Source organism: Coloeus monedula, assembly GCF_965178545.1.
Source record: "Coloeus monedula genome assembly, chromosome: 2".
Classification (NCBI taxonomy): domain Eukaryota; kingdom Metazoa; phylum Chordata; class Aves; order Passeriformes; family Corvidae; genus Coloeus; species Coloeus monedula.
The window spans coordinates 89,203,979-89,761,934 of NC_138782.1; the positions used below are offsets into that span (position 1 = coordinate 89,203,979).

Here is a 557,956-nt window from a genome sequence, read left to right on the forward strand (position 1 = left end):
CTGTTTAGAGGAAGTGAAAAGACAGATCTTTTAAAATATTATCCCTACATATTACTTCCATAGTTGCAAGCGTTATATTTTATTCCTCCTTTAGAAGCTGTAAAATACTCTACTAAACAAATGTTCTAAGATTTCATAACATGTAATACCTTCTTTTTCTAATAACTCAGGAAAAAAGTCATTGTACACTTTGTTTCAGCAGAAGCAGAAGGTAAGGCATAGGAGAATCAGAACTATAACAGAGGTATAAAAACTATTAAAAATATCTGGGTTTTAGATAAAAAAGTCTATTACCTGAACAAATGAATCTTGCACAAAACACAGAAGAAACCTGAATTAAAATTTGCTTTAACATGCAAAATTATTAGGTATATTTTTGTAAGTTCAGAGATATTTCTGTCCTTCTGAATTTTTCCCTCAATTTCTGAAATTATCTGCTAAACTAGGATACTCCTATGATCATCTGTGGTGAGAATCCATTCTACTTTCTCTTCTCGTCTGGTCACCAGTCTCATAAGAAGATACCTTCAGCATGGCAAGCTGGTAAAACAAACTAGGAATTTACGTCCTTGCTTTGTTTTCCTAACCATCCAAAAGTTCTCACCACGTAAAAAGAGTTAATATTTCCTAAACGATAGCTTGTAGAACAGAGAACACACTTTTGTGTGGGTTTAGATACAATTAAAGAAAGCTTTCACAAAGGCTGCACTATGACAAATGCTACAAATCCACCCTGAAAATACAGAAAGAGCAGCTGACGCATGTGCCTGCACACCCCCACCCACAAACACAGAGCAAGACTTAAGTGATGACATAAACATGAAAAACAAAAGAAAATTAGACTGTCTGGATTCCTAGACTAGAGATTTATCCCAATTTTATTTCCATGCTGTACAACATACCAGACAGGAAATCTCCCCCACTAAGCAGCAAGGTAAATTGACAGAGCAGAATACAGAGACATGCTACAGTTACTTAACAGTTTATCACCACAACATGCAGGTAATAGTCTTAATTTTATTAATTCATGTTGGTAGATTATAAAGTATATACAGCTTTTGAGCAGAGATTACCTCTAAAGCTCTCAATAAGCTCTCAATTTGAAAATGCCTAGCTTCATCCATACTCAAAACCATAATCTACTGATGTTTAAAATTCCTAATTATCAGATATACAGTGGTACTTTCGTACCCCTCACAGATTATCATGACACAACTCTTGGTTCAGCCTTTAATGGCAAAATCTTTCCAATATGGCTTGTTAAGGTAGAGAAGCATACACTTTAATGGTACAGCTCTAATCCAAGGGGAAAGAAGAGAAACTGCAAAGTGATTATGCTGAACACCTAACTTTTAAGGCTGACAACAAACATGTTAAAAAGGCACAGTAACAATGAAAAGGGAAAACCCCACACAGCAGTACAGACTTCAAATATGCATCCACCACTCACCCCTACAACATTTGGAAGATTATCTATTTATCAAAGACAGAAAGTCTTTGCTGTGACTTGCACCTACTTAAATTCATTTGCTCTGGCTTACACTGATCCAGAACCAAGATGACTAGAAAGCCATTTTCCTATAGGAAAAGGCACTGGTGGCATTGGTGGTATTGGCTACTAGTGGACAGGTAATCTAGATTACCTAGAAGTGATTTAAAAAGCACATAATTTTCTTTTAAAAAAAGGATACCTGATAAAATCCTTGTTTTCAAAGGAATGCAGGGTTTGCTTCACACTCTACAAGGATTTCTTAAAAATGCAGGGAACATTCTACATCAACGGTTTCAAGAATCCTGATCAAAATTTGAATTCATATTTTCTAATTGTTTAACACAATCTTTCATCACTGAAAGAATATCTTAATCTGGCTATGATAATTTCTTTGTGTTTCAAGCTGGGAAAAGTATAAAGATGAGGAAAACAATATTTTCTCACCATTACTTTGCTGGTATAGAAAAAAAAGGGCAAATAAAAATATCTATATCTATCTTTGGGTACATTTAGCCCCCGTGTTTTATTACTGAAAGCTGTTTTCTAAAGCAAGATATTTTTCTAACCTTACAATCTGCATTCAGTATGACAGGTATTTATGTGATAGCTAACACTAAATTTTTAATTAATGTCAGTTTTTAAATTCTACTGTAATTTGAACGTGTTTTTTCATAGTCTTTAGCACCCCAGCACCCAAAAACCTTTCGGCATGCGGCAAATGACATGATTAAGACTTATATAATTCAGCCCTGCTGTTTCTTCCCAGGACATGAAGTGTGTGTGCACTGTCATTTGTTTACTTTTATTATGTACAGCCTTTGTATGGAATGACATGTTTTTCCATAAGGTGAAAGCCAATGACTTGTACTCATCTTAGATGATGCAAACACATCAATTTGCTGGATGCTCCTCATAACTACATTGCAAATACTGGAAATTTCTGTTTTTATTTAGCATGGCCTCAACTCCTTTTTCCCGGTAAGATTTGTATGGTGGGATCTGCTAGGACAAAAGGGAAATAAATAACCTTGTTTCAGATAGGAGAACTAAACTTGAGTTGAAAGCCAGCCGTTGGGTGTCACCTTGACAACTTGCTGACGAGGTATAGCGAGTGGGCTACGCAAGACCCAAAGGTTGAAGCCAGGAGTTTCAAGGGGCAGGAAGATGAAGCTTAGGACAGGCATACCTGGCACAGCTGGGCCAATGTGGCCAATGACTACTGTCTGCCTGGATGACACCTGCAGCTCCAAATATTTTTCTACACCCTAGCACTTCATATTTAATCAACGACAGCTTTCTTATATTGAAAAGTAATTGTTTCAGTAATATTGAAGGAACACAAAACACAAGAAGGTCTGTTTTTAAATCCTTTGCCAATCTGTGCCATTTGATGATTCAGAATAGAGTATCAAGTTCGAATTTAGCAGATACTAGACAAATTAGCAGGAGGTACTTCAAAGCCCGTGTTTTATCTTTCGTGATAGGGTTCACCATGTCTGAATGAATGTGCTGCCAGAGGTACAGGACTGGCAGATACAGTCACAGTACCACTAAAATCCAACTTACATCAACAGTCACTGCTTCCAGTTGTTGATAAACACCACTACACTTAGCAAGCTGCAGAGAAGGGCTCATCCAACCCACAGCAAACGAGCTGAGGGGCTACAGTCAGCCGCCACAGTCTTTGACAGTAACCGTCGCTCGTTTTCTTGGCGAGGGACCAGCTGACCTTTACGCTGTTCTCCAGCAACACATTCTGCACACTTTGTCTGCTCATCATCAAGGCAGTAGTTATGCTGACGTCTTTCCAAGGAGTATAAAGGGGCTGTGAATCATGTTGCAACTCATAGTAGGTACCCATTTTAATGCAAGGCTTTAAGCCCACTTTGTGCAAGGAGGAGCCCTCTGATCCAGACCTCCGACTGGGGCTCACATCAGCAAGGGCTCCTTCACAGTGCTTGGAAAACTTGCTGCCAGTCATCAAAAGGATGATAAATGTGGGGAATTCTCTGACTCAAGGATGACTACCTCCATGCCTACCTATGTTAAATGACCACCTCTAATTTCTTCTGTAGTATTTAGATATTCCTGCAGCAGATGCCTGGGATTCAATGGACACCCATAAAACCCATACAGCAGGTATCTTCTCAGCTATGTAAAGCTTATAAAGTCAGCATCACTGCGACATATGGCACAAAATGATATGCAAAAACCCCAAACACTGCCTACTGATGCTAAGGTACCCTGGAAATAGGGTGGGTAGAAAAAGATGACAGTCATTAGGATGAGAAAGAGATGTCCCTGGTGAATACAAGAAAGAAAAAATAAGACCAAAACAGGGAGGCAGAACCAGCAGTAATTGAAGGAGAAGTAAAGGGATTGAGACATGCCTACAGAAAAAACGTGTTGAGTATTAAAAAACAAGGTTGCAAATATGAGTGAGTGTTGAAAAAATGGGCATAGTCACTGTGGTCCATGTTGAGAAAACATAAAATTCAACAGTGCCTTCTGGGCGTGAAAGAGCTACAATGGGTTTGGTACAAGACTTAAACCAAATGCTTCAAAAGCGAAAACATGCCTAGAATATATAAAGATTTACACGATGAAACATTGTAGACCATACTCAAAAAGGTCTGAAATGTTACGGAGGTGAATTGACATTACTGTCTTCAGTAAAATCAGCCACTTAGGAGAAGTAACAGGAAGAGATCCCACCAGCAAGCAAGGAAGGTGAGGTGCATTATGCTGCACCAGCCAGAACACATCAGGACTTCTTGTTGATAAAGTAGTGAAATAAAACCAAGCCAAAGCACACCACACAATATTCTGTCTCAGCACAGCTATTTCCTAGTTGTCAATTCACAAGTTTTTTTGAAGCTAACACGTCTACCAATAGCACACATGTGCTCTCTCAGATACCCACTGTTCTTATACTTGATCTTCAACTGCTGTAATTGGAACAAACATCATGTTTTTAATCAAACTGACCTTCTTTTCCTTACCATTTTTCCATATTAGGCATGCTTGGAGCTTTGAGCCAAATCTGCAATCTCAGTTCAAACCTTTACACGGTTTTAGCCATTACCTAATAGAGACTCACAGTCCCCCTCAACTCGTAGGGTTCTGTTGATTATTCCGAAACAAATTCTTTGATCAAGTTTGCCAAAGGAAAAGAATAGCCAAGAAAAATAAAACTGAAATTCTTCATATATTCAACGTGAGCATATCTTGATTATTGCAAAATACACAGTGTCACAAAGCACCATTTTTTCTCTGACATCGCCTAACATTACATTTTGTTGATATACATATATATATAAAATACTACCTGGTTTTTTTTGAACGGATCTTTTTGCATCGGAGCCCCATGCCCCAAAGATACATAAATTATATCCAAGCACTATGCAACAATATGTCCATTTTCTTCTATTTACAATATTAAAATCAAAATCTCCATAATCCCCACTGATAAACTAGATTATCTAAACAGTGGTTCTGGTATACACTTTTCAGATATTAAAAACATAAGGATTGCAAATATTTCAGCGTACACAATTTAGTTAAAAAATTGAGTTCAGACATACACACTCCTAACAATTGATTTACCTTGAGATCCTTGAGTGCAAATGTATTCTTCTATGTCATTACTCTTGTACATTAAAATCTGGACATCACTTCTTCTCCAGAGTTCCACAGCAATTATCCTTTTAAAAATGAGTAATAATTGAAAGATTTTCACCTTAAGGAAGTTCGTTTTTGGTCCTCACACTAGAGCTTGGATTCAGGTCCCTCAACACTCCACCCTGTTGAGAGACCCATGAACCTCAGCTCTACAGAAATGGGAATGACTTCTTTCATCTTTTACAGTGTACAAACTGTCATCTCTGGTCCTTGACTACTTCAGAGGTGTCTCACTGCTGTAGAGGTTCAAAGGGAACTAACAGAGAACACCACCAAATTCCTTCCTCAATAATCTGCATGTTGGTGCAACAAGCTTGCAAAAACCTACAAGAAAGGTCCTCCACACAGCATGCCTCAGTTATGCACAGAAATTCATACACTAATTATCCCTTTGCCTTTCATTGTCAGCATGCATTCCAATTAAAAGAACTTGTTTCAAATTTGTCACCACTTCCGTCTCTACAACACCATCAGACTGGAGCATTTCTGTCCACATTGCCAACATAAGGAAACTGAACTTGCAAATAAAACTTATTCTAGCAAAATTAGGAATAAGATCATACTTTGGCATGTTAAGACAGTAATTCTCATCTCTGTCTGGTTTTCCAGCTCCCTTAAATCCCAGTTCTTTATTCCAGGAAGAAAAAATTCTCCATGAATTCTAAGAAACAATTGACAGCTGCTCCACAGTTCTTCGTACTTGTTTTCATCTTAAATTGTTTTAGAAGTCCACATTATAAAAAAAAAAAAAGAACCCTGAAAATTTCTAGAGATAGAAGCATATAAATAGTTAACTGCAATATAAATTATATTGGCATATGTTTACAGGATTTAAAATATTTTAAAGCAAATCAGCAAAATTCCAGGGTTTTTTTACTTTACAGATGTAGATAGAAATGAGTTACATTCATTCACAATATATCTTTTAATGATTTATCACATTTCATCCAGATAATAATTTTTATACCTTGCCTCTTGTACTTCATATCTTTAGGAAGAACCATTATTAGTCATATTTTTGCTGGCACCAAAACAGCTCTTACTCTCTAACTTGTGGAAAAGTGGCTTCATTCCCATTTCTAATTTCAGAGTGGAACTGATTATGACTGGGTTATGAACCCATATCCTACAGAGAGCCAATAAAAACATAAATAGGAAAAAAGTTTTTATAAAGAACTTTATAATAATATTTTTAATAGGATTCTGTTGGCATCTGAAATTTTGCTAGAATGTTTACAACTCTACAAATCTTAGAAACCTAAAAGGGACACAGGCTTTAACTTCTTGCACATTTACTGCTGATAAAAGATACATCATTTACTTAGGTCTTCCAGAAACTGTTCTTGTCCTTCAAAGATCATCAGTATCTAGGAAAAAAAATCTTGATTAAATAATAAATGCTCTGTCAATTTATTTTCTTTAGTATGTTTAAAATGCTATGAACTAGCTTGTTAAAATGATAATTTTCTGTTATAAAATTGACAAGAATATGTAGAATAAAAAGGAATTCTAGGCATTTGTTCTTGGCTGTTTTTCTTCTTTATTTTAGACATGCAATGACAGCCTTTCTTTAGTAGCGGAAAAAATCCCCCAAATATAAAAACCAACCAAAACCAGTTCAAGCATCCTCTTTCCAAGAGTCTCCTTTCCATCCAAGCCTTGCAGTGACTTCTTCTTGAAAAAACGGCATTTCAGCTTTCACATAACTTTATTTTTTAACATATCTGCCTAGAGCTTTTAGCCATCCTGCCAAATAGTGACAAATGAAATGTTGTTCATGTTGGTGTTTTGGGTGTTTTTTTGATGGATACACAGCCAGAAACAGGTATGTTCTAATTCATTTGACACAGACAAATTGGCAACACAGTCATGGGTGACATTCAAAAAGGAACCCTGAAAGGGGCAGTGCCTTAGTCTGTCATCTATTTCCACAGCACTTACCACATGTAGATGTAATGGCATTCAAAGGCACAGGGTGGCATGTAGCAAAACCATTGCTGCTTTTTGAATTTCAGGTATATGAATTATGCCAAACAAGTCTTGCATTTAAATTACCTCCCAAGTTTAGAATTGAATTAATTTATACATATGCACAGTCTTTGCTCACATACACGTAATCTCTCCATTCCTGCTAATCAACTAGTCTGTGAACCTAACCTTGAGCATGTTGTTTCTAAGGCATTTGGCCATTCTGGATTATTGATGTGTGCCTCTTGTTTCATGCCAGTAATTTTAATCCCATTTATTACTTTTATATGTAATTCTGTAAAGCTCACATTCCTTAACAAAGAGTTTAGTTTTGAATCCATTGGAGTTAAATTTGGGGGAGAAAGAAAAAAACGCAAGAGAGAAAGTATTTCTCAGTTACACCTACAAATCAGCAGTAGAAAATAAAGAGACTTTAAAATCATCATTCTCATGAAAGCCACGAAATTAAAACAAAGCCACTTTGTCTGGAACCTCTTTTGTCACCAATATGTGATTTTTCTTTGCCTCCAACATTCAGATGAGACGATATTAATTAATATGTACAGCCTTGAAGAAAATTTTACTGAGAGATATGACTACATGTTATTCTCCCGAAGCAGGATACTGCATTTTCTGTGTAGTGCAGAGAGCAAAGTCACTCTAAAACACCTGATATTAAAACAAACTGATTTAAAACTGAAATAACTTACTCCAAACCAAACTTATTTAGCAGAGTTCAAACACTACCAACTAAACTGTTTTTCTACAGAACAGTTACCCAAGGGAAAGTCTCTATTTATGACTAAAAAAGCCTAATTTTTCAAGGCAATTAAATAAGATACTCTTCTTTTGCTGGAAAGACAAAGGTGCAGAAAAGAAGAACATGCAAGTGTTCTTTTATTATACGAAACAGTGAATATATTTAGTGAGTTTTTCTCCACACAATCTCAAGTATTTTTTTAATCTAATTTAATGTACTTCCCACAACACAGTTGCATTAGGTCCCTAAGGAGTAAAAGCATTTCTGGATGTTTCTGAAGGTGCAAAGGCCCTTTTCCATATTGCTCCTCCATCTACCCCATACACCTGGCCTTATCCAAATGGTGCCCTATACTCTGCTTTCTTGGCAGCCCCACGTTTATTCCATCCTTGCAGCCCACTGGGCACCCAGTTCATTTAGAGAGTTTTCTTTGGATAACAGTTCCAAATGCTGGCCACTACTTAGAAAGTGCTATCACTGCTTAACACCAACATCCCTCCAGGCTAGTAAAAGAAAGAGGCTGTGATTTTCATCTTCATGTAATCACCTTTTTAGTCCCTAAGGATTAAATAACAAGTGTGGGGGTATTTAACATTTACCTTAGTGGGAGAATTCTCATTCAAAGGAAATGCTGCTCTTGCTCGTGGCTGAAAGTCCCTGGGTGAAACCTACATATCAAAACAACTTTAATATGTTGTGGTTTGCATTTTGTTTAGGTTAACCTTTGAGAGAGAGGACTCCTTTTTTCCTTGTAAAGCACAATGGATGTTTATGGCACAAGAAAATCAGTCTTATTACTGCCATTCATTTAAATCAGATATCCCTGGCCCAACTCTTAGTGTATTCTAAAAAAATATGCCACATAGTCTTGAACTGTTTGCTTCTGGGAATATGGTTAGTTTCAGTAACAGATGAGATAGCAGTCGGATGGAGTCGGATTCTTCTGGAAACAGGACTTCTGCAGGTGGTTTATGTGCCCACTCATCCACTCCAGGTTCCCCTCAAAGAAATTTGGCTGTTCAACTCAGTAGCTGATTCTGATCTGACTTGAGAGAGAGGAAAATTGACTAAAAATTTTGCTTTCTTGCATATTTAATGAAAATAAATGACCTGGCAGAGGCAAGAAATTATGTGCAAATTTTGTGCCGAAGAAAGGTGCCACACGAGACACAGCTCTTGTTGCATATCAGAAATCCATGGAAGAGGAACCTGCAATATGTCACAGCAGAAGAAAAAGCATCAGAATGAGCTCTGATCATCTTAAGGCACCAAAACAGAAAATAAACATAATGCCATGTTTTACTTGTTTTATTGCTTAAGGGGCTACCTGTTCATTAAAATCACATTGAGAGGAAGCTGAGGAGCAGCTGAGGTCACTTTGTCTGTTCAGCCTGGAGGAGACTGAGGGAGACCTCATGGCAGCTACGACTTCCTTGTGTGGGGAAGCAGAGGGGTAGGTACTGATCTCTTCTCTGTGCTAACCAGTGCCAGGACCCAAGGGAATGGCCTGAAGTTGTGTCAGGGGAGGTTTAGACTGGATATTAGAAAAACTGTCTTCATCCAGAGGGTGTTTGGGCACTGTAACAGGATCCCCAGGGAAGTAGTCACAGGACCAGCCTAACAGAGTTCAGTAAGCATTTGGACAACACACTCATGCACATGGTGTGACTCTTGGGGGTGGTCCTGTACAGGGCCAGGAGTTGGACTTTGATGATCCTTGTGGCTCCCTTCCACCTCAGTTTGTTCTGTGGTTGTGCAATTCTCTGCTCACCCAGCATAGTTTGCATTTTTTAATTGCTAACTTCACATGCAAAGAACAAGACTTGGAGAAGAGAGCAACCAATATTGTCTTGGAATCAGTCAATGAACATGAAGTAAGGTTATGGCTGCCAAATAAATTTGCAAAATGTGAGGCAATAACTCCTTTTCACTTAACATAGAGGTCACAGCAGAAATACCTGTTTGCCAAAGAGCTGGTTCCCCACTATGCCTGTGTCCAGCCAAGCCCAGCAAGTGGGTTTGCTCTGCATTTGCCTAGCACTTCCAGGAACTTTAGTGGCATTAACAATCCTCTTCCACAGAATTTCAATATATTATTTGTGCCTCACTTGTTACAAAAATTAACCTGTGCAGTCCGCATGCTAGCCCAGAACCATAGATGAGGATATCCAGCACTAGCTTCTAACCTCATCTTTAAAAAATTTGAGACCTCGAGCTGTTAGCTGTCATTGCTCCCCAATTCCCCAACATATGTTGAGAGTTTGGATCATCAGGAAGTTTCAGGAGGAAAAAGGGAAGAGTCATATTGCAGGGTATCAGCTGCCTGGTTTTTTCTTTACTCTGAAGCCTTTGGTAGCAGGTCATCACGGAGATCCCAGAACCACCACAGCAAGCATTCCTCACAGACCTATTACAGAAACTATGGAAATGGCCTGGGACAATTGGTTTCCAGAATGATGCATATTTTTATTTCAAACAAAACACTTAGATGTTTATTTAAACTAAAATATATTCACAACCTGGAGTGGACATAAAAATTCCCACAGGTTTTTTTTTAAAATTCCATATATTTTTCAATTCTTAATTTAATCAGGAGAACTATTAAGTGGAGAATCTTTTCTAAATTACACAATTTTGAAAAAGTCCATGGGAATGTAGTAGGATCTCCAAAGCTCCAGCTACCAAATTCATGGATGTTTCTGCTTAGTGGCCTTCCCTTCAGCTTGCCTCCAGAGAGGGCCACTAAGGAAATACAGAAGGCAAATGTCAAACTGAAAGCACAGGGACCTGAGGAGGCAGACAGACAGCAGGACAGATTGGTGGGCAGGAGTGTGAAGCAAAGTGGTACAGTCATCACCTATCTGTTCCTTGCAACTAGAACCGCAGGATGATCAACAGGTTCCTGTTGCACTTCCTTGTGGTTTCCCTCTAGAAACAACTATCAACTGAGATCAGTAAGGTTAGGAATAGCAGAAACTGCCAAACACACACCCTATTTTCCCAGAACTCAATGCTGAACGACACTTGATTGGTATTTCATAGCACAACATTAAAAAAGTTACAGTTTTTAGGTTATTTTCCTGATCTAAGAAATCCTCAATACTGTTACAGCAGCACCTGCCAGGAAAACATAGGCACACTTAAGGGCATATTTTTTCTATGAATAATTTTTTTTGTATCAAGAAAATAGCTTCAAAAACTCCTTCATGCTTAAAACTGTGACTGCTTTAAATGAATCATAAAAGTTAGCGGTTGTTGTACTGGCTTCTCAAGCTGTTATTTTATGCCTCAAGCCAAATTTAAAAGAAGAAACACCAGTGTGTAACATCAACTTGTCTTCAGTTACTGGCTTGCTTCATCCTCAACCAGGAGTTGTGAAATGTTAAACAATCCGAAGAATATTTCTAACTTGCAGAAACTTTGCTTTGAATTATCTTCTGATTAGCAGCATAATAGCAACGTTTCTTTATCTTAAAAGTATTTCAGGCACAGATAAAAATAAAAAGGTTAAAACACTACATATTACTACTAAATACAAAAGTACTACACACATTATTTATGAGTACAAACATTTTGTACATTCATATAAAGTCCACAAATGCTGCATTTGATACCTGAACTGCTCACTTTGATTAGAGGTCTTTAAAAAAAACATATCAATGTAGAAAAATCTTAAGTAAAGATGAATACATATGAAGGGAGTCACTCACCTTTCTTTAATGTGTGCAGGGGGATAAAATAAACTTCTAAAATATTACTTACATATACAAGACTTCTGGTAAAAGGAAGCAAAAAATATAAGGTTTTCCCAAAGAGGTGGTAAATGTCCCATCCCTGGAAACATTCAAGACCAGGTTTTCTGAGCAACCTGATCTAGTTGAAGATGTTCCTGCTCATTGCAGGGGCATTGGACAAGATGATCTTTAAAGGCCCCTTCCAATCCAAACTATTCTAAGACGCTGTGATTCTATATGAAGGACAAACACGTCCTTTTACTTGGATTCTTCTGAAATGCCTGCATCTCTAGTGGGACAAAAGGAGAAGCCTGGAACAGCTAGCACGATGACACTCTGGCCGGTTCATTAAAGGTTTTTAAGTGTTAATCATTCCACAGTACAGAGCCATGTTTGCAGTCCTGATGGATAAGACCTGGGCCCTTGATAACTGCAAAGACCAAAGTGAGTCTCTTCAGTGCATGTCCTGTGCAAGCCCAGTTACGTGCTGCAGCCAGCAGGCTGCGGTTATTAGCTCTGCAACAGAGCACTGCTGCATGGTCCTTGGCTCTTTACAGCAGAAGCCCTGGAAGACACTAAGATTTGAACTGAAAGTATTACTAAAGACACAGACTCTGAGTAAGAAAGGGTGAAAAACATGTTTAAACATACAACTTCTATGGTTTTAAGGCAGAGAACCCTTGCTCGCCAAGTTTCAGAAGCCAGCCCAGAAAGACTCACCAGCTTTTTCACAATGATTTGTCTTTTCTGGAGGGGTAGAAGCAAGTGATTAAAAGTTAAAGCTTGCCAAACTCTATTAACAGCTTCTAATACTTTTAACCAGTATTCACCAGGACTTACACCCTTTCTCTCCACCCTTTCCTTTAGCTCTCCAACTCTACTTTGTACCTGTAATACTGAATTGTGCTTCTTGGAGCACCAAGCAGAGGGAAGAAGCTCATCTCAGAGCATCAGCCTCTCCTCTGTGAATTCTTCATGAAAAATGTAACAAGAAATCTCTAGTGGGAGTCTCACTCTTTTCCACATTTTGGTCATCTGCAGAGAAAAGGGGGGAAGGGGAAGAGAGAGAATGGCTGGGTGGGAATTTTTAGTAAATATTCCTCCTAAAAAAACCATACCGATTCACAAATATCCAAACTTTCATCAAGGGAAATGATTGATTTTATTTCTGCTTCACAGGAATGTTGAGAAGTCTGCAAAGAACTTTGATTTCAGGTGAGAAAGTCTATTTAGTGAAGTTAAGCTCAGTATATTATAAAAAAGGCATGATGGGGCTAAACTGAAGCACAGTATTTATCTAAGACATATTTTTACATTTGATTTAGAAAACAGTGAACACCAACTCTTTGCTGCAATTTTGGATGCAATTTTTAAAATCCTACATTTTCACAAGACAAAGAATATTCTCTACCAGCTCTGGCTGCCAATCATCCCTTGCACACCATGGTCTGTGAAGTTTTGGTATGCCTTACTGCTAAAGGCAAGGTGGCCAGGAAGAGGTCTTGGGGACCACTCTCCTGGACACTTCAGCTGTTTTGCTGTTTGTCTTCAGGGACACTTTGCTCCCACAACCCCTCATATTTGGGGAAAAGGACACCAGATGGATGAAGTGGCCACAGAACTGGTTCACATGCTACTTAACAGTAGGTCGCAAAACATGTGATTTAAGTTTTGTGCTATAAAAAACCACTGTTTTGATGGGCTGCAACACAGTTTTTCTCATTCTTTTGGATAGTTTGGACAAAAACCCCAAGGAGTATGTCTAAGGACTATCTCTTGATGACCAGAAGAGATCCACAGCCAAGTACAAGACAGGATAGATGCAGCCTGTCAGTTCTGGTGCAAGTTAACCCTCAGTGATGTGGAAACAGGAAAGCCCACATCATTTCACCTCCAGATCAGGAGCTGCTACTTTAACAACATGTTTATACACAAATACATATATACTTATGTACAAAAGCTCTAGAGTCCACCTAAAGGTGGGTGTGCAATTTGTTGGAACTGATTCACTTGATGGTGCTTCTGTACGCATTTAGCATGAGGAATAACCCAGCATACACATTAAAAGACAGCTAAACGTGCTCACAGTGCACTGGAGCACCTATCCACTGCATGGCTGCTGGGTCAAAAAGAAAACATCACAGAAGGGAAGGGAAAGCTTAAAGCATGGAAGAAATGTCAAAGTTTTGAAAGCTACAGAGCAAGGGATAAATGTTCATTCGCACCAATATTAGTTTTTTAAAAATATGGTGCATGGGTTTTAGAATGATATTTTTATAAAAATTATCACCCGAATTTTTAAAAATAAACTAAACAATACCCCAGCAATTTCCCCAAATTTCAGCTTTGGCTTTATTTTTTTACTCTCTGTGTCTCCAGTGTCAATTCATTCTTCTTCTATTGGAAATTCAAGATGTTGTCTATATTATTTGCTGGAATTTTAGGGAATGCATTTCCTATTATTACCTACTTAATTGGACTATAAAATATATTTTAAATAAAATAAATTGAATAATCTAGTCAACTATTTTAAAAAATGTTGCAATATGTATATATTAAATGGAATCTTTTTAATTTTAAGGTAATTTTTACAGAAAAAAAATCACATGTGAACGATTTTTAGTAAGGGAAATAAACAAGACTCAAAAGACCTCTATTAAAAAAAATAAATAAATGAAGATGGACAAAAAGGAAAAAGCCTAACTAACCATAACTGTGAAAACATAGTGTACCAAACCTAGCAGTCACATCACTTCAGACTAGACTGACTACCCAGATTTGAAGTGACTACCAGAACACCAGCAGGCCAGCAGCCTACAAGCACCAAAAAGCAAGCCTGGTTTCATGCACAGCCACATTTACTGGTACCACTCAGAGGAAACCATGCCTGCACTCAGCCAAGGGTAGATGATGTGGGACACCATCTCTCAAATGAAGCCAAGAAAACTGGGGCAGACCTCAAAAAACAAATCTAAAGAAGACTAAAACTAGATTCTGGGTTTCTTTAACAAAATGCATAATAAATTGATTTTTTTCCCCTATGCCTTTAAATTCTACACACTCCTCTTAGGAGGCAGTATTTTCAATAAATGGATGAATGTGATTTTGTGCTCTGGGAATTGATAGATTTCTCGTATTTTAAGGAAACCAATACTACACACTGTGGCACTTAATTTCTCCCTAAATTACTACCCATACGGATTTTTCTCTGTTATTTACATGCAAGCAATTAAGCACTTAATCATGATTGATGCAGTTAAAAATTCAATAGAATCTTAGTCTTCAAATGTACAGAAACCTTTTTTGGATACTCTTCCATTTTAGTAAGACAATTACAGCCAAACTGCTTTCCTCTCCTAGCGACACACTCAAACCCAATTTTTAGAAGCCAAAAATTAGCAGCAGTGAATAATTCCTGGAAGAAGCTCCTGTTTTCAATCAGCACCATGCACCCAACTGCAGTACCACTAATCAACACACTTTCTAGCAGGCTGGTCATGCAAACCAGACTACACAAGCTACAGAAACAAAACTCACTTTCAACAGCAATGTCCCAGGACAAGGCCACAGAAAATAGAAATTTGTGGAATTTAATGACCATGCTGGTTCTATATAACTGCTCCAAGGTTATACAGGACACTGACATTTCCAGGAATGTTCATCTGGTATATTTCATAAGTATCAAAGTTATAATTACTAAAACAAAGAAAAACAATACAGAAAGAAAACGGGAAGAAAAAAAAAAAGCAGCAGAATCTCATAATTATGAAGTTCATCAGAACAAAGACAATCATAATTCAAACTTAAATGGCATTAATTTTTTTTCCAAACAATTTTTAAACCCTCCCTTATATTTCTGCATTTTGTGTGCCTGGAAAGTTATACAAAACATGTTGCTTCAGGGCTGCACCTAATTATATTGGGCATCCAGAAATAGGTGCATCTGACTCAGAATTTCTGCATGCCTTGCCAACCAATCAAGCCATAAGAAATGCAAACTATGCTTAAATTAAGCAATAAAACACTGCAAGTTGCAAGTTGTAACGTACTAGCATACACCACACTGCAAGGAAGAACTCCTCAACAGGAAACAGGTTCAAAGTATATTTGCACCCAGTTACGCTGAGAGTATTTTCACAACTGTGACTTTACACAACTTGAGTCACACAACCGACTACTCCACACTGAACATTACAGAACAGGACTAAACATCAGATGAGGGTAAGTGCACTAAAGCAGTGATATCTTTAATTACCAGCTGTTAACAATCACCTTTTTAAACCTTTATAAATGCAAAGGGTTTTCATTTGATGATCATACCTCTCTGTAGACAATCTTCCAGACAGATCTAATTTCTTTAATGACAAACAGAGAACTGGTACAAAAGCCAGACTTAAGCAGCAGCTCATGCTGAGAATTTGTCATTTACCTTAAGCTAAAATGATGAGCTCAGACACTGTATTTTGCAGTGGTTCAGGGCAGGTGGGCAACAGGTCAAAGAGATGACCACAAAAACCCCCTGCTTGTCTGGGACTGTTCACTCAGAAATATCTTGAAGACAGCAGGTGCAGCTGAGCTGTTTTATTTCACTCTTTCACAGTACTATGCAGGCAAGTTATGTAAATCAACTGGGCCAAATATGATCCCAGAGCTTTCAAAAGAAAATATATTTCAACATGAGAATATTACAGTATTTATTTTCATGCCTCAAGGGTGTCTTTAATAATTAGCAATTTACACAAAATTGCTAAAATATACACAAAACAAACCAGTAGATTAATCCTCAGATATTTTCAATTTAAAAGCTAAAAATTAATCATAATCATTAGAGAATGGTCTGAGAACTATAAAGCAATTACAGTCATTGATAACCACTGCGTACACAGGCAATGATATCAGCAATTAAAGGAGAGACCAGTAAGTGATCCATGCCAATTTTGAGAACTTTCCACTAACAGCTGCTGTTCCATAGCAGTCCAGTCATTTGACTAACTTGTAAGGTCATTTTCTAAATGGGAAGTGATAAGTCTTAAGTTGGAGTTGCAAGGAGTTCTTTTAGTTGACAGCTACGTGTCAAGCAATGTGGCAATAAATTCCAAGCAATGGGGCAACTTAACATCAACAGCATTATATTAATACATGCAGGTTTTTAGATTGATAATATAAAGAACAGTCTTCATCTATACTCATTATGGAACAAACTCTGCTATTAAACACTGCTTTGCACAAAGGCTGCAAACATAATATACAATCAGCTCTCAAAATAAAATACATTTAAGAGCTATTTGAACAATTGTCATATTTCCTATTCATTTTACATTGGAAACATATCCAGATCTCCATGCCTGCAAAAGAACAATCATTTTCAGAAATGAATAAAACCGTTATGTAGCAAAATAGGTTATTTTGTACCATATAATTTTCCAAACTCTATGGTTACGTTTGCAGCAGTATTTCAATGGTTACTTTTCAAGTCAAAGTATTTTGCTACTTTTAGTCTCTCTTACTCATTGCAAATAATTAAAGCAAAAATGTAAAAACATTGTCTACAGCGTACTGTGATACATTGCAGCTGCAGGTGATTTACCATATAATACATCACAGTTCACACTGCACAAGCAGTCACTCATGAGACTGCACAATACCAAAGATGAGGGGTTTACAGAAACCTGCACAATTAAAAAAAAAAAAAAATCACACACCACTCTTACAAAATTCAAGGATAATAAGATAAAGCATCCTATTACTTTACAGCCATTTTGCTTGAGTAAGAGCTTCTGGATTGAGCCTGGAATTAACGGCTAGTAAACAGCTTTAGGATTTGGCCTGCTGTTTGTACCTGCTAAAGACTTCTTTATCAAAAAGTACTAGTGTTTGACTCAACAAAATATAAATCATGTTCACTGCTTTTATTAATGGAGGCAGCAATGTACGTCAGCGCTTTTATATATACATATATATATTTATAAATATCTACATGCTTGAATGCATCAGAGAGTTTTCTGAAAGCCAAACCAGTGTGAAGTAAATGCCAGGATGGTGCTGAAACTTCAAAGGAAATAAACCACGGTGCTGAAAGCTGTGCTCTTTTCACCCTCAGCAATGTCCACGGGATCCTCTTACAAGGGTGACCATTAGTAAGCCTTTAGGTTCCAGTTCCTTCATGCTCTGAGGGAAAACTTGACTTAATCAGAGAGCACAGAGGTAAGAAAAGATCATTAGTCCCTTAGGAAACCAACTGGGCACAAGCAAAAGAAGAAAAAATTTACTGGCAGAGTAGCTACAAAGCCACTCAAATTGAAGTCTTACATCTTAATTTCTGGGCATAGGGCAGCGATATGGGATACACATCATAAAGTCACCCCAAGACAGTGGTATAATTAGAAAACACCTATATACTCAAAGAAGAAAAATAATAATTTTTTCACCTTTCCATTGGAAAAAGAATTTAGAAACACTTCAGACTCAAAAGCTTGACATGACTCTCCACATGAAGAAAAGAAAAAAAAAATTCCAATGGGTTTTGTTGGTTTTTGTGGGGTTTTTTTTGGTTTGTTTGTTTTGGGTTTTGGGGGGTTTTTTGGGGCTTTTTTGGCAGGGTTTTTTGTGATTTTGGTTTTCTTTTTTCCCCTCAGGATACAAGAGCTGGCAGTGTTATTTGCTATGTCTTTGGGAAGACAAAGGTTTGATTTAATAAACACAGTGTATTGAATGATTCAATGCAGAACTGAAACAGCAAGCACAGTGGACTCAGCCTATCTAGACACCTACCTACCTTGATATAAACCAATTTTAAACACCTGTCATCCACAGGTCAGTTTGTAAGATAGAAAAAGTATTTAAGACATTTAGTTGCAAAGATCTGGATTGCTGTTTCATCCAGGGTCATGAGCAGAAATACTCTTTTTCACTCCTGGTTTTGAAGAATTTGCACAAAACCTATACACAGTTTTAGAGGTTTGGTAGAATGTCCCAAAAGACCAAGTGATGCTATCACAGCACTATGATCACTTGCAATTAATGAAACTATCTCAAGGGCATTAGGTTCGTCCTTGTTCCATACTAGAGATTGCAAAAGTATACAGATGTAGAAGCGTGTTTTGGGAGATGCAGCTTCCTAAAAACACACCTGAAAATGAACAACTATTCCAGTTCATGTGTACCTTCCTCAAAGATTGTCAAGCCCTAGGATTTTGACATCAACCTGTTTCAAAGAGCCCATGAGACTGATTTCAGTATGTTCTTCCATGGTATCCCACTGACTGTTTTCCCTTTATTCTTACCAGTCTTTATTAGCAACTTAATTTGGCAGCTTTTTTAGCTCCCAACCTCAGAGAAAATTGTAAAACTAGGTGTATGTTTAGCACTATTAAGTCATCTGCATCCTAGTTTCCCTGCCACATGCTGAAAAGCTGTGTTGCCATTCTGCTTGTTCTTCCACCAGTCATCCATTTCTCTAACTCGGCACCTTCAGACAAAAAGAAATAATGCAAGAAGGAGACTCTCATCAACCATGTGATAATTAATCTTCATAAAATTGTTGAACAATGAAATTCGCAGCTCAAGCAACAGTTCAGCATTTGCCAAAATATATGACACTTTCAAAAAGTGACTGGAAAAAAACACATCATAGGTTTAGTTACAGGTTTACTGAAGTTAGGTTTAGCTGCAGTAAGTTAGAAACACACTCATGTTAGTCTACTGCTGTCAAGTAGTTTATTGGTGTATGAGAAGCAGTTCTATCATATGCTGCTGAGGCTGTCAGACCCAGCAAAAAGGAACAGTTCCATTTGTTGTTTCCTTCCACTTAATGAAACATGCAAAGCTGATTGCCTGGTTTTGTTATTCACTTATAAATGTAATTTTAGAAATTAACTAGCCAGATACTTTTTACAGCTATTCAAAGTAAAGAGAAATGACTTTCTCCCTAGGCAAGGGGGGAGCAGTAAGAGGAGCTGCTGAGGAGCAGGGGTTGTACAGCCACAGGGATGAGCACACAGCATACTGCTAAGTCCAGACAGAAGGAGGTTGCAAGAACTGAAATATTAAGAGTTTGCACAATAATTGGAGCTGTGGTGACAGATAGGTCATACCTTTGAGATATTAGGTAGACAGAAATCATGTTAGCAATTATAAAGGTCCATCTCAACAATGATGTCTGGGTTACCATCCTGAATAAAAGACAGTGACAACTGTTGTCTGCAGTGACTTAGAAAAATGCAGGATTATTTAAATACCTGGATTATTTAATCATGAACTTCTATACTCTGCATTCGTTACTTGAAAAAAATTTGCAGATCAGTAAACGACATCCTTCAGAACTGTACCTCTATGTGCCATGATTTTCACAGGGTGTTCTAACCATTTTCCAGAGTTCTTCATTAATTACTGTTTTTAATCAAGTTAACATGCCAATGAGTTTTTAGAACTTGTAACCAGCAATCCCCAGGGCTAGACTGCAAGATAACAATTCTATTCTTCTGCCACAAAGCACTATGAACTGCATGTGTAGTGATTTGTTGCCGCCACCTGCACACCCTCTAGAGGTAGGGAAGGCAGCCCTCAGTTCGAAATTAATCCATAGATCCATACTTGGAACAGCATAACCTGCCAAGGTCACATATCCATTACAGCATGCCTCACATTTAAAGACAAGGCCGAAAGACAGAATTTTATTACTGAGCCATCTCAAAATACTGACTACAGCAGATACCCTGTGGGGTCATAAGACATGACTGTGATACACGCTGGACTGGGATGAAGGCAGTCACTGGTTCACTGCAGGATGCTAAATATAGACTGGGAGATGAATGGGCCTCTCTAATATACTGATCCCATTTCCAAAACCAAAATACACTTCCGATCTCTTGACTGACTCTTCTGTAAATTACTTCAAAATCTTTACATCTGTTCACATTTTCAGCCAGGATTGTTTTCATTTAAGTCTTACTTCATAGAGATTTAGCTCTTTTATACTTAAGACAGAGAAGAATACAATTTTCTCATGGATTAATAAGCCTGAAGAACACAATCAAAATTTCATAAAATCATATTTCTTAAATAACTGAGCACTCTGCTATTAAATTTTATCTTCCAGATACAGATCATATCTGAAATGTCGCTGTTTTATCTTAACATATCTGAGTTTTCTGTCACTATCCATTATATTATTTATTATTTACCTCCTATAGCTGGTGATAAAGGCAAGCCAAAAAAATTGCCCTGAGCTTTCATTGTGGTGAGATAATTTACAGATATGGGAATATGAAAAAATCCTGGAGAGCAAAATCATACAAAGGATTTCTCCAAGTAAGTACTTCTCTTCTGACACTTACTGGTGTGGTATTGTGCTCAGTTTGGTACAGTTACCTCAGCTCCAGCTTTCCCATTCATGAACAGCAGCAATAACAACATTTAATCTAATATTATTATATTTTTAGATGTCTTTTAAATTTCATGAATATTATTAACTCAGTAACGGTTTCAAGGAAAAATACCCTGGGCAAGAGTAAGAATGACTGAATCCCTTTCTGCAGAAAAAAGTCCCTGAGGACTGTGTTTCTCACCAACTTTCTGAATACTGGAGGGTATTTCAGATGCATCTCCCCAGGTTTTCCTCCAAGTGCAGATGTAGCCATGCTGGAGGTCAGAGATTGGACTGCATCTTGGTGTCCAGCTGCAGCCCTTCCCCTAAAATGACCTGTAAGAGCAGCTAAAAAGTGACCTAAGCTCCAGCAAAGAGTGGACCCAAATGGGAATAAACTGGCTGAGGCTCAGCTTCAGCAAGATTTAAATGAATATTTACCAAAGGAAAAGCAATCAGGAACACAATCAGGTAGTGAACAAACTTCCGTGTTCTGATATTACTGATTATTTCCTCAGATCTGCATACAGGGTTGAGACATCGATGGAAGAAAAATGTAAAGGTCAATACTATGTTTTATTTACATATAAATCCAGTAAATTCACTCATACTATTGCTTCAGCTTTCTCTCTACAGAACACAGGTGAAAAGGGGGAAAAATATTAAAAACATATTATTAATGGAAGACAACACATTTCTAATCTGAAAGTAATATATAGTATCAGTCAAGTAGTTACCGTCAAGTAGACATTCATAAATTCTCCTTCCTCTCAGTGATTGTGTTCCCACCTAGATAACTTCTGCCTCTGCAATGCCACAAATGGTCTCACCATAACTCTCCCCATGTAATATCTCCAAACAGCAAAATCTCATGCAGACTGCCCACACATAATGTAGGAGAATTGATTTCAGATTAGGCCTTCCTCTCCCCACAGAAGAATTTCTCAAGTATAACTTCAGAAGCTTTATAAAATCTCTCTAATTCAGATGAGTTTTTGCCATCATTCCTGAATTCCTAATAGAGCTTTTATCAATGCTCAGTTTGATGGTTTCTAGTAATTACTCTGTAAATGCCTAAATCTATTAATAAAACCACTAAAAAGTATGGCTACAAGCATTTTCAGGATGAAAATCAAAATTCCTTCCAAAGAGTATTTGTAATTCAGGACCATCATCTGCCTCATCATAGCCAACAATAACCTCTCAACTCCAATACCCCACCCAGCAAACAGATCATTTGCAAAGACAAACCACAGGTTCAGTCAGCAGTCAGTATAACTTTGAGGAAGGATAACTCCCTTCCAGACAGTATCTCCAACCATCAAACAAATGAAATCTCTTGTTTCTAAGCTTAAGGGGAAAGAAATATATCTGCTTGAGCAAATTGTATTATATAAAAATTTACAACACCCCCAGACATTAGCAAAGCTGTTCGTCTTTTATTCTAAATTCTGCTTTATCTTCAGTCTGAAAATGCAGTTGGGACATATCAAAGACAGAAACATGCAGAGATTCAACAACTAGAAGCTAAATAAATAACTTGAGAGCATGCATACTTACTGCAACTAACCATAGCTGCACATGAAGTGTAATGGAACCTCCTCGAGGAAGCAACATTTTATGAACATATCTAGTGAAAACTAGCAGCTGTGGCCAAAGGCATGAGAAAAAGATGTTGAAACGAGGTGGGGTTGGTCTCTTCTTCCAGGTAACAAGCAATAGGACAAGAGGAAGTGGCTTCAAGATGTGCCAGGAGAGATTTAGATTGGATATTAGGAAAAAATTTCTTCACAGAAAGGATCACCAAGCATTGGAACAGGCTGCTCATGGAAGCTGTTGAGTTCCCATCCCTAGAGGTATTTAAAAGACCTGTGGTAGATATTGAACTTAGGGACACAGTTTTGTGGTGGATTTCGCAGCGTTAGATTTACAGTTGGACTCTATGATCTTAAATGCCTTTTCCAACCTAAATGATTCTATGATTCTATGCTTCTAAATTCTTATAACTACATTCAGGAGGGTCTGAGGAACAGGTCTAAGAAAAACCCTCCCCCTACCAGCACAGGCTCTTCCTTCCTCCCTCCCTGTTGCACAGATACCAGCAAGTAGCTCGTTCACACACAGCTTTACATTTCCTGCCATCTATACAGATCCTTCTGCGCAGGGCTGCAAAGAGGAAGACTGTGCTCCTTCCTGTGGCAATGATTCTTCTGGTGCATGTGAATAAACCTGACTCTACCGATAAGTATCAACTGCAGAGAGATGTAAACAGAAAAAGAGACTTCTTTCCTCCTAATGAATTTAGAGACTTCTTCTGACCTCAGTCAGCAAAACCTTCTCAGATGTAAAAGGGATTTTCAAGTTGATGAATTTGCTGTGTGATTTTCTGGAAACATGGTAAGTCCTCTTCTCCAGCGCTGGGCCACCTGATGGGAAGAGGACATCATCTGCTTACCAGCCTCACAGTAGTGTGGATATCACGCCAGCCTCATCATGCCAGCTTCCACTGAGCCATCACTTGTTATTTCTCCTGTGACAGGTGAGTTTCACCCTTAAAAAGACACACTTACTGACACAGACTTTTCTCACAGAGAGAATGACCCACATTTTCAAACTCACTGCCAAGGATCATGGTCCTCCATCCCCATTACCTACAAAAATGCATCCAAAATAATATTTTATCTTCATTTTCTCACAAAAGACCCTCTCAAGTGTGTCAGGACTCTTAGGCATATTCAGAAAGGCCCCAGCAGTAAATTTTAAGTGCACTCCTGTCACAAGAGCTTTGAAGGGAAAGATTCGTGCATTTACTTCTAATGGGTAATTCTCAGATACCACAGTTATGGATGAGCTTAGGCCACGTAAAGCAATTAAATTTAATGCCCTAGGAGAAGTTAGATGCTATTTCTGACTGAATAACCTCAAGAGCGTGTGCAAGTGTTCTAATCTATGACACAAGTGAAATAGGACGTATCTGAATGTGTTCGGTAGAATTTTTTTTCTCAAAGCATAAAGATTTTATTCTCTTGGTTTGGTCATCTTTGACTCCTGGCACCGGTCTGTTCCTTCCATATGATATCAGGTATGACTACTATAAAAGAATTTAAAAGCTACAGAAGTCTCAAAAGGCATTAATACGTTTTCTTGGTCAAACTATGGAGTCTCAAAGCAAGAAGGAAGCCAAGACAAACAGGAATATATTGCATTAATCAAGACGTGGGCAGGTACTGAATTTCCTTTCTTCATTATTTCTAATCAGTTTAAGGGCATGATTCATTTGTTAAACTTCATTCTATACAAGTGGGAAGAAAAAAGTGAATTACCCATTGAATGCACAATAGAATAATGAAAGGAAGCTGCAGGTACTTCATGCCTTTGAAAATTATTCACTCTTCAAGAAAATGCTTAGAGACATATTTATGTCCATCTCTGTTGAGGAAAACACACACATTTATGTTTGAAGATTTTCTTGGATGAAGTCCAAACAGAAAATTTCAGATACGTCTGGCTGGAGGACTGTGTCCACCTCTGAATCACTGGACCAGTCTGTATATATGAAGAAATAATCACATAGTCTTTCAAGCAGAAGACACTGTCTGAGACTACACTTCAGTGCCCCAAATGATGAACGTTTTGCTGAGCTTCCTGTAACGCAATTACACTGCAACTCAGATAGCTCTCACAAGGTAGATCTAATGCTCAACAGAAAATTGAAAATATTTCTTGATTAGGTGCAGCTCACCTATAAGACAGCCTTTGAACTTTTAATTAATATCTTTAAAGGAAGGGGGGTTTTGCACATGAAAGGGCAACTCCTTAAAATTATTTTGCAGTTAATAAACTGTACAGTTCATGAATTTTCTACCTTAACTGACCTGTGGTGGCAATCCCTTGGGTAATCTACATCTGCTCTCTTACAGGAAATCTGTAAAACCAACTAACAAAAAGAAACAAAAAATCTCACAGAAAAAACAGGGAGAAAAAAAATTGTGATTTTCCCCAAACTCAGTATATTTTGTTCAACGTGTTTACAAGGGACTCTCAATGCACCAGCATTAATTAAAAAATCCAAGAATGCATGCTGTATCATGTTAATGGTTTTGGAAATGGTTTGGGTGTTAATGTTAATGGGAAAAAGCAACATTTATTGTGAAATAAACATCTGCCTCATTAGGAATAACATAGTAAATTATGTCTACTATGTATACATGCTAAAGACTTTTTGTAAGATAGTGTTATTCATGCTTTCTACTCCATCTTTTCTACCTGAGAGCAGAGGATGCACTTTTGCTTCAATTAAAATCAGTTGCAGATTTCATTAATTTTCACCACTTATGTTAATGAAAATATGAGCCATATAAGAACATTAAACACTTGACAAATAAGTTTTACCTTTGAATTAGTAAGAAATAACTACCTTACCACAGTGAGATTTATTTGCACTGTCAGCAGTTCACATTGTCTAGGAATAAAAGGTTTTCCTTCTATATATTTTCTCCATAAAAAGAAGATTAATAAAGTAACAAACCATGTGCTTTTCCTTTCCACTGAAACAATTAAGAAAAATTTAACTGCATTTTTATGAGTATTGTTAAGTATATTAATTATGCTTATTCTTATGAATAGGGAAATCACTATTATTAATTGAATAATCATTGGTATTCCATTTGATGCTACAAATTATTTGAAATTATTGCAAAATATTTGTTCAATTGTACTTTCATCCAATTCAGGAAACTTAATTAAGCTACAATCAACAGTGTGCAGAGGACAAAGGAGATGCTGGAGAGCAACCAAGATACTCAGGCGCTTTTGTCTTGGAGCAGTTGATGGAGCTGAGCATGTTTGGTCTGACAGAAGGGTGATTTAACAGGTGTCGTAGCAGCAGCCTGAATCTACTTGAACAGAAATCACAATGATAAAGAAGCCAAAATCTTCTCAGCAGTGACAGAACATATATAAAGGGACAATGATCATAAACTGCCACTTGGGAGGTTCAGGGTGGCACTTCCATTCTTCTCTCCCCATGTCAAACCTCCTCTTTTTTCAACAGACAGGTGTTGCAGATCTGCAGGTTACTCAGCAAGGTGGTGGGACCTCCATCCAGTGAAATTTAAGACATTTAGACAAAGCTGTCTCACACAACTGGGAAGAGTGTATCTCCAAGCTGGACTGGGTAACTTCCTAAGGTTCCTCCAAAACAACATGTAGGTGAGAAATATGCACATGTATAGAATCACAGACTGCTTCAAATGCAACAAATCACTGCAGATTTATACTGAAGTGCATCTAAACATCTACTATCACTCATCGTCCCTGAAAGAAAATGCCTACTAAAGTTTGGGTGCTACAGCTACAGAGATTTAAATTTTTACCTCTTCAGTACCTAATAAGATTTTATTTGCTACATATTCATGTTGTCAACCTTATTATTTTTTAATTTGTAAATATCATGCTATTATTTATTTTTATAAACATATAGAAATATGTTGTTACCCTAACAGCACCAGATCCTGACTCTTAAATGGTGTTTGAAAAGATGAAAGCTGAAGACCTACCGATAGAGCACCTGGAATTGGTTCATTAGATGCCATAAGATGGAAAAAAGAAAGATATAAAATCATTTCTCCTACTTTCAATAGTATGAAAAAAAGCAAGTCCTTCGGCTGTTGCATGTTATTGGTTTTCTAATCAGAATACAGAACCTCCATAATTATGCCAAGGGCACGGTGTGATGCAGCTCTGTTAGCTCACATGCAGAGACCTGCTGTTCAAAAGCCATTCTGATCATTACTAAGCTGTATCCTTTCTGGCAGATCTGGAAGGCTAAAATAGCTAGTTAAATCTTTGATGCCATCATTAGATTTTTTCCAGAAATAATTTTTCAGTCTTCTTCCATCAATAACGCAAAAGACACAAATAACATCATACAGGCTCTTGCAATTCAACTAACACTGTCTCTTATCTTCTGCAGTGACCAATGGAGGATGCCCATGAAGACCTATCAATACAGGTCATGCAAAATGCTGCCATCCTTGTGCACACATCCAGATGTGTGATTGATTTGGGATTCAGAAACTTCCAGAGCAAAAGCTGGTAGCTTTGTAAAGAGGAGGACATCCCCACAACAAATGTTAAAGACTTCTGCATGGAATATATTACAAAGAAGTCAGTAAGAAACAGAAACTTTATTATTCCTGAAATAAATCCAGCATGTTAAATTAGGAAACTTATGCAACTAATTATATCCTACCAGTATAAACAGTATCAAAGAGGAGTATTTTATTTCTGAACATCTCATGCCATCTCACTTTCAGAATGTCAGTTAAGAACAAAAATAATACAAAGTCCTTATGATAACTGAAGATGAAACCCAGAATTAAATTTGCAACAAATCTGGAATTCCCCTTTGATCATTCTAAGGCAATGGCTATACATTTTTATCACACCAAACAAGCCATAATAAACTGCAACATCAAAAACAGAAAGAAATCCTATGACTTCCCAAGACAATGCTTTTGAACAGTTACAATATCACAGCCTTTTAATGCAAGCACACGTGTTAAATATGCACATGGCTCCATGTGTAGGTGATGTGGTGTGGCATAAATATTTCACTAGCAGTTTAAGTTACTGACTCATTACACACAAATGGTATGAATGTTCATTTTTTCTGATTTTATAAGTGTTCATATTTTGGCGCCCCTGAATGATTAAGAACAGGAAACTGTGGTATCTGAAAAGAAGGTTTTCAAAAACTTGCAGGAAAGATCTTGAATTTTAATAAGGCTTTCCAAGTAAAGAACTACTGAGGTGCACAAAAAAGGAGTCAAGACACACATAATTTATGGCTTTGCTCTCCAGCACAACTTTACTGAAATCAAAGGCCTTTGCTCAAGAGTAACTTCTTCCCCTAGTTGCAGAAGTTTGCAGAATAGCAGTCTTTTCTAGAATTTGGCTAGTTTGTATTTACAAATAAACTAATCAATTGACTTCTGAATGTTGGTCACAACACTCATTCCTTAGGTGGCCTATTTTCTTATTTGAAAGGGCAAAAAGAAAAAACAAGAGCTAACTGGGCATACTTCTCAGGTCTAAAGTGTTTTCCCCTATGGAAATGGTAAATGAAAATATCATTGCAGGAATGATTTCTTATTTGTAACACACCTTCAAGTCCCTAGATCCTATTTAAAAAACAGACACACAAATTTAACAAACCGCTAGATCAAAGCCTTTAAACCAAAAGTCTGTAACCACCCTTGCATTACTTCAACCTGCATATCAGAGTGAGGTTTCAGGAGACCAATGAGCTACTCAAAACGTCTCACCCCAGATAGCCCTTTCCTGTAACAGAAATAGTACAGAGCTATAACGGGCTCCACTGCAGTCAGGAATATCTTAGCAGTGGTAAAAGCAGACATCACATCCACGTACTTTGTAATATCTTTGCAACTCTATCCTACTTGTCTCAATACTTTTTTTTTCAAATAGTTGAGGCTTTTTTATTATGTTTTGGTTTTTAATTCTGTAAGAAAGCCTGTTTTCCAAGATGCAACTATATTTGATCAGGTGGCTGGAAAAAAATGAGCCTGAAACACCATAAATATTACCTTATTATCTGGCTGTGATTAAATCAGAATTATATAAATACATCAAAATAATTTGTAGACTGGCAATAAGGATGGCTGTCAAACTGAAATCCAATGGAACTTCAAATGCACCTTAAACACTGTATCAGTGTCAGATACATAAAGGTAATATTATTACTAGGTGTCTTATACTACAGTAATGTTTCAAGCTCTTTCCCACAGATCTGTTCAGATAAAAGATGTAATGTTCACATTACATCTGCCAAAATTGCCATTTGCAATTAAAAATTAAAACTGGCACTCTTTCTATGCAGGCAATTATCTAAACGCAGCTGGCAATCTTCCTTGTTTACAGCGCTGCTGTGTCATGACTCCACTCCGTTTGGAAATTTACTGCTTTTTTTTTTTTTTTTTTTTTTTTTTAAGGTTTAAACTTGCCACCTGTATTTCCAACTTGAACTTTTCTGGTTTTAAAGATTTCTATCATGAACTCAAACAAAAAGGTACAAAACTATAATTTGCAGATTTTGTATGGCAGCTTCAGGCACTGCAGTAAAATACATTCCTAGTACATATTTTGATGATTGTCACAACACTAATTTACATCCATCTAGGCCACAGGATAACACCTGTAAGAACCCAGACAGTAAAATGTACCAAACAAATGCCCTCCAAGAAGTAAATTTCGAGTGTAAGAGTTGATTTTCAGAGTAAAACAGAAAGAATGGAAAGATTCTCTAAGTGGACAAAAATCCTTTTACTGAATAATATATGACATTAAGTGTATTTCTACTGCTTTCTATCTATAGCAATTGTCATCTACTAAATGAATCTATCCACAAAGTATCTTATTAATCAGACTGCCATGTTTTGGCACCTTTTTACTTACAACAGCAGCTATTAAAGTAAGATTTGGTGGTTCCCCTACTGCTGGGAGAGGAGCATTCTTTATGCTGTCAAACAGCTTTAAGGGAACCGTCGCTTTTTTAGCTAAGATGCTGCAACCTCTAGGATGATTTACACGACTATCATGGAACAAATACAGTTACTTACAGCATATCAGTTAAATATTCTGGTTCATTTATGATGCACTGCCTGTTGTCAGACGTAGCAATACCCGGTATTTTATCCCCAATACAGTAATGCCTTATTTCCTTCCTCTGTAATTGTTAAACGTTTTCACCTATAAATATGATCCATTATCACAACTCCTTGCCAGACTGTATTGCATGTTTTGCTCAGCCATCCAAATGGATTTGGAGCAGGGCCTTTCCCCTGAATATTACCAAACCCCATAAAAACAGGGAATTGTTAATGAACTGAGGAACATGGCTGACCCCAAGGATACTGCAAGCAGCGACAGGCACAGGTGCCCTCACACAGGTGTCCCGAGCAAGCCTCTTGAAGTTAAAGCAGCACAAGTTTTGCAGCGCGGTGACAGTACCGCTCTCCACTGAGCGATGATACGGAACATATATTTCCGTCAGGGGCTTTTTCAGAATGAGGGTGACAGGAGCCGTTACTTGCTCAGATCAAAAGCGCAGCAGAGGAAGGCACCGGCGGAGAAGCCGCCAGCGCGGCCGCCGCTCGCTGAGCCCTGCCCCGGGCGGCCCCGGCGCTGCCAGCGGCAGGTGGCCGCAGCTGGGGCGCAGCATCCCGAGGCGCCGCGCACCCGCGGCGAGCACTCGCGTGGGAAGGCGCCGTCACCCGCACTCCCTGCGAGGCGGGGACCAGGCGCGCCCGGAAAATACGCTGGAGGCAGAACCGAGCGCTGCGGCTCCGCGGCGGTAACTTTTCAAACCGCGTAGCGCTCGGTGTCCGCTCGGCAGCACACGCGCCGTGGGTACCGCTGGCGTACCCACTGCGCCCCGCCGTCGCGGGGAGGACCCGGCAGACGCCGACACCCCTCGCTCCGTCTAACCTCGAGGCCGGCGAGTGCCATCAGCGGGTGCCCCGCAGAGTCTCCCCCTGCGCAAGCCGGCGGCCTCGGGCGCCCAGGAGACCAGCGAATATGTGCTCCCCGCCATGCTCTCCGCCGGTTCTCTCTGCCGGGTGAACCGAGCTTTCCCCCCATCACCTCCCACCTCGGGCTGCGCGGGATTTTCCGCCGCCCGCGGAGAGACGCGCCGCAGGTGGCAGCGGCTCCCCCACCTCTGCTGACTGACTCCTCCCGGGCACTTTCAGCGCGACTCTCGGGGTACTTGTCCACCCCGTGCCCCGGCACGGAGTGATGCCCGGGGACCGGAGGGGCAGGAGGGGCGGTACGCGCCGCGCGGTGCGGCGGGGCTCTGCTCAGGACAGGTGCGGGCGCCGGCCCGTGGAACGGACGGGAGGGGTCAGGACAGGACAGGACGGGACGGGACGGGAGGAGAGGGGAGCGGGTCGGTACTCACACGAAGGCGTGATAGACGAAGGCCCATCCGCGGGGCCGCTCCAGCACGTTGTACAGGTAGTTCTGCAGCCGGCGGTACTTCGCGTTCCTGCGGCAGCTCGGTCCGCTGCTGTACGACAGCGGCTTCCCCAGCAGGCTCATGCGGGCGCCGTGCTTCCCGCGGCGGCCCTCCCGCAGCCCGGCGGGGGCGGCCGCGCCGCCGGTGCCCAGGAGCAGCAGGCCGTCGCCGCGGGCCGCCGAGCTCGTCAGCGCCCTGCCCCGGCCCGACTCCACATCCTTCATGCCCGCTGCCGCGCCGCTCTTCACCCAGAGCCCCGCGGAGCCGCCCTCCTCCCCGCCGCCGTGGTTGCGGGGCATGGCATCACCCCGGGCGCCGGAGCGGGCGCCGGGGCCGCGGCGGAGCAGGGCGCGGGCGGCGGCGGCCAGGCACCCCGCGGCGGCAGCCCGCAAGAGGCAGCGGGGGCCGAGGGTCTCCGGGCGGCGCCCGCGGGGCGCGGGGGCGCGGGCCACTTTGGGCGCCCGGCGCGGCGGGCCGGCCTGCGGCAGCTTCGCGGGGGCCCCGGCGAGGGAGCGGGCGCCCCCCCGGGCGCGCTCTCCTCCCGGGCGGCGGCGCCCCGCCGCCGGTCCCCGCAGCTCCGCCCGGCGTGGTTCCGCGGCCCGGGACGGGGCGGAGGGAGGGAGGGCAGCTCCTCGCGGCTCCGGCGGAGAGGCCGCGGTTCGGTGGTGCCTGCCGCCGCCCGCTCCCTCGCTGCCTCCCGCGTCGTTTGGCCCGGCCGGGCCGGGCAAGCTGTTGCTCTCGCTCCGAGCGGCAGAGAAAGTCGGCGAGGCAGGCGGGCCGGTGGGGCAGGCGGGGGCCGCGCCGCCGGGAGCCTTCGCGTCCCGGGGCGGGAGCGGCAGAGACAGCGGCGGTGCCCGCGGCGGGGCGGGCGGCGAGCGGCTGGCGGGACGCGGCGCCCGCGTTCTACGCGCGCTCCCGGGAAATGTCCATGTAAGTCCGAGAAAGTAACAAAACTGCCGTAAGTCCCGGCGGCGGCGCGGGGGAGGATCGGCCGGCGGCGGGACCCCACTGCGGGCGGGGACCGCGGCCGGCCCGGGTGGGGCAGCGCAGACGAGCCACCGGGTGTCCCCCCCGAGGGGGCGGCGCGGCCCGGCACGCCGCTCCGGCGCTTCCGCCGTGTCCCGGCCTCGTGCGGCAGCGAGACAGCAGATCCCAGGGGCAGCGGCTGGCCTGGCCTCCCTGCGGGCTCCCCCACGGCCCCCGTCAGCTCCGGCCCCGGCGCGGTGCCGCCGGAGCGCAGCGGTGCAGCCGCTCGGTGCCCGCGCTGCGCCGAGACAGCGATGCTCCCCCTGCCGAGCACGGCCCTTTAACGCCCCGCCGCATCAAGGTGAGCTTGCGGAAAAAACCACCACCCACCCAGGCATCCGCAGGCGCGGCCGCACCGTGCTGCCCGTCCGGCCGCCGCACCGCGCCCGATTTGCCCGCGGGTTACCGCCCGTGCTCGGCGGGCGACCCCCGGCCACCCCCCAGCCCTCCTCCCGCACGCCGCGGCCGCCTGCTGCGGGCAGCCGCCGCCCGTGCCGCTCCCGGGGCCGGAGATCGGCAGCGCCCGCCGGCCCCCGAGGACTCCTGGGAGCCCTGCGCTGCCCGGGGGGCACGACGAGCCGCCGCCCTTCACTTCAGCACCCACTTCACGAAAAATAGCTTCATGTCACTGGTTTTGCAGCCTGATGTGAAAATGTGACACTAATTCCTGAAGTGTTAATGAAAAACAGTAAGGTGGATGCTAATGTTAAGCGAAATTCAATAGAAGCATTCAGAAATTAGTTTTTGGGGTTTTTTTGTCTTTGTACTGGCTAGTTAGAGGCCAGGCTCTCAAGCTTTGATTAACACACCATCTTCAACGCCCAGAAAAGAAGAAGCTGAGGCGCATCTCGTGTTTTGACAGTGAACATTAACTTGTGCCCCTGCTAATGCAACATGGACCCACCAACAGTACTAATTCATTGCTACAATGTGTCCAATGCCATTCATTCGGATGTCTTTAAATGCAGAGCTTAACCTTCTTCCTGTCTTCACTACACTTTCTCCTCCACTGCAGGCTACTTCAGACAGAAACTTTCTAACACATGAACCACAGTGGCCACTCACACTCGTGATAAGGGATGGCAGAAACAGCACACATGTCAAAACAGATGTTAAGTAGTTGATACAACTATCCACAGAAATGCCATTAATATTTAAGCTTTCCAGTGGCACATATCTACTCTTCTTTCTTTGAATTGTAAATTGAGTTAGTTAATCCTTCATTTACTACTTGTTTGCATTTCCCTGGTTTGATATATGCAAGTGTTTATACTCTTCATTTTTTTCATCCCTCTGTACTCATTTACATTCGTTTACCATCAGCCACTCCTCCAGAACCATGCTTAGATTCAAACTCTAGTGGCCTTAGTCACTTGAGTAAAATATTTGAGGGCTGGTACTCAAATTCTGGAAAGCCAAACTTCAACTGAGAGCTCATGGTCCAACTCACTCAGCCAGGCCTCTGTCCCATGAGCACTCACCCTTGAGCTTTGATTAATTGCTGGGTTGGGCAATGGCACAGCTCACAGCAGCACACGTGCATCACTGTTGATAGGACTGAGGCTTTAAACCAACGATTGGGCCAATAAGCTATGAACATTACTGAACTCCAGTTCCTGATGTACTTTCTGTGATCCATTAAGAAATATTGTTATAATTCTGTGCCCTCTAGTGGTGCTTAAAATCATCAATTAATTTATATAATCATAAGGAAAACAGTCTGTGAGCACAAGTTGAGCCAGTATTGAAATGTAGCCATAGATGGCAGAACAACTAGAAGCTAACAAAAGTAATACACTTAGTGATGAATTATTTTATTTTTTACAGTGTGTGAACAAGTCTATTTTCCCATCTGTTATCTGCTATTAAATAAATCCTTTTAAAAGTATGTATTATGAGAAGACATTTATGATAATGAATCTGATCCTTACTTGTTCATATGTCAGATAACCTGGGCATGATATGCTGGTTGAATGTGGAGGGGATCATTAGCACCCAGGCAGCTGCCTGCCCTCTAGCAGGCAGAGGAGCTGTGCTGTGTAACAAAGCTAGTCCTCATCTAACTATTTATTGCAAAATACAGGTTCACATTTATAGGACAACCATTTCCCCTCATATTTTGGCTTCAGACTATGTAATACCTACAGAGATGAGTCGTGTGAAATTCTAGCATGTCCACATGGTCCAAGGTCATCCTGGGTTCAGATGTCAGTAAGAGGATCTACTTGACGAAATCTCCAAGGCAAGAACATCCCAAGGAATCTTGACTTCTCGAGGCCGCAGGTACAGTGTATCACGTCTGCAGAGGTACAAGGAAAATGGCATTCTGAAGTGCAGCTTTAGAGCCATTATTACTGTGCTTTATGGCAAACGTCAACAGCATATTCTTCCAGATTTTTAAAAAACAGGTTTGCTTTGCATTTTCCAAATGTATACATCAAGTGTTACATATCCTGACTTGTGGAAGGATCAGCTGACACATGTAATCTTTTTTGATCAGGAACAAATGTTACATATGTTTGGTATTTTCAGGGTTTTCTTTCCAATGAGTGAGTTTCTTTTGATAAAGTACTTTTGATACCGTCTTACACCAGTGTTTCTGGTTTTATTTTAATAGAAGAGAGGAAGCAATTTAAAAAGCAGTGATAGTCTCTTATTCCCTTATTTATAATAAAATATTTTTTTTTGCTGGATCATGTACACTTCTTTTCTAAGGCATCTGCTAGGGCAGTTTTGGGATTAGCTACACTAGAATATTAAGCAAGCCTTCGCAATGACTAAATTTGCAAATGAGTAACATGAATACTGAAATGCACTTGGTTTAATTGTGACATAGGGTAGATACTAATAAAAGAAGAACTTTGTTACAGGGTAAAAACAAAGAGGAAGAGAAGACCAGCCAGGTTGGAGGGCACTGGCCAGAGTTCAGGAGGTCCAGTTAGTTCACTGCTTTGCTCCATGCTGCTAGGACAGATAGGATCTGGAGCCTATCCACATCAAATCCAAAGTACCTGAGCATGTAGTTGCCTCAAGTCACTGATAGATGTTTACCAAGCTGATGAAAACCAGTTGAGCACCTATAGGCAACTTTTAATATTTTCATGGATTTGAAGAATCTCTCTGTCTTTGTGCCTGAATTACATATCTGTCACAGGGGGTGGTAGCAATTTTTTCACAGAGGGATTGTTAGCATAAATTCATGAAACAGTGTAAGATGCTCAAATGCAGCAAAAGAGGGAACAGTAGAAATCACACGCACAATGTGGCTGTTTTAAGCAGAAAAGGAGCCAGAGTGCAAGCTGGAGGGCCTTCATAGCAACACCTTGCAAAGGTCGGTTTACTGTGGTATCATGTTTTGAGTTCATTTGAGTTCCTTGTTAATAACCTTTTTCACGTTATATAATAGTGCAAGGTATCATGTATGCTCTAGTTTTGCATCTCTTTGTAAGATTTTTAGCTTTCTGCCTAATTATATGGAGGAGGGCATACTCATAGCTATTCTTGGTAACAAGCATACAAGAGCCAGGAATAAGTTTTCAAAGCACATAGGTGTTAGGAACAATTCATTTATGATGTTGACCTGTTGTGTAGCCTATAATCCGTGGTATGCATCTCCAGAAAAACCCAAATCAAGCATCACTATTGCATAATAAACCATGAGCAAAATGTCAGATGAGGTGAACAGCATGTTAGGATGCACATTATAAGCTGTCCAGTCAGCACATGTAACATGCTAGCAGCTGTAGCGGGGCTCTGATATTAATATTAAAAAATGTTGGAATACATTGCATTAATATTCCAAGATGTTGGGATATTTTCCTGCAAACTTTTTTCACATAAATTGAAGAAGCAAGACTGTCAATAGCATGAGGCATTCATACACTGAACACAGCAGAAAGGATGGCCCAACTGTCTCTTCTTCATGCGGTCCCTTAACCCTGAACTCAAGAGAGTACCTTCAAAAGAAATTTAGTTTTGATGTGTCATTTATGTGTTGATTTTGATGGTAAACTGCTAGGACGTACTATCTCTGAGGAAGATCTGCCTCCACAAAGAGCTATCCTGTGCCCAGACTTTCATTCCAAGCAGTCCATCTCTGTGTAACTACCAGCACAGGCTAAATTTTGATCAGAAGACAAGACATGTATGGCTCACTCACAGTACCTGTGCCTACTTGGCTGCAGGCATGCTAGAAACACTTCTGCCTGGTTATTACACCCGTAAAATCCAAGGGCAGTTCCCAAACTGCTAGTAATGGACCCCTTCCTCTGCCAGGACCTGTTTGCTCCTTCCCAGCTAGAGGAACAGTTTGGCCTCCTCTCCTCACATGGTCATGATCAATGGCAGAAATTCCTGGCCTTACTTGTGTGCTGTCTGGCCTGTCCTGGAAAAATGTTCATTTTGTTTCCTGACTTCTAGTATTTCCTCTTACTCATCAGATATTAATCCCTGATAAGGTAATTATTTTATTCCATTGATTCCTACTTAAATAAATATCTAAACATCACTCTCCATTAATAAGGTATGCCTCACCTCCCTGTAAAGTCATTATCTAACCCCAAGAGTGCTCTCCTAAATGGCTCTACTCTTCATCTGCTTCACTTCCTCTTTCACCTTCTGGAGTTTTTTTGGATGGGTTTTGTTTGTTTGTTTACTATTTTATGGTGCTTCTTTTCCTTCCTTCCTTCCTTCCTTCCTTCCTTCCTTCCTTCCTTCCTTCCTTCCTTCCTTCCTTCCGAATTCCGAATTCCTTCCTTCCTTCCGAATTCCTTCCGAATTCCTTCCTTCCTTCCGAATTCCTTCCTTCCTTCCTCTTCTCCTCTGTCTGTGATGCAACTATCTGGACTCCCAAACAAACAGTCTGGTGACAAAACAAAGCCATATGTCTTGAAGGGTGCAAACCCTGCCACAGATCATTACCACTCTCTAATCTAGCAAAACAAGTCATGTGACGAAAAGAAAGAAAAGAAAAGAAAAGAAAAGAAAAGAAAAGAAAAGAAAAGAAAAGAAAAGAAAAGAAAAGAAAAGAAAAGAAAAGAAAAGAAAAGAAAAGAAAAGAAAAGAAAAAAGACCAAAACCCATAGTCTATACTGAGAACTGCAGAACAGTTTAGAGTCCTAAACTGGGAATATAATACATATAGAATAGAATAGAATATGAAATATTATTTCAGATAGAAAAGTTTGTTTTCTTAGAAGACAGGGATTTGCAAAATAATATTCCTCAAAATACCTAGAAGTTCTGAAGAAAACATGCCAATCAAAAATGTCAATGTTAATTGCAGATTTTATAGCCTAGAAGAGTTTCTACATATGAAAAAAGATCCTTGGGATATTGCCTTCAAAACTGCTTGTTTTCAAGCAGAAGAGTGTGATTTGGTTAGCTTGCATGTCAGCAGTTCCTTCCAGCAGGCATGATGACAACCCACAGCAGACTTGAAGAAATCCTGCAAGGTCAGAATACAGATACTTACAAATTCATCAAGAGGATTTTTTTTTTCACATTTCTAGTGTAGGAAACAAGTAAACATTTTTGGCGTTGTGTTGTTTGGACTTATTTCTGGTTTCTTTTGGTATGGAGAAAATATTTTGTGAAAGTTTAGCTTGATCCCTAGAGCTAGCAAAATTCCTTAATGACACAGTGATATCTAGTCTTAGTTAGGCATCTAGGGATGTACCTGAAAAAAGCTGGTGGCAGACGAAGTAATGAAATACATGAGGTGTATCTCATTATGAGCTTTTCCTTTAAACTACAGTGACCTTTATTATCTGCCAAACATGGACTTCTGGCCATCTCCTTTCTCTCCATCTCTGCACATCTCTTCCACTTGTACTACGGCAGCTCTGATTTTGAAAATTCCTATCTAATTGTGGCCTAATCTTTGAGGCATTGAAATTTTTGGACATTAATATTTTAGAATCACCTAATTTTTTCTCTTCTGAAAATACATAGAAGCACCTCAGTCTTCACTTGATTCAACTGGAACCATTTTTGTTGTTTGTTTCTATATACTAACTAGTAGATAGTGGAGATGTTCTCACCTTTACTCTCCTTGGTCCAAATGATTTTAATAAAAGTCTGTGTGGAGCAGTAAGGAGAGAGCCAACCACTTAAGGTGCTCTTGCCTCAGAGTTCTTATACTTCAGAACTGCTGTACATCTCTAGGTGTTGCTCCTGGGCAGCAGAGCCATGTTGAGGCTTGAGGGAGTACTCTGACCCCTGACCACTGGGACAGGTTGGCAGCATCAGTAATCTCATGTACGGGGCACAAGAGAAGATACTGTCTGTGTGCTTCTGGAGAGTTTAAAAGGTTCCTTGTTTGGTGCCCTGTCTTGTCTGGCCCTCATGTGAAGATGTCTATACACTTCATGTATCACTGAGATGGCTCAGTCCTATCATAGGAGTCTGGTTTCTACTCTTGAAATAGGACTTAAAATTTTAGGGGCTAAAGCACAGAGTCTACTGTCATCTAAAGTCTTTCTGAAGTTCTAGGAGGGACTTTATATTCTCTAAAGATCATTAGTTGTTCATTTGCATACAAATGCTCTTCCACCTGAAATTTTATTCATAGCCTAAATGTAGGACTCAAAACCAAATTATTGTAATTCATTGTAACCGAAGTGACATTCTAAATTAGACTGTTAATCACTAAACTAATATATTCTGAAGGTGCATTTTAAAATAGAAATTTAATTTACTGCCCCTTTTCATAAAATTGTGAAGATATTTGGCCTTTTTCATGTGCTGGTTCAAATAATTTGGCAGCGTCTGTGATCCTCAAAGAATTTGAATAAGATGTGCCCTCTGAGTTACTCAGGTGACATAACAAGAACTTACTCATAAGCTAGAGGCACCACAGAAAGCAGCAATTGATAAGAACTCTGACAGTTAATGTGCTTCCATTAGTGTATCAGAGGACAGGCTGGAAACCTTCAGTGGGAATTGTATGCTCGGGACTCCTCCTTTCTACTACTGTGTTCCTGTTGAATTCAGTGAGATTCATTCCTGTCATGAGATAAACCACAAAGAGATGGAGGCAAGAGTGTCTAAGGTCAATAGGGCCCTCAAGAGCTCCTTGGATGAGTAAATTGGATGAGTAAAGGCATTCAGTTGGAGCTGTTGGAACCATAGCACATCAGAAAAGAATACCTTCTTTTGCTTCTACAGGCATGGTTAGGCACTTATACATGTTCTTAAATCTCATCCTCAAGCACCCACTTCAAAAGTCTTAATCAGGAGAAAGGTGAAAAACAAGAAAGGAAATGTTAAGAGGAATCTAGGTCATCTAGTGAGGCTGTAAGACAGGAACAATAGTGAGAGAATTTACAACAGGTAAGCAGGAATCATAAACATGGGGAATGAGATGGTAGTTCAGAACAGGGCTTTTTCCCACACTGCTTAAAGGGGTGATCTAACAGTAGCCCTAGAGAAAGGCTGGAGGTAATTATTTAGCTTCAAAGCAGAATAAAATTAAAGTAAAATCTAAAACTATCTTGTTTTATGTATCCACATATATTATTGTCTGCAAGGAAACGTAGGAGCCAAAAGTGGGTTTTAATATCCTTGTAGGGCTAGGGAGAGGAGGTCATAGGCCAAATTTACTAGGCAAGTATTTGCATGAGAAGCAAGATGCACAAATATAGATATAAGGCAAAACCCACGACCTTTTACCATGAGGGTTGTCAGACACTAGCACAGGTGCACATATATGTTGTGAAATCTCTGTCCTTGGAGTTTTTCAAAGCTTAGCAAGCCTCAAGGAACCTGGCATAAATTTGATGAGAGCCATGCTTTGGACAGGTTGAAGTAGATGACCTCTAGAAGTTCTTTCCAATCTAAAATATTCCATGAGTCTAGATGACCTTGGCAATGAATACTTTATGACCTACCCCGTGAAATAAAAACCCATTGATAAGTTTGACCTGGTCAATACTCTAAGGACACGTAAGCATCTGTCACTGCTGATACCCTGCCCCTGTGGCAAAATCACAAACCTTACGTGCAGGGGCAGAGGGCTGAAAGGGTAGCAGTGGTATCTGCCTTCGATGTAATAGCTCCTCCAATTGCCTCTCTAAAAAGGAGAGAGGAGCAGTGACAATAAGCAGAGAGAGGCGTCATAGCACAGTCCCATGTGAGCATAACCCTGAAGAACATCACAGGACCAGGTGCCTGCCCTGTCTCCACCTTGGGTCCCAACTCTCTGCAGCACACTGACTTCCCATTCCTTTCTCCAGCCCTCCCTGCCGTAGCAAACATCCTTCCTTTTCTCATCTCTTTCTTTTCCTTGTGAGGTGGTTTGAATTTGGCTGAAATTTTTGCAGCATGACTTTTCAGTATCAAGAGGTTATGGGCGATGATTTGTTGGAAATCTTATTATCCCCAAATAAAAAGGCAGCATTTAATTTTATTTTTTTATAAGGGATTAGTTACTTTAATTGCCCTACCTAGTGGACCATTTAAAGAAAGCATTGAGAGCTACCAGTCTGAATATCACGTTTTTGTTAAAACTTCCCTGCTAGGGTGTTGAAATTTCTAGCCTTTTTTTAAAATCCTGATCAAACTTTGGCTCTGGTTAATAGGACGTTCCCATTAAAATCATTTATGTTGTTTTATTTATGACCACTATTTTGTTATTCTGCCTGAAGATTTTTATTCTGCAGAGAGGTTCATTGGTTCCAACTAATGAGAAGAAGAAAACAACCAGCTCAAGTTGATGATACCATAAATGCTTGGAACGAAAATTAAACATTATTATTAGCAACTTTCAGCAGGGTTTAAAGTGCTGAAACTTAACCTTGTCATGTGGATCCCTACCACTTAACTTTAATGAGTAACCAGTAGCAGGAAGGTTTCCTATATCGTGTGAGCAGTAGCAGCTGAAGAGAGATATGACATATTATCTAGATTGGTTTATAGAAGCAGCTATCCTATCACTGCAATAAAGAGGGAAAGTAGAAATTTAAGCCATTATCTTCTAAAAGATTCACTATAAAACTATGGTTCTAAAATTGCTTTTATAGCATAAGGATCATGTACTGGAAGCAAAACTTGTACATATTTCAAAATTAAATGATGGCCTAAGTGATAAATATGGGTGGTAAGTAAAACCAACAAGCTGCCTTTGTAACTCAGTTTGAAATGCTTATCGTAATCATTCTATCTTCTTTATGTTAGATCCTGATAGCAAACCTTGTTTTGTTTGTTTGTTTTTTCTTTAAAATGTTTCACAGAACATTTGGAGCAGAATGGAGAAATAGTTGAAAGCTTAGAGATTAGTGTTTTGGGACATTTTGCAGAGCACACTGTCCGGTGCCATAAACACATGATTCAGTTGTAACCTAAAATATCTTATTGAAGTTGTTCTTTCTATTCACTGTCTCTTTCCATATTTAAATCCATACAAATAAGGACACTTCTCTGTTTCCAGAGGGAATCTGTACACTCGAGTAGTGTAACAGTGGAGGCAGTTTCCTGCTGAAACAAATGGGCTTCAGAAAGTAATAAACATTTTATTGCTTATTTCTGCTCAACTGACAAGGAATTACTGACTTTATTTTCTAAAGAGGGGAGCATGTGAAATAGTGATGACAATTTTGGAAGACCAGTGTTGCTTTAGACCCCAAGTAATATTGATTAAGATATTATTCCCGATTACAAAACAAACAGGTTTTCTCTCCTTCCTATGGTATGTGACAATATTTTTTGCACATTGCTTTTGGTTGAGAGCCTTATTGAAGGCAATTTGGGTTCATGCACCCAAATGGAGTAATAATTTCCACTGTGTAACCTTACCTTCTCTTGCATAATTATTTGCTGCCCACTGAAGCAGCACATTCTCTTCCTAAAGCACATCTTTGAAATCAAACAATGTGCTTTTTAAAGGGGAAAAAAATTACAGTAAAACACACATTGTGGAGATGCTCCACAACCATGAAGATACTAAACATTTCATTTCACTTAAGACATCCCAACCATCTGCTTTAAAAAGCTGGAGCTTGTAAACTGAGAAGCTGTGGGAAGGGAAAGGAAGGACAAACCAGTGGCCCTAAATCTATCTGTATTTGATACCGTCCTTAGCGCTGTGATGCTGCTGGGTGAACACTCGCAACTGAGTGCGGGGCCGAAAGCATCCTCCGCATCCTCCGCATCCTCGGCATCCTCGGCATCCTCGGCATCCTCGGCAACGCTCAGCCCCGGTGGTGCCCCGATCCGTCGCAGTCTGTCCCGGGGGCGGCCTCGGGGGCCCGGGGGTCTGCCGGGGGCCGGGACCGTCAGTAGCTCGGTGCCCTCAGCAGGTGGCAGTGGCGTCCCGCGGCGGGCGGTGTGCGCGGACCCCCTCGGCCCCTGCCCCGCGGAGCTCCGCGGCGCGGAGCGGCTGCTGCGGGGGCCGGGGAGCGGCAGCATCGGCGGAGAGCAGGACACGTCCTTCTTCCCTGCTCACCCCCGCCGGCAGCGTGGATCTCATAATAAATGTGAAGTAATTCTACAAAGGAATTTCAAAGAAAAATTGATGTAATCAGAATCAAACAAACACCAACCCCCCCCCCTCCCCCCCCCAAATAACCCATCCACGAAAATCTCCACAAGCCCCACAAAACAAATCAAAAGCATGGGTCCCCTATCCATTCAGTCCTTTCACCACCATGTCTGTGACTGGATTTATGTGTAAATGATGGTAAAAACATCATTCTAAAAAGAAGGGGTTTTAGTTAAATTGGGTCAAAATTAATTTAATGCTGCTGTGGTTAAATACTTCTGTGGCTGCTTACACAATGATTTACAAACATTGCTAGTCTTCAGCTACTTCCTGAAGGGAGACGATATGTAAAGACATATCCATGTAAAAGTATGCTGAAACAATTACATTTCAGACGGGGAGATCCTTCTTTATTTAAAGTTCCAAATTATTAATTATATGAACATGTTGAGTTTTTAAAAGCACAATGAATGGTATCTGTGTTTGTTTTCTACTTCTTTTTGACGTATTTCATATGGTTCTGCAATGTCATTTTGTATGGTATCTTAAGTGTTTTAAAGTAGTCTTAAGTTAAACCTCCTTTTGTATTCTTTTCTTTTTCTTTTCTTTTCTTTTTCTTTTCTTTTCTTTTCTTTTCTTTTCTTTTCTTTTCTTTTCTTTTCTTTTCTTTTCTTTTCTTTTCTTTTCTTTTCTTTTCTTTTCTTTTCTTTTCTTTTCTTTTCTTTTCTTTTCTTTTCTTTTCTTTTCTTTTCTTTTCTTTTCTTTTCTTTTCTTTTCTTTTCTTTTCTTTTCTTTTCTTTTCTTTTCTTTTCTTTTCTTTTCTTTTCTTTTCTTTTCTTTTCTTTTCTTTTCTTTTCTTTTCTTTTCTTTTCTTTTCTTTTCTTTTTCTTTTCTTTTTCTTTTCTTTTCTTTTCTCTTCTTCTTTTTTTTTTTTCTTATAACTACCACTAGGGATTACATATTAAAAGATTAGGATTTGCAGGAACAATTGCTGAATGGATTTTATTTAAGTAGTACTCATCTAAATAAGGGTAGTTGAGATGCTTATCCAGATTCTGTTCCCCACTGTGTCTGTGCTAGCTTCAGTGGAATGACATCAGTAATGAACACCACTCACTATTTTTGGTTATTTTTGGGGATTTTATAACACATACAGTTCTCTAGTTAGAGAATAAGCCAAGAGTAATGGAGTGTTGTATTTTGTAGGTTATATTTATTTGCTAGCACCTGTTCATAAATTATGAAAATACCTTTTCTTATCTATTTGGCTCATTTGCACATACTGTCTGACAGTTTTCTGCTTATTTTCAGAAGCTGTGTATCCTCTACTCAAAACTGTGGCATTTTGGGGCAGTCATCTGCTGGCTAAGAAATTATTTCAAGTGGGACTCCATTTTTTAAAAGAAGTTATACGTCTTGTGATTTTGGGCTTTGGGCAACTAGGAAATAATACATATTTTATGGGGGAAAGAACAAGCTTTTCTTTTTTGACAAGAGCTTCAGGAGCCTATTTCTGGAATCCACAGAGGCATATTGATTGACAGCTCCCCTTCACCTGTTCACCGATGATGATTCATACCAAGACAGAAGAGGAAGTAAGCAGGAAGCAGAGAAAGGAAGAGGGTGCAGTTTTGGGAGTTCTGTGTATCCCTCTGAGGTTCTGTATATTCCATCAGAGAGGACCTGCTGTTGTGATGGTTTCCATGGCTGCACTGTTCTGTTTGCCTTCTGCAGCACTCACTAGCACCTAACTTTCCTGTACTGTTCTAATTGCTTCCCACTGGAGAATATTTCCAGGCTTTTGCTTTTTTAAAGTCAGGTTCTATCCCTTGTTTTAAGTCTTCTCAAACTGATTACTGCAATGTTTTTCCATTAAAATGTATGATATGATGGAAGAGGCTGGTACAAAGGCAGCAAAATAGCAGAAGTCTGACTGGTGTTAGGCTGTGGAAATGCAAACTCTTACACATTTTCCATGTTACACTTTCCAGCTGTCAAACTATTGCACTAGATCAGATGTTTGCAATTACTTCAAATGAAATCTTCAGCTTAAAGATTTCTTGAAAAACATGAGACTGTAGGTAAACAAACTTAAATTATTAATTTAATATTTACATGCCATCCTTCTGCCAGAATAATATAAGGTAGACTAAGCATATATATTTATTGTTACTTTAAATGCAGCCTTAGCTTACAAATTTCTACCACTAGCATATCTGAAATATGTTCCTCCAAGATTTTGTCTTTCATTTGTCTGTGTAACTGTGGGTACCTGTACTACTTATTCCAATAATCAGAATCTGCTTCCGCTTTGGGACTAATATTAAAAAAAAGATGGAGAAGGTCTGGAAGACTGTGTTTCCCTAAGGATCATGGGTTTTGTGAATCCTAGTGATTTCAGTGTCTTGTCACAAAGCTCTGACAAAATAAAATGCTTAATAGCAGGTCTAATTTTTTTTTTACATAAAATAAATATTCCCATATCACTCCTGTGATTGGTACAAGTTGTATCTCTTCCACACTGTAACACCTTTAAATTTGTTTTATTCTTGATTTAAATTCTGAAAAGTTCTATGACTCTATTTATAAGTGGTATAATGGTGTTGAATAGCTATTGTTGGGGTTTTTTTTCTAATTTAAATAGAGAATTTCATGGCATTTATTGATCCCTAAGCTGTCCTTTTTTTCTGCAGAAAGGAAGCTCCCAAATCTTCCATTTCCCACCCCTAACTTTGCTCAGTTATTCAGAGGGCACAAACTCTTTCTAAGGAGACAGAAAGGCAAAGAACACCTTCACGAGATATCTGGAAAGCAGCTTAACTAAGAGCATCTCACCAAGTTCTCTGATTTTCAGTAGGTGTGCTACTAAAAGGGTTCAGCGTATGCCATATTGCCATTTAGCACATTTCTGTCCACTTTGTTCCAGACAGCTTTGTCTGAGTAAAGTTGAGATTTAATACTCACTTCAGACATTTTGTTCCCTCTTAGAGGCAAGCAGAATGGGGCTTGACTAAGCATTCTCCCTATGACATGAGAGCACTGGGTGTGGCAGGACCCCTAGAGAGATTTGCCTGAAGGAAGCCTTTCTTTGCAGGACTTTTAAGAACAATTTAGGATGCAGGGTTTAAAAAAATAAACAAGGGAAAGTTTTATACTGATATTAAATAATTTTTCTAGGGGGGCTGTGAGCCTTCTGAAATTTTTTATCAGAAAAGCATTTGTCTGAGTCAGTAATTCAGCATGTTGAGGAATACAGTATTTGGGATTTCTATTTCAGCTTTGTTGAAAACTCTGCATTTTAAGTACTCTAGTTAATTGTTCAATTGGAAATTATGCAGGCAATATAGTGCATTGGAGGAGAGAACCCCAAAATGCACAGCTCCCCTTTTCTAAGCTAGTGGGGAACAGGACATAAAAGAAACTCAGATGTTGGCCAGAATTGTGTTAGGGTTTCAATTTTAAAATTAAAGTACTGGTATGGAATGAGATAAGAGGGAGAAATAATTGTGGGTTTAGAAAAAGGTAAGAAGTTATGAGAAAGCATCAAAATTAACACTTTTCTAATTTAACTGCTGCTGATTTATCTTGGATGTCTAGTGTATGAAGGGCTGTACAACAAATCCATTAGTTTGCTAGGAGCTCAGTGTTTTCTTATCAGCACAGCCAGCAGTCTCCTCGAGCAGATTTGGAGAAATTACACAGCATGTCTGTGCCTCAGTTTCCCAGCTGTAAAACTGGAGTAATAATTTGTTACTTGAGCTGATGTTAAATGAGATCCCCATCAATTTTTGGCAGTTTGCTGCTATCATCCTTAAGGTGATTTAACACCCCAGGATTATATACATCTACTCTTCCTCCCTATTCAAGAAGAATACAGTTTGCTTATCTCTTCAGTCATCTACCACAGATGGAGAGAACTGTGCTCACAGCCAGAATAACTCTGATGTGAGAGGATGTTAGTTAGTGAGATGTTTTTTATATTTTTCATTGTGTAAAATACATCTATTTTAATACATGACTAAGATTAAAAAAAATTATTACCACAAGGTAAATCAATTAAATGTTCTTCTTATAAAAAATACACATTTCTAATGGAAAATTTTGCAGTATGTTGGTATATTGCTCTACAGTACTAACAAACATCTGTTATTAAACACAACCAATCAAAATCTGACTCAGTCACCCCGTAGATAATTTTCAAATGCCCTAAAAATTTTAATTATGTAGCAGTTGAGCACCACTTTAAAAAAAAAACAAATGAAAACGAGCCCTGAGTTGAAGCATACAAATAGAAATAGCAATATGAAAAAGAGTGGTTTAAACCCATATCAAACCCAAGGCATGCTGCTGGTTTATTGCAAATATTCGTCTGAAGTACAATCTTCTGAGCATGTGTCCACTTAAGTGATATTCCTCTCTCTCTCCTCCAGGGGATGTTGAAATTCCTTTTCCCTCTCCACCAAAGTAATTTATCTACTTATTGACTAGTTCAATACAATATTAGGAAGATTGCAAGCACCTTGTTGATATTTGAGCAAACCGAGGTTCCTCTACCACTTTGCTCTTTGTCCCTTTTCTCATCACTCGCATGGCACAATGGCTTCAGCTGCCTGGCTGGAGCTGTAAGAGGCAAGGGAATTGGCCAGATGCACTGTTTTGGGGAGGTAGGACAAAATCCCCGATTACATTTCTAAGGAGCTATGAAGGGATGCAGTAGATTGTGCCTCTGGCTCAGTGTCAGGCTCAGGGATTTTGGTGAGCAGCTGGCCCTCTTAGTTTACTGTGCCTTCTGCTTTGGCCACTTGAATCATATATTAAATACAAATTCTTGTGAACAACAAGAGAATATTAACTTTCAGCTAGTCAATAGGAACTATTGTGTGTGCAGCACCTCTGGCCATTTTTCCAGCTGGGAATATGGACCTGAGGACTCGTTTCTGGCCATAGTTCATTGGCAGGTTACTGGCGCAAAAGGTTGTTATTATTAGTATTGGGGAGAAATAACTGAGCAATTGCTTTTGTTCCAAACCACAAACCACACAGTATGGATAGTGTAACATAAAGTACATAGTGCCTACATCTTAAAATATCTCTTTTACATGTTTATTTTTTCAGTGTCTTGGTATTCTTTATTAAGCCAGTATTTACATTTATGAAAGACAGGTGAATTTAGAGTTTTCTGAGCACAAACCTGTCAATCCATCCATATGAATGCTTCATCTTTTCCTCCCTGGAGGTTTACTTCTAAATGTGGTCTGTGTAATTGCCTGTACTGTAGTTTGTTTGTATTTCTCTGGTAGAACTGCATAGTATTAAAAATCGATGTGGAATGATTTGGATATAGGCACAGTTTGTACCCTCTCCCCACATTTGCTCCAGTAGGGACTGGAGGTCAAACTACCAAATATCAGAATTCAACTATGCAACTACATTTACAGCATGAGGGAAATCTTTCAAATACCTGAGTGCTATTATTATAATATCGCAGGACTACAATAAACAACAAGTTATGTAACAGTTTTTAATGGGTTCTCCTGATAGTCTTCACTACAGTACTGTAAATTTATTCTAAAGTGGAATATATTTCCACCACTCAAAATTAATAAAAACCAACCCAACAATCTCCCTCCTCCAAAACCCAAACAAACCCAACAAAAACAGAAAGAAAAAGATAGGCATTTCACTTAGTATGTAGTTTTTTATTATGTTCTATAAAGGTTGTTTAATTATAGATAAAAGAGCTTATGTGCATGTATTAGGATGTATAAATGCTGTCAGAACTTTGTTGTCTTACCTAGTTTATTGGGAAAAGTAGAAAAAGGAAATAAATTTGCCACATACTTTATAATGAGCAGAAAAAAAGAAAAACAGAGATTATCTCAATCTGTTTATATAGTTGGCTTTACATTTTAAATTGTTTTGTTTTTCCTACAGATAAGCTGATACTCAGCCTGAGGATCACCTGTTCTGGGGACAAAACCAAGAAGAATCACATTACAAACTAGCATTGTGCAAGCCCTAATTTATCTCACCTCCCAGCCCTTATGGATTTTCATCAAGTCCTGTGTATCTGCTTCATCTCTGAAGACAGAAGGGCACAGAGGTTTGCACAGCCATGGTTTGCTTTTGGAAACCCTGCCATGGGTTCTGATGTGCTCAGTACATTGGCAACTTCATTTTTCCTGATCAGGAGCTTCATTTAGGCATGCAGACTTGCCTGAGCCGTTCCCTTTCCTGTGAGAAATGTCCGAGTGGTAGCATTGTCTGTCATTCATTGCCTCCAAAAGCTCTGCCTGTTATCCTGCCTTGGCGTGTCATCCCCTCCCCTTGCCCATGCCCTGTGGATGTGAACAGGTGCCACAGCAAGAGGGACACCATGGGCTCTCAGTGTTTTAACAGCTGGAGAACATGCAAGTTTGCTTCTCATTTTTAGATGCTGCACACAAGACTATACATTGCTGGCGGTAGATGTAGGTCTAAGAGGGTGAAACCACAACATCAAGCAGAACATCCTCACCTTCTTTGTGTTGGCCATGGTCTGGTGCTGACCTGTGCTGACTCAGAAGTTCTTCCACAGAAAGATTCCTGAAGGGGTTTAGGATGAGGACATCAAGAGCAAACCCCAACTCTAGCAATCATGATGGTAAAAATCTTAAAACTGTGCTCAGAGCTGTTCTGCCACTAACTCTGTCTTATTCTTCTTGGCTGTCGTATAGGAGAGGCAAGGTAACAGGTCATGCTAGCAGTTGAGTAGGAAGCTTTTCATCTTCCTTCCTTCTGGCTGGCCTCAGACCTTTTCTGGGCAGTACTATGTGCATGCAATCAGCTGAAGACAGCTGAAAAACAAGATTAGACTTGGTGACGGTTTGGACCACAACTTGCCATTACTGTGGCCAAGGGGTCAGGGGATCTGGATCTCTTTGGGAAGTCTGGTCCCTGACAAATCCACTGTGCCACCTCTGAAAAACATAATCTTGCCTTCCCAAAGCCTAAGATCTTTGTTTATTTTGCCTCCATTTTTAGAATAACATCCTCAAATTCCACCTATTTCTGCTTCCCTTTCTCTGCTGATACAAGGATAACTTGGCAGAGAACCATGGACAACCACTCTGAGATACCTAGCACAAGCTAATGACCACTGCATGGTTTGCAGGAAATTTTGAAAGGTAAAAGCAAGACTTGAACCTTTCTCAGGCTTCAAAGGGTTAATTTTCTCCAGAAGAGCATCTCCATCTCCTTGGCAGGGTGGATAAGAGTTGTTTGAAGAAAAGACAATGTAGTTCTTTTGTTTCAGTTCTACTCTTCAAGAATTGCTAAATGGAGCCACCAGAGAGAAGTGTCTCTGAATTTCAAGGTGACACCCAAAAGCTGCTTGTCTTAAAGCTTTTGTGTCTGTTCACATTTCAAGGGTAGACATCAGAGAGTTATTAGAGGCCATTTTATTTGTAACTCTGGTAAGTCTGCTCCATAACTTAAGGCAAAGCTAGAACGATATGGAGAATGAAAACCCTTCCAAACCTTAGAGTTTTCTAGAGACATTTTGATCCCAGTCCTGGAAAACCTGAATATTAAAATGCTCAGCAAAATGAAAAATATGTATTTTCAGATGGATCAATTCTTTCCAATTTAGATTTTTCACACATCTGACATATATTTGTATGAAACACAAAACCAAAGTAAAAAGCCATTTCAAGGAAAAAAAAATATAAGGCTTTCATTCAGAGATGTCAAAATGAGCCATTTTGACATTGTCAGAACCTTTCAATCTGGTTTTTCCTCACATAAATGAAATTTGAGTAAAAAAGACAAGACTTCACAAAGCATTTAAAGACAGATGCACCATTTTAATAAAAATATATTTTGCTAGTAGTTTGATTATCAACTGTAATCAGAATAATAGAAGGGTTTATTTTTGTTAAAATAAAATTAAAAAACGAAACTCTTAGGTAATTATAATATACAGCAGCACTCAGTTAGCTGTCAGAGAGTGTATAATAGCATCTACTTCAGAATTTAGTTCTCAAACAGTCTTTTATGTTATCCATCAGTCACTGATTTCCCACATACAAAAGATAAACATTCTTGACATTCTTCAGCTCTGGCAAGTAGCAAACAAATATCTGAATTTTGAAAGAAATTTTTTTAATAAGGAAAATTTTCTTCTGCTGATATTAGATACTTCACTGTACTTTTTTTTTAAAGTTGACTTTACTGGAATTTTGCATTTATTTTTAGTAGCACGTGTCGCTTATTCCACAGAATTTGATGGAACTATGACAGTTGCCTGCCTATTTGAAGAACAGTGATTTTACTAAATGAAAGACATCAATGCACTTGCTCTAATAGGCAATTACGTTTCATAAAAACTGGATTCCAATTAGAGAAGAACAAGTCCCTGGCAATAGCCACCTCCTTATACAATGAAATAAAAAGACAACTAATTGGAAAATGTGGTATCATACTCCATTAAGTAAGTAATCTTCTTTATCTTAATAGGCTTGTTATCATACCCAATTTTCAATTTTGATTTAGAGATATAAAGGGCATGAAGATCATTGGAACCACTTGCCCAGTTCAGGAAAACTTGTTTATTGTGAAAGTAAAAAAACCAAAAAATAAGTCTGTTTTTCCATGCCATGAAACATCTTGAATATATGAAACCTCACTGAAGTAACTGACATTAAACAGCAGATTAGGATACTGCAATTATGGGGTTTTCATAGCATTAAAACGTATCTTAATGATTAATCTTATTATGCAGCCTTTTTTACATATAATAAGTTTCTTTCAATGAAAAACAAAATGGTAAAATACACCAGAGCTCCACATTCAAATACTGGAAACTCCTGCTAATAAGGACAGACAGATATTAATATCATATTAATATAATTTCTCCATGCAGTAAAAATGTTCTTCAAATTGAACCCTAGTTTATCCCATACAGTTAAACAAACGAAAAAGAGGTTCAACACTGAACCAAATATTTCTGGGGAAAATATAGTCATCTGTTGAAAGGTTAATAAAAAGCAGAAAGACATTTAAACATTTTTTGGTCAATTCCAGTGGGGTTTAATGGATACTAAAGGGTACAGAAGAAATATCAGCATAGTTTCTTCTACATCATGAGTGATCTTTCATGACTACGGAATAAAAAAAATGTTCACTGTCACATAGGTGTGATACCCAAATAACACTAATTTACAAGTAGAAGAGCACTTCCTTAAAAATGTTCTGAGATCGTCTCCAAGTTAGGCCAAAATATAAAAAACTATATCTAATTTCACTACATGAAAATATAAGATGTGGAATAACAAATTAAGATGAGGGAAACATGGTAATTTGTTTCTCAGGCTCCCCAGTGAATCTTCCTGCATATAAATATTAATTTCCAGTGTTTTCTCATACTTCATTGATCTTTTCTGCAGTAATGATGGTAATCTTTGTTGTGTCTGACGCCAAATTTATGTTAAAAAGTAGCGTAACTTTCTGTCAGTAATTCCCATCCAAATCCCTGCTGATGTTAAATCTGGCACCAGTTCTCCACAGCTTTTTTGCACTAAACAACTACTAAACTTTGAAAATATTTAAATAATAGTGAAAGATGTGTTTACTAACTGTGGTGCCACTTCTACTTTCTAAATATTATCCACATCTTTCTGCAAACACACCAAGTGACTTGCTGGTGACCAGCCCTTCCACCCTCCAGCAGAAAAGCACTACTGACATCCACAAAGGATGTGAGGCTGTAGGCAGGGCTGTGGGCCAGGTTCCCTGCCTTCACTACCTCTAAGATAGTGGAAACTGCAGACACCACCTATTTTCAGGCCCAGAAGAAAGGAAAGAATTTACAGAAGCCCATCCTCCTCCTCCTCCTCCCTTCTTGTCCCTTCCTCTCATTTTCTCTTATTTCCATATTTAGAAAAAGGGCATCTCATTGCTGAGGAGCCTGGTGACCCAGGAGTGGCAGAATACACAGATATATTCCCTGCTGTGATTGGGACAGGCAAATGCAGTGGTGAGGACTCCTTCAGTTAGATCCTGACTGCCAGCCACATCATGCTGGAGGTGGGGGAGGACCTGGCTTGGGACCTGGTTTTGCACCAGGAGATGACAGCTTTGTTTTCCCTTTCTGCAGAAGAGAAAAAGAAAAAAGGTGTTGTGTCATCTGAGGGAGCCTCTCTGTCATCTCCAGCTGGGAACAGTGTCCTTTTCCTGCTGCCAATGTGCTGCAAACCAGCACTAGAGATAAAAATTGCCAGAGAGGTAATTTAGTGGCATGTCCTCAGTCGGGCCTTTAGAGAAATATCTCTGAGAGACAAGTTCCCTAAGCTCCTTTGTCTACGTGGACTGTTCCTGCTCTTTCCACAACTGATGCTGTCTGGGGGGGGTGCTGTGAAGCACCCTGAGCCTCCCAGGTCTTTATGCTGAGAATGGCAATGATTTAGTGAAGAGATGCAAATGGATGCTTGAGGGGAAAGGGGTGAGGAGCACCAGAGAGAGAATGTGCATGTCTGTGCATGACCTGCCATCACCTTGCAGATGTTCTGTGGCCTCCAGGAAGCAATCAGTTTGGGAAGGCTGCCCCTCTCCAGCTTCTGCTTTGAGATTTGTTTGCCTGTTCCTGTGCACACTAGGGAATAAGCTGCCCATCTAATAACTAGTATCTTACAGGTGCCTTGCCTGGGCATAGCATTTATCTACAAAATGCATCAGAAAAATGTCAGTTTGTGATGTATCACTCAGCTTTTTAAACCATTGAACAATAATCAGCAGTGATTCAAAGGCTGGTTTTGACAGTTTTCTAGAATTATGCAATGCCTTTCACATCTCATGTATGTATGTGTATAGCAGATACCTACTATATGTATAGTAGATGCATTAGTATGATATACATTATATATTATAATTTAGTGTATGTACACATAATTATATACATAACACATGCACACACACATTAGCATTCTTGTTAAAAATATGTACAACCCTTTTATTTAGAAAGAATGGAGTCTACAATCCAATGTCAGACCCTGAAAGACCCACATGCCCAGGGAATGCCAGGTAATCTGCCATCACTGTTCTATGGCAGGTGGCTTTGAGGGGCAACCAGAGGAACCTCATGACAGTGCATAAAACTGACTTTACAAATTGTGAGTTTTCTTCCTGGAGGGGAGTTCAATTTGGATTTTTAATTGTTTACTTGAAGCACAGGGTCTCCAACACATCATATTTCTGGGTTTGTTGCTCCAATTTCTTTTGCTCCCTATTCTGCATTGCAAGTCTTTTGTTTAGAACAGGTAGAGAGGGCTACAGACAGCCCCTGTGGACATCAGGCTGGTGAGCTGGTAGCAGACAAAGGCACTGTCTTCTCCAGAAATAGCAGACAGGTTAAAACTGACTTTTCCTCAAAGCTTTTCATGCTTCTCTTGAATTGGTTCCAGATGCCTGGCTAGCTCCAAATCAGGATACAGAGACTTCCAACCAGAAAAACAAGCAGAAGAGGATACCCTCATATCCTCACATTTCCAGTCAACTCTTTTATTCATTTCTTCTCTATTGATAAGCCACTCTCAGCTGGGCATAGCTTCTTCTACAAGATAGAAGCCTGTGTGAATGTCTTAGGCATTGTCCTACCCTTGCTGCAGGGACAGGACTCCTGCATTTTCATCTCTTAAGGAAATAAAATGTGTACTCAATTTGTATTTTCCTTTTCGACCAAGAAAAAATCTGCAATGCATTGCTCCAATCTGCAATTTTTCTTTAAACCTTTTATTTTAATGGATACTCAGAAAAAATCAGATGTCGGTCTGTTTAATCACACGATGCATTTTACTGTTTCCTCTGGATTTTGAACATCTATTTGTTAGAGCTTATTTGTGCAAGGACAATTTTCCCTTTTTTATATCATGAAGGTATAGTTTCAGTTATTAATGACTGAGGACTGTGGTTGTCTTCATTAATGATGATTAAGCCGTTACTTCATGGACTATTTCAATACTTTTAGAACAAAAAAGTGCTCAATATAGGAATTCTTCTTTCTCCTGAACTGAACAGCAAAATAGCAATCTGTTTCTCCATCCAGGGTGGCAAAAGAGCACAATGTTCTGGTGCTAAGATATAAGAATATATTTCATGCTAAAATATTTAAAGTTTATAACTTAAATCATATTCTGGTGACTTCTTATGAAGAAGAACTAAAATTTTACTTAAAATAGGGAATTAAAATAAGGGATAGATTAATATATTTTTGAGGGGGATGTGTTCCATCTGTAAAGAAATTACAGCTAGTGCTTGCCAGAGTTTCCCTCCAGCTCCCATGGCAGCAAAAATGTCAGCTACCCAAAAGGTGCCTGCATCAGCAGAAGTGGGAAACATTGCAGGACCCGTAGTACACAGAGCTCTGTAGCAGGATGACTACAGTAGATTGAGGAATCTAACCTTGCAATATTTACTGGGTACAGCATGATACAGATTGCTTTTTTCTCTTCTTTGCTTCATTTTCGGTTTCTTCCCCACTGTACCTTCAAGGCATTTAGAAACAACTTACTGCTGGGAATTTGTTATGGTTTTTGCTTATACAAAATATGTTTTCACAGCTTTTCTAGCAAAACCAATAACATGATCTAAGTGGTTTCAAAATAAACCTACAATTTCTGCTCTGAAGGAAAAAGATTTACCTAAGGAAATTTGTTTGTGAGTCTTTAAAGTGTCCTCTGGATACTATTACTATACAACCTCTAGTAATTTTCTGTAAGGGTATCAAATGTTTCCCCCTCTTCTATGTTTGAGGTGGTTATCAGACTTCAGACTGATAACTAAATTAAGAAGACTTACGTATTTTTAATAATTTTTGGGTAAAAATTATTTGAGTGAAACTCGAAGAAGAGAGGTTAATTGAAGCCTTTTAAAATGTAAGTAAGTGCTGTTAAAAAAAAGAGAACAATATGACAGTTCTTTTAGAAGCCATGAAGATGAGATCACAGTCTTCAAAGTGTATTCAAGTGTTTTCACCAAAATATTCTGCTGCTCATTAAAATAGGTATCTAAAGCTGAAACTAAAGCTGTGCTGCCACAATTGCTTGCTTGTTTTCCACTAAGAAACTCTCCACAGATTGAATTGAGAGAAGTTGATGTGCATTTCTTCTCCCAGGACTGCGGCTGAGTAATGTATTAAATCTAGAGTGTTTAGAGCGTTTTTCCTGACTTAGGTGATACTATAGGTCTTCTCATGGAGTGAAATTGGAGATGAACATGGCTGACACATTCATTCTGACATTCAGAAACAGAAATCTGTGTTTAGAAGTTTTACTGCCACTACAAAAACCTGAAGTAGGCAATCATCCCTCTTGGGATGAAGAATAGGGTTATGATACCAATTTCTGAAGCCTATTTAGGAGCTAAGTGTTGGGTTGTTGCTTAACACATACCCTGATCACCAAGTACAATAAGTAATCATAAACTCTATTTATTATTGAGTTTTGCCATTTCTCCTCATACCTGTATACATAGATACACTGTTTTCAGTAACTCTGAAAATTACTCTGAAAGACAATTTGCTACTTACAAGAGTACAGATGTGAGCTGACATAAAGCTGGCCTCACAGAGTAAAGAAATTTCAAGTATCCCCAAATATCAGCAACTTAAGGACTTGATTTGTCCTGCAAGTAAGAGTGGACCACCCAAACTACTTATTAAAACAAGAGTTTAAGACCAGTCTTATTTTTTTCTTATAATTTTGGGAGGGAACTTACTTTGGATGTTTTTCAACAGAATTTTAATATTTCTCTTTCATCTTTGACTGTAACTCTCCTTTCTCCTGCTTTCCTCTTCAAACCCACATCACCCTGTCCTTCTTTCATCTACTTTTAAATACTACCATCTGACAGAAAAAAAATCCAATAAAGGTCACAACAGAGTCACATATCAATGTAATCTTTGGGAGTGAGGCAAGATAAATCATTGTCTTTGCGCCTACGGTTGCACTGCCAGAACCTCCTGAGTTCTTCAACACCAGTTGCAGGGGTGGCAGTGAATGCCAATTGCCAGACTTCATGGGCAGCCACAGGAAAGGGACTTCAGCTCTGCCAAGGCCAGTGGTTTCTGCTGTTCAGCACCAACACCTCTCACCTTAGCCATGTTGTGAAGAAACCTCTTTCCTACAACTTCTTCTCTTTCCCTCTATGAAGTAAGTCGTGCTTTTGGTGCATTGAGGTAAAAAGGCCATCCAAGTCCAATTCTTTACAAGTAATTTTGTGAGCTGTGATTCAATGTCAGGAGACCATTCACAACCTTCCAGAAAAAAGTACACAACACAGAAAAGACAAGAAAAATGTTTTTCAGAATTTGTTCTGCTGCATAAACATCTATTGAAAAATATCTTCCTGTTGCTACTTTTGTGATAACTTGACATTCATGTAATGTGCTGCATATTGGTAGATGGGGGTGATGTTTAAAAGCAATTTTCAACATTCCACTAGGAGAAAAATTAGGCTGTTAAAAATTATTTAGTCTGTTCACTTTTCTTAAGGCATTTGCTATGGAAATAGGATAAATTGGTCAGTTCTTTGGGGATAAAAGTGGGTTGTTGGGACATTATCTTCAGCATCTTAGTAATAATTATATCTTTAAAACACAGATATGATATATATCTAGTCAGATATGGCATTGGCTTACAATACCTAAGATATGGATGTATTTTAGAGGCTCCAAGTAGTTAGCATGCTTCTGATCCTAACTATTCCCCATTTTAAGATAGAATGCATAATGAAAATTCCCAGATGTCATCCTCTCCCATCTCGACCACTTTTTCAAATTGTGTCAAAATTCAAGTTTCAGTGAAAAGCGTTATTTGAAATTATTGAAATAATTGTTGAGTTTTGACCTGTTAGCATACAAATCTTGGCAGGCCTAGCTAGGTATCCCTAGCCTGCTGAAGAGCAAAGTGTGCTTGTGGTGGATCTGTGCCTGCCCCACCACATTTCCACCTCCTGCGTCTGGCGCCTGCCCTGTGCTCAGCTCTCAGCGGTGCCGTGCGAGCCCTGTAGCTGTGCCAAGGGCACTCTCACGCTCCGCTCAGCCGAGTGGCAGTGAGGCTTTGCTGGCCAGCCCTGCTCCAGCGCTGCCACTGTCATGTGGCCAGATCTCTTCCTTCCTGGAAATGCCAGTGAGCCCCCAGCTCTGTTTTCCAGGGACAGTGCTGCTGCTGAGCTGCAGGAGAAGTGTGGGAACCCATGATGGCCGGGACCAAGGAGGACATGGAGCCTGCAAGTGTCACACTCTGCTATGGCACCTTGCATGGTGAGCTCTGGGTGCAAGGCTTTTGTATGGGTCTTTTACAGCCCACCTGGCTCCCAGCACATAAATGCACATAAAAATCCACTTTGTTTGAAAAGAGGACAACTGTGCAGTGGCTTTGGCATAGCTCTGGCTGAGGAGCGATTTCTTCTGACCCCAGAGTGACATCCAAGGTAAATTGCATACTCTTTATGAAAATTAAAAATAAATGTGGAATGACGTGCAGCCTCAGATAGTGTGCCTCCAGCTGCCAGTTTGAATGGAGCCTTGCTGGCTATAATCAAGCTTGGCACCCAGCTTACAGGTAAACACCTATGTTTAGCTACCTAACTTCAGGTGTCTTAAACCCACCTCCTTGAGATGGGAATCAGTTACCTGGATGTAGAGATTTAGTGTCATTGCAAGGGCCATAGAGTTGAAATGCCCCAGGACATTTGAGTCATCTGAGCCATCTGCTATCTCAAATTGCATTAGCAGTTTGTACTTAGGTATCATTCTCTGTCTCCAGTCCTAAGTTTCAGAAATGAGGCGTACAAATCCTTTCTTGTCCATCCCACCAGTCTCTCAGACAAACTGGAGTCTCTTTGGGTTCATCCTAAGTTTAAAATAAAGCACATGCATCAAATCCAAGAGGGATCACAGTCACTGAAAAGAATTCTAAAGATGAAGAAAATCAACACACACTATCATGAAAACCTCAAGTTTCATTTTTAGGGGTGAAAATAGACAAAATTCTGATAGAGAATAATGCCTTTGGGATTAAAGAACTTTTACAACTTAGAACAAAAATTTCAACGAGACCTCAATGACAAATACACTAGGGAAGAAATTTATATTAAAGTCATAAATAAGAGTTTCTAACTGCTAGAAGTGACAGAAAAGAAAAAGCTGCAACTCTAAGGCTTTATATTCAGAGTAGCTTTCTGTACTTGGGGAATGTAGAATATTTTCACTGTAAACAAAGAAAAATGGATTTAAATTCTGGGAAAAAGAATTCTTGGTGAGCTACCCAACCCAAAATTATATATGTCGAACATTGTTTTTAAATATAGCTCCATGCAGGATATCTCACTGGTTTAAAATCATGCTGCAGTTATATATCTCCCCATCATTCAAGCCTATCCTTCATCTATGTATACAACTCCAGTAATGGCAAAACAAAAAATTAAAAAAAAAAAAAAAAAGGGGGACCTTTTATAGTTCCCAAAAGAGGATACATACTGTAACTGAATCCAGGATTGGCAATGAGTATTATAGGCATTATTTTACAGATTAGTGATTAACATGCTTATCTACCTGAGGGAGAGCCTAAATATTGCTGCAATTTTACTTTATACTTTAAATTCATCACATGTCCCATCCTTGTATCCCTTTTTCTGTTGGGATTCTCTAATTCACCAGGGACAAGGTGAATTCTTTCCTCATTCTTTCTCTGAATGACTGTGAATTGACTTCTTCCAGGTAAGTGGAACAAGACCCAGAGGAAATATAAATATTTCCACCTTGCCCTGTGCAGTTGAGTGTGATGGTCTCAGGTGGAAGTCATATTTGTCTCACAGATGTCCAGTACTGGGGTAATCACAGAGGTGCTGGACAAGGGAGGATGATGACAACTAAGGGGTCTGCATCCGCTATCTTGACACAATTTTTGGGAAGCCAAATCAGTCAAGTATTCCCCAGGCAGGCTTGCTCAACCCTAGTGCACCTCATGCAGAGGCCTAGTGGAGCGAGTTTAAGAAGAAGGCATCAGCTGTTCAGCACATTGCCTCCCAGGAACATGTGATATCTAATCCAGGAGAAACTTTTGAACAGTAGTTTTGAGGCTCTAAATTATAGAGTCATTTGTAAAACCCCTTTGTGATTGCAGTTCCTGGACTCCTTTCTTAGAGGTAAAAAATAGATTCTGCATGAAACAGTATTTTTGTCTAAATGCAAAGTGCCAGATTCACAAGTGGTGTCAGCTGGCTCAGCTCCTCTGCATATGAGGAGATTGAGCTTATCCAGCCAACAAGAGCACTCAGAAATTTTGGGAGGGGAGAATGTCTCACCCTCTGGTCTTTGCATTAATTTGTAAGGCAGTCATTTGAAATGTTTCCAAAGACCATGCCATGATCCTCAGAAAGGAGAAAATCATTCCACAGAAGATGAAAATAGACAAAATAGTCAATCAAACATCAAGAGGGCATTGTGCCAAGATGCTGCCCAAAGCTGCAATTAGAGCAAGCAGGGCTTTTTTAAACAGGCAGATGTTCAAATAACAATACATTGAGAGGAGGCCATTGCAACTCACAATCAGCCACTGACTCTATACCTACAACTTAGAAGAGTGGCTGATGTATGAAATGGAAACAGTTAATTTCCAAGAGAGATCTGCAGAAAAAATCAAACACTCTCTAACAGAGCAAACCAAGTGCAGGCAGCCATACCAGTGCGTAGGACATGGTATCTGGGAGCCATCTGTGCCCAGTGCTCCCAGCTGGCACTACCTAGAGTGCAGCCTTGCAGTGAAGTGACAGCCCCAGACCTGCACCTGCCAGGGAGTGCTCTGGCCTGGGAGACCTTGGAGGGCACTGCAGTTGCTGAACATCACTCCCAAGGAAGCTGTGAGGGTGCTTGCAGAAGATTAAATTCACAGTGGTAAAGGGTGTCAGGTTGGAAAGTTCTTATTTAGTGGTTAGACTCACAGTAGGAAGGTTTTTCTCTGCTGATAGGTGCTGTGGAGAGTTAGAGTAGCTCCTGCTCCTAGTGTTGTTCAATAACTGCTTTTCTGCAAAAGCCAGAGGAGGATTTTGGTTACAGTGCAGGTCTGCTGTATGAAAGTGGTCTTCGTGGGTCGGTGTGAGAGAACTCACTGACACGTGAGCACTTCTCTGAAGAAACGCTCCCAGCCTGAATAAAAAGAGTTGCTTCACTGAGGTTAAGGAAAAGCACCAATAAAAATTAAATACGGATGTCTTTAGGGTAAGAATGGAAGCATATAGTTTGCCCAAAGAAGCTTTGAATGCCCCATCATTTTCTTCCAGTACCTGGAAGGAATCTACAGGAAAAAAAGGCAAGACTATTTACAAGAGCATTTAGTGACAGTGATGCCTTTTCCTGGTCTTAAAATCAAGAGTCAAACATGAATAGAAGGGGAAAAGGGATTTTACCTTGGTATTTATTTTAAGGATCCTTAGGTGCACACGTCCAGGTCAAACACACCGAAATGCACCCCGCAAAATGCACCCCCAAGAGATCTGCTATAACATTATAGGTCTTACTAATTATCATATCTATCAAAGATTCCCCAATGAGAGGCTTGAGTGAGCCCCTCTCCCCAAGGAGCCTTCTCCTGGATGGTTCTATCTTAGTTTACAGAATGTGTTCCGGAGAGGACATTGGGGTCTGGGGCATGCTATCCTCTACCTACGAAGCTTCTACAATGTTTAGTCTCTCAGCTTGACAAACAAGTCCAAGAATGTAGGCAAAAAGCACTAAGAATACAGAAGTTGTAAAAAAGGTATAACAGAGGTATAAAAGAAAAGGCAAAAAATCTTCATGGCATCAACAGGACACGGGAGAATAGGTTCAAATTGCAAGAGAGTAGGTTTAGATTAAGATATTAGGAAAAAATTCTTTACAGTGAGAGTGGTGAGGGACTGGAACAGGTTGCCCACACCTGGCAGTTGTGGATGCCTCACTCCTGGAGGTGTTCAGGGCTAGGCTGGTGGGTCTCTGAGCACCCTGGTCTAGTTGAAGGTGTCCCTGCCCATGGCAGGCTCTTGGAACTAGATGATCTTCCAAATCCCCTTCCAAACCAAGCCATTCTATGATTCTATGGTCATTGGACATGTTCAAGGTCACAGTGGATGGGGTCTTGATCAACTTTATGTATTGAAAGATGTTCCTGACCATGGCAGGGGAGGTTGGACTAGATAACCTTTAAAGGTTCCTTCCAACCCAACTGTCCTGTAATTCCATATTTCAAGTCAGCATGTGTAGTTTTATGAAGAGGCAAACTGTGGTGCTGAGTGATGGAAAACATACGACTGCCTGTCAGAAGTAGAAACTGATTCATATACTCTGCTAAGATGCTAAGGTGGGGAAGTGGGTCATTTAGGTCAGCATTGGAGGAGAAAGCAGGCAACAAATATATTCTTTTCACGTTCACACACTGGGAACATACACTTTCAGTATCACTTGGTAGGTCAAAATTTACTTTTCTTTCTATCTTGCAGTCTTAGACAAGGAAGTTTATTGAAATATATTTTTAAGGGACAGTAAAAAAGGGCAGCAGGTTCCTATCAATGCTTAAACAGCTTATAGACTAAAACAATTTCTACTAAAAATTAGCCCTCTCTTTAGACATGTTTCTTCATAGATGTCAGAGTCTGGAGGCTGATATTAGTCATACTTTGAACTTTCTGAAAGTGGCAATTTTAGGAAAGCCTGAGCAATAGTAATTGAAAAAATCAGGAAAGCTAAAATTATGTACAGTCAGTGCAGTGTAGTACCACGGTCATTTCATATGTGTTATAGAAACAAGAGTGTAGCTATTGATTTTGCATAATTTCACTTTGATGTTTTTCTCTGCTGTTTCATATCTTTATCTCCATATGATGATGAAACTTCAGAGAAACAGGTTTCAATACACTAAGAAGTAAAAAGAAGTAAAAATAGTTGAACAGAAGCTGATAGTTACAAGGTTGCAGCTTGGAAGGTATGTGGCCAAACCATATAATAAATGATAAATTTGGATTTAGGTGGAAGACAGAATGCCTCAAGACTGTTGTGGAGTTCCCAAAATTAACCTCTGAACAAAGTCATTAGATTTCCACAAGGAAAGGAGCTTACATGGCCAGAACGACATTCTTTAGGACACCTAAGCCCAGCAAGATAAGTAAAAAAGTGACCCAGGATACAGAAGTATACAAGAGCTCAAAATAAAATTCCACAAGGAAATAACACAAAAAGCTGTGTATCCTTTGCCAAACAGCACTGCTGATGTTGAGCATATGGAAAAGAAGAGACAAAACCTTGGACATACATTTTTGTGGTACATACACAGAGGAGGAACAGTGAACATCACCATACTGATAGCTCAAACAAGCCTCATGGGTCTGTGATGACAAATGGATAGTCAGCCTGAGACCTAAGGGGACACAGTATTTATAGTATGGTCAGAGGAGTAGAAGCCAAGGTGGTATCAAAAGCAAACATTTGCTCCCAGGAAAAAAAACCAGCAACAACCTTATGGACAGGAGAAAACAGACTGCCATAATATAACACTTACATTGAGGGTAGCAGCAGAAAGCTCTGTGTTAGTGTCCCTCATGTGCCTTGAGGCGTCACTGCCCTTCCCCAGGAATGGCCCATTCTACTTCCTGCTGAGCTCACTCACCAGCCAGCTTTTGGCTTTTTGGCTTTGCTGCCCATCTCTTCTTGCCATGGGCTACTCTCCTGCTGCAAGTGTGCAGCTTGCTTCACCATGTCTTTGCAGCAGATTTTTTATTTGCTCCTCTGGTGTCAACTTTGTAAACTCGTGTGTGTGAAAAAGCAAAAGGAATGTTATGATAGAAATATCTTGTCATTCTCTTTTCCCAGTTTCTTTCTTTTATGTTGTGTTTACACACCATTTTACAGAGTATGCAAAACATGTTCATTTAGTAGTAGTAGAGGAAAAGACCACATTAGAAATGTGCCAAACCCCTTGGTTTCATCCAACACATGCATTCACTGGAGATGGCAGGAGAACCTGCTGTGTCAGACGTGTTCCAAGATTCTGTTCAAAGGAGAAGGAAGTTCACATCTATCTTCTATGTACTCCACTTGAAAAATCCCAGCAATCTCACAAAACTTTCTAAGTCTGAGGCAAGAAGATAGGGAAGTAGGCTCTTTGATTCAGAACCACACAGCAACAAGAAGAATCAACAAACATCCAGACAGCTGCAATTCAGTGCGGAAAGAGGACCCTTCATTTAGATGTCACATCCAAGATGCTATATATTTACACTAAAACTCTCTTATCTAGATACAAGGGGAATATTTAGAGAAATGGTAAATATAAGGGATTTTTTTTCCCTGTGCTTAGCAAACCAGACTGTAGTAAATTGGTATCTTTATAGAGACAAAACACTCATTTTGGCCTTTAAAAAAAGGAAGAGATTAAAAAGGTTGATGAGACTTCAGTTGTGAGTTGCTATGATGATAAATGCAAAACAAGTTTGTTCACTGATGGCTCTAAGAAAAGCATTGCACAATCCTTTACAATGGTGTGGTCAAAACTTAAAAACCCCAATAGAATAATCATCATAGGAATGAAGCAAAACCAAGCTTCCAATAAAAGAAAATAAAGAAAGTGTCTTTGGTCTCAGTCCATGAGTGAAAGATGTATCATGTTTTTATTTATGGGAGGCCACTATTAGCTGACACTGACCATAAACCACATGTTGATAGTGCCAAAAGGGGCTTGGCAAACCATTCTGCTGCTGCTAAGAATAGAGCTTGTTTTTTTCAACTACAAATGTATGATTTGCAAATTGAACGCCAAGTGGGGAAAGAATTAGTGGTTGCAGACGCACTCAGAGCATTTTGACAGCACAGTGAAGCTAAGTCAAGAGGTATGTTATGTCCTGTGAATCTGATTAAAAATGTGGTCTGCTTTCAGGTGAAAATGAGGACTATTATTCCTGGCACTATTGTTAGGAATAAGATCCTACAAAAAATAATCCTGGAGAATCAGAACAGTGTATTCCTAGACCTTATTGTAAGGCAAGGCTTTCAGTACTGTTGAGATTTTATTTGAAAGCACCAAGATAATGATTGCCAAGCTATTATAGCAAAAAGAAATGCTTCAAAGGATTGGTATAAGGATGATTTACAGAATCAAAAACCTGAGAGTAGGGCAAAACTTTAATGTTGACCTAAAAATAACAATTGCTTTCATTAAGGCTATTTGACTTACAAAAACCACAAAGAATATATATATAGCAAGGTGTCTGAAAGAGCCAGTGCTTACAGTATAAGAAGACATGGCCCATTGAGGAATTACAGTTAAATATAATTGTTTATGATGAGGGTTTTTTAATAGTCATTCTGCCTTCTCTGTGACTACAATACTAGATAATAACCATGCTTGAACAAACGATAATATACATCCATTTTTTGTGGATTATTCCTGGTCTGACTACAGCATGCTTTTCAACAGACATGAGCTTGCAGTGAAATTTGACTTTTAAAATATAATTAACTACCTCAAATTACCTCCAGCCTAAGTAGTTGGAATAAGTTAGTGACAAAAATTTTGATGAGATGGTTACTCAGGATAGGTACATATGATAAAGAAATAGATGAAGCACCTTAATTTAACACCAAAAGCATGGCCACAAATGATTTACTTTGAAGAAGGCAGCTGCAGGCAGGCCACAAATACATCATGATGAGGTAGCAGAACCAAAGCACAGCAAAGCCAGAAAAACTGGATGAAGCACTTCATTAGAAAACTGGGGTATTGCTAGGAAAGCCATAGGCCTAGCAAAATTGAAAATTGCAGATAAATTTTAATGTAGATGAATGTAAACACATGGAGAAAAACAACTCTAACTAGATATTATCTACTGAAAGGCTCTACTTAGATCAGTTCTTACATCTTTAGAAATGGATCACGGAAGCAATGTGGATTATTCCGGGAGGATGTCTGCTCAGTAGATAAAACAAAACATTATGCATTATTGGAAAAAGGAAAGAACAAAAAAAAAAAAAAAGAAAACATAAAATAAAAAGTGCAACGCTACTTTCTGTCCATATCTTAAGCATCACACACAGTCCTGTCTTCCCAGCCCATGGAAACATCTAATAGAATAAACAGTGGAAGATGGCAAAGATGAGTAGGAGCATGAAACAGCTGCTTTGTAAGTAGATAGATTAGCATGCTTTAGCACAGGAAAAAGACTCCTTAAGTGACTATTTTAATAGTGCATGAAATCATAAGCATCATGGAGGACATGAAGAGGGAGTGATTATTCACAACACAGGAATAAACAAATGAACTTAAGCAGCAACTTTAAAGCAAACAGATGCAGTCAAAAACGTGTTGTGGAATGATTGCTGCAGGATGTTATGGGATCCAGAAAGGTAAGTCGATTCAAATTGGCTGATAAATGCATGGGTAAAAAGACCATTAAAAACCATAAAGATTCAGGCAAAAACACTGGCAATTGCCAGGTGGCAGGAAGTTGGTGCAGCAAAGGTGCAGCAAGGGTAGCATGACCTTATGACACCCTTTTCCCACCATCTGTTACTGAGAACACAGATGGGACTAAGGACTCTGTATACACCTTACTCTAGACTGAGCATAACTCCACACAAGTCCTGAGTAGTGGTAGTGTTCAGGATCTATGCTTCAGAATACATGGAGAAACACCCACAAAATCCATGAAGAGTCAAAAGACCACAAATAAGAGAGTTCTGAGCATATTTTAAAAGGGGCACAGAAAGAAAGAGCTGTAATGAAAGCAAGTAGCACTCATTTTTTTTGTCTGTAGAGAGTTTATTAAAATTCCAGATTCAGAGATAAAAATCACAGAATAACAGAATCACTGATCATTTGAGGCTGGACGGCACCTCTGGAGAACATCTAGTCCCTGCTTACAGCAGTCTCAGCTACAGCCCATTGCCTGGGATTTTGGTGTGAGGCCCCTGGTGACTCTACAGCCCTCAGAGGCAGAATTGAATCCATCCTTAAAAGCTAAATATGGTCCAAGGTCTCTGATCTGTTAGGGATATATGTTCCTGGGGTGCTGCAGTCCATGCCCTGCCACATGTCACCACTACTGCAGAGGATACGGATTTCTGTTCTGAGCAGAGATACTGGCCCCCTCTGTATGTTCTCCTTCAAAACCTACTGTGTCTGGGAGCAGACTAATCAAATCAGAAAACCATCACTTATTTTTAGTTTTGTATTGGACTTGTAAGCAGAGTGTCAACTTTTGGCAATTCTCCTTCCCAGCAGATGTAGGAGCTGCACTCTGTTCTCCAAAACAGCTGGAAATGTAATTAAGTCAAGATCCTTGTCCCTGTGAAGATCCTCACAGATTAACAGAGAAAACTCAAGTCCCTTTCTAGAATATCGTAGTCTTAAGGTTCACAAGCATTTACCTCTTTATTCAGAAGAGCACGAGGGCTCAGGACTCTCTGTTTAACAATGTTCTCAGGTGTCTAAGTGTAGAAATACAAAATATACAGTTGTCCTAAGAATTTCTTATCCTGTCCTTCAATTTCCTGCTTTTAAAATAAGCATAACAAACTTTCAGCCCAACTGGTATTTGAAGTTATCAAATTGTGAAAACAAATAATGTAAACTAAGTATTATAGCTTTGTTCAGTTTGAGCTGCTCAACGTAAATGGGTCAATTTCTAATTTGAAAATGTTTTGCAAGAACATTTTTTTTGTTTGTTTTCTAGATCACACATTAAAAATACAAGACTATTCTATGAAATTTCGTGTAATGCAAATTCTGATTCTCAAGTCTTACAGTCAATAATACCAGAATTAATGATAATGAGAAAAACATTCTTAGGAGGCTAATTTTAAGAGTGTGCTGTAAAAAAAAGGATGAGGGTGCATGCTGAACAATGCAGGATAAAAATTTAGTAAGTTCCTACTCTTTAAGTAAGATACCATCCATCCTTTTTGGTAAATGAGGATGAAATCTTAAGAAAGAAGTGGCATTTGTTCAGGTAATTAGACGCTCTATGATAGCACATGCCAAATGCATATACAAGAGGAAACTAAGATAAAGTTGAGAAGGAAACTTTAATTAAGTTTCCTACAGTTAAATAAGAAAAATATTAAGGGGGTCCTACAAACAACCTTCTAGGATGTATGACAAGGTCATCAAGAAGACAGAGACAGGCAGGATGAGAAAGAATGAACCTAAATTGCAACAGGACAGTGTTCAAAGTGCATGGAAATAGAAACTTTAACAATATGAGGATGGTGCAGAAATGAAGCATGTTTCTGGGGGACTGCACATTTTCAGGACCCACCTGGATAAAACCCTGAGCAACTAGGTGTAACCTCCTAGCTGATCCTGCTTTGAACAAGAAGTTGGATTAGCATCCTCCTAGAGTTTCTTCTCACGTGCATTATCCTCTAACTCTGTGAATTTGCTTTTTTCTTCCATTAGACTGCTTGACTTTGTAATCTTATTATTCTTTATGCACAGGAGTTTTGCAAAGGTAGCTATTTGTGATTCCTCCTCTAGTGAAACTTCTTTCAGTGAAAAATCTTCACCCACCAAAGGCCATTCTGAAATAAATTTATCACTCCAATTTCTATGTGCTCTTTTCAGATCCTGCCTGGCATATTAAATAAATGTTCATAGTGATCCTTGCAACTACAGATTGCTGGGGAATGGCACTTTCCACTGAGGTTTTCAAAGATGTCATATACCCCTATCAAAATGGATTCTTTTCTTTCCAGGTTCTGCCTCTAAATTTGAATGTGCAACAAACTGAGCTAAATGTGGAGGAAATTAGAACCAGGTCAATTATAGATTCAGCATTTTGTTTTATAAATCTATATAGATTTAGAATAGTCCAGTGATCTTAAAACATAGGATATCTTATCACAATCCTTCCCTTGGCCTCATGGTCCTCTAGCTTCACTAAGAGTGAACAGGCTAAAAGGATCAGAAAGAATAAATTACTCCAGAGGATATTTTGCTTAGGGAAGAAGAAAGCCATCATCTCCCCTGTCCTATTTGTATTGTGAAAGAAACCTTGGGAATGAGGGAGATGTCAAGACCAGGGTGTTCCCACTGAAATTGAGCTTGGAGAGATTTGTAAAGATCATCTGGGTAGAATTTACTCCCTCTCAATACTAGCTCAGTAGATTTTTTTTCTCTAGTGAATATCAATTGGTGAAAGTAGGATTTCAATCTGCCTGAATTCAAATAACAAGTTCAGTACAGCTGTATTGAAAGGTTTTAATAATGTTTCCCAGTCACATAAGGGCTCAAGAACCAAAGCTTTTCAGGACTTTTCAGGAATGTTCAGGATACTAGAGATGCAAATTAAATTGCATTTTCTGCTTGAGGGAATTGAAACCTGCGCTGTTACTTTCTTGGTGTAAACTAACCAAACAATTTGCCCTCATTCACAATGTGATATAAAGAATATATGCTTATTTTTTCTTCTAATGGAATGCAAGAATATCAACAGGGATTAGAGAGAAAGCTCAAACTAGAATTGTGCTACGAGGCTGGAGATTGGGGTGCTCTGGAAGGATATTGAGCATGTAGGAGAGGAAAGAATTCAGCCAGTTCCAACATGGGTGAGAAATCTGATCCCTGAACCTATGGAGCTAAAGCATGAATTTATCACATCATATTTTATGAAGCTAATGCTTTATTTATTTGGCTTTTCTTTCAAATACCTTAATGGTTTTGTTTGTGCCAAATTGGAACATTCTGTGTCAGAACATCAGTTTTTTGTTCTTGCCAAAGTAAGAACTTAGAACCTGGTTGGTTTCAATGATATTTTTATTTCTCACTCCTTGTTCTATTTCAGAATTGAAACAAACAAAAACAAACATACAAACAAACAAACAGTAATTAATGTAGAGCTCTGCTGCAGGTTTGCAAGAGTTATTCAGCTTAGAGCCAGAGCTACAGAGTGCTTTTCAATCCTGGAATAAACAGGCACAGCTCCTGTTGGTTTTAAAGTTTATCCTGGTAACTATCCAAGGCTGCATTTAAGCCATGGAATAGAAAATCATAGAATAATAAAATCATAAATGTAACTGAAGACGAACTAACAAAAGGTTTAGACAACCATTAAGCAATGCACCTTTAATGATCCAGACACAATAAACCCAGTGTTGCTAAAAGTATCAAGGGTTCTTTTTGCCCTTGTCTGACTTTCAACGTATTTCTACCTCATATTACTGATAAACCCTGGAAATAAAGGGAATGTTCCTTCTACATGTATTCTTCACATCTCAGTTCAGTTACATGCTGTACCTTAGGCTGTGTCAGGATCTACCATGCTTCCCTCTGATCTATTCATTCCTTTCAGTCTTTAATGTGCAAGATCCTCTCCTATTGCCATGGGGATAGCCATTAAGTTAGAAAACTGTTTATTTCATTTCAGGCACTTACATGGTAACAGTAGACTCAGGTTCATTCCAGTTTTTTATTCCTGGTAAGGATAAAAACAAATCCTTCATTTTAAAATATGCTTTGAATTCCAAGTTGTACGTTTGATTTTGTTTGCTTCCACCAGCCTCTAGCAATGATTCTCAGAAAAAATAATTTTTCTTTTTCAGTACCATAAATTTGAAAAAGAAAGATATATTCTCCTTTTTCCACTTCAGTTGTTTTCAAATTTGTACGAGATTTAAAAAGTCTCTTCAGACCTCCATAGCTACCAGACACGATCCCTTGCCAGACCAATCAGATTTACTGTGAAATAAAGTTTCCTGTCATATTAAGGTACAGCTGTCATATTAAACCTCAGTGTTGTAAACAAGCATTTGCTGGCAGCAGATCATAAACAGAACTATAATCTATGTACCTCAATTTTCCACATGTCTGGCCAAGAAAGGTATCTCTCCATGACATCATTCCATCTCATCAATTTCCCTGTCTCCTCAGCCTTGCAATGCTTCCATCCTCTCTTTTATTTCTTCTGTATTCACTTCTCTTGCATCCCCGTGAACCATTTCTCTGTGCCATTTTGGTTACTGTGATTCATGGAAATGTCTGTAGACTCCTTGTCTATTTATTCTACCAGCCATATCCTGTTATTTGTCTGTCTCTCAACTGTTCTTGTAACTAGACACCTTCTGCTTTACTTAAAAAATGCTTTTCTTGCTTAGGATTTTCACTCGTGAACAGGCAACCATAGTGCTGGTTTGGTGTTTTTCCTAGTTTTCTATGCTCTACTAACCATAAGAATGCTACCTCTTTGGCAGGTTAGTGGAATGGAACCATCTACATTCTTACTTCTGCAGTGGAAACTGAATTGGCCTTTTCTTACTTTGGCTATGAGTTGTTGGCCCTCTTCTCTTGCTTCAGGGACCCTAGTACTGACAGAGGCCAAAGGAGTGTCCCTGTAAGCCCTGTCTCATAATCACTGTATGGTGTCTTCAGTGCACCCTGCAAATGGGTTTTCTTTATCTGTACATCTTGTCTACCAAAGAAATTAAAGTATTCCCCAGTCATGTATATTTAAAACGGAATGATTTTTTTCCTTTGTCTCTAAAGAAAGGACAGAAGTAAAGGAGCAAAGAATGAAAAGACAGAGGGAAAGCAAAGACAAAAGTTAATTTCTGAGTATTTTCCTTCTTCTCTCATAACATTTCCTATTTCTTTTTCTAGAGAATTGTTAACTAGAATACCAATTGCTTAGATCTGAGGGAGAAAAGGCATGTATTCTGCACTCTACTCTCTCTGAGAATACTGAGGCTCTCATTAGAGATGACATTCATAGGATAAAAGACCTTAATGACATGTCTCAGTAACACCGTTCTTAGCATTTTTGCTACTAGTATTTTTAAATGATAAATCATATTAGGATCAAGTATATTTTTTTTCCTGTTCTATTGATGCCTGAAGTGGCCACCTAAAAACAGAGATTAGACAAGAACATGGGAGTAAAGGTAGGTATTTATTTGAAGGGCCTTCAAAGGTACACCCTGAGCAGGGCAAAAGCTACACCCAAGATGGACCCTGAGTCACGAGTTCTTCACATTTTTATAAGTTTGGTTAATTTGCAAATAAGGGTTAATTCTCCAATTAAAGCTCCAGTTAATGATGTAATTTCCCCAAGTTTACCCTCTTCCCAAGATGCTGGTTTATACATTTTGGGCCCAGGACAATTCGGGTGTCCTTGGAGAGCAAGCTTGGAGAGGTTTTTATGTCTAGCATGAGAAAGCAGCTAACAGGCTACAAGAATCTTCAGAGTTACACACTAGTCAGTACAGGATTTGAAAATATGAAAGTTAAAACGTAAGGCATCACTATTAGCCTTGGCAGATATTTTCTTCCTATGTTGTCATCTGTGCTTTCAAAGAACCACAGACATCTCATCCTTGTGATACAATTTTCTTTGCTCTTGAGGTTAACATTCTACTGCACAAAGACTTCTGAATTTAAAATAGCAAAGAAAGATTCTATGCCCTTCCTATACCAACTGCACCTGTCAGTCAGGAAGCACAGCTCCAAAGAAACAAGGAACCTGATACTTCCATCCCTCACAATCCTGCTTCAAAAACTATGTGCTCTGGTAAGGACTTCAGCATCAGTTAGGGTCTAGAGTGCAGCCAGAACTCACAGTTCCTGTAGCCTTCCCTTCCAGGTCTCCTGCAAAGACAGTCCCACTAAAACACAGCACCTATTCTCACTTGCAGCTTTAGGCTCTGACAGCAAAAGGTGTCCGAAAGGAAAACATTTATTATGAGTGAAACCCGTGTTACCAGGGGCAAAGCAGGAACTCTCAAAGAAATCTTAAGGTTTCAGTATTAGCACTGAGACTGTTTGGCAGTTAAAGAGTCTAAGATCTTCTCATCTTTATAGCTAGGCTGTCAGACACAATCACTTTCATGATCAAGAACTCCTATCCTACAAGTCCACTGTTTTTTAAATGCTCCAAAAGCTGTTAGTCTTATTCAAAAATATTCCACTGTTTGTTAAATGCTCCAAAAGCTGTTAGTCTTATTCAAAAATATTAAAGGCTGACAATTATCATAATTTTCCCCATGGAGATTATAATGATAGCAAAATATATTAGTATATGTTTTGATATACAAAAATTCAGATAGTAAGAAGATATAAAAGACACATCCATTTTGACTGAATTCACCATACACTAGAGAAAGTTTTCAGCATCAAGGCTGCAAATGTCTTATTACAAAATGGAGAAGTCAAAGGTATTTCTGGCACAGAGCTCAGTGACATTGCAGTTGTAAGCCACTAGGCCTGGCATAAACTTTTGTGGAGCTTCTAAATGTCTTAAAATCAAAAATCTCATCTTCTAAAGTAATTTTTGACTTTTTGGGTAGGATTCACATTGTCTTATTTTTTGCCTAAGGTGCTATTAAAATAAAGTGTTGCATCCCAATATCAGTCTGTGAAATTTGAAAGGTGGTAAGGATGGATTTGACCCCACAAAAGCTAAGCAAGACCTAAAATTCAGGCCACCTACTACTATAATTTCTGTGTTTTCAATGATTTACACTACACTTCTACACCATAGGCAGGAAGCACTACTCTTCATCTTTCTAAAAGCTATGATCAGTTAGACACTATTAATTATGCTTGTAATCCCTCCTGAGCAGGTGGATATAGTGGGCTTTTTCTGAGCTTTTCTTCATAACTCTCTGTGGAAAAAGCAAAATAGAGGTATCTGTTGACACAAACTACACTTGCAGGAAGGAGAGAGTGAACCAAAGTCTTTCACAGAACATTTCTTGACATTTTGCTGTTTGAAGGATTAAGGTCTTATGACCTCCCCACTTAAAAGAATTTCCTATGCTCACATAAGATGTTATTTTCCTTTCATTGGGCTTTGCAGTAAAGATATGCAAGTCCTTGTCTAACTGTCATTCGGGAGTACTTATTCTGTCTGGATTCAGCACCTGAGACACCAAAATAAATCAGTGCCAAATTTCTTACTGCTTCTTCATCAAAAGCCCAAACCAAGTAATAAACACAATGCAGGACGCACCTATTAAATGTCCATCATTCTCTCAAAAAAGAAGGGAGGGATATGTGCTTTTTCTATGCTCTTCCTCTTCTCTTTGCTTGTTGTAGCATTAAGTCTGGAAGAACAAGTGCAGAAATGGATCCTGGTCATTCCTAGTGCCCTAAGACGGCACTACAGAAAGACATCATATGCTGCAACTGTTAGGCTCTGAAAATTCCAGGATGCTAGACTTTTTTTCTTTTTTTTTCCCAGTAATATCAGTACAGTAGGATAATAAGAGTAAACTCCTCCTTTTCAAAGACACCCTCTGGCCAGTTAATAAATGATGCTCTCTAAGAAAATCTTGCTTGTTCAATTTACATTCACTTGGCTGCCTGAAGACAACTCCCTTCCGTAGCCTGCATTCAGCATAGGAAAGTCTCATACTGTTCTCCTACTGCTCTTGCATTTCAGACACCAAAACACAGTATTGATGTCTGCCTGTTTGATAGCAGAATGTGTGCAGGGAATGGGGGAAACAGCCTGCAAACAAACAAAAACACTCATTAAACTGTCTTGTAAACTAAGAGAACTATCTGAGTCTCAATACTAAGCATGCAGCAAAAGAGAAGAATGAATAAATGGCATGTTTGCTGGGTTACAAAAAGAAAACTATTCACTGAAAGGGTGGAAACATGAGTACCAGGATGCATACTGCCCTTTTTTAATATCTACATTGGATTACGGACTCCAGCTCGAGGCTAAGCGGACTGAAGGAGGGATAACCATTCTTCATTTCAGGGCCAAGACTGAGTGTGAGCTGGTTCCCTTGCAGCAGCCTGTGCCTTGGTCTCCCTGTCCAGGCAGACATTTGCTCTCTGCACAGACCCAAATCCCAAATTAAGATATACAACAAGACTGAAGGTACAGGTCAAACTTAAAGCCTGAAGGCATTGTTCTAAATTATTGCAGGCATATGACAGGCACTGTTGAAAAACACCATTCCAGCAATACAAAACATCACCACTTTCTATCATTTGTATAAAACCAATTATTTTCTCATATGTCAACTAAAGGATGATGTACACATTCACTGCAAATGTCTCACAGATTTACTCAAGGACCAAAAATCCTGTGCTGTTTTCTGCACACCTAAGTTTAGAATAATGAATATAAGGTGAGGAGAAGTCAAACAGGAGTTTTCCACAAACACAAGTAAACCAGTGCAAGCAAAAAAAAAAAAAAAAAAAAAAAAAACAACAACAACCAAAAAGCACAAACAAAATAGCTGCTTAAAAAAAAAAAAAAGACCACACACGGAAGAATAATTAAATGAATTGGCAGAACTGATGTTTTTTATATGATTTCATCATGAAAATCATGAGATTTAAATGTATGTCTTTGACATTACATTAGTAGATAATTGCAAATATGGCTGAGAAATCTGGCAAATTACTTACACAGCTAAGGAAAAAAACACTCAGTGATTCTGTGGTCTTGCGAGCCAACCCTTCATTGTTGTGAGTACCAACTTCTCACTCCGGCCTTCAGAGCCTGGCATTTCTGAAGGCTGGTCCTGCTAGTAAAGACTAAAGAAAAGAAGGTTTTCAATACTTTAGTCTTTTCCATGTCCTGTGTCACCAGGACAATTTCCCCTTTCAACAGCTTCCCTATGCATTTTCCCTACTCTTCCTTTTGTCACCTATGTACTAATAAGAAGCCCATCTTTTGCCTTGGATATCCCACACCAGATTCCACTCCATCTGGGCTTTGTCATTCTTAACCCCATCCCTGCATGTACAGTGTTTCTATATTCCTTCTGGGCCACCTCTCCATGTTTCCACTTCTGTAGGCATCCCTTTGTGTTTGAGTTTTGCCAGAAACTCCTTGTTTAACCACAGACGTCTCCTCACGTTTGCCTTTCTGCTTTGGTATAGACTGCCCTTGAGCTTAGAGGTGGTGATCCTTGAATACCAACCAGCTTTCTTGAACTCCTCTTTCCTCCTTATCCCAGAGGATTCTTTCAAGCAGATCCCTGAAGAGGTCAAAGTCTGCTTTTTATTCTCTGTTGAAACCCTCAAATGTCCTTATATCCTCCCATTTGCCATTTAGATTTGCAAAGAAAATAAAGCAGAAGAGAATCAAAGATATGTCCTAAGTTCATGTCCCTCTATTTAGGAACAAGATATCAAAATAAAGCTATGCCATTAACATGAAACCACATACATCAGATTTCACAGACTTTCACCTTATCTGTAATCAGATGTCTTGGTACACAGAGTGAAATTAATTCTAAATTCTTGACATGAAATTACTAAGTCATTTAATGATTGTATCATATATGCACCTAGAAGCATCATATAAATACATCTTGAGATATATAATATATAACATATAATACATAATACACACAACAATATTTGTACATGCACAATTATGAAAATGAAACCATTTTAAAATTTGTCAGTTGTAAAAAAAAGGGTATGTGCCATTTCTTTTTCTGTTTGGAGGTAGTATTTAGAAGAAGATAAGTTTATGCCAGCTTACATTATTCTTCTAAAATTCCATATCTAGCACTGGAAGAACAGATTGACAAAAACAGTAACTCGTATTTTAAAACCGGAACCACCATACTGAACAAAACCATAAAAAATATCTGGTGTATAAAGTCTAGGCAGGACTGGCACATTTAAGTCTATTGAGAAACACTACAGAATGCTTTAGAATGGTCATTATGTAAAAACAAAAAAGGAGTCTGATGAATAGAATAGAATAGAATAGAATAGAATAGAATAGAATAGATCCTTATGTAAATAAATGCATTTGGAAAACATTTTCTAAAATAATTTTTTTCAGTTCTTTACTGGAATTCATGCTGAAAACATTGTACTCATTCACTAGCTAAAACAGGAACTAGATGCAGAAAATTGAAATTGATGTGCCTGTAGAGTGTAACTCACTCTCCATGTTGAAAATTAACTATTTTCTGTGTCACTGTTGCTATTACCTAACAGGTGCCAAGAAGAGATATCCAGGTATTTCTGAAGATAAAGCCTAAATGAAAACTGAATTTTAGGACAGAATTGAAGAATGGTCAAGGCTGGAAGGGACGTCTGGATGTCATCTGGTCCAATCCAATCCCTTGCTCAAGCAGGGCTACTTGTAGCAGGTTTCCCAGGACAATGTCCAGATGGCTTTTGAATATCTTCAAGGAAGGAGACTCCAAAATCTGGCTGGGCTACTTCATGTTCTCTATTTGTGATTATGAGATGAGTATAAAAGGTATTTGCAATGATAGTCTAATGTGATGCATTCTTAAGCATGTTTTAATGTACCCAAAAAAAGTAAGCTAGTAAGCAAAACAAGGCCACATGACAAACTAAGATACTATAGCCAGTAGCAGATCTATTACTAGAGCTGTCAGAGTGTATTTCTCGTAAGAAATTACTTCACACATATGGAATTACAGAGCAACTTAACAGAGCAGGTTGGCAGAATGAGTCACAATAGGTGATAGACAATGAAAGCCCAACGTAACTGCAGGTATATGTCTGGCCCCATTTCTTGCAGTCACTATATGCTGATACCAGAGTTTTTACACCCCTATTGCCTAATAAAGCTAAGTGTCATGACTCTCAAGAACAATCTATGCAGTGGCATACACTTGGATCTGAAGAGAGCTTGTATCAAGAATTAAATCCCCTAAATATTTTGACCAGTGATTTAGAGATAATTCTGGTGAGCTAAGTGGCAAGTTCTTGTTGCATTGCACCGTGGGTCTATCCTCAACAAGGACAGGGACTTGGCACCACCCAGAGCCCCTGCATTTGCCCCCAGCACAAAGATGTGAGAAGAGTGGGGACCAGTGCATGCATAAACCTAGCTCTGCTGAGAGGATGCAAATGCTGAGGGGAGAGCTAAGGATCACAAAAATCCTGCTGGATCTGCCAGTTTGAACCTCTACTCCAGGATATAGCACTATTTTCTTCTAAAGTTTTGTGCTGATCCTCACACTTCATGACTGCTGGGTTATTTGAGCAGCCCTCTGCATCCTGATTTCCAACCCTGTTCCTCTCTTGTACCTTATATGGGTGCTCTGGGCCTGAGGCCAATACTGGCTTTGTTTTGGTTTTGAAGATCAAAAACCATGCTTGGTGGAACAATTGGGACTTCTTCTGTCAATACATTGCCTGCCACTCCAAATAAAAATTAGAGAGAACATGGTGCCCAAGAGCTGTTTCAGGCTCTGGGTCAAAATGCTTTGTGCTTCTCACACTTCTCAGCAGCTCTGACAGAATCTTATCAGAAGTCCCCGGGGCAGCAAATTGTTGTGATTACAGGTGGCTTTAATACAACCAAATTGAGAAAATGTTTTAATATGCAGTTGTTATGTGCCACCAACTTATGTGCTTAAGGTTTCTCCACTACATAATCCCCTTCTCTTTAGCTCTGACTGGCATCTGTTGTAAATTTGCTTTTCTTAAGTAACATTCCATTAAAGAAAATTCTTGGCAGAAATGTGCACCTGAATTATCCTGATGTAATTCTATATTTGATTGTCCAGAAACCAGAAGTAAGTTTGACCATATCTGCTTGGGATAGTCATCATTACTGTATTTCACCTCTTCTCTGCAAATATTTTTATGTATGTTCCTGCAAGGATGAGAAAGAATTCTGTAGAATTCATTAGGTCATTGTACTTGGCTGTGCAAAGAGCAATGTAGAAATGTAAGAAGATTAGGAGTTTGGAAGAGATGACTTTTCAACAGAAAAAGCAAATCCCACCTAAGAATCACAACTACACTTAACAGCTAAATACTTTCTTAAATGTGGTTCTTGGTAATTCTGGCAGAACATATGTTTCATTTCTCCAGAATCAACAGAGGCTTTTACCTATGTCTTAAAAAATGCTTATTATGCTCACAAAGGAACTAATATTAAAGGATCTGAGAAAATATTGCTTTATCCTGGTGGGAAAAACGTTCCTCTGTGGTAATTTAGGAAAAAGAATCAAGCTTTTAGGAGTCCTAATTCTTCTTGACAATAGGACTTGATGTGCTGCAGTTTCTAACAATGGATTGCAACAGCCTGCTAATTTAGAGATAGGTTAATCAACTGCAGTAGCCTCTCCCAAGCTTTCCAAGGTAGGACAGGAAACACTAAACCAAGTTAGAAAGATAATATGACAGATGTAGGAAACAGAGATAAACAAAGGTCACTACCAGGCTGCCTCTCCTTGGGAAGTCTCTAGTATCTAGCTGAATATTACTTCAAAAAGCTGGTCCCAGCAAAGGTGTTTTGCTCTGCCCTTAACTGCTGTTTTTTAAAACTAAGATGCTGTGGCTGAAGCAGAGAGGTTCATTGAGCCCAAAATAGTTCATTAATTCTTCCCTTATCTTTGACAGTCTCTTGTTCTGTTTATGGTAAATAAATAATACACATACTCATTTCAGGGTCCGCATTATGATTCTCATTACACACTGGTCTTGGTTTGTGGCTCAGTGGCTGATCAGCATTGATCTTTATTTCAGTCCCAGAATAAAGAAAATGGCATCCTCACCCTTCTACTCTCTCTCCCACAGCTGAGGAACAAAACAGCAGCAGCCACGTTAGCTACAGGCACAGCATGATACTCTCTGCCACAATCTATTCACTCCAGATCTTTCAAAGCTTTATAGTGTTTTCTCTAGGTATTGATGTGCTTGGTTCCAGGGACCACCTCTTTGTTCTCTTTCTGTACAGCATCTGGCTGATGGGCCCCCCATCCAGGATCAGATCTCACAGGTTTTATAGTGATGCTGTAATAACAACAACAGCACTTAAGACTAAATGCCACCAAGTCTCTGGGTTTGCTGTAACCAAGTGCACAGAGATGTTGTTTAATTTCTCTCTTGGAAACGGTCAAGAAAACAAGTTGCTTAGCAAGAATTATTAGGAAATATGTCAATTTTTCTTAAATTAACAATCAAGCCTAACTTTCACATTCCTTAGTTGCCCAAAGTTACCAGAAAGACACAGCAGGAACATTTCTTTCTCTCCTTAGAGCGGGTGCCAGTCATTATCACTGGGATGTCCTGATTGATATCTTCCATCAGCAATCTAAACACAATCACCTTCCACCTTCAGTAGCTTCTCTCTTCTGTAGCCCTAAGACCTTTTAGCATTTTCAAAATACAAAGGACCACAGAAATCTGAGGTATATCAAGCCTGTATATAATTTCCAGTCTCTTAAAAATAGAAGAATATCAGAATAAATTTCTTGCTGAATCCTACAAAAAGAAACATCAAAACCAGAACCAAAGGAATATAAATAAATGTTAACATCCAAATAAAACAATTTAAAAATTTGGAATAATGGAATGTGATGGGACCTAGTCAGCATTTTCAAATGAATTTACTTATCACAGTAGTAACCTCCCAGAAAAATCAAAAGGCTTCTAAAATAAAAAGGGCAGGTCTTATTAAGATATAAATTAGAATTGTAGGATCATTTAGGTTGGAAAATTCCATTAAGATCATCAAGTTCAACCATTAATATAACACTGTCAAGTCCATCACTAAATTAATAAATAGAAAACACTCGAATTGACTGGGCAACATGAAACCAAAGTGAAAGGGTTTATAAACAAAACTCATTTGCACTCATTGTACTGTCATTTTCTGGAGTGCTTTCATCCAGCTCTAAAGCTTTCTTCTTGGACTCATACTGTGCCTGTTCCTTTTGGCTTTCCAGGAGGACTTCCCTCTCACCTCCATGGATGATGGCTGTGTGCCAGCTGCCTGCTCTTTGTGCAGCCCCAGAGCAGAGGATGTCCTGCTCAGCGTGATGCTTCTCCAGCTCCTCTGCTGGCTTTTCAGCAGCCACCCTCTGGGGCTGTGGGCAGGAACTGGCCCTGCTCCTCTTGCAGGTACCAGCAACCCTCACCCACTCCTCTGCAGTCAGCCGGATGGAGAGCAAACCAACCCGAAGTGTCGCCAGAACCCACATGAAGGCGTTAACATATACAAAGCACAGAGACTACAAAGCTGCTTTGCACATCTCCCAGATTTCTGGTCTGATGCCAGCTGAGATCTGAAATTGCTTGTACTGCATGTATGGTCATTTAGGATACTGCTTCCAAAATTATTTTTGGCATAGGGGCGTGGAAGGTGGAGGAGCAGTATTTGAAAGAAGAAATAATCCTTTCCTTGAAGGGGTTAGTTTTGGCTGTAAGGATTTATTACTATAAAGCATACCTCTGTCATACCCTCTCCAAGAAAACCCCACCTCAATCATTCCAGATAATTGTAGGAATAACTAACTAGCTAAATAAATAAATACCCTGTGAACAGAAATCTTGGCTGTGTTTTCACTTTTGCTCTGCACTTCCAGGATCTTGGTGTGAAATCCAGCACCTGAGAGCACAGCACAGCTCTGTGAGACCCCAGCAAGACCCTGTGTGAAGCACAAGCTCCTGCCCATCTGCAGGGGTAACACAGGCACTGTTGGTGGGTCTCTAACAAATCAGCTGAGAAAAATTCAATATAAAGTTCAGGTTAGAAGTATTCTCCAATGTAACCTGTTCCCCTTGTACCCAGCAGCTACATACATCTCCTGGTAGAGCCCAGAGACTGAGCTTCCTGAGCGTGTGGATTTGTTTGCTCTCAGGTTGCTAGGAGACCTACTATTTCCCAGCTATACCCTCTCAGATAAAAGGAGATTACTACTTCCACATTTCAAAAATAAAAGAATATTTTTTGTCTTTTTTCCAGGGGTCATGATCATTCCTACAGCATCAGACCCTCTGGGAGACAAAGTTACAGACTACCACTAGCCTGGTTTTGCACTCAGCTAGTGTTTGGGTGGGAACTACCCACACAGGCATCACCTGACCTGGACATACCCACACCTGAAAATCCCAGGGCAGGAATAGGAAAAATCATGGAGGTTAGCTACTCCCCAGAAGGAACTGCTGTTGCACTTGCATTTCTTGCACTACAAGTTTGAATTTGTGGGCCAAAAGGCTACCTAAATCTTGTTTCCAAGTTTCTAGGGAAAAAAAAAAGGAAAAGACATGGCCTTAGATTTCCAGTGACTCCAATGAGCAGGCCAGCAAGCCCAGAAGAACCGGATCAGTAAGAAACTTAGTTTCTGCTTAAACCTCCTGGGAGAATAGTCCCTCTGAAATAGAAACTACTCAAGTGTTTGAAAAAGGGCATGTGCTTATTTAACTCACCAAATCAATGAGATTAGAGCCACAGATTAGCTGGAAGGGAAAGCAGAGGTTCTTTACACTGTATCTTGTTATTTCAAAATGAAAGAAAACATTTTCTGCATACCAAATTTGATCTGCACATTTCATTTAGTATTTATCTTGAGGATAAGTTTATATTAAACTGTTCACATAAATCCTTTTGCTCTGGATTTTTCAAATTTTGTCACATTTGGGACTATATTTTGTCACTGCTTATTTAATAACCAGTACTTAATCAAATTCTGCTGATCTTATTACCTAGGTTTTTTAACAGACAGTACACAGTAACCTGGCACATTGCTAAATAAAGTTAATGGTTAATCTGAATGCCTAATACTGATCAAGTATCTTTTCCCTTAGAAATAAAGATGTTACAGAATGGACATATTCCAATTTAATTGTAGACATTAATTGGAGAACAAGCTAAATCGCAATTTTAAGCAGGAGTAACTAAAATTTTTTTTCTTTGTTATATTTTTCTTTCAAGAAAGGCCTATAGTATTGTCATAGGTTATATTCATTAGGTTGGGTGTTTTCGAGCAGCAGAAATTTCAAAGTCATCATTTTAAAAATAAAATATTTTCCATTCTCACATGAGGCAAAATTACCTGACAATGAACCACAAATATCTTGTTTGGACTAATATATTTTGAGATCCTAAATCTGACTTCTAAGCTTTGTCATTTGTATATATTTCCATTCCTACTTTACTGTAATTTGTATTGAATACTTCAAAAGAGATTTTTGCAATAGTGATCCACTTTTTCTCTGCAAGTTCACACCTCCAAAAAAGGACACTTAGTGTGAGTTGGTTAACTGTTCTCCTTTCTCTTCATTACTTGTTCTTTCTTTTCTTCATACATTCAGTTATGGAGAATTGGCTTAGATGTTTCCTTTCTGTAACTTTCTTTTATGAGTAAAAAACAGATTTCTCTCCTTGGGACTACATGGTATGGCTTTGTTCTGTTTGCTACTTCACGCCAGCTTCAACAATGCATATTGATAACTAGCAATTCGAAGAGTCACTCCAAGAGAAACAAACTGGAATTTGAGTAGTATAAGTGAAAGCCACAATTAAAACAAACAAACAAACAAAACAAAACAAAAAAACAAATCAAACAAACAAACAACAAAAAAACAAAAACAAACAAACAAACAAACTAACTAACTAACTAAAAAAAACCCCCAAAAAACCACTTGAGCTCTTTAGCTTGTGCCTAGGTACCAGAATACTAGTTTTGCTGTGATTTTCAAAGGGCTGAGATATCCTTATTGAAAAAGGTTTGCTTAACACTTTTGAAAGGGTAAGGGACAGAGCAGCTCACACCACCGATTACACTATTATCTTGCATGTCATTACACTGTCATTTTCTTGCATGTCCATATTTTCAGTAAAACTAAAAGCTGCTATTAAGGAAATCAATTCCTTAAACCAAATTGAAAGGTATGAAAAATCTGAACTTTATCTGATCATTTCAGCTTACTCACACTAAAGCCTGAAAGAAAAAACTCCCACATACTAACATTATGATTAGAAAAAGCATAGGATGAAGATGACTTCGTTAAACTCCTGGCTGATTAGACTGTGCCATATTTAAAATCTTTCAGTGTTAATGGTCTGAAACATAAGGTCATAAAGGGCATTTACCATGGAGAGAGGGAAAGAGGAATATAAAGTCTCTATTGTACTTATTCTTGAATAAATTTGTTCTCTCTGCCTACTTTTCTGATGCGTAGAGAAAACCTTAAAGAAGCATGTAACCAAAAATATCTTACTGATCGGGGCTGACTGTAGCAGCAAGCTTTCTATCATTAAACTTTAGAAGAAGAGGTTTAGGCCATTCCTCTGGCAGTGGAAAAACCTTCAAAACTGTTTTGGTGCTGTCAGTACCAATGTACTTGACAGAGATCTCATTTGCTTGCTTTTCCTCCTCACAGAACGAGTTAGCTTGAGTGCTGTAAACATGGTTCATTGCCTTTGTCACAGACAGACACACTTGGGAAATACATGCTTCAAACTCCCCCAAACCAACACATCCATGTTCTTTACCCACTTGCTTTGTTATAAGCACATCATCCATTGAAGAGTACTGTAAGTCAAAGACTTTGGTAGTAAATTAACATAAGACCTTTCAATCAGAATGGTTATTTAAGCCTGAGATATAGGTGTGAACTGTCTCATCCTCTTCTTCAAGGCAGCTTTCCTACAACAAGCTGAATTTGGATTGTATAGAAATCTTTTTGGTACCACTAGGTTTTTTCAGAGACTGAAGATTTGTTAGAATGCATTCTTTCCATCCCTATGTGATCATGTGTATATTGGCCAATATTCTTAAACATGGAGTCTTCGAGCTGAACACTTTTGAATATCTGTAAGTACTAAATACATGCTCTGACTTTCAGATATGCTCAGCAACCAAATTCACAGATCCCATAAAACTGCAGTTTCTTTTTTTGCCATAAGTAACTAAATACCAGAAAATAGCTGTAAGAGAGCAGAATTCAGTACAGGCACACTTTTTTTAAATTTCCAACTTGGCAGTAAATGGTTACTTTGTGTGTCATCCTGTTACTCTTAAACAGTTCTTCCAGACCTGACTGTATTGAAAAGGGTAAGATAAATTTTGTTGAACAGAGCTGTACAAAACCAATCAACAAAAGAACCTTGATTTAAAATACTTGGCAAAACAACCAAACAAAAGAGAAATCCATTTAATTAGGTTTCTCTAAATTTCTCATTGTATCTTAGCTCAACATCTGTGTTTTCAGTCATGAGCAACTAAGAGCACAGACCTCTAGCACTTCAGGAAATGATGTTAAAAATCAGACAAATCTAAGCCAGCTGAACCTATGCGAAATATTCCTATTATTGAAAAAACCTTTGGTCTAACTATTCAATCCTCCAAAAGCAATATATTTTTGGAAGTTCCAACTGGTTTTTGTAGCCATTAATTATACAAAATTAACATTTTTCACCAATCCCCCACCATACATATACACCAAGTAATAAGCAGAAGTTTAGAAGCTGACTCAGAGTTACGGTTTCTCTGTAGAGCCCCATTGCACTCCTTGTCTCTGTCCTTTGACCCAGCTCCATCCCCTTACACCTCCAAGTTTCTCTCACATATGCTACCTTCTTATATTTATTATCATATTGCCTAGTGTATTTTCTGTTTTCTTTGCAAGTCACATAATCTCTAAAGGGGCAAGGGGCAGAATGAAGAGGGACTGGCTTGAACGCACATGCTTTGACTGCCAGCCAGGAGGCCAAAGGCAGAGAGTAAGTGTTGAGCTCAGTCATCAGCCTTACCTTAAACCAAACAACAATGGGGACCATTCTTCACTCTCCACTGATCAGGTTTCTATAAAAACTGTAGGAGTTTAATATCCTCTAGACATCTAGCTTTCTGTGAGAGTTTACTGGAGAGTGAATTAAGCAGGTCATCTCTAATCCTCTGGCATAAAAGTCTCCTCGCTGTGGGTTACAGTTCACTGTACACTGGAGAGAAAACACCCTTCTGTCTCTCCTGAGGTTTGTTATTCTGTTCCATTCCTTGCTTCCCTACTTTGCTGTCCTGCTCTTTACTCTTCTCTGCTGTACTCTTGAGCAGTGATGGGATTGTTTCTGGAGTTCATTTTGTGGATTAACTCATAAATACTGCCTCTCTCTTTTTCTTTCCGTATGCCATGAGAGAAAATGGGACGTGGTTTAAAGCCAAAGGAGTATAAACCACATGTAATTAAAAACAGTGAACTAATTTGATGAGGGGCAGGGGGAGCAAAAGTGAGTGTGGAGATAGGAACCTAGGACCTGAATGAAGTAGTTTATGGTAAGTTTCAGTCCCATTCTTAAGACAGTCTTTAAAGTGTTTCATAATTGATGTATATATGCCAAATGACACCATAGAAAATGATTATCTGGAACTTCAAAATCATTCCTGTGCACGTACTTCAGTGTAAGTCAAAGGTACTACTCACAGATATGAGTTTGCTAGCATACAGGGTATTAGAAGTATCAAAAGCATTATAGTGGAGAATTAATGCCCAGTTGAGTAGACATCTATTGCAATCCAGACCCTAAATCTAAAGACCCTAATCCAGACCCTAAGAATCTAAAATATTCAGTTTTCATTTCCCCACTAAGACTTTGTCAACTGCACCACCTTTGTCTTTTAAGATAAAGAGTTCTTAAATTGACATCTTTGAAGGATGTTGTAAAGATATGCAGGATTGTTCATAAAAGAATGTTAATGCCTGCACATTATGAAGAGATGAAGGTATTTTTGGAGGACATTTAAAACATAACAAAGCAAGAAACAGATAAAACAAGAATTGGAGATGTTCTAATTAAGCCTAAACGAAGAGAAATCTGCATATTCCATTGCTTGCTCATCTTTATCTCTAAGTGTTAAAGGTGAAAAAAAATCTTATTAGACTTCACAGGCCTGGAGAGCATGGTGCTGACTCTGGTTTCAGTAAACCTATCCATCTTCTCCAGTGTTGTTCTGGGGCTAGCAATTTCCAACGATTTTAATTAGTTCTTGTTAGTTTTTCTTTTGTTTAGTTTTGGAGGATTTTTTTGAAGTTGTATAGAAAAGTTCTAAACATCTATTTTTTTTTTAATCGAAGTGGCAAGATTCCTCTAGAGACCAATAGCTAACATTCCAGCAGGAGAACAGAACAGTGGAGTTTCTGAGGTGGAAAAGGAGCAGCGCGGCAGGCTCTGCTAAGCCTGGGACAGCACACGCTGGAGCCCAAGGGCAGGTGGAAACCATGGCTCCATGTGGCCCTGCCCCATCAAAACTGGGTCCTGCAGTCAGGTGCACTTGTAGATGCGGGCAGTGGAGGTGTCCCCATGTCACCATGTCCTCCCCCAGGACAGGGTGGGCGTAGCACTGTGTCCCTGACATCCCTGCAGCGGGGGCTCCTCAAGAGGGGCCCCTCAGGACAGGGCGCCACATGCCAAGTCCCTCGACAGTGAGCACCTGCACATGGCTGATAGGCACAGGCACCTCGCACACCTGAGGCACACCTCTGCCCCTTCCAGGTGTTTGGAGCCAAACGAGTAAGAACACCATAAATTAGCTTTCCTGAGGTAAGTGGCTTCGTGTTGCCATAGCAACCAGAGACTTCTGCAGGCATTCCCCAGAGACTTCTGCTGACCCTCAGCCCCCAGCAATGGCCGTAACAGCCTCACCCAGCATCTATGCTTTTATGGAAATTCATCACAGATGCTGCCAAAATGTAAACCCACAGCACTGCCACCACACATGCTGCCTGGGGAGCACTGGATGACACAATGTCCTGCCAAAAGAAGGATGGTGGTGAGATCTAATTGCTGCAAAACTGAATAAAGCTCACCAGCCTGTGCAGGAGTCAGCAAGTGCCACAGCTTTTATTGGAAAAAATTAATAAAGTGAGGAGATGGGACTGTGATTAATGGGATAACATTTCAGATGCCTCTAAAGCTGGATTTTGGGACCTGGTGTTGTGACTGAAGCAATGCATGGACTCTGCATCAAAGCTCTGGATGAAGGAAGCAGAAAGGAGCTGTGCCTCTCCCAGCTGCCCCATTCCTTGTGTGCCCTCAGGCAAATGCAGACAGTTCAGCTGTGCAATGAGGACAGGACACAGGCAACAACTTCTGTGATAAGTTCAGAAAAGGGCAGCCATACAGATTAGCTCATACAATGACCCTGTTTGTCCTACCATCAGCACTAATATCTCAGGAACTCTATTATTTTAGGTAGCACCATAATATTAATACAAAAATGGCCAACAAGGACTTTTGACATGGAGCATATTTTACATATATGTATAGTTTACTTCCTTGGTTCTTTCTTAACAACCCACCTATTAAAATGAATAAACCAGTGCCTTCCTTCAAGAATGTTCACATTCTTCTCAAGTATCCTTCCCATATGCATGATATCCCATCCATCTGCTGGCTAAGTGGCAGGGGTGTGGTATATTTTGTAGCCAATGCTTAGCAATATAAATGAGGACATAAACTAACTACTATGACACTTAGCTAGCAAAAATATTTGCCTTATTTTGGCCTGAAAAGACAAAGATCCAAAGCCACATGACACATGCCTGCAGGCACCAGCTCCTGTCTCAGCCACCTCCTCCTTTCCTGACATTGGAGCTCTGCACAGCCCACAGGGATGTGGCTATCCCTTCAGATCTGGCAAGCTGGGATAGTTCTCTCTAGATGCTGGAAGGATGCTTCTGGAAGTATGATTACCATATTAGTTTTTAAACGTAAGAAGAAAATTATTTTCTGCATCTCTTCTCTCCTTCTTTTCACATCTGTCTTTATCTTTCACTTCTGGACATTATCACCCCTTCTCAGCCATTTCCCCCTACAATTATGGATTTCTATCCCTTTGACATGAACTCATACTTCATATTAATTTCATATCCAACGTTATTTACTCCTTTGCCCTGGGTATTTGCCTTATTTTTGCACTGACCTTCTTCTCATCCAATCATTCACTTCGGTGCAATTAAATTATTGGATCATCTCCTGGCCACTAACACTCACTTTTTACATTATCAGACAGGAACTATTCTGTTGTCTTCCACATTGGTCTCTTTCCTCCATGTTCAGGAAGTGTTTTCTAAATTCCCAAAACGCCAACAAAAATTTGATAATGGTTAGATTCCTAATGCTGCTAACTATGCCTACCTGTGTTATCCTGCATTTCTCCTCTATCTCTCTGATTTATGCATGAGCTGCATTTTTTGAGGGATAAGCTGTCCTTTTGGTTTTGTGTTTGAACACTGTCTGTCATGACTGGGTCCTGATAATGATACACTGAGAACCTCACAAAAAACCCTGTAAATTAAATTTCTGTTAAGATTAATACCATGAAACTTTACCAGGGATTAAAACCCAATACTTAATTTTAACATGTCTCTTGGGACATTCTTTTTTATACAGTGTTTAGAAGACAGCAAGGCCTTAAATGAGACTACTACCCTGCTGAGTGGAGGGACCACTAGGTGCTCTTGGAGTTACTGGAGGAATAGCTGCTACTCAGGACTATTAGTACTTCACAGAAACACAGAACAGCTGAGACCTCTTTGGAGTGTCTAGTCTACCCACTATGGTCAGAGCAGGGCCAGCAACAGGAGGTTGCTCAGAGTCTTGTCCAGTCAGGTTTTGAATTATTTCCAAGGATGAAGAGTCTACAACTTCCCTGGGCAATCTGCTTAAGTACTCAGTCACCCTCACCACAAGAACAGTTTCCAAATTAATTATCACAGAGATCTAGGCAAATGCACCACTCAGCTCCTGAACCCAGCTGCATTTTTAGCTCATAACCAGTTCCACTGGGGGAGACTTCTCCCACTTTGTCCAGAGAGGGTACAAAATTAAAACCTTTTAATGCTGCTCAACTGGTCCAGTACAACTTCCCCAACAGTCCCATATGTGCACCAATTTCCCCCTCGTAAGCTCCAGCAGCACCAGTGATGTGAGTGAGCGATCTGCTACTTATGAAGAACCTGAAACAGGGCACTACCACAGATAACAAAGCACGGCATTGCTGGTGCCAGACACCTGATGTTCCAGCAAAAGAATCAAGACATGCACAAACCAAGTACAAAAATCTCTTCACAAAAGAGCCGGACAGGAGTGCAAGCTTCCTTGGATATTCAAGAGAGGTGATTTTCTTTAAACTGTTTGGTGATATTTGTCCTCATTAAGGAGTATATTTCTTTGAAAAATATCACAAAACATTTGTCAAAATTTTGGTATAATTTTTTTTTTTTTTTAATCAGCAAAAGAAAAATAGAAATAGAGATCTTTTGTCTCCTTGATACTTACCTGCACAGATACATTCCCTAGCTAAAATATTTTTATGTTTGCGGTTTTCCATTTAGACAATGATTAATCATGAAATATTTTGTCCCAACACAGGAAAGGACTTCTGAGCTCTGTATTTGTTTGAAATTTTTTTCACTGTGTGTTAAGTTGCAGTTTTAAACTCCAGAAGTCCAAACAGCATGAGACACAGCCTAGAACAGGAGCTCCTCTGTTTAAAAATCTTTTCTAAAATGCTGATCTTAAATTGCTATTGTTTCTATCCTGGTATCGACAATGTATAAAATTAGACTTTAATAAGATGCATTTGGCACTACCTAACTGAACACTGCTAATGACAAATTTTAAAGACAAAGGGTGATAGTTCTCAAATAGAGGTTTAGTCTTCCCTTTTGAAAAAGGAGGGGAAAAAAAAAGAAAATGTATTGATTACACAGTCATTGTCTTCTTGTTTTCAGTTCCTATTGGGATTTCATATTGTATAGAAACCAAGAATTATGAGTTGTGTTAGCTGGTGTCAGTGTGATCATTTCACTCAAGCATAGATACTTTCATCTCATAGAAAAAAATACAATGAAATGAAGCACGTGTAAACTTCTAGTAGTAGACGAGCTCTCTGTGGATATACTTTTCCGGTTTAGTTCACTCAGGGGAGTGTTTATGTGATAAAAGAGAAGGTTTCTTGCTAGCCTGGGCAATCATGTGAAGTTGTTTTCCTGAGATCTCTGAAGTTTCATAAAGAAAACAGATTGTGGATTTTCAATTCTAAATCATGTCTGTCAGTTGTAGGCTTGCACTTTCACCACTAACTACTCTGCTGACTCATTGGCTGACTCATTCAATGAGTTTTATGCTGTTCAGTATTAATTTAACTAAGGGAGAAGCATGCCATCAAGCATCTGCCATCTTAACGCACGCTCTCTCTCGACTTTGACTTGTAGTTAAATGACAGAAACCAGAATTGGACCAGAAGAGGTAAATCCAGCATTTGCTGCCCTGTAAACTCTGATCTTGTCAAGGAAGGTCACGCACTGGAGCAGCACAGTACTCTTGGCCAGTCCCAAGAGTACTAGATGTGAAATGCAGTGTCTCTGGGTGTTGTAGCTTGGTCTCAGTTCAAGTTACCACTAGTTACACACTTACACTTACCAAGAAGTGAGACGTATAAAAATGGTGTTGAAACCCTTCCAGTGGCTACACTTCAGACACTTTAACATAAAGTGATGTTTTGAATATTTATGGATAGAATTATAATTGGATGTTTTCCTGAATGGAACTTATTTTTGCATTCTTTTTAAAGATCATGTATAAACAAATAAAATTTGGGAATATACCAAAGACAATAGCTAGATCCCTTGCTGCTTCTGTGTTTCATATTAAATATTTCTGAAATTTTAACTTCATAAAGCACACCCAGTGAAAAACAGACAAAAATTATTTCAACAAATAGTACTGTTTGAACAGATTCTTATCATATAAGGATGGTCATTTAATAATATTTTTTTTAAGATTCCAAATCAAGATGAAATACTGCTACATTATTTACACTACGGCAGCTTTAACCTTCCTTCACCCCAACCTCAGCTATAAAAGGCATCCAAAGAAAACAGGAGCAGCATCCTCCCTCTAATTAAATTAGAGCTGGCCAACACAGAGCTCAAACATTTTTCACAAAACACAGTCAGGGTTTCAGGCTGATTATCTTTCTGCTCCTGCTTTTTGTCAGTTTCATGCCCATAGTCTTTTGGGAGTGGGGGAATACATAAGTATTTGGAGACTTGCTGTCATCTGGCCTCATTTGCTGATATGCTCAAGGGAGCAAGAAACAGCAGCTCACAATGGAGGTGACTGCTCAGATGACACAAGAGTTTGGAAATGGTTAAAGTTAATCCCTAACCTCAGACTCATTCTTAACACATCCAGTATCCCAGGGACACAAAGTCCACTGTTCTGTATACAGTAGGTCTGAAAAATGGTAACATTTAAGTTCCTACCACTTGGATGGACAAGGAATTCTGGGCTCCACTTTCTCAGACAGTTTACATAGTTTTGAAGTTACACCTCACACATCCTGTTGACAAGGAGGATCTACCAATTACGAATTACTGAGAGAAATTAGTTAATTGCCACAAACCCATTTCTCAATTCAAAGTCAGCTCAGGAATAAACCAGGTAATAATCTGCTCCTCATCATAGCTGAGGCATGTATGGAAGTAAAACCCTCAGTGACCCTCAGCCTCTAGTGTGATAAACTCCCTCAGACATTTGGGCACTGAAAGGTTGGAGGGAAACCAACCTAGGAGGTTTCAGGACAGTAGTATGGGATTCAAACAGCAACACTCTGCCTAAATCCCTTGTTGCAAAACCACATCTTTCAGAATAAGTCAAATGTCCTTTATACAATGTAGACTAAAACTTTTACTCGCAATCATGGATCATATTCCTCGTATACTGCTTGCTTGCTCGAGACCACAAATGTATCACATGGAAGTAGAAGGAAGGAGTTGTAGCCTATAAGATATCAACCACAAGTTACTCATGATCAGGCACTCAAACCTGGGAGTCTGGATTGATCTTCTTAATTGATGGTGGAGCACTGTAGCAATGAAAAGTCCACAAAGAATTTAATAGTTTGTGCTTAGTGGAAAAATTGGAAGAGGAGTTATAAAACTTGGTTAGGTGTAAACAGAAACACAGCACATTCCAGCATAGCAATCACAATCTATCATTATTGCTTGAATAATACTAGGTCTGGAGAAGATGAATTTGCATTTATGTAATTAGATTTCCACAATGAGCCCAGAGAAGGCAAAATAAGATTTTACATACTTGATTCTTCTATTTTCTCCTCTTTGATTTTTTTACAGAAGAATCTTGTATTTTAGGTAAATTTAGTTACACATGTGAAAAAAAGACAACTTCCCTGAGGATGCTTAAAATTATGCATGGAGCTGCACATACAAGAAGCAAAAACAGAACTGAGTGAAGGTCCACAGCTAAATTAACAGAAACTGAGCAGCTGGGGTCAGCCCTCTACAATGCCACAGATGTTGTTTATACCCTGCACCTAATTTTCCCTTAAAAATGGGTAAAATATCACTTCCTTACATCCTGAGAGTCCTCAGGAAGAACAATATACCAAGATACTACTGTAATGAGGCCATCTAAACGATATATAGATAAGAAAAACATCTGCTGCCTTCTGTAACAGTCTTTCCTCTTTTCCCTATCTCCTAGGCAGCAAACTAGGTTGTGTCACAGGCAGAGATATTTAGCTCTATTCTAGCATGTGCAGAACTTTCGTCACATTCTGTCTAATCAAAGATTTTATCACTGTATCATAAGCCACACCTGGTTCCTGTATAAGAAAAGCAAAATTTCTGGCAAAGTGTGTTGTCAAGCTTTGAGAGCATTTGGTTCAAAATAAGTACTCCTTTCCCATCTGGCCTGCAGACATTCACAGTCTCCCTGGCTTCTGCATGGCTGTAAGGTAACTCAAGAGGGAGAGAAAATCAGGTCAACAGTTGTTTTTCCCTCTGCTCGCACTACCAGAGGCACAGTTCAGTCTCACTTCTAGTTCACTTGCAAGGCTTTTACATAAAGCTTTACAGAGTTGTGCTGGTAGATGCTCTCACTTCAATTAATACAGTAGATTGCCTTTATTCATTTAACAAACTTTCTTCCACTTTATAATAAAAATCCCTTGTATGATAAAAGGTGCCATGACAACAGATTTGAGAAAAGGTTTACCAGTCCAAAACCAGAGGTCAGTAGGAGACTTTGGGTGCCTGACAGCTTTGCATGCCTTTACCAAAATTTTCTTGGGAATTTAGATCTTCTGATGCTGGGACTCATGTGAAACAGCTTTCAAGTTCCACTACTGCCATACATTTGTAATGTGGTGTAAGCTGTTACATGGTGCCACTGTGCTTCTAAATTTCTCAACATTTCTTAACTTTTAAGTAGTGGACTTTGCCAGCTTAATACCATTTAACATTTTTAACACTGCTTTTTGGTAGTGATTGTATATTACTGTATCAGCACAATGACATGAACTGAAGAAACAGCAAATTCAAAACAGAAACTCTCTTAAGTGGAATTGTATTGACACTGAGGAAGGTCACCACCAGGACTGGAAATTCACCACACAGTGGTCTGCCACTTGAGATGCACAGGAAGGAAACAGAATAACAGCAAGCAGCAATAACTTGTTCTTAGAAAACTAGCTCTAGTAAGGATGGGGGTACACTAGCATAGAAATCTGTTAACTGGGGATAGGAAGACTTAGAATCACAAATTATAGTCATCTGGAAGTCAGCATGACCTAGCAGACATGATTTTCCTGACTCTTTTTCATCAGCTGTGTTTTTTCTCACCTTTGGCTTCATCCCATGCTCATTCTCTTTTGCCAACCAGTGTATAACTTTTCATGTCCATCTCAGTATTTTTCTCTGCGAATACAAAGGGGCATGATCAGCTTTGTGGAATAATACATTTAATTATCAAAATGCTAATAGCATCTTTAAACAAAGCAGCTGATGAATGTTTTACCTTTAATAGCATGCATTCAAATAATGCAGACATAGTTTTCTTTTTATGTAGGCTACATAGGGCACGTGTCAACTTCACCTTAAAGATTGTAATAGACTTTGATTTCTGTCTTTTCTGACATTTCAGCCATGATTTCTGCATTTTCAGGCCTAAAAACTGCTAGAATTTGCTCTCCTCTCTGTGTTGTTCTGTTGGAAAGCACAGACCAGACTAAAGAGAGGTCTTTTCTTACAACAGACAAATTAAATGCTATTTTCTAGTTGCATGAACCTTGATACTTTCTCCTGATCTTCTGTAAAGCCCCAAATCACTTTTTAAACATGAAAAACATGCCATTATAAAAACTTCTCTTGCTGATATTTTTATCTCCTATATTCTGTCATGCTTTGAAGTCTAAAGAGGCAAGCCACTCTGTACTCCTTAGGTAGCAGTGTGGAAAAAAGGATTTGTGAAGCATTCAGGTGCTTCCCTTGGTTAGGAATTAGCTTCTTTTTTTGCTAGGAAGTTGTTAGTTTTAGACTTTTGAAGACTGTTGAGTGACATTCCATTATGTTAATACTTAAGAATTCTACGGAAAAGCACATTCTATGGAAAAGGGATAGTAAATGTTGCTACAACTAACAGCAAAAGTAAAGAAAATTAAGCTCTAAAAATCTTAGGCAGGCTTCAATGTAAATAATTCTAAATTGGTATCTTGAGATTTTCTTTTCCAATAATTAATCACATTCAGATTACATTATTATTCACTATGAGAAGCCAGAATGGAAATCTTGGAAATATACCTTGATTTACACAAGCACTAGCTATAATTCTTATAAAAGCACAAGGCAGACTATGCCACACAAGAACCATGGGATTTCAGAGGGGAAGAGAAAGAAACTGCCAGACATGTTTGGGCAAAGCAGATGTCTTGCTGGGTCTGCTATTCATTTTATTATTAAATGTGCTATATGTATTTTTTAAAAGAAACTGGAGATATGGGTGTCACTGAACAAAGTATAACTTGCTGATATTGTGTATCACAGAAGAATATTTTTGTAGCCCCAAAAGAAATCCAAGGAATTTAACATGAGCAGACTGAGAAGGGACAATTAGTTAGTGGGCTGTCTATGTAGCTCTGATGTACTGAAGGCACTTGGCTCCATCTAAAGCCATCTGGAATATTTCCATTTGTACTCAAATCTTAACAAGAAAGAAATGTCAGAGGGGGTAGGTAGAGTCATATAAAACTTAAGGATCCATCTGGAAGCCCTATGAAATATCTGGAGTCCCAGTTTCAGCAGCTAGGACATGCCAGAAGAATGCAGGTGGCAGGTATAGAAAACAGATCAAAAGAGAAATCATTACATTCAAATAAAAATTACATTCTACATTTATCTTATTTGCAACTTTTGTCCAAAAATGCCCCTAAAAACCTGATCTTAAGTCTTGCTTGTTATGCCCTTACTTTTTTTCCAACAAAGCCATTTTTGTGCCAGGAACAAGATGAATCTGGATGGAATCAACAGACACAGGACATGATAACAGTAGCAACAGCCAGGAAAAGATGGTGTGTGCAGGGCTCAGTTGCCCTGTGTGTGGCAGTGGACATCCTACCCATCCTGGGTTTGGAGAGCCAGCAAAGAGCTCTGGGAAAGGCAGCATTCTTCCTTAGAGGAATAAAGGTAAGGTGCAGCCCACAGCTCCCATGCTGTAGTGCTGCCACATGATGAAAAGATGGGAAGGTCCAATTCACAGCAGAAAGACACACTTGATGCTGCCAGGAGTAGGCTGTACAAAATGCTGTGGGCCTCCCTGACCTGCAGACCTTAAACTGCAGTGGAAATGCTGTGAAAAAATGTCTGCGTTGTGAGATTTGTGCCGAGTGGTGACTTCACATTATCAGGTTGGGAAAGTAGTTCCAAATTTTGAATCAAAGTAGAGGCAGAAGGCTTCTTCTGCTAGCCCCTCTTCTCATTCCTCCCCCCCACACACACTGCTGCATTGTCACATACAGAGGAGCTTTATCAGCTCCAGGAGAGCTGACCAGCATCAAGCTCTCTTCACTTAGATTGCCTTGAGAACTTAATGTCTGAAGAAAGCAAACAACAGAAAGCAATTGCTTATCTACTATAGGAAATTGACATAACATTTCCCTAAACTGGATCTACCTTGACCAGCGTCTGGAGGGACACCATTATATGTGATTTCCAAAGCTTTTCAGTGGAATATGGGCATTCTGCCATCCGCACACAAATGAATAAAGCATACTCCAAAACTCTGCAAATACAAACTCCACGTGGACTGGCCCTATTTTGTGTCTTTTCCAGCCATGGAGAGCAGCCCAGGCTCTTTTCAACCTAGGAAGCACAAAACCCAGAAAGCACCTCTCTCATCAACACTTTGTCGATATTGAAGGATGCCGAGCACATTGGTAACACTGCTTAGGTACAGTCACCATCCAGCACTCTGGGAACAGAATGTGTGGCTGTTCTAGGACCAAGTGATGAAAACCCTCTTTGTTGCAGCAAAATTTCTTTAAATTAGCACAGCAATGGCCCTGTGCTCCAAATGTCCTGAAAAAGGTGTGGACTTCCCTCCACGCAATGAATTCAAGCTTGCAAAAATATGGCATCCTGCCATGGGAAGCTGAGTCTCAAAGTGACCCAGTTTCACCTCTGGCTGGTGGGCTACCTCCCAGCCAAAGCTGATCAGGGATTGTAACAGCAGGGGAGGAGAGAAAATAAGTACGAGTATGTATAAAATCTCTTTCTGCCTCCCTTGCTCAAAAAGTGTCATCATCTCAATCCTTGAGAGAACATTTTTATTGTTCAGACAGAAAGCTCACAAACAAATGCCAAAGCAAAGCCATTTCCTGGGCCAAGATGATCTAGGGTGAGTGCCCACAACCTAAGCCAATCTAGCTGACAGGAAGGAGATCTGATTTTCTTCAATCAACCTACCTGTACCTCAATTTCACGGCCATTTGGTTTCACATTCCAGCTGAACTGCCATAAATTATTGCTCCTGAACAAATTTGCAAGACGAAGACAAAAACAGGCCTTATTCACCTCCAGTCTTAGCATCACAGGCTTTGAGAGCCTGGTACATCAGCCAGTGTTCAGCTTGGGACTTGCTCAGAAAACAATTGAACTTTTGTCCTTCCTCAGGGAATGTACATAGCAGTGTGGGTGTGCTTAGCAGCGCCTTGAAGGACTGGGCTGATCTCTGGATGTGGCGTTATACAAAGAACTATTAAGTACAATGATAGAAACACTGTGCTTGAAGTAGGATAGCTTGCCACACCCCAGTAGAAAAACACAGAAATGTGAGTTCAGAATACCTGTGGGAAAGCAATGGGACCGATTGTATTTTGCTGATTGTACACGTGTGCCAAATCTAACAAGCTGCCTGTGGAACCACTGCCATTGGCAGCTACAGATGTTGCCAGCCATCTCAACAGCAGTGATGAGAGAAGCTGCTAGAGCGAATTATCACTGCTGAACTCTGAGCTTGCTGAGGGCTATCAGGCACTTAGGAAGGAGAGACACTCCAGTAGAACTTCCCCACTCCCTCAAAGTCAGAAGCAAAGAATTGGACTTACACCCCTTGTTTCCTTCCTCTTTTGTTCCTGTCCCATACACACTATCCCATACACACAACAGATAACTCCAGTTTGGGTTCAAACAATTTTTCCCAATGCAGGAAAGACGGAAAAAAGATAACATTTTAAAATATCCCCCCCCAAAAGAAAAAAAAAGCCACTTCAGCAATCAAAGTAAAGTTCTAACTCTGAGAAGGAATATTTTCAGGAGCTCTGTGAAAGCAGGTAACAGCTATTCTAGGCTCTCCCTCCCTCCACAACTTTACACAGGAAGTACTCAGAAAGCAGGAATGGGATGCAGGAGCCAGAAAGAAAAGACGCAAAAGTGATCAAACAAGTAGTAAGAGCAGAAACCTCATTCTTTCAAGTAAATTAATACAGATATCGACCATTTAAAATTGCTGCATCAATATTACTGATAGACAAATAATTTACTTAGAGGTTCTGATCATCTTTCAAAAGCAAGTGATTTTAAGTACTGCACAAAAGACATCCTAGCCTGAGAAATTTTCAGTTTTGCTTGCCAAGATGTCTAGATAAAAAGTGTCATTTGCCACTTGTAGTAGTGCAGCACACAGCCACATATCTCCTCTAGCCATGAGCTGAAATCCCACTGTGTTAAGGACTCTACATATAGTTGGAAATGGGCTCTACTCAGAGAAGTGAAGCAGGTGGAAAACAGCCAGATACAGGGAAAAGCAACACTTTATGAGTAAATACTCCTGGCTGAGGAGCCATGGTCATCATTTACAGTTCGCAGAGTTTTTGTAGGCCTTCCTATAAAGATGGGTTGCCTCAGGAGCCTGACTTAGCATTGCCTCACTACAGGTGAGAGAGCTCCTCCAAATATGAGGACCAAGAGAGAGAAGATCATACAAGCTCATATTCAAAAATTTTAGCGGGGGGCACTTGAGGAAATCAATTACTGGTGGCAACTGGCTTTCAATTTTAAAAGACAAGGAAGACACAGATGATAGGATATGAGGCATATGAATCTGAAGACAAGTCCAAAAGATCACTTGCAGCAGAAAGAGAGATTGTGGGGTACAACAGTAAAGATGTTGACAAAAGAACCAGAGAGTAAGAAAGGTGAAGTAATTTAATCTAAAATAACATTCTTTTAAAAACCCAAGATTGTAAAGCATAACATAAACATCCTTATAGTATGAATATAAAATCTCCTTTTCTGATTTTTCTAATATGAATGTTCCTATGTAAGGAAAATACTTCAAATTGCTAGCAATTCCCATAGCAACCTATAGCCCAAGGTTCTACCACAACACTGCTTCCAATCTGAATAAGAGCCCCTTTATGGCAATGTCCTTTTAGTGGCAATAGTTATTTCCCCAAAATAGTTTCCAGGTACCAAAAGAAAACCTGATTCCCTGTAAAATCCAACTTCAAATGTCCCATTTTGAATTCAAGGACTGACATTCATAGGCAGAACGAAAAAGACACAAAATATGTTTTAAGGCCACAAAATATATTTACTTAAGTAGACCAGGGAAAAACAAAACTGTGCAGCATGGTCAGTAACTGCTGATGCAACTACTGCTACACAATCATCTGACTGTGAGGGAAGAACTACATATGGCCTTGATGTGGAAGCCAAGGTAGTAATTTCATTTCTGACTGCTAAGCAGTATTCAAAAAAGCGACTATATATATATATAAAAAGAGTGTCCCACTCTGTGTTTTCGTCCCCTATTAGAAGCTGTTGCTTGGCATTTAAAGATTTTCACAATATGGGTTGTGGGCTGTGAAAATGGAAGTATAAGATAGGTTTGGGATATCCAGCTACAGCTCCATAATGGTTAGAGGTGTTCTAAAAGTTGGGACAAGAAGGAGCTGCTGAGCTGGCACATTGCTCCTGCCACCCACAAAGAAGCGTTAGCGTAAGTGCTGAGAGAAGCCATTAAGCAGTCTTGTCTGGTCAAGGAGAGCTGCCAAGGGATATATATTTTGGGGCCTTGATAGTGACTCTCATGGTGTGCCACTTGTGGATGATATGCAGGGCAGTACTCAGTTCATCTATTTGCTGCAAGCAACGACTTACCTGTTTGATCCAGTCCTCTTGTGATGCACGAGGTGGAGCGATGCGAGGCTGCCTGGCAGTGTGATACAGCCAGGCCCTGCAAGTAAGGCTGGGAATCAGCTGAAGAGCAGAAGACAAGGCTTTCACAGGCTCAGTACATGCTCAGGTCTCTGTCACCATTCTGATGTCTTCACCTACCTCAACAGTTGTCCACCTCCTATGAAAGAAGCTGCTGACAGGAAGGATTGCAAATTTCCAAGAACATCTGCAAAATGGGAACAATTCCATGGTGAGGAGGTTGATGTGGCAGCTTAAAGTTTCTAACCTCAGCCATTGCAGCAGCTTTTGTAAAAAAAGGCTTAAAATCTTAATCTGTCTACAAAACAAGGATAACAGCACTTATTACTCAAGAGTATTTTACCAAATACAAGTCTGGACAGGGATGGAAAATGAAGACTAAGTATTGCATTAATAATGATTAAGCCTGATGCTAATCCTGCTTATATTTCCACATCAATGTAGCTTCTGAGTTGAAGCTCCACTACTTCCTTGCTTTTAACCATCTGTTTTTCTTACCTCTTACCTTGACTTTTATTATGTCCATCATTATAGAGCCTAGACTTAATGTATCTTTTATTGATGTATTTTTAATTTCTCAATTTATTCAGCAAAATTTTTAGAGCTTATAATGGTATTCTGTAGCGAAAAACATCATTAGGGTCCAAGGGAGATCTTCAGTCAGTGGTTGAATCTGAAGTTATCTGGCAGCTTTAAGTAAGTGGCTTTTGGTATGAGGCTGAGCCTGATACAGAAACAAAATTAGACCTTGACATCAAACTTTCCATAAAATATAAATCTCAGTAGGAGAAAGAACTTAGCCCTTTAAGATGGAAAGTTTTAATAGGAATGATACAAATAGATATTCATTGAATGGCTTGCATTGTAGGAGGGCAGGGGAATGACAGACAAGTGTTGAGGTATTGTTTTCCCTCCTGCCTCACTTGGCAAGGCTTGTTTCTCTACAAAGCTGCTTATCTCCTTGCAAATACAACATCTTCATCATAGATTAGTCATAAGGGGATAAGTCAAATTCAAGTAGAGCATGCCAGCACACCTGAAATAGCAATGCAATATAGGCATAAAAACCCTAATAAATATCAACCGAGTTTTTGCCTTATGATCTAGGAATACTTTGAGAATCTATGGATAAAATAATGAGTTCAATTCACATATAACAACTGCAGCATGCAATTTATCAATATTTTTTATCAGGGATCTTCAGTTGTGAGGCAGTTGGAGTACACACATTTTTAAGGAGAGAAGAGCCTGATCCCAAAGGCCCTCTCTGGGACTGAGCTCTCAGAGGGACTCCCCAGCTCTCCTGCAGAGAGTAGAGGGGGATTCTTCAAAAGCTTTTCCTCTCTGGTTGAGTGGCTAAGTGAGGGTGTTCAACGACTAACTGTGCTCATTGTTATGAAAACAGAGATGGAAGGACTGCGTGCACCACAGCTCAGAACCCCACAAAGGAAAGCTGTTCCATGCACTGATTGACCCACATTTTAAAAACAATTTGTCTTCTCTGCTACAGTCATGAACTTTTGTCAAGTTTCAGGCAACACTCTCCTCATAGTTAAAACCAGAATTTCCCATATATAGGAGTTAACAAAAGTAGGGCATGAGCCAAAGTCTTTTCAATGGCCTGGCTGCGTTGCTCCCTCTGAAGGAAACCTTTCAGCCCCTAGAGAAGTTACCTCCACCCCTAATATGCCAACACCATGTTAATATACAAAATCCTCTGAATTTGCTTATGTTTGAGATGTGGTGTATTACAGAATGCTACCTTCTTGATGAAGAGCATCTTTCCAGAGCACCTTGTCTGCATGGGGCCTTTCTGGGAAAAGCAGAAACCTCTGTGTTACAGCAGAAAAGAGGGGAAATGCTCATCGAGCCAGGAAAAAAAAAAAAAAAAAAAGTTACTGGGGGAAAAGAACTTACATTGGCCTGCATTGGGCTCCTCCAGAGTGACCTAGAAAATATAAATGGACCAGTATTTTTTGATTATTTTGCATCTTCCCTCAAGGAAGAAGGTAAAATCACAATACTGTCCAATAGGGCCATTAAATCCTGTCGATGTTATCAATGGCATTTCCGGTGCATGTATGTGAAAGACATGAAATTTAGAAAAGCATCTTTTATCTGGATTAATAGTATTTGGAACAAGCCAAAGAACCTCATCAGAGAGTTTTTTGCATGAAGTAATGTGTGAGGATTTGCATGTTTTTACCCCGGAGCATGGGCAATTCCATTTTCTGCCCCTCTCATTTTTCATGCCAAAATAATGATTTCAGGACTCAGCAGAGACAGATAGTTCCTGCCTAGTGGCCTGTTTATGTGTTTCAGCTGCTGAGGATTTATGTAACCAATGATTAACTCTTGCATTACCACAGCAATGTGTCTAGTCTTTGAAGTGAACTGAACTTTGATAATAATAGTTCTTCAGAGGTTATGCCTAAACCAAAAAAATCAAAACCTGAGATTCAGCAGGAAACTGAGTCTCAAGAAACTTACTTCAAGCATCCAGCAGCCAGTGTGCCCCATGCCTTCCCTCCTCTTTGTTCTCTTTCTTCTTCCAAGGAGCCCCTTGCTGATAACTTTCTCTCACAGCCTGTCTCCTGCTCCTACTTGCCTTTCTCTCTACCTTCATTCATTGTATCTTGTGGATATACATGAGGAGACACATCATCTGAAAACTTATTTTACACATAAAGGGATGAGGACCAGAATTATGAAAATCCAATATATTGTTCTGAAACACTAATGGTGAAAGACCAGCTATCATTGGCAAAACCCCAAAACTAATCTAGTGGCCTACTGAAGCATGAACAAATGCAGTCCAAATGTCTCCAAAATAACTAAGAACTATTTCTTCACCCCACATAATGTTCAGTGCACGTCTTCTGAGTGGGACAAAGGAAGGCAACTCTATCTTCCAGGGCTGCAAACCAGCCCCACTTTATTGCATCCTAACCAGGAGCTAGACTCTAGAACTATCTAAGCCAGCAGAAATTCTGTCATTCACATCCTCTGCAAAGTCCTGGACTGGATTCAATCCCATTTTCCTGGAAACAGATTTTTGAAAGAAATATTCAAATCCGACTGTATTTTAGAGATTCAGGACAGAAAAATCAGTGCTTCATGTATTTGATTAACACCTAAAAACAATTTCTCTCATCTTTTGCGGCTTCTTGAAACACATCTACGCGGCTGCACTAGATTTCAAAGATATATTGTTTTGATATTAGACTGCAGTAAACCTCCCTTTTGCTTCATTACTTTTTCCATAATGCCATATGACACAGGCTACAGATGTGATGCTGGACAGTGAGTTATGCAAGATGGGTTAGTCTGTTGCTGGCAGCAAGGAATGATATATGTTGCATAAGCAACATGTGGAGGAGTAGAACACAAACGGGAGAGTAAAGACAGCCTTGCCCATTCCTGCCTTTTGTCATTCATTTTATATCAGTTTTAGGCTTAAGCATTTTTATTTTTAGCACTGCTCTTGCTTTCTTCATGGATGACACCTGGTTTGCATCGGCACTTAGCTCAGTGAGACCGCAACTAATTGCCTGAATTTCTCTTGAGATACCAAAGGCCAAAGAGGCTTTTAGGATAACTGGAGTCCAGTAGGACAATTCAAAGGGAAGGAAAAGCCAGTGAGGAGAGGGAACAAATACAAGAAACCCTCCTGAGCCTCAGTAACCTGAATGGTGATGAAGGAGACGAATCCCTGCAGGGTCACAGATTGAACTGCAACTTTTGAGGGCTTTACTGTCCCTTCATAGGACATTTTAGAGTTTGGGGGGTGGGGTGTGGAATGAATTACTTAAGGTACACTTTTACTGTACCTTCAGAACAAAAGCATATGTAATCTTCGTGTTGGAAAGGCATACAACCACAATGGTGTGCCTGGTAGATTCTCTAAGAAATAGTTTTAGAACAAGAAATACCCTGCTGGAGAAAGGGTTTGTCATCCACACAACCCAAGGCATAACACAGACTCAAAGTACGTTCTTATTTCATATAAGAAAATAGGTAAGAGATATTGCGTGAGGGTCTCTAGGGTGGAGCCAGGAAGAGCCGCAGGGAGTCTGGCACCCAAATCTGGCTTCCTACTGACCACTGGCAGATGGATTCTCACCAAGAAATCCCAGCAGTGGCAACTTCATGTGCTGTCCAGGCTAAATGAGCCACCATGGCCCTGATGATATACATTTCATCTTGATGAAATCAAGCAGTTGTGAATCTAAATGTATCTAGAAAACACCCCAACCTATATAAATATATCCCTATTTTCCTTCTGTATGAATGACAGTAGGCATGACACAGACTCAAAGAATCATAGAATGCTTTGGTTTGGAAGTGTCCTTAAAGATCATGAAATACCATGGGCAGGGGCACCTCCAGCTAGATCAGGCGGCCCAAAATCCTTTATAGACCATCCCTGAACATCACCAGGGATGGAGCACCCACAGCCCCTCCAGACAACCTGTCTCAATGCCTTGCCAGCCCCACAGCAAAGAATCTCCTCCCAGTATCTAATCCACACCTACCCTTTTAAAGTTTGAAGCTATTCCCTCTTGCCCTATCACTAAATGCCCTTGTAAAAGTCCCTTTCCAGTTCTCTTGTGTGCCCCCTTTAGGAACTGAAAGGCTGCTCTGAGGTCTCCCCAGAGCCTTCTCTTCTCTGATCTAAGCAACACCAATTCTCTCAGTCTGCCTTCACAGGAGTGGTGCTCCAGACCCCTGATTATCTCCATGGCTGTATATGTATGTATGTATGCATGTGTGTATATATATATATATATATATATATATATATATGCTTATGAATTCACACATTCTTTGAATTTTTGTCCTGATAGTTGTGCTGCCACTTAGAATGACCTAGGCCTTTCTATAAAATTTTGGTCATTTTGGCAACTTGACTGTTATAGTAACTGTCTTGCCATAAATAGTTTAATTAATATTTAACAACAGAAATGCAGTTTCTCTCTCTCACTGAAGAAGAACCCCCTGCCCCTCCAATGCAACACAGACTTCATTCACCTCTTAGAGGATTTGTTTTTTTCTGAAATTGCTTACACACTTTATTTCCCTCATATCACTAAAATTCCTTAGTGCAGATTTTTTTTTCAGCCAGATTTACACTACTTGTCTCATAGCCTAGAAATATTATTTGTATTTTATTTGCTGCATTTGCATTGTAGATGGGATTTTTTTGGAGGTGGGTGGATGAGTATTGAATTAACTGGGAAACATAACCATTTGTTTGGTTCCTTGTTAGCTTGGCTTGTACCACAAACATATCCTCTTATTCCTTCCTTTAAAAAAAAATCAAAAAACATCAAAAAAGGAGATATAACTAGGTTCTCTTCTTGTACTGCTGTCTCTCTAAAACAATTTAAAACCACACTGGCTCAGTTCTATTACAAATATAGCTCAGAGCACTCTGCTTCAGGAAAGCCAGTAAGCAAGGACAGAGATTGCAGAGGGAAGTGGTAAGAATGATCAGAGGACCAGAAAACATGATTTCTGATAAAGTCTGAAGAGAAGATGTTCAGTGTACAGAGAAAGAGTCTGAGGGGACAAGATGGTATTCATGCATGCTGAAAAAAGATGTTTCAGAGAAAGAGGAAAAAGCATTTTCTCTGTATGATACAGCAGATGAGGCAAGAATAAATGGGTTTGATTGTAGAAAGGGAATTCAGGTTGGATATAAGAATAAAACTCTAAGAAGAAACTCTGAAATATAGTGAAGCACTGCTTTTATTACCAGACAAGCCCTGGGAGCTCCACTACTAGACACTTTCAAAACAGATATTTTGGCAAGTATCTGTGAATCATGTCAAAAATGCTTCCTCAAAGTAGGGGTAAGTGATCTTCTGAGATCCTTCTGAGTGCCTTTTCCTATGATTCAGTCTTCTGTCACATCACTTAAAACACAACGTGGAACATCACCCTTTGTGGCAAAAACTGAGAAGGGAAATTAAGTCTAAAATTTGACCCTTGCTACCAAGAGACATGAAAGCAAGAAAATAGTAGCATCAACATACTAACCGTAAGTCTTAATTACTTTAATCAGGAGTGAATGATTCTATGAAATGAAAACATTTAGTACTGTCTATTGCTCAGTTGTTTAAAGGAATTTCAAAACTAAAACACAGAGCTAAAACACACTTTACACTATATTTAGCAAGTTAAAATGGAACAATTCATAGTATTCACTGCATGATAATGTGACATGTACCCTACCTTAGAAAAAAAGCCAGCATGGGTCAAGATAACAGTATCAGGAAAACTTCTAAAACCCACTTAGAGAGTCAGTTGTATAAGGGGAAGACAGTGCCCAGCTTTATCCCTTTGCATTCTCATTTCAATGAGGTTTGTTGTTACCTCAGCGGGGCTTCCTTTCCAGAGGGCAGCAGGTGAGAGACGTGGTGCACACAGGAGCTCTATGACTCCACCACCTGCAGCACCCCTGCCTTCAGTAATGCCAAATGAGGCTTCAGGGCTCTTTTTCTGCATCATATTGGAAAAGTGAAGGCCTGACTTAAGTTAATACAAAGCTATGGAATTTAACTTCCAAGATTTTAAAAAATGTTGTTGTCTTAATGGAAAATTATTACCAAAAGACACCAGAACTTGCAATACTTTGGAACTGAACCTGCCCAGCACACAAATAAGCAGCTTGCTCTTTCACACCTCCAGTCATTAAATTGATTCCCGATTCAATCTGTGATCTGAAAAATGGTTTTATTCTGTAAGCTCATAAGCACCAAGATGACAAAATTTTGCCCATTCAGATCTGTTGACAGCTTTCAGAGCTGTAGACAACAGAAAACTAGGACCTATGTTGTTTCTTACTTACAAGAACAGGCTCTGAAATTGCGTAAGTCAGAACAAAATGGAAAGATTTTACATAAATAGGTATCTTTTCAAGATAACAATGAAGAAATAGACTACTTTGGTTTTTTTCTTAGCCATGTTAATTTGGCAGCTCTAGCATGGAGGGCTTGTTTTTGTCACTAAAATAAAGTTCAACTCAACTCTTACAGGGAGCACATTACAGATAGAAGCAATTTCCCAGTCACTTTTCAGATTAAAATGGCAGTTAGGATAGAAAGATACACATTATGTTAATGGTAAGAGAAAACTGGAAGAGAAGTGAGAGAGGTTTCAAAATAATTTTAGTTATGGAAAGAAAGAAAAGCTTCAGGCTTCCCCGATGGAAAAAGGAAAAACATGATCATTTCTTTAGAAGTTTTGTAAAATAAAGGAACAATAAAAGGGAAGGAAGGCTTATTTTAAGGGTAAAATGTATTTTAAGGTTATTATTTAAAGGTGATCATGTAAGGATATTTTAAGGTTTATTTTTTAGGGTAATTTTAAGGCATTATTCTAAGTTGCAATCAAGTGGTAAAATGGAGGACAGAGGACAGCAGCAGGGCAGCTACTGGCTCACAAGCCCATGGCCACAATCAGTCAAAACAGCCCAGGATCCAGAACAAAGGAGCAGGAGACCAGGTGCATTTTCCTTTTTAAGTTCTATGTGAGCCTGCAGTATTACAACAAAACCTTTCTGATTTCTTAAGACCGTTTCTAATATTGCAGGTACTTTCATAAAAATAATTTTTGCCATCTTCAAGGTTTTGGGTACACCAGAAGCTGGGAATGGAATATGGCTTCTCTCACAAAATTACACTTACAGGGGAATGAAAGGTGCCTTTCAGGCTTGCCACTCAACCCTGAACAGCCCTCTGCAAGGCAGCCAAACAGGCACCAGTTTTCTTACACCTGCAAAACTGAAACAAAATTTAGGCAGAAATAGGCACAGTACTACCACAGACCCTGAATGTCCAGTGCCACTATGGATCACCAGTTCTCCCCACTACAGTCAGACCTTGAGCTGCCAACTGAAAAAGATAACCAGGTCACATGTTGTTTTGACAAAAGGGTCAGCATATCACAGAATCTTATTCTGCTTTATATAAACCACCAAAATGCCATGAGGATTACAGCACAAAGGTTTCTGTCTAACTCTCCTTTCACAGGGGCACATGGCAAACAGAATGTAATAGTGCAATGACCACGATGGGCTAAGGGGACCATGCTGTGCTTCTCAGTGGACTCTCATGGTGGGCAGTCCGATCTCAGTAGACTGGGAATTCTTGTTGTGCCCAGTGTCTGGTAAATTACTCAAGTGAGACCTGTGGTTCATGTTTATCTCACAAGACCTTGAAAAACATCAGAAAAGCTAATTTGTTAGTATTTTATTAGACATCTTGTATGTCCTTTCATTAGTTCTTGGAGATTAGAAATGCAGGAGAAATTTAGTAAAGAAAGAAGAGAAAATGCTACTATTGAGTGCTTCTCTGTAGGTTTGTTAGAGGAGAAACACATTAAAGGTGATACCTGTATCAAAATCAAACATTTTCATTGTGCAGCAGCTATACAAGGATTTATCATTCTTTCCTCCAGATTCAGAAAACAATACTCTGTGGGAGTGCAAATCAAATTAACTCAGTTGGGAAATGCCCGACTTCCCAGGCAGGTAGAGGCCTGGGAATGGAGCAGAGCAGCACAATTCTGGTGTACAGTGCCAAAGACCTGGAGACTCTGTGTGGATTCTCTAAATCCCAGATGTAGGTTGTTGGTCATTCTTCTGTGAAAAGAAGGATCTGCTGCAAGAAGGATAGAGAACAAACCTGGATGAAGATACAATTCATAAATACTCTGGATTTCTGGTCTGCTTTAAATTATTTTATCTAGCTTTCTCTCCTCTTTGCATGAAATCTCTTCATAATATTTACAAAATACCTTGCTGCCTGAAAATTTTGGGTAAATTAGAATCAGTCCTATTCCCAAATCTAAGCTGAGTATGTTTGGTCAAAATGATGAAGGAAGTACAAAGAATAGAAAAAAAATACTCCTACCATCTGGTAAGACTTCCATTTGGACTTGAGAAGCACATTTCAAATCCCTCCTATCACCTTCTCCGGAACAGAGTGCATGTAGGATAACCTAAAGGAAGTTCATTTCAGTATCAACAGGTCAACCCGCTTCCAATTTGTATAAAACATTTACTGCTGACCAGAGCAGGGACTGATGGTTGGGCATCCCGGGGTCACGACCTGCTGATTAGCTCCCTGGACAGCCAGAGGCACAAGTGTTTCCACTTCCTCTAAAATGGGACCTTTTTGGCAGAAGAAAGGCTCCATAGCACACCAGCTACTGGGATGATAAAGATCCACTTTGGATATCTGTCTCTAATCAGGAAGAATAAGGGTGAACTTATCTCATGTTATCAGTATATCCTGGTCTTATCTGTATCACTCATAACACCATCTTCTGAAGCTCCTTTGGAATTATTTGCTAAATTTCTGCTGTTCCCAGACTGTCAGTTGTTTTAGGTTTCGGGGTGGTTTTTTTGTTGTTTTTGGGGTGTTTGGTTTTTGTTTTTCCAGAGCTTCTAACTTAGAAAGAATCAGCCCCACAGGCTGACTTTGCTGCATCGGAGCTCATATACATTGTTTCTCTGGTGACTAAAAACCATCTATTGCAATACAGTGTGAAAGCATAGCTTTCAGGTCCTGGGTTAATGCTAACTTCTATTTTCAGTGTTTTTTCTCCCTCCTTAGAATCTACAGCTTTTATCTTCTGGGCAGAGCAACCTTGGGAAGAAACCCCATGTTTTTCTGTCTTATCTGCCACTCTACTTCCTATAAAAAGTTTGAGCAGGCCACTGCCTATAGATACTGCCATATTCTGTATGTGTTTTTTTCAAGAGTATGCACAGCATAAGCCTCAAAGTAGCTTTACTGACAAAGTATAAATGTATATAAATGTATAAACTGTAACTTTACCAAGTTTTTCTTTTTCCCATTCTGCTTCATTCTCTGAACTATATATCTGCCCCACCTATGTTTTCCTAAATATTTATCCTTCCTCTGGAAGTCTTTCTGCCCTCTGGCATCAAGTGCAAAGGTAGTGGGGATGCTGTAGAGACCCAGCTGTGACAGCCTGTTAGACTTACTGATGTGACGGTGTGGTGCTGCGACACTGAATGCAGGCATGGAAAAGAGCACAGTGCCCTCGCCTGCATGTTACCTAGAGGAGCAAAGCCACCTCTGTAAGCCTTCTGGCATTCTTCCTGGAATCGAGCCAGCAGGCATTTCCATGTAGCCCCCCACGGGAGGCTACACTGGGGTGAGCTGTCTCAGGAGGGTTCGAAGCAGGAGCAGTCCTTCAGCCAGAACCATGGGATCTGTCAGGCACCAAATGGGATGGTGGCAATCAGAGGGACAGAAGGTCCCAGGGTTCATCCTTTTACAGTTAAATTGGCCATTGGCTTCTGCCACTTATGCTTCACATTCACTTAATGAAAAATACACAATATTAAATTAACCAGAAAATTATGGAGCTATTCCATATCTCATTTCCCTATAGAAGTTTGTATTTCAGAGCTACAGAAGGATCTTGACAATGCCAGTATTGCTTAGAGATCCCCGCTCCTTTCAGTTGCCTTGTGGTCATCCTTGACTTTTTGGAAATGCTTGGTACATAAATGCTTTGTACACAATGCACTTTAAAACTTACTTATGTGCTGTGATAAATATTTCATTTACACTTGGCTTGGGTCTCAGTTGTGTGGATTCCTCTATGCTGTGACCAGAAAGCATCTTTTCCTGTGCTTACTTACCTCTGAGATTTTATCAGCACAGCACTGTCTTTGTCATCATCATCACTCTGTAAATATATTTAGAATTTTATTTCCTTGGTGGCCCATGTTCCCAGCATGACATACTATCATGGAAAAAGGCAAATGCTCTGATAAAATCTTGATGGTTTATATAACCTGTTTCCTAATCCAGTTCTTTATGCCATAGATACTTTGACTGACCTATTTAATGAAATAATTTTTTAACCTCACATGCCTGAAAATCAGCTACATTCTCATTAGTATGATTCCTAACACTGAAATGGGATGTGGCTCATGCACCTTATATTTTTACAGATTGGAAGTGGACATTTCTGTACCCCTTTGGGGGTACAATGCTTGATGTGTAAGAGATATGTGACATTTGGGTTCACAGTATATTCAGCCAATTCCTTCAGACAGCCAGACTGTACTCCACTTGCAATCACTGCTTATCCTTTATCTAAAATTCAGATGCTGTCCCTATTATTTAATATCCATCTTACTGACTTTATTTACATAGATACCTACCTAAAGACACTGTCGGTCACTTACTGCAAATCAGCAATCTTCATCAGTCCAAATCAAGATCTGAAACATATACCCATAAAGGTATGGGGGGAGTTATTCAGGGAACCCTTGACCTGAGTCCCAATCACAGCAAAAAAGAGAATAAATCAGTACTCTAATACACATTTAAGATAATTGCTGAAGAGTTCAAACGTGCACACAGAGTAAATGTCTCTTGTGCCAATGGAACTGCAGGAAGGCAAGCTGCCTGCATGCTACCTGCTTGTTTTTGGTAACAGCCTGATGCAGGTTACTACAACTCTGACTGGCATAATATGCTGCTGTTATTCTTATAAGTGTTGGTTTGTTTGCTTTCTGAAAAGGAATCCTACTGTTCCTAAATAAATTAGATTTTTTTACAAAGTTGTAAATTCAATTATTCAGCAGCATTATCCAGCTGACAACCCTCAAAAGTCAAGCACTAAGAATATTTTCTGAATGAGAAACAGAAGTAGATTTACTATTTCTTTATGCTGCAGTAATTTTTCTCAGATGTTTGACACAGCATGAGAGAGGTTTATCTGACCATTGCACAGCCTTGGTCTTCCTGCCCCAATGTTGTTGATTTGTCATAAAATGTTGCTCATTTGTCATGTAACAATCTGCTTAGTGGATATGAAATGTGGCACTTTTTAAGACAATGATTTTTTCTTTGACCTAACTTTCCAGATCTCACTTTTTGGTCACTTTTTGGGTAGAAATGAGATCAGTATACCTTCAAAATTTGCACCATATCTGCTTGTGTCTGGATCTTCTGCAATGGCAAAGTGAAGAGCAACACAGTCCCACCTCCTTCCCTTTAGAGAACTGAAACAGGCCTGAGCTGGGAATTACTATCCATTGTCATATCATGCAAAAGAATTTAGCCTGGGGCTTCTACTTTTAGGTTAGTTTTTTTTTTTTTTTGGCCACAAAAAGTCAGATCAAATTTTAAAAATCAGCTTTCTTTTTGAAAAGAATAATTGGAAAATGTAGGCAACCCCCCCATTTTCTGTAATTTTCTTCCTATACAGTTCTTTGGCTAGAATATAAAGCAAAAATTTTTCACGACCTATATTCTGATGGAGGAAAAAGCCCCAACCAAAGAAAAAATCTCAGCTCACCTGTTTTTGTAACTTGTGCACAGACAGCATTTAGCATTTGGACCTTCCCAGAAATCTTCACAGCATTTTTCTCTACTCCAAGCTAACTCCTGCTTAATTTTTTTTTTTTGCTTACATCAAACCAAAATTGAAATAACATCCATTCACACTTGAAGACAAGCCAATTGTCAAAATAACTATTTTTCCTTTCACAGACAAGCCTAGCTGGTTGGTGAGGTGGTAGGAATAGCCATAAAGGTGGCCTGATTAGAAGGGGAAAATTGCTTAACAGAAGACAGTATCTACTGGAAAAATACTCTCAGAGGACATGCCTGCCAGCCTGGGAACTTTGAACCCGGGAATCAGGCCTGTGAACAAGAAGCATCCTCAAGAAGTGCTCATCTGGCATCTTTGAAGTACACCTGAGTACCTAGAAATTGGAAACCTCCAGAGATACCATCAATAACTGCAAAAACAAGGAATTGTAGAATTATTTATTATCTCAAAAGATGAAAAATAGTCTGGAAAAATGGGAAAGTATCCTGAGAAAGTATGAATTAGTAGGTGCCATTGGCTGTTTCTATCAGCAAGAAGATGATAACAGTTGAAAAAAAAATTGGTCTAAAAGAAAAGGAAACATTATCATCTAATATCTGCCCTGAAAACCATCAATTAACATCTATTGGCTGCTCAGAGTGGTGGTGCCCTGAGAACTCTTACGTCTCTGTGATATAAAAATGATTTGTACTTTATATCCAAAATGGAGCTGTTTTCTCTCTGACAACTTCTTGTGCTGCACATACTTTTCATTCCCTAAACAGGTTGAATTCTCCACATGAACTTTCTGTGAAATTTTGGACTGTCACTGGTGTGCCTGGCTGATCCCCATTTCCATCTCTGAAGTCAGACTCTCTCTTACATTGTTGGTCTCCTTTGGGCCCCCTTCTGGGGTCCATATGATTTGTCCTTCCACTTTTGGACTACTTGTCCCCTTCTAATCTGCTTAATACTGATATTATATGTTCATATAAGTAATCTACAGTAAGTATCTGCTGTTATATCGATAAGTTGCTTTACTAAGGAAGATTTTTTAGTAACCTGTAACAGCACATACCTACTTGGCTACTGCTAAAATACTGATGGTTGCTCTAGTTGATTATTGCTATACTATTGATAGATGCTATTCTATTGATTACTAGTCTTATTGATTGCTGACATACTAGTAATTGCTGAGAGAAATTTTTAATAACTTGGGAGATGCATATTCCCTTTGCTAAGCATAGGCTTATTTGCTATTGCCAATTTTTGTGGTAATATGTGGTAAATTTGGAACAGGCTGCCCACGGAGGTAGTGAAGTTACCATCCCTGGGAGTGTTCAAAAAAACAAGTAGACATGGCACTTTGAAAAATGGTTTAGTTGACATTGTGGTATTCGGTTAAAGGTTGGACTTGATGATCTTGGATGTTTTTTCCAGCCCTAATGACTCTGTGATTTTATGATCTGTAATAAAGCAGGGAAATTTAGAGGATAAAGTCTCCATGTCCTTATGTATTACAGAATCTTACAAACCCATGGTTGTGATCTCCACACACCCGCAGGCTGGGAAGCCCTTCAGGCACGACATGAGGAGGAGAAAAGACAGTTTCCTCAAAGAGCTCTGAGCCAGATATGTGGATGTGCTTGCAAGGTTGGCATTGGTGATGCCGCAGCACCATGGCCAAGAAGGGTGAGTTGAGAAGCAAATGTGGAAACTGGGAGCACAAACACGTATGGAGAAGCTATAAGCAAATTAACATGAGTCAAAATATGCAGTATTTTTGCATTTGTGAAATAACTAAAATTGATTAATTTTGCAGATAAAATTGTGAAAATTGGTGAATGCTGCTAGGAAATGATGGCTGGACTTAGTGCTTTCCTCCACTAAATATGTGCATTTCGTGAAAGGAAAAACCAATTATTTCCATTTGGATTTAACTCTTCTTTTGCTTGTCTTAAACCACTTCAGGTCCAAAACCTCTTTATTTACAGTGCCAATTTGCTTTTAGTTCTCAAGCCCAGTTTTACTGCTCACCTGGTAGTTGTTTATAGAGGCAGTTGCAAGGGAATAGGAAATGAATAGTCTTAATCTCAGCATGTGAAAAATCAAATCTGCTACCTTGCTGCTGCCTTTGGAAGTCTATAGCAAAGATAAACATAGGGGATAGGAGAAAATGAGCTTTAGGGCATCTGAGCAAGAACGTTGCTATGAGCTGATGGAGATAAAACAATTCTTTCACTGTCCTCCTCCCAAAAAAGGTAAAAAAAGTTTTAACCAGAGCTGCTTGGAAAGGTGCTTTTTTTTCTCCTAAGTACTTTTTTTATCTGTTTAAACAAAAATCTGGAGACCTCAACCTTTGACATTTGCTCATGGCACAAATGTGTTGCTGCAGAGGGGCTCTCCACTGTTTGCTCCTGGTGCCAGGTTCTTTCCCCATGCACTGTCCTTTGCAGAGATGCCAGAGCAGAACCCTTGCCACAGTGCGTTTCAGGAGATACTGTCATCCAGCAGCTTGGTGAGGACAGCAAAGGCATGACACAGCCAAGGAGTGAGTCCCACAAACCATTGGCAACAGTGCCAAATGAATTTTTTCCACACATCTGGCCAAAATGTTTTGGCTTTTGCCATTTAGTCTTTAGAGGGAAGAGAAAAAAATACAAATTTTCCATCCAAAGCAAGTGCTGTCTTGTGAAAAGAAAACTCTAAATAGAACTTTAAGAGAGTTTTGACAGAAATTTTCCAACCAGTGGTCTGGTAGAACGGAGGGTGCAGAGATGAATGATCTCACAGGCAGTGTCCCCTCTTGCCCTGGAAGCAAAATGGGAGTGTGCCGTGGAGGTTCTTGGAAATCTCCATGGCTCCACAGTGTTACTCACGAGGGCCTGACCCACTTTGCTCTGGAGGCCGTGCAGCACTCCCAGTGCCCTGCTCACTAAAGGGTCTCAGCAAAGAAACAAAAGGACCCCTCTTGGTGCCTGAAATCTGGAGAACTAAGGCAGGGCCTGCTGGTCAAGAGTTTCTTCCTGAGAAATCAAATGTTGATATTCAAACAATTTATTCTCTTCTTTCATGTGTGTTTTCTTTCTTTTTGTGGTTCTGATTCAGCAGCAATATTCTTCTCAATGCAATTTATGGATAAACTTGCTCTTGCTAAGAAGGAAACCTCTACAGCAGTGATGTATGCCGATGTTACTGGTTTTATTGCCTTTCCAGAGTGCACTGTTTGCAAAAAAGGTGGCTGCTCAGCATTTTTTTTTTCCACTTTAATATCTGCAAGATTTTGGTCTTCTCTCTTTCATGTGCATTAACTTGAGAAATAAGCAGGAACTGTTTCTTAAATCCAGATAAAAAGGATACTTAATAATTACCATCTGTGCAGCTTCCTGAGGTGGCGTCCCCACCATGCTCCCCTAATCAAATAAAACTAAAAGTGAGCAAGATCTTGTTATTACTATCCACTGGCTACAATATTTATTCATAATGGCAAATTTTTCCTTTTAATAGTATGTAAAGGTAACTCACAAGGAACCCCAATATCTGTATCTTTGCCCATGTAATCATTCAGGTTCCTCTTGTGCATCCACACTTCAAAATCTCAGCACTGAATCTCTTCTAGAGACAATTTTTATCAGGCAAACAGCCTCTCTTCATGGTCCTTTCCCAGGCAGATTTAGAACACCTCTTCTCAAGGCTTTAATTTAGCTCTCTTTCTTAAACTGTTTTTAAAGGAAAGACTGAGTTCCTTCTGGAAGTCTCCTAGGTATCACGTACTATATAATTTCCTTGACTTTTTTTTCTGAATTTTGAAACTTACTAAATAACAATATTTCGAAAAAGAAAACAGTATCTAATATGGTACTGCATAGTGTGCATTCAGGCTGAAAGGGAAATAATTTATGACAACGAAATTCTGCAAAGGAAAGTACTCCTAAGAGGAACATTAAAAAACTCTAAAAAGATTAAAAACAACATATGGTATTTCTCCCTTTCTCCCCCCAATACTAGATCGACCAAACACATAATTTAGCTTTTTATGATCTGGCATCAGCGAGTGCCAGTTACCATTGTTCAGTTGCCATCACACAGCTCCTTAACAGATTGCAGTATAGCTACAATTAATTAGGAGGAGAGCTTGCTGCTGGCACTGCTGCTCCAGGTCTCCAGCTCTCCTGGGGAGTATGTGGTCACTCCCAATGGAGAGCCTGCAGCTGCAAAAAGCCAGCAGGCTCTGCAGGATCCTTAACATAGGTTTTTCCAGAGATTCATTGCATTTAGCACCATGTAATGATAAAAACCTCAGCGTCAAGGGAGGTGTGGAACAAGCTTTTGAGTACAGGAGACAGCTACAAGTGGTGAACTTAACAAAATACAGGAGCTAACTAAGTCTTTTAGCTGTCACCTAAATGCATAGCTGTCATAGAAACGTTTAAGTATCTCACTGGAGCTACCACTCTGACACCATCCAGCTCCTCCCTGGGGCAATTCAGCAGCTTTCAATGTGACATCCATAGGCCTTCAGGGGGCCCAGCACAGCACCAGCAGAGCTGCAGCTTCAATGCCGAGGGATGTTGAACTCCTGTCTACCCAATAAATCTCATTAAAGGAAGCTAAAAATAGAATAACATTATTCTGCATTTGCTTGACCAGAGAGGGGGAGGCCTGTGCTGGGGACTGGGAGAAGCAGTCTGTGTACGTGTCTGCAAAGCCAAGGAGGTATGTCCTCCAAGACTGATTTTTATTAAGCTGCGCCTCAGAGAAAAAGTTGGTGAACTCTACTTTAAAGGCTTTTAGCTTTTGCTGGCTTATCAGGGAAAGTACATCTTTTTAAGACTACCAGTAATTTAAACATTTGTGTTTGGCAAAGATAAAGAATTAAAGTTAATTGTCAGAGTATGCAGATTGTATCCTCCCTTACAGTGCTGGTCTTATAGTGGAGAAGGCTTATGCAGCTGCGATGAATTTTTGCTTAATAAATTCCTGTCTTTATGTATTTACAACAAGAAACAATGAATACGTGAAATATTTTAATTAGAAAATTTCCTTTATGTTGTTTCTTCTATTACATCTTTCTTCATACTGAATGAAGAGGTAAGATCTCCATCACATTTTTAATACTATGTTCATATGCTGTCCTCTGCAGTTTCCAGTGACAGCTGTAAAAGTGAAAATGCCTACAATGCAGTCCCAGTTCAAATGCTATGCAACAGTGTTTTCCCTAATAGTAAAACACTCACTGCCTTATATCATACTTTCACTAATCTGGCCTTATACTTCTGTGGTAGTCTGTTCACGTGTCTTTTTCAAAAGCCCTGCAAAGCAGGAAAAGACTAGTGTCTTCACAGGTCCTGAATCAGGGAATGAAATAGGATTGTTCAACTTGACTAAAACTATTCAGTGAGTCAAAATAGAATTAGAAAGATCACAGAACTGACACCTATAATCCACTGTTCCTACAGTCCTTTTTTCCCCTCTCAATTCAGGCGATCTTCTCATTCTTGTATTTTCTATTCAGAACACTATATTTTTTTTTTGCAGTGCTACTTTCATGCTCTTCAAGGAACTTGAGCCAAATCGAAAACAATTTCAGAAATAAAAAAAAACATAGAGAAGTCAAACCAGAAAATATCAAAGGGGTCTTCTTTATCCAGGTGCATAAATTTTGTTGAGCTTCTTACTTCATCTTCCGTCTTTTATTGGAAAATATTCAAAGACAAGGGGGAAAAAAGCAATACAAATCATAGAAGGATGTTAACAGGATTATTCACTGTAATGTTGGAGATGTTTCTGGCAAAACATACTTTATAATGTGCTTTCTAATGGATGTTGTATTCTTAAAATTAAATAATATAGTGTTAGTTAAAATTACATTAATTTTGCAAAGAGAAAAATGGTAGCTGAATTTAAAAAAGTGAAATACTGTCTATGCTCCAAGGTGATTATGTACAAGTGTTTTAATACTCATGATTTTGAAAATGCTTATGATTTTCAGATCTGATAACAGAGGGAGGTTTTTTCTCACAAGAGAATTTGAGTCCTCTGTTTTTGTTCTTCTGGGTGCTACAGTCCAGAGCCACGAGGCAGATTCTCGTTGGAGAATCTGGACAAGTGCAGCCCAAGGATACAGAAAAGCATAAAGGGAAGTATAGGGTCTTTCATAAGTAGTAGAGAGTTTCAAAAGTCTTACAGACTATTAAGTATTTCCCTTAAAAGTAATTTGAACTACTTGTTTTAATGACATAGCTTTTCAATCCATCCAGCTGCAACTGGTCCTCAATGAAGCACAAACAGTCCAGGAGGTTCCTGGAAAGCAGCGTCCTGCACAGGTAGTGGAGGATCCTACAAGGAATGGTGTGCTGTTACTGTACTAACAGGGAAAGCCTCACTGGAGTTGTGAATGTTGGGTGCAGCCTTGACTGCAGTGACAGTGAGATTGTGGAGTTCAGTATCGGAGGAGGAGGGAGCAAGCAGTAAGTAAGATGACATCCATGGACTTCCGAAGAGCTCCTTTTAGCCTCTTCAGGGGTCTTTTGAGAAAAAAACAACTATACAACCTTTATTCATGGAGCTGAAAAACCCATTTCATCCCTGGTACCCTGTACAGACATTGGCTGGTGTGGGGTGAGGGTGACAGCACCCAGAGGAAGGCAAGGTACCACAGATTTATCAGATATATCTGCTACTGTCAGAGAAAATTGCCATGTTAGATGGCCTGGAGGCAGCGCAGACAGTGATGGCTATAGCCTGAGATCTACAATACTATCTAATTACCTTTTCACAGAATCTGAAGGAGGGACATTCAGTCTTTTGCTGGGACTTTATTATGAACACCTCCTTTTTAAATACCCCATGAAAGCACTCAGTAGCACACACCTCTAAGTAATACCTGAAATCTCTTCCTCATAGCCCTCTGTGGCACAGGATAAAAGCATAGATGGCTCTAACTGCATTTTTAAAAACGTGGTTAAGAAAATGAATTGTGCAAATGCTCTGCCTCGTGATTAATATTAAAGGAGAGAAATCTCAACTAGTAGTCAACAGAGAAGCACGTTCTTAATAAGAGAACATTTGTACTAAAACAAAATGTCAAACATTTTCTGGTCAGCTGCATTCTCAGCTTGATGTGCCTCCTACTCTCCCACAAGCTCAGTGTCACCTGCTGAGCTCCAGAGTGAAATCAGGCCTATATCTTGGTGGCTTTTCCAAAGGTTCCTGGTGCCACTGGGGAGTTACAGTGCAGTGGTGGGAACAGCCAGCCCCTGTGGAGAGCGTAGGCACAGTAGGGAGTCAGGAGACCAAGATTTGGAGGGACCTGAGGGGAGATGCACCCTTTGGATCAGCAACTTTGGAAGAAAAATGGAAGCTGGAGATTACAAGTGAAATAAATACTCACAGATAATGTACAAAACTATTTTTACGAAGGTTTACTCCACAAGGCCAAAGGTACTCCTTTCCACCCCAGGGAAAGCCATCAAAGGGCACAAACCTACAGCAGCTGTGGGCTTCACCAGCACCCCTTGCACCCAAGGCATCTGGCTCCCTTGAAGCTGTACCATAAGACTGTGTGACCAGAAGAAAAGGCTGCACTGGAAAAGAAATGTTAGGTCAAACACTATACTGTATAGGCACTGACCTATATATTTACAAACTACATGTCCAACCTCTGCAACTAACAGCGTATATATACATCAATGACAAAAATTTGAAAAGCTCTCACTGGAACATGATCAAAGAGGTCTTCTTTAAAATATAACCCTCACCTGCACAAAGCATTATTACTGAAGAACTGGGAAGCGTGAGGAAGTGGTAGCCTGAAAAAAAGATTACTCAGAGCTGCAAGCAACAGAACAGTGAGCAAACAGTGTTTTGATTATGAAAACAACTGTTTCATAATCAAAATTATAGTAAGTGATAAGGCAGTGTATTCTCTAGTGTGGAAACTAAGGAGCTGTTTTCATATAAAGATACTTGGCTTATTAAGTTAACTGAGAAGGTCACAGTGAAGCAGAATTATGTTCCCAAGAAACAAAACCCCAGCAGTTTTCCTCATTAATATATCTATATTCCACACAGTGAGTAGGCACCTAGATGTTGTTACCACTACATATTAGATTAGTTGCAATGATTTCATTGAAACTGTGTGTTCTGCCTGGCCCTTTCTCTCTCTTCTTTTCAATTCAGATACTAAACTGCAAAAGACAGCTGCAGTATTCTGTCTATTTTACAGTCTACTGCATGGAGAGAAAAACACTTCTGCTCTGGGATCCAGGTGACTTTGGGTCAGCTCTTCAAAGGCAAAGGTGGAAAGGTATTTCTGCAGGACCGTATCTCCCCATACTTTGTGGGGCATCTTTGCTGATTTACAGTGGGCTCCTCTGCTGAAACTTACCACCCACAGGCAGAGTTTACAGAGCTACTCAAATGAAGGAAGGGTCTTCCTAAGCCCCTACAGCCCCTCTCATTTTCATCCCATGGATCTGAGTTGTTCAATGCTTCCTCCTATGTTTTGGAAAAGCCCAAACTATGAGTTCAGGACTATTTGGATCTCAAATTTGATTCAGATTTATCTCCTTTTACTGACATCTGTTTTCATCTTTAATGAGGAAAACTGTAGTGTGTGATTTGGAAGAGAACCAAGAAAAACAGGGTTTTGATTTTCAGTTCATTTAAACACCAGACGGTCAAGAAACATCATCCTTCCAGCTAATTGAAGTCAGACTGCAGACTGCTGCTAATCTGGGCCTGAGTTGTGAGCTGTATTGTGGTCCTGTGTCACCAATCTGTATGCAGCAGCCACACTGAAATAGAGGGTCACATGCAAAACAGATAATAGGAATACTTCAGTAAAACAGGAAAAGAAAAATTGCTGCGATTGTAGGGCCAAGAATACTGCAAATGGAAACTTTCTCTAGCCAAAGCTTTAAGCATCTTACAAAGCAGTTGTAGAATAAAAATTCCAATACAAAGAGTCTGGACCTCTTGGATTCTGTGTTTGTCTGGAAGGGCACACCTCCATGCTGCTGCAGGTGTGGCTTTAATTAATTCTAGCAGTATGTGAGGTACCTTGACATGAGCTGAGATGGAGACCAGCAACAGACCTTCTGCAGCAACAAGAAAATCAATGTGAGTTTATTTACCTGTCCAAAACCTGAAGCAACTACTGTTCAAATACATCCCAAGTTCAGAAATTTAGGGTGACATATGCTCCTCTTTCTAAGTACCTTCAATTGTGTTGAATACATTAGGCTCTCATTTTAAAAAATTCTTAGTTTTATTTCCTGCTCAGAGGTTGCCACGGCACTGCGACAATCAAAAGAAATAAGATGTCTCATATGGTAATTAATGAAATGAGCCTGGTGAATTCATCATTATTGCTGTAAATGTCATTCCTTGGGCCCACAGTTTGTTGTCACGGTGGTTTTTTTAATCTTTTTTTTTTTCAATGCTGATATCTGCACACTTGGTAAGCATAAACAGAAAAGATACCATTGTTTGGAAGCTGTTGTGGAGTTGACAAGTCCCTGGGGAACTTTTAACACCAGAATGATAATTTTAAATTGGAATCTGAGAAGAGTATGGCCTGGCTGAAAATCAAATAGGGTAAAACAAATATCACATTATTTCTAGAAAAAGAAAACACCTTAATATAAAATTCAGGGCTCATTAGCATACATGTGGCAGAAAAGTAATAAAACATGCAGAAGAGAATCTGGATTTGTTGGTCTGGACAGGTGAAGAAATCAGCTGTGCATTCATGAAGAAGCAAACTGAGAGAGAGATGAAACATTAATGACGTTTTTGCTGTGGTGAAAGGTAAATATTCTGGAGGAGGACTCAGCAGAGCAGCCTGGGAAGGCTGTGCAGGGGCTGGGGTCCTTCTTGACTGTGCTTGGAAGGTACTGTTTAGCCTACAGGCAAGTTTATAGTGCCCTGACATATTTGTCTCAGTCTGAAAGCACAGAGGACACTGTAACTCTACAAGCAGTACTCTTTGCTTCTATTTTTTTTTTCTTTCTTTCTTTCTTTCTTTCTGGCCACAGTTAACTTCTGTCTCCATTTCCTCTTTGGGTTATTGCTGGAATTAATCTCTCCAGGGAGTTCAAATGCAGAGCTCGAACTTGCCGACTGCTGCCTCAATGGCAATGTGACAGACATTTGAATAAATATATAGACATGTAGATGTAAAGTGATAGAATTTTGTAAGTACATTTTAGTCACTTAAATAATTTTTAGCCCATCTTGACCTGCTATGCCTGGCCAGTAATACCAGATTAATCGTTTTTTAATTCCCTGGGAAAGAAAGGCCAAGATTTATTCCGTTTTAATGATCTCCTTAAGTACAATATGTATTATGTTTTACAAGAAACTGTATCTATGGTCTTTCACAGAAACAAACCCAGAACCACTGGGTTTTATACATTGTATGAGATTATTGCCAGAAAGACAGCTGAAGCTGTTCTGATGTCCTTTGCCCAGCAAAGAAGGGCTGTCAGGAAATGTAGTGGTATCTCCAGCTGCTGCTTCTTCTGTTTTCCAGCCTCTGATCTCCCCACAAGGAGGACAAGTGGGATGGGAGGAAGAATGCTCCTCATGCCTTGCCTGGGAGCCATGTGGAAAGTTTCTGATGGGAACATGGTTGGCAGCAAGGAAAGTTTATGGATCGAGTGTGTGAGCCAGCAGAGAAGATGCTGGGTAAGTCTAAAAATGTCCAGGCAAAACATGCAAGCCAAAGTACATACACACAGGAGAGAGAATGCAGGGCAGCGAGTGGATAAATAGTAGAAGAATGAAGTAGCTGCATAAACATTACTGGAAAACTTCAGACTGGTACGGAAAGGGCTGTGAGGCCACTTAGATAATCGAAAGCTTCTATAGATGTACCGGGGTCTCAACTCCACTATGTCATGAGATCAAGGGAGCAGTTCAACAGGGCACTGATAGGCAACTGAAATGCCCTCCTAATATGAGCTAGCTGTTCCAGCTGCTCTTCCAGAAAGGCAAGGGTCACATCTGCCGGCCTCTTACCAATGTCTGGGCTACCCTAAGGCTCTCCAAATGGTTTGAACTGACAGGAACAGTCAACACAATAGAGCTCTTAATCAGTAGAGCAGTGGAGCATGTCCTGGTTCATGGTTTACAGCTGGGGTTCAGTTAAGTTATGTTGTTTTAGGCACAATGGGATGTGCCACGTGGTGTCTCATGCATCTCACGTCAGATCTGCCAGCCTTATGAAGCCGATGGGTGTCTGTGGTACCTCTAGTGACTTCAACTCCACAGGCATCTGGATTTCATCTCCCATGGCTGGTGATCTTTAGGCTCCACTGACTCCCTTGACCTGCCTTCTCTGTTATGCTCAGAGCTTAAAGACATATATATTTATAGACATTCAACTTCAGGTTTGCCATTCTTGAACTGAACAGCATCCCAAGTGTTTATCTAACCAGAGGTGAATGCTGAAGACCCCTTTGATCTACCCATTCACCCAAGAGAAAAGAGAGTTTTATCAAATTTTATCAACAATTTGAGGAAGACTGTACTGGCTAGATTGGATGGGTTCTTGTCTTGAAATATTTCTTGCCACTGAGCAGCCTATGTTAAAAAAAAAGCGGTAACAATTGAAACTGTAACAGAACCTATAGTTTTTTTCTGCCCTGAGACTTTGGAGGGTTTATTTCAAGAATTTGTCAAAGACGTCTATTAAAGGAGAATTACTACTTTCTAAAAAGGTATTTGCTATTGCTTTTATTATTTGAGGAGCTGTCTGGAAAAGTTCACCAAATTAAACTGGAAACTAAATAGTACAGCAATTTTCAGTGCATTTTCTCAGTTCTTGGAATGGTTATAATTATTCCTTCAGAGGCAGCTCCTAGGGACCAAAATCTATTGCCTGTGTACAAAATCAGGCAAACAGTCCCAATCTCTAAAAATTTACAACCTGACTAAAATCCTAATCCAGAAACCCGTTTACTCATTCGTTTTACAGTAAGTGTTTAAATAGCTAGGGCCTCTTAAAATCATGCTTCAACAGATGAACTGTGTGAATATAAAATATGCTTGTCACTTTCTGAGTTTTGCCAGAATTTCCATAACTTGTATAGACACAGAGCTTAGGAACATGAGAGCTGAAATTCCAAGCAGTATTTTTATACATACATATTCTGTGTGTGTGCGTGTGTAGTATATGTATAGATCTGTGTATAAATATGTATTCATGTACGTATGTGTATCCAAACGCAAAGCTTGCACTACCGCTGGGAATCTTAGTCACTGCTGTGAACTGGAAAGGTCACTTGAGCTGTATGAATTCAGAGAACTTGCTCTGGGGAGAGAGTCTGGAAGCGTCAGCCCATATAGCTGTCCAAGTATGGGAAAATAATTCCAGAATATTTTTTTTTTAATAGGGATGAGCCTGAACAGTAAAACATAGGGCCAAAGCATCCCAAATGTAGCAGACTTTGAAAGTGAGTTATAATTTGATTTCTCAACAGAGAAACAGTCATTTTTCATTTAGAAGGACAGTCAGGAGGGTCCAGTGGTAATGCTGGGTAGGAGCCAACACTCAGTCTTTCATTCCCAATAAGGTCATTCATTAAAATACTTGACAGCACTGTGCTACATGCCTCGCTTTTGCATTGCTCTTAAAGACTCAGAAAGCTACAGGGGTCAGCTAAGTGGACAGAGAACAGTAGCAGTTTGAATTTTTGAATTCTCTTCTGGATGACCCTTCATCCTTCTCTCCCACGTCTATGTGTACATGAGTTTTCCTCCATGTTTGATGACTCTTTCAGGTCCTCAGTGAAATTTACACCAATTTCACAGGACTGCAGATCAAATCACAGATCTCTGCCTTTTGTGTCAGGGACTCTTGGCTACATTTGACCCAAGTGATGACATTTGTAGAATGTGTTAGTGAGCCATGATTACAGGAGCCTCTGCTCACCCATCCCTACCCAATGCCTGCTGTATGGCCCCAGAGGGGAGGAGATCAAAGGCAAATTCATTATCACTTTGGGAAGAGTATTGCAGATGTCAGGAAATTCCCTCCACTGTCTGATGGAGTATAGGAGAAGGAGCAAAGTGGGCAGTGCTCTGTTGACACTGCCTGCCCCTTAACAGTGTTAGCACAGACTGATGTTGGAGGGGTACTGAGTGTGTAGTTTAACTTTAGTTGACATTTAATGCTCCAGGGCATTTCCCTGCTGAGGGATAACCAGGGTAGTTGTAACATGCTTATTTACAAGGCACTGAATGCAGTACAGTAATCTCCTTTAAGGAATATTTGTTCTATTTTCTTCCTGTATTTTGTTTCCAATTCCTCAAGATGTGGTGGTTGCTCTTAGCAACATTCTCCAGATTCTTCCCAAAATTTATGAAGACAAAATGGCACATTTGAGGATAAGCCAGTTTGGAAATTAAATAAACAATCTCTTTCCATTCAGTGGAAACATCAGAGCCATAGGTCATTTGCTTTGGTAGTTTCCTGAGATTACTGGCATTTATTACCAAAGCTACTGGGCCTTGAAGCAAAAACCTAGCAAGCCCCACTCCCAGGAAAACCTATCTCTTAGCACATCCTGGGATGTGCGCAGTCCTGCGACTCAGAAAACTTCATCAAAATACTTGATGAAATTATGCTCTATGAAGTTAACCATTTAAATTTAAAAAAACCCACAAAAATATTTTTATTTATCTTCATTCCAGAAAAATTTGAAATCTGTTACCACATACTTCAAAAAATATTTTAAATCCATATCAGCTGTATAGCACCATTCACAGAAATTTTTATCTAACATTCCTGAGTGGATGACCCACAACCGAATAATATGGTTTTGTGGCCCCTATTTAGTTTAATAAAAATAGGAAAGCAAAATAGGCACAAAACATCACAACGGTGAAAAAAACAGTGAGAAAGATAAACAAAAAAAATCAGTTATTCTTAATAAATCCTTAATTCCATCTGCACAGTATTTAATTACACAAAAGAAAGAAAATAAAACCCTTCAGACACCAATATTTTCAGGCAATTGACACATCTTGGCACTAATACAGCCACATTACAGTGAAATAGAGTACCTAAGTCTGTAGAACATTGGCTGTAAAACCAGATTTTCCTGAAGATGGATGAATGTAGAAGAAAAGAAATATTATTTGCTTTACAGACTGAAGTACAAATTAGGCAGAACTACATGCAAAATATGCCACAGAGGTCAGAAAATATGTCACATAAATGTAAGCTGCTGAAGAGAAAAATCATTTGGAGAGAGCAATGTGATAAAGAAGTTATTTGAATCAAGATTCTGCCACTTCAAGTTAATAAAGGGTTAACTCCTGGTTTAATTTTTTTAAAGAAATTTTACAAACAGTGTTGGCTTGAAAAAAGGCACATACTTACAGTGCCAGTTACAGACATTTGTACTTGTCAAGAAGGAAATGGAAAGTTTCCTAGTAAAAGATGTACAGTGGTGGGGCTAATGTTCCGATTTTGACCTTGTATGTTAAGATTAAAGCGTATTGTGGCATGGCCATAGTTTAGTCTTTGCTGGCAGTACAGTACATCTTCACTCTCTTAATTTTGGAGTCTATTATTATTTTAACCCTTTTTATTTTAAGAAGGATCTGAGTGTTTTTGTTGTAGAGCAGACACGGGTGAATTTATCAGAAAGATCAGCTTGCCAGAGGTTTTACCAACCTGCCTGCTCAGTAATTGACCAACCAGACAGGGATTAAGTAAGAATTAATTTATAAACTATTTTAGCCCAAATTTCTTAATAATTCAGGTGGAGGTTGATAAATAGAATCAGTTGACTAAAAACCAGCTGTTATCTAAGTAAATGCGGTTAAATGAATACCCTAAATTTTACTCCAAAGAAAGATTATTTTCTCAGCCCCATATCTGAACCACTTAAAATTCCATATTTGCAGTTTAAAGGTGACAAAGAGGCAAGAGGGTAAATACTGTTCAGATAAAAACTGGACTCCAAGAGAGTTTGGGATGAAGTTCCCAAAAGCACTTCCCCATTACCTAATGGGGATGTTACCACTTCTCTAGGAAGAGTGACACTGAGTGTTTCTGAACCCTCAGAGATGGCCTTCTCACCCCAGGTGGGCTGTGTCCTGTGAGGTTTCACAGCAGTACCCTCCACAGGGACGGGTATGTCAAAGCTTGTTGCCTTCAGTGTTGTAATAGAGGTTATAGTGATTAAGCCACCTAGCCTGGCTGTGGGTATAACATATCAGCCCAGTCTGGCTCATGGGCTGCTTTGCTCTTTGCTAGCTGACTTCAAAACAGGAGCATGGCTTCCCAGAGCCAGCCTCTCTGCCCACTACCTATCCAAGGGGATGCTTGAGCTCTGCTCCCAGCCTGTCCCAGGAGAGCGGGGCAGCATGGCCATATATCCAGCTGAAGAAACTTGCAGTCCTTTGCTTCACTGGGACCCCGTGGAAGCATACTGCAGCCTATCACCATGATTCCCTCCTGCAGAATCTCCCCTGCCTCCTCAGAGCACTGAGCATGTTTGCCTGGGTTAAAGTATCAGGTTCATGACAACATTTGAACTTGAGCTGCTGACCCAAGTTAAAACTCAACAACCTGCTGTTCACAACTCTTTGAAAACAGGTTAGTGAACCCAGATTAAGAAGATACCTTTTCTCCTATACTAGTAAAGGCATGCTTCCAAAGATGCTCTCTCAATTGTTTTGTCAGCTTGTTTTGGTGGTGTGGTCTCACCACGTTTTATTTACTTAACACCAGTCTGCTCCTTTTCCATCCAAAAGCAAATGAGGAAGGCCATTTCTGTGCAAACCGAGTGTACGTTTGTGTGAGATGTTTAAGTAACGGCAGCCCTGGAAGGTAAGGGCAACATGCCCAGCTCTATTTACAGAAGAGGCTGAGAATGTTACATATATTTACATATCATTATTGTAATAGGGAAGGATAACTTTCCATATCTCTGAGCACTTCTCTTGCATCCAAAATCTGAAGAAAAGGATCAAATGACGAGTCTGTCAGAAAAAAAGAAAGTCTGGTATAAAGGACATATAAACTGAGGGCAAGATATGACCAAAAACTCAGGGGTGGCCAAAAAAAGAGCTTATTTAAAACTACATTCACAATTGTAATAGTTCCCCTTGTTTGTGTATTTGGCTCCTAGAGGCGATATTATGAAATTAAGGTGAACACGTTACACTGTTCCACATGATCATCCTTATGTTTTTTAATATAATGTAGGGTAATTTACTCAAATGTTAACTTCTGAAGTTTCATACCATAAGAGAATCAGATGTAAGGAAAAAAAGTCGGTTAGTCCAGGCTTGACTGTAAGCAACCCCCACCCTCCACCAATTCAAAGACATTTAAATTAATCACAAAGCAATCTCCTCTGAAAGACAGATCTTGCTGGAGAGGGGGACATGCAGTAACAAAAGCTCTGCTCCTCAGCTGGAAGACATTGGGAAGAAAGGGGAGCACAGAACTGGTCTAAGCAGGAGGGTTGTCTGGGGGAGCAATTACTGGGTACTGCCTGTGCAGCTGGCAGCAGCAGTGGCGCCTCACGACATCAGAAGATATGTCCCTTACAGGCCTGGGGCACCTTGCTCTTGTGAAAGAGCCCAATAAAACATTTTAATTGTTTCCATGAATATCAGGTTGTTTTAAAAGTCACTTGCTCTACAGAATGTAAATCTTGTCATTTTGAGGACACACAGGTGTATGCAAGATGACAAGCAGTCAGTGAGAAGAAAAAACCCCACAGCAAGCCAACAGGTACACAAAAGAAGCAAAATCTAATATTTCTTCAACCAAAATGAAGTGAGTTGCTTTGTCTAGGTGAAGGTTGTGTATGTCCTTCAAAAGGGAAGAGTGTTGCTCAGCTCACAACAAAATAAATACAACATTTCAATCTGTTTGAGTGAATAATTAACTATTCAAATTTAAAAATGGCCAAGCAGTTGATGGATGATAAAATGGGAGGCTTTCTGAATGTTGTTGGATTTCCGGGCATACTGTGTTTATTTGGAGAACAGGTTCTTGCAGTCTGTAGCTAAGTAGGTAACACTATCTGAACTTTTTATTACTTTTAACTGGAAATTTGTGCAACACAGCTAAAATCTTAAGGACACCCAACAGTAACAATCCATGTGTCCTCACTGACTGCTGGCTTTATAGTGACAGCTGTTTTAAAAACATGGACCGTAATGTATAGGACATGGATAAGAAACATCAGAGTAACAAGAACTGACATATCTGTAATTGGTCTTATTCATGCAAACATTGGTCATGTTGCAGGAGGAAATGCTCTAAGGTCTGGCCTCATCCTCTCAGTGTCAAAGTTAATGGTGTCAAGCTCCAAGAACACTTTAACAGCCAACCTTAATTGCAAATACGTACTTTTGCCAGGTCCCAATAGCAATTAAAGGGAGGGGATAAAGTTCAGTCTCTCTGAGGGCCCTTTTCCAACGTTTTCTGAGCTGAATCCTCCTCAGCTCCGTTGGCAGAGGGCTCCTTCTCAGCCCCTGGGAACAACTGCAAGAGGAGCAGACAGAAAAGGTTCATGACAGCCCTAACCATATTTATGGGCAATGAAACATGCAAAACCCAGCTGGCATGTCAGGACAGTGATCAGCAGCTCAGTTAAAAGTATTAGTTATTGAGTTTGGTGAGGTCCAGGAGGCTTAGTCACGCAGCAGCTTAGTCAGCTCTGCATCGCTTCAGCCTGTCCCAGACCCAGAGGGATGGGATCATTATGTGGAGAAATTCAGAGCCTGCAGGATGGCCTCTCACTGAAAGTCTCAATCATATTTATTGTTTCACCTGTATGCCCCATCCAGCACCTATGTGAGGATCACTCAGCTAAGCGACACAGACCCAGGCCTATTTTCCCACACAGCCTATGAGTACAAACAACTGAAAATGGAAAATTTTCAATTGAAACAAGAATACACCACATGCCACGGTTACCCGCACTTACATTTGACCAAGCATTCTTTCCTGTGACTGAAGTGTACCATTATCACATAGATATGAGTTTCTCAACAAACAATCTCTTTTCCTTTTGGAAAGGATACTGCAACTTTCCAAATACTGCTACAACTACTTTCCCGAAAAGTCAATCCCTCGCCACAGGTCTGTTGGCTGTTTCAAAATGGCTACTGTGGCATAAGCTTACATCTTTCCAAAGCCATACAAATTACTGAGTTGCTTATTAAGCTTAAAATAGGATCCAGAGTAATGTAGAGAGCATGTGAGCTGGCTTCAATACACAGAATGTAGCTGCACTGTTGATTGATTGACGCTTTTCTACAAGCCTTTGTTTTTTGGAAAGTACAAATGTGTTTCTGCAAAGGCAGTGGAAGGGGATTAGCTCTGAAATCCGCCACCAAGGCCTTTTGTCTTTCAGCCTTTCCACGAAGTAACAAACAGAGCTGTCACTGTTCTGTTAGTTACATTTCTCTCTCTGCTCTTACGTATATAAATCCCTAATCTCGTATGTAAAAGCAGTAGTACACAGTAGGCAAAAATCTTCTTTAGAGACGCCTTATGGAGGGTTTGGATTACAGCCCGGTTAGAACATTTAATAACAGCAGCAGCATTCCCAAATTCCTTTTTCAGAGTTTGCACAACCAGTAAACAAAGCTTTAAACTTGCACTGAAAATTGATACAATTTGTTTGTTGATATAGTTACCGTCATCTACAGTTGTATAATTTATTATCACCTACTGTTGTTGGGGATAATAAAAGAGTGAGTGGGTTTTGAGATGTGAGTAAAACATGAGCACAAAATCTCCACTGGAAATACTGAGTCACTTAATAAACATGTAGACCACAAATTCATTGTACATTATTCATTACGCAGGTTACAGATGGGCCTGAAACAGAGGAATCTGCTTATGTTTGTGTGCACATCTGCTCGAGCAGGGAGGAAGGGAGTCTAGCTCTGGATGTCACTTCAGCCTATCTCCAAAGACAGAGGCCAGAGGAAAATCTTGGATGCAACAGAGTGAATTGGAGCCACCTCTAGGCCCATCAGAGCAGAGTTTTATAGGTTTTGGCTAATTGCCAATATAAATATTGTTAAAGATGTTGTTGAAGAAATAGTGATTGGGGTATATATATATATTCTTATGAGCAGCAGATAAGGCACTGGAGATACCAGTTTCTTTTTGACTCTGGTGTCCACTCTCAGTGTAGCAGCAGCTGGGTCCATGCAGCCTGGCCACCTGGCAGCAATGCAGGCAGGGGCGGAGTCCAGATATGTCCACAAGGTGCTCTGTCTTAATCATGTACATGTGCCAGTCCAATACAAGCTGACCAAACATCTGGTGGGACCATCATCTGACCCTCAGCTCTGAGGGACTGATCCTGCCCTGAAGGCAGAGCCTGGGTAGCACTCACTCACAACCCAACAGTCAGACCAGAAGTTAGAACTGGTAAATTCAGCGTTCATTTTAGACCCCTGGGATGAGAGAAGCACCTGCAGAGAGAAATGCAGGAGATGTAAGCATCCTGGTGGGTGCACAGCAGGCACAAGCCAACCCTGGAAAATGGCTCTAAAGCAGGTTCTGCCTCAGAGCTTTAGCCAGAGGAATAAGAACAGTGTTTCTCACCTGGTGCACTTGCCTAACCCAAAACAAGCAGCACAACCTGTCTTTTCAAGGCTGGAAACTTGCTCACCTGCTTGGGGGCGGGGGAAGAAACCAAACCTTTGAAGATTACACGTAGCTGTGCCAACTGGTGACACCTGTCAAAACATGAATAAACTACTAGGAGTTTGCATTTGCCATTTGAAGTGCACTTTGTAGGAGAAATACAAGGAAATTGGTGTTTGGTATAAGCCCAGATGCTAATCCTGTGTGTATTTTGGAGTGGGGGAGAGAATAGGAGAAATTGTAGGAGCTCTATTCTAAGTAATCCCCACTGTTTTGCTAATTTTTTTCAGCCATGGACCATTCTAAGTTGTGGCTCCTGTGGGATAAGTAACCACTTGCAGATTTAGCCAGAACTGACAGACATCAGTATAACTCCCCCAGACTGAAGCACTTATTTGCTTTTTCATAGTTTTCCTGCTGTATTTAAGAAAGGTCAATTATCAATGATTTCCAGGAAAAGCTCCACAGTCACATTTTAGTTCATTGCATAAGCCTTTAGATGTATCTCAATCATTAAATGTGTTTTCTTGGGGCTTTTTTTGTTATTCTTGGGGTTTTTTTGTTTTCTTTTTTTTTTTTTTTTTTTTTTTTTGCAAATGGTTGTGCAGTGCTGTAGTCCAAATGTCTAGAAAGGCTGTAATTTCCTTAGATCATCATAACTCTGCTGTAATAAAATAGGAAAAGTGCTTAATAGCAACCTTAGTGCTACTTTTTGCAGTCATGGTTTGACATAAATGAATGCTAACCCACCTTACAAACATGAGGGCATTCAAGCTCAGGTGCCGAGGCATGGCCATGCACTCCATCTGTGATCCCTTTGTGCAGCTGTCAGGGTGCCTACAAAATGCCAGTCAAAAAGATAGGACCACTGTCTTACCCAGAAATCACATTACAGGCATTTATATTTTCTGTGCATTTTACACTCTTCCCCACCTCTTGAAAAGCCACTGTACTCATTTGCAGTTGACAACACATCCATCTAAATTCAATCCTACAGCAGTTTCCTAGGTAACTGGCACAGAAACCCTCTACACAGCAGAACAAGCCAAAACACCCGTTAGCGTTTCCACTTCTTTTCAATCCTTTTGAAACATGCAAAGATACAAAAAGCCCACCACAAAAGCATTTAAAAAACCCACACCCAAAACCAAACCAACCAACAAATAAACCAATGGCAAGATAAGTTCAGCCAATCTGTTTAACCTTCATCCAGGGAATACTGCACCCACCAAAAATTAGCTCAGATCTATAGACAAGACCAATTTAAGGCCTGAAATTGTTTCTCGAGGGTTGGAATTCTTTGGGTTACCTTCACAGATCGCAAAGATCTTTCTAGGCTCTGACTCACACCAGTAATGTGGACAGATACTTCTGATTCATGCTGGGAGCTAACAATTTGTGTCTCTGCTCTCCCAGCCCCTCTTTCCGTAGCCAGTTTCCAGTGGGGCTTCACAAGGGCTGCAAGGCAAGGACCACTAACAGCCTATTAGAGTACTCCTGAGGAGGTGTTTCCTCAGACTGCCTTGTAACATTGTTGGTTCAACACTGCCCTGGGATCATGCCAGCTCTCATCTCTACTGCTCTGCACGTGGCTGCAGCTCACTTACCAAGGGTTCCCCTATCCACCGAGAGAGAGAGAGAGAGACCCTGCAGTCCCCACTCTGGGAGTGTCTAAAGACTCTAGAGGACGAACAGCTACGAGGGAAGGGGCAGAGGCCAGCAAGTGCATCTCGTTCGGCAGTGCAGCTGTCATTGTAGCAGCTGTGGTGAGGCACAATGCACTTCCTTGTTTTGTGTGCAAGAAAAAGCAAATTCTTGCCCTTGCCTAATATCCACATGTTGCATTTAAGCACTGGAAAAAAAAGCTGCAGCCTGAAGCCACGATCATAGAAGAGATTGGGCTGGAAAGCTACACTGACAGCCCTTCTAGCATTAGCATGCACACACACACAGAGCTGATCCCTTCGGAAAGGTAATTAAGGTGAGGGGGAAACCTGGGAGTGGCTGGCATAAAACACCCTAAAGGGGAGGAGTGGGCTCAGGAATGTGCATCTGAAGGGCTTGGTCTGGTGTCAACTTTTGTGAACAAGTCCTGCTGAATCTTGCTTGCATACCCAGGTGAAGCCAACTCGGCAGGCTTTCACCAGTCCCATTCACGAGGAAGTGAGAGGGCTTCACAACTGGAGGCTGTAGCTTGCAGGCAAGGCCCTCCCTTCTCTGCCTGCAATTGTGATAGCTTGCTGAAGGGCAGCATGTGCACATCAGACTGGAGCATAGTTCAAAAGAAATAAGTGCTGCCTGCAGCTGTCCTCACTTCAGAGCGTGTTGGAGCAGGTTGAAGGCTGCTGTAAGATGTGCCAATCACTAACTAGAGAAGCTTTTCTAGCAAGTAATCCTTGCCAGGACATAAGGATACACTAGTCATGTCCCCTGGAACGGCCTCTTCTCCTGGAGCTTGGGGGAAAGTTCCAAGGACATTTTCTGTGACCTCCTGTGTCTTACACAGGAAGAGGGGAGCTTCAAGAAGATGGAAATGCAGGGTTAAATGTAGGAAGTTTTGTTCTGGGACCTGGTGCGAGGCTGACACCGAGTCCATCTACCCTGTCACGCCAGCTAATTTGAGAACAGGTAGGTTTGACAGTTGCAGACTTTAATGCTTGGGATCTTCCAAAGCACTTTATAACAAGTAAGCACTTCTCTCATTGCCATCTAATAGAACACTGTTGCTGAAGCTGCACAAGCGAGGAGTAGCAAAGCATGTTGTCCCCTGCTGACTCTCAGTGTTAGACCAAGTTGACTGTCATTCTTTTGCTTGTGCTCCCTTTTTAGATTCCCAACAGCTGGGTTAGAGTCCTAAGCCAGGGCTGTGTGTTGTTAGGCCCACTGTGACTTGTGTAGAGAAGGTCTAGCACTCACTCGCCTTAGGGCTCGGCCCTTGCACATTTGCACCGTCTGCTGGCCTTCAGCTGAACTGTAAGCTTCTCTGAGCCCAAATCCCAGAAGAATTTAATTTTTTCTCTTTGAGGATGTTGGTGAGCTGAAGGTATGTAGATTTCAATCCATTCATTTGGCAGCTCAAAGACCATGCTAAGCTATATGGGGCTACACAAACCAGTCCTGGGCAGTTCACTGCTTCAGGTCCTTCATAGTGCTGAGTGGTTTTTTTATGGGTCAGGTGTCAAACTAGACCTTGCTTCCCCAAATCCAGCCTGCTTTTTTGTCCCCTCTCACTGAGCACAATATTTCATTTTATGCCCTTGTTGACTTAGCTTTCTTAGCAGCTAGATAAGCAGTACATGAGTTTTCACACCATTTTGGTTGTCAGCAGTAATACCTTCTTTTTTCTCCTTAACAGGTTATCATGGAAGTTTAATAATACTCGAGCACAAGCTTTCACTGGTTGCAAGAAATTCTCCTGATGTAGCTGACTTGCAGCTTAATCACAAAGTAACGAAGGTGTAGCGAGGGTACAGCACAGTCTAACAATAAAAGCAGCACTTGGAAAACAAAATGAGGCTTGTCACCGAACGACACAGTAGCCTGACATTAATCTGTCAGAGCAGCCACTGCAAATAATGCAGGAATGGGAAAAAATGTGGTTTTTAAACACTCCTTAGAGGAACTGCATTGATTTAAGTGAGTTCATAATCATTACTGAATCAGAGAACAGGGTGAGCTGTTAAATATAACCATTATTTTTTTGTATGCTTTATGAATTCCTCTTCAGAACTTTCGCCTGTTTTGAGAGCTCTTACATGTAACCCAGCAGAGAAGCACAACCAGTGATCACACACCCGGTTTCACTGCACACGCAGGGAACATCCGACACTTGGGAAAAAAATACACAGCTGCTTTTTTTTCCTCGTTCTCTCCCATAAAAAGCGTCTGACAAAGGCTGACGCCCGTTTCCCGCATTCCCGCCGGGGCCCGCGCAGGGGCGAGGGGCGGCCCGGGCCCGCTGCGCGCGGCGCTGCCCGCGGTGCTGCGGCGCCCCCCGGCGGCCGCGGGGGGAGCGGCGGGCGGGCAGTGCCGGCCGTGAGGCACCGGGGCCTCCGCCCGCCCGCGGCGCGTGTCGCGCCCCTCAAGTACGTGTGTGAAGGCTCTTGGTCCTTTTCCGCTGTTCGCAGCCAAGCGCTTCCCTCTAAGTGCGTTTCCCCAAGCAGATTTATGTCTCTACATAATTAACAGTACTTGCAAGGCCTGGGCTGGGCAGCCTGTGGCGGCGGGTTTTCCATCCTGCTCCCCCTCGGCCATCCCCGGGCCACCTGGGCTGTCACAGCCCAGTGCCGTGCCCTGTGGCTGCTCTTCTGAAGCCGGCGGGCTTTTGAAGAAGATGCCAGCTTTTACTCTTACTTGCTAGGGCGTGTGCATTAAAAAAATAAAAAATGAGGAGACTCTTCCGCGAGCCAAGCGGTGTCCTCCTGTCACAGTCAGAGGCTGTCACCTCTGCTGTCACAGCACGGATCGTTGCCTCATCGAAAGGAAGATGAAGCCCTGTGCTTTGCATAGCTGGACTGGCTGGCTGGCCTCCTGCTTTGGGTGTTGTCACCAGCAGAGCCGTGTGCACTGTGTGTGTCAGGCACCTTTTCTCACAAAAGCACCTTGGATTCAGCCTCATTGAAATCAGTGGCCAAGTTCCACGTTCTACAGCTTAGAGAAAGCAAATACAGAGTCCAAAAAATGCACAGTGTGCGTGAGATATGTGAGGGGAGGAAATAGTGATATTAAACCAGCCACAAGACCAGCCACGTACAAACTTGTTGCAGTGGCTAAGTCCACTTTACACCCCCCAAGCTGCCTTAAAAGTGGTCTCTCCTTACAACACTGTGCTAGAAAGTTCTCCCTTTGTCTAGATTCTGCTGGTCACTGGCCCTCTCCCCCCTCCCATCCCTTTTCCCATTGGCCCCTGTTACCTCATTCAGCCTTGCCTCTGCCCCATAGCCCTCAGACTATTGGTTTTGGATGCTCTGCCCTCCTTTGGGAGTTTTCAGGATAAAACTGGTGCGGGCTTTCGGTTTGGTTGCTCTTCTTGCCTCTGTTCCCTTCGGGTGTGTTGCCATTAAACGCCTTGGAATTGCATGCAAAGAACCCCTCTCGCCTCTTTGTCTCCGGTTCCTGCACAGACTGTGTGCATGAGTGGCTGTTCACGACTGCCTGCGAAGGTGAGATCATGTGCACGTGAAGGTGCTGGCAGAGTGCCGCCGAAGCGTCTCCACGAGGGACCCAGTAGGGACAAACGCAGCATCGATCCCACCAAAGCCCTCTTCCATACAAACTGAAGAGCAGCCCCAGAGACGTGAGGTATTCAACAATCCTCTGATTTCCTCCATTAACTCTCTGAAGAAATGTAAATCTTGTCCAATATAAGAGGTATTCTCTGGAGATGACAAGATTCAGCTGTGAGCTGGTATCACACAAAAAAATGATGGGAGAACAAGACTAAGATGAGTGCTAGGGGTTGGGGGGTGAGGGGACATACCACCTGAAGAACAAAGGGAGAAGAAGGTTAAGCCCTGCTATGGTGACATCTCCCTCTCCTCCTTTGCATTTTGTGGTTTATTTTACAGAAGTATGATTTAAGAATGGCATAGCAGACATCTAACAAAGAAGCCCGCATGTATAGTGGAGCTGAAGGATTATATGGATAGCACAGCAGCGACGTCTGGTGCAGCTGTAATTTAATTCTGTTTCGAGCCCTCCAACAAAAGAAAATTCGATGGGTTTCTTCCCCCTGTCTTTTCATGCACATGATGAATGAAAAAGGCCTGAGGGTTGCATTATTTGTGTTTTAATATGAATGGCTTAGGAATGCTGGCCTGTTCCACCAACAGGCTCAGGGATCAAGTGGGCTGCTGGCAGCACTGGAGCAGAACAACTGAAAGCTGAGTCCAGGCACCAAACTACACTAAACTCAGCCTCACAGTTTTGCAAGAGCAATGATCAGGAAAAGGTCAAGAGGAGGGAATAAGAAAATTTCTTACATTTTCTAGAAGAGCAGATACTGTACTTCAGCTGCCTCACAAATCTCAGGACCTTTTTCCTACCAGGTAAAAAGAAGCAAAAGAGGTCAACAAGCCACTCCCAAGCTGCCTGTGAGAAGCTTTTTGATGCTTCCTATTCCCAGCAATTACAGACTTTATGTGCCTCTTGAGACTAGGTACAGAGCAACTCAAAAGATTATTTGTGCCATCAACTTACTTCTTCTGTCCTGGTTAACTCCTAGAGAGTCACCTGTTAGAAAGAAAAACAATCACAGAATCAGCTAGGTTGGAAAAGACCTTTGAGATCATCAAGTCCAACCTATGACCTAACACCACCTTGTCAACAGTGCATCACATCTTTTTGACAAGCCCTGCTGTTTCCAATACCAAAGCAATGAAATTGGGCCAAATCCCTTGACCCTTCAGGAAGATGTGCACTGCCATCCATAAGGCTTTAAGGAGCAGCCACTTTTTTTTGGAGCTTTCAGTCAAAAAGACAGGGGCCAAGCAATTGTGCCAGAATTTCCCCGGGTCTCCCTTTTTGGTCCCCCCAGATGAACAGAGGCACTATTTCTGTCCCTTCCTTCCTCCCCCTCTGTGCTCCCCAAACTTCTGCTCTGCTTTCCATGGGAACCTGTTTCTGACTTACTGGTTTACCCATTACAGAGCACCTGAATTCTTCAACATCGTATGCAAAACTTTATCAGGGCTAATGCAAGAAACTCTCTTACACAATACAGAATTTGAGATTAAATATACCCACCTTTATATCCCCTTAATTCTAAGCTCACACACAGTGCATGTCAGACCATCTACAAAGAAAAAAGTGTGGGCAAGCTGTACGTGAAAACTGCACTGTTAGAAAAAGCTGCCTCTGTAGCACTCTGCTAGCGGCCATCCTTCTGACCTGTAGTATGAAGGATATCTGGGGACTCATTCCAAATCCAGATGTTCTCTGTCTAATTCAGGGCTGCATTCTCAGGCCTTCAAAATCCTAAGAAAGTATTTTACATGTTTTTTAAGCACTTATTTTTTATTGTAATTGCCATTATTTTCTTTTGTGTTGCTTTGCCATTCCTATGCACTCAAGGGTTGCTCACTTAGACCCTGTCTGTCACTCCGGAAGAAATGCACCCCTTTCTAAAACTAGAGGATGATGTTCATGGGCTCTCTCTTTTGCTGCAGCTTTAACAAACAGAAGTCCAAGTATAATGCTGCTGCTGGCTTTGGCTTCTAACAGACTTTGCTCAGTAACTAATATTTAGAAAATGTTCCCCTCCAAGCTATCTCTCACTCTGAATCTAGAGAATCACTAGAATCACTAGATCTTTTTTGTTCTTACATGCTGGTGTAATATTGCTTATTTTTCCCTCTGTGTGGACACTCCTGTAGTATGCAAATATAGTTCTTTAACAGACTTCTAAATTTTTTTTTCAGTATATACTGTAACATTTAATTGAATTGCTATTTTACAATATTTGCTTAATTTGAAAATCTTCATTTTTGGTTTAAATTGCATGACAAGAGTTCTTAAAATATCTAGGATTGTCTTACTGCCCTCTCTATGAGCTTATTCTAAATGGGATTATTATTCTGCCTTCCATAATTAGTGGTTTAGCATGGACACAGGCATCTTGGTTCTGTGGAGACCTGCTGTGATGAAGCAGCCTAGGCCAGTCAGACCAGACAACAGAAGGGTGCTGGAAATGCAGAGGTGATAGCGCTGCTGTACTTCCTGAAGAGTAGGAGTCTGGAACATGAGACATCTTCTCTATTAAAAACTTTTTGTACAGGAGCGGGCATCAGCTAAATAAATTGCAATATCTTGCTTAGGTGTGTGGCTCAGGAACTTTTATTTGGCTGTAGCTGAAGTAGAGTGACAAGGTTCAGTAGAGAAGATATTCCTTCCCGATACTTGTCAGTGTAAAAAAGGCTTTGGGAGCCAGAAGATGATGGAATCTTATTACATCATTTATATCCCTGAGGACCTCACAAATGCTTTTTGAACATTTATGTTCTGCTTTTTCTGTATTTATGCAGTATCTCTGAAATGGGGAATTACACTTACCCCATTTAATTAATCAAAAAATGATGAGTGGAGAAACCTGTAACTAGGTTCTCAAAGTCACAGTATATCCCACTGATATAAATGAGAAGGAAATGTGAAAAAAAGACTCAGTCTTCACTGAAGTTAATTATTTTAGACTTAGTGAAAATCCACACAGATGGTGATATCACACAGCCTTTCACTACAGACCACTTCTTTACCATGTGGGCCACTACTGGTTTGTAACTGCATTTTAGCAGGGCTCTGAAGCCGTAGACGTGTTATGATCCAGTTTTAAGGTTCTTAGAAATGCCTCTGCCCAAATTAAGGTGCAAATGAGACCATATGCCAGTGACAATAGTAAGGGGTTTATTTGATGGTATATATGTGTGAGAGAGAGAGAGAGAGAGAGAAAGAAAGAAAGAAGTAGAAAACAGGTGGGGGGGACAGAAAGAGTGACAGGGACAGAATAAGGAAAAGATCACCACTCCGTGGATCCCAGTGATGTCCCGTTGATCCTCTCCAGCTGGCCTTCTTGGTGGTGAAGGTCCCCTCAGAAGGCACAGAGTCCGATGGGTTTCTATGCTCAGGCTGGGTGGGCATGTCCGGCCATGGCCCCCTGGAGGGGGGGTCAGTCTCTCACAGCAGACTCTGGGTCTGTTGCACCACGTGCAGCCCTGTGGGGCCAAGCCTCTCATGTGAAAGTCCCGTGGATGTGCCCTGTGGGGTTGGGGGTTCCACAGCTGGGCCAGTTTGTGTAATGGAGGATGGGTGTTTATTGCCTCTCACCAGAGGTTACACCATGCACCCAAAATCTCCTCCTCCCCCCTCGGTTGGGGGGAGTCTGTGTAAACCTGGCTTCTGTGAGCTGTGCTCTCCCTCCACCCCAAACTCAACTGGGGATAGTTGCAGCAAGTGGCTTTGGCCGTTTGTGGATGCCCACCTTTCCCTCAGCCTGAGGTGACTGAACAATGTGTTTCCTTTTACCCAATCAACAGTTTGACTTTCAGTTCAAAGTCCCACTCTTCAGGGATGCTTCTTCGGTTGTAGCTTCTTTATAATGAGCAAAACTTTATATCAATGTTTGAGGCATGAACTATTTTCAGTCTCTGACAACATGTTAAAAGTAATCAGAATAAATAATTCTGAGTTGTCCAATGAGTATTCTAATAACGAGCTGCTGCTCATCACCTTTTGAAGGCAGGTTTTCTAGAGGCCATCTAAGAGGTTCTGTGAAACCTTAGGTGTCACTCTTCTAGAAGCAAGCAGTGAAACCTCCAAAAGACTTGGCTGTTGAGAATGCCTTTCTCATACTAGCAGAGGTAAAAATACAGCTGTATATTTGCCTTATCTGAATTTCTGTATTGGTAAACTGTAGTCTACAGATTTTGACAAATTTATGCCCTTTCCCTCAGTATCTTCTAAGACATATTGACCTGACAAGGCAGAATATGTAAGGTATGATGTCTCAATGCACAACTATGGCTTCAAAACATACCAATGACTAGAAAATACCTAACTAAGGAGCATTTCATTAGACTGAGGTCTGCAGCTGAATAATTGTCATCACCTAGAAGGCAGTGTCCCCTCCTGTCTCTGGCACCCCAGAGTGGAGTTTGGATCACAAAACTCAGAAGACCATTTGATCTGTGTGACATGCCTGCCACACACAACCTGTTTCATAAGCATGGTATTTAACTACCAGCATACGTGGTCATTCCTGCAGACACTAAGAAAATTAATTCATAACCTGTGGATTTTCTTTTTCTCCTAGAAGGTAGCTGATGGGCTACGAGTGAAGTATTTAGACTCTACTCTTGATAGTTGTTAGAAGGGTTTTAATCACTTAGGACAACCAGAATGCTCATCATCTGGCTTGAGAAATCACATTCTTTGACAACAGTAGAAAGCAGATTGCTTTCTGCTATGCTTGCAGAATTATAGTAGGGTATGATGGAGTGAGTGTTTGGGGCTTTAAAGGAAGACTGCCATGATTTTCTTCATTTAAAGCAAAAGAAGAGTACAAATTCCATAGTTCTTTTTCCTTGAGCTAAATGGGCTGTAGACAGTGGAATAAATGACTGTGCAGGAGCTGCAAACAGACAACTTCATAGAGGACAAGTCACAGGCTATAAGTAAAATCGTGGAGGACACAGAACAGCCACTGAAGGCTCTCTCTGAACTTGTCTTCTGTGTATACCATATCATACCTGGGCTGAACGTGACTTCTGAGACCATCGTTTGTTTGTGAAAACAGGCAGCAAAAGCGTACATGTAATTTCTCTGTGAATTACAAAGACAGGAGGTAATGAAGCTGTGGTTTGTCCTACCCACTCACAGTAGTTCTGATGCCTCTCTAACACAAAGGTTAAGGCCAAAAGCTTTTTCCTCTGCCCACAAAGACAGACATAAATTTGCATTTCAATATAAAATTTGGAACATTTACTCATCACAAAGAAAATAACTGTCTGATTATATGGCAGGGATTATGAGTTTAATAATCTTTGCTTTTCCCCTGCATGACATATATATTAGGCAATACTGCATTCTTAACAGAAAACCAAGAGGGAACTTCAGCTGATTTATTTGTGTATTATAATCCCAACACTCAGCAATGAGTTTTTAAAGCACAGCAGTCCCTGGTAAAGGAGTCCAGCACACAATTTATCAGACCTAGCATGCTCTACTACCTCATTCCTGAAATCTTGGCACTTATGATCCCTGTTCATCAGAAACACCATAAATGAAATAGTTCAGCATGTTCTTTTGCTGCCATATTTTCTGTCCTCTAGGGGGACATCAGAAATGCTGGACTTAATTTATTTCTCAGGATCAGAAAGGAAAAGGTATCTATTGGACACAATGTTCAAAATAATGAGATTAATGAAGTTGAGGGCTTTTTACAACAGCATGACAAATTCTGTATTTAAACAGGTCACTCCCACCACACAGAATAACATGCCTTTTGTTCAGAGATTTACCATGTTTAATTAGTCATTTTTCAGTATCTTAACCATGTATTCAGTTAAATAAAGTAATAAACAAAAGTGTTCAAAGTGAGGCAATACTGTCTTTATGTTATTTTTAAATTGTGATCAGGTATCTGTGGGACATGGAAAACTAAAAAAAAAAAGTACATAATCTTTGCTTCTCTAGCAAAATTTTAGTGCCAAATTCTGCTCTCAGGTAAATTTCTATAAAGCATTGTTCATAACAGCATTACAATACAAGGGCATAGTCATGGGTTTTTTATAAGTGTCAAAGGTCTGTAGTTGTTCTCATATCTTAAAGGTTCAGCACACACCAAGTGGAGACCTGGTGTCTGACTTGTATAGCCCCGCTGCCCTACTACAAGCAGCCACCACAACATTCCTCTCCAACAAACTGATTTTATTTCAACAGATAAAAATTTGGCTATTTTTTTTTTTTTTAAACTTCAATTTGCCTGCTTCAACAAATGAGAGCACAATTTGGCTCCTCTCTCAGGAAAAAGGAAGCCAACCAAACATGACTTTCAACAGGCCTCAGTTTTTGGCCCCAGATTTCAACATACACTATTACAGCAATCAAAAGAACCATAGAAATTACTTATTTTACTGTTCCTTAACACATTTCACACAGTCCTGCAGCAAGCAGAATCACAGATGAACCTCAGAACATACAGAGAGCACAACTACTACACTGGACATGAAAAGGAAATTTTATTAAACATGTTTACATAACATGAGTTGGAAGTTCATTTAAAAGCACAGGGGAGTGTTAAGACAAGTGGTCAAAATAGAAAGATACTATCGAATTATAGCTAGTTGGTTTTTGGCCACTAAGACAGAACAGGATCTAGTAGTAGTGCACCAATGCTTGAGTTCTTCCTGCTCAGCAGGTCGAGCAGTAACCAATCTGTGCCCTATGGAAAGATGGGCAGAATAATTCCCATGTGTTGAGTAATAATAAATAGTTCACTTGGTGCAGGCAGTATGTCTATGAATTAAAACCTAGTGTGTACACAGTTTCTACATGTGTTACAGCCCCACAGTAGGAATCTACACCAAAATAGTTATTAGAAGGAATTTGGTCCGTACTACATCACGTTTTCCATAGGGTAAAAAATAAAGTCCATCTATAGACATTTAGCACCAGACCCACAGACCTAGCCTGGCTAAAACCTGCAAAATGTCTATAAGAAAAATGGATGGCTTAGATTTCTTGGTTACTTCAGTATAGTAATTACGAGCAAACTGTACAAGTACATGCAACATACAAGCTGGCCTATGTGGAACTAACATACATTATTAAATAACCTTTTTCATCTCTTTTTACAAAACGTGCATGCAGCTTTGAACAGTTCCAAGTCATGCTGCTCTATTTGTGTGATCACAAAATTTAATGGCCTGTAAAAGGAGGGGAAACATACCAATGCACCTGCAGGAATCTGCAGTTCTTCGCACATTTACAGAATATCACAAGGGATTTCAAGGCCAAGAAGAACTCAGATGAATAAAAAGCAAATTGAAATTTGATTGTTTTTTTCTCCAAAAAGTAAGATATCTTGCGTTAAAAAATCAAGCCTTGTGCTTGCATCAATCTCAAAGAAATGTAAACTAAAATTTGATAAAAACATTATTAAGTGCAGAATATTTCAACTGGAATTTCCAGTGAAACACTGAACAACTCATACCATGCTCTATCCAGGGCAGACAGGTGCGTCTGAAGCGACACACATCAGAGAAGCCTGGGTACAGCTGAAAGTGTCATATGCTCAATTCATTCCTGGTCAACATTTTGGGAAGTCAAATATACATTTATACACAGAAACGTAAGTATTTCCTCTCCATTTCTAGGAGGAAAATTGCATTACCAGTAACATATTCAATGTCAAAATTAAGACTAAAGCTGCTTTATACCAGTCCCCAGCAGTAGTTGCAGAATTCTTCAAAATTCTTCCATGCAAAACATCATAAACAGAAAAGTTATTATATATATATAATGCAAACATATCTGCTTTTTACAAAGAAAAAGTGGCACTGTGATGATTTTTATTTTTAAGAATATAACTTAGGTTGGTATTTGTTCTGGGTTCCCGCGTGAGAGACTTGTAAGTACCAGAACTGAGAAACTATTTGAACTCTCTGGAATTGTAACTGTGGCTGTTGAACACTTTAACGATGCTTACAGAGATATGCTTCAGCCCTTTTTTGTTTGGTTTAGAAAAAGAAAGGAAGGGTCTCTGTTAGCATTGGGAGGACTTCTACAAAACTAGCAGAATCACGTGGCAAAAAACTAGTGGAAGTGACAAGTACAGAAAAACTGCTGAAACACCAGGAAGGTAACACTGCTTGAGGGCTCTCAAATGTGAAAAATACAACATTGTTAACAGAGTGAGAGCTTCCAGTTTGGGTCATCTTTGACTTAGGTCGAATCTAAAGGTCCCTCTCTTTTTTCTTTTTCCTTTCTTTCTTTCTTTCTTTTTTTTTTTTTCTTTTTAAATCATTATAAGCATCAGTGATAGCTGCTAATAGATTAGCTGTATGTGATATACCTTTGTTCTGTCAATTTAAGCCATCTCTCAACAGACAGACATATGTTTGGATTACTACTACAAGCAAAAACAGAAGTGATTGTCTCTCTCCAACAGTATTTTTTGATCATGTGAATATCTGATTCCAATTGTTATCCTGGGTGATGTTTTGAATAGACAGCACCTGCTACTACGATCTAATGCAGGGAGGCCCAGTCGAACTTTCCAGAGATGACTGGGAAGCCCTGCGTGTCAGGGGAGTCAATGTTGGATCCACTAGCGATGAAGGTGGAAATAATTTATACCAGCCTATTACCACACTGGACAGATCCAATTCCTCCAGAAGGATCTGGGCAACTCCCATGAAGCATTTGTGGTCCATTCGGCCATAGTCTCCCCAAACTATTACCTGGAAGAATATAAAATTAAGGTTCATGATTGTCCCCAAATCCATCCTCATACAGGGTTATATACTTAAACCCATGCTTATGTATGTTCACTCTTGCTATTATATATGTTAGCACAAGGAAAATGTTATTCTCAAGAGTGAATGATTACTTCCCTTTCATGGGAAAACCTCATGGCAGGACAGGAGCAAGAGTCAACAAAAGAGAAATGTTCCATGCAATAAGACATTTTGCAAGTCTGAAACCACAAGCCACAAGGATGTGTTTAATGGTATTTATAAAATTAAATGCTTAGTAAGTTGGAATGGATTTACACATACTGGTTAAATTTAAGTAAACGTGCAAATGACAGCCTAAAATGGGATTAAGAAGAAACTGACCTGAAGGACTTTACCCTGTGGACTTTCTTCAAAAACCAGTGTCTGTTGGTACAGAGGATCAAGGGTCTTCCTTGCAATTCTTGTCTTCTTCTTAGCTATACATGCTCCATTTTCCAGTAAATACACTTTGACATACGGAGCTGCAGACAGAACATCAAGAATGTTATATTTGGACTTACGGTGCGCATCTGAAATGGAGGACAAATGCCTTAAAAGGAAGCAGAGTGGAGAGAAAATGGCACAACTTATCTTCATTGTATCTTTGCAGTTGTATAATCTGAATACAATTATATTCATAAAACAGATGACACAGCCCACAAGAAATCAAATTGATTTTTATAAACTTTGAACGTAGTGATCTAAGATGTTACTAACAACAATTACACTTCATGTCTGTCATTTTAAAAACATTTTGTTTTTCCAGGAATTAAATGTCACTGATGGCTATTCTGGAGTCTCCATAAATGCTTTGGGGTCAGAGATAGTTCAAAGCAAAAGGAATATTTAAAACTATGCCACTCCTATGACACAGACATGAATTCCTCTTTCATCTCTAGCTCCTAAGGAGATTGAAAAGTACCATTTTCACTAAATGTTATCTAAAAGAACTGTTCCAGGTGTTACAATAAGCAGTGGTTGGGCTATTGATTCTAAATCTCCTCTAATAATTATTTCTATAAATAACTAGAACTTCAACAAATGTCCTTATAAAATGATTCAATATTATTACAATATACATGATACAAATTATTGACACTGACACTAACACTAGCACAAACTGCTGCCTTGAGGCACTGTTATGTACAGAAGACCCTGACTCGTGCATTTAAGTTGTTTCTTCAAAGCATTTTCACATGTTCTCCATCTCTTTTCATGGCAAACAAACACAAAAAACCTCAGCTATATAGACAAAGCCCTTCTGAGATATATGACCTGCCTAAGTTACACAGAAATATTTCTACAAATGTTCCTTCCAGAACAGATGTTGAGTTGCTGAAAATGATTCCTTGAAAGGTAGCATGCAACTGGCAGATGCAAGGTGGTAAGAAGTGGACATTGGTAGCAAGGATATATCCACACACATACTCCTTGTTGAAAAGCAAACCAAACAAATGCAAAGGTAGTGACAACTAACAAGGAGCTCAAAAAGCATCCATTCCCCAGTTCATCGGTATATTTCATAGTGGTGTTTTCTATTCATATATTGTCTATTTTTTTTTTTCCATACCTGGGGTAGATTTGGAGCCAGGTTTTTGTGTGAGGCCACGGGCTCTAATGACTTCTACTTCTAACTGGCCTTTTTTATCCACCATTCCAATCTGGATGTCACCTGAGAGGTAGAAGAAAGAAACTCACATTTTAGAGAAGCAGTACAGCACAGGAGACAAGGTATAAGAGTGAGAAGGAGAAAGACTAGTATGATGTTATTCTGCTGTAGTACTGTGCTTGTTGTGTCTCCTGATGATCCGTTTAGCTTCTCCATTATTAAACAAGGACTAAATAATATATAATTAGGGAGCATGGTGCCCTCTCTAGGTATACAGTTCATACCAGCTAAAAAGGTATTTTTTTTCATCAAAAGTCTCCACCAAGCACACAAGTGACAATTTTTCCATTTTTATCAATATTCCACACACATTTTTGGTGTGAATAAAATCTCACAACATATTAAGAAACTGCTTTCATTTCTAAACAGTCAAACTTGTTTCCTTGCCTGAGTTTTGACAAATGACATTTCCTGCAGAAAAAGGAAACTGCTTGCTCTGAGACCAAGCACTGTTCTGATCTAGATCAATAAAATACAAGGGCAGTAAACTATGTGCTGATGCTCAAAGCATTATGTCTCTATGCTTTCATATATCATGAAATCAGGTGAGTAGAAATCTAACTTAGATCAAAATAGATTAAAATAGGCCACTTAAAAAAAATGCACAGTATGGCATAGGCAGCTACATGACACTTGAGCAAATAAATGAACTACATCCATGAAACATATGAGGACGTATATATTTGAGATGTAAGCTCTAATTGTCTAAAAAACCAAATTCACAAATAGATAGTCCTGAACTGTAGAATTTGGGGTCTAGATTTAGAGAAAGAGCATTTTGAAATTAATTGGGCATGGGATTTTTACATGTTTCTCTAACAGCATATTAAAGCAGTGTTTATACCTTGGTATGTGAACTATGACAGAACAGCAGGAAAGATTTTTTTATCATTAAACTCTGCTTGAATAAACACAGTCGTGTTCTTCACTAAAAATAGTTCAGAGGAAAATTCCAACAAGAATTTTTAAGAGCACATCACTGTATCTCATATCCAAAATAAAATATGCAACAGGGAACCAGAAGGGGGAGCGATAATCCAAACATTTTCAAATCATCACTGGTGAAAGGATAGCACAGAGCAGGTCTTCTAAAAATTGTAAAAAAACATGATGGAGAGCTTTCTGGGGGCCAAAACTTGAGCCTGTAGTAGATAAAGTTCTAAAAAAAGTCCAAATAAATGTTTTACTCAAGTTATCTGCAGAAAAATCTTTAGTCGCAAAACAAGATTAAAATGAAGAGACAGAAGAAGACCCTTGTATGCATACCAACAAAGCCATTTAGATATTTATTGGGCAAACAATCTCACAAATATATTTTCTTCCATAATAATAATAATAATAAAATATTAATTTAATAGGTTTGATGATTATTAATGCTCTAGTAGTAGTCATTTAGATTTATACAGCCAAGTTTTGCCTTAGAGGGTACTCAGAGCATTCTCAAGATAGTTTTCCTTCTGCTCATGAGTTGGGAAGGGAACACTGTCTTTTGCAATTTTTTTTTCTGTTTCTCTCTTCTTTTTCAGATGTATCTCAGTAGCCCTTCCTAAAGCTGGTTTTCCCAAGACAGTTGTATAGAAGTATTGGCTATTTATAATTTCCAGCAGAAGTATCATTACAGTAGTGTATCAAGGAGTCATCAATTAGCATCCTAAAGCATGTCTAAGAACTGCTCATATATAAACAAAAAACCCCCAAAAAACCCCAACCCCAAATCTTTCCAAAGATACTTACACAGTCCTGCACTCTTGCACTCCTTATACAACTCATACTCTGTTCATAAACAAGCTACAGCTAATGCTGCTAAAGGAAATTACATGCTGGTCTGGAACACAGAGATCAGAGATAGCCCCAGGCAGCTGTTGAAGAAAAGGATTTTGTGTCTCTCAAGACAAGCACTGGCTTTATCAGTGACTGATTATTGGGCATTGCAAATGTTTCCAGAAGTTTCACTTTCTGGAGTTAACTAAGCTTGGAAAAGTGCAGTTTGGCCAGAAACCCTGTCACATCCAATATAATCTGTTTCAAGTAAATACAAACTCTGAACAGTTGAGATTTTGCAGTGAGCTACTACTGGAGAAGCCACAATAATTTTGTGTGGGAAGTAAAACCCCTATCTTCAAATTGCAAGTAAGATTAGCCAATACCCCAAATGGAGCAAATACTGTTTCTCACCCCACTTTGAATGCTGCCATGATAGGAACACCGGTAACTGCATATAGGACCTTCATGTTGATAATGAAGGAAGACACTTGGTAAAAGTCTTTTTGGTGCTGTAGTCTGCCAGTGTGTGCATTAGTTAATTGTCTTCTTATTCATTTAACAGAGGAGAACGTATCATTCTTACCCATGGCAGGGGTTGCTAGTGTTTGTCGGCCTACTAACTGTGCAGGTCCCAGTCCATCGAGGAAATCACTGAACTGACTGTCAGCGCCCAGCCGTACTCCAGGAAATATTAAGCTGAAACAAAACAAAAGCTGGTTAAGCATAAGAACATGATTAATTTCTGTCATCCTACAGTATTTACTTCAAAAGCACTACTTATACAAAGCAAGCAGCTCAGGATACACAAGCACAAATCATTCTGCAGCATCAGGAATGATATGTTTCCCATGGACCCCAAAGCAGTGTAGAGAAATTCTGCACATCGACTCAAAGTAGTCCATAAAATAGGTCTTGCTAAGGAGGTCTCCAGAAGCAGTGAAGTCTGACAGGTAAATAGACTATGATTGACCTTGTCTGAGAAAACATTAAAAGCTTCATGAAATTTAATAGCCTATTCTTCATTAGTGAGTGTGTGATTTACAGAGATCCAAACCCCACCAGCATCAGTAAGAACAAATAGGGAAAACAGATGTATGCACTAAATTAATCTGATTGCTGCAGCTGTTTAATGAAGCAGCAAACTGGCAGGTAGTAGTAGTGGTGACTGGAGCTAAACCTAATGCCACTCACTAGCCAAAATATTCTGGCAGACAAATCTGTATCTACAGTTGCTACCCACTCCTCTCTCAGGATACAAACTGAACTGTAACACATCAGCACAGCATATATGGAAACATTCAAGGCCAGGTGAGACAGGGCTTTGAGCAACCTGGTCTAGTTGAAGATGGCCCTGCCCAGGGCAGGGGATTAGACTAAATTACCTTTACAGGTCCCTTCCAACTCAAACTATTCTGTGATGCTATAATGTGTGCTTTGCCAAGCTGCTTTCTTATATTCCATAGTCTCCACTTTATTTTAATAGATATACAGTCTTCAAACAATAACAAAAGAAATCAACAAAACAAAAAAAGAGAGAGAGAGAAAGAGTGATCCACGGTGGGAAGACTCAGCTTTAACTTCCTTATAACAATTATGAGAAATAAAAGAACAAACTTTGAACCAAGTATAGACAACATATTCCCCAGCAGGCCATCCACCACTCTGTATCTGCTTCTCCCTCAAAGGAAATTCCCTGTTAGACTGCAATAAATAATAAAAAACTTCCTTATAAAACCAAAAGCATCTAATGTTAAAAGCTTTGATTTCTGCATATGAGGCTTGTGTGCTTCAGTGATTCAATTCACAGTTCTTTGCAAACCCAGCCGCTGCACAGACAAAGTCTATTTCTCTCTTGAAGACTAACTGTTCTTTTTATTCCTGCATAAACTTATGGACTGTCTGTGAAAAAAGCTGGTCAGAAAATTAGCCTGAGATGGAAGGGACCCACAAGGATCATCAAAATCCGACTCCTGGCCCTACACAGGAGAGCCCCAAAAATCCCACCAAGTGCCTGAGAACACTGTCCAAATGCTTCTTGAACTCTGTCAGGCTGGATGCTGTGACCACTGCCCTGGGCAGCTTGTTCCAGAGCCCAGCCACTCTCTGGGCAGAAAAACTTTTTCTAACATCTAACCTAAACCTCCCCTTATTCAGCTTCAGCTTCATGCCATTTCCTTGGCACAGCTTTTTTCATTAGAAAACTCTGATTTTCCAAAAAGTAAGTTTTTTCACAGAAATTTACATTTAAAATCTTTTTTTTTTTTTTTTTTTTTTTTTTTTTTTTTTTTTTTTAAATATGGTTTCTTTAGATGGAGGAGGAAAAGAAGGTCTCCAGTTCGTAACATCAAGATGTGGTCTGCTTCTCTCCCCAGTGGCTTTCACTCTTGCCTCTGCTATGAAAAGTTTCTTGCTTGTTTCTTTGGCCTTTTTTCCACAAAATGTGTTATATTTTGCCACAGATTGACTAACAACATTGAAAATATTCACTTGAGAGCACGCTTCTAGCTATACTTATGATAATGAAGCTTGGAAGTACACATTCATCTGAATGTTTATTAATTCTATTTCATTAAACTCCAGTTAAGGGTCAAGAAAAAGAACATGACAAGGTGCCTGGGGTACCCACTGTAGGAATAGCTGAGCTATACATCTGATTGGTCTTTGGAAATGCAGGATGAGGCATGATATTGTCAATAAACTATGTGATCCTGGAAGTAAAATCAGTGTCAATGTACACACACATACAAGGAAGGACAAGAAACCAGTGCAGACCTACCATAAGCACTACCTGATCATCATCATTACTCACCTACAGTAACATGAAGAGTGAACTGCAGAAAAAACACTACTCAAGCAACCAAAGTTAAGATCTTGCTGATTTTGATGAGAATCTCACAAGAAGGAAAAAAAACCCCTTCCAAACAGCTTCACTACTCAAAATAAAAGGTGCTGTCAAAAGCTGATTCAGTGTTCACACTAGATATAACATCTGAAGTTAAAGCTAACTTTTCTAATGCTAAAAAATAGCCCAGACAATGAGGGAGAGGATTTTAGGATCAGCTGGCAGAGTGCATGTGCTCTGATTATGTGAGAGAGCTATGCAGCTTACTCTCCTCCTTGTAGTTGTGTCACCTCATGTTCTAGAAATAAGCCAGTAATGCATTTGGAGGAAATAATTAAACAGTAGACACTTGTTGCCATGTGCATCTTTCTTTAACCATTTAACCTTCTTCTCTCACTGTGATCTAAACCCAAGAGCTGCTGTAAATTTCCAGAACATCTAAGGATTTGATCTATAGCTAAATCACAGAAAAGAGAAGACTTCAGAGAAGTTTTCTAAGCCACAAAGTGCAGCACCACACTGAACAGAACCCTCTGGTATCCCTTTTGCCTATGGCATTGTGTCCTGTTTAATGAATATTTCTCTTCTCTCATTGCAGCAAGATACATTTAACTGTTTCACCTGAGTTTTGCTATCTGCCCCCTTTGGCTCATTCTTCCAGGCTTCCCTTCAGAGTCACTGTTAGATATTGATGGTGTTCTCACTTCTTTAGACTCACTGTTTACTCTTGCCACAGACTGGAATAGAGATGTGGTGGTCAGGGACAATGTTTAAGGCTAAGGTCAAGTACAGTTTGAAGTCAGGAAACAAAACCGAGGTGCGAGCATCTGGTAACTATGAAACCAAAGTCTGGGACAGAAACATAGTGAGAACTTAGGGTGCTAAAAGTTCGGATCAAAGAAGCAGGGCAAACATGGTCAGATGTGAAGATAGCAATTGCATGGGAGAGCTGAGGTAAGGAGCACTATCAGAGGCAGAACTGATACTGGAGCAGCAAGAGATGGGGAGCAGGCACAAGAGCTATGGAGGCAGAAACAAGACATGCAATACAGGTAGTGTGACTACCAGCTTATGATAGTTTAAAGATGTACTTAGTTCTAAAGGGGAGTTAAATGTGGGTGGTATCTTTTCAGCTTTTTACCAGCTAAGCTAGTGGTTTAGTGCCTTAGAAAGCCCCGAGCAGCCTAGAGAGGTAGCAAGGGCGATCTAGCACTTTAGTAGCTCTTAAATGGGTACCTGTATCAGCTGCAAAGCAAATACCACCAGCAGAAGCAAAGAGGGAGAAATATAGCTCCCTGCTCGCTCAATTCCCTGCAGTTAGAAGCTTTCAAATGAGACAGACAACAAGAGACAGTCACAGGAAGGTAGCTGAGCCAAGAGAAGGCGGATTCCTCCCTTGATCATCTCTTTTATTCGGAGAAGGGGAAAGGGGAGGACTGGGGGCGTACCCGGGGTGACCGGCCAATCAGACACTGCTGAAGAGTTTGAGTTACATTTGGTTTTGCCTGCGCTTAGACCAAAGGAGCTCGGTGCACATGGCAGAGGCAAGTGTCTTGGGGAAGGGGAGGGGAAGCTCAGAACAGGCAGCAACAGGAGTTCTCAAATTAAGTCCCACTATGCACACCCGGCCTGCAATATGTCCCAGTAAGAAGCAAGCACTCTGTTTACTTCTTAAGCTTGCTTTCCTCACTGTCTTACTCAGAGGCTGGTTCTCAAAACAGGTATTTTATGGCTCTGCCTTTCTGTCCTCCAGATGCCTGCTGTGACCTCCAGATCCAGACCTTGGCTGCCCCAGCCCTGCCAAATCTATTTTCACACAATGAGGGTGGAACAGAGTATTAAGCTGTTCCACTGAAAATGTCCTCACCCTCAGTGCTGGGCTCCCACCTCTCCTCTCCACTGCTGACCAGGCAAACAGGCTCCCTCAGCTCCTCCCTAAAGGGTGCAGTTTATTGGGGCCTCTGTCACCAAGGTGAGTAACTGGTGCCTTACGGACTGACACTCCAGCATAGAGAAAGGAAGGAGGATGGCAGGGCAGAGTGTTGAAAGGGTAAAAGTAATGGCCTATCAAGGAATCATAATGGGGAAAACACTGGGATATTTTACTCTTGTCCCTCATTCTTCATCTGATCTTTATCTGCTTTGGTTTTGAATTATTCATGATGGACCCTGTTTTTCTTACATGGCTCTTAAAATTCTTAGCATTATCATAGAACCATAGAATGGTTTGGGTTGGAAGGAACCTTAGTAATCATCAAGTTTTAATGCCCCTGCCATGCACAAGGACATCTTTCACTAGATCAGGTAACTCAAAGCCCCATCCAACCTGGCCATGAACACCTCCAATGATGAGCCAATCCACAACTTCTATGGGCAACCTGTTCCAGTGATGTAAAAATATTAGGGTGGTGAGAAGATCTGATGATAGAGGCACCTTTACACAGATCCTTGTAACCACCACCAGAGCAGCCTTGGCTCTTTGTGCCTCATACAATGTGCAGTAGCAATTGTGGTAACACAGTAAGCCTATAAAAAGATGAAGCCAAGGAAGTCCAAATCTCTCATTTTTTTCCAGGTCTATAAAGCTGCATTTGCCTACCCCCATTTCCCCCTTTTTTGGGGAGTCAACTTCTAAGAATTCCCTAGGAACCACTGTACCTTGATACATGCAGTAGAGTCCCACTGAGAACTGTGGGGAGGCTGGAGTATTCCTTCACATTTTGAAGAACTGCTTTTGTTCTCCTTTCCTACATACCAAATTGTTCAGCAGTGAATGAAAACAGCTGCCCCATTCCCCACAGCTGTCTGCCTGACTTCAGCTGATGTGGCATCTGGGCTCTGGGTTTACAGTTCTTAATAAGAGATTTGGAACAACTCCAAATTAAACTTTCTTTGTATATAGTATTGCTGAACAAAGTTTCAAACCACAGGGATTCACATACAACATCTGAAGTTTAACTCTGAGGTAATCCAAACTTACCTCAAAGAAAAAGTACCCCTATGTATTGTTTTGAATAATGCAGTCTTAATTTTGCTGTCTTGATGAACAAAATGCTTCACTGGATGACAGGGAAAATGAGAATTCTTAAGAAGTCCTCTCTCAATTTCAATTTCCATGAAATTTCTGTTATGTACCTAAAATGCTGTTTCAGTTTTTCAAATGTTTCAAGAGGAAGAAACTCTACACAGAGCTACCCCCTTCAGCTAGAGTTTGGGACATCCCAACTAATGGGGAAAGAAACTTCTACTACATTAGAAACTTCTCCTACATTACTGATATTTTTAATGCCACTTACTTGCCCTCAGAGCTATAACTACATTACTGATATTTTTAATGCCACTTACTTGCCCTCAGAGCTATAACTGTTTATGCTGCCGTCAGTGGATTCTCGACTTGGCTGTCGAACCATACGACTTCTCATCTCTGCTGCCATTCCTGTTTCTGTGCTTCTCTGTATCGTGCTCTTTAGCTTCTTGCTGCCAGCCTCTGAAAGCAGAGAAAAAGAAGCAGCAATTAGAATAACTTAGAGCAAAGCCTTCCCTTGCAGTTTTCACACAAGAACAGTGATCTGACTTGGTCATTACTATTTACTAACATAAAAAGACTTTTCCAATTGAAGAAGCAATCTCTCTTCCTCAGCTGCAAACTGGAAATGACTTCTCTTTAAAAGGCTGCAACCTGAAGATCTTCATGAGGGCAAACTGTTAGAAACTAGATGTCTCATTATTAACCTTTACACAGTTGGAATGCACAGGTCATGATACTGTCTACTAACCACATACTCGATGATGTGCCTCTAGCCACCTTGCTAGGTTGGGTGACTGCAAAAGAAGTTACAATTCTCACAGAAAATAAAAAAAGGGAAAAAACCCTTCATGCATTCCACAGAAAAATGTTAGGTACAAAGATACTTACTATCAAAAATATAATAATGTGTTTTGACTTGGCAGAATCTTACTTCTCACCACAAAATGTCTTCAAAGTAAACAGTGAACTTTACAGAACTTAATGATCGCAGCAGTTCTGAAACGGAAATAACTCTTGGGGAATTTGTTTGGGAAACCACAGAATGGTTAAGCTGGACAGGATCACAGTGGAGCACGGTCCAACCTCCCTGCTTCCTAGAGCCCATTGCACAGGATTGTGTCCGGACAGTTCTTGAGTATCTCCAGTGAAGAGACTCCACAACCTCCCTGGGCAATCAGACTCTAGGCTTGCAACTGTAAGATTAGAAAGTAATGTAAATATTTTGAATTTGTTTAAAGACTTCATCCATTTGGTAAAGCTGCTATCCCACATCCTTTAAAATGCAATTTGATTTTGACACAGAAGTTTTCATGTTTCCCTTGAGCAAGAAGAGCTTCCAGTCCTTTAGAGATTCTCTGTGTTATGGCTGATGTAGAGTGAATTCTGCTGTCACACAGCAGAAATTAAACTTCTAGATGATGATAGTTGTTCTCAATGATCTTCAAATTTCTTCCACCAAAGTCTCCATGTGATGTAATAACATGTATTGTCTTGAAACTCAGTGTCCTGGGGTTTTTTTCATTTAGTTCGAAATAGGAACCCAAAGTTCAATGGGTAACATCACTTTCTCTCAGAAAGTACTAGATTTGACAAAGTTTCATGTAACTACATGCTAAAACATTCTTCTGCATTTTCCTCTTCAATTCAGTGCTCCTTTATTCACCTCTGCAAAGTCTGCATGCATCTTTTTCATGGTCTGCTCAGGGAAACATCTGAAAAAGCAAATATTTCTTCCATCTCCACTTGCAGTGGAGACTGAATTGCTCTGAAAATTTTTCACCTTCCTGTTTCACAGGCACATTGTTGATGTTTGAAACTGACAGATCTTGACAGGTCTTATTCATCACAATAAAACTTGAGACTTTTGTAGGCCCCACATAGCCTGCCCATTGCCCAGGGTGTTTAAACAGGCTGTGGAGATCAGCTGGCCCTTGCTCTTTGGGTCAGCACGCTGGTGGAGGGCAAGGAGAAATCATACCATACAGCTATCAGAGGAACCTCTTTGAAGCTATTGGGGAAACAGCAAATATGGCCAAAGTGAAAGAATTTGTATGTTGGACTTAGAGGAGACATGCCCACAGTGAAATGGGCTGTGGTTTCCCTCTCAAGCTTTTTAGACTGGGGTTGTTTATCTATGGCCATTAAGCAGCACCCAAATGCCTCTGAGTGGAAGAGATCAGCTACTTCCATAGACCCTTTCCTTCCTTATGAGGCCAACAGCTCTGAGGTTTTCCTGTGGGCCACTACAGCTCATCCATATTCCCAGTCCTTGGTCAGTTGAAAACACATTATTCAGTGCTGCTAAATGTGAGGTAGAGTAGGGTAGGCAAGGTACACCAGGCAGACCAGGGTCCACTCTTACACAGTGCAGGTGGCTGTGGAAGGGATTTGCTGGAGCTTCAGTAAATTCTGTATATAGAAACCCAAATGCTACATTTGGTCCTGAACTTTCTCTTAAAAAACTGAGGGAGTGTTCAGCTTATCAATGCTAATAGGCAGGCTGAGCCTCAAAAATAACTCAAAAGGCACCTAAGAAGTGTAAGTCATGCACAGAGTTGTACTCCACAGCAGGATTTTCATGTTTTCTGTAGGTATGCATTTTCCACCCATATTGTTTTCTCAATCTCTCTCTCTCTCTCTCTCGTCAGGTCCTGTCTGAAAGTGTCTCTGTTTCCATCAGCTCCTACAAAGCATGTGAGATTATGTGGTTTAACCCCTGCTTACTTTTCTGGAGCCAGCCAGATCAGCCAGCATGACCTGGAGGATATAATAGGGTAGAGCCTGAAATGTGTTTGGCTGAATAGGGTTGCTTGTGAGTATTCAGGGCTCAGGAAAAGTAAATGAGGAGACTCTAGAGGCAGCTACAAGACCATCATGGTCTTGGCACAAATTGGTAAAGAGATGTTGTTCTGGACCACCTGGGCAACATGGTGGGTGCTGAAACTTAGGCTTGAGAGCCAAGTTGTTGGGACAGATAATGAATATAGTCATGGAAATAATCACTGTATAAAATATCCATTGACTAAATTACAAAAACTAGTATTTTAGCTTTGAGCCACAATAGAGATTGAAAACAGCAGGTGGATTTTTTTTAGAGTACTGTTACATTGTCATGGATAACACTGGTATTGCTGTTTTTAAACACTCTTTGCTCCACGTATTTTAAATGCACAGACCATGAAGTAGGAATCCTTGTGTATGGCCACAAGCAAGTCTAAAACCTTGTCTCACTGAGCTGCAAGTACCAAACTGTCTTTTTCCAAGTATTTTTCAAGTCACTGCTCTCTGTCTTACAGTGCCAGATTCTACTTCTTCCTCATTTCTCATCAATATTTTTTCTTTTAAGGTTGAAGATTAAAAAGCATCCTTTTGTCTCTCCTTATAATTGCTATTAAGACCCACAGTGTTTCCCAGGAAAACTAGAGTCCTCCAATTTATTTACTTTTATAACCTCAGTCTTAATCTTCTGAAGTACAATCAGAAATATAACAGTAGCCCAACAGAAGGATAAAACACAAGAGTTTAATGGCATAGAGAAAATTGCTTTTGCCCATGGATAAGAACCAAAATACTTGTTGCACAGGTTTTGGAAGTTTTAACCTTGGTCACTTACGCATCTCGTATCTAACATGACGTAATATATTATTTTTCCAATTTTAACGCAAAAAGTGAAGAGGCGGTTTATGTTGTTAGTGTGCTCCTGTAAACTCAGCAAAACCTAGTTCTGTGAGGGAAGGAGGTGCTCAGCGTGCAGATGAGTTGGGAACTGCTTCTATTTCTAAAGGTGCCCTGCTAACATGAACTCACGCTGGGGTACAATTCCAGTGCTGCCTTGACTGCACAATGAAATAAGGGATCCAAACAACTACCAGTGTTTTCCCTGCTATTGATAATACTTCTAAAAAACCTTTAATTTTCATCTTGTATTACTGTTAATCTAACAGCTCTGCATATATCTTTGGAATGCTGTCTTTACATGAATAATGCAGGTTCATAAAATATTCAGTATCTATGCTGTGACATAATGAGAAGATTTTCTGCTCTTGTCAGGATATCAATTGGAGAATGCTTGATCGTGCTCCCAATTTTTATTAGTTTGATACATACAATTAAATTTTATAATACATTACAGTTATTTGCCTGAACTGTATAAATCACACTATATTCATTGTGCAGGCTGAAGATGTCTCTATACTGAATACCATTTAGAGGTAAAATTTACTCCAAAATGGTCTGTCTGCTTCTCTGCTGTGTCAATTGTGTAAGGATTTCTGCATGCAGGAATGCAGACTGATGTGCATAAATTACATGTAAACACCTGGCTTAACAGGTACAAACTAGAGAAAAACTACTACAAAGTAATTGTGATGAACATTTTTGCAGATTTAGTAATTGATGCCAAGCATCATAAAGCAGCCACCTGCACCTACAAAAGATACACAGCTTGTAAGCATTTTGCAATTCATCAACAGGCTTGTTGTAGCACTCCTGCTATAACACATTGATGAGTGTATGCAATGTGCTATTTCCATCTACTTATTATAAATATAGCCTAGAGTGATTTCTGTTTGGTCTGACAAGAAACTGGTCCCTGATTTTGGTTTTCCCAGACAAAAGTAAGTTAACAAAGACCCTGACCAGAGTAACCGAGCACAGCAAAAAGCAAGTATGCTCTACCTTACATCTGCACAAAATATCAAAGGAATTGATGTGTCCCAAATTTCTGTACTTCCTAATCATTCTCAAGTCTAGGAGCCAGGAGCCATTGACAGCAGAATTATAGTGAAAGGGTCAATTATATTATCTAGAGATTTAAGATGGCCTCCTAGAGATATCTCAAAGCTAGCTTTACATTCTAAAGGCATCCAATTCAGAGAGTACAATGCCAGGACATTCCCCACTCCCAGCCCTCCCCACTCAGCAAAGGCATGACTGCACATGGCATCACCATTGGCCTGGCTTTTCCTCTGTGCTCCATGTGGTGCCTGGAGGCAGGTACTACATTTTGCTCTTGTTTCAGTACAGGAAGTCTGAAATGACAAGAGGGGTTGCTGGAACAAAGCTTTTATCCAAGGTGCCAGGGTGCATATTACATGCCATGGGTCAAGGCTAAGGCACATAAAAGAATGTGCAAGGATATGAGCTTGGCAGCTCAGTCAATAGGACAGTGTTGCAGACCACTGTAGGGCAGAAGACAATCCTGACAGGGCCCTCTATGTACTGCCTACAGGGAGAGGTGCCTTATGTGACCATTGTCCAGAATCATACCTAAGGGCAACTAGTTGGTTATCACCCCAAAAAAAAAGCAAATTTACACACATGCAGCACCCAAGTATGTGAAAATTCATGACTGGTTCAAAAGAACAGACCAGAGAACAAAGCGAACACCACTGCTAAATCCACTAATGGAAGGGATCATAAGAAATGTCATTGCATGGCTCAAGGGCAATTCATTCACACTATCAAGTATGCTCTTGCATCCAAAGAAAGCCTCAAAGGACTACAGCTCCAAGCCAGCTCTGACTGAAACCTGGCAGGACTGTGACCATATGGTTGGTTTGTACACTGACTGTGAGACACCGACAAGATTATGCCAACTGGAAGAGTAAGGGTCAACCTCAATTCAAAGATCTATAAAAAGAAAAGCCAAGGGGCACATTTCCTTCTGGTCCTTTCTAATGTGTTGGTGATTTTTACAACTTCAAATTTAGCTGCTTGGAGACCTGCTGAGTTACAAGTTCTGCAGCATCGCACTCACTTTGCATGTAGTGCTTTTAAACAACAAAATTTATTTACACATGAGTTGACAAAGTGCCCCTTCGCTTATAGTCCTAAAACAGAGAAAAAAAAGAATAAGTAGTTCAAAGAGCATCTGTTTTTTTATATGTGTACATCTCTCAGATGAACTCAACAGTAGATTGATCACTAAGACTGAAAGTGAATAGTGACTATGGACAGAACGTAAATAGTAAAAAATTTGACATTTAACTACAAATTTCAACAAGACAAGTTTCTAGACTTTATATCATACAATACTCTCCTGTATTTTCCATTCTGTCTTTGTGCTATACTCTCCTGAATATAATGCTCTTTCTAAAAAGACATGTGAAATATTGCAGTAATTGTCTTTTAAGTGTTCCAAATATCACGCAATATACGCAAAGAGAGGAGAGTGCTGTTGATATTCTGTGGTGTAATATCCTGAGGTTTAAAATCCAAATGTAAACCATCATGTACTTATTCCCATTTCTATTTATTAAAAAAAAAATCTGCAAACAACATTTATATTAATATAAATTACAAAACCTTCTAGATACAATATTCACCTTTTCAGCTGGGACAATTCATTGAGAAGAAATTTTATCAGAAGTTTGGAATAAACTGTACCTCACAACTATGCTTATAAACTCGCAAACTCATCTGGCAAACACCTTTCATCACTCCCACTAAATACTTTCAGATAATACATAAAAGATAATGCAATTAGTCCCTTAATATACACGATATATTTTTCTGACATACGTAGAGCAAAGGAACAAAAAGCACCAATCCTAACAAAAGGAGACTTCACTGAATTGTTGTCAATGGTTGTATTAATGCTTTGATGGCATTTTAGACAGTGTACAGCAGAATTTCACCTTTTGACTGTATTTTTCACTGAAAATCAAACTTGCAGACTCAGACTCAACAGTTTTAGATTTCAAAGTAGCATTACTTATCCAACAGCTGCTAGTTATTTGCATGAAACTGAAGTAGCACTTTGAGAGCAAATGACAGGAAAAGGTCCATGCTCAAAACAAAAGCAAACAAGAAGTGGAAAATCAGGCCATTGTTTACTACCTGACAGTGGTCTCAAAACCTTAAGCAACTGCTTTTACAAACTGTATCTCCTTTAGATGTCTTAGACAAATTCACTGAAAAAAAAAAAAAGAAAAATAGAAACAAGCATGTGTTTTATATGTTTATTCTGATACTTATGATTTTTTCACGTCAGAGAAGAAAACCTGTGTTTAACCAGGACACATGTATCTTAAGGTAAAGCAAGGATATCTGGTCAGAAAAAGATCAGTTATGGCTTCTCAAATTACTTTATGAAGATTAATTGTTCTGTCCACATACTTACAATGAAGAGAAAAGAGCCACTGTCTGTCAGCCAAAATGAGGCAATCAAAGATGATGTATAGCAATGAGTTTCTACTGCTGGGACTGTGCTAAGCACACTTTATAAACATACAGAAATGAAAGCATCTTAATGATCTTCTTCACACATATGCAAAGAGCTATATAAAAGCAGAATACGTCAGTGAAACTGGTAATGTTCTTCAACTCCTAAAGCCTATTTCAATAAAATTCAATTAGTAAAACAAAAAAAAGCCATGTTTCCAACAAAATATCTACTATATAAACAGTTTATAAAATATCAAGCACTCACTTTTTCATATACTCTTGGCTTTTTTGTTAGACGGGAGGGGAATGCAAGACACAATGAAGTAAGATGCTCAGAAGAGCTGTTAGCACTTCAACAGTAACATTTTTACAAAAAACACAGCCCTATATTACATTTCTTGTAACCAGCCAAGCCCTCTCAGAGAACTGACATATGGTATAGAGATAAAATTTATCCAAGGGCAGGATGCTGGGACACAGCTTGCAGTTAATACAGCAGGGGAAAATGAAATGCAATGCAGAAAAAAATAGAGATTTTTCAGATAAACTAAACCAACATTTCATTTCATTAGGAATTTATGCATATTTAAGTAACTTGATGTCTTTTGTGGTTCCAGGCAGCCATAACAATTTTAGTAAATTTGACTTTTTAAGTAAATCTGCACAATTACAAATAGTTCAGTATTTTTTATTGAAAACATAACATGACAGCATTATTACTAAAAGACAATATTTTACAAGATGATACCACCAACAGGACAATTTATAAAGCGTAACTAATAAAGAAATTCAGTTATTGTGCATGTTCAAAAAGTTTCCTGAGAACTGTGTGTTGTGCATGGTGGCAGCCCAAAGACTAATTATTTTAACAACCTCCAAAACACCTGTAAATTGAAACACTGACAAAACCACTAGTGCTAGAGTATCTTCCAGTAAAAAGCTGTTAAATGCCTTTTTGTACAGTTGACAAGTTTCTGAATAATAGCTTAACCCTAATTTAATTTCACAGCATAGTAATTAGGAGACATTACAGCTTCAGAAACAGTCCCTTCCTTTTCATCTCAATTACCAACCAGTGAAACAATCTGAAAATGCTTTTACCTTTTCAGTAGTTTGATTTGCTCCAAACTGCAACTTTCAAGCTCTCTAGGTTTTATTTTACCACTACCAGAAGCTCCCAGGTGGATATCACATTTCCCTTTAAAATTATTACTAACCTGCCTTTAAGATACAATTTCTAATGTATTAGATCAACATAGTATCATACCAACTTCAGTTTTTCTTTAGTGACTGTAGCATTAGTTATAACTCCAGACCATCATACATTGCTAAAGCAAGACTCACAAACAGGCTCACCACAGTAAAACACAGAAAATACAGGCTTACCTTTGGTTTAAGCAAAATTAAACACTGGCTATGATATAATCCTTAGCGAGCAGCCAGCACCTAAAGCAGTTTCAGCTTTGTTTAAATAACTTGTGCTGTTCCTGGGTAGAATAAACCTTTGGAGTCCTGGTATTGTCTCTCCTTTGTTATCCTGTAACCACTTGGCACAGCAGCATTGCGAGGAATGATCAAGTTGCTTCACTCACGAGTTCCTTTTACAACTGTGATTACATTACAGGGCCTTGCAGTGAAAAAGTACTGAACTACCTGCCAGCTAGTACTTCATAATATATTGCTGAAAGGTTAAAAAAAATTCAGTCAGTAGTGTATTTTCTAGTTATGTGCAAGCAGAGAAGAGCCCAAAATATTCTTAGCAACCTTGGCCGATGTATTTTTTTAATGCTGCTGGTCAAAATGTGATGAGGAGTCAGATAAATCCAGAATCACATTTGTCTGTCCTAGTGATTTTTACTCATTTTGCATGATTTTTTGTACAAAACCACCTGAAACTCTGCAATCCTGATAAAACATCAAATTAGCATTAAATACTAAGTTACAGTTATGCAACAGAAAAGTTTAAATGATGTTACTGTCTTAGAGGGACTTGAGCACAGCAGAGTTAAAAAAAGTTTCACTGACTGAAATGATCATGTGCATTCTGAGAACAGAATTTCATTTTTTAATTACTCCTTTCATCTTTATACTTCCTTTTGAGGAAACAGATTTTGCAATATTTGTTTCTTTGTCAAATTGTTTCATTTCTCTAATACTCTATTCTAAAAATGTAATATACTTCCATTTTGCAAGTGGTTAAGAATCAGTTAATTTAACACACCTTTATTGACTTGGCATGCAAAATTGTAGGGACCAACATGCCTTCTCAGGGTGATTAGAGACAGAAAGGAGAAAGGAAATTATTCAGCATTTGTCAAGCCAAAAGAAGAGAACTATTTCAAACAGAATTATAATGAGAAAAAAAATTGAAACGTGCCCAATACAGTTCTGTAGATCTTCAAGCTATGGTAAAGTTCTAATTATTTAAAGTATCATAAAATAATTAAGGAGAAAAATGCCACAAGTTGAACTGTTCATTTCAGCTAATAAACATATAACAGGATTTATGATTGCAAATACTATAGAGGTGACAAACTCAAAATCCTCCCCAGCAGTGATGCAGTATGTCACTCCATGTCACTCCTGTGCAGAAATGTCCATGTATTTTCATTGCTTAGGCACAGATTTCCTATTTAGTGCAATAGTTGAAGTAATTTTTAACTTCTTGATAAATTTTGAAATGATGCTTAGAAAACCAGAAAGAGGGTGGCATTGCCTTTTTGAAAAATACATAGCTGGATAGTATGTAATTCTGTCATGATGTGTGTTAAATTAAAAAAAACCCCAACTACAATTAAATGGAAAGATTTATCTCAGTACAGTGCCATGGTAGGAATGAAATGCTGATGCTTGTAGCTGCTAATGTGTGCATGTCACTCTCCCAAGACCTGTCTTCAGCTTGTGCCTGCCACCTTGAGCAGTTTTACACAAAGCACTGCACTTGTGTCAAGTGTACAGAAGTTCCCTCCCACCCAGGTTCTTGCTTAGGGAAACTCAGTGGAGGTTTAAAGTTGAAATAAAAAACACAGAGGGCGAGTTCCATGGCTCTATAGCCTCTTAGAAAGCCCTTTCAGTCACAACCTTTCCTCCTTTATGTTCCTTCTCCTAGTCCCAGGAAAAATCATTCAAAATATTTCTTATTTGTAAGGCCAAATCCCCTTTCCAGGATTAAAACTGTTTGACTTACTCTTCTGGATGTGTAACACAAAGGCTGAGCAAAAACTTGGCTTGTTCTTCCACCACTGAATCCAGAAATATGAACCTCAAACTCTCTACAAAGTAAATTTTTCTTGGCAGCTTCCAAAGTACCACACCTCAAACAAACTTTTATTTAAACTTTCTACAAATTTAGACAAAATTTTGCATGTTATTTTTGCAACCATGTTTGCACTGCTGTCCCTTGTATCCCCATCAGTGATCCCACTGAAGTTTCAGCTACAATAAACTATAACCATGCTTTTTTTCAGCCAAAGTACCTGTGCTAATGTTTGCTTTTGAATTTCTTTGAACATGTAACTATCTAAAGTTCCAAGCCAGCTAGGTTGTGATGACATACCTCTCACCTTTGATGTCAGCCCAGGTAATAACTTCCAGAAGGGAGGCTAAAAACTCAGGAGAGGCTCCTTCTTTTGGTCAGCTAGAGTTCAAATCCAGATAATAGTGGTCCTGGTGCAAAATGTATCTTTTGAAACAGCTGTTTGTTGACAGTAGTAGTTAAGACAGGTAGGTAGTGAGCAAGACAGCCACTTAATGCTTCCGTTTTCAAAGAGCTGCTTGTGGCATTACAGTCAGACTGGTTTGCATTAGTTACAGCCGTCTGTGGGTAAAAACACCTACGGACTTGGGCAGAGGATCTGTGCTAGGTAAACACTGCATAACTGTAAGATATAATTACTCCCTTTGTGTTTATATTATTTAAAGTGGACAACTGCACACAAAGACCTGGTTTAGAGACAGATCGTTCAGCCAAACTTCCCAAGCATAACTCCAGCATAAGTCTGCTATGAAATCCTAAGGTTTGCATCCAGTGTTGCTGGTTTATGTCCATTATCAAATACGCTCTGAGGAAAACTCTAATGACAAGATATAAAATTTCGACTGTGCCACAGACAGACATCAGCCCAAAAAACCTGTCACAGCATCAATATTGCTTTTGGTGTCTGGACAAGGCAGGGAGCAATGTGAGACAGCAGGATTTTCTGCAACACCTTGCATTTTGCCATCAAAGACAATTGCATGTTACTTTTGCAGGTCCCTATGGCTGCTCGTTTCTCATCCTCCCCAGCTCTCCTCTCTTGGTTACAAACCTTACTTAGCAAGGAAGCACTTGGCTTTCAAAAAGGTTACACAAATGAGACAACAGTCAACAGACACAAGACAAAAACTTGCACCAGTACATGAAGAGTTGGTCTGTGACTTCCCTGGTAAATTACACTAAATTTTTATTATAAAGCAAGATTTTATTATTGTGACTGTTGGCTTGTTTTGTAATAGATTTATCATATAATTAATCTGTTACAAACATGATAAAAAGCTAAGAGAAATATAAGCACAATGGAGAATTAGCCATATATTATAAAATAATATGAGAGCATCTGAATTACAACCAAGAAATATAAGCAGACAGTGAGCATTTACAAAATTTTAAAGCCCTTTCAAACACAAGGCAGAATGAGATGGGGGAAAAAAAAGAAGTGGTGCTAATACAGCCTACCTGTACAGAAAAAACTGACTCCATCCCAAACTTCTAGTTATTTCTGAAGTGAAAACACTTCCAAACTGCTGTGCCAACGAAAACAGAGGGTTATGTGAAATACAGTTTTTAATGCAACTGTGCATGAATACTACTATGTTTAAGGATCAAAGGTACATTAGTTCAATGTCTTGAACTAATACAATATCCAGAAATGTTGTTGCATGTATGCTAGTAACAAAAAATACAATACAAAGCTCATTTCACTACTTCCAAACTATTTAACAGGCCATTTTCCTCTCTACGTATTATTCAAAAGCAGACACTAAGATTAAGCATTAAATTTTCCTGCTGTATTGATATAGAGGGCACTAACAAACCTATCACAGATGAAGAAATGACAACCATTTATTGATAATCTGGAAAACAAAACTTGCACATCAACATCGGCACCAAAGAAAATGAGAAGGTACAGCTGAAAATTGCACAGCTCTGTACGAAGTGAAATTTTCAAATCCACATCATAATAACCAACATGAAAATCTGCAATAATCAATCAGCCAGTCTGAACCACAGATTCCAAATTCTCAGCTTACTTCTGGATAGCATATAAAAAGATGGCTCCCCAGAGTACACAGAACAAAATTAAAATACAGTAAACAAACCATATTTTCATGGTCCTAGGCTTACTACTGGTTAAACAAAACTAGCATTTTACAGTAATTTTAGACGCTATAACTCAAGGCAAGCAGTACTACATCTTTCCAGGGATTTCAATATATATTAGCTCATGGATGAAGATCATAAAATACAAAAGTAAAACAAACTTGCCTTTCATAGCAGGATTATACCATGGTGCTTGAATCTTGCAGAGCTAACGGTTTGAAGGTCAGGCTCTTTGGAACAGATGCACTAATCTCTTATTATCTCTATATTAAACAAATTATTTCAGATAGTATTTTTTCTTGTAACTGACAGATAAAGCTCTATTTGCTGCTTAGGATTATTGTGATCATTAATCAGAGTGGTTCTTTTTGGGTGTGTTTGAAGTGTGAGAGGATAGCTGCTATTGAGTACAGGTTGGTATAAAAATAGCAATGGCCAGTTAAATAGCAGGCAAAAGTAAGACACATAAATTCCACACAGGTAAGATGCTGTCAAAATAAGGATTAAACACAATATATGCACAGAAAAAAAAATTCCCATGTACATAAATCAAATAAATCAAAATCACATAAGTTAATATTTAAGATCATAACACAGTCTTGCTTTATTATTAGGAAATACTGCTTAAGGAAACATGCAGTTTTATTATTATAACCTCTATAATAGATCAGATTTTAAAACTCCGTGAGTACAACAGAATCTGACAGATGATTTGAGATAAAACAACAAATAATAAAATATGCATAAACCCTAGCTTATTTATATAAAGCTGGTATTACTACCCTCCTGACTTAAGTAAGTTCTGGATGGACATAATACAATTAGCCAATTGGCAGGCAACTTCTAATAAAATCACAATGAAAGATGACATTGAGAGCATGCAAATACCATAAAACAAAGTTTGTGAAGCTCCTTGATAAGTTAAAAGAAACTTCTACTGCCAGAAAAAGTACAATGTAGAAGTGACTTTGAATAAACTTGAGTATCATACATAGATATTATAATAACTATTCCCCAGCCTTTAAATCACCATGATTATATGTTATTAAATGCACACTCTTTAGGCTATGAAAAGTATCAAAACTAGTATGTCAGGTATTAGAAGGAGAATATTTTTGAAAAAGAGTCTGCAAACACAAGATTCTCCCTATTAGTGAGACAGCACTGAAGACAGGTAATGAAGACAATCTCCACTTTCTTTTGAAGTGAGTTTTGATGTGCATTTCCGTGGTAACTGGAGCCAATGTCACTGAAAAATGACTCAAATCTAAAATTTATTTTACTTAATAATACTTTCATACAATGTGCCTGATTGCATACTGTTTTCACAAGAATATTTTTATCCATGGTATCTCCTATTTTCCTCAGCTTCTAATATATGTATTTCATTTTTAGCAAGAACATATTCTAGAGGAAAATTGAAAGCATTTCTCTCAAGTCAAGAGCTTCCAATATATAGTCAGAAAAATTCTTAGAATAATTTATGGTTTTTTCCATTGAAATGTTTAAGTAAAATCAATATTTCTAACCCTTGTCCAGTGGTGGTCTTTCTCTGAAGACTGCATTATGTGTAATGCCATCTTGGGAAAGAGGAAGATGCCCAGTGAAGACCAAAACTTTTTCAAAGGCCTTAACTTCTCTATAGATTTTTCTGTTATCCTCAAAGGAACTTTGGGCTACACAAATCCAAAGTACATGGTGTTGTTGAATATTTTCTTTTCCCCTATATCCAGGAGAAGTGGGGGTGTTTTTGTCTTACACATTCACAAAAACATCCAGAATTTTCACCAGCTCCAAGTTCATCTCCATGGGGCTATTCCCTGTGAAGCATACATAGGACTGGACCTCACCATCATGAGGATACTTAATGCATCACATTTAAATAAAATTCCAATACATTTGTAATGCGACAATTTTTGTTTCAACAGTGAGGAAAAGAATGAACCTTAGAAACCAAAGTTAACTTGCCTATAAACTCCTGTTCCAGCACAATGGTGCCCGAAAATTTGAAATATATGCTACTAGGCTATGATTTATATAAACCAGTTGTATGTTTTTAATATAACTCCCAATCTGTGAGTTTATATTATGTTCTATTCTATTCACTCCAACAACACAATGATAAATAAAGCACCAACCCAGAATCATGGTGAAATTCTGGTCTGCTTTTCTTCAAAATTACAAAGAGAAAGAAGAACATCTTGTGTACACTTAAGTGATCTCTTATCATACCACCTTCCTATTCAGCAAGGCAGGTGACCACAGTATTTTCAGGTATTTTATAAGATAATTTTGAAAGTGATAATCTATTATTTTGGTAAAAAAACTAGTAATTGGAATAAAAATGTTTTGTTACAGAGTTCAGCACTGTGCCATCAAGTAGAATAACAGATGTCACCATGCTATGTTCTGAAGTACAAAACATGAGCTAAAAGAACATTCAAAGGGATGTGAGTATAAACATACACATTTGCAAGGCAACCCAGTGATGGATGAATCTGTTTTAATTTAATTAATGAGCTGTTCACATATCCTATGCATTTCTTCACAGTTCAACCGAGTTGCCAGCTTAAAAGATTTTAGGGATCTTCTTACAGTCAGGTCCTGACTCAGCTTGTGGTCAACATACCTTCTCTAATATCACTAAAATACATCAACTAATCCGGTACCACTACTTGCTCATTTAGCTAACTTTACACTGCAGAGAGTGATCGATGGTATTTACCCTCAAAGCAAGTAACCTTCAAAGAGTAATTAATTAAAATCCCCCAAATGGAAACATTCTTACTGGGACACAAGAAATGAAGATGCTAAATGAAACCGAGAATAATTGTATGCACAACCCACATTATATCCCAGCAGCACAGAGGTGAGTCCTACGTTAGCATGTGGTTTAGGCATCAAAAATTTGCCTTCAGTCATAGATTCCCATTTCAAGAAAGCTAACACTGTCCTGCTTTATATTGTAAACATTATTAAACGTTTAACACGTAAGTGATATATAGAGACGCGCTTTAAAGTATGGAAATTTAATGTCCCACAGACTATTTCCTTAAAACAATACCCCTGTCTAAAGATTACATACAAGTGGTTACACACATGCATGCACACTATATTACTGAGATTACTGTTTCTCCTATCACATGTTCCTAGGTAAACAAACAGTTACAAATATCTTTAAACTCTCAGTTACAGTTGCAAGCTTTTTAGGAAGTCTTGGCTCTTCTGCAGACTGTGATATTTCAGTGGGTCACTTGCAGTCCTGGAGTTTGCTCCTCAATAAAATGGGACAATGGCACTTACCGTTCCTTTGTAAAATGCTTTAAGGTCTATGGCTGCCAACAATGCAAAGAACAAAGAACCATCGCTACTTTCTGACATGAACTATAAAAGTCAGAACATAAATTAAGAGCACATAAAATAAATTGCACTATGAAGTTCAACAGTACATGTTTACATAGTAGCCGTAGCAGTTCTTGCTCCAGTTGGGATTGCAAAATGACTGCTATACTGCTTCTACAACTCTAAGAGAATAGAAAACTTTGGACAACAGAAAAAGAAATCTGCAAAAGTTCATCCATTTATTCTACATAACAGTCTTACTGGGCTACCAAATTCTTAAGCCTTGAAATAAATGGGATTTTAAGCATCAAACTCTCAAGAGCAATTGATTTATTAAAAATAAGAATATCCCACCAAGAGAGACCATTCTTATGCATAAAGAAAAACTACCTGTGCATGTAACATGTTGACTGGCATGCCTGTGGGAAGCTCTTTAAGTGAAAAAGGAATGTTGCAATGCAAAGCATCAATGTTCGCTTCTCAATTTTGCAACTTCATTTCATTCATAGTTCTTTTACAAAAACTGATGATCCTACTTATCTATGGTGTATGGCTTCTGTCACAAGTACTATCAATATTGTAGTCATGGGCACCACATGAACACAGATAAAGAGTAAAACATGAGAAGAAAGTCAGGAGATGTCATATTTGTCACACTAAATTGACATCACAGAATCACAGCATGGTTGGGGTTGGAAGTTACCTCTGGAGATCATCCAGTCCAATGCCCCTGCCAAGGCAGGGTCACCTGGAGCAGGTTACACGGTTACACAGGAACATATCCAGTGGGTTTTGAATGTCTCCAGAGAGGGAGACTCCACAACCTCCCTGGGCAGCTTGTTCAGTGCTCTGCCACCTTCAATGTAAAGTTCTTCCTCATGTTGAGGTGGGACTCCTTATGTTTTAGTTTATGGCCATTACCCCTTGCTTGACATCTGTGAGATATTCAAAGAATGTATTGATGAGATCCCCTCTCAGTCTCCTCTATCATCATTCAGCCTCCCTTCTTATGGGATCAACCACTGATCCAGCTGGACATTTGATTTGCCTCACTGTTTCTCTTCCTCACTTTGCACTCGATTAAACTTCATGCTGTCCAAATACTTTTTGCTCTTTTAACCACAGACTATTTGAAACCATAAGCAAAAAGTAATATTTAAACAATACTAAGAAAGCATAGTATCAACAAAAGCACTGACACACAACCCCCAGGTAAGATCTATTTACTGCTCAGTGCACCAGCACCAGCCACAGGGCAGCACTGGGTGAGTGACAGCACACTGCAGCTTGCTGTGCTCCCCAGTTGCCCTTTGACGACTAAGAGCATTATTATATTCCCAGCATGCAGAAACTGGCAGTACCATATCCTAGAAAAAAGTAAGATTTTTATTAATGGTACACAAAAAAGTGAATATTATTAAAGTACTTATATTTTCATCAAAAACATTGTATCACAGGACGGTGCTGTTATTACATATTCTACTTGACCGATGACGATGTATGAAAGGCTTGGATCATGACACTTGTACTGAGAGCACAACTAATTCAAGTTACAATAAATTTACAAGTCACTGTATCATTTCCATCTACATGGTTATTCAGTTTTTGTTACTGGAAAGATTCATAGCAATTACATAGTATTAGTTTTGATGATGACATTTGCTCATCAGAAAAAGTAGGATATTTAAGGAGACCACCAGACATTTGATCACATTCAAAACAATTAACCAATGGACTTAAAGATTGTTCATTAAAGATCATTCACTACTTCTCAGGCTGACAACCTCACTTTCTTTAACATAAATATATTCATGATTCCTTTTGATGCCTTTTCCTGGTCTTAAAATCAAGAGGCATACACGGTTAGAAGGGGAAAAGGGATTTTACCTTGGTATTTATTTTTAAGGATCCTTAGGTGCACACGTCCAGGTCTTATGCATCGAGATGCACCCCACCGAGTCTTTCCCTGTGTCTCTGTGTCTCTCTTCTTCTCCCCCCAACACTGGGTATAACATTATAGGTTTTACTAATTAGCATATCTATCAAAGATTCCCCAATGAGAGGCTCAAGTGAGCCCCTCCCTCCCCAAGGAACCTTCCCCTGGATGGTTCTATCTTGGTTTACAGAATATGTTCTGGAGAGGACCTTGGGGTCTGGGGCACACTGATCCCTAGCTACGAAGCTTCTAAAATGTTTAGTCTCTTAGCTTGACAAACAAGTCCAAGAATGTAGGCAAAAAGCACTAGGAATACAGGAGCTGTAAAAAGGTATAACAGGGGTATAAAAGAAAAGGCAAAAAAATCTTCATGGCATCACTTTCATGCAAACAATTGATACAAAAATATAAAACAGACACACATATAACTGCCTCTTGATTAGCATTCACACAGAGTCTTAGAAAACTGACTTTACATCTTACGGATGATGAGCAATCAGCACAGCAAATGAGAGAAACCACTTACGAGGCAGAGAATTACTGCATCTCAGCAAGATCATTATCTGACTTATGAAAATAGAATCAGAAATCTTAAGACAGTTGTACCTATGGAAAATAAGTGTGCCAAAGGCACTCTTGCACTTGTAATTTAAACTTTGCTATCACCCAGCAATATCAGGTTCAAGCCTGGTGCTGTGACACAGTTTGCTTATTGCACATAGAGCTGCAAGAACAATAAAGTTGCTACTTTATGTAGCCCAGAGGTGGTTATTTCTTAAGTAAGACCTCCTCTATCCAGGCCTCTCCTCCATGCAAGATGGGCAACAGAAAACCGTGAAGGATTCAGCTACAGGATATGAAGGATTGGGGCAGCTGAAAGTCCTTGTTTCTGAGGGGGACCAAGGAAAGGGCTGGGAGCAGAAATAAAGGGGGCTGGGCATAGGCTAAGTAGGACTCAACTCACTGAATTTCAAATGTCTATAGATGTTGTACTGGAGCTAGTCATGCCAGACTCCTCTTGGAATATTTACAGAAACCCAGACATTTTAGGGGGAAGTTAGTTGTTACTATTTTTACTATTTTTACTTGAGGATGGATAAGCCATGGGTAGAAGTGAACATTTCTCTCTGCTGGCTAGAAAGAAAGCCTGAAGCGATGAACTGACAGCTACATTGTGGACACCTATACTTGTCTGGACTAATCCCACCCTTTGTAACTACAGCTCCTGGTCCACTTCTTTGAAAAATGGTGCCTTTCTAGTTGTCAGGGACAGGGTTCATGTTCTATATCCCACAATCCCTCTCCAGCTCCTGAAGTACAGCTGTACCATGTAGGTTTATTGAGGAAAACACAATGTGAGAGACATGGACTCATGGGATTCCTTGAAGAGCAAAGCAGTGGGAATTACTGGCTGAAAGATTTGTACTCAGGTCTTTCTAGATGCAACCTTGGGTTTTTTATTTTTTAAATTAAAAATTGAAAATCCATGATGTCAAATATTCAGTCACCAGCTCTTGCACAGAAAGAGTTGTCTCTGGACGATAAACACTAAGACTGGAGAGGGGCTTTTTGCCCTTTACAGTGTCCCCTGGCCCAAATCAGTAACCTTTAAATGGCATTGTGGTAGCCTGCTACAATCTGAAGCTGATTACTGGGAAAAGTCACTCTTCTGGGATTCTGGCCATGGGCAAACTTTGGACCAGAAACTACTGTGAGGCAGACAGTGAGGGAGAGCGTGAACCTTGGCTAAAAGGGGATCCCATAAAATTTCTTGACATTGTTCCCAAGTTGGCTATAAACATAGCTATCCCCATGAAGCATAGTATAGGGTAAAGGCCCATATACAGGCATGGAGCATAGAAATACTTCTTGAGCAAGAATAAACAAAACTGTATTTGCAACTATGTAAATGCTGTTAAAGAAAACTGTAAACTGCTACTCAAACTCATCACAGTTTCTATGCCACTTTCCCAGTCACTTTTTCTCCTGGATTCCCCAGTCCATGACAAAGGTTCAACTCTTAAGAGCTAACTCCTGCCCTGTGACTATAATCCCTGCCTAAAAACATTAAAGTTGCCTGTTCCAACACATGCTAGAGATGATAGCTCTCTTCTTGCTGTGATGTGTAGCCAGAGCTGTGAATTTTTCAACATCCAAGGAAAAGTAAGTGCAATATAAATGCAACTCAGTTCTTTCAAACCCAGCTCTTGGGGTGGTTGTGCCTCACAAGGACCATTACTAAGACTCCAGAAAAAGGGATTGGTTACTAGACTGGATCCTGTGTGTGACCTTTCTGAAGTGACCCCTTCACAGTGCAGTGGAATACCTCTACCTAGGCAGAAGAACCTGGTCCTTAAATGGTATGCCTCTAAGTTAAAGACAACTGATTGCCTCAAAATGTTTTCCTGGTAAATGATTCCTTTCCCAGCAATAAATACTACTTCAGTGGAGAACTTTCATTATACAAAAAGCAAACCAATCCTACTGTGTATAAAACCTGGAGTTTGTTTTCCATGCCCCTTGAATATCTTTCCCAGTTAATGTTTGGAGTCCAGACTGAAGAAAGCAGATGAGCCTTGTCAAAGAAATCCCTTCACCCTGCCCTGACCATGAACTCTAGAAAAGAGCTGTTCAGGCAGAAGATCATTTGAAAAACTTTTAAAGACAGAGTAGTGGGTCAAACTTATCTACTTTTGTACATAAATCCTAGGTCACATCTATCCCTAATTAATTCAGTGTTTAAGTCTGGCCATGCTCTGAGAGAGAACACTTCACACCAGCAAATCTAATCAAATGGCAGAGCTATAAATAAAGCCACCAAGAGCCACGTGAAAGCAAAAGTCATCAAAACAGCAACCCTGAGATTCCTGCCTGGAAGAACTTTTGGATATTTTAACCTGCTTTGTAAACAGGAAAGCCATTGGCACGTGCCTGTGCTAAGATAACTTGTGGTAGGTTCTGACAAGTTCTGGTCTGAAACCACAGAAATCATCACAAATAAATGGATTCCCAAGACACTGATTTTTTCCCCAAAGACACAAAATCCACCACTAACACAGCCCCCCCTCCAGACTTTTAGTAGTGTTTCACACTGATATTTTCCAAGCACCACATAAAATCGAAGTTACCCAGTTAACCCAAGCTTTAAAGGGAGGAACTGTGTTGGGCAGCCACCCTATCTCATCTAACCATGAAACTTCACAGATCACAGAATTAAAGCAGAAAGACAACTGCCTCCTCTGGGTTTAGCACTGACCTGGCTTGACCTAAAGCAGAGTCAAGCTTCCATCACATAGAGAATTTCTGGTGGACTGTCAGACATCTAGAGCTTCCAAGAAGAAAAACATCTCATTTCTAAGATTCCTGGCAAAGTGAGCCTTTTGAAGTGATTAGACACCAGAAATAGAATTTTTGTAATATGAAAAATGGTTGTATGGGTAAATGAAGTAAACTATATGTGAGTGTCTATCTGTGAGCATCAAGTATGTCTATAAATACTAAGGAATTTCAAAGCAATTCTCAGGGTAACTTTGAGGATAAAACCCCAACAGTTAATTGAATGAATACTGTAGTTTAATCTTTTAGCCTTTTGAATGTCTTAATTCTATGACACTGTGGTTAAATATTTGTAGACTTTAGTCTGAAAATCTAAACAAATTGTCCAATTTCAGTAAATTCAAGCAAGCTGAGACAGACCTGAGGATACACAGAGGCCACACATACTGTTGCTGAGCTCTAAGTAACTATATTGAGGTTTGTACAAAAGAAAACAGCAGTTCAACTTCAGCATTGCACAGTATTTTTATGCCGTACTCAGAATGAGTTATACTGACATACTCAGCCCCTAACAACAACATAGGAATCAATACAGATATAAACAAACATCACTTTTCACTGTTGGCTCCTTTTTGGAAGTTATATGGAAATCACTTCTAAAAATTGCTTATCAAAATAAAGAAAAGCTGGCAGAACATTCCAAAGCCTAATGAAAATGGTAAAACTATACCACAGTTGATAAAAAAATATTTGTACTTTGACAGTGTGCCAGTGACTTAGAGATCTCATCATCTCTAACTTCCTGGGATGGTTTTTTTCTTTGTCTTTTCTTGGCAATTTGAAGAAAATTTAACAGATGCAATAAACTAGCTAGTCAAATGGAGTGGTCAAAAAATCACTCAAAATTTAACTTAAATACTTCAAATACCAGTATATGTACAGAGAAAAAGACAGCATAAAAATAAAAGGATGTATTCAGATATGAACCTGTTAAATGCTCACTGGTCTCTGACTGATTTGCTGAGAAAGCAATCACATCTGGTATGTTTTGATGAAAGCCATTCACAGGCACAGGGAGCAGACATTCCCAGGGGATAAAAGCCACTGCTCATCAGCTATGTTTATGCACGCACTGCAAGCAGATGCCACTGAAAAGCCAAGCTTTGTACTGAAGAAGAAATTAATTGGGCACCTCAATCCCCTTTTTCCCTTCTCTTTGTGTGTCAGACTAGTTGTTAGGAAGCAAGTTTGGACTAGCAAGTAATATGAGGTGCTTGTTTTCATCTCTTCTATCTTTGTTCTATTTTAAGACTTGCCAAAGTGGTTATTATTTATGTTAATTTAACTCATATGCCAGCCAAAGTATGAAGAGTACTCTGGGTAATAAAAGTTATACAGTCAGAGATCTAATTCCTTTGTCACACAGTTTACATTAAACTGCTGCTCCTTCTCTTCTTGGAAACAAAGTCAACACTGGACTGGCCAATAGCCCTGGGGAGCAGAAACACTGCCTGACTGATGCATGTGGGACCAAGGCCAGTGACTGTCCTTGTTTATCATCTGTCCACTCGTGTCCTGTTACCTGGGTCTCAGCCAGCTGAAGCCAACCTCCCTCCTTGATATCTAAAAAGTACAGGAGAAGGGAGTTGCTTTTAAGACTGTACCTCAGGTGTACTCAGACTCTTTCCTATCTATATGCAGAGTTCCTACTGGAGAGACTATGTACCCAGAGGGTTCTGCAAAGCTGGGTGAAAGGTTTCAGCTGAAATTTTTATTAAAAAAAAAAAAAAAAAAAAGATTCAGCAACACTGAAATATTTTGTGAACTGATACCTGCCCTGATACTGTTAGCATTTTTTTAAAAAATGTCATTCATATTTATTCATATTTTAGGAAATACTTAAGCTAAATTTTGTCCTTTCAAGATCAAATAATAAACTTTTAGATTGGAAATAATTTTTCATCCATCTTAATAAATTGCAAAAAATTTATATATATATTTTTTAAGTTATATGAATATTTTTCCATAAATTTACTGAGTTCTGCATATTTCATTGCTTATGATACAGAATTTGGAGTATCTAAGGGCCATTATCTGTATTGCAGACTACTAGCTACCTTATATACACATATACGACTTTTTTTATAAATACACTAACACAGTCAGCTGCAGTAAAAGCAGCAAGCTTTATTATTATTATTATCATTATTATTATTATCTTAATTATTATTTTTCTTGAAAATCTCTTAAAAACAACTGGGTTTTGCCCTAGGTTAGGTTTACTGCTTTTTATTTTAATTCTGTTGCTAATAGTTCTATCCCTAGCCAAAAAAGATTTGCTGAAAAAACCCGTAAAGCTCATCTTCACATTTACATGTAAAAGTGCTAAATAAGATTAAAATAATGTCTCTAAATCTAATGCTTCTTTGGATTCACTAAATGCACCATTTTTTAAACTCAGCCCACCAATACCTTATCATCAAACGTATGATTTTTAAAAATGTTCTACAAACAAAAAACCCCAAACCAAAACAAAAGAAAAAGCCCCCCCCCCAAAAAAAACCCTTCAAGATTTTTAACAAAGTCAGTTTTATTTTTTAAAAGATACCAAACCTCATAATTTCTTGGCCCTAATGGATTTAGAGATACGATACTTGTATCTGAAATAGTGTGTTGAACAGGCTATCTCATTAAAAAAAAAAATAAAAATTAAGGTTTATGTTAAGTAAGAAAAGGACTGCTTTTGAAAGGAAAAAAAAAATCAGGTTTATCAAAATTAAGCTCAATCATCTGACTCTAAACAAAGAGGGCTTTGCTCTCCTGTGAGAAAGGGATGAATTCCTGTGCCACAGAGGAAGAACGGTTTTCCTCTGAATTACTGCAGGTACTCTAAAACTTTCTAGAAGTTCCAGAACACAATCTGTGGATCTAATCAGGCAAGAAGCATATGAAGAGTAATAAAACACAAGTTTTATATTTACATCCTCTTAAAGAGAGGCATTTACATAGAAATTTTTAATGTGAAGATAGTACAGTTTTTTTTCCCTCTTGGTAGTCCTTTGGCAACACTATTTCCTTTTTCTGTCATAATTTTGGTATTATTTCCACTCTGTGTTTATGTTTGCACAAAGTGGAGCTTGTGAACACAGTGTGAATCAGATAAGAAAACAAATAAAAATCCTCTTTAAACAGAGCTCAGTTAAATATAGTCAGAACTGTAAGTAGGCCTTTTTATAAGACATTTCATAAGAAAACACAATATAAACATAACAGTGAAGCTACACTTATTAAAGACATTTTACATATTTTGAAATCATACAAAGCATGCATGTCATAGTTTAGGCATAATCAAGATTATACTTTGGGAAAGCCATAAATTTTCCTAAACCCCACACTGCTTACAAATTGGAAATAGCCCTAAGTACAGTTATTGCTGCAGTAATATCTCTATTTTAAAATCTGGGGAGAAGCTGCAAATACAAAAGCGAAGGAATACTTTTGAGTACAAGTCAAGCAACTACGTTACAGGAGAAAAAGTCACAATTTGCATTTCAGGAGAAAGGAAAAGAACCACATGTAACACTAACTCAGCAGAGAAGTGGGAGTTTGTTTGAAAATACTAGCCCTTATTAGGAAATCTTTTGGAAGATGAGTATCTGGAACTGAACTTTGTTTCTACTAAGGGTAGTGAATTTCTCAGCAAGACAGCAACAGTAACTAATAGAGAACATGCTTACATTCACTCAACAGTTTCAAAGAATTGAGTATCATTACTAGAACAAAAAGTTCTTCTTACAAAAATAATCAGGTCTCTTTTTTTTTTTTTTCAATATTCTTCATCCACTTGCTCATCACCCTCCCCTTCTTCCCCACCCCTTCCTGCAGAAACATTTGGGTGCAGGAGCAGCTCAGAGGTTTTGCTGGGACAAGGGTTGCTCTTTGCTGTTGGGTGTCAGGTGCAGAGCCCAGATCCTGTCACCATCCCTAAGGCACCATGAGCAGCCCTGCAGCCTCACTACAGACTTTTTTTAGATTGGCTGACAAGAGAAATCTTCTAAATGTCCATCTCCCTGCATTCTTCTTTTTGTGCAATAGAGCCATTGTTCTCATAGATCATCACAACTATGCAGAGCAAGCTCTAAGGGCCTGCTCTGGGGAAAATAACAACCCAGATAGGGAAGACTCACACAGAGATAATACTAAACAGACAAACAAGGCTAATGAGGGAGCTGCAGGACAGAGCACTACACTTCTGCTAAGCTGCTGGAAGTTACTTTTCAAGTACACACAGAGTAAAGTTAAGGAAAAATTTTCAAACCATACAGACTAAAGATAACAAAACAGAGATATCTGTAGGTAAGGAAGCTCATGTGTATGAGCTCGAGCTTAGTATGCTTAGTATGCTCAGTGCTCATACTAAGCATTCTTGCAGAGATAAATGCCCAACACAAGCAAGTACTTGGAAATGCTCCTCTGAAAAAACAGAGAACAACGTGTGAATTACAGAGGACCAGGTTAAACTGGTGAGGTAACTGTAGTGGTAAGACTCATGGTAATTCTGAATTCCAAGAAAATTTTCTGAATTTGCCATTAGAAAATCTGATATCTTGTAGCATTCCACTTGGATGAACAAGAGATAGCAATACAAAAAAGTAATATCAGAAAAATGAAAACAGCAAAAGGGTATTATGCTAGATAAGAAACAAACAACAAGAAAAAAAGACTGTTTCCCTACTGTGCTAAATGCTGAGAGGTTTAAGATGCTTCACTCTCTGTTCTGACTGTGAGAAACTTTACTGTAATTTTTACACAAATATAAAAGTTATTTGTAAGTAATTTATACCTGTTTGTTATTATAGCACAGTTTCTGATGGTGTTGTCCTTTAGATTCAAAAACTCTTGTGCCTTTTTTTTAATCTGGAAATTTTCATTACTCATTCTGAAAGGAATGAACTTGCAATCTGCATTGTCACAGTTTTTCTGAGTTCTACTATTCTATCCTGAAGTTCATCAGTCATAGAATCACAGACTAAGCTGAGTTGGAAGGGACCCACAAGGATCATCGGGTCTAACTCGTGGCCATGCACAGGACCATTCCCAAGAATCCTTCTCCTAGATTACCAGGAACTGACACTAAATCTCTTTCATCATCATATTCTAGCAGCATAAATGCTAGCTGTCAATAAAATATTAACAAAATCTGCCCATGGGTTTTGTCTTAGAAACTCAACTAGCAGACACTCTCTGGCTTGTTTTAATAAAACCACTTGATGCCTCCCTCCTAACCAGTTTCTTCCTGACATCCAGTATTCCTTACTGATTCCCATGCTTTCTATCCAGTCTAATAATAATAGATGATTTACTGAATCCTAGATAAAATAAGTCCTTTGAACTTTTGTCTAGCACTCATTTCTCATCAAATAAGCAGAATTTCTTTCACTAGAGTTATAAAAAAATAAAGTCACGTTATGAGGTGCAAGAATCATACTCAGAAATGCATCCTTGTCATTCAATCAATCAAGCAATCAATATGAAATGTCAGGAAAAAAAAAAAGCCTGACCACTGCATCAAAAGGTTGTCACAACTCTTGTAAAAAAATAACAGAATTATGGAAAGAAGAAATGGTGTTCTCAAGAAAGACAACGAACAACCCATCCTTATCCCAAAGCCCTCTGCCCTCCAGTATATTTTATTTCTTATTTATTATCTGCTTTTTCTGTCCATATTATCTAGACCTGCAGGAATTATTCATTATTCATTATATCTTAAAATTACTACAAGGATGGACAGAAAAATAGTCCAAAAAAGAGACTGAGAAAAACAGATTAACAGAATTGGGGGGTGGGGTTTTGTGGTTTTGGTTTTCGATTGTCTGGTTTCTTTGTGATTGGTTTTGTTTTGTTTGTTTGTTTAGGGTTTTTGTGGGTTTTTTAAATAGCAGTGTCTACTCTGAAATGATACAGCCCTAAGCCTGGAAGGTTGCATTGCTTTGCTTTAATTTCCATGTTTCCCAAGCGAGGTTATTTTTTACACAGCATAGGGGTGCTTGTTAACAGTAACTAAGCACCTCCAGTGAACCATCCTATTCTCCATCAGCAGAGCAATGGATGAGGTTTTCTTTTCTAAATCTTTACCTTAACTTCAGTCATCCAACCATGAGAGAAAGCCTTCTTGATACCAGTCTTGGAAGGTGAAGCTTGGGGCAATCAATTGGATGAAGAAGAGTTCTTCAAGCTGCAGTGAGCTTGCAAAAGGAACATCCATATTCTGTGGGGTGCACGATTATCAGAACGTCACTGCTCAGTGACAATCTCCTCACTTAGATGACAGTATCTTATCTGGAATTGGGAATTTGGTACTTAATTCAAAAGAAAGCAGAGAAAGCCACTTCTTTATAGGGCAAATTACAGAAAATACCCTTTAGCAGGATATTCCATTTTTTACATAGGGAAATATGTTATAAGATTGTCGCATATTTCTGCTCAGGTTGGAAGTTACTTCCTCAGGGAAGCAGACAAATACTTCAGGATTCCTTCCAAGTACCAGAGATACACATAAGTGAAAAGGGTTTTTTGTCATTCTGTTTTCACCTTGTGACAACACTTGATTTCAGCTCTGCTTCATGGTATGTAATCTGTCTCTGAAATGTTAATGCCTATGGCTTCATTTCAGGTTGTTGACGTTGACCTTCACCAATAGAAGATGGAAAATAAATAACTTTGGTTCTATGTAAGAAAAATCTCATTTTGGTTCACACCATAAACATGGCAAGGTACTTTCATTTAGAAAATTGACCTGGTATTAGTATAATGTTACACTAGAAATGCTGTCCATTCTTCTAAGCTTCTTAGCTCTCCTTCTCTGCATCTCTTCCACTCTCACCTGTGTCAAAATAGTTGCAAGCCATTGCTGGCACTCAAGGAGAAGAAAAGTATGCTCCTACAAACAGATGATCTTTCTGGAGCACTATCTGCTGACGAGGGAATAGAAAGCAAAGGGGAGGAATTGTTTTCCTTTCTTAAGGCAGTTGTCTGCATGTACCAGGAGAACTGAGAGGGATCCAGGGATAGCAATACTTCTATTTATCTGCAATTGAAGTTTTCCTTTTCTCCAGAACGCATTTTACTGATGATACCCCTCCCCATTACCTCTATCCACTTTAAAATGCATTATTATGTCTCTATATATGGTATAAATTCTGTAATAAAATTCTTCCTTCCTATTACAGAAGTTTTCATCTCATTCAAAACAAACCTAGAACCCCAAATCAAAATGTAGTATGATCAATACTGGCCTCAGTCACTCACTGGTATGGAAACTATAAGATAAGATTTTCTGTAGAGGGGAATAGAGAGTTGTAACACAAAATCAAGACAACAGATGATGATTTCTTATCCTAATCTAGTTACCTATAATTTTCCTGTGATTTAAAGTTTAGTTGCTGTATTCAGAAAATTTGCAGTTCTATATTTATTCTGTATATATGTATATATTTATTTTCCAAAATAAGGCTGACAAAGAAAGCTAGAAAAGTTGGATTATAACTAAATGCTTATATATGCCTGGAGCTATTTTCAATTTCTTGTGGTCATTTTGGGAGTTTTGCTTCTTTTTTTTTCCCTTTTCCTTTTCTTCTTTTTTACTATGATAACTAAGAAAAGCTGGATTTTTATTAGGAATATTGTTAGAAGATTACAAGCATTTTCTGATGAACTATCTAACCTATCCAATTTGTGGGCACAATGAACAAATACATAATAAGCACGGATTTCACAGAACAGTTACTAGAAGTATTATGAAATCTTAAACATGAACAAAAGGAAGGTACAGCAAATATACATAATTCCATTGCAGATTTACATAAAAATAGAAACCAATTCTTTCACTGACCATCTATAAGGCACATATTCTGACTACTTTCCAATAGCACTGAACAGGGTATGTAAAATAATGATTACAGGTCCTTCTAACTCCGACATGCAAGTGGATCTGCCCCATATGTACAGACACAAACATGTATGCACAGGCTCACACACACACACACACTCCTTTTTCAACTGAATAGAAAAGTAAATCTTATAAATAATAGCTACCTTGCAGCAGTTCCATACACACCACTTTCATTTTTAAGTAACATCAAACGTGTGCAGTATGCTAAAAGGAAGAATTATCTACAGAAAGTCAAATTCAGCCCTTTTTGACCATTTCTTCAAGTGAAAAAAGTGAGATGGTAATGAACTTTATTGGCTTGAAGACAGTAGTAAACTAGAATTTCAGATCTACTCATTCCATAAAAACATGGAACCTACGCTTTTCAAAAAAATCTGCCTTTTTATTTCTGATCTTCTATTTTGAGTTTTCAGAAACAAATAACTACCTGTGTCATGCTTGCCTTACTTATTGATCATGTAAGTCATAGGAAAAAACCTGAACAACCTATGGAGGCTACACATTTATTTCTATATTTCTTATACTTCCTTTAAAATACATATTCTGCATCAAGAGCACACCTTCAGTTCCTGAAAATCTGTCCCAGAAGTTCATACTTGGCACCACTTTTGGAGGCCCATAAATCTCCGCATCACTTCTAAAACTTCAGAACTTGGCTATTAGAACCAATTTTCACATAATAAATTTTAAAGAAGTACCAAGTTTATATTATATTGTCATAACAGAAATTTTCTTTAATTCTCAATAGTGGAGACATTAGCAAGTTGCACCACACATTAAAATGAAATAGACATTTTTAGGTTTCTCCTCCCATTTTGTATAATATAGGTAGGAAAGAAGGGAAGTGGGTCCATGATTTAGCATGTGAGTATTTAGTCTACAACATCATTTGGAAAATCTATCAAGTCTCATTTGTATATTGTTCTAAAAAAATGTGTTAATTCACTGATTTCTGACAAAATTCAAAAGTAGTGACTGACAAAAAATGACACGTTTTATTTGCTCTGATTATGCCACAGATAGTAGTCTAAGCCTGAGCCACCACAAGACATAGTAAATACAATTCTGAACTGTTTTACAATCATGAATAATATATAACCATATTTTTCATATTTGATTTGCTCTTTGAGTTTCATTACAAATTTAGAAGTTCCATTCCTTGCAAAATTCCTATTGCTTTGAAATTTATATCAAGCAAAATTTGGAGATTTATAGTAGCTTTCTATGAAGAACACAAAAATCTGAGCTTTAAATAGATGATACTGAGAAATATTTGGAAGTCACAGCTCAGATTTTAAGTTATTTAATAAGTTCACTGACAAGAGTGAGTCAGGGCTTCTGCAAGGCAAGTCATGCTGTGTCTGGTGCCTTCCCTTTGGGCTAACAGTCCTTGTTCCCAGTGAGAGCTGGACTACTGAGTAAGATGGAGCAAAGGTTTGGTCTGTCACAGCAATTCCTATTTCAGTGAGACCTAGGAGCTAGAAAGGAATGCCAGATCAAACCACAAAAACCATTCTGTAAAATACTTAATATAAGTATATATAGGAAGTGGACTAAAACATCAACCTAGAAATCCTGTCTACAATACAACACCACTTTTTATTAATTACAGAACACGCCATTGATTCTGACATATCTAAAATAGCATCTTATTGTATGCAACTATCTATATTCGAGTCTCATACTTAGTCACAGTGTATTCTTGAGAAACACAATATTAATTACGGTTCTGGGCTTCAAACAGACCTATTTCATTTATCATTTGGTTCAACTCCATGATTATATACTTTCTAGCTTAAAATTCATGAGTAGTGTAGAAAAGTATAACAATCTTTTTGTTAAAGCTGACCAAGCTTTACATTGTAAAAGAATCAAGTCTACTGCTCATCTGGCAATAAAAGAAAACCAGGGAAAAGGGGTGAAATATTTGATGATACAAATAAACAATATTGTTACTTACCTTAGTTTAGATACCCTGACTATGTGAGAGGAATGCTGAAATATGAGTGCATTCTATGCTAGGTTGAAGTTTTTCCTCTTTGTTTTCCTTCTTTTAGCAAGAAAGAACCCTTGGGGTCAGGTCCTGCTCCCACTGAAGACAAAAGCAAAAGTCTTCACTGGGGTTCAGGAGCAGGACAGGGACTGTAAAACATTCTTCTTCCCTTTTGTATATTTTTGTATGAGCTTTTGTTCCTGGAGGCTATGCTGATAGGAAGCTTTTAAGATTTCTGAAGTTGAAATAGAGAGTTGGAAGGCTTATGTTCCTAAAGAACCATCATGCTGTCATCTAATTTATCTGAAATCACTGACCCCAATTTGCCAGTGTTACTTAAAAAAAATTAAAGCATTGGATTTACTCTCAGCTAAGAAAACAAAGGTAGTTTTTAAAAACATATTTTATGCCACAACAGGTACAACCTTTTATCCCAGTTGCATAACTGCCATTCATTTGCTCAGATTTCAGTTCCCACATTCACACTCAACTCTTCTGCTAAAGAAATTTCCAACACATATAAATAGTGGTCTTTGCCAAACCCTTATCCACTGCTGATACCTACACGTATCTCTTTGCATTTCCTGGCCTACTTGTGAACAAGGCTTCTAAGAGACAACGCTTTTCATTGATCAGGACAGAAAGCAACTATGGCACATATTCTAAAAGGCATTTGTATATTTTTTCTTGCAAATGTTTAATAATCAAAGAAAATTAGTATCTCAGAAATTTATTTACAGCTGGAAAACCTCTCTTGAGCGGTCTATATTCATACACATATAACACAGGTGCCACAGATGAAATAATGGTAAACCATGTTTGGTGAGAGTCCTGTTTCCAAAGAGTGTGTCTCACTCACCTGTTTGGCTAAGTTGAGATGTGCTCCTGCTCCTTCGAGACACTATGGCAACCACTTTGGCACTAAAGCTGGAACGCCTTTTCTTCCCACCTGTTCCAACCATGCCGACAGCCGTGTCCGACTGACTCCCATCAATGTGCTCCAGCTTATACATCTCTCCGCTCACACTTGTGCTCTTAGTGATTCTCCCTGAAGTCCCCATCCGTCTGCCTTGCATTTTAGGAGTAAATGTACTACAGTTACAAAGTAAAAACAAACATGTTAATTTGTCTGTGCAACAGCATTTCCAAAAGCCTTTTTTTTTTAATCAGTAAATTAATTTTAAGTCTTGATACATTTCCATTTATTTGGTTCACAAGTAAAGCTTAATTCGATGCCCCTCACAGTACATCTTTCCAGTACTATTGCTTGTTCTCCACTTCTTTGAGGGAAATAAATAAAATGAGCACTTTCCCATGTTTTTCAGAGCGACAGAAAGAGAGACGTTTAAAAGTTATCTGAAGCTTCCCTGTCTATGTCCCCACAATACAGAAACAAATAAAACAGCAATTTTAGAACCAAACAAAATTAACACAGGCCAGTAGTTTAACATATATATCTATCAGTACTGTTCACCAAAGCCTTAAGACCAAATAGAAATGAAGATACCATCATCTAAATTTTCATACTTTTTACAGAGATAATGTAATATGTAGTATATTTTAGGTCTTCACTCTCTCACTTCATTAAAGGAAAGGGCAATAATCACAGCATGAAGGCAAAATAATTTTGAGGCAAAATTCCTAATAACCCACTGGAACCTTCATTGATTGACAGAAAGATGAACAGCTCTGTCAGTTCTGTTTGAGTTCCTTTAGCTATTGCATTGCATTTGAATGTTCCTATACAGACCCTTTTTCTGCCCCTGTACATAGAGGCAGGATAAAGTGTTCACACACAGAGTCTAGAAAACAGTCTCAAATACTCACAGGACACACTAATACACAGTCCTAAGTCTGCTATGACCAAGCAATGCCCTAGCTCTAATGGCAATATAAAGTTAGCTGTCACTCTGTAGAAACACAGAAATTTAAATTGCAGCTGGACTCACTTCAGATGCAGTTGTTAAATCAGCCAGGCATGTAGGAAATTCCTTGAGCTTGTATTGCTGATTAGTAGACCGACATGCTAATTTCAGGAATTTTTTTTCAGCAATTCTGTATTTTGAAGTCAAATTTATTTGTTAACCAACAGTCCTTCTGTCTCTCCCAGCAAGTTCCCTTCCCAGCAGATGCAATGGCCTGCTCCTGTCCCTCATTCACATCCACCCCTCACTCCCTCTCCCCCAGTCAAAATTAGAAAGAATGGGGTTAGAGGCTTCTTTATGTCATGCCAAGTTTCAGACAGATAGAAAATCAGGCCAGGGAGAAATGAAGGGGTCAATTGGAGAAGAGACGATATCCTGTCACTTCTATGGATCTGGGCCCTGCTGGAGCTCGAATCACTCCTGTCCCAAGACAGATCCAGGAAAGTATAAAAAACTGTATCCCTAAGCTATAATTAAAACAGTGTATCCCTGTTTTACTGGCAGTTACCAAGAGTTACTAATGTGTGACCATAGGTAAGAGCACGTAAAAATAGAGAGTATTCTTTGAAAATGAAGCTGGAAAAGTAAAGTCTTTGAATAGACAACACTTAATAGAAAGACCACTATCAACCTCTGCATAGGCTTTTACCCCAGCACTTAGGATCTGATCCTGTTAAGCTCAGATAAAAAAACAGCTGCCACCATCAAACAGTACAAGCTGCTTGATGCACTAAAGTATTCAAGAACACATTTTAGTGCACTACCCGAGGTACACTGAGCTTAAAATAGGTTCTGTCGTGTTCCCTCCTGTCCCAGAGAAACTGTATTGACTGGCTTTTGGGTTTGCAAGGCAAAAACATGAGTATGTATTTTGATGTTTCCGTATAGAATTCCTTTGTATTTTATCACCACTCTCGCCCAGCATGCACTCTCTCACATAAATGTGAGCGTACACACAGACATATTCAATCATTCTAGGAAGAATTTTAGCTGGAAAAAAACCCAACAAAACCAAACCAACTCAAAAAATACCATCTTCCACATATATATGTACAAATATCAAAGAAAAGGCCTCTAAGGTGATAGAAGGCAACACTGTTAACTGGTTTCTTCTATGCAGCAAGAGACACTTCACCATTTTGAGGAGAGGGCAGAACCACACAGGCCTCATTCTGAGGGATCCTACTTCCTACTTTGAGTAGACATGGACAACTCCTTTCCACATAGATAATTTCTTTCTAACAGCACTTGGAATTGGATTTCAGTGACTGTTTCTACGTTGCCAACAATGGCCCCTACACAAAGCATTCTGTAGTTATTTTGTTCCCATTTTGAGCCATGGAGTGATCAATTCTATCAACTCTTGAGTTTAAGCATCGATATGTCAGGAAGAGAGAGGAAAGAAACAGCAAATACTTCTTTTGAGAGCACCTGTTGACACTTGAACTATTATTAACATGTGCTTTGCTGACATACTGATTGATAAACCTATAATTTCCAGCACTAAAGTTCAATGGACTATAAAATCTGCCATGCAATTAAAGAATTATTTGCCATATTATTGAATTTGCTCTACTGAATTTCAGGTGTTTATAAAAATACTAAAATCATTATGTTTTTGTGCCAGCCTTCACCTTTTATTTTTTTTTTTTAACAATTTACCTGAAATGCTGTAATTTCACTTTGTTTAGTATGTATTTAGGAGGCACTGATGTCCATCAACTGAGAAATAAGACAAGATAGTATTGTAACTTTTGGAAAAAAAACCATTTTTGATGTATTAATTCACTAATTCAGGGAATATGGGAACTTTCTGAATAATAGAAAATTTGCTTTTTTCAAAGACATATAAATTTTATTTTTGATTTTTTGCAACAGCTAGAGGGAACTAGAAGATTTATCTTAATTAAAAAAAAAAAAAACAGAGACATTTAGAATTCAAATTAATCTTATACTTGTTTCTACCTTGCAAATACGAAGCCCTACTTTTCTAGGAAATATATTCTAGTGTACTAGTACAAAATAGCTATTAGTTTACTAGAAATGGGTATGATGGGATAGGACCAAGGATACTACAGCTGTCCAATACTTCCTCTTGTCATAAAAAACCAAACAGATTAAGTTTCTTATGCGTTCATCTAATCCCTGTGCTAGTTTATTATTTTTCATTAACTCAAACAGTCTCAAAAGAATGGGCATTTAAAATTCAGCATTCTTATACCATCTAATTGAGTACCCTTAGAACACAATGCTTTTCCATTACATTACTGGTTATCACTTGAAGAAAAAGCTCCTAGCTCACACTCTTACTTTCTTCACTACTGTTAGAGTTTAATTTATGAAGCACAAAGAAGAAAAGGACCTGCATGAATATATCCCTTTGAACTTAACCATTCTGATAATAACAGAACTAAATTTTTATTTCCTTCTCTGGACTTGCTGGGATTATTAACACATTCATTTAAATGCAGATGAAAGTTTTTGCAGACTTGTGGCTAAAATTGGTAAATTATTAAATTATATGTAGTTCTCATAACAAAATAAATAAATATAGTTTTCTGTAGCAGGATAATGAAGAGTAATATATTTATCAGTATAGTCCATTTAGTCATAAATTAACTAATTCACTAAGGTTTTATTTACAATTATTTTATGATTTTTAGCAATTCTTCTGATGAATAGTTCAGCAAAAGTCTTATGTTATTTCTAAGGATTTCTAATTACAGTCATAGCAACATAATTGATGTGCATATTAAGAAGGTTACAGACAATCTATATGGGCCTGTGTATTACTTCACAGATATTCAGCATGTAAAAAGAATCACTGGATTTTTAACTTAATTTTTTTAAATTTACTATAACCTATAAAGAAAACCTCCCTCTGACCCCAGAAAGAGCAGAGGAGCCTCCCCAGCACTGGGGTCAGACACTACCCCCAGGTTCCTGCATCAGTGGGGAAGACACTGCTCCCTCTACCAAGAGAAAAATGCTTGTATTTCCTGCCAAAACTTATGCAGCTGAGATAGATCCCATCTAAAGTGGTATCTGAACTACACAAGGCAAAATCAAGACTGTATTTACACGTGAGCTATCAGAGTTTTGAAAGAAAGCAACACATTCAGTTTTGCAAGCTGCCCCTACCTGAAGGTTGTATCAGTGGGCAGGAAGAATGAGCTATTAAGACAAAAAACTTAATCAAAAAGTAGTCTGAGTTACAAGACAGCATAAAAATTAACCCTGAAACAAATTCGATAAGATGAGCATGCTACGAGGGCATTGTGGATTATACTTGCTTATATTAACTGAAACTGAACTGAAACGAAGGCAAGTACCTGTATAAAATCATTATATATCTTTCTGTGTACAGATAACTAATCTATAGGTATTCAAGATCCATAAAAGCATACTGGACAAATCATTTGAGTTGAGAAAATTGGCATACTGATATACACTCAGTATCTCTCAGTGATTACATAAAATACCTGCACATTCCATCTGAAAAAGAAAGATAGTAAGACAGTAGTAAGAAAGCTAGAAAAACACTTGATCATAAACTCACCTATGTAATAGCTGGAAGTATATCCTTTCACAGAAAAATTCTGAAATGATTAGCCATTGCTAAAATTACAGCATTTCCTTCATTCTCTTAGAATTACTGATGATGTATAAAAAAATACTTTAGGTATTTATTTTTATGATCCCTCATTTTTACTCCACCCATTTTTCCAGTAATGCAAGCCATGAGTAAATAAATGATGCCCTGTACTCCTTGCTGTGTAGATGATGTTGTAAGTTCTTTGCAGACAGTTGCAGCAACTTGAATCTTTCAGCAGAATCCCTGGCCCCCACCAGCACAAGCTACTGCCCTTCTCCTCTCTCCTGCTGAATGCAGCATCACGTACTAATTCATAGCCCCTATGGCACCCTTTTGCAATGAGGTAGCTCATGAATACTAACAATCTCCTAAATGTATAATAGTTCTGGACCAAAGGGAAGATATTTTTATAATGAAAAACATTACATTTCTAAAAATAAGTGTCTTGTTATTAGTATTGTATGATATATAATCAATAAATACAAACACTTAATTACTTATCTACAAATTTCTCTGTCATTTGAAGAAAATATAGTTATATTTACATATGACATAGAACATTTTCTACAAGATAAATTACTGTACAATTTTTAATAAATATTTATAAATATTCATTAGCATTTAATAAATTAATTGAAGCATAGCGCTTTACAAACCAAAGGACAAACATATATCCTATATTATAATTAGTCAAAAGAATTTTTTAGACCATCATTAAATAGTAATTTCGTACAGTCTGTACCAAATGGAATTACATATTGATTTAACATGCACATTAATCATGCATTAGATCTATGAAATAGCTATTAGATTTAAAAAAAACCCCCTTGCTCCTGCTGTCAAGTCACTATATTAGAGTCCTATTGGTGTATTAAGATATTTGAAGATCAGTAATTTGTAGGTTGTATCTATTGCTGACAATATTCCTATATGGTATGGAAGTGCCACTCAGTGACACAGATGCTCCCTCTGGGATGACACCCCAGCCCCAAACTCTCACCAAGGCAAGGGCTGGGGAAGATTGCCTTACAGAAGTCTCCTCTGGGAGCTTAACTGGTTAAACTCCTACTTTGGAAGATCAGGAAATTTCCATATTGGAATACAGTATATCATAATCTGGGTTGTGAAAATGCTTTTCTCAGGAGCACACTGACCACTGAATTGTGCAATTTTCACAGCTCTGATTGATTTCTATTTTTTAAACTTGCAAAACTAGCATTTCTCCACAAAATGAAAGAATAACAATTCAGAAAGTAAGTCTGAACATTGCAAAGGATAAGCAGATTTTAACTATTTTCCAAGCAAAAGATAAGCAGATTTTTATTATTTGCCATGAACATTTCAAGTTAATTTATATTCTCTGAAACAAGCAGAGCAATTGTCTCTGTATGTGGGAGCCCGTGTGTCTGCCTACACATACCCAAGGCACCATCAGCCTGAAGCCAGTTAATCACATGAATCATAAAATGAAACCAACACAAAAGCAGCCACCCCAGGAGCACTGTTCAGGGTTAACTATTGCTATTAATGCTGATGTGGAAAGGCTAATGTGAATCAAAAGGTAAACAGCTCAAATGACCCAAATTTGACTGCACATAGTCATGTACATATTCTGTTAACATGTACCAAATATAGAAAGGATGTAAATGTTAAACCTGTATCAAGAAAATAGATACTGGGGGTGGGGGGGGTGTGTATGACAAATACAAAAATGTGTAGCTCAACACTGAAGGAAACTTTCTTCAATATCAAGAAAGCTGAATTCGTCAGTTTTTCTTTCTTTGCATGATATTCAGGAGTAACATTATTTTCCCTGTTGCTTTTTTTCCCATGTTGCTTTTTTCCCTCTAAATCATGAGGTACTGAAGTACCTGTGGTCTCACTGCTCTTCATGAAAAAAATCCCACTTCGTTGATATGAAGTAGATTGCTTGCTGTTCCATTACAAAAGTAAATAATAGCAACAGGCAATAGCAACAAAATGGGAAATGCAGGAGGAGAATCTGAAAAGCTAAACGGGACAGTGCAAGGTCAGGACTAACAAAAAAAAAATGCAGATAAAATTTTTAAAATTATAGTAAACTGAAATGAAGATAAAGCAAGTGAGAGGTCTGAGCCATGGCTAAAACTATTTTCCTACATTTCTTTAATCTAAAAAGAGCAAGTACTGCCTGTTTAAAATATTAGCATAATGTTCTTAAACTAAAAGTTTATGGATTACATTTCATCTTTATCAACTGCAGTAATTAAATGAAAAAACCAATTAAAATAATTTTTCAGTCTTTTTTAAATCATTAAGAAAGACTGCTGGTGATGTGACAGTTTCTTTGAAAGTGGAAACATAATTGGATAATTAAAAATGCAGAAGCAATGCTCCATAGCACATTTTTCATGTACAGATGTTCTGAAGGGATTAAAGACTCCATCTCCCTCCCTCTCTGACAGACACATAAAGCAGTTTATAATGACGGATTTTCAAAAATCATTATCTTTAGATAATGAATAATTAGAACATTAATTACTCTAGCTTAACCTTGGTGTTGTACATAAATGACCTCAGAACCAGAAGTTTCCATCTGTAATATACTCTCTGGGGGTAAAGAGGATACATTTTATTTTTTAAGCAGCTTATCTAAAATGTTTTCATATATCTTGACTTCATGGTAATAACTTGGAGGCTACTGCCCCCTATTTCCCCCCAGCAAAAAGCAAAAGCTATGACTCAGGTTACATCAGAGTGCCTGTCCTTGCCCCAAGACAGATCACCTGAGCAGCAATATTAACTAATCGCAGTACATGCTCACTATGCTTCTCTCTTTAATGAAACTGGGAAGTGCACAGCCAATAAAACTTTTTTGGTGTTCAGTTTTTTAGCTGCAGTGATTTGGATAATCAGAAACAAAGTAGGATTGGCAAATTACTTCAAGTATTGCAGTGGATGCTTGCACTGTGGAGATTTTAGATGCAAAATGCCTTGCCTGTTACCTGAATCTGTTCTGATCATCAAACATGAAAAATTTAGGGAGAAATTTTACATGCCTGGTTTCTGCCCATAGTCGAATTTCTTCTTTTATCTGTTCTAAGTTCCACCTGATATACCATGGCAGATTGCCTGGCCCTTTTGAAGGAAATAAAAAGAAAAAAAACCCCAAAAACAGCAACAACAAAAAAATTATAAATTCATTTCACTTTGAGAAGTGGCCAGTGTCTCACTGAAAGATTCCAGTGAGGTGATCCTTCTATTTGGCACATAGAGTACCTGTCAATTCTTTTGAGTACCTGTCAATTTGGTAAAACAACTTCTTTAAGTCATACCTCTCATATTAAAAGATTTCAAAGAGATCAACTGTTAAGATACCAGGAAACCTTCTTGTTGCAAAGTGACATTGCACTCACTCGCAGCCCCTATTGCTAAATAGATTGTACATTTCCTGAATATTACTATTTTGCCTCCAGCTCAGAGGCAGAAAGTCAGTATTTCCCAGGAATTGCACCTCTTGCCTATTCTGCATTTGGGAGAAATTAGCTAGACTGTCCAGGATGCAGGGAGGCTGCAAGTTTGTTGGCCATCAGGCATGACTCAAGACAAAGTCACCTGCCTGGAGTACAAAAAGAGTATAATGGACAATAATCCCCGGAAGGAAAGAGTTCATGGTGATAGTGAAGCAGAAAGAGAATAAGAAAACTGAGGAATTAATTCTATTCATCACTCTTTCTGAAAACAAAACAGTTCCTAAAAATTCCTGAAACTGAATGAAAAAAGTCTTTTCAATGTCCCAGCACAAGTATTTATTATATTATGAACCCCCCTCGAGATGGTCAGTTTATCTTTTGTAGCCACAAAGCACACACTATCCTCTCTGCTTTTGCAGAGAAAGCTTTTCCATGTGCCATCACAACGTTTTGTGTAGTGAACTCAGCAACCATGCAACTGTGCAGTCTCTAACACTGTCACTGGGCTAAACAAACGAGAACCTTAAAGAATCATGTGTGAGTTCTGCTCCAAATTTTCCACATGATAGGGAGATTGAATTCACAGCATCAAGACACAATAAACTCCCATGCAACAGGCAGCATATGATCACCAACAAAGACATGTCTGAAATGAGTTGTCACTAATCACATAAAAACTATGGGGCAGAGTAATCACCCGGAGCAGTAATAAACTAGGCAAGTGAGAAGAGCATTCTTTATCTTTCTACAATTCCTGCCTCATTCTCTAAAGAAGTTTAGAGAAGGCTTTGTCCCTATGGTTTTGCCTCAAAATCTTGATCAGGCTTTTTGTTGCGCAAATACTTTCTTTTCAAGAATGAACACTATTACTGTCCTGAAGTTTTAAAAAACCCCCTTCTTCATTTATCAGTTTTGATGACAGCTGCAACACAGTTGTCCACGTTTGTGAAGCTCTTAGTCCTTGATAACCCTGCTAGGGAATTTGCAATAACTACAAATTTCACAATGCTCTGTAATAAAACTGTATCATCTTTCAAGGCTTGCATTGTTTGTTCCTGTATCCATGTTTTTCTATTTTAGTTGTTGTATTTTAAGCAAAGTAGCAGTCATACTATTGCTACTCAACACAGTTACATGAAGACTGAGAAGTTTTCCAACATCTCGAGCTTTTGGTGTACGTAAAAACAAGATAAGGAGTTTAGATTTTTGTTTAGAATATCTCTGTGTGTCGAAAAAGATCAGTTACTCCTCTAGGAGGAAGCTGAATTAAGGTAGCTGTTTGTTAAGCACACACAGAAGTCTCCCTGTTTTTAAATAAAGAGATGAACTAGTCTTCCTTGTAAACCCAGATTTAAAATATTACCCTTATGTCAAGGTGTTCCACAGCATAATGTTATCAATAACCATTAAAAAAATATTAATACTTGTAAAAACATGTCACTATCTTGAGTGTAGACTTGTTAGTTTCATGGGTTTCCACTTTCCTGTGAAATTCATGTTGGTTTTTTGGCTTCTAAATTTCCAATCCAGAAAAAAAGACTGTTATTTTTACATTTTTAACACTAAAGAACTATTGCATTATAAATATATGAATTACTTTAATTAGTGTAGATTAGTTCTAGTATCTCTATTTCTTTCTTAGAAAGGAGGAATTCCAATTTATATAGGAGACATAGGATTTCATACTTATGTGAAATATAGCCAAATCATCTTTAAAAATCTTGCACATGAAAATTGCAGGATCTACAATTTGTCACAAGAAAGAAATACCTGGGTCAATAAATACTCTTTAAGTTAAATTTGCAGAGACATAATTTAAAAAATTGGAACTTACGCAGAATTTTGACCATTAAAAATGGGAACTTCAGAAAAGAGAACAACAGCATTATGTCCCCAAAGCCATACCAGTTCACACTAAGAAAAGAAATGAGTAGCTTTTCAATGAGCACCGTTGCACTGGAGCTTTGACAGCTGATTAAAACCAAATCATATTGAAGCATTGATTCTGGTGATCCATAGCCCAGCTGATAAAGCAAAACTGCAGTCATTTATAAATTTGCAAGACATTAGCTATGCAGGCTTTGAAGCAGATATAATATGGAAGATAAATAGAAACTGAGAACTTGGTCCAAGATTCTTTAGAAATGTGACGACTGAAAAGGTTGATCTGATTTGTATGTGAATACCCATGCAGCAGAATTCATCATTTCTGCTACTGCTGCAGGTATGTAATTGACTGTGTGGTGCTTTAGGCCTGAGAAATATGGAACAGACCTTCCACAATGATGCTTTGAAATGCTGCTCATGGCAGAATTTAAGCAGAAACCCAGGAAAAACCCCCTTTGAAAATGCCATTTAAGGACCAGCTTTCAACATGATGCAGACTGATATTGCCATACCACTGTTTGTGTAGCTGTGGAGATTTGTAGTTGATAGGATCTAGCTCTTCATATATTGCTGACATCTACTTCTGAGCAAGGGACCCAGCTCAGCATGCTGCCAGAGCACTGTGATGATTATCACCTGATGGCACACAGCTAGGCATGCACGAGGCATGCAAGGGTTTGGGGTTGTTTTAATCTGCTCAGCAGTGCCACAGCACATACAGCACACAAGATGATCTACTGTGTCTTCTGCTATGACACCCTGAAGGCTCTCAGAATCCAAGAATGAGGAACCACCTTGATTCCAAGTACGTGATGTATCCTTTTCCAGACAAGGGTCTGGGTTGATAACATCTTGAATAATTCAAATAACATTTATTTTTATACAGAATACCTGTAATGAGAGCTATAAACCCCAGGAATACCTAATTTTACCCAATATACACAACAGATCCCTCATATGCTAGGCTCCAGCACTGCATATTCCACTGCAAGTTTATACAGCTCAATCCTTTCTTTATACAGTATGAACTTGCCCTTACACTGGTTAGTTACAGGATCAAACTTAGGCAGGGTACGAAAAATCTGTTATACTCCCCACATTTTCAGGATCTTGTCCCAGGTTTAGATAATGAGTGGGGCATAGTGAATATCCCCCACAAAGCCAGTCTGAAATGACTTGTGAATTCGTTTCCATTTTCCAGGTGATTTACTTTTATTGATTAATAAGCTTTGGTGTTCGTCTGTTGTTGCCTCCACTAGTTCTGTTTGCAATATTTATAGCAATAATGAAAAGATTTTACATTTCATTTTCTTCATGAGTAAAGTATCTTGATTACACCCTTAGTCACTGTAGCACAAATTCAATATAAAGACTTTAATTACTTTTGTAATTAACATTAAATGAGTGGGTTTCTTTATTTCAACACAGACCTCAGTCTCATCAAATGCATGAAAAACCTTGGTGTATTGTTTTCCTTCACTGTTATGACAAGAAGTTAAACTTTGCTCAGCTGGCCCTGTGGTGCAGTGCATTTTAGTGAACCAGTGTGCTGGGAAGGATGGATGCAGTCCTGGTCTAAAGAGAGGGCGGGGGAAGGACTGAACCACCGTATTGCACCAGTCACATCACATATATTTATGATGCAATAAACAGCACTATTGGGAAGCCTGAGAAGAGGTCAGAAGACCCTTCAGACTCTCTCTAGCCCCTCACCACTATAAATTGTATCAAACTAGTTCCAGTGTACAACGTGGGGAGATGGAAAACCAATGGGAGAAAATCTATTTCCAATCCAGAGAGTGGCCTCTGGCTACATCACCTTGAAAGATCTGCAGCTCAGCGCTGCTGTTTGTCCTCAGTGAGAAGGCAAACCTCCAGTTACTTCACCTGGTTCCAAACTAAACACACAGAGCATTTTGTGCAAGAGAACAGCATAATAAGCAGCATGAAATGAAAATCTGAGAGTCACAGAACAACTGAAGGACACTTTTGGAGATTGCATAGTCCAACTCTCCTACATACTGCAGGGGTAATAACAGCAGGTTGCTCAGGGCCATATCTACGTGGGGTTTGGATATCCCCAGATATTTGGACTGTGCAAAATCTCTGCACCACCTGTTCCAGTGTTTAATAACTTTTGCAGAAAAAAAGTTTTTCTCATGTTTCAGTGAGATTTGCCTTATTTCAGCTTGTGCTCATCCTCTCACTGAGATGCGTCTGGCCTTTTCTTCTCCAGTCCCTCTCAGCAGGCATTTGTGCACATCAGTGAGATCTCCCTTGAGCCTTCTCTACTCCAGGATGAACACTCAGCTCTCTTGGCCTCTCCTTGTATGACAGACACTCCAATCCCTTCACCATCTTCATGGTCCCTTGCTAGACATGCTGCAGCAGTTCCATGTCTCTTGTACTGGGGAGCCCAGCACTGGATTTCAAACTCCAGATGTGTCTCACTAGAGCTACTCAGCTCTGCTGAGGGGGAAGGATCACATTCCTCAGCCTGCTGGCAACACTCTTCCTAATGCAGCCCAAGATGGTGTTGGTCTTCTTAAACGCAAGGAGGCATTGTTGGCTCAGGTTCATCTTAGCATCCACACACATCCTAGGGTCTTTCCTCAAAAGCTGCTTTCCAGCTGCAAAACTGAGTTCTAGCTGTGAGCCCCCCAGGCTGCAATGGCACATGGGGTTACTCCTCCTCAGCTGCAGGATTTTTCATTTCCTTTGTTGAACGTAATGAGGTTCCTAATGGCCCATTTCTCCATCCTGTTGAGGTCCCTCTGAATAGTGTCACATCCCCCTACTATATCAACTATTCCAATCAGTTTTCTGTTGTCTGCAAACCTGCTGAGGGTGCATTCTTCCCCATCATTCCAAACACCAATGAAGATGTTAAACATGCCATAATATTGACCCCAGGCATACATCACAAGTGATTTGCCTCCAGCTGGACTTTGTGTCACAGGTCACAATGCTCTGAACCTGGAATTCAGCCAGTTTCTTCTGCCAATCTGGCTGTGCTTCCTCAGTTTGTCTATGAGGGTGTTTTAGAAAAGGGTGCTGAAAATCTTACTAAAGACAAGACAGAGAACATCTGATATTCTGCTCTCATCCATCAGCTAATGAAAGAAGGATATCAGGCTGGTCAGGCTTGATTTGCCCTTTGTAAATTCATGCTGACTATCCACAATCACCCCCCTTGTTCTACACGTATGTTTGGAAATAGTTTCCAGGATTATTTCCTCTCTCACCTACTCAGAGGTTGAGATAAGGCTGACAGTTTCCAAGATCCCTTTCCCTTCTTGAAGACAGAAGTGATGATTTCTTTCAAGTCTTCAAGAACATCCCCTGACTGCCATGTTCCAAAGGTTATTGAGTGGCCTTGTAAAGACATCAGTCAACACCAGCTCATTTAGTACTCATGGGTACACTTTGTCATGTGCCAATAACTTGTACATATCCAGTTTATTTAAATGTTTCTTGATCTGATCATCCTCTGCTGAGTCCTTGCCCCAGACGTTCGCTCTGGTCATCAGTGCACTACAGAAACCTCCTGGATTACTTGTGCCCTACTGCATTGCTCAACCAGCAGATACCAGGATGGTTTAAATTCTCCAAGGAAACCAGAACGCACAAGTGGAAGAAGGCTTCATCTAATTCTTCTTCCTGATCAGGAAGTCCATAGCAGACACCCACAATATCATGACATTGGTTGGGCCTCAAATCCTGAGCTATGAACTCTCAGGTGGTTCATCAGCCTGCGTATTCTGCTCTCTCACACAAAGGGCTTGCTATTCTTCCTATCACTCCTTCCTTGCTATCCTGTCCTGTGCTTCCATGGATTGCAGCACTCCAGTAGTATGAGCTATCCCACCACTTCCCTGTGATCATGGTGAGACCACAGCCCTGCAGCTGCACCACAAACCTCTAATTCCTCTTGTTTGTTCCCCATGCTTTAGAGCATAGGCCATCCGGAGAGCCACACCCTTGTGCTGATTTCCCAGTAAAGGTATGAGAGCTTTCCCTAAATTGTCTTCTCTCAATCACATCCTTTTTCATGTGCATACACTTTGTGTGGCTTCTTCCTGCCCTGTTTTGTTGTTTGTGAGGTCCTGGCTGTCTCTATCCCTCTGAACCCATTGCCTATCAACCCATAAACCACTTCCTCACTTGGTCATGAATCATCATTTCTCTACTCCACTGTTCCTGTTTTAATGCTCAAGTGTACTAGAGCTAAGTGTCAGTGTACTGAAAGAACAGCTACATGCAAGTTGTATATTCTGTTCTGGAAATCAGGGAAGAAGATGTTTGCCAGATAGAGTCTAACAGTACAAACTTCAGTGATGTACAGAGAATATAAATCCCGAAAAGCATATATGAGTTTGTCATACAAGCCATTCAGTGGCATGGCATAACATGTGAAATAAATTAGAACTGGCTTAAATCCACAGTTACAACCCATTACATTATCCTCTTTCCTTGATAAGCTCATATAAAATATTTTAATTACATTTAAGCATTCAATTAAAAAAAGCATGTAAAAACCGATTAAAAATTGGCACAGACAATGATATTGTACCACACATTGATCAAGATAAAAAAATATAATTCTTAATAAAGATGTGGTTTTCAAATTTAAAATTAGGGATAACAGTAATATTCCTAATGCAGGAACTATTTGTTTGAAATCCAGATACGCTGAGACAAATTCTCCTTAAAGTAAGCTATTTAGTCTTTCATAAATTTAGCAGATTTTATTAAATCAGATATAAGTGAAACACCTTATGGTAGCTTGTTATTCCTCCAAAACAGAAGCCTCCACCTCACCTTTACCATGCATGACAGTTCCCTACTTAATAGCACCAAGAAGTCCGGGTATCTTTGCATAAGCAGGCTACCAATGAAAAGTGATGCAATGACACAGCCTGGCATAATTTTTAATTAAGTGAGCAAATGTCATTCTTTGTCTGATCAAGCCCATATGGTGCTGATTAATCATCATGGGTTCTTACTTATCAATCATTTGCATTAAACCACAAAAAAATTTCCTTCTGTTTCATTTAGGATGTGAGAAATGTTTCAGAGACATACACAGTAATGTCTCCAACACACACAGGCACAAAGTACTGCTCGACTGTATCATGAATGCATAAAGACCATGACTGATGAAAGCAAACCTCCATAAAGAAGGACTGGTAATTTGGCTTCACTCATCAAATACATACCAACTCCAGATTCACAAATCTGATTCTGATTCAAGTCAGAAGTCACAGAACATTTTGTTCACATACCAAAAATTCCTTGTATTTTTTTCTGCACTTCCAACTAGAGAGCATGGCAGTTACCCAGGATGGTAACAAGAAAGATGTTTGGAATAATTTAATATACAGAATAGTTTATCCACACAAAGCCATTTGTTATAACACATACCTGAAAATGCTAAACAAATTAGAAAGGAAGAAGCTATTTTATATACTTATATTTAGAACTTGCATCAATCATAATTCCCTCTTGCAACCTATTAGAAGTGTTAATCAACAAAACCTCCAGAATGAAGATTAACTAATGGTATTTTCTATACATGCTATGTCACAGCTTTCTGACAGGCAATTCAATCGCAAATGTACTGTAAGAATTAATTTAGTCTTCTACTGTAAAAGGTTTAGGCATGGTCTTGTCATTTATTACAGGAAGGGGTAGATTTTCCTTCTCTCTGTGTTACTAACTTCTTCAACATGCTCAAACTTCCTAACACTACAAAAATTTAAATTTGGGGGTTTTGTCCCAAAAAAGAGCTCAAGTGTCATCTAACTATTCAACTAACAAGCACAATATTTCCGTGTTTTTCTGCATGAACTGGTTTTATGCTTGCTGTTCAGATAGCATTTCATTCTATAAATGCTTTACAATATTAAAAGCACAGTGTATTTTCAGTAATGTAACTGAAGGAGTTAATTATTAAAATTAAAAATTGCCAAAAAACTCCCCATGAATTGTCCTACTCTTCTATCTAATACCCGTAGACTTGAGAGCCACAAGAAAAAGAGTAATCCTTCTAGGTTTTAAAATCTTCTTGAAAAAAGAAATAACTATAAACAGGGTAATATAGAATATATTGTCTCAAATCATATAATCTTAAATTTTCAAAATTGAGGGAAAATAGAAAGACACCAGTTCTGCCTAGATTGGTATGGAAAAGGGATTATCTAGATTTTTTTAAAGGATCTTTCCTCCATTAGGATTTGGGAGGAACGGTCAGGAACTGTGCTGGTAGAACTGGTGATCAAGTCAGTGGATATAAACCACACTCACTATGACCTGAAACCTCAGTCCTTCTGACATTTGTACCAAGTTACAACCAAGGATTACTTTCTTAATGACAGCCCTAAAGAGGACAGGATCTTGTATTCTCGTATGTCTAGGAGTCTGATTTATATCTGTTTTCACAGATGCATTAATATGAGGGATGATGACATTATACTGACTAACAGCATTTACTAAAACTACTTCTGTCTTTAAACTGGCACACTTCACGGTCAGACATTTGGCACCACAACTCTCAATATGAATAACTAGCCAGTGATTTTTAGCTCTTGCAAAAAGTTAGGAGCACCATTTCACTTCAGGTTACTAATCAGAACCCCAGACTACTCTTAATCATGTTTCTCCATTTAATTTAATTAGCTCAGCTTGCTGGTCAATAGCCCTAGGAATAATTTTTTTCTGCTCGATGGAGAAAGAGATGCAGATATCCTTTCTAAAGGTGATGCAGACCAGAAACCTCGCTTGCATATTGTGAATTTGTGTATTTTCTTTCTGGATACAAAATGTACCTAAGGATACTTGTTGAATGACTTAGTTGAGTGAAATGGCAGAACTGAGCCACCTCTTTTGAGTCTCTGTACGCTTACTAGGTCCATCCCTAGCACATATCTGGAGGACAAAAGTAGGTGGATAAAAAAGGCAGTTCAACAAACTTTGTTCTTAACATTACGCTCACAAAGTTGCCATGGTCACTGGCCTGACACACTTCCAAATGAAGATGATGCTGGATATGTGGTTTCAGTAAGACAAAAACCAGGAGGACAAAAAATGTTGCCCCTCCTGCTCAACCATCCCATCCTATCCTATCCCATCCTGTTTGATATATGGTAATTTTGGATTCTTTGGAGGCAAAAATAAAACTTGAATTTCAAATTACTAATCAAACTTGAACTTAAAACTTCTAATTCCTTGACCTTAAAGAAATATTAGTAATTGAGATAAAGAATCCATTTAATCTAATTTTAGATGTCAAAAATGAAAGCGACCAATCTAAACAAGTCATCTAGGGTTTCTTCAACAAGTAATGCTAGAAAAGGATAATTCCGTGTCTTTGACACCTGTCTGAAGATTAGGTGAACCATCCAAGATAATAGGTGTTTTCTTCTTTTTCATGCTGGCTTAGGTAAGATAGAAAAATAATTTAATAAAAACCTATTTTTTAATGTGAATTCCACTGAAGATACATAGCTTTTAAGACTGGAGTTAAACAGCATGAATCTCAAGATGAAAAATATTGTTCCAAATACAATCAAACCTTTCCCCAATTTTTTAATTTCTTCCTCATATTTCTATCAAAGGAACTGCATTGTATGTTATTACTATACATTTTGTTCACTATGGAAGTACTACCTGAATTTAGAGAAGATTAAAGCAAGCAAGCATAAGGTGTCTAATTTCTGAGGTATGGATTCTGTGGACAGTATCAGAAAGGGGAGGCATTTGAATTTCAATTACAACTCACTTTCTGGTCTAGAGTGAAGCTGAACTGGAGCTCCCACTGCAGACACTTGGTTTTGTATGAGTTCCCCCAATCCTGTACCCAAAGTGCTCTGCTACCCCTAAGAATGGAAGAGGTTGAGGATTTGACCCCAGGTTTCACCCTTTCCAGGCTCACACAAGGTTACGGGTTCACCCAGTTCTGATATTTGTGATCACACATCCTGAACTCAAGGAAAATTTCTGATAAAATGTGTTAGGCATACTTATGGGAAAAAAAATCTTACTTTGTTGAACCTGACAAAGACACTGTGAGAGGTTCTAGTTGAGAAAAAGTCTGTATCTATGAAATAAGGTATTTTGGTATGAATAAAGCCCTTTGTAAGAGTCAAATACTGAAAAGCTAGGACACAATGAAATGCAACATTTAAAGACATGAATTGAGATGACTTTAAGTACATTTACAGTTCCACTGCAGTGTTCTGCTGGACTGTGGATTACTGCAGCTGTCAGGTTATACCTCCACCAATCTGAAATATTACTTTAAATACCCTTATGAACATTCCTTAAAAAGAAAATAAGGTGGATCTAGCTCAAACATCGAGGCCAGTTTCTGAGTTTCCCTAACATCCCTTCCTGTTGTATAATAAATACACTAAACTCCTGCAGCTGATCTTCTCAGACATTGAGTCTGTCTAGAAGTGTTCTGAGTGGTAAATTATGCCTTCTAGGCAGATTTCCTAATAGGGATTTTTTTTAAATAGTTTGTAATCCTTCTTTTGTTTTACAACACTTAAAGTCAAAATTTTGAGAGTTCAGAAACTGGCAGATGTAATCAAAGACTACCAAGCCAATACTACAGCCATTAGAGTTTCTGGGAGTTTTGTCATCAAGTTAAATGAAAACAAAAACCAATCTGTGCATCTAAAAAGCCCTAACCCCAGAATAGATTAGTATGAAGGAGGAAAGATGTATTTGATTATTGATAATGCAAATGAATTAAACTACTTTCAAACCACAGATACCAAAATTACTATATGAATAATAGTTCCAAATCTAGAAATTTATCATATACACAAAACCAGCAAAATAAAGGCAGGTAGGTAAGGAAAATACTTTGAGAAAGAAAACCCAAGCTTTTATGAAAAAAATTGTTTAACTAAAAAAATCTAGTAATATTTCTGCTTTAAGACTTTACTGACTTATTCATTACATTGATTCTTAGCCAACAATGAGGACAGCCTGTGTTCAAGTTCAACTGGCCATAAATACATAAATCTAGCATGCCCTCATGGGAAGTCTGCTTTCTGTTTTAGATGCACAACTGCAAAAATAACGTCATCTTAGGCCAGTAATGGAAGACAGTTTATATGTGCATAATATTTTTCACAAATTCTTACGTTGTGGCTATCTAGTTTCAAGACATTCTGGTTGTATTCTGGAACTCAGTGAAGGAGGGAGTGTGATGCAATTGAAGCTGCATGGAGAACTCACCTGATCCTGCCCCGAGGGCGCTCGGATTGCTCTGACATAAAACTTGTGCTGCTGAGGCGAGAGGCACTGCTGGTTCGGGAAATGGCTGACACATCACTGACATCACTATCTGATGATTTGGCAGAGACGTTATCACAACTTCTGTACTGATCTGTTTGTATATTATACTAGAGATCAAGAAAAGAAAGGGTGAGGAGTCTTATCAAAACAGGACGCATTCATCGAGACAACAAATGGCCTAAGTACAACAATTCTCTTTAACTGCTTTTAGATGTAACAAAATGGTATGAAATTCAAAGAAATGCCTACATTAAACAATGCCTTTATGTCTAGTGCACAAATCAAACATGTCCATTTATGGACTAAAGAAGATACTTGGAATAAAATACAGCATTGGAAATTAAATAAACTGCTGGTTCTTCAGCACACTAGAACTAAAAATAATGAAACATTTATATGAAATATTTATGCAGCAGACAGACATCTCAAGCACATGCATACCCATCCATTTGGCTACAGACTCTTTTAAAAATTTTAAAAACATTAAAAATATATGCTATTAAATACTTGCACATAAAACTGCATATGAGCCTGAATGAAATATAATGCTACCTGAAGCTATTAGGGACTGATTTCAGTTCCTAAGTTATATTAAAAAAGAAAAAAAGTATATTTTCTATCTCAAAACATCTCTTTGTATTGTGATACTAGAGGACTAATTAGGCAGAAAGGTAGCTCAACAAATACAGTATTTGTTTCCAAGCAGATCAGTTCCCTGGTCTAGTTGCATTTACCTCTATCTGCACATGCATAAGCACTAGCAGAAGACCCAGCAGGGGGAATATGTGGACTGGGGAAGAAGTTACTTCACTTTTAAAATCAACTTTGACACCACACCATCTATTACATAATGCTCTTATTGCTCATATCATCAGTCAGACAGCAATCAGTTCAATCCTAGCAATGTCACACTTACCTAAATCTTCACTGACACAGATATGAGGACCAAATAATTGTCAGGCTCACAAAACTAAAACTCTCTGTCATTAGAAGAAGGTACTCTTGGCTGGAAAGCAACTAAACCAGTGCCATACTTCCCGAAGTACATTATGGGAAAACTATTAACACATAGGAGAGCTAGGCAGTTTTTGACATGACACTCTAGGGAGTTCATTTTCCAGATCTGTGCTCTGTAAAATTGCAAGTCATAAAAGTTTATTTATGAATCATACACAAATCAGTGACTGTGAATATCCAAACTCCAACTAGGCACTGGATTGCTGGATGAGTCACTCAGCAAATGCCATGAATTAATTTCAAAAACCTGGCAAACACAAGCTTGAGTTTGTACAGATGAATCTATCAGGTCTCTTCTCCTAAAGCCAGGTTTATCTTCTCTTGCTTCAGTGCCTTTCAGCATCTATGCTTGTGTACACTTGGAAACCTCTTGGTAAAACATTGAAGATAAAATGAGGAATTTAATAGGAGTAGAGAAGGGGAAGGAATAAAGACAATTCTAAGCATTAGTTGTAAATATGGAAATCTGCAGGACAAATGGAGGTTATATGAATTTACTGTCTCAGTGTATTTTTCAGGTTATTAGAACACTGCTCAGCAAAAACTTTTAGCAGTACCCTGTGAGGGCCTTGCACTGGCTGAGTAAAAACATCTGCAGCAGAGAAAGCTCTGGTTTATTAAAGGCAACTTTAAGAAAGTGGGTAACAAACAAGGCTCAAGTTCTCTGATATTCAAAAATATTTTCAACTACAGTGAGAATTTATTGAGAGGTTCTCTTTACAAGTGACTTGTTGTGACTTTACTGAATATAAATGCCCAATGGGGTTAAGGTGAGACTATGCTGATATGTTTATTCAGATCCCCTTTTGTTAATGGCTTGTAGTCTGTTAAAAAATTTTGCTGCTTGCTGTCCTTCAGACTGCAAGATAAAATTGGAACTCCGAAATGGAAACACAAAGCATACTAATTCTTATCAGATCTAGTTCATAATAAGATATCAAATTTTTATTCTAAAGTGTAAAAAAATATTCAAAGCAAGAATACAAGTTTGAGAACTTTTTACTTAGGCTAAATATTCAGAGGCTAGAAAACTGAATCGTTAATTCCCTCCAGTATAGGTTAAACTGCCCCAGTCTCAAGACAGCCTTGATGTCTTATGCAAAATTCCTTAAGAATTCCTAATGAATCCTTCAAGCTACTCTAAATGAGACACATAAAAATATGAAAACCACCTGGACACATGGAATGATCTGGCATTCTATTAAGCTAAACAGATTTGCAACCTGCAAAATCATCCCATTAAATAATAAAATTTATGTTGATTTTAGTGAAATAGGGATTTTACCCATCCCATATATTTAAATTATACCTAGAAATTATTCCTTTGCAGTTGAGATTTTAAAAACACTTTGTTTAAAATAAAACTAAGCAATCTTTCTCAGATGCATGGGGTTTCTTAAGCATAGTAACAGACTGTCTCAGAAATACCTCCATGTTTTATTTGTGTTTGCTGTAGACAATCTGACTTCTTCCCTCTGCCATTATAATGTACAATTACCTCTCTTCCTCACCAAAAAGTCCATATTCTCTTTGTACCCTCTGGTTTGAGAGTGCATACAGTGAATCTGCAATGGTGGGAGACTTAGGTGGTCCCTGAGCAACCACGACATGCTGCTGGGGAGGGCAGACTCCCCCATCCAGACAACCATCAAGGCCAGATGCAATGACTTCTGGAAGCTGTCCTGCTGGAAGCCTTTCTTCTAAGTATTCAGGGAGGCATAGGCTGCTGGCCTTTGTCCCAAGCCACACCCAAATCTGGCTCTTGAGCACTCAGCTTATGGTTCAACAGGTGGACTGTGTATGTCATGAAGAAAATCCTTTGTTTCACTCATACTGAATTCGCTCCACCTTTCATGGGTTATCTACGTGGGCTGGGGAAGATGGGGAGGAGGGAGAGAGAGAAAGCATCAAGCATGGTTTTGGAGCTTACTGGTTAGAACACTGGGAAAGTAGTTAGAAGTCCCAGTTTGTGTATCAGTGGCTGTTTAGAGATTCAGCTTCATCAATTGACTGCTCAGTATCAGTATGAAACCATTTATTGGTGCAGGGGCCTTCAGCCCAGGTATCATCCCCTGTAAGGGGGGACTATATACATATCCTCAGTCTGTTTTGCTCCATATAGTCCAGCAGTCCAAAAAATTGAATTGTTTTGTGCATACCAGACTGGCTTAAAGGACAGTTTTTCATATGTTGGTAAACAGAGAATTTTACAGTGTGATAGGACATAAAGAAAAAACTGAATCCATGTCTTCTACTTGCCTTGTATTGCAATCACACAGCTAGTGAAGAAAACATGAAGCATCCTTTCCTAAATGAGATTTTCATGGCACGGCTGAGCTTTCCCTACCCCTTTATACTGTATGCCAGGGCTGTGATTCCCAAGAAACTGAAAACCTTTTCCTTCACAAAAATAGAGATTAGCACAAAAAGTAGTGACGGTGAAAATTAATGCTGAGTGCTACATAGTTTACATTTTCCTACTACTACTTCTGGATTTAGCTTTTCCTTCCTATACCCACTCCTTTTAGTTCACTGACCTCTACAGAAGGCATACAAGTTTTCCTACCGATTTCCTACTCACCTCTGATACAATCTGATAGTCATCTCAGCTAACAGATGAACAAAATGAAAGAAATTTTGAAGTTAACTTTTTTCCCTTCAAACATAGAGAGAAGTAAATAGTACTCTTCCACAAAGCAGTGCTCATTAAAATGAGAATATTTTACTGTTGCAATACATCTGAATGTATCATTCAGAAGAAAAATAACATGGACTAAGAACCTCTTACATGGTATCTGCAATGAAGCAATGCCTGCAGGTTTCCAACTGGGCTCAAAAATAATATGACACAGTTGTAGTGTAAAGCAGAAAACTGCTGCTCTTTATAACTGCACATATATTTGCAATAAATTTCCCCGACATGTTATATTTAAATATTATATCATTTTGAAGCTTCAAAACAAAGTATATTTTCAGTGCAATCACTTCTCTTTCAACTCTGTATCTTAAGGCTTATGTAACATTCCTTTTCCAAGGTGCACTATTTATGACATTAGGAGAGTTGCTGAAGTTTGCAGCAACTTCAATAGCAATTACTAAGAAGTAGGTCTGGTTTTTTAAACATTAATAGCAGCTACTTTCAAATGCCAAAAATACCTGCACTGTCCCTGCCTGCATGACAAAAACAGAAGTCTACAAACAGCTGGAATGCACTTCTTCCATTCACTTTACCACCAGTGGAGCTGTTGCTTCTTGCACACCAGCAAAAGGAGAAAAAAGGGGTATGATGAACTGCAGATGTATTAACATCAATGGGAAGAATGCAGACATAAACCAAGAGTGTACTTACAAATAATTTTACAGCTCCTTAATGACTAACAATGTTAGCAATTTTACTGATTATAAGGCACATCTTAGAAGTCATTTAACAGTCCATTATAATTGGATTATCTTCCATATTAAGAAGTATTTCTATTTCTAGATTTAACTCCCAAAACCATGATGAATACAAGAGTTCAGAGCTTTGAAAACTGAATGAGTGTGCTGTCCTTTGACTACAAAAAAAGCTCCAGGTGATTGACCTTGGCAAATATATACCTCATTATGTGCTTAAAATGAGGAAATTAAATGAGAAAATAAAATGGGCATTAAAACGACGAAAAAGAAATCCAGACCACATTCATATATTCACCCAGGGACTTATGCAAGTCTTGAGGTTGCAGCTATCTTTTGAGGCACCATACTCTAACGAGGAAGTTTGTCAGAAAACACTGAATCCTGCACAAAGCACCTTGAGTTTTATGATTGCTCACACAGGGTTCCTCTGAATGCTGCCAGCATTCACAGCCTAGCAGTTGGCACCTTGGGGTGTTCAGGACTCATCACTGACTTCCATCAGCTTCTGTCTTAGGAGCAGCTCACACTGTGGTCCAGAGCCCACTAAGCACCAATGATTCTAAATAACTCCTCCTATAATTGTATCCAGCTACTATGAACACCGCTCAACCTCCGAACAGGGAACACAAAAAACGAGCAAGTCAAACCAGGAGGAAACTGCAGTGAAGCCCACAGGTCAAAGGAATGGAACTCACTACATTTTGTGAAATCCAGCCAGTAGTGGAACGACTGCAATCTTAATATGACATAAAGAATTTTTTCTTCAAGGTTGGTGAAGGGGACCAAAGGAATATTATCACCACATCTATGTCCAAAAGCACCTTCCATACACAGCCCTAAACGCCTTGCCCAGCATGACATAAAACTTAACATAATCATCCTCCTATCAGCCCAAGTATCCTACCCAGCCCCTCCTTTAGGCATGAACTGTTAACACATAAGAGTTAAGACAGTAACTACTGAGTTAAATCCACAGTGCCACTGAACAAATGCATGATACACTTTTCTGCTAAATGCTTTTCAAGCATATACAGTCTTAAGTCAGTAGTGCATCTAAATATAGAGTGATATCCTTTTAAAGTACATACTACAGTGCTCTAGTCAGTTACTCTCTTGAATAAACAGACCTTCCAAAAAAAATGGAAAGCCAGAGCAGCTGCAGCATGGTGTTTGTGTTCTGTGTGTGGCATCTGGAATAAAAAACTTACTGTATTTTAAATTAAAAGGCTAATTAAGTTATACTGTAATTTACCTCTGTGCAAATCCAGAATTATGCCACCCATGTTTTGATTCTCTCAAGCACTGAAACAGTGAAAATATGTGCACACTAGCCACTACAGCTTTACCAACATGTAAGAAAGAAGGCAGACATATTTAAAGCTCTTCTTTAAACCCTTTTGACAAATCCTCAGAGGACTGGCAGTTTTTTAAATTCCTTTTTTTGTTTAGCTTATTAGAAGTTAACTGTCTCACATAAATTATGGAGCCTTTCCACTGCACTGGAAGGAAATGAGGATGTGAGCTCTGTGAAAGTCTCAAGACAACTAGAGTGAAACAGCCATGAAGATATATACAAATGTTGCAGGGTGGACAGTTGCCTGTTCAAAACCCATTAATGGATGTTCAAACCAGAAACCTGCATGGTGTATGCTTGGAAAACTATTGCTTGCTTACTGAAACTAGAAAATTGAGTGGTAAAACCTACAGAACTGTAATGCATCAAAAATGGACTGGAAATTGCAAAGGACAGATCACAATATCTCTTAAAAAAAAGGCTTGTTTCAATATAAGAGAAAACTTATTTAACTTCCAGGAATTATTTTGTATATGCATAATTAACCATTGCAAATATGATCCAATCCCATACGGAAGGAAATTTTTTGAATGATTTAGAGAATTTTGTATGTAATGAAACAAGTATATGTGCAAATGCTAAAATATTGGAACAATCAAATCCATGTGAGTTGATTGCTCTGAAATGCAGAATGGACCCTTTTTCTCAATGTTCAGCACAGTATAATTTCTCTAACAAATATATTTATTTTTTGAAGCAATGGGCAAACACTGCTATTTGGGAAAGAAAGAAGCATTTTGTTAAAGAGGGACAAACTCTACTTGCAACTGCTATTTCTTTCATAGTCAGTTAATATTTATTTTTCGTTATTCCAGAATTTCTATTACACCTCTTAGCATTTTTTATTTTTTTATTTAAAATAAGTATTGTTTCTGCAGCTTTTGAAGACTTTTCACAGATTTTGGCAGCAGAAATTGGGTACAGTCTTTGGTTCTTAGAAGTCTGTCATCAGCTTTACCACACCAGCTGATATGACTAACAACATTTTCATTGAGCTGTCCAAATCTTCATGTGTCTTGGTTATTTTCTTGACTCTTTCACCATTTTCTCAGAGTAGCGAAAGACAGTAGCATAAGGTTTGCTTTGGTAACATTTTAAAAGTGAGGGCTATCACCACAGTGAAATGAAGCAAACAGCCTGTCATGGGTTAGCAAGTATAGCTCCGGATTTTCCTGCAAATCAGCTGGCTAGTTTGAATATTGGCAATTTTTTAAACAGACTGAACATCTCAAGGGTTGTCTTTTTACAGTGGGAGAAGGGGAAAAGGTGGGGGGAGGAAAAGTGTTCTGAAAGTGTGGTATGATTTTTTTTTTCCCCCCTTCTTTTAGGTCTGTTAATAAACTTCTTTATATTCTTTTGAGTTTTGTGCCTGCTCTGCTTTCTCCTAATTCTTAACTCACAGAAGGTAAACAGTAATGAGTATTTTGGACCAAACCACTACACAGCCACATCACTGAATATCATAGAGTGTTAGAATGGGCTAATATAATTCCTTCTTAGCACTTAAAAATTAATTCTAGGTTGGACCATCTTATCTAGGACTCCAACATTATCATGAAGAAAATACATGAAAAGTTAAAGATTTAAAGTCCAGGGCAATTCTTCTTACCACCGTTTTAGCATGGAAAAAAGTACATGCCTGTCAGAACACAAGGTACTCCAAAAATATTTCTCAGATAACAACTGACGGAGAATTTGCTTCTTCAAAATTTTCCTCATACTTTTAGAAAAAAAATTCTGAATAAAATCATTTCAGTGTTCTTTTCATTTAGTACTCATTATGCTTTCAATTTTGATTTAATTTCCACATGTATTTAAAACCAAAAGAAGATCCTAGAAATCACAAGGTTCTAAGGATAAGAGAAATTTGTAACATTGCAGGTTGATGTTTTCTAACTACTATTCATCCATACATTGGATCTACACTGATCAAATAAGATAAACGTATTGGAGAGCAAAAATTATGCTTATGGTAAATAGAGTGAGAATTAAAAAATATGTTTCAGAATGATAAATACATTTTCAATGTATTCATACATTTGTATATTTCAATACAAATTTCAATCAACCTGTAAGCACATATAATCCAAATCAGAAAACTGGCCTTTGACTTGGAACAAAGGTCTCTGGTCATACTGGCAAAAGTCCTCAGATTGTGTATTACCTCTCTCTCCTGAAAATTTTATCAACCCTATTCTGACTATTTTTTCTAACATGTTAAGTGGTTGGGAAGTACCACAGAGACACACTGCATCTCACCCTCTTGCCCTGAGTGGACCTCTCTTGAAGGTAATAGGAAACCTAGCAGCAAATGAGCTGTTCTAGTTAAACAAATTCTTGCTTCTAATAGAGGACCTAATTGGAAATTTCTATCCCAGCTGTTGAGTTTTTTTAATAGCACTGGTGTCCCACAATTTGGCCATTGAGGACCTAAAGCCTTGTTTGTCTTGTTTCTCTTCCTTTTGAGAATTGTTCATCTAAGTTCTTATTAAAGTTGTCTGCATGTTTAACTGCAACAAAGATCTTGAACCAATCTTTCAAATCTGTTAGATATTAAAAGTTACCCACCAAATTTCCTATTCAACCATTCCTAAGTAAATTTCTGATTTTGTTTTAGATGAGTACCTCACTTTTACATTATTTTAACCTGTATCTCCAGGAGCATCCAGCTCCTCAGAGCTTGAATTGTAAGCAGCAGTGCAGATGTGCAAGACATTTTCAGCAGTTTGCTTAGAAGCAGTTCAAATTATAAAGTTGTGGGCTATCATTTTAGCCTTATCAAGAAAACAAAATCCCTCTATATAACTTCATTAATGTAATTTCAATATATTCCATTTTCACAGAAACTCTTTACGCTTTTATTAGAAAAGGAAATCAAAGTAATCAGTAGGTATCTCAAGAAAGGAAATACTTTATCTCTGACATTATTAGGATGCAAAAAAATTATACAAATATGAGAACATCTGCATGGGATTGGGCCTAGTTCTGTCTGGCTCTCTACACATCAGACAGCAACAAGGGCCAACCTACTCTTTCATGGCCTACTTTTCCAAACTCCAGGGATTCGAAGTCTGAGGACTTCCTAAGCTAGAGGTGACAAGTCTTTCTTTGACAGCTGTTGAAGGATCTTTCTTTCCTGAACTAGTTTTTAAGTATTTTGGTTTTTACAGATTCATTTTAGGTGATGTCAAAGACTAACTCTAATGCACATCAGATGGGGGCAAAAATGATGCCAAAAAGCTATTACTTGGAGACATTTCTGTCAGGCTTTAAAATACAGTGTTCTTGAAGGTTATATGATATTTTAAATAAACAAGTTTATGCCTTCAATTTTCAAGCCAAAGTATCAATCCAATACTACTGACTTTACCTTGGTATATTGCTCACGCTCATGTTCTTGGCTAGAACCAGACCCTGATGTCTGATTATAACGGTGCACTTTCATTTTCATCTGTCTCGTTCGCTCCTCCACTACTAAGCTTGCTGCAAAAACACACAATGAAAATCAATTAAAAATAGAGAAAAGTTTTTGGAAAAAACAAATGGTTTAGCAACAATTTTAGCTTATTTCCATTTCAACAAAACAAAGAAAGGTACAAACATGTAGAACAAGCAGGGTGTAAACACAGAACAAAGGAACACTAATGTCAAGAAATCAACCACTTTCATTGCGAGAATCTTTACCTGAAAATGGGCAGACATCCCAATTTCTACACATAATCAAGCTGGTGCAACAGATACGAAAAGAGTGAAAAAATTTAGGTAGCAGGCTGAATTATAAACCTGTTAAATATTCTGGATGCAGGGGACATAAATCCATGATCATCTAAGCATGTGTTTGTTTAAATGTAGAAAATATTACAGTTGCATTCTAAGAACTAATGCATTAAACTGGTATTAAAACTTATTTTTAAAGTAATTAACTCCTCCTACTCTTGAAACATAGCAGTTTAACAGAGCTAAGACTATTTAAGAGAAATAATTTCTCCATTCAACCAGTCCTATCAAAATACACTAATCTTCTAGCAGGTGTTTTTTTAACAAGAAGTCCTTTAAAATCCACTACTTTGCTCTGTCATGTTCATTTTTATTTCAAATAAATTTTTGTGTGTGTGTTTTTCATATTCCATATGGTGGTGTTTCTTTAAAAACAGAAATCTTACACCTTCAAGAAGTTGTGCTATAAAGAGCATCTTCTTCAATTTTAACAAGTTACGTCAACTAATATCGGCTGTGCCTGCCACAGATAGATGACCTTGCACTAACAGAACGAGAGGTGTAAAAGCCCCTGGCCAAGGCTTCCTCAAAATCAGTTAACCTTTGTGGTAGTGAATAAATTTCAGAAGGAACTATATATTCTGCTATTCTTAAACTTGCTAACATTTTAAATTCAAAGCAGTACAGGTAACATCAATACCATGAAAACTGGCACTTTTTTACAGTTTTAGAACTAGACCCAAATATTTATCAGTAACTATTCTAAATCACAGGAGCATTCACTATGTTCATGGTAGTTTAAGAGGTTATAACATCCCAGAACAACTTCTTTTAAGTTGGAATTTTTTAGTGTGTCACAAATTTAATTTTATTTGAGGCAACCTCCACAAAATCTTCTGCTTTTGTGTCAACCATGGATTTCTATTACTCTCGAAAACAACTAATTTTATAAGTCAAAGAGCCCCTCCCCAGATCAGTGATGGGCGAGAGACACCTATATTAAAGCTGCACTTAGTCAATTTGCGATCACAAAACACACAGAATTTTAAATTACTGGAAAAGAAGTAGTTATGTATTTTCAATTAAGAAGTACTGAAGCTCTCATGTGTAGCTTTTATGCTGTTAGTTCACTGTGGCATTCTTTACACATTTAATTCTTTTGTCTCTGCTTTGCCAGCACAAAGATACAAGGCCGAAAAAAAAAAGGCAGTACACTCAGAGTTGGATATTTTAAAGTATAAGCTACCGCACAAATCACAATTGTGCCTGCATGTACCATTTGTAACATGCCTGTGGAAATGATAGAATGTCTGTGTGCTGGTTGGGTGTGAAAAAATATACAAAGGCATCACCGTGAATTGCTTCCACATTTCTCATTTAAAAATAAGAAAATTAAGTACAACAAACTACATTAAAATTCTGCTACAACTACAAATTTAAGGCGCAAAATAAAGTTATTGTAATCTTCAATCTCCCATATCCAGAGTCCAATCTAGCAAATTCTGCACATGCAGAATGTCACACTGGGCCCAGCAATTATTCCAGATGACTAATTATGTCAGTAAATGTGTACCTTAATTGCAATGAGTCCAGTTCCACCATCAGATATGCAGGCACAGCTCCAATTACTTCAATGGAAGTTGCATGGAGGTATCTGAAGGCAAAATTGAGCACTTTAGGTGAAATTTTTAAAGATGGCCTCTTATTTTAAGGACAGATATGAAAGGATTAAGATATATCAATTAGGAACTGAAGTAAAAAAATGGATATCTTAATCCTATCATACATGCATGAAATAGACTGATGATACGAAATCAGAGGGAAAAATGAGACCCCTTTAAAAATTTATCCCTATATGTGTATGGTGCACAGATTAGAGTTACTCTAAAATATAACCCTTTCATTGTGTGAATTTTAGGTCCTTTACCCTGTCAACTGTATGTTATACTAAATAATATATATGATATGTTACCCTGTATTACCTGAGATACCTGAGAAAGAATGTTCTATTATGTGATGATGAAATGCTGTTTCAGAGGTTATTTCTTCAGTCAAGATTGAGTAAATAGTCAACCTTAATACTGTAATTCTTGATTTTTGTTATGTTTAAATCCTTAAGCTTAACACGTTTATGTTTTCTTTTTATTTTATAAATATGATTATATCAAAGAACATTAGAACAATTAATCAGGACTGTGAAGTAAATCTAAATTCTCTAATGGAGAAAGTGCATGAAATAAAATGTAATTTAGCACCAATTAGTTGTGAATTTATTTCTAAGCATGCAGTTGCATGAAACTACTCTAGAAAATCCAACTGTGTTCTTTCCAGCTTTGTTTACCATGCACATCTGAGCATATGTTGAACATAGCTCACTTCAGTGATGGAAAATTTTATCTGCCTGACTAGTGGCCTGGTAAAACTTTTACATGTTAATCACGAGAAGCAGAAAAAGAGGTTAACCGGGGAGCAAAAGCACATTAGCAAAACTGTAACAACCATAGGTAACAACACCATATGATCACATCGCTTTCTTGAACACAGCTGGTTATCACAGGTAACAAAAAACTGACATAAAATGTACTTCAAGAACTTAGCCTGCCTCTTAGAAAAATATGGATCTACTTTCTTTTAGGACCCCAATATTTACAGAGTGATTACTGGAGGTGTTGAGAGGCAGAACTACACAGTAATTTAGAGATCACAGCACTGTAATCCCAAGACCTTTAAATTCTAGAGTGGCCCTAGAATAAAAAATGAAGATTTACCGTAAGTGTCTCAAAATAGTGGTACAACTACAATCAATATCAGGTGTGTAAACATGTTATTCTTTGGGTCAGAAGTCACACTTCAAAGAGCTGTAACTCTCATCTCTTCAAGAGCTGATGGTTCGGACGTGAGATTAGTCAGTGTAAAAGTAATTGAGAGAAGAGAACTCATTGATCAGACTGCTTAAATAAAGGGTGCAGCTTTATAGCCAAAGATTTTACTACTAGTAAAGCACGGGAAGGTTAACAACAATGATGTACATAAACAATCAAGCCATGCAGGAGATAAAAGACAGACATATGAATGGAATCAAAATGTTATATTTCAATTCCATTAATCTATATATAAACCAGTCTGACTCCTGTAATCCCAGGTGTACTGGGTCTGGCTGGGATGGAGGCAGTTTTCTTCACAGCTGCCTGTTCTTCCAGTTGTGACTAAGTGTTGATACCACACCAGTGTTTTAGCAATCGCTGAGCGGTGCTTGTACAGCACCAAGGCCTTCTCTGTTCCTCATGCTGCAGCCCCCTGCCCTGTCCTGGCTTCCCCCTGCCCCCAAGTAGGCCATGAGAGGAAAAAGGTGGGACAGGTGACCCCAACTGACCAAAGGGACCATTCCATATTGTATAGCATCATACTCAGAAATAAAACTGGAGGTAGTCTACAATATACAATTTTGTAAGACACTATTTGAAAGAGGCATGGAATAAACTAAAGAAAATAGCTACAGATCTCATTTGCAGCCTGCAATCTACCCTCAAAGAAAATTAGGACAGACTAACAGTTGTTTTTTCTTAAAGGAGATATCCACTTGATTTTTCTAAGACTTTACCCGTTTACTAAGATTTTATTGCTAGTCATATTCCTTTTAATATATGAGCATTATGTCAAGATTTACAGAGTTACATCTGGTGCCACTTTGACACTTTGAGGAGTTGACAGCCCTCATCTTTATTATTATCCTCAGAAAACTACTATGGGCATGTTTAAACCCCTAAATGCTGTTTAACTGAGGCAGAAGTTAGCACTGGCTAGGATTCTAAATGTTCAGAATATATCTACCTTTTCAATTACATACAAAATAACACCACAATAATCGATATACTATACTAATATATTAGATGTAGTAGGGCAGATAAAGTTTTCCTTTTTTCTTTAATCAAACTTTTCTAGACAGATGTGTCATATGGAATATTTCTGTTATCCACAGAATATGAATCTAACAATTCAAGAAATACAACTTTAAAAGAAACTTGCATTAGCATCAACAACAGACCAACCCTATGAAAATCACTGAGAACTGCAAAAGCAGCACTAATAGTAGTGGCCAGTGCAAAAGAAACAGAAGTAATTTTAAGGTCTAAAGTTCTCTAAGGTTTGAAAGGGTGTCTAATCTTTATACGATATGGAAAATTTCTCAAATGACATGATGCCTTAACACCCATCTATTAGGCTGACAGCAAAATGTATGAAACTTATGTGGGATCTTTTAGATAAAGATTGTACCACAGGCAGCAATAATGAACCAGCAAGGAACAGAAAAAATGCTGTAGATGCCTTTCTAGCTCTAGTTTTTTATTCCTGAGCTTTAACTCTTTAGATATCCACCTCTTTCATATTGCAACATTTATCAAAGAGACTCTATATTCTGAAGATTTTGGAAAACAGTGCGTTTTGTCAAAAAATAACATCTAATAAGAACCCCCTCACACATTTCAAAAACAGATAGGTAAGTCAGATAAGTAACAAGATACATGTTTAAAAAGTCAGGTGCTTAAGCACAGGAGCAAATTTCCATCACTTGCAGTCATTAAGTGAAAATAACTTTCTAAAGGACATTCTTTCTCAAAGCCAAGTATGGTCTTAATGCCAGAATGACTGGTGACAGTATCTGTGATTCCGACTGATAATTATACTGTGCTTTTCTAGATGGTAGAAAACCTATGGATGTTTTAGCACTGGCTGTACCATTTTTTGTAATGATGAAGTCTGCAACAAACACAGATTTTTTTTTTCTTGAGGTACTTCATATTTCTGTTCAAGACAGTCAAGATAGAAAGAGGAGGTGCAGGCAAACAGTATGACTTGAAAAACCTCCAAGTCTTACCTGCACTATTAAATGTCATAGTAAGCTACAAGAAGAAATTGGCATCAATATTTCAGATAGCTGTAACTCTTTCCAGAATATATCACACATCCATCCTTTATGATGCAAACTTTAAGAGGAAAAGTCTAGAAGTCTAAAATGGCACAAAGATTTCTTACATAATGAAGTACTGAAAAGTAAGTTGAAGTGAAAATTTATCTCATAAACAAATCTCATAATAACAGTGTCTCTGGGGCAAACCCAACAGGTTCAGGCAGGAGACCAGAGGACTGCACTTATTCCAGAAGCCAAGAGAGGTCTGACCTATTCTTCAGTTTCAGTGTTCATACTAAGAAGAAAAGTCAAACAGTGAAAAACAGCTACAGCTATAGTGCAGTGTAGAAGTATGTACACAGCCTTTCTATATAGTAAAAGCCAGGAGAATCATCTGTCTGTGCAACTTAGATGCTCTGCGGATGGGAATCAGGGGAAAAAACCTATCTGGTTTGAGGAATTACATATGAAATAATAAAAAAAAAATCTGGTTTGAGCAGTGGCAGCTGAAGAAGAAACTCAGAGGAACTTATGTCCATAACAAAGACAGGGAAATAAAGTAGCAACGAGATTTGGATGAGAGAATCCTCTAGTGCAGAGATGGCTGTGTGGCACAGAAAAGAGAAGTCACACTGGTACTGGACCAGGATGATCCATTTCAGAAGTCATACAGAGAGTCTCTAGTTCATTTCTGTTGATCCTTTAGGATGAGTTTTGCAGTATGTACACATAAAATATCCTGGCAATATGTTTCCTGCCTTTAAAGATTCACAGCAAACTCTACCATGAAATTTAAAAAGCACAGAAAATCATAAGCAGATAAATGTTTTGAAACGTAAGGTAAGTAACACTGAAAAATCAATTTGTTGCCAAGATGAAGAACTTGCTATGACTTCCTTGAATAAACAACTCCAAAAAGTAATGGCAACATGCAGATAGTGAGGGAAATGCCTCTGAACCCTGCTCTGCCTGACCAGAACCTGCTGTAGCTATTTCAAGTTTGTGTGCACAGATTTCCTTTCCATGGGATCTGATACTGCTCTGGACCTGACCAAGGCACATATGCAGATTTCCAAGCTGGGAGATGAGCTTGGATCTCTCAGGCATGGTGGCCATCTTGAGCTTAAGAACTCACTCCAGAAGGAAGATAAGCCAATATAGAAACCTGAACTGGCTGATGCAATGTTCAGTTCTTTCTCAAAGAGTTTCAGGGGTGATCCACAGAGAAGCTTCTATGTAAAAGGAAACAACAAGAAAAGAAACACAGACCTCTTAAAATTTGAAAAAAAACTCCAAAACAAACCACGGATTTTGGCAGCAGAAAAAGTCAGTGTTTTCAAAATCTGCTGAAGACTTTATAGCAACCTTTTCCATGGATTACATGGAACAGATGTAATCCATCTGCTTTGTTGCAGACTTATTTGGTCAGTGTTGTTCACTTCTGTGGTATATGCTTTCCCTCATATTTATGTCTCCTTCCACATAATGTCCTGCAACTCCCCCGTTCTCATCTCTAATTCTCCTACTGTCTATTCTTTTTACCTCTTGTCAGAAGTGACAGTGGGCTACTGGTGTAAATCAGCTCAAATGAAGATATTTATGGTCCCCCAGATCTGCCAGCACTTCACTCTTCCTGCAGCTCTTCTTTTGCCCAGTTCTTTTTAACCTCTGGGTTTAATCTGCAATCAGCTCCCTTGAGCCAGAGGAATCTGTGCATATAAATATCCCACCACCTTCTACACATGCCCAAATCTTGGGCCAGATCCATCCAAATCTTGTGGAAACAAGCTCTTTACAAACCTGTTACAGACAGTCTAGTTTGTCTGCATAAAGTCCATTGTTTTAAACAAAAAAACATCCACTGCAGCCCAAATCTTGACAGAGGCATAACCAACAAACAGGTAAGATTGATTTCTACTGTCCTGTTTGAGAGAAATATAAATACTGAGAAATAATTTGTAAAATCAACCACTTTTAGCATTTTCTTAAGACATTTCATAGTATATTCGAAACATTGCAAAAATAACATGTAATTGCTAACACCTAAGTTACATATTTCTTTTTCATCTTTTTTAACATTATCATAAAAACATACTTGTGTATGTTTGACATGGGTGTTGGATTTCTCAGCTAGTGGAGCAGCTGTTTTATTTTTACCTCATCATTCGTGCCTTCGGAAAGCAAAGTAGTGGCAGGAAATACTTTGATTCAAGCACAACTCATACTTTGGCTGTGACCCACCCAAGCCTGTATTCAGACCAGAATTTCCCAAGATGAGCAGGACTCAGGCACAAAGGCTAGAAAAAGTTAATCAGTACTAGTGATGTTTATGCAGCATAGTATTTTGATTGTAACTTTAAAAGGGTGGGGTGTTTTTTTAATTTTTTTTCTCTACAAGCTTCATTTGCATTTTGATATAATTTCTACTTTCAGCTAAAAGGAAAACAAAATTAGACTTTCCTGAAATGTGGCCTTGACAGAGACATAACAGACTACAGTTTTCACTTTGTGGGACAGCCTTAGATACCTGGTTTTTGAGCTCACCGATTCTCTGGTATCAGCACAGGCATAGAGAATTCATTGGAGGTCAAATTCATGGGAGGTGAGCATTGTATGTCTGCCCCTAAAAACCTGCCCTACAATAGGACTAACTTTCTGACATGGGACTGATTGGAAATAGAACACAGCTCATTCTTCAGAATCTCTCTGCATACAAAAAATAGTTTCTGACTATAATCACCTTCAACTATTCCTAAGCCCACACCTAGGAAACATTCTTCACAGCTGCCAAGGACTGTGGCTGCATCACACAGAAGCATGTGCTGTTCAGAACTCAAGAACAGTTTAGCAAAAATCTTAAGTCTTTGTGCAAACTTTAACTCAATCAAGCACCTTCTGAGCCATGTAAAATACTACTATTAGCCCTGTTAAATCCAATATATTGCATTTCAATAGGAGCATGAAAAATCACAAGAGAAACCATTTTGAGATTCTAAAGAGGAGCATCAGATAGCGTGGAGATATTTGAGAAACAACCTTTTTGCATGCTAACACTGTTAAATAAAACCTATATACTGATATGGAGTATATTGAGGGAAAAGGCAGTATCAACAGTTGCCAAACATTTGTAAGAAATTATATAAATATTTACCTTTTGTGGGAGAGTTAAAATTCTCTTGCTCTTCAATGAATTAAATGCACGGAATGATGGAAACAGAAAAAGAAATCAGCAAATTTAAAGTTAGATAAAGAAATGTGTTACATGTGACAATGGCGTGTACAGTAGGCAGTACTCCAGCATATGTAAAAGTAATGTAGAAAATTAAAGTGATAAACCATGACAAATAATAAAGCCTATGACTTTTTCTTTAAAATTAACAAGAACAATGATGTTACAGAGAACCAGATTGTGGAGTCTTTAAGTATTCTGCTAGAGAAATATCATGATATCCAAATTTATGAATGACATAAAAATCTTAAAATTGTTTTAAATATCACTCTTACTTCTGAACCACACAGCACAATTTTAGATTCTGAAGCCTATTCTGCAATAATGAGTGTTAAAAATTTATTTTCTATTAACTGAAATCTATAATACTCAATAACCACTGGACTATTAAAAATACGTTTTTAAGGAAAACATAAAAGATTATGAGGCTTGAACTCATTTGCAGAAGTTAGCAGTGCTAAGAAGAATACTCTCCAGCATCAGTAAAGATTCCACAAGCTGCCTCAAAATACGCAGTGCCACCTAATAATTTAAAAATAAAACCAGAAATATGGAGACAAAACAAACAACACTGATAGACTGAAATCTAAAACTGAAATGAGTTATTTTTTTTCTTCTGCCACTCAATTTTTATACCAATAGATTTGAAAAAAATTTTTACTGAAAGGTTTTGCTCTTTTACCATTACTACAGCCATACTCTCACAGCAACGACATTTCAGTGATCAAGTACACATACAAAGAACTGTTTTCACTAGCACTTCTGGTTTTTTAGGATCTTAAGTCAGTTAAATATAAAAAGATACTTGCAACTCAATGTATTATCTGACAACATACTGATTTTCTGTACAGAATTCCGATTCTAATTTGTTAAGAAAAAAATACTGGACACCAAAACACTTTGTTCCTCTGTGACATGACTACCATTGTACAAATATCACACACATGAACTTTATACATGTAATCCCCATTCAGTCCCAGCAGAGTCTTTATGTAGCTTTCCTTCATGTAACAGCAGCACACACACACACACACGTGCACTTCATCTTCCATACAAGCACTGTACAAAACTTGGGCACCTTTTTGCAACATGAGCTACGATACAGCACTACCTAATGCTGGACACACGTTTGCTTTGCTCAGTGTCACCACATGAGCCCTACTGCTGTCACCAGATGCCACTGGAAACACACACAACCACACTGCTTCAGTCAGGTTTACAGATGCTCTTCACATGGAAACAGACTATTATCACAAACCTTACTCTCAGTATATGACTTCTGAAAATAGGAAACTACATTGTCAAAGCTATGAAGAAGAAACCATGCTGTGAAGACCCAAACAGAAGCAGATAGAGGGAGTAAGACCTGTTTTGCATGAATTAGCCCTGAAAGATTGTTTCTATACTACAATCATTGCACATTTTTATTGCTGGTTCATAAACTTCAATAGTACTTTGTTGTTGTTGTTATTTACTTGCTAGATTACCTAATATAATCCCTACTAACATATTAAGTGTATTCACTTCCTTGATCAATACATCGATCAACCATTATGCAAAAGTGTAGAAACCCACCCTCAAATCATACCCAAGCAAGAATTCCTGTGATGTTTGGTAGCTGCAATGACAGAGGGCAGACTGGATAAAGATCACAGAGGTATCCTTTATACAAAAGTGTAACTTAAAAACCATGCAACTACATCACAAAGTTCTTATAGAAACAGCTGATGAGCAAAGTCAATGCAGAATTCCCACCCCTCTTTACAATTTGCACAGTTCCACTCAAACATGATGAAAATAAAAAACCAGTGATGCAAATCTCTTATAGCCCAGCACAGAATGACATATTGAGAATATACCATTGTCCTTACCATGGCTTAGAACTTCAATGCTTTAGTCACTGAGCCAAAACATCTTCACAGCATTAGGTCCTTTTATAAAATCATCCATTAATACAAAAAAAATTCAAAACCACTTCTTTAGTAGCATAAATTAGGGAAATGACTGTTAAATTGTGATGTCTTGAAAACACACACAGACACGCCTATAAAGGACTAACTTTCAGTATTGAAACATCAATACAACAGCATCTCAATGTGTCTTGCACTCTAAGAAATACTGCTGACAGGGCTGCAAAGCAAATAAATACAACTATGTCTTCCTTGAATATGACTGTAATAAAAATAAAAATCACATTGCCTAAAAATTACAGAAGCCTACAGTCTTAACTGCAACCACTTTTTAAAGTCTGCATGCTCTCGAATTGCTACTATTTAGTTTAAATTGTCTCAAGTGAAAATAACTATTCCTCTCTTCCACTCTAAAGCTACACAAAGTTGCTCTCCCCTTCAGAACATAATCGCCAAGAAGCCTGTTCTTTTTTTGCTTTTTTTTTGCCAGTGTAAACTATAATGCTGTTTTAAGGTTTTAGTCCTCAAACTTGATCTTTTCCTCTACATTTAAGGTTGTTTCTCCATTCCTGATCTGTAGTACCAACTCTATTTCTGCAATGGAATAAGGATCACTACTTTGGTCTTCTCTGTAACAATTACCTCTCTGAGATTTTTTTTAAAGAAAGTATGTCTATTATTACTCAGGACCTTGCAAAACTACCTTATTTTCCCATAAGTTGAATTTTTATAATTCTCAGACTGCCAAACAGAGTAGTAAATAAGACAACATCATTTGTTAGAGGCAAGGAGACAACCTTTTTTTAGTTCTAAACTTGACAACAAAATGGAATTTCTGAAATACAACCTCAGTAAAAACTTATTAGCATGGATGTGATCACTTACACAGCTAAAGCTAAAGATAGCTGAAGATTAAAGATTAGTAGTCAAAATGTCACTCTGTTTCTCCACATGAAAACTGCGACTGGTCTCTTGCTCCTTCATTAACTCTCGTGTGTTCCATAATGAGAATTTTAAAGAGTAATAAACTTGCTTCACTGGATTCTTCTATGTCTCCTGAATGTGCAAAAGAGCAAATAAGAAGCCCAATCTTGATACACAAATATGCAATCTTTTTGCAGCAATCACTATGCCTTGTATAACATATTTAAATGCATATATGTATACATTCAGATTCATAGATGTATATATTTTGATGAGTATTTAACCCTCATGAAACAATAGGATTTTTATGGAATGTAAAAAGTACTTTACTATAAAAAATGATATTTTATGGCATATCATACAGGTTTTCCTTGAAACACAAGACATCAGGATGACCATCAAAATATAGGAGGAAAATGCATTTTGAAATATTTCCAATGACATCTGGATATTGCACTAGATTTTGACATCTGTATCTATGGTGACTGTGAATTTAAACCATTAAGGACACACTCCATTTCCAAGCACAGTTAATGCAAATCTTTTACAGAACTCGATATGTTTTGGGTTCAATACTACAGTAAGGTCAGATCACTTCTGGTCACTACATTTGACCCTGGTACTCATCTGATAGGCATTATAGAGGTGAAACTAATATTAAAAGTTGGTAATGTAAATCAGAGCAAATACTGTGGTCTTATGGCCTTACTGAATTTAATTTCTTGCAGTAGTATTAAGTTAGACATACTAGCACATGTATTTCAACAGATACTGACAAAATTCTTTAAACACGTATTATAAAACCTATTCAACATAGTACTCCTCTGCAAATATGTTCTGAGCCTGAATAGAGCATTAAATGTGGGTAAAATAAGAAAACCTCCCTTTCAGAAGCAAAGTCAGTCACTCAGATGAAACCAAAGTACTGTGCAGAGAAGGAAATCTCTTTAACCACTGATTCCACGTGCTGTAGTACAGCCATAGTGACACAGGCGGCACGATTTGTAACAACAGAGCAAACCACGTCGCATCCTATTGCACATTCTATAAATAAGGCGCAAGCATATTAAGCAAAAGTGTAAACAAGAGTTCACTGAAACGGCACCACTTAACAAGTGTTCACAGTATCAACAGCTTTATAAACCTAGAGTACCTTTGGCCTTCTACTCAACTTTCATTTTTTCTTTCCTCCTCTGTACACCTCTCGTCTCTACTCATTTTCATGGTTAGTTCTACATTCATTTACAATGCCTTCAACAAAACATAAACTGGTATTTTACTCTCACACACCAGTTACCAAGACCAGCAGAAAGATGACATATGAATGTGCAAAGGAAAGCCAAATTAAAATTAAATTAAAAGCTGATTCATCAATATATATTGTACCAAGTTCTGAAACTGAAGTAGAAATATGGGAGAAAGTTGAAATCCATTACTTATTACATTTCCCTACAAAGCCCCCAACTTGCTAATATGCAGAAATAGAAACTCTGAATGTAGTTTGTAACTAGTTTATAATTCAAACAGTACTAGATTCACTACAAAACAAGAGGACCCGAACACAAAGTTTAAAGTTAATAAAAGCCACTTATATCAGTATATTAGTCATTCAAAATAAAAACATTTATAAAACAAGAGTACATTTTATGTGTGCTAATTTAGGGGTTTGTATGCCATCACAGCTCAAAGCCTTAACATTAATGCAAACTGATTGCAGATTAATGCAAGCCGTCATACATGAAAACCTCATTGGTAATCTGTCATGATAAGGTGGTCATGCTCAGCAACTTTATCTGTTCAAGAATGTGATCTGCTAACAATTCTGTAATGCACTACAATATTTCATCATTATAAGCATTTCTTTACTTTCACAAAGAAAACCTTGTAGCATCTGGCAATCTCAGTTGTTGCTTGTAGTCAATGAGAAAACAAGTACTTTTAAACACAGAAGAAAACATGAATGTACAAATACTATCCATTGTGCCACTTCATTTTACCATAACAACTCATTCTCTGTATGCAGTATGTTGCTAGAAAAGGAAACAGTAATGCACATCCTTATTTGATGTTAGGATATAAGAAACATCTTCCATAACAATTGTCTTTTTCAGAAAAGAGCAGCACTCTTTGCCTGATCAGTTTACTCTTAAGCAAGAAAGGGCTGGTGACCTGTGCTCTCACATTTCCCATGGTAATTATTTTCATTCTTTACTCACTGACCTATGAACTCCAGAAGAAAAACAGATCTGTGACATTTATTGTTAATCTATGTTAATAATGCACAACAATAAATATAAACCACAAAATAAAAAATTAGTAAGACTGTCAAAATCTTTGACCCTGGTTTTATTTTTTTCTTGATAACATATTAGACGTGATGGAAACTACCATGACTCTAACAGAAATTTTAAACATAAAAGGGTACTAGAAAATTAAGGCAATTAAACCACATCTAATAAGCCACCAGTCAAAATTCACCGGATTTCCCCAACTACAAAGATGCTTTCATTCTCTTCTATTGTTTTAGTGGTAGAATTATAGCACTGGACATGTAGTTATGCAAGAAGACTTAAAGTAAAGAAAGGTAAGAAATCAAAGAGTTTGAGCTATCACAAGCTCATTATTTGATACCTTGCTCTGTACTGCCACTTCTTACTGGAACTTGCGGTAGCTGTCTTCCCCTACGACTGCTGAAGGAGGTGTCTGCCGGAGGAGACTGCGTGGGACTTCCTTGTTGATGGGTTCTGCAAATGAGATTCAGATAAAAGCAAAATAAGGCAAATGAAGAGATGTTTTACATTTGAATTTTAAATACAATTTAAGTTGCAGGTACTGAAGATGGGTTTGAAAAAATTTGCATTTGGTCTATGACATATGCACATACTCAGGTCTAGATAGTTAGTCAATTTATAAGGCCTCACATTTAATTTCTCTAGCTACCTTCAACTATGGAGAAATTACTTCCTTTTATTTGCTTGTTTGTTTAAGTTATTTATTTATTTGGGTTTGTTCAGGTTTGGGTTTTTTTTAAATTTTGGGGTTTTTTTTGATTAATGAATAGTGAAAAACCATTGAATGAAAAGCAGTTTTTTAAGAACCATTTATGATTATGACTCACAATTTATATATATTCTTCTACACTGGTACAAGGACAATATAAATTGTCACTTTTATGTTTTATTAGATTTAGTATTCCCTTTGTGCTGATGCAATAATTGCACAAGGCCACACAGAATTGGACAGGGACAGAAAGTATCTATTCCCACAGGATAGCCTGTGGTTTTTCCCAGAACTCAAAGAAGGAAAAAGACCTTTAACCTTTGTATTGGGGTGGGGGAAGGGAGGGGGTGTGTGTGTGCAATTATCTGTGTGTGCATGCAAAACATGCACAAGACTTTTAATATTCATATCTAAGTAAATACCCTAAACCACTTTGGCTGAATTGCTGAATTCTAGCTAGCACTGTTTCAGAACATCTTGGCTACTTGATGTCTTATTCATAGATACAGTTTTGGAGTGTAACACATCAAACCTTCGGAACCCTAACATTTAAAATAAGTATGGGCACCTATGATAACTGTGGGGAAAAGGTTTAAGAAAGTAAAACAAAGATGAGAAGCAGCAGATCGCTGAGGAGAGCTTACTGTGAAATGCCCTTGCCAGTTATAGTAATGTCACTCTCACTGTAGTGAATAATCACTGTTTATCAAGTCCCAAGTAGATAATTTTTAATTTTAAGTAGCACATTTGTGCAAGTTCAAAATACTTTTGGCTTTCACTAGGTAGATCAGCTTACTTTCTCTTAGCCTGTAAGATCAGAGTTAGGTGTGTGAACAACACGTGATTTTCTGCACAGTGTTTAAGAAAAATACTTTGATAATTTTCATATGGATACAGAACAAAACACAACAATGGAAGGATGAGACACAGCCAACCTTTTAATTTGCATAACTATTTAAGTTCATCAGCAAGAAGTACCATCTGGATGGTGAAGATAGATGGCATAAAGGATATGGGATAAGTATAAATACCATGAAGAGAGAATAATCTACAGTGCCAGAATGAGTGAATGTGCCATGTATGCTCAGAGAAGTACCACACCACACTGAAACCTTGGAGGCAGAACATGAAAGCTATGCTGGACACATAATAGCAACCTTGTCAGAAGTGGAGAAGGCGGCGCCGAGCCTCCGGATGCTAGGTGATGTACGGGGCATAAGGGTCTGACACTAGCCTGCTCACTCGACCTGGAGCGAGCGTGGTGCTTTCCCCTAATGACTGGCTGCTCAGTCGTTCGTGGGGGTGGAAGTCCCCTTCTAGAAAGACATGGTAGCAGACCCCTAAAACATCAGGGCCAAAAAGAAACTGTTCAGTTGTTAGCTCCAGGCACACCTTCCCAATGCCCCCCTCCACAAAAGAACATTGCAAATCCTGGCTGTGGGACCAGGGCTGAGGTTTCACATGAAAGTTGTTAATTCTGAATGCAAATCCATTTTCAAAATGACAAACTGCAGAACACTCACCACTGCAAATACACATGACCCTAACTGTGGAACTGTTGAACTGCAGTGCTTACAGTGGACAGTTGGCCAAAAACTAGCTGCACCCTAAACACAGCAAACACAAACTAACAACACGTATGACAAAAGGACTACCACAGAGTAGGCTATGAATACCTGGGTTTACCACAAAGCATTTCTGTTTCTAAAACATACCTTTTATCATTATTAAAAATATTAACTGCATTTCAGTTAGTGACCTAAAAAAGGACAATATGGAAGCACATCTGTGATTCCCTTAGTTTCCTTTACAGCTTGAAATAAAAAATCTATTTACGTACTTGTAAGTACTAAAACAGAAATATAGTTCTAAAGGAACTCTAATGAAAGTACAATTCATATTATGCAGTTAAATGATTAATCATGTCAGTATAACAGCATAATTACTACTAGTTCAATAGCTGCATACATTACAGGTATAAGATAACCTGAAACATTCAAGTTTGTAGAGTGCCAAAATATTCTAACTGTGCCTTTTTACTCTTTGGCTTTCCAACAGGGCAGCCTTTTGTGAATGGTACTACTGTATCACAAATTATATCAGAAATTTCAATTCTTGTGCCATCATTTCAACATGGGGTGGTTTTGTCTGTTGTTTTTGGCTTGGGTTCTTTTGTTTGGTTTGGTTTTTTTTTCGATTTCTGCAGACTTATGAAGTCTCCCTTCACACACCCAGCACAACTCCTCCACAAGATATGGTCAAGGTATCCAAGGAACTGCCTGTTTCATATGACTATCATACACTTAGAACTAATCCTAAAAAAGCCCCTATATATGAAATAACACAAGGAAGTCTACCAAGGATAACAAACAGGTTTGGATTCGAAAGCATTTCATCAGTAACAGTTCCTGTGGAAGAACAGTCACAATGCAAAAAAATCAAGATTCTCTTGCTTGAGCTTGTATTCTCTCTCTTAAATGCTAACATTTCTTAAGCTGAACTCCTGGCTTTCCCTAGTGATAACCATAACATTCTTGCAGATACTGAATTTCCTGATTCTGAAACACGCTCACAATAACAAAGATGACCTGACTTCTGAAAATGTCTGTTTCTCCATGCTGACTACAAAAGTAAACCATGCCAACTATTGCACATAACCAGGTTTTAAGCATCTATCAGATGTCTGAACATCATAACATCCATAAGGTAAATACGGACCTCACTCTGGGCCAGAAAGTTCTTGTTTGTTTTTACTGTGGATAAATACTTCAATCTAACAAAGCCATCATGTTCTCTGTTCTGACTTATTTCCTTTCAGAAGCTAAATATCCAGGAATTTATCTGAGAGCCCAGTGAAACACTAGAAGTCCGTCCCGCCATTACAGAACAGGACAGGACTTACCTGCAACTCTGAAATTTATCTCCTTCTCCAGTAATACTCTTTTTACAGATATGTCCCCTTCCAAGAGAAAGATAGAGGATCTGCTTAACTCAAATGAAGACAAATCAGGCTTAAGATTTGCGTTAGCTGGGGTATTACAATGAGATGAATATGCTTCTTGGGATGCAAATAAAAAGAGAGATAAAAGGCAATTGAAGTACAACTAGAATGGAATTAAGGAATTGCTGTCCTAGAAGAAAGATCTGTTGCTTGCAGGAAGAAGCCTGCAAATGGCTGATCAGGAGAATGAGGCAAAAAGAAACAATGAACAAGTATGGAAGACGAAAGCTAGAGAGAAAATGAGACAGAAGTGAGATAAGAAGTAGATAGAGAAGAGGAATCTGGGGAAAAAATGATACCTGATGAGCAGTGAGACTGCAATGAGCATGTACATGTGTATCTCATTTCCTGGTTTCTCACAGAGGAAGGTGACACTGCAAGCAGCAAACCTATTAATTCAGCTGGCAGTGGCCTACAGGGGAATCCTACAGGTTCCAGCTCTGCCAGCACACAAGAAAACTCAAATTCCTTTCCCTTCAGACTGATGCCTCAGTAGCATTCTGCCACCTAAGAAACTATAAAGAAAAACTAAGAATAAGAGAGGGTCATCAATTCAGCTCACTCCTGGCACAGTGTTCTATGCCAAATATAGAAAGCACAGTTAAAGACTGTATGTATCCTAAAATATGACAGGTAATGTCACATCTGGCATTTCTAGGGTGATCAGTTAGGACTGAAAGAAAACATTTTAGGATTGGGATGAACCAATTTTCTGATCATTCATACAAGAGCAGAAAATTATTTTTGTGTAATCAATTTCACTCCTTCAGAACAGTTTACTTAATCCCATCTAGAAGGCTTATCTCATTAAATTAAGAGAACTTTTAGGCTTTATAAACTATCCTGAAAAGGCTGGCTTTTCCCCTTTTATGTATATTTCCTAAGCTATCACAACACATAGAAAACTTAATCTTACGTGGCATGTTGAAATGCTTTATAGAGAAACTGACAGCATACTGATAGGCTATTCCAGTAATCTGCTTAACTAATAGTAGGATTTGCAAATGGAAAAAGATCAATTGTAAGACAAAAATGGATTTTTGAAGAAATAGTCTCAAGTTATATTTTACGGGAAAATTCACTGCCTGTCTTTTTATCAAAACTTTCTGGCACCAGTGCAATATTACATCTATGACGGAATACTGAGCTACAGCATTCAGACTTATTTTGACATTTTTGTCTCACATCTAATACTAGTGAATCATTTTATGGAAACAGAAGCCTACAACATGTGCCATGGAGAAGTAAAAAGAAGCAGTACAATTCATGTTTCCCTTTGCTCCTGCTCACTGGGTTCATTGCTGAATTACCAAGAGGCACATCCCTTGGACATCAGTTACTCTTCAGAACTCAGAAAAAACAGGGGAAAAAAAGGGTTTTAGTAATCTCCATGGCACAACAGTCCCTGATTCAATCACAGCAAGGATTTCAGTCATCATTTAGGTAATCCCTCTGACTTAAATTGAAAAAGCACCTGGGTTGTTGTGACAACAGAATCATCTGACTCAAGGAAAATATAACCATTGCTTTTGGATCAGGAACTATAATCTGGGACTGCAAGCAGTAAAACTAAAAAAAAGCTCTGAAGTTTTGCTACATAATGTGCATTTTCATTGAAAACAGAGATGTCTGTGTTGTTCATGGAAGTTTTTAAGCTCTCATAATGTAAACAGATGTACATTTCACCTCTGCTAATCAAAATAACATGAACTGAACAAAGACAGGATCTCATCCCTCCTCACTGCTCTTATTTCAGTCAATATAAAGGGTTTAAAACTTAACTAGATGTACTTATTATTCAGTATATATTTTTATTTTTTCATTTTTTCTTAAGAATTTGAATGTGTAACCCCATACTACTGTAGCATCAAAGCTAAAAGATATGGCAATACAAATTCAGAAAAATTCAATTAATACAAAAAAGTTGCAGTCTTTACAGTAATTTTACGCTATGATAGATTTAAATGTGCAACTTAATTTTTTTCTATTTTAAAGTGAAATTCATGTGATCAGAGACATTTTGAATTATTAATTTATTATAGTTATCTATTTATATAATCCATTATTTTTTCATCCTCAAAGTTAATGTAAAATATGGATTTTTTGAAAAAGAATGAGTGTTAAAGTACAGAAAAGGACTTCTAGTCTTTGCCATTGAGCTGATCTGCAATGATGGAGAATGCCAGAAAAATTCCGTATGTACGGAACACAGTGTTAATAATACAGTTCCAAAATACATAATACTCTTAATTATGACAATACAGCTTTTGGTACTGTCATAAATGTTCTAAAAAAGTCTTATTAGAGGTATATTCCAAAAACTGGAATCAGACTGAAAATAAGAGATGTTTACGCATCAATCAACACTCCTACCTTTCCGTTTCAGCTGCAGGGCCTTTCCTAGTTTGTTTTTGGCTGCTGTATCTTTCCACTTTTCTGGACTGCCTGTGAAATGACATGTCAGAAAGGAAATAAACAAAGAAGAAAAAGAATACAGAAATATGAAGATTATTTATTCATGTATTATAAAGGTAGTAAAAGAAACGGTTGACAGATGAGAAAGTGACAACTATCACCACAAACAGGCTGGTGAAGTCGAGGTTTAAGAGACATTGCATTAATTAGGTTTGATTGAGGCTCCTGGTGTGAAACTTATGAGGTACCAAAGCAGGGAAGAAAACATTAATCCTGACTGAGCCTGCAACTAGTTTCCACTTCACAGCCTGTATTTGACTAGAAAAAATGACTCCTCATAGGCCTTTAAGTCATCTCTTAACAGCATGAGAAACAAGTTCAGAGTAGACAGCAGGAAAAAAACCTTGCAGAAAGAACCAGAAAATACTGTTTGAAGGTTTAAATGGATTTAAAAATCACTTTTAAATCTAAATTTCAAAAGCAAAACAAATACTGCATCATATCAGATTTTAAAAAGGCTGTCGCTGTATTAATAAAAACTTGTTTTTTCAAAAATCTCATTCTGTTACCTTTTAAAGTTTTTAGAAACAGATTAAACCAATGCTATCTTTCTCCTAGTCAATATAAGTAAGTTAGAAATTATTTCACTCCTTCACTCCTTTCCTACACAAATCTTTTACAGAATTCATCTGACATTTGGATAGTGAGGTACTAGTTACCTCAGACAATCTAAGCACTCAGATATTAAATAAGAACAGTGAAGAGTAATAGGAGTATATACATGTAAGAACAAAGGTAAAGCCACATTTCACCATTATTGCCCAAGACTATAAATATAATAAGTAAATCTCTGCAAGTAGTGTGTTCCAAAATTTTCTGTACTATCCATAGCAATGTTAGCTTTACAAATTAGGATTTACTACTTTAAACCTCAGAAAACCATCAATACGCATTATTTTTTCAGAAGAAAAAGTGCATACAGTGTTTCAGGAGTGGTAAAACCAGGGAGTGATGATTATTCATTATTATTCATTCCTAGACCAGAAATGCTGACAAATTTTAATACACGCAAGATCTTGCAATGGTACAATCAATGCCATATATTAGCCTATATAGGAATTACTATGGGCAAAACAGAGAGATAAAAATAATATTTTAAATAACTTTTTTTTCCTTTTAAACCTTTGTGGTTATAAAGGGTAATCCAGTGCCTGAACCAGAAGAGATGTAAACAGCTGTGACACCAAGTTATACCCAAAGAACATAATCACAGTGGATTTTCATTACTTTTACCCACTGCAATATTGGATGAGAATTATATCGTGATGCAGAAGATTCCACAACAAAAAAAACACTGCAGCAAAATACAAAATGCTTTCTGCATAGCAGAGGTCATTACCTGATGCTTTCTGGATTTTAAAAAATATATCACAAAAAAAATAGTATGTCAGATTAAAAACTGAAATCCTTTTTGCCCTCAAGCTATTTTTTCAGATTTATTTTTTGTATAATCTCATTATTTTTCAATATTTTTCCTTTACCAGGACAAATATAAAGTGGATACAGAGGAAAATGCACATATTAAATGCTGCAGTTTTACTTAAAACCAACAGTTAGCAAAGTATTTAAAGTTATGGCTAGATCCACTGTATGCAGCAGCATTACCATTCAAACTATGTCACCCTCTTCATTTTCTGTTTAGTTGGTTCTGTTTGGGGCTTATTTTTCTCTTACTCCTTAAGTTGCTTGCTTAGATTGTGACATTGCAGACAATGGAGGAAGAGAGCACACAGTGAGTGGTTTTAGTAGGATAGAAAAGCTAAGAGCAGGACGTGCTTTGCTGTGACAAGTAACAAAGTACTACACAGCACTAATGACCTGAGTACACTTATTTCTCTGCTCTCAGGGCTGCCCTTGAGAGAGAGAAATTATTTTAAATCAGTTTCCTTTCTGTTTCCTCCATCTGTCTAAGATGATGCTGTATACATTTCCAATTAGCTCAACAGCCTCCTGCAGCACTGGAGTCCTGGCTCAGCTTGAACACACAGGGCATTGGCAGGTGTGCACTTACAGGGAGCTGTCCTTTCCTGCTCATGTGCAGTGGACAAAGAGTGCACTCACATCATACTCCAATTTACCTCCTAAACGTACTTCTTTGGAGAAAAAAAATATTTTCCATGAATGATACATGCATATATGTGCTTGCGCATAAAACCAGGAAAAAAAAAGAAAAAAGTGTCTGAACGTATGCAGAGCATATGAAGAATATACACTATAACCAATATCTCATTTACTTTGCTCTATGATTTGAGTAAATAAGGATACCTCTGTGCTGCTCCAGGTTTAGCACTTAGGTGGTCTACACTGTCCTGATTTGGAATGCAAAACTCCAGCGTCCTTGTTCTTCATAATATTTGGAAACATGGATGTGAATTTGGACGGAATGAGCAGAAACAGAGAGATGGTCACATGCAGTGAAGGTGGAGACATGCAGTCAAATAGATAAACAAAAACCATTAAGTCACTATCTATTGAAAACAGCTGTATTTCTCATTTTCCTCTTCCAAACACTATAAAAGTTTAGATGTAATAACAGTCTAAAATGTAATGAAGTATAGAATGAAAGCCACAACTGTATTTTTAAAAACCATTATACTCTACACTCTGAATGGCACCACTGTTATTAATAGGTTCTATCATCCTTCTTGAGAATTAATCTTGAGAATAAAGAACAACACAGTATTGTTCATTTGATTTATATATAAACATACAAAACACCTTTTTGCTTAAGATGCTTATTTTGTGATTATATTATGAAATTCTCCTGAAAACACAAGTAAATTTCCTAATTTCACGTATTTTGATGAAAACTTCATATTCTATTGCCACACAGTCTGCTACAGTAATAATTAACAATAATTCAAGAGCAAAGTGGAATAAATTCCTCAGATTTTTTTTTTAAATAAAAAAAGCATGGGAATATTTCTGAATGTCTTTCGTATTTTTATTTCTGTTGAAGCTGCAGAATTTATTCACAGCTTTCAATCTGGCAAAAATATTATTACCTTGTTGCTTTATTATTAGTTTTTAATGAAATATGTTATAAGCTCTATCAATGAAAGATTTTTTTTTTTTTTTTTTACAAATACCAAATTTGGATTTTAATGAGAAAACTCAGTAAAATTTATGGTCCACTAATAATATAAGTTATGTAATATATTTGCATCTATACCTCCATTAGGGTCAGGGAATGCTAAAATTTCTTTTTAAGATCATAAATCTTCCAACTGTCACACCAAATCATTGAACAATATGTATCATATATAGACAGGCACTATATATTATTTTATATACAGACAAGCTATTTACCATTCATGTTCCAAAGCTATGTGCCTCAATATACTTAACAGTTGTGTCTAAACAAATCTACACAAGAAATATGACACTATTTCTACCAAAATTAAAAATCACTACTTCTGAAGTGACAACATAACATTTTGTCAGTGTCCAATATTTTTAAACTATTTATTACTGGCTTGTACAAGAGTCCTCAGTGGCTTGCAGTGAGTGTTACTTTATGTAGCCTTAAAGCCACCAAGAATGTAATGTTCAATACTTCCTGACTTTTACTGAACTTTTCTTAAAGGCAGGATCTGCACCATATCTGAAAGTACCAGGAGGGCACTTGCTCTGCAGCTGGCTTCAGGTGACTGGGACTAGCATTCTTACAGATGCATACCCGACTGACAAAAGCTACTTCTCTTAACTGAAAATGTATGAGAATTCATTTTTTGAAAGCATTATTTTATCCAGTCTTGGTTATATGCTAATATTATATGCAGTCTTTTCCAAAAGAACAGTCTGAATAAAATTTCCACCTACCATTAAATGCTCAGATTTCATTCACCTTGTTTTTATCATCATTTACAATTTCACAGTTCCCTGGATACCCATCTGTCTAAACTGTAGATATTAGACATTTAGACTTTCTAATTTCTAATAGAAAAACCCAAAAAAACTTTCAAGCAGTGAAGCTCTCAAATTCAAAAGAAAAACTATCCTTAAAAATATCTCATAGAAATACATGATACTACCCAAACATTTGAAAATTTTTAACTCTGAAATAATACATAACTCATGTCTTCATCTCATCAACATATCAAGGAGTCACTTCCTCCTGACATGGCAAGTGAACGAATTCCAGAAGAACAATCTTGTCAAAACTTTTATTAAAATTTATGTTAATAACCATTAGAAATAAATACAATGTTGCAAAAAATTAATTTATCAAATCTATAAATAATGCATAAGTCATAGATTTAAGAAATTTGTTCAGAAATAGATCTTGATTGCACTCTATATGCAAATTGGACCCATTTGTAATATAAATCTGTGGTGTACTCAAATGAAGAGTAAGATGAAGTCTGCCAAAGTCAATTAAACTGTGAAATATTATTCAAAAGCTGTGATGAGCAGTTAGTTAGTTACCCCTGCTGATCCATCAGCCATTCCCCAACAGCCACTATTTCAGTTGGCAAATTGATACAAGCATATCCTAAAAAAACTTTAATTATTGAACTGAGTAGTATTGGCCCACTGCAATAAACGTGAATTAATCAGAACAAATGTAAACTTACAGAGTAGAAAACAAAGATAAAGCACCTTTGATTCCCTCACTGATATTCTCTCTACAGATATGCAATGCAAAGAGCTCAATGTTCTCAGAACTCTTCAATGTGGGAGAAAACTCCTGGAGGCTGGTAGGCTGCAAACACCCATCAGCATGGAGGTTAGCTTCAATTCCTTCTGCATTCATCAGTGACTCACTGCCCCTCACAGGATTTTGGTGACCAGACTGCATGCAAGACTTACAAGAAGGCACTGATTTCACACAGAAAATTAGACTGCTGTTTATCCACCTCAAAAACTTTCCCATATCAGGTTCCATATCCTACAGATGCTTTACTGGGAAATGCTTGCTGGTGAGTATTAGATGCTTTCAGCCTTTCTCCACAAAATTTCAGCTGACGTAAAAAAACTTACTAGTTGGCATTGGGAATGGTAGTATTTAGATGAAAACCTCAGTTCACTGATTTTTTCAAGTCTGATACTCTAAAGTCAAAGGCAATCTTTCCATTGACCCAGAAAATGAGAACTAAATTACTTAAAAATGCCTAAAAGACATAAAGTACATTTGTAAACTATTAATAGCTGTCCCATCAAAGGGATGTGTTGGCAAAATTTCTAGTAATGCAGTATCTCTATGAAGGACAGCTTTGAAATAATGTTTCACAAATTTAATTTTTTAACTTACAATGCTGTCTAACTCAAATTAAAAAGAAATGCTGCCCAAACACAGTTACACTCTTCCCACCTTGTATGAGTGGAATATATCCAGTAGCAAGCAAACTAGATAAATCACAGTAAAAATATCGGTACTGTGGGTAGACATTACCAGAAGGTAAGCACTGGCACCACTGGTATATCAGTCTTACAGTTTTAAGAGCAACTTCTTAAGTTCATGTACAGATTATTTACATTAACCTGTATTACTTACATTATCTGTATTCTGTCACTTACTGTAATACAAAATACTGAAAGAAAAATTTTGAATTTGCATTTAAATATAAATTACAATGGCTGCTTAAAATAAACCCGGATCTATCTGGAAAAAAAAATAACAAAAAAAAATCACTACTGCCAAAGCAATGGGATACCAAAACTCAGATGATTAGAAAGCCCAGGAGAAGTAAAAAACAAAGGTGCTTCTATTAATCATAGGTGACATTCAGCATAAAAATTTATTTAGAGCCCTGATGTTCTTAATCAAAACCTACCTTATTAGGAAAACCTGCTCCATGGAGGCCATCCTGATTTGGACAGAATTTACAAACAGTGCAAATTTTTACAGACATCAACTAGAAAGTGCTACCAAGACCTCCAACGTATCAGACTGTGGGGCTTTTTCCCATTAGGAACAGTTTGTTAAAAAACAAAAAACCAAAACCAATGAAAATAAACATGTATACAAGAATATGCTCTACAACAATTTATCACATTATAAAGCACCACTGTGAAAGCACCACCATCATTTACAAAAGCAGGTAAAAACAGACTAAGGAACATTAACACAGATGATGTTCTGTTGTATTAGACATCATATTTCATGTCTTGTGACTATTCAGACAAACAGAAAACTTGAAAAGATGGTCATTCTTCAGTGCTTTATAACAGTTCAACAAAACGCAGAGATGATATCTAAACTGCTGTTTTATTTTGGGCTTCTGGAGGTTGTAAGTGTCAACATATAGGCACACTTCTAAATTTCAGTGTACTCCTCTGAGAGTGCAAGATGCAGTAAGCCATTTTTCAACTGGGAGGAGTTGACTAGTACCTGTCATCCTCCGGAGATGCATGCTGGATATGAATCCTGGGACTAGTAGGTCGTCTCCTCTCTAGGGAGGGGGACCATCTACCCCTGTTTGCCCGTTCAATAAAACAGGAAAAAAATACGATATTTAGTTTGTGATAAAATTAAATATATGGGATTAGGGACTGGAAAAATACCCCAAAAAGTAATGAAAGTGTGTAATTTAATTGTTTTTTCTAACAGCTTTCTAATACCCAAGTATACTTTACTTAAGGCTGCTTAGTGCAGAAACAGCACATCTGAAACGAAGAGAAGGTGTGCCCAAAGATGCAGAATTTAGACAAATATAAATCTTCTAAACAGTGTACCATGAAGTTTTCAAATATTTTCAATTGCTGGACTACCTAAAAGCCTATCATTTGTGAAGAAAACTGCAATTTCAAATTATAAAAGACTTGCAAAGACCATAGAATGGTCATTATACTGGTATCTTGCTAATCCCATCTCTCCGAGCTCTTTGCATGGAAAAATGTAATCTCAGTAAAAATGTAGGGCTATTAATTGCAATAAAAATTTTAGGGTGTAAAGTCACCCTTTCTGGAATGCAGTGAAAGAGTGTAGGTAAATTATTTAACTAAAACTAAGCTACACACATTTGTGTACAAGTACTGGGGTAATTTTTTTATCATTTGAAAATAAATACTGAAAGCACGTGCAGCCAGCTTCCTCTTCTGTTCATTTCTCTTTATCCCTGCAGTACACATCAGTACACCATGTTACGCAATTAAATTTAACAAAAGGGACCTGATCTGAGAATGAAAACTGCTGTATAACATGATTTTTTTCTTGAAAAAGCTCATTCAATTTAGAATTATACATACTGTATTATAGACGGATGTTGCTTATTTTATTGGGATGTCGTGTTTGTAATGCAGCAAGTGTATGTATAACAATTTACAATACCAAAATAAACTGATTTATTGACAAATAGCAAAATGTTTACATAAACTTAGCACAAGTATCTAATACTTCCCTTTCTGAGGCATTCTTCCAGTCCACGTAAAAAGGAAAAGGGTTTGATTTATGGAACATGCAAATAACAAAGGTTTCCGGGACATGAGCATTATTTGAACAGTTAGGTAAGTCTTTCAGAAGTTTTAAGAGCAAATAGGTTGTTAGTAGTTAGTTTATTTTTCTCTCCAAAGCAGTAGTTAAAGAAAATGTTAATGCATCAGTGCACTCAGTCAAAGCCCTTAATATGCTGATATCCACTACAGATATTAAAGAGCATTTGATAGAATTAACTAGGTAATTCAGTATAAATTTTCAGAACATGCTCCCTTTCATTGAATGTTGAATGACTGTGAGCCACAGTACAACACCAGCACATAACTACCTATTTCTTTATGTGGTCGGAAAGAACCAGAAAGACAGTATGTCACAGACCTAATTCAAACAGTTATTTCACTGTACATTATTTTAAATGGAAATGGGGATATTCAACATAACTGTTAAAGGCATGCAATATAAAAATCAACATGAAATCAGGAAAAGCTTTAATTGGATCTACTTCCCTGTTATCTGTTTATGATTAGGTAACAGGTAGCTGTTGAGCTTTGTCTCTTATTCAGATAGTAGGGACCAGCTGATAGCAAACATCCTGTTTTGATTCCAACTGCAGTGAAGCACCTCAAAACAAATCGAACACAGCTGTGGGGCTGTATTTTGCCAGTATGCTGACCCTTGTACATGACCTAATCCCCGGGCTGTGCTCCTCAGTTTTATTTGCTCAGATCCCCACTAAGTGAAGTCTCAGGCCAAAAGCATATGAGAAGTACCAATCAGTGCAACTGTTCTTGTGCTAACTGCTAATACATACAACAACTGCTCGCAACATCAGAAACTTAGAAGGTAAATAATAGCCGCAGTACACATTATTAAGTGACTATCACTGGCTGAATCTTAAATCAGTCTGGGGAAGGCACTATTATGATGAGAAACCATTGCTAAATCAATTCAGAGTCTGCCCTTAAACCTCATGCCTAGATGTTTTCCTGACTGGAGATTGGGTGCTGAAAATAAATTTCTCCATTCTAAAGAAATAGCACCCAATTTACAAGGAAAAAAGCAGAAATTTTGAGACACAGTGGAAAGGATAATAATGAAAAAACCCAAAGCCTAAGGAAGTAGTAGCAGGAAAAACACTTTCAATGCCTGTAGAGGACATATTATAAACTTAAAGACGCCTTGCAGGTCATCAAAAGAACTTCAACCACACAATCATTTTGGAAAAAAACCAAATGAACAAAACAGCTTGGAATAAAGAGACAGTAGATGTTGGGAAGAGAAAAAAAAAAGGCAGGAATGGTGCAACTGCATAGAGGTACTAGTAGGGGTGGGATATTTTTGAATGTCCTACAGTATACTGTGCAAAACAGAAGTATATGAGGGATTAAACTCTGTACAAAAACAGTCTATTTAACAAAAAACTTTGTCGGGTCTGTGTCAAGGCAAGATCAGTTTGCCAGTCAAGTTACATGGACATTACTTGGTCAAATGATGGAACTCATAGGAGGAGAAAAGGAATTCTGTCCTCATTGTTGCTGTTTTGGTTCTGCTATAGTGAAACCATCAAGACTTTCATATCACAAATTCATATATACAGCTGAAAGCATTTTCCTGCTGGTATAAGCAAGTCAATAGAGTGACTTTTACTGGTAAAGCAGTGTTTTAAAAACCAGTAACTATTCTGACCATTCCAAATGACATGAATGACTTTGTATAAAGTTCAAGGATCAAAACTGTTTCCAGCAAATCAGTGACAGAGAGAAATAGGGCTCTGCTGTCCATCTGCTATAACAATACCGTTTTGTTAAAAAGTGGTTCATTTTAGCTCTTGTTCTCAAATATAATCTAATTTTACCCTTTGAGTCAAAAGATTAGGGGGAATAAGTAGAAATAATTTTCCATGGGTACGTATATTCCTAATTTTGTTAAAGAAAATATACAAAGCCATATTTAGAAGTCTGTATTTAGAGGCATAAAAGCCTAGACTTTTAAATAAAATCTACAATGCTGTCATTCAGGGAGGGGAGAAGGAAGAAGAAACAACATGAAAACAACTAATAATGTCTTCAACATAAATATCTCAAATATAATGGTAAAGTGCTGGAGATTGGACTTCACAAAACATTAAGAGTGTTTCTATTTGATGGATCAATTCTACACCTGACAACTGTCTCATCTCCTCTAAGTCACCAGTAATGAAGACAACCTTTTCCACATTGTCTATTACGGTGTTTCATTATAATTACTTTCAAAAGAGATTTCCTACTCCTTAGGCGAACTTTTCTTACCATATCTTAAATCATTTGTTCTCATCTTGTCCAGCACAGAATCAAAATGCTTTCTATAGACCCTGAACTTAATTCTGTGTTCTTCAGACTAAAGACTTCTCTAGCATTACATGCAACTGATGACTAACCTTATGTTCAAGTGTAAGCAGATTCCACATTCAACAGTGGAGAACTAAATAGTCTAAAATTCACTTCCCCCAAAACAAAAAGATTAATTTGGTGGGGTTTATATATTAAATATACCATCTTCCTCCAAAACTTGTGCTGAATAGGAAAAATCTTCTATGTCAGAAGAAAGGAAGAAAAATCCTCCGCCAAAGCCACATGTATCTTATTATTTTCAATGAAACTATCAAGAAAAAATTGAATATGAATTTCCTAAACAAGAGCTTTTCTGCTCTTAGAAGTCCTATTTAGGACTTCTAAAATCTAAGAAAAACTTTGATTCTGATGGGCAGTCTTTCTGGATCAGACACACTGATCATTTGGCAAAACCACATTTTTAGTAGCAGCAAAGGCCATTAATACTGACTAAACACTTTCCTTTATGAGGAGCTCATGAAAAATGCTGCAGATTCCACACAGTGCCCAGCAGACAGAGATTGCTGGATGTGAATTCTAAAGACTTAATAGAACTAGTTAACATCAGGACAGATTTAGTTTTTAGTGTAAGATTTTAACTAGATAGTTTACAATTACCAGTTACTGTTTCATTGAATATTCAACTTGATGGGTGGCATCTTGAAATAGGTACAGAACACTCTGCTCACATTTATATGCAATTACATTAAATAACTGCTTGTAGATGAAGGCAGCTCTATACATGTACACACTCAATAATACCCCATTACAATATTTAAAAAAAATATCTAGAAAAATATTTGTATTTTATTCTGAGTGGCTTTATGTCAGCTGAATTTTTTTTTTTTTTAATAATCATGTTCATATTATCTGTAACATCTTGAGCTCAATCTTAAAAAGGAATAAACTACTGTAGATCCATCAAGGATACCTCAGCAGAACATTAGTCACTTCTCTGCAACAAGAGCATAACTTAAGAACAGCACAGTTCCAACCAAGGAGCAGCAGGAAGTGGGGAGAAAGGAAAGGAAAATTATAAATAAAAAACTCAGGAGAAGCCCTATCTCAAAGAGGAAAGTGCATTCTTAGTGCCTTTCTTCACATGTCCTGTCCCACAATAAAGAAAATAATGCAAATGTCAACAACCACCACACTGTATTGACTGAAAAAAGCACTATTAACTTCCACACTAGTTAAATATGTATTGCACAGACAAAATCATAATTCCATCCTGTTCCCACTCAAAGGGAGCCTATTATTGCCCTTAGTGAACCTAAAACCTCACTCTAAAGTAGTATCATTCTTAGCCAAAAACATGGGTAGTGATGAAAAGTTCTCTTGTGGAATCACCCTTATCAAATACACCAATAGCATTTGATTCTCCTAAAATTTTGAATCAAGCTATTGTAATAGTAAAAATACAGAAAGCATCCATAAAATGCCTGCACAATGTATGGGATACAATAATATTTCATTTAACTTGTAAACGTGTCTTCTTAAGACTTATGTGAACCTTAATGTAGTATCAGAGCAAAAAAAACTTAATGCAATGATCTGCCTTGTAATTGCAAAAGCAGATGCAGCACATTAAAGAAAGCAATGATGTTTGGCTGTTTTGTAAAACATATATCAGTATTGATACAGTTCTGGTTTGAAATGTGAGAGTTTTGTTGTACTTTCTAATTTATGCCAACGTTTTATCAGCAGTCCACAGAACAAGCAAGAAACACATGTAATGCTTTTTAGCAAATGATGATGAAGATTCACAACCAAGTGGTAGTTTCAAAATACTTAACACTGCAATGCTATTATCAGCATACTGAGGACTTTTGTAAACAATGAACATCAGCTTGAACTAAAACAAAGGAAGTAGCTAGAAGCAGTTATAAACTCCAACACACAATTTACATGACATACATGAATATAGGAGCAAAAATGTCTACAAATACCAAAGCAGACAAGAATGTACAAGAATGTAGAACACTCATATGAGGAAAAACAAAACTTATAAAGATCACCAGCACAGATGACAAGAAATTCATAAGTTTTTATTTTATACCTTTCTCGTTCTGGTGAATGCAAACTAGTATCTGGTCTCAAGCAGTTGGTACTAGCACTCCTAGCCCTGTCAAGGGAGGGCTGCAGTTCACTAGTGCCAGTGCATTGCATCCAATGGTAGAAGAGAAAGAAAAAGAAAACAAAGAAAGGAATACAATGTTAGATATTAACTCATAAAATAATGCTCTCTTTACAGAAAATGTAGAATCACAATGATTTAATTAAGGAAAACATAAAAGAGTTGACTGGATGATAGTGTCAAGATTTGTTTAGAAAATAAAAGCAAACAAAAGACTGCTAGAAATTTTTTGCAAATATTATTGAAATGTTTAAAACTGAATGAGACAGAAGAGCATCCACTTGTAAGACAAGTGGAATGAGAAATACCAAACAATAAAGTTATATCCTTATTAACAGCAATAAATCTTAAGCCAACATAAAAGAATGTGATACACTATATGTCATGTGAAATCCCTTTACAGTGAAGCTCATTTATTCTGCAAATCCATATTAGTTATGAAACAAGCGGGGGGATTAATCCTCAGTGTCTTACCTAACCAGTAGATCATCTCCAAATTTCGATATTCGTGAATTAAGGCAATCATGAAGGAGTGAAATATCCTGTCTAATCACAGATTTGGTCTTAGCACATGCAGGAAGAGTTGAGCTTTGTAAATTAAAATTATTTAAACAAAATTAAAATAAATTTAACATGCAACAGAAATCTCATACATAAACAAAAGAATGTAATAAAGAAACACATGCAACATATAATTTTAACAGTGAAGACAACAACAAATACAAAGTAGTTTGGTTTGGGTTTTTTTGTAATACAGGTGTTAATTTAAACAATTAGATGAAGTTATTTTAGGATTTTATCCCTTATCTCTCAGTTACAAAAATGGATGAAACATTTTGTTGGGATTTTTTCTTTAACAAGGGAAGTCTATTTATTTTTTTAAAAAGAAGCTAACTACTTAAAGGGGACTCTAAACACTCCTTACCTGTATAGGTTCCAGTGAGTACCATTTTCTAGTAAAGGCATCTTGGGTGGTAATGTTTTATAGTGCCTAACCGAACTTCTTGAATGTGGTGGGTCAGAAAAGAACACAGAACAAAACAAAAACATGCCAGAAATAAAAAGACAGATAAAGGCAAGCCAAGAATGACCAGAACATAAAACAAATGCATAATGTTCTATTACATCGTATAGCTGTAGGTTTCTCTGTATGTCTTACAGCTATCTGGGGGACAAATTTTGTATTTACACTTTTCTTTAAAAAGTGCATGAACTTATGGCAATACTAGTACAGCTCAGATGTTTTCTTGAAATGGAAATAATACATATTCCATTTATAGACACTTTTAATTAAAATATACAGACTGTTTTGAAGGATTAAGTTGATATTAAATTTGCTCTTTATTTCTCTTAGGGATGCCTTACTTAGACCTGCAGAAATTTTAACCTCTTCAGTAGCTAAGCATGAAAATCTTGCTAAAACAGGGATACACAGTATCACAAATTTTATTACAGATGTGTTAGCAACTGGCTTTTTGGAATGTGGAAGTCTTTTGAAATTGGCGTATCGGCTTCAAAACTTAACAGTAATTAAATTTTATTAATAATAAGCTAATTAAAAATCTTAGGAGAGGTATTACATCAGCCAGCACAGCAGCACTAAGGTGTTACTTGACAGCTGTCTAATATCATCATAGATTTTAGAGAAGGAAATGTTTATTTTATCAGCCAGCTCTACCCAATGAACAAGGGAGAAATTTAAAGCCAGACAGTGGCTGCTGAATGGGAACTATGGCCATTATATGGTTAGGGGTTAATAATAATGTTCTAACAACTTTCCACATACCCTACTAGGACACAGCTATGGAACTATTAGGAGAAGAACCAGCAGGCTTGAGGATTTTGCAGCATCAAGAACAGTTTGTCCTGATAGGACATTCTGATTCCTGTTAAGCCTTGCACCTAAACACAGCAGGATCAACATTACAAACCTGACTGTGTCACAGACAGACGACTCAACTCTCTGCCTGGAAATATTAGTGTTTGTAAAACCCTGAGGGATTTAACAGGGGAGCTCTGATCCTTCTTGTACAGGTTTAGTGGTCACCACTGGTGATTTCTCTATCAGAGGTCACTGTAACGTTTCAAAGGAGGAATAAAGGAATGGTTGTCAGCAGGCCAATCCTGGCACATGAGCAGGTATTACCAATCAAAGTAATCTAAGACATGGAATGGGACAACCCATGGTCTATAGCACAGGTACACACCTTTCCACCGTTTCTGCTATTAGTCAATAGCTGCATACAGAGGGACAGGATGGATAGCTAGGACTAGTATTCCAAACTGGTGCGTTAAACTCACCATATATCTTAACTTTGTAGCTTGGACTACATAATTACTTTCATTTAATATGAAACCATTAACATTTCTTTCCCATTTTAAGCTGAAGCTGTCTCAACAACTAATTAAAACATTGTTCAGCAAGCTGTCTGAAAAACAAGGATAAAGCCTCATAAAGTTTCTAACACAAATAAATGTTGGGCCACTAGAAATAAGAAAGGAAAAAAGTGGCAAATAACAAATTTTTGTTGAAACTGTTTTTGAAACTCTTCTGTCAAGAATGGATATTGCCAGTTTTGGGGTATTAGTTGGAATTAGGGTGTATAAGCCTCAGAGTTAAATTTAGAAGAATCAGTCTATTGTCATCTATTGCTTTTACATCACCTTCAATAAATTATTTTAAGTACCATCTTGTTTTATAGTATACCATTACTATTACTTTTAAAGGGTGATTTTTTTGGGTTTTTTTAATCATAAAAATACAATAAATGGAATAAAGAAAAAGGCAAGAAAGGGCTGTACGCTCTGAATTCAGTGTAGCTCTGACCTAACTCTATTGCTGTCCATGCACAACTTTTTGCTGTGACCAGACTGGTTTAGCAGATTGTAAAACCATTGGAAAGCTAATGGCTGGGCAAAGTGCTCCAAAAGTTTACAATACAGTATTTACTTCATTAATTGAGACTTTAAGCAACAACACTGAAAAATTAAAATGACAATTATAATCTTTAAGAGGAGAAAGCACAGGGCTGGGGGCAGGAAGAGGGTAAAGCTACAGAAGATGCAGAAGAAAGGACACACAAAGGAGGTAGGAAATATTGCTATTATCTGACAATAAAAAGACATTAAATAACAAAAAGTTAAATAAATTATTAAACCCTAAAACCTAAAATCTTGAGGAAAAAAGATTTTTAGTTGAAATATGAGAATGAAAATATTTCTAGTGATAATAAAAACTTAATTTAACAGCTTCACTGATGCAGATTTTTTTGAAGGCTTACATGTTTATTTTGTTTATTTATTTTAGTTTTATACTATTGTGTTTTATAATAGAACCCTATCACAGCATTTAAAATACTGTTTCAAAGTTGATGATGAAAATTAAAGCAAGCCAAGGCATTTAAAAAAATGAACAGTACTTTGTAAGAGAAAATCCTACATTAAGTAAATGAATAATGGCACTAGACAGCATGGCTTAACATTTGATGCTTTTAAACATACAGCACTGACACAAAGCTCTTTTCAACACCCAGATCCGGAAGGGACAAATGGATAAGTGTCTGGTTGAAGTAGCTGAATGGTTAACTACTTTAACTTCAACCTACATTTCTACCTATTGTAAGTGAAACATATTCTACACAATCAGTCACAGGTTTTTAACAAGGTTAACAGACACGGTGAAAACAAAGGTGGGGGAGCAGACTTTGATTTTTTAGATAAAGATATTTCAGTCCCATTTAGTTTCACAACACTGGAAAATGGTAAGACAGGGAGCTCCAAGCTTTGGAACAAGAGATTAATGAAGACTAAAGATAGGCCACAACTACAAAGCTTACATGTGGATCCAATTTATTGAACAATTTTTAGATGCAAAAGCAAGTAATACAAAACCCCTCAAATCTGGGCCTTCCAGGAAGCCCTTGTAAATAAGTATTTATTCCTCTGCATGTGACTAAATCAGCATGAGATTAGGTGTCACAGCCAGCAAAGATTGCTTAATTGTGCATGGCTGTTATATAAACAACAAAAAAAAAAAATGCAAATAAAAGAAAACATAAAATCAACTAAAAAAACAAAGTTTGAAATTTTAACAACGCTGTCATGCATTGTGACTGTCATGACTAGACAGAAAATCTACCACAAAATACAACTGCAAAACCAAAGACTCTTCAACTCCTTTAATCCTTACTACTGAGGTTCACAAACATATATACACATCTCAGTCTGAATTAAAACAAGCAAAAAAAGAACAACTGACATCTGGATCACAATGTACTTGGAAGTTCTTTATTTACTGGGACTAAATACCACCATGGAAAAAAACATTGGGCACACAAAGTATGGACAACTAACCAGATGTGTTCATGATTCCGACATTCCTGTATTTACCTGATGGTATGTAGGCACTCTGCACTTCTTCCTCGCTTTGCTCTGGGCAGCATAAGAAGCTCACTGCACAGACAGGATGGGTGGTGAGTGAAACAGATATAGTTATGAAGCATTAGATGACATGGGTTATGCCAATGATAAGCAAATGAAAACATAAAAAGAAACGAGAAGCATCCACCCAGATACATAGTCTGATAAGACTGCACGTCTCAAAAAATATGAGTCAAAAAATGCACGTAATAACTACATTTTCAACAAATTCTTTTTAGTGTGGCACCTCCTTCTATGATATTTTTCTTTAAAATTCAGAATTACTTTTTCAGAGCTCTTCATGATGAAACAAATACATAAAATGGCTACAGTTTTCTAATAACTTCCTGTCTCTTGAACCAATTAAAGTAGAGTTGCTTTAGGAAAAAAAAGAAAGATGCCTGGTTTTGTTTTTTTTTTTTGTGCTCGGTTTTGTAGCTTCCTAAGCTGCAAAATCATACATGTAAAAGCAGGAAAGGTTTGATAACAATTTAGTGCAGATTGGTTTATGGGAAGAATAACCAGTCATCCTTTAGGGAAAATCAAATATATATGTTCCCTTGAAATATTTTGTTTGGCCAAACATAAATTGTGTCTCATAGCTCTTGATGGTATTTTGTAATACAATCCTACAGAAACAAACAAAAAAAAGCCAATCAGCCACCAGACTTTTTGTTTCTCATTCTCTCAAATTGAGGAAAATCAGCCATCTATTCTAATTTTCTCATACTGTAGCCAAACACATACTACAGCCAGCAAGATGGTAAAATTAATGCATATTTATGCTTTTGGTAAATATGGCTATGATATGAAATATCCTTTGAATTAATCCTGTAGTTTTATGCACTTCAACACAGTCAGAAAGACCAAGGTCCAAAACTCCTATCATTGTAAATATGAAATTAAAGGTAAGCTTCATGGAAACATGCTAATTTTAAAAGAAGCAGGGAATCCCATGAAGTACTATGGCAAAAAAAAAAAGAGAGAGAAAATATTACAAAACAGATAAAGCAGCAGTTGTTCAATGTGTTTCACACTTCATGCCATTATAAAATGATCCATTTCATTGATACACTATAGGCATTATTTATCTAAAATTCTAAACTGGGCAGCTTGAAGTAATGGCTTGTGAGTCATGTAAGATTTATTTACATCTCAAGCCACTAGCTTGATTTTGATGCAACTATATGTACTAAAGTTGAATTGAATTTTTAAATTTTCTTTCTAAGCCAAATTTCTATTCATAAACTCAGAGAACTGGCAGAACTTATGTGCAGGTTTCCAGATTACAAACAACTACGGATTTTAAGAAAAAAGTTACTATTTTCTTTAGAGTTGCAAAGTAGATGCAAAGTCCACATTAAATCATAGAGTACTTTGTTAATATTTACCTTTGCTAAGCCAAAGGCTATCTATTGTAATTGGCAAAGCAAACACTAATAAAAAAGTCATCCTGAAAAGTGATATAAAATAACAAATCCACCATGAAATATTCAAGTTAAAAAAAAAAAAAAGAAAAGAATCCATCAAGTAGACTACCAATATTGGGAGAATATGAAGTTCTCTGATATATTAAGTCTGGTTTGGGAGACATTTAAAATAGAGATTATTATTCTCAAACAAGTTTTTTCTATTCTCATAATCAATAGATTTAACTTATGAATTAAAGAAACACAAAAAAAAAGTGCCATGCTCTTGAAAATTAGACAATGATTTCTTAATAAAAAGTTTTCCTAACAGTTTATATATATTCATATATGTGTGTATATATGTATATAAATATATATAAAACTGTTGAAGTGGACAAATAAGTTCCATTGGAAATTTATTGCAACAGATGCTTCTGTAAGAGAGTGGTAGTAATCATTTTTACAAAGACCTATATTATTATTTAATATTGATTTTGGATCAGTAACAGATCATTGAGAAAATCATTGAAACTAATCAGCAGCTGTAATTTATGCCATGTAATTATGGAGTAATTTCTCAACTTTCAAGCCAAGTTTATCTTAGATATCAATGTGAATGTACTTGTTTAGATGAAGGGTTCAGTAAATGCACTACGCATAATATCTACACTACTCTTGATACTAATACATAATATTTAACAAAGTTGGGTTTTTTTAAATTCTTGGATGTGACAGAGGATCTTTCTCAAGAAAACCTGGTTTGGATGCTATTCTTTTGTACTGAAAGCCAGCAAAACCTGCCAGAATTAAACAGCCTTCACAACTGACAAAATCTGGGGGAAAAGATTAAAAGGAAAATGGGAAAAAGGAGACCACTGCAGACAAGATTTTTATTCAAGGACAGTAAGTACATGGACCCATCTTTAAATCCTGCAAATAAGCCACATATATCCTTCATGTCTGATCTTTAAACTTCTGAAAAAGGTTTTGTGAACACTGAAAAGAACTGAAGCCTGTCTCACTTCTCTGAACAAATCCAGCAGCCCATTGCTCATCCCCAAGAAAGACTCAGTGTAAACCCTGCTCCTCTCCAACTATAATCCATGAATGTATCACCAGTTGTGTCTTGGTCTGAGGCTTTACTAAAAGAGAAATTTCTAGGTAGTTAACTGTCTATATTTATACTGACAAAATCTACTTTTTAAAGCCTTTTTCTCTTCAAATCTGATGAACAAGAAACCTATTCAATAAATATCTTCAGGAATCTTTTGAATCTATCACTGCCCAAGATAAATAATAACAGCTAACATCTGCAGAACAGAAAACAAGTGGACATTACTTGAATTAGCCTAATGATAAATGACTACTATATTTAAAAACAATTTTAATTCACCTCCAAAAGAAAATTCAGTACAAAAATCCAACTTAGTCAATTCTGTACACACTTTCTGCCTATAAATTTGAATTTTTAAATGTACCAGATAACTCACTAATTCCCATAGCTACGTTACCGTACTGCAAAAATAAAACAGGCAAGATCATATACAGAACTGAACTAGCTTAACTGCAAGAGCCATCTGTTATTCAATCTTTATGTTGCTTCAAAACTGGCCAAAGACTTCCAGAGATTTTTATGATTTAATGTTTACATCTTTTCACATCACTGTGATATGTATATTCTGTATCAAATTTACTGGACTATAAGAAAAGATTTTGTCATACTTAGTTCTAAACGCAGTTACTTACTGTCAAGAAAAAAATATCAAAGACATTACTATGACAATTGATCTTATCTTAATGGTAAAAGTTTGCTATTATAGTCTAGCTATATGATTTTTTTAATGTAAACAACAAGCCATAAAGATTGACAATCTATGTGACTGTCATGAAAATTTTTCACAAGTACTGAGCTGAAATACCTTTCTAACCTTTTTTTTTCAGCTATACACTGAACAGAATTTCTCATTCCTTCCATTTTATCAGAATATCATTCCTAGATACCTGAAAACAGTGCCTACTAGGAGAGACCAAGTGATCTTTGAGTGTAGCCACTCCATGTACTCCAGGGAGAGATGTGTATGTGTCACACACCTAAGACTGGAAATTTTTGCAAACTGCAACTAGTACTGCAAGTCTCTTTGCTATGCCTGAGTAATGTAGCAAGTTCACCAGTATGTTACATAAGATGGTGGGAGACTGCACCCATAGATGTCCAAAATCTATAAGCATATGAATGCACACCATCATACATCTGACTTCCAGCTAGGAGGAATCCATGTCTGGTACATTACAAAAATACCTTGGGCATACATGAAGATGTATGGCTTTCTAGTCAAAATCTCTGGGCTTTACATATGAAAAAGCAGCAGAATATCTAGGACAAACAGTCAACCCAGTACACAGTTTTACCAAAAATAAAAGGTATAAATAATTTAGTAGTGGCACTAGATCTATCAGTTAGGATGAATTCTCTGCCTTCCCCATAGCTATCGGTAACATTTCTACTGAAAACTTGAAAATTAGGCAAACTGACAAAGACATTTCTAAACTTTTTTCCAAGTTCAGGCTGACAATGTACCTTTCTTGATCAGACAAATACTGACTATCCATCTCTCTGGATCTGTAATCAATGGGAGTTCTGGAGGCATCATGGTGTCTAGTTGGAGAACGTGATCTTCTCATTTGATGAATTTCATCTAAACTCCTAAAAAGCAGAAATATGTCTGATAATCTTGTTTTCTCATGAACACCAATGGATCACAGTACAAGTTGGTTGAAGGAAGTTTTAAATCATAAATTATTAATACATCATTTCTAAAAGAATGCCATTAAAATTATGCAATTTTTACGTGCCACTATTAACCTACAAATATACTTAATATACATACAAGATTAAACCACTGACTCAAAAAAAATTTCCAAACCTATGTGTTAGTTATGGTATGCAGATGATGAGTCACAGACAAAATATGAGTAAAAAGAGGTAAGCCTTACAAAGTTATGATTCATCCCATGAGTGCTCTTGAATCATAAATAAAAGCATATATCAAGTTCAAATACTGCACTAGTAAATTTAGATACAAAAAACAAGCTTTAAAATAGTGAAAAATTCCTGAACAAGAGAAAAGCTAATAAAGACACATTATACAAACTTGAAACCACATTGAGTTTCACTTGTGATGCCTACCTCTGTAATGGCACATTTGGTAAACGTGAACGGGGCCTGCCCTGATCGTCGCCACGGTGAGGAGACACAGAACGTGAACGATGATGTGTTGTTGTTCTTTGCTGTTCTGGCACAGTTAGCGTTGTGGATTTACTTTCTCTAGTACTAGACCTATAACCTACTGGCAAGAGGGTAACAAAAGGCAATTAGAGAATAAAGGTCTGGGTTTAGAAATAATTCAGATGGCCAGACTTCCAGGAGCACATATCTAAACGCTTGCGCAACTTTCAGTTCATCATTCAGCTGTTGTACATCCCGATGTATCATGCAGGATAAATTACTAGCATTACCTTTAAATGTCTACATGTACAGAGACTGAAAAAATTAGACTTTTTAAGGTACCGGAAGATGTGGAGCAGTTTTCTTACTTACTTGGGGAAGAGTATTCTGGGTATTTTCTGTATGTAAAAAAATATTTGAAAGGAATCTAAACAATTTAGAATCTCAATAGGGTACGTTTACCTCATCTAAAAAATGGAGAAACCATGCCTGCGTAAAACAGCACAGACTCACACAGGGCTGCTGATATACAGAGCATCTTTCTTCTCTTGTTTCAGTTAAACACAAAGATGTTCTCCTACTGAACTTAGCCAAAGCCACCTACTTAAAAAAACTACTACGATTTAGAGTATATTGTACTGAATAATGGATGTCGCATACCTTGCAGAATATTTTTGCAAAATACTATGACTAAGCAGCAAAATTTCTCATAGTATTCTTATATAGGATTAAAAAAAATCAGTAGAATGCTAGTATATGTTCGATATTTCAATATTTTTGTGCCTTTTTCTATGTAGCACACTCTTTGACTTGTTATACATTTTGATTCCCATCCTAAAACAGACAATGAAGCTCAGTAAGATAACAGCTTTCAAAAAGTACCTGTTATCTTTCCAAAAGAGCCTAAAGAGATCTGCTCAGACTTCACTTGCTCATTTCGAGACATTTAAATTGGATTACAAGAATCCCTTTACAGAAAATCCCTTAATGATGTAGAAAGTCACCCCTTAAATCATCCCTTAATCACTTCACAAATTCTTGTTCAGGTGTCAAAATAATAATTTTGCTTCTTCTCTGAATTTTTCTAGCATTAAAGTTACTGTAATGTGTGATTTTGTTCAGCTAAAAAAACAGCCTATATCAGAAATCTTCTTTTCATGCAGGAAAAGACTGTGATTTTGTCACCCCGTTGTCAATTGGAGAAATTAAATAAATTAAATAAATTGCACTTCTTATGGATCTCACTACATGGTTTTAACTGTGGGAGTTTTTCATGTTTTATATAATTTGTATAATTCTTCTAGTTCTTCTCTGGTCTTCTACCAACTTACAAACAGGCCCTCTTCTAAAAGTGTGGCCTGTATACAGAGTCTGTACTAGGCTTGATCATGTATTCAATCACATTTAATAACCTCTTTAGCTGCAAGTCTGAACCCTGACCACAAACATCAAAGAAGCATTCACAGTTTTTTCCCAAAATGTGTAAGAGTTTACCAATGTATCCTAATGGCCTCTAAAAGCTGACAACATGCATGAAAGTATTTACTGGGGCTTTATCAACTTTTCAACAAAGTAGGACTCCAGTGTCCCACAGGCTTTGATACGTTGTGATGCTGGAGTATCTAACCTTCCAAAAAAGTGTTTCAGAGTTCTGTAATAAAATTATAAAGAAACAGGAGGATCTCCCTGATCTCAGGGCAAGAATTGGGTGCAAATTTTGAAGCAAAGGAGGAACTCCCTCAGGACTTCAGTGGAGGTTCATGAACCAGGATCGCTGCAGAAAATGTCTAGGTTTTTTGTTAGAGGAAGAAAATATATGATGAAAGTTGGATGTGTTCCCTTTCCCAGGATAATTAAATATAAGCTGTATTTGCAAAAAGATATTTTATTTTCCAAACAAGCTTGTGTTAGAAAAAATCCTGTCCTCTCTATCAGAAGGAAGAGCACTTTACATTTATTACACTAAAACCAAAGAAATCCTAAACTTCTTTCCATCCTTTAGGCCTTGTACTGAAATACATACAATTTAAGTATTAAAAAAATATATGAATTTAAATTTAGAATATATTTCTAGAGCATTTCTAGTCCGCCTAAAAAAATTCATGTAGGATTATCCTGTAAACTCAAAAATCTAGTATAGAAAGATGATTTTATGGATTTTTTTTTCATAGACAAGCTATCTAGGAAACAATACCTGAAACTTATGCAGTGTGTCTACACAAAGCTTACAGAATAGACAGAGCAGTAGTAATTCATACTTATCCTAAGTATTAATTCAAGAGTTGTCAAACTGGTCAAATCACATCCATACTTTCACAGTGACCATGACAGTGACAGCAACAGTAACATTTCCTCATATCCTCAAATACAAAGGCTCTGTGCTCTTCAGGGTGAGCAGAGAAAAATTTTGCATGGACCAGCATGATAGCAGCAACCAAGCTGATGGTAGTTTATGCAGAAGTTTTTCAGTTGCTCATGGGAAACTGTCAGGTGTGACAGGAAATGAATGCAGGATGGATGATGAAAATGGTTCTAGCAAACATTTGATATCAGAATTATATTATTTTTTCTTAAAGACAATACCAACAACAACAAGGTATTATACTGATGGCACCCTGCTTCTACAGGAGGAAGGTAAATACAATGCAACCATTTATACAGGTTACATGTGACAGAAAAATAAACTGCTCTGAAGAGTTACCTATAGCATAAGCAATGCTGCTTGTTAAAAATACCAGTGGAGATATTGACAAGTGTATATCAGGGCTTTTTTTGGTTTTCTTTTTAATTAAGAAAGTTACTGAAGCTTTGGTTAAACAGATTGGTCTCAAAACATATTCAGGTTTCATTAAAACCTTCACTGACCCTTCTGGAGTACTGGGCTGCCCAGTACAGTATAGACACAGAGTGACTGGTTTAAGAATAGCTCAGGATCACAAACATCCTTAGGAGACTTGAGCATCTCTCATATACGCAGAGGTTGAGAGACTTAAAATAGTACTTTCTTCATGTAAACGGATGTCAGCATACCACAAAAACCCTGCCAAAATCATTTTTGTTAAATCTGAGCTTCAAATTAAAGTTACTTTCAGCTGCTGATATAAACTTTTATGAACATATCTATGAGCTGATTATACAAAAGATATGTATATCGCTGCAAGGTACTACTAATAAAAGAAGAGGGTACAATTACATGAAAGATAAGATACATTAGTGATATGACAAGGTAAAAATACTTTTCTTAAAATATTTTGGAATTTATTAAAGTACCATGATTTTTGATGTAACGATCTTTACCTCCATTGACAAGCAGTGATTCTTTGCAGCTGCTGAAACTTCCAGGAAAACAGTTTTCTTTGTTATTACTAAACTCTAATACTGCATTTGCCTTAGCAATTGGTAAAAAATTTGAAACTATAGCTTTAAGGATTTCCAATGTTAGTTAAATTAGCAAAACTATTTTCCTTCATTTTTTAAGCTTTCATGCAGATGAAGTGAAATTTTGCACTTCCACATTTTGCAGTTATGTGTTTATTTATTAGAAAATGAGCAGTAACCTTTGTGAAAATCTTGAGCTATTAAGGGGCAAAATAAATTCATCTTTTCCTCAGTATTTCAGGAAAAACAGAAAATTAGTAACTTTCAGGAAGATTCTACCTGATTAACCTGATCTCCTTCTACTACAAGGTCACCCTCTTAGTAGATAAGAGAAAGGCTGGGGATGTTGTCTACCTTACATTATTAAAATCTTTTATACTGTTTCCCCAGGATTCTCCTGGAGAAGCTGGCAACCTACGGCTCAGACAAGTCTTTAAAGGGAAATATTTTCTTATGCGTCAAATGTTGTAAACTCAGTTTTGATATTCTTTCTTCTCTTGAGAAGGAGTACCTTAAACCTAGACTAATCTGGTTGAAGCCAATAAAGGCTATTCCAAAATGGTGCATCACCATACTACATTATGGGGAAATACGGATATTTTCAGTTCCTTCCCATATGCACACTGTGCAAGAGTATGTGTGGGAAATATGAACCAGACAAGAGCTGGGGTGCACTCTGGTGAGGACCACAATATTGAAGGGCAGGAGGAGTGCAGAGGTAAAGGCCCTGCAGAACACCAAGGAACTTGCATGGAACTTAGTTTTGACAGAGGAGCCTGTTTTATGGAGAAGATACTGCACTATTCATTCAGTGCAAATGAAGGGAGCAGCCCAAAGTCTTAATAATTTGGCAGTGTGGGAAGTTAGGAAAGTTGGACAGGAGGGTAGAAAGGCATATATATGAACTTGATCTTCAGTCACATTAGTGATTCTGTGCCTAAGGTTCTCAAAGAATCCAACAGACATTGGGACTGGAAACCTTTTCCAGGTCTTAGTGCAAAACGCATTTCCATACACTGTCTTTGCTTTCACAGATTTGTGGCTGATGAATCAAATTTTCTTTGTCCCTGTGTGCCTAAAGTTTAACTTCTTTTAAGAATTCAGGTTGCATATGCAAAAAAACCCCACACACTTAAATGTATATCCACTTCACACAGGAATCACAAACAGATGAACTCCACTTAGAATTGTCAAACAAATGTGTCCATGAAACTCAAAATGGACAAATTTGTGCTTGGTTGGGTGAACTAGTAGAATGTTTCTGATTAGGTGGACTTCAGAAAGATTTTCCTCACTATGCCCTTCAATTTTTAACTTACAGACTCTCAGATCATTGCAAATCCAGTTATAAAGATTAAATCCTCCTATTTTCTACAGTGACCTCAGAGAAAGTTTGGATCTGTGCATTCATCAAAGGCACACCAGAGCATGAAGTCCAAAGAAATTTCAATAAGAATCAGTTACTCAAATGCTGGCCCCATGAACAAAGTCCAATACATTCAACTGAACCATTTTGAATGCTTCCTGTTAGGTGGAAAATTATTTCTTTCAAAAGGACGCATGGAAGGACTGGCAGCTGAAAAAAAGCCCCAGTTCTTAATAGAATATACTGCAACTTTAAATGCAAGTAAGTCTACAAAGACATACCAGTATCTACATTGTTAACTACAAAAAAACCCCAAAAAACAAAAAAAAAAAAAAAGAAAACACCCATGAAAAATATTTAGAACCTATTATTTATATTTTAAATGCTCACTCTCTCTCCTGATGTAAAAACATCAAATATCATAACCAGGCATACATGAATGAATTTCTCTCTTAGCAACTGAGGTGCAAAGCATATAAAGTAAGAAAAGAACCCAATCAGCACCAAAAGAAGGAGAATTTTTCTCAGTTAACATCAAGATGATACTGCGTTAATAAAATTAGTGATTTACTTTTACTGTTATAGAATAATATAAAAATTTTTATTATCTCAAATTATTTATAAATAACAATAAATTGTGAGATTATTTTAAACACAGATCATGAAGATAAAAAAAGCTTCCTGAATCTCTCCATGATGTAATTCAGTGGTTTTCATCACGAAGATCCACAGAAAAACTGATTTAGTGCTTGCAATGACATAGTGACTCTTCAGTTAGCTTGGGACAATTGGGAAACATATTTATCTAACTTGTGGCAACAGTCAACTCGAACTAGAAGAATGCAGTATCCAAGATAATCCTCAAGATTTTCAGTATGTAGGAATGCCTAACTAAAAGTCAAACCATGACAGTCTCTACAAGCATATATTTATGAACATTTAGGGTAATGATAGCTCATGAAGGCTTATGAAAACTATAAAAGATACAGCCATGCAACATGCATCTTAATCTATAGCCATGCATTCTCAATAGAGTCCATGGGAGACTGCATTATAGCTAAGTTTCAAGTGAGAAGCAAAATAATAAAAAAATGCTTTCAATAAAACCTGAAATCTTAACTATTTTAAAATGTGGGAGATCTTTTAAATTTAATTTGGATTTTTAATAATGCTTGAAGCATTACAGAGTAGAAAATTGACCAATTTGAACCAACCAGTGGTTCACATATGAAGAATGATATGCAAAATAAATATAAATGAATGACTAGTAGAATCTTTTAATTTACCAGGTATGGGACAGGTATCATGGAATACTCAAGAAAACTGTTTTTTCCACAATGCACTCTCCAAAAACAGAATCCTCAATATTCCAAAATGCTATAAAGAAAAAAAAAAAAAAAACAACCAAAAAAGAAGAAAAAGAAAGCAGGACCATGCTGTTCATCCACGCACCTGGAGGAACAACTCCAATAGCATCATCAACATCAAAATCTGAGATGTCACTATCACTGATTGGCCGAGATCCTGCACAACAGCAAGGTAAACAAATACCTAAACATCTGGTCATGTTATAAAATGAAAGAATATGATCATTTAACATAATAATGAAACCAAAAAGATGATTTTAAGTCAAAACAATAGAGAAGGAGAACTCAAGTGCAGTTACTAATTGATACTTTAGAAGACAGGTGAGCCAATTTAACATCTTACAGCTGCTGCAGCCTCCTTTCCCTTTCTCTTCCCCTCAAGTCCTCAGTAATCCTCTACTAGAATAGTTTATCTCCCTAAGCCTCCAAAAGCAAAACTCAAGTAAAGAAAAAAACCACTTTTGTGCTAGTTCAGTGAATATGCTGAATCAGCTTGCTGAACAGGAAAGGAGATGAGGCAGCATATGGTGAGAGAGAGGAAGAGGAAACAGCACTGCCAGCTTTTAGAAAAGCTCAAATATCTCAGGAAAACTAACCTTTAATTTGCTCTCTATATACATATCCTCCGTTTGGGCATCTATGCAGCAATTACAGCAGTAACACATATTTATAGTTTATTCCTGAATGTGCACCAATTTCCTACCCACTGGCTGTACTGAATGACTTCCATGTTTTAGAAAAATCAGAAAAATAGCTTGAAAATGTCTTTTAAAATAATCCCCTGTATCTTTCATATTTCTAAGTAAATCTTAATTTAAAAGAACAGAGAAGCTAGTGTTGAAGTACCTCCTTCTTTTAATGTGCCTCATACAAACTTGAAATCAGACTCACTGAAACAACTGTACCTCCCTAATACATGAATACAATTTCTCTTTCCTACATTTTAATGAGCATATTGGAGGTTGACACTAACTTTATGATGAAAAGTGCTTTTAAGCCTTGTAAGTCTTTAAGGACTTCTTTTTTAAAAATAAAATGCTTTAAATTTTTTTTAAAGTATCCCATAATTATAAACTTCATCTTTCCATTTAAAAGGAAATTTATGCAAAGAAATCTTTGAACAATTTAGTTTTGCTATTGAAAGCCAAATCAATTCCAGCAGGTTTCACATACTTGAAAGTTATACATCACAGGTGTAAGGCTGACATGTCATAATGTCTTAATTTAAATCAACTTTCTGCCACAAATTTTCATTCTTTTTAGACCATGAAATAGTATCTTTTTATTTTATTAGGAATTTAAATACCATTACACCATATCCAGCATTTCTGATTTAAAATTTAAGAGACCTTAAGGGAATTTTGACCTACTTTGTAATTTTTTGCTAGTGCTTTCTCCACCATGAACATGTCTTCTTGGCATGAATGGTGATGGCTGAGGCAGAGGTAGTGAAGATTCATCATGTGTCTGTAGCTTATACCAATGTGGTTCATCATCTAAAAGTGCTGTCTCCAGCTCTATAAGAATCTAGCAGAAAAATCATCAGGTTTCAATTTTACTTTGAAGGCACACACAGAAACATGTATACAAAATATATATGCATATGTATTCAAAACCAAACAATGAACTCAGAAGAAATGTGATTGTATGCATCACCTCTCCAAGAAATTCACTCTCTTCTTCTTGTACTCTTGGCTGATCCCATACAGTAATTTCAAGCATTCGTTCTCTAAAATCTCTACGATGTACATGTGAGTAGAGAAAAGTTTGATTCCATTTTGGCTCTAGACTTTTCTTTACTGTTTTGGTCCTTCTTTTACTTTTATCACTGAAACATAAATATTTTTTGTAAATTATTCTTAGAGATAAATCAGAAAATACAATGTATTCATCAGGGCTTAACTGTTTTCATTCTCTCTCAGGCAATACTGCCTAAACAAAAAAAGCATTTTCTGCAAAGTGATCACATTCTTACATAAGACCACAAAGTTAAATTGATACTGATTTGCATGATTCAAGTGCAATTTTTTGTTATAATTAATCTAGCTATACAAAATTATAAAAAGGAGTTCTTAATAAGCATTCAATAAAAGTTGATTCAATACATGGTAAATTAAAACATAATTTTCTAAACTGGAATAGTGTTACCTTCGGTCAGGAAGAAAATACATTTTTACATAGGGATTTCTGGGGCGTCCATCTACTCTTGGTGGCAAATCTGTTGCCTGTAGAACATTTACTATTAACTGATGTCCCACTTTGTCATACCAGAGTTTAACCTATGGGAATCAAGTTACCAGAAAACATTACTGAAAACGAAGAAACAGAATTTTCAGACTGCATCAAAAATAACCACAATGTAAAAGTAACCACTGATTTTCTTCCCAGAGACAATGAGATATATTGCATTTCAAATCCCTTAATATTTAATTAGGTTAGCTGGAAAAGATGATGGTATATACCAAAGACTTACATTTATCACAGCTGAATAAAATTATGGTGCCTGATTATACTTACGTTGTTTACTGTACTCACTGCATAATCTTGGATCTGTAAGTGCAGTTAAACCAGCATGTCTTAGCTCTGCACCTTAAAAGCTACACTAAATAGGAAGCTCTGACTGCATCTAATTTCAAAGCATAGTTGAAATCTATCTACTCAGATTTATAACCCTTTCAAAAGTTTTTATGAAAACAATAATATACAGCTACATCATTTCTTAAGGGAATCATAATATTAGGAAATTTTTAAGCCTGCTGTATACTTATGAATTAATATGATCAATATAAAAAAATCTAAGAATGTAGAAAAAGTAGTCTAAGTATTTATAGTATATTTAATAAGCAGGACTTCAATTAGTAGTACAAGAAAGTTCCAAGATGTATCTAAATTAAAATGCATTACTGAATAGTGTAATGCTTAACAAATACACAACTCTTCAAATGCTCCCATAAAGAAAATAGGGATACTATGCTTGTTATCTGCAGATTACTGGACATGTACAGCAAAGTCACTATTTTCAATGCAGAAGCTACAAAATGACAAGTTTCAAAGCACTTTAATGGGCTTTTCTCAACGTAAATTCCTGCACTCCTGGGTGTATTAAAACAACAATTTCTAACGTCTGCTATTATTACAGTGATGGCTTGTTAGTGCATACAGAGGGTGTCAAAAAACTCTTGAAACATGTTAATTTTTACCAACAGTGAACATTTCTCTTGACCTCCCAACAGACCTTGGAAATGTGCAGGGCTGAGGGACCAGCACTTCACAGATTTCCATTAAGAACTCAAGAAAAACAAAATATGCTCACAGAAAGCTGCCCTGGTAGGACCTGAGGTGCATCCCGTAGGGCTCCAGGGCTAGTCGGAGATATAACAGAAATAGAAGGCCTTTCCATCTTCTGAGATTCAAAAGAACTTGAACCTAAAACCGCATGAGAAACACATGAACTTACCATCCAAAATATGGGTAACTTACGAACTGCTTGTTCTTTGAATTGTATAAAGCTGATGTAGAAAGCATAGTGAAAAGAGTGCTTGTTTACCCCTACATCCCAGATTAAATCTGTCATTTTTTGGTACATTTGAAACAGCATATAAAAAAATTGTTCTTCAAACATCATTGACAAATCATAGCAAGTGTTTTAAATAAAATACTGTTCTCTGACCGAGTTACACATCTCCCTTCCCACGAAAACTACTCTCATTCTAAAATCCTAAGTCTTTGATGAATAAACCACATCTGTTGTATGGATTATACTCCTGGTAGCCTCTGAAACTTTAATAGGAAGATAGGCAGGACATACATCTCACATGGAGGATATTTCAGCAACTGCTGGACATCATCAGATCTCCACCAGTGAAAAAGAGCCCTCACCAATGATATGAGCTTGTGACAAGTGAACACACCTTCCCTGTCCCAGGGAAGGTTTCTAGTTACATGTCAGGAAAGGCTCAGATGGAACAGGACTAGGAGCCATGGCCCTCAAATACTCTGGCTGAAAACTTTCAAATGGCATAGTTAAAAAGAACACCAGTCTTTTGAAGTATGATGCATAAAAAATTCACCTAGCCAAGGTTTTCTTGGTAAAAAAAAAGAGAAACAAGAACTCTGGACTTACTCTGGATGGTGCAGGAGGTGAAGTCCTGACACCGTTTTTACCTTTGGCAGTCCCTTACACCTGTTTTCTCTTTTATGTTAAGGGACGTAAATGATTATTTTGGTACTAACAACACAAGATAGAGAATAAAAAAATATAGAATTCTGCTAACACTTGAAATCTTTATATGCTTAATAACATCCATATTGCTTTGAATTTAACACACATGACCAAAACCCATTGAATTTTGTCATCCAAAAACCTCAGAGCCAATGTGATTTCCACAGATCATCTTTTAGAAATTTCATAGCTGAAATAATTGTGCTGGGTACAAGATCATGCTTAAAGAAGGAAACAAGGTGTGTACTCACTAGACTCTAATGGGGGGTGGGAAGTCTCGGGAATCCGTGGTATATCACTAAAATGTGAATACATAGTAATTAGAAACAACAGAGACAACCTTCAGCTGTGACAAATACATTGCTGGGACAGTTTTTTAGAAACATGGATCTGTTTCTGTTCTAACAGGTTACAAGGAAGAAAGAGGAAATATTTAAAGACATACTTTCCACTAGCATTCATGAAAATCTTACCAATGCAAACTACCTTCAGGTTAAGGAACTAGCAGGTATAACAATATGAGCACTACAATGTTAACATTGTGGATGGATTACATGATACTTTTACAACCACAACAATAAAGAAAGAGAGCTTTTAGGAAGAGAAAGGTGGCAAAAGGAAGTACAGCTATGGTTGTTCAACTATTTTTTGGAGGAACAAAAATCAAAAAATAAGACAAAGATTAACTCACTAGTAATTTTTATATAAACGTCTCAAGGAGTTCAGAGAATGAAACTGATGAAAATGTCTTACAATGATAAGAAAGGAAAATAAAGAGCATTAGCAATGTTAAATGAACAAGAGAATAATGCATTTCTCCAAAGGATAAAAGAAAATCAAACCATATAACAATTGGGTATGGACATTTTTCAACACATACATATCCAAAACATATACAGATATAAGCAAGATAAACTGCTTAAGTCCACACACATCTATCAGCATTTTCCCATCACCAAATTTACTCTTCCATCAAAATCTGGATGATGCTAGTTCCTGGCTCTTTCTATTTTCAGCCATCATTGAAAATACATTACAAGGGCAAGAAACACCTAGTATTGTACAAATCTTAACAAAGCAGCAGAGCAGGGAAAGGGAAAGGGAAACAAAAGTCTTCAGTGAATTACTTGAATGTATTTTCATCCACACAGACTAATCCAAAATTGGAACTGCAGTAACATTTCTGAAGAACATTTACAAGATTTTAAGTCTATAGTTGAGAATTTTAAAGGTATTCAGACATTGTCTGCTCAGCGAAACACAGAAATCTTTCTGACTTGGAAGTCAATAAAACTAAGACTCCTAGGTATATAAAAGTCACTTATGAAAAAGAAACAGACACTTATATCAGAAAAGGAATGCAACAGTGCCCAATCACTGAGCCTTAAGTTCACTTTTCATGTCCTGCAATTTAAACTTATGGTGCCTGTGTTTTAAAATAAACTATTTCAGCTGTGTGTTAATGGCTCAAACCAGCTTAAACCTCACATCACTAAACAAGAATGTACCTCTCCTTGTCTTGACTTCATAAGACAAGAATAATGTGGTTTTCTCAAACACATGGAATTATAACTGAGTTAGTCATTCTTGACATGGCACAGTACTACTTTACAAGCATATGAACAGATTAACTGCCTGTTGCTCAGCGGGGCTGCTGTGCAGACTTCTTTCTCTTAACGCATTTTCTCTTTTTCCAGGTCAGACTTTCCAGGGCATTCCTCATCAGTCTGAAGGATTTACTTACCATAATCAAACAGATTTTTCTGTTCAATCCAATGTTTAGTTTGCAATATTTTCTTGTGCTAGAATATGAACACTCTCATCTGAAGTATAGCACTGTTTGTAATAACATCACTTTTAGGATATCTAAATGAAGGTTCACATGTGCAAGGAGTGTTTCAACATGGAAAGTGCCACCTACAGTCTCAGGTTGTATAATCCTGGTGTGCTTAAAGAAAGACACTAAAACTAATTCTGTTTGGATTTTTTTTCTTGTATTGCCAAAAATACAGTAGAAAAAAAAAGGCTAAAAATAAACTTCAAATATTAATTACACATATAAGCACTTAATAACTGATTCACATTTATGCTAAGGCACTGTCACTCTATTACGACCAATGCAGAAAAATTTAATAATAAATCAATATGAGGAACAGATCCACACAGTTTACAAGAGGATTAAAGGTTGGCATTTTAATTAGAGAATGAACATTCTAAAAGGAAACTATAATCTAAAACCTTTTATGTAAGAAAACTAATCGTATCTAGTCTGCTTTTAATTTTGCATTGCAGAAAATATTGACATATGATTTACAAAAAAGCTCTCTAGAAGAAATAACAGCTCATGACTTAAAATATTCAAAATTAGACTAGTCAAAGAAAAACAAAGTGAGAAGTTGCAAAACTGCCTATCTAATACAGGAGCAATATGAACTTGAGAAAAGTAGTGTCAGACACACATCCAGTAAAGAGCTACTAACTTCAAACTTTGTCTTTCTATCTCTACCTTGGAAGACAAAGGTACTTTGTGGTCTTACATGATATTACATATGATTATCTTGTGTCTGATCCTTCCACACCTCAATGAATACGTAAGCTAGACCAAACTCTACCTTAGGTTGAAACTACTCTGTGCAGATATATGGTCTGTGAGAATCACTATTTTGCACAGGAACAGCTATAATTTCTCTGCGGGATATAGTCAAGAGGTTGATCACTGAAGAGAAAACAAATTCAAATGTGGTTGTAACCTACGCCTTTTAGCTTGTTCTAGGAACAGATGTATCATCTTCTATACCCCACAGAGTTTCTAAAGAGTTTCTGAGTACCTCTCCCCGGTGCTCATCCTGCTATTTTCAAAACCAATCCTTCCCATCAGACCCTGTAGATCAATCTGCAGTTTGCACTAATTACATTACTTGGGCAGCTCTCTGGAGTTCAGCACTGCCTGGTTTATGATGGAGGTTCAATCTCCTTGCCAGGACCTAGAGCACAGTACCAGTCCCTGCACAGAGGAACTGAATCATATCAGAAAAACAACGGCTTTGGCAGCATTATCTGTAGAAATCTCAGCAGAGATAGCTAGCATCTGACAAAGAAAACAGAGACAAATGAAAAAACATTCGTTTTACCTGCACTATCCCACAGAGCACACAAGAGATGGTGAGTTAGTTACCATGCCACGTTTCTTCTCCAGAAAGCATACTGCCAGAGGATTTTCTGTGGTGTCCTATGTTAATCACCTCTCACATTATATGCATATTCATAGGTAATTCTTCCCCTCATATTGAGATAGCCAACCCATTAATTTTACTTTTTATATGTTCCTTATCCACCTTGTGTTGCAGCCATTAGAATTAGTGTCAATTAGTTTCTATGGAGTTTCCACGGTACTAGTGCGGTTATACTGTTTATTATTATGTTATTATGCCTTTATCTGCTAATAGTGTTATGTGCTTCACATTTTTCTCTAATAAACATCCTAAATTATCCATTACTTAAAATTACATTTGCTGGTAGACACAGAAATCCAAATTTACAAGACTGAGCAAATTGTTTAGACCACAATTTTGTAACTGGCAGTCTAATTTGTGGGCAGTCTAACTTGTGGACTTACAGTCCTTCCATTATTCACTTAAGGCAAACCGTGTCATATTTGGGCTTTTTAGACCTAATATGCTAGGAATTTTTAAATCAAGACCATTAAAAGTGCTGGTACATTATCTACATTATTAATACTGAGAGATGAAAACACTTAAATTATGCAGATGAAATACCATTTTTCAGGCCTTTCGGGAACTTATTCCCTCACAGGAATTTTAGTTGTAATGGATTATCACTTAATGCTGTGTCAAGCAACTTCAATTTTGCTTAGTCAGCACCTAAAGCACCCACCAAATTTTGCCATACTAGATTTGCTGGATGGGATGAAATTAAATTCCCTGTCATGAATTTGAAACAATCATACAGTTTGGAAAATAAGACAAAGTGAAGCTATGGACAAAATCAAAGTAATCTGTAAATGTAAGCAAACCATCTTCCATTATGCAACACAATTTAGATATATCATAATTATTAAGAAAAAAGAAAAAAAAAGGAAAAAGAAAATCATGTGCAGCATGCTCTTTCTTTTGCTAACTACTACCAGGACTTCCTCTGTTGTACAATGTCTGAAACTTTTGGTTATTTTCAGATGACAGACAGGTAAATACCAATCTGATATAAAGCAACTGGACTTTGACTCATTGCTGCAGGATAAAAGGGAACAGTCTTTAAATTCCAAAGTTCTATGCTCTAGAGATATTTATTTGTTCTCATAAAATCCCTAAAAAACAAGCAAAAGAAAAGAAATTTTTAAAAATCTATTGAGACATAACTCTGCAAGAATAATGTTGTTCTATTATGTAAAAACCTCCATGCCAAGACTCCATTTACCTCAAAATAAAAGCAAAACCTGATGTGCTCTATTTCTGCCTATGTATTGAAAAAAATATGCACGGGTCATCCAAAGCAAAACTTTACATTTTATTGGTACTACTTCTGGGTGCACTATTCTAGTGTAAAACCCACTGCTTAGATTCAGGAACATTCTTTGACTTTGAACACACTTCAAAAAAAGGGTGGTATTTTCTCAGTTTTTCTTCAGGAATGTGTCACTGGAATGCAGTTACCTTGTACTTAACTTCTCCAAACTAATAGATTTATCAAATTTGTAAACTAAAAGAATATATTTGGTTTAATACTGAAGTTATCTTAGAAGTTAAGGGCACACAACATTTGTAATTATATTGACAGCAATAAATATATCTAAAGCCCATTGTTTAAAATGCTAATCTAGCACTTTCCTCTTACATCAGTTGTACAGTTGTACAAATCCATTTCTATGTTTCTTCACCTGAGATGTGGAGTCCAAGTCGTGCTTGGTATCAATATATTTCTTTTTTGCTGATTTAAATATAAACGCTAGACTTCCAAAAAGGCATGCTATTCTCAATAACAAAGATGTACGACTGAATTTGCAATTTTCTTTTAAGAATATCTCTTAATCTATCTGACTAAAAAATGCAAAATAAAGCTTCTACTCCCCCACAGTCTTCATCGGATGGTAATTTTAGCTTTTAACAGCCACCATTATTGCATCAAACTTTCATTTTCCATTAAGAGGTCAAAGTGATAGGTGGAATTACCCATTAATGTCAATTTTATTTAAGTACTTTTAATACAGATTGCCATTAAAAAGGCAAAACTTATTTGCAAAATATAGCTACACTCACATAGTACAGACAAAATCAATAATCAAAATGAAAAAGAGGAATATTTTAGTCAGAAAGAAAACAAATAGTTTTTTGTTTCTAAAACTGAAAAAGTATCATATTTCAGACAAGCTAAAATTATAAGATGAAAATAGCAAATTCAAAAGAATCACTTTTATTGTTAATCATGTGGCTCTGTTTCGTAAGGTAAATGTGAATTTACAATAAATTATTCATATTCAGTTCTGTATGACTTAGCTCAAAACATTCCTGGTATCACTAAAACTGCTATGAATAATGCAGGGCCAATCTCCCTAATTTTATCAATTGGAACAGATTTTATTTTCCTTTTAAGGTTTATTTGGGAAATTGAGAATACAAGAATTGTTGTCACAAAACCCCGAACCTGGGTTCATAATAAATAAAAATAGAGATTATAAACATAACACATAAATGCTAATTTTTGAATAAACTTTTTGCTTCCACATTTGACTTCAATAACCATCATTTAAGGGTAAATAGAGTCTTTTCAATTACAAGTTTTGTGTTTCCTTTTTTAGCTCTTTAAATAAGGCCTGTTTAAAATCCTATTAGCATTGACTTATTAGAGTCCTGCAATGCTTCCCTCCACTCGTGGAGACCTTTATAAGTTATTCTGATCTAGTAGGCTGAAAGCATGAAAACCAGAAGTTTCTCATGCACAGGTACACCTAATCCACCAGTTTCCCTTTGCCGCTTGGCAAAAACCTTTACAGTACTTTGACCACACAGAAAACAACACTTATACATATACGTCACTGCAAAGATTGTAAATGGTAGAGAAGAAAATGGACTATACAGAATGTCAATAATAGAAAGTGAATCATATCCCTTTATTAAGCAATAAAAAATAATTAACTCACAAACAGTCCCTTTAAAATTCCCATTAGCAGAAATAATGGCTATGCTTAAGAAGCAAGTCTTTAGCCTTACCCAATAGGCCTTGAAACAATAATTTCAACTTGAGGTTCTGATTTTGATTCTAAAATAATGTTGTAAACTTCTTCATTTGTAGCTCCAGGCAAGGGTTTACCATTCCATTCTAGAACTTCATCCCCTTGAATTTAAAGAGAAATTTATCTCACTTTCATATTCTTTTACAAGCAATGAAATTTGTATTATCAAGTAACATAAAAATTATTTTAAATCATGAAAGAGCTGTACTGAAACCTTCAGACACTTCCTGCCAAGCTGCTTTCTAGCTGGTTGGCTCCCAGTGCTTACTCTTGCACAGGGATGTTCTGTTCCTCATGCAAGATTTCATATTTGCCATTACTAAAATGTATGACGTTTATGCAATTACTCAAAGTGTTATCAACTACCCAAATTTTGGACATTTTTTGTAAGGATAAAAGTGGTTTTTGCTAAAAGCAAGGACTCATCCATGCCTTTTTAGTGTGTTCTAGTCCCATACAACAAGATGAACAGACTTTCACTCATTGGAAACGAGCAAAACAATGGATTTTTTCTGGGAAATAATTTTGGTTCTAAAACTACTTTTAGAAATCAAAAATAGCCTTCATTAAAAAGCCTCAAACAAACCTAGACCAGAAACAGAAAATTAGGATTTCAGCCCAAATAGTTTAAGATCAGTGGAGACAAATTTATTTTCTGTTATTATATAATCTGCATTTTAAATCTATAAACAACGATAATAGTTGGTGCTATCAACCCCATGTATATTGACTTGGTAAGAAAGAAAAAATTAAAAATGCCAAAAAAACTAGAATATTGTTAGAGACTCATCATCCTTTCTACTTCTTTATTACTATCTGCTTCACACAATTATCCTAAAGCCATACACATTGGCATTGGAGCTTCTGGATTCTTATGGCACTACCTAGGTACTCTGATTTGCTAAGACAACACTTGGAAAGTAGTTGCTTAGAGTTATGGTAAAATATAAACCATTAAGAAGTGACTTTGAAAACCAAATGCTGTGCATAATTCTCACTTCATTTAGAGGCTTGGAAAGTGCCATTAGCACAGCCATTCATTTGTAAGTGCAATATATACATCTAATAGAAATTACATATGTAGGACCATTTTTTGGGCTTGTTTTCCATTTTCATTTGTAACAGTTAACACTAAAAGGAACACTAATAAAATCCACTGTGTATGCAGTGTATCATCCTTTAGTGATGTGAATTTTGTTTGCCACCATCAGTTTTAAAAAAAAATGTTTGCATTGCTTCTGTAGAGTTTAATAAGTAGCTCCTGATCTATGAAAATAAAATTTACCAGTGAGACTCAGTCCTGATACCAGAATTCCTCAGGAGTGTCTTTTGTTTTGCTCATACATCCAAGCAATTGGAGTTCATAATAAACTAGAAACATAGGCAACCATGGCATTTCATAATAATATTATTGTTCTGTGCTTAAAAAATATTACCATATCCCATGACAAATGTTGATATAAATTAAAGGCTGCATTCAATAGGCCATTACTAGAAGATAATATATTTTATATGCAACTGATTGATTTACCTGCTCTGAGATGCCCCACCACATCAGCCAAGCTACCTTTCTTCACTTTGGTAATGAAGGCACCGAGTCGTCCTAATTCTGTCATTTTTCCTCCAACAACCTGGTTAATCACAAATTTGTGAGTCTCCAAGCCACAAACCAGACATCACATTGAACACAAATATAATGACTAACCAGTTTTCACATAATTTTTAAAATTACACCTGAAATGTGCATAGACAAATCTATTGTCAATTTGGGTTTTAGAGAGGCTTAAAGACAAAAAGAAGTAAAGCTGACACAGAATGATTAAAACTGGTATTCCTTTTACTGTGTTTGACTAATCAACCTTATGCAGTTTGGCAAGTATCTACATTTGTTGCAGAAAGAACAATTTTTAATAAATAACCTGGCAAATGCACTTTTTACAAATAATTGTCTGTCATGTACTCAAATTTAAATTGCAAGTGCACATCAGTTCAAGTGTATGAAATCGCGAAATGAAGTTGGTACATCAACTGAAAACTCAGCAAATACACTACTATTAAATATGGGCAGCAAGTTCACAGGAATGTTGATACTGCTAAAACACAGGCACTCTCTTCCAAGAACATGACAGGACAAACCAGCAACCTCTGGCTTTTGTTAAACAGAACTGAACAGATCTGTTTTTGAAGATGACTCCATGCTACAGAGAACAGGAAAATCAGGAAAAAAACCAAGTTCCCTCAAGAGACCAGATTTTAAATAAAATACAAAGAAAATGTAGTCTTTCTGACTTACTACTCCCTTTAACTATCTTACTCTCTCCAGTCAGGTGAGGGATTTGGGGGGGTTTTTTGGTCAGGAACACCGTGGAGTTTTATAATAAAATGAAACAGTAGAATGATGGTTCATTAGGGATTAGTGTGCCATTAGTTGCAATCACAATAGATAGCAGGAGCTTTAATATCAAAAAAAGGTCCAAAAGCCTATCTGCCAACAAAATCATCACATGATAATGTGTAAAATTTATCAGTGAGAGCCTTAGCTTGTATTACATACAACTGAAACTTGAAAAATCAAAGAGAAACTCTGCAACTCTACAATCTACATTTCCTACTAGGACCAACCTTTTTTTCTCACATATTCAAATAGAATTGTTTGCTGGCAGCAAAGATCAGCTTTGTGCTATAGACTACTAAACATTTAGAAGAGTGAAGCTATTTTCATCTTTTGTATTACCATGCCACACTATCTCACTTCAAGGTGGGAATATTTCAGATTTTGCATTGCTTCTGTTCACAGTGGAGAAGGAAGGACACCCAAATTAAATTCTCTCAGTCATCTTTGTTGCTCCATAGATTTAAAAATATACACGGAGAGGGAAATGCTTGAAGTGGTCCACTGTATTCCCCGCTAGCTTCAGAAACAGCACTCTCTCTCTTTTCAGTGTTCTGGCAATTTAGACACATGAACCTAAAAGTCTGCTACAAATGTAAATTAGGGATTTAAATCAATTGGACAGTGTTGCCAATATCTCAATTTCAGGGTGCTGGATGAACTAGTATTACATTTAATATAACCTCTACTATGATTTAAGAGGGGTTTTTTCAAGTTTTTGTGTAAATATTTAGTTTCTTCCTACAAAATTTCTGTTTTCAAATGGCTGTGTGGCTTTTGAACACTGACCTTGTGAGCATTTGCATCCAGATGACATTTAAGTATGTGGATTATAAGATGAATTACTTGACTAAATTGCAAACAGTAGAGCTAGAAAAGGCAGTACTCCATTAGTGTACTGCCATGTGCAGTATATATCTTGCAGACAGTCAAAACAGTTCAGCCCTTTGTCATGGATGACCGAAGACTGTATAGAAGGAGTAAATGTATTTCTAGTCATAATTCATCTGTATAACTTTCAAAATTTATTAAAAGAGAGGAATACATTTTTTTGTCAAAAGACCATGTGATTGGAGAGTCCTCTGATTTAATGCATTAGACCTCTATGTCTAAGGTCAGTGGAACTTCCTTTCATTTAGGACATAAATCATGTAATACTTACTTTTAGCCCTAGCAATGCACCTGATTCTTTAGGCATGGTTGTTCTCTTGTTAAGAATAACACGCCCAATTAAGCGATCTCCCTCTTTGGAAGGCTGCCACGTTACAGGATGCTGTTGAAAAACAAGCATTGGAATTAAAGAAGTGTGGCCATCTCCCAGTATTTAGATGCACATGTATAAACCAATAAAATTACTGTATCATCATGTCACAGTAGACACAAACATCCTTCAGATGTGTTGCATATTGCACCTGAGCTTTTTATTATTGTAGCTGTTGGACCCTGGCTACATTAAACATTTAGGCCTCTTTTAAGAAAATCTCAGCATTAAGTCTACAGATAGAATTACAATACATTTCAAACTTCAATACAATTAAACATTTTAAACACACCTTAGGTAATAAAATTAAATACTTACTTTTAAATTACACAACTCTGAAAAGTGCATTCAGAAGTTCTGTTCTTTAGAATAATACGTGTTATGCAGGCCTAACATATGAGGGTTCGTTATATAATAAAATCAAAATTATACTTTCCAACTCCAAGTCTTTAAAAAAAATCACTAATCTTTCCCAGAGCAGCATCACACTCACAAGTGCTTTTTTTTGTGGTTCATAGTGAAATTAAGTGTCACGTCTATAAAGGAATTAAATTCAAGTTAAGATTCACTCAATTTTACAAATATGCATTTTGATAAAACTTTCTGATTTCCATTTCCATGGTCCTCTAAAACAAATTTTTAATGATGTGTGTAGAATATTTTTTACAGCCAAATATCTATTCTGAACTGAAATAATTAGCAAACATTTTAACTCATACTTATGAACCTCTATTTTTCTATTTCTTACCGAACTAATAGGGGACGTCTCCCTGCTGTGCCACGTGGCAGGATCCAGCCAGTAATAATCCAAGTCACCTGGAAGAATATGAATAGAAAGAAATGTGTAATCTCTCAAACAGAGAAAGATGTATGAATGATTACTTCTGCATGCATGAATTTTAAAGTGCAATAGTTAGATGAAGCAAATGCAAAACCTTTATTATGGTTCAAATCAATATCTCAATTTTAAAACAATGTAGCATATTAATATAAAAATGAAATCACTAAAATAATGTGTTTATTTGGACCTCTGCTTTTTCATGAATTGCACCTTAGAATTGGTTGTGCGCACTGTCTATTTTTACCTTTGCCCAGTCCAAGAATGGACCCCAAAGCATCACATTCACAGCCCTCCTCCTCCCCACCATCTCCATAATAAACACACAGGACTATAGCTAATGATGACATGAGAGGGAATACTCCACAAAATAAGCACTTAGCTACAGTTAAGGACAGAACAGTCAACCACGCTCTAGAATCTGCAAAGATCAATGCTGTGACAACAGGTACCGTACAGATGGAGAGGCACAGGAGCTGGTAACAGAGTACCAGAGAGAACAGCCACACAAATACAGCAAATAGTACCAACAGCAGGTACAAGGCTGCAATCTTCTCTTTCACTTGGGATAAACTTATATGCTGTACATCAAGATTAAGCCCATGAATTACAGTGGTCTGGAAGCCATCAGCCTATCAGGACAAGGAGGGCACTTTAGGCAATACATCGTCAATATCTTACTTTATAAAACAGATCTCTACAATACTATTGTCAGATGCCTGTGTTCTAGTAAGAGTAGTGATCTAATAGAAGCCCAAACAAAGCATGCAAGGGAAAAAAAGATACCTTTACAGGAAGAAATTCTTTTTTATTCTTTCTCTACAAATATTTAGATGTCGAATATGAAATACAAGTTGTACCATTCTTTATAACTCATAAAATCTTCAATAGCTTACCATCTACATGATCATATGCACAAGTTTATTTTTAAACAGCATATTACTATCATATGCATAACCACGAGGCAGTTTGCGGTTTCATTAGCTACTGCAGTTCTGCAAGTTTGGAAAACACATTAAATCACACTAAAGATCTTTCAGTTTTATTTTTAGCATCCTTCCTTGTGCCTTTATAAACTTCAGAATTACAACGAGAACAACAAGCCCACAAATTCCACTGACACCTGCAGTGCTGGCAATCAGCTCAAATCTATGGTACAGAGCTCTCCAACTTTCAGTAATGGACCCAACAGTAACACCAAAATCAACTCTCTGCTGTGTGGGCTGACCTGCCACCAACAAAACACAACATGCTTCATCTTCTTCTTTCACAGCTATTTAATGCTCAGCAGTAGAGAACTGTTCAGGAGGGAATAACTGTCAGTTCCAGCATGCAGACGAATGTATCCAAGTGCTCAAAAACATTTCTGCTCATCTCCACTGTTCCCTGCCTTCTTTTCCTGTTTTCCTTCCTAGATTCAGCTTCTTGGCCCCAATTTCCTTGCTGGTCTTCCACCTGGTTACTGCATATCCATGACCATTTAATTCGTGCCCCTAGCATGCTTCTCCAAGCTCCTGCTGTAGCAAGATCCTCTCATACATCTTCTGTCTTGGCTAACCTGCTGATTTTCCTATTCTCACCATCCGCCTACCCTTTGCTGCCTTTTCTTCCCTTACCATGTTTTTCTGTTGTCCATCTTCTGTCTACTTCTGCTTCTGGCTTTGGTGTCCTTTCTTAAGGTTCTGTATTTTAATCCCTCCTTAACCTCAAATCCTTTGATACTAAGCTACATTCCTGCACCCTCCTTCCCACACCTAAACCTTTAGGTGTCTGTGCCTTTCCCCCCTTCTGTCTGTCCCATGCTTTGCTAAATTCCAAGCCATCAGCTACATCCACAGCAGTTGGCCACGACACCAATTTTCTCACCCTCTTCTCTCAGAAGCTGAGGGCAAGAACTGCACTGCAAATGCAGCTCTACTGAGCTGGAACACTAATGATATGCTCAGAAGCTGTAAAGGTAGCTATCAAATCAAGCATCTTGACTGAAAGTCACTGAAAGTGGTAAGTCTACAATTTGGTGAATATTTTAAAAACCCAAAAATGCATGAACTGGGGAGAGAAAAGCACACATTCTTTAAAAAGGACTTAATTTTTAAATTCACATTAAAATTCAGTATGAATTTTAACAGACCACTGGCACACAAACTTCTGGGAGAATTTACAACTATAAAAGAAGTTACACAATGGAAAATATCAGTTAATTTATTCATAAACACTCATCAAGTAGAACACAAAAGTTAAGACACAAATGAAGACACTCCCCAAATGAGTTTAAAAAATACTTCATGCTAGCAACACTGACACTAGGGACATCTGCAGTTCAGTACTCTGTTGTACTTTTAAAAATAATTTCTCCTTGATCATCCTATGCCACTGCTGCTTCTTTGCCTAATGTCTATTTATGCCATTCTTGCACTGCCATACCCCCAAACTCTCTATTTGTTTAATTGCACAAAATAGCTTCACTGCACTAGTACCATAGAGATCCAGGCATAAGTAAAAAACATGCAAAAACTTACTAAGAGCACAGCTTCAAAATTTCAGATTTGCTCCAAGAAAACCCCACTGATGTATTTCTAAAAGATATTATTAAAAATGCATCTGCAGTTTTAATGTATGAATTCCTTAGGATCAACTGAGCGAAACAGAGTATGTATTTGCAAAACCTTTTTTCCTAAGGGAATAATTGAAAAGTTGTATCCTGACAGCAATGAAGTGCTTTTCCTATTAACATGCTGCTGCTCAATTACTTTACTCTTGGATGCACATGAATACAATAATAAATTACATGACACAAATGTGTCGAGCTTTTTCCATGAGAAGTCTTTTGCAGCCTTCAATCAAAATCCAAGATGGGGAGTAAAACTCTTAATAAATTCTTATTGGTTTTGTATCCACAATATGTATGCTTTCAAAATAAAGGGAAAGCTAAACTCATACCACCAAAAATCCATTTTCTCAAAAATACTTTGTCTTCAGCAGCACTATCCATACAAAAAGCTAATGCTCGGTACTGTGATTTCAAGTGAGATCCTGAAGAGCTGAGAAGTGCTGGAAACAACAGCCTTGTCTCTCTTGCGAAGCCAAAACAAGCACAAAATATGAGAGGGCCTGTTATTGTGTCATGCTGATTTCCAAAGAGTCTTGAATACTGGAGATAAAATACCCCGAGATATTTCCCCAAATCCATCCAGACAGTATTCAGAGACTACTGAAATTCTGCAAAGAATGTGCTTCAGTGATTTGCTCAAATTCACGTGCACTGGATTTGCAGCAGTTACTTAAGACAAGAATCAGAATTTAATGATAAGAGTCAGTCAGTCCATGTTAGGCACTTAATTGACACATTAGCATACAGCTGCTAATTCATACAGCAGTTCTATCAGTTAACTAAGAAACTTAGACAAATATTTTTCAGAGGCTACATCTAAAATTCCTCTGCAAACTGAATAGTCAGACTACATCTCTCTAATTAATCCATAGAATCACAGAATGGTTTGGGTTGGAAGGGACCTTAGAGATCATTTAGTTCCAACCACACCTTCCACTAGACCAGGTTGCTCCAAGCCCTATCCAAACTGGCGTTGAACACTGCCAGGGATGAGACATCCACAACCTCTCTGGGCAACCTGTTCCAGCACCTCACCACATTCACAGTCAAGAAGTTATTCCTAGTATCTTATCTAGTTTGAAGCCATTCTCCTGTGTCCAATCACTATAACCTCTTGTAAAAAGTCCTTCTGCAGGTTTTTTGTGGTCCTCCTTTAGGTAGTAAAGAGCTACTAGAAGGTCTCACCAGAGCCTTCTCCAGTATGAACAACCCCAACTCTCTCAGCTTGTCTTCACAGGAGAAATGCTTCCATCCTCTGACCATCTTCACAGCCTTTCTCTGGACTCACTCCAGCAGGTCCATGTCCTTCACATGTTGGGATCCCAGACCTGGATACAGCACTCCATGTGATGTCTCACCAGAGTGGAGCAGAGGGGCAGAATCACCTTCCTCAACCTGCTGGCCACACTGCTTTTGAGGCAGCCCAGGATGTATTTGGCTTTCTGGGCTACAAGGTGCCAGCTTGTGTTGAGCTTTTCATCCACAAACACCTCCCAAGTTCTCCTCAGGGCTGCTCTCAATCCATTCTCCACCCAGTCTTCACTTGGGGTCCCTTGATCAAATCCACGTCTCCCCAGTTTAGAGGCAAGGATGCCATATGGGACAGCATCAAACTCTTTGTGCAAGTCCAGCTGATGTCACTCTTCCTTTATGCTGTAACCTCATTGTAGAAGGTAACCAAATTTGTCAGGCATTATTTGCCTTTAGTGAAGCCATGTTGGCTGCCACCAATCACCTGTCACCCTTATTTTCCATGTGCCTTAGCACAGTTTCCAGGATCATCTGCTCTATGAGCTTGCTGGGCACAAAGATCAGACTGACTGGCCTGTAGTTCCCAACATCTTTTCTCTCTTTTTAAAAATGAGGGTTATGTTTCCACTTTTCCAGGCAGTGGGAACCTTACCAGACTGTCACAACTTCACAAATACGATGGATAGTGGCTTAGCCACTTCATCTACCAGTTTCCTCAGAAGTGGCAGATGCATCTCATCAGGCCCCAGGGACTTGTTCACCTCCATGTTCCTTAGATGGTCTCAAACCTGATCTGCTGCAGCAGGCAGCTTCTCGTTCTCCCAATTCCTGCCTTTGCCTCTGGCAGCCTGGGCAGTGTGGCTGGAGCCCTTGTCAGTGAAGACTGAGGGAAAAAGTAATTCAGTACCCCAGCCTTCTCCATATCCCAGGTAACCAGGCCTCCTGTTACCGTCTGGAGAGGGCCCACATTTTCTCTAGTCGTCGTTTTATTACTGACACACCTATAGCCATTTTCCTTGTTGCCCTTGATGTTGCCAGCCAGATTTAATTCTATCAGGGCTTTAGCTTTCCTAACCTGATCCCTGGCTGCTTGGACACTCTCTCTGGTGAGCTGCTGTTACAGATGTGGTACATCCTATCGTTAAGCAGGGAAGTACTTCTACACCCAGGAAAAAAGTTCCATCATTTTATCAGAAAAATAATTCAGTGTATAAACAACATATTCTTAAATCATTCTAGTTCAAGCTGCTAACTAACCACATAAAAAGAATACATGAGTACCCTGCCTTGGCAAACAACCCTCACATTCATGTGGCAAGCAAATAACTCAAAAGCTACCTATTGCCTATTTACACAGAAAACTTCACAAATATGTTCATTATCACCTAGTCTCCAACCAATCCACTTCAGATGTGGTATACAGTTAAGAACTTAAATCCTTGCAGGACAAGATCTGTGTTTTACCATCTACACAGTTCAAGGACAGGCTGGCTCGTGCAGCTTGTGGGAAGAATGCACCAGAAGGCGGTGAAACTTAGGTTTTCTTTCATACTGAAAATACATAATTGCATCAGATTTTAGTTCCCTGCTGGCAAATGTCCTAAGCACTGAATATGAACATACTGTAAGACTCCAAAGTTAAAATAAAGACTAGTACTCCTTAGAAGTAACAACTTATATATACAATACTCCTATTTCAGATACAGATGTGGCACATAACTCCCAAAGCTAGAACTAGCCTCTTAAATTGCTCCCTCAATTCAGTATTTATTTAGGTATTTTCATTTAATGATGAGATATAAAATTGCTTTTCCATATCTTAATTAAATTTCTGAGTAACAAAAAAACATTGGAAGAGGATCTACAGAGCTTTATCAAGCACTAGGCTTTAAGATTTACATAACTGACAACTTGAGCTTATTCAATACAAACTGAAAATAAATGGTTACTCCTTACATTTGCATCCAGAAGATAAGGACATTTCATACTCTTTCTCATACAAAATGAACACTTCAGCATTTTATTGTGAAACAAACCCCTTAGTTTAAAAATCTTTCTTAAAGAGGTAGTTACATTGTAAGCAAAGCAATGCTGATTGATATTTGCAAACAAGAAATAAATAATGAGGCAAGGACATAGTGAACTTATGAAATATTAACTAGATAGTTAAGAATGCCAACATTAAGCTAGAACCTAGTGAAAAAGAAAATCCATTTGACTCCTCCCCTAGCTACCATGGCAACAGTGTTCCTTTATAAGAGTTTGCAAATTCACAATTATTTTTGATTTTGTAAAGGAATGATTTGTCAGTTGCTGATTATGAAAAACTCTTTCTGTGGATTCTTTTTTTTTTTATCTGGGCATAAGGTGAATTTTCTGTGAACTGTTTAAAACATAGTATGGGTTTGTTATCCAGGTATTTATTGAACAAAGACTTTTTATTACATAGACTGTGATTTTCTTTTAACTAGGTGTACAGTTTAGAGACATACATTTTTATAACGAAGTATTGCACTTGTGTTCATTGATGGTTGAAGGTTTCTCAAAAGCCATACTTGCAGAAGACCTTCCAACACAAAAACAACTGGGCCCATTTCTATGTTTCAGAAAATGGACTTCCTACCTGAATTATTTCAGTGTTGTTTCAAGGCTTTATAAATTACTGAAAGCAAGGCTTACTAATCTTGCCAATGGATGCTTAAAGCCAAAAATCACAACCTATCTAGTCAAGTAACAAACTGAGAATTTCTGAGTATTTCTAAATTTTTTTACATAGCCACAAGGGACACAACAAGGAAGCTGTTCTAAGTTTCCTGAATCTCTAGGGAATCTTCTCATGAACTCCCTGAGCCAACATTATTTGGTAACTTCACTCAAATACGAAGAGTTTTCAAAAGTTCATCAACCCCTTTTCAGCTAGGTTCTTTTTTTATCTCAGAGACCATCTAAACTGCTATTCTGAGGATGTTTAAGTCTTACTGCAAGCATGTGAGTCCAAGAATATGTGTGATTCACAGAGGGATGGTCCTCAAAAGCATATTCTGTAGGGTCATCACAAAGTGTGACAGAGACGTAAAATATTAAGCAAGATGCATGAACTCCCATCAATCTGAAAGTTATTTTACAAAGTCAATTTAAAATGTTTTCTTGAGGATACCAGAAAAATGGTTAGCACCAGGAACTTAAAATCAACAAAAGCAAACATTTTGATTTTGATGCTGTGGCATTTAAGAATTTAAAGAAAATTTTGCTGTCTCATTGTTGTCTCTGATTTTGCTGACTGGAATCACTCTCTTGAGTGGAATCTAATTTTGTAGATGGATGGAAGGAGATCTTCTTCTGGAAATTTAGAGCTTCTCTGAATAAATTTATTATTGCTATTTAATATTGACACTAACTTGTCTCAACAGTTTCATTGAGTTCCTGTTTCATATAATTAACACCTTTAGTTTTGACATGATTTCTTGATAATATTTTTGTTCAGCATATAATGAAATTTGAAAAATGCATAGCAAATTATCTCAAAAAGTCACATCATCCCCTAATTTTGGATACATATCTACACATAGCTATCTAGTCCACTAAAAACCTGAACAGTTCTTAATATTTTTTCTTCTGTTCTGAAAAAATTCCCAGCACTTCAAATACACCATGCTGTTCCTCAGCATAACACATTTTTTTACTGTGGGTTAATTTGGGGGTTTTTCCCTATCTCTTGTGCATATTAAACCAATTGAGTAGGAGTTGATTGCAAAAAAAGGTAATATTTCCATCTTGGTCTCCTTTGGTATTTTTCCTCTGAGAGTTTTAAAAATCTTAAGGTGTTTTTTTTTTAGTATTTGTTAAAAACTGATTTATTAACAAACTATAATTGAAAATCAAATCTGAAAATAAACTCTCTTCAAACCCTAGAGTGTTTCTATACTGCCAATAGCTAGAAATTTTAACTTCTTCATTTACAGGATGAAGAAAACAGGAAAAAAATGTAAGGCTGTAAAACAGCAGCCCACACATTAGAAGTCTCAAGAATACAATGCCCAGTAAGGCTTCAGAGCCCTGGTAGCACACACTGCAAATAAGGTAACCAAAACAGGCAATGCCCAGAGAAACTTATCTGAGCACACATTTTCTACTACTGTGTGCAAAGAAGAAAGGCATTTCTGCTCAGACACAGAAGAAAACAACAGCAAATGACAGCAAAGCTTCCCATTATCCACAGTACCAGGGAAAGGGAGAGAGACAGTGAGTCTTTCTGTTGTCCAAAGCACACACACAGAGTCCATCATGCAAACCTGCACAAGATACTTGAAAAATAACAAGATTATATTTCATAATCAAAGTTATAATTTCATCTTCATGAGAACTGGGGGAGATAATTAACAATCTAATGAAAAAGAAAGTCTGAGGATGGGAAAAAAAAAGACTCCTGGTTGTTCTGATCTTCAGGACTGTAGAAGGAAATACAGCAGATGAAATTCTCTAATTAAAGAGAAAAGCACTTCAGCAGTACCATGATGGGGTCATATTCCAGAAGACCAAATTAGGAAGATTAAGTCTGATGAGGGATTTTTTTTAGTTTCTTGTTTATTTGGTCTGTCTGTGTGGCTTTCTTTGTTGCTTTGTTTGTTTGTTTTTTCTGTTTGTTTTGGGGTTTTTAACTATCATTCATGAGAATCCTCAATTATGCTGCCTTAGAAGATAATAAGAGGTTTTGTTTCTCCAGTTCAGAGGGGAGAATCTTTGGAGTCCACTCTGAGAGATCACTGACACTAGTAAAACAATGAGCAAAGGATCTTTGGAGCTTTGCTTCCCACCAGTAGAGAGGAAATAGTTAAGAATGTGAACAAATTTTGTGATCTTTGATAAGGGAATAAAGTCAAGCAGAAAAAGAGCCAAAAACCTTTCTACAAAAAAAACAAAACCTAAAAAAATTCCAATGCCAAATAACCAAACCAAAACACTCCAACCTTAGAGAAAATAAGGAACAGCCACAAGAATAACAGGAGTCCAGCAGTCACAGAAGCATTTAAGAAGTAATGCCAACATTAAAAGCAGAACCAGCCCAATTCAGAAGAGGGAGAAATGCAGGCAAAGATTGACCAACTAAATCATAAAGGTTTCATTTCCTGGAAGAATCAATGGAAAGTTCCCTTTGAGTGTATAACTTAGAGTGATCGAGTACCAGGAAGCACGCAAGACAAAATTAGAAATGCAAAATATGATGCAAACAGCAAAGTATGCAAACACAACTGAGATAATTCTGCTACTCTTTAGTCCCTACTACTTAGTATCTAGTACCAAGTAGTTGCCAATCTCAAATACTATGGAAAGAATCTGCTACTATTCGGCTCTATCAGCAGATGTCAAATGCATTCAGTTGAGCAGGAGTTTTGTTTATGAGCATGCTGTGTTAAGAGCCCAGAAAAAGTGTCTAGTGTAAGGTGAAAACCTATTTAGAATATATTCTAAATATATTCTAATCATGTTTGGCTAAAATTGGGAACAAATACCCCCTGAAGTATTGATTAAGCAGGGTCTGTAATGTTTGTCTGGAACATAGTAATAGTCAACGCTCACACTACTGTTCTATGTAATAAAACAAAAACATATTAGATTTGTAAGTGACTTGACCCCAAGGACAAAGAAAAGGCTTTTTATAGAAGGCCAGAACCAGACTTCAAAGCTATCCTGACCAACTAGAAAAAACTAACCAGAAAAAGAGGATCAGGCCCAGAGTAGACAAGGAAATGGCTCCACACTCAGACCAGTACAAACAAGTGTAGAAACAGGGAGAAATCCACCATTTGAGACCTAGCAGTGCAGAAGATGATGAGGTGGATATAATCTATCACAATGGTAACAGGAGAGGACAGCATACAAGCCTGGCTGCTGTTGAAAACCCACTACCCTTGCACTTTGGGAGTTACAGGGCTGGCCAGAGACCAAGACTCCATGCCTTTCCTACTTTTGCTACCAAATACGTCCAAAGGTCAAACTGGTGAGGAACTTAAGGTTTTGCTGTTAGTTAGGAGGACTTTGTTTTGTTTTACTGTCCACCATGGTTTGTCTTTTGGGCATCTTTGCACTTAATCAATACCCTGACATAAGAGCTGACCTTCATGACAGCTCATTCTCTCAGGTTCTGTCCTTACAGTACACAGTTCAATTTTCAGAGAGGAATATTTAGGATACTGAAGTGTCATTATGGGGGAGAGATGTTATAAATTTAATGGAGAGAGCTATAGATAGCCTGGTTTAATAGTCCATCATGTATCTATAGTCTATTACACAAAAGTCACAAAATTTTTTAAGAGAGACCAAAACTGGACCAGGGGATGTGGGGCTCAGTATGATTTTAAAGCATCTTTTAGATCTCCCAGTTCCATGCTATTCCAAAGGCTGGAGACAGGCTGATGTTTGTCCACTGCCCCCAGCACAGCCTTGATTCACCGCAACGCAGGGTGTCACTGCTCTGTATTTCTCAATCCTATTTCACCTTCTTCATCTACTTTTGCCAAGATGTGCAAGAGATCTCTGGAATGCAGTTTACAGCCATCTACCACAGCGAACAGCTTGAAGAAGAAACAGGGATTTAGCTGCTTTATGTAGCTATAAAGAATTTATTAAGCGTGAGAGAGTGCAAGGCTTTGATCTTAGCCAAAGGTTTTCTCCAGTCCTATCCTTTAAAGTGCATGCAGAGCGAAGGCTGACCATTGTCTCTTCCCAACCTCAGCATTTTGTCTTCCTGATATTCTTGCTGCTGTTTCTGTTCCATCTCTGTTTTGGCTGCTATTAAATCACATTTTCTCCAATGCATCCCTCAGTATTCTGCCCCCAGTAAACTCTAATTCTCCTCTAAACTCTGTTGAAACTAAATAGATTGCTGACATGTATGTCTTAAAATATAGTATCTAACACACTATTTTCAAGAGGATAAAGCCTCTTTCATGACTTATTCTATCACACATCTTTAGGATTAATTCTTCTAGTGAAAAAACTACTTTTCAAAATAAATTTTTATCTACAGTGTTATCAACTACTTAGATATAGGATTTTAAAGTTATTTGTTATTCTCAACACACTGCATAATCCCCTGGGAACTTGCAATGGTGAATCCTTCCCCTCACTTTCCTCTGTGATCCTTCAGTGATTTAGCTGAGGACCTTATTTCAAATACAAAAGGGAAAAGCTGATGTCCTTCCCTGATCAGAAAGTGCAATGCATCAATATGTTCATGCAGAAATAATGTACAAAAAAATCAGAACTGTACATTTATTATAACTCATATATTATTATAGCATAACTGTATCTTATGCTAAAGAAACATATTTTTATTCTATGTACATGGATTTGATGATTTTCCCCCCTAATTAATATGCAAAAAGAAAAGTAACACAATCAATTCCCTTCTGAACTTGTTAAAGCTCCTAAGAATAGAATAATTCAGGAGATTGAGGACATGTCAGTTGTCTTCCGCCAAAAAGAAATAACACATAGGAATGTTCATGTGTTTCCTGAAGTAAATTTCTAAATTCTTTATTCTTGACTTCTCCAAAATGTAGTAATGCAATAGGAATATTATTACTTTTCAGAAACGCATTTATGCTTTGACGTGCACTTTCAAAATACAGATTTTTGTTTATAAGCTCGTTCCACATAGCATCACTAATGTCAAATTATATTTGACACGAGCTTATTATAAACATAACTGAAACACAGACTTAAAAGCAAAATGGTTTTTTATTCCCTCTTTAAGCTGAATATATGCTACAGTTAACACTTTATCATTCCGAGGATATAACATCTCCACTAAAACTGCACAGTTAAATAAATCTGTTCATAAAAGGATACAATTTTTGTTCAAAAATATGAAATATAAAAATATAACTAAAACCTCAGTACTATATAGCTCCTTATTTACCTGTCCCTGAATGCAACGTATGGAGCAGAAACTGAAGAAACCCAGCAAACATAGCAGCTTCAGCAAGAATGTTTAAAGCACAACTGGCATCTAGTAGGTTGCTGAATCCAGCCTGCAACTGTAGCAAAACCGTAATGCCAGCAAAAATCCACTTCAATGTGAAGGAGACAATATAAAAGAAGTCATAAGGTCCTTGCGTCCTGATTCTAAGCCAAATTATTCTGCAGTGTCAAACATTCAACACCGGTGACACCAAACAGGGCTAACGAGAGCTCTTGTCCTCAAAACAAATCTCTGCAGTGTAGTGCAAGCATCGATTACTGCATCAGTTCATACACGGTCGCTGCAATGACAAGGAGTTTCAGTCTTTAGAAGGAGTTAATGATTTTAGGAATCCAGAATCACCGATCCTCAGGAAACAAGATGGGGAAAAAAAAACTCCTTCCTCTCTGGACAGAATAGGAAAGAAGTTTCTTAGAGCTTTAAAGCCAACAGTAGACACAAACTCAAGCACCTAAGTAATCAATACTACTGCTGCAGTTATTATTTATATTCAGCAGTGGTGCACTGAACAAGTTTAATCAGCTGCATAGACGAAGCAGTAGTGCAAAGGAAATGTGGCTCTTTTAATTTATGTAAAACTTCCCTAGCCGCAGATTTACTTCTAGCACATGGAAAACACAAATGGCCCCTGAGAAAACCTTACCATTTTTTACAAATTAATAGGATAATTTAATTCTTTTGATATATATAATAGATGTGTGCATGGAAATATAATTTTATGTAAGAAAAATATACTCCAGATAAAAACCCCCAGGAAATAACATTTTGTATTCCAAATTACATGTTCGAGATAAAAAAGCAGAACCTGCATTTACAAAAGCCAGATGATTAGAGAATTATAGCTAATAGAATTTACTAAGGTATTTCATCCAGTGTAATCATATCCAAATGATACAACAATAAAGCTATTTCTGTGGCAGAGATAGTCTTCCTCTGTACAAACAGATGCTTCTCTGCAGCATATCTACATACTGCAGGACTTCCAAAATACAATGCAGGACATCCAAAATACAAAAAACCTGCTGTTTAGAAACTAAGATGTGAGAAAGCAAAGCAAACAAAGAGAAGCTTAGAAGAGATAAAATATAAATAATAAAGCTAATAAGAGTTTACAGCTCTTTCATACTCAACAATATATGGATCTATTAGTAATAATGAAAATACACTTTAAATCTAGTTGTTTCCCCATAATTCTGGACCCAACCCAAGGTACTGAATGCTCTCACACTCCCACATGTCAGTCAACAGCAAAAGCCACAGACAACATCCCTGGCCACTGCTGACTTTAAGTGTCCCCATTAGCACTGTATCAGCAGGAGGAAAATACAACTGTCTAACTCTGCTTTTCTCATGAACATGCCCTTGTTAGGAGGTGGTTTTTCAGAGGAGGACAGTGTCCAGTCTTATATATATCTTTCAAGAGACAGTGATCATCTGCTATTGACCAAGGAACGTGTACCCAGCTTTCTCCTAAAGTCGGAAACATTTCTTGCAAAAGACACAAAAGACCAAGTATGCCAAATGCCTGATGCTCCACAACACATCCCCTGACCCTTCTGCATTACTCCTTGAAGGATGACCTCCTCTCCTGTCAGGGCAGGCACTGAGGGCTTTGCATCACTTTCAGAACATAGCACACCTGGGTCCTGAACACTCACCTCAGCTCACAGCACATACTAAACAAGGCAGGGGATTTTGTCACAATGCAAATCAACAGATGAAAAACTCTCACTTGCTACAACCTCAGAATTTGTGAATGAGACTGCACTATACGGGGCTTGTTTTCTGACTCAAGAGTTCCTGTCATTCCCATGGCATACATATGTCTGCAAAAAAAATATTGAACTGATTTCCCAAATGCATTTTAAAAGGTTATTTGTATCTCATGGTGTTGTTAAAGCTCTCACTGTCTCCCACTCCCCTCTGTGATAACCCCTCCCTGCTCCTCCAGCAGGCAGTCCTCAATGCCCATTTTACCCACTGCTGTCCCTAGCCATGAGTTCTGCCCAGGTCCTGCCTAAGTAGCTCAGCCTAACAGCTTCAGATGACAGAGATGTCTGCAAGTATTTGCCCAAAAGGAAGGGAAGACAGGAGCAACAGAAGAATGTTCTGAGGTCAGAAAGGGCATTTTGCAGAAAGGAACAATACCACCAACTCCAGGATCCACTGAACATCCCTAAGGGTGGATTTCATTCCTCTCAGCCCCAGTCACACCGAGCCTTTCTGGCTGCCCCAAAGGCTCATCTGACGGGTTGAGAATCAAGTGCTAATAGTTGGTCTATTTACTTTTACATTCATTAACAGTATCAAAACAGTAGGAAACTAACTGGAAATCTGGACACCATTCCATTTTCCTTGTAAAAATACATCATCAAGTGTGTTATAACACACTTTCAAACTTTGCTCAGGATATCATTGCCTTCATAATCTCTGCAGGTTTTTAATCTTGCAAATGATTTTATTGCCACTGTCTTCTGAGGCACGTTACACCACGCATCTGATAGTTAGATCTTGACCACTATATTTCAGCTTTTCATAATCTTCCAACTAATAGTTGTTCTAGATCTTAATCTGTGTATGATACTCCTGCATTTATAAAACTTTCTAAGACCATTAGAAAAGCATGAGATTGAACAATCTCATGCAAGTTTACCATTATTCAAACTATAAGATAAGCATTAAACATATCGTTCAGCTTTATGCCTAGGTAAAAACGCAACTGTCCTCTAAACTAAAAGTATTACAACACTTTTTTGGAAAGAGGAAAGCCAGAGAATGGCCCCAAGCTTAATTCATTAGCAGAAAAAGAGCAATTCAAGTAAAGAAAACCCTATGTTTGGAGTTGTAATTTCAATCAGAAAATGAGAGAAACAACAAAAAAGATCCATGTTACAGTCTCCAGACCTCAAAGCCAAGTTACAGTGGGGAAGATATTCAAATACAACTGCAGGAGTCTTAGATACAATATTAGGTATTGTATGTGACATTTTGTACTGTAGCCTGTCTGATCCACTTTGAAAGGCCCTGGCTATTGTGGGAGATGAACAGCGACTGGACAAACCAAGCACCACACCCCTACAAGGAGGGCAAGAAAAAGGGCTGGGAAACTACATACTGAGAGGGTTAATGAGGTTCTGGAATGCAGTTCTGAGCACATAAAGGCCAAGAAGGGAACCACCTGCATACCTTTACCAAGGGCAAATCACACCTGACCAATATGGTTTCTGGATCTGCAGGCAAGGGGAGAGCAGCAGATGTTGTTTAATGTAACCATGGCACAGCTTCCAACCAAGTCTCTCACAATATCCTTCCAGCCAAATCAGAGTGCTATGGATTGACTGATGAACTGTGAAGTGGGTGGAAACCTGACAGAACCACTTGACCCAAGTGATGGACAAAGGACTGGAGTTTGACTGCTGGTAAAATGTTAGGCACATAAAAACAGTATCAAAGATGTATGGGGAAGAAACAATGCTTTCCTTTGCTCTGCTAGCAGCATTCCAGACCACAAAATGCTCCACTGAGATCACAGAAAACTTGAAGCAGTCTTTGGCTGTGCATCCAGAATTAAATTCATTAGAAAAAACATACTTGCTTCTGATAGGCAGCGCACTGCAGTGTTTAGCTGAGACTGGGCTAATTAAAACACTTGCAGCAGCATAACTGCATCTTCTCTTCAGTTAAGTATTGCCCAGTGAAGAGACGAAATGTTTTTCAGGCTCTTTTTCAGATTTTTTGGCAAAATAGTTACAACTTTAGTCAATGTTTGACCATTTACAAGAGAAAGACTTCTATACATAAATGTACAAATACATATATTCACACCTTCTGAAGAAGGGGTTACAGATTAACATAGTACCAATTGTGAAATTTCTCATAGCTACTGAGAAAAATCAGAGGTTAAGTAACTCTGGTGAAGAAGACACATAGCTCCTTAAAGAAATGTCTGCCCTTAGAGACACAACAAACTTGTTAGCGCTCATCAAAATTCCTTCCCCTGCAGGCACGAGCATATTCTGTTTATATTCCTAGTCAGCTAGGAAAAAAAATTGAAAAGCACCAAAGCAGAAACTAGGTTCACATCAACAGAGTAACATGCTGAACCTAATAAGTTCGGTCTTTTATTTAGCTTGGGCTAAATGAATGTCATACTATCGTTGTTCCACAGCTTTCAATTCAAACCTTGATCCAAGGTAATCAATTCGAAGTGAAAGTGAAGTAACTTGGCATCCATCTGAATAACACCATGTAAATGCACACACTGGGAGCAGGCTGTGGTGTGCCTCCCACTGGCAACCCAGAATAATGGCTTGAACACATTGTTTTTAAAGGTCCTCTAGGGGAGTTTTACAGAACATCACCCACCATTTTGCAGCAGACTGGAAGAGAGGAGACCATTTCTGCACAAGATAGGAACCCCTTCAAGCACACAGGTGTGAAAGAGCCAGTAAAGAAACACCCTGCTATTTATTGCTTTTGTGTCCAGCATTCCAAGTTCCACTGCCAATTGCATAGTACTGTGCTGCCACTGATATTTCACATCCCCTTCCTCCACCTGTGATTGACTTGACTGTTCTTGACTCCTGTGAGGAAGATGATCGTGACAGTGAAACTGGAAAGAGACAAGTTGAATGTTCACACCAGAAAACCTGTGTTGGTCCTTCAATTCCATAGGTGCACTGGCTGAGATCTTTGCTATCCAGCCTTCATGATCCAGTAACTTTGCAATGCATTTATCTTAGCTACCTTGTCTACTAAACAAAGTCAGCAAGACAGATCATTTTGATAATTGGCCTTGACTGAGGACGATCTACTGACATCAAGAGGGAACATCAGTGCAAATCTAACAGTGCAGCCACTGTCAGATTTACAGATTCCTGGACTTCCTCTGACATCAAAGGATGATTAACTGACCTCTGCGTGGAAGAAGATTTTGTAGAGTATTTTTCTTCATGACAAGGGCAGTAAGCAACGTGTTAACTTATAGTATCTATAAAAGACCTACTGGATAGCATTTTTTTAGAGCCAAAGGTCATCTTAAACAAACCCTAATTCAAGCAATTTGCTCAGCTATTCAATTGCTAACTAAAGCCAGATGTTTTCAGTTAAGTGGTGACCAATATGCAGGAACTGACTTTTCAATTTATTGATCAATGGCATCAAAATATTCTTTTTGTTCCCAACTTTAACTAGTGTTTCTAGTTGTAGTGTTACTGTCTCCACAGAGACAGACACCCCACAGCACAGTGGATGCAGAAGATCCATATTCAAAGTCCCTTTCCTGCCTGATACAGAGTAAGCTGGTATGATGGGGTGGTATGCCAGCACCACTTTTGATGCATGCTCAGGTACAGACTTGAACTCACAGAACCAAATTGCTGCAACCAATTCAGCCTGTAGGAAAAGACTGCAGGCATCTACCTGCACCTGAGGTTTCCTGCCAAAAGAGAAGTCAAGCAAAATGCATCACCTTCAAACCAAGACTAAAGAAAAAATAGGAGAATCAACCTAAGGTGACAATGTCATTACAGCTTATTTAATTCAGCCACATAACCTTACCAAAATTCCTTAAAACAACCTTTTTTCCCCCCTTCAAAAACTCTCCACCATTACAAAGTAAAAACCAAAAGACAACACATGTTCTGAACTAATTCCTATATAGGCTGTGACTGAAAGGTTATACAGCCATGGGTGACAGACATCTGTGTGTCTCTATTTTATTCTGTTTCTCTATTTCAGGATAAATTTGACAATTTAACTCACATTCTTTCCTTTTCTTTTCCCTACTACCTAAGTGGATGTAGACATAGTTTAATTTCCAAATCCTTCTACAATTCAGATTCCTCCCAGATCCTTTAATTCTAAAAAAATGTCAGGTTTAAACCTAGAAATTAAAGCAGCAGTCCCATATGTACTGACCATTCCAAAAGGAACCTCTACTAAGTAGCATTTTCTATTACCTTAAAATGTTATATACCATCCATACAGACAAATAAAAAAAATTACTAAAACCACACATCTAAATGCAGGGTTTAACGGTGACCATGTTGTTCAAGCATTGTCAGAATATTCGTTCCTAATCCTTATAAAAATTTTCTAGGGCAAAGTAAGATTAGGTCTGCAGCAGCACAGATAACTGATGTTACGATGGCAACATACCTAAAATTATTATCAATATTTGTTGTTGCAGCTTTTTTTTTAAGGGAAATGATGCTGATAGATTAGAATTTTTAAGGATATATTTGAAGAGAAGTCAAAATGTCAATGGGGCATTTGCTTAAGAAAAACAGACAACTGCTCACTGGCAAAAATTCATGTCTTCCTAAGTGTTTCAGTGGTTTGTAGGAATAGTCATTCCCTAAGAATTTCTTAGCAGTGATAGTTAAAACTTGGTAACAGGAACAGATTAACCAACTTGTTTTATAACTGATTTCAGAGCAACCTTTCTGTGGAAAAGAGCCAGCAGCAACACAACTGGATTTATTCCTCAACATTCAGTTCCAGTTCCATTCATAGGGGACTGTTTTGCTCTCCCCCAGACAGTCTCTGCTTGAAGAGAATGACAACTCCACTACTGGCAAATGCATAATGCCTCTCCCATGGGAGATAACTGAACCTACCTGGGTACACTCATAATATTCATCATGTTACAGAAAAACTGGCAGAAACAGCAAGCACCAGAAAGTTGTGAGAATCTACATCTATTTAAATTGTATTTGCAAGCTCCTTTGTAAGGTCCTATTTTATCTTAAAGTGAAAATCACTTTTTTACTATATTTTAAGTAAAATCTGAGCCTGTAGAGAATACAAGATCCATTGGCATACCATGTATTTTGATATCAACTTACACTAATTTGCTGTGGGAGCACTCTGGAGCATGACAGACAAGAACTGTCATCATACCTCTGCATGACCCAGGACTCTGGAGAGTTGAAAGAAACACGGCATCCACTAGCCCTCAGCTCATGGCACTGATTAGTATTCACTGCCAGAGCAGAAGTTTTTGCTCATCTCACAGTTCAGCTGAGAACTGTACAAAGTGCACACGGGTTAAAGACAGTCACCTGGGGAGCACTGCTTTGCACAGCATGAGCTTCCTGCTCTGCAAAGCTGCGTCTCACTCCTACCCAAAACTGACAGGACACCGGTGCCAGGATCTGCAATTCCCACCTGAGATGTGGGAGCAGGCCTGAGACACTCCAAGGACTGTATCCAACTGCTTCTGAACGACATTTCCTTTCTTGTGACACCTGCTGATAATCTTTAATGCAAAGCATTCTGACTTTCAAAAACATGATAAAGGCAAAGAATAAATCTGTGGGATTTTATATTCACACAAAGCTCTATTCCCTACCTCTGGGATAATGCCCTGTAACGACATGTAATGATCCCTGAAGTATCTAACTGGAACAGACTCAATGGAGTGCCTTCTAACAGCACACATACATTCTATTTCATATAAACATATATATTCACAAACTTGTACACCTCCCAAAAATATCTTGTCTTAGTAATGCTATGAAACTACAGTAAAACAAAGAATATGAAAACATTCACATACATTACTGCATATTTTCTGTTTGCTCCTGAACCCATGACTACAGCATTCCTGAAGCAGATACTGTGATCTCATTAAACAAATGTTTCTTATGCATTAGGTCACAGAAGAAAATTAGGTTGGAAGGATATTTTGGGAAGTAGGAAGAGAATATAAAACTTCACCAAGATTTCGTAAGCACAAACATAGAGAGTCATGTGTAAATCTGTAACTTTAAACCTCTCAAATTTTGAAAATCTGGCTCATGATCCTCAAACAAGAGTACCTTTTCCTTGTTATATTTTGGTTTTTTTTTCCTGAGGAGAGGACTCAATTCAAGAAATGAATAACTGCTTCCATAGAGGTATTCATGTCAGTGTAACTTCCAAATGCAGAATACATCCCATATATCATCTGCAACATTAAAGCTACAGGACAACGTAAATCTATGTACAGAAAAAAAAGCACATGGAGATTAGATCTGAAAAAAGTTTTTAAATTACTGGTTTAACTAGCAAACTGTGCCTGCATTTCCAGATTCTCTTTGTGCTGAGAGAGAAACTGTCTTGCACAGCCTGATAGAAAAAAGTGAGATTTGACTGCTCCATCTAGTGGCTCGTTAAGCACAATTTCAATGGTTTAAGAACATGTGGCCTTACGGGTTTAAAAAGGGCCACGTCTGGAGTTTCTGCTTTCTCTGAGCAACAGGGCAAAAGAAATTCTTAGAACCTAAGTATTTTAATAGCATTGCATAAAAATGTAGAAATACTTACCTACTTTTATGAACCTAACTATATTAAACTTCCATGTAATTTTATTTTATATTTGTAGATTATTTTCATTTATTACCTGATTTATGCTATTTAGTCAATAAACTTTATTAAAACCAGCAAAGTTTTAGAAATTGTTCTTCTGAATTTATAGCAAGTTACATTTATCTTTGAGTTTACATTTCCAGTGAAAAGATACCTGTTTTCATTAAAAGAACAAAAGTAGTAACAAGTCAAGCATGAAAACATATACATTGACTTGTTACTACAAGAAGTAAATTTCAAAGATCATGTCTGATTCAGAAAGTGACTTCTACTCTGCAACAGACAACTCCTAAGCAGATCTAGAGCACTGACTGAATTTTACAGGGAAGTGTGTACCCTGAAGTCTACACAAGTCTGTTCCATGAAAATTCTAAAAAATACTGAGAACTTGGGTTCTTTAGAAAACTAGTAAAATAACATGACAAATTGCTTCAAATAGAAAAATTTTTCCAACAATCATTTTGAGAATAGCTAACAAGAATTGAAGCTCATATTGCAGAGGAAAGAATTACGAAATTGAGGACTCGGTTACAAAACCTGGAAGTTTAAATTCTAGAAATTATTTGTGTACATGTTGCTGCATGTCTGAAAATATTTTGTCTTGAATTACACTTGCATGAGAGGTGCCCAAGGAACAGAAAATAGAAGGAGAGTGACTTTTTACACAGGTAGATAATGGTAGGACAAGGAGGAATAGTTTCCAACTAAAAGATATTTAGATTAGATGCTAATGTAGTGAGGCACTGGAACAGGCTGCCCAGAGAAGCTGTGGATGGCCCATCCCTTGAGGTGCTCAAAGGCAGGTTGGATGGGGCATTGAGCAACCTGGTCTAGTGGGTGGAGCCCTGCCCATGGCAGATATCTTTAAGGTCCCTTCCAACCCAAGCCATTCTATGAATATAAATATAACCTTTACCACACCTAGTTCCCCCAACTAACATCATATATTATTAAGCTAGGACTCGATATGCAATCAAAACCTCTATGTAATTGAATTTAAACACATCCTTAAATTCTCTGCAGATCTGCATTGAAAATTGCAAAATAATCCCATGCTAGTTATGGCTCAAATGAACCATACAATACACATATCTCAACTTGCTCAATGGAGCAAGTTAGACTTGGTCCAATTTGCATATAAGGTACAGCAAAGCCACAGGTCACAAAGTAAAGAATGCTGATATTTTCTTTTTTGAAATAGAAAAGGTCATGTTTACAGAGAGGAAGAAAATGTAAAAAGAAATTATTCTAAATAAAATGTTTTATTAGGCGTTCCCTCATGGCTTAAAAGAATGTGTAATAAAATATTTAATATTGAGGGTCTGAAAAATACTGACGTGAACATGCATTTACTGCATAGCATCACAGTATTTCCAAGACTTCCACTCTCTGACAAAATACCTCAAAGGTTGAAGTTGTTTAACAATTAGAAAGCTCATCATACACAATTTTTGCAGTCAGCCAAGGGTATGTGCTGAGGAGCTCATGTATAAGAGAGAGGTACTTTTAGTCATTTGTACATGTCAGACATGTACAAATGCAGAAATTTGAAGTGCTGGAATACCTAAAAAAGTAACTAATACAACTCTCAACATCTAGAGCAGTTGGGTATCTGCGGAAGGAGCAGCAAACTGACTAACAGCATGCTGGGCCAGCAGCATGTAAGTCCTAGCTGTCTACTACGTGCCTTAGCCAACCAATAATCACTGCTGCATATTACACTTTGCACATTTCCTGCTTGCAGACTTTCTAGTCTCACAGCAGAAAGACCCAAAAAACGATGCAGAAAAGACAAAAACACCTATCAAACTGAAAATAGAACTGTAAAACTCTGCCCTGTCCTTACATATCCTCAAGCTGAATGGCAAACCAAAATGAAAGCCCTGCCTCCCTTTGAACTAAAACCTTAGAAGACTCTTTTTCTTGGACCAGAAAAGAAACATGATCAGTTATCAGAAACATTATATTAATGAAATATATATAATGAAATTAATGAAATTAATATAATGCTTCATTATATTAATGGTGTGGGGGTGAGGGTGTGGGGGTGGGGGTGTGTGTGTGTAAAAAATGAAAAGAGCAGAAAGATACAATGCCCACAAATATCACGTTGTATCTTTTAGTGGTGGCTCCATCAGTAAAACAAACTAACAAAAAAATGCCATTAAGAAAAGGCCCACAAAAGCAAAATAACCAAAAACAAACCAAAAAGACATCAACCCAAAGGATGAAAAAGACTATAAGGTCTCAAATAAATAAGAGAAAGAGTTTCAAAATGTTTTTATAAGCATAGAAGTATACATAGTATACATACATTAATCACCTTGATACCTGGTAAGAAAAACAAAAAGGCAAATAAAAGGGCAATTTAGCTGATTAGCAGCAAATTAGTATGTAGTGAAAACATGCTCATGGAGGCAACCTGCAGCTATCTGCAAGAGACTGCAAGCATGTCAGAGGACACTAGAAAGTAACCTGAAATTCTGCTGCATGCTGATAAATGGAACAAAAAGTAATAATATGTCCTTGCATTAAATAAGCATACTAATTTATTATCATCAAGGCAAGTTGAAGTCTCAGTAATGTACTGAAATCTCACAAAATTAGGCAATGTACAATCATAAAAAGATAATCTGGACTCCACTAACTTGCAATTTAAATGCAAGGCAATAAAACAAGCAGACAAATAAATAAGGAATAAGTGACTACAACTAATACCACTGTGTTAGCCAGTGCCAAATGAGTTGTCATTCATACTGTGCCTTTAAAGTAAACCCTGAAACAGCTGTGCCTTGCTTCAGCTACCACTCTCTATTTACTACTAGGCAGGACACAGGCCAAGAATAAACACTAACAGACAACTTCTATGCACCCTTCTCTTGAGGAATTAAAGAATGTGCTGCAGTTCATTACTTGGCCAAAAAATTCAAAGAATGGCTCTTTAATTTACTAATAAGTAAATATCACCAATGAGATGGGCATATTGGAAACCATAACACATGTTGTGCTTGGTATCACAGGTGAAATGGACATAAGAATCAGCTTAAGAGATCACAAAGTGTATGCAGGGAGTCCCTTATTTTGAAGCTCACATGGTGTACAGGAGAAAGAAGGACCAAAGAAATCATCAGAAGAATGCAAAAACACATGAGCAAATACGGGAAAACAATGTTCAGAGGGACATTCGAAGTGGACAGGAACAGGATGAAACCATGCCCTTTTATTCAAAAGAAACACAGATATCTCATATTTATTAACCTTCTTTCTGACACAATCAAGTTTTTCCCATGCCATGGTAGTGCTTGAAAAGTACTGCCCAGCAGCTAAAATTTGGGCAAGCTTTTCAAAAGCTTTTTCATCTTCCTCTTAGACCCTTAAAAAGTGCTCCATGATCCATAGCTCATGCTCACATTCTCATGCTTGCTACCTCCAATGGTTTCTGTACAGAAAAAACTGACTGCTGAATGTTCTTGGGAATTGATCTTTCACGGAGAAGCCTATAGAACTCCTGGGTTTCTCTACAAGTTCAAACACTCTCATAGCTCCTGAAAATAAAGGTACCCTGATGTCAAACATTTAGTGTTTTTGAACATAAGACTCCAATCCATCCATGCTTTAGTATCTGCCCTTCTGTAATTAAAATAATCATCTTAGTACTGGAAAAATTACTATCAGGACAAATTTTGTTGCTATTTCATGAATTAGATGTGCAGAAGAAAGGTAAGTGAGAAAGAACAATTAATAAAATAATGAACTTGAGAAAGATCAAGCAAACTATAAGATAGGGCAAGTTAAAGACTTTTTTACTGGAAATGGCTTACAGGCTGACAAGAAAAGACTAAGGTACAGATAGGGGTACTGTGATCTTAGCCCCAGATGTTCCCAGCTTAGCTCAGATCCTGCCACAGGAACAGTAGCAGCATTTGTAACATAGAGCAATCTCAGTGCAGGTTCTGAAGAAACCGATTCTTATTTTCAGGAATCCTCCATTTCAACTGAGTAAGAAATTATGATTACAGTTTTCCTGAACTTTGCTTATCTGTTCTCAGGATTAACATGGTTTCTGGCAGCAAGCTTCAACCTTCCCAGCAGTAACTCAGCCCTCGAGGGAAAGAGAGGAGCACTCACTCAACCTCTCTCCCTCCAGCTACTTTTTCTGGGTTTTTTTCTTCCTGCTTCTTTCCCAAACTATTCAACCTCAATCCATCCCACCTTTCCTGATTTATCATGTGTTATAGACCTTGGTGACACTTTGCTGTTGCCTCTGAACTCCCTCCAGCATGCTCACAACCTTCTTAAAGTGAACTAGAAAAAGGGCTGTATTAGGTTTTTAGAGGAAAATTCAGCCACATATCTTCCATAACATCCTGATTTATATGGTTACATATCTTTCTGAAATGCAGAATATCTTGGCAATAATTTGACTTTTTTCCCCGCTCATGTTCAGCTTATCTCATTTGTATATATGTGTACGTTAAATAATTCCATATACACAAAACAGATTTCTTACTGCCCAACTCTAATTTAACAAGCACTTATTTACAGCTCCACAAGCATTGTAGATAATTTCAGCTGCTCAAAGGCACTAAATACTAATAGCATTGGACAATGTTAGCAATGAACAGAATTCTAAAACCAGAGTAATTTTAAATTATATTTTCATTAAAATCTGAATAAGATGTAGATCTAAATTACTGCACAAGGAGTAGAAGATAAATTTGAACTAACCCCTAAACAGCAAGTTTTCCTAGGAAGGGTATTTTATTTTACTCTAAGTTAAATCTCAGCCACACTTTTAAACAAATTCTGCTCCAGTTTTAAAACTCCATGCCCAACTCTCCACGCAAACAGATGTTAAAATATGCTAGCAGATGTTACAGTACAATTTGACTTGCCTACACTCCAAATTGAAAATACCTCAGTGAAAAAGTTTAACTAAAATCATTTAAAACCAGCCTCCTCTTCTCTATAGCCTTTTCCTGATGTTTTCTTTTGGTCCCTTTACGGGCCCTACTGCACATGTGTGGTTTCTCTCTTAGCCCCCAAGCTACCTTCCTTGTCCACAGTGCTTACAGAGCTTGGAATAAATCACTGGGGCAAGGATATAATTTATTCTCTCCTTCCCCTGGGAGCACCCCAAAGCACAAGCACCCAAAGAGACACTTGAAACACCAGAAAAGTATGGAGGAATGGGCCACATCCTTTCCTCCTGGAGCTGAGCCAGCACTGACACATTTGTTGGCAAACCACAGCATCCCTTTCTACTCCTGACCTCCACGTCCGCACCTCCTGCTCACAACCCCCTGCCTCACACCTGGACATAAACCAAGAAAACAGCAAGATTCTTGCCCATAACATTTTCTAATCAGAAGTTAACCTCGTAAGAATGAAATTAAATTAAATTGAGGCGCCCTGTTCCTCACAGGACCGTGAGAAAGGCATTATGAATGAAACAATCACATCTTCACTGAAAGAAACCAGAAAGTCTTCTCAGGAGTTTGTTTTTCAAATAAGGCACCAATTTTATCATGCTCTCTTCACTCCCAAATAAATCCCTTAGCAAGTATACAGAGTGAGTTTTACTTGGGTTTTCCATATTTTACTACCAATTTGTGGCTATTAGTAATAATTTCAAGCATAAAGAGTGCGAACAAAATGCACATTTAGGCAAATATGAACAGTAAGTATGCAAAATGTAAAATCATTAGCACATTTATTTACATAAAAGTACCAGAGCAGTACCTCCTCAACATTGCTCCAATTGCCAACATTACTTTCTCTTCCAGTTTCAAAGGTTGCATGACAAAATTCTGGACTATCTCTTGTATCCATTGATGGATAAAATAAGTTTTTTACAGCCTCATCTGGACACAAATCTACTAGTTCTACACAAACTCTTATTTTTCAACTTCAAAGAAAATGCTTTTTCTCAAACTTATGCCAAACACAATTTGCATTCTTCACTGGGCGGCAGTAGGCAGAAAACGTTCATTCTAAAATGACGTCTGGATTTAATTTTTAATAGTCCAGCTTATGTTATTCTCACGTGTCTTTGAAGTAAGTATGAATGCAATTTATTCCTTCTACAATGACTCCTTTTGCCTTGCCAGGACTTCACTGGAAGTTCAGTCCACCTATTGTTCAGCTATTAGAGATTTCAGAAAAAGGAGTCCTACAGACTCTATTAATAATAGAACAACAACAATTATCAGCAATCAGTAGCGTCCTGTAAAGGGTGTAGACAGTTTAACAAGAAATTTGAGATGACACTCATCAAAATTTTTTTGGACACTGCTAAAGTCCTCTTTCTCTAGATTGACTCTAACATGGAAACAATTTGGCATAAATCTTTGGCTCCTCCACCAAAAAAGTAAAATCCCAGTGGATTGCAAAAGGCATTTATTTTTTGGAAAGAAAGTGTCTCCCAGTGTTTGTGCATAATTTTTAAAATAATTTTGAAGAAATACATATTAAATGGTTACAGTAAATAGTTGGGGATGTACTAGCTAAATTAGGTTGCTTTTTTGAAGGCTTTTTGGGCTCAGAAGACAGCATAATGCAATACTAATGTGTTTGTAGGAAATGCAAATGTTAAAAAATAACATATGCACAGTATCTACTTTATGATATTTTTGGCTATTGATTTTCAATAAAGTCTTATCTGCTTTACCTATACTGTATCTTTCTATGGGGCATCCTTTGCTTTTAAACACCTCTGTAAGCTATTTCTCATAGAAACTTTTATTTGTTCAACACAGAACTGAAAATAGTACATCTTCATTACTTAATTGCAGATCATTTCATATTGGCACTCACCAAATGCAAACATTATTTTTAAGATCTTGGGGGTTTTTAATAGGGCCATTCAAAGTTTCTAGCTCCATCTATATTACTTTGGCACCAGGTTTCTGACTAAGCTGACATTTAGATAAGCGAGGATGGATTCCAGACCCTCTTGGGCTTATAAAGTAAAGCACTGTAACTTTGAACTTGTGCAGTATCTCTCCCAAGTTACAAGCAAAGAACCGAAGAAATTCTGGTGAAATTCTGTTTGTAACAATGCTGCTAAATTGCAAAGAATGGGATTACAACCAGGGTTATAATAGCAGCATTTAAAAAATATTTTTATATATATGTCTGTAAAACTACATCCTTTTACTGTTGCATATATTCTTTTAGAGTATTGGGGGATTTCTAAAATATTTCCTTAGGCAATAAGATTTCCTGCCTTTCCATCTATTTTTATGAAATACTCCAGAGTATTTAAAGCACTGATGAAAATGTAACTGTAAAAACAATTGGATACTTTATTAACAAAAATGTTTCCACTTTCTCATTTGTATTCATGTTTCCTATCTTTTTGCTGTGGGCTATACTTCCCCATCTTCAAAGGCTTTCCATTTACAGTCCTTGTTATGGAAAAGTCATATCAAAAACCAGGCAAAAAAAAAAAAAAATTAATGGCTAAATATGATAGCTAATAAACATACCTCTGCAAGTAATGTATTGAATACCTATGCACCTATATGTATTGAATACCTATGTACCTATATGAATTGTACCTAATGCATTGAATACCTATGTACCTATATGTACATATACATATACATATATTTATGCTGACAATTAGATACAAAGTCTCAAGGAATTCTCAACAATGCAAATCACATATGTGGAGGTCAGTGGTCAGACAGGTCCCTAACATGCTCCCATTAATGTTAATATTACATCAATATTAATTTTAATTCAAATACAGTGAAGTAGCACTCTGATTTGATACAAACCAAGGTCTCCACAATGTAAAGGGGGAGCCCAAACATGTGTCTCAGAGGTAACCAAGAACTTGATTCAGTCATTGAGAACATAAGCATTCAGCAACATTTGAAAACCTCTGGAATTCATAACAGTAAAGGAAAAGAAAATCCCACCCTTAATGTTTTAACAATACACTGGGAAATTGGTCAAAAGCTGAGCTAAGTGTCATGAGCCTGAAAGCAGCTACTGAAAGATTTTACTTATGAAATATAACACAAACTACATCAACCTATTGATATCAGTATCAGTAACTTTCAGCCTGGACTTGAATTTCCCAACAGCAACCTTCTAGTTTATAATAACCTATACCGATTATGGGAAATTCTTTCTACTTCATAAGCAACTTCAAATTGATAAGCATAATGAAAGCAAAAGACAAAGATGGAAAAGAAATGCTACATTAGACTTCTCCTACCAACAGATGGAGTCAGGGAAAATGACACAAATCCAAACATCAGCTGAAAACATTGCCACAAAAAAAGGGAAAGAGATGTGCTGTCTTAGAAAAACAGAATAGTTGAGACTGGAAGGCACCTCTGTAAGTCTCTAGTTTAAATACCCTTCCTCAAAAGTTGTGTCAGCAGAGCAGATTGCTCAGGGCCTTCTCCATTTGGGTTTTGAGCATCTCCAAAGGTGGAGACTGTATCAATCTCTGTGCAATGCATTCCAGTATTTGACAAAATTCAGTCAAATAAGTGAGAGCTTTTATGTTTTAGTAGAATCTGGAATAAAATATCAGAGTATGATCACCTCCTTAAAAATGAGCAAAAAAGCAACTTCCCATATTTTCAGTGAAAAAGCTCATGCTTAGAAAGTTAAACAAACAGCTATTCAGATGGGATAGGAGAGAAATCTGCTATCTTTGCTATGTACACCTGGATCTTTAGGGGATGCTAGGAGACCACAACATCGGATAAAGACAGACAGACAGGTTAGCATATATGAATCACAGACACCTCAGGAAACAGTGCCAGGAAAAAAAAGGCAATGCAGACAAGCCTTTGGCATTTTCAGTATGAATACCAGCAGGAAACTTTCAAGGTACAAACACAGATAGTTAAACTAAGGAGCTAAAAGCTACTTCCAAAGACACAAAAAGCTTTCAGCTCACTGTAGTGTCACTGCAAGACAAAGTAGAGTTAAGACTGTTGCTAAGTTCTACCACAGTCTTTCCTGACAATGCTTATTTTATCTGTTCACCATTCCTGAATTTGATTAACTTCTTCAGCCAGAAGAAAGGCTTTGTTTAAAAGCACACAGTGTACTACAACTTACTCCCTGCTGCTGAGTGTTACCATCAACAGATGAAGACAAACTGAAACAACAGATTTTAAACATACTTCTTAGCTCGCAAGAAAAGTCATCTAGAAAAAAACTTTGTCAATTCTCATTTCTTTTCTACATAACACTCCCTTTGCCCCATATCTTGTCCTTAGTAACAATGAACTTTGGCAGATTTTTGGTATTTTATTAAATGTTGTAAAAATTTGCGTATCTTATGATGCTTTATAATGGTCTCCTCTGATTGTTAGAGAACTCACTTTTTATTTCAATCCATCCACAGAAAACTGTTCTACATACAGACAAAAGAATGAAGCAATGACCAAAGGAGTACAGATATCATCAAGAGAGTAAACTAGAACCCTTAAATTCTGTCACTTTCAGGTGAAAGAGGGCAGAGTATAAAAAGGAAACTCATCAGCTGATGCTACTTGTAACCACCTCATCTAAGAATGCAAAAGGAAACATTGTAAAGCAAATGTAATCAGGTATAAGACACTTCTCAGTTGGCAAAAAGAGAAAGGCAAGGGGAAAAAAGTGTATGATTAAAAAGAGGCAAAAGAGAGAGAAAAATACAGATTTTTTTTTTTTCCCCAAATCATGGCCATGTGCATAATATACAGAAAAGTCCTTACCTTTTTCACTGACACTTTCACTTTCTATCTCCACATCTTCACAGCTAGTATATTCTGGTGTTGATGCCCCTTCTTCCTCTGAGCTACTAACTGACATCTGCCTTTTCTTTCCGCCTCTTTTTGCTCTATGAGGCTTTGGAGGGGATGGCCGCACTGATTCCGACTGGTCAGAGCTAAGGGAATCATTCCTTAGCATGGTCTCCATTTTCTCCCGCTTTGCTTTTCGCATGAGAATAGCAGAGCTAGGATCAAGGCGGCTCTGTTTTATAAAGGAATCGTGGTTCTTGTATTCTACGTGTTCTATAGGAACTGGACTATGCCTGGGAGTTGGTGGGCTATGATTAGTTAATTGTTTAGAAACAGAAATTCTTACATCACCTGTTCTGTCTATAGAGTACGACCTCTGAGTTTCCACAAGAGATTTTCTGTCCTGAGTTCCCTGTAATTGGGAGCGTTTTCCTAATTTATTCTCAGGTACCTCCGCTTCCTCCATTTCTGTGTGTGGCAAAGCTACATCACTGTGTCTTCTCTCATGTCGTGCTTTAGAAACTTTTGCGTGCATGCGCATCTGCTGCTCCTCAGGGTGTGGTTTTACAGGATATCTTGCCAGATTGGGGTCACTCCTGTAACGGGTATGATATTCATCTTCCTTCCTTTGTTTTTCATCATCAGGCACTTGGCCTTCCTCAAGTTTCTCTGGCAAGTCTGGGTAATCCTGTGACTTGCCTTTCTCCAGCCTTCTACCTTCATGCCGCTCTTTACGCTCCCTGTCATCTGTTGCTCCTTCTTTCTGAAGTGAGGATTTTGGCACACGCTTACGCTCACTCTTTACACCTTTGCCATTCTGGTCAGAAACCAATACTGCCTTCTTCCTACAATGAAAAAGAGTACAGTAATATTAAGAATTGAATGGAAAATAGAAATACTTGCATACCATTATGGAAAACAAATTCTAGACCAGGATAAGCTATGGCAAAACAAAAAAGTACTGAATCCATTAACACGAATTAAATCTATTAACTCTTCCATCTTAGTTTTATTTTCCAATAGCAAACAACTTCCAGTGTCCACAAAAACATAAATAATGAATGGTCCAATTAAAGGGTAAAATCAAAAAAAATATTAACATGGATAAAGAGAGATAATTTACCCATGTAAGTAGGAAGACTCAGACTTGTCTTTGTAGCAACTGCATCATTATGACAGAGTACTGGAGTATGTTCTCCATTTTTCTGGCAGCAGTCATGAGAGTTACAGACTAACCACACAATTCACTTCAAGTGCCCTGACAGCACAGATATAAATACCACCAAATGGAGTATCTACCACAATAATATTAGAGAAAGGAGGAATATACAGATAAAAAAATGCAAAAGATAATATATCCAGAAATAATATTTGAACTAGCTTGATTTACCTTATTAAAACTCTAAAAAGAAGTGACCATTTCATAAGCATATAAAGAAAAGCAAATTGATTCCTTGAGATAAATTAATGGCATTCCTTTCTCCAGTAATAAAAGAGGATGAAAAGTTTATTCCTCTATGCAGACAAAGTACAAAACAGTAAACAATGAGGCTGCATGAAAATTATTTTCTTTTCTCTTTCATATTTTGCTTTGGGAAAATAAGCAAGCCAAAGAATCATAAAATTCCCTTATGTGGGATATTTTTATTTCTCTCCTCATTCCAGTTGCCCTTTCATTTTGCAGTTTACATATGAATCCATTGATTTTGAAGAAGTATGAACACAGCTATACAGTGTATTTGAGATTAATGCACACCTCGTGATACAAAGTCACTAGGACTTTGTTTTGTGGCACTGAATCTTCCCTTCCACAACTGACACATCTTTGGATTACATATCAAAGACCCCCACAGAGTATCTAACAGAACAAAGTTGGACATCATCCATGTTAAGCTCCCTTCTCTTTTTTTCCCCCCCATCTTCTGTTCCTCCTGAGTTTCTGGCAATAAATGGAACCTGAGCTTACCATAGATGGTCTTCAATCAGAATGCTTGGAATTACTTTGAAACTCTCAGTGACAAGTAGAGAATACTAATTTTGTATAATTAATATGAACATCTCACTCTTGGACAGCAAAGCAGAAAATAAAGTGTTTTGCTGCCCTAGAAATGACAGCTGTTCTGGGGGCCTTCCCTGTGTCAGGGGACAAAAATCAACAGCATTAGGGGAGGGCATCATATGTTCATTTACACCATACATATACATAACAGTAACCTGACTTTGATACAGTTAAACCCAGACAGATCTCACCCACACAGTAAGCTACTAGCCACTGCTCATCATCCATTTTCAGCTCCACTAGCTAGGGGAAAAAAAATCATCAACCATTCCGGCCAGAATCTGGAGAATCTTCTATGGCAGGCTCTTGTTTTGTTGCCACAGGCTCCCCTCCTTAACTGCTCTGCCATCTGCCAGGCAGCAGCCAAAAGAACAGCAACTGTTTCATCACATTAGCCTCTCTTGATTTGCTACTCCTCAACCCCTTCATCACGCAGAATGCAGCTCAGGAATTAATTCGTTTGCTCACTTAAAATAAAATACTTTGTTTCTGGTTGCTTTATTCTTGCAAACAACTTGCTCTGAATTCAAGATGGTACTATTGATATTCTACGTAAATGTTAACTTTGCACATGTGAATGAGGTTTTCTAACTGCATTACTTTTAACAATAAAATTGAAAATATCATTGATAAAGAAATAACACCTAAGATCATATGAAAGAATTCCACAGGGTGTGTTTTCTGATTGCTTAGGTGTGGATTTTTCAGGAGAGCGTTGCTTTAAAAATTCGAGTAAAGCTAAAGGCTTGGTCTTTGTTTAATAACTTTAAAATACCAGTCAAATTTATAATTTCAAAGTAACCTAAAATTCTATATTGAAAGTGTACACCAAAAAAGCATTGAAGTACATGGGAATATCCATAAAATAATTTCTTTTTTCTTTATTTTTGTTGCACAGACCAAAACAGACAAACTATTTGCTAGCAAAAATTTATCCTTCCCTGGTCAGTAAATCAGTTTACTCTTTGTTTTTGCACAGTAGCAGACATAAAGAAGGCCCAGCTGAACTAGCATTTATAACTGCAGGCTCTGTCTAGACAGGAAGCATTACCTCTCTTTTGGAGGTTCACTTCTAGACCTTGAAGCTTGCTTTTGGTCCGGGCCCATAGCTGGCTGCGACACTTCTGCTCCTTTCCTACGGTCAGACTGCACACTAGAAGAGATTTCCTGTGATGAGGCAGCTGCTGTACTTAAGGGAGTCTGTGACCTCGATCGCTCTTGAAGTCTTGCTTTCTTCTCTCTCGGTGCATCCGAGCTTGCGCCAGTCGCCGTATCACTCAGCGTTCCGTCCTGACTGGGTGAGGGCTGTGGTCCACTTCCAAAAAACCACGCTCCAGATTTCGTTAGGATTTCTTGTTGCTTTCGACATAAATTGCATACCCACATAACCTAGTTGAAGACAACAAGAAGAGTCAGTGCAGCTACCTCCCAGTGCCTGGAATGCATGCTCGCTACTGCAGAGCAGGTACAACCTCTCGCTCTCTGATCTAGTGAGGCTGGAGCTCATGACAGGACCCAGAACATGCTTCTCCACTGGCTAGAGCCAAGCATCCTACAGGCACATGCTATGCGAGCTTCTCCAAAATGTGTTGTCAATATACATCAGTCCTACCTGTGGCAATCCTCCCTCAGTCCAGCCCTAGTTCTCCTCTGAACAGACACCGACAACATGACCAGAGCTTGTTGTGGGGGGTTGATGCAGCAGGGGGTGGGGTGGGTTGTTTTCACTGGTGTGGAGCACTGTCAGGACAGACAAGCCCACCAGACTGTAAATAGGACATGTACCTCAGGGGGCAGTGTCCTGCCTGGCTGACTCCCAAGTTCCGTGGTCACAGAAAACTGACATAGGATTTCCTTGTAATTAAATTTTCTCACATTAAATAACTCAACATTATCCTGCAAATAAATTCGGCATGTACTGTGCATGATTTTAGCTAGACCTACAGCAACTACTTATCAGAGGTGTAAAGTAAAACCTAAAGGAATCTACTAAGAGAAAACTAAATGCACCAATGAAAAGAATGAGAAAGTACCATATTTTGTACTACTTGGAAATTATCATCATTATCTCTTTGAGTTATAGCTGCAAATAATAAACATGTGTCCCCGTAAATCACAATTAAGCTGTGTACACAGACTGTGGTGCTTAGGGGTTTTTTAAAAATTGGGGGTTTTAATTCCTTACACACAGATATACAGGAGCATACACATTAAAGCAAGACTGTGTTTCAAGCCTGTATACTGTAGACACAGTCTTATGTACAGGGGCAACTCACCAGACAAAAATAAATGGTTAATCAAGACTAAAGAATGTGAAAATTTAAGAAAAAATTGAGACAAAGTAAAAAGCAGCTTTCAGAAAGAAGAAAAGATAGGCAAAATGCATGAAGGATATAGAAGAGAGAGGATTTTTGCCAGAAATAAAAACAGAGATGAAAGAAAACAAAGCTGATTATTATTAAGGAAAATGGTAAAGAAAATCTCTTAATTTAATATGGAAAGTAACGGGTAAAATTGTAATGAGGCTAAGAAGGATGACAAAAGTTGGAAGGAAAAATATGCTTAAATTATTTTGTGTAAACACAGGAATGATGCAACAGTCACAAAATTATACAGCTCTGAAAATTAAAAAGAAGAGGAAAAACCCACTTCATGGAAATTGAAACAGGCCAAAGTTCTGGTACTGAGCTCTTTTACTCTCTGGCCTGTGGAGGAAGTGAATGACTTACAAGGCACAATGAACACTTTAGGCATTTTACATATTTAAAGATTTATTTTAAGATTTATTTAAAACACCCTAGAATCGACTTTCTTTTTAGGGCTGAAAACTACATCAGAACTCCCAAAAGCATTTCTGCACTGTTTGACCAAACCACACAAAGAATACATCCAACTCTTTGCCCTCTGACCTTTATCAAAAGATGACTGTTATATTTGTACTATTTAAGAAGGATAATAAAGTATCTACTAATAAATTAATTTAAAAAACCCTAACCTTAATCAAAAGCTACAATTATTCCAACAGGGGCATAAACATATACCACAATGAAAACAAACACTCAGTGGGATAATAGAAACAGCATCTTTGACAAAGATAAATGCTAGACCTTTAACAAACAAAAAAAGCCCTCGACTCCAAAATATCCAATTTATTCCATCTAGTACACCTCACAAACCAGCAATTCAGTTTATTAGACTACCTGTTCTAAATAGAACAGACTTTTAATCTATCATATTGTTATTACAGGTATTCAAAAAACCCAGCAAGGCTTTAAAATGCTTTTATAGGATCTGCCACAACTGTTAGCTCATTAGACAGCAAGAGTGTGCATGCAAATGTGTCTGTGTATAAAATCTATGTCAATGCTGTAAACCAAAGTCAGTAACAGAAAATGTCATTACCTGTATTTTATCAGTTTCCAAGAAAAGTTGAAAAAAGTGTTAATAAAAAAATTAATCAGCTAGAATTTGTTTAAAGGAAGGCTAAGGAATACTAAACTAAAATTAAATTATCCTAATTAAATTACATACATGTGTATGTATGCAAGCCCAGTAACATACTTCCTTTACAACTTCATGTATTCAATAATTTAAAATATGTCTAAATTATGTCATAAACTGCAAGAAAATACTGTTAATTTACATAATCACCTTTGATATGGTAATTAATTTTATGCAAAATATTACGAGATACAAACAAATAAGAGTAGCTAATGCACAAATAGACACCAAAAAATACAGAATACTGAAAGAAGAAATACTAGACAAGTAAATACAAACCCATTTTCTTACAGCTATTTTTAAACTCTGCATCTTGGACACAATACGTACCAATCACCATAGATTTCACATGTAGAAAATCTGTATTATACTCACACGGAAGCTATACTACCATCCCTGTTTTGGAATCTCTTCAGGAATTAAAAAATGCTACAGTTGCCTTGAGATATATTCAGTCCAAAAGGAAAAATAATAGAAGCTTTTCTTTAAGAGGAAAACAAAAATCAAAAACTGAGGTGACAGAAGAGTTTCAGTGACAAAACTGTATATTGAAAAACATTTTTAGAGAAGTATGTGGAGCAAGCAATTTAGCAGCATGCAGGAATTATATCCTGATTGAATATACTGGGATGTGGTCCAAACTAATCTAAACTAAAGCAGGTCTGTGTAATAACTTATCTTAACAATCCACAGATGTTAGGCAACCAAACAAATGCTCTGATGAAGGATTACAGTTCTCTAATGTGGCTTCTGGACCTCCACGCGATGCATCAGTAAAATGAAGAGTGTTAGATAATTTTACTCCAGCCTGTCACTTCAAAAATAGTTTCTGTTTACTCTCCTCTGGACAGTGAGCTCTGATCCAGTGCTACATTAAGTCATTCAGGACATCCAGAGTCTGTTTTTTGTTTCTGGGCTTGTTTCTGGTTTATTGCATCCTTGCACATGTCAATGCAATTCCACACATGAAGCTATTAAAGAGAACCAGTGAAAGGGTGTTCTTCATTCAAAGGGTTCATATGCATGGCTCTGGAAAAAGGTGCATTTTCACAGCATAGCAAAGGGTTCTGGGCTTTACTGCTACATAACAAGAAAAACCAGTGGCACACATAGGACTCAGCACAGGTGGGTCAACAGTTCCCACACAGATTCATGTGGAAACTTTACAGGCTGTGTGAAAACATGCTAGAAGGATCCCATGCTTGCCTTCATGTGGAATACAGGGTATTTCATTCACAGAAAAAATATTCCTCAAACTTACTCTTACAGGTACTGTTGAATGTGATCCACAATGAGGAGGAACAGTATTCCTGTACTAACACAACATGAAATTCCAACTTGAAAGAGCCCATAGTAAGTAATATATATAACTATACACACAGAAAAAGCATTTTCAGTTACAAAAATAAGAACAATTCTACATAATTACATCTTTCAAACCTGCATTTTAGAATGCAGAAAAAAGGCTTTTTTCAAATTCAAATTTGGAAACTTCCAAACATGCACTGGAAAGCTAAAGTCACATGGGGGGGGGGCAAAAATTTACCACATTTATATGACACATGCCAGGCAAAGCTCAGACTGAGGTCAGAGCAAGTTCCCCAAATCCTTCACCCAAGCCCGGATTCTGAGGAGGGTACATAAGGAGCACACTGCTTTATGTTTCCTGAGTTTAGAAAATGCAATCCCACAGTTAGGCTGACTCCCATGCATCCTGCTTCACCCCCATGCAGCAAATCAGGTAACAAGTGTGCTAATAGAGCAGGCCACAAGCTATTCCTTACTGACCTTCACACTATCTTAATTATTTCCCTTCTGAAGGGTGTACACACAACATTTTTCAGGTTATTGATTTAATTTACATTCTTTCTATGCACTTTTGGAAGACACCAGTTATTTCAAACAGAACTAACTAGGTAGACCTTCTTCACTGCCTGAAGTACCATTAACTTCAGCAGAGCTCTGTCACCACCCTACAAGTCATCTCTTGAAAGTCAAAGGGAAGAAATGGTAACAATTAGCTCTTACAAAACTTTCATTCACAAAATTAAGTTAGATTATGTATCACTTAATGCTTCTGAGTTAACATAAAAACATGCAGAAAACCGTGAAATTATTCTACAGCATTGCATTTCTCTCTTTTGCTTTATCAAAATGATTTCTGTAATAAAATCCTAGCTAGTGTTGCAGTTGCTTCACTCCAATAAATATAAATAAATGAAACTGAAAATCTACTTGAATACATTAAATTATCCCAAAATCTTAATAAGTAAACAACTCTGCCTTACTAATGAAAGTGTGCTTTTGAGTCCAAGTTTCCATTAAATTCATTTTCCAAAATGGCAGCTGGGTTCATCCAATAGCTCCTGCTCAGCAAAAGGGAAGGTCTTCTCCCCAACTCCCTCCTCTCTTTTTCTCCTTTCTTCCTATCTGGGTTTGTTCTCTCCCTTTCTTGCTCACAGGAAGGTTCCCTGTGCCATATACTCGCTTGTATACTGTTCCTTGACCCTCGGGTTCTCCCAGGAGCCACTTGTATTTAAAAACATAGTAGAAACTTATCCATATTTTCTTAAACTGCTTTCATACTCTGTCACATCTGGTTTTTTCCACAGAGGGCACGATGAGTAGTGAAATCATGTGACCAGAAACAGAGGCAAATGGGGATAAGGGTATGTTTTGCCTACAGCACTGTCTCACCATCTCCCATTAAATTACATCTTGAAATGACACCAATACTAGCACACTAGACTTGCACAGAAACATTTCTGAGCACTGAAGCCAAATGACACAAAATAGTCTGTATCTGTGCTAGGATCTCTGCTCTGCTTCAAAGCAAGGTGACTCCATAAAAGTTGCTTCCTGGAGGTGCACCACAGAACACCCCAACTCCTCAACTCCCAGGAAAATTTGATAAGAAAGTAGTAAAGGCAGAAGACCAAAAGTTTGCCAAGCAGCTTTGTGTCAGTTTATTCACACTGATACTCTAAAACCTAGGAACAGTCCCAGATTACATTTAACTTGTTAGTAAAGAAGTAGCCTAGGATTTTCCAAATTCAAACTCTGATTTTTTTAAAGCTTCTCCTCTAAACTGAAGGATTCAACAGGACCATGCAATTCTCTGCTGCCCACCTCTCCAGTCATGGAGAGGACCACTTTGCCCATGCTGATGGTCATCAGACATACAGGGCTCAGCCATCTCAGGACAGTGATATTAAAGCCATTTTAGTACTCTCTGTTCTTCCATTCCTGTGCAGAGCAGATTTTCTTCAGAACTCAGGTTTTCAGTTAGATATTTTTATTCCAGTTAGGCAAGAAAAGGAAGATTTTGCAGACAGATGATTGGGTTCTTCCCCCTTTTCTGCCCACACCCTACAATAATGTGTTACCCCACTGGACAAATGCAATAAGATTTTGCACAGGCATGCAAGTATTCAAATTATTATATTCTTAGAAGTTACATGAAACATGCAGTTCTATAAAAGCCCTACAAATATTTCATTAGTGCAATCTTTTTTGGTGTCACAGAATCAACATGGCAATTCAACCACAAGACATTCATAGCAAATGAGGCTGCACTGCTCACAGAACTACCTGTCACCTTAAAGTCTGAGGTGCCATTTACAAGCTTGACTGAGAGCTTTTCCAGGAGGGATGTTTAGAAGTCTGCCTTACCAGAATTTTCCACTTGCACAAGAGACTGCCCTTCCTACTCTTTTCCTGCTTGCCTTCCAGTTAACTGAGATGTTATGTTTTCCAATGAGATTCTATGTGTACAAATAAGGACTCAGGTAAGATGCCTAAATTGTTTCTGTCCACACAGAAATTACTATAGGCACTTCAGGTATTTAGGTTTCCAGCCAAAGAGAGTCCACTCACTTTCAAGTAGCATTTCAAGTGAAATAAAATAAAATAAAATCTTATGTCTAATGATAGACTAGTGCCTTTAGTGGTAAGTCAGCATATCCCACCTTGCTGCCCCAGGAGTTAGGTCCTATGTGCCAGCCATATGTGTCTTATGTACACTGGGCATCAAAAATGGCATCAGATGCCTACTTTTTAGGCAACTGAGTACACAACTCACGTACTGGTCCTAATCATATTCCTGGCCTAGGTTTCTAAACCCACAACTACGAACTGCCTATAGGAGGCAGCAAAGATGCTGTGGAACAGTGATTCAAGGAGTTAACATCAAAAGGGCATTTTGTGCTAGTTTTGTTGCCACTGATGTTAGCAACAGTGTTACTAGTAATTTTAAGATTAAAAAAAAAAAAAAGAAAAAACCACCTGACTTTCTTCACATGCCCTTCTGCCAAAATCTCTCAGCTACTGCTGCCAATCTTTCAGAAAGCTGCTGACAACTTACACAAAAATTAAAAATTATCTAGAATAACCCTGCAGCAAACTGAGTGTTGAAAGTTAGACACTTGGGCAGCTATGAAGTAACAATATGAAATACCATCTCTAAAACAGCACACAGCCAGGTTCCAGACACTATCACAACGTACTTCTCTGAGAATATCTTTGGAGTTCAAGGAAGAAAGCAAAATCACTAGTGGTGAAGGCAGTAGTTGTGTCTAAAAATTCACACCAGTACGTTTACATACAGTAATTTAAATATTCTTCCCCTGCAAGTTCTTTTCTTAATCTGCTACACAAATAAATACACTGTATTAAAAAAATACCACAAAGACTGCATTGTCCTAGTTATAGCTGTGATCTTCTAAAGCAAGACTATAGCTTTGGTCTCACTCCTCACAGATTAGTTTCTTTTTCAAATTTATTTTCCTTTCCTGAATTTCCTTTTGTTTCTTCTGATAACATAGCAGCCATGAAATGCTAGTCACATTTTCTGTAACATCAATCTCCATTTTTCATAGACCATTAAGGTACCCTAGAAATTATCTCATAGATAGTTTTTGTGTATTCTTCTAACTTTCTTTAAAAAAAAAAACCTAAAAAGTTTTGTATATCTATTTGAACATTTGGCTGTCTTGATGAGCCACAGAAGCTGTACACCTCTTAATCATGGTTTCCACAGTTACAGATACACACAGAACTCAAATATTTTTTTTTTGCATAACAGAAATCTAACAAAAGGTAAATGGCATGAAACAGCTTTACAGTCAGGATTGACATGAAGTTTTAGCTGCTATTCATAAAACAGAGACAACTTGCCAGAAGCTTTTCCCTCCACTATACTTATATATTTACAAACTGCAGTAAAAATATAGAAATGCTCAGAACAAGACTGTCTTTAATCATGTATGGGAGTGTTCATCATTTCTGTGGGAGCTTGCACTACAACACCATTATTTACCTTTTTATACTCTTCTTTTACATATTTTATATATATATATTTATATATACATATATAATTGTTTATAAGAAAGCTCATGGAAAGGAAAGTGGGTGGGTCAACCAGTGCAGATGATAGGGGAATTGATAGGCATGAAAGAAATTTTGATTTTGTATTCTTAAACATACACAAAAAAATATTAAAAATACTGTTATGGATTCTACATCTTTGGAGACATTCAAAACCCAAAAGGACACAGTCCTGGCAACCTGATATACTTGAGCCTGCTCTAAGAAAGGATTTGGACTTGATGATCTCCAGAGGTGCCTTCAAACATCAAGAACTCTGTGATTTTGTCAAGAATAAAGCACTGAGAAATGGCCTTACTGTTCTTCAGCTATGTTACATACTTTACTCCTAGAAGGTCTATCTCTTTTTTGGCTATGAACACAGCTACTTCCTCTGCGATCCAAGAGCTTAAGATTACTTCTACCAAAAGCTGGTGGAGTGACTGAGTGCTTGAAAACTCCCAATATGATATAGCGAGAACCAAGTTGTCTTATATTTATAGCATATCTGTAAATATCTATACATCTCCAGAGATTTCAGAGATTAGGTGTCTCTATCCTGTGTTGAAATAAGGTGTGAACAGCATCCTCTCTAGGTGGCATCCCCTGTGATGGCATCCTCTCTAGGTTTGAGAGGCTGTCTGCCTAAAACATCTGCATATGTGTTTGAGGCTCCCAACCTGTACAGCGTCTATCACTGTTGAGTTAATCAGAGGAACATACTGGCCTTGACAGCCACCAGGAGCATAGGGTCACCAGGAGATCTGTTCTGGGCACCTCTGTCTGCAGAGGCAATTCAGGGGAAAGAAAAATGGACACAGGAAACAAGCGAAGCTTACAGACACTGCTTGGATCCATAGGAAGAGACAGTGGAGCTGAGACTAACAGAGCACTATGAAGACATGATGCAAAAATTCAGGGGCTGTGAGGAAGAGGAGGATTGGCTACTGGCTATGTAGATAGGGATAGAAGGCAACAGAGAATGGCTGGCAGTTCAGGAATACTCAGTGGGAATGGGCTGAATATACAGCAGAGTGAGAATCATGTTAGGACAAAGATTTTTATGGATGGCATAACAAGCTGCCAAGGGAACATAAGGGAGCATGTGCAGCACATTTGGATCTGTCAGTTACAACAAGTGCCCAAAACCCTGTTTGGAAGAACAAAATGTTTGTGAGAAGAAAAAAGCATACTTTTGACATATTGCAGGATCATCTCATTGCAGTGATCTCTGCCGTGCAGCTTGACAGAAAACTTCTCTGACCACAAATCACGATTTATGACTATGAACTCTGCTTAGACAGAATTTTCCTCTGTTCCCCACCAACTCCTATGCTGAGAAGTTCTGGCTGCTGAGTTTTGCTTAGAGTTCCCACACTCCCGAGTCCACAAAAAGCCTAGAATAAGGTTGCCAGAGCCTTGCAACCAGAACGTGAAATTAGGCATCTAATTTCTGAGTGATACAGCAGGAGGAGAGTGGCATCAAACATATGCTTCCTCCTGTGCCTGGGCAGCTCCACACACAGGCCTGGCTCACCACACTGTCTGGGACAGTCCGCCTGAGGCTGACCACAAAGATGGGGAACGGTCTCTGATCTGTTACAGATACTTTTTTACATCATGTAGAGATAACAGTACTAAACATAATCCAGATAAACCTGGAAATGTAAGGTCTAACAAAATCATTACAAACCTCCACCAGGTTGATCCTGCATATTTTAACTTTTCTTAACAAAACAAAAGAAAGCTTTTAGTGAAAGAAAAGAAATTCTCAGTGAAAGAGTAAAATTCAAAAATGAATATTTGTGAAATATTTAGTTTTCAGAATGAAAAAAAAAGACACCATAGTGTAAATTTAGCTGGAGAGAACTTTCCATGCTTGGGGAATGTTGAGCATCATATGGCACCTTTAGTATTTTGGAACAATTACTACTGCCAATGAGGATTTTGACAAAGCACCAAATAGGATTATGCCCTATATGTGTTATATTCATGTTTCACCATCTATCCCAGACTGTCCCTTAAGTTTAAAGTTTTCTTCACACAATTAGAAATACTTAAGCCTGACTTTTTTATATGAATGTAAATGCATGGAATGCTTATAATTACAGAAAGCAGACTCTTCCCACTGATATCGTCACAGCAACTTCTTGTATGTTTAAAACAGCTACTTTTAAAGGAAACATACACTTTATTTGTACAACATTTTACCTTACATGGACCAGCAACCTGATCTCCTCTTATGAAAAAGCTACCAGAGTATCCTGAGGAACCACAACATACTAAGAGTTGGCTCAACATCTGATTTGCAGTTACTCCCTTACCAAAAGGATGACACAGGTTTTTTGGCTTTTTGTAGTTTGGGTTTTTTTTAATTTCGTCTTTGTTGATCCTACCTTCTGAGATGTCCATGGTCCTTTCTTTTAATTCTCCCACCTCTTGCTCCAGGTGCAGAGTCTGAGGCTAAGTTGATTAAGTCTGTGCTATCTGTGCTATCAAGCTCGAGCACAAAGGAATCTCAGTAAATCTGGGATGGAAGATTTGAGGAAGGGGAAGAGAGAATATCAGTGTTCTACAACAAATTTGAGTGGATATTTCAGATTTATTAAAAAAAAAACAACTGGGGAAAACTATGGTTTTGGTAAGGAAAAGTGTAGATTTTTAGGAAAGCAAAGACTATGGGAGACTGAGAAAGGGTTAAACAACTGTGGGTTTGAATATGGAAGATTTAAAAGATAAGGAAAAGGAAAATGGGGCAGGAAAATGCATTAGGAGTTTTGTGACAGTGTAAGAATATTATAATTTTTTAACTGATCTAAATAGCACATTGCTGACAGCCAATTTACCGACTACACAGAGTATTAATATCAGAGGTTTACTGTTCTGAATTTGCAATACTACTGGCAGACCACACAGGAAAGAGGGAAGTTTCAATAAGGTAAAATGATGTAAAGCAGTGCAGAGCAATACATTTGGAAAAATCAAACGGTAATGATATTTCATTATCCGATGAAGCTACTGTTACAAAAACAGGCTAAAATTTGAGATCAGAACTTTGCTAGATGATGAGAACCATTCTGATCTCCTGCACTTACCTGTATATTCTCAGATATCTAATGAGGCTTTGTAATTCCTAAACAAATAAAAGGCATATAGTGCAGTGACAGTTTAAGGCTATTCAGGGAAGAGGCAACAGTTAAGGATATTTTGCCTCTTTATTATCTGAAATAGAGGGATGCCTACTCCATGGTGGTACAAATACAGGGACCATGAGCCAGACTTGTGCTCACGTGCCTGCTCAACAGAAGCAAGCAATCTTTTTCATCAGGTAAGGGGTTTGTGTGTTGCAGGTTTCTGTGTGTGTCAGGACTTAAAAGAAATTTAATGGCCAGCTAGATCCCTTACATAAAAGAAAGAGAACCATGTCAGCAACTAAGGAGAGGACTTTCTTATTCCCTGCTTGGTAGAAGGTAGCCTTGCCATAGAAACAGCTTCCAGAGCTGGTGAGGTCCATCTACTATTGCCTAAACTTGAATCACCTTTCCTGCATACTGATATTTGCTGTTCAGTATTCAGCCATATTCAAAGTAGCTGAACACTAAACACAAACATGGAGTTTGCAGGAAGCAGGAGTATCTCTGATCACATGGTGTATCTGGAAAAAACAACTTTCAGATACATCAGCCTTCTGCTGGGCTCAAAGACTGTGCCCATTTTGTGAACTGACCAAGCTGTGTGATAAACATTCTATGCATAGTATTGTTCCTCTCAGTTTTGATTTGATCCTTGCATGTTCATGTGACTCCATCTTTGAGCTTTTTCAATTCAGATTATGTAATACAGCCAGGAGAATTATCTCAGCTAAACAAATCACCTTCAGTTATTTTAATCCAAAACAGACATAATAGACAAATCAGACAATTCCACTCTCATCCATAGCCACAGGGAGAGGTTTTCTAGGAGATTTTATTTTAGCAGTATCTGCTCTTTCTAGAATATGAGTTTAATCATTCCTTTGTATTTCTCTCTAGTTTATAATTAATTTTAACTTCACACTGAAATCAGGTCAGTAGACTACATATTTCTAATGTTAGTACTGTTTTATTCTGGTTGTCTCTGTAAGTTTTAGGTGATTATACTAAAACCAGTAGTTTATCCCAGCTTAAATACGACTGGTTTACTGGAGGTCAGACTCTTCTGGCCCTGCTGTCTTTAATAACTTCCCTTTAACCACTTCAGTTCTTTAGACAAAAGAATGCAGGGAAGAAGGGAAGACTTGTGAGATGAGGTGGCCAAGAAGAAAGAATGTCCAAGAGAACAGGGACAAACAGAAAGGTTCAAACCAGGGTGAAGAGAAAAGATAAAGAGGAAAAAAAAAAAGAAAATATTAGAGGAAAAAAACTGAGAGACAGACAAAAGGAAGAAAGTGGGACAAATATCAGGGATTATGAGGACACTAGTGTGCTGGAAAAGCAACAAAATTGGATTGTTTTGTTATCACATAGCAAAAGTTATTGCATTTGGAACAGAGATGACACATGGACAAACAAAACTTACTTCAGAGACAACTCTACTTCCTTTCCTCAGTTTAGGGTTTTTTTCTTTGGGATTGGGTTTTTTTCTTCAGAAAAGAAAGAAGGCATTTAGGGATTCAGGGTTGTCTTTCTCTTTTAAGAAAAGTGCTTTTAGGTGAGTTTTACATCTCTTCAGGCATAATCAGGGCTTACCCTGCCTACTACATTACCAAGCCTACTACACACACACACGTGCACTATGACAAACCACCTTACAAATGAGCTCACCAGGACTCTCAGTACACAGCAGAGAACAGTGTCAGATTGGATGTGAGACACTAAAGTTCTAAATGCAAACAAAGCACGTCCAGCAGCTTTTGTAATAACCATGTGACACTGCAGCCTCATTTGCAAATCCTTCACTATTTTTTCCCCTGCCTATTTTAAAGAAACAACCTATTCTGAAGTTTAACATTCAGCCACTAGAAGAGACCTCTATTTTTTTTTTTTGTCCTGAGCACTAGTGATAAGAGTATTGCTACCCTTGTAAGAATTTGCTGCTTGCAGACTATGATAGAGCTGAAAGGTTTAGGATCTGCACTGAATGTCCTGCTCTGCATAAGTCAGACTATAGTACCAAGTCCTCTGTATGATTTTAATGGCCATCTTTCAAATTAAATCAAAGCAGAAGTGACTCTTCAGTTTCTAAATCTACATATGTTTATTTCTCATCCTCTCTAATACATAATTAGATTTAAGCATTTTATTTGCAAGAGTTGCTGAGACTATGCCACGTCACTTGCTGTGCAAGCACAAGGAACTTTTCTTTTTGAAACATTTATGGTATTTGCTAAATTTAGCCATCCCAAAATGCTTATTATACAGAAGCCTAAGAATTGCTGTATTCTATGTTAATCTTGAACAATGCTCTTTCCTTGCTGTTTGAAGCACAGGAATCATAGTTCTTAGCACTCATTTAATACAATAATACATGACATTTTAATTGTAAAAGGAAATTACTGGGCAGCTAAAGTCAGCCATCCAGGAAGTTATCAGAAATAAAAAAGGAAATAAGATTGAGAGAGTACATACCTTTCAGCTATTCAGTAAGATAAACTGCTAAGAAATAGTAATTACCATTAAAATATATGCTGGACAGGTTATATACTTAAAAGGAAAGAAAAATAAAATCAAAACAGAAGCAAGGAGTAAAAGGTGATTTTCTTAGCCAAGAAAAATTGTGGTAGCTACTTTTATAACATAAACATGGCAAAAAATAGAGCTTTTAGTTGGCAATGATCATCTAAGAAAACACTAAAATGCAGATTCCTACCAAACAAACTGAAGACCTTAAGTGAGTGAAAGGGCACAGAGAACCCTATGTCAGATGAGTTTTGAGAAAACAGCCAACTTACAAGTAATATAAGGTGCTATACATCAGGAAGCTCTTCTTGTCATAATTTAGCACCTCAAAAGAGTGGCTTTTAAAAGCAAATGTTAAAATACTTAAACACCAAATGTGATCCTTCTGGGGCTAAAATAGAAAGACAGTCATTTTATGTTGATGGTAGTTTATGATTAGATCTGTGGCCATCATTTAACTCATTTTCATCCACTTGGTGTACACAAAGTTGCTTTCATATGATTTTAATTTATGACACAATGTATGATGTAACAGTGAGATGCTAAATGCAGCATTGTTATCTACTAAATATTTAATTATAAATTAGCTTATGCAAAACAAAGCTGTAACACTGCCTCAAAACTTGCCATGATATAGTTTCAAAATTTACTTGTAATCAGAAAAAATAACGGAAGTTGAGAACAAAATGAGAAATGAAAGCAGGTGAATAAGGATGATTGCAACCCATGTGCCACTGACTGTATAAAGGATCTTCTGCTTTTAAAAAAAGGACAGAAAATTAAGAAAACAGGGAAGTCTTCCAAAGTAATATTTCAAAAATCTGCATCATATACCCTGAAAATAAGCTATTGTTTCGTGCATCAAATCCAAGGATTAAATCCAGTCAGTTCACTGAAGACAGCAGTAACTACAGGTACTTCTGGCCAAAGGAAAGGCAAGCTGATCCCATGACATGCAGAGCTACAAAAAGAAATGGCTAAGAAGGAAAGAGAAAATAGTCTGAGGACCAAGAAGGCTGACTGCAGGGGGCAGGGCTGAAGCCATGTGGGGTGCAGGTGCCCCAGGAGGGCAGCAGCAGGAGCTGCAGGGAGCCCCGGGCTGTTCCGTGCCAGACACGGCCGGCTCCGGAGGCTCCAGCACACCCATCACTGGACACGGCTGAGCCCAGGGCTGAGGCGGGAGCGCCTCGGGAGCAGCGGGTTGAGAACGGCAAAAGCACGACACAGGCAGCGAGGAGTGAGGGGGAAAGCGTGAGAACCAGCCTTGGCAGCCCCAAGGGGAGGGAAGGCAGAGGGGAGGAAGTACTGCAGTCCCCTGAGCAGGGATTCCCCTACATCCTGTAGAGAAGACCATGCTGGGGAAGGTTTTCCTGACAGAAGATGCAGGCCCTGGAGAATCCACATGGGAGCAGGTATTTTTCCTGAAAGACTGCAGCCCACTGAGGACTCCAAGCTGGAGGAAGAGGGAGCAACAGAGGGGAGCTATTATGGACTGGTCCCAGCCCATGCCTGATGCCCCTGTACCATGTGGCTGGACAAGGCAGAGGAGTTGGGAATGGAAGACTAAAGTTGACACTGGGAAGAAACGAGGAGCACGGAGGTATTTTAGGTTTTGTCTTTGCTTCTCACAATCCAACTCTAGTTTAGTTGGCAGTAAATGAAATCAACCTTCCCCAAGCTGAGTCTATTTTACCCTTGGTGGTAGTCGGTGAACCAACTTCCTGTTTTTATGTCAGCCCACGAGCTTTTCCATCTTATTTTCTCCCCTTATCCTGCTGGAGCCTCTAGCAGACAGACAAGGTCAATCCACCACAAAAGCTTCTTTAACAAGACTTACAAGATGAAGAAATGCATAAATCTTGTATTTGTGAAACAAACTGCATAACAGTTTTACAAATAACTGAAAGCCCATCTACAGTCCTTGGAATCTTAACAGTTTCTCCCCAGTCTTCAATGGGAGAAAAAAATCATTTGGAAGCATTACAGCAGCAGCCAGATAGATTTATCAGCCTTCTTAATCAAATTTAACTTCGTCATAAACTTTCATATCAAGAGACTTAAAAATCAAGTTATTTTTTCATGAAATTACAATCACTGAAGCATTATTTTCTATTATCATTGGGTCTTGCTAATAGAGGCCCAGATCTGTCAAGCTTTCAACTCTCTTTTCAATGGATAACTTGGAAATCTAGGCACATAGTCTGGAGAGAACTGTACCTAACACTATTCAACAGATATTGAGACTCCATAAAGCTTTTGCTGCAATAACTTTTGATAGGGTACATCTCTCTCTCTGGCATTACAAAAGGAGCACAGTTTCTGAGAAACACATACTATATTAGCATAAGACTGCCTGCCAAACCTGCCTGAAACTTGGGTAGCCGCAAGCATTAGGCTTGCTGCTTGACTTGGCTGCATGGTTAACTGCACCTGCCTTTTGTATCCAATATCTGCCTAACACCTTTTTACAAAAAGAAGCAGTTTCTCCTAAGTCAACCAGACCAACTCAGTTTTCCTCCAATCACCATCTTACTCTCAAGAAGGCTAAAACATTCTATCCTTGATTAAGGGTTTTCATTCCCTTAGCTGACTTGATCTTTACGAAGCTGAGTACTCAGATGAACTCTACTATTTTCATTATCTGAAGATTGTGTACAGGAAATTTTTAACAAGAATTTATGACTGTCTCACTGCATGCTTACTGAGTTAAAAAAAGGTTTTGGTCTTCTCAGGCCTATGAATTATACTCAAGAAATGCAAAAGAGTTTACCAACACTAATAAGTATATCCTAAATAAAATATTGAACATTTAAGTGTGGGTTAGTACAATTTTCAGTAACATACAACATTTTATTGTCAGTGACTGTCTTTAATATGGGACAAAAAAGCCAAATTGAACTCTCTACAGTGGAATATATTCACAACTTTCCACATATCACAGACTGAATAAGACTGTATACCCTCTTTTAAGGAGGTCAGTTCACGTAGGAGCCAAAAAAGGCTGAAAAAGATACCAGCTGGTGCATGAATTGTCAGGTTGCCTGTAGGGGAGAGAATGCGTAGGTTTGCACAGAAGATTCAGATGGAGCGTGTAGAGTTTCATTTGAAAGACTAAATATAGGTTTCTAAATGTGTCTACAGGCCATTGCTGCTATATGATTTCCTACTGTACCTGATGAAAATCTGTTGTAGGATTCAACTGCCTCAACACTGGCATTCAGCTCTACCTTCAATGCCCTAACATTTCTAAAATACGAGTGCAGAGCTGTAAGGTATGAAATGGGTATTACCTGAGAGCCACCCTCACTGGGCAGCTGCTGGGAGCTACAGTAAAACTCTGCAGTACCTTATAGGGCACTTGATGACTTGGGGCTCTATTTTGCTAAGCAGGAACCACAGTTGAGAAGGATTCAGAGCTGATTTAGTCTAGTTCAGAGCAAGCTGAAGCACTCTGGGGCACACTGATCTCCCCCCATAAGTATAACAAAAGCATAAACCCAGCTCACATACAATGTAGGGGTTCTCATCTGGGACTGATTCCTACTCAGTCTGGCTGGTAAATGTATTGACTCAATCTCCTTTGGACGCTTCACCAGTCTCCTCTTTACCAGTCTACACAAGTGACCAAGAGGGCAGCTCCTCTAACATGAGCAAGAGGCTCTACTAAACACTTGCTGGTTGATTAGGAAAACGTCAGGTGTATGGAGTGAAGGGGTATAACCTGCAATACAGGATATCACAGATGTGCTGTGATATGGTTATGTGATATGAGTATGGTTATATCTATGCTGAAAGCTTAGGGGGCAAAAAACCCCAAACCATAAAGTAGATGAAGTCGTCCTCAGTTTAATTCCCTTGTTGCTTTTTCTGCTGCATTAAACTTACATGGGCAAGAAGTTGCCTCTGTGGTCTCTTTACCCAACCACAAATGCAGTGAGATGAGTCCCTGAAATAGTCTAGAAAAGCAGGTTTCTTTACAGCTAAAAGGACTGATCCAAATAATCCTGAGGGGTAAAGCTGTCAGGCTGACAAAGGTCTTGACAGCAGCTTGCTGACGAACTTGCAACTGCTCTCTCTCCATTTGTAGAAGCTATTGCTCAGAGAAGAAAAAATTAGAGAGAAAGATTAACTTTGCTGATGCATGCATACATAAGTTTTGATCACTTACCACATGTTGCAGAGATAAAAGTTACACTACCAATATTAAAATCCCAGCAACATACAAAAATTTCCTCCAGTCATGAGAACACAATCATTCCCATGCTCATCTATCTATACAGAGTCCCAGCAACATCTGCTCATCTCTATAATTAATCTGTACTTCTCAGTAATACTCAACTTTTTAGAATGCAATATCCCAAATAACTTTCCCAAAACTCACCATTAAAAAGGGTTTTGCTATGGGAGCCTGCTTTTTATGGACAAGTTAATAACAAATCTAATAGATTATTGAGAAAGCAACATTTAATTCCAAAAATTCTATAAACCTGTTGCATGAAAATTAGTTGACAGGTGTTTTAGCTGGCATACTGAAATTGCAGAGTACACGATTAAACTTCAGCCTAAATAACATGCAGCATTTTAAAAACCTCAATCTGGATTTAAAAAATTATTAGGTTTTATGTGCTCTTTAAGGAAATGCAGATTACATTTTGCCCAGATTTTCACTTAACCTCTTACCAGTCATTAAACAACTGGTAACAGATACTTTATATCATTTTATAATCACAGTTTTGGGGAGAGATTTGATTCATCTCCACACAAAGGCTCACTTGCAGATGAGTCCTTTAATATTAAAGGAATTTGAAAAAACTCACAAAATGCTACAGAAACTTTGCCTGTGGATTTGCTTGCTTGAAATACACAGTTCTATCTCCAATTATGCTTAACAAAATCATGTACCTCAAGTATATGTATGACAAACTATCCTACATCCTGTCTAATTGCAGCACTGGAGATGTATAGACAGAAGCATCCATCCCTTAAGTAAAATTACAAAATGCTCCAGAATGCAAAGTATATAAAAATATAGATGGAAGTATCTTTTATCTAGGATATTGCATGGCTAAAAATACACTGAATTTTAATCCTGGATGAGGATTAAGGTCATTTATGATAAAAAAAGTAACAGCAACAGAGCACAGATTACATTTAGTCCTCATAATTACTTTGTTCTCTTGAAATTTTTTCAGCTACTTGTCAATTTCTCATAATGCATAATAGGTCATAAATCTTATAAAATCTCTCTTTGCGGTAAGATCTCTTTTTGGCTAAAATCTCCCTGGTCTTGGGGTGCCAGAATAGCCCAGGAATTCAGTTTACTGAATTTAGCTCTATTTAGCATTCCTTTGTTATTTTGTAAACTACTAAAACCAAACAATTGTGCCTCAGCAGTGTATATAACTACGAACATTTTAAATATTAGAAGTCATACTTAGTCCTAACCCCCACATACCATTTTAAAAATCCCATCACATAGAAGACTCTTACATGAATGAGAGCTACAGTGATTCGAGCTGAAAGACACAAATTGCAAGAAGAAATAAAATGATCAAGTAAAGAATTTGTTGGGCTTAAGGGGTACACACTGGGCTGTCAAATCAGCCTCAGCTTAAATGAATGCACTCTCACATGCCTGGTAGCTGGCAGCTGTTTTTGTGTGACCACATGGAACAAAGGTATCCAGAGGCTGAAAAGGGGATTCAGTTAGTTTTGCCAAAAGCTCAAGTCTTTTAGGGAAGGATCATGCATGATTAGAAGATACCTTCCACTTTATGGGATCTTTTTACAAGAGGACTTTTCACAGATACCACAGCTGGGCACAGTTTAAAATAAGCAACATGATTCTAGATTGATTGTCTTCTAGCAATAAAACCCAAGTATATCTAGGAAACAGACCACTGCTGGAAAAACTGAAGGGGCATTGCTCAGATTAAAAAAAGTCCCATCAGGGGCTGCCACAGGACTACCAGCTCTGACTGACCTCTGCTTGGACATCAGCAGTCAGCTCTGCTGGTGCACCATATCCCCTCAGGCATCCCACAGAGGAATACACTTCTTCAAGCCTCCGGAGCCTAAATACATCCCTGGACATCTGCAAGTTTGCTACTCTGTTCTCCCTCAATGTTTTTGAAGGAGGGAAAAAAATAAAGAAAAGAAAAAGTTCCTGCAGTCTCTAAAGCTAAGCTCTTTTTGGAGTATCACTCAGAAGAGATATCAACATTTCTTTCTTCAGGGTGAATGAGATGAAAGTTTAGGTGGTGTGAAATGTTTGTCTGCCTGGTACGTCTTTGTAAAGTGATCCCTTCTCTTTAGCCCTCCACAGCAGGGAGGGCTTCCAGGTAATTCTTTTCCACACTTACAGATTATCTTTTTTGCATCCCAACTGAAATTGGGCATGACAAAACACAAACCCACCTCCCTTGGTTTGCCAATAGATGGCAAATGAAAATGCCAGTGGAGTTTTAGATTTTAAGACACCATAAAGGTAATAGCCCAATATTAATAGTAGTGAGATTGGATTTGACTTCGTAGCAAGAGGTAACAATAAATTCAAAGCAATTCATATAATGAATTAAAGGACTTGAAAAAGTAGCACATTGTGGAAAATTAAGGCAATTAAATGTGCATAATACACTGAAAGGATGGAAGAACGGTTCCAAATAGGTATAGTGACCTCACAGCCAAAACTGCAGCTTGCTATCTACAGGTTTTGCAGGGATTTAAGGCTGAGTTTGCTTTCTACTGATAGTAACATTACTGGAAACAGGTTGAAGTAATGAAGAACTGAAGGACTCATAAACAGATTCCTGGAGTGACTACACTTTGAAAATTATCATCTACACAGACCAGTCTAAGCAGATATCCTACCAGTAGCTAACCAACCCTATTCCCAGAAAATCTATAAAACTGAAATATTTACTGTAGAAGCCTTAAATATTTAGAAGACTTAATATTTATGAGAATGTTACTAATGACTCAGCAATAATGATTTGTTTATAAGAATAAAAGGTTCCTATTACAAGAGAAAGCCCTCATTAAAGAAGAAATGCTCCATTTAAAAATAGGATTTTAATTGTATGCATCACTATTATTACAGCTATCTAGAGCTATCTACATTTTTATGGCACAATTGCAAGCAAAAGGTGATCAAAGACTATCAATGTATTTCCAATCTATCAGAATTAATAAGTATAAGCAGTAAGATGTAGAAAGGAAATTTTATTTCACGCATATAAACATATAATTTTAGCAATTTTTTATTTGATACATTTTTTTCTCCCGATTTTATAAAATTGTGTATGTATTTTGACTAGTCAGAGATGATCAGAATTGTGTCTGGTTTAAACTGTTCATTTTTTCTTTTTACCTTACACCAGATATGCAACATTATCATATTAAATCTGTAAGGTGATACTTGTTCATTTTCAAAACTGTATTCACTGGAGAGACAAGGATAAGAATCTACTATAAAGTTACAGTCTACAGGATCATATTGATTATATTAAGGTATATGAACACATCAAACAGAAACCAGGCCTTCCTCATGACTTCTTACTGTTGTGTTGCACCACTAGTATTTTCTTTCTTTATTATCCTCTTTCTTCCTAAGGTGCACTGCATAAAAAAAAATCTCAGATTTCAATTGTTCTAACTTACTTAACTGATTTGTCTTTTCAACATATATCTGCAGTTGAAACTAATTAACCAAAATTATCTTCCTTTACATAAGAACCTGAATCCCACCTCTTCACTTACAGATGTTTAGGGCATAGATGAATCATATTTGACAGAACAGTGAATAAAAATATTTCTATATTTTTACATTTTCTGAAACCAGAACTTAATAGAAAAGTGCAATAAAATCATTTCGGCAAAGATCTAAATACTAACTCAAAGTATACTGCTGGACAAAAACAAAAAAAGGAAAAATAATTTCAACTTTTTTTTTTTTCTGTCTTTGTAGTGAAACTGACCCAAGTCAGGTAGGAAGATGTTCCTCTTCAGTACTGACAGCATCTGGAAAAGCAGCTTTTATCACAATGGAGTTCAACAGTGATCTCCCACACCTCAGATAGTATCTGAGCCAGTAGGATACACACTGTTTTTGGGAAAACCAGTAGAAGGCTCTCCTACTCCTGCTCCTCAGCTTTATATCATCAGCTTAATTGGACCAAACAGAATGTGAGATTGTGAGCATTAAAATAAAAATACTACATTGAAAGAAATGAAAAGCTCAAAGTTGATTTTGTAGCTTTGGTATTTCTTTCTCTCTGAACACTGAGCTGAAAAAAATCATCCTAGTGTTAGTGCTCTTTCTAAAGGATTCTGTAAAATTCTGAAATTCATTTGTCCAAAGCTGTAAGTCACATAATTATTTCCTAACAGAACTTAATGAGATTTTGTGTAAGCCTATAATGTATATAGTTACAATAAGCAAACAAGTAACAAAAATGACATGAATTCTCCTTGAGTTTTTCACTGCTCACCCTGCAAGTCAAAAGACACATGAATGTGCCAAGCTGTAAGGACAAGCCCTGCCTGAGCACAGGGGTTTGGATCAGCTGACCTCTGGAGACTCTCTTCAACCTCAGCCCTTATGGGATTCTGTGACTGCTATGGCATAACATCTCTTTTTGTCAAGAAAAACGGGTACGTAAATAATAACTGCTCAGGTGATTTGAATACCTTGAATCATTAACAGATTTCAAAGGTCAAAAAACTGGGTTGCCCTGTACTTCCTGTATAAGGCTATGTAGCAGGATGTATGTATATGGTATGCATGTATGTTCAATTATGAAAAATCTATACAATATATGCTTATACATACATATACTAAATATACATATATATATATACACACACACATGACATTAGACAAGAGGAGGTGGAATAAAGCTTCTCCTGAAAAGCCTAATTGACCTTTGCAATCCTTCTTTTGTTTGTTTGTTTTAATGCAAGATTTTGCAATGGAAGGAATTATTACACTCAAAGGTATTGCTGACATTCAAAATAATTCCCATAGTCTCAAATCAGTTAAATTGAAACAACAATACCAAAAATACAAGACTAAAAATAGGATAACATGGCAAGAAATAACACTGCAGTGGATTTAAAGTTTGGGGGGTTTTTTTAGGTGCCATTATACTACATGGAGTTTTCAGTATTTTTTATGTCAGGTATCCACAGATCTCCGTTACCCAGCTTGCATGACAACAGCAAGAACAGACATGAAGGATTCAGGAGCCCTTTATCACAGGTTAAGAGAGAAGGTTGCAGTAGCAATATATTTTCTTCGTCACAAAGTGTAGAATCACAAAACAAGTCACCATTTAAGAGGCTGGCAAACAGGTAAACTAAACCTGGGTAACTACAGAGCTTAATCAAGTGGTTACTGATTTAATGATGACTTAAAGGCTATGGTGGAAGAAAAACCCAGCTGTCTAGTGACTCTTCTACAGTCCCATCTGTAAATGAAGTAAGTCTGATCTGGTTAAATTCAGAGCATTACCATCACCTGCCTGCCTTTTTTTTTTTTTTTTTTTAATATAAGGAACCAATCATTTTTGCTAGCTGGACCCTATAAAAAGGGTATTTCAAGGCAAACATGTTTCCTCAGCAAACTTGGTGAAGAGCAAGCTAATTTTAAGGATTTCCTTAAAAATGTTATGCACTCACACTTGTTTGAAATGAACTAACTTCCCAGAAGCAGAGGACAGTGATCCACACCTTACTTGAAATAGAATTCCTCAGTTTCTTGTTGGCCTTTTTTTTTTTTACTTTTCCTGCTAGAAGCAGCAGTTCCAGGGAGGCATTATTGAAAAGCAGTGCTTCTTTCATGATGCATATAAACCCCATATCTTTTGGGAAACAAATTACATTGAATGCTACAGAGAGAGAATTTATCTGCTATCAATTTGCAATTTGCTATGTAATTTTACGTCCTTCTGCTGGATTTTTTCTGTTTTGTTCTACAGCTGTGTTAGTCAGAGCATACATAAATTAGCCTTTTAATGGACAATTTGACCTAAGAGTTCTGTGAAAGGGATGTAAAAAAAAAATCATGACAATCCAGACATTTTGTTCTGACAATATTACCAACTTCTGTTAAAGCATTAGAACACAGCTGAATTTCATGGCATATGTACTCAAGTTGGTAAGGCTTAAATTAGCAAGCCATTATGTAATCAAATTTTAAGCATAATTTAAAGGAACTAAATGACAAACACCCTGAAAAAAACACCTGACATACAATTAAGGAAATGTTTCCAAGCTGTCTTTCTTTCAAAGTATAAATCACTGACATTATACTAAAATGAAAACAGTTTCAGTGAAAGCCAGATCATAAATACAACACTCTTCTGCATTGATTACCAACATTATTTTCTGCAACCACATCCTACTAAGTTCAGTGAATAAATTCTCATCTATCTATAATGCATTTTACATCCGGATTTCCTACCAGTTGTTCTTTACATATGATAAAAGAAAAGAGAAAGCAAACTGCTCTATTCTGCAGAGCACAGGAAAATGGTGGCAAAATTTACTTTTATCATTTGCTACCAATTTTTTTCACTTTAAATTTGATAAAAAGTAGTAATTCTAATGAAAGCTGTACAACGGTAGACTGATTGCTATGGATAAATACATGGCTTAATCTGGACCATGGATTTTCCACCTAATTCTGTCAATGTCATAGAAATTTCACTTAGTTCAATACATCCACAGCACTTCACAAAATATTTGAATTTTGATCCAGAGAAACTGCATTTGCTCATTCATTTTTGTACCCTAAAATGTATCTCCTTTTCTAGAAGGAGAAAGAAACATGTATCAGGTGATCACAAAGGCAATACATATTTTTGCATTACCTAACTAAATACTGTGAAAAAGTTTTACATGAATGATGAAAGAAAAGAAGTTGTATTTTCAGTCATTTTTCTGCTTTACAAGGCTGTGGTACCACGGAATGAAAGAACAGAGAAAGTAGTAACAGCCAGGACATCAGGAGGACTGAGGCTGGGCTCTCCCCGTCCCTTACCAAACCATGGAGAACAACCAGTTGGACATTTTGCTGACTTCTCCACTGCCCTAAAAACCAAAATATTTCACATCACATGGGAGAGTGAATGGAATAGAGAGAAGTAACTTAAACCCACTACCATTTTGGCATTAAAATCTTGGTGTACAGAGCATAACTAAAAGGATATGAAGTGAAAGTGTAGGCACTCTATAAGGAACTAAAACCACCTAGAACATTCTGCCAAATAAAAGCAAGTGGTCACTCTTGTCAGCTTTTTCTTAAAAAAAAAGAAACCTACCTGACTTTCTTCTGAAATGTTATCTCACATAAAACTGAATTAAACTCATTAAATGTTGTCTGCCTGCAACTGTATGAAAGGAGAGCAAACTCAGGTGGAAAGTGCAAAGAGCTAACCAATACTCAAAGAATATGAAAGAACCTAAACATATTTGGGTATGCATTTTGACATATTAGAACAAGAATCATTGAAATTTATGAAACTCATTAGCTACTAGAATATATCAGTTATTGCTAACTAATTTTTAAGTGTACTGGCATCATCTCTTGATCAGCCTAGGATGCCTAACGAAGAAACTCTCACTACAAGGTGTTTTGGGATGTCCTTTATGATTTTAAATGAGGAGAGAACATATTAATTTCTCCCATATATATTTGAAAAAATCCTTAAAAAATATTTGGCACTTACTTGAAAAGGTCAAGAACAGCTTCAAAGCATTAAATTTTTAAAATATTTAGCTAGAAGCGAGAGCTGCAAGGACCTCTTAGGGATCTAACACATTGCCTACAGCCACAAGCATCCACATCACATAAATCCTTTCCTAACCTCATTAAATTTGGCCTTTAAAGTTTTATTGGGGTATTTTTCTTTCCAATAAGCCACACTAAATAAATTCTCAAGGCTTTACTCTAATGACTGTAAACATCTTTTTTCAAGCCAGGAGAGTTAAGGGCCAAGTTATACCCATTTGGTCTCATGTATTCACTGTCCTCTACTCTTACTGTTTAAATTTTCTGCACTTCTACATATCAATTCCATACTTCAGGTATCAACTATAATTGCTTTAGCTTTTGTCCCTTTAATCTTTCTAGCCTTCTCTCACATGAGCAGCTCTCTATTTCCTGGATCATGCTCTGATTTGACTTTCTTTGTGCCTGTCACAGTTTGTGTTTGTCAAAGATGGGTAGCTCATGGGAAACAATATCCCAGATGAGGTATCATTCATTTTCCAACTCTACAGGAAACACCTCGAACCTAGGATAACACTTGACTTTTCCTGAGTTGACACTTTGGTAATTCACACTTCATCATCCTTTCCAAATGATGCACCCTTCAACTGAAGAAACTTGGTGCATGTGTTTCGTATTAATATAACTTATTGTGGTAAAAATTCATGTGGAGATTAAGGGATAAATATGTTTTAAAAGTTACTGATATGAAACTTGCCATATGTAATTAGTCAGGAATATTGAGCCACTGAAAATAATTAAGAAATAATATTTTTCTCATGTTGCTCTATATTAATCATACCAATTGTTCTGTTATAAAACATGCTATTTCTAGGCATGTATTATTAATTCTATATATTCCATTAACTTTCAGAGACAGGCACTGCTAAAGCAATGGTACTTTAAAGAAGTGTTCCCCATGTTTCCCACACATTCAATTATTGGATACTTTCCCTCCAACTACCATTAACTTTTTAGCTGTTAAAGAGATGTAGGGCAGCTTTATCACACGATATAGAATTTATTTTCATGCATTATTATCAGGGCATTTTCTTGGCATGTGGAAGCCTGGAGTTCAACACAGCAAAACTTAAACTAAGACAAGTGCAAATAATAAGGATGTATTTAATTGCACTTAGGACAATCCAGACGAGACAGATATGTCTTCAGAACACATCTTCAGAGATCTTTAGTGCCATGGAATCTGTTTTCTGGATCCCAAGTGACATTATTTAAAGATGAACACCTAAGCTGTCCCCTATTGAAGACACAATCTCTCCTGCATGCAGACACTAACACAATTTCTGTTATATAGCCAAGTTTTTGTTTCAAATTGAAGGGTGAAGGATGCCTTGAGCGTATAAGGTCAAGTGAGGTTCACCTGAATTGCTCTCCAAAACCTAGGTGGCTAAATTGTACCTAAATGGCGTTTAGGGTACTTGAGCACTTTGCTGTTTCTGACCCTAAAGAAGATGCTGTTGCAAGGTCACTAATGTTTCAATACACCCCAGTGGATGGATGCATCAATGATGCACTGCTTTAGCAAGAAATCAGTGTCGAGCTGAAACCTCTTTCACTCTGTCCTAAGCCATTTAGATAGAATGGAAAAGATCTAGAACTACTGGATTATTTTAACACTTCGTTCAGAGTACCACACAGAAAACACGGGAATGAGCTGTAGAAAGTTCTATTTCATAGCCATTAGAAGAACAACCATGCCCTCAGAAACTACTGACATAGAAAAATCCTACTGCAATAATCAGATGCGATAGAAATAATTTTCCCTGGGTGTTGAACAGTACTAAATTTCAGGTTACAGGTATGCTAGTATTTGAATGGGGCCTAACACCACCTCATATCACAAGCATAACTCCACAAAGAACGCATCAAAAACTACACTGGGTTGTAATTAATTTACACTCGTTTCAGCTGAGGTGCCAGAAAAGCTAGCTAATTTCCACACTCAATTCTCCAATTAAAAATCTGGACTACCATCTTTCACAGAGCTGCCCAAGAAGAGGTGGTAACTGGACATGCACTGCTCTGTTCCAATACTGCCACCCCTTTTGCCATGCACAGGGTGCAGAGATGAACAGGGAACTACCTTCACCTATTTGAGATAAGGCACAGGCACTAGTGGTGAATATGCCTGTATTGATCCTAAAAGTCCTGCAGATTTTTCAAATTATGACTATGCATTCAAAAAGGATTCACTCCACCTTGCTCATTATACTTATGTCCAGTTTGTTTGCCTACATACATTATTCAAAACGTAAATCAAAAAGCTGATTTTACAGGAATTCCCTGAATTTCTGCTGCAGCCAGAATGAAACACAGCAAACCATGTAAAACAATGTGAAATTACAATTAAAATACTAAATTAGATTTCCTGAAACTGATGGAAGGACCTTGCATGCAAAAAGTCAAAACTGTTAACTAAAGACATATTTATGAAATAAAATTTTATTACACTTTATTGCCTCCTCTACTTCTTTATTGCCTCCTCTACTTCTTAGTTCTTAATTTATTTTATTGTCATAATTTTGACAACAGTCTTGGGTTTCCTTGTTGAGCTGTCTTTAGGCCTATGTTCAGCTAAGGAATGTGTAGGGCCTGGGTGTTAGGATTCATTATTTTCCCCCCATCCCCTGTGGATGATTTTGAAATTTCAGTTCAGTTTTTCACATTAATATGTATCCCAGTTAACTAACAACATTATAATAATAAATTATAAAAAGCATGGATTCTAACCACTTTGTCCTCCTTTGGGAAAGCATCCAAGGAAGCAGAATAAAAAGAGAAAAGAAAAAAAGAAGAGATAAAGAATAAAATAGGCAAGTATTAATAGACAGATTTCAAAGAAATGCAATTCTAATAACTCTCTACAAAGAGACAAAAACATAAAATAAAGAAAAAAAAGAGCTTTAAATAAAAAGATGACATTACTGCATATGTTGAAAACATGTTTTCCCACCCTGACGCACAGAAGCATAAACAATATAAGAAACAAAATGCAAGTAACAAATGAATTCACACTTTTCCATTTCTGTGACTTGAAATAGCGGGTGAAAAATGCTTAAAATATATATGCAAATTTTTTTCCTAAGTAAAGATAAGCTGTATCACATGCACTCATTAATAGAATAATGTAATATATCAAAGTAAATTGTATTTTCAGAGACTTGCTCCAATGACACCACCTACAGGTGATATAATGCAATGCATCTATTTTTACTAATGTATTAATACATGCAAATTTTCCCAATCACGTATATAGTTTTCTTCAGAACGTGAATTTAATTTAATGGACACACAGGTACATTGAAGCTATGGAAAACTTCTAAAATAAGCATGAAATGCATCTTTTTGGGGGGTTATTTTTGGTTTACACAAAATTTCAGAAGGCCTATTCAGTTGATGCCCATCTTAAGGAAAGTGAAAAGGCCACAGACTAGGTCCCTTGTGAACAGGATTATCTGCTATAAAATCTATGTTAACTTTTAAGTGAATTTGTGTTGATACCAAGCGCACTGATAAATGCACTCTACAAAAGCCTGGCATCTTAAAGCCATAGGAGAAAGTTACCTCATCTCATGATAGATAACAAAACTATTAATGTAATAAAAAGAGATGTGTGAAATGTTTTATAACACACCATAGTCCTTGATGACAAGCCAAAAATAATCACTGGATAACAGTATTCCAAATTTAGATCCTACCACTTGTGCACAAGTGAGTAGCCAGAGGCTTGGAAGGGACTGACTGACCAGAGGGTACTCTTGGATATCATTTGGTTTTGTGGAAAGCTGCTGCAGCTAACTCATGCAGATCAGAGGGAGAACAATTCAGCTCACCTGCCTGAAAGGAGGATACTTAATCCAGATTATTCTGTAGTTCTGTTCTTTAAATAAGTTTAAAATAAATTGGCATAACACTTCCACTGTGCTAAGAAAAGTGGATGGGTTTTTTTCCCAACCAAAAAAATCAACTGATTCCATGTAAAAGTAATCTATAAATGTTTATGAAAAGCTCCATGAAAATAAAAAAATGTAATATTAAATAAGGCTTCAATAAAAATTTATTAACGTGGAGCTGTACCTGAGCAAAATGGTTTCTTCTTTCATTCTATGAAAAACAAGTATTTTCTTCAAGCTGTCACTCCGTAGAACTAGACACTATTATTCTTTTGCTTTAATTAGCTCTGTGATTCCAAAGTACCTTGGCAATCACTAAATACATTGTTTTACTTGTATGATTTTACATTGATTTACTTGTATGATACACACCTCATAACAAAGCAATGAACAAAACACTTAAGTAAAATGAAGCATGAAATGCCAAACTCAAGGTGAACAATCTGTAGCATGACAATGTCAAGGAGGCTTTTTCTTAGGAGTACCCGTCAGAAGACTTACATTGTTTGATCGCAGAGAGACACGACCTCCACATCGAGCACAGAACTTGGTCCGGCAATAAGAGCATAAATGGCCACAACCATCTGCAAACTTTGTTTTATGACAGATTCCACATGTTGGAGCATCATCCTTGTGCTCTCCCTGGTAACGGCGGGCTTCTTCCCCTATCTTTCTTACTTGCTCTTTATAGCTTTCAAATTGTTGATGCAACCTCCTGCATAGATGAGAAAAAAGTTTATATAGCACCAATAGGAGGAAAGTCTACTACTCTGTATTTCTTTCAGCTTGCAACTCTACCTAATATTCTGGGCCTGTTCACAATACTGTATGTACCTCATACCAAATACACACTGCACACAGAAGACTGTATAGGGCATTCTAAAGGAAAAAAATAATAGACATCTTTATTCTTGAAGGTTTACTTCAAAGGTTACAAGTAAATCATTTCACTTGACCAGAAATTGATCCAAATGCATATATTAAACAAAATTGTCTATCATGTACTGAATAAAAAAAATAATTGTGTGATCAAATTTGCATTTCTTTTTAACCAACAATTTATACATCAGGTGTAATCAAAATATGTAAATCAATCCTCACCTTCAGTGCTTTGAAAAGCTAGATTACTAACACATACAACAAATATTTCAAAATGTGGTCTACAATCACACTGACCTTACAAGAATATGAGAACATCTCTTTATTTCAAACCTCTATATTTACAGTCTGTTGTGTTTTCTCTTGTTAAGTATGAACTTAAGTTAAACAACTTAAGGTTTGCTATCCCTCATTACAGATATTTCTTCCAGTTTAGCTGTAGGAGTAGATATAAGCATTAGCAAGTACAGAGGTTCCTATGATGAAGACTGGTGTTCAAAGAAGCAGCACTTCTCTTCCAGCTGCCCCAAATAACAAACACACTGACCTTATGCCCACCAATTGGCTAAGCAAGCTGCTACACAACAGATCCACCTCCTAATCATAGCTCAGGGAAGAGAACACAGCCCTCTGGCTTTCACTCCCCCTTCTATAACTCAGGAGGAATAATAATGATAATGATAATAAATAATAATAATAGTAATAATAATAAATGCTTAGTGATAAAATCTTTTTTATCATTATTATATTTTCCCTGAGAAAAAAAATGTTCTCCTGTTTGTTTCTATGAAACTTTCTTGGCAAAGACAACATTTCAGAGGGAAACTATCCAAAGTTCTGGGCATTTCCAAAAGGGGCAATCCAGATACTCTCCTCATCCTGGCTGCATACTGAAACTGCTTCTTAGGCACCAATTTCAACGTTCACCAGATCCCTCTCAGTGGCCTAACCCATGAACCTGAACTTGAATCAACAGAAAACTAATTCTCAAAAAATGAAAAAAACAAAATATTTTCCCATCATTTTGCTTCTGGACACCTGGGAGGAATGTAGGACATGAGCTCCCAAAGCCAGAAATTAAAGAGACCAGTAAAGAGCTGGATCATCCTATTTAAAGCAGCACCAAGCTCAGCTGCCGTGAAGCTTCATTTACCCCACCCTGAAGCTTAACTTAAAAGGATTGTATTTTGTTGTTAACTATCTTATTAGTCATCAAATCATACAAGAAAGAAACATTTCTGTAGGTGCAGCAGGACAGCAACGCAATTCCTGACCTTTATTGTCATAAGTTTGGGCAAAGACCTCAGACAGCCTAAGGAGGAGAGTCCAGCAGGGCACAACTTGCACCATGCTATGTAGAACCCAGGCTTTCCCAGATGTTGCTTCAAATCTACATCTCCATGGATAACATTTAAAAAATCATAAGCAGCTACACAGATCATGAACAGAAACAGGGAATCTTGAGTTTATTAAATGGAAACAGTAGGTGTGTTCTCTGTAGAGGTCTTGGTGATATCCTTTATCTCTGCTCCCTGGTTTGAGCTACCTACTTCCTTAATTAGCACTGAGACTCACACCATTTAACCAGTGTCTTTTTAGTGACACAATTCCATGTTTCTGTGGGCTTTTGTGTGTGTGTGTGCGTGTGTGTGTGGTGAACTTGTCAGGACTTTTAAGGTGTAAGTAATCAGTGTTCTTTGTATGCTGTTTTGGTGAAGTGGGTATTTTTACTTTAACATGATATTCAAGCCTTAAAAATGACAATTCAACTTAACTCACAGGAATTGTGGTAAAATACACATAATTCAGTTGGACAGGAATATTATTGCTTGTAAATACATAAATCAACCAGCTCTCACACTAAAACCTTCACATGGGGGCATTCTAGTGAGAATGCAGCAACAGCAAAAGCTAAGCAGCCAAGTCATCTATTCTCCCTAACTACAAACATGATGCATTATATTTAATGCTTTATGCTAATTAAAAGCTTGGCAGGAGCAGCAAGGGGTTTTGTTTTGGGGGTTTTTTTTACTAACCTGCTTAAAAAACCTTTGCAGTATTGAGTAAGATGAGAAAAGTAGGTCAAAGAATTAGACAAAATACTGGAGAAACTTAATACTTTTGGCCATATAACTGGATTACACATATGAATTAACTTATCTTACACAGCTGCTCACTTATGATTCATAAAAACAACCGAAGACATTCAGAAATTTTTATAATAACCAGCTTAAAGAATGCAATTAAATAATGGAGAGGTCTGTAGGTAAATTTCTTTTACATCAAATATTCTATTAAAAAATGAAACCATGGAAACTAAATTCAGTTCTCCTCCACTAAAGTAAAACCAAAAGCCCTGGCTGTTCACTAACGTGGAAAGGGAAGATAACAGCAAGCACTGCCCCTCTTCCTGTTCTTTTCCAATTAGACTGTCTACATTAGAATTTTTTCTATCTCATATGAAGCTTATGAAGAGTATTAATACAATTATGGTTTGTCTTTCTGTGTGCACCAAGGGATAGATGAACATGCTACCAACTGGGCAAAACTTAAGTGAGATGAGACTGAAGTTCTTTATAAATAAGTATCACTTTTTATAGATTTGCCAATTTCTGCATCCATGTAAGACATATTTTACTATGAGGGGTTTGAAACCTTTATCTTGCATATCATACACGGTACTGCTGGGGAAACTCTGACATTTTATCTACAGCAAGAATGGAATTGGAGAAAATGACTCTACATTTCACAGAGCAGAAAGAATCTTACCCAGCTCACAGCAGGTCTGGTTCCATTAGCTCTTTTTTTAAACACCTTTCCTACCTTTTTGAGGAAAAAGCTGGATCTCTGTATCTCTGGCTATTCTATAATGGCGGCAGCAATCCCTCTCAATAGTTTTGCTGTACATCGAAGTCTATTAAGTATTAAACAAGAACTAAAATACAGATGGTTGGTTTTGATTTGCTCCTTAACTTCCAGGATATTGAGCACATTCTCATCAGATGCAAGGAAAATTTAAATCTGTTAAATATTCCTTAATGTAGACAAGGTTAGGCTAAAGATTTAATAACAGCATATGATATGATAATGGCTTGGCAGACCCTTGAGGCAGATACCAATTCAATCCCCTCTGACAGAAAGAGCAACTAGACTACTATGTAAGAGGAATATATGCATATATCTACATGATTTTTCATTATGCACCCAAACATTTATCTGGTTCTGCTACTGAGGTGAATGGCACTTGAAGGACTACCTTACCCTGAGACATTATGGCAGTACTTCACTTCCTGTGCAGACCTCCCACCACTCTTAAGGAATGAGCTGCATCCACACGAGCTGACGTGGCTGGGGACGGTGCTGCTATTTCACATTCACACCCGTGGCACAGATGCATGATCAAAAAAGATCCCACTATCAGAGAATCTTTAGGCACATCACATCTCCTATGACTAAACCACCCTCTTCTGTTGCTAAAATACTGGAAGAGACTGAGCTGCTTGGAGAGGCACATCAGCCTCAGGACTTTACTGCACGTGCAAGAGGTCAGCATCACCACCCATAGTGCACAAAAACCAAGACACAGTTTGCATGTCTGCAGTGAAAGACTTAACCCATTCACTTCTACAATATACTTATAACTCAACATATGTTTAGGTTGCTAGTGTTTTTTTTCTCCAAGAAAACATGATGGCTTCCTCCTCCCTTTCTTTTTCAAAGGCATTTCACAAAAACCCTGCTTCAGCTGTGTTATACATGTACCATATTTTCATCTGAATATTCAGTATTTTACTTTGACAGTGTAAACTAGTAAAAAAATTACTGATAGGCAATTCTTCAAACCTTTACTCACATCTTCATATACTTAGCAAAAACTGTAAGCCTTGGAGAACACTTGTGATAAATACTTTTCATAACTTAAATCTTTCAGACAGCTCACTGATATCATTAGGAGGACAAAAAATTAACATCGAGGCCATTTATAACATTGACTGATCAAGAAGTGTTACATCAAGCCACAGAGAAATTATCATTTATGTTGCTGGGTTCTTTGGAGCTGGACCAAGATGTATACTTATATCCTTATTATTGAATTTCTTATTATTTTAATTATTGGAATTATGATCCAAGGCTGCAATTTTTTAACAGACTATATTATTGCTTCTTTTGCTGTTTTAAATTAATATGTTTTAAATTCTATTTTGCTGTTTTAAATACCTATCTAAAATATTTGCACATATATGATGAAGAGTAGAAAGCTTCAAAATAGTGCATCTGCATATTTATGGTCTGTCTGCACAGATTTTATAAAAATTTGATAAAGATTTGTGTCTCTTTCGTGCACGGCTACATTTTAAATGACTTTAAATGTAGTACCAAATCACGTTTTGTACTTCCTTAGAAATCCAGTAGATGGCAATGCAGATCGCATTTTCACTCTCCAACTCAAATGGTTCAGTCTTGAAATTAAACACCTGATGTAATGTTATAAAAATATTATGCCCTGTCATGAGTTCATGTTAGTAGAAAAAGTGCCGCCTTCCAAGTGACATAGCCTTAAGTAACCATCCACCAGCAGCTACTGCATGTACGAAAAAAGTAAAATGCAGTATTTTGTCCTGTTCACCCACGCCACACAAACACGTCATCACACAGAGCTCAGACAAGCTTTTCCCTAAGATAAGCAGGCGTTTTACCAAGATCTGTTTTTAGCATTCTTATTTTATGATAAATAAATAATTAAAAATGCAAACGGCAATATTTCATATGCCCACGAAGGCAACAGCTAGAGCTAAAAACCTGTTGGCAATCCTTAAGCAGCTACGTTGGAGCTGTGACCTGAAAAACGTTGTTCAGCTGCTCCGTAAAGCTGGAAGTACCTCAGCACCACCGGATGCCTTGCTGGTCTGCCAGCACTGCAGGCACCCATCTCAGGGAGGTGCTTCCAGAGGGAGCAGCGCGGCACCTGGCTTTGGCCTCAGCCCCACCAGCACCGCAGCTGGGACAAGCTGTCAACTTGTCCTGGGTTTTGGGCACACACACTTCAAACAACGAAGTAGAGGCAGGCAATTTTAGCAAGTTGCTGGGGATAGTTTTATCTGAGTAAAGGGAAATGAGGAGTTTTTGGGGAATCTAGCATGTGTTGACTAGAAGAACAGCTGAAGTTGAGTGGAGAAGTCTAGATATATTTTCTGGTTACTTCATTAATCATCACATGACATATAAATCCATTATTAAGATCCATACCCTCTGTACAGGCAGAACAAATTAAGGTTGAACAGTAAGCAACATATCTAACTCTTCAAGCTCCCAAGTTCTTGATGTAGCACTGTTACTGTGTTAGCCTATTTGAAGTCCAGGATATTTTTGAATGTTTGGGGGTGTGCTGCTTTTTTAGCATGGGCAATACTTGGTTTGGTTACTTTGTAAAGATGAAATAACTGCTGGATGTACTCATATTGCAAAATATTGGACTTCTGAGCGAATTTGAATGTTAATATTTCTACATTAATGCTATTACTGCATTTTTTTATTCAGCGTGAACCGCTATTTTAAGAACCAAAGATAAGAAAGACATGGTTTCCATAAGCTGCGAAAAAGGTAGCAATATGATTAATCAACTAATCTTTGGAGGTAAAAAAAGGCCATGTTTCTATAAAAGAAATACAAGCATTAATCAAAGCACTTCAAATGCCAGAGTTAGCGGCTTCCATATCCATATTTTCTCCTGCACAAACTGACTGCTTCTAGTCCCTTTGCTATTTCCTACTGTCCAACTTGTCATTTTTCTGCAACTTTACTCACCACCCACTTGACCTTTCCCTAATCTCACTTCCTGTAGGTCTTGTCTCTTGTTCCTACACATTTTTTAATAAATATATCAAAATAATTATTATAGACAACATATATTATAGCATGTTCTATATCCTATAATAAAAGCAGTAAATATTCCTCAAAATGTCAGATTTTACCTGGCCTGAAGCTTTCTTCATTCTCCCCTGTTCACTCAACACACAGCTATGGATCTACTCCATTTTCTCTCAACTTGGTGTTCACCTGCCACCCATAACATTTTTCACCTCACCAGCAATCACAGGAATCCCGCAGGGCATCAGCCCTTTCTTCTCCACATGCCAAGATCTCTTCTTCCTCCCTGTTTTATTGCTGCAAACACAAACCTCACCATGCTTGTAACTCACAAGTCTGTCTCTCTACCTCACATTTGTCTCCTTCTCTCCAAACTGAAGTGTTTGGCATAGATACCGACTCCTGTCAAGGGTGACCCGTACACCAAACTTCATAAACTGAAATTTCCTTGTACCTCAAGAACAACTTATCACCCTCTCCATTCTGTTTTCCACTCAGGACCAATAACCACTGTGCTACACACTGGACTCAGACCTACTTAGACCTTCACCTAAACTGCTTGTTGTGGGGACTAATTTTGCAAATTAAAACCAAACCAAACCAAAACCAAACAAACAAAAAAGGACACACCCAAAAACTGCCCACAACCCAAAACAACCAACAAACAAAAGAAACCCACTAAAGTTTAGCTAATTTCATATCTGTTTAGCTTAAACATTCAACTATCACCAGCTCATCCCTCAATCCCTTTTTCTGCCATTGCAAGCCTGTCAGTCTGATAGTCTAAATCACAGTTCTGCAACAAATACAATGTAATTTATTTTACCTCTCCCTTTGTATTCTTCCAATGAATCTGCTTTTCTACTGCATAAAACATAAATGGCTTATCTTCACCTTCAAAGACTTTGACAGCCTATTTCCATCTTGCCTATGATTTCTCATTCAGTACTGAGATGCTTCTGCTCAAGCGAAACTTTCAAGCAAGAATCACAGAATGGTTTGGGTTGGAAGGGATGTTAAAGATCACTTAGTTCCAAGCCCCTGGCCATGGGCAGGGACACCTTTCACTAGAACAGGTTGCTAAAAGTCCCATCCAATCTGGTCTTTGAGGACTTCTCTTTGTTGCCTCTAACATGGGAGTATTAGCAACACCACCATCATCACAATATCCTCCTTAAAACTCTCCTTCTCCTTGATGCCTGCAAAGACCTGGACAAAAATTAGATATGTCAAAAGTATGTTAAAACTTTTACTTAACAGGCCAGGCAATACAGACTCTCCTGTCTGTTCTTATTATTCTATTATTTGCCTAATACTTACAGCGCAGGCTGCCCCTGTGGCAAAGACTGCCTTTTTTTCTACACATGTGAAAACCCCAACTCAGAAGGGTTACAGTCTATGATAAATACTTCCAGGCAATACGGTAACATCAATCTCCCAACATGATTCTGAAATTCATGAAGTTATTTTTTAAAATTTCTTTGAATCATGTTATGATTCCGGTAATTTACTTTTTGCTTTCCAGCCCTCAGGCAATATACTTACAGCTTTCCCCATGTCCAACGCACCTTTAATAGGTCTGTGACACCAGTCCAGGAGCAGTAAAACCATGAAACATTTTATTATGAGAACCATGACAAAATTCAGACTTGACCAAGACAAAGGTTTCACTTACAGACTTCACACAGGAACTTAGACTTGGCTAAGTACCACTGGAAAGTTGTTCCATGTAGCAGATACTTTTGCCTTCTATACGACTTACCTTAATTCCAATTCCTTCCTATAATCTATTATCAAGCACATACTACCTGGCAGCATCCTCACAACCTTGTACAGGCTGATGCAAAAAATCCCACACCTTGCTCATCACATCAGAGCAGAGACACACCAGCAAAGTGGTGTGGGCTGCAGCTTTATTCCCAGGGCTCTTATCTGGTGCCTTTTCACCAGCAGGAACCGTCGTTTTAAAGTTAACATTTTACTTAGGGCAGGTTTTCTGCAAGCATATAAACGAGCTCATTAAATAACTTGTATAAAATAGAATTTTTCATCTTCCTGAGAGATTTCCTAATGTAGATTATTGGAAAACTTTATTTTCATATACTTCTATTTGTTGGGGTTTTTTTAAATAACTACAGCCCACAAGCAGACTTCTTCCTTACACAACTGAAGAACTGTGAGTCAAAAATGTGCAATATGTACAATAAGGAATTTACATTCCAGCTTCCCACAGTTCCTCCCAAATGACCGATATCCTTTCTGAGGTAAAAATGAGAAATCAGAGAACGAAGCAAACAACACATAATAGTACTAAAAAAGGCATAGCTGAGGAATTCAGAAAGGAACTGTGCGTGTCTTGTATTAAAAAGCATTTACATGTTGAGATATATTTAGTACTGAAGGAATCAGTGCCTTCTGCTCAAACTCAATTGACAAAGTGACAGTTTGACTGGAGCCAGTAGAAAGGTGGTGACAACGCCCCAAAATGTGTCAATGCCTCTTCCTTTGGTTTTAACCAGCATGGCCATTCTTACACACCTCTCACCTCTGCGGGCAACCTCAGCAGTATCAGTCATCCCACGTAACCATCACAGTTCTGCTGCATTCTCCTGTTTAATTTCTTCACCACTCAGCTCTCCTAACACAGACAGTGCAGCAGGAGAGCAGCTGGTTTGCTCTGAAGAGTTGTCACCAATTCCAAGTGAGAGAGTTCAAAAAGTTTCATGAGTTCATACACACAGAGCTGTTGGCAGCCTGAACTTTACCAAACACAAACACTTAAAAAGTTACAGAAATGTCGCTATGTTACAGTCCCAGGCTTACTGCAGCATTGAAACACACATTCAGGCCAAGCATTTTCTACCTAATAAACACAGGACCTATAAGTATATTCAGCTTTTTAAAGATTTCTGAAACTACTCATGCAACAAAACTGCATAGGCAAATGGCTATATTATTTTATTTGCCATTATTCATGCAATACCTGTTGCAGAAAAACCAGCCATAATGACTGAGGGACAGCAACACCCATGCAACCACACAGTCAACCAGTCCAGGAAACTCAGTGGGGTTAGATACAACCAAAAGAAAGAAAATCTGACCCCACACAGTTGCATTAATGCCTATGGATGAAAAAAAAAACAAAAACAAACAAAAAAAAAAAAAAAACCAAAAAAAAAACCAAAAAAAAAACCAAACCACAGTAGCAGAATCAGAAGCTGAGGAAGAGGGTTTGACTGCAGCAGAAGTGTGAGCTTGAGCATCTGTTGCAACAGTACTGTCAAACCTGGGCATTTTAAGATACAAAGTTCTAGCATAGTACAACATGCAAATACTGCTTGTATGTGACTTCATCAGGAATATGTGTCTCTTACAAAAAAGGCTTTTCTTACTCAAAATCGAAATAACATGATTTGCTACAAAGATCGTTTTAAGACTGAATTTGATTTTCTACAGAGATTGCTTTAAAACTGAATTTCAGTTCTCAAAAACTTGTCAGCTTAATAGTCTCCATAAGATCCACTGCAAAAAGAGGCCTGCGAAATTTTCTCCTGTCTACCCACGTTATCAAACCACAACGAGACCATCTTCCACCATCTCTTCAATTCACAACACTCTTAAAATTTAACCCCTACTAAACTGGGAAGTAAGATCAAGATTCCTCTCTTCCCAGCTATTTCAGAGACAAACATCTATTCACCAAATAAATTTTAAATTTTTTTAATAAATAAATAAGTTTTATGCAACACTTACTCAGATGAGTAAATCAGGGCTTACTCTGACACAAAGACTGATAAAAATATTAAAGGCAATTAATTAAGGTTAGTTTGCCTTTGTTCTTTCAGTGAAATGTTTTCATTCTCCGTGTTTTCTATATATATCATAACAGAAGAACTGTTTTAGTGCAGGTGTATGGCAGAAAACAAAGATCCCAGAGACACCCAGCCATGCCAGTACCATTTGCAACATTACAGGGCATATCCTTCTACATTACTGCATTTACAAGTAATTTTCATACATGGTTGCTTACTTAAAATAAGAAGCCCTTAAGTATGTTAGATACAAGCTTCTCTTATAAAAACTTCTAAAAAGACTGCTGGAAAGTTCCTTAAAAATGTTTTCCTCGTCAACTGATTAAGTGATGTCTTAATTTACCTCATTTAGTTAAATATTGCTGATCACCAGTATTACTGACCACTTAAATATTACTGAGTCTAATCCACCACCACACTCTCTTCCCCATGTTGTATAACAGACACACAGAGCTTGTCTCCTGAATGAGCTGACCTATGTCAGCTTGCGGTGGCATAACAATGCTTTAATGCCACAGAGTGATCCTTTAAGTGGGAGTCTCTGAGCTCCATAGGAAATTTCTGCAGTAAAATACTATTTTGTGAGGTGGCTCTGCCAGCAAATGTCCCTTAAAATACAGTAAGTATATGAGTAGAGAATAATTTGATTTATTTTCTCTTCAAAAACATCAGTTTCATTTTATTATGGAATACAAATATCATTTATTTAAGCTAAACTTCACCACAATCAAATTTTTGTGAACAGACAAAACCTAATCTGTTTTCAGACTGACGCGAAAGAGAATTAAATAGTGTTGTCTTCAATTTATTGAATTAATTTATTGAATCACATAATATGTTACTGCAGGCATGTTTTTTTTTCTAAGGATGATCATCATATTGCAACCAACCAGCCATAACATGGAGAATAATTGGAAGTCACATAAAACTAAGTACATAAAAATCAAGAAAGGAGCAGGGCAGGGGGAAGAGGATGAGGGGTGGGGAGGCAGGGTGTGTCTTAGGTTACAATGTAAGATGTGCCCACAAGCATGTATTCTATCACCATCTTCATGAGCTGTTAAAACCAGGTGGGGCAGTACTCCCTGCCTCCCCCCTCAAGACTATGTCCTGTTAATGGCCCATCAGTGCCTTATCTCATGAATCATCATTCCATTGTGAGATGCTCCACCCAGAGGGAGAAACCAAGCATCCCATCCTGGATATAAACTGTGATTTTTGAAGACCACAGGGAGCCTTTTCCCACTGGATTTTCCAGAGGACAAGAGCTAAATACCTATCACTGGACCTTCTGAGGAAGACCAGATCTTTCTACACAGGATCACTGCTTCAACAGAACCACATCTGTTCACATCAGGAGGACTGCAGCCACCACCTTATCGGACTGCTGCTGCTACCCAGACTAACAGGGTCAGGTCATCTCTGACTCTTGCCTGTTTAAATCAGTTTTGTTCTCTTTTTTTCCTGTCTTCATATATATATATATATTAGTAAAGAACTGTTATTCCTATTTCCCACATCTTTGCCTGAAAGCCCGCTGATTTCAAAATTATAATAACTCGGAGGAAAGGGGGGTTGCATCTGCCATTCCAAGGGAGACTCCTGCCTTCCTTAGCAGACACCTGTCTTTTAAACCAAGACAGGGTGCTACAATAGAAAAGCTCAATTTAAGGATTAGAGAATGAGGAAAAAAGGTTAATGAAAGTCTTAAGGGAAAGTTTTTAAAAGAGAGGCAGATTTGCACCTGCACAAAATCACACACACAGGTCCCAGTATTTAGCTCTCTTGTTCTGAATACAGAACTATTAACCACCAGACATATTAATGAAGCAACACATGAGAAAGAAAGTGAAAGAGAAGCCATTTATCCAACTGAACCAATTTAAAAACCAGTTCCTTAATGCAATCCTATCTAAATTGCAATTAGCAACCAGACTAAGAATAGACCCTGCTACACTCTGACAATATTGGTTTTGCTACCATCACACAGTGGGAAAAGATGTTTAAACACCCAATCATCTGCAACAAACAGTACAATGCACAAAAGGTAAAAAAAAAAAAAAAAAATTCTCATTGCTGGAATATATCCCTTCAGTCAGCTGGCACCTGGTAAAAAGTTTGGAAAGTTGAGAGGTAGGGGTCCTGGTTCAACATAACAGGAAATTACTTTGGAGCAATGCTTATCAAAACAGTATTCTGAAACAGCCTTTCTCATACATGCAATTGAAAAAAAAGGAGAGAAATCTGAGTATTTTTGGCACCCAATGTGTTAAACAGATGATAGGTATCAGATGGCAATACAGGGTGAGCAGCAAAAATATGACAAAGCACAGTGGTCTGTAAACAGAGCAAAGCTACTGAAATTCTAACTACCATATGGTGGTAACAAACAGGACACGTGCAAAACAGGAAAAGATCTCACAGTGAGGGGTGTGATAGGAGCCAGCAAGATGCAGAACTGAAAAAAAATTACAATAGGACTGCAAGCACAACAGTGATAACGTTTCAAATTAATTATATTCAGCTGAGGCTCAGTGTGTACAGTATGTCTTCTACCTAAAAATAATTTAACAGCCTTGCTGAGAGCATCTCTAATTTATCATCCTGTTCACCTTCCTTTATAATTTCCATATTACAAGGAACAAAAAAGGCTCACACATCTATTTTAAATATACCATCAAAGTGCTTGAACACAAGATAATGATTAAGCTTGTCTCCAGCATTATTTAATTCTCTCCATTCTTCTGGATGCCAAACCAAACACAAATGAAAAGCATATGGCATCTTAGTGAATTAGAAAATTAGAAAAGGGGAACATTAACTGGTTTCTTTTATGCTTTAAGCATAGAACATGGTAAAATTAAAAATGTCAAGGCTCTTCATATTTATGATTTATTTTAATTTCTTCTTTTAATGTACTCTCTATTGAAGTTAGATGTTCTCAAGAATACTATTTGTGAGAGAATACCAATAGCGTTTCTCTCTACATTTTTATTGCCTACTTTTTCTCTGGAATATCACGGCTCATAACTGTTTTAAGAAAATTGTCTTGAGTTTGAAATTATTCTCAGTAGAAAACTGGAGCCTCTTTTGTGATGAGCATCCCTGCTTCTTGATGCTCACTGAGATTGTACAAGCTAAGAAATAAACCAGTGTTATCAAAAAATTTTTCTGCCAAACTGTCTCACCTGATGAAGTTGTTGAGTAGAAAGTATAAATCCAAAATTAGTGTAAACTATTTTTTCTTTGATCTAAATTTCCACAGCAAGGCCTACAGAAAAACATGACATCCAATTTCAGGTTTTCTTCTCATTTCCTTCCTGTATCTATCAGCATTTTGATTGATTGATTGAGCCTACTATTTATGCCCAAACTCTTATGAAAAGACATTCCCATAAAAAAATTTAGTCCACACAGTTCAGTACTGCCAACATTTCAAAATATGGATTTTATTCCTATAATAATGCATATTGGAAAAATGCCATTTGGACAACATAGCAGAAGGACATCAAGAGGGATGCTTCAGTAACCACGTGCTCATTCATTACGTCCAGCAGACCCACTGCAGTTCTCTCCTGAGGAGTCATACTCATCTTAGGCATGATTTTAAGAGAAGAAAAGCTTCTGCCAACTTATTTACCATTTAAGTCCTAGCAAAAAACCCCTAACGCTCATTTTAAACCAATAATGTCTTAAATAACAGGAGTGAGTGTCCCTTGGGAAACACTGCACAAAGTCTACTAACCTGTTTTATGATTCTGCCTGCTACTCTGAAGTACCCATAAATTTGGCAGAGAGACATTTCTCCAAACGCTTTCCTTGATTAGTATTTTTCTGCTGTTCTGTAGTGGTTCTCACAACAGCCTACTAAGCAGTGTGCAGTCACAGAGATTCAGGCTCCCTGATCATTTTGGACCACCACAGGAGACTGAGCCATCACATGCCATAAGCTCAGACCTTCAGAAAATTTGGTTCAGTCCCACAGAAGGCTCCAGGTACAAATCTGATACTCCAGTGGAACAGAGTCCCTAGACAAAGCACTGAAAATTTTCAAGTGACCAAGTCAGAATTAGTTCCAGAGTGCTTGGATCTAACCATAGCATCAGTCTCCTACTTACTCTCTAGTAGGAAAAGGTATTTCACTCCCCTTGGCTAACCCTTTGCAGAGCCTAAAGCTGCAAAGATTCAGTTCCTCTCATAACTCAGTATTTTCTTAACCTAAAAATGGATTTCCAGATGGGGCTAGACGTAAAGGAAGAATATCAATCTTTTACATCAGGCTTTCTTATTGCTTGAGCCAGCAGTCTCTAAGCAGAGTTCTTGTTGTTTTGATGACACTGACTTGCCCTTCTGCCAAATTCACAGATTGTTCACAACAACATGGAACAGTCGCAGAATGCAACCACTATTTTGCAGTCTTGTTCTGCGCCATGTTTCAAAAGGCACTACCTCCCTTTACTTGGGATCTGTAATTTAAAATCCAAAGCTGTGTGTCAAGAGTGCTCAAGTGACATTTTTATCCAGCACATTGTACCATGTTCTCCAAAACCTGAACAGAATGATGAAGAGTGAAGCTGTATGGGTATCTAGAGTGAGATCCTTCAAAATGGATGATGATTTCTTATCAGCTCTCTCCACCCAAGTGGAACAACTAAAAATTTCTTTCTGTCAGCTATAACCCGAACAGCCACAGTGCATTTCTGAAGTAGACGTGAAAATCTGGAGGCTTCAAGAAAGTTCCTGGAGCTGGCCAACAGTACAAATACCGAGAGTTTTTCCATGTTTCAAAGAAAATCACCTACCAAGCCATCTGTGCATTGCACCATGCTTTGGTCCATTGCCAGGACAGCAAAGAGGTGAGCTGGACCCAGCACACTGACGTTATCCAACCATGTCACGGATGTGGCCTCACACATGCCAGCTTCACAAAAAGTAGGAAGTTAGGTACAGTTAGTCAGACAAATTTGTTATATTTAATGATGGGGAAAAAAGTCTGACTTGGCTGATGAAAGGCAGTACTTTTCCCACCTGAAAATAGACAGGGAGTAAGTATCTCTAAGTAGCAGCAACTCTCACCTTTTTTTCTTTACATATATTGCCAAGATTATCAAAAAAATATCCTGGTATGACCAATAATACGTGTGTATTCAAAAAACTTCCTCATAGGATTGCACCATGTGAAATGCCATTTCTAGCACTTTAGGAAGAGGTGACTTAGGATATGATACACTGAAGGACAGACAGGATCTATTTTTCTGTGATGGGGACTGAGATGTAGGACATTTTTTTTGTGTGTACTAGGTTATCTGCTTGTGCTCACTGCCACTGCTATTGTAATTTATTTATGTCACAGGTCATTAGAAGACCAAAATATATGTGAGGAAGATTGGAAGGAGGCTGACTCAAATGATAGTATCCCTAGATAAGAAGTTTGAACCAAAATCCACTAGGTATCCTATTTTATGTAATTTTGTTAGATCTAGTCACCTGGGGGATTATTTGGTGTTTGATATGGATTCCTCAGCCAAACTATTAAACTGTTAGGGGACTGAAAAGACTACTACTTTAGACTGGAGGAGTGTGGAAGCATGGCTTTACACACTTTGTGTCATTACCTAGTTGATTACCAGGGAGTTATGATTGGTGGTATGTGTGATTGATGGCTGAGAAATAGTGGAATGGTTGCAACCATTATATCGAAAATATTATCATCACCTACAATTAAATATACTAAAGCATTAAGTTTAGGTAAGTTATCTTTACTAGACCATAAAACATCAACTAGTGCTTTTAGGAAAACTGTTCTTGAGTTAGGAAGATGTACGACATGAGCTCATTAACATTCTTGCAACATGGTGACATCCAAAGTTCTAGCTTATGTAATAAAAATGGCCCCTTCTGCCTCTTCTAGGGGAATTAAAAATAAAAATTAAAAAAAAATTAAAAATATAAAAAACCAGAACAAAACAAAAAATTATTTAAGTCCTGGAGTTCAAGAAGTGTGTAACACTGTGTTGATGGGAACTGAAGCTGTATAATATATTAGTTTTAAGATAAGAAGCAAGTCTCATTTGTAGAATACTGAGAGATCAACACCTACTAGGTGAATCACACTCACCATTAAAAATGCGTGCCCTGCTTCCAAGGACAGTCACTTCAACTCCCATCCCTCAGTGCTTATTCCGCCTTTCACCACTAGATTAAAAAGCTTTTAGTGGTGAATACTGTGCGTGTATGAAAGTGTTTACACTTTATAATTAAGTCACCTCTTGATCTCCTGTGTGATAAACGAAACAGATTGAAATCTCTAAATCCTCCACTGAAAAGTAGTTTCTCCAACCTCTGAAACATTATTGTAGCTCTTAACTGAACCTTTTGCAACCTTTCAACAAGCTTTAAAAATATAATTCCCTAAGAATTGTGTCCTTCCTTTATCCTTTTTCCAAATGCTGTATTACAAATGCCAAGGGTGAATGTCAGGCCTAATGGTCCAACAGCCTCCATGGTCATCCAAGTGCCCCTTTTGAATACTGCCTCTGTGTCAGGAATCTAATAAATTTACAGAATTTTCCTAATTCCCAAAATTTAACAAAGGAAAAAAGATCATCAGCCAGCCAGAGACTTCTGCAGCCAAGTCTTTAGTCTTCTTCTCCGCAAATAATTCAGGCCTATTTATTTTAAAATATTTATGAGAGGCAGGTGATGTCTCAAGTTTTGTTTGGTTACTATCAAAGTCAGAAATGACTTCTCATCCTCACAGGATGAAAAAGTACTTTTCCATTTTTCCCTGTGTACAAAAAGAAAAATTTAGCTAATTTTTGTACACCTGAAAAAGCATCTTCCTTAGGGTATCTTCTGTCTGAAATACATTCCAAAATAATTTATTTGGTATCTCTTACCAACTCCCTGTATTTCATACCTTATCATTCTAAACAGTCTGTGTTTATAAGGAATAAAGACAGACGAATAAAGGCAGCTGGTGCTGCATCATTCCTAAGGTAGATATCAGTTACTCAGTTAAAATATCACATTCCCTGGAAGATATTCCATATTAAACTTGACAGGATACTGTTGAATGCAAGCAAATGAAAGTTCCAAAGTCTTACATCAGTATTTTCATCTCTGAAAAATACCAAAAATATGGCCAGCAGGACCAGGGAAGTTATTCTTCCCCTGTACTCGGCACTGGTGAGGCTGCACCTCGAGTACCGTGTCCAGTTCTGGGCTCCTTGGTTCAGGAAGGATGTTGCAACACTTGAACGTGTCCAAAGGAGGGCAACAAGGCTGGTGAAGGGCTTGGAACACAAGCCCTATGAGGAATGACTGAGGGAGCTGGGGTTGTTTGGCCTGGAGAGGAGAAGACTCAGAGGTGACCTTATCACTCTCTACAACTTCCTGAAAGATGGTAGTCTGAGGGTCGGTCTCTTTTTCCAGGCAGCAACTGACAGAACAAGGGGACACAGTCTTAAGCTGTGCCAAGGGAAATTTAGGTTGGATGTTAGGAAAAAGTTTTTTACTGAAAGAGTGATAAAGTTCTGGAATTGTCTGCCCGGAGAGGTGGTAGAGCCACCATCCCTGGATGTGTTTAAAAAAGGTTTAGATGTGGCACTCAGTACCATGGCTTAGTTGAGGTGGTGGCAGCGCATGGGTTGGACTCGGTGATCTTGAAGGTCTCCTCCATCCTGGTGATTCTCTGTGATTCTGATTTTCTTCTCTGTAGTGTCTACAAAGAATTACATAAAATCTTTTCTTCACATAATATCTTTCCTATTCTTAGTAAGCACATTTGAAATTTTTTAAAGTACAAAAATTAAATCTCATTTTATGATGCACAGGATTTACTGAAGAAAAGTCTTACAGAAGTATTTAATGAAAATTAAAATAAATATGAAATATGAAAAGTGGCAATCAATTTCTTATGGAAAAAAAAACCCCTTAATTCTCTTGGCCAGTCAGGTGTATGCTTTTCCTGTGATCATTTGTACTACTGAAAAATTTTCAAAGTCAGAGAAAATAGGTCCTCATCACAAAAAAAAGTCAACTGTCCCTCCTTAAGAAAGAAGTCTCACTATTCTAATGTAACTATTCTACCCTCCCCTCCTCTCAAAAACACTAGGTAATGTGAATCACAGTAGAATTTAAACATCTAAGACTTACTTTCCCAAAAAAATTACGTCCATTAATTGCAGCAAAATGCTTCACTGTGTTCTATCCTTATTTTCTTCTACTAATGTTCCTTAGCTAAATCTCAAAGTCTTCAGCTGGGAAATTCCTTAGAAACAATTCTGAAATCCCTCCTTCACCCTACTTCCTAGTTTAGCTTTCAGATGTTGGCAGGTAGAAAAGTTGATTGCTTGCAAATCCTGAATTTCATCAGAGTTCCTTTGATTTCCTTCTTCGAGGTTGCAACAGACAATTAGTATGTCCCCGCTGTCAGAAAAGTTCTTAATTAAGTTCATGAAAAGGCTTTTGAATTCTTGACTGAAGTGGAACACTCTTGTTTATTGCTCATGGTGTCATCACTGCCAGGCTATGAATAGCTCTTCCGCTTCCCCTCGCGCGCTCTCCAGCAGTGGAGAGGCTGCAGCCCCTCGTCAGCTCTGCTGTCGCACCCAGCATCGCCGGCAAACCTTCCATATGCCTAGCAGGGATCACTGTGCCACTGCTGGAGGTGTTCTCCAACAGGCTCCATCCTTCATCTTAACTCACACACATTCAACTCCTACAAAATCCAACATGTTACCATAAAGAAATAAAACCCTAAATATCTGCTGTTCAATTATTCGTGCCATCTTCTATGACTTGAAACAACCACTACAAAAAACATCTAAAAACCTAATTCAGGAAAAGGATATTTCTATGAGCTGAAATTGTGACATTTTTATATAAAGTTTTAGACGTCCAAACAATAATGTGGCATTCTGTGATTTTCTTAAAGTGAATCTCAGCATTAACCTTCAAGTATTTATTCTGATTTTACTTAGGTAAGTGTTTAGCTCTGGCAAGGATATGATTTGCATTTTATTTGTAAGGAGAGCAAATATGGATTCACACAACAAGAGAGATTTAGAGTGACAAGAGTTTGAGAGACGAAAGATAAAATTTCCAGATTAAATCTTTGCAGAGGCTGAAAACAAAGAGGGAGTAGATGACAATAAAAATACTCCTCTAGGAAAAAAGCAAAAAAGTTAAAGTACAGTGTCAGACACCTTTTGTCACTTACTCATTTTTAGCACTTTCAGAATCTTGTAAATACACTGCTCTGCTATTCAATGTTCTCTATTTGGAAAATATTAGCTGCACTAGCAGGCTTCCACTATGGCAAGCCAATATCGCTCTATTTATTTTACTTCCTTCCTTATCCATTAGCTGAAATTATGAAGTTAAGAGGATTAATAAGTAAGAAATTTTCTGTTTCTAGGTCTGACAGTGCAGCAAAGTCTACAACGTACTAGATTCTTCAGAGACACAGTCATTTAAATTAGTTTTTTTAGAGATTGGTGACTGTATAAACAAACTAAACAACAGCTGCTTAACTCAGCACGTTAAAACCGCAGGCCCCTTCAACACAGATATTCCCAAAAAAAAAGGCCCAAATAGCATCTCAAATGGATGCACTACATTCCCACAGTCAGGCAGCTGAGTCCTGCCCCTAGTTACAGTCAATGGAGTCTATAGTGTGATTCCCTTATGCTAAAGCAGAAATCTGCTTTTGATTGCCCTGGCCGCACCTCTCCCACGCATATATAGACACATCTACCTCTTTCTCCCATCCACAAAAAAAAAACCAAAAACCAAACAAAACAAAAACAAACAAGCAAACAAACAAAAACCACAAAAAAAAAAAAAAAAAAAAAAAACACAAAGAAAACAATATCTAATCTTTTGCAAAGGAAGAGCACAGCAGGTTGTGTAGTTTGGACAATTAAATTGTATGAGCACTTACAAAAAATCTCTTCCACGCTTCAGAAATAAAGAACCACAGTAACAGCATTTGTGCAACTGCAACCTAAACAGTGTCTGTTATCAAATTTGTGTTAATATTCTGAAATAAGCTAAATTCCATTTATAAGGCACAAACTCATACTCAATCTAAATATTATCTTTCTGGTTATGCTTTAATGACAATCATGTATCATGCCATCCTTCAAATTTGATAGTAATGCTTAATAATAAAGGACTATAGTTTACGCATGCTGAAATAATTCTTCAGTCTAATATGTTTCATATATTGAGCTAATGAAATAAAAACGTCTGCCACTTTCTACTTCATAAATTCCATGTGCTTACAATGCCTCTTAGGATGTTGTATGTGAAAATTCCATGCAACGTATGTATAGAACATATGTATGTTCAACACAGTTCATGCACTTGATCACATAAAGGAGTAAAACCATCAGATATGGCTGTATTTGTACAAACCAGACAATTACACATTCCTCTCTTGGTATCAATGCTTCACTGTTCCCTCATTTGAGGTCTTACATATATGTACATCCTCAATCTGCAGATGAACAAAGTCTCTTCTTGGGATACCAGAAAAGTAAAAGCAAGCAAATATGTCAAAACTAACAAAATATCTGGTTCAGATGAGAAGAAAAACAGGGATCTCACAATTTCCTGAATTAAAAATGCACATGAATTTTGTTTTTCAAGATCTTTCATTCCAAGCGTTTTCACTATGGTAGCATATGCTAGGGATTTGCAATTACAGTAGTTTCCTCAAGTTCACAGGATCCAAAGCCAAAACCAAGAATGCTACTTGAGAATGGATGGTGTTACCACTATCCTTAATTATTTCTCCAGCACAACTAAATCAAGGAATCCACAGCCCAGCACACAGCTAGCATCTTCATGCTTAACCATACAGCTAAGTATATTAAAAGCTGGGGGTGAAGAGGTGGCAGGTCTGCTCACAGTCAAGGGGAGGATGGTAAGAATAGTAGGTTTGGGGTTTGCTGCTGAGTCACACTAATACAAATTGTGTCTTGTCGGTACAAGAAGAACAAGAGGTACATACAAAACTGACTGTTGCACTGGATGGAGTGGGAGGTGAAAAGGTGGACACAAGAGAGTTGGTGAGTGAGGTTTTATTCCTTAGAACTTAGTTTGCAGTAAAGAATTTGTACTAATTTAAAGGTAAAAGAAACCAAACAGAAATGCATGTAGGAGTCTCATCTAAGATGAGGTAAGAGGCTGCACGTGATCAGCTAGATAGAGTTTAAAAGCAGGTAACTCCTGCAGCAGAGTGGACGAGAAAAATGCAGTAAGCAAGGTACCAAAACTCAAAAATATAAGGAGGGGTTTTTTTTATGTGCTGCATTAATCACCTAAATGCAGTCATTTTTATGAAGTTACTAATTTTCTTCTAATTTTTTAAAATAATATGTTCTTTCTTTCTACTTGGAGACTGATAATGCCTAGACTTGTCTCAGAATTTTTTGAACTAAATATGATTTAATTTCTTTTACTGTACAAGAATATACCTAAAAATAATATACCAAGAATAAACCTAAAAGTGCCTATCTTCCTTAACAGTTAATTAAAAGAGGAAGGTATCAGAGTCAGTCATTTTCTGAAATTCTCTTCTCCATCCATTATATGAGGAATTAGATGTATATATTACCATATGCATATAAGTGGAATTCCAAGAACAGGCGCCCAGAATTTTGGTGAAGCAATACCTGCTTAGTAGAAGTTGAACTAAGACACCTGAACACTTTTTTGGTCTTTGATGCATGTTTCTTATGCATACATTCATCTTTTCTTTTTGTGGGTCCTGCTGCTTTACTCAGTATTCCTTTTCTCATCTTCATACTATCAAGAGTCATACAACCCATGAGGATGAGACCTACAGGATTTGGCAAATCCTCTGCCTTTCCCAAACTTTTATTATTATTAAAGAGCTTAAAATTAATGAAGTTTAAAAGAGCAATATTTGGATTTTTTTCATTCTCTCACAGAGCTTTTCTTTAAAAAACTCTCTCTTCTTAATATTATTGCCTAAAATTGTAACTTCAAAACAGACCTTTTATCCTTTCACTTGCTTTGCTTCATTGTAAATATTCAGAGAGGACCTTTTCACCCATTCAATACTGTCTAGCATGTGCTATTTTTTAACTGAAATTCCATTCTGAACACACCACAGGATTACAATGTTACAAGTTACTACCAAGAAACATAAAGTCAGAAACCAAAAAGATGCCATTACCCACACACAGTCCATACCCTGAAAGAACCTGTAGTTGACAATGTATGATTACTACAGAAAAAAACACTGTGGCAAGTGGTTCAAAGAAAGAATAACATTAAAAGAAAAGAAGATGAAACTAGATTAGTCTGGAAACATAATGGATTAAATGAGGGGTATGCATTTCATTCAAGTCTTTTCCCAGTTCTGTACTTCTATTCATGAAGGGAAAATACTAGAGGTAGTCCACAAGTCTTTTTTGCAGCAGTATCTTCCAAAGAAGTTGTATTGGGTTTGCATGTCTAGTTGTATTGGGTTTGCATGTCTAGGTTTGTTGGGGGGGGGGGCGTGCTACAGGGATGGCTTTCAGTGAGAAGCTGCTAGAAGCTTCCTACATGTCTGGCAGAACCAATTCTAGCTGGATCTAAGACAGATGTGTTGCTGGCCAAGGCTGGGCCAATCAGAAATGGTGGTAACACCTCTGTGATAACATACTTAATAAAAAAAGTATTGCACGGTTGTAATTGTAGAGAAGAGTAGGTTGAGAACCTGTGAGAGGAACAACTCTGCAGACACCAAGCTCAGTGGAGAAGGAGAAGCAGGAGGTGCTCCAGGCACTGGAGCTTGGATTCGTCTGGAGCCCATGGTGCAGACCATGGTGAGGCAGCTGTGCCCCTGCCCCCCAGGCAGGCCCAAGGGGATGCAGAGATCCACCTGCTGCCTGTGGAGGAGACCCACACTGGAGCAGGTGGATGCCTGAAAGGAGGCTGTGAACCCATGGGAGGACTTGGAGCAGGATCTTGGCTGAGACCTGCATACCTATGGAGAGAGGAGACCACACTGGAGAAGGTTTCCTGGTAGGACTTGTGACCCCATGGGGAAAGCACACTGGAGGAGGCTGTGCCTGAAGGACTGCACCCTGTGGAAGAGTGACCCACATTGGAGCAGTCTGTGGAGGACTGTCTCCCATGGGAAAGACCCCACGCTGGAGCAGGTGAAGGACTCCTCTCCCTGAGCAGCAGCAGGAACAACCTGTGGTGAACTGACCATAACCCCTATTCCCTGCCTCCCTGCACTGCTGGGGGAGGAGGTAGAGATGGAAAGGAGGGATGGGTGGACAAAGGTGTTTTGAAGGTCTTATTTTACTTCTCATTATCCTGTTCTGATTTTATTAGTAATAAATTCAATTAATATCTCCAATTAGAGCCTCTTTTGCCCATGATGGTATTTGGTGAGTGATTTCTTCTGGTCCTTATCTTGACCCATAAACCCTTCATTATATTTTCCCTCCACTGTTCAGATGCAGAGGGGAGTGATAGGGAGGCTTTGGTGGGTGCCTGACTCACAAAGAAGGCAAACCCACTACAGAAGCATAAAATAAAGATATGGTTGCTGAAGAATATCACAATTATTCCCCTATTTAAGATTTTCTTTCATTCTTATTATACCACAATAAAGTCCACAATGGCTTCCCACTGCATGTTAATACAAAGAAAGGTATGAGGGAACAAACCCATACCTTCCATCACGAAAACTTAGGATGTCATCTCTAACACATTCCCTTAATTCGACTCCGGGATTTGAAATGTATTCCCATGCACTTCTCTTTGACAGATTAATGCACTGAATATGGTGGCTCATTAAAACATTTTAAAATAAAGCACAGTTTGGGGATTTCTAATGTGAATATGATTTCTAGAATTACCTCAACATGGAATTTCTCCATTGCAGACATTCCCCAGACATCACTGCAAGTACAGAAAAGCAAAGCACCAAAGCACACTTTCCATTTTAATTTGTAATTGCTCAGCACCATAAAGTTGCATGGGGAAGGCTGGTGGTGAATAACCATTTGGTGCATATATTCAGTAACTCCTCACTACAAGCAAATGAAATCAACAGTTTCTATTAATGGACAGAACATCAGCAGTAAATGATGAGCTGAATGTCCCTGTTGCTGCACAATACAGCACAAAGAAATGGAAAATGCATGAAGATGTCTCAGCAATGATGGACACAACCACTCTGCAAGTTACTGCCTGCCATCTCTATCCTTCTTCACAGCCACAGTTAACAGTGCTAGGCCTTCCTGACCAAAAGACCAAAAAGATTTGGTCTTAAACAGAGAAAGAACAGTCTGTGAAAAGCCATCCATCATCTCTAGAGTCTTGGTGGGGGAAACTGATTTCCTTCAACTTTTTCATACCAGAGAAAGGGACAGTGTGGAAAATACTCACAAACTAAAGGAAAAGGTGGACTATGTAAGACAGTAGATGAGCAGGGAAGTTATGTTTCCAGCTATTCTGTGCTCACCACAAAACTCACTTCCAGCAGGGAATGATTTAAAGAACCTCCAGAATAAATCTCAGCTAATAAAAGCAGATCCATGGATAGGTAACCAGAACACAAACATTCTTTTAGATTCATTTTGCTAAAACTGGATCTTTATGTCAAAGAAATTGCCCATACAACAACTGGGAGAGTAAAGATCCCTGGAGCCACTTCCCCACATTGACCAGTGAGCAGACGCATTTAATACTACAGGCTATTTGTACATATGCAGGTAAGAATAAAGTACAGTGATACATTCAGGGCTTTGGAAAATTAACTGCCTCACAGAAGAAGTTCAGGACCAACATTTGCTCTAATTATTCCTCCTGTAAGCAGGAAAAAAAATGACTGCCCTATCTTTGGTCTCAAAATATAGAAGTGGAGTCTCTCCCCCTCTCATGCCCTCCTTATTTAATTCCCCCTTCCACTCACCCGCTCCCCCTCCTTCTTTGTTCTATTTCCACCTTCATTACCACCTCCTCCTCACCTCTCACATTCTCCCTTTTGTGTCCCTCACTCTCCCTCTCACTTTCTCTCCCCCTTTTCTACTCCTCATCCCACACACCCTCCTCTGTTAGCTTCACTATGTGAGAAGTTAAGAGGAAAAGAAGAAAGAGAAAAGACAGAAGGATTTACGGAGGTGGAGAACTACAAATAAAGACAGAGAGACAAAAAAAGAAAGATGTGCTAAGCTATCCTATTTGTGTCAGTGAAAGCAAGGATATGAACCCAGAGCCCCTGATCTGCAGACAGATGCTAACTAGTAGGAAGCAATTCTGCCAGCAGGGACACCATTTAAGAATTCAATCAATAGCAAATCTCTGGAGAAAACAAATAAGCATGCAATATTCAAATGTAGATTAAAAACCATTAAAATCACACTGGGTTTTAGTGGCAGAGTTGGAATTACAAACCGTAGTACAAATGAAGTGACTCCCTACTCAGAACAGCTTCAAATACAAAAATGGCTGCACAGTCATCTTCCCCCAAAAATACCTGCAGCTGCTTATTTGTGTACAGACCATCACATGCACATCTACTTATTCATATAAATTATCTGGAAATCATACTTTTTGAGATTTTACTGACAATATTCATAATTACCAACCCAGTTTATTCTTAGATATTCTCCACCCAGGATTCACGAAGTATGTGTCAGAGTTTGCAGCAGGGATCCTCCAGAGTTGCTAAGCCTGCTCAGCTTTCACTGTTTCATGGCTTTAGAATCAATCAGGCAGTGTAAGGAGTGGTGGTTGTTTTTCTTTTTTTTTTAATTAGATCATATCAGGATTATAATTAGCACTGTGTAGGAGCAGAATTAAGGTAACACAGCAAAATGTGGAATGATTCTACCCTGCCTGGCATGGCTAGTGCCAGCAGTAAAACAGCTAAAAGCATCTGATCATTTTTTCTTGCCACATCTGCTTTCATTACCACCACAAGCCAGTGGAACCAGCTCCAGGAGGAGCAGCGGTTCCTGCCCCAGTCCCCCAGTCGCAGAGCTAGCCGGGTGCAAAGGTGTCACAGTCACTTTCACTCGGAGTATGCCTGGCTTCCAGGAGCAACCCCAGACTTGCTGTGCCAAGCACACATCACATGGGTTTGATATTAGGGGAAACGCCTACTTGGCTGCAAGCACCTTTTCTCTGAGCTGCTGTAAGGGAGACCAAGGTGTTGGAAGCAGGCTATGCAGCACACGCTCCTTCTCACCCTCTCCCACTGTGAAGCACAGTTAACAGCTGAACAGAAACACACTGAGCCTCCCCTTTTGGCAGCTAATCCCTCGGGGCAGCCGCACAACCATCACCCCATCACAAGGCGTAAAATGGACGGCAAACTTCACTTGTTTGTCTGCCACGCCAGGACACAGGTGTTGTGGAAATGAAGCTGTACCGAGACAAGCAGCCATCATGACAGACATGCCTGCTCACCACAGTTTGCAGACTACTGTCCTTGCAGCTCTGGCAAAGTGGAAGGTTGTCCCTTCAGAAGACCTCTAGGCATCTCCGTTGAAATCCGCGGAATAGCCCCAGCCATCTGCCCCCTCTCTTTGTCTACATCTCATTATGAGAGAAAGTAGAATGAAGTTCACCTTGTTCATTTAATCTCAACAGATGGCTGCCTGATAACCTATATCTATTTTAACAAAAAATAACTAAATACCAAAAACTAAGGCCTCTCAAAGCAGTCAACATGATTTAAAGCACTGTGACTGCTGTAAGAAAGGCCAGCTGGAGCACAGCCACATTTCACAGAATAAAAAAAACGTGTAGGCTGGAAGGGGTCTCTGGGCTTCATCTAGTCCAACACCCTGCTCAGAACAGCATGGTTTTTGAAGATGCACTATTGTCTGCGAGCAGCAAGAGTACCTCTGCAAAGCAAGGGGAGCCAGCCACTGAGCAAGACAACCAGGCAGCCTCGGTGACAAGGCAGCCAGTCCCTGTCGCTGTTGGGGCGGTCACGACACACACAGACAGTGCCTCTTTCAAGGGCCAAAAAGCCATTTATTAAACAAAGCAGCCTCTTTTATACACCTTTTGTACATCATCATTCGTGTTACAGATTCACTGGCTGCTAAACTACTACAATAGACTCATTGTCTATTATTAACCAAAATACACTACCATTGACTACCTATAGCATAAGCATTCAAGCATTCAGAAAAATAACAGGTGCGGATATGTTGCTGTTTTTCTCCTTCTATTGCTTAACTTTCATGCTTCTGTTGATACTTCATTTTCATGGGTAAAAAATAATTGTTTTCCTTCTCACGGACTTTTCTCACAGTCCTTCTCTAGCCGAAGTAACAGGCCTGAGCCATAATTTTACAAAGGCAACAAGGCCTTCATTTTATAAGGTTTTACTTAAATGCCACAAGTCCCCAAGCCCAAACATGGAGATCAAAACAGGTTTGGTGATGGTAGCCAAGCTCAGCCAAGAGTCTAGTGATTGTCAGGTAAGTCTGTAGTAATGAGAGACTTTCCATCAAACGGCATTGTTCCCCAGCAGCAGTTCCTCAGGGATAGCACTGGTAGCCAGTTGCCAATTGTATTTTGGATGTGGACCACCAACCTTGGAATGTAGCAATCCAACCAGCACTCACCAGTCCTTAAGCCGTCTATCAGGATACTACTGAAGACTTTTCTGGAGAACTTGCTGAAGTACATTTCAAGCAACATTCACTGCATTTCTCTTGTTTACAGAGCCAGTTATTTGTAGGAGGCAATTATGTCGGTCAGGCATGATTTGTCATTAGTAAAGCCCTGCTAGCTATTCTCAACATCTTCTTGTCTTTCATGTGCTCGGAAATGGGTTCTAAAATAATTTGTTGCATAATCTTCCCTGATACTGTGGAGAGACCAACAACCCTATAGGTGTTGTTCTTCTTCAACATAGGTGCAACACTTAGGTTTTTCCAGTCATCAGGGATCACTCCTGACTGCCAGATGACAAAAAGAAATTTTGTTACATTTACAGGCTTCCTCCATAACCTTAGCTGCGCCTGTACCAAGATTTGTAGGAACCACTGCAAAAAAATTCCTTAGATGATTTCTAAAACATGTTCTATATCTAGCAAAATTTCAGGTCAGTTCCATACTTTGCACAGATTGTATCTGACCTGGGGTCCAGAAACTGACACTAGTCACATGCCACTAGAGCCTTTAAGATCCTACTGATAAAATTAGCATAGAGATCAACATTTCATCAACCAACAGCATTTGAAAAGCCCACTTGGACCAAGGAAAACGATTGTCCCTCTCATCTAAACAAGATCCCTTTCAGTTTGACGGATTACATTTGTTGTCAAACAAGTTTTCTCCAATGCCAAAGCCATCCCTGTGAAGTTGGATAAGCTGGGTTTAAAGATATTTTCTGTTAATGCATAGCAGCAAGACATCTTCCAGTGGCTCAGATCTGGTTAATCCATGTCTGTGTGTGCAGAATGCTCTTTGTTCTTTATCCATACATGCATCTTCTGGCTAACTTAGCCGCTCGCACTTTTGCATATTCAGAGAATGTTCCATGCCCAGTCTCTCCACTGTGATCAAGTTCCTGTGTACTTTCACATAATGGAATTTCAGTAAGATATGCTACTTTTGTCAGATAATCAGTTAATTCCATTCCATAATTTTTTCCATTTTACTGAAGCCAGGATATAGGCATTCCCTCCATCCTGTGGAGAATTGGCTGCAGTTTTCTGCTTCTGTTCTGCCTTCACTACAAAGGGAATTACATTAGACTGGCAGCAACAGTCTCATGGCTTATTAGTATTTTCTTTGCTGATCTTTGAAAGGTTGTACCCAGAGAGGAAGCATTTAGCAGCTAAGAAATGAGCCAAAGAAACACAGTACTTGAAGAGAGTTCTCCCTTTCTCAAACTAAAAAAAATATTTTTACTAGACTGACTAAAAACATTATACACCCTATAAAATTAATCTAAGAAATCAAAATTCATCAAAAAGGTCAAGAGAATATTCATGAGATTGCTCCACAAAGTCCATTTCCTGAAGTTACCTTTAAAATTTCTGTCATTTTCTCTACATCCCATTTTTTCCCACATCACTCTCCTGAATCAGAACTACGAACTGAATCTTAAAAATTAATAACCAAGAAACATATAATATTCTTATATAAGAATATAGAATATAACATATTTTGTGCCAAGTTTCCCACTTACTTTTCAGCAGATACTCATGTTTTCACATTAATGAAGCAAAAATGCATTTCAGCTAACATGATTGTGATTATTAAAGAAGGCCTTCTTTTTTTTTCCCTTACTCACTGCTGTCAAAATACTTAGCAATAGTTTAAATCATACTACCTGATTTTTACAATGTCAAATAACTGTAATTTATACATTATTTGATAATCACATAACTTTTCTTTAGCTTAAATTCAGATTCACAACATCCCTAACAACTGAGTGGAGTTTATTTTCTTCTGATCCCACTTCCTAAGACTTGTCAGGAAAGAGAAAAGAAGAAGCAGAAACCCTGCAGATGTCTTCAGGATAGAAATCCTGGAGAAATGTTGAGCAGTTCACCTGCTATTTTTTCACACCTCTTTGAGTGTCAGGCACCATCAACTACACCAGGAGAGCTGCTTTTTGGGTCACTGCAACAGTTTTCCTGAACTAGGATTTTATTAACTCATAATCAGTTGCTGAGACAGACCTAAGGGGCATCTTTAGACTGACATTTCCTCTTCAGTACAGCATGTAAGAATTTCAAGGAAAGCACCTTTTCCCCAGAGTTGTTTTGGGAAGTCACAAAATGAGTACCCTGGGATGTCTGGCAGATACAAGTCTTCAACTGAAAAAGAAATGCCAGGCTGGTATGTATCAATCAAAAAACCTAAAGATTTTAAGTTGTGACTGCTGAAAACATCTGATTCTAATAAAAATTGAGTGTGAGGAGGGAGGGAAGAGAACACAAAGAAAATGGGCTGAACCATGAATGAAGAGACCAGTACTGTTGGAAAACCTTAAGGTCTGACTTCATCTTTCCCCACTTTCAGGACAGGCTTCCAAATATCCTACTGTAGGCAGTCCTTGCAGTATGTCCATTTTCACCATTTTCCTCTAACATGTTGAAGAGAGAGGTTCTGTCCTGGACTTTATGTACTGGACACTTGACACCAAGACCATTGTTCTGAAGGATAACTACATGCCTTCATTATAGAGAAGAAGTTAGCTTAAGGTCAGCAGGGCAATACACATCTACCTCAGAATACCAAATAAATTTCAATGTATTTGATCAGCCTAATGATCAGTAGGGATTGTAAATGTTTTCTCAACTCCATGATGAAAAAGGCTGGAGAGGCATGTGGTCAGTGCCTGCACCATCTGTGGGACAGCAGTAGTAAAAAAAGAATCTTAACACAAAAATACCATGATATTGTTAGAGATAAGACAAAGCTTAAATCCTCTGTTTCTTCACTAGCCTGAGTAGCTGCTACCCAAATAAAAGGAGTCTATATCACACATACTCCGAAAATACTGTGTCAGATTATTCAGTGATACTATCACATCATATAAAAGCCAGTACCAAAAAACACTGATTTGAAGTGGTGGTTGATCAAAACCATCCTGCTAGCTTTGAACAATCTGTGTAAGATAGCATGTATGTAGTCTTAGTAAAAAGCTGGAAGACTGAAGCTCCATGGTGTTAACTTGGTACCTAGTTTGGTTGATACTGAAACCTTTAAATATTTACTAGAAAATAAAGTCAGCAGGATGTTTTACAACTTAGAATGTTCTGATTTTCAGTGTTCTCTACAAAAAACTTCTCAGCATGCTCCTGTAATCTGGGCGCTCTGCTAAATGGCATCAATAAAATGGCAGCTTCCATGGAGAAAATTTAAACTAAAGAAACAATCCCTTTTAAAGCTTAAAAACATAATCCAGAAAACTCACACTTTTATTTTACATATACATCCCAGAAAGATCAAAACCTCAGAGGTGCTTGTAGTGGGTTGAACCTGAGTTGATGGACAGTCTTTTAGACTAATGACGCTTCTCACAATTTACATATTTAAACTGCACGGAAAGGCGGGAATTGCCTTTTGTCCAAGTTCGCCAGCTGGGAGGTGGGGGGGCTCTGAGCCTCCCGGCCCCACCGGGCCGGGGCCACTGCCCCTTTCCCCCTTTCCCAATGCTGCGGCACGGTCCCTGGGTGGCTGGGGGGGGGGGGGGGGGGGCTGCTACAGAGCCACAGGCAGCTCAAACCAGCCATGGACTGCTCACAGCTAAACCCATCCAGCGCGGCTTCTGGGGACCGGCGGGTCCCTCTCCTCTCCACGCGGAGCCGGCGGAGTCAACAGGAGCCGGCAGAGCCTCCTGTCTGCAGCCAGCACACTTCGTGCTGAACTGAAGAAGACACCACGCAGCCAGCAGCACAAAGGGAGCGAGGCTTTCCCCACCGTAAAGGCTGAACAAGAACACCCTTCAGCATGGCGGTGTCAGAGTCAGAGAGAAAGAGAAGTGAGTCACATGGGACAGAGCTGAGCATGGCGATGGGAGAAAAGAGGGCGGTGCCGCGATTCTGGCGCGCAGCTTAAAAGAAACCTTCTTGCATGCCGTGGTAAGAAACTAATACCACAAACTGTTTGTCTCTCTAATCCATTTGAAGTACATGGGAGGATGGAGAATCCTCGTGTGGCCTGTGAAGATTGTGAAGAGTGCCTATGCCAGGCTATATAGAAGCAGTGAGAGGCTTTTAGAGACTTGTGGCGAAGAAAAGCCTTTGTGTGCAGGCCAAAATAACTCATCCTTAAAAAGATTAATAACCCCATGTGATGGCCCATGTTTTGCAGTGTGAAGGAACTGTGAGATTTTTCATGGGAGAGATGTTTTACACACAACAGATTGATTGTTTCTGGGCGGATCTGCTGTTGGTGGCAGTTTGGGAACCACGTGCAACTGAAGGAAAACCCTTTTTTCCCTTAAGCATAAGAGAGAGACTTTTCAAGAACTGGAACACTGACTAACATCCCATGTTCTGTTATCCTTTGTGTGAGTTGGGTAAAAGCAGAGAAGTGCTGGGGGGGGGGGGGGGGGGGAATTTGCTTTAATTTCTTGTTATTTCTCTTTACTTTTAATTCTATTAGTAATAAAACTCTTTTCATTGTACTGCAACTGTTTAAGGTTTGTGCCTGCTTTGCTTTCTCCTAATTCTTATCTCACAGAAGGAAAATAAGTAAGTAATGAATATTTTGAACCAAAACCACTACACTAAATTGGTGTTTCTGCCCAGTTTGGAACTCAACCCACTACAGTGCTTTAATGACATTTGCTAATCCAGAACTCCATGACCTTTACACCTATATTTAGGCCATTCTCTGGGACTGGTCTTAAACACAGAAATCAAGGAAAAGGGAAACCATTGACAGATTCATGTGAGAGAAATGCAGATTAACACTGATTTTGTGATTTTCTGACTGAAACCGGTAAGTGTGATCTGGGTTCTGCCAGAAGGAGAAAAAATGTATTAAAAAAAAGGCAGATGAGATTTCACCAAAATGAGCATCCAGCCTCCAAAGCTCAGCTCTGATAACAATGGATAAGGCTCCACAGCAGTATCAGCAAGATGGATCATTTAGACAAGAAGTACAATCCTTATTTACACAGACCATTAACTAGATATATATATATACACACACACACACAGAGAAACACATGGAAACTTTCTTTTGGCTAAGGTATTATTATACAATGAACATGGGGAGAGATGGGGTTTCATATAAAGTTGCAGAAAAAGTCCTTAAAAAGCATTTTGAACTGAATGTCAGAACATCTTCTATTACAGCTCATTTTTGATGAGTAATGATTTCTACTTCCTCCAAAATCTACTTTAAAAAATTTTGCCTACTAGAAGCTACTTCTAAATGACACCACACAATTCCATCTTTACTCTCGCCATGCATTTCAGAGGTCACTGTGAAGGAGGAGTCAGGAGAGGCACTGGCTTTAGGCTAGCAGGAAAACACCTCCCGCAGTCAGCCCAGAGAAATCCTGGCACCAGCCAGGGCACCAGCCAGTCGGGGCTGCCTACACCACAGTCCCAGGAGAGCCCCCTGGGCTGCAGAGCAGCAGGACGTGCCTTTTCCATGCCTCTGAGTGACCATGCACCCCGAGGAGCTGCCATCCTGTGCCCCAGCCTGGGATAAGCCAGCCTGGCCTCGGGCTGGAGCGCAGCCGCCTCACGCCAACTCTTCCCTGACCGGCACAGCGACAACACCCACTGCCGACAGCTAATCAAACAGCTTTATATTAATACATAATTGATTATTTTTTAAAAAAGAAACTTCCAAAACATCAAACCGTCTTTCTCGGTCATTAATTCAACCCTCTGAATATTTTATATCTCTAGACACTTCTACTTGTGCATACTTATTTTAAGAGCACTTCATCACAGCACTGATGCTACTTGTATACATTCGTTGCTTTTTAATTTCATTGTGTACGCAAACATAAATAGAAATTCCTAGAGTCTGATGTCATAAAACTACCCAAACTGGAAAGATGTGAAGCCACTTTTACTAGCAATGGGGGAACTTAAAAACCAAAATTTTATCTGATTCTCTACACAGAATAGCTATGCCTACTTACATAAGACTATTTCTGGCAAACAGAACCTTTTATTATTTATAAAACAGTAGCACCTCCTCTTTCCTCTGGAAAGAAACAAAATTTTCCCTTGTGTGAGCATCTTATTTTGACATAACTACCTTCATATTTTTTTAATTCACAGCATACATCTTCTGTTTTCAAACACCAAATATCTACATTATTAATTCTATCCAGAATTATTTATGTGGGATGATGGGTCAAAAAGCAGCCTGGAAGACAAGAGTTTCTTTTGGATTTTATTTCCCAAGCGTTATAGAATTGATAATTTCATGAAAATTGAATAGTTGATCCCACAGACATAATCAAACTACCAACTTCACCTCCTGCATCACCTTCCTAGCCTGTAAACCAAATTCTCAAGGAGCAAAGCATCATCCACCCACTTCCACTCCCCATGCACTTCCAGTTGCAGATTTCCTACAGATTAATGGCTTAGAGATGGAGCTCGTGTAACTACCTGGATCGACTATCCGCAAAAAATGTGATGCACTGTTTTCTTGGCAATCAAGGAACTACATCATAAAAAGAACACCCTGCTGAATTCACCTGCTAGCTTTTCCTCCAACTCATCAATTCAATTGCTTGCAACTGCTGTCCCAACTTCAATCATGTAACTTAAGGCTCAATAAGCAAGAAGAGGAGCAGATATAATGAACATGTCCCCCAGTGGCTGCTTTTTAAGACTTCTTAGAAGTCTAATTTTAAAAGCAGGATGGGAAGAGAGGAAAAAAATTACAGAGAAGCAGTGGTGAGGAGTGGGGAAATAATTTGCATTCTTTTCCTGTAAAATGAGTTCTATGAGACCTGCTTCCAAAAATAGAAGCAATGCCAGTGGAAATAAATATTATACCACTTATCTTCTTTTCTTGAGCATGTTCTCTCTGAAGGCATCGAAATATTTTCAGTAATAATACCAGCTAAAAATGAAGTGTTCCACCAATTTTTCACTTTTCTCAACTCTGCACAGAAAAATTTAGTGTCCTACTATTGATCACACATCATCATCAACTGATGATGAGAAAATACATGACGATGAGATAAATTGGTGATGGAAAAGACAAGTGGATGCCAACACTTGTGGCACTACATCACACCAGACCTGGCTGTCGTAAGAGGCTAAATTCTCCTCAAGGATTGAAATGTTTTCCCATTAACAAAGATCTACATCAGCTCACTAAGAAAACTCCCTGGAAACTAGAAAAATATTCATTACATTAGTACACACATAATGGAGTTTGGCAATTCGTTACATCTAAAAGCAAGAAAAATAAAAGGAATAATCTCGTTTGAAATTAACATCAATACACAGTTCTTCACATTGATCTGCATATCCATGAGCAATTATTAAGAATATTTTTAAAGAAAAAGTGCACTGAACTTAAATGTGGTTCCTCTGGAAAAAACAACATTACTCTTTCTCCAGGTAACTTTACATATTAAAGAGTTAAACTCCAGCCCCTTGCTATTGAGATCGTTACTTAAATGCTATTGAGATTGAAAACTTAAATGTGAAGCTGAAAAACTTGATTTTTTTTTTTTTTTTTTTTTTTTTAATATAAAAAGCCAGTTTTTTCACCTCACTAGGGCAGTCTCTTCCCAGGGAAAACCAGTATGTTTCAGCACCCTGGTGGAAGAGAACACTGTAGCACAAATAAATGACTAAAAAAGAACTCATGAATGACTATTATTTTTTTCAGGTAATAAGCACACCTAGATCACACATTTAAAGCTGACTAATCTTTGTCAATTGAGATAAATCAGGAAACTGCTGCTATTCTTTAATTCTTTTTTCAAAACATAGCAGCCTTCCATAACACCTTCTAAAATGTTGGGAGTGGCAATTTTTTTCAGAAAATCTCTACAGTGAGGAACTGCAATCACATAACTGGCACGTAATTGAGCAGTTTTCAACATGATTCCCTCATAGATAGAGACGGCAGCTGCTTTTTTCCAGTTCTTTCTCAGACCGTATCCCACTACTGCCATCTTCTTCCTCCATCAATTATCCCTTTGATTTTCGGTTGTGCTATTTCTTCCCTATTGCTTATTCTGCTATGCTTTTCCACTTTCTATTTAATGTTTCCACTTCCCACTTATTTTTTTTAAATCATTACTTTCTTAAGATTCCCTGCCTATTATTAGTAGTACTTTTAGAAAACCATTGCAAAGTCTGAGAGAAAACTCACATAAAATTACATATACCAATGCTATGCAAATACAAATATCCCACAGCTCTACTTTGCTACATCTTCCCTAAGTCTACCGACTAGCCTAACGTGTATTCCTCCCTCTTGTGTATTCCACCAATGAATTCTACTAATTTCATTTCCCCTTCTTCTAAGTCAGTTTGTCTTTCAAATCACTGTGTCCCAGACTCACTCTCTTTACACTTCCCTCCATCAGCCCAAAGATATCTTCCTTCAATTCTGCCAGGTCTCCCATCACAAAGTAGGAAAAGAGTCAGGACCAGAAGGCAAAGAATATCTGATCTAGAAAGTCAGGAGAGAACTACAACTGGCCCTTCCAATTTATAACAGAAACATTGTTTAGCTGTTTAGAATCAAAAAGGATGTTAAATAAACAAATAAATAAACAGAATTTAGAAGCTCCCATCAAAATCCAAAGGCCAAGCAAGTCTGATATCATCAGATGAGAAGAAATCACCTGTCAAGGAAAAGTTGATGCTTGGGTCTGGAGAAAGGATGGCTGCACTAGCAGTTGCCAGAAACCCATGGACAGAAAATACAAGCGGGCCCAGGCAAAAGATTCCAGGAATGCTTTAGAGGAAAGGAAGTCATCTTCAAAGCTTCCATTTTACCAAATGGGAAATTTAAAATGCTTATGAAGATAAAATATCCAATACTCCCCTTCCATTCTCTGTTACTTCTCTGTCTCTTGAATGCATTGCTTCAGTAGTATGTGTAAAAAGTCTGGTTCTCATGGAGAATCATTTTGGTTGGTAGGGACATCCTGAGATCTTCTTGTCCAACCTTGCTGCTCAAGCAGGGTCAGTTAGTGCAGGTTTCCAAGGATGAAGTCTCCAGGTCCTCCTCTTGAAGACTGCTTTCTAGATGTTCATTCCCTAGGCAGTGCTTATAGTCATTACTCTCCAGATGCAAGACTTTGCATATTCCTTTGTTGAACTTCCTAACATTTCTGTCTGCCCAGTTCTCCAGCCTGTCCAGGTCCTTCTTAATTGCAACACACTCATCTCATGCATCAGCTGTTCCTTCCAGTTTTGTGTCATCTGTGAACATGTTAAAGGTTCACTTTGTCTTGCAGTTCAGCTCATTGATGAAGAGCTTAAACAGTACCGGACCCAGCACCCAGTGTACTAAAAGACAGCACTGAACACATGCAACTGCTGAACACACTAACTACTTGGGAGAGACTTATGAAAAATACCCTAAGGTTAGCTAACTACTCACTATCTTTGCTGAATGCGTTAGCTGAAAATAACCCAAGTATCATTCACATTGGGCTCCTATTTACTAGAAAATTGACAGTATAGGACTGCCGAGGCTGACAAGCAACATTTATTAACACCAACACTCTGTTTCCTATACTGTTCATTGCAAGGCAACTGCTTAATAGGCTGGCATTTTCTTTGTAAAATAGTTCAAAAGACAACTCTGCTGTACGCTGCAGCAGGAGGTACTCCAATATGTAACAGAAAACAGAGGAGAGCTATGCACAGCTAAAAGGCTGTGCTCCTGCCATATGTGTACCTGAGTGCACAAACTTTGCGTCCATCCTTCCAGTTGACTGCTGGAACTGGTAGAACTGGAGGCCAGCTTTGGCACATCTGTAAACCCCTCTATTTAGGACAAACCACCTCCAATTAGGACAAGAAAGAAATTCCTTCTGTTTGAATAGACTAAAATAGCTTTTCTTTGAAATCATGAGAAAGGGCATCATTCTAGCTTATCCTATTAGACTCTTAATTCTTTATTAACAAACAGTTAACAAGCAAGAAACAGTTTATGCTTTGTAAGAGACACATGCCGTAGTTTGAAGATCTAATGGATGACTTGAAGAGCACAGAGTAGATTGGGTCAAAAACTCTTACCAACAGCACATTGTGTTACTTATCACTGCTTCCCTCATTTGCAAGTATGACGTCTATTGACTCAGTTCCAACTGTAGCACCACCTGGTTTTTGCAAAATGGTTTTTAATTCATTAAAAATATGTTCTTAATTATCATAATGCAATAAATAGCCCATCTGATGTATTTTATGAATAATTTTTTTCCACATTCACATTCTTAATTTTAGGTTAACAGTTTAGGATATTACTTTAAATTTTTTTTGCACATATACATATTTCTAAATACGAATGTTATTGATAAGAAAGAAATCCTCAAAGGGTGTTACATCCTTCTCAGTGAAGCACTATGAAATCTATTCAACTAGACAGACATTATTTAGTAAGTACATTCCATAAGCTACTGATTCTGACATTATGCTGTAATACAAAGGAACCAATTTTCACATTAATTTGTATTAATGCAATGACTTAAGATCAAGAATTCTCCTTATTCTGTTCTTGCCTACTGTGAAACCATGGCCTGAATTCCAGAAACATCTCACACTTGAAAGGCAAAGCCCACAGAAAACTCCCATATTGTGAAGAACAGTTTTCACTCCTGAAGAACAGATTTTTTTTGTCATTCTCTCAGGATCAACACTATTTATCCTAACATTTTAGCTAAGGAAACCTTCTAGAAGTTGTCCTTTGCCAAAATTTCTGTTTTTTTCAGAAGCAATCCAAAGAAATTTAGAGTTCTGCAATATGCCTTTTTACACACACACACAAATTGCAGAGAAAAATAAAAATAATTTCCCCGTAAAATAATTTTTTTAAAAAAGGAATGTAGATGACTTTGGTGAATAGCCAGCCCTTTGGTTACTACACTGCTCATAAACACCTGTAGTCTCTTTGAAACCTTCTAAATGATAGCCAAGCTTATCATAAGCAAACACGTAACCAAAAGATCAGTATTCCCCCACCACTGTAGGTCACATGCTTGATTTCCAGGTCTCGGAGGTGAGTCTGTACTAAGTCCCACTACACAAATCCTTGTCCCATGACCCATTTCATTTGCATATCCTGTATAATACAAGAACAATTCTCTGCATAAATTATCCCTGTTCGTGATTCATCAAGCTTCTTATCACAGACATGGTTTTCTGCACCACTGGACAGAACGGCTCCTACAGGGAGTGAAGTCAGCCAAAAGAGAAGCAACTCGACCAGAAACAAAAAGATTAATTAAACCCACTAATTTATGAAAGAAAAGAGGGCAGCAATACCTATATGCTGTAATTTACAGAAGTTGTATTTGTCCATCTATTCAGGAAGAAAGGCACCTACAGAGCCTTCCCTAGCTCTATGATGACAGTGACTATTTGAAATGGTATCTGGATAAATTTCTCAAATTCTATTTAAGAAGCTGTAAAATCATTAACACATCAAAAATGCATGGCTTAGTTTTCCCATGGCAAGCTGTGTTACATAAACATTCACCTGCTTACTCTCCAAACTGCACTATATTTTTAAAGCTATTATGAATTCATATTTTATCCTACTTCTGTTTTGATGGCTTCTAACAGATGGTAGAATTATTCAGTTTGTTTTCAGTTTATCATGTACATACCTTATATGCGTTTAACCCAGAAAGGAAGCAAGTGAAGAAGAGGAGGAAGGCCACCCTATTGCGTTGCTCTGCCTACTTCCCTGGGGCCACACAAGAGGCTGCTTTGCTCCTCAGAGTTGCTCTGCACTGGCAGCTCCTGCCATGGACCACCAGAAAGGGAGGGCACTGAAGAAATCTGAATTTGAAAAGCTGCCAGGGAGACTTTCAAGGCAAACCACTGACAGACTGGAAGGAAGGGCACTGTTCTGGAGACGAGAGGAAACTACATGGTTTGCATGGCTCAGGAAAATTTTGAAGTTGGACCAATTCCTCCTTTTTAATAGGCTCAAATAATAAGATTCACCTAGCAGACCAGAGTTTCCCCTACAACAATTATCTTGTTTTAGATTATCTGAGTCTGGTCTAGTAAAACATAAATTTAGCTAATTGGACGGTTTCTGCTATCACTTAGTTTGTTCAACTTCTAGGAAGTTGGGTACCTTCACTCAAAGACTCAACTCTGAGTGGAGTCACCTGGTGGAGGTTCCCTCCTTCTATGATATAATTATTTCCTTTCTCCTTTTGAGATGGAGAAGTAAAGACACAAATAAATGACCTACATAAATATAGCAGCTGTCAGTGCTAATACACAGAAGTTTCTTAAAGCCCTATTGTTTGGGGGAGAAATAGTGATTCAATTATTCTGAAATAATTTTATTTTCTAAAAACAAGGAACTAGTCACCTGCAGTCTCTCAACAGTTAATGGTGAAAAAGGAAGATACAAAAGATTACCATTCAACTTATTACACATGCTTTTCTCGGTATACAAGCCCTCAAAAGTACTTTTTAACAGCACTGACTAGAAGACAGTTCAGATGACAAGAAAATATATATGAGAAGAATCTCACCCCAAACCACTTGCAGAGTTATGAGTTTTCAGATGCTGACTTTTCCTTGCATTGCCTGTCATGTTATATTAGAAGCAGAAACAGAGATCTATCTATACATGTGGTTTCAGAAGTGGCAAGTGCTTTATTTCCCATAACTTCAACAAGATGAAAGCTCCTAAGGGCAGTTAAGGTCCCCCTAAAATATGCTTGGTTCATATAATAAAATCTACAAGAGTAATAATGAAAGTAAAAATGGTTTGCATTATTAAAGCATTTATCTTAAAAAGAAACTAACATTTGAAGTCAACATTTATATTTGTACTGTGTTCCAAGTTCTGCCAGTCAGGAGGTCTGGTAGGAGGACTGGAATTACAGCAATAGGACTTACCATAATGCAGACCCTAAGCAAAGGCCATTAGAGTAGCTGTTCTGAGTACAAGTACCATTAATGACTTCAGACTGGCAAGCAGCCTGACACAGAAAACATCACTTCCCATTCCAACAGTATTAGTTGCTGTCAAGACCACTGCTAATGGTGGTGTCTGTCACTTCTGACACTGTTGACTGTGACATACAGTCAACAGTAAAACAGTTTATGAACCTCTGGCTGAATGTGAATCTGGCTGAGTAAAATGATTATGCATTGTGTGAATTCAAAGTACAGTACTTGTTTAACAGGGCTGTAAGAGATATTAATGGAAGTTCCCAAGAAACAAAGCATTGTATACATGGTACTGAAGCATTACAGTAATGAGGATGTTAAAATAACTACACAGAACTATAACACTTAAAATATTGTTATCCTGATGATACAGGAACTCAAACTGAATCAAAATAAAAATCCAGGAAATTATTTTGACAATTTCATAAAGAATTCCTCATTTAGAAAGACAGAGGCCTACGAAAACTAACACATACAGACATACCCTGATTTGGGTGAATTCTGGCTGAATTTAATTTTATAGAATCACTTATATCACTTATCACTTTATAGCATCCTTGAGCTTCAGAAGGACTGCTTGAGGTCCCTCATCCAACCCCACCCTGCTCCAAGCATGGTCTACTACAGCAGGTCGCCTGGGACCATGTCCAACCAGGTTCTTGGTTATCTTCAATGATGGAAACTTCATGAACTTCACATGGCATGAAGTTAATAGGCATTTAGTCTAATGTGCTGTATTTTTCTGAGAGCTTTTTCATTCTTTGGTAGCTGAGACAGCCAGCTGTCCTCCAGAAAAACCACACACCATACACCATGCAGTTACCAACAAGGGAGAGAAACACTGCTCAGAGCAGCACATCCCATAGCACACCAGAAGGCTGGAAAGTCTTCACTTCAATGGGCAGAACAGTGGGAAAGTGGCTTACTTTCCATTTTACTGCTTTTCTATTTTGCCATTATTGCTTCATCGAAAATAGTTTTTACATTCAGCATCTTTTTCATGTTTTTAACTTTAAAAGGCAACCAAAAAAATCCAGCTCTAACTACAATCTTCTGATATCAGAATCAACACAAGATTTGGTTCAATATTACCTACACCTAAAAAAAGCTACTATGGCTTGTAATTTGTGTTGCCTCACACTATGTTTAAGGCTTAAAAAAATCATTTGGCTTAGGGTAGTGCAAAATAAATGCCAATTATTTTAAGATAATTTCTCAAGATGCACGTAGCTTAAAGAAGCAATCAAATTTACCTGAAATATATACTCTAACGAGAGAGAGAAGTATATTATCAGTACAAGTAATCTTATAAAAATTTCAGGAGCTCTAAAGAGTTGAAATTATTCCTTTCAAGATTCATCAAGGTGTTCAAAGGGAAGACGAAGATTCAGATAGACCACATACTACAAGATAATAATAGATAATTCACCGTAGTGAGAAGGACGGACGGACGGACGGACGGAAGGAAGGAAGGAAGGAAGGAAGGAAGGAAGGAAGGAAGGAAGGAAGGAAGGGAGGAAGGAAGGAAGGATCTACTCACTATTTCAAATGGCTTTTATTTCAGTTGACAGATTTCAAGATGCTTAAAAAAAAAATAGAATTATCTCCATTCTACCAATAAGGGTGTTACAGTCCACCCTGACGGGAATAAAAATAACTCAGTCCGTATAGCTGGACAATTAAAGAATAAAGAACAGTGTTATCCAAACACCTGGTACCATCTCAGGAAATGGGAGAGTGCTCTATGCACAGACACTGTCAATGGGAATTTTCTTTCTCTCTTCTCCAATGTTGCTGCTTACTTTGCTGTAGGACCACAGCATACAAAAGCAACCAGAACATGAAATCAGGTCACATGTACAGCACAGTAGTGGCGAGCTGTGTGAATTTTTGAAGAACGGGACAATTGTTTTAAAATATGTATGCCGTTGGTAGCCAAAGTGCCAAGCTGGTGTTGCACACAGTATGATCTAAGGGTGCACCATGTAATTGGCATAGGGGAGGTTGCTGGTTTTAGCTGCTGAAACACTCTCCACTTCTTGCAAAAAACCATGCCAATAACTTAAAAGGAATATTGCTTTCAGATTAAATTTTAATGATGTAATTTTAAATACTTACTTTTTCTGAATATTTATACGGTGCAGTACTATGAAATATGTCTATTATAGAACACCACTCTGAAGTGCATAAGCAGAAGTGAAGTACATACCTTGAACTTAAAAACTCATATTTTTAAAACATTCTTGAAATTATAATAGGCAAAATCCAGAAATTCTCAAAGCATTTATTCCAAACACTGACAGTCTCAAAAAAATATCTTAATGAAATTTAACAGCTCTAAAGGTATACTTTCTAACAATGTATGATCGGCAGTAGCTTCGGCTTAAGGTGATGCAAAGTTCTAAAGGAACAGAAACTACTCCATTCTGTGTAGCAGTTTATCATCTGGTGAAGAAGAAAGCATGAAAACAGAAAGCTTGCAGTATCAGAATATTGCAAAGTAAAATGAAGAAAAATCTTCTTTCTTGCTTACACCTTAGAGTACCTCCAGAACCCCACCTCCAGGGTACCACTAAAATCTGCTGACTAAGATCTTGGCTTGGTTTGATTGTAAGCATGTGGTTTACTCCTCTAAAAAAAAAATTGGGTAGTGTAATTTCTCACTCTGTAATTCCTTAAGAGGGGATTTTTTCCCCTCTGAGTTCTACTTCTCTTCAGCCAGCCCCATACATCTTGGACACCATTCCTGCATGCTTTCCCATATGGGCAGAAGTCCCAAAGCAGCTGCAGTTAATTCTAGCAACTCCTATTGAGATAACTTCAGTGTAAGAAAAGGGTGACAAAGCAACTTCCCCCAACTCCAGAATACCAGCTTCCCAAATCAAAGTTGTGAATGGCACACTCACACATGCTTGAAAATGCAGACTGTGATGGGAATCAGCACTAAAGAAAGAAAGAGAGGAAAGGATTGCTGGTACTTAATCTGTCACTTTACCAGCTTTCAGTAACAAAAGCAAATGCCGACAGGAGTCTCACCTGGTTCCTTGTAGCTGGAAGACAAGAATCAATACAGGATTACCAAAGAAGAAAAATCTGAGATGTGTCAGAACTAAGCCTCCCAAACTCAAACCAAAAAATTCCATAATGAAGGGAAAGCAGCAATCTCTCACTTCAAATCACAATTTGTAATGCAATGTAATTATTCACCCTCCAGAGGTAGTCAAGCAATATTTTGATTCTTGCCTTTCAGCCATTCTGAACAACTTAATTATCATCCTTTGCTAAAATGGATGCAGGAATGATGCAGGTTTAATTCTCCAGCCATGTTTTATGGTGTGTTTGGTTGTTGATGTGAATACTGCAATTCAGTAAAGCAAGCTGAACTAAACGAAGCTAAAGCTTTTTTGCTTGTACAATGATTTTAAGAGATTTCTAAATAACAACATGGAAATGCAGAAGGACATATTGCAAAGATGTCGGAAGCAAAATCACTGGCATTTGCAAGCCTTATATAGCAAACATCTCCGTCATCTTACTTCTTTTCCAGATCTGCTCTCTTGCTTCAGCATTAGTCCTATGCTTGTATCGTACAAGTATGTGGAACACACCAACTGGAAATACTTTCAAAGCACTAAATTTGATTTTTAATAACTAAAAAAATTTATCAAATGATCACTTCATTACAGAACATTTCCCCTTCCTAGATGAAGGTTGGGGTCTACTTATAATTTAAAGCACAGATTCAGATCTTGTTTCCAAAATACTATTTATATATTACCAGGCATATTTAGCTATGGATTTATTTTACTGATACATTTTCAATCCTGCTTTATCATGTGATTCAAAGTGACAGGCTATTACTGAGTTCATATTTCCTGTCTGACTTTTCTGGAGTTTAGATTAATAAATGTATTTATAGTCACTATTTACACTACCACTTTGGAATTACATTTAGCATCTTCCATACAACAATACACACTTACCTGTGGCAGATCAACTTTGCCTCTGTAAAATATTGACTTTCTATTACCACCATGAGAAAAGACATAATTTTAGGAAATTAACTTCTCACCCACCTACCGTTTACTCAGGATGCTCATAAAAGGCATACCAAGTTACCAAACCAATGAAGTAAAAATAGACATAATTGTTTAAATAATTATTTGTCCTTCCAATGCTTTATACCCATGATAGATGATAAATCACTTATATTTGTGACAGAATCCAATTAACACTAACATGAGTAAATTAGAACTACTAATTAGATTTTTGGTTTAAATGCTAGTAATATGGGGGGACTAATTATTTTTTTGTTTTAAATGCTAATAATATGGAGGCAGGAGTCCAAACTAAAACCGTATTTTAAAGTTACATGTGCATTCAACACTGAGATACAAAATTTTGAAGTGTGCTTATTTACCCAGAACACTGTTAATCAATGAGTCATTTCTATGATACTGGTCACAAGCTGATAAAATATTGCCTAATGCTTTTATTGCAATATATAATGCTAATTTTCTATAGATTTTTTTTTGACTCATTTCTTTACCACAGGGTGGTGGTAAAGTGGTTTAACACTTTCAAACTGTTCTCTTCCTCAAATATTGTAAACCTAAAAAATAATAGTTATCTTGCACTCCAAAGAGATAATTGTGGTTTATAAAGACGTTTTTGTATATTTCCTAGCTCTTTTGTCCACAGAAGACTGGAATGTTTTGTTGGTCAACTGCAACAGTATTTTGACGAAGCACTGTACATCTCCAGCATAGATGTGTAACAGGCTGTCATTTTTGTCAGAATCAAAGAAATTCTCCATCAGATAAATGTTGTTGGTTTTGATGTAAAAGAGCGTGTTAAACAGACCCTCAGAACAGTCAATTTGCTCATTTAATTGACTCAGTATTCTTTCTTACTTCTCTTAATTGGGTGAGTAGCTAGAATATAGATAATGCAGTATAAGGATAAAATTACATGCTGTGTAAATTCTGCCACAAAAAAGTGATGTTGAAACAGTTCAGAATGAAGCACATTTCAATTATATAATAAAAAATATGTTGCAGTGACATTGCAAGTCTCCCTGTAACTGTTCCTAGCATTAAAAAACAATGGAATAGTTAAATTTGAAAATAACTTATTAAATCATAATTTGATTTGATTGGGTTGAAATGCAGCGTCAGGGCACCCAGAAAAGCATTAACTCTGACTACTGAAAATAATAGACAATCACATGACTAGTTCATTTTTTGTATTTGTAGTCTAAGAAAAATTAACTGGATTTTTTTATTTTTAAAAAGCATTTCTCCTGGCTTCTATCACAACACGTCAAATTCACTGGATTATCTCTCTGAAATTGCAAGGTTCGAGCAAAAAAATAAATTTAAAAATATCAAATTACACCAAGACATGGCAGAAAGGTGGTGATAAAGGCAACCTAAGAAAATCCCTTAGACACTAAGCAGCAGAGCAATTACTGAAGCATTCTCTCCTTTTCTACTACCTAGACAGATCTCCTGGTTTTCTCAGATAATACAAAGAAAATATTGTGGTCCTAGGAAACATTATCAGATGCAGACAGTATCAAACACACAGAACACCTTCTAATCTCCTTTTCTGCCCTGGAAATTCAGAAGGAGAGGTCCTCATTCCTCTGCTGAGAAGGAGTAAAGTCACACTGGAGAGATTTTTTCTGTACTACGAATCACTCCATTAAGACAAGCTGTCTCTATTCATCCGCTGAAGGGAACACCTCCTCCTACAGGAAAGAGTCATGAAGGAATCTTCTCGAACAGGCTTCCTGACCAACATACATGTACTGGGAGTACAAAGCCTTCCTCTGAGCTCGAACTTTGTTACCATCTGACTTTTTCCAAACTTTTTAAGGGGAGCTGGTACACTATGCACATGTACTCCTGGTCATGGTAAGTCCTGTCAGATACATCTACCCAAACATCAAGGACTCCCGGTACAAAAATGTAAAACCAAAATGTGGTCTAAGGCATCATAGCCAAACTCAGTAATTTTTTCTACCTGACTTCTGAAACACTTTGGCTTGTGGGCATTTCTGTCTTCTTTGATCAAAGACAAACAAACAAAAAAATCCCTGAATATCAGAGGATATTCACAAACAGATTTGCTTGGCTGAAAATCCGAAATGCTATCAAATTAAGCCTTAAGGAAAGATTTAAGTTGCCTAACACAGCATACCATTTTTTTTTCTCTTGTCTATTGTATATAACCTGTAACCTATGAACTAAGCAGCCTGTTTCTCCCAAAGTGATAGAAAAACACGCTCCCTCTCCAAACTGCTATCACTATTTCTATTTTTAAATCTAAGCAAAATGCAATGATGATAAGTGCCTTGTTGTGGATACAAAAATGCTGTTAGCAAGGAATTTCCCTGCTGTTTTCTAAGCTGTGGGATACTTTTCTCTCTCATGAAGAGATTAGCAGAAGTTCTGTAAACCATGAACACCTGTGACCTTGTAGAACTATGTTTATGGTACAGCAGAAAAATATTTTGACAATGAATGTTTTAGGATTTTAGCCAATCACCCCCAAGGGGTGGCTGATCCTTTGTCCAATTAGGCTATGACGAAAAAGTCTATAAAAGAGTTTGTAAAATAATTAAATAAATCAATCTTGCTGCAAAATTCCTGCCTGTTGGATCTTCTCTCCTCCTCCCTATGGTTGCGGGATACGGTATTATTTACGACTGTAATACCTTGTGAACACACAGAAAGAAAATTACAGAAGAACAACACAGCACATCCCAACACAGTTTCATTTCAGGTAACTCCAAAGAAATGGTCTGCTTTTCTGTTTAGGTCCTTACTTTATGCAGATCCCTATGGTATCTGCAGTCGATCTCTCATCCATCAAACCTAAAACCTTCACAGTTACAGACGTGATCAGCAGCAAGTCCAGTTCTGGACTCAAGCTGTACTTCATTTTAAGTGCTTTCCAGTTCAGAATTCAAATGTGTTCCATCTGAACATATGCGTGAAGCAAAAGCATGGTTGCTACTGAAATCAAAAGATTTAAAGTTATCTACAAATCACAGCTCAAAACCCACAAAACTTCATTTGAAAAAAATGTAATAAATAACATTTCCCAAAATTCTGGTGCTAACTAGTTTTTGGTAAAATTTTTTATTTTGTTTTTCCTTTGTGTGAACAAGTGTTGTTAGACTGTTTCAAGCCTGTCACTTCATTGCAGCTTATCTTTTAATTTCATTGATCTTCTAAATCAGCAGATTTCTAATCTTTAAATACTACTTGAAATGTGGTTTTGGGTGCTAGCATACAAAGACTTAAAAATATTCAGAATAGCATGAATATTCCATGTGAAATATTTTCTCTCATTCATGCCTCCCTAGCTACTCTAACTGATGGATGGGGATTTTCTGTGCCCTTATTTAGTGTTGCTGTTCCCCTGATCTTAAAGATCTGCTTCATGAAGATAGACAACTTGCACACATTTGAAAAGCAAGCTATCATCACCATCACCTACAGAAAAGCTTTGAAGTATTAAAAAGCAAAATAATTTAAACTGCAGTAACAATACATATTAACATATCACCATTGTTTTAAGACAGAACCGTCTGACCAACTGAAAGCAGTTTTCTCCCCTGAAGCGGTTTTGAAATCATGTCTAGAAGGGTCACTAATTCCACAGGTATCCAAGCTGAAAAAACAAGAGAAAAGTAAATTGCTTTTGAGCAAGTAACTCTTCTTTTAGACCAGAGCATAATGCTACAATTGTTCCTATTTGATTTTCTTTCAGCATGGCAAACTTTTAATCAGACAACTAGGTCCTGGAGAAGCATGTGGCATGGCATACTTTTGTTGCAAATAATCAAGATAAACTATCTTTCCACAGACTTATATGACCAAAACAATTATACCAGGAAATAAACTGTTTTCAGAATATAGGAGGTACAGAAGCATTTCCATGGTAAGCAATGCTCACAGAGCTTCACAAGTCTCCTTGAAGAGGGAGCTTTCCAGTGTATGAAGGATGCAAATGAGAAGCCTGGCTTTAATTTCTAAGGGCGTCCTGAAGAAACAACACTGCATGGTGTGTCCCTTTCTGCAGAGATTTCAAACTTTATAACTTTACAAAGCTAGTAATACAGACAGTATCTGTGATTCGTCAGCTGCCCTACATCACACTGTAGATGTCATACACCAGATCAAGGATGCAAACCAGTAAATCCCTGTAGGGAAATACAGAAGGGCCTCCTCAGAATTACGGTCCTTCCTCCTCAACACCAGATGAAACTTTCCAGAAAGCTTGCAAGCAGCTTTCCACTCTCCTGTCTCCTCACAATTACAGAGGCTCTACAAAAAACATGGTAGGTTTGCAATAGGGTCTTTCTTCAGGCTTTTTTGTATGCTGTGAATCAACAACATCACAGAATCACTGAATGGTTTAGGTTGGAAAAGATCCTTAAGATCACTGAGAGTGATAAGGTCTCCCCTGAGCCTCCTCCTCTCCAGGCTAAACAACCCCAGCTCCCTCAGCTGCTCTTCACAGAATTTTTGCTCCAGACCCTTCACCAGCTCCACCGCCCTTCTCTGGATTCATTCCAGCCCTTCAATGCCTCAAGGTGCAGCCTCACCAGTGTTAAGCACAGGGGAAGAATCACTTCCCTGGTCCTGCTGGCCACACTATTGCTGATACAGGCCAGGATGCCATTGGCCTTCTTGGCCGCTTGTGCACACCTCATGTTCAGCTGCTGTCAACCAGCACCTCCAGGTCCTTTTCCACTGAGCGCTCTGCAGCCTCAGCCTGTAGCACTGCAGGGGTTGTTGTGACCCACGGGCAGGACCCAGCACTTGGTCTTGTTGAACCTCGTACTGTTGGCCTCAGGCCCATTGATCCAGCCTGTCCAGAGGACTCTGCAGAGCCTTTCTACTACCCTCCACCAGATTAATACTCCCATCTAAGCTGCTGTTGCCCACAAACCCAGTGAAGGTGCACTTGATTCCCTCATCCATTGATAAATATATTAAACAGGACTGGCCCCAATGTTGAGCCCTGGGGAGCCCAGTAGTGACCGGCCAACAACTGGCTGTGACTCGCATTCACCACCACTCTCTGGGCCCAGCCATCCAGCCAGTATTTAGCCAGTGAAAAGTGCACCACCAAGCCATGGGCTGCCAGCTTCTCCAGGAGTATCCTGCGGGGCCAGAATAAAAGCTTTACTAAAGTACAGGCAGACACATCCACATTCCTTCCCTATCCACTAAGCATGTCTCTTTGTCACACAAGGACCTGCCGTTCCTAAACCCAGGCTGGCTGGGCCTGATCCCCTGGTTGTCCTGCATGTACTGCGCAATGGCACTCAGGATGATCTGTTCCATGACCTTCTCTGGCACCAAAGTCAGACTGACAGGGCTGTAGCTACTCAGATCCTCCTTCCAACCCTTCATGTAGATAGATGTCACATTTGCCATCATCCACCCAGCTGTGATCTCTCTGTTTATCCAGGACTGCTGGTAAATGATGCAAAGTGCCCCAGTGAGCACTTTTGCCAGCTCCCTCAGTACCCTCAAGTGCATGCCACCAGGGCCCATAGACTAAATGGTGTAGCAGGTCACTGATAATTTCTCCTGGATTACAGAGGTATCACTGTGGTCCCCATCCCTGTTCTTCCAGCTCAGGGGTCTGGATGCCCAGAGAACAACTGGTCTTGCTATTAAGATGTGAGGCAATAAGTACCTCAGCTTTCTCCTCATCCTTTGTCACTATATCTCCTCCTGCATCCAATAAAGGCTAGAGAGTCTCCTTGGACCTCCTTTTGTTGCTGATTTTTTTAAAGAAACATTTTTATTGCTTTTTATGGCACAGCCAGATTAAGTTCTACTTGGACTTTGGCCCACACCAAAATATGACCTAGTCTCTGCTCCAGAGAAATGTTACAATAGGCAAGAAGAGAAACCCAAACTACTCCCTCTACCCTAGCCTGATTGAAAAAGAAAAAAATACCAGGCAGTATTAACACTGAAGAAAACTAGAAAGAACTAGGAGCAGTTGAGGACATTTTCACAGTCATTTTGGCAGAATATGATCTTTTCCATCCACGTCTGTTTTGCTCAGGTGGAGTAACAGCCCTTGCAGTGCCTTGTTCTCCTCCACCTCAGAGCTGTCTGATCAACTCCAGCTCCTGAAGAACAGAAGAGCCCCACATGTATTGCTGAAGTGCCTTCCCTTCCTGTGCCTGGATGACCTCACAGGGCACCTGCTCATTTGTCACCAGCTGATGCAATGCACAAGGCTGGGGTTTAGACTGCTTTAGTTGAAGAGGCCTTTGGGACAGATCTTGAGCACTACAGCCATGAGCAAAAAGAACGTAATTGAAGCATGAGTGATGGCTGCCAGACTATGAAAAAAAGAGCAGCTGATATTCCAATAAGAATGATGTAGAAGCCCAATTCCCACCAACCTTAACTGTGCGGCATTAGTTCAGTATTATTTGTCCTTTTTGAGGCTTTATTCTTCCTTCTTTTGTTGCTGTTTGTACTAGTAACTTAATGTTCTTCTTTTCATAGTGTTAAATAAATTATCCTTTGTACTGAATAAATGATATCAGTAAATAATAAATGGAAAAAATACGAAGTCAAAGAAAACAGGAAAGGAACAAGGTATAGAAACAGGGATACCCTCAAACCTAGAATGAAAAACTGGACCAAAATGGCATGCAGGACAAAGTGAAGAGTGTTTTTTCACAAGATCTTGCATACTCCAAAGATTTACCCTCAATCAGGAGAAAAAATGTTGAAGTTTATTTTGTAAAAGAATTATGAAACAGATCTCTCTCACCACCTCCTTCCCCATACAGACAGCAAGACAGCGATAAATGGCACAGGACAAGAAGTGATTTGGGCACAGACTTCATGGATAAACTTAATAATTTAAGAGCAAGAGAAAACCACCATTGTTCACAATACCATATTTTGGTGCATTTAGATGAGATGCATTCAGAAATCTGTCTGTATGGCAGATGCTCTTATTGTCCCATGAAAGAGCCTGGAACAAAAAGCTTGTTTTAGAAATGGGCTAACAAGCTACTGAATTCTGAGTCAGTAACTGGCTGTTCAGGAAGAATGTCTTAGATTGCTTGGTACCGTATTTTATCTGAACTCTAGGGTAGTCTCAACTGCTCTACATTTATTCTGGCTTTGCATTTTACATCTAAGTATACTCAGGTTCATTTTGTTACAAGCCACTAGAAATAAAAGGCTCTAGAATATAGGCCATCTCCTAAGAGGATTAGTTTTATGAATTGGCAACTGATTTCTCAAAAAATTGAAGATATGTCAAGAAGAAGAGGATACTGCAATCACTTTACTTTTATCTAAGTCATTAAACTGAAAATCACAGGGAGCAAAGAAACATTAACCACTCTTTATCATTATTTTTTACTTTATATGTATGATATGAATTATATTTTATACAAATATAAGTAATTTTTTTGTCCCAGGGATAGGGTCAAAGCTACACTGGATTTTTACGCAGCAGCTTCAGTTCTTCAGTGCACTGAAGCAGCATCACAGATTATAAATTCAGCAAGTGATGTGTTTTATTACTTCCATGTTTCTGGTCTCAGTGATGACAGCTGGACTTTATTTGGGCAAACTTAGCTGTAACTACAGCAGAGGTTTTCTCCTTCTCATCTCCCTGGGGAGGAGTAATGGCTTCACTTTTCTGTCTACAAAATCCCACACATACCCACGGATGTGTTCCTCAAACAACGTGTGAAGGGTGACTACTGAGTGCCCAGGTGGCCAGAGCAGGTGCAGGAAGGCGCAGCAGATGATTCACGGCACGATGCTCGCCTGTGCTCTCTGCTGCACAGTCTCCTCTGACTCCACAGCAAGCATGAAACATCCCTACATTCTTAGCAGATATCTGGCTCATTGCTAACACATAGCAGTTATTTGTCTGGGATTCCCAGGTATCTCACAGTCCAGCCAGCCCAGTCAAGAAGGGCAGCAGCCCCACAAACATACCACAGAAAACTGCCAGTTCCTTCCTTCCCCCTCCAAACCCCAACCTGGATGAAGCTTTTTAATATTACACCTAAGCAACCAATTGGGAAAAAAATGATAAAAGGGATGGTTTTTCTTTATCAGAAAGACTACAACTAGGGGCGAAAAAGTGGATTTTTCTTTTAAACCCTTTTGCATGAAAGGGAGTTGTGCCAACGAAGCACACTGTTGCTACAGGAAGCTCGTGGTAATGCAGGATTTTAACCCAGGGTTTACATTTAAAATTCTTCAGGTCTGGAAGAGTCTAAGCCTTAGTCTAACCCCTAGTACATCAGGCCTGAGACCCTGAATCGTAGTATAATGACAACAAATGATTTATCAAAAAAAATATTTAATCCACAGATGCACAGAGCTTTCACCTACAGGTGAACCTGTTGTTTGGGGAACTCACTGACTCAATTTTGCTTTCTAGATGGTAAATTCATGCAAATTACCTTTACTCCCAGCAGATAGAAGGATTACAAAACAGGATTTTCAGAAGCATGTGTCCCCATATTTATACAAGATTTATACAGCTAGGAATCTAAAGCAACCATGATTTTCTTCAAAACTTGGAAATATTTGAGCTATAAATTTGTTAGAAAAATTATATTAAAAGTGCTTTTATACTGATTACACCTTTCCCCTTCCACCCAGTTTAGAATTAAAAAGTAGCCATTTCTAATCATGATATGGAATTGAACATGGTTTTTGCACATTTTTCACAGATCGGTAGATTTACACTTTCTAAGCAAAAACCCTATGGTACCCTATGGTTCAAGAAGTTAAAAACCACACACACTTCCATTCACACAGTATCTGCCTTCATTCTTCCTACTCCCCATCCTTTGCATCTTCTTTCCATTTTCTCATGTGTGCCTCTGGGCATTCAAAATTATTTGTTACAGTGCAGCAAATACACTTTTTCCCGCATCTAAATCAGCTTTTGTTTTTTGGTAATTCATTTTTTTCTCTGTAGCAAAGAGCTACAGAACTACAGAACTTTGCTACTCTGTAGAAAAGAAATGCTTCCTACAATGAGGCCAGTCTTCAACATTAACTTAGAATATATGAACAGAACAGACATTTTTGTGCTTGATGTTTATCAAAGTTCTCTCGGATCAGACAGTATTATCATCTTCCCCTCCATCATCCGACAGGACTGTGGCTTACGTTTATGTCACTCACACTATGAAAAAAGCCTGGCTATCACTTTCCAGCTCCATACATTTGCAGAAAAGCAGATATAGGTTTCCCAAAACCCACACACTACTGAGAGACTAAGCTCTATGCTTGTCAGATTATATTAAATAGTAAATATAAACAGAAGGAACTTCAAAAGGATTTGGCCTGTCTGCCACTAGTTCATACAAACAAAACAGAAAAGGTGCTTACAGGGTGCATGCAAGGTCAGGCTCCAATTTCTGGATCTCAAGGAGGGCAATACCTGCCTTTTCCATCCACTCAATTGTCAGAGAGGGCTGGGTGCTGGAAGCAGGCTAGGGAACACTGCCGTGGCACACACAGTGCTGCTCTTAGCCAGTACATTCAGGTGCTCCATTGCCCCTCTATTAGAAATTCCTCCCCATCTCCTACTAGAGACAATTCTGCAGTAACTTCCAGAATCAATCAGATGAAGACTCTCCAAATCAAAAACAAGCTGCTAGTTAGTTAACTGCAATAGGCTCCAAAAGCCTTCTTCATAAAATCACACAAGGAGATATTAGATGTCTTAAACCCTATCTACTCTACTGTAACACAAAATGAAAGGGTCAGCTTTCCAGGAGTAAAGGATTTGGAACCAGATTACATGGCAGTTCCAACAGAATAAGCTAAGAAAATAACCTTCACTGTGGAGGGTTTCCTTATGGTTCTCCAAATACACTTTTCCTGGAAGTCTCCATTACAGCCATACAAGACAGAACTGCAAGGGGAAGCGTGCATAAACATGTACTGTCTTCACATAGAAACAGGTACTTTGGGAATGATTTTTGAAAGTAGTCATGCTTAAAGGGAGATTTTTGAGTGCGTTGATAAAGTCTCATCAGTGATGTGAGAGATTATAGTAAAGAGTTTATCTGAATTTTTAAGTTCTTAAACACGGTCCAGATTTTTGTCCTTGCATCTAGGCTACAAGAAATGACAGAACACACAGCTACCTAGAAAGATGTAAAAGAAAACTTACTTGGCTTAGGAAATAAACTCCACTACTCTATCTCGGAAGGGTTTTTTCATACATAGAGAGACTTGACTCCTGTGACTTTACTTAACCACATTAGAGCCAGTCACCCTGTGGTTCTTGCATAGACAGGAGAAAAAGGCACATGTAGGAATATCTCACTTGTTGTCCATATTTACTTTAGACTGAGCCATAGGGAGTCTAGATGCAGAGTTTCCTATTCCTTTCAATAAACCAGGTTTTTTTTATAACCAACCACCCTAGAAGAAGTCAGTGATGTTGCAGATGTTTATACATAGTCTGATGCATCCTATTTTAGCTGTCTGGATGGCAGCTGAGTACTAGTCAGTTAGCCAGTACTACCAACTCTTTCACATTTTCCCATTTTCACACAGAAGCAAGCAGAAAACCACAGGAGCAGGCAGAAGCAATTTGTGTAAATCTGCACTGGGAAAAGATATTGGTTTGAATGCGTACTGCCAGCAAAGACAAAACACAGAGAAATGTTTCTGCAGGTAAGTTTCTCAGCCTTGCAGCAGCCATGGCCCTTCTGTCACAGAGGCATTTGTTTGGTTTTTGGTTTTTTTCTAATGTTCCAGGACAAAGAATCAAATACAGGTCTATGATTTTTCTTATCAAATAAATCTATTTCTGTATTTAGTTGTTAACACTGAACTCCAAGAAACAACACAGGAGCACAAAAAATACTTTACTGGGTTGGGCAAACAGTCCATTCAGTCTTATGTTTTGGCTCTAATACTAATAAAAGATGGTAGATGAGGCTACATAGGGAGAGCACATGAGCTGCTCAGCTTTGTGTAGCCCTTTCCCTTCATTCTCCAGAAGCATCCACTGCTGTTGTTTGGGGGATGTAAAATAAGATGAGCCTCCCAAAGATTGAGAGGATATTAGTTATATCTGAAATGTCACAGAAAGCTGTAGCCTGTTACATGGGGAAGTTGCCAAGTTAAAAATAGAAACTGCCAATCTGACTACAGCTGTGAGATGCATTTCACTGACAGACTGGCTTTTATCTCTTTTATTTAAAAGGATGAATCTCTTAAAAAATCCCCAACATTGTAAAATGTTACCTACTTTGGAACATGAAAACCTGCAGAGCTGACTGCAAAGAGAAATTAAAAGCAACCCAGCGTATTGCAGTACATGTACTCATCAGCAGTAGGTCAGCAGAAAGTACTGTGATGGATCTGCTGCTGCTCCTGCTTTTCTACTTTCTGACTGTTGCAATAAAAGAGATCATTAGGAATCTAAAAAGGTATCTTTAATAGCTGGATGCTCAATTACTAAAGTGGGACTAGCCTGCCTGGGTCTGAGACTGTTTTCAGGGCATCACATTCCCCTATATAATGTTTAGAGCTGTACATAAACAGCTATGTACCATTCCTCTCTAATATCAGCTGCTCTCCAGTAATAGACAAGGACTTCAAGCCAACTTCCAAATATCACCCAGCTGAATAGCCTTAAAATTAACAGACCTGAAACTTCTGAAAAATTAAGTATTACTAAGGTGCAATGCAAGCTCACATTTGATTTCTTCCCTCTGTTGTGAAATGTCTTAAAAATGAAGAAAGATGGTTTATAAAATTGTATTTGTACAACACTTCATTTTTCAAAATGCAAGGAACCAAGCACACTCATTTAACACCCACGTAATCTCATGAACAGTTATTTTCTAGGCACCTGTAAATCACTTCACTTTGATAGAGTAAATTAACTGCACATGTATCTATGGATAAGAAAGGTGTCAAACCCCTTGTGTGTTGCTGGACGTGAGCAACTGGTCACTTCTCCATCTCAAAAGAGGAAACCAGTCTACTGCAGGAAGGTGTATTTATTGGTGCATGAGACTCTGCCAGTCCACTCTATGAGAAAAAGTAACACACCTGGAGAAGCCTCACCTCCAGGCTGATCTTGCATACACTAATCTCTTAGCAGGTCACATAGAACATTCTTTCTTCAAGTGTGTATTTTTCTTTGATGTACATAGATTACACTTGTTAATACTAATGAGAGCACTGAGAAATTCTTGAGAACAAAGAGAAACCAGAGCCCCAGGGGATATACACTCACTCCTACTGAAAACGGTGACTGCCATAGTTTGAGCTGCCTGAACTACAACATGAAGCTTCCTCAAAAGGAGATAAAGCATACATGCACTTTCATTGGAACATTGCCATAGTGATGTTTGGCTTATATATATTTTAGTCAGAGCTTCTGAAAAAGCTTCAAAGAGCCTACAGTGTACAATCTAATTAGCAATTTATTCGAGAAAGACTGAGGTCGCTTTGAAATTCTGCCATCTGATAAGGAACAAACACATTCAGTCTGAGGTGCCTTCTAAACTATACACAGACAGGGTTCCAGACCTTCATTTAAAATGAAATCTCCTAGTCCAGCATTATATTCTTCCAGACCATGCTTAGAGCAATATTGGACCCAGGAGTCCATCTGCAAATAGGTCAAATACAGTAAATTCCAGCATGATTATTCCATTTCTCAATGGAGATTTTTGGTTCTGTAAGGGAATAAGTGTTTTAAGTTTAGGACCCTAAGCCTCGACTTAACAACCAAGAACCTTCTACTTTCAGGTGAATTCCTTAAATTTAAGTGCAATGCCAACCTGAACATAAACCCAGCCTAAAATACCATGTCCCAGCCAGTCGTAGATCAGCCTGTAGTGACAGCTCTGCAGCTTTCTGAGAAGCTGGGAACTGCATAGGCCAAACTAGAAGAGACAGAACAGCTGATACAATAGCTTTTACTCACACACAGTTTTGAATAAATCAGATTTATAAATTAAAAATTGAAGTCTTTCAAGCTGCTGTAACTTCCACACTTTGGATAAATGACAAAACAAAATCTTGTCGAGATCATCTATGAGATTGGCAGTCATTGCAATGAGGGGAAAAATAGAGGTGCAGCAATTTTTAGAGTGAGAACATAAAGGATGGCTTGCTGTTTCTGACACACTCTTTTCTTGAAATTAAACCTTTGTTGTCATTTTTGTCTCAGACTTATGCAGTACAAGAATATATTCCCTACTCACCTCAAAATTTCCCTTTTATCTCTGGATCAAGACCCATTTATTTCCTAAAACTACTTATTTTAAGGGCAAAAGACATACTCCAGAGGTATCATAAATGAGAGGGCACTCCTTGAAAGTGATTTATTGCCTTTACATGAACATAGAACCATTAGATCTCCATGTTCACAAACCATTGTGGGCTTGAGAAGAAAAGAATTAAAACATTTTTCTTTATTCTAAGCAGCCCCTTTTAATTAGATGCATTTAGCACACATCTTCTCATTACATTCATCATACCATATTTGAGCAGCTTCTCAAATCGCCTGTGATTGCACAAACTCGTCTTCTGCAAGAGCCTGAAAGGCGGCTGCTGCTGCTGGCTCCACCTCTCAGCTCTGCAGTTTTTTATGAATGACTAGCAATCACTGACAATGAATGACTGCCAACTGCCCACTCAACCCTTTCTACTCTTCCCTGCACGTACATACTAGAGAAGCAAACAAGCGTTGTGACTGCAAATGAGCCTTCAGTACACTTTCCAATATACAGCATTCATCTTTCAAAACAGGAACTAAATGTTCTTCCGGATACTTAGAGTATAGAAATTAAATATTAAAAGCTTATGCAACATCCTTTTTCTTTCTTTCTTTCTTTTTTTTTTTTTTTATCAAGCAGATAACTTTTTAGGCATTTAATCAAAGTGAAATTGTCTTTTTCTGAATGCTTCACTGCTTCAGCAACAAACAGGAAAATTGGAATTAAAGAGCCCTCACCTACTTCCAGCAAACAGATTTATTTGCAGCCAAAACACAAAAATCTTTCAGTTGTTCTGAAATACTGTTTGGTAAGGTTTCAACGTAAAAGATACCTTCTATCCAGGAAGCAGTTACTTCTATACAACCAATTTCTTAATTTAATGGATACATGAAAAAAATCAGTACTATTTTGCTGGTTTATTACAATGAGAATGTCCTATAAGAAACGTTAAATGTCACAGCTACTATCATAGCCTGATCAATCTAAATTTGTGACTGTAAGCAGAGGGTAAAAACCCACACAGAAGAAACATTTTAATTACAGATTAGTTACTAGGGCCAAGTATAAATCAAGAAGTCGCTCACTGCATGCTCTGAAAAGGCTCTGCAATAGCTGAAAATTGAAAAAAAGGGAAGGGAAGGGAAGGGAAGGGAAGGGAAGGGAAGGGAAGGGAAGGGAAGGGAAGGGAAGGGAAGGGAAGGGAAGGGAAGGGAAGGGAAGGGAAGGGAAGGGAAGGGAAGGGAAGGGAAGGGAAGGGAAGGGAAGGGAAGGGAAGGGAAGGGAAGGGAAGGGAAGGGAAGGGAAGGGAAGGGAAGGGAAGGGAAGGGAAGGGAAGGGAAGGGAAGGGAAGGGAAGGGAAGGGAAGGGAAGGGAAGGGAAGGGAAGGGAAGGGAAGGGAAGGGAAGGGAAGGGAAGGGAAGGGAAGGGAAGGGAAGGGAAGGGAAGGAAAGGAAAGGAAAGGAAAGGAAAGGAAAGGAAAGGAAAGGAAAGGAAAGGAAAGGAAAGGAAAGGAAAGGAAAGGAAAGGAAAGGAAAGGAAAGGAAAGGAAAGGAAAGGAAAGGAAAGGAAAGAAAAGGAAAGAAAAGGAAAGAAAATGCAAGCTATGCTGTCTTGCCTACTGCTTAAGTTGCCCTTTCAGTTCTTGCAACCCTGCAGCCCAGTATTGCCACTGCCAGGAATAAGGCATGGGTTTGCACTGAGTTTTCAAGGCTTTGGGACTAACACTTCTCAGGCCTGCTTTGTCTGAACTTCCCTTGGCCTGTCTTCTGCTTGATTTGACTTAGTTTAGCTATAACAGCAAATAACAGAGCTTTGTACCTCCCATTATCTAGAAGGGAAAACGGGACATATTTGGGACATGCGAAGACAAATGAACGTGAGCAGGTTGTAATTAGCACACTCAGAAATATGAAAGCAGCACAGGTACAGCAGTGCCTTCACTGGGCATTATTCAATCAGGACAAATATAAAGGATCTAGAACAGAAACACAGAAAAGAGTTGTCAGAAGATGCAGTGTTCAATGTCCTGATGTCTAGCAATTACCAAGAATAGATTTGAAGATGTAATTTAACACACTGGAAACTTATACACGGAGTTTCAGCATAATTATTGCTAAATAATGATCATGAATCACAGGCAAAGGCTGGGGGAGGATGGGAGGGACTTGGGACCTAGAGAGATCTTGTCAGTATCTTTAAAATAGCAGCAAATTAAAGTAACTTAATGCACTAATAAGCATTTTTAATGTAAATGTGTTGATAACCAAACAACAGTACAAGGGTTGCAAATCCCATCCTCCATACACTTCCTCTAATTCCACTGGGCTAAATGAAGCTCCTGCTTATGCTCTGCTCACCTGAGCATGAAGAAAATAATGTAAGTAGTAATGTATGTAGTGACAGAAGTATTTCAACACCTTTATCTTCATGTCAAGGGCTTAACTTCAGCTGAGACTCACTAAATCATCACAAAATCTTTCAAAAGGTTTTACCGAACTCCTCCTTAGGTTCTGTGCTCTAAAGGACATTGTTTCCTCTTCTCCATTTCCCAGCAAATACTGATACACACAGGACACGTGAACTGGTATGAAAGGAAGGACAGAGCTAACATTTCCTTTGTGTTCTGAGGAACACTATTAAAACAAACCCTTAGCAGCAATTATTTTGCTGTGGTTTGGGTTTTCTGGTGTTTTTTAAAGCATTTTTGCGTTTTTGCAAAACAAAAATACGGAGCTGAAGGAACAGACTAATAGTTTCCCTTCTTAAGGAAGATCAAATGGCTACAAAGGAATAGCAGTTAAGGAGGACTGACGATAAGCACATTCTTACCCAATTAGTTGGTTTTCAATCTCTAGCAGTTTTAGGCAGTCTTTTGATAATCACCTCTTTTTCTTGGCCATGCTTACTTACATCATTACACTGTCACAAACTAGCACAAAACTGCTATCAGAAAAGTGGAAGGTACCAGTTATAGACACAGCCTTTGAAGTTCTCTAACCCTGATAGCAGCTTGGTGCCTTTCCCATCCCACCACACTGACGTCCATCTGTAAACAAAGCATGTTCCCTCCTTGATGTTTGCTGCGCACAGGCTTTGAGAGCTGATCACTTTGCACTGGCTGGTTTCTAGGCCAGGCACTCAAGGGAGATGATCAGTCATTAAGACTTCAGTAATCAAGTACGATTTTTGCTTCTGTCACAACAAAACCCAACAATTACTCAATTTCCAGTTCTCATGGTCATCCTCCAGCTTGAGGCACATCTGATGATTCCCACTCACTACCCCACAGAAAGGAGCAAACAAAAGGATTGCAAAAATGTCAAAACTGCTATCTAAAATAGTCAATACGTCCCAAATTTGTTTTCTTTTGTATTGGTTCCCCTGGGTATGTTGCATTTTCAGTACAGAGAACATGATTGCTTAACACATTCACACTAGTGCTATTCATAGCAAGCAAATCTCAGTAATTCCACTTTTTCTTTTGATCTATTTTTGCAGGTGTTCTGATGCTGACATGATTAGGTTGAGAGCATACTTCTTTTTCTGAAAGTAATTCTGAGGCAAGACCAAAAAACCTTTATCACTGCAAGATCTAAATACCATCAGTCTTAGGGACATAATTATGAATTTTTTTCTAAGCTATTTAAGATTCTTATGACAGATTATGGCTAAACAGTACTAACCATTCTTTGACATCCAATTCAAACAATATGATCATGGAGAAAGCCAACATGTTAGGCATCCTAACATATTCAGGAAGACAGTTGTGTTAACACAGCACAAAATCAGCTCTTCAATTATTCTTGATTACATCTATGCTGCCCAGTTGGAAATATCTGAGAGATGCATTTAGACTACAGTAGGGGACATTTATTGTGTAAATTATTTGCAAACTGTCAAACACCTGCATGGTGTTTACCTAGAATACATGTATCACCCTTACTGTCTTCACTTTAATAGACATGCAATAATTCAGGTATTTGAAGGGTTGTCTCCAAATAGAACAGCTACACTGATATTTTGAAAGCTGTTTTTTCCGCCTTTCATGCTCTATTCACTACATAAATGATGTAAATGGAAGTCATTTATTAAATCTTTCACAGAGATGCATTCAACATGAATCTAAGCAAGGGATGTGTGCATGAATATGGTGACAACATTTCAGACCTTGCCAGTTCTGGGCTAAAATAAGATCTGCAAAGAACTGGGGAGGCAGAGAAAAGCAGTTACAGTGGCTTTTTTTTTTTTTTTTTTCTTCTTCATGGAAATCTGAATATTCCTTCTTAAAAAAAGTATACATTAGTTGTCAGAAGTGAACCACTTTTGCGGCCTCTGTAAAGACATGTTCCATATATGGTCTCCACAAAACTCATTCTGTACATAATCTGTACTTACATACTCCTACACACACAGGATCACCGGACATTTGAGGTTGGAAGGGATCTCTGGAGATGATCTAGTCCAACCAAGTGCTCACAGCTGGGTCAGATCTGATGTCACATAAGGTTGCTCAGTCAGTCTTGAAACCTCAAAGGATGGAGACTACACAATCTCTGGGCGGCTGCTCACTGCTTGACTACCCTTATGATGAGAAAGCTTTTCTTTATATTCACTCTGAGTCTCTTATTTCAGTTTATGCCAAATAACTCTCATCCTCCAACCAACACAGTGCTTGGAAAAGCCTGGGTCCATCTTCTGAATAAACCCCTTGTAGGTACTGGAAGGGCACTAACAGGTTCCCCCTAAAGCCATCTCTTCTCCAGGCTAAGCAAGACCAGGTACGTCAGCCTCTCTGAGGGTAAGTGCACCCGATCAATCCCTGACCATTTTGGTGTCCTCTGCTGAACTCACAGCAGCTCATCAGCACCTTTCCTGTATTGTGGGGTCCACAACTACATGTATCATATCAGGGAAGATGGAAAAGGTCCAAAAGATGCAATATTGTAGATAATGCTTAGTGAGTACTGACTACAGGATAATACATCCTCTTGATTTCCCAGCTGCTGGATGCTGTTGGCCTTCTTTGCTACCAAGGTACACAGCTGGCTTATATTCAGCTTGCCATCTGCTAGGTTGCCAAAGTATTCTGCTGAACTGCCACCAGTCAGTCAGTTTGCAGCCCCACACTGGTACATTGTTTCCCAGATGAAGGAGTTTGCATTTGCTCCACTGAATTTCCCAGGATTCCTGTGAACACACTTTTGTTTATCAGGGTCCCTATAGATGAAAATCCAGTCCTATCTACTGGCCCTCCCGGTACGGCATCATCGGCAAACTTAAACCAAAATGCATTCTGTTGTCTTTTTTCAGGTCACTGAAAAAGATATTAAATGGTAGAAACCCCTGTGGCACTCCACTGGTATCCAGGCAGAGCATAAACCATTAACTGCTACACTCTGAGCCTAAATATCCAGACGGGTTTCTATTTGTTGCTAGTCCATCCAGACAGTAAGGCCACAATTTGGACATGAGAATATTGTGGGAAACTGTACAGAACTTTCTGTTAAATCCAAGGCCAATGACACAGTACTTTCTCATCCACAAAGATTGTCGTTTCGTCATGGCAAGGCAACTTAGTTGGTCAGGAATGATTTACCGTAAGAAATCCATTCTGACTGTTTCAATCACCAATTTGCCCAGAAACATATTCCAAAAGGACTCAATCCATGACTTTCACAGGGGCTGAAGTAAGGCTGACTGCCTTGTAGTTCTTCAAGTGAAAATTCTGTGATTTTTTGGAGATGGGCACATTTGCATTTATCCACTCAACAGAGAATTTGCCTGACCTCCCTTTTCAGGATAAGACAGCAACCTTTTAAGGACAGCTTTTGACAGAAGTCATAAGCCTCCAGTGTTCCTCAACACAGCGTTCCTCCATTTACATCACAACTGCTCACAGACTCTGGCTGCCCTGTTTTGCACAGTCAGGACATTCAGGTTCTCTGCAAGGTCTCTGTGAAGACACTCTCAATCCTTTTTCCATCTTCCCTGATACAATACATATAGTCTGCTCCTCTCCTCCTTCAGCTCCAAAACTTGGCCACAAATTCCCCTCTAGCACACATGTCCAGCAGACACAGTCAGCACCTCCAACTGCTCCGCCCTCAGGGAGCCTGCTGTTCCAGAGGCTGATATGGACGGGCTCTTCCACTGAGACTCTCCTGCTGTTGCACTGCTTCCCTAGGCAATCCCAACCCATCAAGCAGGTGGACTGCAAAAACCTCCTTCAGATATAGTTTCCTTCAAAACCCACAAAACAGCCTGGAAATTAATCCAGCTATGCAGAGCATTCAGATGAACTTGTGAGTTGTTTTTCAGCATTCTCCTAAACTGAAAACTTCAGCACAATCAGAAAATTAAGTACCTTTTTAACTACTGGGACCCTCCTGGAACATGGGAGCCTGAAGTGATTTTTGGCCACACGCTACATCGGAGTTTCTTCACAGCAATGGCAGCCACAGAGAAACTGGGGCCCACAGGTAACACATTTCATGTGTCATGGGTTTCTTTAGGCTAGCTAAAAAGACTCCTTTTCTGAGAGATTTTATGAACATTACGAGGCTTCCTTTTAATTTTACAGTTATATTTCAAATTAAAACCCAAATAAGACTGCAATATGTTGAAGAACAAGGAACGAGTGCAATCATTCTGTCCAGTTCCCTTTTGTTTATGGATACTCATTTCTTTGGTTTTGGCAAATCAGCATGGACATCCAAGTACAGAATAAGCACTGAAGGTCTGAGACAAGAAATAGGACCACCATGAAATGAAAGAGCATTAACTAGGGCCAGACATAAAATTCTGACAACATATAATCATGGACAGGTATGATGCTGGGGGAGGAAGGAAGCAGAGAATAACTTGCTTTCATGCATGTTTTCAGACAGAACATTTAGGTCCATAATTCATGTAAACAGCCTGGCAGATATCATATAATCAGAATGGTTTGGTTTCAAAGGGACATTAAAGACCACTAGTTCCAACCCCCTCCCATGGACAGAGACACCTACCATTAAGACCAGGTTGTTCAAGGCCCCATCCAACCTGGCTTTGAATACCTCCTGGGATGGGGCATCCACAACTTCTCTCGGCAACCTGTGCCAGTGCTTCACCATTCTCACAATAAAAAACTTATTCCTAATATCTAATCTAAACCTACCCTCTTTCATTTTAAAGCCACATCCCCTTGCCCTATCACTACATGCCCCCATAAAAAAGTCCCTCTATAGCTTTCTCGTAGGCCCCCTTCAGGTAGTGGAAGGCTGCTATAAGGTCTCTCCAGAGCAGTCTCTTGTCCAGGCTGAATGACCCAAACTCTCTCAGCCTGTCTTCATGGGAGAGGTGGTCCAGCCCTCTGATCATCTTCGTGACCCTCCTCTGGATTCACTCCAATAGGTCCATGTCGTTCTTATGTTAGGGTTCCAGAGCTGGATGCAGTGCTCCAGGTGGAGTCTCATCCCAGTAAAGCAGAAGGGGAGACTAACTCCCTTGCCCTGCTGGTTATGCTTCTTTCGATGCTGGCTATGATTCCTTCGATGTGTTTGGCCTTCTGGACTGCGAGTGCACATTGCTGGGCCATGCTGAGCTTCTCATTCACCAACACTTCCCAGGACCTTCTCTTCAGGGCTGCTCTCAATCCATTCACCACCCAGCCTGTACTTGTACTGGGGATTGCTCTGACTCATCTGTAGAACCTTGCATCAAGCCTTGTAGAGTTTTGTGAGGTTTACACAGGCCTGCATGTCCATGTCCCTCTGGATGACATCCCTTCCCTCCAGCGTGTTGACCCCACTGCACAGCTTGGTGTCATTGGCAAACTTTCTGAGGGTGCACTCGATCCCAATGTCCATGTTGCCAGCAAAGATGTTAAACAGTGTCAGGCACAACACCAGTCCCTGAGGAGCATCACTTGTCACTGGTCTCCACCTGGACATCAAGTCACTGACTACAACCCTTTGAATGTGTCCATCCAGTCAATTCCTTGTTCACCAAGTGGTCCATCAGTCAAATCCATGTCCCTCAGTTTAGACACAAGGATGCTGTGTGGCTACAGGCACACAGTAATACCAGGGTACAAGTGCTACAAAATGTACCATATAACCACAGGTATAAATGTTTCATGAGCTCCAGCAGAGCCTAAAGAACATATTGCAAATTGGGTGGAAGAGAAAATGATGCTCAAGGAAGGGGGAAGTGGGTCTTCAGCACTCAGGTCCTTAATCACCCAGCATGTGGGGGAAAAAAATCAAAACAGTTCCTCATCATATTCTCATGACTAAATACCTGGAAGCAAGCAAGGGGAAAACACAAAGACTCATCCCTAACTATTCCTTACAACTGGCTTTATGCAAAGCCAGCAGCAGGGATATTTTAGATATGTAACCAAATCCAACTCTATTAAGAAGATAATTACATAAAAATGGAGCTTATACAGAGCCCTCCCCCAGGCTGCAGGGTATTATTTGGTAGCTTTGTAGCCTACTAGATATCCTAGCCCCTTGCCCAGTGCCAACCCAAGGCTTATTCCCAGGCCAAGAGATTTCCCAAGAAATACACCGTACTCTGGTGGCTCTTCAGGTTGCTTTCATTGATCACTGAAGCCTCTGCAGGCAGTTGTCTCATTCTCAGATTGACAGTTTCTCTCCTGTAGTTTGCTAGCACACATTGCTCACTTCAGTGAGGCCATATTTTGCCATTTAAAAAATTTAATTCAAGCTAGCTCACTTCCCCTAAAATTGTATTTCTCTCTAGTGAAATTTGCCACACAACACTAGAGCATATAAGCTTCACAAAGAAGGTCAACACCATCCTGACCTGCATGAGGCGGGGGCACTGCCAGCAGGTCAAGTGGTGATCCTGCCCCTCTACTCAGACCTGGTGAGGCCACACCTGGAGTACTGTGTCCAGTTCTGGGCTTTCCAGTACAAGAGAGACATGGACCTACTGGAGCGGGATCTGCAAAGGATCACAAAGACAAGTGAGGGTCATACAAGGGGAGGCTGAGAGAGCTGGAACTGCTCATTCTGGAGAACAGAGTGTCAGGGGCATCTCATTAATGTGTGTAATATGTGATGGGAGGGTACAAAGAAAACTGAGCAAGGCTCTTCTCTGTGGGAGCCAGTGAATGAACAAGGGCCAAATGTCGCAAACTGAAATACAGGAAATTCCTTTTAAACATAAGAAAAAACTTACTTTTTAAAATCGAGGCTGATTGAACGCAGGTTTCCTACAGAGGTTGTGGAGTCTCCATGCTTGGAGATACTCAAAATTTGACCGAACATGGCCCTGAGCAATCTGCTTCAACTGATCCTGCTTGAGCACAGGAGCTGGTCCAGACGATCTCCAGAGATTCCTTCCAACCTTAACTATTCTATGAGTCTGTGTGCACTAGGGTGCCTTGTAGGTACGTGTTCTACAATATTTTGCACTGTGCTAAGATTTTTCTCTTTATTTTTAATGTATATGCTTCATTATTTCTCACAGAATCAGGCTAGAACTACAGCAGTATAATACAGTAAGTTCACAACTGTTCATTCAGGAATACTGTTTCAGAATATTGTTTCATGGTTGTATCATCAGATGGTGCAGAAAATTCATGTTTCCTTAGTACTTCTTCAGTGGTCCTGCCTCTACTGCTTATACTTATGAAAACATAGTAAAGAAGCCCCAGAACACCAGCACCAAAGTTTCCTGCATGGTCAGAAATGTACTTACTGTAACTCTCATTATAGTCTCTACATTAAGTTCATGTGGGGGAAGAAGGAAAAAGGGCTCAAATCCCTCATTACCAGCCAACTGCACACTTACATCAGTTCTGCAGCCAGAAGTCTGGGGTATTGCAGGGAAAGAGGTAAGGAGACTACTAGTTAATGAAAGTATATCTTGCTGCTAGTTAATGAAAGTATATCTTGCTCCCAAACCATGAATTGTCACATGCATTATTTTCAGGTAAGCAGTAGAACAACTGGTCTGTGCTTTCTGGGTTGTGACAGAAACTGGACAAAGCACAAAACTGTTCAGAAGGCCAGCAGCATCTGAGCTGAGCTAGCCCGTATCCAGAGCATTGATTACAGTGGCAGCTGCTAATCTGCATTAATTCAAATTTTTGCCTATAGTACCTGTAAATTCAATCAAGAAGGGTGTTAAAAGCACTGTCATTTTAAAGACAAAAGGGTTGGATACCTTTAGAACCCAAATTATGGCAACATCCAAGTTAACTTCACAGGTTGAATACCCTGTCCTCCAAATGCAGTGGGTGCTCAATAGTGTCTTTAGCTAAATGAGGTCTAAGTGTGCCCAACTAAGCATGTCTGAAAATGGTTAATAAATCCAGACTTCTACGCAACTGATAACCAGGTTTTATGTGTATCAAAAATACCAGTGCCTTCCTAGCCACTGACAGCAACTTCATCCATTGGTAGCAGAAGGTGGAAAAACATATAATTTATGGTTTTCAGTAAATACCGTTTTGACTAATTGTCAAAGGTAGAACCAACTTAGTTTTTGAAAGCTATTTGACAAATATAAAAGACTAACAACTTCCTTTTAACAAAATCCAAATTTAGCTTTAATAATTAGAATTTTTACAAAAAGGAAATTGTCTTTCAAAGCAAAGATTGGCACTAGTTCATGTTGTCAGATTTGACAGCATGAAATCATGGAACAAATGACGAAATTCTGCAGCTGCTAAATACTGTCAAACACACTTTACAAGTTTTATTCTTATAAATTCATTATTAGGAAGCCCTGGTTTTGCAAGGAACTGTCGCTCTTCCCAATGTACAATTAGGGCAAAAATAGTTCTAAAACACTCCTCACCGTTGTTAAGATGGCTTGCGGTACTTTTGACATTTTTAAAAAGCCTTGGTCTGCACACAGCTTTGTACCAGAGCCCTACAGAGCTGGCAATAATTTGGAAACAGCTGTAACAGTTTAGGAGCTGTAAGTTCCTACAGCTGTTTTCCATGAGAGACTGAACAACCACATGCACCAACAGCCAAGGCACAAGCTAACTCAGCTGACTTTGTACAGAAGTAGATGACAGCCAACCCAACCCACTAAGGCAGCTAGTGGCTGACTGTGACCTTCTGCTGGCAGTGAACAGCTACTGAGAAGTAATGTTTTAAACCACTTCAGCTACATGTACTGGATTTCATTTTTCTAGGTAGAAAGGAAAAATATAAACTTGAGTAACAGATATTGTATGTGTGGAGTCACATGATGATGCAGCCTGATGCAAGCTGAATTGCTGGAGCCGTGTGGTTGGACACACAAGGTAGCACATGTTTTTAAAAACATAAATGCAAACCCAAATATTTTCATATATAAATCAGGCACAAATCCTTTGAATAATTATATTGAAAATAAAGCATATTTATTTTAGAATAGCAAAATGTGCTATATGAATTTTTAAAATCCCATTGGCTTCTTTTCACTGTTGTTAAAGAGAACTCAAAATCAATGTGACAATAAAATCGCTTTGAGAAAAGCATACACTAACAAAATTTCTTATTGGACTATTGAACTATTTTTTTCTGCATATTCCATCTGATTTGTTGAAAACCATTCACAATTTAATGCTTCAAAAGTCAAAAACGTAACTGCATTCAAGGCAACTGTGGTGCACTTGAGTGGTGTCCTTGCCATTGCCATTTATATTAACAGTGCAAGTCAGGTAGACACAAAGGAGCCCTGCTTCTCACATTCTGCTCAAGACTGCCTCAGGTAACTCACCTCCTTCAACTAGGGCTGCAGACACAACATACTTTTTTGCAGACCTCATTGCAGCAGTTTACTTCAGCATCTACCGACTGTATTCATTTCTGCCTCCAGACATCACTGTGGATCATGTGACTGCTACTGGTCTCCCTCAATGAAAAAAATCACCAGTGCTGCTTCACATCAGTTCATGCTGGGAATGACTGCAATCACCCACATCCTCTGCTCCCAAGCTCTAGAAAGATTCTCACAATAAACATACATCCTTCTATCTCTGGGCAAGGCAACATAACTTGGTGTCCTGAAAAAAACTTGGACAGGTCATTCTTATATCCTGTGACACTGTGTTAAGAGCAACAGAGAAGGTAAAACACTATTTCTGTATGGCCTAGACATGGAGAATTCATTTGAGACACTAACACAGAAAGCATGATGTTCTTGTGGAGGTTTAAAAAAGTGAAAAAACTAATAATAAAATGTAAAAGCAAAACTGTTTAAATTAAAAGCTTGAGCTCTGTGATTTAAGCAGAATTCATATATGGCAAATGGAAGAAATCTTACCATAGTCACTATAATCAAAGATCACATCAAATCACATAATCAAAGGTTTGTTGGTGTCTGTCAGATAAGATGCCTAGCATGAACAGTGATTCAGTTCCAAAAGAACTTTTTTTTTATCACTAATAGGAAAACCTTTATTAGAAAGCACTTGTGTATCATTATCATTAAAACTTTTATTAGTTTTATGTGGATGAAGATATCTGTTACTTTATAAAATCATCTTTTCCTATGAAAGGTGAGAGAGTCTATTTTCTGTTTATGATAAAGCTTGCTTCCTGACCTCTGCACATTGAAAACATGGATTATTTTTCTACTACTTTAAGTCATCTAATTTCGAGCACAATTAGAGCTACATTTGGTATACTCTACCTGTACCCTTTTTTCTTAGCTTTGGTTAAGTTCCTGCATCTATTCATATAATATTTCTATCTTACATTAAGACCTATTGACTAAAATTAAATGGCAGCTCTACAGTACTTTTTTGGAATTCCATACTTCTCTAGTCTGGAGAAAACCCTTCAGCACTTGCACAAAACTTCCTCATTTGGCCTCACAAAGGGTGTCCTGGGTAACCCAAAAAATTTGCATTGTATTCCCTATCTTTCCATATCTTGTTTCTCTTTGTTGCCCGGGCAATCCATGGGGATCAGCACCTTTGTATCTAGTGATTATTACTGTTATTTTGCCTGCTATTCTTTCAGTTTTTAGTAAACTGTTACTTTTTCGCTTACATCTTCTCACATTCCTGTCTCCTTATTGGTGAAAGGATAGTTGTTAAAACTAAAGGGGAGGTAGCTTGTTTCCCAGGCTCCACCCTGTAAATCGTCTTAAACCAAGACAAAGGGGTTTGCAAGCAATCAAGGCCTTGTCCACATTACACTTAGTGGGAACTACAGCTAGAGCAAGAATAAAAAGTATTTTCAAGATCACCCAGTAAGATACTGGAGAATCTTGTAAGTTCTTAGTCCCAGACCTATTAGTTTGAGGCATGGGCTACCTTGAGCATTTATTGACAGTTCATGTTTCTTTTCCTTATAACATCACATCCAGCTTCAGGCAGTCTCTGCCAGCTCTGTATCCACAGTCCTGACTGCAAATGCGAGTGCTCCCCTAAGGGTTATTTTTATGTTTTCTCTAAGCATTCATTAACACAGGTTTTGGAGCAAGATATCCCCCTGTGCTGTAACTCTCTGATGCACAGGACAGGCATCCAGGAACTGCTTCCAGTTTCCTGATCCTGAGAAAGAGGATTTAGCTCTGACACATAGCTACTGGCAAGGAGCTCCATGTTGCCTCACTGACACAAGGAGTGAGATTCAACTTGCCTATCTTCACACACCTACCAAAAAATGGTATCACTAGCTGAGTTACTCACTCTAGGTTACTTTTGTAGTTGGCATAGAACTGAGACATGGTCAACATGGACCTTAGGATGAGATTAATCTACCCTATCAAGTACGCATTCCTCTCCAATGCCAGCTATGGAGAATTTCAGACTACAAACTTGCATCTAGATTTCAGGTACAGGCATGCACTTATATTTGTTAAGTTGAATCCTATTGATGGTTTCTAAATGAGCACATACTAGTACAGTTTGGATTTGGATGTGGCAAAGACAACATACCAAGAGTATTTGGGGCCAGATTTTCTTCTTTTATGGTGTCTGAACAGCCAGTGGACTGCTGTATACACACCAGAGAGCTTGATTTTTACAGATGTAACAGTGATCAGCTAACTCTTCTCAGCTCCACAAGGTTAAAGTAAGCATTGCACCAGCCTGGAAAAGACACTCCCTTTGACACTTCACGTCTAAGATCAAGTTGCAAATGTGTCACTCAGTTTTTCAGCCCACAATCACGAATTTAACCTCCTATCAATCTGGCTGGGAATTCCACATCCCTGGATTTAATAAGCTCTTAGACAGAAATTTTTAGACTTTCCTTTCAACAACATGAGAAGAACCTGAACAAAATGGCTCTCAGGCTGACCATCAGGAGTTCTATGGATTCAGATGGGAGAAAGACTGAGAAAAACAAACTCTCATGTAAGTGGTTATTCACAAGTATGGTAAAATCTCAGTGGTTTCCCCCTTTCCTACAGTCTAAACTGAACCAAATCTGCATTATTCCAAACCATAATTTTCTGTCTTGGGGCAGTGAAGACACATATTCAGGACATGTCCCTAGCTAGTCACTGGGATCACAGGATGCCCATCCCAGATGGTTATGAGGAAAAAGGTGCCTGGTAACAAGATACCCCAGCAGAGCAGCCAGGAACTGAAAGCCCATCAGTTAGAAAGCTGGAGACTGTGGACACAGCGCTGGCACCTCAGGGGAAGGGAGCCCCTTGTCCCACCTTCCATCAGAGACTGTAGAAGTCACAGTCCCATGCCACATTCAAGAAACACACCAATGTCTAACAGAGGGGAGGAGAAGTACAACCCTGTTTTCTTCCCTTCATAACTGGTCCTAATCCTCTCAACACACACATCAAGTCCTCTTTGACCTCCACCACTCCTTCTGTTCCTGTGAGACAGAAGCACTAGTTGCCTTTAGCTTCCGCACCCTATTTTTAAAACCAGTACTGCTTTCTGATTTTTTCAGGTCAAGCCAAGCTGCCCACGAGTCTGTTGATGCTCCATATGCTGCTGAAAGCCAGAAAGGAAGAAGGGCAAGTGAACACTGGCAGAGATCAATCAGGAGGAGTTGGTATTTCAATGCCATCACATGTGACTGAAGGTGAAAGTCATTCCTTCCCTAGAAGAAAGTTTTTTCTTTTACAGATCTTTACACATAAATCCTCAGTGAATATATCACATACTAAATGTAAATGCTGAACACTGGAGGACTGGGCCATGTTTTCCACATACAAAATGCACAATCCCATTCAGCAAAAACAATAAATACATAGCACACTGGAGTCCACCTCCATTTTTCTCTTCATGTGTACATGGCGTGTGGGAGGGGATGTATGGATTCGTAACATCATGAAGAGAAGTCACTGCCACCATCACTAGCTTGTTAGATCTGAAAAGGAAAAGGCTGTTTTTCCAGTTGGCTGAAATTGAAATCTCATGAGAACAGCTGCTGTCATTTGAGTTCAGGCCAAGATGGCAACATTTGAGAAAAAACAACTGATCTTGTGAATTTCCCACCACTTGGAACTGAAATTTAGAGATACCAGCATCAGATATTTTTAAGTACAGAATCGAAGTTTAGGCAGGAAACTGAACTATTGAAGCAGCTACGCTGTCATCACCTGTGTCATCCTCTCACCCACACCTCATCTTCGGGGTCTTTAAAGGTCCAGGAGCTCCAGAAAACTCCATGGCTGGAAATGGTGGACAACAACCACCATTGATTGCTGCCCACCATTTTAAACCATGGAGCTTTCTGGAGATCACAAGGAACCTTACACTTCAAAAGGAAAACTCCACTTGGCAGGAGCCAACTTTCTCGTAGAACAGCTGAAACGAGGACTTTAAGTCTCACTAGGTACATACACCATCATTGCCTTCTGCTTCAAGGACACATCTTCAGGTCTGCCTTTTCTAATTCAGGCATACAGAAATACAATTAAAATTAACTCTACTAAAATAAATTATTATCCTACGTTCCCAGCTTTCTAAGGCTGACAATGAACCACACACAACAGATGTTAATTGTGCCACTTAACGCATGACTGGGTGGATGCTGTGGAAATGTGGGTGGTTTAAAACTGGATATAATACCAACCTACAGCTGCAGAAGTAACTGAACTCTGCCTCTGCTTTAACAGCAGATCTATTATTTATGTGGACTTATTCATATAACAGAAAGATCCTTTTAAAATGGCCTCATACCTAAAAAGTATTAACCGAGCACTCAAATCACTACTGAAGAATCGTAAGACAAAATTTAAGAGCTAGTACTTGGTTTATGCTAAAAAACAAAGATTATCATTAACACACCTGAAGAACTCTCTATACAGGCTTGAATGTATTCCTCTATTTTTACTCATTACAAAATCTTACAAAAATATCAAAACTCTCTTTTAAGACCTTTTGTTATTGAAAATTATTCACATTGAAAGATCTGCAAGTAATTTTCACTTCAAACAAAGCTTTCAAAATACTAATTATCTTAAATTTGAGTTATGTGAATGATTAGAATGCATTATATACTGCTGCTCCCTCACTGAATTAATATAAATCTGTAAGGCAGGGCTGCAGTGCAAACAATTGTGATAAATTCATATTAAATATCTGCATCAAACATTTGTAGGCATTTCTTTAAATATGTAGTCTGCTCAAAGAATCCTGTAAGTAAAGGTGCATGGAAAGCAAAAGGAAAATGTTTATCAACACAGTGAAAACTTAATTTGGTTTTAAATGGCAATGAAAATGTATTGAAGATGTTTCACTATATTTCTAATTCTCAGGGTACTCAGCAGATACTCAGTGAAGAAATGCCTTTGAAATAGGAAAGAATGTAACTTTCAGTATTCCAAGTGGAAAACTGCTACATAGATATTCCTTCACCTGTAAATGCTACCCTACGCTCTGTACAGATGCCAATACCGACTTTAAAAGAATAGTTATCCTAAAAGCTAATAGCAGCCATAAAATTCTGCATTTGGAATACAGGCAGCATTCTGTGGGCAATACTGTCTCCACACCAAAATTTAAGTAATTTAAATTACGAGTTCAAGTTCTTTCCTGGTTATATTTTGTGTACTTGAAAAAAAATGTCAGAAGAACACGATTTGACCTCAACCAGTCAAGATATTAAGTTTTACATCCTATGGAATAGATGGCAATAGCAGTGTAAAACTAAATTTTAAATTTCAAATTATATTACAGCATAAAAGCTTACTTCAGAACTGTCACACTGTGTCTGAAACCTAATAATTTCAGACACAGCGGTAGGTAAAAACCTTATTTCCTTTCATTAGAGTTAAGTCATTAATATTTCTGTGATAACTACAGTACATCAAAACTGAGTGCATTAATCTTATCAGTCTCCTGACGTGCTTTTAACTTTTCAATTGCTTTCTTAAAAAATGGGCAAGGTAAATTCCCTTATAACAGTCTATCAGTATTTTGGTTTTAATGTTTATATCATTGAATTCACTATAACAATAGGATATCTAGGTTTAAAGTATTATTATGTGAAAGTATTATCAAAATCACATCCAATTAGCAAGATTAATTAGGCATGAATAATCACTCTGAAACATTTCCTTAAAGAAGACTAGTTTTAGTAAAAAGCTATTATATTTGACACTATGATTGGTTTAGTGGATTTTTTTGCATTTGTTGACCAAATGTCAAGTGACTCTCTTTAAGTAATTTTACACACGGTTCTGCAGTGTGCACTTTTGTAATTAAGAGTCTCTGTTCCAGACAAAATATTCTCAAGTAGGAGTTAAAAACTAAGAGACTAAGTGTATGAAGTCTGAGGGAGGCTCTTCCCGCAATATGTGTGATCAAAGTTGCACCAAAATCAGATGAAGCTTGGTCAGCATGGCAAGCAGGAAAGTCATGTAACACATGCTTAAGGTTTAAATATTCTTTTGCTCAATTTAACACAATTGCAGGTGTGGAGAAAAAGTGGTGAAAAATCTACTGAAAACTGTATCAATTTTTTTTCTAGACTGATTAGAAACAAGTAAGTAATTTACATGGTTTGGTTCAGTGACCTGTAAGATAACCCATCAATACTAACTGCACTGGTAATAAATTACATTCACAATCTTTTAATATAACTCAATGTTCTGTAGAAACAGATTCTGCAAATGAGCACATCAAAGTGCTTTAAGAATATTATTTAGCAATAATTTTAAATTCAATATTATTCATTACCACATAAACCAAGTTCACACTCCCCTTTTTCTCCTGCGGGGGCTGACATACTACCCTTCTGAGTGGGCTTAAACTCATAGCCATTAGCCTATCATCTGACAGTCTCTAAAGAATCATGATTTCCTAAGTTTCATCAAATATGCAGCCAGAAAAAGATATGCCAATCCAACTATGTATTTTTATTGTTGCTAACAAAATCATTAAGTTTACTTTTTTAGGAGTCTTGTTTTCTTTTTTAATTTGGCTGAAATAAAGTGGGGGCATAGAAAGGAGTTTCACTGAAGAACAAAGTTATTATATTTTAACACATACTTACATTACTTATTTGTAAATAGCCTGGTGGCCGTAGGGCTTTTTATTCATTATTTTCAAGTCAAAAGCATTCTGCCTCTGCACAGCAAATTAAAACAAAGAGTTAAATTTCACTGCAGACCAGCTTTTAACACTTGTCAAACAGGAGTCAGTGCTGAAACTGGCCCTTATCAACCAGCTCAATAATTGTTACCAGTAGGAAATTCAAAGCCCTTCAGACTTTTGAATTTTTCAGTTTGTTCAAGGCTTTTGACCCACACCCAGAATATCACAACCACAAAGCTCACCAGAGGCACTTTGCTATGCTTCTTACAAAGCAAGGAAAGCCTCACAGGATCATAGAATCATTCAGGCTGGAAAAGACCTCCAAGAGCTCATCGAGTTGAACCATTAACTCAGCACTGCCAAGTCCACCACTTAACCATGACCTTATGTGCCACATCTACAGACATCTCATACACAGCACCATCCCCTGCACAGGACACCGCAGTGAACAACAGGAGACCAAAAAGTGAACAGAGAAGCAGCTGCAATTCATGGTGATTGAGCCAATTCTTTATTATTCGCTCCTGTAAGTCACTTCAGAACTCAGAGATCTAAAACTCAGGGTAACTGACAACAGCCAGAGCCAGCAGGCATGTGGTGCTGAGGTGTCAGTCTACCGAGTCTACCGAGGTTCGCTTGCATGGCTTAAGTGGCCTAATGGGGGGGGTATGCTTTTGTAAACACAAAAGCAAAACAGATAGGCAGATCAATTTTTGCCTCCTTACTTATGAAAAAAAAATAATGTTTTTAATGCCAAAAGGCAAATAAAATAGGAGCATCCCAATCACTTAAGAATTCCCCAGCTATACTTCAGACTCAGTAAGTGCATACTAATTAGCAGATAAAATGACAGATAATTTGTTACTTCAGTAAATACTTTGATTTTATTGTTGTTCGAATTACAAGTAAAAAATGGATAGGCTTATTTATGACACTTTCTTTTAATGTTACTAAGGAATAGAGATACTCAAATAGGCCTTCCTTTAAAAAAGGAACAGGTTTTCAAACAGTGAAAACCTTGAAAATCTTCTAAGGTCTTTCATCTAAGAACTATCTTATTTCAATGACAGTTTTTTAAATCAAGGCCACCATCCATAATAGGCATATTTTTTTACTGGTGACCAACTGTGATATTCTAGCATTGAAAAGTGCTAAAGGACTGTGAGAAAACATTAAAACCAATTATCTTGAACAGATACTGTGACTATGTGCTGAAGTGAACCACATGAAAATTAAACCTACCATGCTAAAAACAGAGGCATGTTTCAGCTGGGAACAAACACTAGCATTATATTTCAAACACCTAATGGTAAACAGCAAAAACAGGTAACATACAATGCCAGCATGTTACTGAATTGCATTATAGGTAAATGACAGTTACACTTTAAAGGATCAGTAAAGGATGATTAATTCTGACATGTCCCTCTTTAACTTATTTAAATTCTAAACCAGTGCTTTTCATCTCACTGATTAATAACATACTAGTATGGTACAGGACTTTCAAACACATAGATGATAGAGATGTACAGTTAGGTTAACACATTACAAAACTTTTTAACACTATGCATCTTCTAATTTTAGGTAAACACACATTTTGTCCTTACACCTAACTCCCACTTACCAGATTTTCTATACTGAGAGAGGTGCTATTGGCTGCACAGAATTCAGCATCAAAGAGCTAAAAAACAGTCTCAGCTGGCAGAGACTGGCATATTCTCAAGTACAGGTTTGCAAAATGACTACGGGAACTTCCTGGGTAGTGACTCTGTTCGACTACAGGACAAACCTTGCTGACTCTGCACTCTCAAAAGCATTCAGATTTTGTTTGAGTCTCACTTGTTGCACAGTGAACGTGTGTGTTTTGGAGAACACTAAAAAAACTTATTCAAAATAATTTACTTGTTAACCTTTTCTTACTGCTCCTGGAACAGTGGGTTTTCTTTTATCCAGAACAATCTTTCTCAGGTAAAGACCATGAAACTTCTGGATATTAAAGGTTATCTCCCTCCTCTTCTTGTAGAGCTCAGTGAGAATGAGTGCTTGAAAGGAGAAAGAACACAACTCTATACATTGTTCTCCTAAGACTGATGACACCAAACACATAGGACAAACTTCTACCAGCTTCAGAAAGAGCTACTACAGGAAGCAAAAGCTTCTCCAAACAGAAGCCAAAAAACAAAAAAAGTCAAAATCTGACAAATCTTATTGATCATACCATTTTAGCCAGAGCTGTGGATGCCCTGGCTGCTCTAGGTGTGCAGTCACAAAAGCATAGCCCCTGACAGCGGATTATCCAAGTACAGGGAACACCACAACACACTGACACCAACAGATGGGAGAGCAGAAGGAAAGCATGAGTCAGTATTGGTCCATGTGTCAAAAGAGCTGGCACATGAAATTCCAGGTATAACTGCAGGGCCGGCAGGGGACAGCCGTATAATAAGGAAGAACAAAATTTGCAACTGTTTGCAGAAGGGTGATTAAAGCACTCAGTAGCCTGGGCATCCAATTTTTTATTATGATCTACACAGTACATGTGACTTTACCCAGGCCTCACTCATATGCTTTGGACAGAAATTACTATCAAAGATGGAGGTAAATGTAAGAAAATTGAAAAGAAAGAAATTACGAAAATACGGGTCACTCCTTCTAAATAAAGGGAGACATAGTTGACACAAATTTCAGTAAAGCATTTTGATACAGAGTCAAATGAGAAATCATTGGTTAAACTAAAGAAGGTTTCTTCAGCAACCTGAAGCAAACTGAAGAAAAGGCAGGAAAACATTTATCTCAGAGGGGTACTACCAGTCAAAAGGAGGATGACTAATCAAGTTTCACAGAACTGGGATTAGGATTGCCTGTATTCATCATTTATCTCAATAGTATTTCCAGAATAAGTATAATTGTGATGAAGAAATTTTCTTGTGATACAAATTTGGAAGGTAAGGATAATTAAGGGAAAGACTGAACTGTACACAAAGTCAAATGACCTTGAGTAGCACAATAAGATTACATTCAGTAGTACAAAATGTATTGTCAGGCAGCTACAGATTAATAGCATCTATTACAAGCTATGAGTTCATTACCTGGAAATGAGTGAGGAAAGAGACCAAACATCCAAGTCTTCTCGTTCATCACAACATGGCTGTGAACAACACAGTTCCAGAATATGGTAAATATAGTGCATTACTGATAGAGATGCGAGAAATCTACCACTGTAAAAGCTTTCTCAAAACTTCATCTGTACTGAGAAATGCTGTGGAAAACCCTGTGAAAGCCTAACAATGCAGCCAGCTTTAAATCTACGTTTTTGTAATAATATTATAGAAACAGGCAGTCAAGGATGGCCTACAAAACTGTATCAGATCTCCTGTTAAAGCATTTTGACAAAGTTGCATATATTGTTACCTTAAATAATTCATATGTTGCACATATGGTAATTCTATACATATGAAAGTTTCACCTAAAGGCCTTCTAATCCCTCATTAATGCAAGGTGTATTAAATAAAGACAAGAAATTAACAAATGAGAAAGTAAGAAACAGCGGCCTGCGATGTTTTGCTATAGAAGTGGTACAAGACGGTTCCCCTCACTTTGTTATGTTCACATACCAATAACATGTGAGAATTGGTAATTAGCAACATATACTTTCAATCAGTCCTTAAGAATTCAAGGATTTATGGACTTGACAAATGTAGTGAAAAAAATACATCAGGTAAATGTAAAAGGGCCGAATATCAAACTAGAATGGAAAGAAATGAAAGGCACCACTGGAATGACCAGAAAAAAAGGATAAGAGTAATGAACTTCCCTACCACTTTGAGAGCCTCCTCAACTGCAATGATTATATCAGCCTAGCTCAGATGATGAATCTGTATGTAAGTTGCATATCTTGGTAGCCACCCACTGACAATTCTTGAATTTTAAGAATATATTATGACTCTAGCCAACCTCCTTCTGCATTTTTAGGAAGAAGGGAGAGAGGAAAACCTCTTGGAACATTCTGCTGGGCAAAAATGCAACCAAGATGACTTGGGAATGAAGCCTGCCTGAGCAAAGCACACCCAAGGATCTCATTTGGTCACCCAAACCAATCTTGCAAGAACGTATCTTCTTTAACTACATGAGGGTAAAATGCACAGAGCAGAAGAGCTGAACAATAAATAATACATATACACTATCTAGAAAAAAAATTCAGGCTGAAATTCATAATATCTAATCACTAGGCCAGATGTGACAACTGATCTCTTCTAGCCAGCATCTGGGGGTCTTGTGACAGAGGAATCCTTTTGGAGACATCTGAATAGTTATATATGTATGCGTACAAAAAGCATCACTCCTAACACTTCTGAAAATACCAAGCCCTCCCCTGCAGCTGAATACTGGAAAGTGTAATTTTTAACCAGGTTCTAAAAACATTCTATGAGTATCAAAAACAAAAGTTACAGAGCTCCAAGAATGGCCAATCTCATGTATTTTACTCTTCCATAAGTACATAACAGCCAGAAGAACACTGGCAACATCACTGAACAGACCAAATATTTAGATTGAGCTTTTCAGCTCAGGTAATAAACACCGCACAGAAAATCTGAATCAGGCTATAGCATGCAAGTGGAGGAGGACAGACAGAGTATGGGAAACACCAACAGAATTACATGGTTACTCAGTTTAGATATAAATATTATCCTTCTGATTCAGATGTGTGATCATCTTCTCATTGCTGGTCCTTTGAAGTGCAAACACATATAAAATCATGAGGAGATATTTTTATCAGTTATCTGAATTATTTTCTACTATCATAATACCTGAATTATATGGGGAGCTGCTACTAAAAGCCTTTTTATCACATAAAAGCAGTATACTGAAGTAGTTATAATACAAATTATGACCCACTAATATATAAAAGTAGGAATTTTAAACCCAGGAATGATTTGACAAGTATCTTTAAAAAAAAATTTAATTTACTTGTGTGTGTGTGTATACACCTATATACATATTCTCTTCAGATAAAGATTTTAAAGACCAGCAAGTAGTTGAACTGCTAAATAATGGGAAGTAATCTAGGAAGATATTGTCTTATAAAAAAGTCTTTCCTCAAACGAGCACAGACAGGAGCGGGCAGCATCCACACTGATTGTCTCAGGTTTAGCACAGTGGTTCTCACCTGGAAGAGGCACATCATCTTTCCAGGGACTGGCAGAACTCCAGCCCTGCCTTTGCAGGCAGTTGTTGACACATTGATTTGAGCCACTTGTTTCTGTGAGCCAGCACACGTCTGTCCAGGGCAGCTCCCAGGTAAGGCTGCCATTCTGATCTACCTGCCTTTGGCTGAAAGGTAAGGGAAGAAGCCAAAAATAGCCTGCTGCTCACTGGTGATGATTCTGACCAAATGACTTAAACACAAATCACTGATCAGTGCTGACAAAACACAAGCAGCTGGGAGAAATTCAGTGCTGTAGCCAGTTCTCAGCTACCTCTGCAGCTTCAATAACTTAACCTACAGCATGGTGTTGAACTGATCTAGCCAGAACAAAAGCCAGTGGAGGCATTGCTTTAACTGAACACTGTCCTTGATTCAGGAAGATACATTGAGTATTTCAAACATAGATTTCATAATGGTTCCATAACACAGCCACTGCTCTTTTCTGAGGGCTTTCTTCTTTTTTGGTAGAAAGAAGATGGTAGAGGCAATGCTGGGTTTGCCTGGAAGTCGGAGGGTGTTGAATCCAGTGATTGTTCATCATTGTGTGTCACTGTCAGGCTACAGTCAGGCCACATCTTACTTATCGTTGACTGAAATCTTGCATGTCTGTCTTCAAAACTGTCCAGTTTCAAAAGGACCAACAAAGCGATGTGCCTTCTAAACCTAGTGTGACTTGGCAGGGAAAGATTTTCTGGGAATTAGGATCCGTGATCTGCAAATTTCACAGAGAAGACTATGGATGCATTGCTTCTTATACACCATGGCTTCATTCATGCATGAAAATCAGCTGTGATTTACGTAGCTACCCAGAATATATCTCCAAGGTCTGGATCTTGAGTAAGTCCCAATTTGCAGCTCTGATCACCAGAGATGAAGGAGCTGTGACCCTTTTGTTGTGTTACCCCTTTTAGGGTATCTATGTATGCTGACTACATAGGAAATTGGTGTGCTGGAATCTACTTACTGGATCATGCTCCGCAGGCCAGGTGCCTAAAGTTAGGGAGTGCAAAAGCTCAATTTCTACCAAAAGTCATCTTTCTGGACATAGTCCAATCACAGATCTAAGCCTAACAAGTTTATTCTCTCTTTCAAATAGAAGTTCCTCAGTTTTATTTGTGTCAGTCAACCATGCATACCTATGCATACAAAACAGAAGCTGAAAAGAAACCATAAATACTATATTACTGGGCTATCATTATTTGTCTTGTTTCATTAGCCATTTCTATTTTAATACTGTTCACCTCTTTGTGGGAGGATTGTGTATCTCTCACCAGTGTTTTCAGCTGAGGGGACTCCACACAAATTTTTAGCGGCACCAACACCACTGTGAATACAACTTGTTTCTGAGACCACCCTGGCTCACACCCCATGTGCTGTTGACGATGATGTATTGAAAAGCAAACACGAGAAGACAGATTTCCTTTCTGCAAGTAGCATTGCAAGGTCTTCACATATTCACTTACTGCAGACTCCTCAGGCTGATTGAAGACAAAGATAATTTGAAGAAGACATATTATGTGGTTTACACACAGAGAGAAGAGACTACCTTAGATGTAGCACTAAGAGCTCACAGCTCCCTACAGCATCTGGAAAGCATCAGATGCATGTCTCCCTAAGAGCAGAGGGCACACAGTTTCCAAAGGTGGCTAAATAAACAGTGGCATCATCAGCTACTAAACTGATGTACTGACAAAGTTTTGAAAATTTACTTATTAGAGTTTTTTATTATTTGTTGATGCATACTGAGAAATGTGCATACGGGAGAAACATGCTAATTCAGTTTACACATTTCTTGATTTCTGAGTTCTCACACATGTAAACCTAAAGTTGTCCTTAGTTTTTCAAGGAATTTCTATGTGGAAAATTAGTGAGTTTTTTTCCTGGGACTGAATACTCACACAATCTGACAAAAATGTACATGTGAGCACAGAGGAATGCACCAGAGCCACAAAGCACCATGTACATCTCAGCTAGTTTTTGGGGTGCAGAATGCAGCCATCACATCCCAGTTGTTACCCCAACCTCCTCCACTAGCCAAATGGGCAGTTTCAGGCAATGAGTCATTTTGTCTTAGCATAGAGGTAAAAAAAAATAGGTTCTTCAAGGGTGTGATTCATCTGTCCTGTTTCTCTCCATTCCCCACACAGGGAGCCTTGGGTGACTAACTCAGATGTAGATGTCTACATTTTGCCATATGAATCCCACTCACAGTCTGTAATTTCCCAAGCGTATCATACAAGAGCATGAGATTTCAAAACCAAAGAAGGGAGGTAACAGAGACAATTTCCCTATCCTCCCCCCACCTGTGCCAAGTTAATTATATATGTTGCTCTTATACTGTATGTGGTCGCTAGAAGATCTGACAATATACCTTCACTTCTGAGACTATCAAAATATTTTCCAAGTACTACTTTTTTTCTGATACTCAAGTTGAATGTTATTACAGAACCAATAAAAAGCTCACAATGAATATCACACTTTCAGGAAGGGAAGGACTTAGATGAAATTGTAATTCAATTGACTAGATGAAAATTGGTTCAAGGGAAAGTAATCTGCATGTCAGAAAGTTTTGCCATCTCAGAGGACAACCTAGATTCAGGCAATCTGAAAAGAGCAAGAGGGTTGATTTGTATTCTCACAAACAACCAGAGCTAATCAAATTTTCCTAAATTGATTAATAGAAACAAAAGAAGAAGCAGGGGTTCCTGTAACTGCTCTGAATATTAACTTGAAACCTGTAGTCTCAAGATGACCCTCAGGACTGGTAAAGCTAAATTCTCAGTGATGCTGGATTTTTAACCTTCCCTGGAGGCAGCAGCAAAGGGGGGAAGAAAAAGAGAAGCCACTATTCCCTTCACTTGCAGAGACACAGAGATGAGAGGAAGAAACAGCACAAGGTTATATCTGAGGAAAGAAGGAGCATGAAGCATTTCAGAGGAAGTTGAGAATCATTAATTTTTTTATTTACAGTAAGAAGGAGAAATTTCTAATCCTTCTATGCAGAACATGCTCACTCTAGAAGTTGAGGCAGCATCCACTTAAGCAGCCTCAGCTGTGAGAAATTAAATCTTTTTCCTCATTTCTGCCCCTTCTGACTTTGATGCTTTTTTCTTGTAATTCCACTTTTCGGAGCAAAAGCACAATTACTTGCTTTTCTGAAATATTTACTGCTGTTTCTCGGTATACAAAGCCAAACCAGATGACAGATATGGAACATACTATTTTCACAGAGGAAGAAAAAACAAATAAAGCAGTGCTGCACAGAGATATCTTTGAAGAACTTAAAAACAAAGACATATATCAGGATCCCAAGCAACAGGATGTCTTCCTCAATAATCTGCAAGCTTCTGTTTGAGGAAAGTTGTCAAATGAGAGATCCCTATTAGTGAGTATTTTCAGTGCTCCCCTTAGAAGAGGCAGACAACGAAATTACAGTTCATGACTTTGAGAAAACTGCTGTCACAAAAAGTTAATGATATTACCATTCTGTGTGAGATATTAGTACATTACCTACAAATATACTTTACAGAAATACTGGACCACCACTAGAGGCCATGCACACAAATCTTGTCTGGAATCTCTATAAGACAATACACCTCTGCTTTTCTTTCAAGACATTGATTTGAGCTGTTTTACAAATTTTTTTCAGTTTTGTCATTAATCTCACAAGAATTTCCAGAGACATTTCCATATTAACATACTTGTCTTTTTTAAAGTGAAGCACAAGAACATTTCCATTTTTAGAGGATTCTTCACAACTAAGAGCAATGTATTCCTTCGATTAAAATACTTTGCAGACTCATTTTCTTCCAGTACGCATCTAATGCATTTAGGTCCCAAACCTGCAATGAGCACAGATGCAGGGGTCTGCCCACACACAGCAGGAAAAGGGCCATAATTCTGACTCATCTGGTAATTTATGCTTCTATACTGGTGTTACAATAATGTTAATATTGCCTGAAAATATTTCTATAACACTTATAATATTTGTCAAAAAATAATATTCAGAAATTGTCAAATTGCCACCATGATTCCTACATGATCAGAATATCTCATCTTACAGCAGGCTGCACTGGCAAGGGCATGCAGGAACACAGCTAACTCAAGCACACATGCTTTGGTATTGCTACTGTTTGTAATGACCTGAGCCACAGACAAATCTCAGAGGGGCAAGGAGAGAATATGTCAGCAAATCAAAATATCCAACTCAGTTGCTGTGAAATGCCTCCAAATTCCATGGTGTAAAATGCTTTGCCTGCTGTCAACCATACAGTTAGCAGCAGACCTTCAAGGTCTAACACCACTGTCTCTTGTTAAAGTGTGCATTCAACTCATGTTCATATCTCTCTCTTAGAAATGAAAAAGACAACCACAACTCTCAGAAAGTGGTTAGCAAGTAAAAGCAACAAGCTTACACTGGCTTATGTGTAGCAATGACTGTACAGAACAGGTCTAATGTATAAATGCAGGGTAAGTCACAGGTAGAATAAACATGGGAGTATTAGATTTATATATATATATATATATATATACTTCATCTCAGCTAGGATAAATTTAAAACTTGAGACGAAAATTTAAACTTTTGGGTGATATTCCTACTATCTCATTTAATCAATTAATTTGGTTAAATTAAGAAATGCTCCCACTAATTTTTCCTTTTTTTTAAGTTGTGGTATACATCACTGATGAAATATAAAATATAGGAAGTTTTGCAATTTTGACTTGGATGCACACAGCCATATTTATGCACGTTTGCCACAATTTGATTTCCTTTTGTATTTTGCCCTTCCATGCTTGCATTTCAGGTATCTTTAATCTTTAGTCATTAAGTACGCTAGGAGTTACACAAATGCCGCTCCTAAACTCTCAGTAAGCAGTGATGGAACTGCTGGGATGTACTTCTTTTTCTTCTATGCCAAGAAGACAAAAAAAAATATTCTCAGAAAAAAAAAAACAGAACAAAACAACAGAAACAACAGCAATAAAAAAACCAAAACAACAACAAAAGACAAAAAAAAAAAAAAAACCCACAGGATGGTTTCAAACTGCTGGTCAAAGGAAATAAGCAAATGCACAGGCAGTGGAAACAAGAACAAGTACCCTGTGAAAAGTACAGAGGTGAAATTCAGTTGTGTGGGGATGGGGTGGAAGGCCAAAATGAAGCAGGAACTGAAGCTGGCAAGGGATGGAAAGAAGAACAGGAAGGCTCTCTACAGGATGCTAACCAGAAAATTAAGGTCAAGGAAGGTGTACCACCCGATAAACAATGCCGGAAAACTCTTAACAGTGGATGAGGAGAAGGCTGCGGTGTTCAATAAATTTTTTGCCTTAGTACTCAATGGCAATGTCTTGAGAGGGTGGACTGCAAGATGGGGACTGGGGGAACAAAGTGCTTCCCACTTTAAGTAAAGATCAGGTTCATGATCTAATAACTCTATGGGACACAACTGGAGCATCCCAGAGTCCTGAGAGAATTGTCTGATGCAGTTCCCAAGCCATTCTCTGTGATGTTTGAAAGGTCATAGCAGTCAGAAGAAGTCCCAGGTGACTGGAAAAGGAAAACATTGTATCCACTTTTGAAAGAAGGACCCTGGGAACTACTGACCTGTCAGCCTCCCCTCTGTGCCTGGGAAGGTCATGGAACAGATTCTCCTAGAAGTTGTGCTTAGGCACATGGAGGACAGGGAGGTGATTTGGGACAGCCAGCAAAGCTTCACCAAGGACAAGTCCTGCCTGACCAACCCAGTGGCTTTCTATGATGGAGTGACTGCATTGGTGGACAAGGGAAGGGCCACAGATGTCATTTATCTGGACTTCTGTAAAACCTTTGACATGGTTCCCCACCACATCCTTCCCTCTAAACTGGAGACAGGATTCAATGGGCAGACTGTTAGGTGGATGAGGAATTGGTTGGATGGTCATATCCAGAGTGCTGTGGTCCATGGCTCTGAATCCTGACGGACACTGGTGACAAGTGATGTTCCTCAGGGGTCCATATTGGGACCAGCGTTATTTAATGTCTTCATTAATGACAGAAACAAAGGGATTGAGTGCACCCTCAGCACATTTGCAGATGACACCAAGCTGAACGGTGTGGTTGACACACCTGAAGGATGGGATGGCATCCAGAGGGACCTGGACAAGCTCGAGAATTGGGCCTGTGGGAATCTCATGTGGTTCAACAAGACCAAGTACAAGGTGCTGCACCTGGGTCGGGGCAATCCCTGGTGTCAATCCAGCCTGGGGGATGAACAGATCTAGGGCACATCTGCTGAGGAGGACTTGGGGGTGCTGGTGGAGGAGAAGCTGGACCTGACCCAGCAATGTGTGCTTGCAGCCCAGAAAGCCAATTGTATCCTGGGCTGCATCCAAAGCAGCGTGGCCAGCAGGGCCAGGGAGGGGAGTCTGCCCCTCTCCTCTGCTCTGGTGAGACCTCACCTGCACTGCTGCATCCAGCTCTGGGGTCCCCAGCACAGGAAGGACCTGTGGGAGCAGGTCTAGAGGAGGGCCACAAAGTAAATTAGAGGGATGAAGCACCTCTCCTATGAGGAAAGGCTGGAAGAATTGGGACTGTTCAGCCTGGCCTTCCAGTACCCAAAGGAAGCCTGCAAGAAAGCTGGAGAGGGACTTTTTACAAGTGTGTAGTGACAGGACAGAAGAGAATGGCTTCAAAGTGAGAATAGGTTTAGATTAGATAGATGTTGGGAAAAATTCTTTACTGTGAGGTTTGTGAGGCACTGACACATGTTGCCCAAAGAAGTTTGAGATGCCCCATCCCTGGAGGTGTTCAAGGCCAGGTTGGGTAAGGCTTTGAGCAACCTGGTCTAGTGGAAGGCGTCCCTGCCTACATCAGGGGGTTTGGAATGAGGTGATCTTTAAGGTCTCTTCCAACCTAAACCATTTGATCATTCTATGGTTCAAACAAAACTGTTGCTCTGAATGACTGAGATAAGTCTATTAAAAGAATCTTTAACACACTCAAATGACAGACCTAAGTATAAAAGACATAACTGTGAGTGAACACATGCATGTGGCAGAGCGGGAAGTTGTGTAATTACATAGATATGTATGTTACTGGATAAAACAAGCTCATATTTGGGAAGAAAATAACACAGATGTAATTCCTAAGTGCTTGAAATCTTCTCTTGGAAAGGTCAAATAATTCAGCTTTTCTAGATCCTTCCCAAGTTTTGCAATTATTGGGTCAATGTCACTCAAGCCCTAGCACAATGAAAAACATTGAGTGCTTTTTTTACTTCCTACTAAATGGTTAGAAACCCTCCTCTGATTTATTTTTTCCTTCATGAAATTACAAATAAACCAAAACCAAACAACACAACACCTTTTCCTACTGCTATCTGGGTTGTGGCCCTCAGATGTGCAAACACAAGCCCTGTCATTATACTCTGAGGGTCCATATTCTCAGGGAGCTGTAGTGCAAGGAGGAATGGAGGGAAGGGTACCTACAGGCTCATCATTCTGAAGCTAGATGATGAGAAGTGGTGGCTGGACTTTATTAGTTCTTCAGTCAGTCAAAGTTATTACTTGGCTTTTTTACTTACTTGCATTAAGCTGAGATTGCTTGAAGGCACGTGGAGCAATTTACCACACATAAAATAAAAGAATTAACAAAACTGAACATGAAGAAACCATTATCTGATCCCTGGCTGCAATACTTCACACTTCCTTAGCATCTCTCATCCAAGACCTCAAAGCATTCAGAAGGCAGATTTTGCCTTCTAAAGATGAGCCCCTGCCTTGCTCAGAGGTTATTGCTTGCACAGGTTTATGTCTTCCTTTCACCAAAGGTGTCTGTGAGGCCTTTAGGGATCCAAGGTCATATCCACGACAAAAGTTTGAAAGTCTGAAAAGAGCAAATCTGCAGGCACAGGTTCATGCACGGCTGGAAGGTGCACCAGGAGGCACATGGGGACCAAATGCACGAGCAAGGCATTCTCATTACCACACCTCCACAGCTCCGCTTGAGTAGGTCTTAGGGCACTTGACAGGGAAAGCATTCGAGAGCACAGTATCTGCAAATGGCCGTATTTGAGAAAGCTGTTTTGGAAAGGGCAGACACACCCACCCATTATGCTTCCCTCATCCACAAACACACATCTTTGGATTACTGTATCCCCTCTCATTTCCTGCAAAAAGTTTGTCCTTTCCCTTTCTCAATATACTGTAAGAAGATACAGTTGAAAATTAAGGAAATGAATAAATAAGAAAGATGAAGCACATTTTTTAGGATTGTTTGGCCACTAGGGAACCAAAATAGCAGTCTCCACTATTGTGTGACACATTATGGGGCTTCATGAATGTAAAAGTCATGGTGTCACAAACAGAAGCATTCCTCCACGGAATGTAGACAGGGAACTGTGGGCAGAGGACTGAATTTTGCACACTTTTAACTACTGGTATTTAATTTCCAACACAGAGCTCCCTTGGTAAGAAATGAAATTCTCAAGACGTGGCACTGAAGAAGACACATGATGGTGACAGGTGAGGACAAATCTCTGTATCTCTGACTGTCAGTGTCAGACCTGTAGAGTTGATTGCAATGTTTGAAACAGTCCAGAACTGCACAGGTACAATGCTGACATAAAGCTTTATTATATCCCCTCCCTTTTATATGCAAATTCTTTTCTGGGCATAACAGAAATTTCTGAACTGATTTACAACAAATACACTGGTGGATGCACACACAAATATATACATATATAGATATAGAGACATATGTACACATTATAGAAAACACATTTAAACATACCACAGAAAGACTGCAGAAATTGCTAGTAAGGAGTGGTCAAGACCCTCACCTCACAATTTGCATTGAAACCAAGTTTTAGGATTCAAATTTACATTCTTCATGCAAGATCCTTAGCGATCAGGATCCAGAGTATTTGGATATACTCTCTTCCACAGTTGATGCAGCTGATATAAAAAATACTGAACTTACTCAGTGTATTTGAAATTATCAAATTCACTTCACAGCTCACTAGTTAAGACATACACTTTATTAGTGACTGCTATGATCCATTCTCTAATCAAATGAAAAATTTTAAATACACAGAATGATTTGAGGATTTTGTTCTTTGGCTTTGGTTGTGGGGTTTTCCTCAGAGGGGAAAATGAGTGAGAATTTACTGATTAAGCACAGTTTAAGAATACACTATTTTTTGTCACTGTATATCCAATTTTTTTTCTTTTTCACTTTGGGGCTACATCCCAAAAAATAGTAATCAGAACACACACACAGCGGTACTAACTAGAGGGTGTGTCTTACTCTTTTTAGTCTACATGCACTACATAACACAGTAGGGCAAACATTCAGAAGGGTTCAGTTTTCTTTCAGGCACCAACAGAAATCTGATTTCACAAGTATCTGGCCTGGTGAGTGAGCGCTGGCACTGAGTTCTTGAAAAAACGAAGGCAAGGAAAGAACAGACATCCCTGTGTGTTTGCAAATTACAGCAGACTCCTGCAATCCAGCATGCTGGTGGCTGCATCAAAGCTACAGTAGAGGGGTAGATACCAGTAGATACTGTATTACCACGTCAGTATCAGCAGAGGCATTCAATACATTCAGCATTTCAGCTCTCTTTCAGAAATACCACAACTGCACTGAAAGCAGTGGGGAGAGTACCTACCGACTTCACTGGGGAAAGGATATCACCATGAGTCTCCATAGAGAGTATCACACTTAACACACAGCACTTTTCATATTTGTCATGATATATTACAAGGTAAACTTCCACTGTTTATTCAGGATTAGATTTTCCAGAGACAGAAAATACAGTTAATAAATGAAATTCAACAGAATATCCTTTTAAAAAGCCTAAACAAATATCATCTCTTATTAATATACTGTCTTTCTTCCCTTCCACGACACCACATTCCAGGATGTTTTGAGTAATTCCAGTCTCCACAGATTTTCATTAAAGTGGGAGACTTGAGGGTCTCAATATAATGTAAGTTAATAAGTACATCCTAAAGAAAAGTTCAGCCCTTCTGCTCTGTCTACAATCCATTCCTAAATCATAAAAAATTTAGCTGTAGCACAGCGATATTTTAAATTAAGATAAAACTCAGAAACACCTTAATTTGAAAATAACTGACATTTAAATGTATGTATTTTTAGCCACTTGTGAATTCCTATAAGTTAAAGTAATACAATTGACCACTCACTATGTTTGAGCGGATTTCTTTGGAAAGTTTTAGTAAAAAGCTTTGAGACACTTCTCTTAGAATCATAGAATCATTGAGTCATTTTAGATTGAAAAAGGCCTTTAAGATCCTCAAGGCCAACCATTAACCTGTTCCAGCCAAAACCAGCACACTCAGCACTTGCCAAGTCCACCACTAAACCATGTCCCTCAGTCCCACATCTATCACACATCTGTTCAATACCTCTAGGGATGATGATTCCACCACTTCACCTCTCTGGGCAGACTGTTCCAGTGTTTGAAAACCCTGTCTGTGAAGAAATTGTTTCTTATATCCAATCTAAACCTCTCCTGGCACATCTTGAGACCACTTCTTCTTCTCCTATTGCTTGTTACCCAGAAGAAGAGGCCGACATCCAGCTGGTGACATCCCCTTTCAGGCAGTTGTAGAGAGCAATAAGGTCTCCCTTGAGCTTCCTTTATTCCAGCATAAACACTCCCAGATCCCCCACCTGCACTTGATAGGACTTGTGCTCCAGACCCTTCACCAGCTCCATTGCCCTTCTCTGGACTCATTCCCAAACCTCAATGTCCTTCCTGAACTGAAGGACCCAGTACTAAACACAAGATTAGAGGTTCAGCCTCACCAGTGCCCAGTACAGGAGGACAATCCCTGCCCTGGTCCTGCTGGCCACACTACTGCTGATCCAGGCCAGGATGCCTTTGGCCTTCTTGGCCACCTGGGCACACTGCTGGATCATGTTCAGCTGCTGTCGACCAGCACCCCCAGGTCCTTTTCTTGGGTTGCTTTTCAGCCACTCTGCCCCAGCCTGTAGCACTGCATGGTATTGAATGGTTGGTTGAATACACAGTGACTAAGAAAACTATTTCTAAGCAGCTATGGATGGGGCAATATGGCACTAAATGCAGACCACAGCATACAGGTATTGAAGAGATGGCTGAAGTAATTGTTTTCAACATCTTCACTTCTGAAGAAAACAGCTTCCCTCATAGGCAAAGAGAAGTAGGTCCTGATGAACCAAATATTAGACAAATGCAGAAAACAGAAACAAATACAGAAAACTTCCTTGCCTAAATTTTTCCAGTGGCTTGCCTGTACGCAGGGAATATAGGGACATCCCTGTTTCTAATTTGTAAGCGAGGCACTCATCAAATGCACCACCAGAGACAAATTCCCCCTACAAATCTGCCTCCTCAAATTCTTTCCTCATGTAATACCTTTGCAGTGGTTACTCCCTATTTCTTGCATCTTATTGTAAATAAGCATTCCCTACTGTTATACTGACTTACTAGCTTTGGAGAAGCAGTACATCCTACTCTGACCATCGTCACCAAGGTTCTCATTCCACCTTAACATAAAACAGTCATCGCTTAAAAAGTAAAAAGAAAGGGTTTTGTTAGGAAGATAAAAAATACACTCTTCAAAACAAATTTGATTTTCTCTGTAACTTTTAACTAGCTTATTTGCACCTATGCATATATTTTTCTAAGTGTTTAGTCCTCCCTAGAACTCCAACAGGTATCCTGGCTGCTGGAGCAATAGCATAGGGGGTCACAGTAGCACATCATTAAGTCTCTTCAGTGCAATTAGCATTTTGATAGATACAACTCTCTTTATCCTAACTATATTCCTTTGGAGGTTTGTATGGGAAGTGAATGCAGTCACTTCTGATGCCCTGTCTAGGACTGTGCACCTGGAGATTTCAAAGACATCCTTCCTTCCCAGATCATGTCTAACGACCACTGCATGTAAGGCCTACATAAATATACAAGAATATTTCTAGAGCTGTGTATCAGGACACTCTTCACCTACTTCCTTTCTCAGTTTTCTTCTATCAGACATTGCTGGGACTAATTCCACTAAATTATTAAAAATACATTAGTAATAGGCCTCCTGCATTCATTTTGTGCAAAATTCAGGAATAAAAAAAAACCCCAACAGTCCCCCTTCAAAGTTATAAGAGCAGATTTTGAAAAGCTCAGACCATCCTAGAAAATGGGAATACTCAGATATATCCAACCTCTCTTTTGTAACAAGGACTACAAAGGGATTGAGAGAATCTGGAGCTATTGAGCTTTACCTGTCAATACCCCAGCACTAAAAAGTTCATGAGTCTGTTACCAGTCACAGGCTACACTAATACACATTCCCCAGAAAAAAACCCACGTTTTGGGTCCTGTTCTGATCACAGCTTGGCCAAACATAAAGATCGGATCCAAGAAGCTCTCACGTTATTCTGACATGACTTTTCAAAGCTATTTCTAAGTGGTTTGGTTCTTTCATCTTCATTAAAGATTGACCTACAAATTCCTTATTTGTTTCACTAGAAACAAAATACTTTTTAGCATGTTTGGAAAGGGGTTATTTTTGGAAATACAAAGACACAGCTGTTCCTTTTACAGTTAAAACAGAAGGATGTGTGCTGCTTAAAATGTGTATGGTGTTACACACACAGCTGCTTGCCTCAGCCAAAGGTGTGGTGTAACTGGAGGAAGGATGGGAGTCTCAAGAACAACAGCTTTCTCAGTCTGTAATGGATTGTTCTTTGAGGAGCTGGGACTACACAAACAAAAGCAAGAATTATCAGGACAAGAGTGCTGAGGCTGTGGAGAAGAGAGGATATGAAGCTGGATGTGGAGAGAAGCAAATGGGAAAGAACAAGGGTGCAGAAAAAGCGTGTGATGAAAGATGGGGTTAGATGACAGATGGCAAGCAGGAATGCAGCATGGCTTATATCTGTGCCAGAAACCACTGACAATACAAGGATGCTAGCTAGAGAGTCATGCATATGCATATTTTATATATGATATATTACACATACACACATACATTCAGAAAAATGCTTTCTAAGGCATTTAAACAATACTTAGAGGTTTCCCCGTCCCTCTGTTCCCTCAGCCTTGGGTTACCAAGATATATTAATGAAGCAAGCCTCCACCTCAAACACGTTCACTTGAAACCAGCAATAGTGAGTATCCTTCTCACTGTGCCTTCTGGGTTTATAGAAAACAAACACTCCAATGCATATTTTCCATGCCAGCCTGAAGGAAAATTTGGTGGCAAATTAAAAATCAGGAGGAATTGCTGAACAAACAGCACACTGAAATATTAAACAAATTGTGAAGGACTTTCAAAAGACGTCATGTAGTACTTCTTAACATGTTATATTTTTATATAAATCTTCATCTTAAAATAGAGCAATGTATGAAAAAAAAATCTGGACAGAGACTACTAAAAGGCCCGAACTGTTCCCATTTCCATAACATTCTTCATTCCCTCACTACTACAGCATTCACTCTTATCTCTGCTTCTTACGCCTGTAAAAATGTATGCAAACAGTAATGGAACAAGTGATTGCAAAATCCAGTTTTCCTGCTCCTCGTACAAATTTCCAATACACCAAAACACCCACCTATGCTATCTTACTCACTGCAGGGAACCCCATGTGCTAGCTGCTACAAAATGTATTTTAAAAGACAAACTTGGACCTCTAAACACACTTATACACATACCACCATAGACCATTCAAAACAAAGAGATCAGTAATTATACTCCTAAGATTCTGCTCTATCGCCATACTGTGCTTTAAAAAACAAAAAGAACAACTTCTGGGATTATTTAATGTTTCAGATATTGTATTTCTAATTAAATCTCTGCACTTACTAAGCTATCAACTTATACCAAATGCCTCATTTTCACTGCAGAATAAAACAAGCAGGAAAAGGAAAATGTGAGTGGCATAAATTGCCAATAGATGCAAAAAAGATGGACTAAAGGCAACAAGAACTCACTGGGTCCTTTAAAAGTTCATTGCCAGAGTCACAAACTGATATCTTTTTCACAGATTAAATATTTTGCCTAACACTTCTATTACTTTTTTATGCATTTTTCTATTCTTCTGGACATTAAGTTCTCTGGACATTGCTAAGTAATCCCTTCAAAAAGCTGACAGTTCCATGGCTCCTTACAGGAGCTCTGGGGAATTAATGGGTTTTAACCTTTAAAGTGAGACACTTAGTCACAAGTTGCTATTATCACCAAAATACCATCAGTATAAGAACATATATGTAGATACATTCCCTTAGCTGAGTGCAACTCAGTGTATATTTGTTAATCCACAGCATGCCCTCTGTGCTGAGGTGAGGTAAAATAGAAAAATGAAGAAAATCCCTTGATATGCTCAGAACATGCATCTCGTATAAAAAGATTATCACTGGCTACAAGAAGGGAATTTTTGCAGGCACCACTTGTTAAACTGCTGAGCCATTTGTTAAACTGCTGAAAGTATATCACTCATTAGGGCCTATGGCTTCTAAAAAAGCCACTAATTTTTCAGTAGTTTCCTGTACTTCAGGGCATAAAAAACTGAAACAGCTGTACTTGAAAAGAAAATTGTCTTTTGGAGTATGCACTTTATTATACACTAAACCAAGGTTTATGGTGTTTAATTAAGGGCAGAATAAGGTCTAGAAAGTAGTGAAAATATTCATTATAATATAATTTGAATTCTACATTAGCAAGAGTATGATTTTAGTACAGCTTTGCACTAAGAAGCAAGGCCCACAGAAAAAGAATGTTAAAAAATCAGAAGATCCCTTTGAAGAACTATTTTAGTTTTCCTTTATAAGCAGACAAAAAAAGATCTTCATATTAAATGTCTCATGAAGAAGTGTGGCCTTGGTTTTACACTTTCAGTGAACTAAAACAATAGGGAAAATTAGCAGAAGATGTCAAGAGAATTTTTTAAATCTCTTTTGTTAAAGCTGGAGAAGCATTTAATCATAGTGTTATCTGCAGATCCTGTGTAGCTAGAAAAAAGTATTAAAATCACCTCTTTTCTCTATATTGATTAAATTTGTTTATATAAAAATCCACAAAAGACTGCAAAAGTCTGCAGAAAAAGGTTTGTAATATCTCCCTTCAACATTTTTTGATGACTTAAAAATTAAATTATATCCAAAAAAAACCCCAAACAAACAAACATGTGCTTAGAGAGGAACTGAACAAAGGACTCCTGTTTCAGAAGAACTACATGGCCACCTTGATCAGCATGGAAAACTGCATTTTAGATGGCATTTTTTTGAAGGCAGAACCCCAAAAGGCAAACTCATGATGATTCCACCAGTGCAGTAGGGATTTCCATTCAAAAAATCAGCAGATATTTCCACTTCTTACAATAAGGCCTTGAGTGACATTAAAAATAAGAACCAGAGGAAAATAAAATATCATTGCATACAGTACCAAGTCTGCACAATTCTGGAAGAAATAAAAACTTAGCTTTAGAGAAATAAACAGTGCAAATCTGCACTGTTTAAACAATTCAAAGACGGCCAAAGAGCAATACATGGATTAGCAGTGATTGTCCCTTGTACTTGGCACTGGTGAGGCTGCACCTTGAATCCTGTGTCCTGTTTCGCCCCTCACTGAAAGAAGGACATTGAAGTGCTGGAGAATGTCAAGAGAAGGGCAACAGAGCTGGGGAAGGGTCTGGAGCACAAGTCCTATGAGGAGCAGCCAAGGGAGCTGGGGTTGTGTAGCCTGGAGAAGAGGCTCACAGGAGACCTTTTAGCTCTACAAGTGCCCAAAAGGAGGTTGTAGCTGAGGTGGGGGTCAGCCTCTTCTTCTGGGTAACAAGCAATAGGAGAAGAAGTGGCCTCAAGATGTGTTGGGGGAAGTTTAGATTGCACATTAGGAACAATTTCTTCATGGAAGGGGTTGTCAAGCATTGGGCCAGACTTCCCAAGGAAGTAGTGGAGTCACCATCCCTAGAGGTATTGAACAGATATGTGATAGATGTGGAACTTAGGGACATGGTTTAGTGGCGGACTTGTCAGTGTTAGGATAAATTGAACTCGATCTTAAAGGCCTTTTCCAATCCCTATAATCTTGTGGAGGGCATTTTAATGCAAATAGAGTTTTGTTAAACATGCTCCCTGCTCACACAGTAAACAATATTCCCTGCCATGAAACACCAAAGCATGAACTTTCAACACAAGAAGAAATGCTGGTCACTAGCTGTTTCAAATGTGTATGCAGTCTCAAATAATTTCACAACCTGCAGGGAACTCACCTATCAAATCCACACCTCTTTGGGTACATCTTTGCCTCTTTGGGTACATCACTGAGCTGCATGGCTGACTTTGGACAGAAATGCAAGTGGAGAGATTCAAGGATATTCTCAGCAATACATTTTGATAAATGAAAAAATTGTGCCTACGTGGAAGACGTGTTACCTAACTGAATTAGGTAACTGAGTTAACTACATCAAATGTCTGAGTTTAAAAGCAACGAACTTGAACCTTTCTCATGAGCTCAAAGCGTTGAACTTGCTGTTAAACTACCATTGTAAAATAGCAATTCCTAGTACCATGTATCATATGCAATAGATTTATATCTTACTTTGCCACAATTATGTGTATTCATATCTGATCCTTAAGAAATTGTCACCTTGAATAAAGCCTAAGGCTTCACTCTTCAGGGCTCAGTGCTGCAAGGCAGAGCAGTAATAATAAAAAATCCAAATAACCAGCTTCGTTGATGTCTGCAGCTGGGTCTGACTTCACCCTTTGTACCAGAATACAAACTGTGTTTGGGGTTCTATCTGGACTGCTACCTCCACTGAGACCATGGATTCTTGGGACCAAAACCTAGAGATTATCCAAACACACAGGAAAGGAGTGACATTGAGAAAAGAAACGATCTGAAGAAAGAAGACGGACAACTGAAAGGAAGAGAAAAGCATTATCTCAATTTAACAAAAGCAGACCTGAGGTACAGGCAGACTCCAGCTTCTCCAGAGTGGCAGCACACAAAGGTGAATTGTATCTCAAGTCTCTGTCCAATAATTTAACATCCAGACTGAATCTTTCTTAAAGTGAAATCAAGAGGTAAGAATTTCAGAGTAGCACTACCAGAACAATGACAAATTTTCTGGATGACAATGATTGGTAATTGCTCCTGACACTTGTTATAAGATTGCTAGAAGTCTTTCAGCTACAGTTATACCCAGCATCACAGCAGCACAGCGCACCTCTGAAAAAAAATCAGATACTTTGATTATAATTTCTGGCAAACAAGCAGCCGAATTAGCAAAAGCCCATCACAGTTAGCACTTCTGGCAAATCCCTACCCTCTAAGTTCAACCAAAAGTACTGAAGACATGGGAAATAAATCATTAAATTGTCTTAAAGTGACCCCTCCAGAAGTGCTGTATCCCAGCACACAATCCAGTTGTTGCCTACTAATTGCAGTTAGACAATTCAATATCAAGGGCTGCTACCTTTCAGATATTTCACATTAGTTAAATGAAAGAAAAAAATTGTTTTCAGAAGATTAGGATCATCAATCACCCTGCTCTTGAAACAGATGACCATCCCAATAGCCATAGGTGACAAGTGATGTTCCTCAGGGATCCATACTGGGATCAGTGTTATTTAATGTCTTCATTAATGACAGAAACAAAGGGATTGAGTGCACCCTCAGCACATTTGCAGATGACACCAAGCTGAACGGTGTGGTTGATACACCTGAAGGATGGGATGGCATCCAGAGGGACCTGGACAAGCTCGAGAATTGGGCCTGTGGGAATCTCATGTGGTTCAACAAGACCAAGTACAAGGTGCTGTACCTGGGTCGGGGCAATCCCTGGTGTCAATCCAGCCTGGGGGATGAACAGATCTAGGGCACATCTGCTGAGGAGGACTTGGGGGTGCTGGTGGAGGAGAAGCTGGACCTGACCCAGCAATGTGTGCTTGCAGCCCAGAAAGCCAATTGTATCCTGGGCTGCATCCAAAGCAGCGTGGCCAGCAGGGCCAGGGAGGGGATTCTGCCCCGCTCCTCTGCTCTGGTGAGACCCCACCTGCACTGCTGCATCCAGCTCTGGGGTCCCCAGCACAGGAAGGACCTGTGGGAGCAGGTCTAGAGGAGGGCCACAAAGTAAATTAGAGGGATGAAGCACCTCTCCTGTGAGGAAAGGCTGGAAGAATTGGGACTGCTCAACCTGGAAAAGAGAGGCTTTGTGGTGATCTTATTGCAGCCTTCCAGTACCGAAAAGGAGCCTACAAGAAAACTGGAGAGGGACTTTTCATAACAGCATGTAGTGACAGGACAGAAGAGAATGGCTTCTAACTGAAAGAGGGCAGGTTTAGATGAGATATTAGTAAGAAATTCTTTACTGTGAGGTTTGTGAGGCACTGACACATGTTGCCCAAAGAAGTTTGAGATGCCCCATCCCTGGAGGTGTTCAAGGCCATGTTGAATGGGGCTTTGAGCAGCTTGGTCCAGTGGAAGATGTTCCTGCCCATAGCAGGGGAGTTGGAAATTGATGGTCTTTAAGGTGCCTTCCAACCCAAGACATGTTTATATTTCTATAATTCTCTGATTCCAAGATACATGAGTGGTCATAGCATCACTACCATATCCTGACTTCTTGAAATTACAAATTCAAAATTAGTAGACACATGTTGGTACAGGAGCAAGATATCACTGATAAACTAGGTAGCTGATGTCAAATTTTGTTTCTACCTAAGTGTTTATTCTGTAATTTTGGGAAGAAATACAAAATAGTCAGCCCCAAGTTACAACATATTACACATTTGAAATACCCATCTTTTCCTCCTTTCTTTAATACAACCCCAAGGTGTCCCAGGTTCCTCAACTTTCTTCCCCAACAGATCAACTTACTTACAAGTGTTTCTCTGCCTCTCCCCCATCTTCTCCTTTTTTTTTTTTTTTTTTTAAGTCTAATGAATATTTGACATTCAGGAGCAGCAATTTTTTTTTGGGGGGGGGGGTGGGCTGCTGCTTCTAAAGGTGCACACTTGTGGCCAGCACCACCTGTGAACAGTAACATTCGCTTTTGTAGCTGTGAATACATGATTACATCTATTTCAGTTTAATATTTCATTGTGCATGCCTTATCAAGCACACTGGGGCAGACACCTGTTTCATATTAAAGTCCACATCTTTCAATCCTTAAAGCCATTCAAAACAACCAAAACTGAAGTTTAGTCCAAGACTGTGTCCTGTTGTTACCCCTCCCAAATGTAGCACTGATATACTTCTTTGCCTCTTCCATATCCATCTTCTGGCTGCCAAGATACAAGACAACACTACTGCTTATCTGTATGTCATGACTTTGGAAAACTCATTATTACTTTCTCCAACATCTAGAAAATAAAGAACTAGACCAGCCCAGGAGAGTCAATGTTTAGTTATGTGTTAATCACAGTATTAACGTGTGGCAATCTTTAATTGTGAAAATAAGGTTCATACTGTAGCCAAATGGGGGTTTCTATACTGAAGGGAAAAAGACAATAAAGAGCTGGAAATGCTCCTCTTCCCCTTCCCAGCTGTTTCAGAGGATGGATCACATGGTACAGGATCAAGGCAGAGACTTCTGTGTTACCGCTATAGGATTTACATGCTATTTCCCCTCTCCATTCCCTCTCCATTGTACCACTGGGGAAAATGCACACAGTAGCAGCCAGATGTTCCAGGTGGTGGGATCAGTGCTAGAAGTGGCCAACCAGGCCCATGATACCAAAGCAGGAGTAAAATAAGACTGCCTTAAAGCATGCTTGCTCATCCCAAATGACACTACGCAGCCTATGAGATTCTGCACCTATGTGGCTTATCTTAAAAACTGGAGCAAAGTTTTCTAATGCTGTCTCCCAAACTACTCCATATGATAGGCATATGCACAGCCACACACACAGCAGGAAGACCTCCACACACTGCCTGAGGACCAAGGAGTTACCCCTACACACCAGAGTGTGGTATTGGGGGAAAAACTACAGAGAAGTGCCAGGGAGTTTTCCCAGCCAAGAGCAGCTGCTGATTTAGCAAAGCAGGGACCTTTATACATTCTGATTAAGGTCTCTACTGTACAGTGAACTCTTTGGCCCCGATTATTCACCCTTCTCCTCACCTGCTGAGTCTTTAGATGTACTTGCCTCAAATGTCAACATCCTTTACTCTTTTTTCTTTCCATTTAATCAATTCTTTTTAGCTCCGTTCTTCACCTACCCAAAAAGCAGAGATGCCACCTTTAATTAAAAACAAACACACACACACACACCCCGTTCCCTCAGGCACCAAGCCTGCACAGATTAATATGTACATGCACATAACCTCCAATATGTCAGGCTGGAGATGACAAGGCTGGACAGACGCAGGGGACATGGCACCCTGCCTATAAACCCTGAGACTAACAAAACATTTAGAGCTGCCTTACAGCTGATCTACTCGTGCTCTTTAAATCTCATCTCACTCCTCTCCACTTACTCTGTTAGGAAGGTAATCTCCCGGTTCAGAGCATTTCTACAAACTCCAGCGTACAGCTCCTGTGATAGCAGGGGCCATTTCCTAAATGGAGGAGGCATTCTTCTTATGAGTAAAAAGGATTAAAGCAAATTCCAAATATTCAAAACCAATTTTGGAGCTCCAAAATTTGGAGACTGAATTAACATAGCAAATTGCTTTGAAAAATAATGTCAATTACTCCCATCAGGTTTAGGAACCCTAAGATGTGGCCGAGCTTGGTTTCCAAGTCCTCTCCTACAAACAAGGAGACCTAACCATCCTCTTTTTAAACCAGACCAGATCTCTTTCATGGACCTACCTGTGGATACAATATTGCTGCTAGCAAGAATTTTCTTGCTTCTTTCTAACCCGTGGGATACTTTCCTCTCTCACAAAGAGATTAGCAGAAGTTCTATAAACGATGAACACCTGAGACCTTTTAGAACTATGTTTATAGTACAGCAGAAAAAAAACTTTGACAATGGATGTTTAGGATTTCTAGCCAATCAACCCAGGGCTGGCTGATCCTTTGTCCAAACATACTATGAAGAAAAAAAGTCTATAAAAGAGTTTGTAAAATAATTAAATAAATCAATCTTGCTGCACAATTCCTGCCTGCTGGATCTTCTCTCCTCTCCTACAGCTGTGGGATACAGTATTACCTACCTTTTAGCAAGAAGGTATGGGGTAGCCAAAGAGTAGTTAGATAATACTATAAAATGATGATTTTCTGGGAATATTTAATTCAAATGACCTGAGGTGTGCACTTCCTTCTTCAGTCAAGCTACCCTGTGTTTCCGGATGCTCCCGCTGTACCACCCGAGCCTGCTGAGATCTGTGAAAGCAGCTCTGCCAAGCCCCAAGTGTCTGAACCTAATGACTCAGACCCTTCTCTTCACAGTCATGAGGCTGGCTTACACTCTGAGAATTTCTAAACCTTTGTGTTTTCTACTTGCCTTCTAATTTATTTATTATCACACTGAAAATAAATGTTCACCTCCTCCTGATTTGTGTGCTTAACCATCTCCAGTTCAAGCCCAAAGGGAAACAGACACATAAATAAGCAAGTCCCTGGTCTGCTACCAGAGGATCCATCACTTTTCATTACCCAATTCTCAGTGTGCAGAAGTGCTATTTTACACTTGTTCTGTACTAGACGAATAGGCAGCTGCATCACTCACAGCCTACTTCCAGGCTCTCATCCCAGCTAATTCCAGCCTTCCCCTAACATCTCTCTCCTGTCATATATTCCTCCTTCTGATCCCCACAGAACTGCCTGTAATCCCCTCTGAGTCAAACTTTCTGTGCCTTAAGGGATGTGTACTTTCTTACAGTTTCCCACTTTACTTGTGTCCTTTCCCCTTTCCTGCTGTCCCTCATAAGGCCATGGACTCCTCTCTCATCCTCTCTCCTCATTTCTCCTCTCCCACAGCAACTAAGCAACCACAGCTTTTCTAGTGAATAGCCTTGCCAGCACAATGCAAAATGCTGACTATTTTGCAGACTTTTCTCATTAATGTGGTGGTTACCTTGTGAGGGCATTTAAAACACCTTAGCTAACATGAAGCTTAAGTTTAATGCAAAAAAATAAAACAAGGATGTTATCTAAGTATCTCAGTTTCACTGATGGCAGTTTAATGATGATTCATATTCAAAAGGTACTGCTTCTCATGTGGAAGGAAATAAGCTCTTACCTCAACAGCCATAATATTACTTGAGAAATGAAAGATCCCCGAAGGAAAGATAGTGATCTCAAAAATTATGCAGGAGGGATCTGGAGCACAAGAAAAGTGGCACACTGCTACACAAGTCTGAAACCCAGTCAGAATCATTGACTGAGCTGAAACCTTTGCCATTGCTGTCTGTGTCCAGAAATGAAACCTGACTGGTCTGGGAACCACTTCTGCTTGAGGAAATAGCCAGGATGTGTTCAAAGGAGCTCCATGTTGGTCAGCTCCAGAAACCATTGCCTACTTCCAGGCTCCCTCCACTCCCTGCTGCCCACAGCTACAAAACCTGGTTTACAACAGCAACCAGCTTCCCACCCATTCCTCACTCCTAAAATCAAGGAGTAGTACCATTGGACATCTCAAATACCAGCTAACACCTGTGTTTAGTCAACAAAATCCCCTCCCGAGAGACACCAAAACAGTTTCAGTGCTGTCACCACACCTCTAGGGACAGTGCAGACACACCCTCTGCCATGACTGGACAGTGCTTTGTATCTCTGAACACCAACTGCAGTTTGTCCTCTCAGAAACTTTTTATGAACTGAGAATGACATTTGCACTGAGCAACACTGCATTCTCCTCACAGTTTTGCAGGAAGCTCACCTTAAACAGAAATGCAATTTAATGTGTTCACAATGGTTCCTTAACTCAGCTTGATTTGGCTAAGATTTTATTTTATGAAGAACATGATTATAATGCCTGGAATGAGGAAAAAGAAAAACTGCACATGTTCCTAAAATATTACAGATTGAACTCCAATGTCCTAGATACACCGTATGTAATAGGTAAGATATAGATGTAATATAAATCCATGTCACCACCATGATTTAAACATCTGGAAAGTAAGTAAAGTTGAAAGCCTTAATGAAAAATATAGTATGAGATAAAGACTCATATATTATAACTTTATAAACTGGTTTTGAATTCAGCTGGGAAGAACCATCCTGCTATAGGGCATGATTTGAACTGTCTTCTAGAGAAGAAACTCTGGTAGTACTTTTCAGGCTTATAACATGAAACACAACATATTTTGGGAACTAATAAAAATAGGATGCTGCTAGCCCTGGTATGCAGCTCTTCAAAGGATATTTTGCTATCAAATAAGAAAAGAAAGGCTCAACTTCACAGTATAAAAAACCTTGCAGACTGCTAGATTCTGACAAACTATTGAACTGCACTGGGTCTGAGCGGCAAGGTTTTGGTAGCTGGGGATCTACAGAGTGACTCCTGTGAGAAGCTGCTCGAAGCTTTCCCCATGTCCAACAGAGCTAATACCACCTGCCTTCCAAGGTGGACCCATCACTTGCCAAGGCCAAGTCCATCAGTGACAGTGTTAGTGCTGCTGGGATAATCATAGAATCATAAAATCATTGAGGTAGGAAAAGACCTCCAAGATCATTGAGTCCAACTTTTCGCCCAATTGTCACCCTGTCAATTAAACCCTAGCACTAAGTGCCACATCCAGTCCTTTCTTTACAGTTCCTAGGACAATGACTCAACCACTTCCCTGGGCAGCTCACTCCAATACTTAACCACCCCTTCCACAAAGAAATTCTTCCTGATGTCCAGCCTGAACCTCCCCTGATACAGCTTGACAACTTTTCCTCTTCTCCTGTCACTGGTTGCCTGGAAGGAGAGGCTGACCCCCACCTGGCTACAGCCTCCTTTCAGGCAGTTGTAGAGAATGATAAGGTCACCCCTGAGCCTCCTTTTCTCCAGGCTGAACAACCCCAGCTCCCTCAGCTGCTCCTCATAGGACTTGTGCTCCAGACCCCTCACCAGCTCTGTTGCCCTTCTCTGGAAACACTCCCAAACCTCAATACTCTTCTTGTAGTGGGGGGCCCAGTACTAAACACAGGATTTGAAGTGTGGCCTCACCAGTGCTGAGTGCAGAGGGACAATCACTGCCCTGGTCCTGCTGGCCACACTATTGCTGATACAGGCCAGGATGCCATTGGCCTTCTTGGCCACCTGGGCACACGCTGGCTCATGTTCAGCCACTGTCACCCAGCACCTCCAGGGCAGCTTTCCAGGCACTCTGGCCTCAGCCTGTAGCACTGCAGGGGTTGTTGTGACCCAAGGGCAGGACCTAGCTCTTGGCCTTGTTGAGCCTCACACAGTTGGCTCTGGCCCATCGATCCAGCCTGTCCAGATCCTTCCTGCCCTCCAGCAGATCAGCACTCCCACCCAACTTGGCATTGTTTGTAAACTTACTGAGGGTGCACTCAATCCCCTCATCCAGATAAAGACATTAAATAGGACTGGCCCCAATACTGAGCCCTGGGGAACACCACTAGTGACCAGCCATGAGCTGGATGTGACTCCCATTCACCACAACTCTCTAGGCCTGGCCATCCAGCCAGTTTTAACTCATATAAGAGGTCACCTGTCTAAGCCATGGGCTTCCATTTTCTCCAGAGGAAGTCAGTTCCAAAGGCTTCACTGAAGTCCAGGTAGACTATATTCACAGTCTTTGCCTCATCTACCAGGCAGGTGACCTGGTCATTAAAGGAGATCACGTTGGTCAGGCAGGACCTGCCTTTCCTAAACCTGGGCTGGTTGGGCCTCATCCCCTGGTTGTCCTACACACAGCGCATGATGGTACTCAAGATGATCTGTTTCACTCTGGAGCAGGGGAAGACTGTGAGGAGTTCTCCCCTGAAAAGGAAGGAATGGCAGAGACAACATGTGATAAACTGACTGCAGCCCCCATTTCCCATCTCTATGCTGTTTTGAGAAAGAAGATAGGGAAAATTAGGAGTGAAGTTGACCCCAGTAAGAAGGGAAGGGTGGGGGAAGGTGTTTTAGGATTTGGTTTTATTTATCATTATCCTACTCTGATTCTGATTTGCAGTAAGTCAAAGTAATTTCCCCAAGTTGAGTCTGTTTTGCGCATGACAGCAATTGCTCAGTGATCTCCCCCTGCCCTTACCTGGGCCCATGAGCCTTTCATTATATCTTCTCTCCCCTGCGCAGCTGAGGAGGGGAGCAACAGAGTAGCTTTGGTGGCCACCCAGCATCCAGCCACAGTGAACCCAGCAGAGCACACAGCAATAAAAGCTTTCCTGTACTCTCTGTCGCCTCAGCTTTAGCCTGGAGGAAAACATACTTTTCCTTTTCCTTCAGGGAAAACACTTACAATTTTCTTGTTCATTCAGTTCTTGGCCTCTGACAAAGGAGTCAAAAGGGTGGCAGTTGCCAAAGTCACTTATTGATTTTCTTGGTTTATTTATGAATTCCAGACATGCAAGTGCCTGTCTTCAAGTTTTAACACCTGGTATTTCACACCATTAAGTAAATTGCCAGGAAGACTACTTCCTTTTCACCTCTGCAACTTTCACATAACTAGCAAGCTGCCCTTACAGAAAGTTCATCAAACTTTGGCTTTCATAGAAAGCTTTCAAATTTAGGTCTTCTTCACAAAAGCTGTATGTGAAAGTTACCTGCCTTTTCTACTTTAAAGAAGGCTTTCTTCTGTGGTCCTAGTCTGCCATTACACGGGAAGGAAAGCTCTGTATTAAGATGAAATACAAGTAATAGGAAGCAAAGGGAAGTAAAGGAAGTAAAAAGGCACAGTATGAGATCAACAGGAAGTTTCAAGGCTAATCCCAGTACAATACGTTGCAGTAATCCAACAGAATGAGACGAAAACCATGAATCATTCTGTCAAGGTCTTGACTTCAGAGAAATATGGCAAACACTTATATGCAGGCAGAAAAAAGCACACGACCATAAATTCTTCAAGGATAGAGCTGAAAGCACTCCCAAACTACAAACCCTGTAAAAAACTAAGAGGGCAAACCCCGTCCATAACAAGAAGCACTCCTGTTGTTCCTGTTCTCCTCAAGATTCTTCCCTCATATTGTTCATGTCATTAATTTTACTTTATATCACAGAAATGTAAGATTTTTTTCCTTTTGATCCCATACAGAGTAAATACCAAGAAAGAAAGAATCCGATCACCTCGGCTGAATGAAAAATAGAGCATTGTCTCACCGGCCATGTAACTAGAACTCCCCAGCTCCTTTTCTACATGGACTGCTTAAACCTGGTCAGTCAGGGACAAGCTTAGAACTTGAAACAGGCCTACCAGAAAAAGGGATGTTACAAGTGAACAAACCTTTAAATTCCAGCTGAATCCCTGAACTGATCAGTCGACTTCCCATCAAATCGTGTTGATAGTTTTTTTATAGTGAATGGATAATTGTTTGAAAAATACTTTTTTAAGGGGTCATGCTTTACTTTAAGTTAATGTAGAAAGATTTAAAAAAGCCTTGCAAGATAAATTATGAAGATATTTTGCTTGAAAAAGTGAGAGCTTTTAAATTTAAAAACTACAATCAATATCAAATCATCTCAAAACACAAAATACAAGAATCATAATATATTAGTGAGGTTCTATATTCTTAGAATAGATTTCTCATTAAAAAATCAATATTTAATTTTGCTCTGAAATACAAGAAAAAGGTACTGTGCATTTAATCTCAAAGGAATTTACACACTTTTTACATATACACTAGCAGAATCAATTCATATAATTCTGCAATTTCCACCTTTGAGTAAATACAGTTCCTTTCTGTGAGTATATTGAAAAATAGCTTCTTGGAGAAACCAAAAGTAAACAAAATACATTATTAAAACTTCAGGAAGTTAGGGTATGCAGAACACAATGTAATTTTAAAAAATACAGATACACTTCTGAACAGTGATAAATGAAGTGTGGTGCTTTTTTATTTTTTTCCCCAGAAATGTAGGTAGCCATGCCTTGGTTTCACTTTTCTTAAGCTTACTTTCTATGTAAGGCTTGGGGTGTATCTGAACAATTACTGGATGCATTTGAGCAAAATGTGCTTCAGTCTGCAAAACACAAAACTTGTATGGACATATCCCATTTAAACAGATTCAACAACACTTCAGTTTTACTCCTATAAACAAATGTGCTTCTAGTGAGACTTGTTCAAGGCAGGGAGCCACCACAGTTAATCAAACTCAGCAGAGACACGGGACCACAGAAATACAGTGTTTTACTGGTTCATGGCAGCAATCATCTCACTTCTCCTTAAGATATGACTGCAGGCAAAATTGTTCCTGATTTTCAGTTCTTGAGCCACTTTAACCAATGCACTCTGCATGTTTACAGCAATGCTAAGCAACATAATGTTGCAATTAAAGTCCATAAGGCAACCTATACATATTTCTGTACAGCCTGATTCCATATTCTTAGGCACAAGAACATATGCACATATAAAGCCTCTTTTAATTCTCATCCATAAAGTGCAAACCCATTACCCTCATACTTTGCAGGTAGCATCCTGGGCCAAAATCAATAGAGTTAACCTAGGATGATCTAGAGCCCTCATAAATTCTGTCCTTTCTTCCAAACTGCCTCGGCTCATGCTCCATGTGCTCCATCAAACAGCTGCCTTCCCGCTCTACTTCTGTAGCTAAAAACACATGACCAGCAAAACATCAAACTGTAGAGCTGAAGTTTGTCATGCACTGTCAAACTTTCTGCAATAAGTAACAGTACTAAGGAGACTTATCACTTAAAGTAACTAAAATACTCATAGATTTTTCATGTCCTTTTGCTGCTCAAGATTTCATATTTTTTCATCTACATCTGTGCAATATCATTTAATCAGTACAAAATTTAGTCTCCTGATGCCAAATGTCAAAATTATTCTAAAGTTAATACTACAAATAAGCGAAAGTGCAATGACTTTACTTTGAAAATAACTTCATATAAAAGGCTAATTAAAAACATAGAGAATAATGAATATAAATGAAAAAATACTCTGCTTTCTTAGAACATGCAAGTGCTAAAGAAACTGTGCAAAGAAAAAAGATGAGAAGGCTTCCCAGTATATTCAGACTTTAATATTTATTTTACAAAAACACAGACAAAATCTTCATGAGTAATTGCTACAAAATTTTTAATGCTCACTAGGCTCACAGTCCAAACAAGGTTCGAAAAAAATGTAGCATCTTTTATTAGACCTGCTTGCATAAGATGTAGACAGAGTTTTGGATACATAAATACTTTGTTTGATCAATTCAGAGTATGCAGTATTGGTAACCTAGAGAAACACTTGAGAAGACAATTCACGCTTAGGTCATTCAAGCGTGTGAAGACTTCCATTAGCAATTTTCAGAACAAATAAGAGTGCTCTGCTTCTTGCTAAAAGAGTAGTACCCTTTTTCCCTGTAATATAATAGTACTTACACTAAAATAGTCTGGTTGGGCTGTGCTCCACTCATGAGCAATGTCCTAATACATTTCATATAATTAAGTTCAAAAAAATAACTCTCAATTAAGGATCTTAAAGTAAATAACTGTATTTTGATGCAAGGCATTTAAACAACCATTTTAGAAATTTACTAGAATTTAGTGTTTATCTAAAGCCCAAAATACACAGAAAATTACTTTTTGGTTACACCTCAGCTCCTCAAAACTTGAAACAGTTAATTTTCTAAATCCACCACTTTTATCACTAAAATGTGTAGCTCTATCTGCTAGGTTCATCCCTCATCAAAAAGCAACCCTCAGGGCATAAACTGATCTTCAGTGATTCCAGAAGGCCTTAATACAGGAAAGACAGACGAAAACATCAGGAGATTTCAAAATACTACATTTTTATTACAGATATCTGAAAAATGTCTATATACAGATAAGATACATTCCCTTATCTTCGATAGTATCACCAAAGGCAAAGTGTACAAAGTGTACAAAGACACTGAAAATGAGACACAGCTGATGTGAAGAAACTCAGGAATTAGTACCTAAGCAGGTGTTCTAATTCAATCTAGAACTGTCTGGAAACAGCTATTCATCATGCCATGTCTCTTCATGCCTCTGAAGTGGCAAGTGTATGAATGGTTTTGTGTGTGTTATTATTCTGAAAATTGGAACTAGCTCTTCTTGCCTCTGTAACAGTGCCAGAAAATATATTTGGAACATGGTTTTCTTGTTTAAAACTCTCTCTGGATGTAAGTATCTGACATGCAATCAAATTTTGAGGATGATTACTTCAGTTCTAAGTACAAAGAATTACAACTCTATCCTATCAATTGTCTTATCTAAGAAACCATTAAATCAAACTCATAATGGTACTCTTTTCTGCTTCTTGTTGTTTATCAAAAGTAAGTCTGACTAACATTTACTGTCTAGATTCCCAAACTAAGCTACACTATAAACATTGCATAATATTTTACCGTATCTGTGAAGTATAAAATACGGGATAAAAAAATCTTAATTCCTGACAGATGTAGAGATCTGATAAGGTATCTGCATCCTTACAGATCTAATACCTGGATTTGACTGAGGTAAATCATACAGAGGTGTTAATCTGCTGGGGTGTAAATCATTGCAGTAATTGTAAATTTATGTAAGTATTTCCAAAAAGCAGAATAAAACTAGTCTGTGTTTGTAACCGATGACATAAGATTTTTTAATGTGTTTTATCACTGCTGGGAACTGAAGTCAGACTATAGGCATGCAAGCTTTTTCCCCCAAAACATAATTGCATGCTAACATCTATTAATTAAAACTGATAGGCCCAGGGGAGTAGACAAATGCAGCAGCCACCAGTGGGTAGAGCATAGACCTCTTAAAACCCCAACAAAAGGAGAAGGTAAATCAAGCTATAAATTATAATTGGCTCTAACTATTGGCAACCCAAAACAGAATTTCAGTTTTGTCATTTTCCACCTTCAATAATGCCTGCATTTCAACAAGCTTGAATACAAGGGCAACAGTATTTTTAAACAGCCTTTTCTTAAGGCATTAAGTTCAAGCCTTAAAATGCTTAGTAACTGCTTGATGAAGGAAGCATGCTACATCTTTGTTAGCTGCTCTCTTATCCAAGGATGCAAAAAAATTCTTCATATGAGTCTTCAGAAATAAAAGGGTATTGACAAGACTGAGAATTTCAGATCTTTCGTAATGTTGTTCTCCCTCTGCTATTTTCCAGAAAAATAAACAACAGGATGGTACCCTCTCCCTCTAAAAAGAAGCCTCTTCTGCATAATTCCTTTTAAGATAAGGTTTATAACAATTCTGTACTTTGAGAATTTCCTGCCCAGAGATCATGTTCTTTCACCCAGTCTTTGTCTTCACCCTTCTGCAGGGCACAGATAATGCCCATGAATTTGAAGAAAGACAGACTTCTTAGTTAGAAAGTATTAGTGCAATGTCAGACAAAGCCGGCAATGAAGCTTTGGCAGATTCCTGTATCAAATGGAGAATCATGTGGGAAGACGCATGCGCAGAAATAATGCCCTGTGCATTCCAATAAAACCACTTAAACTGGGGCCAGAAAAGAGCTCTGGACAACAGCTTGCACTTCAGACATTCCAAAAGCTCAACACACACTGATCTGAAGCCTGCGTCTAAAAAGTGGTAGGGATGTTTATTACTGTCTGTCATCTCCTATCACCTCCCGTTCTTCTGCAGCTTTTAAGAAATGCCTATCAATCTGCTATTGTCTGCTGACAGTCTCCTGCTCCTCCTCGGCAGTGAGATGGCTGCCCAGTAGATCAGTCAATGACTGTCTCATAATTGCCTTGCTAGGTCACTGTTCAACTGTGAATTTGTTTTGACTCTTCAGTCTCCTTAGACTACCCAGTCCACCTCCAAGTGAAAAAATCACTATCAATTCTCTGAAACACCCTGAAAGGCATGAAAACACTCCTTGCAATTCAGAGGTCATCACAAGTTGTCTCCTTTATCAAAACACATTTATGGCCATACCTGCCCTCTCAGACTGATGAAAACTTGAAGCTTCAAATGTTGTTAAATTCTTTCTGATGCTTCCATTGGCCAAAAGGCCACAACAGTTTCTGCACTGTTCAATTCTCTCTCTTCCTCTCTGAGCAAAGGCCTTGGGCAGTAAAGAGGAAGGGGTGAGGAGCAGTAACCAAAGCAATCCTTTCCCTGAGTGATTTGAGAAAATGTTTAGATACTAGTCTCTCTGGTAAGCCTGAAAACATTCAGCATAAGGGCACGCAAAGTCACGCACAAGGAGAATAATTCCAGGGGGCCAACCAGCTGGAAAGAAGCTGGAAAGAAGCTCTGCAGAGAAGCAACTGAGAATTCCTGGTCAACACCAAGCTGAACGTGAGCCAGCAACATAGGCTTGCAGCAAAGAAGGCCAAAACCATCCTGGGCTGCACTGGAAAAACATCACCAGTAGATTGAAAGTGGTGATCTTTGATCTCTGCCACGTTTGGATGATAAATCTGCTTCTGGGGTCCTTGATATAAGAAAGACATGCTGGAGCCAGTGCAGCGAGGAGCCATAAATACAAAAAGGGACGGGAGCACATGACATGAGGAATGGCTGAGAGAGTGGGGACTGTTCAGCCCCAAGAAGAAGGGGGGAAAGAAGACCCAGAAGGATTTTAACGTGTGTCAATCCTTAGTGAGGAGGACTAAAGAAGACAGAGTCAAACTCTTCCCAGAGGTGCCCAGAGACTGGACCAGAAGCAATGAACACAAACCGAAACATTGGAAGTTCCATCTGAATGACAGGGAACACGTTTTACTGTGAGGGAAGCTGACAGGAAAAGACTGTCCAGAGAGGTTGTGGAGTTCCATCCTTGGAGATACTCCAAAGCTACCGGAACTTGGTCCTGGGCTACCTGCTGCAGGTGGCCCTGGTCCGAGTAGGGGGTTGTACTATACAACCTCCAGAAGTAAAATTGTTTCACCATGGATTTGTACACTCAAGTGTTAGGTTTAGAGTTGGCACTGCCAGGAAGAGGTGCAAGGCAAATATTCGAACAGTCCTTCTGGGTGATTCCAGGATCTTAAAATACCCATGCACACAGCAAGCAACCTGCACTCTGCTCCCCACACCACCATAGGGTCTGAAACATGGTGGTTCCAAACTCGTTTAAGTACAAAGGAAGAAATAAAGGCTCTCAAGCAGAAGCCTCCATTCCTCCTGCTCCACTGTAGAGAAAGCGAGATTCATGAAGCCATGGAAAGAATAAATGAGGGATTCTGATTCAGAGGAGAGAGTCTTGGTATTGTTTATCTATTTTATCCTTTAATTCCTTGGTGCCAAATGCGCAACCAGTTCCCAGAACTCTCCTCCATTGTTTCTCAGTGGGATTAAAGATAGGCTTTCGACCCTTTATTCTAAAGATAAGATAAAGACAGACTTCCTCAAGATAGCCCCTTGACTCTCACTTTTATTTCTGCAAAGTGGCCCAGTTTCAACAGAAAGGAGGAAGAATGATCCTACCTCTTCCTTCCCTACTGTTTACGGAAGGGCAATTATGATCAGGGGATTTACAGCATACAGGCTAAGAAGGTCTTGGAACCGAACTTCCTCATGTTGCCCATAAGTACTATACAAAATGAGGATGGCAGCAGCTGCCACTGTGCTTTGAGCAGTATTGAATGTTTGCTGACAATGTTAGGTGTGGGCCAAGTGCTAGAAAGGGAGAAGGAAACACATTGTCTCCAGGAAACTGGCTGAGAGCACAAGCCCCCTGGTCAATTGGTTAATCTTCAGTTACACAGTAGTCAAGGCTGGAAGCTTCCAGGTGCCCCAACGAATTTACAAAGAGGTTACTTTGCAAATCCTAAAACAGATATTCTCACCAACTGCAAGTGACCAGGATTTGGCAGACCTGAAACATGAGCAGCTGCAATATCCCTACTGATTCTAGGGACCTGAGTTCTATTAAAATCATGTTTGTGTACCATACTAGGTGGTCAAAATAGGGTGTTAGCATCAAATTCTCCCTAATTATTAACTGCCATGAAAATTCTTGAGATAACTTTTAAGATGAGAAGGTTTCAAGTACCTGCTACCCTCTCTACTGAAGCTACTCAATTAGTTAAAAAACTACAAAGCACCTCCCGTGTCTGAGTTAACTTTCCTAGTATTGCCACTACCTCAGCCAACAATCTCACAGCCTTCTTATGTCCCATCAGAAGCTTAGTAAGAGCTTTTACCCCACTTAAGTTTGCTCCAGCAAATGAATGCCATGGTAACTAGGAACCACCTTCTAATTACTGGCCAAAATTTGAATAGAACTGGAACTCAACTAGCTGTGTTCTCAGCTGCCATAGTTTCCACTTAGTACTTACCTAACCCAATGAGATAAGGCACACAACTACATATAAGCAAACTTCATCTTAAGTACACACATACGTATAATTCTGTGATTTCTCTGTGATTGAAGTTTGCTTTATATAACTGTGGTTTTTTCAGTTCAAGGTACTTTATACCCACAAGCAATATATTGTCTCAGGCTACCTAGGGTTTAAATGTACACTTTAAACTTTTAAACTATTTTTTCTTTTAATTTTCCCCCCACACACACACTTTTGCAAGTGATGGTTTGTTTCTCTCTTCAGTCTCATTGAAAACTTACCCTTTCAGGCTTCTTCACAATTTTTTAGTCACATCAGTCACCTGTTGGGCAACATCTGAACTTCAGGCTAGACATCAGCCACTCAACATGAAATTCTTCCCTTCCAGCTACAGGAGTATCTACCAAGTAAAACAGGAAAAAATGCCTCCGATGTGAATGAGTCTGCAGAGGAGGCCATTTTACTACTGTCCTATGCAAACATCTACTCATACAAGAACAGCAAAAGCTTGGGTGTCTAAAGCCAAGTACCATTAAAAGAGATGATAGAGACCATAGTCTTCAGAGACATGCAGAAAATCTGGCAAAGTCGGTGTGAAACAGGGAAACAAGAGCGGATGAGAGTTGAGTATACCATGGTAAAGCCCCACCTACCCAACAGACTGCTCTCCATGCAGCTTTCAAAGGTGTGGCAAACAGGAAGGGGATGCTCTCCCAGCCACAGAGGAACAAAACACAAAGCTCTGAAGCTCCAAGATGAGACAGAGGAGCTGCTTCCTACTCCCAGACCATGGGGCTGCACTCAAAAGCTTCAGTTTCTACGTAGTGCCTGGCAAGCATCAAAGTGTTTATGTGGATTTGAATCTTCAGTGCCATACAACAGACTGGGACCAGTTCACTGAATGAAGGCATGGATATGGTCTCAGGAATACCTAGTGACACTGTCCCCATTACAGAAGGAATACAGAACCTGCCTTTGGATGTGAAGGCAATTTCAAGGCAATCCATTAATGGCAAAGTGTTCCTAAAGCCAAGGTACACCTGTTCATAAGAGACGCAAAAGAAGGAATCTTCACAAAAGCCCAAACTCCTCAACACATTACTCCAAGATATTCAACAAGTCATAGGATAGCAAAGTGTGCCCCTTCCACAAACACCACCCACAGCAGCGTGAAATCTGGTATCAGAAGGGTGTGGGGAAGAAAAGGTCCCTGCCACTGACCAGGGGTACCTAGAAAAAGGAAGCCACACTGGATGGTATAAGATGTATGTCTTTATCCTAAGGGGGTGACAAGCTCTGTTAGCCCCACACTGCTGAAGGAAACTCAGCAGACCAAAAAATTGAGATAGGGCAAGTTCCTGGAAAGCAACGAGCAGGTGGTCTCAAATCGAAGGATGCATTTGTAATTCTCCAGTGCAAGCAGTGAAAAGAGCTCAGTGTCCATAGTCCTGTGCCCTGTAACAGCGCCCTGTTCACAGGCTGGCACGCTGCAGTACGTGCTGATGTCAGCATGAACTGGCAGAGAGGGTTTACAAGAAGGCTTTTAGCTCAGAGTTAGAAACAGGAATCTGGAAGACAGAAAGGTACAGAGCCAGAGGAGAGGGACACAGCCGCTTTACCAATGACCCTAACTGCTTTCACTTCTCCTGAAATCCATATAGTCTACTCAGAGAAGCACTTCAAATTCCCCTGGATCCCCAGTTTTACAATCTCTGTGTGAAGAATACAGTCATTTAACCAATATTTCTTCCTATGGTTTTCTGCTATGAGGAGTGCTGGAAAGGAAAATTACAAGTACTGTTTTAGAAACTTTCATTGCTATCAGGACATCCAGAACAGGAGAGAAATACTGCACCCTTTTTAGCCTTTATGATTCATGAGACAGCACATATCCGGCCTCTGATCAGCCCAGGATTGAAGGTAGCCTAGTTTGCAGATTGATTCTCAGCTTCACTTTCAGGGAAAATTACAGATTTGCATGTGGGTGTTACAGATGGAAACATTTCTCCACCAGGTGGTTTTAATGAAAACTGGTGGCAGTTTTGTTGAGACATTTGGATAATCAGAAAATCTTTTAACAAAGATAATACGAAGGGGTGGTGATTATATGTGACTTTTATAATATAGCTGTGTCATCTGATAGCACCACTGTATATTTGTAACAAACCTTTATAAAGTTATGGAAGTAAATTCTTGTCAAAAATTCCAGTCTTAAAAGAGTTGCTCCATGGAAAGGTGTGTCAAACTCTTATCCCAAAATGAAAGTAAGTGTTCAGCATACAGAAAAGGCAGATGATCTCAGAAAATCTAGTGGCTCTCTCTATGAGTTGAATCATAACCCATAAGAAAACTATTTGCTGTGTCCTGATTTTTACAAACTAATGATATAGCTAAAGCAAGTATACAGGTTTTTAAGTTTTCCAATGTATTTTCCCTCAATTTCTGGCTCTTTAAACAAAGACAGAAATCTATTTAAAATCATAATTTCTTAGGCCACTGGAGAGCCTAGACTGCTATTCTTATTATTTTAAAGAACTTTTGTAGGAAAATAAACTTTTAAATTTGGCTATCACAAACCTTTGAAGATAATACAAAGTAATTTCCAGCTGAATTGACAAAGCACTATTTTTGCCCTTTTCTAAAATTTATATTTAAAGTGTTCTAAGTTCATTTAGTGAAACTGCTGAAGATTCCCATAATCTTACAGAAAAGGAAATATCAGTCCAGAATTCAGAAACACGAATGCAAAAGAAAAAAAACAAAAAGGGGGGGGGGGGGGGGGGGGGAGTGAAAAAAGGAGGAAAATTTATTCTCTACCCAATGTTAACAAGAATAGGGCTGAGAAAATACCATCTCTATCAAGGGAAGTTCATTCTCATTCTCACAGTGACTGTAAGATTTATAGTATTCCTCTACAACATCATCACAGAACCAGTAATCTTCTTCACAGAATAAAAGCTAAACATTTGTAGAGAAGTAGCTGTGCTGGAAGACAAGGAACAGAAGGATACATATAGTTTAGAGGCTTTGAGCTACTCCTTTATTTAATTTTTTTCTGATGAATAGAAACTGAGGAGGGATCCTTCACTCACGTTTCCTCACGGTGACTAACACAACGCATTTTCACAGAACATTTCTCATTCTAACCACCCCACCTCCAAGGGTAGCCACACCCCAAGCACAATGAACTGCAACAGCAAACTGAACTCTTCGTCTTGAACTGAGATCCAAGCACCACAGTCCCGGACAGCTCCTCGCCAGCACAGCACTGGCAGCTGGGCCTCAGTACCGACCATTGCAATGATCTCTAGTAGCCCCTGTAAAAATTCAGAGTCAAGAACGAATAGGAAGGGACAGTACTAAAAGTACTAAAACGCTGTCCCAGCTTCACTACGCAGAGCGCACGGGGCCGAAGTCGGGAGTCTGCGGGGGTTTGGTCTCCAGCCGTGGAGAAGAGCTGGCACCTGCATCGCTCAAGTGGGTATTTCCGATGCAGCCAAAAGAAACACCCAGACCACGTCACACCTTCAGCGCATCCCCTCCGAGCACAGGTGCACGCAAGCAGGCGACAGTGAGGTAAGGATACACCTCCTGTGGCACGGAGGGTCTGCGTGGCGTCAGAGGCTCACACTGTTCCAGTCACCTCTCCCACCACCTCCCGCCCGGAGCGAACAGGCCTGACGGGCTGTCAGAAGACGAGAAACCGTGATTCTCCTCCACAGGCCACGACTCCAATCTGTTTATTCTCATCACTTGCAGTAGGCGATTCAGCAACGTTACGTTTGAAGCCTCCGACTGACGGAGGAGGCTAAAAAATGTGATCACATGCGGTGTTTCGCAGGGACGAGGGGGTGAGGGAAAAGGTTCAAAAGAGGCTGTGGGGATCCGGTTTCCAAACATGGCACCTACCCACACCCCGCGTTCCCCGCACCCCTCCCCGTGCCGCCGGCAGCGGGATAAACCCACTCCCCCGCCGTCCCGCCACCACGCACGCACGCCCGCCCGCCCGCTGGAATGAGCAGCGCGACTAATTCGATCTATTTCCTAATTACGAAGGCCCTGCTGCCCTGCAGAGCGCTGCTGCCCGTGGCTGCCCACCCTGGGGCCGGCGGCACGGGCGGGCGGAGCGGGGCTCCGGGGGTGTGCCGGGCGGGGGCAGCCGCCCCAGCCCCGCGGCGGGCGGCAGCGGTGGCCGAGCCAGGCGGGGGCAGCACGGCAGCCGCGGAGGCTCCCGCACGGAGGGAAACCCCACCCAGCGGCCCCTCCTGGCAGAGGCGGGGTTTTGGGGACCCCAAAGGAATCCCACCTCGCCCCTCACCCCCATGTCGGGGTTTCCGCCCGCCCTGCGCTGCCGGCTCCCTCGGGGCGGGGAGGGCCGCCGTCCCGCTCCGTCCCGCCGTGCCGGGCTCCCCCGGTGGTGCTGCCTCGGGAGGAGCTGCCCGGGGTGGGGGAGGAGGAAGTTACGGGCCGGGAGCGGAGCGGGACCGGGGCTCAGCGGCTCCAGCCCCGCCGAGCAGGGCGAAGCCGGCCGGCTCCTGGCACCGGCCGGCTCCCGCTGTGGCAGCGCCCGCTCCGCCCGCCGGCGATCGGTGCATGAATGAGTGCCTGAATGAATGAATGACTGGCGTCTGCTTACTTGAGCATGGCCTCTTCTTTTTCTTCCTCCTCTTTCTGCCGGTCCATCACTGCCATGATGATGTTCCTCTCCTCCTCTGTTAGGTGGCTCAGGTCGGGCAGCTCCTGCATCGGGGGGGGCACCGTGGGCGGGCGAGGGCCGCGGGGCCCCACCGAAGAAGACATTTTCTTTCCGCCTCTCCCTTACACCTTCTACCTTTGCACGGCGAACCCAGCCAGCCTCTCCTCCGCCCCCTTCACAGGGTAGTCCTCCGAGCAGCGGCAGCCGGCAGCTCTCTGGCAGCAGCGGAGGAGGCGGAGACCCAGCCTTTCATGGTTGCTTGCATCCACCCCGGCCCGGTGCTGCCGCTGCTCGCTCCTTTTGTTTCCGCGGCTTCGGGGAGCTCAGGGGCTGCCGCGCCGCCGCCCGCAGCCCATCCTCCCGGCGGTGGGCGTGCGGGGCGGAGGTGCGGTGGCGCGGAGGGCTCCGGATCGCCGCCGGCGGGCTGCGTGCGGGAGTGGGGGGGCGGTGCGCGCCGCCGGCCGGCCGGGAAGGGCGGGTGCCGCCGCCGCCGCGATGCTCCGCCGCTGCGAGCCTGGCGCTGGAGGAGGGAGGGAGGGAGCGAGGGAGGGAGGGAGGGAGGGGAGCTCGGTGCCGGTGAGGCGGAGTCCGAGGCGCGGCGCCGCTGCCTCTGCCCCTGCCCGCGCCGGGCACCCGGGCCGGCCGCGCCTCTCCCTCCCCGCCGCCCCCCGGGCTCGTCCGGCGGTCACACGGCCGCGGCGCCTGGCTCCGGCACCGCCGCTCTCCTCACGTCCTCCTCCAGATTTCCTGACCGCAGGTGCTTGCCCGGGTTCCCGCCAGGGCAGCCGGCTCGCCCGAAGCAGGGCCACCCGTGGGAGGGTGCGGGTTTGCTGGGGGCTGCCTGGGGCGCCGGGAAGCCTTGGTCTCCCAGTGCTGCCGCCACTCCCTCGGGCGTGAGCCGTGCTGGCCCCAGCTGCAGCCCCCTTGCCTTTAGCCAGCGCTATCACCGCTCGACCGTCCGTTCCTGAGGGTCCCACGCTTCAGCACTTTCTTCATACGCTTCTTACACCCCATTAGTGCCACCCATGCCATGATCCACACACACCTCCCACGCGGGTAACAAGTGCTCTTATTTATCAGACCCGTTTTCAAACTACTGTGACCCACTAAAACTGACCACGAAACATGTCACAGTGCCAACTGCTCAACTGAGGGGTTAGAGCACAGTGAAACAAAATGTTATGTCCAGAGCGAGATGGCTTCCCTGACAATTTCTGGTCTACCAGCTCTGAGTAACTTCATTTTGGGGAGCTGGTAATGAATGCAGCAGTGCTTCTCTACAGGAAAACATCTGCATGTAATCCACTGGCCAAAAGCTCATGCCTATAGCTCTGAAGCATCCTCTGCTCACACATGTGCCTGTCAGTGAATGAAATCATTCAGGCTACTTGGAAATGCAAAGCTAAAATACAGAGAAAACTGAACTTCCAAGTAAAATGGGAGCTACCACTAACACACGCTGACACTTAAGACCTCTCAGTCGTGTTTCTGCTGAGGTCACAGCATGGAAACAGCTCTGGTTTCTACAGAGATTGTCTGATGAGCACGAACCAAAGGGGAAAAAAAAATCTATGCTGGCAGTGTTCAATGCTTCTTTCTGCCAAACTTGCCAAGTTTGGAATAGGGAGAGGGACCAGATTTCTCCCAGCTATACTAATACCTCTCACAAATTCTGAAAGCCATGAACCTTCATGACCCTTTGAATCTGAGAGGAATTACTGAGGCCATCTGCCTGTATCTCCCCAAGAGATTTTCTGCAGGACACAATTTGATAACACAAATTATAAAGAAAAAAACCATAATAAGCACTATGGTTACCACTAGAACTTTTATAGGATAATGTCTGAGTTCAGTTCAGAAACTGAAGTCTCCCAACTTTTCCAGCACATGAAGGAAATGGAAACTTGAATGACCGACAGATGGCTCAGAAGAGATTACAATGGTGTTAATAAGCAAAGCACTATGAAAAGCTGGTAAATATAATAATGTTACACTCAGTTTAAGACACAGACCCTCCACTAACTTGTGTTGTGATTTGTCCCAGAGCCTGGCCACATTATTACTGCTAGATGTAATCCTTCTAGCTAAGTACTAACAAATCAATAAAATCACTTCCTGCCATCTGTGACTGGCAGGGGAGATAGCCTTCATGTAACAGGCTGGTGCTGAAGAATTTATCCATTCATTAACAACAGGCAGCCACTTCAAAACTAAAGGAAGCAAGTCTGAAAAAAGATGGTAAGAAGAAGGTGAGGTACCACCATATGTTTAGTATCAGAAATAACTAAAAAATGACTGGAATGGTAATAAGAGACATCACGATTATGTTGTTAGAGGTATCCATAGGTAGTCCATACTCAATCCTTCAGATAATTTGGGTGGACCAGCATATTCCAAGTAAAGGATGAAGCTCAAGTAACTTCATTCACTAGAGCAATGGCCTTAGTGTTCAAGAACTGCAGCTTTAAGCCCAAACTAACCAAAATACAAAAGGTCTAAGACCATAAGATCCAAGTGTCTCCAAGATAATTTTATGAACAAAATATTACATGAGGTTAAATTATCCTACTCACCTTTCTGCTTAATAATTACTGACACAATTACTTATATCTATCCTGTATTTGTGTTAATTGCTTTATACTGGGTCAAGCATGTGAATTCTTACTGCTCTGTGGAAAATACAAAATGAATACAAAGAGTATAGGTTTTTATATATAGTTTCTTATAAATTAAAAGGGAAAGCTGGAAACTCTTGCAGAATACAGGTTTAAAAAGTTATGAAAGTTGGAGTGTGGACTTGCACCAAGCCAATACTGTGACTAAAACTGTTTTGCTGAAAAGCACATAATCACAGAAACATTCAGGTTGGAAGGCACCACTGGAGGACATCTGGTCCAGCCAACCTGGTCAGGCAGGGTCAGCTAGAGCAGGTTGCTAAGGACCGCATCCAGATGGCTTTGAGACTCTCCAAGGATGGGGACTCCACAGCCTCTCTGGGCTACCTGTACCAGTGCTTAGTCACCTGCACAGTGAAAAAGTGTTTTCTCATGTTCAGACCCCTTTCAGTTTCTGCCCATTGCTTCCTCTGTCACTGGGCACCGTTGAAAAGAGCCTGACTCAATCTTGCTTACACCCTCCCATCAGATATTTATTCACATCTGTAAGATGCCTCTGAGCCTTCTGTTCTCTAGGCTAACTAGTTCCATCTCTCAGCCTTTCCTCATATGACATGCTCCAATTCCTAAACTATCTTCCTTGCCCTTCACTTGACCAGCTGTTCTATGTCCATGTCTTTCTTGTGCCAGGGAGCCATGAATTAGAATTGTCACTCCAGGTGTGGCTTTAACAGTGCTGAGCAGATGGGAAGGTTCACCTCTTTCAGGCTTTTGGCAACATTTTTCCCAATGTCTGCAAAATCCTAGACACAGCAAATGATTTTGTATTGTTTTTCTACAAAAGCAGTAGAATTTACTAGAGAGAAATAAAGAAGAAACCACAAAAGTCACCTCATTTTTTGACAGGTCTACATGAAGAGACTGAGCTCTTATTGTCAGTATTTCCAGCCTTTAGTGGTTGTTTTCTGATTTGCACACATTTGTTTTGTAATCATGAAATATCTGATACTGTTGTCCAATCAACAGTGTGTGGGAAGCCTAGTCTAGTTCAATATATTATATCCCAAAGTTGTAATGATACATGAGAGCCTTGAAGAGAATTTCATTGCCTGGTTAGTTAGAATTACCTTTGCTTAGTAACAGCCAAAGTCTTGTCACTGACAGGTATCCTATTAAACCAATTTCTCTGAAGTCCTGTCTAGAGAAGATTGCTGTGAAATCTAGAAATGGAATATCAATATAGCTATTGTAACATATCAGGTAAATTACTTTCCTAAACTTGAAAAGCCAATTATTATATATAATCCATAACCTTTTCTTCTCAGTTCGTAACAATGAATGTTCACTTGTTGTCATGCATAGGGCATCATAACATATGCCCTATGCATGACAAATGCATATTTCTTTATGGTTCTACACCTCCCCTCAATCTTAGGAACCTTCCTTCTCCCCTGTATCTTCCTTCTGTATTGACCAAAGGCCACATTTTAAATTTCTCATTTCCACCAATACTCCCTTTTCACTAGCTGTAAGCAATCATGGTTGTCTGTTTCCTTGCATGAGGTAAACTGAAAGAAGAAACAAGCAATTCAGAGGGTTTTCCTGTAGGTTCCTTGCCTAGAAGAGTGGTGCTCTTTCTCAGACTGATGGAAGAGTGGAGATAGTGAAAGCTGTGGAGGAGTTTTCAGTCTCAGTGGGTTTGCCATTTAAAGGACAGCCATGAAGGATGAAATATCATGTAGCATCAAGGGCTCAAAGTAATTTCTCACGATAAGTTAATGAAAGTGGGACACTGAGACCTCTCTCTCTCAAGAAGTTGAAGGATTTTTAAAATTTCAAAGAATACAAATTCAAAGTAAAATATCGTATCAACAAATCATAATTTTCAAGAGCAGGGGTTTTTTTTGGCATCTGACTCATGATTTTTAATTTCTTTAAGTTTGGTAGTACCAGAGTACTTTAAGAGAGAGAAGGTCAGAGCTAGCTCTAGCATGAGAAGAAAGGGGAACAGTCCTTTCCAAGGCAGAAAGAAAACACTGGAACAAAGGGATTTCATTTCAGGTAGGAATTTCAGGCCCTGTTTTGGACAAGATCTGGTATTATGCATAACTTTATCATGAGTGCCAATATCCTGCAGCGATGAACATTTTAAAAATTGTCTCAGGCAGAAGTCTTGGGCTTCTTTTAAATATATTTTATAAAAAGGAAAAAAAAAAAAAAAAGGCAAGCAATAAATGCCCCTACCTCTAAACAACAAACAAGCAGTTCCATTGACAGCAAACCTTATGGAGCCTGCTTTTGGATGACAGCTTTGATTCTCCAGTGTAAAATAATGCAGCTGAGTTGACACTTTCACCTGTTCTTTACTGGCACACAAATCTGAGTCTCCTCTATCTGGTTGCTGATCTTTGTAAAACTCACAGGAGCTCAGTGTTTTTAAACCTCTCCTCTCCTTTTTTGTCATGCTTCTTTCAAATTGGTCAAGAGATTCAAATGTTATTGCTGGAGTACTGGCACAAAAGCAGTGCAATTGCATAGCTTGGTTTTCTTAAGGAAATAGACTAGAAACCCTGTCCCACCCCCATAGGTCTCTAATTATTCCCTTTGCTCTTCTCAGTTCTCTCCTGTTTAGCTGTGTATTTCTGGCATGACAGTTTCCAGAAAATCATCCCATCCTTCAGGTGCAGCTTGCCAAAAATGCATAAACAGGAACTGTCACCTTCCTCCTCCCCAACAAGATGTTTCTGTATGTGCAGCTCCAAATCAGACCCTTTTAGGTGCACCAGTGCGTTTGCAAACTGCTATCTGATTTGAATCCATTATGAGCTGATTTTTATTTAAGTCAGACCACTTTCCAAATGTGTTTGTTAAATAATGATTTTTTAACTCAGAAATACTAACAAGGTTTTAAGTTCAACATAATTTTCCAAGATACTAAAATCAGTTTCCACTTTTTCCCCTTTAACTAAAAGAAAGTTGAAAAGTGATATAACTGACACCACCCTCCATCCTAAAAAACCAACATCTGCTTTTTGTTTCTCTTCTGAACCTATTGTGTAAAGCTGATAGTGTAGACAGATTCAACCCCATTTAGTTCAGAGGAACTCTGCATATGGCCATTGCATAGAAAGACCCTACATTTATAATATCTTTTTTATATATTTCAGAAAGGCTGAGAAGTGTTAGAGCTCAGACAGTACAAACAGAAGCCTAGTACTTTTTGTCAGCAATCTGGAAGTTGGAAAAGTTGGAAAATTTCCAGTTCAAGCATTGAAATAGCACAACATCTTCTGTAATTGGAGACCATATCTTTTTGGGATAAGAATTTTATTGTTGCTCCAGTTTTTTTGGTGGACATGTCTAATATAATAATAATAATAATAATAATAACAATAAATCTATTTACTGCCAATTGAAGTATCTTAACATTATTTTTTCTCCAAAAGAAAATCTTCAATAAAGTCTTGAATGTTTTATGCTATGACTGAGGCAGATAGTGCAGTAAAGGTGAGACCTAAATGACCTAAACCAGCAAATAAACAAAGTGCTAAAGTACACTGAGGTCTCCTGCTATATATGTAGCCACAAGCCCTCCAGAAGCTGCCAGCAACTCAGAAATACTATTGTTGAGAGAATACAAGAGAATCCTGCAGTTTTATCAAGCCTAATTGGCAGTAAACATCTGATTCCCTTGACCGGCTGTAAGAAAGCAGCAGGTAAGAGGATTGCAGTGAGGGAGAATGGTGTCATGTTCCAAAGCTGCTCATACAGTGGAGGATGTGCTAGGGCAAGTTCAGTCATACAATCTATTGCAGCCTTATCGTAATCTCATCCATCTCTATTCACAAATTGCAAGATACTGTAAAGGTCAGTGTTAGTACTAAAATGGGCACTAAAATGGGGTCCTGATGGAACAGTTTGCCTTAAAAAGTAGTGGGGCAAAGTCTGTAGGAGAAAGTATCTGTAATTATCCAATGGATATAATCAGAAGAGATGAACAAACTTTAAGGCACACAAGCCCTTTTACATTCAAAAAGAAATAGCAAAATTCACGCTAAGCAGAGCCTGGAAACAGTTGCTTTGAACTTAACTTCATTATTTTAATCAGCCAGACAACATGAGGGAAAAAAAAGAGTGTTTGAAATATGTGGAAAAAAGAGGATATTTGTAAGAGGAGTAAAGCATTTTTGGAAAATAGAAGGAAAGACAGACAGAAAAATAATTATTACCTGTGAAAGAATATGTCAGATGAGAGGCAAGAACAACCAGATGTCATAAAACCAATATGCATACTGAGTTAATGACTTCAAACAAAATGTAGTTTCATCAAAATGAAAGCATTTGTCAGGAATGTGTCAGTATCAACTGCATTGTTCAACTGGAGAAAAAACGTTTTATTTCTGTGGTGTAGAACTTCTTAATTTTGATTCATTTTGTTTGAACTTTATACTATACTGAATTCTTGAAAGAACAGCCACGGATGAAAAAGATGTCACACATATATTGTATTTAAGAAGTCAAACACTTCAGTTTAAGAGGCACAGCTGTATTACAGAGAAAGCATGAAAATCGAAGTTGTGATAATTCCAAAGCAACATTTTGGGGAATGTTTGTTTTGCAAATAATTTTGATTTTTTTCTGTTCCAATTCAGTACCCTGAAAAAAAGGAAAAAAAATCACATCAGGCATAACCCCGCTCTCAGCCAGTTGTACCATCTTTTTAGCTGGGGAAGCTGAGGCAGGAATTGAGTAAGTGCCATTATCCAAGTCATCAAGTGAGTCACTGGAAATGAGAAGGAAATTGCAAAGGGTCACATCCAATTCCTGTGGTTTTACTATTCATTTGCATTCCACATCCTAGGGTGCTCTTACAATCACGTTGAATAATCTATGTAGTCACTTCCCTTAGTATTTCTTCAGTTGCTGTAATCTGAGTCACAACAAAGACTAGCAGTCCACCACACTGCAGAGTAAAACATGTGATCTTAAACAGGTGATTTAAAGTATTTCTTTCAATATTGATCTGCAAACCAGCTGTTACCTTTTCTCTTTCAAAAATGTTATTTTTGTTACCAAAAAGCTGCTTCTTATTTATGTGTTAAATATCTTTTCTCTTTTATATATAATCCTCTCTATTTGTTCTGAGTCTTTAGCTAAATATATATTTTTAATGCATAAGGAAGTACCAAACTGTGAAGAGGGAGGAAATTCAGAACGATGGCACCTAAATCAGTGTGTTCCCATCAAATGCCTTGCCCTGAATAATCTTGTTTCATCATTCAAACAATACAATATAACAGTTTATATGAAGTGCCATGCTTCAGAAATGAAAAACACAGAAAGAAGTTTGAAGTAAGTAATTCACTGATGCCTGGAGATTATGTTCCAAAAACTACTTCCCATTGGTCCCAATAGTCATTTTGTTGCCAAAGAATTATATTCATCGATTACTTTGCAAGTCACCTTTAAAAGCTGAAATGCTGAAAGCAAAGATGAAATTCTAGCTAGGTTTTCTCCACGTCTCAGGGTGTATGAAATTATGTACTGAACTCCTAAAAGAGAGCTCTGTGATGTCTTGTCAATACTTGGGATTCAGCATGGAAAGGAATATCTGTGTAAGTGTAGATTTATGTTTCAAATAGAATTGTATCTGTTGAAACAGTTTTTGTGCTGAAGGTTAATTAGAGAGGAGATTTTTACAAGTAGCAGAATGTCTTCAGTTACAGTCAATATTGTTACCTTTTGGGCTAAAAATGAAATCAAAGTGCCAGAACAGAAGATTATCAGGATGAGGAAAATGGAGTAGAATTAATGATTTTGCAATGAAGGTGAAAGCATTCAGGTCTCAGCAGAGTAGTAGAGAAACAGAAGATGGAACTCAGATGTTGGTAATCGTAGAGTGAGAGTAGCAGGCTCCAGGGTCAGAACACGACAGCATAAACTCTGCTGCAGTCTGAAAGCAAAGGAATTGTACCAAAACTACTGATGATATGACTGAACAACTACCAATTTACAACTGGTTTAGTTCCTTACTTTTTCCTGATGGAACAAAAACAGCCAGTGGCATGCTGTGATCCTAGTGTACAAAATATAATGAGATGAAAAAAGTGTACCATGTAATTGCTACAGTAGAATTCTATGTTTAGTTAGAGCTTAGAAGCAAATTGAATTAACAAACTGACCACCTCAAAAAGTAGCACAGAAGCCGGATTGAAATGCCAGACCCAAAGAGGGAGGCTATAGAATGGAATCAACACTATCAGCCTTCCAGCCAAGAGCTAGGCTGAACTAAGCTGTAAGAAGCCAGCTGAGCATGAGCCAGCGTGTGCCCAGGTGGCCAAGAAGGCCAATGGCCAAGAAGGCCAATATCAGCAACAGTGTGGCCAGCAGGACCAGGGCAGTGATTGTCCCTCTGTACTCAGCACTGGTGAGGCCACACCTCAAGTCCTGTGTTCTGGGCCCCTCAGTTCAGGAAGGACATTGAGGTGCCAGTGTTTCCAGAGAAAGGCAACAGAGCTGGTGAAGGGTCTGGAGCACAAGTCCTATGAGGAGCAGCCAAGGGAGCTGGGGCTGTTTAGCCTGGAGAGGAGAAGGCTCAGGGGAGACCTTATTGCTCTCTACAACTGTGTGAAAGGAGGCTGTAGCCAGGTGGGGGTCAGCCTCTTCTCCCAAGTAGCAGGGGACAGGATGAGATGAAAGGGCCTCAAGCTGTGCAGTGGGAGGTTCAGATTGGACATTAGGAAAAACTTCATCATTGAAAGGGTGGCCAGGCACTGGAATAAGCTGCCAAGGGAAGTGATGGAATCACCATCCCTGGAAGTGTTCAGAAGTGGATATGACACTTGGGGATATCATTTAGTTGTGTCCATAGCAGTGCTGAGTTAACAGTTGGACTCTGATGACCTTAGAGATCTTCTAGAATCTTAATGACTCTATGATTCCAAAGTCAGAGAGTTGCTAAGGACAAAAAGACACTTCAGTTACTGTGTAGAAGAGAGAAACCTCACCTCAGGGTCATAAACTGTAGATGAAATTGTCAATTATTCTTTCCTGGATCAGCTGGCTAGCAACCCCACAAGAGGAAATGAAGCCCTTGACAAGATAGTGACAAAGATCTGTTCCAAACTTTCCTCTGGAAGCACAATTCTAGAGATAATCGTAACTCAGATCCAGCATCCATGACACAAAAAAGCAGAAGATAAAATCTTCACCACAATTGTGCCATCCGTTAGGCAATAAAGAATTAGGCTACAGGTGGTTTAGAGGCTGGAGAAGACCAGAGTGGAAGCACAATAGCATTGCTTACTGTATATTAGAAGAGGCTTGGAAACTGGCAGAAAGAAGATGAAATAAGCTAAGCCACATTCTTAGAATTCAGAAAGCATAATTTAAAAGTGTAAAGTTGTATTTAAAAAAAAAATTAAAAATAAAAGGAGCATAAATTTGGGTAGATGAAATGTGAAAATATAATCAAGCAGATCGAAAAAGAATCAGACTACTTTCCTAAAAGAGCTAAAATTAATACTCCATTCTTCTCTTAAGACATCAAGGGAAAAATGTCTGGCAAACATTTTGTAGCACTTCCTTAACTGGAGTAGAAAAGGAGCAGTCAGAAGGGTAAGGCCATAGAGAGAAGCTAAATAGATTGTTAGCATCCAGATTCATTATAGAAAAGACAGGAGATTACAACACAGGCCTCATTTTTTTAAGGAGAACCCAGTGAACCATTTGTCTGAAAATTGGAGCAACTTTGGAAGGGATTATGATTCAAAGAAATACCATGAAAAGTAGCAAACACCAGGGCTGGGTGGTATACACCTAAAAATTTAAAGAAATAGATTAATTACTAATGGCACTGTGTATTCATTCCATCCACACCTGATGATGATTATGATCTTGAAAAGAGAAAACATGCCTTGTAATCTTCTTGGAGTTCTCTGATGTGACTAATAAGTATGAGGTTCTGTGTGATCCTGTTGATATAGTTTACTGGGATTTCCAAAAGACTGTCATAATATCCTCCAAGAAAGGACACTGAACAATCATAGGAGAAGATGGAAAATTCTGTCTTAAAGTCATAGAAACCTTAATAGTTCGAATGGACTTCTGGAGATCATATTGTCCAACAACCTGCTCAAAGTAATGCCTGCTAACAGCTTAAAAAAGATGTCTTGGGGTCATGAACAGTCAAACTTTGGATATTCTGAAGGATAGCAATCCCACAAGTGGGTGTCTTGGTGCAGTGTGAAAAAAGTCTTCCTTCTTTCTAGTCAGAATTTCCCTTGAAGCAACCCATGTCTGTCACCTCTTCTCCTTTCAGTGTGAACCTATGAGTTCACCTCTGTGTTCTCTATAATGTCATCTTAAAAAGCCAAACAAAGCAATGTGATTTCCCTTTACCCTTCTCTTCAAGCTGAACAAACACAGCTATAAGTAAAATACAATAGGAACTAGTAGTCGAAATTCTCAGTAAAAGAAGAGAGTTTGACAGAACTTTGTGCTGGGACCCACATAAGCCTGAATGACCTGGAAAAGGGGATGAGCAATGAGATTCCAAGGTTTCCTGATGATACAGTTATCAATGTAATTGGAACTCGGGCTGAGGATACAACTGCTGAAATATCTTATGAAGCTTCATGACAGAGGAGTAAAATGGCTTCATGACAGAGCAATAAAACATTTTGTGAAATGCTGTGGTGAAAAACAATCTTAGCTTCATATATCAAATAGTGGACTTTGACCTGACCATTACCACTCAGAAGAGAGAGTCTTCAAGGTTAGGATAAATAGTTCCAAGAAAGCACTACCTCAGTGCTCAGCAGCAATCAAAAAAATAAATCAAATGCTAGGAACTATTAGGAAAGGAGTAAAGAAAAGACAGAAAACAATGAATTAATGCATGCTTCTTGTACTTTGAATACCATCTGCAATTTTGGTCTCCTTGTTTAAGAAAGGACACGTTGAAGCTTAAAAAAAGATCCAGAGAAGGACATTTTTGACAATCAAATAGTAAAGAATGGCTTCTATACAATGAATGATTAGGTGGGCTGGAATGCTGCAAAAAAAGGATGATTTGTGGGAATGTGACAGAGATCTACAAAATTGTAAGTAGCAAGACTGAAATGGATAAAGATCAGCTATCCACTGTCCCTTCCAGGAATATTAGGCGTCATCAAGTGAAGTTTGGGATGGTAGTTCCTCACATTTTGAGTCCCAGACCTGTGGAAATCCTTGCAGAACATATAGTAATGGAAGAAGTTTATGTAAGTTCAGGGCAAGAAGTACTTGGAAGAATGCTTCATAAAGAGTTGCTAAATAAACAAACTATAAGAGTTGGAAAATCTAAGGTTAAAACTGTAAGAAGCTGGAAGACTATTAAAGGTAAAAAACATATATATTTATGTGATTCTTATTTTTCCCTAAATGTGAACTTACGATCACTTTTAGAGACAGAGAGACATTTGTTTTGAATCAGTAAGGCAGTTCTTATGTTCTTCCTATTTGGCTTTTTTTTTTCCTTAAATAATCATCCTCATAATTAGCCCCACATTTCATCTGGGTTACGCAGTTGCCCAGCCTGTCTTGCTGCATTCCAGCATAAGTTGACATGTAGCCTAGAGTCTAGTCCATTTTATTGCTTTCCAAAACAAAGAAATACATATTTTATCACAACATAACAACTTTTACTCCAACCACAGAATAAAATAAACCCAAGTGATGTGTTTTCTAAGCACAGCCTGCTCCAGTATACACTCAGAACAAAGAGATGTTCAATATCTCATTAAACACAATGCTTAATATATCTTCTGTGTTGACAGAATGGGAAAAAAAACCTTTGTAAGACTGGAGATAGATGAGATTTCCTTATTTTAAAAAAGCTCAAACCAGCCCTGTAAAGGATGTTTGATAAATTTTTTATAGTGACCTGACCCAAGCCAGATGCTCTGAAGAAAACCCCAGAGAAATCTGCCAGCTGCTCCTGGTAGAAACTAACAAAATGGATGTCAGAGTAAATAGCTCCTTATACTCTGCCATGGAGTGGGGTTAAAAGACACATACAGACCTTTGTCTTTTAACTGATGGTACTATAGCACATAGGTAGGCTGATGAGAGACTGGTATTAAAGAAAAGCCTTGGTCAGCAAGGAGACAACAAATACAAATTTCAGTTCCTTGGAAAGGATTGTTGCTGGCCTTCTTACTTCATGTTAGGGAATCTATATTTTTTATACTTTGATTTAAAAACCCACATTGTTTTCAATCTAGTGGCTGTACCACAGAGGAAAAATCAGGAAACCAAAGTCAAAGCTATTAGACGTCAAAATAAAATAACTTCTGAGGACCAGAGATTGTTGTCAAAGGAAAGGCAAATCCATTTGTGTAGTGAGAGTTGGCAGGATCAGCTGTCCTAGGAGAATTTTCCTCAGACTCAGAAGTATTACAAACCAGAAAAGTATTGATGATAATGAAGAGAGGCCCAAGGAAATCACAGAGATTATACTAAAGCTGTCTCAGTATTAATAAGTACCCACCACCATAACTTAGTTAATGTAGCTGTACTGAAGCAAACCTGTAGAAGAAATGTAATGTATGGACATGCATGCATATATATAGAGTATACTGGTTTAGGTTATAATTCACATTAACAAAATGTACTTGCCTTTCAGGGAAGGGCAGGCATTGCATCTGCTACAACTCAATTTAACTATAAGAGTTTCTTTGAAACTGTTTTTTCATTCTATAATAGTGCACCCTAGCATGAGTAGTTCTCTGCTTAAGTGTTTCTGTAGAGGCAACAGCTCCTACAGAGGTGCAGCTACCACAGAGAATATCCCCAGAGAGGCAGCACACCAGCTGAATATCTTCAGGCATAGTCATGATTTAGCTCACATGTTTCTTGCACAGCCTCATGTCCTCAGACCACCCTGCTAAGTCTACAGACTTCCTGCAGCTTGATTATGGCCAAGTTCTGGAAACACACCTGAAATTCTGGGAGAGTTCTTACCCCAGAAGCTGCAAGTGGCAATTTGCAGATCAGTAGCTTAGTGGATATCTGGCAGCGTGAAGGGTTTCCTCAGAGACATGGCGCTGGAACTGCAGGGATAGAGCCCCTTCATGCCACCCTCAGAAGAAGCAGGCTGGCAGGCAGCTTTCTTGGCACTCAGACTCCAGCTGATGCACTGGCTTGCAGCTGGTGGGCCTAGATAGGTCTGATTTGTTAGGAGTAGGGGCACAAACCCTGGAGAGTTCAGTATTAATGGCAGTCTCTGCCCTGCAACAGCTGAACTACAAGCTGGAGACAGGATGAATACTATATTGCTGAACTAACATATAGTTAATATGTCTGTCTAGACTTCCTAGTACTTTTTCCTCGGAGGTCAGAAATGTGCTTCATTCTGACTCTTTACTTTTTTGGCACTCTTTGAAGTGAAATACCCCTGGCATGCATCCCATCAGGCTCAGAGATCCTATTATTTTGTTTAGACCCTTACCTCATCTTGGCTCACAAAGACTCCATCTCTTCAGACCTCAGAAGCCTACTTCACCTGAAGCTTAAGACTGACTTACAGCATCAAGTATTGCCATTGAATCAAGGCTAGTGCCACATCTCCCATGAACTGTTCAGAAGTTAATTCCTTCCCTGCAGAGTGGGACATTTAAGCGTGCAGCCAGAATGTACCAGGAGAGGGAGCATATTGAGAAACTGTATCTGCCAGCATGAGAGGTGGTAAGTCTCAGCCGAGGACTGCTGCTAGTATGGCAAAGGAGAGTGTAAGGGGACACTTAAAAGGAATTAATGAGGTGGCTTTGTGGCTATTTACAGCATTTTCCCTTGGTGTGAAGGGCACGAGGGACTAGAAACCACAGATGATGTTTAGGTTTTGTTTGTGGTTTGGGGGCTTTTTGTGTTTTGTTTTGTTTTTTAATTTAATAGAAAGTGGCAACTGGCAAATTGATTGAAAAGAAAAAAAATTTAAAGTCTGAGTCCTAGCACTGCTGTTTGAAAGACATAGCCTAGCCTTTGTTGGAAATTGCCAAGTGAAATGAAATGTTATTGATATGCCCCGAAACACTAAAAGGATCAATTTACATTATTTTGTTTCCCAGGAAATCTTCCTGTATGTTCAAGTTTCACGTAAGACAAGGTAACAAGATAGCACACCTTTGGCTCCCAGCTACTCTTGTAGCCAGGAGATACTAAGTCTCAGAGCTTTCTTTTAGCCCTTATTCTATCAAATGGCATTCACAAAGCCAAAGCCTATAGCCTGTGAATTGAATGACCTAATGGAAAGATTTCCTCCCTTCCAAATATTAATAATAAGTCGGACTTCTTTGAGAACGTAACTGTGAATCTGTTTATTGGATGTTCTTAAACATACTTGTCTTCTGAACTCTGAGTAAAGAGATTGGAGGTACCAAAAAGATGAGGCAATTAATCTGTGTGGATATTTTAAACCAGTTGAATAATCAGCCTCCACTCTACTGAAGAGAGTAATTAATAGGCTTATAGGCTCCATTGCTTATAGGCTTTCTGTTTTGCCTATTTTAAATGGTTTGACTAAGTGTTTAGTGTGGCAGATGTCAGTCCCTTTGGTATCTTAAGTATATAGAATCACAAAAAAGCAAGTGAGAAGAAGCTTCAGGAAGTCCATCCTACCACCCAAAGAAGGATCAATTATTCATTTATAGTCATTATTGCTGGTAGACATTTGCCAATCCAGTTCCTCAGGACAGCTAAACTATTCCAGAGACTGGCTATCTTTACTCTCAGGAAGCTACACCTAATGTCAAACCTAAGTCTGCTGCAATTTTAGTACATTTTTTTCCTGGTTTGTAAACAGAGGGCATTTTCATCCTCTTTGCAGAGACTTTAACACATCTGAAGTATTACATCTCTTCTCAGTATTCTCTTCTGCAGTGTTCCCATCCTGGCAATTTCAGACTTACGAACAAGCAAACTTTTAGAATTAAAATAGATTTCTCAATTTCCCTCCTCTTTATGTCCTAAAACATGTAAATTTTATTTTTAATGCTATCAGGAGGGAAGTGGCTACACAATTCTTTTGAATCACTTGAGAAAAAGGTGCAGGAAAGTCATGGGCAAATGAAACAGCCCACAACAACTGTACCTGTTGATTTTCTCATTTCACATTTCTTTGAACATATCTTTAGTATTCTAATATCATGGTGGAATTTAAGCATACTTTGATTTTGACAAGTGGGATCTATCATTTTAGATCCTTTGTATTACAGTCTGATCTGTGTTGGTGGAACTAAGATTAATCTAATAGGACCTCACGGAGATTTATCTGCACAGTCCATTTCAAAGTCTTTAGGTGTGCTGATTTACAACTGAAGTAGCGCCACTGAATTAAGTATTCTTTAAGTATAATATTATGAGAATTGCTATTATAATAAATTGTTATAACTGTTACTTACAAAAATAATGCATAAATAATTTCTTATATATAAACTAAGGAATTCTTTAAAAACACCCAAGTGTTAGAATCATGCCTTAGAGTAAAACATAAGCAAAAATTAGATAGTTACAAATTTCACTCAAAACTAGGAAGGACTAGCATTCTGATGAGATACTTATTTCTCCTTATGATTGCAAATGCAGCTTATTAGACCAGGAGCCTGTCTTGCTGATGAAGGTTACAGCTCTGCTGTAGCAGTATAAATGCAAAGGTCAGCAATTGCTAGGGCCCATTCAGTCTGTCTCCTCCATTTATACACTTGAAAGGGAAACAGAAAAAAAGGTAGAAAGAGATTCTGTTTCTATTCTTGTTGAAGTTAACACAACAGTATCCTACAGACCGTAGGTGTTGCTAGGAAAGTACTGCACAAGCTGGTCTGCCTCTTTTTTACTGTACTAGCTCTCTGCCTTCTACCAGCTGAGAATGCCATGGAAACAGAGGTTGGGAAGCAAAAGCTGGTCAGGTTGGGGATTTAATTTTTTTTAGTACCAGTATCAAAGGAGACTTTCTTTGGAATGGCTGTGTGAAATATTCTGCCCCATTTCTAGTGATTTCTATGGCAATGACAACGTTCCCACTGGACAAAGCAGGACAAAAAACCGGTATGACAAGGTAGGTGCAGGAATTGTTTGACTTGGTACCTCCTAAGCAGTACTTAAAAACCTGAGAGTATTTAGAAAAATGAAGCATGCAGATGCAAAAACATCTTTGAATGCAAGCAAATAAACTCAGTTTAACTTACTCAGTACTGGTGGACCCAGTGGAAGTTAATGAACAGCATGCATTAATAAGGGTGAACACCAACAGTAAAAAAATATGGGAAAAAAATCTGGTTTTAATAGTGATAGTTTTATTTTAATTAATGATTTTTCTAATATATTAGCAAATATCTTGCAATATAACATTGTCTTTCTAGTTTTCATGCTGTTATCACTTCTTGTCTATGTCAATAAAAGCCTGATCTTCATGGTTGCAAATAAAGAAGCTTATCACTGCAGTATCTCAACCCATTTCAAAGGCCTGGATTTGGTTGGTCTGTAGCTCAGAGTGAAGTTGCCATGATTCAACCATTTGTCTTTGTAAGGTACTACCAATATGCACAGTTTTAACAAATGTGGGACAACAGATATGCAGTGTTTTAGTTTGCAGGGACGAATAACCAAACTAAATGGAATTACCTCTAAAGTTGCTGTTCTGGGCACCAATGAGTTTAGTCAGTGACTTCAGTAGAATTAAGTGCCTGTGAGCCTATGAATCCAGATCTTCAAACATGTACAGTCACTGTAGAATTGGTACAGCTCAGCTTACATTATATGACAAACAGCTCTGTAACTTGCTACTATGGAGCTTCAAAAAACATTAACCAGTCCCTAATAATCTTATTTGGAAGTCAAACAGAACAAAAAGAATGACATGAGAAGATTAAACCCTTGCATTACAACAGACAGCTGTCAGGGGAGAGTGTATGCCTGATTTTGTACCAATTTAAACTTGCACAGATTGTCAAAGTTTTGTTGTGCCTGACATTGTCTTGAGCTGGCAAATCTACTGTCATTCATTCTTCAATATTAAATTAAAATTTTAAAATAGCCATTATCACTGAAATTGTTCAGTAGTATTTATCCATAAACATGCCATTAGTGACAAAGCATAATAAATTTAATTACAATACTTGTGACCAAAAAAAAATATAGAACTACTTAGCTGGTCTTGTATTTTAAGGTTCATCAATTCCCAGCCAATGAACAGTTTGTATTAAGCATATATTGGTGCCCTAAAATAGGCTGTTAATAAACTAGAAGACTTACACCACGTAGTCCTTGTAGCTGCTTGCAGAGATCTTAAGAACATAGATCTGAGAGCTGTGAACAGTCCCATTTATATTATAAGAATTATTTTAGATAATCAACAGTGCTAATCCAATTAAAATAATTAGCTACATGAAAAGAAGCATCTAGTGCAAAACCTGTAGGTGTTGCAGACTCTTGCATGGGCTTGACAGACATGACTAAAGGGCATACAGGACCCCAAGCAGAATATTCTGTGACATCTAATAGGCATTAGATAAATTCATTTATAAATGTGAATTCTGCCCTAACTGGTATATTGTAACCTTTCTACTGCTTGTGAAAGACAGAAGATGGAAGTTCACATCGATAATCTCAGCACAAGCTTATGACTGGCACCCCTATTTGGCATTGTAAAATGGCTCCTGGAAGAGCAGGCCTGTTTATTTTGCGTGACATGTTTTTGGTCATTCTGACCCACTAAGCCAGAACATGCAAAGAGTATAACTAAGTCTGAAGCGTATCAGACCAGCACCATAAACTGTGCCTGTATTGATAAAGTACCTCAGAATTGGCATAGACATTGGAGGTCAGTTGTCTCTACTTGCAGCAAGGTTTCTTCCTACACCAGCTATCACCTCTGTCAAACAATTCCTTTGGTTGAACACAACACAAGCCAGTCAGTTCCTACAAAGAGTTTAAATAATCCCATGGTGGCTTGAAGGCTGAAAGTGTTTTTTTAAAGTGTGAACTGAGCCAAACTTCTCCAGCTGGCCTGACCCAGTACAGAACCTCTCCCTGTTCAACCTACTGGTGTAGAGTAGGTATAGGGAAAGAAACCCTTATAACTTCTTGTCTTCACAAATCACAGCTCCTAACTGCAGAAGTCAGTCTGATCTGACAAGGACCAAGAGGCCTTTTCCCAGTCTTGAAATGGAACCATTTCTTTCTCTGCTGGAGGATATGTCCTGGCTCAGAAATTCCTTTCACATTTCCAGATTTCACATTTGTCACTGAGAAGTCAAGAAGTAAGAGCCAAAGACTCGGATACCTTCTCTACCCATTATTACTTTAGCCTTCAGCACCTAGAGATACCAATATTGGGCCTGCTCTTTAATCTGGACAACACATCAAATGTTCACCAAAGGGGACCTGTAAAAGGAGTGCAACATGCTTTGTGCACTGTGTTGCTTTGGCATTTCAGGTGGGAGAAAATCAGCTTAAGTTGGATAAGATTTGACAGAAAACTACCAGTATCTTTTTTTCCCACTGTGAATGCAGAGTCATTTTGAGATTATGCTGCACACTGAAGAATTAAGCCTCAACCAGTTAAAGGTTGGATTAAGACATTTTGGTGGTTTAGGTTTCTAATCCAGAAACCAAATGGGTTAAAGCCTCTTAAACTGCATCTTCCCTTGAAAAGCTCAAAAGTTAAAATTGTCAATAGCTAACTGCAACACTTGTTTATATAGCCAAAGACTAAAAAGGTCAGATTTACTGCTTTGAAAATTGGGATCCAATGACAAAATTGTGAATGGGCTAAAAATCATAATTCCCATGCCTCTGGTTTAGTTAGTAAACTATATGCTATGTCAAGGAACAACAAGAAGGGAGTCACTTCGTGAGAGAAGATGACTGACCACAATGCAGGTAGGTAGAAACAATGACCACAGACAAGAGCAGAGTCCCCCACTGTCCAAGAAAGACTAACAGCAAGGCTGGTGACAGCAACAGGCTCAGACAACAGTCCAGTGATCAGACATATTCAAAGTGATATGTTAGGCTTGAGGTCAGTTCAGGAAGTCCAGTCAGCAAGCCTGGATCATCAAGGAACAGAGTTGGATACAGACCTACCTATAGTGTAGTTCAGGCAAAGACTTGGGCCTGAGCCTGAGCTTAAATGGAGCTAGTGGGCCAGAGGCTGAGGATTTAGAGGTGGAACTACCATATATTCTCAGGGCTATCAAAGCTAATTGGTGCACTCAGGGCATACACTGTATCTCCTGTTCCTAATGTCTATCAAGAGGAATCTTAAGCATTGCTATTGTTACTTTTCTGGAAGTGACAAGAGTTTTCATTAAATGTATGCAAAACTTTGTTTTTACAATGTTACAAGAGCTTCCTTATTACATTTCTTTAATTATTATCAATTTTAATTAATGTGATGCTATAGTTATAATATCCTTCCTGCAATGTAAGTAACAACAAAACAAATCTTTTGACCAGATCACCTCCCAGACCAAAAGTACATGCATTTCCTGAAAGGCAATGGGCATTGGGAAAAACAATGGAGGAAATCAATGAATGCTGGTAGCTACGAAAGGAGATCTGACCTCACAATAAGATTGTCTAAGCATGGTGTGGGACACCTCAGTTTTAGTGCCTGAACACGGCAATGAGCCTTTTAGAAAAGCAAGATATGTAAGTTATGTTGCTTGTGATTGTAGTGGTGCTGGATTTGAGTAAGTACATTTGAATAACCAAACACGAGCAGCTGCTGGGAATAAGAAGAAAGAAAAGCTAATCTGATAGGACCTGTCAGAGAGTGAGAGTCAGGAACAATGCAGCATTTTCCTCTTCATGTGAGACCATTTCATGTGAACTGTTCTTCCTCTGGTCTTCTGATGTGCTGGCTGAAAGGGGTGAGGTTCTGACCTCTTCATTTTACTAGCAGAGCTGATTGACAGCAAAGGGCACACCAGCAGTGACAAAGACCCACCCTATACTGTCCTCTGACATTCAGAGCCTTTTGTTACATTTTCAAATCTTTTCTATGACATCCCACTTGTTCTTAGAGCTTTGTCTGCAAAGTACATTTGTGTATAGAATATTTTATTTTTTAAAGCAGAGGATGGATGCAGAGTGCAGACATGATGGCACACTTGCATTAATGTGTTTGCTTTAAAACTTGCACTCGGTCCAGGAAATCTCATTGATTTCTGTATTTGGCAGGGGAGCCAAATCTTTAGCTGAACTTTGTCATCCAGTGGAATTTTGTCTGCTTCTGACAGCTAAAGTTCAAACCTGCCTGGAGAGTTCCTAAAAATAGAAGGTTATGGAGAAGTAATGAAAATTACTGGGGGAAAGAATGCTCCTTTGTAAGTGAAAATGGAAGAAATTGCTTCCAGTGAAGACAACTGCAACAGCAAGTATTGGATTAAGAAGTACTAGCGCTAGCCTTTAAAGACTTCCTCTGGGAAGTGATGGGAAGTGAAAATGACTGGGGATGTAGGTGTTTCACCATAAAGTATTCCAACTAAGATGCCTCAAACATTTTTCAATTTCACGGTGATTGAATACTTGCTTTTTTGGAAATCAGATTCCACAAGTTATTTTGAAATAATTTCACAAACCAAATGAAATCCCGAAATTTTAGGCCAAGTTTTAAATGTATATTGCATCACATGCAATGAAGTTATGGATGGAGCCATAGAGTGATGGTGAGTAGTTAAGCCCTCTTGGCATCCAGTCACAAGTGGGGTTCCCCAGGACTCAGTATTGGGGACATCTCTCTTTACTGTCTTTATCAGTGATATGGATGACAAAATCAAGTGCACCCTCAGTCAGTTGGGAGATGACACCAAGCTGGGAGGGAGTGTTGATCTGCTGGAGGACAGGAAGGCTCTGCAGAGGGATCTGGACAGGCTGAATCCATGGGCAGAGGCCAATGGTGTGAGGCCAACAAGGCCAAGTGCCAGGTCCTGCCCTTGGGTCACAACAACCCTGTGCAGTGCTACAGGCTGGGGACAGAATGGCTGAAAAGCAACCCAAGAAAAGGACCTGGAGGTGCTGGTTGACAGCAGCTGAACATGATCCAGCAGTGTGCCCAGGTGGCCAAGAAGGCCAAAGGCATCCTGGCCTGGATCAGCAATAGTGTGGCCAGCAGGATCAGTGATTGTCCCTCAGCACTCAGCATTGGTGAGGCCATGCCTCAAATCCTGTGTCCAGTTCTGGTTCCCTCACTACAAGAAAGACATTGAGGTGCTGGAATGAGTCCAGAGAAGGGCAACAGATCTGGGTCAGAGTATGAAGCACAAGTCCTGTGAGGAGCTGCTGAAGGAGCTGGAGGTATTTAGCCTGGAGAAAAGGAGGCTCAGGGGGAACCTTATCACTCTCTACAACTGCCTGAAAGGAGGGTGTAGCCAGGTGGGGGTCAGTCTCTTCTCCCAGGTAACAAGTGAGACAAGAGGAAATGGCTTCAAGTTGCACCAGGGGAGGCTTAGATTGGATATTAGGAAAAATTTGTTCACTGAAAGCGTGTTCAGGCTTTGGAACAGGCTTCTCAGGAAAATGGTGGAATCGCTGCCTCTGGAAGTGTTAGAAGGGTGTGTGGATGTGGCACTTGGGGATATGGTTTAGTGATGAAAACATTGGGTCTGGGTTAGTGGTTGGACTCAATGGTCTTAGAGGTCTTTTCCAACTGCAATGATTCTATGATTCTGTGATTTAAAGTTCATTACTGCAAAGGTGTTTTAGAGACCTGATGGAACTCAGAGCTCTATGAATGTATGAATTTCTAAATATAAGATACCAAATAAACTTTGGTCAGGAAAATATTCCTTACCATATTATCACACCTTTATGGGTATTGAAGATAAATTCTATGCCTTTCTATTAAATTTATGAGACAAGATATCAGAACCCCCACATTGCTCGCTGTGTTAGTCACTCTTCTTTGATTTTTCTCCAGAAAGTATTTCCAATAATCAAATGAATAGCAAAATAATAATCCACTTAGAATGTTTTGTCTTATTTACGTTAACTATTCCTCCTCATATTTTCTGCTGGCAGCTAAAGGGCATTCTTTCAGCCCACTAAGAATGCAATTAAATATAGATGCAATAATAAGATGCCAATATTGATCAAGAAGAGCTAGGTAGTTTTAGAGTTTAGTCTTTGGGTTTAGTATTATCAGAAACCAAATAATTCTTCGGTATAGCAGCACATATGGCATATAATATCACCCACTGTTCTGAGGCGCCCTGTTAGACAACCATATGTGCTGAAAAAAAGTCTCTGGTTGTTCAGGGGCTTATTCAAGATTGACTGGCTGCTTTTTCTCAAAATGTCCTTGATTTACTGTTTCATGTCTAAATTAGAACCTTTAAACTGTAAATATTCATGCTCAGTTTTAAAATGCTACAGCGTGTATAATTTTGGCCTGAAACACCAAACTTCATTTCTACCAGGCAAAACCAAGCAATTCCTTGACATTCAGGAGCTATGAAGAAAAGTTTATATCCTAATATTGTAGTTTAAACATTATTAACTGCCTTGCCTAAATCTTTTTCCCACTTCACTCCCTACCAGAACAGACCTCTAGATGTGACTTTCTTCATGGTTGTAGCACTAAAGTTCTTATTTCACCTCTTATCTTTTAGTATCCAGCTTGCACAATACAGTCTCTGAGATCTCTGTGGTTTGAAGAGTGGAAACATCCCATAGGAAATGTATGTAAATAGCACCAGTTATGGAACAACAAATAATGAATCTTTCGTGAGTCAGCTTTGGCTGCACTGAATAATACGGTGTAGAAGATAGCTCCTCGCAGTAAAAAGAATATTGTAGAATATTTGCTTAAAGAAAATGTTAAAGCATGGGAATATATAATGAAAATAAGAGTGGAAGAATATTTTACAATGCCAATTTAGCATGAGAGCAGTGCAGAATAAAACCACACAATATTTGCTATGAAATCTTTCATAAACTATCTTTAATGGGAATTAAAAGGTAGAAAGATAAAAACTTCAGTTAACACAAAAGTAGGTCATTTTACTTCTTTGATATAAGAATTCCTTTGCTAAAGGAACCGAGATGATTTAATGTAGGCTTTAGTGAAGAGTATGACTTAGCACCTCATGACATTCTGTTAAACAATTAGGACCACACAATACCTGCAAAGTGCATAATAAGGGGACTCAGAAATTACAGGCTGCAACATTATCTGTCAATATGGAATCATCCCGGGGTAGTGTGTCTGTGATGAATTTCCTTATGACTAAATTTCACAGTATTCAACATTCTCCTCAGTGACCTAAAAGTAAATATAAAATCAGCATTAATAAAAGTGCAGATGACATGAGGGTTGGCAGAATGGTAACTAACAGTAAATGTAGATAAGTCGTTGTGATTTGGGTCAGCTGGTAGACCTGTCTATTCAAACAAACTGTAATTTAATACAGCAAGATACAGCTATCCCTGCAGAATACTGAATTCTCAACTGAAAAAATAGTGAGTTTAAAATAAATCGTAGTCACAGTGGACAAGAATCTGAGTTCTCATTGTGATGCTGTGGCACAAAGAGGTAGTACAAATGGTGAATGTGCAAACAAATAGTGAATAGAAACAGGAAAATGTTTTTTACTCTGCATGTGGTATTGGTGACACTGCTCTCCCACCTCAAGGTGTGGTACATACATCTTAAAACTGGTGCTGAAAAATTAGAGGAAAGGGCAGAAAGGAACTGCAAATATATAATGAAAAACTTAGAGAGCTAAGTGCTCATTTTTAGCAAGGAGGATATTATGAAGTGACTTGGATATGCATTCTCTATAAAGAAAATACCATGTTCTCTTCCCTAGTAGAGAAAGTAATAGTACTGAGGGAAGGGGCGAAAAGTATTCCCTTTTTAAAAAAAATTCAGGCCTATCTTCCTTTTAGAAGGCAGTTCTAAACACGCCAATGTCTGAGTTCAAGGCAGGAGTAAGTGGGTAAAATGTGAGTATTTATGAAAGGCAGAGTGTCAGGCTGAGTAATCTAGCACCTTTTTTGATGCTAAACACCATGAATCTATGATACATAGATTAATTTGTTTTCTCCCAGCTCCATTTGGTTGTTCCACAAATAGATTTAATTGTGGTGTTAATCCCATTTCTTTCCAAAAAGCACTGGCACTTCCAAATGGAAAATGTCCGTTAATATAGAAAATCTGCAAATATTAAGTGTAAATGTTTATATTTACATCACCCTGAGCTGAGTGGGCAGGTGCCGATAGCCATGGTGTAATGGCATTAATATGGATTGGCGAGTATGAATAGGGAAAAAATTCATTTATTCATAGATGATTCTTGCACCTCAGCATACGGTACTTTTTTAAAGTCACAGGCAAAGTGTTCGTTTTTTCAGCTATTAGTGAGAAACTAATGGAAGTTGTTACTTCCGACAGGAGCCGCGGGCTCCCGTTCAGCACCACGGCCAGCGCCCGGCGGCCTCTCGGCTCCCCGGCCTGACGCTTCCCGGAACAAAACCCTTTCATGTGTAACCTTCGGTGGATTCGTTTGGTTATCTTCCATACAGTGTCTATTATGGGCAAAGTGAAAGACTCGGGTTTTGAAGTCCTTAAAGATTCGTAGGTGCGTGTTAAACTGCCAACAACACGGGGCAAGTCAAAACCTTGTCCTGTGCGTAGCCACCACTGACAGGATGCATTGCCAAGTCTGGTGTGTAGTGGAATAACCCCGGCCAGCAGCCAAGCACCCACAGTTTGCTCACTCTTTCCCTTCCCACAGTGGGAATGGAAAGAAAATAGGAAGGACAAGAATGAGAAAACTCATGTATCAAAACAAAGATCATTCACCAATAACTGAAGTTGTCATGGCAGACTCAAGCTGGGGAATTTAATTTAAAACATTTAATTACTGATTTGGGGTTTGGGAAACAAAAATGACAAACATCTTAACACTTAGGGAAGACACCTTTTCTCTCCCACTCACAGGTTCAACTTCACTCCAGACCCCTCTCCTCCCTGCTTCCCAGTCTCCACTCCCCTTCCTATCACTGCAGCTTACAATCATTTCTGACAGCGAGGCAACAGATGAAGCAGGCTCCTGGGGCCAGTAGCTGTTTCTTTGTGCTGCTTTGTTCCTTCTTTTACTCCATTTCCCCTTCCTTCTTAGTGTCTTCTGGTCCAGTGTGGACTCCTCCATGGGCCACAGTCTCTTCAGAGAATTACCTGCTCTAGTGCAAATCCTCCACAGGCCATAGTTCCTTCAGGGGTGTGACCAGCTCCACCATGGAGCACCTTGTACTGCTGTGGTCTTGTTGTTCCCTCTCTTTTTCACTCGTTCCATTGTCCTTTGTATTTTCTGCCTTTTCTTAAATATGTATTCAGAGGCACCACAAATTCCTCTGACTTACTTTAGCTTTAGCATGCAATGGATCCATTGCTGATCTGGCTTGAACCGTCCATGTCTGGCATAGGGCAGTCTCTGACCTCCAAGAGAGGCCACCCCTGCAAAACCTTGCCATCTGTACCCTGCACAAAATGTCATATCCCAACTAAAGAAACTAGCTTGGGAAGAGGTCAATGTGTTGGGTAGGGGCTCGGCAGTCTTTTTTTTTTTTTATGACAGGAAACGTCCCCTAAGGACAAGGGAAAGGAGTATTTGGTTCACTCCATCTGAGACCAAAACAAATCCATTATTTTCATGTGCCTTGGTTCCACAAGGTCTTATGGACTCATTCCAGATTTAAAGCACCCAGAGTTAAAAGGATAATGGGGATAAAATTCATTTCTTGTCCTCTTTGATTGAATTGCCCCTGCATTGTACAGATGTGCAAAGAAAGTGTAGGATGCTACTTCATTGATTTGCAAACATATAAAAATCTATAAAGACTCAAAGGATTTGGAAATTAGGTCTCTTTCTCCACAGGTAAGGTGAGGTAAGGTAAGGTAAGGTAAGGTAGACCTTTTAAGAAGTATGGGTATTCTTGATAACAAAAGATATTCTTGATAACAGCATGTGGCATCGAATCTCTGTAAGATCGATCTAACTGTTGCAAGGAACATGCAGCACTGCAAACTTTCAAAAGTGCGCTCAAGAACTGGAAGGAGTTTGTGTTATAGGTACTAGAGTGCATGGAAGACCATGCAATTGTACCTTCACAGTTATTACTTGGGCTAGCTCGGTTAAGCTGGCACGGGCACAATTGCAAATGCCAGATCCATAATTCCACTTTTTTTTTTAGACTCTTTTCATGTATCAGAGACTGGCTTGGTGCAGCTCTGTTTACCTTTTGGGATTCCTTTGACCTAATTTGTCTGGGATTGATATCAGTGCAGCTCCATTAATTTCAGAAGCATATATCCAGACTTACACCAACATAAATGTCAGACTCATATTTATAATGACATCAGTATATTCTTCATTATATTCATGGACAATAGTCAACTAACAAGTCAACCAACTTCCTTCCAAGCAAGCAGAATAATGAAAGTAACTTATCAATATCCAGCTATTATTTTTTTCACATACAAAATGAAGTCATATCAAGCAAACTAAAAAGCTTCAATGTTTCTTGTGTCTTTAACACAAGAAAAAAAAAAGGCAACTATTTGCTGTTATGCATCCAAAATTCTGCTTCTGGTGGTTTGTATGATTTTAACAAGGTTTTTAGCCTGCAGTGTGTGAATTAAAGAGTAATTAACTACCATTTAAATATTCATGAATAGAATTTTTGTCCTAAACAGACCAAACTAATATGTCAGTACAACAGAAGAGTACATCATTGTCAAGTATTGTTCTACAAAAAGCATATTAAGTGTTATCTATAGAGACCTGTAGGTTCTGTTCTAAGATTGAGATTGCACTGAAATTGGCTAATACATAGAAGATGCGGAAGTCAAATCATGACAACTCCTCATGGGGCATTATCACCAGACTTCCATCACTGCCGCCATTAACTCACACACATGTCTGTGTGAGTCTGTTGCACCCAAAACAGGAGAACTGAATTTTACTGGGACCAAATGTTTTTATATAGCAACAATTTCTGTCACTTTTGCATTCAAAGTACAATGATTAAGCATGTATCAAGTCATCTGTGCCTAGACATTCATATGCCAGACATTCCTACAGAGTATTTTACAGAGTTCAATTGGGTGGTTTTCGTATTTTCATCATAGCAATGTTTCGGTGAAAAGATTGTTGGGGAGTGAACAGGTTGAGAAAAAAGAAGTCAGAACATTGAGTACCTCCATTAACACAAGAAGTTCTAAAGCTCTGGAGCAGCTTTTCAAAAATATTCAGGGTTCAGTGTTTCTCAGTGTACCCTGTAGGAGACAGGATATGAATAGGCTGTGAGAAAGCAAACTTAGCCCAGGTTCTGCAAATGTTCAAGTAAAAAAATACACTGGTAGCATCCTTGAAAATTACGGAGTTACATTTCTAGCCTCCTCTTCTCCCTCTCCTCCCTCAGCTGCACTTTCATTCTCAAAAACCTCCAAAAAACTACCTGATTTTTAAATGGACCTTCCAAAGCTCTGATTTTCCTGTCATGCCTTTAATGGGCAAACAGGTAAATTGTCAATAGGTAAAGATAGTGGCACTGCAGGAATATTTTGATGATTAGCATAACTCTTGTGGAAACATACCTCTATGCAAGAGACAAAGGGTTTTGCTCAAAGGAAGCCAGCCCATTGTTTCTATAGAAAGGGAATACTTTGGAAAAACATTATACTTTACTACCTTTATGATTTTAGTAACTTTTTTTACTGTAATCTTAGTTGGTGACCAGAATTCCTAGCTGAGATGTTCAAATCTCCAGTTTCAGTAATATAGGCAGTTAAGCAGAGATCACCTTCTCTTTCACACAAAGTACCTACATTTTTAATGAGACTATGCTTAAATTAGGTACCTAATAGAGCAAACAACTGGATTCTGTAAAAAAAAAAAAAAATTCTATACTTATTTTTGTTTTGACACTTGTCAAAAGTTTTGTTGCTTTAACACTTGTCAGGCTTTGGATTTACTTCATTTCAGTCAATAAGCTCAATCTTGTGATAATCAAGTCTGCTTTCTAATACTGGTGGGGCTTTTCAGCTACTGTAGGTCTTCAGATAGCATATTCCTAAGAAATTGACTGTGCTTCCTCCTCCAGCAAGAGCTCCACCTTTCATTCCAGAAGTCTTCATTTTTTCTTTCCTGCCACTTTACTGTTATGCAGAAATGCAAGATCTCTATTTTCACTCTGGGCCTTACATGGTGGTTCATGTGGGGTTTCACCTCCTGTTGATGTTGACATGAAACAGCTTCAACTACAGTCCTGTCAGGACACAACGATAATGAAAGGTGAAAATTGGCAGCTAGAAGCTAATCAAAAAAAATTTTGCAGTTCTTGACTTTCTCTGTGTTAAAAGGCTAATTACAGCCTCAAGAGATTTTTTGGGGTGTCTGAGTCTCCATCTACATCTAAAATTAAGATGGCAGATTTATATCTACTTTTGTTTTTCACCTGCACTGTTCCTCTTAACATTGCATTATTATCATGCTGGAAGAAAATGGAAAGAAATACAAACAGCAGGAGAGAAGAGAGTCAAGAGGAGATTTCTGAAAAGAGCACTTGACCTTAACAAACCCTTGTCAGGTCAGCAGGTATCTTGGTGTATGCACAATGGAAGGCGCTGTGGGTAGCAGAATAGACAAAATGGCTGCATAGAGGTTATTATTTTCACTCACCTGAAAAGGATGGACTTCAGCTGATGAAAAAGTAAAAAAGGAAAATAAAAAATTCCAAAATGTTCAAAAATTTCTGATGTAATGTCTAGCATTTTAGAAAAGTTTCAAGTCTGGAACTGGAAAAATAGATTCCTCTGACATTTTTGTGTTAATTAGCATAATCAAGTCAAGCTTCATTAAAAAGCACTCAAAACCACTACCACTGCACTACCACTAACGATGTTCACCCAGCTGTCCCATAAGCATATCAAGCATGGAGGTCTGATCTAAAACCAGATACCCTGTGCACTTTCCTATTCATTCAGATTTGTTTCACAATTTCACATTATTAGAATGCAGAATTTGGTACAGGATTGTCTCTACTGCAATATAAAGTGTTCTTGTTGCTTTTTATCTTTCTCAGTCGTCATACCTCTTTTGTGCATGGTAGGTTGTTGTAGAGGTTTTGAGGTTTTTCCTAATAGTTTGTTCCAACTTTTCTATTATTTATCGTTTCACTGCTTCCATCCTTCTCCATTGTGTCGTTTCTCAGAATCTTCTGGTTTTTCTATCTCACTCAAACAGCTTTGGTCAGTAACTCATATATTTACTTCTTCACTCATGGGATATTTTCTCTTGGCAGAAGAAGAGAAATTTCTTGCCTTTACTCTCAGAGCTAGAAGGAAGGGAATGCTCTTCTTTGTTGCTGTTCTGGAAGGAGCAGAGTTCTGACTGAAATGGAAAGACATTTCTGATGCTGATTCCACCTAAATACAAAAGGTTTCTTCCCTAGAACCAGGCTTTTTACTTCTCATTCCCTAATTTCAGATGTTTAGCCAAATCTTTAGCTGCGCTTTGTCATCCAGTAAAATTTTGTCTGCTTCTGATAGCTAAAATGCAAACGTGCCTGGAGAGTTCCTAAAAATAGAAATTTATGAAGAAGTAATGACAATTACTAGGGGAGAGAATGCTCCTTTCTAAATGAAAGTGAAAGAAATTACTTGCAGTGAATACAACTGCAACAGAAGCATTGGGTTTAAGAAGTACTAGTGCTAGGCTTTAAAGACTTCCTCACATGCATTTTCAAAAGTGACTGGTGATGTAGGTGTTTCACTTCTCGTTATCTAATTTTAGCTGTTAGATGATTTTGACCTTTCCATAGTAACTATTGTCCCTTAGATCTCATAACGGAAAAGTTTACTCCAAATTTCTAAGTAGGGTTTCTAATACTGCATGCTTGAATCTGTATTTCTTTGCCTAATTTCCAGCTGAGCAGCATACTGCATGACTCCTGTGAATTCCTGTCAGCTCTGGAGTAAGTAAGGTGGAAAAAGAAGATAACATGAATTATAGTGCTACAAATCCTCCTTTTCCTGTTAGATTGTCTACAGAGAAATTCAGTAATAGCTAGGCAGTCCATGACCCCTGACAAATCACCTCATTGTTTTCTTGGGCTTTCCTATCTTCTTTTCTGAAACCCTGCCAGTAACCTCTTGGAGGAAGCTACTTCATTTCAATATTTTTGTGCCAGACCTACTAACTTGGAAAGTTCATTGTTTCTTGATTTTTATTTTGTAAAAATAATTTTTTTCATTTACTTGAAAATATTAGTGCCAAAGTCTATAGAGTTTTAATAACTCTTATGAGTATGATTTCTTCTATACAATCCAGTCTATTATTAAAATTTGATACTTGTTTCGCTGCTTTGTATTTGCCTGTCTAAAAAATTTGGCAGGTGGAGGATGATTGTAATTTTTCTGCTATCCTTAGTGGAATGGCTTACTGGTTTGTGGTTGTTTGTTGGGCTTTATCAGTAATAAGAGGAACAAGCCACCTGAAAATTTTAGTTTGGCCCTGTGATTTGCAGTGGTGGTCAGATGGATCAGTTCGTATCTTCAAAGTGATATGTAAAGTACATATCAGTAGGCAGATTTCATCCATGTATTTGGGTACCCTGGGAACTGCTACCAGGCCTGTGTACTTTCTATTGATTGCTTTATTTGTCCAAAGACACAAAGAAATATTCCGGTACTCAGGCTATAGCTTACTGTATCTTCATACTCACTACAACATTTATAATAGACGGAGGGCAGATCCACCAAAAAAATCACCAGATCCATCTAAAAATTGCCAGTGCTGGGACTAATGTACTTAAAACCCACGTAAGTAATTTTTCTCTGCTGCTGATATACTTAGGGAAGTCCTTTGTTTTGTCCTTCACATTCACTTCTGGTCACAGCTTCAGATGAGCTTTGGTTTTCTCAGCTTCATCCTTGCATTCTTTAGCCACCATCTTTATGTTCCTCCTGAGAATTCCATTCCTTCTTCCTTATTTCATGTACTTCTTTTTGGTGTTTGAGCTCCTTCTGGAGTTCCCTGTTAATCCATGTTGACCTTCTGCCACACTTTTCACCTTCCTCCACATACGAAAAGAGGGATTTTATTCTCTGAGGAAATTCAACGAGCTCTCCTGTGCCTGGTGCCCTCTGTGGCTGCTCCCCACTGGATACTGGTAAGAAGGTCACAGAATAAGCCCAAATCTGTTCTCCAAATGTCTAGGGTTATGATTCTAATATTTGTCTTCCTCACTTCTCTCAGGATTTTAAACTCTACAATCTCATGATCACTGTAACCAATACGATTTTCAACTGGTAATGGTCTATCTGTTAGTTTCCCATTTGGTGTGATGTTTTAGGTTGTTTTGATCCCTTCAGCTCCTCAGTCATGTAGGGATTGCATCCACCTTATTGACTGATACTATATTTTCTCTCAGTTTTGATAACAACATTGTACAATGAGAAGATCTCTGCAGGACCTGCTAAAAACACCCCAATGAATGATTTGCTATTTATGTGTATAATTACATTTTGCAATATATTACTTGGCTAGTTTTTAATTTGCTTGAAGTCAGCTGTATTGATTTTGTATATTCCTAATTTTTATCAGAATATCATAAATCTAAAGATATTACACCAATAACTTGTATTAACCATGCCTTTAATCCAAGTATAATCAATATCAGATTTGCTTGATAAGAGACAGTCAACCGAGCCATGTTCATTGCCATTAATTAAACACCCCAATTTGATTCCTTGCTGATTGCATTCTGTATCAGCCTTTTTGTGATTCTGCTCAAAATTACTGTACAGCTGATGGGCCTATTGTTTCAAGGTGATGGCACTTAAAAGAGAAAAATATGGAAGGGAGAGAAGGAAAAATTGTAGAAACAAGTATTTCACATCTAAATGTCAGTTTTCCTGCTCGCTTGGGCACTGGCCATGTTGAAAGGAGGCCCAGCACACATGTTTAAGATAAAACCTGTCCCAGTCAGGGAGCCTCAGCAGAGAGAGAAGCCAAACAATATTTTTTACATTATTTTGCTGCAACAAAAAATTACTTCAATTTTCCAGTGTTAGAGGATTTTTTTTTACAAAAGGCATATCCCCAACTAGCAGAACAGGAGAGGCAAGAGTGATGTTCTGTCCCCTGCTGCTCTAAGGAGTTATCATGGAGAGACCACTCCGTGTCCATTGAGCAGAGCTGGCTGCTTCAGAAAGCATCCTCCTCTGATAAAGCTGAATGAGACAGAACTCATTTTAAATACAGAGGATAGGAGCTCGCAATTGCTATAGGTGAAGTGTCTTATTGCTTATTCATTAGGCTTTGTGTTTTTAAGTATAGGCTATTCAGCTATGTAAATGTTTAAGTCAGGAATGGGCCTCAGCTGACACTTTCTTGATTGAAGATGTACCTCACCACACCTCTCTGTCAACTAGCCTTTGCAATTTAGATTGAGCTGGACAACACTGTGTACAAACACATCTACTGCAGCCTGGCTTACTCAGGCACTGCCACACCAACCATTAATAAATATATTCAATGTGATACCTCTCTGGATAAGGTAATCTTTTTGCTTATTAGAAAATTGAGCCTGAGACAGATTCTTGAAGATTGACAGGTAATTTAGCATCAATTTTCATTGTAAAGGGACAAACATGGCAACACCCTGGATAACTAGACATATAAATGGGTAAAAAGTGTATTTCTAAAGGTATCTCAGCATTTAAATCTTTGCAAAGTATTTGGACTTTGTGAAAGCTGTGTTTCAAAGTTCGGGTAGACTTGGATTTTAAGGAGATGCCTTTGTTTTCTCTTTCCAGGTGAGTTTCATTGCTGATTACATCCCTAGAGTAATTCTTATCATCCTTAAAATTTATAGTAATTCTTATCATCCTTAAAATTTATCTGGCCATTTCCAAGGACCGGAAGTCCCTCACAAAATTCATTGCATATTAACTGGGACTGCACTGTTGTGTGGCTCCCCTTCGTCATGTGCTTGTAGCCTGCACATAAAACATGGGCTGGTACTAATAGTCTTGCATATATTACATACTAATTACTATCATTACATTCCCTAGAAACCACCTCCTCATCCTTCTCTTTTCCCAGTCAATCAGTGCCTAGCAATATATCAACCACATCTATCATATCACTAGAGAAATCTTGATAGAAGATCCATCAGGATTTTAAACTCTTCCCTCAGGAGCCCATATGCCAGTCAAGAATCTCTCCATTTGTTGGGTTTCTGCGTTTTTGGGCCCTCTGAAGTTACCAAGGATTTTTTACAGACTTCAAAAGGAACAGAATCAGGATAGTAACATATATGCTCACTGTCCAAAAGAATCATAAATATTCACACTACTTCTGGCAGGTATATTGTCTGGTTAGCCAGATTAGAAAATGGCATGCAAAGAACTCTCTTTGTCGTTAAAATGGTAGTGGTTCTTTTTCTCTGCTCATCAGCAGACTTTGCCTTTGTGCCCTTCCCAGGCAAGTCCTTCAGGCCACATCTCAAAGATTTAAGACTTCCTTTGCCCAACAGTGCTGCTACCAAAATCTTCTCTTTCCTTGAAAGCTGACTTCCTTCTCCCCCCCGTTAAAACCCCACATTTTTGCTCTCTCATTTCTTCTCCTAGAAAAACTAAATTATAAAAAATCCATCTGAAATTGCCAAAATACAGAAGGTAAGAAGCCTTGTAGAAACAAGATACGCAAATGTTCTGATGTAGACCAGGACCCTTTTTGACCTGCAGAGCATGGGGACAAGACCTGTAGTATTAGCTTAATCGAACTGAAAGTAATACCTCACTCTACTGGCATCTCATGTCAAAATAACTTGGGTGACTGTAGCTCCTCATACCTTCAAGCTCAAACTTAAAAATAAAAGTAAGTTGTTTATTTGGCTCTCACTGGTAGCTATTTTCAGATTCTATTGCTTTTTTTTAACAGATTGAAGTCACCCTTGATAACTTGGCATCTAGGATTTCCAATTCTAAATTCTTGGAGCGTTACAAGACAGTTTGTGCGTAAATACCTTTAGAGAAGCTAAACTTTCAAAATGCTGTCCATGTAAAGCATAGCAACTCTGCATGAGTATGTATTTTAATTGTCTTATTTGTTTCTTAGTGGCAATAACATTACTAGTTCTTTTATCTCTTGCTGTCTACTCCATTGCTTCATGCAGGTTGAAAAATAATCTAACTAAAAAGGAATTCTAAACCACTCAGTTAACATGCTTTCCAATTTACGATGCTTGGAATACTGCCATTTGAAAATAAAGGCCACAGAATTAGAAGGAGTACTGTGCCTCGATGCTTTTTTCCCCCCTTTATATATAATAAATACTTATTTCCTCCCTACTGATGAAGAGGGAACTCAGAGTGATTAGCTTAGCAGTAAGTGGCTCTATTGTAGACATCTAAAGTCAGATGAAATGAGACCCATCTTTCTTCCTAGTGGAATGTTTCAACGCTGCTGGCTGAAGTCTCCTGCACTTGCTGGGACTCCTTCAGCAGGTTGAAGTGAGGTTGTCCTTTGGTGACCTAACATCTTCACAGCTGTAAGCTCAGTGAATATCTGCAGCAAAGCAGCAACCTCTTTTCAAAGTGAGATGTTACATATTATTCAACATGGACTCAGTGTTTGGAAACACCAACTTGAATTTTCAACTTGTTTGGTTAAGAGTGTACCTTTATGTACTAGCCAAGACAGCAAATTATATGCATGTCTGCCGTAAGTCTCTCTATAATTGCTGTCCAACAGGCCACGGACTGGGTTATTCTCCTCCAAGAAGAACAAGATTCTTACAAAAATTTCTTACTCTCAGTGGTTTTGTTCATGTTGCAGTCAGACAGCTGTTAAGGGTATTGCTTTCTCACACTTCGAATCTGGAGATGGCCAAAAAGCATGGAGATGGCAAAAAAACATACCAGAAGAATAGGAAGTAAAACTGAGAAGAACTTTCTGGTTAACAAATCCAACTGCAACTGCCTCAAGCAATCATATAACACAATCTCTTTCATAACTCAATCAAGCACCAAGCTAACACATTTACACTTTGTTACTGTTAGAAGATCGTTCCAGAACTTGAATGTTTTGAGTTCTAAAATCCTTCTTTGAATTTCAAGCCTGGAATTAATTCATGCCAAATTCTCTTCATCTATGCTGTACTGCTGCCCCTTAGCTTAAACAGCTCTACTCCTACACTGATCTTTATATTTATAGTCAGTGATCATTTCTCCTTCTAGCTCTCGATTTAGTGTACTGAGAGCCAATCTCCCACAGGCTCTCCATCACCCTAATTGTCCTGTTAACCACATCAAAAATGCATTCCAGCTTCTCTTTTTGCACATAGATGAACAGGACTGCATAAAGTATCCTGCATGAAAACTCATCAAACTATTCTAAACTTTTATTAATATTTGCAGATCAGAGAAAGCATGGTTGGTAGAGATTTTTCCAAAGATGTAGGCAAGAAGGATGCATTCTTTTTATCTAGCATATATGCAATAGCTGCACCTCCTTTCAAAACTAAATGGAGCTGTTACAAACAATGTCCAGTACACCCTGACCTAATCAGGAGTTAGAAATGCAACCAATTACACACACTTTGCATCCCAAGTCGTTGCTGCTGGTGCCCTCCTCAGGGGTTTTTGATATTGCACTGTGTGTACTAAGAGCAAATAATAACGGATAATAATGCCAACTGGGTAAAACTTATTTTGTAGCGATTCGAATAACTGCCAAAGAAGAGCCGCTGCTCAAAGAAACTCCGATGCTGAGGTGCTCAAATGCTTGTACATTTTTCACAGAACAAAATGCCACCTCTAAAGCAATACAACTCCACAGCCATGACATGCATCAGAAGACTCTAGAAATTAGTACTTATGTGCAGGATGTGGCATAAAACAGACATTAAATTTCCCTTATTTTACTGAAATGCTTTGAAGTGAAGTCCCTGGCATAACATATGCCCATACGTAGACATTGATGGCATTTTTGCCAGACACTGGCAAAGCAAAGGCTGCTGGAAAGGAAGGCTGTGTCTTCACAGTACAGGATCTATCTCTACAAATCAGCATGTCTGTAGAAGGAGATCTGTGATGTTCAGTGTTCACAAGTGTTCAGTGTTCACAAGTGGAAAAGGGTAGTGGGACACCTAGGTTTTCATGTCCATCAATCATTCAAAAAGATAAAGGTCCAGTTGTTGGTCTCCACAGTAGCTCTAGTTACTTGCTGCTGATTCAAGATACACCACTTATATCACAGCTGACATTTCTACTTGAACCAGATCCAATCCATTTTATGCTTATTCCATCCTTTCCACTACACGTCTCTGTAGGAAGTTAGCCTTTTGAGACAGAGAAGGCAGCAATACAAAAGTCAAAGCATAAATAATACAGAAATACCTAAGTTTATGTACCTAATTTATGCCATGAAAAATGCATTTTAATTAATTTTTCAAAAAGGCAAGGATGAATTAGATGAGCAGAAATAAATATTATACATCAAATGACACAAAATTTAGACTATTTTATAGCCTTCAGTTTAAAGTGGGTGATGGCCTTAAATTTTAAAAAGCTAAGATATAAATATTCTCCTCTCAGCTTTGGAGAATTTTGATTCAATTGCAAAATTGCAGAGATAAAAACAACTTCCTAGCTCAGAATCGTGGCTTAAAAAGTCACTAGTAACAGACAAAGCTTCAGAGCCTGATGAAAATTCCTTGGATGACCAAATTATGTGATTCTGTGAAACAGTAGGAACACTGAAATATGAAGAAAAAGCCCATTCCTTTCCCTTGGGATTTCTTCTAAATAGCAGATGGTTTTCTCACTGAAATGTGAAATTTTCTAGACTTTATAGCACAATTATTTCTGTTCAAGTATCAAGAGTTTTTGAATTTTTGTGAGATCTTGAAGGCATTGTTTTGAAGAAGTAACTTCGGTGGACTAATTATGTACATGTGGAAATGCATTAATGTGTTCCCCTTCTAGTCATGCGTTACAAATATGAAATCATAGTAAATTATAAATTTACAGACTTTGGTAAGATGTTTTGCTGAACCGATAAGAACATTTTATTGATAGAATAAGGGAAGAATTAAAAGTATGGAACAAGAAAAGAAAAGAAAACTAAAAAGAAGAAAACCAAATTGTCTTAAAATAATTTGTAAAATAATTATAATTTTGGTGACTCTGGTCTTCATGTGACCAAAAATCTTTTTATATGGAAATCTGGTATTAGGTTATAGGAAGAGAAATATTTTTCAAAATAAAATATTTTTCAAAATTACTACTCAAGAAAGCAGATGGGAGTGAAAGTAATAACATTATGTATGAAGAAAAAAAAAGCTTGAAAACAGACCCTGAATTAAGGAAGAAATTTGTTAACTGATCAAGAATGGGCTAAGGAGAGAATGATAATACAGAGAGTAGAGACAAGTATGAGAAGACTGTTGTAACAAACAGCTGCTATTATGTTTACATAGCTCAGACAAGAAGAGGGGAATCTTCAGCATAAAATGTAGTTCAGTAATAAAGCACCAAAGGAGTTGAAATGGAAGAAAATTGGTCTGGCTAAAGACACAGATGTTTCGTTAAGATTAAGAAAACAGGAGGATTAGATGAAATACTATAAAAATAAATATAAAAATAGGGGACTTTCCTACATCGAGGATGCTGAAAATTAGGTAAAAGAGAATGAAAATACGGAAGCTTGGACTGCAGAACTTCTTAGAAATAAATGTTTTAAACAAAGTCTTCTCATGTCTGAGAAGAAAAAAGCAGACTTACAGGCAAATGAAATGTTGCTGGTTTAGTCACATCTCTTAGGCAAAAAGATCCACAGCTTTTATAAGTCACGCATATTGTCATGGAAACAAAATTGGAAGTCTTGCTTTGGTGAAGGGTATTTCGAGCCCAACAAAAACAAAGATGCACATTTGCTTGTTTCAGTTATGCTAAACAGAGGAGGTCTGTTGTCAAGTTATCTTTGGATAACTTTGTCATAAAGACAGCTTTACCTAGTGCTTTTGACTTATCATCAAATAAAGAAGGAAGAAAGAGTAAATAATAAAAATATTTATTGTAAACAAATACTACTTTGTTTTCACCATTTCTATTTAATTTTCCTGTTGGATAAATTCAAACAGGTTTACTTTCTGTATTATTAGATTTATACTACCATCTTACATAGAAGGAAGTGTTTAGATGTTCTTGGACTGCTGTTAAAAACTGACTACGTCATCATTTAGATATATCACATATAAAAAGGAAATGCAGGTTTGGTTTCTCCTTGCACTATTCAACTCACTGATGGAAAATATTATGGATGGCATCTGAAGTTTCTGGCCATTCTGAAATGTCAATTGATTAATGCATTGTTTAAAACCCAAATGGCGTGACATAATAACCATGTGACCTAGGAAAGAGTTATTTTGTCTAAACCAGACTCTCAGTAAAAAAGAAAGAAAAACAGAAAGAGGGGAAAAAAAGTAAAATAAGCTAGAAGAGATTGAGAAAACTCTTGTATGCCAGTGAGGCATACAAGATGCCTCTAAATGTTTAGGATTTATCTAGGCTAGAGTAAGGTGTGGTAAGGACTGTGTCCTCCTTCTGAAACACTGAATAATGAGATACTTTCAAAACAGACCAACAATGACGTTCAAAGCATGGAAATGTCCAAATATTTAAAACTTGCTGTCCAAATAGCTTACAAATTTGAGGTCTCAGTGAATACTGTTCAGAAGGCAATTTTATCTCATTAGGCAGTCAAACATACCTACAGATATTCATTTCATCTCTGATGGGCTGTTCAAAATGTCTTCCAAGACAAGAATAGAAAGGAAGACAATAGGAACCTGCTTCAAAACAAAACATAGAGGAATTGTTTTGGTGCAAGACAGCCCCAGATAACAACTGCTTTGCCAATGGGGTCTGAATGTTTCCATTAATTCAAAGAGCAACTATAAGTTAATTGAAAATAAAATATTGTAACCCTGAAGGTTACAATAAGCAGAAACCATATGATGCACAGGAAGTGCCTAAGATGAAGATGGCTGGAGACTGGTAGAGCATCAGGTGTAAGTATCTGCCTTATGTTTTTCTCTATTTGCTTATGGCTGCTGTTAGATATGTGAAAGGTAGCCAGGGTGAGCTTTGGTCAGTCATACCATGTGTGTTTCTGTGTTCTAGTCTAAGCACTTCCTCCTCAGTTCAGAAACTTGCCTCTCGTTGCCATGCTACCATATGTTCTGGTCATTTAAACCTTCTAGTCACAGGCCTTGAAAAACATAATCCTGTTTATAGAGTTCTTTCCGATACCATTTTTTTTTCTCCATCAGATCAACTTCTTTTCCATATCAGCCATTCAGCATTTTTTGGTGTTGATTCAGTAGTTTCTGTGTATTTGAGTTACTTTTTCAGTAACTGCTGTTTCTAATACAGTTGTGCCACAGCAGTTCTGCAATGTCACCCATCTTTTAAAATTTTGAAAATGCTTTGGAACGGGTTCATGCTTTGGCAACTGTAATGCAAAAGCAAAGGTCTTTCTTACCAATTGCTGTGCAAAGTCCACCTTCTGGAAGTCACATGTCTCTGAAATTTCCATAGTACTTGGTGTGACTAATTCTTGCCAAGCATCAAGACTACTGCAGTGCCTGCAGCTCTGTCCCCTTCTGGGAGCTAAAGGTATGGCTAAGGCCAGGATCTACCTCATATCTACAGGCAAACCATTCCTCCCAAACTTGCAGACACACTAGCACCCAGTGCTCATCTAACCTCTTTGTCCACACTTTTCAGGCATTTCTGATGTCATTCCAGTGAAGAGATGTTGCAAAGAGCCTAGGAAATTGAGAACTTCTCCTAGCCTGGACTTGTGAGGGCTCTTTTGCCATTTCAGGTGAAAGTACTCTATCTGTGTACTTGTTCTGAAATAAAAGATCAGTGTTGCTTGTACAAAGAGCCTACACAGATCAATGGCAAGCAGTGATCAGCAATGTTTTAGCCTCCCAGAGGACACTGAAGAAGATGACACGTGGGGTAGCAGCAAGGGTCTGGCTGCTCCCTCATGAAGGAGCACAGAGTGACCCCAGCATAGGCTGTGCCCTCGCCAGCAGGTGCCATCCCGCAGAGACTGAGCGCATTGGGCAGAGGTGGGCAGGTCCACTGGCAGCCCCAGGCACTGCAAGCACTCCAGCTGGTCCAGGAACACTGGTTCCTTCCACTGAGGGAACCAGTTAGGGGTATAGTACACAGGGCCAGAGACCGCACTGGAGACGTTCACATCCATCATGTAGCTGGGCCAGGGAATGGCAGCCCCAAGACAGGATGAAATGGAGGTACTGGGACTCAGGAGAGGATTGGGGGAGGCCCTGGGGAGGCTGGGCTGGGACATGCAGGGCAATCTGTACCTTCTGGTCTCTGGCACTACAGATTGGTAGTTGAGTTAACTTCACATCCAGTGAATATTGTAGCATTATACATGGGAAATGGAGATGTCAGAGAGGAAGATTAATACATCATGCTAGGAACTATAAGCCAAAACCTTTTTTATTTAATTAGTATGTTCTTGTTAACAATTTGTTTTCATCCTGGCAAAAAGTAGTAGAGCATAGAAGCTGATAAGACCTTTTCCTCTTCTAGCCAGTCTAAATGCATAGTGGTCAAATTCTGCCTAACTTGGATATCACATATATATCTCAGTTTTCATTACTCCCTCAAACAATTAGCTAATTAGTTCATAGACAACATCTGGCAGTGAATTAAATCCAACTGACTGATTAAAAAAATCAATATAGTAAAAATGGAAAATTAATTACAGAACATTCTATAGGCAGTGGTTTAGTTTATCAAATTCTGAGACTTCCTGAAGATCTATGATAGTTCCATTGTAACCACTGGCATCTAAACTAGTTACCCTAGACTTCCTTTTAAATCTGGCGAGACAAATATATGCTTTTTAGGTGTGTTTATCCTAAACCTTGTATCCAAAATGTGCCACGTACTTCTCTTCATGGACCATAAAGTGTGTTGGCTCCTTTAGAGTGTAAATACTGCATAGTAGACAATTCATGATTAGGTGAGGTGAATCCCACGTTGTCTGAATGAAGTCAAAGATTTCATTCAGATTTTCCTAAAAATGTTTGTTCCCTCTTTCTGGTGTGTAAATCATCCTATCAGCAAGACATTTACTGAAGTGTGTTCAGTACTGTCTAGCTCCATTTAACATCTGCCTCTCAGTGACACTGGAACATGCCTTGCAGAAGAAAGCAAGTTAGCTGGGAGTCATTTGTCAACTTCGATGTCTTCCTTCCAGACACCCAGTTCTGTGAAACTTTCCCTTACTCAGTTAGACTGTCACAGCTCATTATTGTCATACTGTAGCTCGATGTATTAGCTTTTCAGTCTCAGATATCTTGATAGCCATCAATCATGTATAATAAAAAACTCAAACCCCTGGCTAATTCTTTTTATGGGGGGATCAAAGCAAATTCCTCTTATTACAATGTCAGTCTGCATGTTTTGTTTGCACTTGGTTACATGAAGGTAGGGACTATATGATACTTCAGTCTATTGTTCATGTCCTTCAAGAAAATTGTGACAACAAAACAGCCCCAAAAAATCTTACATGCCTAATTATTTTAACTCTATTAGAAGCTTGCCTTTATAAGACATTTCTCAAAATGATGCCACAGTTAGCCTTTTATTAATTGAGAGCTACTTGTTAGGCTAAGGAATGTTAAAAGCTTTGTTAATTGAAAGCAGAACGTTTTTATAAAGAGGGTATTGCAATTAAAAACAGTTATTTGTATGAAGTTATGTCCACTCACACATAACTTGTATAGCTGGTTGAAAAAAGTTTGTTGTCACATTTTTCTACAAAAATGCTATTCCATGGAAATCAAAACTTTCTGTAGAATGGACCAATTAAGGTGACCATTCATAAGAAAAAGGCAATTCAAGTTGAAGGATAACAGTGAGATCAAAATATCCCACTTGGATCTCAAGTTTCAATTTTTCTTATTAAAACCTCTCATCATTTTCAAATGTAATTTTTCCATTGGGAATTATAAAACATAAAGGAAAAAAACCATAAGAAAATAAGCACTTCATTTTACTAAGAGTGAATTTTTAAATATGTAATTTTCTTGAAAATTTCTTGAAAGCCTTTTCTTCTTTCTAGTATTGAAGAAAACTAGTTCTTTAAATCAATTTCCCACAGAATATGAAAACCATTTCCTGAACAACTCTAATCATTTCTGAGGCATATATTTCAGAAAGAAATGCTTCTCCACTTACCGTTTCTTCTAAGACAGACAGATGAATCATGCCCTGGAGGTGCCTGTTTCTTTCAGCTGGCTATAAAGGGAATCTAGGTTGATGAGTCTAGACATCGACAACCAACTTTCAGATATTTACCCTTAGGCAAGACGACGACTTTCTATTGAAAAGATGAAAATAGTATACAATTACTTTTCAGTAAGTATCATTTTTTAAATCATGCTTAAGGGAATGTTTATCAATAGTCTGTCTTCTAATTATATGCCTTGAAAGAGATTAACTGGGGAGGTGGTGGAATCCCTGCCATCCCAGTGCGAGAATTTGCTGAGAATAACTATGGATACATGGCAACATCTTTGTATAATTTCAAATTCAGCAACCCCAAATTTGTGAGAAAGTTTAATAAATACAGATACATTGAATTCTGTCCTCCCTCTTCTTCCCTTGGGGACAGCAGCCCTGGGAAGGCTGGTAAAAATCCCAGTGTCCTGCTCCCAATGAAAGTAACTGCAGCAAGTGGCAAGAGCAGTGTGGGTGAGCTGTGGGTCCAAGAGGAGGCATCAGGAGAGATGCTCTGTGCAATAACAGGAGCTCTATCAGACCTTGACATGTGATCAAAGAAAAAAGTGATGTGCTAGTGCCTTAAGACATATAATAAACTACATTTGGGGTTATTTTGCCTGGAGAAAAGGAAGCTCAGAAGGGGCTTTATCACTCCCTACAACTACCTGAAAGGAGGCTGTAGCAAGGAGGGGTCAGCCTCTTCTCCCAGGCAACCAGTGACAGGATGAGCGGAAATGGCCTCAAGTTCCACCAGGGAAGGTTTATATTGGATATTTGGGAAAATGTCTTCATTGGAAAGGTGGTCATGCATTGAAACAGGCTGCCCAGGGAACTGGAATCAGCATCCCTGGAAGTGTTCAAAAGGTGTTTGGATGTGGCATTTGAGGACATGATTTAGTGGTGAACATGGAGGTACTGGGTTAGTTGCTGGTCATTTCCAATCTTAATTTTTCTGTACATTTTAGCAATTTCATGGAGAAAGGTGGGAAGCTTACAGGTATTTTTGTTATAAAGCTTTTCAACACTGAAGCTGGAGAATAATATAGCTTGTGTAGAGGCTATTTGAAAAAAGAAAAACAAATAGTGTTATATTGTACATGTGCATCCAGGTAAAGGTGAGGTAGCCGTAAAATCTAGCAGGTGACGGGTACTTTTTTGGACTAGGGCAAATATGACCACAGAGAAAACATAAGCAGCTTCTCTTTCATGACAGTTTTGGAGACAGAAAGAGAGAAGTTACATGTTTATTGGGTCATTTTTCAAATAGAGCAGAATTAAGGTTATTTGAGAACTGAAAATAACTCTTCATTTCATGGTTTTCTAGAAGTCTAATATTTTTTCACTTTCTCAATCTGAAAGGGCAGAAGATATGCCTCGGATGCCTTTACTGTCTTAGCAGAGTTTTGTAGCAGTGAACTACTTTCTTTCTTGAAGAGAATGCACTTACATTGACTTTTGTACATGCCAGTGGACTTTAAAGCAGCTGCAGACAGCCATTTAAGATGTGGCTATAGTGATGCAGTTCAGGTATGCAAAATCAGACAATGTTTTTCCTTGGTACTTACTGGAGGAGGAAACACCACTGTCAATACTGCACAAAGAAGGAAAGGGTCAACTCACAGGGCACAGACACAAGTGTCCCCCAAGGCCAGTGAGCAGCTCTAGGGATCCCACATCACTCTTCTCTCCACTAGCTCCAGGGGTGACAGAAATGCCCAGTTCCCTTCCCTAAATTTCTGTTTGTTGCAGCACAATGGAGATTGGCTAATGGTTGTCTGAAATACTGTATCAGAAAAGAGAAAATAACTTGGCTCTATAGCTGATGATGTCAATGACCTTTCATGACATGATGGTTACAGTAATAGTAAGCGCTTAAAAGCAAGTTGATGTTTGCCCCTGTCATCATCTACTTCCCCATTTCAGAGTATAAAAGTTATACCCATCCTAGCCATTCAGAGTGTGATCCTTTTTTTTCATCCCATTACAGCAAGAGTATTTAAGAAGCAAAAACCATTCATAGAATCTGATAGTTGTTATAAAAGCTTGCTCTTGCTTTCTCCAAATGCTTCCTTTGGAGAACCCCAGGACACAAACTCCCCAAAATATCTCTGGACCTCCATGTCAACAATGCAATCAAAATTGAATAAACATACATATTTTAGAGCACTTACACCAGATATCCTTTGCACATGAAAAGCTTCTCAGGTCATTCATCCAAACACTGTTAAATGAGTGCAGGTACTCCTGGAGCATAAACAGCCTAAAACAAAACCATCTCTGGCCATGTCCCCCAATGCTGGATGAAGGAGATCTGAGATAGCCCCTTGCCATGAGCTTCTCTGGGAGAAAGGTGAAATGCTTAGCATTGACTAGGAGATATTCCTCATTTATGCACAAGGGAAGAAAATGGGTAACTGGGGAAGACAGCAAGCCTACTTTCTCTTGCCCCTCTTGCTGCTCTCTGACCTGAACTTCATTATACTACCTTTCCTTTATCAGGATGATGTCTTTTGGTTCCTGCTCTTGCCTCACCCTTTACTTCACTCCTGTACCCCTAACACTTCCTTCATAAAACACAGAGATTGTCATGTCAGTGGCCTTGTATATTGGATTCTGTCAAGTCTATCTGAGAGATATCCATGGGCTTCTAAAAGTTCTTGCTCGGGATCAAAATCTATTAGAAGTTCTAATCTTAAAACCCTCTTTTCCACCCTGTGAAGATGTGCTTAAACATCTGGTTTTGTTGCTTGGTAGTGCTTTCATCTCAGAGGAAAATTAACAGAAGGTGAAATCTTATCCGGATTTTATGGTGAATCTATTAAATTTAAGATATGCATATTTTCTCTAAATTTCATTTATGCATAATATCTATGAAAAATTAATTTTCCATGTATGTAACTCTGAAAAACTTGCTTATTTGGAAAAAAAGCCCATAAAATTAGCACTCTATCTCTGTACCAAATTATATTCTGTTAAAATGCTAAAAATAACTGGATTTCTTCATTATATGAAGCAAACAGCTCAGATTTTTTCTGGGAATCTTTTATCATACCTTCAAGTATATTAATTATAATTAGAGTTAAATGAAAATATTCCTATTTATTTGATTCATTTTGTCTTTTTGCTGTTCCTAAGTTGTCTGTGACTAGACCAAGCCTTTCTGGAACACACTTTCAACTTACACTGCAAAACCAGTTTGAAAGCATGGCATTCTGAAATGACAGCTGAGGAAATGTAACCCCTGAGGTTTGGATACAGCTCCTCATGGATACCAGGAGGCTCACCCAGTGACAGGATTTGCCATTCCTTTTTTCCCAACATTCCCAGACTGAAGTGTGAAGAGGGGCAGGATACGGTCACTGAGCCACCAGGCTATTGCTTGAAGTTTCCCCAGATGGTTGCTCTTCCTCATAGATACCATCTCACATGCAAGATTGAAAGGTAACCCACTAATATCTAAAACTTGCTTGTTTGGGGAAGGAGGTAAATCCTTTTTGACATCAATCCTTTTGAAAAGAAGTTACTGCAATTCCTTACCAGTGTTAGATAAAATAGGTTAGATAGAGAACCTTTAGGGTCATTCTGGTGACATTCCTCAGCACCCTGCTGTTTGCCAGAGATCAGCACTGCCCAGGAGCGAGGCTTGTTTGCTTCACTTATCTCCAGCAAGAGCCCAGTGCCAGCTGATCTATCCACCATCAGCAACCTTCGGAAGCTTTAGCACTGCTTAGATGATGCTGTATTAGTGAAACCTCATCACTGTGAGAGCACTTTATTTTATTAAAAGTGCAATTAAAACAAAATCAAATACTTTCATTAACTGCAACAACTAAAAATTATACTCCCAGTTGCTTTCTTCTCATTAAGAAAATTTGCATTTGAATAACTTTTCAACTGTGTGTATTTGTAATTAATGCAATTACAAGCCAGAGATATGTTCCCAAAAGTAAAGAAAACTTCCTTATCAGTTTTACCATTTTAATTGAAATAAGACTTTCTATAGTGAATTATTTAATGTCTGTTATCTGAAAAGTACATATAGAGATAACAAGTCAGCCTCGGTATTGGGGACTGTGCTCATTTATTTTAGAGCTGGTGTAAGTCCTGGGAGCCACACAGGATGAATTGTTGGGTTCAACCCTGGAATACTGAGTATTTTGACTTTTTTGGTTTATAACCAGGCCTACTGTTTATTTAACCCTGTAAAATTATATTTTTCTTTTCCAAATTAATACACGACAGATAGGAAGATAAGTATTTATAAAATGAAAAAAACAAACTTTAGCTAGGTTGAAGGAAGATAAAACATGTTCATGGCAAGAAGGGGAAAAATGATGTAGTTTATAAATAAAATAATGCAACCTGGAATTGTCGTATAGTCAAGGTTTTCAGACATAGTCAAGGCAATATCATGCCGGATGCTGCACAAACACATTTGGAGCCTTTACGTAAAATTATTTACCATGTCTGTTTTCAATCCTGAAACCTCTTTTTTTGCAAATTTCTCCTGGATTTCAGAGAGCCTCTTGGTCAGGCCTCAGCATTGACACAGTCTACATGTATTACTGCAGGGCTCTGCATCTTCATGCATGTATTCCATGAAGCCTAGTTTGAAACAGGAGCCACAGGTGTGCACTACCAGTAAACTGGCACGAGGCAAAAATGGTTTAAAATATGTAAGTCCATAAATTGGACAGTTCACAAACAGCTTAAAAGGTTTTTTAAAAGGTCCATATCATTGCTTGGTTAAGAATTTGTCAACAGGGAATTCTCATTAAATTACTTCTTTTCTGTGACTACACAGAAATATCTTTCCTTAATTTTCATTTTTCATTCTGAAAATGTATTCAAGATGCATAAAATTCCTTTAGACCCTTTCTCTCCATTAGTGAGAGAATACCCATCTTCCACTAGTCCTATGACACAAATACATTAAGATTTTTCTTATATGATATGTTCAGCAGCAAAACAAACCATATGTAGAGAGTAAACAAGTAGAAAGAAAAGATAGACTGAATAGATAATTTTCCAAACTTTTATGCTCCCCCTCCCTTTCCTCCCTCACAAGTACAGGACTCACAACATGCTCTCAAACTCTCTATCTTCTAGCTTTAGTTCACTGCTGAAAGAATATTCCAGGTGAAGAACTGAAAAAAGAAAAAATTTCATAATGACCTGAACAGTAAAGGTGCAACCATATGTAATGGACAAGAAGGAAATGGAATCCAATCAGGAATTGCTTCAAGAATGTCCTGTCTACTACAGAGTAGGTCAAACAATATGGTCACATTAGCTCCTTAAGGGTTATATGTTGTTAAACTAGGAATTTGCCATGAGTTACATCCTAGAATCATAGAAAAGTAGAATCGTTCAAGTTGGAAAATATCTCCAAGATCATCAAGTCCAACCATCAACATAGAACACCACCATGTATCTGCACAGGATTTGCTCATCAACTGGTGTTTTTCCAGTCACTTAATGGTGTTTTTTCCAGCCATTTACTGGTGTTTTTCCAAAAAAGAAGGCTTCCTCCTCTTCCCTTGAGGGGTTTGTTGCAAGAAGGAAATTTAACATCACAGGAGGTGAGTTCTAGAACTGATCAATACAACTTTTCTTCATTTCATCCTCAACTCTATACCCTGTTCATTGAAGTGTGTAATTCTCATCTTTTCTTGTACACTATTCAAATATATATAAATTGTTACTGTGCTTTTGTAGAGTTTTGGCTATCATATAGCCAAGTGATACAAGTTTAGTCTTCCTCTTTCTCTCTTCCACTTCTACAACATTTTTATTGCAGTTTTGGTGTTACTCTGACTTGTTGAGACCTTCAGGACACTGACTTGCCCAGAGTGAAACATGCTACACCATGCCTGGTACATCACCAATGCTACAGAACACTTCAGCTGCTCTGTATTGTTTCCTCACATATATCAGGTAATTTCCAGGTCCCTGCAACAACTTTCACTGAATTTGGCTGTCTGTATCACAAGGATTTCCATATTGGATCAATACTCCCCTCCTCATAAACCAAAAACGAAAAAATATTGAATTTTGTGACTCCAGGCCATGGATAAGGAACTCCTAAATGTGGCATTTAAAATTCCTCTGCAGGTGAACACATTTAGAAAATTTGACAGATTTTTTCTTATCCATTAAATTAATTAAGGGCAATATTGCAATATCCTTTTCAACACTCACCAGATTCATTTAAAATTTGAGAGCACTACAGGAACCCGTATTCCACCAATGCAAATTTTAACTATGACTCAGCACTTCTCATTTCCATTAACGTTCCACCCCTGTAAGCCACTGATGACATTATCCCTCTTTATTTCTACTGTCCTTTTAGTATTAGCACACTAGTTCAATATAATACATAAATTATTAGAGAACTTAAAATTTGCATTGCAATCTTTGCTAGAGAATTTTCCACAGTTTCATATTACTTTACAGTGTTCTCACTTGTATATTATTTGGAGTTTTGACTTTCAAACATTTGAACAATTCCACTGAAATAAATACCCATGCCAAGAAATTTAAAATTAAATCTAGTATGCTATAGATATGCCTCTCAGGTTTGAACAGCAATATGGCTTCTTTGATAGCCTTTCAATAAAGAATGGTCTTATACACAATCTTTCCTTCAAAACTGCTCAAGGCACCTCTCCTCTTTGGACATCTTAATTCAGGAAACTTGTAGAAAATTACCCAAAGTTTTGCCTCTTCTCAAATTTGGTTGAAATGGGGCACTAGATTCAAAAGCTTCTGAAGGATAGAACACATATGTTTTATCAAAGTGTAATTATTTCAAATAAACTACTGTTCATTTGAAGAGAAATTATATTTTAGAAGAAGTATATATATAAAAAAATGAGGTAATGACTTCTAATGAGGAAATTGATGATTAACAGATGAGTCTGCTGTCACCTACACGTAACTGGGAAAATATATTTTGTCTCACAGGAAATTGAAAAAGGCAATCAAATTTCTCAAATTTAAAAATCTAATGACAGGTTTCCAATATTGTTTTGCAGACATAACTGACTGTTCATACTTCAGCCTTTAATTCAAATACATATTCCTTGTACAAAAGAGTTACTTGGGATACTGCTGTGCAAACAGAAACAATCTCTGCGCTGCTTAAAATAGACTGGGGTCACTTAATCTGCATCAATTTGTTAAGTCAGTCATTTCTTAAAAAAGGCTGAAAATTCAATTTCAACCATCTTAATAGCCTATATAACATACATGCTGGCAAAATAATCTTAAAAAAAAGAAATAGTAGGTGTTAGAAAATATAATTTATCTATAATGAAAAAAAAAAACAAACCCAAACAAAAAGCAAGCCTCAAAACCTGCTCCCCAAACTGTATTATATGAATTATCTAAAATATCCATTCTGCAGTAATTTTCTGGTTTTTAATGCTCTCAAAAGTCCTTTCCTTGCACTGAATTGCTGTGCAAAATCCTGAGTCATTTCAGCCTGGAAAGATCTTTACCCAGTGGTTTAAGGTGGTGTTATTGGTATGAGGTATGTGAAGACATTAAATCTGAGAGACATCATATGAGATCAAGTCTGTGCCTTTTTGCTTGGAGACACCTTCTACACTGCAACCACTCTGTATTTATGGATGTGTATATCACAAAATAGGCATTTCTCAGTATCTTTCATTTTAGCAAATGGCATTATCATCAGATAAGTAGAGGCTGGAGTCAGACAAACTGAAGCACTCTGAGGTGGAAATTTAGGCTTTTGTGCTTGTATGACACCCAGAAAAATGCAGCATATCCTGATTGAAGATCTCACAATATAAAACACATTCAATCTTCCTTAAGCAGTCCCACTTTATATTGTCTCTCAGGTTTTTTTCATCTAAACTGTGGATTGGTAAAAGTATTTTGGATCAGTGAGTTAATGTAAAAGCACGTATTTGATGCCTATTCTCATTTTACAGTCTAATCTTAGACATGTTGAGGCCATGAATGAAAGAATGGAACTGCCTTACGAAACATCCGGATATGTCCATAGCAGGAGCAACCACCCTTCATGAAGTCCCCCATGAAGAAAACAATGTGTGTGTCCAGCCAGACCTAACCATACCAGTATATGGTGCTGTGTCAAGAAAACTTTTTCACAAAACCTGTCTGCTACATTTTCTGATAACAATCAAATACAAGAGCAACATTAGCACTAACCTTCCGGATGCTTCTTTTCCACCGCCTTCGATATTCTGGACACAGTGAATGAAAACAGGGAGGAAAAAAGAGTTGATAACAAATACCAAAAGCAAACTCTATTAAATATTAGAAATCACAGAGATTTAGGTTTGAAAGTGTCACAAAATGGGGATCTGTTGAGAAACAGAATTCAGTGTATCAAGATCAGCCCCAAAAGATATTTGGGTAACATTCTTCAAAAATTTTCCTACAGAAATGTTAAAGAAACAGTAATATAATAGAGCTTGTCTTGCTTTAGACAGAAGCCCCTCTTGAATATAGGTTTTGATAAAAAAAAAATAAATTACTGTCTTCTTGCTCAAGTGAGAACTCCTGCCTTTGTAACAGCTTTTTACAGACTGGAAGAGTTAATTGGTTTCCATTAAGAGATTCTTTATATCCATAGATATATACATATACATCTCATTAAACACTAAATATTCTTCACTAAACACATACAGGTAAAGTATGAGTCAGGCACCTAAATGGGAGGCAGTGTTCTTCACTCTCCACTTCTACACTGCATTCTGCTCTCTCTTACAGGTTATTTTTTCTACCATGTTTGTATTTGTTGTTGTCCTCTGGATTCTCTTTAATGGTGTGTTGCCCTGTAGCAGCCCAGCTGATGCCACATAGATCACATACCTCCAATGCTTTACATATGATATTTATTTAATGTACCACAGAATAACCTTTGGCTTTTCAACAACAGGATCATATTGTCAACCTAAATCGAATTTGCTGTCCGTGGTACTGTTTCCTATTCTGTGTTGTCCCAACCTACTGAAGAGGAAGGTGGAAAAGGTATTATTCTGATACAAGGATCTGTGGGTGGGATGAGATATTGTGAAGAAGAAGTGATACTGAGATGATAATATAAAATCAAAGCTAAATTAGAAGTTCGACTATTTACTTCATCAAAACCAGAAGTAGATATTATACTGGAGAAAAACTGCGTATCTCATACAGTGCTTAGTGTCAAAGGCTTTATACTCTCTCTGAATTGTATCTTTATGCACATTGGCATGAAACTACTTGTGAAGTTTTATTACCATATTGAATAATAGAGTTTAGAGCTGGTAGGAACCAAATGGCATATCTAGTCCCAAGGCAGTGTCTATTATCTCTGACAGATATTTGTCTGACCAGCTCATAAACAACCAGTCCCAGTGCTTTCAATATGCCTGGCAAAAATAATGTAACAATAATATTTAGCCTCAAGTTTTCCTATGATTTAAGCCCATTTAATATTTTCCTACTCCCATTAGCCCACAGCACAGCTTAGTCTCTTTCTACTTTCAAATCTTTTACATATTTGATATTTGTCATGTCTCCCCAACACATTTTTTATAGTAACACAGCACTGTTGACTCATGCTCAACCTAAGTACCACTGTCCATTCCTCATACTACATTTTAGATAAGAAATACCATCTAAATACAGTAGTACTTTGAAATTGTCCCAGAACTGCATCCTAATTTTCTCAGACTATTTTTCCACATCACTATTAAACCTCTCTTGGGTGTATTTCAGTCCTCCTAGATTTGAATTTTCTGTAAACATAAAATAACTGTAATCAATATTGAGAAACATATCTCATGGATACCATATATCTGCAAACCATTGCATACAGGATATTTTCTGCCATTTGAGATCAGTGTGAGACAAGAGTAGTCACACCAAGCACATTTATTCATAAATTAAAGACTGGAGAAGCGATTCATGTAAGCAACAGTATCCCTAAGCAATTCTAATTTATGTATCTTACATTTACAGAACATGGCAGAAATCCACACTTCCCCAGCTTTAATGGTATGCACATCCATATGCAAGCCTAGTCTTAACTATGCTCTTAAATCTCTTTTGTACAGGTGTTTAGGAATGTTGAATATTTTGTATTTTAGTAAAGTTTAAGTTTAATAATTAAGCCACTGTTTTCAAACACAATCCAGCTAATTTCTTTTTGCTTCAACCAAATTGGTAGATATATGTTCAAAAGACACAGTAACAAATCAGTAAGGCCTTTTCTGTATCTTCCCCAAACCAAGGTCCACTCCATGCTGCACAGTTTAAGGCTTCTCATCTCTCCAACCATACACACAAACTCAGCCATCTGAAAATGCGGTGTTTAGTCCTCAAATACAGCTTTTTAGTTTGCACTTACCCTTTACAAGTTTTCATATAATCATCCCAGAATGCTTTTACTTTTCATTCTGTGAGATAACCATGGAGATCTGAAGGGGTTGACGTTTCTAAGCAAAGAGGAGTAAGGCAGTGCTCCAGTCTTTGTGGAAAAAGTAATCCAAAACTAATCCTGTTTATTGAAGCAATAGTTGTTCTACAGCCTTCACCAGTCAACATTGTTCAGAATTTTTAGCAGATTTTTTTTTCTTAATCTGGATGCAGTTCTAAGAAAAAAAAATCAGAAAAACGAACATTTAATTGTTGTGGACAATGAGCAACATGATCAGCTATGTCAGAAAAACTGCAACAGCAGCTTCGTGTGTTGTTCCCAGGCGTGTTAAAGTGAGCTAATTATAGCAACCCTTATGTATTCTCAGAACATGTGTTCATTCTTTATGAAATTGTGGGATATCTTAGTAGAGGGATTTCATGTAAATTATTTATGATTAATCCTGTGGCTTGTCTTGGCTTATGTCTACTCTCAGTGAAAAAACTTTAAACTTAAGTGGAAGCATGATGTGAAATATTAAAGAGAAATATTTATATATACATTCTCTTTCTATCTATGGATTTCAGACACGAGATAAAAGGTTTCTGTTGTTGATTATTTCAGCTCTCTTGGTACTACTGCAAAGCACTCACTGTTGAGCTTGAAGCTACAGCTTGGGGATTTCAAACTGACAGAGAAATGCTCCAAACTACCAGTCTGCTTTTGATTTGCCAAAAAGTCTTCTGAGCTAGCAACAGCAGTATGCTTCTGGTATGAAAAAGATCAAATATAATGAATCACACTCATCACCCTCTAGAGAAACAATTACATTGCTCTATTAAATGAAAGCAGTTTGTATGAGGTAATGATTTCAGGAGTCCACAACTGAGTCCTATCTATATTATGCATCACTTAAAGTTTTGCTCCAGGTAAAGGAGATGTTAGCTGACAGCACAGCCAAGTTTATATTCAAAACCAGCAAATTTCTCACAGTCCTTTATTAATGGATGCACTCTGATACAGAACTTGCAATGCTGTCCAGTCAGTTATCTTTAGAGTATGTTTAAAATGAAAATTAATTCAGTAGCTGCTCAAGTAATTTCCATTACCCTGTTTAATGCTCCCTATTATAGACAAATCTTCTTTATGGAACCATGCAGTGACAGATTGGCTTTCCTTGTTATCAGGTATCTAGCAAGTGAGCCTCATCATACAACTCTGGTGACTATAAATGATGTTCTTGTTCCCCTGGATACACCCTTGTGTCCTTTGCAATTTTACTTTCCTTTGTCTTTTATAAAGAAGAATTACCAAAGAACAGAATTTGAACTTATCCACCAGATTCAAGGTTGTTTATTGTCTTTGACGAACACATTCACTATTTCTTATGGCTACCATATCAAAGTAATTTTGTCACCTAAACTCCTTCACTGGGACACGATTCCCAGGGTCCAGCACTAATAGTCGTTGCTTGTCTTTTGTAACATGCTTGCTTTTCTTCCTGAAAGTCTGGAAACTCCTCCTCCTCCAGGTGCTAATGTAATATCCTATATTGTGCTTTCTCTCCAGGTGTGTAATGAAGATTAATCAAGGCTGATCTGTGGTCATGACTTCTCTTCATCCTTCCATCCATCCTGATTTTGTGCTTTATCCATAAACTTGGGCTTCCATATTAGATGAAAGAAAAATCCACAGATCTCAATTTACCACGACAATATGTTCGTAAACTCTGTAGATGATTTTTCAAACTGTAGCAAATCAGTTAACACCCTGAATTCTGAAGCCCTGTACAATCTGCATAAAGAAATATATAACCAGTTATTATACTTTCAAAGCTACAGTAGGAGTGTAGTGCTTTAGGTAAAACAGCTGTCGACCAACAAAAAAATGTAACAATTCATTGCGCTGTTTGATCCAAAGCACTGTGTTCTGATACTCTGAATGCAAGGGCAGGTGAGGAAGGCCTTACAGTGTCTGTGCCAGGCAGCAGTTCACTACTTGTGCCTTGCAGACACAGAGATTAGAGATTAGAATTGCTCAGGATCCAACCAGAGAGCACCCAAAAGGAAAGCAAATTTTCTGAGAAAACCAAACAGATTTTGCTGACTATCCCGGACATACAGGGGGTGCTCTATTAACCAAGTCACAAGAAAATAGTTTAGAACTCAGCATACTACATAGACTACATACACACCACTACATTATATGCTACTACATTAACATTGCTGAGCATACTGTATACATTAACCATGCAGCAGGCACTTCTGATGCACGTCTGACATTCAGAAATATATTCTCAATATATTCAGAAAAATATTCCACTCTGAGTTGACAAGGTATTACTAACCTAAGAATTATGATAGAAAACAAGGGGAGTATTCATGTTGCCTACTTCAACAGCCTACAAAACCAGACTAGGCTTCCTGCACAGTAAATATAAAGGGATAAGTAAATATCTCAGAGATTATTTCAGAGGATTCAAGCTAAGCAGCAGTGGAAGTCCTCTGGAGGGCAACCAGAGCACTACCTTCCTGCTTACCTTAGCTGCTCTAAATTGTTCCCTGGAGGTGTCAACTCTACTCTGCTGATTACAAACGGTGCCCAGACTCCCTATTTAGAAACCTAATTTGCTACCTAAAATCAGATGTGGTGAATAATTCCCGAAGACCTCAAATTTTCAAATTGGCCAAGTGATGGGTTTAAATTAAATATTAACAAGTTTAAAGCTCAATTTTTGAAACTTCTCCAAAAAAAGGTGCATCTGAAGCAGTCAACAATGAAGTTAATGCTCTGCAGACTGCAGATCTTCATGCTGTATTTAAGCAAATACATGCTAACAATCTGTTACACCCCGCCTAATGGATTTTACATCCAATACCACCAGTATAAATACAAAGCAATTTCAATACAAAGAAATTTCAATAATGGAAACTGATGCAGAATAAATATCATGCTCATTGTTTCATAGACCTGTGTAAAGTAAATAACACATATCCCTTTCCAGTGGGATTTTTAAGGTAAAAAGTACCTTCTTTTCCTCACCTTGACATTAATTTAACAATAAAGTCAACATACTTATACAAGATACAGGAGGACAGCAGTGCAGGTCCATCTCTTTTTCAGCATATACTGTATGATCAGTGGTCATACAGACTTTTTCATAATGACTGCATACTTGAGCCTCTTTTCATTAAAAAAGACATCGGTACTGAGCTTTCTCTCGTATTAACTACCAGTTCAAAATTTAGCTATCTAGGGTAGGTTAGTCATCTAGGTCTCCCTCTGTCGTCAGTAGAGTGGCAGGTACTTCCAGAAGATGAGTCATCTCATCTATTTTAGACACATCTTAGAACTGTATGAATCACTCTGAAAATCCTTCTCCCCACAGTTACAGAGGAAGCCTAGACAACTATCTTAGCCAGGACACTTAACTTTTTGCCAGCTAAGGCAGGTGCCTGGTACTTGGTGTTCTTGCAGAAAGGATGTAAGTTTAAAAAGTGTTTCTTTGAATGTAGACGTGTCAACTGATGGCAATATAGAGTCATGTTCATGCTGAGCTACGAGACCGTAACAGCATTAAATCAGTATTAGCCTGCCTTGTTACTGACCTTGAGGTGAAAAATTCCCTATCCCTCTGCCAACTTTTTGTGCTAACTAATTCACAGTTGAACACATTGATAAGGCAGGTGCAGCTGGGCAAATACCCTAGCAAGCATCGAACCTATAAATTAGTGACTGGGCAGTAAATTTTTTCTAGCCAGTTCAGGTAGTCTTTAATCCCCATTGGTTAATATCACTTAATGATTTTATATCATCCTGATTTAAATTTATACAAGAGTGCTTTCATACAAATTCCATTCAAAATATGCAGTTAGATTCAGAAAAGAATGAAGTATTATGACACTGCTATATATATATATATATTCTTTTTTTTGCCCCACACTTCAAAATGGGCTAGAGAGGGAAAAGGAAATCTGCTAATTAAATTTTGAAGAGGTCAAAATAGTGTAACACACACCAAGCTCTAATTCAAAGAACATAGGAAGCAGAGCAATTCGGATTTGTCATCCTTTGACACAGACTGTAACAATGTAGTCAGAATTTTAAGAGAAACACGCATCTTTTTCATTCTTTCTCTCCCTCTAGGGTCACTGCACTGTGATCTATTTTTACACGGGAAATAAAAGGAGTTTCCATTGTTAAAACAAGTTGGATGCTCCCATATCTCATATTCGATCAGAGAGCATTTCAGAAAGGCTAGCGTCCTCCTTTCAATCAGCTTTGAAGCATTTCTACTGGTTATAGACAGCGTTCATCCACAATATTATAATCATAAAAACTTCTATTTTTTAAAAAGTGGGTAAAAAATGTGACTTCCAATGACTTACGAAAAAATGGTATTGAAATGATTTCTTTAAAAATGCAAAAGCTAGAAAAGACATAAAAGCAGCAGAAAGATAATAGACCTAACCACATATCCTCAAAATTTTAGGGATACTGATGTTCAGATGTTAACTACTTTTTCTTCAAAATTCCTCTGCAGAAACAGCTCACCAAATATGATGAATCTAGTGCTATCTCATGTTCTTGAATTTTCCATCAACTTGAAATACCAATTCTGCATTGCCAGTTTTTTCACTAAGCCCACTGTACAACAAAGGAAATTTGGAGGAGGAGGGAAGGGAGGAGAGAGAAAGATGAAAAAAATGGAGGAAAGGAAAGGGCAGGGATGGCAGTTGCCTTGTATTTGACAATGTCTTCCTGATTACAGCAGGAGACAACTTTGCAAACCAAAGTTGTATAGTTACAAGAACACAGGTCACATTTCAACCTTGACATCCTAAGAAGGAACACAAGCTCCACCACCAATACTGAATCCCATGCACCGTCAAGGCTCACGGTTGTGCTACCTTAGGTCCACGCTGCAAACCTCCTTTCTAAATACTGGTCAGAGTTCAGCCCCCCTGTATGAAACATCCAATAGTTGTAGAAGACCACAATTCCTGGGAGTCTCCTCTCCTTCCTGTAACACTAGAAACTGTCTGATATTCAAAACCAGGGGGTTTTTTGGCCTTACCTCAGCACTCTGTTCACAAAGCCTGTTCCAGTTCTCTGGACAAATGCGACACTCAAAACTAAGCTTTTAGTTTTGGATTGAAAATTTGCCCTTGAAAAAATAGCATCCATTGTCCTGAACATACATGCCAAGTAAGTTTTATTAGATGTGCAAACATTTGGGTGAAGAAATAAATCTCCTCTGCATAGCCCAGTAAAACCCTGAATATAACTTCAGTGTGTGAATGCCCTTAGCAGATCTGTTTCATATTGTGCTAATTCATACCCAGCTGAAGGTGGCTACTGAATGTAACAATATGCATGATGATTTATTTCAAAATTCCCTTAATAACACTTTGAGACTGTATTATGAAAAAATATTAAAATAAGGACTTAACAGACAACATTAGAGGCTGTTCATAAGTGCATGAAGTAGAGAAAAAGGAGAATTAGTGGTTCATAAAATAATTTATTTGCAGTTTACAACTCCACCTAAATCTGGCCCCTTTAATACAAGGTATCATGTTTGTATTTGTCTCATTTCTTAACATGTATTTCAGTGCTGAAAACAGTAAAATGGTACCAACATTTTGAACACTACTCTCTTGATCTTTTCTTGAACATAGTACATTAAGTACTCATTTTAAACCAGTCCTAATTACATTTTTGCTTATGTTTTTTTTTTGCTAGTACTGCAATAGTTTTAGTCTCTTCAATAAAATACACTGTGAATCCATACCCATTCATTTATCTTTACGTAAAGATCAGATGGCAAATTGCCTCTTTCTGCAACCTTAGAATAACACCTAATCCTGAGTTTTCTTTCCATATGAGCTTGTTTAGGAATATGCTGGCACCAGCAACATGATCAAATCTTCAGGAAGATAACCAGATTTGCAGACACCTAGCAGTCCAGTGTGCATAAGTAAGCTGCATTTTTGCTTACTTGAAGGCAAACAAAATTTGCTGCTCTCAGCAGCTTTAGGAAGCTTCCCAGATAATGGTACCAAAATAAACAATATTCCCCACCTGTGATCAACACAAGTGACACGATGGAAATCTCTGGAATCACTGGTTCCCCATTCATATCACAATCAATTTGAAAGTGCTTTTTGCTTTCAGTATACTTGCATGGCTTACCCGAAGATCTCACACAAATTTCATCACCTGTTACACTGCATTTAGAGAGAACTGACAAATTCTCACCATAACAGATCTACGTCTATGCCTGGCAGACATCAATTGGCAATCTCATTTAGTATTCTCATTTTAAAATACACCTTTTTTCTTTTCCCTGCTTAATTTGTTTTCCCTGTCACCAGCCTTATGATTGACTTTTTTGATTTATACTGGAGAATATTCTGTTAGCATACTATTCATGGCCTACTCTCTACAGTATTCTTGCGTTTTATAAATAATTTGATAAATATCTTAAAAATCCATCCTGAAATATGGCTTTTAGATGTATACGCAACAAAATAGGTTTTAGTTACTTTGTTAGAATCGGGGTGTTGACTTAGGGATAGAAATAAAATAGGAGATCAAGTATTCAAAATAAAACCCCTTAGCTCCTGAAATTTCCCTTGTAGTTATTTTCACATCAAAAACTACAACCACTGTGATATCTTAACTGTAACCTTTTCCAACTACATTTTTTATCAATTATTATTACAGTATTACATATACTGTATGAGTTTATACTTAGGTGGAACTGAAGGGAAGGAAATGCAATTCCTTATTAAAAAACAAAACACAATATTTGCTCAAAACCAGTCTGGCAGCAGATAAGATATATGAAAAAATGATAAAATTTTCTTAAGAAATAAATTGAGGAAGAACTTTGGAGAATAATCTTTCTAAACATGCCTTTGAATCTAGTTTTATGTACGTGGCACATATTTTTTCTAAATATTTCTTAATGTTAATTACTGCATTAGGAGATACTTTTATTTGCTACATAAACCATTTGCATTTAACTTTATCACTTAAAATTTCATGGTTCTTTTACTGTTACATCTCAGCTTTTTACTTCACTAAAACCAAACATGATTCTAATAATACACCAAACATTTGAACTAAGCAAAACTATCACGTCTTTATTTTTCTTTCTAATGGCCACACATGGTCATTAAAATCCTCCTGATAATTGGGTAACTGCTATATGTAAGCATACCTGCAATATAATGCACATGCAGCAAACTTCCAAAGCTTAATTTTTTCCTGCCCACCTTTCTGCAAAAGTAAATACCTCCACAGGGTCACCTGCAGGTAATGATAATGACTCCTTGGAGCTGCATTTACTAAGTTTTTATGATCTGAACCCCATTACAAATCACGAGAGGGAATATCGTATCTGATACAGGAGCCCTGTGATTCTCTCCAACACCTGGCAACTTGGTTATGCCTTTAAAAAGTTACTCAAAAGTAATTTTGTTAATTCCATGACTGTGTGTCCCAACTTAGTTTCATTTTTTCCTATTTCATCTCTCAAGTATGAAGACCATCTCAGGTATTGTACATATACTTGGTATGGATTTGCCATGCTGATGTTCTTTTATTTCCTGCATTCTGTGATATCCTGCATTTAGTGTTGCTAAAGGTCCATACATTGGAGTGACAAGAAGTCACAGAGAAAGGACAAAGTTGGACAGATCTTCATTTGTCTTTTGATTAATTTTCATTCTGTTTCCACATTGTGACAGGGAAATCCCCTATGAATTATTTCAAACGGTTTTGTGCTATCTTTTCTCCCAAAGGTGTTCCGTATATTGACAAAATCCACCTAAAAGCTTTAATGTGGATACTTCTATCACCCTCAGTAAGCCTGCACACATACAAAATTCTTAGAATTGTTACTTTGTTTCTGCTAAGGTGTATTATAAATTCTCCTGGAAATTCCTGGAGTGTTTAGAAGCTTTAATCCTTACCTCAAGCAATATTTAAGCAAACATCTTCTAATGCATCTTAAAAAGAAATGATGGTTTTGCCTAAAATATGGGCTAAGCTGAAATCTTCGTTTTAATTACAGCCTTTAGCATGTTAATTGTATATCATTAAAAACTAAGAGAACTGCATTTTTCCCTAACGTAATCAAAATATAAGACAAAATAAATTTGAGAGTTACATAAGAGAAATACTTCCTAATTTGGGGGTTTTAAATGCTGCAATTGTTGTGGTAGCTCTGAAGTTTGCAAGGTTTTTTGGCAAGAAGCATGGGATTGAACCAAAGCAATTGTAACCCTGAGGATGCCATTTTCTCTGAATGGATCAATCCAGAAGCCCCCTGCACTTGCTGGGAAGCTGTAAGCTTCTGTCAGACATTGAGACAAGTTTTCCAACAAGCTCTTTTGTTATATGAAGATCAGCCAAAACAAGAATGTCTGAAAGAGTTTTACAGAGGTGATGTAAAGCTTGGGATAAACAGAGAATTGAAAATAATCTCAAAAAATTGAACTTGATCTTCCTTCTTTGAAGTTAAAGTGATTAGAATGGAGCAGAGTGGGATTTATAGACTTCACAGGCTGTGGGAGGGACTTCAAAAGCACAGGGGTGACAGAGGAACATATTTTTTCAGCTGTGCAGTGACAAAAATGCAACATGGTTTCAGGGTTCTTGCAACAACAGGAAGAATGGGAAAACAAAAAGTTCTAATTTTAGTTTCTGCCAGTCATCCATGTGTCAGCCTGGTTGTGTCCTACTCAGGACACTCACCTCAAATGCACCTTCAGCAGCGCATATGACTGATAAATACTGATAAAATCCAGTAAATACACAGGACAGAGAAACAGGAAACACCAGGACCATTTTTAAACTCTAGCTTTGGAAACTGGTCAAATGCATGATGTGCACAAACTAGGATGTGAACGGGGATTTCCCATGACCAGCACTGCATCCTATGCCACTCTCCCTTCTTCACCAGCACACAGGCTTCTGAGAATCACTTGTGTCTGTTAGAACCATTCCATTGTGTACAAAATACTGAAATATTGGGAGCAGTAAGGCACTGTGAACTTCTTGTTTGGGACAATCTGCCATGGGAAAGACATCTAAGTTCTAGGGTTAAAACCTCCCCAAAGCAGGAAAATGAACCCATCTCCAATTTAATCTCACTTCTGAGCAGAAACGGAGAAAACATCATGGACACTGGTGAGTCTAGTGCCTCTTCCCAAGAAAATATTTCCAGCTGAACTATTTAACATACAACTCATTAATCAACTGGAATTGGTCACAATTGTGTTTCAGTGAATAACTCATCTACCATTTATTGTCCTGCTACTGCACATTTCACTGCTGATCTTACCTGAATGTAAGTTTAACTTTGCATAAAAAAATTAAACTCTCAGAGGAACTGTTTTTTCCAGCGCCCCTAAATGGTGGCACACTCTTTGCAATAAGAATATGGTAAGAAGTGGTTTACAGACTTAATCAAACTGTGCACATGAAGGAAGTTATTCAACATGCATGAGTTTTTCCAGAGCGTGAGCATCCTAATGCCGCAGTGATCTCCATATGACAGTTCTGTCTAATATAAAAAGATTCAAGTTTGCAGACTTTGTGAACAGCACTCTGTTTCTGCATGCTTGACACTTGCTCAAGCAGCCTTAGCCTTGATCAACTCTGCATGCTCCTACAATCCAATCAATAAAATATAGAGCACTGCTTTCTGTGCTACATCATATTTTGAAGATTTTAAAATAGTTTATGGATAAAAACACAAGTTGCTACATAAAAACTTATTTTAAAAATAGATTTACTATAAATATGCATTAAAACGGTTATGTTTACAATATATTTTACTTGCTTTGCTGGTTTCTAAAATTAACATTTCAATGAGATTCTAGGGGAATTCTTTCTCTAGAAGCAGGGCATGTTCTTAATTTATGGATTTTGCAGGAAAATAGAAGGCACAAGAACAGTTGTACTTTAGTCACTGGAAATGCAGAGTAGACCCTGGGACGTCAGAGTATTTTCACACACATGTTCCCTATCCACATGTGTCCAGATCCCTTACTTCCCTACTCCAGCCCTCTACCCTTACTCACCTGTGGTAATGTGTTCCCACCTCTTTCAAGCAAGGCACATTCACCTTATAAGCAGGAAAGTTAATCTCCACAAGGCTCCACGTGCAAACCTCCTAATTTATTCTGTACATTTTAAAATTTATTTCTCAGGCAATTATGTTACACAAAGGTCTCTTACAAAAATTAGCAAGAACAAAATCAATAGATTTCTACAGCAATTATTTAAAACTTCTCCTAACAGTTTACATAGCTTTAGGACAGGTTTCTGATGTGCAATTCAATGTGCTAATTAAAAAAAAAAACCTAAATAATAATCATAAAACTAAATACTAATACTTTCCAGTCTGTTCTGAGAAGCTTTACAGCATTTTAAAAAGCACATAAATGATTTGACCACAATGACAAAGGTAGTGCCCAAAGAAGGCTTAAGGTAAGAAGCTGATGTAGAAACGGATTATTCCAGTTCTATCACGTGACACCCTTGTTTTGTTGAATCATAACATTAGACTAATATTAAAATTTCAACATAAAGTTACTATATAAATTTTGTATACAGCTGTCCATGCAAACAACTGAAATGATTCTTCTAAACTGTTTAATCTAAATAGTATTGGTTTCCTGCCTTGATACTACCTGAAAACAAGATAAATATTCTACCAAAACAGGTGTCACCCCAAATAATTAATGTAAGAAATTTTAATTCCTCTGTGCTAAGCCTACCAGTGACAAAGAAAAACCATCAGGAGTGTTTCCTTTTAATTAAACCACACTAATTAATTTTCAGCCAACCTTCAGGATGAAAACAGATCTTAAATTGAGTGACTTCACACTGCAGTAAGTCCTTGCCCTTTTTGCACAGCCATGTCCCCCGATGCCCTGAGTGGACACAGCAGGCTGCATTCACTGCCCCCCTGCAGCCTGGACTGCAACACCGCAACAGAGACAAGGGAGCGAAGAGGTGGTGAACAAATCAGGAATGGTCAAGGGAGAAGGCCAGTAGCATGCCGGGTCGCTTGTACAAATGTTGAGAAATCTTGGGTTACACTTCTAGTTACACAAGTAAGGGAGTTCAGAATTACAGGGTTTTATTCACAAACTCTATTTTTTACTTTTCAGAAAGAACCTTTAGCAGCTCTTCTTTTAGTAAACTACTGTTTGATCCATCAGCAGCTTATAATTAAAAAGAAACAAACATCAAGCTCATTTCTTGTCTTTGCCATCAGTTTGGGAACAGTGTTGCCACATCCAGCTTATCCTCACCTGGTCTGTGCCAACCTGCCTGGGATAAGGGCGATGATCCCCACAGACCGGACCTGCCTCGACCTACAGCTCCTTTCAGCCTACAGAACTCCACAGGCAGCCCGAACTTTGGAACGGGAATAACCCGGCCCGGCCAGAGGGAAGGGTGGGCACTTGGGGGGAAAGGTGCCATTTTTCTAATTAACTCGAGGGGAAATCAAGCGGTGGCAGGCGGTGAGCTGGGGTGACACCGCGGCTATGGCCTTGCACAGGGCGAGGGAGGCAGCGGCAGCACTGCAGCTGAGGGCGGACTCACACCGAGCTGAGCACGGTGCGGCGGCCCCGGCTGCCGGCAGCGCAGGGCTGGGCCGCGCTGCCTCCGGCCCGGCGGCAGCGGCCCGGCCCCAGCGGCGTGCGGGGCGGAGAGCCCGGGCTGCGAGCGGCAGCGGCCGCCATGTTAGGTGCGGGCACGCCTTGGCGCAGGCGGGGGCGCCATGGCTGTGAAGGGCGGCTGCCGGGCCAAGCGTCCCTGGGACTGCGCCCGCCCCGCGCTGCCCCGGGCACCCGCACGGAAGCGCGCCCAGGGCGGCCGCGAGTCACGGCAGGGACGGGGCGCTCCAGGTGGGATCTGACCCCGCGCTCCGCGGGAACGCCGGGGGTGGGCGGGCGAGCGGCGGGGGCCCAGCCTGAGCGGAGGCGCTGCCGCGGAGCGCGGCTGGGCTGGGTCTGTGGCCCAGGGTAGCCTGTGCTGAGTAAGGGAAGAACGTAGCTGCTGGCCGAAATAAAAGGCTGAACGGCCTCGTTTACGAGATGCTGTTCCCCACGGCGGCCCGGGCTGGGATGTCCTCTGCTCCCCGCCTGCTGTCATCCCGGCCGGTGGCCCCTGGGGCAGCAGCAGTGCGAGGGACCGGAGGAGTGCGGGAGGCTCTGTCCGAAGGGTTTGCTTGTAGGATGAGAGGAAAGGCTGTTGTATTCTATTCTTCACAGCCTCCAAAAATAGCCGTCCCCGAGAAACTTTTCACGAGGGGAGTTTTCTCAGTGAGGTGCCCCAGATTTCAGTGGGAGATGAGTTGGCTGCTGCTTCTTTGCCTTTTTCTGGAAGCAAAACCCGTGATTTGCATCACCAAGGCTATGTAGCACCTAGCAATAATATCTTTTGCTCGCGGGAGGCCATGAGCAGTAACAACGAGGTGTTTGGCTTCCGCGTGTGAATGAACACCTTGTTTTCTTGCTCGAAGTTCAAAGTATTGCAAGAGATCAGAGGTCTGGGATCCAGGTGGTTGAGCTGGGTAAGCCTTTAACTTGGGCCGGGTCAGTTGCCTTTCTTTATTGCTGGTGATATTACTGTACTCTGACAACAGGGCTACCCATCTAAAACAAAGAGCAGTTAGCAGGTTCAAGGCTTACTTAAATGCTTGTTTCCATGTTAATAAACCAGACAGGGTTCATACTAAACCACAAGATTGTAGAGTAACTTACCCTGAAAGGGGCCCTTCCTCAAAGCAGCGCTGGCCTCAAAGTTGCACTAAATTGCCTGGTGCAACTCATCCAGGCTGAATTAGGAACTCCTCCGTGTGAGTACTTGGCTTCCCAGAAGGTAAAATTGTGGCAGGCAAACCACCCATATGTGTTACCTAACCTGCAGCCTCTCTCCGTGTAGAAAGGAGCACATGCTAAAGACTCCTCTTTCCAATCAACTGGCCTGTGTGCACAGCTGAAAGCCTCAAGAGGTACTTGGCAGGATGAAGCCTGTCATCGTGGTGCATGGTGGAGCTGGCCGGATCTTCAAAGAACGAGAAGAGGGTTGTCGTGCTGGTGTTGTCAGAGCTGCGTTGCGAGGTTACAGTGTCCTGAAGCAGGGAGGCAGTGCCGTAGATGCAGTTGAGGAGGCAGTACGGTCAATGGAAGATGATCCTCATTTTAATGCAGGTAATTTTTTTAGGAGATAAGTGGACTTAGAATCATATTGTATTCCAAGTGTTTTGCCCTGATGCTTCTGAAAAATCCTAGCTTGTATTATTATTATTATTATTATTGCATTATTACTGATTTATGTACATTGCCATGGAGTAAAATATTAGTGTCACAAAATAGGTGGTTTGTCAGCATGGTATGTACTGTAGTCTCTCATGAGTACCCTTAGAAAGATGAGTTACTCTTTTCCCATTCTTCAGTGTTATGTATCTGCCATTTAATTTGTGTGGTGCTGTTTTACTTTTCTGTAAATCTTCTCCTGTTACTGTGCTGTGTATATCCAGTTTTAAGACATGGACTCTTATGGAATATGTGTTTAGTTAATGTGCATCTTCAAGGCACTTGGATATACCTTGCAGCATTTTTTTAATCCTGAGTGCTCGACCTTTACCTATTGCCCCAGAAATACTGGTGTTGGCGATTTTAGGGGTTTTTCTCTTCATTAATGCTTGCAATTAGTTATTTTATAAATAATACTACAGAAGTAATCCAATAATGGTATATGAGTCATGAATCTATCCCTTTTTATAGTAAGGGTTCGTAACTGAATTTCCTAATTAGTAATGTGAATTAATGGTAATGGTAGTAATCAAATACTTTCTCCTCTTCTTAGGACCTCAAATTTATTATTTTGGTGAATTTCAGGAAAAATATTTCCCCACTCCTACCATGGTATGTCAGGAATGAATATGGAATGAAAAACCTGTAGGTGCTCAGTGTTTTAGATAATGTAGCTATTAGTTATGTGCTCAGTTAGTTTGCAGAGGTTCATTTGTTCCTTGTCACCTTGCAGTCGAGAGCAAGGGAGAGCTTTTATTTAATATGAAACTTTTAGTGTTTTGTTATTGACTTGGGTTGAACATTTTGATTTTTAAAGCATTCAAGCTGAAATCATGAAGTGGACTTAAGAGGTGTAAGTTAGACTTAGAGTGTACATTTATATAGTTAGCATCAGGGTGGTGTTCTCTCATTTGGCTCTTACTTAACTGGACTTGACCCTTTGTTCAGGTTTGACTATGATGATCCAAGTGGCAAGTAGACTATTACTTTCAGATACATCTAATTGTGTTAATGCTTATTAGATACAGCTGCTCTTAGAATCTGGCAGAAATGAGCTGAAAGCTATGTGAAGAGGACCCTGATTGGAGTGGCTGTTCAAAACTCACTGTGTAGTATTTATCTTCATAAAAGGATAAAATCAGTGTTGCTGTAATATTTGCTAGGCAAACACAGACATTGCTAAGACACAACAATAAAGGTGGGGAAGAATGGGCAGAACTATTAAGTTGTGTCCTTTTTTGAATGATAGGGTGTAGCCATGCTGTGTAGGGTTGTCTCGATGTAGGCTTGGTGCAAGGGCTCAGAAGCTATAAAATTACCATTTTAGTCACTTGTGCAATGTAGTAAAGTCATCGAGTTCTACTTGCGGTGAGAAAGTGGCCTTGGTTATATTTCTTTGTGATCTCTTTGGCTAGTAGTATGAACCAGCTTGGCATGAGTACTCCAGGTGTAAGAACTGACACTCTATTGATCCTTGCACACTCTTTCCTATGCAGCCTTTGCAGGACAGAAGACAGATCTATCTATCCACAGATAGAGGGAATGTATCCACAGATATATCCACAGATAGAGATTTCAGTATCCCAGCTGTGATTTGGCTAATGTCAGACATGTTCATTATTTGTGTCCCCTTAGATTTTCTGTCTTCTGTTGTCTCTCTCTTGTTTTCCCAGTCCTTTGCTTAATAAGTAACCCACAAACCTTATTTTTTCAGCACTGCTTCCAATGGATACCATGGCCTCAGAGGCTGGTAGTCCCTGCCCATTGCTTTGGAAGGCAGGTGAAAAGGCAGTCTGTAACCACAGAAGGAAGGATTAATCCTACCTGAGATTACTTGAAGTTCAGTAACTAGCTTTGCTGTGGTGTAGAGACTTTCATGGTGATTAGTGGAATGAGAAAAGTTGGTTATACAGCTCTCGAAGCTGTAGGAGTTGTGGATGCCCCATCCCTGCAAGCATCCAAGGCCAGGTTGGATCAGGCGCTGGGCAACGTGATCTAGTGGGTGGCATCCCTGGCCATGGAAAGGGGTTGGCACTAGATGATCTTTAAGGTCCTTTCCAACCGAGGCCTTTCTATGATTCTATGGCAAGTGGGATGAATTGTTCTTAAAAGGCACCTGTCTCTCTTTACCAGCTGTAAAAGGAGAGTTTTTTAGAAAGCTGCCTTTGATTACAGAAACTGTCTGCTGAGTAAATTCTAGAAAATCCTGACGTGTATCCTATGAGACGTGTGCAGTAGACATAGGATACTCTTAATGCAGTGATGAAGGGGCCTCGTTGAGTTTCCCCTGAAATCATGGTTCTGGTCACTGATACTTGAAAAAGGCCTGCCCTAGTTCTAGTGGGAATTTTGTGCTCTTGGGTCAAAAAGCCTACCCTGTCAAAGGAAGTTAAAAGAGCATGGCAGGGTTTAGCTAAGAAAACAATTCCTTACCAGCGTAAGGAAAAGCTGGAAGAATGATGTTAATGTGGGTGGCACAAGGCAATTAACCTGTAAGCTCTTTACAGATCAGTAAAGTCTAGAAATTAACATATTATGAATGATGCAGGACTGAACTATGGAATAATTTATGCAGTTGGAGACAGGTAAAAAATAACTTTTGGGGTTGTGTCTGTATGTGGCAGGGGCAGTTTCTGAGATTACAAGAGGAGGATTACAGGATTTAGCTGCCTTTTGTTACAGGGGATTTAATTTCATATATTCAGGTCTGAAGTACATTGGTATAGAAGTCTTATGTCAGTTATTAACAGTGGCTTCTGGACTACTTGAATATTGGTTTAACAGAAAGGAGAAAAGCCCTACTGGATGAGCTGTGTACAATGCTCAGGTCTTTTTACCTGAGCTATCATGTGAGTCTGCCATGTTTTGGTTTGGCTTTTTACTTCTTTTCAGGTTTAGTCTTCACCATCTGTATTAGCAAGGCTTGTGCACTTGATAACTTACAACCTATTATTCCCCTGTGATACAATTATTGGCATTATTTACAAAAACCACACTACTTGCATTGTCTCATTTTGTATGTCATTAATTTTCAATTAGGTTAGTGATAGCACTGATAATTATAGAAGAAAATAACTACTTGAAGTTTTATTACTTTATTTTTTAAAATACTTTATTTACTGTTTTAATTTGGTAATGGAAGAACTTGTTATTTCAAGCATTTCCTACAGTAGTGAGGGGACACTTTTATTCTGCTCCATTAATTCTGGCAGTTTCTTGGAGTGCTGTGTGATGTTAATCTGTTGATAGGATCAAACACTATACTTTTTCTTTGGGTGGTGTTGTATCCTCTGGAAGAACTGTAAAGGTAAAATAGTTTAGTACACTTGAAAGTGATCTGGGGAATAAAGAATTCTGTTCATGATGGTTTGTTATTTTAACTTTAGTACCAAGTATATCATTTGGATGGAATTGGAAGTGTGTTTTTCATCTTACGAAAAAATAAAACTCAATTTTAAAGTAGATGTACTCTGTGAGACTTCTGTTAATGGCTGGATTTTGTGGTTATACTCAGCAGTGTTTCTGCTGTTTTATTTGTATGTGGGAGATACTTTCAGTAAGTCAGCAAAGTGGGAAAGAGAAGGGTTGCTTGTTGAGAGCTAATTGAATCACCTGGGTGGTTAGCTCTTAATGACTTTCTTCTTTTTCTCTTGCCCCCTAATTTTAGTTAGTTTTGTTTTGTTTTTTTTTTTGTCTTTAGGTTGTGGATCTGTTCTAAATGAAAAAGGCGAAGTAGAAATGGATGCCATTATCATGGATGGAAAGAATTTAGACTCTGGCGCAGTATCTGCAGTTAAGTGCATAGCAAACCCAATAAAACTTGCTCGACTTGTTATGGAAAAGGTATGCTGATTATCTACTTCAGTTTGAAGCATTTTTTTTTCCTTTGAACTTAATCCTGTGTATTGATACACCTCAATGATGATATTTGTGTAGTGCTTTAAAGCAGGAAGGAAAGGAGAAATGGATTGGAGTGTTTGGAAACTATGGTCATGACGATGAGGCATTTATTTTAAGGGGTTTTGAGATACGTTTCCTTAGAATGCTGTTTTTTATAAATATAACTTGACCTATACATGTTGGTCTCCTGTGTTTCCACTGCTGGTGTTCAAGGGGTTTTTTGTTGTTGTTTTTCACTTGGTTTTTGAAGAGCTTTTTGTTGTCACTGAGTCTTGTGCTTGATCTTGCAAGATTAAAATTAGGTAATACATTGTTCACTTTGCAGTGATATGAAGCTGAATTAAATGACCCAGTTACATATTTGGCTATGTAATACACTCCGATGTTGTTCTGGGAAGCCTTTTCCATTGTGACCTGATCAAGTGGTAGCACCAGTGCAGTTGTAGTCCTTCAGCAGTAGAAGATAACATTACCTCTATGTGGTGCTGACCGATTTTCCAAGATAATCAAATTTATCAGGGCAATAAAATATTACTTGACCTTCTACATAAGATCAATCCCACCCTACTCCACTAAGAAGTCTAATATTTGTCACAGCAGACTTCTCTTATTTTTCAGATAGAGTGCAACTGATCTATGTCAGGATGGGAGTGATTTGTGTGATATCTGTGTCTGTTTTAGTGTTACAAGGCTGTGACAGTGATCAAAAAGTTTGTCCTGTCTTTTGGAGTTTACATTTTCAGACTACTGGTGCAGCTGCCCCATTGTTGAAAAGGTTCATATTTGTAAAAACACTTATTAACAAAGAACAGTTATGTTTCTTTAACCTTTCAAAGTGACTTTTGAGGAAACAAAAGCTGTTTTGGTATAAAGATGATTGACATTTATCTTGTCCTCAATGGCTTCCAAAGCAGATAGAATTTTTTTGTGTCCTTAACTGGAAGATAGTTCTGCTTTTAAGATCAGAACATATCACTAAAATATTGAATATAAATACTTCAGTGAAATAGATGTCTCCTAGACAGCAGTTTTAAAACTTGTGATGAATAAGTGGTTTTTTCCTTCATACGGATTTTATTTTGTCATTAACTAGATCAGTAAATAAGTCTAGGTGATAGACAGCTTTGCAAGATGAATTTGAGACTATAGATGAAGGGTTGGGGGTGAGATGTTTCTAGCATGTTAAGGTGAATGTTTTATTTTCTTCTGTAGAGAACTTATTTTAATGCCCGTTGTTCACGTCACATTACAGAATCACTGATTTATTTTCTTTGTTGTCTTGTTCATGAAAAAAATCCCATTTGAGTAACAAGAATAAGGTCAAAACAACACTGTTGTATTTTGAGAATGTAACTTTCCAAAGTGTGTTTCAAAATCAAACAAAAACCCCAAACCAACAAACGGAAAGCCCTCTCCTCTGTCTGTCTTGTCTATTGCAAGGTCCTTCTTGTCATTGCCTGTTGCTTCTGGTGTTCAGAGGTATTGAGGCTAAATTTGTAATGAAATCATAAAATTCTACTGTTCAGGACCAAGTATAGTGGTATAGCCCTAACACCGTGACATTTTGTGGTAAAGGTATTACTCCTCACCAAGATATAAAAAAATCTGTGTAGATGATGATAAATTTCAAATGTAAATGTTGGCCTGAATTTCTTGATGTATCTTGAGATGAGTTTCTGCGTTTCTCCATCTCCCATAAATGGGAATATCACTGCTGTTGCTCTTCAGTTCATTGTTGCCTGTCTGTTCATCTTGGACAGGAATTTTGGGACACTAACCTAGGGTATTTCACAGTACATTTCATACTGGGTTTTGTTGTACTGTGCTTAATTAAAAACATTTTTAACTGTCTGACTTGTGGGTAATAAGGGTAGTTTTCCTGGGGTCTTAAGTCTGCATGCGTATTTCCCAGTGGTTTTGAGATGCCTCAATGCCATAAGGAATTTTGAAACATGCAGCTTCCAAAAACAAACAAACCAACCAAAACCACCCTGCACGTCTGCTTGTAATTATATTTCCATCCTATTATGAAACAGTGTGGGCTCCATCTGGTGGCCAGAGTAGCTCCTTTAGGTTGTTGTTGCAACACATTTGTCCTTTTGTGCTGTCACTTTCCCACTGGGCTCAAACTTGTCCAGATTTGTGGAGCAGAAAAAAAGAGGGCACTGAAATAATTTTCATTCATTATTTACTGTGCTGTTGATCACAGGAGCTTCCAGAAGTGGAAGACTTAGTACATTAACTCATGTAACACATTCTTGAAAAAGCAGTTAAATTTCTGTTGAATTATTCCTGTTTGATTGAACAAAAATAGAATGATACATTGAAATTTTTTGGTTTTGTTTTTTGTTTTTTGTTTTTGTTTTTTTAATATGGGGCATGTGACCCTTCTCAGCTCCAGCACTTCATTAGCTGGGCTTCTCATGAACATTAGAGCACTAATTCATTGGTATACGTAAGCTGTGTATGTTTTCCCCTGCTGTTATTCTGCAGGACTTTACATTAGACAAAGGAGAATTTAGCTTAGAACACAGACTTCTCGAGGCGAAGGGCCAGGTTTTTTCTGTGCTCTGCGCTGCCAGAATTGTTAAAGAATGAACTTTGATGGTCTGAATTTTAGGCCAGGCAGAAATTTGGTGTGTTTTCCCCATTTCCAGTGAAATTAACTAGAAGTGCTGTAATTTGTTGTTTATTCCCAAAATCTCTTGAACCATTTTTTTGTCCTTTTGGATTACTTCATGTAAATGTCTTCCAGAAAAAGTAGGCACTTTATATTGGCAAACATATTAATGAAACTGGAAGAATGAGACAGAAAAATAAGCTTTTGCATTGTTTGACAGTGTTCTACCAGTTCTTTTGATTGACAACATCTGTTGAAGAGGGTAACAAAAATCACCTTAAGACATCTTCTTTTCAGTGAGGAGTGAAAAAGAAGGAAAAAAAGCCCTCCAAACATAAAGTCTTGTCATAGAAGCTTATTTATCAGTATGCAAGTGTTCTTGTTTGTGTAGCCTAGGAAGGTGCATATGTTATCCAAACTTGCATATGGGACGGAACCTTTTGAAAACTTTTTAGAAATAACTTCCATCTTTTTATAATAAAATTTTATTTTTTAAAAACTTATTTAAATGATGATATAGTCTTAATTGCTGAAGAAAGCAAGTGATGGAGGACACAGCCTTCTGGTACAGATCAAGACAAAAGCAAATTTCAAATTTCCTACGAAAACGCACTAAGCCACAGAAAAACCCACACCCACAAATAAAAACCAAAACTGTTTTAAATATTGTATTGTGTGCTTCTCCGGGGTTAGTGGTAGTGGCAGAGGGGGGCAGTATTGCACAAAGAAGTCGGCTTTCAAGTCAAAGAACGCTGCTCATTAGCTTGTTAGAAATAGGTAGGTCTGACATCATCTGGTGACATGGTAACAGCACTCAGCATTGTAAGGCTTTCACATGTACAGGGGCCATCTTCCTGGGCACCCTTAGTATCATTCCCTAAAGCTATACTCTCATGAATTAAAGATTATTAAAAAGGCATTTAAATTTTCAAAAATGTTTAATATCGGGGCTGCAACATCAGGAATGGTTCTAAAGTGTAGTCTTCCATCACTGTCCAGAGGGCTTAGTGCAGAGGCTATAATAGGCTTAAGTGGAGATCATTGTCTCTGATTTGGGAAGAGGTTTGTCTGGAGTCCTTTAAAACAGTGCAGTGCTCTGCATTGGTCATGGTAGTGATTACTTGTCTTTGTTTAGAAATCAATAGAAGTTGATGGTCTGCAACATCTTAACCTGAAGCTTTGAGACTATAACTGTCCTGCAGAATGTAGCATGGTACAAAAATACCCAACCTCTGCCATCCTTGCTTCTGGCTGAGAGCTGGGAATGTGCCACGTGTGTGCTTTGCAAGGCTCTGCAGCCCTGCTGCCTCCAGCATCACATGGTTCTTTTTGGACCTCAGCTGGGTCCTGTGTGCTTTGCTGCTGCATGGACATAAAGGCTTGCTGTAGGTTAGGTGCTCTGCTCTGAAATTGTTCCGTGCTGTATAGTCAGACCATCCCTTCTCTAAAACCTTCCCAGGCTCTGATGAGCAATTAACAGCCATGTAATTGTAAGAGAAGCTGCTGCTTACTTTTTGACACATTAAAAAAAAAATCAGATTTCAGAGCTACTACTAAAGTATAAGGATTAATTAAACAAATTTATCCGGCATAGTTCTCTAAAATGTGAATTAACCAAGCTCTACAGACTTTGAAGCATGGAATTAACTAAGATTGTTGAATTAAAATCTGATTTGAAGTGCTCTGTAAATAAAGGAATCAAAATAGAGCTTTCAAGTACTGTTAGCAGAGAGCAAACATTTTTTGGTCAATTCCATTAGAAAATATTCTGTTCTTAAATTTGAAATTCTGAGTTAATAAGAATAGCAGCTTATTAAAGGAAATACTTAAAATTGTTCAGCTGATGTTAAGAAACACTTTAGTTGCATGCTATTTACATTTTTTGATTATTTTACTAGGTGTAATGCCTTTAAACAGGAATTTATTTAGAATTTTTTTGAGTAAAAGCCTTCTAGATCTCTTCATTAACTGGACAAAATAGTTATGAAGTAATTTGGTGATTCATTTTAAACAGTTCAAAAAAGTAGCATACAAATTAGCTAAAGAACAAATTTACCAATATTTCTTCTCCCATTATAGGAAGCGTTAAATAGATAGATACAATCCTTTTCTACCTTCTTTTCTAGGTGGTTAAACTTTGTGGTTTGGAGAGCTGAAAGCTTTTTCAGCTATAGTGGAAGGGGATATGGACAGAAATGTAGAAGTTTTAAAAACAAAATTTGGAATTTTCTTTGTGTGGATACTTCTAAAACTAATGGTTATACAAAACTGCTCAGTAGAAGACAAAACAAGAATTGTCAATGAATCTCTTGTCTTTCTGCAGACGAAGCATATGCTGCTGACTGACCATGGTGCACACCTGTTTGCTAAGGCCATGGGTATTCCTGAGATTCCAGGGGAGAAACTCATAACTGAGAGATCCCGGGAGAGATGGAAGAAGAACCTTGAGCCAGATTCCAACCCTGAAGAGTTTCAGAAGTAGGTAAAATATATTTTATTTTTAAATTTGGGTAAATTAATTTGTACTCTCTGGTTGCAAAAAAAACCTCATAAGAAACCTAAAACCCCCAAACAAACAAAGCAACGAAGGAAAACAAAAACCCCAAACAAATAAATGCAAACCTTGAAGGCTTGTGTTCCAAATGTTACATGGTTTGATACAGTCTTTACAGTATGTCTTCATTGAAAGCAGTAGAAAACCAAGCTTTCAATGAATTTGCTTAAGCTTAAAGGACTGGAAGAAAATTGATCAAACTTGTGCTGCTTAAGATTATTGGTCACTTTGACAATAGCACAGGTTTTGTGGCTTTATTGGAGGATAAAGTTAGATCTTGTTATTACTCTTAAAATCATCAGTTACAGAAGTGCATAGAGTAGCTTTAACAAACAGCAGGTATCATTTAGTATAGTTTTTTCTGTGGAGGAACTGATTTTAAAAAATCTCTAGTGCACATACTAAAACAAGTTCATAAAGAAAACCCCAAAAACCTAAGAAAGCTGATCTTGGTTAAGGAGATGATCAGATTTGTCTTTAAATTGGATTAGGTAGTTAAACAACATCAGACTTTGACCAGTAATTCCTTCTGAGTGCTGGTTGTGGCTTTTGGTTATGAAAAGGAATGAAAAACAATGACTGAGACGTTTAAAGGTGGGTGGGAAGAGAGATGCTGCTGGATGGTATTGCCCAACAGCAAAATGAGTATCACTTGGAAAACAACCCAGTCTCATATAAAGTAGAGAGGAAGGTGAGATGGGAAGTAAAGGAATGAAAAATACCAGGTGTCAAAAATGTTTTCTGTGCCTGTGAGGTAGGCATAAACACTAAATTGTTTTGAGCTTCCATTTGTACGTCCATGGCTGTGGTGCAGGAAGACACTGTGTTAAATTACATAAATGCTGTATTATGTGCTGTTCATATGTTTTGTGAAATAGGAATAATGGCAGGAGTAGAGAATTTTTTAGCTCAAAAGAGGAAATCTCTTCCATTTCTTCCATTTCTTTAATTAATAAAGTCTATGAATGAGACTGTGAACTACAACTTATGTGTTACTTTCAGTAAATCACGAGAAGGAAAAACAAAGTAATGAGACAAGTGTAAATGTGGTCTTGTAAACAAAGTGACGTTGTTCCTTGATCTTAAGGCCTTGGTCGTAGTTCATCTTGTATCCAACAGAAGTTTTCTTTTGATTCGTGGTCTGTCCAAGGACTGTGTGGTATTATCATTCATTACAAAGAATTTTGAGGATGGTGTACCCACCACTTTGTTCTCTTGAAAATACTAGTTGGAATAGCATGGCATCTAAGTCGTCATTCATTCCTCATAACTGCATCTTTTTCTTTTTCTTTTTTTTTTTTTTTTAAACAGTGTTAGGCATCTTCCATTTCAGCACGGCCTTGTTCTGGAATATCTGATAATAAAAAGCTTGTGCATTTCTGAAAAGCTGAAGACTTTTTCTTGTCTTGGCCATGCTGTTCTTTTTCTGAAAACCAAAACATCAGCACAAATTCACAAAGTTGGAAACAGGTCTTTTTTAATGCAGACCCATTTCATTTTGTATCACTTGTGGAATGTTCTTTTTCCCTGTTATGTCCACAGTGATTATGCAGAAACTTGCCTGAGGCGAACAGACAGAAGGTGAAGTAGTATTAGTCAGAGGCAACATAATACCAGATCATACTGGGAATTTGAAGGTTGGTGTATATTTTACTTCCAGTCCCCTGATCCTCACAGTGTTGGAAACCCTGGGGTTTCATAGGCTTTGCAGGTAAAGTCTGGTGTCTTCATAAGAGATACCTTTCTCCTCTGCTGGTTAGAAGCCTGAATTCATTTATGCTGAAAGCTTTGGATTCCACTGCATGTACAACATTCCATCTTGCACACCTTCTGTCGAGAACAAGGCATGATTCGATTTATCTGCAGTCTCTCACTCCAAAGACTCTGGCAATACCCGTGTTATTTCCAGAGTTTGCCTGAGAATCCCACAGAAAGGGAGTTGAGTCTGGCTGTAAGGTTGTAAATGGGGTCCTAGCCCCAGTGTGAATCACACTGCAAGAGTAACTCAAGGAGGTATTAACTAACAAGGACCCTGGCAGCAATAAACAGAAAACCCTACTACTGATGCAGGGCTGAGAGACAAAATAGCAGGTATCTCATTAGTTGAATGAGGATAGTATAAGTACATGTCACCCATGGGTATTGGATAATGAAAGATTTAGACAAAAGGGAACGAACAAATCCAAATAATACATTCTGTATCACAGTATATAGGAATAATTCTTGATTGAAAAAGGTCCCTAATAGCATCTTCTGGTATACCACAGGTACCTATTGAGGTTCTTGCTACTGTCAATAACTAAAAATAGAGGGATGGTTATAATTTGATAGCAGTTTTGTCTGCCTTGTTAATGTTCTGGAGTCAACTAGCCATGCAAAAAAATTTATTTATATCTTCTTTGCATTTGTTCTGAAGATGATCAAAGGAGAGGTTACACTGAAGCAGTAAAAAAGGGACAGTAAGAAATCAAGTGTAGTTGTCTGATCCACTGCAGGTGAGGTGTGTTGGACACATTCACTTTGCTATTTATTGCCGGTTGTGCTCTCATACCAAAACAGGTAATTACTGCCTGTGTCATGTGTGCTTTTATTTTCACAGTTGCTTAAGGTAAATACTTACCTAAGAAAATGGACATCAGGATACACCTTTCTTAATTTCTCAGGAGGATCTAACTTTAGTTGGTTGAAGGGTGCTACAGGAATGTGCAAGCGAGTACTGAATTTACTAATGTTCGGCAAATCATTTGTAACAGATGGATGGGTGGGAAGCCCATCTGCACCATCATATCAGTTTGAGATGAGGTCCGTCTCTATATAAATGTCAGAGCAGCTTATAAGTCCTGTGATTCATCAGTCAACTTTGAATTGCTGTGAATGAAGTGTAGGGACTGACAGTATGATATTTTACATAAGCAGGAGGGAACAGGAAGTTGGGTCTCTGAGAACCTGACTGTGGGTTTCATGGTACACAAAGACTTAGTCTGACTTAATTAGCTTAGATTTTGCAGAGCTGTAGAGAAACTGTCACCAGTGGTCAGGCAAATTCAAAAGGTATTCCTTTTCCAGTTGCCTGTTGGGTAGTTCCTTGAAGGATAGTTACATTTTCCTGTGTGGAGGGATTTAGATTTTTTTGGGGGTTTGGTGTAACTCTCCTAGTCACATACTGGTTTATGTTCCTACGTGAATTGCTAAGACTGGAATATGTGGATATTTAAACTGTTGCTTCTCAGTAATGTCTCGCTTCTCAGTGCAGCAACTGTTACAGTAAGTCACGACAGGCTTTTTTTTCCTCCATACACAACTACACATGTATATTTTGAGCAGGCTATTGTATATGACTTGTTTGTGTTGAAGAAATAAAGCAATAGTTGAGACCTTTGTTTTCTTCAGTGCACGAAGATTTTTAAACCAATGTGCAGTTTCAGCAGTCTACTGCCCAAGTGATTTAAACCTCAAGATTACGTAGCTACAGAGTACAAAGACTAAAATATGTCTTAATGATGCATTGTGAGCAATACTAGTTGAAAGGCAAATAAATAAGTTGGTTTTGGTTGTTTTTTTTTTTTTTTTAATAGCATTCAAACATTAAGGGGGGAGTAAGGAAAAGGAAAGAGGAGGAACAGGAAGGAAATGATTCAGTGCATGCATAACATTACTGTCCTTTCTGTATTCACTCATTTACGTGCATTGTCATTAATAATTCCGGTTAACCTCCTGTTGAGACAGTGGAGCCAATTGTTGCATCTTTGAGTTGCCATTTAGGGGAAAGTTGTGTGTCAGTTTGTGTGTCAGCCAAAAAACTACTCCAGAGCTATAATGACTAGAAGTATTTCTGCCCTGTGTGCTTTTGTTTTGTGGGTTTTTTTTTCATCCCCAAGTTTCCATGCTATGAAAGTAAACAAGTCATGGGGAAAAGATTTTTTAAAAAAAGTGTTTTCTACTTGATTAAATAAAAATCTTGTGAGAATTGTTGCATGTTTCTTGTTATTTTTGTAATGAGAAGCATGGCAAAAATAGCTTTATGATGAGGAGTAATTCTGTTGTAGAAATCTTCTTTAAAGCTACCTGGGAAATAAAGGCAACGTGCTTTGGCAGGTATGCTTTAATTCTGTCTAATTTTGTGAACTGTTTTTCTTGGCAGAGACCTTGGAACAGTCGGTGCTGTTGCTATAGACAGCGAAGGCAACGTAGCTTGTGCAACATCCACGGGAGGACTCTCTAATAAACTGATTGGCCGTGTTGGTGACACAGCATGCATAGGTATGGGGTGTGGGACCTTGCCTTTCACTTTTTGGAGGTGTCTCATATAAAGAAAGAAAAAAAGTATTATGCATTCTCCTTTTCATTAGTGAAACAAAACATAAATACTAGTCCATCTGAAATGGAGGTTTAACATTCAAATGTATCAAAGCTAAAGCTCCTTACAACATGGAGATTTGCAAGAAAAAATTGGGAGTTCTGTGTGGAAAATGGGGATGGCAGTTTGCTTTTTCTGTCCTTTCTTCAATGCTAACACCTTTGTTTCCTTTCTGTTGATTCTGATAAAGCTCTCTTTTTTTTATGGCTGTGATTTCCACTAAGTCAAAAAATGTAGCCTGCTCCATATTAAGATGCTGTTTCTGTGATATTTAAGGAAGTAGGTGTAATTGCAATTACTACTTGTTGCATCAGTGAGCAAGAATTATAAAGTGACTAGCAACTTTGAGTAAATTCCTGTTCTTAAGAGAGCCCTGATAAGACTGTCTCAGAACCTAATAGGTGTGGTGTGGAATAAAGGAAATATTTTAAGAGATCTCTTATCCATGTATAAAGAGACACTTGAAATCCTTTCAACAGACTTCTTCCTCTCATGAAACAGACTTGCCATTTGATTGCTTCAGGGTTCTACCATACAGCTGGGATTTGGAAAATAATTCTTTTTAGTAAAACATGTTCCAAACTCAAATAGCATTGCTGTTGGCAGTATATGATTATCATAAAACTGTCTTTCTTTTGCATACAAAGTTGCTAACATTTTGGTATCCTCTGCATTTTCACTATGGTTTTCAGTTTTGTTTCTGGCTGCAGCCTTCTGACTGCAAATACCCTCCTCCTGTGTAGATCATGTTCAGCATTCTTATTGTTTGGGACGTGGGTTTGTGAAGGACAAGTGAAACTGAGCACAGTTGAGCATATTGCTTGCAACTTTGGGTCTCACTAGGCATCTGCAGAAATGCCAGCTGTGCTTTTAAACATCAGAGGCTTTGGTAAGGGGTCATTGACTTAATATGGTAGTGGTTTTCCACGTTACTCTGAGTCCATTAAAAGGGTCTGATCTGATCAAGAAAGTACAAAGGGGAGAAACTTCCATTGCTCTTTAGAGGCATCTTTCCCCTCCCCCAGCACCTTGTTTATAATGCTGTGGTATGTTTCATTCTAGCTCCTGGGAAATATTTTTCTTAGGAGATGTGCTAGAAATATGGGTATTGAGCAAGCAGAAGCTTGGTGGAGAACAGGGTGTGGAATGTGCCAGCAAAACAAGGATGGGAGAAAAGAAAAAGGGGGGAAGGGGAATTCAACAGAAGAAGCACTCTGCTTGTGGTGAGGACTTGGGAGATTCTTCAGGGGTGCTTTGTGAAGTTTTACTAGCGCCCATGCTCTTCACATCTCTTACATGCTGTGGAGGGTAAGTTCCCCTCAAGCTGGTCAGCTTACCAGTGTCCTCACTAGATCTTCCTTCATATCTTCTCAATTGATGTGACCTGGCATTCTGCATCCCAGCCCTATCTTGCTGATTCTCAGTATACCCTCCCTTGCTGTTCTGGAAAATATTTTTGCCCGTTCCTTTGGAGTGCTGGCCTGCTTCTGTCTCTTGTACACAAACAGATCACTAGTCTTCTCTCTCAGCTTGGCAACCGACTTGCTCCAACTGTTGTTGATCTCTTTCATATATTTTACTTTTCAAATTGAGGCAGAAATGAGAAAGAAGCATTACTGACACTTTGGTCCCAGAAATGCACAGAGCTAATGGACCTTTGGGAAGAAATGTTTGGTATCTATTTTAAACAGTGCAGGGCTTTTAAATCGTATTGCAGAATATTGCCTTCTGTCTTTTTTTCCCCTCTGAAAAGGAAGTGGAGGTTATGCTGACAACCATTCTGGTGCCACTTCAACCACAGGACATGGGGAGAGCATTATGAAAGTGGTCTTAGCCCGACTGATCCTCTATCACATGGAGCAAGGTATGTTCCAAACTTCCTGTAAGCTGAAATAATGAGGATAGGAAATGTTGCCTCATCACAGGTTTCAGTATATATATACGATCATCCTAGAACAGTTGTCAGAAGAGTTGCTCTCAGGGGTGTGTGGATGGGTCAGCTCTTTAAAAAGAAAACAAAGTATTAAATTATTAATAAAGCTAAAATAGCTGAAGTGAGCAGAATTATCTCTGCTGCCTGATACTGAATTGTGCTTTAGATCAGTGTACATGGAAAGACATTACTGTCTGCTTTGTTTAATTGAAGTTCTCTTTAATCAGTTTTCATAATTATAAACTAAAATTCTGTGAACAAGAAATAAAAAAAAAGTAAAAATAAGATATATTTAAGGGAGCAGTGAGGGAGGGCTAGATAACTGGAGCTGAAATAAGAGAGTATGGGATCTTGCCTTTCTAATAAATTGTAAAGGTCTTTATTGTAACAACTCTGATTACAGCAACAGAAATTATTTTTGAGACTTTTTAACTATGATTTCAATTTACATTTTGTTTTGGAAAATGTACTAAAATGACTGGGCGGGTATGTGGTAAACAGCTGACACAGTATGTCTTGTGTGACTGTAATACAATCTGACTGTGGGATGACCCCTGGGAGCTTTACCTTCATGACTTAGTCTGTCATCTAAACCCTTGATTATGTTACAGCCTGTAAAGACAGCCAGACAACATACTTGTGTTGCATGCAGTTCAAGAATCATTAATATAGATATCACCATTATTTTTAGAAAGCTGTAGCTTTGGGGCAGTACAGTGTAACTTGCTTTGAGATCAACCAAACTGGAAATAGTTGGAAAATATTCAATTTACATTTTTGTTGAAGAAGCAGTAAGTAGAGAGACAAGTAACAGCTGAGAATATTTTTGTTGTGCTTTATAGAGCATATACATGCATATATAATGCATATAATGGGTGCATTTCTCTAAATCTCATAGCTGATGTGACAGTTTCAGCATAAAATACAACCTACAGATTATTTCCCAAAGCTTTTAACACTTTATCCTCTCCCTTTACTCTCTAAATTATGTCCCTAAGTATTCAAATCGTGAACAGCTCTTTAAGCTCTTGCCTAAACTGTGTAAACCAGTTTCTCCTCTGGCTTGAAGTTAACTGCATTGCAAGACTTATGCACCAATAGCAGTTATCTGGCTTGTGATTAATCAGTTTGAAAGTCAAATGAGTCTCAAATTAAAAAGTTTATTGGAAAGAGAGAAAAAGAAAATGAACCCACACGTGTTCATGTCTAATTAGTTTGCACTTGTTCACCTTGCCCATGCTTGCTTTACCTTCATTCATCCTGCCCAGAAGTATAACTCAGCTGCCAGGCAAACACGTCAGCAGTTAGATTCCCCCTGGCCCCTCCTCCCAAAATGTTTCCATGAAGGCACTGAAAACAAACCCTCAAGTTATTACAACTTTTTGAGTCCTTGAACAGTGAGCTGAAGTTGCACACGTAAGAGCAACTATAGAGCCCTCATAATTCCGTTCAGCTATCCAGTATTTACATACTAAATATCTTCCTTTGGACAAATGCTGCAAAATTTACTTCTGTATTTCAGGAGTGAATTGCTTTGCCAGTCTTAACAGCTGTTGGAATTTTAGTCTTATGGTGGCAGCTGTTGTCTCGGTGAAAAATCAAACAGTGAAATACTGACCCTTCGAAGACAGTGCCACTGACTTGAATAGTCACAGTGCCACCCATGCGTAAGCATAAGGAGCTTTATCCTGTCAGTCACCAGGGCTGTGAATAATTCTGACTCTCCTGGTTTTATTTGGTTTTAACTCAAAATTTGCAGGGAAAGCATGAAGGTCAGTTTTTGTTCTATAACCTAAGCTGTATAACATTACTGAGGGTATATATATCTTAGGGTAATTAGGCCAGGCCAGCTGCATTCCTGAACATGTATTTAAACTCGTAGTGAACAAATATTTTGCAGCTGCTACAGGTCTGTGTGTATGATGTACATACTGAATTTGATTTATTTAGAAAATACTCCTGTTAATACGAATCAGCTTGATACGAAAAGCTAAAGTTGTATTGCTGGTCCTTTGTCTGATGTCTAGTACATTGAGACCTCATTTTGCCTGATGGTTTCAGAAGTTTCAGTAAGAGTCAGGCTGATGTCTGCTTTTGATAAATTATGACAATGTGAAGTACGTACTTTGAGCTCTGTTGCAGCCAGTGGAATTAGAACAGAGATGATGACTGAAATTTGATTGTTTTGATGTGTGTTTTTTCAAATTGTAAATGCTTTAGACCTAGCTTGTGACAGACCTTTGATGAAAACCTTGCAGATTTACATTTTTTTCCTGTCAAATGATGGCATAAGAAATGGTGGTCTTGAACATAAAGTTTGTGAATTAATTTGTATTAAACACAGAAACTGAATCAAAATCTGAAGCTATGTAAATAAATACTTGGAGCAGTACCACACCACCACAGCTCTTCACAACTGTCCAGAGCCTTTCTAAATATGCTTCCTTTGTTTGACTGGAAATTGCTTGCTGATTCAGTTGGAAGAGAAATTAGATTTGACTGGGTCCATGGGGAGGGGTGAAATTTGAAGGGGATTTTAAAACTGTCAGGACAGATACCATGAAGTGATTTTGTTTTTCTTTTCAGGAATGTCACCAGAGGTGGCAGCGGACACTGCATTGGACTACATGAAGACACGAGTTGGGGGCTTGGGGGGTGTCATTGTTGTCAACAAGGCAGGAGAGTGGGCAGCAAGGTTTTCCACCAAACAAATGTCCTGGGCTACTGTAAAGGATGACAACCTGCATTATGGGATTTATGCTGGGGAGAAGCATATAAAATCTGTTGATGAAGCACTTGCATCTGAAAGGGAGGGATTCTAAGAATGAAGAAAGTTGACTGATGGAGAGGAATGAAGATCTCCAGTTTTTGCTGGAGGACAATGACAGCTGATTTTGTCTTTCTGAAAGATCTTTTGATTCACAGGCATTACCACATTTACAGTCAAAACAAAATCTGGACATAGTTCTTTAGTGGACATGTATGTATGTATGTGTAGTCTTTTAATACCTTTGTGAAGTCAGATCCTCCTTTCTTAGATAAGAAAGAGAGTGGTCAGTAGGTTCCTTGGTTAGCATGCCTTAATTTTACATTAAAGGGAGTCTGAATTTCAGTATTAGAGGAACTCCTTTTCACATCCATTCTCAGAGACTGCTGCCAGGATGATTTGAGAGATAATACCTATTAATTAAAAGCTGAATTTTGAAAATCCAGAGTCTTTTGAGAAGCCATCTCATAATAACAGCTTGCTAACTGTCAGTGAAATACCACCAAAGAGCAGCGAAGAGTTAAGACTTGTCACAGGCTTGAGGTAACTGTCACAGGATATAATGAAGTAAAGAAAGTAACTTTCTCCAGAGAAGGGAAAGGTGATGCTGAGGAGCTCTAATTACATTCATTGACATCAGACCATAAACCACAACACAGTAGGCTACAGTATTTCAAACTGTATGTGGACAGTTAAAGGAAAGATGCTATTGATGTAGTATCTGAGGTAGTAATAAAGAAGGTCATGATCTCAATAAAAAAATAACAGCAATCTTTACTATTCAAATCCAAAGGTGATAGGCACCTTTCAAGTCAAAATGTGAGATAGAGGTGCTGATTGCTGGAAAAATAATTACCTGAAAGAGATCAAAGCAAGTTGTACTAAAACATATAAAACTGCCTGTTAACAAGTTCCTTGTGTGAAGTCTGAAACATTGTGTGCAGAGATTTTCTTTTTAAAATAAATTGATGTTCTACACTGTTTTGAATACATTTTCTTCATTAAGATTTTGTGTTTTTAAAAGGAAAATTCCTTTTTTTATTTTCTGACTCTCAAACATATAATTTTTTTGTGTTAAGAACTGTAATAATTTCATGGATTTCAGCTGGTGACTAGGTCTTCTCTTGCATGCCACCTTTCTGTGGAATGCTTCCTTTACAAGATAGTCCAAATGAACCTAACAAAAATCTTAAATCATGGTTTGAAACTACTCATACCTGTGTCCCAGCTACAATAAGCTGTATTACTGAGTTGGCACATACAGAATAGTAAGGTTGCCAAGACTGTCTTAACTTGCTCTCTACTTTGATCCGTGATTTCTTGGATGTTGCAGATGATTGGGTATGGACAGCGATGGTTCAAGAGAAGATGACACGTGCACTTTATGCACTTTGTTCAACAGAAGATCATGTTGAAAATGGCGGCTACCTGATCATCAGAAGTTCATAAAACTAACAGTATTTCTGACAGGCTCATTGCTAGAAAAAAGTGGTCTTCTTTTGAGTAAAAATTAATTCATTTCCCCTTCTGTGCATGAAATACCAATCCTACAGGACCAGGCTGTTCTCTGGGGGTGAAAAAAACCCCTTCATTTCCAAAATACATCCAAAATATTTGTCATCAGCAATCTGCTTTGTTTACCTCACCTGTCCCTAGTGGAAGATAAAATTCAGGACAAGCAAGAGAAAAATAATCTCTTTTGAGTTCAGCCAAAATTCACTTTGCAGCATTATTTTCATGAAATTGCTCAGTGGGGGTTTTTTAATGAAAAATAAATGGTGATGCATATAGGCATGGATGTAGGCTGTACACAAGAATACAAGTATCTTGTCATATATACTGCCTTTGTCAGATGAAAGAGTGCATAAAAGGCACATTCCTCATAACCTTTGCTTGAAGTAGCTGGAGGGAGGCATGTTTACTTGGTACTGTTGTAACACCTGGCGTACCTTCTTTGTAAAGCTCTGTGTGTGTGTGTGTCAACATTTTCTGTTCTGGTCACACTCCAAGCTGACCAAAACCCAAGTGAAGGTTAGTGTAGCAGCAAGCATAAGCTGATACGCCTGCTGGGTGGTTTATTGGCGAGGGTTTGGTGCTACGCTAACTCTGCCAGTTGGCTTTGGGTTAGCTTTGAACAAGTTCACATCAACCCAAAAGGCACCAGCAACCTCAGCAGCACTACAGACAGGATCTCAGGCATGTCAGAAGGAGTAGTAGATGGCTACTGTGGTTAATTCACCTCAGCTGTTCTCAGGAATACGATGTAATAAATTGCTGGCACTTGACAAAGTCATTATCCTCTATAGGTTTTTCTGTCACTCATAAGTAGAGAGCTGGGCACCTTCCAACAGTGCGTTAAGCACTGTGACTACCATCTGCTCTGTATGATTTGTTCTGTCTAACCCACTTCTTGGTACCATGCTCTATAGTCCTTTCCTTTAAAAAGTGTCTGGTTTTCAAAAATATGCATGGGCTGCTAGGTTGACTAAAATCAAAAGACAAAAACTTGCAACTGATAAAAAGCAGGTCTTCAATGAAAGCTTTCAGGTGCACAGAAATGGCTACCTGCATGTGTGATAAAGGATTTCTACAATTTTTATAAGGTTAATTAATTAGTATATCTAGCAGGTACATCCAATAGGAGATCAGTTGCCCCAGTAACCCACCCTCGGGTAAGCCCCTTGGAGCTGGTCCAGGGGCTTCCTTGCCCTATTTGTTATGTCTGTTAAGTTCTGGTGGAAAACCAGATGTTCTTGTCAGAAATTCTCTTCCTAAGAATAAGACTAAACAGAATTTCATGGACATGAAATTAGTTAGAGTTAGCTTATTATTCTAAAATGTGAGAAACTGCAAGAAAAAATACTAGAAACCATACAACTATAAATTAAAAATCTACAAAGCTACAAATTCATGAAAAAGCTAGAAAATCTTTAGGCATCAGTTATACCTTTACAGTTCATGTGGGGCTGGGAATGGCTAACTGTGCCTGACTTACTGTGCCTGACATATGGATTGATGACATTTGATAATCCAGGCTGTAGTTTGCTCCACAGTTCAAATGATGTCAGCTCAGGCAAAGCACTGGTACGGGCATTCAGAGCTACGTGCTTTTCTTCCAGGTAGCTGACCAACACTCAGTAAGGGTATGTGATTTCCTCACCTAATCTGGATAGCAGGTAGACCTCTTCTAGCACAGTGTTCCTCTCCCTCGTAAGGGGGAATGATAGGAAATGGTCAGGGATGTGGTAGACCCTATTTTCAAAGAAGCTTGAGAGCTGGGGATGGAAGAGTTTTCCTCTCTCTTGCTTTAACACTTTCAGTCACGTTCTTTAGCTAGAACAGGGTTAGATTTTGTTGCGGATGATGTAAGAGGTTGCTGGTGTTGCACAGGACTGCCTAATTTTTTAATATGCTTACATATTACTTTAATATGTATTTAATATCATATTACATGTCTCTTTTTTGTGAATTTTTGTGAATATTGAGAAACTACCCTTTATAAGAACTTTAGCATTTAACAGCTTTTATAAATGTAGTTGCAAGATGCTGAACTTAGGAGGGATACCAACAGCAGGACAGGAAGCTGTGTGCCCCTGCTGTGCACTGCTGCTGGAAATGAGCCTCTAATCCAAATGGCTGTGACCTGGATATCAAAGAAAGAAAATTAGAGGTCTGTTGCCAAGAAACTGGGTGTCCTTGGCATCTAGCAAAGCAGAAACAGTTTTAATTATCTAATTAAAGTGGCGCATCCCGTTATTTTATATCATTTAGAAAGCCAGTTGTGGATGTTGTCCCATTACTTTCTTAGTACTCTGTAGAAAGGGTCCCTGACCTGCACAGATAGCTGCAATGGGTCTACATATCAAAGCAAAGATGTTAACAAAAGCACCAGGGCGGTGACCATTGACATTGTTCACATATTGTTAGTTCTGTGGAGCTTTTGCTTCATAATCTTTGCAATTTACAAGTAATCAAAACCTGTTCTGTAGGACACCAGTGTTTGAAAACTTTTTTTTTCAGTGTTCCATTTTGTCCTACATTTTAGCTCTGTGTCTCTAGGATGGTTTCCATTGACTTTGAAATCTAACTTGGCAAAGTTTAATGGCACTCGCTGTTGTGCTTGTTTCTCTTCTGGTCTGCTTTTCCTTTGATATGCTCTGATAAATATTTGCTGTGGGACAGATTTCAATCTCAGCTACGTCAGTATAAATGAAAAGCAAAAAGCACAGTCACTGAAGTCTGTGACTATGCTAAAGGAAGTGAAATCAGACATGGGCTGTCCTGTCCAAAGTCAGTAGCTCTGTATTGAAACAGCCTTTGCTAATGAGGGAGGGAATAGGGAGGACAGAGAGCTTGCTGCAGGGAGTCACTGCCTGGAACAGGGCTCCGGTCTCTGTCAGTTTCAGGGTGAAGGTGATGCCCAGGGAAATAGTTAAATATGCATACTGGGAAATAAATAAGTGTCAAATGATTCACATGAAAGAGTCTTAAGAGCACACAGGGTGAGCATACAGTCATTTTGTTTTAGATGTGTAAACCACAAAGGACGGGAATCTCATTTTCCTTTCCACTGCACTCCTCACGGTTGGTTTATTGGGAGCATGTAGATACTCTGCAACCTCTGTGTAATTGAGTTTTACCAGACCTGGTCACATGTGCTATAATTTCAATTATTTTTTAAATTTACATTTTTTAAATTCTTGCCTTTTGGCCTTTAAAGTTCTCCTTGGTTGGAATGAGGCTGTTTTCTTGTGGTTCCTCCCTAAGTTCTTTTCTGCTGAGGACAGGATGGGTTACGATGTGGTCTGCGTGGGCTCTAGCCCTCGAGCCCTGCACTTTTGACCCTTTCCTGCTAGGGCTTTACTACAACTTAAGCTATGTAAATGCATGGTAGCATGCAGCTTATTAAATACTCAGCCTCTTCCAGACTTAATGGCTGTGCAGGTCCTGCCTGCTTAGCAGCATAGCAGGCTGTGTGCTTAGCAACCCCGGCTGCTGTGAGTGCATCCCCCCTGTGCACTGCCTTCCCTGCTGCCTCACCACTGAATGTAGCAAATATCTCCAGCTTCTTCTGGAACAAAACCTTGCCTAGGTTCGGGCGTAACTACCACCTGCCAGCCACAGCCTGTGTATTTTAACAGCATCATGAGGGCCAACTAGGACAGAAGACAAACCCTGGGCTCTTAGAGGTGCTCGACCCCCTTCTGCAAGTAGTAATGACTGTAAAACAAATATACACACCAGTAAATGTAGACCCAATTGTTTTAGCCCTTGTTTTTTCTTAGAAATTTCAAAACTAAAAAAAAACCCTCATCGTTTCAAGAACAATTCACAAAGAGCTGCTCTTTGGGCCTGGAAAAGTGCACAATTTGCTAGGATATGGGTGCTTTTGTCCTCTATGGGTGGAACTCATTTCCTGCATGGAAGAGAGATACAGCCAGTATATCTCTTCTTTCCTATATTATAGAAAGTAATCTGTGGTGTTGGTTGGTTAATTTCTTTATTTGTTGGTTTTATTTCTTAAAAGCTGAAGAAGGTTATTGTGACTTTACTTATGTTTTATTTCACCTCAGGTAACCCTTTGGAGATCCTTGGACACAAGTACGGCTCAGCTAAGCCTCTAGTAAGATGATCACTCAGAAATTATTATATTGGGGGAAATGAGTAGCATGTTTTCAAGTATTTTAACCCAGGAGAAATCACAACTATTTTCTAGTCTTAATTCCTAAATAAACAGGCCATAGGTCCTTCTCTCTGTTATTTGTGCATTAAGCAAATAACTTCTGTTGAAGTGTGGTCAACTCCTGCCATGGTCAGAATGAAAATGAGGATGTTCTCTGAGAGAAAACATCTGAAAAAGGAGGGGGGAAAAGACGGTATCATGCCAGATGCCATTGTGCCTTCTGGGCTGCCACCAGGCTGTGCTTCAAGCTTCTATGGGGCAAGGGCATCTGCTAGAAATGAATTTTCAAATCCAAAGATACTTGTTATGTATGTTCCTGGAGACAAACCTTGAGAAGTCCTGCATGTAATGGTAATATTTATATAATAATTCAGTTCTTCAAAGAACTATACAGAAGCTGTGAACTGATCTGCACAGCAATTCAGTGGAGTTTATTATATTTGAACTGTTTTATCTCTGGCAAGCGTGCAGGCAGATTAAGCAACTACTCTGGAGCTACCAAATGCATCTGAGATAGGGCCAAGATTAGAATATTGATTTCTGGCTTCCTGAGTCCCAGGCTCAGTTCACTACATTATGTTGTCTTTACAGATAACATTTAGACAAATAGATCTTGACATATCAAAAGCTTAGTAGCCTCTCAGTAAATTGAGCAGGGCTTTAGCTGTTCAATTCCTATGATTTGTGCATGCCTCACACTTGGTCCTAGTAATGTCAGTAGCTATTGTATATTTACAGTAAAGCTCACTTGTATCCTGAGGTATACTAGACTGCTTTTTTTTCTCTGAGTAGAAATAAGCCTAGTTATGATACATTTTCCTCTTGTCAGATTGAGATTTGCACATAAAATTTCAAAGAAGTTTTGCTTCAGTCCTCTTTACAAAAATCCCCATGTTGGTAGAGATTTTCAGTCCTGACCAATGGTAGCTTGTCACTCTTTCTAATTTCTTGAGTAAGATGTGAGAAAAATGGGAAAAGTCCTGTATAGCCAAAGTTCAAATCCAAGTACCTTTGAAATCACCACATACCAAGGATACTCAGTTCCTGACATCCAAATGCCAAAGGAAAGGCAAGCATGTACTTGAAAGCTGAAATAAATTCTACGCAGAGAATAGCACCGGCATATTTGTATTAGAAAATTTGTCTCTGGGTATCCACAGAGGTGTAAGAATATTGCCATCACTACCCAGGAAACTTCCAAACTGCACCTGAGCTTGCTGAGGTGTAGGCCAGAACCTTTTCTAAACCTTTTCTAAACATTTCTAAATTCCAGGTACCGCATCTGCAGCTAGCAAAGGACCCTGCTTACTCTCACAGAGCCTACTTGAAGTTTGACAGTCCTACAAAAGCTGCACTGGTGTTTCAAACACGTCAAGTTGTCTAACAGCCTTCTCCACCCTTCTTTGTTACTCAATGCAGCAGCACGATGTCATTTGTCAGAGTACCAAAACTGGAGACATGCTGAATATGTGAATACCAAGGAAGTGGTTTCCTTAGCAATAACAGGCATGTGAAAGTCAAAACTTCCTTTCCTCCTCATGTGACCTTTTTCAAAGCAATTCAGCCTGGGGACAATAGGAGTGAATTCCAAACACCCACAGTGTTCCTGCATGGCTCGGCAAGGATCCGCTAAATGGCAAATTTATCTTACCTATTTAGTAAGGTAAAATTATATTTCTCTTTTGATGATCTTCACTAGGGATTTGGTGTGTTTATATGTACAGGAAAGTGCTTTTTGAAAGCAGAATTACCTAATGCCACATAAACAAATATACAGAATATAAGTAATTTTCTTGCCATTGTGGACCAAAAGCTTTTGTTATGCATAAAATCCAAAGTCCTTTCGGTTGTCAGGAAATAAGGGCATGAAAAGTCTAACCAGATTGTTTTAATAGCTGGACTTCCCTTATGACATTTTGCCCATTTCATTTAAGGTGAAAATCAACACTCCTAAGGTAAAAAAAAAGAGAAAGCGAGATGATTTATGAAGGCAAATAAGAGGAAGATGACATTTATCTCACCCATCCTGCACACAAGAGCAGTATCACTCTTCTGTTGCTATTCTTATCCTGTTTAGTACAGCCTTTTCTCATCCCTACGGAGACAGCAGTGATAGCCAGAAGTACTTGCACAAAGCTGCCTGTCCAAGAATCCTGAGGTATTTTCTAAAAGTAGCTACTAAATTTAAACCTGAGCTATCTACTGAGGAAACTATTCTCTCCTTTTTTTGAGCTGGGGAGGTGATACAGCAGGTAGTTGTCAAAAGGTCAGAGAAAATTCCTATTGGAGCTGGAAATGGTCACTCAGCATACTTTCTGTATTGACTGACTGTCTTGGATTTCAGAAAGTCAAGGAAAGTTCTGGTATTACAGTTCTCCCCAGGTTTGGTGTTGCTGGACCACCTGTACACAATCTGTTGCCTTGCTGCCCACTGATGGGATCTGTATTCCAGTCCCTGGTGATTCACAAACAAGGGTTTAGGCCTCAAGGACCACTGATTATCATCTTGCTTTTAGTCACACATGCTGTGGTTTGCTTGGGTTTTCCCCACCACTTTCAGCCTTTAGTTTTAAACTCTAGAGTATAAGTTTTCAGAAATGAACAATGCAATGTGAATAGCTGAGTTTGGAGCTGGTCCCACCAGCTCCAAACAAGAAATTTGACAGGAGACAGTTCCTCTGCAGCTTTTTGTAAATCTGAGAAAGAGATGTGTTGTGGATTTGGAGCCTTAATGTCTGGAGGAAAGTAGGCAAGCCATCTGCTCCCACAGGTGCTGGCGCATCGGTGCTTTGTGCCGGTTCCTCCAAGGCAAGACGTATTGTCTAGCCAAGCATTCATGTCCAACAGAGTGTGTAAGTACCTGCAGTGAGATGTTGTATGAAATCCCAATCCACCCTTGGCAAAATGTCATACCGAGCATGTTCATGTTTAATGCCAGGAGCTATTTAATTGCTCTGCAATATTCCTGTGGTTTCTGAAGGTGGACTGTCGTGAGGATGCTTGAGGAAGGATGCAAATGGACTGTTCCCTGTGCATGGCAGCAGCCTCTGCCACTGATTCAGTGCCCAAGGGGGTGACATTGTAACCAATTTTTGTAACACCCTCAGAGCCAAAGTGAGACATGATCAGAAACAGGGGCAGCTGGAGCAAAACAAACACAACTGTGGTGAACAACTGCAATGAGCCTCTCTGGATGAGACACCTGTTCCACACAGGGAACAAAGAGCAGGAAAACCAGGCCTGTGCTTCCCACAGGGGAGCAAGCGAGCAGCAGCTGGGTCATGGTTACGATGGCACCATGGAGGTGGTGCAACACTGGAGGTGGGCTTGTTGCCATCAGGAGGCTTAGCAAGTGGTGCCAGAAGCCTAAAGTACCACATTACTCAGGCTGTGTGAAGTAGATAGAGACTTGGAATAGCAGTGGTGGTGAAACCAAAGACAACTGACTGCTCCTTGACATAAGAAAGGAGTACTCAGAAAAAGGCCCCTGCATTTTTTTTCTGGCGTGGCAGAAAAGGATCAGAAAAAGGCATAAGAGAAGCCCAGAAAATGCTCTCTAGCAGAGGAGAGATGGCAAAGGGCTGCGCACAAGTCCCCCTCCAACAGTAACTACACAGGCTGGGTCAAAGCCAAGGTAGGCAGTACCCTGATGCCACAGTAAGACCCAGTAAACTACTGCACTACCAACCAATGCTGATTTTGTTACATGCCACTGCTGAAATGAGTAATTCAGGACTTACTCAGCTGTCTCCATGTTGCTGTTCCACGTGCAGTGCTTTCCAATCTGCTGTCACCTTGGCCTGGGGTTAAGGACTGTAGCTGTCTCTGTGAAACTGGAAAGGCACGGGGAGATTCTGGGATGAAGGTCGGCACGGTGAGGTTGTGATGGGCACAGGGTTCCTGGGAGCCGTGGGAGAACATGGCACTCAGCAAGGGTGCTCACCTCACAGCAGAGTCAGAGCAGAGCAGAGGTGCCTCCAGCCTCCAGCCTGCTCCACGCTGGAGGATGTCTCTCTGGGCAGTCTGGGGGTTTAGAGAGGTGCAGATCAGCAAGGGGAAAAAGCAACTTTGGTAAACACTTCACCTCCCTCAGAGAGCACCAGCCCACCACTATCCATGTGCCTTGGTGCCACCACATGAGGAATTCAAATGAATTTCAAAGGCTAGAAGTCTGCCAGTGGGGAAGCAGCACTGCACATTAACCACCCCAGATTACAGGAAGAAGAACAGACTGGTGCAAAAACACAACAGCAGCAACAAAATGTGAAAGACAGGAGAGGTGTGCCTGGGGCTTGGGGGAGACTGGCACCAAGCTGCCTATGTCTGGTTACAGAGTAACCTGCTGGGGCTTGGGGAATTGTTTTCCTATCAAGGACAAATTTGAACATACAGGCTCAGTGCATTGTAATTACCCAGCATAGAGCAGGCTGCAAGATGTTTGTCTCATACTGGGGGACTAGGCACTATTTACAGCTATCCCATAGAAATGTCATAGGATGATGCTCTCAGCTACATGTTGCTAATTGACAGGGTTTTCTTTATTCCTTTGTTCATGTTAAGACATACTCTATTTCTCTCAATGTGTCATTTAGCTTGATAAATTTAGTTGAAAAATTACTCAATGAATGTTTAAGCAAAGATTCTTTTGAAGTTTTTGTCCCTTTTGGAGAAAATCTGGCCAAATACCTTTCTATTCCTTTGTAGGAGAATAATACAGTCAGGATATGCCAGCTCCTCCTGTGTAACCCAGTTATTTTTTTCACTTAGTTTTTGCATGCTTCAGTTTTACAGTTGCTCCCACGGGTCATAATAAACCAAGATATAAAGAAAATATATTCAGCATATTTTGAAAAATAACAAGTTATATCCTTTACAGGAAATGTGGGCTGAGGCATACTATTACAAACTTTTGTCATGTCCTTTAATCTCACGTAAGAAGGGCATAGTTCAGCCATGCTGGTTTCTTTAGTGCGTGTGCTGATAAGATTTAATTAATAAATGAGATTTCAGATTCTATGACTACTAGAAAATGTTAAGCAGCAAAGTCACTTTGACAGAGCTGCTTTTCAACATATCCTTCTACTGAAAGATCTCCCAATGAATCCAGTATTTGTCTCAAACACTGAAGACAGCAATGACCTGCTATAAAAAGCACTGCCTGAAACTCAGAGCTTGCCATCATTAAGTTGCTGTTACAGCAGCTCATTCGCAACCTTGCTGAATAAACACATGTATTAAATCATTCAGCTGATGGAAAAAAGTGCAGATTTTATTCAAGTATGTGTACTACGATGTTACTAGACTTCAGTTTTTGAGTTGTGTGTTTTAACAAAACTGGCTTCTAGGAGATGGGAGTGCAAGCTAAGGCAGTGCCTTAGTACAGAAATTTTCCAGCTATTCCAGCACAACAGTGCTGTCAGTTCAGTGCACTTTTGAAACTTGCTATGAAACTATTATGGCAATCATGAGAATCAAGCACATCATTCTGGAGCTGTTCCAGGTGAAATGCCCACCAAAATGAAAAGCTGGGTGGCTGAGGATGAGGGCGGGATGTAGAGACAAGGGTGGGATGTATAGACAAAGGTGGGATGCAGAGATGAGGGCAGGATGCAGAAGCATGGTGGGATGTGGAAGCGAGGGTAGGACGTGAAGATGAGGGTGGGATGAGCAGGCCTGGATGGACATGCAGCTCATGTGAAAGGGGTCTTTCATGTAACACCAGTTGTGTCCTTTCTCTCTGTACAGACACACAACCTTGCCTCTTCACAGTGGATCTCTAGACCCTTTAGTGTTTGAGAGCCATCAGGTACCAGGACTAAATTAAAAAGCATCTCTGCAGGAAAGCAACATTGTGCTCCAGAGCTTTCCTGATGATTAGCTTGAAAATATGCAATCACCCACAAAATGTATTTGCTGTTGCAGACAGCTGAAAGACAGACAGAAATTCACAGCATCTCTACTACTGCAACTACCAAGACCTGAAAAACAGGTTTGTTACCTGTTCTACAGTGCAGTGGGAGGATATGGATCTCCTATCTGTGGTTTCACTTGTTCTTGGTGCTCGTCACTTGATCAGGCAGATTTGGTCCTATTTCTGGTTCATTCTTTCTTTGTTCCAATCTGTTTTGCAGGCAGTGTTTGGGAAAAGCACCTGTCTCTCCAGCATTGTTTTGCATCAGCAGATCTCCAAGAACTTTACAAAATTAAAATAAATGGAAGGAATGAGGCAGATTTGGGGCAGCTGGCAGGGGCAGGTGATTTGGGAAGCACTGTTGATCAATGGATCACCCTTGAGAGGAACAGATGGAAGAGCTGTCACATGAAAATAGTGTGGCAGGTTCTGGAGTGATAGCCAAGCTCCCTGAATCCTCTGTGGCCGCCACTACCACTGAAACCCACCGAGCAGACCTGTTCTTGTGCTGGTCCTCCTACAGACTGCTACTGCTAAAACCAAACAAAGCTGCTTCAAGCAGGTGTGGTTTCAATGGGGTGCCTAAACATTTCAGCCCCAATGTGCCAATGTCATGATGAATTTGCGGTTTCCTCCTCCAATTTTTAAAGAAACTTAAAAGCTACATTAAAAGAAAGCCACAAAATCAAGCACTCATATTATGCAATATAAGAATTACAGTTATGCCCTGTAATTCTTTGTCCCTGGACGATACAATCTTTAGCTACACTCCACCAGCTACTCTTTTAAGAAAAATGCTGATGTTTGCTTTTCCTGGTAATTTACTATAGAAAATAATACTATCACGAATGACATGTTCAATGATTTAATATTACCAAAGTAATAATGTGATAAAATATTGTGGCATTACTTATTTGCTCCTTATGCTGTAGTTACTGTACAAATGTTGTAGGAAACAGCACAGAAAACCTGAAACTTGAAAGTATCTTTTGAGAAAAAAAAAAAAGACTTCTAGCCAATGAGAAAAATTATCTCAGAAAAAAGCAAAGGATATGGACTAATTACTTTGCTTTCTTGTCCCACACATTCAGCTAGAGAAGAGGAGCCTTTCAAAACTCGTGTGATAGTAGCAGCTTGTCTTGCAAACCAAAATAGTTAGTTCATGCTGTTTGATGGCATCTCCCCAATGTACAGAGTTTACAAGCTCATGCACAGTGCGTCTGTTCATGCTACACACATTTACCACCACAGAACTGTCCAAAAATGAGTAAATAATAGTTCTTGCAATACAGTATTTCATGTTCTCCCCTCTCTTGTTTCTGTATTGACCTCTACTCCAAATTTTAATTTGTTAGGGAATTATACATTTAATATTTTCTGGTCTATTTCTGGTAGAAGATACAAAGAGCTACAGACATTTACTGTTCTGTTATAGTATTACAAATATAAATTGCTTTAAATGTATATATTTATGTAATATCTTGTACCAGGAGAACTGCTTTCTTTGTCTTCAAAGACATTTATTAGAAGTATTTCTAACTGTAATTGTTTGCCTCTTACTACTAGATTTTTTGCTTTTTACTAATCTCAAGTGGCACTAACTATATAGTCCTGTTGTCTTTAGCAAGACGGCTTAAGGAGAAAATTCCTTTGATACCAGAAGGGCAAAAACCGGGCCCTTCGTTCTTTAAACAGCAATTCAAAGTCACGTTGCCCTTATTGTTGGCCTTCAGTACTAAAGATTTTTCTCATGCCTGGCTTAACTTTGACTTCATGGCTAAGGTTTCAGCTAGTGATGCTATCAGACAATAGCAGAATGCAATTCAAAACAGCTACTGGAAAA

At 38.7% G+C, this 557,956-nt stretch overlaps 3 protein-coding genes and 2 long non-coding RNA genes across 25 annotated transcripts in view; 3 read left to right on the forward strand and 2 right to left on the reverse strand.

The window, feature by feature from the left end:
* KCNQ5 (potassium voltage-gated channel subfamily Q member 5) overlaps positions 1–32,254 on the reverse strand; it is a 284,393-nt gene extending 252,139 nt beyond the window's left edge. For 2 of the 3 annotated variants that reach the window (XM_082302865.1, XM_082302864.1), the window contains exon 1: positions 30,982–32,254. In XM_082302865.1, coding sequence (XP_082158991.1) covers positions 30,982–31,337 — 356 coding nt within the window. In that variant the 5' untranslated portion in view covers positions 31,338–32,254. Of the gene's footprint in view, positions 1–30,509; positions 30,745–30,981 lie in introns of those variants that run through there. The other variant, XM_082302868.1, reaches the window with a different exon arrangement.
* On the forward strand, positions 15,695–30,367 carry LOC309586235. 8 transcript variants are annotated; one of them, XR_014227346.1, is made up of 4 exons: positions 15,695–15,856; positions 18,271–18,448; positions 20,827–24,223; positions 25,733–30,367. It is a non-coding gene; the product is annotated as an uncharacterized lncRNA (long non-coding RNA). The 8 variants fall into 8 exon arrangements; XR_014227347.1 differs by having other exon boundaries at positions 20,827–23,538; positions 24,082–30,363; XR_014227348.1 differs by having other exon boundaries at positions 20,827–26,206; positions 26,974–30,361.
* LOC309586236 lies at positions 31,830–48,604 on the forward strand. 2 transcript variants are annotated; one of them, XR_014227354.1, is made up of 3 exons: positions 31,830–31,968; positions 34,194–34,347; positions 48,476–48,604. It is a non-coding gene; the product is annotated as an uncharacterized lncRNA (long non-coding RNA). The 2 variants fall into 2 exon arrangements; XR_014227355.1 differs by lacking the exon at positions 48,476–48,604 and adding an exon at positions 43,853–44,850.
* Positions 48,605–145,557: 96,953 nt separating this feature from the next.
* On the reverse strand, positions 145,558–459,748 carry RIMS1 (regulating synaptic membrane exocytosis 1; the record flags this gene model as incomplete). Of its 11 annotated transcripts, XM_082277097.1 has the most annotated exons (33): positions 145,558–145,776; positions 146,155–146,294; positions 147,383–147,484; positions 149,829–149,941; positions 155,433–155,574; positions 186,999–187,231; positions 206,248–206,414; positions 215,445–215,557; positions 223,852–223,881; positions 229,395–229,507; positions 235,138–235,209; positions 237,505–237,582; positions 241,574–241,657; positions 247,046–247,135; positions 247,598–247,711; positions 248,049–248,126; positions 251,513–251,575; positions 255,530–255,655; positions 256,139–256,295; positions 262,374–262,445; positions 263,659–263,815; positions 263,945–264,116; positions 264,437–264,567; positions 265,602–265,714; positions 266,762–266,808; positions 272,735–272,858; positions 274,289–274,388; positions 276,312–276,422; positions 277,159–277,226; positions 307,178–308,049; positions 310,315–310,652; positions 339,971–340,184; positions 459,585–459,748. In XM_082277097.1, the coding sequence occupies 33 exons, from the start codon at positions 459,746–459,748 to the stop codon at positions 145,558–145,560; spliced, it is 4,917 nt and encodes a 1,638-aa protein (XP_082133223.1). The 11 variants fall into 11 exon arrangements, with proteins under 11 accessions (XP_082133223.1, XP_082133226.1, XP_082133227.1 ...); XM_082277100.1 differs by lacking the exon at positions 223,852–223,881 and having other exon boundaries at positions 256,139–256,298; XM_082277101.1 differs by lacking the exons at positions 223,852–223,881; positions 247,598–247,711; positions 248,049–248,126 and having other exon boundaries at positions 256,139–256,298.
* Positions 459,749–524,860: 65,112 nt separating this feature from the next.
* On the forward strand, positions 524,861–545,455 carry ASRGL1 (asparaginase and isoaspartyl peptidase 1). Its single transcript, XM_082302430.1, has 7 exons — positions 524,861–524,975; positions 526,015–526,283; positions 530,089–530,231; positions 535,232–535,386; positions 539,604–539,722; positions 541,573–541,683; positions 544,339–545,455. Exons 2-7 carry the CDS (start codon positions 526,097–526,099, stop codon positions 544,572–544,574), a joined length of 951 nt encoding a protein of 316 aa, XP_082158556.1. The 5' UTR covers positions 524,861–524,975; positions 526,015–526,096; the 3' UTR covers positions 544,575–545,455.
* Positions 545,456–557,956: the final 12,501 nt, after the last annotated feature.

Bases quoted from the DNA above. Each gene is read 5' to 3' on its own strand.
- ASRGL1 (XM_082302430.1), top strand. From the start codon at position 526,097: ATGAAGCCTGTCATCGTGGTGCATGGTGGAGCTGGCCGGATCTTCAAA. The intron at 535,387-539,603 runs GTAGGTAAAATA...TTTTCTTGGCAG, and splicing joins AACCCTGAAGAGTTTCAGAA to AGACCTTGGAACAGTCGGTG. The intron at 541,684-544,338 runs GTATGTTCCAAA...TTTTCTTTTCAG, and splicing joins CCTCTATCACATGGAGCAAG to GAATGTCACCAGAGGTGGCA.